This window comes from Aptenodytes patagonicus, chromosome 17 (genome assembly GCF_965638725.1).
Source record: "Aptenodytes patagonicus chromosome 17, bAptPat1.pri.cur, whole genome shotgun sequence".
NCBI classification, from domain to species: Eukaryota; Metazoa; Chordata; class Aves; order Sphenisciformes; family Spheniscidae; genus Aptenodytes; species Aptenodytes patagonicus.
The window spans coordinates 5,033,252-5,607,653 of record NC_134965.1 but is presented as its reverse complement, the minus strand read 5'-3'; the positions used below and the strand labels follow the sequence as shown (position 1 = coordinate 5,607,653).

Sequence of the window (574,402 nt, the reverse complement as noted above, 5' to 3'; positions counted from 1 at the left end):
AATCCAACATCTTGACATCTGGACTCTGGAGAGAGGAATCAGGCCTCTCACTTAAAAAAAAAAAATTAAAGGGCAGAATGAAAGTCCTTTTGTCACCATTTCCCTTCATTTTAGGATGGGAGGAGGGACTTTGCTCATTAGATCAAGCAGCCAGGGGAATGAACAAGAGGAAGCTGGCTATGACAGCACTGGCCGTGCCCGGCCGAGGAGAGGACACACCACCAAGTTACACAAACCCCACAGCCAGCTGGTTACAGGTCCGTATCCTTCCCCTTTCCTGCTTGCTCCAGACCAAGTGCAGATTTGGGAAGTCCCCCACAGCTGCTCAAAGCTTGCTCTGCTTTGGAGGCGGGGAAGGTGGGAGAAGGCAGAAGCAGAGACAAGGAGGGACCTCAGCGATGCCGGTGCACCGCCCGCATCCTGCACAGGAGAGCGCAGCCGTGCTCCCTCGCAGCCTCACTCATCTCGCAGGGTCCCCCACCACCCATGTGTAAATGCACAGTGCGTTCAGACAGCACTGTGCAAACCAGGGGCTGGGTTCCCACAAAGCCATTTTGTCTGGATGGGGGAAGAAGAGTTCTCCCATCTGCAAAGACCGAAAGCTGCACAGGCAGGAGCACAGGCAGAGCCTGGCAGCCAGCAGCCACGGCTGAGCATTTTATCTAACTACCGCCAGCGTGAAACCAGCCGTGGCTATTTATCTGAACAGCATCCTGAAGTCAAGCCAAAGGTTTCAGAGATCGAAAGACAAAACGACCGTATCTTCACCAGTACAGCGACAAATTCACAGCTACTTCTCCTTCGTTTTAGCAGGTGCTAAAAGGTGTTTCCAAGCCATCACTTTCCAGCGGCGACCATCGACCATCGCTTGCAGAAGTGAATTGAGTAAATACTTGCTACTGTTTTCACGAAATTTTTGCTTTCCAGCCATCGAATTGCCATTTGTCTTCAGTCACGTGAATATAATAGGAGGGAGGGAGACTCCAGCCAAGGACAGGTGAGGTTAATTATCTTTCCAATAAAGAACAGAAGTTGGCTAAGGCTTTCAGCCTTCCAGAAAGAAATAATGAAGGTCTGGAGAGCAAAGGAAAGAGGGTCTAAGCTGGCTCCAAAACAGTTAGCACAAAAATACTCCTAACACCATTAGCTTTGGAAAAAAGCTATCTTAAGTTGCAGGGCACTGAAGCATAGAAGAGCACCTGGAAGCATCAAGGGCGCATCAGCTATCCAGAGACGACCGAAGCCCTGCATCACAGCTTTGCTACAGCGAAGTGGAAGATGATGCCTGTATCCTATCAAGACTGTCAATGAAGAAATGCTTGGGAAGCCAGGCAAATCCTCTTTCACCGTGCTTGGTGCTGCAGTTATTCCACTATGCATTCACTTTTCACTGTCAGTCACAGGTCAGGAGGTGGAACTGGGCAGAAGAGCAGAAGGCGGCTTCAGACCTGCGGAGTCCTAAATGCCCCAGACACCGAGCCTACTGAGGAAAGGCTCCCTCGGGTCAGACCGTAGGCATTTTCCAACCCCCTCTTCCTCTGAACAGCCTGGCGTCTGGCTGGGATACACCGAGCAGCTAGCTCTAGTCTGAACTAGTCTGACAGTCCTCTTCGCTCTTCCCTGCCAGACTGGTATAGGGCTCCCAACACACTACTCACCTCTGCCAAGGGAGAGAAGCAGCACCGACAAGTCCAGCAGTGCTCCACGTCCAAGGACGTGTCTGAGCTCAAAGCCACCTCCCAAGAAGCAGCTGGTTACTCAAGCATCGGCAGTCGGACACACAAAAGCTCGGACTGTTTATTTTTCCTAAATTTGTACCCTTGCACACAACTTTCTATGCATTCGTTTGCACATGGTTTACTTGGCATGAAGCTGCTCAAAATAGAAACTGAGGAGTTCAGTTGTAGCGTTCGTGCGTTATACCCTGCCAGATGCATCACTGTCCACGGAGGTTTCTCCAGATGTAAAGTCACGGCTACCACTCTCCTCTCCCAGCCCCTGCTCCATCAGCTGCACCCTGAGACATGTTTCTTCTTGTATCCTCAAGAGTCACAGCTAGTAGATCAATTCCTAACTACAGGCATGCATCAATCAAAGTGGTAAATGTGACAAGCACATCTTGTCTTTTCTGATTCCTTGTGGTGTGAAGTTCTGCACACTCCATGCCTCACCCTACCCAAATCTTCAGTTCCACAACACCCAGATGGGCCGGCTGGCATGTGCTCACTCACGTTGTCCCAGAGTGTTTGCTCAACCCAAGGGAGCACAAATTCTTTACAGATTTAAGACAGAAGACTGTATCCAAGGTTAAGTGACTGCTCACCAGTACAGCGATACCAGAGGCCGCGACCACACAAGCTGACAAAGCTCCCACCATGTGCATTTTGCCCTTGCAGAGTCCTTTCATCAGCACAACTTAAACCCACCCCGAAAGGCAAGAACCATCCCATCCCAGCATTTCAGCAGGAGGCAGAAAAGCAGCTTGCTGGTACAGCTGGAGTCCTCCATCTATGCACCACCCTGTGCAGACTGACATCTTTTCCACCTCAGTCCTAACTGTGCTTCTTCCAAGCACGTGACACCCCAGTATGGAATGGTGCAGTGAAACCTTGTACTTATGATTGTGAAGGGGCTTGGGGTCACCCACCAGCCTGGGAACAAAACCCTGGTCCAGCCCAGGCCTCCCCATAGGCTATTGGGGACCATCAGGTTGCTCTTTCTCCACCTCCCTGATCTTAAGCTCTGCAAGGCTGAGACTTCTTATTCCTGCCCAGAAAGCCAAGCTGACCATGCTCCTGACCAGCTCTAATGCTGCTGGCCCAGACACAAGAATGAAAACAGCTTAAAATGAAGTGGTCCAGTAACACACAGTGAAGAAGAGATGGGGCAGAGGAAAAAAGTATGATGGGGATCTCAAATTAAGGAAAATCTTCCTTCTACCAGCAACAGAAGGCGAGGAAGAAGCACGTTCCTCATCTCCCCTGATCACAATCCAGATCCCAGAGAACGGCCATGGGTAGTGCCAGCCATCACCCAGCGGTAGGAAGCAAAGGAGGCGGAGGAATAGAACACGATTATCTGGAGAGCCCTCACTTCTCTTGCAAGCACCATCCAGCACGCTCATGAGAACTGCTAAGAGGATGCCAAACGACATCATCCAGTTCAGATGAGACAAGCCAAGAACAGCATGCATATGCTCCAGAGGTGCAGGAGTTTTCAATTCAGAAAACACTTTTGGAGCTGAAGTTCTGTGGTTGCCCTTAAACTGCTGTTCCTGTAGCTTCTAGCAAGCCCAAGTTCACATCACCAGTGCCCAAAGAGTCTATTCCAGAGAGCAACTTTGGCATCAGCTGGTGAACAAAGCTTGGGCAGATAGGGCTTGTCCATACAGATTATGAAGCTTATTTGGTGTTCAAAAAAAGTCTCCTGTGAGCCAGCCATCTTTAACCACAAGAAGCAGCGCAAGAAAGAAGGGGGAAAAAAAAAAATATTCAAGACAACTCCCACCAACCTTTTTGCACTTTCAGGGCTAGCCATCATCCAAAAGATCTACTGGCTAAGCCCAAAACATCTAAGGGCTCTTGGAGAGCCCTTGCCCCAGAGCTTTACTGTTTCCATGTACCCCAGACATCTGCAGAGGATTCAACAGCTATATTCTCCATCACAGTCTCATGATCACTTTTGTTTAGTTCCAAAAGAGCTATTTCTAATCAAATTCACACCTGGCTGTTACACTTGGCCAACTGAGAGAAACCCAGCCTGGTCTCACAAGTCAGTGGCTTTTCCTAAAGCTCATAGATAAAGACTTACCAGGAGCTTAAAGGGGAATTTCTAAGAGCCTGAGCTGCTGAAGACTCTCCAGTTAATATAGTTAATGTGTGCAGTGTCCACTGTACTCGTGTACAGGGCATGTTGCTACCCGTCCGCTGCTTAAGTGCAGATGTGTGACTCAGCCTACCGCTACAAGGTCCTGAGGCTGATTTACGCAGCGACAATCCACGCCGTGAACCGTTACGAGGTCGGAAGCACAGCAGGACGGCAGCTCCTGACAGCAGCCATCCTGCCCTGACCCCCACGGACCTCCGGGAAGGAAGCCCTGCTCCCTGCTCATGAGTCACGCTGTCTCAGACACCCCCCCCCCCCCCCCCCCCGCCACTCAGGTCTGAGCAAGACCTGACTACTAAAGGGCGAGAGGACTGCTCCTCTACGTGCAGGAGCAGGTCGGGAAGTGTGCAGCCACGCAGCCTATGCTGCAGTGGTCCAGGAGGCACCGCGAGGCTGAGCGGCATTCAAGACGCCTGCACAAGGGGAGGCGGCAAGAGCATCGCTGCAGTCATTAGATGCCAACATACCCTCTCCACCTCGGCACTGGAAATGGTTTCTCCAAAGCCCCCCTGGGAAGTGCTACTACAGCAGCTCGCACTCCTTGCTCCCTTCCTACCACCACAGATGGCCCGCCCAGCACTCCTCCTGAAGAAGCCTTTCCACCTCACCCTTTTGTCTCATCTATGCTGCGAAGCAGAAAGCAGCTAATCATCCCTGCTCCACTCCCCTGGGACTCTCCAGATAGGAGGGATGTGTGTTACTCCCCCTCTTTCCAAGGGCAAGCCTGCTATCTGCGTGAAGCCCCGCTATCTGCGCTAACCTGGTCACTGGATGTGAAGGATGATAGCCTGCCGGGCTGGTGAGCGACATGGCAGAAGCCCACATACCCCGTGCCAGGGAAGGCCTGCGGTTCCCCACGCTCACTCTCCTCCTCCACCCACAACGGCCATTTACTGCACCCAGAGCCAGTTGTGTCTAAAGCTTGGGCAGCGGCCATCTGCTTTTCAGCATCTCCAACGTTCACCCCTCCGCACCCACCACAGCTGCTGGTCCTCATGGGCAGCACAGCCACGGCCCCACTGCAGAGGTTGGGTCCCCAAAGTCAAGTAGCCAGATGTTCCCCTCACAGGGGACCTTCAGGTGAGCTCAAGGACTCTGCCAATGGTCCCGTACCTACACGATACGTAGGTGCAATATAATAATCCTCCCTCCACCCTTTTTAGGCGACTTATCTCCTGCAAAAGTTACTGCAATCGTCTTGCTTGTTCACCTGCGCATCCCTCCCACCCTAAAGGTCTACGGGGAGGCATGTGCTCTGCTCCCCAGGCGGCACCCGCCGGGGGCTTGGCAGGCCTCCACCTCCAAAAAGCCTCCAGCAGCATCGCTCCTCCCCAGCTAATGGCTATCGATCCACAGCCCTAGCACTGGGTCGGACGGTAAACTCTTCGTGGAGCTGAACCAGACAAAAAGGCAGCTCGCTTCGACCACCAGCAAAACCCCAGCGAGGGCAGGGAGCTAGGAAGGAAACCGCTGATGCTGCTTGGGAGGGCAAGCCCAAGCCCAAGCCCAACGCCTCCCCGATGGCCGGTGGGCATGGCCACCACCCCGGGGTCCAGCAGGGACCTTTCCTACTCTCCAACACGCTATAGGGCTGACTGTACCCCCAGACAGGGCTGAGGTGACAAGGGACATGACCAAGGTCACGCAGCCACACCCTGGGCCGATGGGCCCAGCCCCGTCACCCTTCCCACGTGCGGCATCACCTTCTGCTCCCTCCGGCAGGCGAGGGGACCGTCCACTGTGTTTTACCAAGACACTCCAGTAAATATCACATTCGGGGGGCTGAAGGAGCAGTCCTGCTCCTGCAGCAACAATGCGACTGCACGTACCAATTAGGGGCACCGGCGGCTGCCACTTGCAGCAAGGAAGGAGCTAGAACTTATTATATATATATAATATTATTCGTAAGAAACTATTGTGATCCAGGACATCACTGTGGCAAACAGCACTGGGCGAATCAGCAGAGAGTAAGAGCCCCAGTACACCGTTTCCATTTTAAACCATTAAAATCCCCATTCAGGACAGGCTCCCGAGCAGGCAGGGTTGAGGGTTGCTGAACAACGCGCCTGGCTGCCGCGTCACCACCCGTGAGGCGACCACCAAAAATGCAACGGTGAGATCAAGCTGCAAGAAAATGAACCTCTTTTATGCACATCATTACCACACCGGGCTTTAAAGGAAAACCGTCCAGCGTTTTTCAGCACGGTGTTAAGGAAGCCAGCGGACAGCTAGCTTTAGAGGGCAGGAGGCAAAACGGCGACGGCCACGGGAATGCTTCTGCATCACCTTAGCTAGACGCAGCCTGCCTGCTCTCTGCTACCACCTGGGTGCATTGCAGCTTGGACCATCGCATATGACATCACTAGGCGTTGCTACGGAAATGAGTGCGAGGTCATCAGCCTCCCGCACAACCGGAGCTGGGGGATGGGCGGCACACAGGACGGTGACAGGGATAACCGAGTGTGACATGCCCATCACCGCCGGACCGACCGCGCCAGAGTTTGGGCAGCACCGTGCAGAACTGAAGAACAAAGCTCTGCCTTTTGTTTGCTGTCGCGGGAGGCGTCAGCACTCCCGCTGTGAATCATTTTCTTACGGCCAAACTACACGGCAACTGATAAGCGGCATTAGCCCGGGTTACTGTTTCACCAGGGCCAGCAAGGACTAAAAGGAAAAAAAGGTATATATAATCTCTAACACCATCTATGGTTTAAACGCCGACCCCGGGTAAGCAGGCTAGGGAAATTCGCCCGGCGGAATACTGCAACACGGCTGTGCATCCTAGGCATATCCCTGTTGGCTTTGTCATAGCGGCTGTATTATCCGTAGGAAATGAGCTGTAGGATCTGCTCACACAGCAGGCTTTGCTTTAAAATGAATAGATGCCGTTATCAGAAAATGGTATAAAAGCCATAGTGCAGCAGAGGAATAGCCCAATTGGTTTAATATGATAATATCTTGTTCCGATTATCCGTATTTCATTTCTTGATAAGACATCTCCTCCCCGTTCTCGGGCTGTGACAGTTTTGTCTGTTTGATAAATGCAAGGTTATTGACAAAATGGTGCAATATGGGCAAACAGAGCTGCACCCACGGCAGACTGCGACATTCCTAGATCAGCATTCACTTTTCATCAGCCAGGGAGGACACCCCAGCTCCTCGCAAAGGTTCAGACCTGACTAAGAAGACAAACATAAAGAACAGTTTTCCCCTTTAAAGCACCCCCTCCCTCCCTCCACCCAGTCTAGCCTCTCTGCAATATGACAAATGCAGAATCTTCTGGAATGACTTGATCCTGCCTCCCACGATTGCTTTGTTTGCAAGATCAGATCAGAGATATGGGGTTTTTTTTTCCCTTCTTATTATTGTCAAAATGTCAGTATTGAAGGGGAGCGTTCAGTGTCACAAATCAGATCAGCCTGCTATATGCAGAGTCTTTATTTTAAGAGCGTGAAATGAATACAACATGACTCAATTCATAAATCTCCAACCAAGTGCAGTAAAAATAAGGGCTTTGGCAGCAAAAGGGCTCCCGATCTTTGGGGTCACAAGCACACACCAGCCTCACTGACCGCACGCGGGAAGGGATGCACGGGAGCGATGGGGGGGTATTTCAGCAGCAGGGAGAGGTGTGCACGCACCCCCCCCCCCCCAGCAGGGTTCCCCGCAGCCTCACCCCACGGGGCTTGGCAGCCCCCCCGAGCCGGCGTGACCCCCCGAGGAGCGCCGCACCCCAGGGCTGGCTCCTCTGCCCCCTGCGCTGGGGCAGCGGCGGGGATGGGGGCACGGCAGAGGATGCGTGGGACAGAGTGGGGGGCCTGGTGTGGGGGGAGAGAAGGGATGGGGCAGGGAGGCGATGGGCAGGGGAGAGGCACCCTCTAGGACAGGGGAGAGGGTGCGTGGGGCAGAGTGGGGGGCAGCAGGACAGGGGAGAGGGTGCGTGGGGCAGACTGGGGGGCAGCAGGACAGGGGAGAGGGTGCGTGGGAGGCAGCAGGGCAGGGGAGGCAATGCATAGGAGCTCTAGGGCAGGGGAGAGGATGCATGGGGCAGGGTGGGAGGCTCTAGGGCAGAGGAAAGGGATGCGTGGGGCTGGGTGGGGGGCTCCAGAACAGGGGAGAGGATGCGTGGGGGGCTCCAGGGCAGGGGATGGGGGTCGGGAGAGAGCAGGGTGTTCCCGGGCGGGGAAAGGCGAAGGGAGCGGGAGCCGGCGGGGGGGCGTCGGAGGCAACACAAGGACCGGAGCCGCACGGAGGGACGGCGAGGGGGCGGGTAAGGGCGAGGGGCCGGGGCCCGCACAGCCCCCCCCCCAGCCCAGCCCGGCCCCGGCCGAGCCCACCCCCCACCGAGAGGGGCAGCACGGGAAGGGCGAGGGGAGCGCGGACCCGCACCCCCGGGCCCGGAGGGGTGGGGTGAAGGGGGCGGAGGGGGGGGGGGGGGGGGGGAGAGGAGGAGGGAAGGACGACGGACACGGGACGGGACTCACGTTCTTCATGGCGGCCGCCATGTCGTCGTATCGCTCGGCTTGCTCGGCCAGCCGGGCCTTCTGCACCAGCTGCTCGCGGTCCACCATCTTCGCGGGGCCGGGGGAAGGGCGAGGAGGCTGCGGGCTCCGGGAGGAGGATGAGGAAGGGCGGCGACGGGAGGAGAAGGAGGAGGAAGGAGGAGGAGGAGGAAGGAGGGCGAGCGGGCGGGCGGGCGGCGGCTCCTGGCGCTGCTGCGGCTGAGGCGACGGCGGCGGCTGCACCCGGTGCTGTGCGCGCGCCGCGGGCCACCACAACCCCCCTGCGCCCGCCCCGCCCCGCCCCGCCCCGCCCCTCCGCCTGCCACCCCCGCGCGGGGCACGACGGGAGATGGAGTCCTCGGGGGGGCGCGGCGGGGACCGCCGCGCCCCCCCGAGGACTCCATCTCCCGTCGTGCCCCGCGCGGAAGCACCACTCCGCCCCTCCCGGCCCCGCCCCCGGCCTGGCGGCCCCGCTCTGCCCCGCCGGGGTCCCGCCCCGCCCCGCCCGCGGGGTCCCGCCGGCTGCCCGTGCTGATTCACCGGGAGCGGCCCGCGGGGAGGGGGGGGGGGGGACGGGGACGGGGACGACGGGGCTCCCCTCCCGGGTTAGGCCTCGCACGGCGGGGAGGCCGCTGCCTGAACCCGTGTGGGACCCGGGGTCACGGGGGAGCCACGCAGGGCCCGGGGCCCTGACGGAGCCTGGACCCCCCTCGTGGCCTAGGCCCGCTGGCGGCCCGGGCCCACCCACGGCCAGGTCCCCCTCGCAGCCCGGGCCCGTTCAGCCCAGGTCGCCGTCGGCCCTTGGCCAACACGGGGGCCCGCAGCACCTGCCGGCCTGGCCTCGTGTCACGCTGCCCGGCAGCTGGGGGGGCCGCCCGGGTTGCCGGGGTGCTCCCCTGGGGCAGGTGGCGCGCGGGGCCCGCGTTACCCTCCGTGCCCGCGGAGGTCCGTGAGGCCGTGATGGTGCTGCGGTGACACGGCTTGGGGCGAACGACTGTCCCCTCGCCCCCTTTCCCGTGCCGCGGGACGAGGTCCTTCCGGCCGACCCGCGGAGGAGAGCAGCCCCCACCGAAGAGTGACGCTGGATAATTTATGAGTGGCCAGCTTGGGAGCGCGGTGCGCTCGCTCATCAATAACACATGAAATAAAAGCGCGCGTCCGCTCGGGCCTAGCGGAGCTTCTGCTGCGCATTAGGAACTCCATTAGGAGCCGTAAGAGATCCCGTTTGTCCCAAAAAGACTATGGATAAAGCGATGCCGAGAGGACGCTGCAGCACTGGGGGAAAGGAAAGGGGTCTAAGGAACGGAGCCACGCTGGTCCCGACGGAAGCGCTTTGTCCCCGGTCGGAGGGAGCCGGGCGGTGCTGACGCACGGCTCTGCGTGGGCGAACACCGTCCTCCCTCTCGCACGCCGGGTGTGCCCCAGCCCACGCGCCGTGCGTCCCCGGCCCTTCCCGGCGCCCCTGTCCCCGCGTGGGCACCTTGGGAAGTGTGAGGGTGATCCCGGAGGACACAGCCGTCCCGCTTGCCGATCCCCGTGCCCTGTGGTTTTCTTCCGAAACACCACGGGAAACCTCGGTGGCATCGGGACGTGCCGGTTTCCGCAGGGCAACACCGTGGCCGCAGCCTGCTGCGGCCGTTCAAAGCCCGTGGCCATGGTCTCACCCACGTGGGTGGGGACAAATTGGTTTGGAAGTGCTGATAGTGCTTTATGACGGCGAGCGGCACCATTTTGGGGTCGAGCGACACCATTTTGGGGTGAGGTCTCATTCTTTCTCGTGGTTTTAGCGCTGCTTTACAAATCACAGAGAATTGTCTTGCGTGGATTTGTTTAACACAGAACACTTTGTTTACAGCTTCCGAGGGCAGAAGAAATCACGCCTTCTGATAAATAAAACTAGAAATACGCCCCGATCCTCTCTTATTTCCTCCATAAAATAAAACGCTGCCTCCTTGCTTGCATCCCCGGCCTCACACCCCGCGGCACACGTGGTTCTGGTGTGAGAACAGCCTTTGTGCCCGGCTTTTGTTTACCACCACGGCTATCCCAAAGAGAGACAAGGGCAGTTTATTCCTCTTTTCTGATAATGGCACATTCATTCTTCTGAGGAGGCTCGCCATCATCGCTGGAGAGCTCAGCAGCGGGTTTTTGCGTTGGCTTCTGTATGACGCCAGCTTTGGGGAGAGAATTTGAGTTAAAAAGTGCAAAATGCAGAAGAACGTCCAAGCACATCGTGGGTCCCAAACTGGTTTTTCAGCTATTGCTGCCGTTTCTCATCAATAGTCGGAGAATTGCCATGGGGCATCGCCCAAGCCGAGCTTGGGGCTGTCAGGTCTCTGGGTACGGACCAGAGCGGAGCTGCCTGCTCTTCCCAGGCACCTTTTGAGCGATGCTCCCGCATTTGGGTTGGGTGTATGGTTCCGCTAACTTGGAAAAAATAATATTAGCTCTTGGGTACAGCTCCTGGATTCTCCCGGACAATATTGAACACAAGCCTGGACCTGAAGAAGCGTTTGTGTGCCTGGAAGCTCGCCTGCTTTCTCCAAATATATCAACTGGCCTAATAAAAACTATTGCCTCTCCATACAAACCTCACGGCACTTACCTAGTAATTTACATAGATACGGCGGGTTCTCAGCTAGTCCAAATCACCGCAGCTCTGCCGATTTACGGTGACTGCCTATTTGCCCCGGACCGAACAAATACTGATTTATTCCTGTCAAAGCACCATAGCAATAAATACATTTCACAACGCAGATGATTTCCTTCCCCGTCACAGGTCAGAACATGATATTCATAATGCTGTAAATTCTTCAGAACAGCGACCTGACCGTAATATTTATCTGCAGTGTATCCAGCCCCCTTTTTGGGCTCCGACGCATAAATCAGCACCCCTCGCATCACTTAGTTCTTCTGTTTCACAGACGGGGCAGCAGTGGGATGAAAGTTAGGTGGTGAATGGCCGGAGTTAGAAGCTTCTGGTGGGCAGCCCAGGCAGCTGGAGGTGTCACCTGGCTGCCCGTCACTAAATGTCCTTCTCCCACCTCTGCCTGGTACCTACAGACACCCCTCAGGAAGAGCCCCGACGGCTGCTGGGTTGGGAAATCACAAAGACCCAAAGGATGCGGGTCCGTTCTGCAGGTGTCCCAGAAAAACCTAATAATCCTGATTCCACCTACGGTATTAAAAATACTCCGGCGCGTTCAAATGTGCCACTTTGTTAATTCCTGCAGCCGGGAAGACGAGTCCTTCTCTTCACATTTTCTTGCCTTCCCCGTTACGTGCTGTCAAATGCCTTGTGACACCGCAAGGGAAGGCAGTAAATTCTCTTTGACTTGGAGGTTCGCTTGGGTTAGCTGCTGACTGCTCCGAAAATGGATCCAGAAATCCTCACCCCTCGCTCGCTGCGGGAGAGCGGTGGTCGTGCAGCCCTTCCCTCCGCGTTTGCTTGCTTGGAGGGAGGGGGATGCACGGCGAGGGGGATGCAGGTGCCCCAGCCTGTCCCCATGCTGAGGGCAAGGGTGGTCACCGTCGGTACGCAGGCAGCCCTGCAACCCCTTACATCAACAGCAAGCGGTGACCCGGTGCTTGGGGTCCTGCGTGTCTTCAGCCGGTGGGTGGCAAAGCCGGGCAGAGCAGGGGACACAGGGCGGCGTTTCCCCAGGGCCGGTGTGCGGAGCTGGGATGGGTGCCGTCCCCGGGATGCTGCCCTGGCTCCTGCGCAGCCCCGGGGCTCCCTGGCTGGGTGCTCACCCTCCAGCCTGGGTGCTCACCCTCCAGCCCCGCTGCCTGGGCGGCTGCTGCTCGGGTTGCCCCGAGGAAGGTGCTGCCTGCCCAGGGGAGCAGTTTTCCAGCTTTTGCAGTCGAGCTTCTGAAAAACAAGCTGAGGAAACCTCTGGCTTCGGTGTCCCCTTCCCCACAGGCTGCAGGACAGCAGTGCCCTCGTGTCCTCCCTGCCTAGCCCCTCGCTGGGCCAGACTGCCTGGCCCCAGCACCCCAACACCCCAGCACCCTGGCCCCTTTTTCACCTTGCTTCCCCAAGCCTGGCTGTGCGACACAGTAAGGGAAGCATCCCAGGAGCAGGCCAAGGGCGTCCCTTTCCCCGCACCCACCAGCCCCGCTCCCCAGACTGCCACGGTGCAGGCTCGGTCTCCCAGCCCAGCACCCCTCCACCCTGCCAGGCACCGAAGCACCCACCAGCCCCAAGGAAGGACCCCGCAACCAACACCTGAGCGAGCTCGGGGCTGCACCAACCCTCCCCAAAACGCCCCAGAGCCGGGACGCTGCCTCACCTGGGGCAGGAGGCGATGGAGGGGCCGCGGCTGACGGGGCAGCCAGCAACGAGCCCGCCAGGCCACCGGTGCTTTGAAGGGGAACTTCCTTCCCCCCACCTGCAGAGCCCCAGCGCTTTGTACTCAGCCCTGGCCTTTCACCTCAGGGTTTCAAAGCACTTTCCAAGCCCAAATTAATTCTGCTGCAGCAGTTGCCCTCCTACACTGTTTAGCGTCAGCCCTGCCATGAAGCAGGGCTGCCCGTACCCCTCGGGGTACACAGCCGGGCTGCCAGCGATGATTTTCCCTAGGACCACCTCAAGCCACCGAGATGGGATGGGAGGGCAGCACGCGGTGACTCCCACCTCCCCTTATCCCCAATACCCGCACAAGCTCCACGGCGCTGAGAACTGCAGCGATACCCATGCCACGGCACCCTCCGCTCTGAAAATCCTCCCCCCAGCCTTTCTCCCAGACCCAGGGAAGATGCTCCCACGCAGGACATATGCCCATGGCCAGCCGGGGTGCCCTGGGGTGGCCGGGATGTCAGCCCTCACCCCGGGTGCTGGCAGGGAGCTGGGGGGACCCGGGGTGCGGGACCCCACTGGGGACTCAGCGGGAGGGTGGGCCGGGGCCAGCCGGGCACACCGCCTCCCCGCGGGGCGTTAATAATTAAGCAGGCGCATCGGGCTCAGATGGCAGCTCTTATTTAAGGAGCCGATATAAATACCGCCCAGACGGCACTTATGGAGCACCTAAAAAAAGCCCTGGCTGTCTCGGTCCCTCCAGAAGCGGCTCCGAGCTCTGCGGGGCCGGTGGGCAGCACCGGGCAGGGTGGTCACCGGCATCCTGCAGGGACGGGGCTGCCCTGGGCTCTGAGTGTGAGAGGTGGCAGCGTCTGGGGCCAATCTTCCGGGCACCCACTTGTGCCTCAGTTTCCCTCTGCAGCGGGGACCTGCCTTGGCCCTTTGTCCTGTGCAGTGGCAGGGGTGTTGGGGACCTGGCACAGGGCTGCATGCTCAGCCCCGTGCCCTGGGTTGGTGGCACTGGGTGGGCAGTGGGGGGGTCTCTGCCAACCCACTCCGCCACCCCCCCCAGCGCCAAGGGGAAAGCCACCCCGTGTTGCAGCGGCTGCCAAGTGCCTTTCTGTGTTTGTGCTGGCAGCGAGTGGGTCCACGGCCCCACTGTCCCCCCGGTCACGGCTCCCCGGGGACACCCCTCCTGCACTGGGGTCAGGGACACTCATCCTCCAAGGACAGCTCAGACCTCCCCCCTCCCTGCCTGGGGTCCCCGGGACCCCCTCCCCAGAGCTGCCCCATCCTTATTGAAGGGGAGGGGGCCGGGGATGCACAAGAAAGGCCGGGAGCACCGAGAGAGCCACAACCTGGGGCGCAGCGGGACCCCCCAGCCCGGGCATCACCCCCCCCATCAGCATTCTGGAGCCCCAGGAGCAGGCGAGGACCCAGAGCATGCTGCAGGGGGGCAGGACGGGGCTGTCACATCGTCCCCATTGCAGGCGGGCGGCAGCGAGCCGCTTGCTGCAGTCCTGCTCACCGGCTCTGCAGCGTGACTCAGCACAGCCTCAGCCGGCTCCCGGCCCCACCGCCGCGGCCCCTTGCCCCAGCCCTGAGGGGGGGCACACACTCCCCACCTTACCACTGCCCTCCCATGGTCCCCGTCACCCCCAGAGCCACCCCCCAGACCCATATTCCCCCCAGCACTGGGGGCACCCAGCCCCGTCCATCCCTACCCCAGGACCACCGGCTGCACCTCCAGCCCCAGCGCGGGCAGGGACCCCCCTCCAAGGCCGAGTCAGGGCTCCAAGCGATGGGGAATGGTGGATGTCAGCCTGCCTGCACCCAAGCATCTCTGCCTTGGGGACGGGCAGCGTGCCGGATCCGGCCCCACAGGTCTCCCTGCCCAAAGCCCCAGCTCAGGGTTTAGGGAGCTGAGCACCGACTCCTGCTATGGCACCTCCCCAGGCGCTGGGAGAAAAGATTTGGGGTTTTTTCCTGGGGGATGGGACTGAAAGAGATGCCGGGGTCACATGGGAAAGTCTCAGGATTTTTAAAGGGATTTTTTGAGCCCCGCTTTCGGGGTGTTTGGAGCCTGCCAGGATCAGCTTCTCGCAGAATTTCTGTGCACGTCCCCTCTGGCCGTGACCTGGAGGTTACTGGGAGGCAAGGAGGGTGGCCAAAGAAAGCAACCAGCACTGGGGGAGGAGGGCTGAGCACCCTAACTCTCCCCTCTAACTGTCCCCAAGTCCCCAGGCACAAAGGCACTTGCAGGGCAGGACCCCACTGTCTGCTTGTGCTGTGTCCCGGGGACGGGTGTCCCTCCGCTGTGACAGCAGCACGTGGCACGTCCCCATCCCCGGGACGGGGGACAACGGGGCTGTTGGGGCTTTGCGGCCGAGAGCACCCATCCTGCACCCCAGTGGCTGCATCTGAGAAGACACAGACCGGCTTAAACCAAAGGCATAGCCGGAAGCACAGCACCCAGGCACGGCCGGACCCCCGCTCCCACCCGGCAGGGCAGCCCCTCACAGGCGGCATCGCCATGGGAAGCACGTTGCCGGCATCGCTGCCAGCTAATTGCTTTCCTGCCTCTCTCTAAATGCAAGCGATGGCAGTGAGGCGGCAGCGAGCTGGCTTTTGCCAGCGTTCGGCAGCCCACGTGGGGCAGCTCCTGCCAGGGGAACGAAATAAAATTAAAAAAAATAAAAAAATAAAAAAGGCAGAGAAGGAGGAGATGATGGATGGGAGGATTTGCAACCGTGGCCGTTTACCCTGGCGGAGGGAGCCCTTGAGCCTGCAGGCGCAAGGGGAGGCACAGATCTGCCGGTGCCCGTGGGCCACGGCCACGCAGCCCCCCGGCACGGCACAGCGGGGGCACGGCGTGGAGAGCAGCCGGTCCCGCGGCCCCCCCGCCGTCCCGCTCCCTTTGCCAGCGGACTAATTGCGCCAGTGACTTTGCAGTTCCCAAAATAGCTCCCGGCTCCGGCGGGGTGACGTCAGCAGGAGCCGCGGCGGCAGGCCTGGCAGGAGCGGGGAAGGAGGACGCTGCCCGGCATGAGGTGCGGCGGGCGGCTTCTGCACCCCACCGTGGTCCCGCTGGGTGACCTTGGCACCCTGGGCCATGGTCCCGAGGGAGCAAGGCTGATGTGCCGCAGGGATGCTGCAGGGAGGCCTGGTCCTCATCCATCCCATCGGAGGAGGAGGTAGTCCAAGGCTGTCCCTGCCCTGCATCCCCGCCACGTGGGTGCCCGCATCCCCGGAACCCTCCGCCGCAGGGGATGGGGCAGGCTGCCCCGGCGGGGGTAAATCTGCCCCTCGGTGTCCCCCCGTGGGGTAAGGCGTGCCCCCAGCCAGGGCAGCCGGCTCCCTGCAGCTCCCCGAGGGTGCCAAGGGGTAAGCCAGGGCCACAGTCCCACATGGCCCCGGGGAAACTGAGGCACACGGGGGGGGATGCAGAGGCAGCCGGGGGGGGGGGGGGGGGCGTGGCGAGCTGGGGAGCGGAGTGCAGCCCAAGGTCACCCAGGTGGTGCTGGGTGCAGCAGAGCCAGGGATGCTCTCCGGGACAGGGCTGCCTCCGGCAGTGACTCACCCCTGCGCCCGTGCCCAGCTCCTCCGGTTACAGGCACAGACGGGATTGCCTTAACGGGGCACGGCGGGTGGCAGGGCTGGCCTGGCCCGGGAAGTGCACCCTTGGGACCAGGCACCGACCCACGGGCCCCTCCAGCCATCCCTGCGCTCTGCAGCCTCCCCCCACAAGCAATGCATCCTCCATACCACATCCCAGCCAGCAACACTGCTTGTGCTGCTCTCATACCGGTCCCGGAATGGAACCCCCATCCCTCCCAGCACAGCACCGTGAGTGCCCCCTCGCCTGCCCCAGTTCCCGGGGAGAAGAGCTCCCAAGCCGCACCCCAGCGCTCGGCCGGAGGGCCGGCTTATTATTCTGGAACGCGGCGAAATAATTAAAGCCTCCTCCATTTCCCCTTGCTCATTTGTGCTCCTTCAGCCTGGATTAATGGGTCTCCTCTCCTCAGCACAGACTCATTCCTTATTCCTAATAGCCTATAAATCCCGTCCCCAAAATAACCCCAGCTTTTGCCTGGACCTGCTGAAATATTTATTCTCTCCCCCCTGCTGCCACCCGCGCTGTCCCCTCTCCAGGGATGAGGGGAGAGGAACTAATCGATGGCATCAACCGGTGTGGAGCCGCAGCTGCTCCGGGCACGGGGAAACAGCTGACGTCGGCGAGAGGAAAAGAGCCAGGCGGGCACCGCGGCTTCTCCCGGCTCACACGCAGCCACCGCGGCCTGGCTGCGGTCCCGCGGCGGGATGCTCTCACGCCACCGGCATCTCCCCGTGCTGGTACCCTGCTGCAGGGCCAGGGCATCCCCCGTGCTGGTACCCTGCTCCCACCCTGCCTGTCACTCCCTGCTCCCATGGAGATGATGCCCAGCTTGGGCAGGGGGTGTCTGTGGGGGGATCCCTGTGGATCCCAGCACATTCCAAGCCCTGTCTGCGGGAGAAAAGCCTGGAAGACAAGGGAGGAGGCTGCTGTCTCTCCTGGCTGGAAACCCTTTGCTTGCCAGATTGCAGGTCGTGGAAGGGAGAAGCCCAGGGAGAGCAGGACCTGCTCTTCCCAGCCCAAAGCGAAGAGGAGCGGGGTGTGGGGTAACACCGAAAACCAGCCCAGCTTTGCCGGCTCAAGGCACGGTCCCCAAGGAAAACAGGGAAAACACAACCAGCCTTTCTCATCATCCTCCCCGCCACACCCCAAGAGGCAGCAGCCTCCAGAGCCGCTCCTGGCCACCAGCCCCCCCCCCACCTCCCATAGCCACAGGGAGTGGGGGGGGGGGGCAAAGCTGGCGGAGCCCACAGCACCCTCTGAGCCATCCCCAGCTGGCGTGGGCTGCAGGGAGGGGCCGGGGGCTGCCAGGGACAGCTCTGTCCCCCTCCTGCTCCCGGCAGGACCCAGCTGTCCCGGAGGCAGGAGGCGAGGCGGGAGGCGGTGGTGGCAGCGGGGGGGCAAGGAGGCAGCGGGGCGGGCAGCCGAGCGTGCAGGACCTGGGAACCCAGTAAAAGGAGAGGTTTTATTCACACGCTGCCTCCCTGCCCTCTCCCAGGCTCCCAGCAAGCCCACGTCCAGCTGCGCTGCCGTGGCCTGCCTGGAAGATGCTTCTGTGCCTCAGTTTCCCAACTGGTGGAAATCTTGACTGGGAGCAAAGTGCCGGGAAAGCCCTGCCCGCGGGACGCGGTGGAGAGGCAGCCAACATCAGCCTAACGCTGGCTGTAGGAGCACGGGGCCAGGGCCACCCGAGGGGACCTGCACCAGCCTGGGAGCTGCTCGGGGACACGTCCCCGATGTCCGCAGAGGTCCGGCAGCTGGGACGTGCTGTCTCACAGCACGCCGCTGCCCAGGCCACTGCCACCGGCGATGGGGGTGCGGAAAAGCCTCACCAAATCGGGGAGCCCTCTCTCCCGGTCCCCAGCCCCGCGGTCGCAGCCTCTCCCTGCAGGCAGCAGCAGGCAGCAGCAGGGGCTGCAGCTCCCAGGACAGTCTCTCTTCCCATCTGCTCCTCCGTTATCAGGCAGCTCTGAATTCACTGCTGTCAGCACTGCAGAGCCCGTACAGCCGCACAACGGCAACACACCTGCTTCGGCAACGACCCCGCAGCCCGTGGGGCTGCCAAATCCCACCGGGAACAAACCCAGAGCCGGACCCAACCTCACCCCCCCCGAGCCTGGCGGGGGTCAGGGCTGTACCCCCGGAGCTGGGCTGGGGAAGGTCCAAGCTCAGCTCCCAGCTGGGTGGGAATCGAGGGCTGCTCGGGAGCCAGCGAGAGATTTGCACCAATTTTTGGCGGCAAGAGCTGAGCCCTCACCTCTGGGCTTGGGGCGTTACCTGTTCCCCAGCCGTTTGCTCCTGCCCGGGCTTCGAAGGGGTGGCGGGGAAGCAAGTCAGGTCTCAGCACACTTTCAAAGGGCTTTTATTTATTCACAAAACAACCCCAAACACATATAAGAAAAAAATGGGAAAAAACCCCCAACCCAGGAATATGCACAATCTACTATTAACAAAAGAATTGCACAAATAGAGGAGCGAGTGCGGAGGAAGGACCTGCAAGCCGGGACCTGCTCTGCGCCGCTGCACGAGCCCTTCCCCACCCTCGCACCCTGTCCACCAAAACATGAAGATCATTTTGCTGGTGTCCCGTTAGAAATCAGAAACGGTTGACGGCGAAGGCGGCTGGTGCTGCAGGCTGGGTCCTTCCACCTGAGCTGGGAGGGAAACAGCCTTTACCCCAAAGGCACGACACCGGGGAGGGACTGGGCTCCCGGGTTCAGCGCCGCCGCCCTCCCCTCGCGCTGGGTGGGGATTTGGGGTCTTCCCTATGGTTTTCCGTCTGCTCCTGCCCTGCCTGCCAGCTCCCTGCCTGCCCCGGACGCCTCGGAGCACGGAGCATCACGGAGCTCCCGGGAAAGAGCAGCCAGAGCTGGTCTGGACCACACAGGATGGAGGAAGGATGGGGAGGCTGCGGGGACCCTGGTCCTTCCCCACTCCCCAAGGGCTTTTTTGGGCAGGAACTGGCTGTGCCGAAGCCCCCAGGGAAGGGAAATCTCGGCTGAGCTCTCTGCAAACCCAGTGGCGTTTGCAGACAAAAACAGGAGGTGAAATGGGCGTGAGGAAGAAATACCGGGCAGCCATGAAGCGGGACAGGGTTGCAGACGGTGTGAGATCCAACACCTGCGTTCCTGCTGCATGGAAATTGGTGAGGACTTGGTATTTCTTCTGCCAAAATGGGAAGAAAAAAACGGGTATTTGGATTGCTGGGGGGGTTGCAAAGCAAATTGCAGAACAGCAGCAACTCACTGCAGAGCCACTGGAATATCCTGGTTTGGTGTCAGCTCCTTTTTACATTTTCCGAGTATAATCTAACGTCATTTTCACAGCAGAAAATCCATTTTTCTCTCCTCATCTCTTAAAATGGCTGAAACCAACCAAATTTCACACTAAAAATGGTTTTGTTTTTCCAAGGGGCAGTCCAGGGGGGGAAAGCTTCAGCCAGTATTTTAGGAGCAGAGGAAAGCCTGGACTTCACCTGGCTTTTTCCATCCTCAGAGCCCAAACACTCGCGGGGGGCCCAGCCAGTGCCCCCGTAGGGCGAGTGGGGAAACTGAGGCAGAGTGTGAGTGTCCCCGACCCGCAGCCACGGTTCAGCCCCTCTCCATGGGCATTGCCACCAGCTCCCTCCACCACCCCCATTCGCCCCCCTACCTGCGCAAGGGTCCCGGCGGGCGGGTGGTCATAGGATGCCGCAGACGGCACCGGCATCCTCGGAGTGGTCGCAGTTGTGGACGTCCCAGCGGATGTGGGAGCAGCGCAGCAGCGAGGGCTCGTGGCCTTTGCACTTGAGGTTGTCGAGGAAGATGTAGCCAGTGCCCTGGCCGTAGCGTGCCTCCCCCCAGGCTGCCACGGCGTGCCCGCAGCCCAGCTGCCTGCACACCACCTTGGCGTCCCGCAGGTCCCAGGCGTCGTCGCACACCGTCCCCCACTGGGACAGGTAGAACATCTCCACGCGCCCCTCGCACCGGTGGCTGCCGTTCACCAGGCGCACGGACCCTGCGGAGGGGACGGGGTGAGGCAGCCCCGGGGGCAGCCCCTGCCCATGCTCACCCCAGCACTGCGTACCCCTCTCCCTGCCTGCCACCGCCCTGGGACAGTTGGTACCCGTCGGGCTGGCTCCACAGGGCTGGCAGAGAAGGGACCCGTCCTGGCCAGGTGGCCCCAGGGCAAGAAGAGCCCTGGTCTCTCCAAGGCTGGGCAGATGTTTGCTGCTCCCCACGGCTCCACCACTGCTTCTGCACAGGCAGGGGCACGAGGGGGTTACCACTTGCCAGCGTCAGAGCTGGGGCTGACCCCCAAAGCATCGCGGTGGATGTTCAGGTTGAAGGAACAGACAATAATCTCTGTTCCCAGCTCAGCCCCATTGGACCATCCCCTCCTCTCCCCACCGAGGTCCATCACCTAATGGTCCATCACCTGAGGTCCATCACCTCCTCTGCCCGGACTAGCCTTGGGGGCACCGGGAGAGGCCACGGCTTAACGGTGCCACCAGCACGGCTTTTCCCCCTCTCGTGGGCTGCTCCAGGTCAGTGCTTCAGGCACTGCCGAAGCCACTGGCCGCTGCCCAAGCCACCTCCGTTTCCACCCTGTGCTGGTGCAGAGCGTCCCCAGGGCTGGCACTGCGTCCCCGTTGATGCCTCGATACCTACCATCCTTGGGACGGGTCGGGGCCGACGTGGTGGTTGTAGCGGTGGCTTCTTGGAAATGGTCTCCAGCATCGTCAGCGCCTGGTGCAGCGGGGAAGGGGTGGGAAAAGCGACTCAGGGGACTCCTGTGCCCCCCCAGGGCTGGGTCAGAGCCCCTCAGCAGCGGTGTGGGGCTGGCTGAGGATGGATGCAGGGATGTGTGGGGTGGGATGTGCAGCCACTGCGCTTCCAGGAAAGTGCACAAGCGGAGACCAGAGGTGGTACCCACGCTCTGGCCATCACCGGCCACCACGGCACCCGACCGCCGCTGCTGTCCCCCCGTGGGCAGGAGGAACACCAGGGCCTTGGGGCTCACATACACCCATCACCCCATTTCGGGGACCCCCTTTCCCATGGCCAGCATCTGTGTGGCTGAAATCCCATTATCTCATGGGATTTCCACGCCACCGAGCCGGGCTTCAGCGGAGACCTGGGGAGCCCCGGACAATCGCATCCATCCCCCCTCTCCCCCCCAGCTGGCAAGGGAAGACCCTCGGGCGGGAGCCGGTGGCCACCGGGCTTGCTCCCGCTCTCACCTCGGCAAATGACCCCGGCATCCTCGTGGTGGCCGCAGTTGTGCTGCCCCCAGCCCAGGTGGAAGCAGTCGGCCAGGCGAGCCTCGCCGCCGCCGCAGCCCACGTTATCCAGCAGGACAGGCCCGCTGCCGTAGCCGAAGGAGCCGAGGACGGTGGCGGCGAGGGCGGCGCCGCAGCCCAGCTGCCGGCACACCACCTGGGCATCGGGGAAGTCCCAGTCGTCGTCGCAGACGGTGCCCCAGGTGCCGCGGTGCCGCACCTCCACCCGCCCGCGGCAGCTCCCGTTCCCGTTCACCAGCCGCACGCCGTCACCTGCGTGGGGGACCCCGGCACAGGCACGCCACCGGGGGGACCGGGGCTCCGCGGGGGATTCGATGTCCCCCGATGACCCTCCGGGGGCACGGGGTGAGGCCCCAGGGAACATGGGGTGAGCCCTGGGGATGTGGGGTAAGCCCCTGGGGACATGGGGTGTCTCCCAAGCAGCACGGGGTGAGTACTGTGAGCACGGGGTAATCCCTGGAGATGTGGGGTGAACCCCTGGGGGGCATGGAGTGAACCCTGGGGATATGGGGTGAGCCCTGGGGATGTGGGGTAACTCCCTGGGGGCATGGGGTTGAGCGCTGGGCACATGGGGTAACCTCTGGGGATATGGAATGAGCCCTGGGGGCATGGGGCGGGCCCTGAGGATGTGGGGTGAGCCCCGGGGACGTAACTCCCTGGGGTACTTGGGGGACATAAGAGAGCCCTGGGGATGTGGGGTACATCCTGGGGGAATGGGGCAACTGCCTGGTGGCATGGGGTGAACCCTGGGAGCATGGGGTGAACCGTGGGGTGCCGGAGATCCCCTGGGAATGTGGGGTGAGCCCTCGGAGAATGAGGTAAACCCAGGGGATGTGGAAGGTCCTGTGGGAGCATGGGGTAGTTCCCGGGGCTGTGGGGTGAGCCCTGGGGATATGGGGTAACCCCTCAGGGACGTGGAGCCCTGGGGGGCCATGCCGGACCCCGTGCAGGACTAGCAGCGGCCGCACACTTACTTTCCTGCTCGAAGGTAAGGAGGCCGGTGGTGACCACCTCGGTGGCCTGGGAGGGCTGGTCCCTGCTGTCTGTCGCTGCTGGGACAAGCGTGGGGACACACGGGCGTTGGGGGGGTCCAGCTCCAGCACCCGCTGCCCCTGCTCCGGTCAGTGCCAGCAGCCTCTAGCACCGCGGTGGCCCCATGGCAAGCTCCTGCTGTGGGCAACGTCACCCCCCGAGCCTCACCTACGTGCGGCAGGACCCCAGGGTGACCGTGCTGGGGTCACGGGAGGACACAGAAGACACAGTCCCCCCCCAGTGAGCCCCCAGCCCCGGCTACGGCTCAAGGGTGAGCTGGGTGGCTGCCGACCTACCTGTGGCCGTGGCAGTGAGCGTCTCTTCGTAGTCCAGGGCCACCGAGGTGGTGAAGGACGTGATGGTGGACGTGTCCAGCCCTGCAGTGACACAGAGGGACAGAGGTGACGTGCGAGGAGAAGCTGCGAAGCTGTGAGCTTGCTGACTCCGGGAGGCAGACCCAGGGTGGCCTGGGTGCTCCAGGGTGATGGGGATGGAGGTGGCCCATGTTCACCCGTACAGCCCTGCTGCCCACGTGCTGGAGATGGTGTTTCTCCACCCCAACCCAAGCGCCGAGGTCCCACCTGCAGTGCCAAGGGGTCCCTCGCTTCTCCGCATACCCGGGAGGTTTATCAGGCAGGGTTCATCAGCTCTAAAGTTTTGTTTTTCCCCTGCCCCACCGAGCAAGGGCTGTGCATCTTGGTGCCATCGGCTCCGTGCCCGGGCGAGGTGCCAGAGGGGACGGGGACATTTAGGGAGGAAAGGACCAGCCTGAGAAAATTGTCCCTTTTCTCCTGCATCAGCCTCTTTGTTCGGTAATAGTGGGAAAGGGAAAGCGTCGGCACTTAGTGCTCCCGTCATTAGCCGTGATAATGAGGGAATTCAGGGGGATTATTAACATTATAAATGGTAATCAGTGGAGAATGGCAGAAATACATCATTTAGGGAGGGGAAGGGGGGGCAGGCCGGGTCTGGCTGCGTGCCCGGCCCCTGGCAGCCACTCGCTCCTTCCGGACGCGGGCAGCTTGTTTTCCAGCCGGCAGAGCAGGGAAATGGCAGGCAGGCAGATGCATTTCCCTTGCAAACTGCGTGTCCCAGGCTCTCGGCGCGGTGTCGCAGCCTGCTCTGGAGCACCAGGATGATGGCAGATAAGGAGAAAGGATGCTCCAGCAGCGCAGAGCCCAGGTCCCTGCCTGACCTTGGGCATGTCAGCATCTCTCGGAGGCCATTTCTCCTTGGGGACCAGGATGTCCCTGGATTTTTGCCCCCCACGGCGGACAGCCCCGAAGGTGATTCTCTGCCCCGGTACCTGTGCAGATGACCCCAGCGTCCTCATGGTGGCCGCAGTTATGGATGCCCCAGCCAAGGCTGTAGCAGGCGGAGAGGAAAGGCTCGCTGCCGTCACAGTTGACGTTGTCCAGGAGGATGCGCCCCGTGCCGTAGCCAAAATAGGCGTTGCTCTTGTAATCCAGGGCTTGGCCGCAGCCCACCTGCTTGCACACCACGCTGGCGTCGCTCAGGCCCCAGTCGTCGTCACAGACGGTGCCCCAGTTCCCGCGGTAGAAGATCTCCACCCGGCCTCGGCAGGTGTCGGTCCCGCTCACCAGACGGATGCTGCCGTCACCTGGAGGGTGGCAGCACGCGGTGAGAAGGACATTGCTTTCCCCAGGAGGTCACCACACACGCCACGGCACAGCGATGCCACCGAGCCTGGATCCGGCAGTGCCCACGACGGCAAAGAAACCGGGTGAGAAACTGCGGGGAAGGGGCAATGCTTTAGGGCAGCCCGGCTGATGGGAGCCTTGGTGAACCTCTGGGACAGGGTTCGGCCACGGTTGGCACAACGACGGGGTCCCCGAGGCTCTGGCCCTCGGAGCCGGGGAGTCGGGGTGCTTCACGGAGGGGCAGCGGGTGACGGGTGGGGGATGCTGCTCTCTACCAGCCCTCAGCCAGGGCGGGCCCCTGCAAGCGACGGCCGAGCAGCTTACTTTCCCCATCCTGTACCGAGGCTGTGAGGGTCCTGCTTGTCGGTCCTTCGCTGGCTTGCGTGGGCAAGAACTCTGAAAGGGAAGCGGAGAGACGGCATCCATTGCTGCCCGCAGCAATCCGTCCAGAAGCCGGCTGTGAGCAGTGCCCCCGCGCGCTGCCCACCCCGCTGCTCCCCTGCCTCGGGCACCAGCGTGCACACACGCTGGCAAGCACACACCACGGAAAGCAAGAGGGTTTGCACCAAAATTATCTGGGGGTGGTGCAGGGAGCTGGATGGAAGTGGAGCCGAGCGGTCCGATCGCCATCCGCACGCATGCCTGAGGGCTGCGGGAAGCATCCTGAGAAACCCAGCCCACCAGCACGGCCAAGAGCTGGCTGGCTCCACGCTTTCCTCCGTAACCACAACCGACAGAAAGCTTCTGTCAGCACGGGTGGGAGCACCTTCCCTAGCGGTTTGGTGCTGGGGTCAAACTCCTGCATCTCCTCTGAGGGCCACCCCAGAGCATCTCCTGGTCTCCTTCACCAACCAAACTGCAAACACCCAAGGGCTCAAGCCGCTGCTCTGCCCTCAGACCCATCTCCCCCACCTCCCCCTTCAGTCCTTCTGCCTCTCCCCTCCAGCAGCGCCTTGATTCGGGGTTCCTGCTCAATCCATGACTTCCTTTCTCTGGTTGCTGCTGGTCCAACCCACCAGCCAGCCCAGCAGCACCCCCCTTTCCAAGCCCTGCTTCTGCAGGACGCGGGGATTCACCAAGCATTCGCAGCCGTGGCCAAGCTCCAGGTCTGCACAGCCTCACGTTTACCAATCATTGATACGGGGCTGATGAGCAAACCAGCGTGTAGGGAATATAGGGGTTGGCACGGAGCCGTTCCGCTTTCCCATGCCAAGTTCAAACGCTTTCCACTGCTTTTCTCACCTTTAGGTACATTTCCTACTGAAAAGCTCAGCAACTTAAAGAAAGGCAAGTCAAAAGGGGAAAGAGCAGTCGGGCAGTGGCTGACTCAGAGGCAGGAGCGTGGGTGGGCATGTGCTCTTTCCCCAGGGATGGTGCCGGAGAGGTTGCAAAGTCCCTGAGCTGGGAGTGACAGGGAACACAAAACAGGCTGGTCACCCTATGGAACACCAGCATGCTGAGCTGGGAGATGACCTGGATTGAAGAAAGGGGTGGAGGAAGGATGCAGAGGAGGTTTGGCTGACCCAGGCTCAGAGGAACAGGCTCTGAGATACAACTCTTGGGCTCCCCCAAGGTGTCTGCAGACACCAGGACTTGCAGCACCGCAGGCACCCCGCTGCTCTCCTCGCCCCCGAGGAACCGAGCCTCCTTACCGTTGCATACAACAGCCACGTCCTCGTAGTGGTAGCAGTTGTGGATGCCCCAGCCGTGGCTCCAGCACTCGCTCAAGGCTGCCTCCCGGCCCTTGCAGTCCACGTTGTCCAGGAAGATGGGTCCACTCCCTTGGCCGAAGGTCATGGCGGCCGGGAGGACGATGGCATGGCCGCAGCCCAGCTGGCGACACACCACGTTGGCATCCACAATGTCCCAGTCGTCGTCGCAGACCGTCCCCCAAGAGCCATTGTAGAGGATCTCCACTCGCCCCTGGCACCGGCTGGGCCCGTTGGCGAGCCGTATCTCTGGATACGGGCAGAGAGAGGTCCCTCAGCAGGCAACGAGCCCTCCCCGGGGCCAGGAGGTGGCAAACACTCAGTGGGTGTCACGGGGAGGGCGGGAGCCCTCTCTGCGTCAAATCTCTGCTCCTTAAAGAAAATAGTGACCCTTCGCTGTAGCACAAGGCAGCTGCTGGCCTGCTGCTGCCCACCGCGGGTTTCTCTTCATCTGCTGGAAGCAGCAGACATGAAGACTCAGTACATCTCAATACATAAATGAGATGCGCCATCACCCCATCATCTTGCCTACTAATGGCCTGGGCAATAACCCAACGGCAGGAGAGGAAAGCGGACACGTGGCATCGCATGATGACATATGATGGGTGACAAGTGATGAGATGCAATTAGCAAATTCTTATTAGCCTCAATGAACGCGTCCGGAGCTGGTCCCACGTGGGAGTTGGTGGGACGGAGATGATCTCTCAAGCTGCTGGCGATGGGGAGCAGGCATGTAAACGCCCCTGGCCTGCCACATCAAGGGAATTACTCGCTCGGGTGTGATGAATGGCACAAGGACAGGGACTCAGCAGGAGGTGGCAAAATTCCCCTCTGGGGATAATAAGCAGAATAGGGATAATAAAGAATCTCTATTTCCTTTCTGTAAAAGAAGTTTTGCTTTTTGTTGCCACTTTTTGTTCCAAAGCAACGTGCTTCCTTTTTGAAATTCCCCAAACCCCGTTTTTAACAACAACAACAACAAAAAAAAGGCATTTTCAACTACAAAACTTTCTAGAGAAAAGCGACTTTAAGAGAAGAATCTCACCTGGGAATGGCAACAGCGCGGGCTCGGAGGTGGTGCCTGCAAGGGAGAAGAAAAGGGATCAGACCTCCCCAGTGTCCTCACAGCGAGCAGAGGAGGGACGCAGCTCAAAGGGTGACGGCAGCAGGGATGTGGGTGGGCATGGCGAGGACCGGCAGGACCCGGCAGCCCCCCCGGACCCACTCCGCATCCTCTGCGGGAGTCACCCCCTCAGCCCCGGGAGCACTCACCCCCTGCCCAGTTAAATAACTGGAGCGCTGGAGCCAACGTGCTCTCCCAGGGCAGGGCTTGTCTCCAGGCTCTTTGCAAGGACAGTTGGGTTCGCTCTGGGAGCTCTGAAAACTTGAAGTTTTGCTAGAAATTGCTTGTCCCTTCCCTTTTCTGCAAAGACCCGAGGCTTGTAGGGGAAAAAATAAACGCTCTAGCTCAGGGCATCGTTTCATCTGCTTCACAGGTGGGGAAACTGAGGCAGCGGCATGTGGTGTGAGTGATTTGGCTCTGTGGTGGGACTGCGCTTTAAGCACTGGGCTACACGTGTGTGTGTGTCCCTGCCCTAAGTCCTGGTTCACCCAGGTCTGTGCAGCTCCCCGAGCTGAAGCGTGGCCGCGGGGTGCCAAGGGCTGCCGTTACCAGCTCCCTGAGAGCGAGCTGCTCGCCGGCTGGCACCGGGCATTGCTGGCTCTCAGACGGGAGGAGCTTTTCCTTCCCCCTCTCCTTCCTTCCCCTCGTCTCAGGCCAGCAGCTCCTCTGACGGAGCCGGTGGCTGGCAGCGGCAGCCCCAGGTGGGTCGTGCCTTGGGCCGGGTCTCGGGGACCTTCGTGTCTCCCCGGCTCCGTTGCTGACTTGCTGTGGGACCCAGGCAGCTCCCGCATCCTCCTGCCCCATTTCCTCACGGAAAACTCGGGGGGGTGAAATGGGAATGAGGAAAACCAACCCTGCCTGGCCTGGGAAACTGGCTGGAGATCGCCTGATGGAAGATGCTGCACTGGGCATCCCTATGTGCATTTTAATTGATTTTTTTTCTTTTTTTTTTTCCCCAACAAAGTCCGCTTTTTGCAAGCTCTATATTTATAGGCGTGTACCAACACACCCGTTGATGGGGTGCAGCCACCTTAGGGAATGGAAACAGGCAGTACTGGAGAACCGCAGGCAGCCACTGCTGCACGCCACCGGGCAGGATAACCCTTCTGGTGCAGGCAGAGCCGCATCCCGCCTGCCGCGGGGCCCGGGGTGAGCCCTGCTCTGCAGCCCACGCGCAGGGCCGCGGCCCATAAAACACCAGTGGGTCCGGCTGCACCGGACCGGTGTGGGGGGACGCAGGTGTGGGTGCCTATCCCCTCACCTGCCACCCTTTTGGGGTGCGTGGCACCGGGCGCTGGTGGCACCATCGACTGCTCAAGGAGAAGAGGTACATTAAATACTGGGAGGGAGCGGGAAGGAGCACGGAGCACAGCCGGGAATCGAGCCCTCCTGGTAACCGGAGCCCAGGAGATGCTGCCAAGGGCTTAACAAGAGTTTGCCACAGAAATGTCCTCCCGCAGGCAGGAAGGAGCTCAGTGGAGCAGAGTGAGCAAGAGCTGGGAGAGGAGGGACTCCTCCGTTGTCTTCCCGATTAAACAAAACTGCTTTCGTGTAGCAGTGGGGGTAAATCCAGGGGAGAGCTGCTGGTCTCCTGCAGCGCCAGGGCCGGTGTAATCCGGGGGTGTCGGAAAGTCAGGATGGGGTCTCTCATTCCCAGCCAGCTCAGGAAGGGCAGCAGCAGGTTTGCGATACGCAGTGTGCCGTCGTGCAATAGCTGGGGCTTTCCTTTGGATCCCGTACCTACGTTTATCCTATTTCTCCCCATCTGTTTTCCAGCCAGCCTCAGCACTTCAGGGAATCTGGCTCTCACCTACCACCCAAGGCGGTGATGGGGTGAGAGCCTTGGGGACACAGATGGACCCCTGGTGATTTCTGCCTCGGGGCTCGGCTGCCCGGACACACAAGAAACGGTGCTGCCGCGGAGCTTTAATTCCCATTTAATTCTCAGCCCTCTCCGACCAGCGTGAACAAGCAGCATCCGGAGGGAGCCGAACACTTGCGGGATGCATCCCCATCCCAGTCAGCTGGGTTTAAATAAGGGCTCTGAAAGCACCCTGCCAGCGGCCCTGCACCCGGGGGTATGGATGCTCAGGGAGGACCATGGGCAGAGCCAAAGCTCCCCCCGGCAACACACTCCCCCCGTCGGGCTGGGCCCCTCTCCCACAGTTTGGGCGTTATTTGGGCACAAAAACCCTCTCGGCCCCAATTCTGAGTGATGTGGGGTCCCCCCTGGGATGCTGCCAGCACGGGGCACTGAGGTCTCCGGCTTGTCCAGGGGGTCACGGCAGCGTGATCATGATGCCCTGGAGGATGGTGGATGGGGACGGGTGGCTGGACCTCGTGGAGGTCCCTGTCGCTGCCCCTGCGGGTGCCCCAGGAGTTTCCAAGCCCTCGGCAGACGCTTGAGGCCAGCTCGCAGTGAGGGCAGCACAGATCTCCTCGGGCATCCAGGGCCCCTCGGGCTTGAGACTCGGGCTCCACAGCCCTCTCCCGTGGGTGACACCTTCCAAGCAAATGAAATCCCTCCGTGCTAATTACAGCAGCCAAGGGCTGATCAACACCCGTGGTGGCTCCGCGGCCTCTTTTTCTATCCCCGGCTTGGGCCAGCCCCGTCCTGCTTCATGCTCAGCCTGCGAGCAATGACGCGAAGGTCAATTCCTGCCGCTCCAGAGGCGGGTGTCACCGCCGTGAGAGGCAGCGTGAGCCTGGAGCGGGCGGTCGAGCAGACGAACCCCTCTCCCTTTTGCCTTGCTAGGACGGGGCCTGGGAGACCATTAAGTCAGCTACAAAACAGGGCTGTCAAAGAAAGACCTAGAAGCCCCAAGAGAAATGAGAGTAAGGCAACTGTCTGGCTGTAACGGTGACTTAGCACCCAGGAGCAGGGGCTGGGAGCGAGATGCCACCCAGAGCTGGGATGAACAACGGCAGCCAGGGAGCTCCAGCCGCGGTCAGGCGCTGCTGCCCTCCCCAGCCACCCCAGCTGGGACCCAGGCAGGCTGGAAAGTGATGCTGCCATGCCAGCAAGGACTGGGGATTAAACAGGCGAGGCCAAGGCAGCGGGGAAGCTGGCTCGCTGAAGGAGAGGACGGGGAAGGACACGGCAGCCCCGTGGGCTGGATGACAGGAGAGAGGTAATTCAGATCACCTCTGCACCAAAAATGTGGAGATGCGAGGCTTTTTAGGAAGGGCGTTTGATCCTGGTTTGTATTGATTTTTAACACCTAGTCCACTCCAGTGTTGAAAAAGCAGGGGATAAAAAGGACATTGTTAAATATTCAATATTCATCTCCCTTTAAGTCAAAATCAAAGCTCTGAAATATTCATTTGAGAGCATCCTCCAGCAAAGTCAAGAGAGACCTGAAAAAATATGCCTGGTGTGTCTACATTAATGAGGAACGAGAAGAAACCAGTATTTTTTGAGAAGAGAGCGCGCCCTCCACATTTCTCTGATCCAGCTTCACAAAGCCAAAAGAGAAGGGGAAACTAGCTCAGGTAAACACCGTCCCTTCCAGGGCACCGTGCTAAATAAAACCACCAAATGGGAGGACAAATCGCCCTTCGTTAGCGACTTAGCCGTGCCCATTAATGAAGAGAACCGGGAGAGCCCGGCAGTGCAGGGGACAGCGGCAGAGCCACCAGGGTCCCCCCAGGGTCCCCACACCCCGACCGTGGGCGCAGGCACTGCCACCAGCAGCTCAGGGGGGGACGGAAGCTCCAGCTGAGGGGGTGGGAACTGTGAAACCTGATTTAATCCAATTACGGTGTCTGACTACACCTTAATTGTCTGCTTTCTGGCTGGCTTTGTCTTGGCGGGGCTTTGTGGAGGCAGGAAGGTGTTACCAACTGCCTGGCTGTAATTACACTGATAAAGTCACACCAGGGTAATTACGCTGCCGCAGCGCTCATGCGGACCCTCGTTCGAGAGCGGGAATGGCTTTTTCCAGTTCGATTTAAATGCTTCCCAGCCTGGCCGCACAGTGCCTGCCAGGAGCGACTGGGGACCGGTGTCCTCAGGGGACGGGTGCTCATCCCACCCGTCACCTTGGCAGGACGGGTCCCACAGGCGCTGCCTGCTCGGGGGCTCAGACCCGCACCGCCCCCATTGCCGGCAGCCGCCTGCTCCAGCCGCCTGCCAGCCCTGAATGCTGAACTTGCCATCACGCGTAGGTCATGGTGGGAGATAAGAGCTGAACTTGCTCCCTCCATCCCTGTGCACGCTAAGCGCCGTTGGGGACATTGTGATATTCCTGCTCATGGCTCTACATGAAGAAAATCACCTGCCCACAAAGCTGAGGCCAGGTGGGTGCCTAAAATTACTCCCCTCCCGCTGAAACACACGGGAGCTCACCGGTGGGACCAAGGAGGAGGAGGAGGAGCGCAGCCGGCATCAGGGAGAGAGGCAGCACCCCGACGTCTGGCCTCCCCGTGCTGTGCCGCCTGGCCGGATGGGGACCGAGTCTCATTGCTGCGCCGTGGTCGTCCCGCAGACGGGCGTCCAGAGGAGGTTGTCCCTGAAACATGCAGACAGCAGCGTTAGTGGTGACGGCCAGGAGAGCCTTTGCCCCACCAAGGGCCATGCAGGACCTGCAAACAAGTCCCTCCTCGGCGCTCGCTGGAGCAGTGACCAGGAACCACATGAAAAATAATTCAGGTTGGATTTATTGAGGACAAGAGAGACTTTTTTGAGCGGCAAGATGAAGCTGCAGGGCCACATCCCACCCATTGAGACAAAACTGGAAGCAGCAAGAGCCTCAGGGCTGGGCTGCTGTACAGGCAGAAGGATGGACCTCAGATCCACCAGGACGCCTGAATGCTGAGCCTCAGAGCTGTCCCCCAGGGTCTTCAGCCCCCGAGATGTTCGGGGAACCATCCTGTTTACATCCACACGGAGCTTGTCCTCCTGTTACTTCTACATGAGGTTACGAGCAAACCCCGTAGCACATATATACCATATACCCCCTACCACACGTGGGCAAAGTGGGACACGCATTCAATCCAGGCAGAACTGGGAAGGAGCTCCCCATCCACACAAGCCTGAAAGGCTCTTCCTAAACCATGGAGTGGACCTAGTGCTCCAGCAATTCACATCACACAACCCCCTTTGGAAAGGGATGGTGCTTCCCTTCACCCCAGCCAGGCTGCCTGCCCCACGGCCCTCCCGCGAGGCTGCTCCCGCTCTGCTGGTGACAAACGCTCGTCTAAAGCCCAGTCTGGACACAGCCATGGCCAACCCTCTGCTTTGCCTTGGCTCCTCTCCCTCCGGTGCTCTCCTCCAGCGGGCTCCTGGAGACCATGCCCACCTCCTCCTGACGTGAAGAAGGGATCTGCTCCACGGGTGACACAGCCTCCCCACTCCCAGGGGCCCTTCCTGGCACCCAACCTGCATAGGGGTCCCCACGGGGTCCTGCCGGGCAGGACGTGGTCATATATGGCACTTGCGTTACAAAAACACCCCGTCTGGTGCCTTGCACCCATCTTTCTTCATCATCCTGTGATGAATTAATGCACCCAAGATCTCTCCTGGGCAGCTCTAATTCTTGGCCACCGATGTCCTCCAAGACCTTCACGCTAACCACTCAACATGAGACCTCCCCGCCTCGGCTGGCACGTTCCCGGGGGCTTTACCCACAGGCCCCCATTGTCTCCGCTCTTCATCATCCTACGGGAAAAAGCAGGGAAAGGCATTTCTGTGGGAAGACAGAAATTTCTGGGGTCTGATACGACAGCGTCATTCACCTGGGGGATGGAGACGCAACCTCGGGGGGGACGAGATGGAAAGCAAACAGGGGAATGTCAGGCAGAAGCCAAGGAAGAGATTAAATATTATAAGATGCGATTTCCCCTTCATTTACTGATCCCTTCAGAAATTACTGCCGAAGTGGAGGATTTCTAGCTCTGTTTCACTCACACCCTGTTGGGGAGCGGGATGGGGACTGATTCTGCTCTCCGTTACACCTCTGCGAACCCAGAGCAACACCCCAGTAGTCCCAGCAGTCGGCCTGACAGCAGCACTGGGACAGCAGCGTGCGCTGGTGGAGGAGTGCCATCGTGAGGATGCTTTCACACGCTGGCTCTAAAGCCAGGCTGTAAGTCTCAGCTAAGCGGAGGCCTAAAATTAGTCCCTCCAGCCTACACAAGGTGCAGCGTCTTCTGAAGGGATGGGCACCGACTGCTGCTGCTTGAAGCATCTACTGATGGTCAGAAACTTGGGAAAGGACGTTGAAATCCGCCATATCGGTGACCAAACACCCTCCCCGTGGAAACCCCTCATCCAGCCTTTCCCTGCTCTTGGTTTTCCGACGCGGAGGCACGGGGTGGGAAGAGCTCCCAGGTGGGACCATGTGCAGGTGCCGTGTCCGCCCAGCCAAGGTCCCTCAAGACCATAGGTCGGGTGGGCTCCCAAGCCTCCAATCCAAGCCTTTGACTTTGTTGCCTGCACCAGTGAGAGATGACGGTAGACCAAGGCTTTTTGTGTGCACCAGCAAGAGACGACGGTAGCACAGTGCTGGAGGTGCAGGCTGGAGCCGCCGTGGATGGGATACGGCCCCGTTACACCTCCCTGCTCTCACCGCTCAGCTCCTGCTGACCAAGCCCCGGGAGGAGACCCGCCAGCAGACAGACGGCTCGCTGCCGGGGGATGAAAATCAATCTAGTCCCTAAGGTGGTGTTTCTCAATACTCCATTCATCCCTCCTGCAGCAACGAATAATGTCGCCTTTTGTCCCGCTGGCCCTCCCCGCTCTCTGGTGGGGCAGGGCTGACAGACAGCCCCTCTGCCGCCCTGCCCCGGCCAAGCCCCCACATCATGTCCTGCTCTCGGGGACATTGTCATCGCGGGCCACTTTTGTGCCGGAGCCAGCGCGTTCCTGCTCCCTGGCAGGGCGGCAGCGGGCATTAACCGCTGCAATGCTGCGCCATGGCCAACCCCAAAAAGGTAAAACCCCACTTTCCTGCTCTGTCTGTGCTTTTCCACCTGCTTCTCCATCCTCACCCCAACGCTCGGGGTTCGGCTGCAAACTGAACCCCCTTCCCCTGCACCCAGGGGTGTTGGGGTCCTTTGAGAATGCCTATAGATTAAAAACTGCTTTTAAGCCATAATAAGCCATGGTAGCACTGCAGCAAAGCACAGCGCCCCTTTTAAAGGGTTGCTGAATGTGGGTTTCTGAAAGTGCCTTCAAACTAAGGTCTTGCAAGCTGTTAGGTGTCTTGTAAAACAACCCCCAGCCATGCATCCGATGGAAGAAGCAGCGTACCCCGTATCAGCCCCCATCCTGCACGAGCGCTGACCACCGTGTCTGATGCAAAACTTACAGGGCAGGAGCAGGGCTCTAACGCAGGGCACGGAAAGTCCCTGCTTTCACCCCAAACAACACGCACCACAGCAGACACACCGTGCCCAACCAGCTCTTTGCCCTCGGTGAAAACTCTCTCCTCCCGCCTGGACACGAGACCCTGCGGGTCCTGTGGTCCCCTTCAGTCCCCTTTGGTTCCCCTTTGGTCCCCCTTGGCCACGGCTGGACTGACCCCCCTGCTCTCTAGCTGTCACTTCTTCCACTTTTCAATTATTCAAACAACTTAATGAGAAATTACAGTCTTTCAGCCGCCGCCGCCCCGTCAGATCGTTATTTGTAATTACCACGCTGACCTAAAAAAAAGCATCATAAATCCACATACCTGTTCGGTATTTTCTTTCCAGTAAAAAGATGGGTGTATTTAATCCCAGAGATAAATATTCTCTTTTGAAGTAAAGGAAAGAGCTGGCTAGTTAGTTAAAAAAAGTAAAGAATAATTGTTGAAATGAAAATTCCCAGGAGAGAGGTGATGTGGATAAGGCAGGAATTTTTTCTTTAGGTGAGATTTTGTTTGGTAAATTTAAAAAACAAAATAAAGAAGGAAGAGAAAAAGGATCTCATCCACCAACTGAACAGCTCCAGCCCATCATCTCTTTGCACCTTTGGGGCCGGGAGGTGGCTGCTGTCAGCTGGGTTACAGCTCTAGCGCAGGACGGCAGCCCTGCGTCCCATCCTGGGGCAGATCATCCCGATAGCAAAGGAGAAAGAGAGGGAGGAGGAGGAGGAGGGGGAAGAAGAAGGGGAAGAAGAAGAGGAAGAAGAAGGAGAGAGGGAGGAAGAGAGGGAAGACCTCTAAGGAGACATGGCGGGGAGGGAATGGCTCGGGTTTCAGGAAGGCAGGCAGGGACACATCCTTAAATTGGGTGCTGGCGGAGCCTGGGTTACGCCTCAGGGGAAGGGAGAAGCTACTTCAGAGGATTTGGGCTTTTGAGCGCCTTCCCACCTCCCTCCTCGGCTCTCCGAATGCCCATCTGGAGAGGAAGCCGGCAATAACCATCTGGCTGGAAATATTTCTGTCGATGCCTGAGCCAGCGCCGGGCTGCAGCGGGAGGGGACGGTCCCAAGCCTCCTGCCCTGCCAAGGGGACTTGGGGACCGCTTGCCGGGGGGCCCCGCTCCTCCTGCAAACCATGGTCCTCCCCGCCTGTTCCTGGGCAAGAAATTGCCTTCAGAGGTCATTTTTGGCAGGATTTTTCCTGCCTGGCCATCAGCTCTGCTGAGGACATTAGAGAGATCTGCCACGTCCTTGCAATCTCAGCCCACGGTGAAGGATGCCCGCACCCCCGGGGCTGGGGCATCGCCAGCAGGTCCCAGGCTGGTACAGCAGGTCAGCCGGTGCTCAAGGCATCCATGGCAGCTGGGCTCCTCTTTTCCAAGGGTGAAGTCAAGGAGATCTTCTCCAGACTCTCAACAATCACAAGATTTGTGTGGTCGCTGTTCCCCAGTCTCCCCTTCGCGGGAAGCCTTTCTCACCCACCTCCATCACCTCGTGTGCTACACAGTCGTGTTGTCTCCTTCAGCTCCTGACTGGGGCATCTCTATTTTAAAAGGAAGTGTGCGTTTAACCATTTTTAACCATTATAGCCTTTTAACCATTTTAACCATCATTGCAAGTGAAAGCCTGACAATGCGAGACTCTTGGGTCTCAGCAGCCTTGAAGGCAATGGAAAAAGGACCCCCAAACATACTGGGTTTCCTGGTCTTGTGAATTCTTAAGCTCCCCAGCAATTTTAGGAGTCTGGCGTGCTTTTGGCTTCGAACAAGTCGATCTTACGATCAACAGGATTCCTGCCCTCGCTTTCACGGGGGGCAGCAGTTGCCTCGTTGCTCTTGCTGCTGGATTGCTTGTTTGCTCCTACACAAAGCCCAGACCCTTAAATGCCCTTAAACGCCCTTAAACGCCTGGGCTTCGTGTTTTACCTCAGTACAAAGCAGGCTCTGGCTACAACTGTCGCTAACTGCACGGTTACCCATCTGCCGTTACTTTCTTGCAGGGATTCAGTAATTAGCAATTAGGCATTTACTTTTTCTTTCCCAGTAGCAGCAAAGTTCTAATTAGCCAGCTCGCAAATGCGAGTTTCAAAGGTGCCTTTTAAGTCTGTTTTGCCTAAACTTTGACAGACTCTCCGCCGTCCTGGCTAGCTGCCAGGGCCCACAGGCTGGAAATCGTCAACTTCAGCATCGATCCGCGTCCAGCCTTTGAACCCCAGGAACGTAAGCCTCCCTAAATGCAGACGCGCAGGGGTAAGGTCAGCAGCCCGAAGATGCTCTCCGCCCTGTCCATGATTTCTCAGGCCATTTGAGCAGCATCTCAGACGTTTTCCATGTCTACATCGTTACTGCATGTGCTTTGAATGGCTTGGCAGTATCAGGCTACGGGCTTACGCTGCTCCGAGGAAGAGAAAACACAGCCAGCCTTATTCAAGGAACAGCCACAACATAAGAAAGGCTAATTATAAAATTCCACAGGGCAGCAGGGCTGTTCTCTTGTTTGCCAGGAAAAAAAGCTCTTTTTGTCCTTCGCGATGGTCCTGCTGCCTAGTCACTCAGGGACGTCGGTGGTGCTCACGGGAGCTTCTGGAGGGGCCAGGGCTGAGCGGGGCCATGCCCACGTCCACTCAGCATCTGAAAGGTGCCACGAGCAGCATCTGCCACAGCTTCCTACGGCGGCGGGGTGGATGGCATCTACAGCAGCTGTCACCGAATCTCTTTTACGGCAGCAGCTCGGTCACGGGTGGAAGCCGGGTAAAAATAGCGGCTCACAAATCTGCAGAAAACACAGAGCCTCCAGAAAAAAAGAAAAAAAAGAAGGCTTCCCTTTCCAATTAGCTGGGAAAATACAAAGAGGAGAAAGAAACCCATTTGTACATACTACGCCATTGCCAGGAAATATGTTGGCGATTTAGGAGAAGGGCTTGGTGTAATATAAAAACGCCACAAGCTAAAACAAAAAGCATCTTTTTGCTGGCAGGAGGAAAGGACGGGGCTGTTCCTCAGGACACCAGTTGCTGTGGTGAGCCGTTAGCCGGCTTATAATGAACGACAGGTTTCCCCTGCTGATTGCTGAGCTACATCACCAGGTATTTACAGGTTTCCTTCCCACCGCCGCCTGCACTTTGGGGAGCACCAGCACGAAGGATGCTGCGCCTGCAGCTGGATGGAGCCTCCCCTCCTTCTATGCCTTCCTCTGCTCCTCCTGCTGCTCCAGGGCACAGGCAGCGGATGGGACCCTGCGACGTGGGGTCCCAGGAGAGGAGCTCTCACACACACCCAAACCAGCCGGCGTCCAGCAGCCTTAGGAGAAGGGAAAGACATAAGCGCAGTATGAGAGCATTTCGGTTCCCCTGTCCTGGCATCAAGCCCTGCCTCGATGCAGCTGGAGCTGTGGTCCTAGCACACCTCTGTGCTATTTGGTAACCCAAGTGCTAATTTTAACGTCTTTTCTGGCAGCTGGTAAGCGCCGAAGGAAGGGCAGGGCTGCGGAAAGGGCAGCTGCAGCCCCCAGAGGGGCTCAGCATTGCCCTCGGCTGCAGCAAGCTGGAGCTCAGGGAGAGGTACTCATCCCATCCCCGGACAAAATCACCTTTGTTCCTCCCGGTAATCTGCTTCCTGACCAACGTGCTGCAGAAGCCACTCCGGCCAGGTGAGAAAGAGCAGCCCAAGGACACGGCGCTGACAGGCGGCTCTGCGGAGGGCCAGCCGATCCGTGCCATGGGCTCCAGCCAGCATCCAGAGCTGCAGGGGAGCAGGCACGGGCCGTAGGGTGGAAGGGGGGATGGGAAACAGGGAGCTGGATCCCCTCGGTCGGTCACAGCAAAGGCACTCGCTGTGGACCATTAGCTTTGGGGTACACCTCTAACCCCCTCCCTTTTCTGCATCCCCTCTCATGACATTAGCTCTCTGGGGTGAAACCTCACCCTACATCGGGCTCCCGGCAGCGGGATCCTATGGGACAACAGCCGCTTACATACAACGTGTCCGTTGGGACTAGCGCTCGGTGGCTTCTCTGCCCGCGTCTGCCAGCACCGGGGAATACAGGCAGCCCGCTTCTGCTGGAGCATTACCGGTGTTAGACGGGACTGCTGCAGCCACAGCTTAAGTGCTTTTAAACAAAGGCCAGCTAGCTCAAACCGTGCCGAAGCGTGTGATTGAGAAACGGCGACCTGCGTGGGGACAGCCAGACCGAGAAGACAGACGGGGTGGACGTCGCTGCCTGCTAGTGCAGGAACCTGCGTGGGATGGAGATGCCGTGTCCAAGCCTGATGCCGCTTCCAGGCTGATCCAGAAAACCTCCAGCTTCAGGGGCGGCCTGAAGGACCTCCGGAGGGATGGATCGCATTTTCGGCTGCCACACGGCCGAGCGTGCACTAGGTGGCACGCATTTTCAGGAAGAAACGCTTGTGGCAGCTGAGAGAGGGGTTGGGTTTGGGCAGAGAGCAAAGCTCCGCCGGTGCCAGCCCCAGGGACCTGCCTGCCCCGGGCCGGGGGTGAAAGCAATGGGCAAAGCGGGCATAAGGCAGGGCAGGGAGAGCGCTGTCCGTAATTAGCACTGCTGGCGAGGAGAGGACAGCCAGAGCAGGCGAGACGAGCACACGACCCAGAGGACTCCGCATCGGCAGTTTCGTGGCTGGATTTTGCAAAGGCAGGGATGGAGAGAGACTTTTTACCAGGGTCTGTAGTGACAGGACAAGGGGCAGGGGTTTTAAACTGAAAGAGGGTAAATTTAGATTGACCATAAGAAATGTTTTATGATGAGGACGGTGAGACACGGGAACAGGTTGCCCAGAGAAGCTGCGGATGCCCCATCACTGGAAGTGTTCAAGGTCAGGTTGGACGGGGCTTGGAGCAACCTGGTCTGGCGGAAGATGTCCCTGCCCGTGACCGGGGATTGGACCAGATGGTCTTCAAAGGTCCCTTCCAACCCAAACCATTCATGATTCCATGATTTCCCTGGAGAAGGCAGGCAGCGGGGCACAAGGAGGTTAGTAGAGCTCACAGAGCATCTCCCGCCACCAGCACGGACCAGGGACACGTCCCCTTCAGCAGCCAAATCCCAGGTGTTGGAGAGCAAGGTCACCCAGTAAGAGCAGGATGGCCGTAACAGATCCCATCTCTGCTTTGTCTAATCGGTCCCTGGCAGGGACCAGCAGCAGCTGCTGCAGAGGAAAACGAAACGAAATTTCAACTATTATCCTCTGCCTGCAGAGGAATTTCTTCCTAATTCCTGTCACTTTGGGTTTGTCTGCTCAGGGAAATTAATCTGAAATCAAGTGGGCTGTGAATCCGGAGTGCCGCAGCAATCCCAGCATAGCTTGGACAGACAGTTTTCTAAGTGGCCGGGCTATTCCCCAGAGCACGAGGCTAACCCTGGCAATTGAACAGAGCCTCAAGCATCAGGTTTTATATACATTAGTGTAGGACCTTGAGTCAAAAACACGTGAGATGGAGCAGCCATGGGGAAATTAATTTGACAGCCTTCCAGCCTCGCTGCGAGAAAAGAAACAGGGAGAAGACAAATATTGGCCTAGTTACCCCCGTGTGCGGATGGCTCAGGCAGAGATGATCCCATGTTGGAGGGCTTGCTGCTTTGCATACTGATGTGGAGAGCATGCAAGAGAAGGTTGTTTCAGTGCGTGAGCATGGGAAGTAAGGGATCCAGCTGAAAAAAAAAGCATAAGGGACTGTGTTAAACTCTGTGGATCGTTAGGGTAAAAACCGTATCAAATATCATACCAAATATTTTTGCAGGCAGTGAGGACTATGAGGTCTGCATCCCTGTAAATAGTAAACAGGGTCCGTAGGGAGAGCTGGACACTGGGGTTCGCCTTCCAAGCTCAGAGAGCTTCGAGCATCTTTGCAGCCACCCTCACACAAAATAGTTGAAGGAAGGTGTGCAGCAGGGTCTGATGCTCTCGGCTGTTCGTCAGGCCCAGGATTCACGTTGTCCGTGGTGCCTCGGCTCTGCTAACCCCTTCCAGGGTGTTGGACCATCATGGCATACAGCTGTGGCTTGGACAAGTGAGGGAGAGGTATGAGAAGAGGATGACTGAGGTCCAGCAAAGCGCTTGCATCGCTGAGATGAGATACCTTAGCTATCTACCGTGCCTTGCAGAGCCTTCCATGTACCCTGATGCAAGATGTCCTACCAGATCAGTTCATGAATCCCTGATCGAAAATAAATAATAAAATATAATAATAATAAGAAAATAAATCCAATGCACTTCTAGATTCTTCCCACAGCTCAGCCACCACCTGGCTGGTTTATCCCCATCGTACAGCCCTTCCCTTCTCCCGGTAACTACACCCAGTGCACCTCGGCTCTTCCACAACCCTGCAGACACCCTGCAGCCCTTACACCCTTCAGACCCTGTAACGTCGTCCAAAGCCCTCGCCCAGCTTCCCTCATCAGCCAGGACTCCTTGCTCCTCACTTGCAGCATCTCTTCATCTTCCAGCCACGCCGTGTAGCTCTGCCAGGCTCAATATAATCTATTCTTCACCATCCTCGATTCACCCTGAAACCTCTTCCTATTTAGGATCGGAGGATATTTAATGCCTGTCCACCTGTGCAACCACAGGCGTCAGAATCTGCTCCCAGCACGGCTTTATAAAGCGTACCTGTCTATTTTTCAGGCTTGTGTGGATCAAGGTAGAAAGGAAAAAAATCTTCGCATCGCTCTTTGGTTCCTTATTACAGCTGCAGGAGACAGGAATTCGAAGCACCTGAGTTGCAAATGTGAAACTTACTGCTTAAACAGACACATCACAAGCAGGCTATCAATCACATTTGGCGATTATTAGTACTTTGTGAGTATTTTGAACTCAAGTATGTGACAGTCTCATCCATCCTGGAACAGAGAAATCCACGAGCATTTGCATACGAGGCTGAACTGCAGGGAGATACAGCTCCGGAGGATTTTTACCACAGCTGCAATGGTTACGTGCTCGGTGCTGTGCATTTTCTGTAAGCAGAAAACTGACCCTGAATGAGCTCTGTAAAGATGAGTCCCGTGTATTTAACCCAGGAAGCAGTTTTATAATATCCCTCCATGCCTATGATGTAAGGGGGTTCTATATAGTATTTTTGCTATAATTATTGAGTCCAAGCATAATGTACTTTATTTTTATAAGCCTTTTGGAGTACCTCTGGAGCAGGTTGTGCTGGTTTCGGCTGGGGCAGAGTTAATTTTCTTCACAGTAGCTAGGATGGGGCTGTGGTTTGGATTTGTGCTGGAAACAGTGTTGATAACGCAGGGATGTTTTAGTCACTGCTGAGCAGTGCTGACACACAGTCAAGGCCTTTTCTGCTCCTCCCCCCACCCCACCAGCGAGCAGGCTGGGGGGGCACAAGAAGCTGGGAGGGGACACAGCCGGGACAGCTGACCCCAACTGACCCAAGGGATGTCCCACACCATATGGCGTCATGCTCAGCACAGAAAGCTGGGGGAAGAAGGAGGAAGGGGGGGACACGTTCGGAGTGATGGCGTTTGTCTTCCCAAGTCACCGTTACGCGTGATGGAGCCCTGCTGTCCTGGAGATGGCTGAACACCTGCCTGCCCATGGGAAGGAGTGAATGAATTCCTTGGTTTGCTTTGCTTGCGTGCGCAGCTTTTGCTTTCTCTATTAAACTGTCTTTATCTCAACCAGCAAGTTTTCTCACTTTTACCCTTCTGATTCTCTCCCCCATCCCACCGGGGGGGGAGTGAGCGAGCGGCTGGGTGGGGCTTGGTTGTCTGCTGGGGTTAAACCACGACACAGGTGTATCCCGGCACGTCCCAGGTGACTCAGTGCTGCTGGGTGTGAAGTCCAGGGAAGTTTAAAGTCATTTGATATGGACTGGTGAATGCTTCCTGATTTTGAAATGTCTTGGTGGTGGTGTTGACTTCTGCTCCTGAAGCACCCATCAAGGGAAAACCCAGATGGGGTCTGACCTACCTCTAACACAGCATTAAGAAGTAATCCACCTATCTGCAAGGTGTTCCAGAATTAATGTAACCTCTAAATAAACACATATGTCTTGCAAGGGGTCTGATGAAGATGAAGCAGGCAGCTGGAAGGAAACTGCTCTATTGTTGGAGACACCTGCTTGTCCTGGTTTCGGCTGGGATAGAGTTACTTTCCTTCCTAGTAGCTGGTACAGTGCTGTGTTTTGGATTTAGGAGGAGAATAATGTTGACAACACACCGATGTTTTAGTTGTTGCTGAGCAGTGCTTACACTAGTCAAGGACTTTTCAGCTTCCCAAGCTCTACCGACTGAGCAGGCTGGAGGTGCACAAGAAGCTGGGAGGGGGCACGGCCAGGACAGCTGACCCCAACTGGCCAGAGGGACATTCCATACCATGGGACATCATGCTCAGCACATAAACTGGGGGAAAGCTGGCCGGGGGGGGGCCGCTGCTCGGGGACTGGCTGGGCATCAGTCGGCGGGTGGTGAGCAATTGCATCGTGCATCACTTGCTTTGTGTATTATTATTATTATTACATTATTATTATGTTATCATTTTATTTCAATTATTAAACTGTTTTTATCTCAACCCACGAGTTTTTCTCACTTCCACTCTTCCAATTCTCTCCCCCATCCCACCGGGGCGGGGGGAAGGAGTGAGCGAGCGGCTGTGTGGTGCTCAGTTGCCAACTGAGGTTAAACCACGACACAGCTGCACACGTATATTATATTTAACGATCCTCATCCCATGTCAACAGCATGGCAGTAATCTCCAGGGCATTGTTTCTGATTTACGTGAGTGTAAATGAAACCGAAAATAACTCTCCTCAAGGCCGTAGCTGAGCAGCTGATCAATCCCCGGCTGAATCGGGCTCCGGGTGGTCACAGCCCCCCCAGGAGTCACACGCCACCTTCAACGGGATGAGTCAGTGTCTAGAAAGCAGCTCCCACAGACGACACCCAGAAGCATTAAGCTTCATTAGAGGCTGCACCTCTAACGAGACGTAGGTGTCACTGGCTCTGCTGAACCACGGGGATAGAGGTAACGACACCGGGAGCGTACGCATGTCTAACGTTTCTCTAAAAGGAGCAAATTCTGTATTCTGGACCCAAGATATTGCAGAACCGGTGGCAGGAGAAGACCCCCAGTGCCACCTGTCCCGGGGAAGCCCATGGCCCGTACTCTGCTCTGGAGGGGGACGCATGCTGCTCCCTGCTCTGCTCTGCCTTGCTCCGCACAAAAGTCCCAGCAGAGGAGCGGTGCAAGACAGAAGAAACCCAAAGCGGGAGCAGAGCGGGAGCAGAGCCATTCAGGGCACGGGGGAGAGCAGGGGCTGGGTATCGATCGCTGAGCATCAGCATCAACACCTCTCTCATTAGGTATGACAAAAAAAAAAAAAAAAAAGATTTTAACAAAAGGCATTGAAATAAAAAGATCCTCAAAGCTGCAAAAGCAAGGAAGGGCAAAAGGGCCGTGTTAGCTCCTGCTCTTTCCTTCTAACCCTGCATCATTGCTGCAAAGTTCAGGTTGCCCCAGGATTTTCAGCAGAGCAATGACAATCTCCCTGTGCCTCTCCCCCTTTGCAGACCTTTTAAAGCCAGAAACCTCTTTTTCTCTTTGTTGCTCGCCTTTACAGTAAAAATATATTTTAAAAGTCCTTCAATCCAGCAGGTGATTCTCCCTTTTTCCGTGGCTTTCCCAGCCCTGCCTCTACGGCCCGCAGGCAGGCTGGCAGCCGCCGGGCATCGCCTGTGCAGCCAGGCTTCTCCTCCAGCCCGGGCCCCGGGGGGCTGCCGTGGATTTAAGGAATTGAAGAGGGACACGGGAGTGACGGGCACCCGTGCGTCTCCCCGAGGGCCCTGGGCTACGGGACTGCACAGCTCGCGGGGCGGGGGGTTTCTGTCCCCTTGTCTGGACAAGGGGACATGCTGTCCCCGCAGTGCCACCGAGAAAAGCGGCTCTGTGTGTCGTCCCCCCCCCCGCCCCCGGGCACGGGGAGGCGTGCGGGGGCACACTCGGTGTGCAAGGGGCATGGCCAGCATGGCTCTGCCCCCAGCTCCTGGGGGAGGCAGGGGGGTGCTCACGGGGGTGCACATGTGCCCCCTCACCATCTCACACACACTTCTGCTCTCACAGACAAGCACCCAGCCTCTCACAAACGCTTGCACGCTCACAAACACACACAATCAGTCACACACATACGGTACCTCACACACACACACTCACACTCAGAAACACAGTATCACACTTACATAGTGTCACACACACGCAGCATCACACACGTGCTCACAGAGTAGCACTTGCACGTGCAGCACCACACACGGTGTCACAGGCGCCGGGTATCACGCTCACACACGGGGCATCTCGCACACGTGGCAGCGCACACTCCCAGAGTATCACACACACAGTGCGATACGCACATAGAATCATAGAATCATTGAGGTTGGAAAAGACCTCTAAGATCATCGAGTCCAACCGTTGACCCAACACCACCATGTCCACTAAACCATGTCCCTAAGTGCCTCATCTACTCGTCTTTTAAATACCTCCAGGGATGGGGACTCAACCACTTCCCTGGGCAGCCTGTTCCAATGTTTAACCACTCTTTCAGTAAAGAAATTTTTCCTCACATCCAATCTAAACCTCCCCTGGCGCAACTTGAGGCCATTTCCTCTCGTCCTATCGCTTGTTACTTGGGAGAAGAGACCAGCACCCGCTTCGCTACAACCTCCTTTCAGGTAGTTGTAGAGAGCGATGAGGTCTCCCCTCAGCCTCCTCTTCTCCAGGCTGAACAACCCCCGTTCCCTCAGCCGCTCCTCATAAGACTTGTTCTCCAGACCCCTCACCAGCCTCGTTGCCCTTCTCTGGACACGCTCCAGCACCTCGACGTCCTTCTTGTAGTGAGGGGCCCAAAACTGAACACAGTGTTCGAGGTGCGGCCTCCCCAGTGCCGAGTACAGGGGCACCATCACTTCCCTGCTCCTGCTGGCCACACTATTTCTGACACAAGCCAGGATGCCATTGGCCTTCTTGGCCGCCTGGGCACACTGCCGGCTCATGTTCAGCCGGCTGTCGACCAGCACCCCCAGGTCCTTTTCCGCCAGGCAGCTTTCCAGCCACTCTTCCCCAAGCCTGTAGCGCTGCATGGGGTTGTTGTGGCCCAAGTGCAGGACCCTGATGGAACACAAGGAATGTATTTGGCTAATTAAGGCTATACCATTTATGATATATACTGTTTGTTATATATGTATTCTGACATGTGTTTAATAAGGAACAGATGTTTACGTAAATCATTAACCATGTCCTTCTGAAGACAAAGAACACAGGAACGAATCAACCTTAAGATTAGACAATGGGACAATCAATGGGACAAGCAAGGAGCATCCCAGCAGTTAACACCACAGTTAAAAGATAAGGACACAAGATATTCAAGGATCAGCAAAAACCTGGTGCCAACTAGGTGAAAGGGGACGAGGAAGACTACCGGCCTTCATCGGAACGACCCCAGCCCAGAATTATTTGGAAGATCTGCGCAGGCGCAACTAATTAGCATGAGAAGCGGGGGTAGGCGTGGTCAGATAATAAATATGTATAGACGTTATTAGAATATTCATTATTCAATTGTATAAAAGTGATGTGATTTTTGTCGTGGGCATGCACGATAGGCGGAGAGATCCCCCGTGCATCCAGCGCGCTGCAAATAAAGAATATACTACTCGAACGAATTCGTGAATCGACCCGGCCCTTGGCCTTGTTGAACCTCACGCAGTCGGCCTGGGCCCATCGGTCCAGGCTGCCCAGGTCCCCCTGCAGAGCCTTCCCGCCCTCCAGCAGACCAACGCTCCCGCCCCACCTGCTGTCGCCTGCAAACGTGCTGACCCTCGCGCAGGGGCGGTCTGGTCTCTCTCACCCACCGCATCACCCCCACGCGCCTGCAGCAACGCACACGTGCCCTGGCACCGCACCGCACCGCGCCCGCGCGCGCGCTGCCTCACGCGGCCACGCGCCCACTCACGCACCCGGCACCGCACTCGCAGGCGGCGCCGCGCCCACGCACCTGCAGCAGCCCCCGCCCCCACAGGACCACGCCCACGCCCACGCCCACCCGGCGTCGCGGTCTCACGCGCCGTGGCGTCACACGCACGCACGCTCCCTCCCCCGCCCGCGCCGGGCGCTGCCGGCCCCGCCCCCCGCACTACATCCCCCAGGCGGCGGCGCGGGCGCATGCGCGCTGCCTTCCGCCGCCGCCGCGGGCCGGGACGCGGCAGCCCCGCAGCAGCCGCCGCCGCCGCCGCCGGGACTCGGGGTGAGGGGCACGGCGGGGCCGGGGGCCGGGCGGGCTGGGCGGCGCGGCGCGGCGCGGGGTCGGGCAGCCCCTTCCCTGTGGCGCGGAGGGCCCGGGCCGTCCTTGAGGGGCCTCCCCCGGGGCCGTCACGGCCGCCAACGACCGGTACCGACGCCGCGGCCGCCCCGGGCCCAGCCTGCCCCTGCCCGGGACGCTTCAGCTCGCTCTGAGCGGCGGAGCAGGCGGGGGGGGGGCGGCCGGCCGGGAGCGGGGCCTTCCCCTGCGGGCCCGTTGCCCCCTCGGCCTGGGGGACGAGGGCGCGGTTCCCCTCGCACCAGGCCCCGGCCCCTCCTTCGCCCCCGAGGGGGGATCGGTGCCGCCCGGACACCCCCCCCCCCCCCCCGCACCTGCGGAGCCCAGGGTGGGCCCGCGAGAGGGCCCTACCCCGGGGTGACCGGGCGTTTGAAGCGGGGGGTGCCGCGTTGAAGGCAGGAGGCGGCTGCCGTGGGTCTGTCGGTGCTGCTGGGAGCTTCCAGGGTCGGCTTGAGCTCTCCGATGGGCGAGCGGCCGCGGCGGAGCGGCCAGGCTGGCCCCGAGTCACCAGCTCCCCGCGGCAGGACTTGGCTTTGCCCTTCCCGGCAGTCCGGCTGTGCCGTCCGGCTAAAGGCAGGGGAAGAGCCCTCCTGGTGCTGGTCGAAGCTGGAGGAGCCCTCCAGATCTTGCCAGCTGTGCACCCTCACAAGTGAACAGGCTCCCCACACATTAACGTGCTTCAGTGCCCAGAAGGACCCTGGAGCGAGCGAGCGGGATGCCGGGTTTGGTGTGATCCTGTGTTCAGGTGTACCTGCCCTCTTCTCGCTGCCTCAGCTTTCCTATTCATTCATGCCTGAAATAAGCCCTCTGCCTAGCTGATAGGCAAACGCTTTGTTCTGCTTGAGCTGCGGTCTTTATTTTTTCCTCCGAAGGGAACTCTCTTGAAGCTTGTTTTGAATGAAAGGAGTCCAGGTTTGGAGCAGTCGGGTTTCATTTCTTCCGTTCTTTTGGCTGTCAACCCAGCCGCCTTGTGCCGCGAGGATCAGCAAAGGCTGGAAGAAGGCAGGACCGTGTCGAGGGCAGATCGATCTGCGCGGCTGGAGTTATTACTTCGACCTCCCCTCTACTACCTTGCTCTAGCATTACCCTTGGTTGCTGCTAGCCGTGTGCTGGCTGCTCGTGTAGGGAAAGATGTGCTTCGATGTGAGTTATCTCACAGTTAGAAGTGCAGATCAGATGACGTGGGGGGGCCCTGGCTGGGTGGTTTGGGGTCAGGGTGGCACAGGGCACCTGTAGTGCTGCTCCAGTCGTGCACCCTGCACAGGGTCACGGGTTTATTACAGCCCCGCTGCCTCCCTGTGCTTTATGCGCTCTCCTAATCCGTGTGTAATCTTTTCCCATGGGCTCTTTGTAGCCCTTCCAGTCCCACCTCTCATGTGGTGTTAGTGGCGCTTAACAAGTTCCTCGTGGGCACCCTCTTTTCTGAGCAACCTGCTGAAAAGTCTCTGTTTTACCAGTCTGGTGACTTTTATTTTTTTAATGCAACCCTAGCTCAAGGGCTCCTGAGGCCTTTTCTTTTCCAGGTACAAGCTAGCATATCATTTAAACTTTGATCAGCGCTGGCAATTTCAGTTCAGAAACTTAAAAAGGGACTTGGCATTTTTAGAAATCATCTCAGACCCGTGAATTTTAAGATCCTGCATTTAAAGCAAAAGAAAATTCTGCTTTCTGGAAGTAGAACAGGTTTGAGAATTAAATATGTCTTTCAAATGCTTTAATTCCCACCTGCCCCTCCCCGGCTTTCTCACCACCATTTGCTGGAGCTTGAGGAGCAGGGAGTGAATCTGCTGGGAAACACAACCGAAATGCACCCAATTCTTTTCCTGTCCAAGTCCCCGATTAAATCCATGTGGGCAAACATTTCAGAGGTTGTGCTGGGGTGTTAAAGATCCAACCAAACAAATCCAAATTCAAGATCTGAGCCCAAGTTACAAATTACCTCCTAAGTGGGGGGCAATTGGCCGGAATATTTAAGTTTGCACTTCAAGTAGTCGTGCTTTTGTTTTCATTTGGGGCAAGGTGGCCCATAGGATTTCTAATTGGAGCCAGGCCTCTGTTTGCTGAATAAACATAGCTTTTAGGGGTTGGTATGACTTTTAGCTTTTCAAGGCATTTTTAAAGCTCAGGGTGAAGTGTTTATAGTCCATGGGATTTTAGCAAAGACTGTAGCTGCTCTCTCTGGGCTGCCAACCTTCCCAGGACAGAGCCAGCATGAAGGAGCTGGTGCAGCTGAACTGCTGCTGCTAGCATCCAGAACGCAGCGTTGGTAAAGTGGGATGTGTGACGCGTCCCAAGCCACAGCCAGCCATCTCCGTACAGCTCTGTGAGCTGCCTACCCCAGACCCTCTCTGCCTTGGTGTAACACGCATGGCAGCCCAAGGGGGTAGGCTGAAAACCGTACGAGCAGCTCTGGTATTGAATTTCTCAGCTTTTAATATTTGTGTGCTGCTGAATTCACGGAGAGGGGAAAGGAACCGCAACTTCAGGCCTTTTATTTCTCTTGTTTGCCTTAACTCAGGGGCTCGTGTAGTTTTGGCTTACTGAAGCTCTCCCGCATTCCTCGCTTCCCAATCCACGCAAACAGCTGCTGGCTCGAGCGGCGTTCAGCAGCGAGAACTGGCAGGAGGCTGAAATTGAAATATGCCCCTTGCTCCTCCTTTGGACCAGCAGTTCCAGCACAGGAAATATTTTTCCATTCTGATGGGGAAGTGAATGTCAGAGCACACGGCACTTGCGAGCAGCCGGTCCGGGTACCTTTGCTTGCGTGTGGGAGCTGGTCGGCACGTGTGGTCCAGGATTCAAAGCATCGCTGCTGTCCGAGGGGGTGAGCAATAGGCTTTTGTCACCTGGTTGTTCTCGGCCAGTGTCCCAGCGAGTGCGAGGTGGTACATGGAGGCAGCTCTTCTGCTGGGATACCCTCTTTTTTTCCATTTCCTGCTGCTGCGTTTTAAAAAAGGAAGGAAAACGGATCGCCGACTCCCTCCAAACAGCCTCCCTCTGCTCTCCTGCTCTGCTTGTGGCTGTAGGATGTGCAGATGAGTATTTGGTAACAACAACTTGGGGGCAAAAAATGGTGTTGGTTCTCTGTTTGGGGTTCAGAGCACCTGATGCAGGTGGGTAGGACAGAAAACCCTGCAGCCCTGCTGTGGCTCACGCTGGTCCAAGGCGAGCATGGACGTGCTGGCGGTCCCCGAGGAGGAGATGTGTTGGCGTGAAACCTGCCATAAAAAGGGCTGGCAGAGGCAGGTGTTGAGTTTGATACCTCAAGTATCAATTTGCTGTTTTGAGCAATAAAATAACCATCCTTGGTGCATTAGGGGAGAACGAGTTACATCGGAAAGATCAGTTGCAGCGACCGGCGTCTTCTGTTGGTGATCTAGAGCAGTTTGTCGCCAACACCAGTCGAGCCGGGGGTGTTCTGTAAAAATCCCAGAGCAGCTCATAAACTAATTTACAATGAATTCCTGGAGAAAGTGTTGCTTTCCTCTTATAAATGCAGACATGTGGGCGCGTCTGTTCTTCGCTCGCTCTTTTTCTATTTCTTTTTTTAAGCTAGCAAGCCACACGAGCATGATGGATGGGACGCTCCACAGAGCGTGGGATCTTTCCCATCCGGCAGGGATGTCATTCTCCGTGCAGATGGCATCCTCCAGTGGAAGCCGCCCACTGCTTCTCTGCCTCTTGGGGGACCTGAACTTTTCCATTTGACGGGACGGAAGCTCATAGCTCCCTGCTGACTGCTGGGAGCTAAGCGAGCAATCAATGATGTGAGACCTTAGGAGGGAGAAGGCGACTTTATTTTAAAACACCTGCTCACGAGCACCAACACAGGGATCTCCAAGTGGTCTGTCTGGCATTTGGGCATCAAGACACATGCGTCCAGATGGTCTGGACAGGATTCCTTGCAATGACGTAGCAGACAAAGAATGCCAAATATCAGACCTCTGGTGTCTCTCGGACAGCTTGGCGACCATGTGATGGCTTTAGGTCTGCTTTTTTACATCCCTTGGGGGCTAAGAGTGACGGTGATCTTTTGTCTCTGCTTCCTGTCCCTTCTCTGTGAGCCCGTAGGATTTGCTCCCTGCCCTTTGTGTCTTTATCTGGATGTCTTAAGGCTCCTACCCCATTCTCTGTTCTTCCCCAAGAAGAATGGCTTGAGTCTCTGGCTTGAGTCTTTGTTGATGCAGATTGTCCCTTGTTTCAAGATGTTCCTTGTTTTCCAACCTGAGAAGCTGCAGCTAGGTGCGCTGAGATCTTGAGGACGTGCTAAAGCACTGCCCTCAGCACAGGCTGTTCATTATGCCCTGCGTTCCTCCTGGTGCTTCCGTACTCGTTCCCATCCGTTCTTCGCTCAGATCACGCTCGACGTATGTATTACTGCGATTTGCAGACTGTGCGTAAAGGATTGTCTTCTGGCTTTGTGTGCATGTATAGTGCTGCACAAAAGGAGTCAAGGGAGACTGATCCTGGATCAAAACTGAGTGATCAGAAGCCTGAAGGGAGCTGACACTGTAGCCCTGAAGCTCAGATCAGTGAGAAGAGTTTGGGAACTGCTTGTGTAACCAAGTCATTCGTGTGCACGAGCACTCGGAGAGCTCCCGCTCGCAAGCTGGCAGCTCACGTCAGGGTGGTCAGAGCGTAACGCTGCCAGGACCGGCGCTGAGCTGGGGTGGGGAGGGATGCAGGGTGGCGGCTTGCCTTGGCCCGCTCCTGGCTAGTGGGCATCTGAACTCGGGTCAGGGCTTACGGATCTGCCCAACGCAGATAAGCAGCAGCTCTGGGCTGGTTTTGTACAGGTCTGCAGCAACTGGTGGTGTCTGGGGCCACAAACTGTAAGAAGCTGAGTCTCTTCAAAGAGTTTTTGCTCTAAATTAGCAAGAAAAGTTGCTAGCATTGGCAGGGAGTGGGTGGTGGTACCTCATTTGCCCTCGACCAGAGGGTTTTGAGGCCAATCCACTTCTCTGTAGTCTCCTAAATGCAAAGTGAGCATCTTCTGTGAAAGGCTGAGCTTGTTTCCCTCTCTTAAATGGCTTGTGTGGTATGGCTGCAGGGTGGGGTGGATTTGGGGCATTGTTCTCAGCTCTGTGTGCTCTCTTTGTTTCTCGCTGCAGGTCCCCCAGAAGAAAATGGTGTAAGGCCAGCCAGCGCAGCTGCCACTTCCCATCACGGCGTGCCCAGACCTCAGGGAGGAACATGGCAGCAGCCCAGGGAGCGGGAAGCAGTTCGGCCGGGCCATCCGGACTCCCTGGTTCTGCCCTGGGGCACAGCAGCAACTCCACGGCAGTGGCGGTGTGGGAATGGCAGGATGAATTTGGCAGGTGGAGGCCGTACCGAGGGAACGTCTGCAGCTACATTGAACAGGTTTTTCAGGCCTCTCAGCAGAAGGGCCGGCGTTCGGGGTCGGGGCTTGTCAGCAGCATCCCGTTGGGACACGCGGATCCTGTCTTGGCCCCCTATGTCATCGACATCCCAAGCTTGACGCAGTTCCGGCAGGATACAGGTAAGGGAGCCTGTGCTGGGGTTTTGATGAGGCTGCTTGCACGCTTGGAGATAAGTGGGACCTTGTTCTGCACAGGGGAGCCCTACAAAGCTCTGCTGTCACTGCTGGGCAGTTCTTTGATGGGTGGCGTGTCTGCTTCTCTCCTGATGCTGCCTGCTGCCCAGCGTATTGGCACGTGAGCAAATCGGTGTTGGCTGGTGTGAATCTGCGGGGCTGGGTGCAGGCAGGCAGTGGCGGTCTCTTAAGGAGCTTCATCACGGGACCTCTGGAGCTCCGAGCTTGTGAGCTGGAGCCCTCGGAGCTGCAAACTTTCTTCCTGTCCCCATCCACATCCATTCAAGACCACTCACATAAAAAGGCCTTTTTACGGTTCAAACCCTCCCGTTTGAATCCCTTGTTCCCTCTGCGGCTGGAGTGCCAGCTGCTTTACCTTGGCATGCCGCCCTGTGCAAGCTGCTTAGCGAAAGCCTGCAGCCCCCGCAGAACGCCGTAATGCTGCAGCAGAATATTCCCCGTACTTGTGCTGTATGAGGCTGGCGTGCTTCCTCCCAGGGAGGAAGGGCGGGTGGTCTTAATAGCAGGATTGAGACCTAATTTTCATTCTCATCTCGTCTCTCTTGGGGTCACTGAGGCTAGCAGCTCAGAATTTGCTGAGATGACTCCTACCCTCTTTTGCTCCAGATGTGCTGAGCAGCTGTAGCTTAGAAAGGGGGCAGGCGTGGAATGCATGCTCTTCATCTCTGGAAAATCCAGGGAGATCCCAAATTACACACCCCGAATGAATGGCTGCTTTGGAAAATTCTCTGTGCATCGGTTTCCCCTTTGCCAACGTTTTTTCCCATCGCCCCAGGACACAGGCAAGCATCACCCTAAGCTTTAGAGATGGGCAGTGCTCTGGTTTCTTGCCAATTGAAGCAGTAAGTGAGCAATATCTTGAATCAACTGCACGATCGGGCAATTCCTACAGGAAAGGGAAGTGGTTGGAGCAAATGCGAGTGGTCATCACAGCTGCATCCGTGTTTTTATTCTGACTTGGTGACTTTAGGATTAGTTTTTCCTAGGGGTGTTGTGGGTGAGGAGCTTTCTTAGCTGGATGCCTTGGCAGGTCTGGCTCACCGTGGCCTGTTTGAGCACCTGGAAGCCCTGCTGAGGCTTCGAGCAATACAGCATGGACCACCAAAGCTGACACCAGCGGCTGTTTCTTTCTTGTTTTCTTCACGTCAAACTTGCGAAGGAACCTTCCAGCCTCTTGTCCTTTCAGCCAGTGCTCCAACACATGGGCAGCAGTCCCAGGCTGTCCCTTGTCAGGAAATGGCCCGGTTTGGTGCGGGAGAGCAGAGCGCCTGTGGGAGACTGAAAGATGTGTCCCAATGTGAATGGGACATCCTTCTCCACAAGGGGAGCTGTCTCTCCGCAAAGGTCTTGTATCTCTTCAAACCCTTGTGAAAGACCTCAAAACACCTAGCGAATATTGTCTATCGCAGGATGGTTTGGAGTTGGTCATCAAGACATGGACCTGTTGGAGCGGGTCCAGAAGGGGGCCACAAAAATAATCGGGGGATGGAACACCTCTGCTATGAAGAAAGGCTGAGAGAGTTGGGGTTGTTCAGCCTGGAGAGGAGGCGGCTTTGGGGAGACCTTATTGCAGCCTATCAGTACTTCAAGGGGGCTTCTAAAAAAGATGGCGGCAAACTTTTTAGCAGGGCCTGTTGTGACAGGACAAGGGGGAATGGCTTTAAACTAAAGGGGGGTAGATACAGACTAGATCTAAGGAAGAAATTTTTTATGCTGAGGGCGGTGAAACACTGGCACAGGTTGCCCAGAGAGGTGGTGGATGCCCCGTCCCTGGAAACATTGAAGATCAGGTTGGACGGGGCTCTGAGCAACCTGATCTAGTTGAAGATGCCCCTGCTGATTGCAGGGGGGTTGGACTAGGTGACCTTTAGAGGTCCCTTCCAACCCAAACTATTCTATGATTCTGTGATCTCTGGGGGACAGTCCAATACAATTTTGGAAATGATGTTGGCTGATGTGATCTCATCTTTCCTTGGGGGAGATCTGTGGTTGAGTTGTTAAAACAAAAAGGCTGATTCCACTTCACAGCTCTCCCGCAGTGTTTCCCACCAATTTGGAGGGATGCTGATCAGAGCGGCCAGGTCTGTGAGCCTCCCTCCACAAGCATCTGTGTGCTCTGCAACGTGACTGTTGGAAATGCTCTCATATCTCCTTTCAGTGGCCTAGTTCTAAGCAAAGCTTTTTCTCTCTGCAGGGCTCTGCCTTAAACGTGAACCTTTCTGAGCGAGCAGCCAGCTGACCTTTGTCATGTGCTGGAGAGAAGACTCTCTGCAGGAAACAGCCCCATGAAAAATCTTTAAACAGAGCAAAAAATAGGCTGTTGTATTCTGCTCATTAGCTATTAGACAGACAAATAGGCTCTTCAAAGGAAGCCAGGGAGAATAACAGGAAGCCAGTGTTAACAGGATCAGCATCCCCACCAACAGGGAGTGACAGCTGTGCAGGGGGATCTTGTGGGCGAGATTAGCTGCGGGCTTCAGCTGCTGGTCGAGGCAGATTAGCTGGGAGTGAATGCAAGGGAGCAGCCGGAGTTGTCCTCTCGCCACAGCTGTTTGCCCACCCTGGAGAGGAATGCCAGTTTCCCTGCCAGCCTGGGGGAAGGGGGATGTTTTCCAAGTGCATGGCTTTGGTCTTGTTATTGACTCCTAAAAGCTCTTCTCCCTGCTGCTGTTTTGGGATGTTAAAAGTACAGGTTCTTTACAAACTCCTCAAGTCTTCTCTGTGCTGCTTTTAGCTTCTGACCTGCCAATGGAGCGGGGGCAGCCTTGCTAATCTCCTCTGAGATGTGTCCCACTGGGCTTTCTGACACCTTGCTTTACCCATGATAGTCCCCTTTCTCCTGGGAGCAGGTTCCCTGCACTCATCTCTAAATGTAGTTCATTTCTCACCATCTCACTTCCAGCCCAGTCTCATCATCAGTCCTCCTTCTGCTCAGGGGGTCATCCCTAACGTTGCCCACCTACTGAGGCCATAGGTTGTGTGTTTCTAAAATTTGGCAGGACTTGTTTGCTGGATAGGAGCAGTCGTTGCTAGGGTTTGCTCTTGGCTGTTTCATCTGCTTTCCCATGTAAGATGTTGATTCCTGGCTGGGGAAGGTCAGCTTGGTTCTGCTGACACCTTCTGCCCTGACTTCTGCCAGAGGAAGGTCTTGTCCCACAGGAATTCCTGGGCTTCGTGGTTGAGCTACTGGGGTTCAATCCCAGTTCTCACGGGGGAGGTTGCTGTGTTTCACTGGCTGCTAGTAGCTTTTTAGGTGTGCTGATGAGATGTTGCTGCTGGATGGTGTCACTGGAGAGTCCCGCTCTGCAATAAGCAGGACGCTTGGTGCTGCTCCAGCCGCCGAAGCAGGTGTTGGGAAGAAGTGCTGGACCTTTCCTGGCTGCTCATCCCTTGCACGGGCTGAGGGAAGCCATTCCAGTCCCCAGTGCCTTCAGCTTCCCAGCAGAAACGCGAGTCCTGCCATTCCTTGGTATGGCACGTTCTGCCTTTGAGAGAGCCTCAGCCTTTATGTCAGCTCTGGAGCTCAGATCTGTCTTTCCTGATGTAGTTTCTGCAATGACACGTGGGACATACCTGCGCCCCAGCACAGGGTCTCGTTACAGTCTGACCGCCAAAGCGCTGTGCAGAAACCACCAGCACCATTTACAAAGAAGCCCAGGAGTGTGATAGGAGCAGAGATGTGACTTTCATGCTGTCGAGCCGAATTTTTAGCAGTGAGGAGGCAGTTAATGCCCTTACGGTTTGAGTCAAGTCCTAGTAGTTTCCGCAGTATCCCAATACTATGGGGTAGCAAGGACAGCAGTGTGAGGCAGAGATACTTGGGCCAGCATTCAGGCAGCCAGAGCCTGAACACAGGTAGCAATAGGGTTTTGGCAGTGTGGAGTCCCACGTGGGCTCTCCTCCCTCTTACTTGGGGTGTGCTTGTTGGGTGTAAAGCTTGCTTGGACTGCCTGTCCCCCACGGAGCCACCAGCAATATCCTGGGGCAGTTCTCCACAGGCTTTAGGTGCGGATACTGTTGTTTACCTGTGGTCCTGGAGCTTAGGGTCATAACTCTCATGACCTCTTAGGAGGCTTTATTTTATTTTTTTTGCCTCTTGGTGCTATTCTTCTCTGAACTCCTCCTGTGTCGTAACAACTCGCTGCATCCCTGTTCACTCCCATCTGCCTGCATCCCCAGATTTGCTTGCCCCGCAGCGTTTCCCGCTCCCCTTTCTCAGTGCAGAGTGCTGCGAAGGATTTTCCCAGCAGCAGCAGTCTTGACCCTGCTGCAGGAACCTGTTTTTGCAGAGGTTGCAGAGCTTCTGTCCTGTTGGGTGGCTTACCTCCCTCTCATTAGGCTTTTTCTTTTGTAAAGAAAGGAGTAAAGTAACCAGGAGTGAAGTCACCCTGGAGAACCAGGCTTCTAGGGGGTTTCGAGCTCCTGCTGTTGCTGTCAAGCAGCCTTGCAAGAGCAGCGTGTCTGCTTTCATTTCTCTTCCTTTGTCTGAACAGCTGCTCTCTCCAGTTTCCAAATTACTTCGTTGTCTTCTCATCTCTAGTCTTGCTATATCTCCCAGCAGTCAGGAGCCTGGAGAAGCTGGCCCTGTCTGTCCTCTCCAAAGTCCTCGTCCTTGCCCTTGTGAGACTTCATCCTCTCCCCCAAGAGCAAAATTGCCCAGACCCTTGAGTAGCAAAGTGGGCGTTTAGCCCCTTAAGCGCTTCTGCAAAGCACTTCCCGATGGTGTCATGTCTCTATAGTTACTCTGTTGTCAAGGCTGTGGGAGTTGTTTTTTTTTAACCAGATCTGTGCCTCAGCCTGATTTTTTTTTTTTTTACTTTTTTTTTTAATGTCAGGGAGGCGTATGTGATTGCTGTGCCTTTGTGCTTGGGTGTGTCTGTCTCTGCATCCTCTCTCACCTTCCCTCCTTTCCCACCCTTCCTCCCAGCAGCTTTTGAACCTGTTGCCAGCCCGCGGTCAGATTTGGCAGAGGGACAGGGATCTCGGGGGTATTGCATTTCTCTAAGCTTCATGAGCAAACCCAGCCCTGTCGGGAAGAGAAAGTCTGTTAGTGCCCCTGCCGAGGGAGAGGTGAGGAAGGCCATCCCGATGTAGACACCACAGATCTGTGCAGAAACAAGTCCCTGAGACCAGGTCCCCCTTGCTTCTCTGCTCACAAAATGATTTTTTTTTCCCCCCACCCCCCTCCCCACGCAGGGACGATGCGGGCCGTCCGCAGGCACCTCTTCCCCGGGGACTCTGCCGCCGGGCAGGGCATCGTCTGGGAGTGGCAGAATGATGAAGGCGGGTGGTCCCCCTACGAGATGAACGTCTGCGTGTTCCTGGAGCAAGCCCGTGCCACGAACCACCAGCGAGTAGATCTCGGACCCTTGGGCTACAACTATGAAGTTGACTTTGTGGCTCAAGTCCAGACCAACAAGACCACAAGGTTCCGCCGCGGCATTCAGAGGCGCTTGGACGCCCCGTACCCGGTGACAGCCTCCCCGGCGCCCCTTCACACGGGGGTGGCTTGTTCCTGCCAGCAATGCTGGCTAAATGGTGGGACTGGTCCCATCACCACGCGCTACCGGCATTCCATGATAAACTTTCCCAACTCATCCGCTACTCATCAGGTTTCCAGTAGGACAGCGTCAGTAAGTTCTTCCAACGTCGGCTTCGTGCCCTATAACAAACCGACTTTGTCTGGAGCGAGGTCAACACTGAGACTCAATGCACAGAGCACCTGGGCTTTGCCTCAAGCTGGGGGCCCCAGCACAGGACTGTCTGCATCTAATGGAGTCAGGTACAACCATAATTCACCTTTTAAATACTGTGCATGTGTCTGAGAGGCCTGCTGTGCTCAGGCCTTTGTTATCTAGGAGTCTCTTTGTCCCAGAAGACTTTACAAGGGTCTTCTCCCTAGAGTGAGAGGTGTGTTTGTGCCTTTGTGTCCGGTACAGTGGATGAGAAGGCTTCTCCTCTGCTTTTCCCTTCTTTTCTCCCACTTGAAATCTAGTCCCTGTCTATGAGTCTCCCTGAAACAACGGGAGAAAGCAGTCAGGTTGAGATACTGCAGTTGAGGAAATTAAAGGTGATTGGTGGCATTTCTGGTTACACTTAAAAACAACTTTGAGGGAGACTGAGTGAATGAAAAGGGGACTTGTGAACACCCTTATTAAATTTGAAATATGCAGTAAACAGAGTGGAAAACTGCTCTGTGTTCAAAGCTCTTCACCTTCCAGGAGGGACCACAGGACTCGCTGCATGTGGCTGAGACCTTGTGAGTTCTCTGACAAAATCAGGAAGTCCATGTTGGACACTTTTAAAGGTGAACAAGCAGAAAAAAAACAACCCTAAGACATAGACTTCATCAAGGACTTTTAAATCCATTGTGAAGATGTTTAGAAAACCAAATCAGTACTTTACTTTCCCCTTCCTTTGATACCTTGAACCATATTGATCCCTTTCTGTCTGAAATCAGTGGGGTGACACTAGCAATTTGAGTGGTGTCCAGGCTATTTGTCAGTCTAAACGCTGATGCAGAGCAGAGATGCCACTGGACAATCACGGAAGAGGTTCATTTTGCACGTGTTGAGGTGCTGTGGGGCTTCACTGTTGCGATGTCGGAGGACTGGAAGCACAAGCAGGACTGTAAGCGATTTAAAATCCAGCTAAGCCTCGTCTTGTGAGGGTTGTTTGCCATGTCCTTTCCCTTCATCTCTCTTCAGTGACCCTCTCCTGGCTGGGTGCTTAGGGTGGGCTCTGGCTCTCTGGAGGGAGCTAGATACTTGGAAGGAAGGACTGGCAGTTGTTGCTAGCTGAGGTCTCGCTTTCCTCGGCTCTTTGAGCTGTCACCCCTTGAATGCTCCAGCTTGTATGGATGGGTCACCCGTGCTGGCTGCTGATCCATTTTCACTGTGGCCCTTCTCTGACGGCTGAAACTGGTGTGCATCTCGCAGCACAGGATTTCAGCTCCCGTCAGTGAGCGGCTGGAGCCGAAGGAGGGCTGTGTTTGCACCTTGCCGGTGTGGGAGGAAGGGCTTCGCTTCTCTTCAGGCCCTTCGGCTGTTGCCAGCTAAATGAAAAGCAGAGTTTCATGGGCTGACAGCTCGGCTCCTCTCCACAGCGTGGGCTGCTGGGCCAAGCTGCGGTCGGTTGTCCCCCGTGGGCTGGAGCGGGGCTGTGGTACTGGGCTCCAGCGGGGATTTTGGGGCTGGGGGAAATCAGTGTCACCCTTGCAAAGTGGGGCACTTCCCTCAGCATTCTTGTAGGATGGCCTTTGTGAAGCGTGGACACCCAAACCAAGCCGGATCACCACTCATCGGCTTTCAGGGTCTTAACTCTTTCTGTGCGCAAGCCTTTGCTAGCAGAGGTCTTTGTGGCCTGTCTGGTGAGAATACTTGCACTGAGCATCTCCCAGCATTAAACTGAGGACCAAGCAAGGGCTGTCTGACTGCTCCCTCCATCTGTAAACTGCTAGAACCGTACGGAGCAGTATACGCCTTTCACCACAAATAATCCAGGTGCTGAACCGCTGTGTGAGCACCTGAGAAACTAAAGGGGAACTTGCCAGGGCTGATTTACCTGTCCAAGCTACCCCGAGTAAATACAGAGATAAGAGATCTAGAAGGGTGTTGAAAGCACATTCTGCTAATTACATGAGGCACAGGGGTTTGAGGTTTATTTTGAATCTCGTTTGTTATTTTAAGCAAGACGGTGAATCTTCAGATATTTTCCTTAGTATCGTATCAGGACTTTCCCTCTTCGGGGTCATCTGAGTGAAATGACTTCCCGTATCCTGTTCTTCTTTCTCACGGTCTTTTTCTGGTGCTTTCTTTGCACCTGGTGATTTTTTGTGGCGTCTTAAGCATCCGCAATACTTCTCTGTTCCAGTCACCTTTGAATAGGGCTGAGAACCAGAGCTAAGTACTGCCTGCAGGAGCCCCGAGTAAGGCTTTTTTGCAGTCTCCTGTAGAAGCTACCAAATTTCCCCCTCTCGCAGGAGCCGCTGGTTGGTGTGTGGGGCTGCCTGGAGCCCGTGTCCTTCCCCAGAGCCTCAGCGTGATTTGCAAAGTGACTCTCGGGGTGGGAATTGCTGATAAAAACAAAAAGCCAAATGCTGCAGCCGTTGCCCTGCAAGCCTGTCTGGAGCCGATCAGTGTCTGGGTGTGTTGTGTGCTACTGGTGGGGGGACAGGCTGTCCTGAAAGGAGGGAGGATGGGAGACAGATGTTAGAGGGGTGGCACAGGATCCTTGCTGTTGAACTGAGCCCACAACCCGGGTGATGCTGGCTAGGAGGAGAGGGACAGCCAGGAGGAGATCTGTGGATGCCCAGCCAGGGCAGCTGGGGAGGGCGTTGTTCTGGCAGCTTGCTGGGCTGGGTCCCGGGAGCTGCTGGGGCAGCGGGCAGCTCTCGGTGGCTGGTTAAACCCTCTGACAGGCGAGTGCTGGCAGAGCTTGTGCTGGGTTAATGCAGCAGCCATCTGGGGTTGGCGTATGCTCCCCGCTCAGCTGCTCCAGCTCGAGTGCTGCTGAAGGTGGCTTTTGTGGCAGGAGCATCTGGTCCCCTCCACAACGGCCAGCCCAGGGACAGCAGCAGAGGGCAGAGCCCTCCCGGAGCGCGGGGACTGCTGCGGTACTGGTGGTGGCATTGGCTGTGGATGAGCAATGCCGTGGCTGCTTGAGGTCTGGCTGTTGCAACCTGTTTTGCAGCTCAGCTGTTCGTGGCGTGCAAGGGGTGAGGTGGCTGGTATCTTGGCAATAAATCCCTGGCCAAGCCAGCCTTTCTGGGGGATGCGAAGGGATTGTACGGTTAAATCTTTGCTGGGGACAGCAGAACGTGCCACGCAGGGAAGGCGGCAGCTCTTTAGATGCTTGGAAGGGAGCGTGTGAGTGCTAGCAGACTTGTGTGACAGGCACCCTCTGTGCAAACCCTGCACCCCCAGCTGTGAGCCTTGGTCCCCGCTCTCCTGGCTGCCGGCTGTCTGTCCCTGCTGGGGTGCGAGCATGCCCTGAGCACGGGTGTGCTGCCGGTGCTTGCCGTGGCAAGTCTGACATGAACCCTTGGCAGGACCCGAGCCTGGCTCAGACATGGGGATGCTGCTGGGCACTCGCCTGGCTACAGGGCTTGTCTGGGAGGTGGTTTTGCAGGCAGGACATTAGAAACTGTCTTTATCTCTACAACTCCCTTTCTGTTCATTAACACCGGTGTTTTCCACTAGATGTATCTGTGGAAGCCTCTGTTTTCCATACCCCCCGCAGGAGCACACGTGGATGGCAGATCCAGCCCGTGGCCGTGCGCTGAGCCCGGAGGGAGGCAGCAGCTGGGGGCTCACCCAAACGGACCCCGGAGAAGGGCACAATGAAGATGTGCGTTGGTGACTTTTCATGGATGATGGACGATGTCTGGCTCTCCAGTCCTTTGGGATTAGTTTTGCCAGGGGCGCCCTCCTTCCTCCCTGCCAGACAGACAAACGCACGCGGAGGGGCAATCTCTGTCTTCCAGCATAGTGCCGTGTGTGAAAGGGACTTTTTGAGCACCAGCTGACAGCTCGAGATGGCTTTTCCCCTGTCACTCCTGCACTGGGTTTGAGTCGGAAATGCCGCTGGGTGGGTGTAATTGCTCCTGGTTGGGGTTACAGTCTCAGGCTCGTGAAACTCATGTTCCAGCAGAAAATACTCTAATTTCTGTGAATTAGGGGAAACCTGAGTAGCAAACTCTAACAATGTGTTTCATTAATTCCTAAGCCCAAAACATTCCTGGGCTACTTTATCCCCTAGGTTCCCCGTCTTCCCCCCTCGGCGTGGCGTGGTGGTTAGTACCCCTTCCCTTGCAGTCGCTGCCTGTCTCCTCCTGCATCACTGAATAACGTGGCCTTCGTGGTGGTGAAGATGAAGTGCTAATTATCCTGCACTAATTAGCCCATCAAGGGTTTCTGTCTGCATCCAGCATGCAGCATTGCTCGTTCCTCTTAGCAATTGCAATTCCTGTGCTGGCCCGTGCTCAGAGGCTGAAGGGAAGGGAGCAGCAGGCCACAGTGGATCCTCTGGTGTCTAATAAAGGTTGTGTTGTGTTCACCCCACAGCCTTTGGCTCCAGAGCAGCCCTGGCAGATTACTTGCTTTTGCAAAACTGCTTATCTTCACAAAGCTTGCAGGGATGACCCAGCTCCTGCCTCTTGGAGCTGAGCTGCATCTGGCAGAAGGGCTCAAAAACTGTTAGGGAGAGACTGAAAGACGGTGTAGTTATGTACACCCAGTTTCTTTAGGAAACACAGCTAAAAATGGCAGTACGGAAGAAAACATCTCTCCTGCAGGGCTGAGAAAGAGGTGTAGCTTGTCCTGGAAAGGTGCCTAACTCCCTGTGTGGCTGTGACAGTTATTTCTAATACGCAGGCAGGAATAGCCCCCAGTACGGGCTGTTAGTAGCACAGGCATGCCTGAGCTTTTGTGGCATTGGCGGGGATTAAATATATTTCCTGCTTGCTGTGGGGCTGGAGGGTGGATGCTGGTGCGAAGAGAGGGTGGAGCTCAGGCACTTCAAAACACAGGTTTAAGTTCCCCATGCTCTCAAGAGGGTCAAAGTCAGTGGAAAACCCAGAGGGGAGTGCCAAGGCTTAAAGAGATGTTAATATCCTTGGCTCTGCTGCTAATGTGTTAAATACATGTGGGCAAGTTATTTTGCTCCTTGGTGCATTATTTTCCTCCCGTCTATGAAGCACAGTTAGTGAATCCAGCCTCCCTCGCAGACGGCACGGAAGCCTGCAGATGGAGCGTGCCGCAGCAAGGGTCGTGTCCTTATATCAGCGCCGTTAACCGCATCTGTGAAGCCGGGGTCAGCACCTTGCTGCGTGCAGCTCCCCAGGCTCCCAGCCACGCGTGATCCTTCCCACCCGATGTGGGAAAGCGTCTGTCACTGGGGCGTGAGCTGCCCCGCTCCCTGCGCTGTGCTGGCTAATTACAGAGAAGGACACTCCCAAAATGCGGCGAGGAGTGCCCTGCTTGTAATATGAGCAAGTAAAGCTGCAGGAAGCAATCTTCTCGGGGATATATTAATTAGTGCCCCAGCCAGGCAAATCCCCGCTGTAGATCTGCTGGCCCCTCTGAGCTTATGCGGCTTTGGGTGCCTGTCTAGCCTGCAAATAAGGCAGGCGGCTCCGGGGGGGGAGGATTTTGTTTAAAAATGTGGGGAACGGGAGTCTTGGGGACTGGGGAAGGATGCTTTATAGTATCGTGGTGTTCCTAGGGTCTGGTGCTGCGCCCCCAAATCTCCCATGAGGAATGACCCATCCTTTGTAGGATCAGGAGGTGTAATCGAGGGACCAGAACCTGGGCAGGGCCTTTGCCCTTCTCTCTCCTCCTTTGCATATTTCAGCCGCTTTGTCCATAGGCACACCCATGAGCTCCTCGTGGGTGGCGAGGCAGGGCTCTACTTGGTGCTGGTTCCGCTGGGCCCATTGTGACTTGTCCTGCCGGCGCAGTTCTGCCGCCGGGTGCTCTTCCCGAGCGGGAGCAGGGGAATGTCCTCTGCTCGGTGCCAGGAGCGAAACCACGGATCCACGTGGCTGCGTGCAACGCACCAAAAGGTCCTCCTTTAGAGGGATTTGGTCTGGGTTTTGGCATCGTCTTGAGAAGAAAGGTAGAGGAGAAACTGCTGTGTGGTCGTTAGTATCATGGTACACTCGGTTAGCCCTGGGAAGGGGGTTAGACCTTTGGGTGTTGCGGTAGCACTCGGTGTTAATGTGAGGCAGGGCTGGATGCAGCCCTGATCTGGGAGGAGAAGAGTTGGCTGTTGTCCGGAGGGCTACAAAGATGCTGTGATACAGAAATATGTGGCCTGCTGGCTGGTGTGCAGGGTGAGAGGAAGGAAGAAAGGGCCGTGTCAGGTGGGGAGGGTGAGTTGCTACAGACTTCCCTGTTTCTGCTCCGTTAGGATGTTGTGTACGTGCGGCTTAGGTGATGTTCAGCTCAAACCTGGCCACCCAGTGTTTGAAATGGCAGCAGCCACAGGCGCCGCGCTTCCTCTCCGGTCTTGTGCTTTGCTGTCTCACTGGTGTTGCAGTATCTTGAAATTCTGGAGAAGCGAGTGGTTTTGTCATGGTGAAATATCAGCCTGCCCCGTCTGCCTCCTATAGCGAATTGCCACACTCTGCTTATGGGAACCAGTGATGGCAAATCTTATCAGGATCTTCTTCCCAAATCTTAGAGGTTAGTGTCTTATTTTGTGTCCCTTTCTTCACAACCTGGTGACCCCTGCTGCACTCAGTCACCTCCGGTGTACAGAGCAGCAGGAGAGCAGGAGCTGCAGTGAATGGCAGGACAAAATTCCAGGACCTCACCCCAGCCTGGCTCCGGCTCTCTCCCAAGAAGCCAGTGCTGGTATGGTGATACTGGAGTGGCTTGAGTCTGAGCTGATGGACTAAATATGTCTGTTGGTGCTGCTGGCAAGCCTGCTCTCGGAGTCGAGACACAGCCCGTGTTATACCACAATAGCAACATCCTTCCTTGTTACCTCTTCCCCTTCCTCCTCCAAAAAAACCCACTTCAGACCCAGGGTAGGCTTGAGCAGTGTTTCTGCGTCTTTTTTGGCGTGGCAACATTTCCTCCCACACACTGTGGCTGCAAGTCTACCCAGGCAGTGTTGTGGCAGAGGTACCTCAAAGCAGCATGGATTTCCCGTGACTTCATCAGCCTCATGTCTGGGCTTTCTGCAGATGTAAAAGCAGTCACAGTGCATGGCAGCCCTGCCGGTACGCTCACACGGTGTCGAGCGGATGGGTCTCCTACATCCTACAGCATTGTTAGCTGAGATGCTGCTATCTGAATGTGCGTGTGTTTAGCCCGTGTGAAATAAGAAGTATTTGGTTCCTCCATCATCACATCAGTTGGCTTAAAGCCTCCAGCAGTCAAAGCTGACACGCTTTGCCTTTACACCAGGAGCGCAGCTGACCAGCGACTGTTTCCTGGCTGATGGATAGTGATTTATCTGCAGTACGCTCGCAGATTCCAAAACTTGATTGCTTGCAAAATGCATCAATTGCTTATCCGTTTCCCTCTGCAAATCTCAAGGGCTCTTCTCCATAGAAGCTCTAGCTCCTGGGTGACTTGGACTTGAGCCTTGCAATGCAGGAAGGAAGAGTGAGGAATTTCTCTCCCAGTCTTCTCGAAGCGTTGTCACCAGTGATTCCCTTCCCAGAGCAGCCCTGGGTTTGCCTTCTTCAACCTCAGGTGTAATGACCCTGTGCTCCAGCCCTTTGGAAGGATCCCCCGCTGCCCATCGGCTTTCCTGGCAGAGCTGAAGGTTCAGCTTTGTGCTCTGCTATATTTTTACCTTCCAGGGGGAAGTGAAAGCACCCAAGGTGGCTGCTGCACTTCATGGTTTGACGATGAAGCACAAGCTCTTCAGTTTCATCACATGCAGCATCAGAGACTGGGTGGAGGGGGTGCCCAGGCACCATGTCGTCTTCTGTGCTGCTCAGTTGGAAGAGGGAAGGAGGGGAGGTCCAATGCCTCTGATTTTTGGGGGCGGGTCTCTCAAGTTCCTTTTTTTTTATCTGGTCCTCAAATACCCTCCTTGTCTGCAGCTGGAGAGGGAGCAGCCCTGCTACTAGCCATCATCTGAAGAGGATCATAGGAGCAGAAATGGAGCAAAGGGATGAGATACAGAAGGAGGAGGGAAATACCTGAGAAAGCTGTGATGAAGAGGCTGAATCAGGAAAGAAAAAAGTCATAAAGAGGAGTCACAGCATCTGATTCAAAGCCCTTTCAAATTCAGGGGAGGATTTCCTCTGTATTCGGTGGGTTTGAATTGGGCTGTAGCGAGAACAATCTGTTGCATCATTTGAAGACCTTGCAAACTTGGGGGCAGCAGAGGAGAAAACAGTCTTTGAAAGAGAGAGAAGGGAAACCTCTGTGGTCTGGAGAGCTTCTTAAGGGTCTGGAAGAGCTGGAATCGTTTGGCCAGGCTGTCAGCTCAGCGCCAAGCCCTGGGTCCTGCCCGGGGGTTTCTTCAGGGAGCTCTGCACGCATGTGGGAACCTATTTCAAACTGCGGCAGGTAGGAGAAGAGGGAGGTGGGGATGTGTCCCTGTTGTCAGGGTAGAAGACAGGCATGTGTCGCTCCCAAATCTTTTCAGCTCTGGTCATTGTCATGGAAATGTGGACAAAGATTTTAGCAAGGCTGGAAGGAGGGACCTCTGTCTGTGGTGCTATTTTGGGCACAGTGGCATCGCTTCCATCCCAGCTGGAGAGAATTAGGTTCCCCCTAGATAGTGGATGGCATTTGGGCACTTGGCCACCTTAGTCTGCTCTGTGAATTCATAAGAAGCTGGCCAGGTTTGAGGTAATTTTGGGGAGTCCTTGGAGATGGTTGTCTGAATGCACTGTGTGTTAACTGCAGCTGATGCGCATGAGCCTGCATCCATCCCAGGTACATGTGCCACCTGAGACAAAGGCCATGGGTGGCTTCTCTGTGCCAGCATGTTGGATTTCAAATGTTCCTGCTCTGCTCATGTGGATCCAGCTTGCTTTCTCCTCTAGTGACCCCCTCATTGGCTTTCATGCTGCTGCTCACCCTTCCCTTCCTAACTCCTGCCGTCAGCTAACTGCATGACGTTGGCTGCCCATGTATACCAAACTAGCTTGAGGTGCAGCTGCCAGTGCTGAGAAACGCTGCCAAAACAAGTAGGTTAGGAAGCTGAAGGGGATGTTTGGTGTCCAAATCCTCTTGATTGCCAAAGGAAGGTGGGTGCCAAACTCTTCTAAGTCTCCTTCAACCTTTCCTCCCTTGTTCCCACATCTTGCAGTAACCCCTTGGATGCACAAGGAGAGTCAAGGCTTGATTCTGTTCAACCCAGGGCTGCAGCTGTGTGTGCTCAAGCGCTTTTCTTGGCCTTTCTCTGCCGCAGTTTCCCCATCTGGAAAGCAGTGGGGGTGATAACACTTGCTTCCTTTGATCTGTACAGCTGCAACTTTTCATACAGCATGGGGGTTCACGCTCCGGTGAGCAGTGTTTCTCTGGCTGGAGACCAAGTCACCTGGAAGGTTTAAGATGAACTTTGTCTGCTGCATCCCGGCGGTTCCTGGCTGTGTGCTCATGCCGCAGTCCTGCTGGTGCAGCAGTCTGTCGTAGTGCAGGTCGGCTGCTCGCAGGAAGCTCTGTGGTGGAGCAGCAAGAGCGGGGATGCATCGCGGGATCAGAGAAGGGGGTTGACAACAGGGTCCACCAACAGGCCCCAGCAAGAGGAAGGGATGAGTCAGGCCCAGCACCCAGCCAGGAGGAGATGGGGCTGGAGACAGCTACCTACAACATAGGTCTGAGGTCCACCTTGGAGATAAGTAAACCTACGAGATAGCTCTGGCAAGGACTGGGCTCCTTAAATGTAGCTGCTGGACCAGTGGGCAAAGAAGGGTGCATGGGTCGGGGTCCCACGTGGGGCTCATCTGAGCAATTAATCCCTGTTAACGTATCCGGGGCCCTGGCACTCGGGAGGGGACAGTGCACTGCCGAATTGTCTCTGTTTTGTTAGTGATTGATCCGTGCTGTTGAACTTGTCCCTTTTTCTTTTCTCTCTCCAGCGCCCCAAACCTGCCAGTCAAGATGCCCAAACCCAGCAAGGTGAACCAGGCCCTGGCAGGTAAGGATCCCGCTCTGTCCCTAGGGTTACACGAGCAAGCAGTTTACCTTTCCGTGGCACTTACTTTCCTTTGTTAGTTTTTAGGAAGAGTCTGAAATGTCGCTGGCATTTAGGGTTTTAGGCCCAAAGACTTTTCAGAAAGGCAAAGAGGGCAAATTTGGGGGAGAATGGGATGGTCAAACCTTAGTAACTGTTTTTCTCATTGGTGCTGGTCCCGAGGCTCTCAAAATAAGTGGGTTTATTTGGGGGTTGGGTATTCATCTTCTCCCGTAGGTGTGGATGAGCAAGTAGCAGGGGGGGAGCACATGGATCAAGCTCAGTGCTTTTCTTGAAGTCAAGGGGGAAGAGTGGTGTGAGATGGTGTGTGGTTTTTAATGTGATTTTTTTTTTTAATGTGGTTTTATTACAAAAGCTCAGGTGGTCTTTAGCTTAAAAAATGATTGTGATGCCTTGTCTTGGGGACAGCAGGGGACAGAAGTTGAATCAGACATTGTCTCCTGTGGCAGCAGAATACAGGTTTGCTTGTTATCATCCAAACCTGTGAATACGATACTAAATATACCCGAGGAGTGTGTCTGGGAGGGATGAAAGTGCCAGCTTTCAGTGCTCCTTTTCAGAGTAGATTTGCCTGTTAAACATGAAATGGCGTTGCCTTGAAAATGACAACTCGCACTTGCAGCTTTCAGTGGAAGCATTTCCATGCCAAAAACCGTCGGCGCGTTTGCTCTGTTTTGACTCAGCCAGCGCCAAACTGCGGGACCCTGGTGTGGTGGTGCCTGGGGAGATGGGTGTTCTGCCGAGAGCAGATGTCTTCTCCGTACCGACACCGGCTGTGTACTCGAAATCGTATCGTAATGTGGTAACCCGGGGTAGAGGAGTGGAAAAGACCTGGTGTATGGTATTTTCTGGGGTCTTCTGTACCCATTTCAGGCACTACAGAATATCTATTAACCCTCTCCTTCCTCTGGCTCTTGTCCATGCATGGTCTGTTGAGGTTATTAGCTCCGTGGACACGGAACTTTGCTCCTGAGCATGTACAGTTATGTTCTCGCTCCTATAGAAAATGGTTACCACCTTATTCCAGGAAAGGTGATGGTGTTTGGTCTCCTCACGAGTGTCAGGCCTTACCCTGCCTAAAAATGATCCCTGGGATTGATGTTTCCAGTTGTCTGACGTTAGTACCATCATGAAAACTGTGCCTTGCGTGTCTCTATAGCCAAACAGGCACTGTGTAACTAATATTGGGTGTCCTCTGACAGTGAGCAGCCCATCTGTATCCCTGTTAGCAAATCAGTCTTTGTGGAAATGAGGTGTAAAGTCAAGCTCAGACCTCGTCTAGGTGGATGACCTGAGCAGAACAACTCCCCTTGCTTATAAAAGCTCTGAATTTCATCCCCTGGCTATTAGCACTGACTGTGTATTTAGGTACTTAATCACATAAAGGTAAAGACAGCAAAGAACTGAAGAGCCCTGGTGAATCCAGGCTGTGTTAATGTTGTTAACAGTGATCTCATTCTACACGTGCAAGTCATCCACTGTTAATTTGGAAGAGGTGAATACACATGGTCCATCTATGCCTTGTAGTGCAACATTTAGGTATAAAAGGCTGCAGGAGAGCTCAGTAGAGTAAGCTATTTACCACCATTATAATAAAATAAAATGAAACGGTTAAGTTTTTAATTGATATCTCTGTTGTTGGAGACTGGGGGTTCGAAAGAGGGAATAATTATTCATTTTAATAATCTTCAGCTCTCCACGAGGCATCTAGCAAGAAGCAGCCTGAGTTGCAGGGGAGTGCAGAGCTGCATGGGCTGCGCTGAGTGTGGTCAGCACAGAAGCAAGTCCCTGGGGCCAGCGTCTCCTTCAGATCCAGGTCTTTGTAGAACACAGCTTTGATCGGCGCTGTGCTGCCTTCTGCCAAATGTGACAGACCTGAGAGATGCAAGGGAGGAGAAAAATCTGAATTTGAGTCTGTCCTTAAAATCGCATAGAAGCAGAGGAAAGATCTGGGCAGTTAATTAGCAAGTGAAAGGAAAATAAATCTCTGGGAACATTTCTGGTAAAAAGTAAGCAGCGGAGTTCTGGTAAAAAGGCCAAATTTTATCGAAAGGTTAATTGGCTGGGTCTTTAGGGACACCTTCTTCCCCTCTGCGCTCTGTTTCTAGGACCTCTTCTGGGAAGTGGTATTTTGCTCATATTTAAAATCCTGCAGATGGTGTTTGAGTTACTTATTATTCAGGTTATTCTCTAACACACAGGCTGGGCCCCTTTTGTTCCTCCGGTCCCCGCTGCACGACTGCTTCCTTCAGCATCAGTGGTGGAAAGGCTGAGGACCCAAGGGTTCCGTGATGACGTGGGGGAGAGGGCAGCCTCAGATAGGAACTGAAGAAGGTTTTATTCTGGGAAACGTGTCCAGAAGTCTCGCAATCCTTGGTCTCCATCCCGAGGTGCCTCTCAGCCGCTTTGGCTCTGGTTTGACGCAGGAGAAATAAAACCTCTGAATCTTGCAGGCGATTTCGAGAAATGCTGCAGGTGCATCTCTTGGATGCAGAGGGAATTTCTGGTGGATAAACAGGAGACAGGGGATCCTGTGGGTCTGAATGAGAAGCTGGGTTTTGTTTGTCTGATGAGCGCCTGGGGATTTGAGTGAGGGATTTGTAACACTGTCAACCCCACGTCTTCCAAAAGCACCACTCGGGATCCCAGAAATCATGAAGCTGACTTTAAAATCAAGTTTTGTACAAAGAAGAAAATTCTTTTTCCTTGCTTTCTGCTATTTTAATACTTCAAGGTGCATGTGGAAACTTGGCTTTTAAGCTTTTTCTTTCCCCCTCAGTATTTGGTTAGTATGGTGAAATGCCAGACCAGAGGTCTGAGCAAACTGTTGAACCATGGTGTTGGTGTTTACGGATCAGCTGGACTAACATCGCTTGGGGATAATGTAGTTTAGCTGTGTGCCTTGAGGCTGGGGGGTGGACTAGGCGGTCATATGAAGGCCCTTGTAATACTATTTTTAAGGTGAAGGCTGGGAATTAGCTTTTTGTTAAATGAAACTGGGTGTTTCTCGTTTGCAGGATTCCTAGAGCTGGGGCATTTGGGAGCATACCAACCATAGTAATTTGGCTGGTGAATGTAATTGTACAAATTAGCAGTGCTTCTCTGAGATCTCACGTTATTTAAAGGCAAGCTCTGCCCTTTCCCCTCTACCTGCTTAAATCCAGGACTGGAACCAAAGGCATACCAGTCTGAGGTCTGTGCAAATACAGATCAGGAGCCGGAGCCGGTGACCGGAGGGGCATGTTACGCTATGTGAGCAAGCATGTGGTCAGCGCTCATTACATTAGGTAAGGGTGTTTTCCCCATGCTCAGCTTCTGCACAGGATATTACAAAAGTGCCTTATTTACATGGCAGGCTGAGAAAAGCCAGTGGATGTTGTCATAGCTCCAGTGAAAATAGTTTTACCCCAAGGAGTCAGTGACGTTGTACTTCTGGCCAAATAGATGCTTTGAGCAAGAGAAAAGAGGCAGTTCTCTGAGTGTGCTTATTGCACACATTCGTAGGATCGGATCAGATGCCGAAGGATGCTTTGCAAGGCTTTCTGTCTCTTCCCTCCTGCAGTCCTTGCGGGAAGAAACCCAGTGGCCAGTGGAAAGTGTGAACATATTCATTAATATTTTTCAAGCTCCTGGGGTAGCTAGGGAGCAGCAGGAACCCTTGCAGCAACGCATGGGCATCCAAAGCAGTCTCGGTCTGGGCAAGCTTACCCTGTTGCAGCTTGGCCCTTGCGTCTTCAGGTGAGAATTTACCTGGGTCCAGGGCCAGATTTGCTCCTGACATAACTCCACAGATGCCTACAATGAGTTTGAATTGAAATTGTTGTGTCCACAGGTGAGAATTGGAGGATCGATCTGCAGATGTGATGTGTGTTTGTGTATTGTTTTGGCACTTTCTATGAACACACGCTCCCACGTAAGGCTTGGGTCACAGGAGACCCCTTACTGGGGACTCTTGTCACCAAACTTGTGGGAGGATTGTTAGATGCTGAGATTTTCAGTATTGTATTAGAGCTTTAAAGGAGGTATTGCTGCTGGGTTTTGAGATGAGCCAGAAGAGCAACGTAACACCAGAACAGCCCCTTTTTGAATTCTCTCTTGATTTGAATCTGCAGAAGATGATTCATTGTGTGTCTCTCCGAAGGCAGCAGAAGGTAAAAGTGGAAAATTACCTTTTCTTGGCCGGTTTAAGATTGTCCATGGGAGAACATTTGGTTGGGGGTAATTCTCCTGGAACCACGTTTGCCCTGTGCTGTATGTCTGCGTGGAGTTGTAGATGCGTCTGCAGCTCATGAAACGAAAGAAAGTTAGTTCCTGGAATAAATGTTTATTTTCTTTGTGACAATTCATGATGCTGGCAGGTAGTTTTGGACGTGTTATTCCAGGTATGACAGGGGCTGTGTCAGAGGGTAACTGAACTCAGCTGAGGTTCTGTGGCTCATGCTCTTCACTTGTTGCCTTCAGAAATCAGACCGGTTTGTTCTCCGACATTAAGAGTCTGAAGTCAGTTGTTCAGCCTCTGCTTGTCATGTTCTTTTTTTTTTTTTTAAATGGGCTCTGCATGTTAATGTTAGCAAGACAGTATTGCTCTCTTAAGAAGAAAGCATTAATTTTGCATTTCCCTATCAGTCAGCTGCGCGTAGGTGGTGATAATCCCTGTTAGTCTTTGGACTTGCTTTTCAAATGTCAGTCTCTGCAATCAGTGTGATCGCACCGCTTAGAAGCAGGTTTTTTGGAGACAACTTTACCGTTTCCTTTTCTGCAGCCTCAGTGGGGTCAGGCTGTCTGAGATGATCTTCCCTAGCCGTGGGGAGGTCCAGCACCTTGCCTGTTTCTTGGGAATATTGTTCCTCCAGGCTCTCTAATCAGTGCGAGTTGGTACTGCTCTTCTGGGAATACCTCCGACTGTCCTTCAACCTGCTGAAAGGGGAAAGTACCTGCCTGGTGCACGTGCAGGCGGCAGCTTTGGTGCTGTTGCTGGGCTTCAGGTGTTCCACTGTACTCACTCGCTCAAAAAACAAGTAGCTTTTGTTATGGGAACACTTAAGCTGCTGCTTAAGGCTCCCTGGGAGTAGTGAAGGACTGCTGGCTTAGACCAGGGTTGAGAGCACGCAATAGTCTTGCAGTCTTTAGTTCAAGACTTAAAGGAAGTTATTTTGATTGTGAAATTTCTGGATCCGATGCTCAGTTAGAGGCCTGCTGGCTTGTACCGATGTCAGGGGCTCTCCTCGGCTGTACCTGCTGGGAACAGCCCGGCGCTGTCAGTAGGGTGGGGGGTACTAACTCGGTGTTTGTGTGCTTTGAAGATCCTCCTCTGGCCCTGCAGAACCTGGGAACTGGGGGGGCTACGCCTCAGATCTAGATCAACAATGATGGTACCTAATGAGGGTGAGCCACGGCTGCCTGGTTTGGTGTTACCTATTTCCATTTGGAAGCGCGTGGTTTCACCATGCGTTGGGCAGCCTGCTCTTCTGGCCAGCCCACCTCTGCCAAAGGTTCTTGGGTAACCCGGGGGAAATTAGTTCATCCACCTGTGCCACTCTCCCCGCCTCGTGAAACCTTTCTGTCTGTCTTTTGGTCCTTAGATGAGAAAGTTTTAGTAAAGCCATCCAACTTTGTGTATCAAGAAAGGACTTGAACAGGTTCTGGAACATTTATTGTGCTTGGACCTTGCGTGAAGTAGGTGCAAAACACGGTTGGCACTGCACGGGGGTAGTTCTGCTTGTGGGGCATTGACACAGGCTTTGCGCAGGGGAATTCTAGTCACAAGGCACGGGTTCTTGACTGGTTTGAGGCAGAAAATAGTCTTACCACTCGCACACAAAGCTGGCTGATGCTTCCTGTCATAACTCGACTTTCAGTCATGTCTGGGCAAGATACCTCGTTTTTGTCCTGAACAAATGTGCTCTTATCTTCCTTTCCCAAGCTGGCTGAATAGAGGCTTGAAAAAAGAAAATTCTTAGAAATCTCAGCTTTGGCCGTGAATTACTAAGCAGGATGCTGGCAAGAATTTCCATAGTGTTAGGATGTGGTTTTGCATGGTCTACTGTCAGAGGTAACTTCTGGGGAAATGTCAGCTTTTAGGTTGTCTGCTGTCGGTTTGCAACCGTAAGCACTTTTTTTTTTTTTTTTTTTTTTAGTTCTGGTGGTGGCTGTGGCAGGTGGGGAAGTCATTTCTTGGGAAGGCAAAGGCAGGTGTTTTCTTGAATGTAAGTTTAACAGCAATATGCTACCTTAGAAATGTTATGACTTGTAACCAGCCTGTATTTCATGGGCAAACATCATATTAGATCAGCATGATCAGTCCTGTAGCTCTCTGTGTGCCAATTTTACCTTCAGGGAATGGCTGTCCTTTTTAATGATTCATTAGCTTTAACAAACTGCATCCCATGAATACAGCTGGCTGGGATGGGGGAGGGTGAGAATTGCATTGCAGCTGGGGGTGCTAGGAAAAACTGGAGTGCCAAGGAGGAGATGGTGTGGGGTGAGTGGGGGGCTGCCACCATGGGGCTCTTCTGGCAGGGGATCGAGTGGGGCAGCTCCAGCCCACGGTCAGCCCGGCACTGCTGCAGTGTTTGAAGGCAGTTAAGCTGCTCTCTGCGGATTCGGTTCGGTGCGACACCTTTGAAACACGTAGCTTTAGGGGGGGAGCAGCTGAGCAAGACCTTTAGGGGTTACAGGTGATGCCCCTCATCCTTCAGGCCCCCAGGGTCAGGCCTGCTTCCAGGGCTCTGGTGAGTGGGAGGACTTTGCACCACAGCAGACCCAATGCCTGAGGAGCCCTAAAGCCAAGGCAAAGAGGAAGGTCCTGTTCACACACTAGCTCAGAGGGTCACGGGTGAGACTTGTGCCCATATTTCCCTGCTTTAATTTGCTGCCTGGGCTCCTCCCTCTAAAAGCCTCTGGATCCTGTCCTTGTGCTGACTACAACCCCGCTGCCTCTCGGATGTTTTATGTCCTCTGAATCAAGGGCTTGGGTTTTGGTTTATTTTATCTTTTTAAATTTTCTTTGAAAGGTTGAAGTTTTTTTTTAATGAATGTGTTTCCCCGTTGTTTCCTTCCTGCATGTTGATCTCGTACCCGCTGTAGGCATGACGGCTATTCTGATGTCAGCCGCTGGACTCCCCGTGCACCTCACCTGTGTGCCGCAAGCTGCCAGCACCCATAAAGCCACTAAAAAACACAGCTCAGTTAAGGAGGGGAGGAAAGTGTCCAAGAAAGGTAGTTCCTGCTCAAACTCTGATATTTGCTTCCATCTCCTTCTCTTTATCTCTCTGCACTTGTTCTGCCTCCCTCCTTTCCTCTTGTCTCTCCCCCCACCCTCTTGGCTCTTCTGATTTGACTGATGATGGTCGTCCCATCAAGGGGAGAAGCAGGGCACGTCTCCTCTGGCCTGCACAGTCTCTGACAGGCTGTAAAATAAGATGATGAAGTAGACCCTGTCCTGTGGTAGCTCTGCTCGTTTCCATCAGTCATTAGAGCTGGAGCAACCCAGTTGTTCTCTGTGCATGTCAGAGACTCCTGCAGCCTCCCCCATGGTCCCGCTACACCCTCTCGGGGAGCCCTGGGTGTCCACATACCAGGACCTTCTCTGACTCATTGGTGGGACAAGTCTGGGAGCTGAGGGACCATCAAGGAGAGCATTTAATCCATACGTGCTCTCAAGAGAAGGTTTGTTTGTGAGCCATGCTTGTCACAGTTGAGTCATGGGATGAGAAGGATCTTCCAGACAAGCAGACCCTGAGTCATACAGGGCTTTCAAGTCAAATTGCAGAGGATTTGCTCTCTCCACCTCTGTCTGGGGTGGAAGGGAATGGAGTGGAGTGGAGCCCTCTCTGGTGGACATGCTCTGGCAGGAAGGGCTGGGTTACCCCAGCTCTCCTGCTGAGCTGAGCCACCTCCAGGGCAGGGCCTTCATTTCTCCTCTTCCTATCTCACTGGCATCCCACACCCTTGCCCTTGCAGAGTTGGTGGGCTCTCAGTTTAGAGCTTGGGTCCCATCCGTGTGTAGCAGCCCTGGGACTCTGCAGGGCTAGGTGTGAATCCAGCCTGGTGTAGCTGTAGAGGTCCTTTGCCAACCCCAGCACAGGTGTCCTGGGGTGGTCAACCACCACCAAACCTAAGGTGCTTCCCCCTTCAGATAAGCGAAGGGAGGACTAGAGGTGGGGGGGGTGTTCAACACGGAGATGCTCACGTTGAAGAAAGAGGGAAGAGCCCTGAGGTGCAGGGGAAGAGGCATCTGGCTGTCTGGGGAGTTTGTTGGTGCCAGTGTGTCTCTCCTTGGAGTCTGTGCATGCAGTGAGGAGGCTTGATGGGGAAGTGAGGTCCAAACCTGTCCGAAAGAGGCAGGAAGGTTGGTGGAAGGAAAACAGAAATTAAATGCAGAGAGAGGTATCTTGCGGAAATGCATTATGGAGGGAGCTGGGAGGAGGACATGCAAATGGCGAGAAGGAGGGAGAGAGCAGATGTGGAGTAGGATGTGTGATAGAGGGGGAGGAGAAAGCAGGGGGCGGCAGGAGAAGCAGCGAAGAACAGGAGGAGCAAAGGAAAATGGGAGGTGAAGGAGAAGAGCCGAGCGGAGGTGGGTGGCAGAGGGGCTGGATGAGGATCTCGGTCTGCGGAGCCAGCTGGCAAGGCGGTGGGGTAACGCCGGCTCCTGATGCTTCGCTCCCAGCGCAGGCAGCATCCATGCAGCCCTCTGCAGCCGGGGATGAGGACTTGGGTGATGGGGACACCCTGGAAACTGTGCCGCAACAGAGCTGCGGAGAGGCCAGGCCCTCCTGCAGAGGCATTGCCTTGCCCCTGTTGCTGGAGGAGCCCAAAAAACTGAGGGCCAGGCCTGCCATTGGTGTTGGTCACCTGCTGAGCCGCACCTTGGCCAAAGGCAGGGTGTGCTGGGGCAGGGCTGGCACCAGCCTCGGCCCCCGGGGGTGTCCAGGCAGCTGGCTCAGCCCCAGGGCTGTGCCCGGTGCCAGCCCGGAGAGCCAGGCTGGGGGACCTGCCTGGCTGCCACCTCCCTGCCAGCTCACCAATGCCACCTGCTGGGGCCAGGACACCTCTGGCCCGGGGAGCAGAGAGGGGACACCAGCAGGAGGGATGGGACAGTGTCTGGGGAAGGGGCACCAAGCAGCTCCTTCTCCCATCTGGCATGGCAGGATTTGTCCTAGCCATCCTCATTCCTGCTCAGGACGTGCTGCAGAGGAGATGCTTTGCCAGCTCTGCCCTTTCCAATGCTGACCCACGCAAAGGGGGGTGCCTTTCTCTGTTTCATTTTGCTAAAATCCCCCCTCTCGCTTTAGAAAGTGGGGTCGCCTTTGCTGGGGGCAGGGAGGCTGGTCCTGCAGAGTGCACGACTCCTGGGATGAAGAGGGTGCTCAGTCCCTCCTAGGAGCAAGCTGTGTTTGTACAACACCCCTCCGGGCTTAGGAACACTGCTCTGCAGTGAAAGTAGTGAGCCTGACTTTCGGCCAGACTGTTCTTTTTCCCTTTACGGGCCCTGAAGCTGCCAACAGGCCGAGATGGGCCTGTTTTGTGCCCTGAATTTCTGCATCACGTGCCCTTTCCCCTCCCACACCCCTCCAGGTTTTTCCATCATGGAGAGCTCTAGCAAGAGCTGTGCATCCAGGAGGCGGCCATCAGTGTGCTGACTGCAACCAGCTGGTGCCAAAATAGGTGGCGGTGGGTGCAGCGTACCCCTGCCGAGCCCCTTCTCGCTCCCTCCTGCTGCTGCAAACCCTGGCCTCACGCGGGTTGAGGCGATGTTGATGGAATTGCAGCCAGCTTGGTGAATAGCTGGGTTATGTTCAACAAAGGCGCTAATTAGTCAGGACTCGTTAACGTTGTTGCCATTCTGGCAGCGATGTCTCTGGCGCAGACGAGCGCTGCGCTGTGGGCGCTGCAGCTCTCGGGGAAGCTGTGGTCTCCGGGCAGGCACTGCGCTATTGGTGCTGGCACGCAGCCTGGCAGCGTCTGACGGCCGGCACGGCGCTGCGCTTCCTCGGGCTGCTGCAGCCGCTGCCTTGCGCCATCGCCGCCGACTGCGTGCTCGGGGCGGGCTGAGACCCTGCCGGCTGCCGGGAGGGAGGCGAGCGGCTTGTCCGGCTCTCTGTCTGAGTGCTGCTGTGCTGCTCAGGAGTGGAGCTGGCTGCCACGGAGGGGGACTGAAGGAAGAAGGCGTTGTTTTCAGTCTGGTGTGCCGCTTGTTATCCTTTTGGCTGATGGGATCGCCGTCCGCTTTTCCCCTGGCTTGGAGGTTTCCCTGCACATCCTCTCTGGGGTGGGCAGTCGTGTGCAGAGTGCTGCGGTCACGGAGGGAGAGGAGATGAGCACGCTCGTCCTTCCCTGCCGAGCAGGATGGGATCTGGCTAGGCGAGGGGAGTAATCCCAGCTGACTCCGATTGCTCCCCCTATGTCCATCCATCTGCAGCTGGGACTGCGGACCATGCCAGTGCCTATGGGATAGGTGGGACAGGGGAGCTCCTCGGAGTCGGGGGAGCTCACTGTTCCCGTGGGGGACCATCTGCTGAAGGAAACAGGCTGCAATAACAGGGATGCTCTGTGTCAGGATCAGAGCAGCCTGGTTGCTTGGTTAGCCTGCTGAAATGCTAAATGTGGAGAAAGCTGTTTTTAACACCGAATCTCCTCTCACTTTCCTGATCTCTGGGCAACCCTCTTGGGGGTGAGGCCAGTAGGTCCAGCCCTTGTAAGTCCAGGAACAGAGGGCAGAGGTGATCAGAGTTGGGTGACTGTCCATGGCAATAACTAGAAACAACCTGTGTCTGGCCTGCATAGGGTATCAGAAAAAAAGTCTGCTGCTAACCATATGGCTCATTTTGGGATACAGAAGGAGGTATGTTACTGCTGCAAGCATTTGGTTGCTGAGGAAGGATTCAAAACACATCTGTTAAATGTTGCCCATGGAAAGCCCTTGCTTCAGCAAGCAACTTATTATCTACAGGGAGGAAGGGGAAGCATTAAAAAATAATCGTTATTCCTCTCTTTGTAGATGAAAGAATGGTAAACATTCCTTCACATCCCAGATAAATCAATAGCACAGCATTGCACCAGCTGGTGGTAAACAGCATCGGTCGATTCTGCTATTGCATTTTCAATCTGCTATTGAATCCTGAAAACCATGGGGGCTGAACAGGCTTTGATGATCCCAAGGGATGGCTAGAACAAAGATTTGGAGGCAAACACTTTTATGGAGCAAATGGTCCAGTAAGGAAGTGATTCATGCGCTGAAGCATATGTGGCTCGTGCCGTGGTGGGTGCTGTGCCTCCCAGCTGCCTTCTAGCTCCCCCCCTGTGCTGCTGGGATGTGGCCTGCCAGATGTACTGGTCTGCCCAAGGAAGAGCCTCTCTTCAGAGGCAAGGAAGGCTGTGTGGGCTTCGCTACCCTTGCTGAAACCAAGTTCTCAGCATCAAAAGGCTTCCTTGGGACTGGACATTCAAGCGCTTGCAGCTGGGGACAGATTTTCTAAGGCATCTGGGCTCCCCAGCCCTTTCTCTCCCCAGACAACTTTGGTGGATCTAAATGCATCAGAGCATTATCACAGCAAACTGACAGGAACAGATCAGAGATGCCACAACGCAAACCCATCAGGCACGGGTTTCCTAAGGATGGCTGAGGGCTGCATCACCCTCTTCTGCCTGTCTGATTGCCCCCAGCTAGGTCCTAATGCCAGCTGGTGAGGTGGTGTAATGCCACTTGCTTTGCCCAAAATCCCTGCTGTACCCCACAGACTCTGCAAAGAGCTTTCTTTTCCTCGCTTTTACCTGGCTCTGCACTGGGATTTTTGTCTCCTTTCATTGATTTGATTCGAGTGAGCCTGGCCAGTTCTTGGGCAAGTCATGTCTTCGTTTCTCTGAGCTGCTACAGAGGAAGGAAAGTCAACAGCAAGAGAAATGCACAGCAGGGGCTGCAGGGAAGGAGCATCCTCCACCATCCTGAACAAGGTGAATTGCTCTAAAGCTGCTCAGGTCTGCTGTGCAGGTCGGAGCAGGTGAACTGAGGTGTTCTGCCAAGTACTGGGCAGGCGTTGCTGCTGGTGTAACACACCCTCTCCGCTCGCTTCCCTCGCTGTCTTCACCACCTTGTCTGTGCATCTTTTTGGCACTGCTTCCTCCAGCCCATAGCCAGAGGAGACGAGAAGGTCACTTCAAAAAGAGCCGCATGGAAAACACAACCCAGATGGAGAAGGACTTGATGGTCAGTCTGGCAGGCAGCACGGGATCCTCAGGAATGGGAATGTGGTGGTCACCACGACTGGGTACTTGTGGAAGCAGACGGAGTTATGGTGGGTAGCAGCTAGTCCTGCTCACACAGTCCTCTCCAAAACCTGCAGAGCAGAAGAAAACGAAGCCTCCATCTCCCATGTGACCATGAAGGTCTCTTGCGGTTGCAGACCAGAGCCTGGTTCCAACTGCCACGCGTGGAAAGTCCCACCCTGTGTTTGCCAGCCTGGAGTGGGGACGTCACAGAGCACACAGCTGGGAGGGCTTCAGGCACAGTAAGCACCGAGCTGAGCTGTGACGATGAGCTGAGACAGTTCAGACTGATTGCATCCCCTTGCGACTCGTTCCTGACTGGCAGCTCTTGATCTGCTGCGTGCGAGCAAGGTCCCAGCAGAGAGGATTCCTGGACCCGTTTCTCACCTTTGGAAAAGGCAAGACAAGGAGCTGCATTCCCTGTGGGGTCTGGTGATGAGGCCTTGAAGCAGCTCCTGGCACTGCTGAGCTCTTGGCCTGAGAGCTGGAAGGCTGTCGCTTGCCCAGGCTCCTGTTTGTCTCCTGCTCTTCTTGTAGCAGTTCTTGGAAATGCTTTTCCAGGGGATTTTGGCGTGCCCCTGGAGTGGAAAACACCTGCTTCTGTGTTGCTCTTTTGGCTTAATGCTTGTTTTATCCTGTTACCACCTTCCTGACTAAGAGTCTCCAGAGGGCTCTCAGCCCTGCTCTGCCTGAGATGTCAGGCGTTTCTCTTCCTGCCTGGCACCGGCCCTCAGAGGGAGCATCCCTTCACCTTGCGGGCTCTTTTTCTTGCTTTGTGTGCTCAGTCATCCCTTCCGCCTCTACTGCTGCCAGAAATCACGTGTTTCAGGATGGCCAGGAATCCCCTTCTGAAAATAACTCATCTTAATGACTGTGTCTTCATTTAGGAGAGTCCAGCTCCCAGTTTATCAGTCTTCCTTAGCTAAACGATTTTCCACCCACGTTAGCGCTCTGCCTCACTCTCTCCTGTTGCCCCGAGCTAGCTTGTCTGCAGTGAAAAGGCGTCTCTTCCCTGGTTGCATCTCACCCAGCTGTCTGTGCTGCAGGGCGACCTTGTGCTTTCTGTCGAGGTGCTCCTATAGCACTAGCCGCTTGCAGAGCTGGTGTTCACGGGAACGAGGGGCTCCTACGTGATACAGGATCTGTGCCATCCAGGTCTTTGCCTGTTTAATGACACCTGTGGCATGTGAGCAGTCCTTCCCTTGCTGCTTCACCATGTTTGCCTCTACCATGAAAAGTGATTATCCAGAAAAGAGCACCCGCCCCTTGCTGCTGGTGACAGAGACTGGTTTTTTGGGGTGGCAGAACAGCTCGGTGCTGGCTCCGGTGTGACTGTCTCTTGATGCACAGCATTTTCAACCACAGGGGCAACACTTGTGAACCCTCCATCTTCCTTGAAAAGCCCTAAATTGGATAGGGAGAGCTGAAGACGCGTGTCGTGCAGGAACACCCACAGCTCTGATGCCTGGCAGTTGCACGTGGGGATGCTCTGCGTCCACCTGGGAGTGTGGCAGTTGGGAGTAGCAGTTACTCCCTTTGCTAAAGCACAGTTGATGTCTTACAGTGGCTTAGAAACGAGCTCAAGAGCAAAGCTCTTTGGGGCAGTGTTGGAGTACAACTCCTTGTGAGGCCCTGGGGTGTTGGGCACAGATGCTTGTGGCCTGTCTGGCTGCTGCTCGCATTTCCTTTGCTCCCCAAACCGCCCCGGCAGCTCGGCTGGCCAGGATGAAGGAGAGCCGAGGAGGAAGAGCTACGCCTTTGCTGGCCTGTTCATCACAGCACTGCTTTCCCCTGATCTCTCCCAGAAGTAGATTCGGGAAGGAAGGGCAAGGGTCCCCCCGAGCCAAGTGACAGGTCTCTCTTTTGCCTCCTGCCAGGTGGAGTCATAACATCACTTGTGCAAATGTTTCCTTTCCTAGGCTGGTGGAAGAGCCTGGCAGCCTCCATGACGGGCCTGATGACCAGTAAGGAGCTCATCTCCTCTCGCCCGGAGCTAGGCGCCGGGCAGAGGCGTGCGATGCTTGCTGGCTTAAGCGAAGCCTTGCTGGGCAGCTCCAGAAGGATGGGCTGGGAGTTGAGGTGACTGCTGATGCTCTCGGCGGTAACTTGCTCTGGGTGTTGTGTGATGTTTGTTGCTTAATCCCGTAACACCTCCGAGGGGACCACGCTGCTGATGCTGGTGGGCTGCTCGGGTGCTCGTGCCTGGGTGGATGAGGAGCAGGGACTATATTTAGGAAAACGCAAAGATATCAGTGTCGTGTGCTGCAAATAGGGTACCTACTGTAAAGCTGGTTTGTTTTCTATACCCCGTGATTTGCGCTGTGTCTTGCTGGATTTGAGTATGTGGAAGTTTGAGAGAGAGGCTATTTTGTGCTAAGGATGCAAGGCTCGTTCTGCCATACTTGAAACAGGGCCTGAAGCTTAGCATATTGCTGGGTCTCTCGTTATCAGGTGCCAGCTGCAGGGTGTGAGAAGGTCCCACATCAGCTGGGGCCATGTGGGAATGCCTCTTCTCCTTTGACGCCACAGATGATGTAATCCTCTGTCCCGGTGAGACTACAGGGTCCCTGGGTTGAGTTTGATCTTAGCTGGCCTCTGGTGTGCACAAAGAAAGTCCAGCTGGGACCTGGCTGGCGTCGCTTGGGGTACGTGGGGAGAACTGGAGCACAGCAGCCACAGGCGGACCCCTGGGTGTACGGCGCAGGGCACCAACATCTGCCAGTGGGTTCTCCCATCTGCGGCGCTCGCAGTCCTAGCAGTAGCCATTTCTGATAGCAAAGCCTTTGTGGGGCTTGTAGGGATCAGTTGGAGCAGCCTCTTCTCCCCCTCTAACCCTAACCTTTCTCCTTGGCGTCCTGGCCAGTGACTTGCTTGTCTCCCTTCTCTCTAGCTCACCCTGCACATGCCCGTCATACCTCACAGCATGTCTGATTTCTTCTCTCTTTTTCTCATCTCTCTCCTTGTGCAGCGACACCAACCGAGCCAGAAGCGGTGGTGAAGAAGTACCTGGAAGAGGTGAAGGGCTCTTCTGCCGATGAGGTGAGAGGACAGTGAAGTGACTCCAGCTTGCCCAGTGGCCTGTTCACTGGGGTGCTGTGAAAACCACAGCGATGCCTGAGGACCGTACTTCCTTGGGCATCCCGTGTGGTAGATACTGCTGCAATGGCACTGTCGATGCTAGGTGGAGAGGCCTCAGCACTGCCTGAAGCCCACACGTGGTAACCGGTGACTTGTCCTTGTCAGAGAACTGTGACAGAGAAAGCACGGCGTGCCAGCTAATCCTGGCGATGCCTCCCCATTTCCCTTGGAGCTGGCCACAGGGCCTGGGGTGGAAGAGGGAGTTTGACTTTGGTCTCCTCTCAATGCTCATAGAGGTCAAAACTACAGAGATCAAAACCCTGCACTGGAGCTGCTCTGTGGAGGAGCAGGACACAATCCATACTCAGTTCCCACTCTGACTGATGGCAGCTCTCTTCCTGTGCTGTCCAGGAGGTGGTGGAGTGGGGTGATACCAGCCAGATAAGGAAACCTGTCTCTGTGCCCTTAAACCTCAAAGGGAAGGATTAAAGTTGAAGGCAAATCTTCCGGAAGCATCTCCTTGATCGCTTCCTTGGTGGGTCAGTCATTACGATCAGCCTGTGCTCGCACTACATGGTGGTTTTCTCCTTGCTGTCCCGGACTCTAGGACTGTATCATCTGCATGGAGAAGCTGTCCTCCCCCTCAGGTTACGGCGACGCATGCGAGTGCAGCACAATCAAGCCGGAGGCAGTCGGTCGTCTGACAAACTGCCAGCACTCCTTCCACATGCTCTGCATGCTGGCCATGTACTCCAACGGGAACAAGGTACCAAGCCAGCCCATCCCCACCAGGTCCTCTGCACCCGGGTGACTTGGCTGTGGAGCTCTGATGCCTGCTTCTCTCTCCCTGCAGGATGGGAGTTTGCAGTGCCCCTCTTGTAAAACCATCTACGGAGAGAAAACCGGTACTCAGCCCAAAGGGAAGATGGAGGTCTCCACTTTTCCCCAGTCCCTCCCTGGCCACAAGGACTGCGGGACGATCCAGATTGTGTATCACATCAGCAGAGGCATCCAGGTGAGTGCACAGCGCGCTCGCAAGAATGGCTGCTGCCGGATAGCACAAGCTGTGAGAGCCTCCCAGAGAAGTACGGGGATCTAGTACAGCACCTGCTGGCAGCCCACCACTGAGCAGCCTAAGGTGCCTGGAGCCAGCAGCAAGCTGCACTGGCTGTTCTTCAATGTATGGGTGGCTTGAGTCTCCTCTGTGAAAGATCTTTTCCCCCTTCGAGTGTGGCCCCAGGGTCTACAACAGCCTTTCTCCTACAGTAAAGACTAATGTCTGTGTGAAGCAGAGAGGAGACTCGGCCCATGCTCACAAGGTGGGAGAGATCCCAACGTCTGGTTTCGCAACCCACGTCTGAGGTTTCGGTGGTTGCAGTGAGCTTGCAAAGGTTTGAGCTGGGTGATCTTTTTAGGGTGTCACCAGACCACATGGAAAAAGCTGTGGTTTGGGGCTGTCTCCCACCAGAATTTAAGTAGTATGAAGAGCTGGCTTTGTAATCCCGGCATGAGACCGCTCTCGGAGGACCCGTAATACTCGCATGTCCCATAAGAACAAGTCAGATACCTCATACCCATCATCAGCAATACCTTGCTCCCTTTACGTGGGAGAGCTGCTTTGAGATGGACCTATGTCAAATCCCGCTGCTGAGGGATTGCCCAACTCATGAAGATGGATGCGTCTGTGCCAAATATGTCTTACCTTTTGCAGGGCCCTGAGCACCCCAACCCTGGGATGCCTTACACAGCAAGAGGCTTTCCTCGCTATTGTTATCTACCAGACAACGAGAAGGGCAGAAAGGTAAGGTATCACACCCTGATAACGTGACCCTTCTCAGGCTGTCTCTTGGCCCTGTGTTGGTGGATCGGCACAACAGGGTTGCTTTTGGGAGCTGTCCTCGTGATGCTAACCAGCTATTCTTAGTAGTTGTCCATGCTGTTTGTTCCTTACGTGTATTTGTAACCCCTCTGCCTTTGAAGTTCTTTGCTGCTTCTTCACAGCTTTGACTGTGAAGACTTACTCTCCTTCATCCCTTTACCAAACAAAATCCCGTCTGATCTTTTGGGAAGACGCTCCTAGCCTGTCTTGGGCTATGCAGTTACAAGGGTTTGCACTTAAAACTGCTGAGCTCACAAAGTCCGGCTGCTGGCTCTTCCCATCCCTGTTTCCTCTAGGTGGGTGTGTTTGTCTCAACTTGTGCCAGTATTTTTCAAGTCCTGGAAGACCAGCATGTGCAGGGAATGGTCCTTCCCATCAGGGGAACGATATGGGTAACTAGGAGGTGAGGGACATCCCTTCCGATGCTGGGATCTCTGGTTTCCTCCCGCTATAGCAGGGATTTAGGCTGTTAGGCTTCTGGCAAGCTGCTCTCATGGTTCAAGTCTCCTAGCTGCTGAAGGCCAGCTTTGGTTTTTCTCCTTCCACCTCTAGGTCCTGGAGCTCCTAAGGGTGGCCTGGAAGAGACGCCTGATTTTCACAGTGGGCACCTCCAGCACCACCGGCGAGAGCAACACGGTGGTGTGGAACGAGATCCACCACAAGACGGAGATGGACACAAACCTGAGCGGCCACGGCTACCCTGACCCCAACTACCTGGACAATGTGCTGGCAGAGCTGGCCGCGCAGGGCGTCACCGAGGACTGCCTGAGACAATGAGCTGGGGTGGGGGCCCGCCTGTGCCGTGCACGCATCGGGGAGCCCTCCTAGTGCACTTATTCCTGTTGCCTTAAGTTCCTGTGTCTGACCGTCTGTCACACTGAGCAATAACACTGTACCGCGGGAGCCCGGCCTGCTCTCTACAGTCTTTTTTTTTTCGGGAGGGAAGGATATTTTCGTAGAAACTGCGCTTGCATCTCTGGGTGGGGTTGATGACCACATCTGGGAGTGGCTGGGAGAGTGGTCCTGAGGTGACAGACCCCCTTGTGAAGGCAGAACCTTGCCCTGGTAATGCTTGGGGACAGGACGGGGAGAGGGGGGTGTCTTGCTCCCCCTAGACCAGCTGGAAAGCAAACGGGGGCCTCCCTCCGGCGCACCGCAGCTCCCTGTCTCTGAGGCACCTCTTACAGCGAAGCCTCCTCCCTCCTGCCCCTGTATCTCTGCTCGGTCGTAATAAACACTTCATTTCCACGGCAAGTCGCTGCTTTGCCTTCAAGCTGCCCGGTGGCTTGGGGTGCCTCCCCCCCTTCGGTGGCCCTTTCTGGGGGCCCAGCCTGCTCCGCGGGGCTGGGGACACTCGATCCAGCCAGGAGAAAGGAGGGAAAGCTCAGCTCTGCTGGAGGGACACGAATCGCCGCAGGGACAGGACACGGGGCGCTGGTCCCAGGGGTCAGGGGTTGCAGGCTGTCAGTGCCTCACACCCCCCCCCCCCCCCCGGAGCCTGGTGGTCTGTGGCCATGGTGCCGGCAGAGGTGACCCAGCAGTGTCCGTCCTGGGGGGAGGTCACAGCCCCCTGCTCTTGCTGTGAGCCGCCGTCCCCCCTCCTATCGTCCTGAAGCCCTTCTGGCAGGACCTGCCCCTCTCCCCCCCCCCCCCAGGTGAAATGGCAGCAGTTTGGGGCTGTTTGTGTCCGGTGAAGCCTCTGCAGGGAGGAGGCTGTTCAACAGCTTTGCGCTGCTGCAGGGAGTGCTGGTGCCACCAGGCGGTGACAGGCCACCTTCCTCCCCGCCTCTGCTGCCAGCGGGGCGGTGAGCGGCACGGCAGCGATGCGAGGCTGCCAGCAGCGATGCCCTCCGGGCAGGAGCATGTTCCCGCACCCTCAACTCTGCCTGTTACCAGTGCTAGCGCCCTGCGAAAGGGGTATTGCCCCAATCCTGGTGGCCTTGCTGTACGTTGTCCCCCGGCTTCTCGTCACCCGGTAGCCGAATCCTTTCTAAAAGTTGTTTCTGGCTGTTCCCTTCCCTGTGGCCGCCGGCCCCAGCTGCAAGTCCCGGGAATTCTGCCCACATTAAATCCCTTTGGCACATCAGAGGTGCCATCTGCCAGTTCACCGTCTTCCCGGGAGATCCGGGATGTGGCTGTGCTTCGTGGTAGCTGCTGGCTCGGCATCCTCCTGGGACCAGCATGTCCTGGACCGGCGGAGGGGCAATTTTCTTTCTGTCACACCAATATAAAAACGAAAGGTTTTTCGGAGCCGTCGAGGGCTGGAGCTTTCCCTAGCGTCCATCTTGTGCTTGCAGCCTCCTGGTTACCCTCTGCTGCAGGTTCTAGGGAGAAAGCTCTCAAACACCCAGCCAAGCCTGGGGACGCTGCAAAATTGGGAGCTCCTTGGGAGCAGCAGGTACTGCTACGCACGTCTGTGTGTTGCTGAGCTCTACAGAAACGGGCTGTGTCTGCTCCTCTCCCGCCCTGGTTGCGAAAGGGAGAGATTTCGAGTTTAAATTTCAGCTTTCTGTCCCCGGATCATGTTCTCCCGGCAATCAAAACAGTGAATTGAAGCGAAAATTGAGCAGGGTTCACCCAGCCCTGTACAAAGCAAGAATTTCCTGCTGAGCGTGGCCCAAGGCATCTTCAGCAGATGCTCCTCTGCGTGAATCAGCTGGACCCTCCCCGCATCTGAGCTCATCCAGGGCCGGGGCACCGCAGCGTGAGCTGGCCAGGCTCAGCGGCTCATCCCTGGCTGTCACGTCCTCCGCCACAAGGACATGAGGCATCTCCTAAAATCCTTGCCACGTCGGTGCTGAGCCCTGAGATGGCTTAGCCCCCGCGGCGGGGGGATGCAGGCGGCAAAGGGGTGGAAAGCAGCAGAGCTGGGTGCTCGGGCACCGCTGCGCAGGAAGATGCTTCGAAGCCGGTCCCCCTCTCTGCCCTGGGGCAGGGGTAGCAGCCGGCTGAGGGGGAAGGCTCCAGGGCTGGCATGGGACGAAAGCATGACCGCGATGCCGTGGTGCCGGTTGGAGCCGGGAGGGGACAGAGCCCGAAATAAGTGCTTATAATGCTACCGGACAGGTCTGACCAAAAGATTTGGGTCCCCCTGGCCCTGGCTGGAGACCCAGGGTGAGGGTTTCTCCCTTCCCCCTTGCGGTGCCGGATCGTTTGCAGCAGGGTGGTTATTATTAGCCGAGCCTTGACCCCGCAGGTATGCTGGCCCCGCGTCCCAGTAGCGGGTACCGGCAGCTGAAACTGTGACTCAGTGTCCCCCTGCGTCACCCTGCCTCCCTCGCCCCGCCGGGGAGCGCGAAGGAGGGCTCTGGGGTGGCAGACGGGGGGGCTGGCATGTCCCCGTGGGCATCTGCTGCCGGCGGGGAGCCCGGGGCAGGTATTGCTGGGGAGGAGGAGGGGAATAAGGCAGGGACTGGAGGAGGGAGGAGGGATGGAGGCTGCAGCTGTGCCTGTTTTTCCCCTCTGCAGCTGGACTGTGTAATCTTTGAATGCCCCATTTCCACTTAATCTGAAGGTGCGGCCCCGGCCACTTCGGGAAGGGGGGGAAATCCCCTCCCACGCAGGAGTGAGCAGCCGCTGCCCTTGGCAAACACCGGAGAAGGAGCACTCAAACCCCTCTGCCCAGAGAACAGCTTGGAGGGCCAGCTTGGGGGGTCCCTGAGCTGTGGCACAGCTCTCATTCCAGGGTCACTGTCCCTGGCCCCGTCCCAAGGGCTTGGGGGGCCTTTCTCCAGGGAGGGGGGGCCACAGCCCGGCCCCGCTGCCAGCGAGGGGGAAGGATGGATGGGGAAATGTCAGCATGGGGTGGCCCTGGAGCTTGGGTGCCTCCGTGCCCCCGGTGCTGGGTGGGACTGTTTGCCTTGAACACTTGGGGTTTTGGGTGAGTTTTGGGTGTGATGGCTCCGGAGCGCTTCCCCGCCCTCGGGGCAAGGCTGGCTGCACCCAAAACCAGCTGGGCACGGGCCCACTCCTCGCCCTGGCTCTGGGGGCCGGGTGGGCAAGGGGCACTCTCAGGGAGTCGGGTCCTGGTGGGGCAAATGGGGGTGCAGGACTACTCGCCCGGCTGCCCCCGTGGCCCCGACAAAACCTCCGACTCGTTCTTGAACCTCACCTACGGTGCCTCCTCTGTGCCTCAGTTTCCCCTTTCACATCACAGGCTTGTGCTCTGTATCCTCATAGCCCGCCCCAGTGCCTTGGCTCCGCGGTCCAGCGGGGCGGCTCCTCAGGGGGGTTTGGGACCAGCGGGTGACCCAGGAGGTGCAGCCGGCCCCTTTGCCCGCGGGGTCTCGAGGGCCGGCAGAGCCGGTGCAGGAATGCGGGGCTGGGAGGGTCCGGCACCTCGCGACAGGCGGTCCCCGCTGCGGGGTCTCGTGGGGCGGTTCGTCTCCTCGGCAGTGGGACGGGGTGAGCGGAGCAGGGCGGCACGTCCAGCCCTGCCGGGACGACGCCATGGAGCCGCTGCGGGTGCTGTTGGCGCTGGCTGGGACGGGCGCAGCCGCGGGCCTGGGTGACTCCCCCGGGGGGTCGGGGTAGAGGGGGACGGGGGCTCGGAGGGGCTGCGAGGTGTTTTCCCCGTGGGTCTTTGCAAGGTGTTTGTGCCAGGGAGGCGGTTATGGGGTCGGGCATGGCTGGGGGGTCCCCACACTGGTGCCATCCCCCTGGTGCTGGGCACCACCGGCATCCCGTGAGCCCCCCGCTGTGCCGACACCGGCATTCGTGGACCCCAGCGCGGGTGCGGGCTGGGGTGAGGCACTTGCCGAGCGGTGCAGAGCCCAGGATCCCCCCACTCACCGCCTGCCCCCCCAGCCCTGCTGCCCTACGTGCCCCGCGTGCCCCCCGCGGCGCTGCCAGGGAAGCTCACCGCCACCACCTTCGCACTGGAGAGGCCCTGCTGCGTCTTCGACCGGCACGCCAACGCCTCTGACACCGTCTGGCTGGCAGTGGCTTTCGCCAACGGTGAGTGCCCGCTGCTCTGGCACATGCTCCCTGCCGTGGTGGGGGGACGTGGGGGACCCTCGCCGCAGCCGCTCACCCCTCATCTGTGCCACGCAGCCTCGGCCGCCTTCAGAAACCCCCCGTCCCGGGCCGACGTGCCCCCATACGAGCAGCTGCCCACCACCCACTCCTACATGACGCTGGAGACGGCAGCGGCCACGTACGCCTGCTCGGCATCGAGCCCGGCCGTCCTGCGGGTCGGGGGTGACACAGTGTGCGGGGGCCAGGGCGGCCGGGACCCTTGCAACGGGCCCCTGCCCTCTCCAGGGCCCTACAGGTGAGGCTGGCGGGATGGACCCCCCCAGGTTCTGGCTGCGGTAATTCCCCAGGGAAGGTGTGCTCATGCCGTACCCATCCCGCAGGGTGAAGTTCCTGGTGATGGGCTGCCACGGCCCCAAAGCGGAGACGAGGTGGTCTGACCCCATCCTCCTGCGGAGAGGTACCGGTGGCACGGCCGTCCCCCCACGGGTCCCCCACACCTCCCCAGGTGGGGTGCCGGCATGTGGCACGGCATCGGCCCTATGCCATCACCCCAAAACCCAGAGGGGAGAAGAGGTCCCCGATCTCCCCCAGCCACCCTATCTCTCCCCTTTCCATCGCGCTATCCCTGAGCCCCCCGTGTCCCCCCACGTCCCTCATCCTGCCTCCTTCCAGCCGGCAGCCCGAGCACCATCGACCCCGCACCCGTGCGCCACGGCAGCGACGTGGTTGTCATCGCCTCCATCCTCGCCAGCCTGGGGGCCGTGCTGGCCGCGGCGGTGCTCTGTGCCATGGGGTACGGGGGCTGCACGGGGCCGCGCTCAGAGGGATGCGTCTGTGGGGGCCCCGGGAGAACACCCCCTCCTCAGCCCCATCAGCAAAGAGGTGGAGCGAAGGAGACATTTTTAAGATTTAAAAAGCCTTTTTTTTCTTAAATTGGGGGTTTGCCATAGTTTCGCAAGGAGAAAGGGCCCCTTGGCGGTGATCGGCGCGGAGGGGCCCGGCAGAGCCCCACGGACCCCGCTTGACACCTCTGCTTGTCTCTCCCTGCAGCGCCAAGGCGTGGGGTTCCCTGTGCCACCAGGACTCGGGGACCGGCACCTTCACCCGCAGGTCCTACAGGACCCACCACATCCCCCCGGCCCTGCCCCAGCCCCTGCCCCCCGGCTGCAGGTGCAGCCCCCCGGGGCTGGGCTGCTTTGCCCCCCGGCCTCCTGGTCCGTGTCCTGCCGAGTAAAGTCTCGCTTCACATCTTTCGCTGCCTCCTCCTTGCCTGGCTGCGGGACGATGCCCACCCTCCTCCGCCTGCCACCCCGCTCACGCACCAGCTTGGTGCTCTGTTCACCAGGCCCCCGCCGTCAGCCACACAGGGCTGGAGCTGTGGAGGATGGGGCCACTGGGACCCCCCAAAACCACCTGGGGCCTCAGCTTGATGGCACTTGGTGTTGGGGGGGGGGGGGGGCACATGCTGGCACCGGTGGGGTCCACGGCGAGCCCTGAGGTGGGCATCACCCTGGGGTGGCACTCTCTGCCCCATTGCCTGGGTGAAGGCTGTTGCCCACCCATGCCACGAGCGTGGCAGTTCTCAGCACGCCTCGCCGGCGGGCACTTGAAGCATAGCAAATGCTCCCCGGGAAAACGAGCCCGACCTGTTTGCCACGGGCCTCGGCCAGCGCAGGAATGTGGGCGGTTGGCAGCCGCAGGTGGGTCCCATGGGGACAGAGCACACACAGTGCTGCCTGCACTCCCGCCCTCGGCACCCAGGCACCCGCACGATGCTCCCGCTGCTCCTCCTGCTCCTGGTGACAGCCCACAGCCTGGGTGAGTCCGCCAACGCCATCGGGCTGGGCTGGGGGTCCCCGCTGTCCCTTGCTTGCGGGGGTCCCCTGTGCGCAGGCACTGGGACCCCCCCCAGAGCCTGGAGATGCAGAGCAGCTGATGCCCCCCCCTATTTTGGGTGCCACCCGTAGTGTCCCTGGTGTCACCTTCCTGGGTCTGCTGGCACAGCGTGGGGTCCTCCGGGGTCTCGCAGGGGTGCCCCTCCCCGGGTGGTGGTAGGGGGGTGTCTTTGCTTCCTCTTTTCATGAAACGTGTCTGAGCCCAAAACCGGGGGCGGGAGGGGAGCGGGGGCCCCGCAGCTGGGATCACAGGGGTCAGCTCCCTCCTGTCCCTGTCCCCACGCCGAGCCCCCCGGCACCGCTGCAGCCGATCGGAGGAGCCGCCGGTCAGGGGCTGCAGCGGGGTGTCCGCACCCTCCGCCGCACCCACCTTGGCTTCTCACAGCAGACAAGCCGTACGTGCCGACCCTGGCCACGTCCCCCTTGGGGGGCCTGAAGACCACCTCCACCTTCGTGCTGGAGCAGCCCCGCTGCGCCTTCACCAAGGTGCAAAGCGACGCCGTCATCTGGCTGGTGGTGGCCGTCCCCAAGGGTAGGTGGGGTGTGGCGAGGCCCCGGGGGGAGCAGCCCCAGGCAGGGGTGCGCGCAGGGCTCCCTGCGCCCCCCGGGGTCCCTCCTCACCCCCGTCCCCATCCCCGCAGCCATAGATAACTTCAGCAACAGCGTGGCGCCGGGGACCCCCGAGCGGGCCTTCCAGGGCTTCCCCGCCAGCACTCCCGCCTACATGACCCTCAACACCACCCTCCTCAACTACCCCTGCCCCAAACCCCCCGGGGAAATCACCGTGCTGCGTGTCGGCAGCGAGACCAGCTGCGCCACAGACAAGACGAGACCCACCTGCAACGGCCCCCTGCCCGGCCCCGGGCCATACCGGTGAGCCTGCTCACAGGGACGTGCCCCCCTGGGGCCTGCCGGCAGCCCCCCGGCTTGGGGGAGCACGGCCAACCTCCCCTCCCACCCCAGGGTGAAGTTCCTCGCCCTGAAGGGCTCCAAACCTGTGGCTGAGACAGCCTGGTCGAAGCTCATCACCCTGAAGACAGGTACCGCTGCCGGGGTGCTCGTCCTGCCCCTCGCGCCCGTCCCGCCCCTCGCGCCCATCCCGCCCCTCGCGCCCGTCCCGCAGCTTTGGGGTGGGTGGTGGGGGAGTGGGGTGGTCCCGGGGGGGGTCTGCACGCTGAGCACCAGTGGCTCGGGGTGCAGCACTCCTGCGAGCAGCTGGGGAAACTGAGGCAGGGTGCTGCCGTGGGTCCTGCTGGGGTATGACGGCATCGCGTGATGGTGCATTGCGTTTGCACGCTGCATTTGCACGCTACCATTGCATAGTGTGTTCGCACGCTGCATTTGCACGCTACGATTGCACATTGCACTTGCACGGTCCATTTGCACACTGGGACTGCATACTGTGTTTGCACGCTGTATTTGCACGGTGCAATTGCACACCGCGATTGCCCATGAACGCACCGGGCCCCGGCCGGGCCCCTGCGCTGCCCCGGGGTGCACGTGCCGCTCCCTCCCCTCCCGCTCTCTCCCCAGCCCTGCCGCCCAGCAGCATCCCCGCGACGGGCAGCGGGCGCAGCACCGGCATGATCGCCCTCACCTCCATCCTCTCCATCCTCTTCGCCGTCCTGCTGGCTGGCCTGGTGGCCATGCTGTTCTTCTGGGGGTGAGTGCCACCCCCGCGTCCCACCGCACTGCCCAGGAGCTGTGATGGGCGCTGGGCACGCAAGACCGGTGTCAGAGGGTGACACAGGCACCCCGCGGCCCCCACCCTCATCCCTCACCCCCCTTTCCCTCCCCAGCTCGCATGCCCGTGGCAGCAGCACCTTCAGCAAGCCGGAGGCGGTGACGGTGCGGCGGTACAACACCCACCACGTCTACGACCAGCCGGCCGCCCGGCTCTGAGTACCCGCCACGGCCCCGTGCTGCCTCGCCGCCGCCCCCCCGGCACCGCACTGCCTCCCCGCCTGCTCCCGTGCCGGCCACCGGTGTCGGTGGCACGACGCCCGCCGCCGCGGGGGCACAGCCAGAGCTGCCCCATGGACCGGGGCCCTGTGGAGCCGCGATGGAGCAGAGAGATTAAAGGCCTTTCCACGTGCTTTGTGCACGCCTCCGCCTCCTGTTTGTGACACCCCCCCAGGAATGGCACCCGCCGAAACCTCGCCGCCTCCCGCAGCCCCCGGGAAAAGCCCCGGAGCCCCGCTCCCCGTGCCCCTGTGCAGGGCTCTGAGCCCCCATCCCTGGGAGGGGACAGCTGCCACCCAGGGCAGGGTGCGGCTGGGGAATGCTCTGGGGTGGGGGAAGCGTTTTCACACCCAGCTTGGGGGACACGGTGCCACACGTGCCTGGTTTGGATGGGGAACGAGGTCCCCCCCCCGCCAGCAGCCCCAGTGCTAGGGTGAGGGGCACAGAAATGCCCCCAGGAGCAGGTGGGGGGGTACGGGGGGTGTTTCTCCCTGTTCCCTTCGCCCCACGGTGATTTCCCCAAGCCCCAAACCCGGAGGAGGGTCTGCCCCAGGCAGCGCTGGCCCAATCCTGCCCGGGTGCTGCTGATGTTCCCCCACTAGCCATGAGATGGCAAGATCCTGCACCAAGGTGTGGGTCCCAGATCCTGCTCGGGAGGGATGTGGGGCCTGATCCTGCCCTGGGGTGGTGGGTGCCCTGATCCTGCAGCCTGAGCAGGATGAGACACCCCCCCCGGTGCTGAGGACAAGAAGGCCAGAGAGCACTGCAGGGTGGCTGTGCCCCCCCTCGAGTGGAGTCGGGGCAGGCATGCATATAAATATATACATCATATACGTACACATACACATATGCATATGCATATACGTATTAAACCCCCCACGTTTTTTCCGTAGGTGCCGTGCAAAGGGCGGCATCACATTTGTACCTGATCCATGGTCACAGCGCCCTTACCAGGGTGTCCTTACGCTGCCTGGGGGGGGGGGGTGTTAGCAACCTGCCGCCCCCTCCCCGCGCTGCCGCTGCCAGGAGCCGGCCTCCGTGGAGCCCAGCCAAGGAAAATCGAGCAAATCCGGCGATTAACCCCTGCGCAGATCAGCCCAGGCGCAGCGAAGGGACTTTCATCCGGCGGACGCGGGTCCCCTCCGTCCTACCCCGTCCCCCGACATGAAACACCCGTATCACCCGCAAAGCGGCTTCGAGCGGCTGGGGGGGAGGGGGTTTGTGCCCCGTCACGCGGGCGCTGCTGGGGGTGGGACGTGGGGCCCCGACCGCGTGCGAGGCTGGAGCGGGCACATGGGGAGCCGGGAGTGACGGTGGCAGGGGACTGCGCCGCGTCCCCCTGTCCCCCTGTGCGGGGGAGGCAGAGAGGCAGAGCTGCAGGACAGGGCAGCATGTCCCCGCGGTGTCCCCATGGTGTCCCTGCAGTGTCCCTGCGGTGTCCCCATGGTGTCCCCGTGGTGTCCCTGCAGTGTCCCCGTGGTGTCCCTGTAGTGTCCCCGCAGTGTCCCCATGGTGTCCCCGCGGTGTCCCTGCAGTGTCCCCGCGGTGTCCCCATGGTGTCCCCGTGGTGTCCCTGCAGTGTCCCCGTGGTGTCCCTGTAGTGTCCCCGCAGTGTCCCCATGGTGTCCCCGCGGTGTCCCTGCAGCGGCCGGGCGCAAATGCCAAGGACCAGCGGTGTCTGCCGGCACGGCCCTGAGCCCCGGCTTTGGGTGCCGGGCGAGAGCTCGAGCCGAGGCGGGTCTCACAGGAGGGGTCCCCCGTCCCCCCTCCTGTATTTATGGCACCAGGCCCCCCAGAAATGCCACCCGTCCCTCTGGGGGTGCTGCAGCTGGGGGGTGCAGTGCTTTAAAGGAAAAAAAAAAAAAAAAAGGTAAAAAAAAAAGCAAGCAAAAGGTGGGGTTTTGGGGTGCAGGGCAGGGGGGAGCGGCCGGTGCTGGGCCGGGGGCTGCGGCCCCCCCAGGTTCGTGGGGGGAGCGGGGGGCAGCAGGGACCCGGTGTGGGTCCGGTCCTTAATTGCCGACCCAGGCCGGGTGCTGGGCTGAGCACCCCGGGGGCCGCAGCGCCCTGGGGCCGCGGCCGGTGCCCGGGGCTGAGCGGGGGTGCCGGCGGGGGCCAGGGCACGGCGGGGTGTCCCCGGCCCCAGGGGGACCCCGCCCGCCCCGCTCCGGGGCGACTCCGCCTCGGCCCCGCCCACGCCCGCCCAGCCTCCACCCCTTGGCCGACTGCCGATATAATCACCCAATCGCCGACGGGGAAGGGCTTCCGACCACGCCCCTTTCCCCGCCCCGCTCGCTGATTGGCGGCCGGCGCCGCCGGCCCGCACATGGGCGCGGGGCTGGGTGACCGCGGGTTCGAGGCTCGGCTCGGCTCGGCTCGGCTCAGCTCAGCTCAGCTCAGCTCAGCTCAGCCGCCCGCCATGGCCCGGCGGAGCGCGCTCTCCATCCGCATCGTGGAGGGCAGGAACCTGCCCGCCAAGGACATGTGAGTGCCCCCGGGGAGCCGGGAGGGCTTCTGGGAGGGGGGAGGTATCCCCGGGAGGGAGCCCCCCTCCCCCAGGAGTGCTGTGGGGTGTCCCGCAACAGGTCCCCGTGCTTTGGGGACACCCCCCAGGGTGGCTTTGGCGTGTCCCCCCCCCTGCTTTGGAGGCTCACCCAGCGTGGCTTGGGGTCCTCCCAGGCGGTACCTGTGCTTTGGGGGTTCCCCCCAGGGTGGCTTTGGGGGCCCCTTGCATTGGGGGTTCCCTCCAGGATGGCTTTGGGTGCCCCCAGTAGCTCTCGGTGCTTTGGGGGCTCCCTCAGGAGTGCTTTGATGTCCCCCCCTGCTTGGGGCCACCCCCTGGGATGGCTTTGAGGTTGCCTCCCAGGAGCACCCAGTGTTGTGGGGTGCCCCCAGCAGTGCCTCCACTTTGTGGGGCTCCCCCTGTGCTGCCATGGGGCAGGGCTGCCCCCACCATGCACCCTCCACCTGCAGCTGGCCCTGGAGCTGGGCCCTTTGCAGGGACCCCCAGACATGCAGTGGGACCCCCGGTACAGCCGTCCCCCCAAAGGAGCGGGGAGGAGCCCCGGTGCTCTGGCCCCTGTCACCGTCCCGTTCCCAGCCCCGGCTCAAGCCCAACCTGGCTGCGGTTCAGGGGGCCCCAAAGCGGCCCCTTGGGTCGGGCTTTCCCTCCTTGGCAGCCCCCCGAGGGCTGCCCACGTGTCCCGGCGTTATCCTCATCGCTCTGATCCTTATGGGGTGGCACGTGGGGACGGTGTTGGGGTGGGGCGGGGGGATGGCATCAGGGTGGCCCCCAGCCGCGGAGGCAGCGGGAGGCTGTTGAGGAGCGCTTGGCAGCCGGGCAGGGTCAGGGCTGCTGGAAGACCAGCAAAGATCCCTGCAGCCGTCATGGAAAAAGAGGATAAACACGGAAAGAAACATGACTTTTTTTTTTTTTCTTTTTTGTTTTTTTAAATCCCATGTGTCGGGGCCTGATTTTTAAATCCCTTGGCATAACTCCCTGCCGGGAGCTGGGACCCGCGCGAGTAGGCTCTGGCATTTAGGAGCTCTGGTTTTTAGGAGAGCGTGTTGCAGAAAGCTGCTGTGCGATAACACCTTGAGTGGAGCTTTCCGGACCGGTGGCTTTGGGACGTGGCTTTGGGCAGGGAGAGCGGCCGCTCCGATGGGAAGGGAAACCCGAGCGCCGGATCCGGCACGCTCGCTTGCCGCTGCCTGACCTTGGCCGCGTCTGGCCGCCGTCCCCCTCCCCTGCGGACGGGGGCTTATGAGATCCGGTTCCTCTGCTCCGCCTTGGGATCGCTGGGATCTGCCTTTGGGATCGCTGCCGGTTTCCCAGAGGGAAATCCATCTGCGGGGTGTCAGCGCCGGCCCCGGGCGTGTTTGCAGGTCAGACCCTGCTTGCAAACACCCATGGGTGACGGGGCACCCCCGAACCCCCGTGGGGCCCCCCAGCTCCTGCAGGATTCAGCACAGGGAGTCGCAGGAGCAGGATGTGACCGATGTTGCTGTGGTTTGTGACCCCCCCCCCCGCCCCGGTGCCACCCTGCTCCAAGGAGCCACGCCACCGGCAGCCCCCTCCTCTCCCCCCACAGCAGCAGTGTGATTTCCCCGGGGCTTAGCCCAGGCCACCGCTGTGCCTGTGGGTCTCCCACCTCCTCCCGGTGCAGAAGAGCTGCTGTTTGGTTTTGCCTTCCAAGCCAGCGCCCGCCCAGCGCGGGGCTTGGCACCGTGCAGCCACGAAACCATGAAACTGCCCATAAAGAGGCAGGAAACCCGCTCCTGCTTTTGCCCTCCGGCACGTCACTGCCGAACGCCGGGGACAGAACCTGGGCAGGAGGAAAAGCCACAGCAGCTCCGGCTCGGCCCTGGGTGGGCTCTGCCCCCGTCCCCCCCCCCCCGGCCAGGACACAGCGGGAGCATGAGCCCCCTCCCAGCTGAGTGCTGCAAAATCCTTCCCTGCATCTTCATTGCAGGAAAGCAAGGAAAACGATCTGCTTTATTTTATTTTATTGCCCCCCCCTCCCTGGGCTGGGCAAGGCGGCACTGCTGTCTGTGCCAGTGAATATTTAATTACAAAACACAATGCCTCAGCCCCCAGTGCTGCCTGCTGGGACAGATTGCTGCGGGGCGCATGCATGTTTATTTCCTCCCCCCTCCTAATTTATACTGTGCTATCAATCTTTAAAGCTTCAGTCTTCATTTCCTCTTTTTAAAGCCCAACTTTCCCCTTTCCTACCTCCTTCCCCTACACCGAACCCCCAGCCTGGCCTGCCTGTGGCCGCCCGTGCCGACGTGGAGGGGCCGGGGTGGGTGGCCGGAGCAAGCCATGCTCTGCGTAGGCGTCAGCAGGATGCCCAGTGTCTGCTGGGAGCCTGCAAGCCTTATAAATCTCTTCCCCTGACATCTCCCGGGCACTGGTTCGTGTCTAGGGCCGGCAATGCCGTGCAGACGATGTCATCCGGTGCGGTGCTGGGTTCCCCACCTGCCTTTGCAGCGGGGATTTTTCCCCCACTGATGCGGATCGCGGGCTCCCCAGCAGCTTGGGCACCTCTGCAGCCACTCCTGCAGCCCGTGGAGGACGGATTTTAGCCCCCCTGTGTTTTAATCCCTGGAGCACCCGATGCCCCAGCGCTGCAAGGGCAGCTTCGTGGCACCCTGCGTCCCAGGGGATGTGGAGCAGCCCGCGTGCTCGAAACATCCCCATGTCGGGGACAAGGTTTTCCTGCTGCTGGCATCAGCTCCCGTCTGAAGCCTGTCCCGCGTTGCTGGGCATGGCTCAGGTGGGCAGATGTTCTCTTTCTGCCTGCGTGCTCCCTGCCTGCTTGATGGTTTGCATAAGGCAGGAAATGTCAGCAACAGGCTCCGGTTAATGGCGCTTCATCCACCACTTTCATTAAAGCCCCCTCAGGAGGGCGGCTGGAGATGGGAGCAGGCAGGCAGAAAGCTGCCCTTAGCAACCTGCCAGCACCACGCGTGGCCCGAAATGGTTGGGGGTGCCTCGGGATGGGGATGCCAGCGCGGTGCTTGGGACACGCAGCCCAGAGAAAAACCCTGCAGCCGTGTTTTGCAGGGCAGGGAGCACCCCAAACCCTTTTAATCCCCCCCAGCAGCTGGCGCTCAGCCTTCCTGGTTTTGGGATGGGGAAATCGCTCCGTGCTCAGGATCCCCAAACCCCCACCCATGCGCTTTCCCCTTCTCCGGGACACTCGCAGCTGGCTGACGAAGGCTGCCAGGACCAGCGTTAATGAGTAACCACGCTCAGAGCGGGCTGCTCCGTGCTGGCTGTGTGCGGGACGGGAGCCACAACCTTTCCACCCTCTTGGCCAGCACCCGCATCCTGCCAGCTCCTCTGCTGCTGGCCAGAGCCCCCACCCCTGCCTGCAACCGACTCGCCTCGTTTCTGATGAACTGGGGCAATAAACTGTAAAATGGTGATTTTTTTTTTTTTTTTTTGGCAGCGGCGCATGGGAGCGATGACTCGGGTTGTCCCCGGGGAGGAAGCCCGGTCAGAGCATCGTGGCAGCTGCCAACAGCCCGTGGCCACCGTGGCACGTGCTGCCTACCCTTCGCACCCTCTGCATCACTGGGGGTGTCCCCAGGGATGTCCCCATCCCTACGGAGGTGTCAGGGCTCTGGTTGCACACTGAGGCTGGAGCAGGCTGCCATGGCCCCGCTCCCAGTGCGTGCAACGAGGCTGCGGGTGCCTGGAGCCATTTCGGGGAAAGGGTGGGTTTTGTTTGTTCTTTGCTTTCCTATTTGGAAGAGGAAAGCCACTTTCAGCTGCCAGCGGGATGCAGCGGCCGGACACAGTGAGGGATGTGTTTCCCCCAGCCGGGAGGGAAGCCGGGGTCACCGCGTGCCTGTAGCCATGGCCAAATCCACCCACCACAGCCGCTGGCTTCTGAGGGTGCCTTTGTACCCCCCACAACTGCCCCCCAGCACCCCATAGCCCTGGGGCGTGCCTACAAGGGGCTCATGCGAGGTCCCCTCCTCTGTGAGGGGGTTTGCCAGGGCTGAAGGCTTTGGTCGCCCACGACCATGAGAGCCCCGCGGGGTTGGGGCAGGGGGCCAGCGGGGCGGCCGGCAGTGCTGACGGGGCTGTGCCGTGTCCTTCCAGCACGGGGAGCAGCGACCCGTACTGCATCGTGAAGATCGACGATGAGGCCATCATCAGGTGAGCGGCTCCGTGTCCCCGGCTGGTCCCCAGGCCTGCCAGCACACCGGGCTCCTGGCGGGTTCCTCCATCTTCACTGCTGCAGGCACAATTATTATTATTATTGCTCCCTGCTTTGGGCTGAGCTGCTCCTCCAGACACAGACCGCGATGTCTAACAGCTCATGGCCACCCCCCGCCCTGTAAGCCACCCCCTATGTCTTGCCAGCCCGGAGCCACAAGACAGGACAGGGACCCATCCCCTGCCCCAGCTGAGGGTTCAGAACTGTGGGTGCTGCCCCCCCCCACGTGTCACCGAAAGCTGGGAAGCTCACAGGGCTGGGGAGGTGGGGAGTGCCCCGTCCAGGGAGCCCCGTCACCGGTGCCGTCTGCCCCGCAGGACTGCCACGGTATGGAAGACGCTGTCCCCGTTCTGGGGGGAGGAATACGAGGTGCACCTCCAGCCCACCTTTCACAGCGTCTCCATCTACGTCATGGATGAGGATGCGCTCAGGTATGGGCAGGTCGGCTGCGGGGTGGTGGGGGCTCAGCACGGGGACTCGGAGGTTGGTGGTTTTGGCTGCCTGCATGCTCAACCCCATTGTAGACACCAGAGAATCCACACCTGGTCGTGCTGGCTTGGGCTTTGGGACACAAACGGATGAAGTTATTTCCTGAGGTTATTTTCCAGCTGGCAGCAAAGGGTGGCTGACGTGCTCCATGGGGACAGACACATCGTGGTGGCCCCAGCTCAGGACACCCGGGCGCCCTTTTGCCCCCCCGGAAACGCACGGCAGGGGCCGTCCTGCCTGGGGGCCGGTGGAGCGGACAGGCTCCGATCCCACACCGTGTCCTGCTCCCGGCTTTTGTTTTCCAGCCGTGATGACGTTATCGGGAAGGTCTGCATCACCCGGGACATGCTGGCGGAGCACCCCAAGGGTAGGGGGACGGGTGGCCGGGAGGGTCCCAGTGGGGACCCGTCTCCCACCCCTGCGACGAGCCGGTCCCGAGGGCCACCCCAAGGACCCTGGCCATGAGCCCCCCCCCTGCCCTTTTCCCACAGGCTACAGCGGCTGGGTGAGCCTCAGCGAGGTGGACCCCGACGAGGAGGTGCAGGGGGAGATCCATCTGCGGGTGGAGGCCCTGGGGAGCCAGGGCGGCCGGCGGCTGCGCTGCACCGTGCTGGAGGCCAGGTGAGGAGGGGACACGGGGGCGGCAGGGGGCTGAGTGTGCAGCTGGGATGCGTACGGTGAGTCCTGGCTGCTCCGTGACTCAGTTTCCCCACTGTATCAGGGTCTTCTCAGTTATCCTCCCTTGGGTGCAGAGCGTCCTCCCTACCATCCAGCAGCTGATGGGGGTCCTGGGGCAGGGTCCGCCTCATCTGCTGGTCTTTAGGGGGTGCATCTCGAGGTGCTGGGGAACCAAGGAGGGGAGTGGGTGCCGTGGGTGCCCGTAGGTATTTTGGGAGGATACTGGCAAATTGCCCCTCTTCTCGGCAGGGATTTGGCTAGGAAGGACCGGAACGGCGCCTCCGACCCCTTCGTCCGCTTGCGCTACAACGGGAAGGCGCAGGAGAGCACCGTGAGTACGACTTCAGTTTATCGTGATTCCCAAACTGCCGGCGGTGCAGGTGGAATCATCCCACTGGGAAGCCCGGACCTCGGCCAGGAGCCATCCCTGTCCCCCGGTGGCATCCCCAGCTTGGCGTCCCCGGGGGGGGGGGGTGTGTGTCGGATCCACCCGGCGAGGGGGGGGGTGAAGCCGTTGCCTTTGCAGGTGGTCAAGAAATCCTGCTACCCCCGCTGGAACGAGACCTTCGAGTTCGAGCTGGCCGAGCCCGCCGGGGAGAAGCTGTGCGTGGAGGTGTGGGACTGGGACCTTGTCGGCAGGAACGACTTCCTGGGCAAGGTGAGCCCCCAGACCCCGTCACCGCTGCCGGGGGGCCTGCCCGCCTGCCCCCCCTTGCCCTGCCCGCCCCCCCCATCTTCCCCTCCCAGGTGGTGTTCAGCGTCCAGGGGCTGGAGGCGGCCGGGCAGGAGGAGGGCTGGTTCAGGCTGCGGCCGGACAAGTCCAAGCCGAGGGAGGACGAGTGAGTCTCAGCACGGGGGTGTTGGGGTGTGCCGGGGTGGTCCCGGTGCCCGCAGGGGCGTTGGGGAGGAGGTTATTCCTGGGAAGCAGCATCCCTTTGGAGGGGCAGCTCCTGGAAATGCCCTTGTCTGGGAGAGGGGCGGCAAGTGCAGGGCAGCCCCACCTGCCTGCCCGAGCTTTCCCGGGCTGTCGGGCCACCTCCTGCTTGGTGAGGTATTTCTCCATCCCTCCATCCACTCACCCACCCTGTGCTCCTGCAGGTGCCGAGGCAGCCTGGGCTCGCTGCAGCTGCAGGTGAGGCTGCGGGACGAGACGGTGCTGCCCTCCCACTGCTACCAGCCCCTGGTCCAGCTCCTGTGCCAGGAGGTTAAGTCGGGGCGCCAGGTGAGGGGTCCATGCAAAGCCCTCCCGGGGCACCCACCTTCCTCCCGCTGTCTGCCGGGGCATGCGTCTCCCTCGGGCCATCACGTCGTGGTGCCTCTCCCCACCAGGATGGCCAAGTGCACCTGGTCACGCTCCTGGATGAAACCACCACGGCCGAATGCCGGCAGGAGGTCGCCGTCAACTTGGTCAAACTCTTCCTGGGCCAAGGGCTGGTCAAGGAGTTCCTGGACCTGCTCTTCGAGCTGGAGCTGGCCAAGCCCTGTAAGGCTGGTGCGGGGAGCGGAGCCGGAGGCTTCCAACCACCTCCTGGGGCTGCAAAACCTCCGGGACCTTGCGCGGTGATTTTTTTTTTTTTTGGGGGTGACGGTTGAGGTTCAGCCATCACGCTGTGCTCCGGGTGGGAACCTGTTGGGTTCATCCCGAGCAACTCACGGGCTGAGGTTGGCTGAGGCTGGTGGAGGAGCAGGTGGTTTGAGGTTAGGAAATCCCCGTAACTCCCATGGAAATGGCTGGGGTGGAGGGCACAGCCCCTGTAAATGCCCCCCATGATTGCAGCTGCCCGGTGGGTGAGCTGTGGCCGTCCCCCAGGCCACGGACCCTCTCCTGTTTTGCAGGCGAGCCCAACACTTTGTTCCGGAGCAACTCCCTGGCCTCGAAGTCGATGGAGTCCTTCCTCAAGGTGCCACTCCACCCGAAACCTGCTCTTCCCAGGTCACCCTGGCTCTGGGCTGTTTCCCACTGGGGCCGGTTCCCGGGGGGAGGAACTGGGAGGGCTGGTGGGGCCGTGTCTTCCCCTGGGGCTGGGAGGTTGGAGAAGATCCCCTGGGTGACCCTTATTGGGGAGTCCGGGGGTGTCGGGTGCCAAACCTGTGGCTGTGCCCCCCATCGCCATCCCCTGCGCGGTCCCTCGGCAGGTGACGGGGTTGCCGTACCTGCATGCCGTCCTGGGACCCACCATCACCCGCGTGTTCGAGGAGAAGAAGTATGTGGAGCTGGACCCCGGCAAGGTGGAGATCAAGGACGTCGGGTAAGGGGCGCGTGGGGCGGCAGGGGGGGGGGGGTGCCCCGGCCGTGGGGCTGACGGTGCCGGTGCCTGCAGGTGCTCGGGGCTGCACCGGGTGCAGACGGAGGGTGAGGTGATCGAGCAGGGCCGCCAGCACCTCCAGTCCTACCTGGGCGAGCTGCTGGACGCCATCGTCAAGTCAGCCCCGGCATGTCCCCCCGTCATCCGCGCCACTTTCCGGCAGCTCTTCCGGCGCGTCGGGGAGCGCTTCCCCCAGCACCAGGTCGGGCTGCGGTGGGGGATGGACCGGGAGTCAAACGGGGACGTCCCCAGGGGACAGGGTGCACTAGGTGCAGTCCCCCGCTTTGGTCGATGGGGTCCCCTCCTGGGCATGGGGACAGCCCCCCAGGGATGGGGCGCAGGGGGGGACAGTGGGGCCATGCTGCACCCGAACAGCAACCCTGGTGCTGAAAGCCAGCCCCCGCGTCCCTGGTGCATGGACGTATGCAGTGCCCGGGGATGTCCCGCGTTGGGACAGGCCCTCACACGTCTCCCCCCGCCTCGGTCGGCCGCAGCACACCAAGTTCGTGGCCGTCACCAGCTTCCTCTGCCTCCGCTTCTTCTCGCCGGCCATCATGACCCCCAAGCTCTTCCACCTGCGGGAGACGCACGCCGACGCGCGCACCGGCCGCACGCTGCTGCTCCTGGCCAAGGTGGGACGAGGGGGACATAGGGGGGAGGGGGGGGGGCTGGTGTCACGCAGGTGGGGTTTTCTGGGTGCCTGGCTGCTTCCCACTGGGGAGGGCTGCGTCCGCCGCCGGTGACGCCACTATCCCCGGGGGTCTCCAGGCCGTCCAGATGGTGGGCAACATGGAGCCGGCGGCCGGGCGGGCCAAGGAGGCCTGGCTGGCCCCGCTGCTGCCCGCCCTGCAGCAGGGCATTGCCCAGATGAAGGACTTCATCGCCCGGCTGGTGGGGACGGAGGAAGAGGAGGAGGAAGGTGAGGGGTGGCCGCTGGGCCCCCCCACCGCAGTGGTGAAGGAGGGGCCGCTCTTTGTCCACAAGACGCGGGGCAAGGGGCCGCTGCTCGCCGCCACCGCCAAGAAGCTCCACTTCTGCCTCACCGGGGAGGCCCTCAGCTTCGGCAAGAGCCCCGGCGCCGAGGTAGGGGGGTGCCGGGGGGCGGTGAGGGTGATGGCGGGGTGGGTGGCACTGAGCCCCTGTGTCATGTCCCGTCCCGTCCCGTCCCCCCTCAGCGTAGCGGTGCCATCGCCCTGGCCGACATCCTCGCTGCCGAGAAGGTGGAGGAGAAGAGCTTTGGGAGCTCCCACGTCATGCAGGTGGTCTACGTGGGCGCGGGCGGGCGGCAGGAGACAGCCTACCTCCAGTGCAAGGTGGGACGGGGACGGGGACAGGGACGGGACACGCAGCCCCCGAGGGGTGTCACAGCCCCCTCACCACCCCCCCGCAGTGCGTCAACGAGCTGAACCAGTGGCTGTCGGCCCTGCGCAAGGTGTGCGTCAACAACCCCCGCGTGCTCCGCGCCTACCACCCCGGCATCTTCCGCGGGGACAAGTGGAGCTGCTGCCACCAGAGGGAGAGGACAGGTACGGGGTAGGGCGCCCAGGACCCCCGCGGGGGTGCTGGTGGGGTCCCCCCCCATGTCGTGAGCTCGCTGATCCCCCAGGGCTGGGGTGCGACCGGACCCGGCACGGCGTCACCCTGCAGGACTGGAGCGACCCCCTGGACCCCGCAGCAGAGGCGCAGCGCCTCTTCCACCACCTCCAGGGCCTCCGAGGGACCCTCAGGTGAGCCTCCGCCCCGGGGGGGACCCCCCCTGCACCCCCAGCTCCTGCCAAGGGCCCGTCCCTCTCCTCCTCTCTCCAGGGAAAAGTACTGGGAGCTGCTGGAGCCGGAGGACGCCCGAAATGGCCCCCGGGGTGAAGGTAGGTTTGGGGTGGGGGGGGGATTTTGGGGACCCCAGTGGGGATGCTCTGGCTGGGACATGTCCCCGGGGGGGGGGGGGGGGGGGGGGCTGTGGTAGTTGTGGGGTGCTGTCCTTGGGGTGTGCGGGGTCTCACTGCTGCTCCCACCCTGCGCAGGTGCCCCCCTGCCCGAGGGGCTGAGCCGGCTCTTCGGGGTGCTGGGGGACCTGGAGGGCTGCCACCGCCTGGCGCAGCCCCCCGTCCCCCCGACCCCCGCCCTGCTGCAGCTGCAGACATGAGGGGCCCAGTGGCCCCCCCCCCCCCCCCCCCCCCGCCCAGGGGTTGGGGTCCCCACGGCTCGGGGACCGCGGCGGCGGCAATAAAGGCACTTTGTACCCCGCAGCCCTGTCCTGTCCTGTCCTGTCCTGTCCGTCTCTGGTGGGGACGCTGCTGGCCACCGGGCCAGGCACTGGTGGCGCTGGGGGGGGGGAAACAGCACTGGGTGGGGGACTGGCCAAAGCTCTGCTGGTGGCACTGGTGGCTCTGCTAGTGGCAGCACTGGTGGTGCTACTGGTGGTGGCACTAGTGACATCGTTGATGGCCCCACTGGTGCCGTTTCTGGTGGCCCTACTGGCGGCGGCGGCATCACGGGTGGTTCTGCTGGTGGCCTGGTGAAAGCACTGCTGGTGGCTCTGCTGGTGGCAGCACTGGGGACAGCGCTGATGGCCCTGCTGGTCCCATTTCTGGTGGTTGCAGTGGTGGTGTCTCTGGTGGTTCTGCCGGGGACAACGCTGATGGTGTCACTGGTGTTGGTGCTCCTCATGGCATCACTGATGACATCACCGTCGGCCCTGCTGGTCCCATTTCTGGTGGTTGCAGTGGTGGTGTCTCTGGTGGTTCTGCCGGGGACAACAACGCTGATGGTGTCACTGGTGTTGGTGCTCCTCGGGGCATCGCTGATGACATCACCGGCGGCCCTGCTGGTGGCACCGATGGGGCACTGATGGTGGAACCACCAACGGTTTTGCTGCTGATCCCGCCGCTGGTGGCACGCGGTGTAACCGGTGCCAGCGCTGCTGGTCTCACTGGTGCCATCACTGCTCGTGGTGGCGCTGGTGACATCGCTGATGGCCCTGCTGGCGCCACTTCCGGTGGTGGCGTCACCGGTGGTTCTGCCGGGGGGGGGGGGGCACCGCTGGCGGTGGTTCTCCTCATGGCATCGCCGATGACATCACCGCCGGCTGCCCTTTCTGGCGTCACCGGCGGTGACGTAACCGGGGGGGGGGGGGGGGGGGGGCGAGCCTGCCCCCGGCCCTCCCGCCCGCTTGGGGGCGCTGTCGCCGCCGGGAGCGGGCGGAAGTGACGCGGCGGGCGCCGTAGCAACGACGCGGGGAGCGGCGGCGGCGGCGGCGGGATGAACGCGCCTCCGGCCTTCGAGTCCTTCCTCCTCTTCGAGGGCGAGAAGAAGTGAGCGGCGGCGGCGGCCTCGATCGGGCCGCGGGGGGGAGCGGGGGGGGAGGCCCGGGCTCCCCGTACGGGGAGCCCGGGCCTCCCCCCCGCTCCCCCCGCGGCCTCCCGGGCGGGGGGGGGGGGGGGTCACACCGCTCCCTGAGGCGCTGCGGTAACGGCCTGTCTGTATCCGCTCAGGATCACCATCAACAAGGACACGAAGGTGCCCAACGCCTGCCTGTTCACCATCAACAAGGAGGACCACACGCTGGGGAACATCATCAAGTCGTGAGCTAAGGCGGGGGGGGGTGGGGGGGGGTGTAAATTTTGGGGCGGGGGGGGGGGGCGTTTAGGGCTTTTTTTTTTTTCCTTTTTCTCCTCAGAAAGTTTAGTCACCTTGTGATAGATGTCGTCAGGTCAGGGCAAAGCAATTCTGCCTTGAAAAGCGAGGGAATAGCCTCCGCGAACACGTTCGTAGCGCCCTGTTTGAAAGCGTGCTGGCGAAGCCCATCGGAAACGCGGCTTTTTAATTCCTTTTTTTTTTTTTTTTTTTTAATTAAACGTTAAAAAGCATTTGTGTTTGTGCTGCGTGGTTGTTCACTGCTGCTTTTCCGTTCCAGGCAGTTACTGAAAGACCCCCAGGTGTTATTTGCAGGGTACAAGGTCCCGCACCCGCTGGAACACAAAATTATCATCCGCGTCCAAACCACCCCCGATTACAGCCCCCAGGAGGCTTTCACCAACGCCATCACAGATCTGATCAGCGAGCTCTCCCTCCTGGAGGAGAGGTTCAGGGTAAGTTTGTTTCTTTTTTTTTTTTTTTCCTTTAAAACTATTTGAGCGTCTTGCAATTAAAAGTTAAACCAAGGGAGGGGTAGCGTACCTTAGAGCTGCTATTTTAGGTCAATAAATTCATCAAAGCTGTGCAGCATCGCGTTACTCGGCTCCTGTCACGGCACGGTGGAGCCTGGCTGCTCGTAAGGGTTATTTGCAAGGGTTCGGTGGGTGCTCTGCAATTCCCGAGATGGCCGGCGTTAGCGTTGGTTTTTCTCACAGTCCTCTTTTTTTAAAGAGTAGAAAACAGTTTTCTGTTCTTCCAAAGTGTTTCGGGGCTTTTTTTTGACTTCTCCTGCCAAAACGCTGGGACAGTATTTTTTTTTTTTTTGACCACTTCTCATTGATTCTGCTCAACTGTGCAATCGTATTTATTTAGCCCCCGATTTTTGAGACTTTAAATCTGCCTGAAAGGTTATTCAGACAAAACCGGGGGGGACTCTGAGCAGGATACCGTCTGTGTAGTGTTCTCTGATGTGCTGGTAAAAGGCTAACGGTGCCCCACTCTTGTAAATACGTTTTGATTTTCATTTAAGCATTATTTTTCTGGATGGTGTAGAGATTTCCACTGATGGCGTGCGGCGGTTCTTGCGTTCCGTAGAAGACCGGTGTGGTTGTTTGAACTAACCTCCTCCAGCTCCGTAACAGTTCTTGTCTTAGTGCATGTGTGTTTTGTTTGTGTTTTACAGGTTGCCATCAAAGACAAACAAGAAGGAATTGAGTGAGATCACCCCGTTCAGAGCGGACTGTACTTCTGCTGCAGAATGATGTGCCTGTTAGTTGAACGCTATATTTAAACCTCCGTTCACAGCAAATATTTTCCTCCTTGTCCCACTTACGTTTGGTTTTTGACAGCAGCAGTGATCTTTTGAGGGTTGTGGGGGTTTTTTTTGTACCAGACAGGCAGCTTGCCAGGAGGGCGTATGTCTTGTTTGATTTGATAGATAAGTCCTTAAAATGATTTCTACTTTTCTAATTGGAGCCTCGAGGCAAATATTTGTACTGGGCTGTTGGCGAGTTTGTTGTGAGTGTACTTCCAGACTGAGAAGCCGCTGAGTGATAGCGGTAGGTGAACTCTCTGCTTTTCCTTTTCAAGAAGTCTAGGCACTGCCAACTGAACTGGTATTTTGTTTTATTACGTGTCATTTCTATAAAACAAATGCACAAATTGTGAAAAGTTACAGTAAAAGAAACCGGATGTTTACAATGACTTGATGAGTTTAACAAACTCTTTTACCTTTTTTTTTTTTTCTCTTGCACATAATAGCTGGTCTAGAAAACTTCATGGTTACATGGGTACCAGTCACTAATACTGCACTATTTCAAAGCACGGGAATGAAACTCTGTTACAAGGAACTATGACTTCTTCCAAATTGCTGTTATGTTCACACTAGTTAGAACAACAAGGTAAGTAAAAGTAGGGTCTGATACCACATTGTTTATTAGGACTTCGGTCAGCTGCTCCCCATTCGCTCGAAGCTCTGGCCAATTGAGAATCTACGAGGAGAAGAGAGTTTGGGTAGGAAAGGAATGGTGATATTGTCTCTGGAAGTGGGAGGTGGTTAATTACTGCAAGGCCTGGTTTGATGATTGGGTCTCTGTGGAATCTGCTTCCCTACTGACCTGGGGAAGCTGAATAAAAGGTTCTTCCCCTTCCTGAGGGAGGCGGCGCAGCTTTATGATACTGCTCCTAAAGGAGCAGGGTTTAACGCGGAGGGACTTGATCAGAAAGGAAAAAGTGAAAGCGGCTGCCCCTCAGTCCTGGAGGAACCGACTGCTGACTTGGGCAATACGCTTCCAGAAAGTCCATGGAACGTGGACATGAACGTGACCATGAGGTCACCTCATACCTACATATAATGGTAGCTCAAGACCAGGCTCTGGAGTAACAGCCTTCGAGAGGGCAAGTGATTGTCCTTTCAGAGCCTTCACCACACAAGGGAAGAGTAACTGCCCAAAGGAGGGCTATCTCTGGAGGCCAGGGAAATACCAAGCGAAAAAAAGGGTGGCGTGAGCATATGGGAGCAGCGAGCCCTTTCCCGCGTGCCGTTCTGCCAGGGAACGGCCGCTCCGGCTTCCCTCCCCTTGGCCCGTCAGGGAAATGGTGTCTGCACGCTTGTATTCTCAGGCTTTCCAGTTTAACCACCGATTTTTTTTTTTACCGAGGGCCCTTCTGCTAGGAAAAGTTGCCAAGCTGCAGAACGCAGGAGCAAACAGACGTGTTTCACAGCTCCTAATTCCCGTCACACTTGCGTTTGCGTGAGATTTGAAAGATGGCCTTGGTCACGCGCTGGAGATGATCGCTTTTAATGGCTTGTGCGTGTTAGGTAGAGGAAACGCTAGGCGTGTTCTGGTGTAAAACCGCTCAGCTGCTCCGGGGAGGGAGGGAGGGAGGGAGGGAGGGAAGCCCAGCTCAGCCCCAACGGGCAAGTGAGACCTACCTGTGTGGGAGGGATCCTCTTGTCTGTGCGTTTTCCCTTTGCAGAGCTCCACGCTGTGGTGTAGTTTGAGAGGTTGTACATCCACACACTTCCCTGCTCGTCGCCACAGAACACGTAGTCTTTTGCTGTAAGACCAAAAGAAGCAGCTGGAAAATGAGTGTGGACCTGAGAGTCCACACCTCTATTAAAAGCAGAGCTCAAGACAGCGCTGAAGGGATCCCAGGGGAGGATGTCACGTTTCAGCAAAATTCTCTTTCTAGCACAAATACATTAATCTACCTCGTGCTGGAAAAAAACTCAATTCATTTAAAGACAAATCAGCTATTTTACTCCAGTAAGAAAAGCTAGTGATAAATGTTTTAGCATTTCTTCTGACTTTTTCAGACTTTTTGGTTTTGGAAAGTGGCGATCAGATCAGATTTGTTTATTCCTTGTTAGTCTTAAAAGCCAGCTGCCCTGTGTGTGGAAATCCTACCCCTTACTTCAGACGCAGTAGGCATTAAAGTGGCTCTAGAAAAGCTACAGGGCCAAGCCGTCAGCTCCGTGCGCTTTGAAGACCTGTACAAGGAAGACCGTGTTGGCACTGTGCAGTCGGTGTAAGCCTGAGCTGTTCCCCCGTTGTACGGCAGATAGTATAGCTGCATTCACGTACTACTTGTGTTATTTATATACGGCTGTTGCTGCACCGTACTGGAGCTGCAGTGCAGGGAGCTGAGGGCTCTTGTTGCTTGCCGAGGGGAGACCAGATGCTGTCTGTGATGGGGACTGAAATCCAGGCCTCTGCCTCTAACTACGGGCTCCTCCGACGGGTGGAAGGGGAGGCACGCGCGACTGTGCAAAGTAAATCTGGGACCCCTGCGGCCATCTCTGCTACAGTGACTGGTACAGCCTCGCTGCTTGCCCCGAGGAAGGGTGCTGCCTACCTGGGCAGGTGCTGAGCGTCAGGTAGGACAGGTCCGTCGTGGACCACTCAAGCTCAGCTAGAATAACTGCAGCTACCGTTCGCTGGCATCCTTTCCCCTTTGCGTCAAAAGACCGACTCCAGCTCCATAAGTATATGCATCCCGGTTTAGAGCTCTTGGAAACTAGGGAGGAAAGACGGGAGAGGCTGTGTCAGTTGCTGAGAAGTGAAATGCCTCAAGACAAAGGCTGGCCTCTGCTGAAGGTGGTCCATCCAGAAGGTGGCTTTTAAGACATGGGACCTGATACCAGCAGCAACTGTTTCTGCCTCCTTTACCTTGTTTCGGGATAACTGGAGACTGCAGAGGGATTTTCAGTCCCATGCTTACGTTCCTGAACTGTAGAACAAGCATAAGCTATGCAGAGAGAGACCCAGCCCGTGCTTTAAGCGCTCTCCCAGATGTAGGAACCCCCAATTCCCCTGCAGAAAAATGCTGCTGCCACCAGCCCTTGAGCAGAAAGGAGCCCTCCTCCCTTCCACTTCGGCACTGCTCGGCCGAGCACGCTCTCAGGGATGGGTCCATCTGATTTCCAGTCCTGCTCAGACATGGGTTTGCACCTCTAGCCCACATTTTAGGGAAAGATAAATGACTCTGGGAGACAGCTCCATCTAAAGAAGAGGTAGTCACACCCCATTCAGTCCCTCTGCTCATCATGCTGGCTTCAGCCTGCCACATGCTGAGGTGCCCGACTGTTTTTCTGGATCGGGCTGTTGTGTTTATACTCACCGACGACATCATCATTCAGAAAAGCCAAACCGTCAACCCTGTGAGATGTTGTCATGCCTCCATCCTCATCAGGGAACTGGAATACGGCTTCAAAAGGCCTAGAGCAGGGGGGAAGGGTGAAATGAGTCAAGTCCTGAACGGGCAGCAGTGGAAGGGCACTCGGGTACAGAACCCAGGAGAAGAAAATTCAGGTGTCAGTGAGCGTCTTGCCAAACTCAGGTGAATTCCCACTCGAACTTATGCTTTCGGCCACCGGGGTTTATTAATACAGTAGAAGCCCGTTTGCTTAAGAGACTGCTGCTTCATCTGTTTTCGCAGGCATCAGGATTAGTCTATGTCAGCAGGGCATGACTTCACTTGCTTCTTTCTTGTAATTTTTTTCTGTGCTCCCACAGAGTGCCAGTTTCCTGGGTAACCTCACGTACCAGAAGCAGGGTAGGCCTTGCTGGGAGACTGGAACTCGATCCAAGAATTTACACTCCCTTACACTACTTCAAGATGATACGCCCTTAAGTTTTAGGGCATTGGATTACACCCATGTCAGCCCTCCTTCAAAGCAGCCTGCAACACTTGTGGACTGGAGCATCAATACAAGCTCAGGGCTGCTACCTTTGAACGCTCCTTTAGCATTATGCTAGTATTTTTTCTTGCCACTATGGGAAGGGGAGTATGATTTAAGTTTGTAGGACGTGCTGCTTTTCTTGCTCAGACCTCCTCGGTTAGAAATAAAGCCTTTGCTAGGACTACCTCTTCTTGTCATGGAAAGCAAATGCATGCCCCCAGCTTTTGGTTCTCACCTGCTTTTTTGTTCCTTATCCAGTTTTATATTCCAGGCAAAGCAGCCGCCTTCACAGCCAGCCAGCAGGTACTGATCGGAGCAGGTGGGGACCAGGGCAATCCGTAAGGGAATGGAGAGCGCTTCCAGCACCAGCAGCTGGCTAAAAAAAGAGAACAAGCAGTTAAGTGGTGCTACGATGTGATAGTTGTAGGCTCCTGGACTGGCCACATCTGGTTTTTGAACCTTTACCTTGCTTTGAAATTGTAGTCACAGTCTGGAATCCCAATATCCCAGAGTGCAATTCGCTTGTCATAGGATGCAGCTGTGGGACACAGAAGAGAAGCAGGTAGTGACACCGCTGCTCATCTGGCTCTTCTCATGCTAGCTGGCAATTCTACCCGTGTCACAGGCTGTAACACTCTAAGCCTGTGGCATCAGAGAGCTCATTAAAGCACAGCAGCAGTCACCGAGGCTCCTGGCTCAACACCACTTCACATTGTCAAACATGCACCGTCAGTAATTTGCATTCTTACCCTGTGCTCTAAGAGGAGCAGATAAAAGAAAGTTTGTTTCCTGGTGTCCATTACTAAGTTGTGGCTTCACAAGGTCATTAATTAGTTCCCCTTTGTGCTCATGTTTCTGGTCATGGGTTCTAGCGGAATCTAAAATATGAGCTCCAACCTCTACCCTCAGGCAGACGCCACTTTATTCCACATATCCACGGCTTACTGTGTTCACATCCACAGCAGCTCCCACTGGGAAAGTTAGGCACTGACGTAAAGTGTGAAAGACACAATGTCTTTGTCACCAAGCTGATATACTGACAGCAGAAACAATCCTAATAGATTACTCAGAGTAATCTGGATCCTTATCAGATGGCACCCCTCAAACTCAGAGTAAACGGGTTAGCGTCCAGTCCTCAAACAGGCATGCAAAGACTCTCACTTTAGTACTAGAAATTTTTCTATGCAATATAATGAGCCTCGCTGTCCACGCCATGATACGGATGTGCTAGCAACCTCCTTATCCCTCTAGGCTTCTGCCTTTTGCGCTCTTGAGCTTCTTCTCGAGAAGTATCCACTACAGATACCCATGTTTTAAAAAAATTCCACTTTTCATGGTTCATGTAGCACTCTAACCACTCCAGGATGTGGGTAATTGTAGGCAAGAGAAACAATGTGCTGTGGGGTGCAGGTGTGGTCTGAATGGCTCTGTAACAGCCTGCTTCACAGGCCTGACAATGCAGCTGCAATTTGTAAGGTGATGGTTCATTTCCTACCAGTCCTAAGCCTCAGCCTCTGTGGGCCCTACTGTGGCAAAGCTCTCTTCTACATCAGGACCCAAATAAAAATTTCTGATGAGGCACAGAACTCAAAAAAAAAAAAAAAAAAAAAAAAATTCATTTATTCAAAAGCAATTAAGCGCATAGTTTTGCTCGTTGGAAAAAATGAAATGCAACAGCCCATTATACGCTGCATTGCCCCTGTTGCCATGCTCGATGAGAGCCCTGCCAGCTGACCGCTCGCTGCCTGGCCCCCAGCAGGCTGCTCCGGCTATCATTCTTCTTATTCATCCCTGCGGAACGGATCCACTACTGGGCTTGTTTGTGGCTAATGCGTGCGTGACAGCCACCCTGAGAGCTACCGAGTGAGAAACAGGAGCTGCTGCACCTCAGCTAAAGAGTCAGGCTCTGTGGCTGAAACAATTCGTACCTTCTGTAGATTACTGCCCTATGAGACTAACAATACTCTCTCCATAACGTCTGTCCACGCTTTTTGTGTGTGTGTGCGGTCCCTACCCACACCTGCTTGCACTGGTGACAATTCCCCTTGTTAAGGAAGCCCAGCTTTTTCCACGTCAGGTACTAAAGCTAAAGAGATTCTGAACCAGAGACTTACTGAAGAGGTGAGTTTCTCGAGTTGGGCTGAAGCAGACAGTAGCAATGGGCTTTTTATGAGCCTTTATCTCCCCGTAGCAGAAGTCAGCTGCCACATGAATCAGTTTGACGATCCCTCTCCTCCCAGCAGCCGCCAAGATATTATGAGATTTTTTCCGACTGTTGCTGATTACCATTGTGAGGGTTGTCCACGCCACACTGAAAAACTCCTAGGATAGAAAGAAACCAAGAATAGCGTGAAAGAGAACAGCCAGCAGGATGGCTGTTAGCTCAGAGATAAGACAACTATCACGAGAGCTATTCAGGTGAAATGACACGACCATTCGGGCTGGAGCATCGAATCTCAAAACAACCCTCAGAAGAACGCAAACTACCAAAACAGGCTGTTTATTCCTCTATGCCGTCAAGCAGTCTTAGCTGCCTGGATACACATACGTATGCCTGTGTGAGGAGAACAGAGGCAGACTGATCTTTAATAAAAAAATAAAACCAAACCAGGCTAAAAGGATAAGCAAGAAATGTTTACTATCTATCTTCATCCTTTTAAGGATGCTTTTTAAGGATTTTAAGGTCCATGCTAATGCTTGAAACCCTTTCAGAACTCTTTGCAATATATATTATGTATACATGTATATAATTGTAACGGATTATGGTACTTCCATTCAATGCTTACTGTTCCCACTTGCAACCTACCTCTGTAGCCACCTTATACTTTTTCAGCACCGTCCCTGTCTCACAATCAATCAGGCAGATGGATTCCCCTCCACATGTCGCCACGGTTCTGGAGGAGCTCACAATGGGATCTGAAAGATGAAAAGAATAGGTGAGAAGCTCCCAGGTTCACGGATAACACATGAAGACTGCAGCTTATCACTGCCTGGTGCTCTCCCAGTCTCCTGTTTTCAAAGTCAAAGTAGTAGTATGTAAGCAAGTCTCTTCCTGACAACGGAGACTACAGCTTGAAGGAGCAGGGGTCTAACGCATGGAGTCCGCTGGGATTCCAGAGCCGGGTGGTTCTGGGAATCCTGCAAACCTCTTTAAGAGCTCACCTTTCCTGGCTCCACAGTCTAGCAATGGCTCGAAGACACAGGACCAGAGCTGCGTTTTAAAATCCTCGCGGCTGTTGCCTTTACTGTGACACTGAAGAAAATGCAATGGCTCTGCACTGACATCCTCCTACAATAAACCATCCACATTTAGAAAATTCATTCCCCTGACAGCGGTTTGCCTGTGATTGCCTTGACAGAACCCTCTACTGAACACAGCAATCTGAGTTAAACTGAAGTATTTTTCAGCCCTTCTGTGCTACAGAGAACAGGAGAGACTGAGGTGCCACCAATGCTCAAGACTCCTAAACCAGCAGGCAGCTGTTTAGAAAAGATGTGCCCAGCAGACCCCAGCAGTGAACCCCGTTTCCTGCTGCAGAGAAATGTGAAAAACCCTTTAGATCCCCACTGGTCTGAGCTGAGGGGGAAACACCTTTCCCCATGCAGCCATCAGGTTAACCTGAGAGCAAGTCATGCCAGTCCCACTTCTAAGAACAGGCTTTCAGTGCACCACCTCAAGAGCACCGATCGATCCATCCCCTGCAGGGGATTCACTGGCTCCAGGGGGGGCCTTCCCTGATGCCTCTGAGAGATTTAAAACAACAAAAAAAACCAAAACAAAACCGTAACTCACAATGTATCTGGCCAATTATGAGCTCCAAGCTGTGTAGAGCTCTGATGAAACCTGAATGCGGCTCCTCCCACTAAACCAAGCGGCCGAAAGCCAGTCCCAAGGGGGCTGATGAACATACCTTGCCCTTGGAGTTCTTCACTGGGGTCAAGCTGACAACTCCGTTGTCCTGCTCCTGGCTTTTCTGTTCCCCTGTCAGCTGGCTGGATCTTCTGTTGCTTTGCCCCTTGGGAAACTGCTCTCCATTCTTATGTGTCCCTTCAGCTCCCTGCTCAGGGCTTGCCTCTTTGGCTGGCTCGTTCGATGTTCTTGGTTTATCAGGAGCTGGGTCATCCTGCACATGACTGGACTTTCTGGGATTAACTGCAGCCTCCTCCTTTGTGTTTGCCTGGGACTTGGACCTCTTGTTTCCAGAGCCTGGTTTTGAATGATTTCTCTTCCTCTTGCTGGGCGTTACCGTGACCTATAAGGCATGTTGGCAGTTTCTGCAGAAAGTTTCTAGCTTCCCCGAGATGTGCAGGTGATTTGTAAGCCAGCGATATTAATTATTCAAACGCAAGTACCCTCCCACGGTTACAGACTAGGTTCCAAGAATCGGACAGCCCAGAGCTGCAGAGCTCCTAGAGGCAGAGGCTAATGAAAAAAATCACACAGCCAGCCTCATTTTCATCTCCCTTCCCTTGTCCCAGTTACTTGCGATTTACATACGATGTGGAAAAACAAATCTGGCCCATGGACCAAGGGGGTTCAGTCTGCAGCCATTTCAAAGAAGGCAAGCACCATCACGGTCTGGCCATGCATCAGCCCAGTTCTCTCATTAAAAATATCCCTTCCTCGAAGGAGAGGTGGAGTCAGTAGGACTATACTCATGAAATCTTTTGGGTCTCCTATGAGAATGGAAGCTCTCTCCTCCTGGAGAGCAACTCAACCGTCACATTGCTGGGAAAGCTTCAGTCTGGCCATAAAGAACACGCTGCTGAATACAGGCTGGAGCCTGAGACTGCCCCTACGGTTACCAAAGGGTCATAAATGTAAACTGACAAGTGCTACTGATTTCGTAAGAAATAAAAAGGACATTGTTAATGTAACTGGAAAAATCACCTACCTGACCCGCATCCTCTGCAGCTTCCCTGGGGCTTTCTGTACTTTCTTCCTCATTCTCATCCATCTTTTCCTCTGGTTCAGGATCTGTGTTTAACTCCAGACCCAGTGAGTATGCCAGAAACTCTTCTGCAATCATTTTCACCTTAGAAACAAATACGTGGATATGTTTAAAAAAAAAAAAAAGACAAAAAGCAACAGCAGTCAAACGCTGATGTGTAATGACAAGAGCTGCTTTGCTGGGTTTTTAGTATCTGCTTCCACTATTCTACATGAATTTCACAAGTGATGGAGGAGTCCTCAGCTGACAGCCTGGCAGGCCAAGTCCTCCGCTGACATTACATGACCCAAGAACTTCACTTTGTCATGGGCATCCAGGGTACACATTTGCGAAAACAACAGCACAGCAACGAAACGAGACAAAGGAGAGATGGAAGCCTCAATTGTATGTATGCACATACAATTAAAACATATGTTACAAACTAAATGGTATCTTTCCCCACTGGGAGTAACTACAATTCTGTCATTATCTTTTCTCCTTTCATACAGCTTCCATCAAGACTAAAGGTTGCCATTAGAGTTATTTGCAAATAATTAAGTACTAAGGATACTGCAGTCTTGTTAATTAGTACAAGTATCATTATTGCTTAAGAATTAAAAAACAACGTTTAATGACAGTCATTGCAACTTGGCGCACATTTAGTCCTAGTGCTTTTGTAACTGCTTAAGAAAGCCGTGAAGAAAACCAGAAAAAGCGATACCACCTGTCTGCAAGAGCCCTGATACCCTGAACCCAAATCCACAGAGCATTTTAATCGAATCCGTTCAGAATCAGGCTGCAGAGTCCTTGCCTGAAGAACAGAAGGGTAAGTGAAACGTAACCTACCCGCCAGCGGGTGAATTCACTGAGTGAGCTGGGTCCATATACTACATTGGTTTGTACTGACTTCAGGAACTTTTTCTTGATGGACTTCACTTGCTCAGCTGTGTATTTCTCAGGAAGTTGGTCACGGAAGAATTTTTCCCAGTGAGCGGTAACCTAGGCAGAAAGACTGAGTTTATTCAACAGGATACTACAGAAAACCAGAGCAGAAAAGCACAAGAGTGCTTGTGAAAGCACCGAGGAAGTTGCCAACCCTGCGGCTCCGCTAGCTACGTGATGGCACTGCTTCCATTTATTTTATCAGTGTTCAAACCACGACTTCAGTGAACAAGAAACCCAGTTCCTCTGAACCAAGCTTAAGTGAGTGTGGCTAAGCAGATACCGTCAACATGGACCCAGAGCAATGCCAGATTTCATGCCTCGGGATCCATAGCAAATGATCTTAAGGTGTCTCATGCTGTACCCTACTAACAGGGAGTACCTGACAGGCAACTAATTTATTATAACAGGCACAGGATAACGGGGCTGTTTGAGTTTTCTTGTAGTTCAAGTGCGTGCGTGAGCAGGACTGGTGCACGTCATCCCCATTTATAAAGATACCTTGACTCCAAAAGGCTTCTGAACTACGGGCACAATCATGCAGATGCTCACCTATCAGCACAGTTTCCCGTCTGAGAGTTTCTGGTGGGTAGTAACACATCCATAAGCATTTGGACCCAACAGACGTTTTACATTTAGACACAGCAGTAAGAACTGGGCAGCCATGTACAGAGCAATACCATCAGGGAAAGGTATCTGGGGCACAGATACCAGCACAAAACGAACAGCACGGAGGGAGCATCCGGTGTCTCATTAAACAGCCAGCCATGCCCAGTTGCCTGCAGGATAAGAGGCTGAGCAGCCCTCACCAAGACCCTTTGAGGTACAAGGTATTATTACACAGATAATACTTGGCACAATAAGCCATCCCAGTCTTCAGTATTTGATCTCTCCACCACTGCTACACGGAAGGAATTAACAAGATCAACTAACTAGAATACAAATGGTAAAAGCAGTACTGCACAAAACCCGCCCTTTTGCATAATAGAACAATAATTCTGCTCAAGATCACAACATGCTTTTTGGGGACAATCTGTCAGGAGCTAAACTGTGTACGTAAATGAGTGAAAATACAGTTCCAAACATGCACAGCTGAAGAAGAAAGAACAAATCCTTGTTCCTGGTGTATGCTGGAAAAAGCAAGATTATCCTGAGCTTGGTTTTGTGCTCCCCATTCCTGGGGCCAGGACAGTAATGTAAATTAGATGGGGAGGTGTATGCAGCTGTTATTTCAGCACCAGGCTTCTCCCATTTTTGAATGATGTCATGGTTTAACCCCAGCAGACAACCAAGCCCCACCCAGCCGCTCGCTCACTCCCCCCCGGTGGGATGGGGGAGAGAATCGGAAGAGTAAAAGTGAGAAAACTCATGGGTTGAGACAAAGACAGTTTAATAGGCAAAGCAAAAGCTGCGCACGCAAGCAAAGCAAAACAAGGAGGTCATTCACTCCTTCCCATGGGCAGGCAGGTGTTCAGCCATCTCCAGGACAGCAGGGCTCCATCACACGTAACGGTGACTTGGGAAGACAAACGCCATCACTCCGAACGTCCCCCCTTCCTCCTTCTTCCCCCAGCTTTACATGCTGAGCATGACGCCATATGGTGTGGGACATCCCTTGGGTCAGTTGGGGTCAGCTGTCCCGGCTGTGTCCCCTCCCAGCTTCTTGTGCCCCCCCAGCCTGCTCGCTGGTGGGGTGGGGTGAGGAGCAGAAAAGGCCTTGACTGTGTGTCAGCACTGCTCAGCAGTGACTAAAACATCCCTGCGTTATCAACACTGTTTCCAGCACAAATCCAAACCACAGCCCCATCCTAGCTACTGTGAAGAAAATTAACTCTGCCCCAGCCAAAACCAGCACAAATGACGATTGGAGTGACCTGAAAAACTAGAGGGTCAGACACAGACCTTGTCGGCCCTGTTCCTGTGACTTAAACCGAAGGCAGAAGTTGGCTACACAGAACAGGTAGAGCAAATGCAAGCAGTGACCAGAGAAAGCAGCAGTAAGACATTTACTAGGCGGCCCATACTGTGGGCTGTGCTCAGATCACACCAGAATTATTGTTAACCATTTGATGCGTGGTTTGTAACTCTGTCATTAAACTGAGCACAGTATTTAGTTACGTCTCAGATGTTTAGAGATTAAGAAAATATCACACATCTTACCTTGCTGGTGAGCTTACGGCTATTGACACGCCTCACATGATTAGCCAGTTTGGTTATATCCTTGCCATTGAGTAGCCGAAGATTTTGCAAAAGAAACATTACTTTATAGTCATCGTTGAGCTAGAAAGAGAAGACATCAGAGCTACAAAAATTGTACACGTGGTACTTGCTCTAGCTTCAGTCCTTTATTAAAATACCCCCAAGGATGAGAAGAATGTATTTAGTCAGGAAAAGCCATTTCATAAAATCTTCTCAGCATTTCCGACTTGAATATCACTTTTTAATTGTAAATTAACGTTCTCCTATGAGTTGGGATCTTAAACTGCAGACGAAAGACCTGCCTCACACTTACGCAGTACTACCATCCGACACAAGGTGGTAGCGGTGTAACCAGGCTCATCTGCTCCTGCCCGAGTGCAATGCGGGCCATTCTGTTCACATCCTTTAACCCTGAGTGAGCATCTAATGCAGAGGAAGGCCTGCCCTGCCTACAGTAAATGAATACCAGCAGGGCTTCTTTGGGTCAGGTGCGTTTTAGGTCAGACCAGTTCCCCAATCCAGTTTACCATACAGCCACACATATACTTCTGCCAGCATGCAAGAGCAAATAAGCATCTGGGGACAGCGGTGGTGGCTGATGCCAGTTTAAAGCACAAGTAAAATTACAGTTTTGGATGCTTAAACTGAACAGGCAGCAGAGCCTCTTGGGAGAAGTCAGAAAACCTAAACTAGACTAGTCACCAAGTTTAACCCCTCATCAGAGCACCGAGTCTGCTCTTCCAGAGCACAAGGGGCACTAAAACCAACATAAGAATCATAGAATCATTAAGGTTGGAAAAGACCTCTAAGATCATCGAGTCCAACCGTCGACCCAACACCCCCATGTCCACTAAACCATGTCCCTAAGCGCCTCATCTACTCGTCTTTTAAATACCTCCAGGGATGGGGACTCAACCACTTCCCTGGGCAGCCTGTTCCAATGTTTCACCACTCTTTCAGTAAAGAAATTTTTCCTCGCGTCCAATCTAAACCTCCCCTGGCGCAACTTGAGGCCATTTCCTCTCGTCCTATCACTTGTTACCTGGGAGAAGAGACCGACCCCCACCTCGCTACAACCTCCTTTCAGGTAGTTGTAGAGAGCGATGAGGTCTCCCCTCAGCCTCCTTTTCTCCAGGCTGAACAACCCCAGTTCCCTCAGCCGCTCCTCAGCAGACTTGTACTCCAAAGCTCAAACAAGATGGCTCTTGTTGTCCAAGAAGGACATTTCTACACAGTCATTACTATATTTTACACAAGCATGAGCATAAGATATCCTGCCTGATAAGCTACCTAAGATGGGACTCTGGCCTGGAGAATCAGGAGTTCAAGATACCCAGATTTTATTATCTGGGTGGTTTGGGGCAAGTCACTTCTGCAGATTGGGAAACAGTGGCACAAACTGGTGAAGGGGCGCAAAAAGACCGGCTGCTTTCTCAGTTGCCCTAACACTTGCTGCCTAAGAGCAATATATAAGAACAAGGCACAACTGCTCTTTGTTTCCCCCTCTATTTAATGCTTAGCTTGTAAGGATGGGAGGTAACTCACTGTCAAGTACACATTGTTCTCGTAGGTTAGCTCCTCGAGCAGGGGGAACTGTTTCAGAGCAGTTACATCTTCCAGTTTGTTGTTGTTGCAGTTTAGGACACGCAGATCAGGCAGGGTTAGACTGTTGGGAAATTTGTCCAGCAAATTATCAGAGAGATCTAGTTTCTGCAGATGCCTCAGACGGGAAAACAAACGCGGGTCTAAGTCTCCAGTCTTCAACTGCAGCTTGGACAAGCTGAAAACAAAAGAGAACATGAACCATCTGCAGTTCATTGGAAAAACAAGCGCTGACTTTCACAGGATACGAGGTCCCACCTGGCGGCACCTCTCAGTCTAGCACGACTCACTGGCTAAATCTGACCAAACCTGCTTTTTCTTGTCTGCGGCGTTCTGGACTGCAAGCACACATACGTGGAAAAGATGCTGGGTCTGAGCTAACAGACACCATCAGAGACTCAGGTCTACCAAAGTATTTGCAGTACAATTAACCTGCAATCCAGATGAACCTCCGATGGGTAACAGAGCTGGCTGTGAGCAGTGAATCACCGGAAAAGTTCTTGTTCATAGAAAAAAATTACTATACCTCCAAAAATTTTAATATTTTATTCCTTTGCAACGTAAATTCAACAAAACGAGCTGTGGCAATACAAGCCACCTATTCACTACACCATCAGTCTGCCCTGTCCATAGAATGCACTAGATTCATTATTTCACTCATTTTTTAGAAATCACCATCTCACCGCTGATGTAAGCGATATAAGACCACGGTGATTCCAGAAGGCTAGTCCTGTCCTCCCCCTCACTTCATGCTGACACTTGCACTCACGCGACGATGGGGCAAATTGGATCAGTTTGCTGATCCGGCTCGAAACTTCTTCTCTGCATCAGAAGTTAAGTTCAGGCCAAGTGCAGAGTAGGTCCCCAAATCATTTGGCCGTTTTCAAAGAACTAACTTCACAAAAAAGTGATTTTTCCATTTCTTTTACAGTGACTTTTGCTGCAAAAACTTCCAATGGCAAATATGGAAATCTACCTAACAAAATCGCAAGGCTGCCACAAAAACAGAAGAGGAAGTGGTACAGTATTTGTGAGGGGAAAAAAAATACCCCTTCTCTGAAAGTGAAAACTGCATATTATAAGAAGGGTCATTTAGATTTGATTAGATCATTTAGTTGAGCTCCAAAGGGAGCTTCTAGTCCTGGCAGCCAACATCTCTTGAGGACACAAGCCTGAGTTCCTTTAACAAACAGAATCTCCATCTCTAATGATTAGTTAAAAAAGGCCTTCTAAATATAAATGAAGTGTGAATAAATGAGGTAAATAATAAAATTAGGAAGCAAGACCACTTCTCCTTCACTTGTCATCTCAGAAGCCTAACCAGCCAGTCAAAGCATGTAAGAAAGGTTGAACAGAATTCAGCTGGCTGCAAAGCTGAGTGTGACTACTGTGTCATTTTGGGGAGAAACTCAACACGCTGTTCCCCAAATGGCCTTTCGGAAACATAACACTTCAAAATCATGATACGAAGCTGCATGGAAAAAGCCACGCTCTAGAAATTCCCTACTTCAAACACCTCAGCATCACTCCGTTACCCAGATTACTGCAGCCTATACTCTTCAGATAAACGTTTGGGTTTCTCTCTAAAACCAATTATTTTAGCACAAGACAAAGTAAAAGAAATAACTTTAAAGAGTAAATAAGAAACCAGCAATAAAAACAACAAAGGTGCCAGCCAGAAATTGGCTAGTTGAATCACTTGGATTGACCGGTTCTGAAATAGCAAAATTCCACTGTATTAAACATTTGGAAAGACACGTATTTTCAATGACCTCTGTTAAGGATCTGAGCAAAAAACCTGGTTTTAGTGGTTTCTAAATGTGTCAAGAGTTTATTCTCCCTCTCTGCAATGTTTGAGGTACTAACATAATTGGATTTAGAGGAGATGGAAAGTGATGGAGGGAGAGGAAAAGGGAGGGGAAATAATGCCAAAAATATTTTTAAACCCCTCTAAAATCCAGGCCAGAAAAGATTCTCTTATTAAGCAATTGCTAGCAAAGACGGCAGTGTTTTGGGGGTAGGGACTACATCTTAGGGTTAGGAAATCAGGATCCAGCCTTAAGCAGTTTTACAGAAAGAACGTGGTGGCATATATACAGTATAAATGGTGAAAAGAGGTGGTAACTGCTGATAACCTATCTAGTGAACGCAGTTCCACTAGCCCTCACTGATCCTGCATCGAGAATGCCATCTCCCGTTCTGTGCTCTGTAACCGTCTCTCTTTTTCCAGTAAAAACGCTTAGGGGAAGAAAGACAAAAAAAGGATCACCCAGGCTGAATTCAGCTGGAATTTTCCATGGGCCTGTCTGCACTTACTTCAGCGTCTCGATCTTTCGGAGCCTCGTAGATCTTGGAACCGCTCTTTCCAAAAGAAGTTCTGTAGTAATTTTTGACATTTTTAGTCTCCGCCCCTCTGCTGGAATCACTAATCAGTCAGCTGCAGGATCTCTTGTAACCTTCCTGGTAAAACAAACCGGAATAAGAGGAAGTCCTTTCAGCTGACTCCAAAAGGGGGGAAAAAAAAAAAGTTATGAGGTGAGCCAGTGATTTTGCTGCTCTCTTTGAAGTCGCCTTTTTTACACGGTTGAAATGAAAATACCAGAGATTGTTATTACGCTGGGGACACGCTCCCAACACGCTGACCCAACCCACCTCCAAAACAACAGCGATACCTCCCCTGGCTATTAAAGCGACAGACTTGCTGTAGATGAAAGCTGTCCATGGGGTGACAGCGCTCGGGACTAGGACAGTCTCGCAGTTACCTGTTTGTACCTCTCCTGAGCAACAGGGCTCTGCTCCAAGAACTCCGACACGCTTTCAAATAAACAGCAACAGTAAGAATAAATACACCTGTTGTGAATGTCTTCCTCCCAAGGAAACGACACTGTGCACTCACTGGCCTGACCAGATGGATAGATTCTTGGCTGACAACCTCTAAATTCCCTAGAATTTTGGAAAACTGAATTAATTAACAGAAATGTAAATACCCACCAATCAATAACATCATTTCCTCGCCAAGGAAAAAAAGTCAACAGCATTCTGTATGTTATTGGTAGTTAACAGCTGTTTTCATGCATTGTTGTGGATAGGATGATACACGCACATACACATATACGCTGATATTTAGAATAATAACCCTGATAGGGCCAAAGTAGCTTCATGAAATTAGTGGTTCGTGGCTTACCACCCTTTCTGACACAGATTCCAAGAGAGGGAAATAAAAGAGAAAAGATCTCCAAGGCCAGGCTCGCTACTGTCTTTTTGTGTTAGTCTCACCGCTGCCTAAACGCCACTCCAGTAAATCGCAAGGAACACGCGAGGCACTAAGCTGTCCTTAGGCTTGACTTCAGCACCGTAACATGCCTACAGCACCTCCATCATTGGGTTTGATGAGCAACAGGGCATTGCTTTGTTAACACCTGTAAGTAAGGACAATCCTTCACGTATGGAGTATTTTACACCAGCATAAAGAGCATTGAGCCTGAAAAACAGTTTGAACAGCAGCTGTTCAGGATTTGATCCTTCAAGCGACAGAGCTGCCACTGAAAGCCAAAGCACAGGACCAGGCCCTTACCTGCTGAACCTAATAAACCTCCCTAAGCTCTAGTATCTGTAAGAAAAATTTGACGCCAATGACCGCGGATGTTCCCACCACCTTCTTTTTGACCACACCGACACCTCGGATGCTGCTGTGTCACCCGTGACACCACGGGAGCTGCAGGGAAGACCACGACGTAACATGGCCCCATCACCAGAACACCACGGGCGACGCTGCAGAAAGCCCGTTCAATTACCCCGGGGCCTGACGAACCCCATAACCCAGCCTAACTGGGAACCGCCACCAGAAGCGGCCACCGACCCCCCTCCTGCCCAACAGCAGCACCTCTCGGGGTCGGCAGTCCTACAGCAGGGCGTCGATTCAGGCCAGACTAACGCAGCACTGATTAAAATGAGTTTAGTTTTAACACACCAGCTGGACCACCGCCTCACCTAAACCAAGGAGAGCCCGGCACGCCTGGCGCTGCCCGCTGCACAATGCCCGCGGCGCTACCACCGCCACGCTGGGGACGCTGCCGACGCCGCTGGCCTGTCAGCCCATCCTGGCATGGCCTCCTGGGTGCCAGGCGGCCCCGGCGGCCCCTCAGACCGCGGCAGCCCCGGGGCCGTGCCCGGGCCGCGGGGCACCGGCTGTTGGGCGCAGGCCGCGGCACCGCCCGCGGGCAGGGACGGCGGCGCTGGCTTCGCGCCGAGGCGGCCAGGTGCGGCTCTGGGCCGCGGTCGCCGCCTCACGCTGCCCCCGTGCGGCGCTGGCTGCCCCGAGCCCGGAGGCCGCGGTGAGGGCCGACGCCGGCCGCGGCCTGAGGCGCCCCCACCGGGGGGGGGTGGGTGGGGTGTGTGCGTTGGGTGGCGGGACTACAACTCCCAGCAGCCCCCGCGGCGCGGCCGGGCCCCGCACCGCTACTCGGCGCCGCGGGGGCTGCTGGGGGAGCGAGTGCGTGTTCGCCCCCCCCCCCCACCACACACCCCCGCTCACCCGACCGACCGGCCGCCGCGGCCTGCGCCGAGCCCGTGTGCCCCGCCGCCGCCTCGGCCCCGGCCCCCCCCCGCGCCTCCCCCCGCTCCCCTCACCTGGAACGGGCCGGGCCGCGGAGGCGGGAGGGGAGGAGGAAGAGGAGACGGGGAGGAAGGGGGGGGGGGGGGGAGGCCGTATCCTCAGCGCAGCCGGCGGGGATGGAGGCGGCGGGCCGCGGCGAAGGGCCGGGCTGCGGCTGCAAGGGGATCCGCTCTTGCTTGCTCTGCGAGGGGCCCGCGCAGGCCGCTCCGCCCCCGCAGGTACCGGGGAGGGGGCGGCGGGGCGGGGCCGGCGGCGGGGCGGGGCCGGCGGGGCGGGGGTGGGGGGGGGGCGCCTGCCACGTTCCCCTCGGGGCGGGCCTGGCGGGAGGGGGGGGGGGCGCGGGCCGAGCTGGGGAAGGGGAGGGAGGGCTCAGCGCCGGGGAGGCTTGGGAGGGGATGCGGGGGGGGACCCCCCACCCCACCCCCCCGTGCCGGGAGAGGGCCCCGGCCCCGGCTCCCCAGCGGGCTGCAGGGCCCGCGGAGGTGCTGGGCCCCGAGCGGGAGCCCGGGCTGGGGACAAAGCGGAGCCCCCCCGCCCCGGGCTGGCCCCGCTGTCCTCCCCTCCCGAGCGTGCTGCTGGAGGACAGCCCTTACCTGGGTTTCGTACATTAAGACAAGACAGGTTCGCTACAGCTTAGCCTTTCGGCCTCGGCGATTTTTATCAACTTCCCTCATTCAACATTTATCGATATGACAAACCGTATCTCTACAGCCGGCCTGAGGAACACCCACCATTAATCTCCTTACACATTCGGCACTGAGGATCATCTCTGCTTCCCCGTCTTTGCAGGATAAAGACGTTACTAGGAAAGAAAAGCGGCTTCAAGCGAGCAGCACAGTAATGCTGGAGCTGTAAAAAAAGCAGGGAAGAATCGTTCCCCAGAAGCAGCTGTAAAATTTCTCATGTCTGCAAGAATCCTGTACAGACAGCTTTCATGCTGCAGCATCAAGGCTGCAGGGGTAAATCATGGAAATACCTTCTCTTGATAAGTTTTCCCCCCACCGCTTTTTCCTTCTCCATTGTTATTTCCACAGGGAGAAGAAAATTTCACTTACTGTCCAGCAACAGGCCTAGCTAAAGGAAACGAGCGCTCGGAATTTGCTGGCTGGGCATTTCCATTTCCAGGGGTGTTTCTGACGGGGGAGTTCATTAGCGAAGATGAAGAATCTGAGATAGTTGAACTGATGGATCGAGATGACTGGAAGCCATCACAGTCCGGCCGAAAGAAACAGGTTTGACTCTAGAAGCACATTCGTTGTTAGATCCCTCTGGAAAAGGAAAGCTGTTTTCAGTTAGAACACAGAACATTTACATGTTTCATTAAATGTTTTCCTTCGGAAGCTTCTCCTGAAATCGATTGCAAGAATTACTTGCAATTAAAGTCAACTTCTTGCAAAAACATATGGTCGTAGTAACAAATCGTACTTGATGGTGCGTGTTCAGGCATTAAAGTTCACACAATCTCCAAGTGGAAGGAGTGAGTGTTTTGTTTTTACTTTACAGGTGAGAAATCTAATTCCAGTGAGATTAATGTAGCTTCACTGAGTCCTTTTGCAACCTGATGACCAGGTCACTGGAAGAGATGAGAAGAGAAATCAAAAGTCTTGACGACCGTGAGCCCTGTAGGGATCACAGCCTCTCCAAAAAGACTTGGCCTAGATCTTTCCTTAACGCTAGCTTCCCCCCCCCTCTTCTTTCCCAACAGGACTATGGACCCAAAGTGAACTTCAAGAAACAAAGGCTGAAAGCTGGCAGCTTTACCGGTTTGCCAAGTTTTAGTGAAAAGATTGTGGCACAAATGAAGGCCTGCTCTGTACTAGGTGGTTTCTTACCTGTTGAACAATGTAATCTGGACTACATGCCAGAAAGAGGTTCTGCCATCGACCCACATTTTGATGACTGGTGGCTTTGGGGAGAGCGTCTCGTTAGCTTAAACTTGCTCTCAAAAACCGTCCTATCCATGTCTTGTGATTCAGAGGACAGCATCCAATTATTTCCCACTTTCAGTAAAGAAAACGGGGAATTAAGTCCCCCTGGATCTTTTGCACAGACGTCAGCGTGCAAAAATTCAGGCGAAGAGGGAATCAGCTGCATTTTATCCCCAAGGCTTGTTCCAAGTAAAGAGGTGACTGTTGCCATTCACTTACCCCGAAGGTCTCTGGTGGTGCTGTACGGTGACGCACGGTACAAGTGGAAACACGCGATTTACCGCAAGCATATAGAGCATCGCCGAATCTGTGTCACGTTCAGGGAGCTGTCTGCGGAGTTCAGCACCGGAGGAAGGCATGAGGAACTGGGTAAAGAACTGCTAGAAATAGCTCTTTCATTTCAAGGAAGACCAGTGTGATCAGCAAGGGGAAGCCAGAATTGCATTTTGTTAGGAAATTTGAAAAATAAAGTACAGAATTTGTACAACTCCGGTTTATTTCTGAAGTGTGCGTAAGGAACCAGGTGTGTAGAGAGATAAGCTCAAATGGAAATTTAACAAACAGAAGTAAGAGAGTGCAAGGAAGGGGTGGGCTGCTTGTTTCTTCAAAGGCTTTCCTGGGCAATGGGAGCTTTTAGACGAAAGTCAGAAATGAGCTGTTGTATTCATTAACTGTATTGGAATAAAATGCAAAAAGCAAATAGCTGGTTCTTAAATACTTAAATTAAACCAAGAAGGAAACTTAGAATCATTAAACTGAGCTGAGTATCAAACAGCCCTTGGCGCAGATTTAGCCCAAGCCCTGCAGTAGATTTTAACCCTTCCTGGCCCGTACTCGGTTCTGTCATACTGCTTTTAGCGTTGCACTGTGCCGTAGGGACACAACTATCTTCTCACCCGCTTCAGATAGGTCCTTTAGAGATCAGCTCTCCGGGGGAGGAGGGTAAGCAAGCATCTCTCCACAGATAGTACAACACACCGAGAACTAATTAAGGTAATTATCCTTTGCTGAAGATTCATGCTCTAACAGTGAGGATTAATCATAAATATTGTGTGTGACCTGTATCTTCTGGGACCAAAGAGCAGCATTTGCAGAGGGCCGATGCCGACTCTTCTGCAGAGACGGCTTGGACAGAGTTCAGACCAAAGACTTGCACAGACTGTGTTATTTTCTGATCATTTGTCATCTCTGAACCCCGCTGTCAACTCTCAGTAGCAAGAGTCTGATTTTGGGAATAAGCTGGGCAACAGACTGCAACGCTGGCGGCTATCATTTTTTTTCTTGGCACCTCCAGCAGTCAGGTTTGAATCATGCCTTGTACCTAAGATTCAAGTAGTCGTTTGTAGCAGAAGCTGATTTGAGGCCATCTGTCTGTTCGGAACAAACTTCTGCGCTCTTGAAAATGAAGTTGTGCCGTGGAAGAAGTGTGATCCTTTAATAAACACAGTTGTGTCATCAAAACCATTCAGCACAGTCACACCTACAACAGTAAAACAAGCCTTTACAACGCTGCCTGGCTTTAGTTGGTAAGGAAAGGGGACGCGTTTACACATGGGATCTCGGCGTCCCCGCACAGCTGTATTCTGCCCTAGAAGTACTTCCTTGGCACACTGCACAGGTTTCACTGTACAGTAATGCGCTCGTGCCACAGATGCTGCCCTGCGCTGCAGGCGAGGGAGCTCTTCACCCAACAAAACAGTTACTAGAAATCAGTTGGGTGAATCAGGGTATTTTTTATCAGTTTAAGCTAACAGATAACAGCTACAGTCCTTTGTGGCTGCAATGAACCAGTTTCAGTTTAGCCCAGTATTTAAACACCTGTGGACGTCTACATGACAATTCCGACAGGGACCTGCGAGCAGGGCTCCCACGGGCAGTCCTGAACCCCAAACCTCCATCCAGACCGGCTGGCGAGCGTCACCTACGTGCTCCAGCAGCCGTTTCGGCAGGCACAGCATGCCCTCTCCGACGGCAACCCGTCACTGCAAACCCAGCCAGCCAACATGCAACAGGCAGGCCACGCTTGCTCACAGCGAGCTTTATCCCAGGGAAGTTCTCATAGGCTGCAACTTCTCCAGCTCGCTCCCAAAAGCGGGGCCTTGTGCTCTCAAAATAGCGGTTCCTAACCTTTTTTCCGGCAGACTGGTGTGATCAGCACCGTGCCGCTGGTGTCCACAGGGCTCAGCAGCCGTAGAGAGCGCCATGTCCCCAGGCCAGCACCTGGAGCTGCCGTCGGAGCAGAGGACATTCGGCCAAGCAGGAGGACAAGGCTGGCAGCCTGCCGGAGCTCAGCACGAAGCCACGCTACGGGAGGAAACCCAGGGCAGGCTTTCACAGATACAGCAAGCGCTGAGCCCATATCCTCATCGCCCTTCCAGCAGTGAGCCCCTCCAGCAATCGGCAAGCTGCGGCAGTCAAGTATTGCCATTAACGTTTGGCCCTTATTTCCAATGGTCCCTTTTAGGTTTATATTGTGCTCTCAGCCTGTTAAAATACTTTCTGTGCGCGTACCTGCTGTTTCATTCTCTTTGCAGTGAAAGCAGATGATGGCTTCCGATGAATCAGAGAGCCACAATAACAAGATAAACAATATTAGTTCATTTTGTGCTCTGCATTTGTTAGCTGAATTTTTCTGCCTCGATCAAACTATACGGGAAGCTGCCGTTCTTGCCAGAAAATTCCAGCTCTTCCTAGTTTGTATCTTCAATCTAAAAAATGCAAATAATTATTTTCTGAGGGCTTTGTCTAGATGTTTTTGAAGTCCAAAACTTAATCTAGTCACGACACAGTCATTGCTATGTCTATCTTTTGACATTCTTCACCTGTTAAACAGCCTCTTGGACATCATCTTAGAGCAAAATGCAATTACACACCCATCGGTTCTGTATTGTTGTAAAACTTCATGTACATTCTTTCCTAAAAAGCCAGAATCACAGCGCTGCAGAACATTTACAATTGATTTGGATTGTCAAATACCAGAGAAATCTGAGAAAAGTATATAAAGGTTTTAATTAATTAGCTCTCAAAAATTATTTTGGCCACTATGCTAGTATTATTAATGTAAGACAAACTTTAATGATCTTCATGTTAGAGGAATTCCTATCACAGCTGTTTATCTTCTTAACCAAGATTAGCACTTGTAAAACACATACCAAGAACCAGGCCCTCATTAAAAGGAAGCACATCTAATTGTTATCTAGTTGTGTATTTTAAAAGGAGAAGGATAATATTTGACCAAGCTTTAAAAAAAAAAAAAGGCAAACCCCAAGTTAACCCATAGAGAATGCTGGAGGACTTGAGCTGCCTTTCAAAAAAATCAGTCTGAAATCAGCAAGAAGCATAAAACTTAGCAAGTTTATCCAGTTTCTCTCACACAGCTGGACAATAACTGAGATACATACGTTGTTCTACATTAAATATTGTTCATGCAGAGATAAAACAAGAATAGGCAAAGCTAAAATACAGATTTTTTTTTTTTTTTTTCTTTTTTCCCCTTCTCCTAGCACTTAGCACTCATCGTTGTTACAACCCGGGGCAGAAGGCGAGCTCCCAGTCGTACGCGCAGGTATTCACGCGAATGCTTTCCAAATTCAGCCAGTCAGTAATTACTGAAACCACTTTGTTTGAAATGGGTACAGAGGAGACAGCCTGCGAGAAGTTAATCAGAAAATAACCACGCTGGCCCAGTTGGGCCGGGATCTGAATTTGAGGTTGCGGCTCGGGGGGGACACTGAGGAAGCTGTCTTAAAAGTAGATGCAACTAGATTTAGAAGGTAACGAAGCTACAGAAGCAGGGAAATCCGAAGGCCTTTTCTTTGTTTAAGGCAGGGAAAGAAGAGAAAGGACGTTATGAAATCCCACGTAAAGCCATGGAAAGGCAAGAGGAGAATGTGAAGTGCGAACAACCAGTCCCGCAGCTGGCCGGACACCCTGCACCTCCATCCCCGAGCCCAGCGCGGCCGTCCCCGTGGCAAGCTGGGATTGCCCGGCCCCGAGTCCCAGCGTCAGGGAACTGAAGGATGTTCGCTCTGCGGCTGCACCCACCCCACCAGCTCTCTATAAACACTTCCACATATTTGAGCGCTTACTGCAGAGCGCACTCCACCCGGGGCTCTCGCACAGTATCGCTTTCATCCGTCACGTGGGTCAGGCCCAGACGGTCAAATCCAACATCTACTCCATCTCCTCTGGCCATAAAGCCTCCCCGAGAGTCACATATCCATCGAAACAAGGGGGCGGCAGCTACCAGAGCCAGGGCTGCCCCAGGGCAACGTTAAAAATAGGGAGCTCGCGGAGTAAGAGCTACCACTAACCACAGCAAAGGGAGAACCCGATACTGCGCCGGCTCCGACAGCTCCCTCCGTCTTGCATTCATGCCTGGTCTTGACTCCTGCTAACGAGGGAAGGAGAGAGAGGAGTCGCCTCCTAAACCAAGGCAGGTGCCCAGGGACAATAGGAAGCGGGGCCATACCCCTGTCCTCGACAGCTCCTTCCCCGCTTTAGGAAGGGTCTTTCCAGTGCTGGAGCCTGCAGAGGCATTTTTCTGCTGGGAAAAAATTGTCCAAAAAAAAAAAATCTGAAAGAGGACTCAGGACTGTGGAGTGAGATGGTGGCTGTCCCCTGCAGCAAACCAAGGCGAGCCCCGCTGCAGAAATTGGAAAAATGGCCCAAACAAGGCAAGAACTGGTCCAGAGAGTCACAGCCCAAGGGAGCAGAGAATTAAGGCAACAGCCATCCCAAACTACAGCACCCAAGGGCCCAAAGCTGGTACAGAAAGCTCACACACACGTCAGGGGCAATCCTCGACACATGTCCCAGCCCGAGGGCAGGACCCCTGGGAGAAGCATCCCTGTGGAGGCGCTGCAGGAACAGAGCCACACAAAACTCGGGAGATCCCAGGAACGACAGACACCCCAGGAACAACAGAGAGGTGACAGCACAGGACAGACGTGGCCAGGCACTGGCAGGCAAACTCGGATGTGACGCAGCGCGTGGCCAGCCCCGCGGGGACACCAGCGGCGGTGTGGAAAGGCAGGCATCTCCACGCTTGACTGATGGGAATCCTGCTGACAGCCACGGGGGGAGCAGCAGAAGCAAGGAGGATTTTCTGGTGTTGTAGCACAGAAACACCCACCTGAACAAGTACAATGTCCCTACTCCTTTACGGATGAACTACTGTGGCTGATACCACGGGCAATCTTTCCGCAGCACAAGTCTGGACCTAACAGCAGTGAAAACGTAAACAAGTTGGAGGAAGAGAGGCAGGAGCAAGAAAAGCAAATGCTGTTGTTGGGAAAGAAGAAGGAGAGGAGTTACAGCACGAAGGTGATGGGTAACCTAGAGAGATCCCAGACGCCAGAGTCAAAGAGCAAAAATACTCCCGTGGACTTCTCATGGAAGGGAGAACTCGGTGCCCAGAGAGACACAAGAAACAAAGCCGCGAGCAAAGATGGGAAAGCACATTATTATTCTGTTTTAAGTGCATTCGCCCTTGGGACACCATCTGAAACCGTACCTCAGACTCCCTGCTAGAGTAAGGTGATACCACTCCAGTCACCGATCCGCTGCCTTGAGACTTGAATCCAATCCCACCAAAGCCTCACTCACCAAGTTATCCTACGAAAATCAAAGCACAGTTTCTGCTGCATTTCTCCATTTGCTGAAGTTTATTATATCTGCAAAGAATTAAACGAACAATTTGGCTGTTTCCAAATGAGCTGCATTGCTTTCACAGCATTGTATGCACACTGTGAAACTTTTTTTTAATTACAAGAATGGCTCAATACTTTCCTCAACCTCCTGAGCTCCACAGCACAGAGTCCTATTATTACTGATGGTAAAGGAGACTGCAAAGTACAAATGAGAGATTCATCTTATCTGGTCTGGCTCTGGCCTCACAATAGAAATTTTGTTGGTAGAAGAGCCTATGTGTGTAATACTTGGCAGAAAACTCAACTCTGATTTTTTTTGTATAAACCTTGAATTTTTATTATGGTAAAAAGAGGAGGGAGAGAGGCCAGACTCCTGCGGAGATCGTATGAATTTCACGACCACCCACCTCCTGGAGGGCACTCATTTTTTGTGTATCTGCATAAGTACAGACTAGTCATTTAGCACACAAAGGCTATTTTCTTTGCTGCACATCAGCCAATATGGTACATGCCAACTGCGGCAAGAACAACAGATGAAAGCCACAGACACAGTGCTAAGCAGCTTGTTCAGTAATGCTCAAACTCACATGTAAACAGGAGAGATTAGATCTGGGTTCCCAAGGCCCTCGCCAGAGAGGAATATAAGGATAGTCTCACCCTGCTGCACCGGGGTTTGCGTGTACTCTCCATTCTGGGAAGCTGACATGTAACACACTGCCATTAGATTTCTCAAATCCCAGTGGAATAAGGGACCAGGGTTAAATACAACATTACCAACATCCTTAATGATTTCAGAAACCTGTAAGGCCTGGGAGACTCTGAAACTGCAATGTTTGAGTGCAGAGCAGGAAATCGGCACAGGATCAGGGCCAAGAAAATGTGCTTCTGCTGCTTTCAGCCCTGTGTGGCAGAAAGCCTTACTTTCCTTTAAAAGAGCTGATGATTGCAAAACACTCTTTTCCCTCCACAAAGTTACCATAAATCATAAAATCATTTTCACAGAAGTTTTCACCCAAAAAGATGCTATAGAATTTACAAGCTTCCCTTGCTAAGTGATACAGACGTGCGAGTGTCATTTTCTCTGCTGCTGAAAAAAAAAAGTCAGCTCAAATGAAAGGTGATAGCTCTTTAACGGGCACACAGCTCTCTCGCCGGGTCCTGCTCCATCAGACTCGCCAGTACAGCTCCAGGTTCCACCAGAGGACTTGCCTGCTTTGGTGGAGGGAGAAGGAAGCTCCCTGTTCGTTTTTGACAGACAAATGCTACAGCTGACAAAAAAAACCCTCAAACAACTGGTGAAATACACAGGGCTGGGGTTTGTTCTCTCCAGCAAACCAGGCAAAGACATTGCAACAATACATAAAGGAAGACGACACAGCGACAGATTTCTACAATATGCTATATGCTGTCACTCCTTACCTCCTTGAACCTTGCTTTTCTAGTCCTTCAAAGTTTTGTCTCATTAAATTCCCTGTCACTGTTCTGTTTTAAGAATGTCCTTGTTAAAACTAAAACACCTGTAAGCCTTCCCTGGGCACTCTTGCCTCTTATTGGGAAAAAACACATGATCTTGGCATTCATTCAATCTAAAGTGACAGATGCTGCTGAAGAAAGTATGACAGAACTTCCCAGCCTCCTCCAACTCGAAATTCTACCTCCCCAGCTGTAAAAATATAGTAGGCAATAGCAAGAAAAGAACATAAAAGCTAAGGCTGATTTCTTTCTGGTTATGTATTTATGGAACACTTGCTTTGGAACAGAGGTGATCAACACTCACAGTTTCTATTGTGCTTTCCTGGATGTCCTCAAGTCAGCTGCAGATACCCTCATTACGCAGCTCAGCTCTAGAAACGAGCTGCCAGTTAATTGCTGCTGCACTGACAGCCAGGGAGTTCTGACACCTAAGACAGGTCCTACACACACCCCCCGGCTTTTTGGACAGCTGATGCAGTTTTACTTTTGGCCACCGAATATTGCATTTGTAAAAAATACAGATTTTTGGCTACCTGAACCGATGCTAAGGTAGATAAAGTTTTGACTTTGAACTCCGTGGCAGTGTTGACCTAAGTACGCGAGTGTGTAGGACCAGAAACAGGCCAGGGACCCCAGCATCTGAAACAGCACTAGAACCCACAGCTATATATGGCAGGCAATTAGCATTTACATATTGAAGCCTCAAGACAATCCATCGCTGGTGCGTCTCACCAACTAGCAAAACAGGTATTTTGCTCTTAGCCTTAGCTGAGCGGATTTGCTGGAAGCAGCCTCTGCCTCTCTGTCACACTACCTGCATGCCTCTGTCATGCCCGTCTAACTGCACTTTCAGTTTGTGAAGCTCTTCGATCTCTCGGTTGTGACGCTCCGTTTTGTGCCGCACCAAAGAACGGTAGAAGTGAATGGTGAAGACGACAAAAATCAGACCCACTGGGACCATGATGATGGTGGAGACCAGTGCTGACTGCCAACCCGCATGGCTGCTGGGCTTCTCGACGTTGGTGGTCTCATTTTTCAGGATGGAGCCCACAGGCAGAAATTTTATCCAGCACAGAAGCACGACTTCCGCAAGGAAAAGGAGGATCCCCAAGACGGTGGAGAAGCCCCACGCCAGCTCGATGTAGGGATGCATGCGCTCATGCGGGGACTCACTGATGGAGTTCAGGTTGTGGATGTTGCTCACTGCTTCCACGTTAGGCAGAATGCAGGTGCTGATGAGAAGGGCAAAGAGATGAACTGCCACGAGCACTGTTGTGCAGGCACTGAAAGCAATCAGCAGCATCTGGGGGTACTTGTACTGCACCTCCAGCTGCACCTCCACCATGGCTACCTGGGGGAAAGGAACAAAAAGCTTGTCAATAGCTGCTAGCTTTCCTCTTTTCAAGGCTTTCATCCAGGAAGGCATCTTTATTCAGGAAGAGCACCTAAGGTCAAGTACGCTCTCAAGTGCTTTTTGGAATAGCGGCCTAGATGGATCATTCCTGTTTCCCACAAAGACGTACACGCAGGCTGCAGCTTGGCCTTTCTGAAGGCTTACACGCACGTTTCTGCGCTGTAGTTTTCGGGAATAACACATCTCTCCTTGCAACCATGAGCCATACGAACTGCATCAACACGCAACAGAAGGAACTCATTAGACAACAAGTGGAGCTCGGAGGCAGCTGACAGCCTACTAGCCCGCCCGCCCGCCCAGCACACGTTCTCCTTCCGCTCACCACTTGCGGCTGGGGTGCAGGAAGTTTTGACTTCAGGCACGTAAAGAAAAGCAAAAGCAAAGCAGACCTTCTGGCCAGCCGCCAGCAAGGTTTTGTTACCCCTCATGGGAAGCATGCAAGCTACTTTACAGTTTAAGTTAGCCCGCAGTTAAAATAGCTGCCTTCTATTCTCAGAACATCGTACGTTCGTTTTTATTACAAATATGCCCAGACACATGTTATTTATATCCCCAAATTTCTCCCTTGAGAGCTAATAACTTACTGATATACTCAGCAGAAGTGGACAGCCACTGGCTTATGGGTGTGTTCAACAACTCAGATAGGAGTCTGTTTTCTCAAAACAAGAGCTATCACGTAGCAAGTCTCTAAAGCTATTTTTGTTTTAATCAAATAAAGCTTAACAAGCAGAATAAGCGCAAGAGAGCAAGGGGCTCTTCTGAGATCAGATCTGGAGTCCTAGTACGGGTCTGTTAACTGGTTTAGCATAAGAATCTGTAAAATTACTTAACCTATCTGTGAAGTAAAATAGCACAAGTACTTCTGCATGGCGTCACCCCTGAAAGGGCTGCAGAAACCTTGTGCTAAGAGAAGCCACAAAAACAGCGGACAAGACTATCAAACATTCCTCTCTAGTAACTCTCTAGCAGCTCGCTTAGATCTGCAGCTGCACTTCATAATTTGCACAGATATTAAACTTGCCTGGCAGTAGCCAAAACCTCTGGTGATGCCAGGCGACCTGCTGCTCCGGCGCGGCACAGCTTACCGGGTGCATTAAGGAAAGGAGAAGCTGATGCTTGGATGCCTGCCTCAGGGCAGTGCCTCTCAAGACCATCACCAGAAGGCAAAGTTGGAACAAGCAGCTCGATTTTGGGGCATAGATGGATTTTGCAGAACAGACACATCATTACTTTATCCAGACTTCGCATGAGACCACCGCTGAGCAGCCATTTCAGGCTCTGTCTAATAATCTGCACCATTCGCTCTGGCATTAGGTGTTAATAATATTGCTTAATAATATGGCACTGGAAGAGTAGGGCTACACTCATGTTCTCCCTGTGGGTAACCCTGAAAAGGATTAAAGGGGATGGAAGAAAGCGCCTGTGTTGGCATGACTGCTGCCTTACCTGCATTTACTTTGAAACCATCAGCAGCCTAAATGAGGGGATCGCAGTCAAGTCTGAACACCTTTAGTAGCAACCAAGACATAATGTGTGTGTTTGGGGCAGCAAATGGTCAATCTCTGCAAGCCCAGATTTTATACCTATGTCAACTATTTAGGATATTAGAGACACCAAGAATATTGTGGCAGCTCTTGGACATTCCCAGCCTTTTGCTCTGATTGTGAACGGTGTGGGGGTTTTACTTTTTTGTTGTTGTTTTTTAAAGGTTCCTGTTTGCCGTTTACAGTAGTTCTTTTTCTGTAGCGGAGAAAATAATACCGCAGGATTGGCTTCACCATCTATTGCAAGGTCCATTTAATTAAAACGCATGCCACATTGCCTTGCACACGTTCTCTTTGCAGATCCCCCTGTATTGATTCAAGGAGGAGGAGATCAAACTTATTCTCCGCTGCACTGTTCTGTACAATGAATTTGTACAGTGCTGTGATTGTCAGTCACACCCTATCAGCCAGGAAAAGCTGCAGGTATATTGTTCATTATTGGGTGCTGTAATACCCAGAGACATAGTATTCAGCAAGCTGAATAGGAATTGTACCTGCGTGTTCAATTTATAGCTTCATATTAAAGCTGAAAGCCTGGCTGATGTCAACATATCAATTTCTACTTGTTATCCTTCGCATGAGCAGCACTTTTCAGCTAATTGGATGTTTCCTCCCAGACTAACCTATTCCCTAGGGCTAGCTTCAGCTGTGCAATGTGATGAATTTTTAACACTGACTGATGGCTCAGTAAGAGGTATTTCAGGGAAAAACATCAACAATCCAGATAGGGCAGCAAGGCAGAAAAACAATTCATTTAACCCGAACAAGTACTGGAAAGGTGAGTGAGCTCTTACCGCTTTACCCCGTACAGACTGTCATGTCATTCTCTGACCGGGATAAGAGAAAGAGGACAAGCTGACATAACCCATTTAAAAATCATTAAATATGCTGCTTAGTCTGTAAAACTATTAATATGTCATGTTTGATACAATTATACTCTTCCGTGATAACAGCCCCCTTTATTGTAACCAAGGTGTCAAGGGCTTGACTTTGCCAGGCACTGAGCACTCTACCAAGCCACAGAATATCTCAGCATAGGCTTAATTTTAAGCTTGAGAATCGCCCTGTCAAACTTCACGCTCACAGGTTTGCTAAAGGACCAAGCACTCGGAACATTTTAGAATTAAACTACAATTAAATTACATGCAATTATGCTTTTTTAGACCAGCATAGCCCAGATTGTCCACAACAAGGATGCTGCTCATCTTGAGAAATTTAGACCAGGATAGATAGTATCAGGCAAAAGGACGACAAATGGCTTGACATAAACCATGTTACATTCACACAGATGGTTTGGCAGCTGCTAAAAACAATCACTCAAGTAGATCGGTTGGATTTTTTTTTTTTTTTTTTTAAATCAAATACATATCCTGTAGCAATTGGACAAGCATCGAGAAGACTGACTAGCAGTAATAGCTCTTATTTCCATCAGGAAAATAATTAAGGAAGCTTTCTAAGCTCCCTCTAAATCTCCTTTGTCTGCAGTCTCCCTGAGGCAAATGCAGTAGCCCTGCAGCCCACCTCCAAACAAACCTGGCACTGGAAAGGACCCACATCCTCCTGATCTGCCCAACTCTGCCAGAAATACCAGAGATAGCATCGAGTAATGAGCAAGGTTCGCATTATTCCGCAGCCTGTCCAGAAGGAGCTGGATCGAAGCCACTGCCTGTTGATTAAATATCCATCAGCTCGTAATAATTTTCAGCCAATACGGAACTGGCTTGAATCAAACACACTGACATGGAAGTAAATGAAGCAATAGCCAAGCCCTGTATGACTTTTGTTTACATAGTTAAATGCACACAGGGAAACTATTTAACTCTAAATAACTTCTCTAGTTTCATCAATAGCCAAATAGATGCTGTTATTAGAGAGTAAACATCCGTGTACCAAATACCTATGTGCCAAATTACCAGCGGAGAAATAGCCCGGTAGGAATAGATACCTCAGCTTTCACTGGAAGGTCCAGTACGATCAGCTGGGAAAAAGCTTGCTAATAAAGAAAATCCTTATTGCAAAAATTTTTATTTCTAACAATTACTGATTTCCGGTGTACTTATGTTAAGCTGGTGATTATAATTAACACTACTTATACCCGTGTGTTTATTTGACTTGCATTTTAAACAGTTTAAAGAGAATAGAAGTCAAATGGTTATTTTTGTGTGTTTACCAAGGACTTGCAGCAGCTTTCTGTTGTGTCAGTTGAGAAGGCACGCTTTGTTTTCAGAGATGTGGTTCAGCCCTGCAGCGTGGGTGGGCTGCAAGCCCCCCCCCCCCCCCCCCCCCCCGAGTCCCAGCGACAGCACGCCCCAGCACGGGCACCTGCTTGTGTAACCACGCTGCCTAGATAGAGCAAGAGTTCACACCACTACAAAACATTAATCTAGTAATCATGTTAAAGAGAACAGTCACAAACGACTAACACAGAACTCAAGTAACCCAGAGGCACGAAGGGCAAGCACATGAGCAGCTTTTTAAAGTAAGGCGGCTTCTGAGTGAAAGAAATCTACAGGAGAGCACTCAACTTTCTCAAAACCAGGAGGTACCTTCTGCCATTTCAGCACACAAGCTTGGTTACAGATAAACATACGCTGCGTGAAAAGTTTTTACAAGCATCGCGTGCGCGCAGTCAGCGAGCGGAGAGGAATCGCAAAGCAACCGAGCACCCTCTCTCCCTGCAGCCTGCTCCCACTTAACTCCCCGCTTGCGTTTTACCAGCTTCACTTTGGGCGACCAACTTTGTCATCCCAAACGGACTGTTGTAATGTTACAGATGATTCACGTCCTGGGGGATTGGGGGAGGAAAAAGCAGTGGAAGAAGCTAAAATAAAATCAGGAAAGCTATCCGGAAAGTTCCCGAGATCTGTCTTCCCCCCCCTGCTCCTGAGCTGCAGGATGCAAGATCTTCACATCCCACCCCGCTCACCCAGGCGCTGCCCTCTGCCTCTCTGCATTCAGCTGACAGACCTCCGGAACCACCAGACCTGCCCATTTCCCGAGCAGAAAACCTCCCCCAAACAGGTTTCAATTCTCACTCCCGATAAGCAAGAACCGGAGGGGAGATGAAGAGGCTCAAAGCCAGCAGCATGGCCGTGGTTTGCTAACACCACGGCCCAGACAGATCTGAGCACTGGACCGCTGTCTGTCTGTCTTGTTTATTTGCTCGCTCCCTGACATGGTTTTGACCTATGCAGATAGCTTCCAGATAACACCCAAGTGCTGCACGGAGGAAAGCAAATACCAGGGTTTATTCCCAATAGGCAGCACTGACAAAAATACACCAGGTTTGTCTCCCTTCAGACTAGAGAGTCCTCTGACACCGGGTCTGAGGCTGCAGGGCCTCTTCTCACACTTCAGTGCATAACACGATCTCCCCGATCACGCTATGCAAACTCCGCTCTGGCAGACTGGGACCCAACCTCCACCTTATTTTAGACACCGCGACCTGAAAAAACACATACAGAAATTAAGATGATGTTCAGGACCACAGCAACCGCAGGGGCCTGGGGGAGCTCCACGCCCAAGTGCAACCTCACGCGAAGGCAGCCGGCGACGACCGGCCTCGGGGCCAAAGGAGAGCCCAGGTCCTGTATTATTTAGCAACACTGGTGGAGCACTTGGGATCATTTGCAGGTAAGGGATTAGTATTTTTAAAGGGCTGACTTGGGAGCGTGTGGGTTGACTGTTAGGCAGCTCACGTATCCGTTGCTGCCTTGAGAGAGCCAGCCCCAAACTTTTCAGCAGCGGCCAAGCAGAAGCACCCAGGCAGATGCCTCCCGCCTCTTCAGAAAACAACAGTATGTCCTGCTTCTTCACAGGAGGAGAACACTGATTAACAGATGATTTTACAGAACCAAAACCTTCACGATCCAGAAAGCGTTGCTACAAAGTACACATACCATCGCAAATCCAGAGAGCAGAGCAGAGGTTCTGCTGGAAGCTTTCAGTTTGGCTCGGCTCAGGTACAATTTTCTCCACGAAAGGGCTTGAACGGAGTGGTGGTTTGATGTGACCAATTCCAGATAGCTGCGCCGGACCCAGTCCCGATAATCCATGCCTTTTGTGCCAGGTTCAGAGCAGCAAGCAGGAGTGGAAGGATCCACCGGAACGTTTAATTCGGAACTCATGATGAGAGAAATGCTGAGGAAACAAAATAGTCCTGTTCAAAAGAAGGTAGCAGACAGGACAAGCATCGACTACTGGAAAATCTGTGTTTAAACAAAAGTTACCCTCAGTCAGTAGAAAAACGACAGACCAAATACCATCACGCTTGCAAGGCACAGAACAGGGAAAGGACCATCCATAATTGCTAAAAATGACCATGAGAACTAGGAAAGGTTACGCAAGTAAACCCGGGAACTACTCCAGTAGGAATTCAGGACGGTTGCACAGCATCTGGCTTTTAATTTCAAAGCTGGCATCTCAACTTTCCCCTTTAATTCCTCCTTGCTAATAAAAAAAAAAATTGTTTTACATAAAGACACTTTGGAAACAGGGCCCCCATCTTATAGTTTTGTTTTAAGCTGACAGCTAATTTCACAGTGCATCACGGATTGGCTCCAAATGCATCTCCTTTAGAGTACCAAAATAACTCCAGCCAGCGTGTTCAGGGAGTCATTTTTTGCTCTTTCTTTGGAAACCAGGCTTTCAGTTAAACCATCGCTCATCATAGCTCAGTTCAGACGGGCACAGTTCTTCCCCAAGACTTCCCCAGTAGTCATGGAGCTGAATGCTGCGTAGGGTTAACAAATGAACTTCCCGAGCTCCTGCAGTGGGAAGTTCAATTTCCTGAACTGCTCGCACTCCATTTATCAGCCGCATCTGACCAAGAATCCTGCTCCCTTACTTCCACCGGTGGCTCTTAGCATGGGGAAAGGAAAAGACAATCCCAAGGGGAAAAGCTAGTTGCCTTCCAGGTAGTTTCGGCGTCTTCAGATTCAAGAGGTTACGCTTAAAGATGTAAGAAAGCAGCGAGGCTGTTTCAGGCGGTGAATGCCACAGCAGCCAGCAGAGACAAGCGCAAGGTCCGAACCACCCCCTCCTTGCACCACAACTTAGCCAGGCTGCTGCCGAATGGCTCTGGTGATCTCCGTGCCATCCGTGGCCACAGAACAGGATTCACTAAACGTTTTGAGCAAGAATTTCTCAACTATGACAAACACCTGAAACTAGATGTTTAACTCAGCCTTCTGAAGAACGGAAACCACGATTCTCCGATTAATGCCCCCACCCACAGCTCTGCCACTGACCACCGCGGCGGTGGCAGGTAGCAACAGCAGAGCTGCACCACACGAGACCTTTCTGGCTATAAATACTTACCGGCTCCTAGAAGGAGGAGATGCATGCCCAGAGTCACACATGGTGTGGTACTAATTAGTCCCGGCACCACACCTCAAGGTCATAAACACCTTGCTGTTCGCTTGAGAGGAGCCCCAGCCCTGCCTGCATCCTCCCCCTGCTCCACCCAGCTCTCCACATACGCGGGCCACATGGTGACAGCTAATAAACCAATGTTTGCTGTGAGATCTCAGGAAGTGCAAAGATAAAAAGGACACCAACTGCCCACAACTCCGAACGGCATTACTAAAAGGGAACAAAGCTGTTCCAGGCACAATAAGAAAGATTAGACTTCAGCAGCAAATAAAGCATTGCAAGTCGTAAAATTGTCTGTCCCTCTCGGGCACGGTGGGCTTTCAGATTTCAGCCCCCCCAGACGTAATAAGGATGGCAGCAAGAGCACAAGACTTGTTCTTCTGGGCAGTTTTTGACAAGGCCACTGTTAGAGCCCCTGGAGGACTCCAGGATGGCTCCTGAACTGCTCAGCAGTTTTCAAACTATTAAAAAGAAAAAAAACCCAAACCCATAAAAGAACTTTCACACAACAATAAAAACAAGAACAGAATAACAGGGACAAACCTTCTTGCTTGCTCTGCGTTTCGAGAAAAAGGCAAGAATCACCTATTTTACAGAAGAAGAAGGGGGAGGAAAAAAAAAGTAATCTCTCCCCAAGCATCCTGGGAGGATCAGAGCAGAAACATTCTGTGAGCAGCAAAATTACAAAGCTGTTTCCTGTGACAACATCCTGTGTGGATTCTGCAATGTATATAGCGTGGGGTGAATTTATTAGCTTTATCCTTAGTTGGGACACTAATGGCCTCTACCCCGCCATTTATTTTCACAAAATGCGTAGGAACTTTGTATGTAGGAAACTTCAACTCCTGGAACAAATTCCATTGAAAAGACAAATTAATTCAGAGGTTACAGAGGGAGAGCAAGAGTACCCAATCACATCTGCTTCTTTCCTTAGAAAAATAAGCTAAAAATACCACAAGGATGAATTTTCACTCTGGGGCAGCTCAAGAGATGTTCCCAAATAAGTAAACAACTTCAGAATAAAATCCATAAACACAAACGTAGCCCAGACAAGCAGTAACAGGACGGCAAACTCACCTTGCTGGCTACGGACATGGAGAGACTGGGTGGTGGGCTCCAAGGGCTGAAACACAAGACCAAAGAAGCATTTTACATGCACAGTATCTTAAGCAGTTTTACTCTGGAAATACTTTTCAGCCAGTTATCTGAAGCAGGGGAAAGTTATTCTGGAGATTGCATGTTCCTGCCTTGCAACATTAAAGGTTCAGGGCACTTGCTCTTACAGAAATAACTATCCTACAGGGCTTTACCGCACAGGGCTGTTGAGTTTTGGATGGCGAATAAGGACCTCCCAGGAGACCTCTTCCTCAGCCTAAGAGCCAGCTCTGGCCAAGTCCATTCCAGCTGTGTCTTTACTCACTGCCATTGCACCACCGATGCATTTGACCCCGCTTCATTTCACACCGCTGAAGACAAGAAAGCTCTCTGCGATTGCTACCTCATATTGATTTTGTTAATCTGTCCAGCGCCGTCCTTCGGAGCAGCGAGCGTCGTGGGGAAAGCCTTCGCCGTGCCTTACCTCTCAGCTGCCCCCCCCCCCCGTGCAGTTGCAAGCGCACGTGCGGGGATTTCTTCACAGGAGGGAACGAAGCAGATGCCGCTGGGGCTGAGATATGTGGATCACCCTCCCGCCGCCGGCGTGCCCTGAACAATCGCCCGCAGAGCGCTGTCTCAGCAGCACCGTCGGCTTCTCTGCCTGGCTTGCGGCACCGCCCCCCCCCCTTGGACCCAGGTTTCTGCCCCACACCCTGAGACTGATCAGCAGATTTGTACCAGCGCCTTTCTCCCCTGTATAGTATCGTTCAAGAGCCCGCACACTGTGGCTAAGCCTAACCCCAGGCCCCGCTACTCCCCCTTCTTCTCCTACTCTGGGCCTCCTAAGCTCAGGCCCTCTTTGCTACGGGGAACCCCTTCCCAGATCCTCTTCTGGCTTGGGACCCCCCCCAGCAGCACCCCTGGGATGTCACACCACCCAGGCAGGGTGTGAACACCCCGCAGCTGTGACCCCCCCCCCCCCTTACAGCAGCGCACCTCAAGCAGGGGATTCCCCCTCCGAGCAGAATGCAACCCCCTTGCCCCACCACCACAGCTGGGATCCCACTCACAGGGCACCGCCTGAGCAGGGGATTTCTCCTCCTCCTTGCCGGCCACTCTCAGCACACCCCAGGCAGGATGCGACCCCACACAGCGAGGCTCTCCCCTCCAACAGCGCTCTCAGACAGGGGACCCCCCAGGCCAGGATGCGACCCCCTCACAGCTAGGATCCTTCCCTCCGAAGGCACCCGGCATCCCAAGGATCCCCTGCATCTCCTCAGGCAGGATGGGACCCGCTCCCTCCCCACAGCTGGGATTCCCCCCTTCCAACAGCACCCTGGGTCAGGGGCTTCTCTGCACCGTAGGCAGGAGGTGTCTCCCCTGCAGCACCCCCAGCAAGAGGATCCCTTTGTCAGGATACGACCCCCGAGAGCTGGCCTGCCCTCTGCATCCCAAAGGGAGCTCCAAAACACCGCCGGGCAGGATGGGGCCCCCTTCTCCGCCCACAGCGGACCCCTCCCACACACCCCCACCACCCCTGGCAGGGGATTCCCCCCGCCTGGGCAGGATGAGCGCGTACCGCCCCCCCCCCCAGCACCCCGGGCAGGGGAAGCCCCATCCAGGCAGGATAAGACCAACTCTTACCCCCCAGCACCCCGGGCAGGGGATGCCTCCACCCGGACAGGATGAGACCCCCTCCTCCCGGAGCACGCCTGGCAGGAGACGCTCCCATCATTGCAGCATGAGCCCCCCCCCCCCCCCAAACACCCCGGTGGGGATGAAGCCCGCTACCCCAGAGCGCGGAGCCGCCACCCCGGGCAGGACGACACCCCCCCACCCACCCCCAGCTCCCGGGCAGGATGCAGCCCCGGGGGCGGGCCCTGGCTCACCGCGCTGGCTGGCCAGGGGCCGGGCCGGGTCGGGCCGGGCGCGGCGCCCCGGGAGCGCCCGCCGCCGCCGCCGCCGGCTGCCGAGAAGCCGGAGCCGCCTCCGCCGCTGCCAAGGCAACGCCGGGCACCCGCCACGTGACCCGCAGGAAATGGGGGGGCGGGCAGCCGCCCCGCCCGCCACACGTGACCGCCGCCTCATTGGGCCGGGGCGACAGCAGGCCCCGCCCCTTGGCGGCGGGGCGGGGCCAGGGGAACGGCTTCCCCCCCGCCCCGGTCCCCGTCCCGCTGTGCAGCGCCGAGCACCGCGGCGTGCGGGGCCGGGGCCGCCCGCCCCCAGGCTGGCCCCGCTGGGGGGAGCCGCGGCCTCCGCTCGCCCCCCCTGAGGCGGGGGCGGGTGGTTTGGGGGTTTGACTAAACGGGGGAAATGTACTTAGCGGTTACAGAGGAAGGACAGCCCCAGCTGTCCCCAGCGCCTCCGGGGCCACGCAGCCCTTCCGGCAGCGGGCTGGGATCCTGGGGGCCGCAGCCCTCGGAGCTCCCTGCGTGACCACGCATCTGTAGGAAAAAAGAAAAATCAGGTCTGCGGCTCCCTAAATTGATGGTCGGGGTGACACCCCCCCCCCCCCCCCCCAAAAAAAAACCGCTACTCGGTCTGGACCTTGCGTCTCTAAGTCTTTCCACAGAGAAGGTATTGGTGCAACGGGATGCAAATGTGCTTTTATTACAGTTACTAATTACACAGCAAAAAGTCGCCACTCACATAGGTCAAAAGGCAGTGCTGACTTCTGCCTCCGCCGAGCTGCAACACCCTCCGGCTGAAGCAGAGGAAAGGCTGCCGGTGTAAAGGAGGGCTACCGGGGCCAGGCTGCTATCTCCCTGCGTCCCTCCTCCATTGACTCAGCAGGAAATCCTGTATAAACCCATCAAAAGAGCAAGGACAGGGACAGGCTTGTGGGAAAGAGGAGGGAGTTCCTTCCCTGAAAACGAGACAAAGAAAACGCTGACGGACGGCACAATGGGTCAGCTTTACCACGCGGTAATCCCATCTTCTGAATTCACTTCTGCCTGGGGGAGGGAAAAGACGAAGGAAAACAATTCCTAAAAACTTACTGAAGAGACAAATACATTTGTTATCCTGAGCGTGCTTTTCACCTCTGAGATTATGGCTACTTCTGCTCGGTTACAGCACTAACACTGCTGTCTCTCGGGGTCCCGTGCTTGCACGAACACGTGTAGAAATGCAACAGCAGCAAACTTTAGCCCCGAAGACTAGTCTCCATCAGAGAAAGGAGAGGGACTTCTCTAGAAAAGAATCCAGAGCAAGAATTCAACGTAAGCAGGTCAAACTCCTTGGCCGTTTCAAGCCTTTATCACTGGTTTTTTTGGTGCCATTTTTGGAATAGGAAGCAATTGTAGAATTGTTCCTCGTTTTACTACCCATGGGAGCACTTCCCTTCTACTCCACGGACGATGTTTTCCCTGTTTTGAGGTCACAGAACACTTGCATTTTGTCTTAACGAAGAAAACATCCCTTCAAGCCGCTCACTTTGAAGTGCCTTTGTATTCTGGAAGACATAGTACTGACACGAACAACCACAACACGGCATAGTATTTTTCAGAATTCATAGCAACACCTACCAAATACAGCTCCTGCTGCTACATTCAGCCACCCCAGCAAGAAAGACCGTAAGGCAGATACCACCTTCGGCAACACATTCTCTTTGCTTTTTATGGATTTCACCTACAAACTCAGCATTCCTAGAAAACGTAGTGTATGAATAATTCAGCATGGGTAACGATGGCGTCCTAGGGAGGCAGGATGAGGCCACGCAACCTGAAACTCGTTTAGTTCACCAAGACAAACTCAAGTCCATCTTCCTCACGACTGAGAGAAGCGTGTCCTCATGCAGCAACATCTGCTCTACTTAATGCAAAACAACACTTATTTATTCAGCTCAAAAGCCTGACAAGCTCAGAGGCAGAACGGTCTTTGTTTATTTGTGAGACTCTCACTTCTTCTCCGTCCACGAAAGCTAAGAAACACCACAACGTTTTTATGGCTCATCCTACGACACAGACGTATCAACAGGGTTTACCTGCCCTAGGGGGGATTCAAGCGAAGCAATTCTCCGAACTCACCTCTCCACAGGGAAAATGCCAACAACTGCAGAACATCCATTCTGCACCTTAAGCGCAAGAGACTGAAACGCTGTCACAACTTACTCTGAAGCACCTGCCTCTAAGGAGATTAAGCGGAAAACAATTCCATGCAGATCTCTAACCCGGGGCGGGTGGCGCGGATACGGACCTTGCAGCTCAGAAGTTATCCAGCTCTGAAGTCTTTGGGTATGTACAGGGGAACTAAACACAAACGTCACTTGCACTTGATCACATCTGCTTCCCCGGCACCACGGTAATACCGCCGAGAAGCCATTACGTAAAGCCAGCTCAGGCAAAATGCAGGATTTCTGGCAGCGCTGTTCAACAAAGGCTGGATCTAAAAAGAGATTCTCCCTTTTTATTGTTTTTGCTTTAAATAATTTGGCATTAACAAAGGCTTGAGAAGAAAGTAGCACCACATTCTGGATGCCGAGGTCCTGGGATGAGCGCGTCTGAAAGATAGCAGGCACTTCTAATTAAAGATACACTGAAAAGACAACCACCTAAGTTACAAATAAAACCACCACTGCATATGCTTGTCATTTAAGCACCAATATGTAAATATATATACGGATGTTACGATTTCTAACAGGGAACCTGAAGTTCAAAGCAGAGAGCTCAAGCAGAGAGAAAGGCAAGTGTCATTACATGAAGCTGAACACAAGCAAAACCATTCCGTTCCAAGCCTTTCTGCCACAGAATTTGGAGGCTTTACAGACATAATCTTTTGGAAAAGATATTGTTCCAATCCAAAAGCAAAAAGTAAATGAAATGCAGCTAACACCTTTTTACATATTTTCATGTGCGCCACATCACTTGGTCTTTTTGTCCCTCCCTGCAGCACTGCAAGCACCTCTTTATTTTACTGAAATCCTCTTCAAAAAAAAAAAAAAAAAAAAGAAGACAGAACAATCCAACACATCCCCTTTATTCATTTAAAAAACATGGAAGAAAAGTGATAGGGAAAGTTTTAGCAATAAAAAAGGGATCCTGCTTAAAAATCTATAGAACTTGTCTAGCAACATAAACTGATCTCTTTGGGTTAGAGATGACCCCATACAAAACCCCAAATTCAGAACACTCACAGTGCAGGAGAATCTGGCTACAGACCACTTTTCTACTTTAGGTTAAACTCTTCCCTTAGATTCATGTATCCCACTGCTACCAGCTTCGACATAAGTAGAATACGTAGCCCTCACAGTAGTATTTTTCCTTAAATGGTAATGGATATGTTTTAGCTTTCAGACAAAAACACTCTGGGCCGTGTTAGAAAGAACTCTAGGGTCACAGAGACTTATGGCTGACTCTTTAGAGCAAACTTAGAGCAGACTGCACAGCAGTTATACAAGCAATTAAGAAAAAAATCTCTTATTTGGCATTTCTCTATCAATATCTCTCGGGCCTGTGACGTGAAGGTCATTCACCGTTAAGCAGATATAATGTACGCCAATGGGTTCTGCTTGGCTGAGATGAAAGACTTTCATGCTCCTGAATGTAAAGCAATGAACAGTGTTTCCAGCTGTCCCTGGAAGGCCTCATCCTCTTCCCATCACAAAACTTGGCTCTTCAGCATCATCTTCCTTCTCTTCCTCCTCCTTGCTATCCTCTTCATCATCCTCGCTGCTGACTCGCTCTTGAGATTGATCAGGTTCTAAAAACACAAACAGTATGAATTGATAACAAGGAAGACACATGGGAATACGTTAAGTATTTCACAACAAAACAGTTTCAGGTGCTAAGCAAACGTGTATTAGCTCACGCTAATTAGTACGGATGGGTAACATATTCCCATGCGTCCTCCTTGTTAAAGATCTCACAACAAAGTAGTCCCAGATACTAAGGAAACATGTAGCAGGTTATATTAATTCTACCGAGCGATGCAGAGCTCAGAATTTCAAATTCTCCCTTGGAGAAACATTCCCTTACCTCCGACGTTACCACTGTGCCAAGTCCCTCACTAAACAACTCCACCTCCTATGGAACGTTATTTCGAGCAGAGGTAGTCAAACGCTGAAGCGATAGATTATCTCATTCCCAATCTTACCTCTGCATGTCAGCATGAACTTTCAAGCATCACAGAGTACTGTTATAGAACGCAGGCACCGGGAAGCCACAGGCAAGACTCAGTGTATTTCTACACCCACCCAAGTTTACAGAAACTCCACAAGGTGCCGTGAACTTTTACAGACTGTTTGGTATTCCGCAAGTACAGGAACTCATTAAGATACATGTAAGATTAATGAGGGTCACAGAGAACTCATGAAGCCTGCTAAAAGACCAGAAAACACCTACTAGAAATTAAATAACAGATAATGAAAATTAGGTACGGCATAAAGTGGGACCCGAATCTAATAGCCATTCTGCTGCTCCCAGTAGCTCTTGTACCTTCAGTGTATCTCAGGCCAAGGCACACTCAGCTCATGCTCTGATCAGTTACACCTAGGATTTAGGATTAGTGGTCTGATGCCACCGCGTGGTGAAGTTCTGTACTTCCATTTTTTATTAGGGGTCTGTACAATAATGCAACTTTAACAGCTAACCTTATTTAGCACCAACCTTTATTCTTAATGTTTTTACTACAACAAAGGTGAAAGACGGCAACGCGCAGGTTTTATTTATTTATTCAAAAAGGAAGATAAATGCTTGCCTGCCACATCCAACAAATACACTTCAATTAATTTGGAAAAACTCTCAGATCTCAACCCAGGGCACACAAAACTAGAAAAAGACAAGCCTGTTCTCAGGAGACTAAAGATGGCTATCAGTGCCTTCTATCTCCACTGATTTTATTTTATTTTTTTTTTTTTTAAATAGAGATCCACAACCTGTAAAGAGCTAAGAACTATTCTAAAGACAGGGGAGTTTGGATTCTGGCTTCCAGAAGATGACTTATTTGTGCTGAATAAAAACATTCCAGCCCGACGACTGGTACGCGGCAGTCCCATAGCACAGTGCCAGTCCCTGATCCAGCTCCCCTCTCTCCCAGCCGCTCCCTAAAGGGATGGGTATTCGGTTTTGTTCACTCAGAGTGAACAAAAGTATGGTGACTCATACTTAAATTCTCCTCCCAGTCACAATTCATAAATGAGTAGCTTTAAAAAAAAACAGAACCAAACCAAAACAACAAAAAAACTCACTCTGCTACATTCACTTGCTGTCACAAGTAAAATTAACCTAATGATTAATTTGTCCTTCCATGTTTATATGGGAGGCTGGCAATGGTTCAGCTGAAACAGATCCCATTTTGAAAAGCAAAGCAGAAATAAGGTAGCGCTGTCAGACAAGTCACTGTTCTAGCAGAATTATCAGGAACTGTTGTAACTTTAAGACTAAGAATTACTGCAGAGTGAGTGTGCTAATCCACAAAGGACAGCTATTTGGAAGAGTAAGCTACAATATACTCACTGAAAGGAAGCAACATGTATTCAAAAGTTTGAGCGCAGTTACACTGACATTGCTGAACATTAATTTTCAAGACTGCAGGAGAACAGAGGCAGTCAGGTTTTTCACATTTATTTCTATGCAAAATAAAATAGTCATGTGGAACAGATGGCACCAAGGTGGCTCGATTTCTTACACATAAAATCATAACTCAGTTTCTTGTTTCCATTTTTCCACCTGTTTTCCCATACACATTCAAAATATACTTAAAAAAAGAACAGCCTTTAACAATATTGCCTTTTTCAGCAGATGTTCCAAATGTGCAGTTTGTCAGAATAGCTGGGGCAAAACATCCACAACCAACAAACTCGGATTCCAATGTTTGCTGTCCAAAATTTCCCCTAATAAAGGGAAAATATTCACAAACAACCAAGTTATTTCTAAGATTAAATCTCAACATAGATGGCTTTCAAAGAGGACTTTTGAAACATTAGCTAAAATAACAAACTTAAGGCTCCTCTCCACGTATTGAGAACGCTTGGCTTGGCGGGGTGGAACAAACCCTTCTAGGCTTCAATTAGGGAACAGAACTAAGTCTTGAGAAAAGAAAACTAAATTTCACTGACCTTTTTCCTGCTTCTTTTGTTCAAGTTTACTTTTCTTAGCTTGCAGTTTCTTCTCTTTTAACTTCTGGCTATAAAGCAAAGTAGAAAAGACTCTTATTCAAATCCAACATTGTAACGCTTCTGCACATTCGTACACCGACAAAGGACATATTACAGACATCTTGGAAAAAGAGACTTCAGAAGAGGAGTTCAGTTTGAATTTGGCCTCAGCTGCAAATTCGGCGAACTTAGACACACGATCAACAGAAACTCTTCTATGTTGTTTTTAGTCTAATGGTTTTTTTTTTTTTTTAAAGTCTTCCATGACACCACTGCAACCAAAACTGTATGATATGCAAGAATCTCCAAGAACACAGAAGGAACAAAAATGAAACTGGCCCTACATTTTAGCTACCTAGCCTAATAAACAAAAAGAGAAAATGGTGTCAAAACCCAGACTGCTGGAACTGAACATTGGGGAAAAAAAATTAAGTCATCACCAGCAATATATAGTTTAATTGGGGGGAAAAAAAAAGCAGTATGCTTTGACGTTCATCTTTGGCTGTACTTCATCAATATGTTGGGCCCTAGGAGTAGCATTAGGGGTAAGAGGGAATTTCAGTTCATATGACCTAGTTCCGTTTGCCTAGCAAAGGTAACCAGGCAGTCTAACGGCAGAGACAGGGCAGAGCAATCGGGGATTCATGTTCCTCTCTCAACACCAGAAATGAATTCTGTTGAAACAGAGAGCCAAGTACTGTACCTGTTAACTCAGGATGGAAGAGAAAGGGTGGTGAGGGGAGCTAGAGGGGCTTGGGACCTACACCATTAGGCTACTCTATAGAGGGAGGGGGATAAGGAGGCGTTGGAGTGTTTAGGCAGCACTTGCTGTTTGAACAGTTGTTCTCCATCTCTGTCAGGAAAAAGGCAGCAGGCCAGATCTGACTTGCTGGCCATCTGTTGGACCACACTCAATTAAAGTAAGATGGCAACAGTGTTTGTGTTGTGCACTTTTGTGCTAATATGCCAGTGAGTCACTTTGCACAGGCCTTTCAGCAGCAACTCTCAGCTACGAGATGTAAAAACCCTCATTCCCAAAGAAGCAAGAGAAAGGCTGCTGAGGGTCAGACCCTCGGAAAGAGCCGAGCCATGATACCCTGCTATTTCTGAAAGGTATGGTGGACACAGACTGTGGAATTTAAATTCTTGTATCACTGCATTACAATTCTCAGACCATTTCTTGAGAGCATCAATCTTGTAACTGTTTCACTTTGTCTAAAACTTAAGAGAAGGAAAGATTTCATATTTCATATTTCTTAATTTTTCTATCTAACTTAGCAGACTTGACCTGCCTGACATCACATTGAAGGAGGCAGAGGCAGCTACTAATTTTAACAATACTGAACCCATCAGTGGCCTCTTCAGTATTCGCAGACTGAACTGGACTAGTCACACTGACAGTGTACAGAGGACAGCATCGTGCCCCATCACACTCCGCTAGTCCGAATCCATATGCGTACCCATTAAGCAGCACCCGTACCCATTAAGCAGCACCCATTTTGGCACTCGAGCTGCTTAGTGTCAGCTGTTTCAGATATTTATTTAAGCCAGATGTACATACAAACCTTTCCTGACATTGTTATAACAAATATGCAGCAAGGCATGTTGCAGTCAACGCCACTGTGTCAGCAAAAGCTGCTCAACCGGTCAAAAGTTATGCTGCTAGCGATGGCACGGAAAATAAATGCCAGCAAAGCCTGTCAAGTTTACAGCTGCCTTTAGAAACCAAACAATGACATTAATGAAATTAATTTCCACAGCCAGACTTCTCAGCTGACAGATGTAGACACAGAACGATAGCACTTATCGAAAGCACGCAGCTACAGATGAGGCACAGGGCATGAGGGTTTCCACGTCAAGCCTCCTGGGAACAATCTGCCCTTACCGCTTCCTTCTGCGTTTTGCTGTTTGTTCTTCTGCAATCATCTTATTCCTCTCCAGTTTCTTCTGGAATTCCTCATCTAGTCTTTGCTGTAATTGATCACATGTTATACTTTGGTCACAATCTAAACTAAAATACTTCTTTTCAAAGTCATGTCCTTTTAGGGAGAAGTCTTTTAGCAAAATACAGAAGGGAGCTTTGCCAGATTTTGTCTGGCTTCTTCTTTATACAAAAGCCGTATTCCTAGGGACGACTTCTGTACAGACAGCATTTTTAACCTGCAGCCTGAGCCAAACACTGAAGCCTTTAGAGGCAGGAATCCTCACCAAAACAGATGAGGGAGGTTGGGCTTCTGCCCTAAAGAATGTTTCAGTAAAAACAAGAGAATAATTTGAGACACAAACATTAACATAGGGATCAAAAGACTCATCTTGGCCAAGAGAGAGCGTAACAATAATGCTCTCTGAAAGAGGTGCTATTCTACTCGACCAAGACTTCAAAGAGAGAGATCCAGACTGCGCACAGGCACTTGCTTTGATTCTGTCTGTGCGAGACAGTGACCTTAGGGATTTCCAGTTTTTAAAGCATTTTCAAACCAACCTGGGAACACACACACATTCACGTGCGGTCTTACTGTGTGCTAGGACCCCAGCGAACAGAGAAGATGGAGCATGTCTGACACAAAGCACCAAACGTTTCAATACTGACAAAGACGCCACATATCACGTACTCCTACAGTTTTCCTCTGATAAGGGGTAGCTTGGAACGGAATTATTTGTACATGACTTTAAAAGAAAAGAAGATTTGCAATGAACATCAAATAGTCAGGGGGAAAAAAATTATAAAGAGTCCTCCTGACCTTCTCAGCCATGGCATCCATGAAATCTTGCCTCTGGTACTCTCGCCGACGAAGATGTCGGTACACATGAAACTCCCCACTCCCAGCTCCAGCACTGGAACCTACAATAAAGAAGAGTTAGTCTACTAGAAAATAACGTATACTAGATGCTCACAAATGACTACAGCTAGATGCTGAGGGACAGGACACATGAAAGGGCACTGCCAGATGAAAATCTATTAACAACACACAGAGTGTGTCACCCTTTTATATAAGCTCAAATCACTCGCAATCAAAAGCCAAAGCAAGCTGCAAAACCATACACTTACGGTTCACTGCAGTTTCTACTGGTCAGTTACTCCCCTAGAGGGAATCCAGCCTTAGCTGGACATTGAGGCAGTAAAAGAACTAGAGTTCAAATGCACATCCCATTCTCTTCTAGGCAGAGATGAGCGAAAACATCCTACTGAGGCTGCTTCTCACTAATTTTCAGCATCTCATACAAAAAATAAAGGTCAACAGTAAGGTGATAAAGCCCACCATATTATACTTTCCCATGCAAGACAGGTACCACTGACAGTTTTTGACCGTTTCTTCATAAATTAAATCCCTGTAGCACGCTCTTCCTGGCATCAGTCTGCATGTTGAAGTCTCACAGGAGCTTTCAACATCACACTCCATTCTCTTCCTCTGTCTCCTGAGCCATTTCTCAATGCAAAGCACACGAATACATGCCTCAAATAAGACACCTAGTAATTAAAACATGGCAGCTGGGACTGCAATAGGGGTGCTCTTGATATCAACAGAATCCCAGCATGTCAGGTGCTCCCAGAAAAACAAGACCGTTCAACTCAAGCACACAGCAAAGCTATGTGAAAAAGCCACGAGGGAATTACAATACGCAGAACAGTTTATTCAGAAGTGTATAAAAGCTTTAGTCCAAGATCAATTATTCTGAAACTAGAACAAGTCAGCCTCTAGAAAGGATCATTAATAAGGATGAAGATCCCAAAGAAAGACAGAACTTCTACATGCAGATGAAATTTATACCACAACTACTACATTTAATCCGTGCAGGTAAAAGTAAAGTGTAAGCAGAATACTTGGGTCGGGTTCCTTGCACAGCTGCCAGCTCCCTACCTGACCATGTACAATCATATCCGCTGCACGCGTCTGCTTTTCACTGCCTGAGATTCAGACTCAAAGCAGTCAAAAGAGGGACTTCGCAATTGTAAGTTTCCAGAGCACTCTCAGATCCATGGAAAAGACAGATTTACTTATCATCATTTACTTGTCATCACCAGAGCAGCAGCTTATTTCACTGCATGCAGTCCACGTGCTGGAGTGCCACAGGCACTGTTCACTTTGCATTCTGACAACAAGCAGAAAAGTGGAACCCAAGAACCAAATAAAAGTTGGAAAAGCAACTCTGGAAGCACGTTTCATACCTCTTTTCTCCAGCAAAATGAGCAACAACAGAAAACTGTCTCTGGCCTTTTCTGTTAAACACTTTTCTAAGTTTAATGTAGCTGACCCTACAGCTATCTGAAGAATAGTATCTTTATAGTATCTTTACCCATCACGTCTCTAACAAACTCCGGGGGAGGTCGTGGTGCCCATTCATTCAGTTTTTCAGGAATTGGTACAGTCTTTTCCTGCAAGAACAAACCAACCAGTCATCAGTATCTTTTAGGAGCAAAGTCTGCAATTTTAACACATTGTTGAAAGGTGGTATATGTCTGACAACAGCCTCTTCCATCAGCTGACAGATCTCAGAAGGAGCACAGTAATTCATGCATAGGGAGCAGGAGCAGGCAGAACACAAGAATCAGAAGGTATCCTCTCTCTCCCTCACATTCAGGCCTGCACGTCAACAAACCCCGGGAGGATTAGGAGTGTCTGTGCTTCTTTTCAGTATGGAAACTAGAAGGAAGCAAGTCAGCACCTCCAAGCACTCACAGGAACTGAGTATACTCCCACTACCAGTAGCCTGGGAAGAGACGAAAGGCATTTGTGCACCTCCCATGCCAGATCTACGGAGTACAGGGAAGGGAGAACACATGGTGCAAGGTCAGAGGAAGAACACGGCACGGGGAAGTCTCAGCCTCCTCCAGCACACACACAGAGGGAGGGTGAGAGTCTCCACCTGGCAAATGCCGCCTCCTCAGGACAAGGATCAAAACACCCGGTTAGAGGAACGAGGGTCATGCTCCCCCCCACCCCCAGTTAAAAACAGGGGGCAGAGGAAAGACCAGCTAGCAGAGCACTGAGGGGCCAGTCCTCCCCCTGGATCCCCAGGGATGGGTCTCTCCCCTCACGGCAACCCGGTGTGTGTGTGGGGGGGTCGGCCTCCCTCCCCTCACGGACCCGGGGAGGGGAGGAGGTGGTGTCGGTGGCGTTGGTCCCTCTCCCTTCACGGACCCGGGAAGGAGGGGGATGGAGATCGGTCCCTCTCCCCTCACAGAGCCCGGTGGTGGTGGGGTTCGGTCCCTCTCCCCTCAAGAACCCGGGGCGGAGGAATAGGGGGTGTGTGTGTGGAGCGGTCGGTCCGTCTCCTCTCATGGAACCAGGAAGGAAGGGGGGGTGTCGGTCCCTCTCTCCTCACAGACCCCGGGGTGGTGGTGGTGAGGGGGTGTCGGTCCCCCTCTCCTCACAGACCCCGGGGGTGGTGGTGGTGAGGGGGTGTCGGTCCCTCTCCCCTCACAGACCCCGCGGGGAGTGGTGAGGGCGTGTCGGTCCCTCTCCCCTCACGGACGCGGGGAGGAGGAAGGGGGGGTGTCGGTCCCTCTCCCCTCACGGACGCGGGGAGGAGGAAGGGGGGGGTGTCGGCCCCTCTCCCCTCCCGGACCCCGGGGGGGGTGGGGGTATCGGTCTCCCTCTCCCCTCCCGGACCCGCCGCCCCGGGCAGGGGCAGGGGCAGAGGCCCGGCGGGCGCCCTCACCGGGTTCCTCATGAGCCGCTCGAGGCGCAGGCGCTGCTCCTCGGCGGCGCTCCGCGGGATGACGAGCGGCTGCGGCTCCTTGCGGGGCCGGGGCGGCCGCGGGGCCGAGGGCGCCGCCATGCTCCAGCCTCCTCCGCGCCCCGCCCCGCCGCTGACGTCACGCCGCGCGACGCGCCCGGCCTGCGGGGCCGCCGCGGTCTGTCATGGCGGCGGCCCCCGGCCTGCGGAGGCCGAGCCGCGCAGTGAAGAGAATACGCGGTGTATAAGGGACCCCCGTGGGGAAACCGGCGTCTGACGGGCCCGCCAGGCCCCTGGGGCGCGGCCGAGGGCCGTCAGGAGAAAGCAGACAGCGGCCGAGGGTGGCTGCGGGCCCTGGCGCGGCCTTGCTGGGGGCTGAGGTGGGCCCCTGCCTCGCTTCTCCCGGGTCCCGGCTGTGCCGTGGGGCCCGCATCCCCCGAAAGCTGCGTTTGCTGGAGCTCCGATTTCCCCTGTCCACCCAAGCACGATCTCCAGGCTGCAGCGAGCGCGGCCTGTCCCCCGCGGGGCGCGTTAGCAAGGCAGCTCCGGCATCTGCCGCGCTCTGGCCAGACTCCAGGCTCGGCCCTGACAGCACAGCCCCGAGGAGGGTGAAAATTCAGCGCATTTCGCACTGGCACCCTCAGCCCTGCCAAATCCCATCCCCGTGACGGTGTAAGCGATACGGGACTTCCTAGTGCCTCCCCGGCAGGCTGCCTGCACCATCTGTTCGTGTCACTTTGGTAATTAACCAGCGCTGCCTGCGCTGCCCACAGGCTTTGTCCGCTGACAGTGATGAACGGCAGCACGATTTCCCCACGGCATGGCCTCACCGAGTGCTGGGAGAGGCGGGCAGGTAGTGGGGGGGACACTACACCCTCTGCATTCGTATTCACATCTGGGCTTTGCAGGAACCGTGCCTGGACCAGCTCAGGGCTGGTATGCCCAGATCCACGCTTGTCTGATGGGGCCGGAGGAAGCCGTGAGCGGGGAAAAGGAGCCGGAGCTGGCTGCGATACAGGTTTCCTCTGCAAGCCAAATTTCTTGTCAAGCCGCTGTGGCCCTACTGAAATGGCATGGCATGTGCTCGGGCGGCGTGTGCGTCAGAGAATTAGCTAGTAAAGGTCAGCTGCAATGGAAGAGGGGCATAAGCCTTTGTGTAGTTTATGGAGATAAGCTGGAGCGGTGAATTTGGGCTCCGGGTTTCAGACAGCTTCGTGCTGTGCATGTGGAGAGGGTGACAGAAAGGGGAACAGAGAGGTTGGAAATGGCTCCTTCTGAGATTTATGGGTCATTTGTATGACCTGAATTTATTAAGCCTCCATGCTCTTCCCCCTTCTGTGAAGAAAATCAGAGCTGATCCTCAGGTTCAGCGCTATGTTTACAAAAGACTTTTCAACCTCTACTAAGGTTGCTATGGAAATGGCACTACTTTATGCCTCGTGTTTGTCTTACCAACCTGATTTGTAAAAGAATGGTGTGAATTTAGGGTTGGCCGAGTTCCCAGCTGGCCACGCTGGCCCTGGAAGACATCCTTTCAGTCGCAGCCCTGGCTGGAGCAATGCAAACAGCTTCCCCCATGCTGTCTCCCAGCTTGCGAGCTCCTGTGTCCGCAGCCCTCCCAGGCTTGGGTCCTCTTCAGCCCACCAGGACAGAAACCTGATAGTGCCAGCCCGTACTCAGCCCCTACCAGGGAGACACCAGCTCCGTTTGCAGAGGTCGGGGCAGGTACGTGCCCCTGTCCCCTCTTAGTCACTGCAGAATGGGTTTTAGGAGCTGTGTTGCTGCAAATTGACTGAGTATCCTCTTCCCTCCGTTCTGCTGAGTCCTGAGCACAACACAGGCCAGTTTAGCTCACTAGCCCATAAGGTGTCACCCTGTTTCTTCCTCCTTGTTGTCACGGCCACCTCTCCAAAACACAGCTTCCAAAAGCGGGGGTGTGAGTGATGAGCTGTCAGGTCTCAGCACTCTCATGCCAGTCCCCCCAGGAGGAAGGTAGAATGGCAGCCGTGCCCGCAGACATTGCGACAGCCCAAGGGCTGCGGGGAGCAGCTGGGCAGCTCGATTCCCTTGCCCGAAGTGTGGCTTGTGCCAGCAACAATTCACAGCCCTGGGAAACAACAGGCAGTTGCCTGTCATCCAACGGAGCCCACGCAAACAGCGTGGGGAAAGAAACCTGGGAGCATCTCACTCTCCAACTACATGTCTCGGGAATTGGTGCAGGCTCTTGATGTATTATGCACGTATTACTTTTAAAATATAGCTATCTGGAGAGGGGGGACAAGACCATTACTTGGGTCGTACAAAAATAGGAAGTATTTCATCATGCCATTAAAAAATACAAAGCCTGTGAAATCAGAGTGCTGGGCTGGGATCCGGGCAGAACTGGGCTTGTTGGGGTAGGGGATTTGCATTAGAACAGGGAAGCTTTTTCATATTTCAGTGCAAACCAAACACAAAATTCAGCTCCCTTATCAAAGCAGCTCATTTGCGTTCCAGAGCAATGGCATTCTGAGTTGTCTTACCAAAGGGATCCTTCTGGAAGCACTGTGAGCCTTTGCTGAGAAAGACCCTGCGTGTCAGGCAGGCAGGAGCAGCCGTGACAGCTCAGACACCTGCATGAAGCATGGAAGGCTGTGCTGCTGAAATCCCTTCACATTTTTGCCCTCTTCATAGTATCTGCCAGGGTGCAGCTCAGTGCCAGCATCCCTGCTGGATGCTGGGGACTAGTCCTGCTCCGTCCCTGGGCAGAGGGGATCGCTGGCACACAATCCAGCCCAGCCCGCTCACTGAGGCTGCTTTCCCCTTGTTTCAGTACTAGATCTCTGCGTTTGATGCAAAGGGCTGTTGCGTCCTGCCCCTGCCCTCCCAGGAACCCTGTGAAAGGAAAGGAAAGCATGTTTTCCAGCAAGACTAATGCCTTAATTAGTCAATTTGCTAATATGCTGAGGTGTGAACAGCTTACAGTGAGGCAGGAGGAGCAGCTGTCCCGCAGGCACAGCCCTCACTGCCTGCCTTGCGGGCAACGGAGGAGTTGTCCGTACGGAGGGGCTGTCACCTCCCCAGCTCTGATGGATGAACTCTCCAGGACCGGTGAACAGGCTCTGGAGCCTTTTGGGGAGGGAATGTTTTCGTGAATGGATCATGACACAACCGTGGCCTGATTACAGAGCAGAGCAGCTCCCTCCACCCCCCCCAAAAGCCATGTGTTAGCTGCGTCTGGAAGCCGTGTCTCTCACGCTGCTTAGCTGTGACAGTACAGTCTGGGACAACGTACCAGTTTTCCAGGGGGATGCTCAGCAGAGGAGAGCACACTAGAAAGACATACAACGGCGGAGTGTGAGGCACTGCCTCCCAGGAGAGGCGAAGGCACAGGAGGGGGGAATGACACGCTATGGGGAACTCGGCAGCTAGGAGATGCTAGCACAGGCCTTTGGCAAGGGAGGTACATCTTCACTCCCCTGGGCTGCTAATTCACTATTATCTGTGCTGCTTCAGGGATGGAGGCATTCCGACTTGCACCAGTGACAAACCAGACAAAGAAAATAACAGACTGGGAGGAGAGGAAACTGCCCTGCGCAGCCTGGACCCGTCCTCCACCTCCCTCTGCTCAACAGTGTGAAAAATACCTCTCTCCTCCATCCTCGGTGCACTAGACCAGCTCCATCGGGCAGAGGTGGTCAGAGCCCAGCCCCAACTGCCTTGAGGTAGCAGTGAGGTCTACACACATGTGACATGACAGCATCCTGCCCCCTGCTCTCTTTTTTCTTTTTATGTAGCAAATCCAGCAAAGCCCCAAGCTCATGCTCATGTACTGTCCTTTTTGCAAGTGATTTTATTTTAAAACTGGAACTCAAGTTCTCCATTTGTTTAACAAGTCCCCCTTTTTTTTTTTAAATAAAATTAATTTATTCTACAGAACAGTAAACTCTTCCAGACTCTTCCCTATTTACAAATTAACATTTTTGCTTGCAGATCATTGCTTCCCCCTCCTTTTCCCATCCCATGACACAGAAGGTGAAAAATCAGCCAACATTTGAAGGTCTGTAAGGGAGTGCTCCCATCCACAACCACCTGGCCCGTTGAGACCTCAGTGAAGAACAAGAGTGACGACGTCTGTGCCGCATCTGGAGGTCCTCCCTCATTCACTGTGTGTGTGAAGGAAGCAGGTCCACGTTAAACCCATCAACAAAGAGCATCTGGCCTCTCCCTGCTGCATGGGCTCCTCCGAGCTGGGTTTTAGCTGTGCTGAGGAAGGAGAAATACCCCCGCCAGAGCAAACTGCTCCCGCTGCCCTCTGAAGGGCCATGCGTTTCGGGAGAAGGTGGCATTTGCTGCAGGAATGAGCTCCACCAGCCCTCGTCTCACGCACCCATGGGCCAGAAAGACAGCTCTCACATCGCAGGAGGAGGCAAGGAGCCTTGGAGGCACCTTCCCTGCCCTCTTGAAGTGGGGGAGACAAGCGACTGCAGCGCTGGGGCCATGCTTTGCTAGCTCAGGAAAGAAGGCACCTAAAAAACCCAATTTGACCCAACCGAAAACTCCAGGCAAATTCAAGGGGGTTTGAGCTAAGTTGTGGCTTGGCTTGTACCTCTCTTTGCACTAAGTGGTAACTTCTAGCTGGGTACGGTGGGGTCTGCTCTACCTGGAGACCTATCCAGACACTTCAAAGCCACCTCGCTCAGGTCCTGCTAGCACTGTCACCCAGGCCTGGCAGCCACACGAGGAGCCAGGTGTCCTGGTGATGGGGAAGACAAGCTGCGTGAGGCAAACCAAGAGGGACGTGCAAGCACTTTGTCTGCAAGCAAAGCTGCCCTTTCGGAGGGTCTCCCACCCCACACGAGGCACACAATTCCGGTGGTGTAAAACCACCCTAAGGGCTTCAGTGACCTGTAGGAAAAGCATCGACAACATACAGTGCGTACCTGGCCACAGTGGGTTTCTGCTCTACGCTCTCTTCCAGGGCTCACCTCTATCAGGGGGCCTCCTTTTTCTGCTATAGGTGCATGTGGCTGCACTGGTCTGTCAGAAAGCCACCAAGAAGCGGTGACCGCTGCAGTGCCTGATCCTTCCTGGCAGCAGTGCTGCTACAGCCCATCGCTGGCAGGGTTTTACATCTGCCAGGGAGGGACTTCAGCCATCGGCGAGGGCAATCCTGCCTGTCGCTGCAGTCAGGATTGATGCAGCCTGGCCCCTCTGTGTCAGCTGGCTGTTCACCCACCTGGCAGCACCCCATTCCTTTTGCTCTTCCTGGGCGTTTCTATTTCTCTAAGAAAAAAAAACAAACAACCTTCAATAGCATCTACTGAAGATGCGTAGTGTTTTCATTCCCAGGAGCCCAGCCGAGCACCTGCAGGGCAAGGCTGCCCCTCACCTCCGGACACAGCCCCTGGCCTCTGTCTGACCCCCCTTAGACATCCCACATGACTAACAACTGATGCAAAGCGGGGGTGTTGTCATATTTTTCAAGGTTTGCCTTGAGCAATGGAAAATAGTGCCTAACTGCAGTAGAGAGAAGGCAGAAGGCTGAGCTGATGCCCTTGCAGAGAGCTTGTTTTGAAAAAGCAAGGAAGAGAGGGAGGAAGAAAAGGGTAGGTACAGCAAGGAGAGAAAGGACAAAGGAACAGAAATGGCAGGACAGCAGGAGAAACCTTCCTCGAATGGGATGCATTAAGCTTTGGAAAAAAAACCTTCTCCTGGTAGAGGGTGGGAAACACGTGCCCCAGAGAGAGCCTGAAAGCCAGCCTGGATAAACCCTCACGCCTCTGCAGAGGTGTCCTCTCAGGTGCACGGATCTGTGTGTGTGTGAGAAAAGCCTCTGCGTGGGGATCTGCCACGTCCACCCTCATCCCGAAACACCAGAGCCCCTCGGTGGCTGGTTTGCGGGGCGATGGTGCCAGAAGGGATGTTGGCCACGCTGGGCTCTCACACTCAGAGGGGACGTGCTGAGGTGCTTTGGCTGGAGGAAGGAGCCCATCACAGCTTCGTGCTGCCAGCCCAGGAGGGGCATCCCCAGGGAAGAAACCCAGGGAGCCCGGCTCGGCCCCGGGAGAGCTCTTGGTCCGGAGGGAAAGGGAAGAGGCTGCAAGCTCCAAAATGGCACTGATGCTTTCAGCCTCCCAAACCCCCAGTGCTGCCCCAACCTCGGGGCTGGCGCCGGGTCCAGCTGGGACATCAACTGCCACTCACACAGCTCCCAAAAAGTGGCAGGGAGCAAGAAGGATGTCCCGGCTGGGTTGCTGGTGGTGGCAGGAGGAGGTGGTGAGGCTGGTGCAGTGGTGAGGGGCACGGGTGCGCCGCATCCCCCTGCCATCCAGCCCCCAGGCATGGGGAGCTCAGTAGAAGGAGTATTGGTTTTCCACTGCCCGGGTCCGGCTCCGGGCACCGTCAGCCTCGTGGTAGTCCTCGGCACTGGCGGCGGGGGGCTCTGGCCGGCGCTCAGCACTGTCGCTGCGGCTCCGGGGGCCCAGGGCACCCTCTAGACGGTGGTAGGGTGCAGGGATGGTGACAGCAGGGGCCACGGCCACCCCCTCAGCAGGTGGCAGGGCCGGTGGGCCGGTGGGCGCTGTGCTGCAGAAGTAGTGCGGGGGTGGCAGGTCGACCCGGCAGCCTGGCGGCTGCGACACGAGAGCTGGTGGGGGGCCGGTGTCTGCAAGGGAGATAGGAGCTTGACCCCTCCAATACCGCCTGGGGGCTCAGCCCCTCCTCTCCTTCGCTGGCACCTTTCCACACCCACCCTCTCCCTTGCTCGCTCTTTCCACCCTTGACCCTGTCCTTCCCCAATCCTCCTTGCCCACCCTCTCCCAGCATAGCAGGATGCTCTGAGCCCTGCTGAGCCCTGCAGACCCCTCTGCTCCTCTCCTGCTCAAGCCAGGGGACTGACACCCACAGCTGGGGACACACAGGTCACCCCAGCACAGCCCTGATGCTGCGTGGTCCTCCCTGCCCACCTTCAATGGGATAATGCCCACCTTGGGGCATCTCCAGAGCCACGCGCACTGACACAGGCACAGCTTTAGGGAGGGGGTCAGTGGAGGAATCCCGGGGGTCAGTCCCTTTTGGGTCCACGTGCAATCCCAGCCCTAACACAAACTGAGCCCTCCACATGCAGCCGTGCCCCCACCCAGCAGCAGCACAGCCCCAGCACCTACCGGGCAGCGCGCTCTGGGCCACGACGTAGCTGCGGAGGGTGATGTCGGCTGCGCCGCCCGACTCAAGGGGGATGGGGTGCGTGTGGAAGTGGCGCAGCATGTCGAAGATGGTCTGGAACCAGAGGTGCTGCACGTGGCACTGCCCGCTCTCGTTCAGCGACAGGCGGAGGTGCTGCAAGTGCAACGGGCCAGCGGGTGAGCTGGGGATTGCAAGGGTGAATCTCACCCTTGCAATCAGCAGAAGGAGCCACCTCCATCAGCCAAGGGAGGTTTGCTCGTAACATAGGACTGTGATTTTTTTCCCTGCCTGGCCGGGAGGGTCTCCTGCTGCAGGGTGTTTCCTGCAAAACCCCACTCGCTGCATCCCCAGGAGAAGTTTGTCCCCTCCTGGTGATGAACACCGTACAGAAGCAGCCAGAGGAAGGTGGTTGGGTGCAGCCGGGCGGGGGCTGCAGCTCCAATCCTGGTGACACAGACAGCCTAGGGAAGCCCAGAGGCCGCCTGAACGACCTCTTGCATGACAGGCGACAAGACCAGGCAGTTATATCTCAACCCCTCACAGTGTATGCCCTCTGGTAGAAAAGGGACCCAGCAGAAAACTACACATGGGTTGTTTTTTTATAGCACATCTGTGTACTTCAGGATGTGGAGCAGACAAGAAGAGGGCAGGGGATGATGTGCCAGACTACACTGGGCTCCCGTGGGGTATTTAAACTTATGCCTGCGTGGCAAGCACTGATCCACCTGGAAAAGTGCTGATGGGCCTGGGCAGGGTGCAGAGGGCTCTTGGGGGACAAGGGCAGGTGGTTCCGAGGGATGCTCTACCAGGGTGCAGCTCCCCACAGAGCTGCCATGTTTGGGGTCACCGCATGGCACCCACTTGCTCGCAGAGCCCCAGCAGGGCGGGAAGGAGCCCAGGGTGCTGGGCAGGGCTGGCACTAATATTCAGGGAGAAGCAAAGGACACCCACCTTCGCCTTCCCCTGGAAGTTGAAGGTCAGCACGTACTCCCCTGGCCGTGTTTCGCTCTGCCGGATGACGAACAAGCCATGGCTCCGGGCACCCCCAAAGAGCACCAGCTGAGCCGCCTTGATCCGCGAGAGAGTCCCATGGAACCAGGGGAAGTCGGAGAGGTTGATCTCTGCCTCCGCCTCGCTGTCCTCCCCTGGCCGCAGGGACAGCAGGCTTTTAGGGAGCACCCGGACATCGCCCTCTCCCACCCCTTCCTCCTCTCCCTCCGTGCGCCCCCAAGAGTGAGGTGCTGGGGCCACATCCTGCATCCCAGTACCTGAGAGACGCCCGCTGGCGGCAGGGGAGGACTCCAGCGTCTGCAGGAAGCTCTCCAGTGGGACGTGGGCGAGGAGCTCCCCCAGGGAGTCCCTGCCCCGGCCATGGGGTGCAGGGATGGCGGTGGCCGTGGCAGTGTTGTGAGCGCCGGGCAGGGCACATCTGTCCAGTGGCCTGGGCACATCTGGAAGGGAATTTGTAGAGGGATGGGCTTGTGGCTCGGCATCACCGGACAAGGCTAGGGGCTGTCCTGCTCCAAAGGCCACTACGCTGGAGCACCCTGAGCTCTCGGAGACATCTCAGGGCTAGTTATGGTTCTGGCCGCAACTCAGGGGACTCCCTTTCAGCCTGCACTGAGTTTCCTTCCCCCGGTGCGACCGGGATGGGGGACACGGATGCGTCTTGGTTGGGCATGGAGATAAGGTGGGGCTGTGCAGGTGGAGGCTGCTTGCTGGGACCTGGAGACCCCAGTGCCTGCAGATGGGGGACTAGATTTTCAACACGTACCAGGATGTACAGGGACAACATTGATGTCTTAAATGGGGTGGGCCACCTCCCCAGGATGGGGGCTAGCATGAAGAAGAGGAAGGCGATAGACAGAAGATCCATCCCCACAAGCACCTGCTTCAGGCTCCTTCACTTTATCGCTGGCAGGATCTGCCCCCCCCCCCCCAAACCAGAGCTGGCACCCGGCGACACCCACCCTCCCCAGCGGGTGTTTTTCCCCAAACGTAGGTCCTTACTGTCAGCCAGGAACTCGCAGCTGCAGGAGGACACCCTGCCTGGCAGACAGGCTCCTTGCGCGCAGGATGCCAGCTCGATGTCGTCCCCGCTGTCCCTGGGGGGAGAGCACAGAGCAGACAGTCACACGCCAGCCGCCACACTGCAGGGATGCACGCATCCCACCTCTGCTCACGGGCACGTGACGGGGACTCTTGACCAAATGAGATTCCAGCTGTGATCCGGAAGCACATCCCGATGCTCCTCGCTTCCTCCTGGAGGGGCTGCCACGGACAGAAGTGCCCGCAGCATCGAGAGGCAGAGTGGCCGGCAAAACGGCCTTTTGGGGGTGAGATACCGGTGTGAGGGGATTAAACCCTTGAAAGCCCTCGCTATGTGGGTCACGCCAGCTGGTCCTAGCTGCAGTATTTTGCTGCAACCTTGTTGGTTTGGATGGAAATATGTTACCTTGTCTTTCAGCGCTTTGCTTTGCAAGACATACGTAGATGCACACACGCTCCCACCACCAACTTCCACGCAAGGGTGCTTTCGCTTTTACCCTCCGCAAAGGGAATTACCAACCCACAGGAATTATGTCCCCAGAAGACACCAAAAAACCAAGCCGGGAGGCCCAGAGCGAGCCAGCGAGCAGGAGCAGGGCAAGGGGGGGGCCGCAGCGGTGCAGCCCCCATGTAGAGCATCCCTGCTGCCCAACCCCTGCCCATGCACTTCAGCACCCTTCTTGCACAAGCCCCCCACTTGCTCCACAGCCTATTTTTATCCTGGCCGCCGGCAAGAGCCCGGCGCTGCCTGTGGCGCTCGGCTACTCTTGCTTAACAGCGCCCACGTGGGCACAGGCAGCGAGGAAGCGGCTGCGTTAGCAGTAATGGCTCATGAGGGAGCTGCTGAATTATTTAGTGGCCAGTAAGTGAATCAGCCATTGGGAGTCATTCAGCTGCAGCCGGTTAAAAACAAGTAGGGAGGAAGGAAACCAAAACCAACAGTGCTTTGCAGAAAAGCCGTCGACGGGCACTCACACAGCGGCTCCAGCGCGCAGCCCTTGGCAAAAGCATCAGGAGCTGATTGAAAATTCGTTCTTGGCACCAAGCGTGTGTGTCGGTGTATTAAACAGCTCATTATTATTTGCTCTGGAGTTCATTATTATTTGCTTTACAGTCACGTCCGGAGGCCAAAGCGGGACTGTGCTGGGTGCTAAGCAAACATAAAAGGCTGGGAAGCTGCTGGTGGCAGAGCAAGGGGCTGGCGCAGGGCTGCCGGCGGCTTCTGCAGCGGCTCGAGGCGAGCACGGCCGCGGCACTCGGCTCCGTCTGGAAAACCAGCACCAATACACACACACTGGGAGAAAAAGGGCCACGTTTTCCAGCCTCGCCTCTGTCAGCAGCCCAGCCTCAGTGTCGCTTCTTGAATTATATATTTTAAAAAGCAGCAAAAGGAGCTGAAGGAGCACAGATCTGCAGGCCATTAGTGCATCCTCCCTGCAAGATGCAGCCTCTGCCGTGACCAACCCTGCAGCACCCGAACCGCATCTCTTCGACAGAAGGGGGCAAGGGCAGCCCGGAGGCAGCTGGAGCCTCTCCAAGCCCCTGTTCCAGGTTTGCTCGAGGTTTTCACCTCTGCAAGCTCGGGCACCTTGTTTTTCTAAAATTGTCCTGAGAATAGCAGTGCCAGGGTTTGCTCGGGGAGCACCTGGGCTGATCCTGCCTCCCCGGGACTGGGCCTGTCCAAGCCAGCTGAAGGGCGGCAGCGCTGGGCACGCAAACCTCCCTACAGCGTAACCCAATGCATGGGCCGATGAAAAAGCAGATGAGAAGTTTTGGCAGAGTTGTTGTGACTCCAGTGACAGCATTAATACCATGGTGATAGAAACATAAATAAATCGATTTAGCCAGCAGAATCTTAAATATACCATGGATGCTGGACTGGAAAAAAGCATAGAAAATAGCTCAAATATAGTATAAAAGCTTCAGAGGGTGGGTGTTAGGAGCTTCCCGTGTTGAGGGCTGTGTTCCCAGGTCACCTGCCTCTGCCTGGCCGAGGCGACATGGAGCAGGAAAGGGTGAGCAAGCGGCCAGTGCTCTGCGAGGCTGCACCTCTGACACACACAGGCTGCTAACTTTGCCTCCAGACTTCTGCTGGCGTGAGTCAGGGACTTTCTGTAATAACCCGAGTAGCAAAAATTGCATCAGGGGTAATAACCCGTGGTCGGTGGTGAGGGCACCACAGCAGTGGTGAGCCCAGCCCCTGCACAGCACCTTTTTCCAGCAAGCCTTACCCGGGGTCAATGCAGTCCTGGATATCTGCCACCCAGGAGTGCTTCTGCAGGGAGTCGATGGTCTCCAGGATGTACTCGGCCCCGTTCTCCACCTGCAGGCAATGTGGGACAGCGTCAGGCTGCGGCTGGGGTCCCACCACCCCCCTGGGGCAAAGCACACCCCATAACCCAGCCGGACCCCCCCCCCATTCACCTGCTGCTATTAAATAGCACCTCGATTGAACAGGAGAGGATAAGTGCCCCCTCCCGTCCCAGCAAAGGGATGCCGAGGGGCGACCCACAGAGATGCTTTAGTGTGTCCAGGGGTGTCCCCTGACCAAAGCCGGGGCTCGGAGGAAAACCCCCACCCCACTGTTATCAGCAAACGTATCACAAGGTTTTTACAGCCTCCGTGGCAAAACCACACCTGGCCGGTGGCATCGGGGGTGCATGGCACCACACACCAGCACAGACAGCATGCCTCGCTTCTGGGGTGCCCAGGTGTCCCCCAAACACTAGCTCTGCACAGGTAGAGCAGAAGCCATGCTGCCCTCCCACTGCCCCAAAATCCTGCCAGACCCCTAAACCCAGGGGTTTAAAAACTCTCCTCTGTTATCTTTTCTGCCTGCTGGTCCATGAGGCTTCTGATTGCAACAGGGTGGGAGAGAGACCTACTTTAACAGGAACAAATATAAAATAAAAATCAGGATGCAAAAAAGTCGCCAAAATCACAAGCCCAAAGGAGCTGGGCCTTTCTGGGGCCAGGGAGGACCCAGAAAATCCCCACATCAGCAATGGGGCAGCAGGGCAGAGGGACTCAGAAGCCACCCCATGCGATGCTACGTGCCTCTGGCAGGTTTCCCCAGATCCCTCCTGGACCCCTTATACATCGTGTTTCCGAGCTGGCGAGGCAGCCCTGACTGCGGGAGGGTATCGCATTGCCGGCTGAGACAACCTCCTAGCAAATTAAATTAATCACAAACAACTGAATCGCTGTCCTGAAAATAAGCAGGGCGTGCAGAAAACGGTGCCCAGCACCTGGGCTGGGGCCGAGCAGCGATCTGCTGCCCTGCTGCAGCCTGGGGCCGTGCACGGGCCATCCTGCCCTGAGCAGAGGTGGAGGGGAGCAGCAAAGATCCCCCCCTGTTTTGTTTAACCAGAGCGAAGGAGCCTCTCCAGCTTTCTGAGGGCAATGCATGAAGCCGGTGTGGGAGACGGGGCTGCTCTCACATGCAGAGCATGACAGCAAGGGAAGCACGTGCAGGGCTTGGGTATTTTGCAAGTGCCTGCTTGTGCAATGGAAAAAAAAAAAAAAATGCATGTGCTCGGTGTCTGACGGGCGGTGGGGACATGCTGCCTGCTAATTTTTAGGCAATTTGGCAGAAACTATTCCAGCGTGGCCTCCCCGAACAAGGCAGAAGCTTTTCCACCCATCATAACCTGCCAGAGTGCGGTGTGTTGCGTGCGAAGGTTGAGGTCGGGCTCCACATCAACCCTGTACACAGGAAGGCAGCGGGAAAACCACAGCACCCAGCTCCCTTTCCTACCTCTCTAATCCGTACCCTGACGTTGAGGGGTGCTTCACCCGCCCTGCGAGTCCAGCCAGCAAAGGGAGAACGCAGAAGAGCAGCAAGGTGTCCCAGCAAGAAGGGCTGGGATGTCAGGAATAGGGGAAAAGCATCCTGTGCTGACAGCTGGGAGGGGAGGGCAAAGGCTGGCTGGAGCGGCAGGAGATGGGGAGCGAGCGATGGGCTCAATGCCTCGTTCGCAGCCTCGGCTCACTCAAAGGATCGATTGCAATCAATTAACCCCGCGGCAGCGTAAGCGCCCTGGCCAGAACGGGGCAGGAGCAGGAGGGTACCTGGTCAATCAGGCATTTTCAGACCAGCGGGGTTTGGAGCGTTCCCCGGGGTAATTCAAGAAATGGCTGAAGCAGTCACAGAGCCATTAGCGGTGGGAGTGGAGAGAGCTTGTCTGGCTCCAGAAGATGGGAAGAGGGCAAGCCCAGAGCCCTCCTCCAGCAGCCGCAGAAACCAACCCTCCACAGGTACCCAGGAAGCACCCCGGAGCTGAATCCCCCCAACAGGGATCCGCCACGACCAAACCCTGTCAAACCCATCTGCAGTTGCTCATGACAGCCCCAGGGACGGGGAGAAGCAGTGTCACATCCTTGGCCTTGGCCACGCTTTGGACACCGATGTGACACTCCAGCAAGGCGGGTAGCAAGACTCGGTTGAGAAGAGACTTGTAAGGGGATCTAGAAAACACGATCACAAGTAGCTGATGAGCCGTATTCCAAGAGCAGTTATCGATGGTTAATGGGTTATCGATGGCTAACGATCAAAGCTGAGGGATATGCTCAGAAGCTCCTTCACACCAAGGACTCTCTCCGTGCATGCTGCTCTTCAGTAATGATTAGGACAAAAGCAAAGAGAAGATGCCTAATCAATTCATGGATGACACCACGTTGCAAGTGTGTTGGAGGATGAGACGAGAATTCAAATGAACTTGTCGAAGCTGAGAAATGCTTTGCGGAAGAAAAAACCCAAGCCAGCCCCCAGCTCAAGGACATGGGTGAGCTCTGGACTCGCACTGATCACTGTGGGTGTCTGGGCTGGGGAACCGTGACTCTGGAGCGGTTCTGCAGAAAGTGTCTAGGGGTTACACCAGACCGCAAGCTGCGTATGAGTCAACATCATCATCAGGCTACAAAGCAAGCAACTGGATCAACTTGGGCTAGGTAAAGAGGAAGAAGAAAGGAGAAGCAATCAAAGGAGAAGCAATCCTTCCCATCCGCTCCTGGCCATTGCACCACGTACGCTTTGGGGCACACTCTCTCCAGAGCCCGCAAGGAAAGTGGGGAGAACCTGGGCTGGTCAGTCTGGAGAGAAGACGCCACGTGAGGTTGGTCTTTGAGGCACAGAAGACAATAGCCGAATTAGCCTCCACGTCCATGGTGGACACTGGCCGCAGCAGAGGTTGAGGTTGAACAGCAAGAAGCCCTTGGGGTAGGGAGGATGCCCTGGAGGAGGCTGCCAGTAGACGGTGTGGGACCTTTACAAGGAGCCGGGTTTGGTGGAGAGCAATTTCCTGCAGAAACACGTGCTGGGGCCAGATGGGCAACCAGGCACGGGGGCTTTCACGAAGCCAGGCTCAATTTTTTCCCCTCCTCTGCTTTCACAGTTTCCTAAGCTTTTAAACAGGTTCACTCAGCTGGGAAGCTTGGCCTCTCCACTCTGCCTTTGCCACATGCTTTTAGGGAGAAGCATCAGGGAGAGAGGTGGTTTTTTAGCAGAGGTAGGACACAGAAATCCTCAAAACACTGCTCTTCCCCCACGTACATGTGCTACCTCCCAGCCGGGCACGTCCAACAGCTCTGATGGAGAGCATGAGTCCATTAGCATGAGCGGGGAGACACAGCCTCATTAGCTGGAGGGAAATGCCATCTCCAACAACATGTCCATCATCACGGTGGCACGTCACGCCCTGAGCCTGGACCTTGTGAAATTCAGTCCTGGTCTGCCGTGACAGGCTGCTGCCTTTCGGCAGAGCGGGAGGGAGCATTAAGCTAATTAATTGCACGATGTGGAAAACTCTTTCTGGAGAGAGAGACTTTCACTCTCTGCTTGTGCCCCCAGACTCACATGGGGTGGTTGACCTGCAGGGCCTTGGTGGCCCCGCACAGCCGTTCCCATCGCCCCGTGCCAATGAAACGGCCACCACGTGCCACTGATCCAGGGCAGCGGCAGCCACAAAACCACGGGCAGCCATACCAACGAGCATTTCCCCTTGCAGATTGTCTCTGGACACTAATTTAACCCGTCTCCTGGTGACATGGAGAAGCAAAACCCACGGTGAAAGCCAGGCAAACAGATTGATCCCAAAATACCCGGGCATCAGGTGGACGTTGCATCATTTCTGGGGGAAGGCACAGCCCGGGGAGGGGAGGCAGGAGTCCCATGGGGAGCATTAGCGCTGTTGGCATCTCAGCTCTGAAAACCAAGGCAACAATCCCCTTGGGGACTGAGCATCCCTGCAGTGGGGCCTGGATGTGGGCGCAGATGGGGTCCCCTATCGGGATACACACCACTGCCGCCCTGCTCTCACCTTCAGGACGAAGGTGTTGTCTTTGTCAGGCATCTCCAACGGCATGGTGGTGCGGACCTCGATGATGGCCGACAGCGGGATGCTCACCTTGGGTTTGGAAGCCTGGGAAAAGAAAAAAAAAAGTTATTAAAAGAAATCGATAAATAAAAAAAAAAAAAAGTCACTCAATTGAATCACTCTCCCGGGGGACGACACAGCGGGGCTCTCAGAGAGGCGAGATCGCAGCTCAGCCTGCATGGTTATTACAGGGGGAGGGGAAAAAAAAAAAAGCATTGATTTCCCTCATGTGCCTGATAACTCCAAGCTCTTTTAATTAAACCAAGAAGAGGAGGCCCGGTGGAAGATAGGGAGGTTAGTGCATTTAACTGCCAAACCTCTTCCTTGCTCCAGCACAGGCTGATATGCCAGCTCTGCCAAGACCACTTATTTCTCTCCTTTATAAACCCTTTCCTGATGGAGATGTGCTGTCTGACGGGGGACGGTTCCTATGCAGAAAGCAGCCCAGGAAGACTCCCCGTTTATCCAGCGCAGGAGCGGCCTTTCATCCGAGAAGCTACGACACAGCAGCCTTAGCCATGCAGGGAATTTTAATTACATTAAGATAAAGAAAAATTAATTTCCCCCGGGGCCCCCGGCAGCCGCCGGAGCCTTGATGGGGGGGCAGGACCCAGTGCCTCCCACTTGAAGTCTCTGCTGAGCAACAAGTTCCCCAGATACTTGTTTTAATTATAACAAATCCCCCCAAAGGAGCCCGCAGAGCTGCTCCCTGGGGCCGGTCCCCTCCGGGGCTCCGGGATTCGAAGCATCACAGCTGCGGGAAGCAGAGATGCAATTTAGTCACCGAAAGCTGCGCCTGGTGCCTTGGGTGCACAGGGTGGGACGAGGCCGGCGATGAACGCCAGGCCGCAGGTTACCAACAACGGGTTCAGTTCCCATTTTTTGGGGAAAAAAATAAATAAATCCAAGACAGAACAGGAACTGCTTTTCCCCCTCCAGGACATTTCGTTTCCGCCAGCCCCGGGGCCCCAGCGCTGCCCCCACGCGCGTCTTGGGCTGTGCAGGGCTCAGCCCTGCCCTGGGGAATTTTTCCCTCTTGGTGTTTGCACAGGAGAAGGTCAGAAAGGAGGAGGCAGCTGCTTCGAAAGGGAAGAAAATATGGTGTTAATTCACCGGTGAGCCAGAGAAGGGTCTTCTCCAGGAGGGCTCTTCCCTAAAGATTTAAAGACATGACCATAGTTTTTGTAGGGCCTACGCAAAAACAAACCTGCGGGCTGCTGAAGCAAAAAGCTGTTTTCCTCCAGCTGTGCCAGGCTGGTGCCACTTTTACAGCTGAATCATTTGCCAGATGGAAAGCAAGATGGGATGGGGGAAGAAAGAGGCAAAGCAGGGTGTGATTGTAACAGGAGAGCAGACAATGTTCATAAAAGTTGCCATAAAGTAATTTCAAAATTGATTTTTAGAGGCAAATCAAGATACGCTAGAAAAATCCCTCTATGAGCACTCTCTTAAATGTTTTAAGAGCAGCAGCTGTTCCATTTTAACCTGAGTTTATTGCCCCTTTGGTGTGGCAGACTCGCCAGCGCTGCTCCGTGCAGCCTGCACCCACCGGGTTCACCGGATCCCCCGTGCATCATGCCACGGACAGGGTGGTTCCCTTCCAGCTGGGCTCTCGTGTGGTCCCTGGGCTGAGGAAGCCCCCCGAGCCAGCTACCAGCGATGCACACCATCCATACCAGCGCTGAGCCGCTCTAGAGAGATGCACTTGAGTTTAAACTCATGTTTTATATTTTATCGGGAGAGATGTGACAGTTAGGTGAGAGACACGGACTAACACCAACAGTGCCAAGGTTCATTTTGGCCTTAGAAAAATAGAAAATGCTGTTTAAAAATATGAACTATCCTGCTGTCCCTATGTATAGTGTATGGATCCATCCTTCTACCAAACCGAGGGTTACCGGGGGTTTGGAACACACCGAGACCTGCGGAGCTGCAGACCTGGGCACGTGCCCGGCACGAGGGCTTGTGTTGGCCCAGCTTTGCTACCAGGGACTGAAAGACAAGTGGGGAAGGTGAAGTAAACAAGATTTTTCTTCCCTAGGTATTTAAATAACCTGAGATTTCATTACCAACACATACAGCTAGTAAAACCCCAGAGAATGGCTTATTATTCGCCCTGTGCTCTTCGAAGAGGTGAACACACAACACCGACGAGGCACGATCACGGCGTTAGCACAGGTGAGGGTTCGGCAGCGCAATGCATCCCTTCGCTCAGCCCAGGAGCAAAGGCGGTCCCTGTGGCAAGGAGGAGACTGAAGGTCTCATAATCCACATTTCTTGAGCAAACCGCTCCATCGCTCAGCCTTTCCTCCAGGAAAACAGGGACAGCGCTTCCCTGCATCACGTGCAGGGGGGACGCGTGCGAGAGGGGAGGGAAGACGCGCCAAGGACACGCTGCTATGAAAACCAGCTCCTGCTTTTGAAGCTTTCACTGAAGTTACAGAAGAAGAAAAGATGCAGGCAAGGAAAAGTGATATTGTATAATAACAATAAGTGGTGTTCCTCTGCCCAGGAGGAGAAGTAGCGGGGGCTGCATGGGAAGAGAGCTACAAAAGCCACCCACGGCAGTGATGCTCCAGCCCTGGAGGGCAACACGGGCGTCTTCTGTCCCCGTCACCAAAAAGCTGCGTTGGAGGGAGCCTTGTGGATGCAAAATTATTCCAAATGAATTGTTATTTTTAGAAGAAAAAAAAAAAAAAGAATTGCTTTCAGAAAGTGGACTAGTGACCCTCAGATCTAAAGCACAAAGCCCAGGCAGCAATCCCAGCCATTCTGCTGCTGCGCGAGCCACCAGTCAACCCCATGCCTCTGCAACACGTTGGGAAGAGAAAACACCCTCTGGATAGCCTGGACACCCCATGTCTTGATGGGGGAATGAGCTTTTCCACTGAGGTTGCTGATATATGGGGGCCAAAGGACCAGGCAGAGGCTTCAGCATCCCTCCCAAGGGCTGCGGGGGAAGGAGGGGGCTATGCCCTGGTGAACGGCAGCAATTGGGGCTTGCAGGTGGGATGGGTTTCAGTCACGTTGTCCCCTGACAACGTGGCTCAGCCACCCAGCACCAAACCCCCCTCTGGACCAGAGCTGGATTTCATCCCAGCTCAGCAGTGGAAATAAAAAAAAAACCTCAAACAAAGCCCAACTGCTGCTTGAATTGCTCAGAAAAACAACAGCGGAGAAAAGCCAGGACTCACCTTCGGAGGGACGTAAAACTCGAGGAGGAACCTCTCTCCTTCCACCTTCACCGCTTTCCGGAGCAGGAGGCGGCACTTCTGCCACTGTGAGCTCCCCACACAGTTCGTGTCGTCGGCCACCATGTAGCGCAGCGTCCCCTCCCTCTGGATGTCCACCAGCTCCACCTTGGAGGAGGGCACCTTGGACAGGCGCAGCTTGTGGGTCCATTTCTCCCGCGGGTCACCGGGCTCCTTGCCCCCAGCCGGCCACGGCTCCCTCTCGGCTCTGCGGCCACCCGGGGCAGTCTCGGCGCCCGGCTCCGGAGAGGACTTGCGATGCCACATCTCCTTCATGCCGTCCACCACGCACAAGCTCATGTTCCTCAAGGAGAAGCCTTTTTTGAACTTGGGCTTGGTGGCAGCATGGATGGAGACGTCCTCCGAGCTGCGGGACTGGCCATAGGAGGACACCTTGCGTGCCTGCACCTGCTGCGCCGGGCTCAGGTACCGTCCGGCACCCAACGGGGTGTCCATGCTGTCCAGGGACTCGGTGGATGTCTCCTCCTTCCTCGGGGTGACCTCGCGCCCGTAGGGGACGTGGCAGTTCTGCAGCCCCACGAAGGGCACGATGTTGTACTTGGTGGGGGAGTCGGACACAAACACCCGGCTGACCTCCAGGCTGAAGATGTCCAAGAAGTTGGCAGCGAAATGGTGGGAGAAGGAGGTCTCTGCCCCGGGGGTGTCGTAGTGGGGGTTCTCCTTCAGGAACTGGCAGAACTTCTGGGCGAAGTCGACGGCGGCTGCCTGGGCGTGCAGCTCGCAGAACTCCCTCCAGTCAGGGAGCGGGGAGGAGGGCTCCTGGCACAGGGCATCGCCGTTCATGGCTGCCCCATTCCACCTGCCGGCAGGCTGTGGGGGCAAGGGGACAGCGTGAGCGCAGGCACAGACATGGGCAAGGACACGGGCAACCCACCCTGCGTGGCTGTGCCCCCCTGCAAATGGGGGTCGTTCCCCCCCCCCCCCCCCCCCGATGTAGGAGCAGGTTTGCAGTCCCGGTGCAAAGGGAAATGCTGTGGGAAAGTGTATTTGTTCCGTTCCCTCTCCACCTTGTACGCTGGAAAAAATCTTGGCCCTGGCAGCAGCCATAAATTGTACTTATTTTACGATTATGACCATGCAAAAGCATTATTGATTTCTCATAAAACCGCTAAGGAGTCCCCAACCAGAGGAGCCCAGGGGGATTCGTCTTCAGGATTTATCTCGCCTGTGTGTTCTGCCTGGGCATGGCAGCAGCTCTCCCACGGGGTGAGGCAGCACCGGGCGTCCCAGAGGGGCCCGCACGTGCGCACAGGGCAGCACCCTCCCCTCCACACCCAGCAGCTGGTCCTTCTCCTTCTCCATCCGTATTTCTGTCCTGATCCTTCACCACATCAATTTTGGTTTTTTGTTTTTTGTTTTTTTTTTGAAGAGACATATTAGAAGAGACATGGATCTTGCTTCTTTGGTCGGCAAGGACTGAGCCCGACACACTGCCAGAGCCGCTCATTCCCAGGCTTTATAGACCAGACCCTCCTTGGCTGGGTGACATCTCACCTGGGGCAGGCGCTGCTCTCGTGTCCCCCTGCCATGGCTGAGCGCTCCCTGTCCGGTCACATCTCCGTCAGACCGAGCTGAGCTGCCGGAGCTGCATGGGAGCTCAGCCCCTGCCCCTCGCCCTCCCCTCTGAGCATCAGGCACCGTGGCGTAATGGATAACCCCGGGACAGGTCCTCCGCAGAAACCAATGAGTAGGTAGGGTAGCCTACCCAGGAGCCCACCAGAAGTTGAAGGGAGCTGAAGACCAGACCAGACCCGCACACCCACAGGAGAAGCACCACTTTGCCCGACCTCCACATTGAGCCCTCTCCCAGCGGCCACGGGACTCGCAGGGGCACGTGTGCACCCCTGGCTTTGGGCTTACGCTGCGCTTCCCAAACCTCTACCTAGCTTTGGGCAGCTTGAACCACCTCCCCGGGGAGACCCCAGCAGCGATTGCATCTCAAAAATCATCTCCCGGTGCCGAGACTGCTTGTGCCTGCTGGTAAAGGTGAGCCTTCCCCAGTGAGCAACTGGGGCACCGCTCAGCCCACGTCCCCAAACTCATGGTCCGTGTGTCCGGACAACCCTCTTCCCCCCCCCCAGCTCCAAGGGCAGCGGTTTGGCTAATCCACCTAAGCTGGCTCAAATACAGAGCCCAGGGGTGCCTGTGGCTGCCCTGCTCCAGCCAGGGACCATGCCTGGGGACAGCCAGGGACCATGCCTGGGGACAGCCAGACTTCTGGAAGGACGGGACATTTCCCCCGGATTTTGCTTTCTCCATTCACAGAGCAGCTCTTTTGCTGGCAAGGGATCACTCCTGCTAATAAATCACGCCCAGTAACCTGCCAGCAGCTTACACGGCCAATAATTAATTACCACTCAGATGAACAGCACAAGCCACGGGATTGGGGCGGGCACCGGGGACTGGGCTAACCCGCTCCTCGTCCTCCAGACCCTGACCACGTCAGTCACCAGACCTCAGGCAGGACCGAGCCCCGAAGGCTATGATCTGGAGCAGCAAGCAGCAGCCGCCAGGAGCCAGTTGCCATTTCCCCAACACATCCCTACGGAGATGCGATGCTGCCTGACCCGCCAGCATGAAACATCGGAGCTCTCCGGGAGCACCTCCGTCCCTGGAAGCGGCTCTGAAACCCCCTCAAACAGGGAGAAACTCACACAGGCAACAAAAGCGCTTGATGGAAAGAAAAACCCCGAGCTGCTTGAGAGCCAGAACCAGGGGAACTTGGCTTCTCCGCTGCCTCGTAAGGACCACGCAGCTTTCCCCTCGGCAGCATCTCTGCCCCACACATGTGGCATCTTCCTGCTTTCGACACTGGGATGCTGCTCAGTGTCCCAGCTGTGCCAGGGATGCAGTGAGGACAGGGCACACACGTGGCCATCAGGGACCCGTGCTGGCCCCTCACGTCCCCTCACGTCCCACAGCGCCATCACCGGTCCCCGGCAGAGCTCCAGCCCCTGCAGAAATCCCCAGTGAGGCTCTCCCCGGCATCGCAGGGCTTTCCCCGAGAGCCTAGAGGGTCCTGCTCGCAGGGATCCATGCCAGCTGGGAAAAAACCCATCCCTGCAGTTTAGGAGCGGTGTCTGAATTTCCCCAAGAGACAGCGGAAAGCAGCAGAAAATGCAAAGCTGTTTGTTACCCGCCCAGCAAACGCAATTCCTACTTATCCATCCATCAATGAGCAGAGAATTTAAAGGCTCAGCTCGTGGCGGCAGCTACTGCCCTTCGGCTTTAAAATTCACAGCCCCAGCTTCCCGCCACTGCCCCGGGAGTTGCCCCAGCACCAAGCAATGGGCCAGGAGTATTTGGGCTGGGGAAGGTAGGGGAGATGATTCCCTGCTGATCCAAGCAGGCACGGTGAGAGCAAGGGAGGGGGAAAGGGTACAAAGGGAAAAGAGAGGAAAGGGGCTTGGGGGGGGGGGGGGGGGGGGGGGGGGAGAGAGAACATCCCACAGCGATGGGTTTAATTGCATCTGCCAGAAGGGAGCAGCTTGGCTTTGCCCCGGGTGTCAAGCCCTGGGGCTTTGCTGGTGTGTGTCCCCCACCACGGATGGGGAGAGAATGCATCTCCCCATCCATCTCTCCAGGAGGGACCGGTGGTACGGAGTGGGGCCTGCCTGCCCAAAGCCGAGGGATGGCAAGCCAAGATGCAACAGACTTAGAGAGACGGGGGGGGGGGGGGGGGGGGGGGGAGGAGGGAGAAAACAAACGAAAAAAGGCACTTCAAAAAAGATAAAGCCCCAAACAAAAAACCTCGCCACCCAGGCACTGCAGCCAGGCTCAGGCTCAGAGATGCGCACACAGAGGCATCACAGCATCTTCCTTTCATCTGCACGGGGATGACAGACTTTAAAAGGCCAATTTATAAAAATGAAGCCTAGAGGAGAGACATCTGGCAGGTCTGAGGAGGCGTGGGGAGGATTACTAACCCTGCGCTGTGTCTCCAGCCCCCCCTGCCCGGAACAGGTCTGTGAGCTCCCGGCCGGGACCCCACGGCGGAGGCTGGGAGCAGGCAGGGTGGCTGGGGGCAGCCCCCCAGGACTGCAGAGCCATCGCAGCCCCGGCACCCACCCGGCACGTATGCATTCACCTGATTTCAGCGGGAAGCAGACTCCCAATTATCTCTGTAGATTTACCTTTAATCTTGGTGCCTCCGCTCCCCTCCATACCAACATCACTGCCCCACTTCTTGAAATAACTTATCATGCCACAGACAGCATCTCCGGGCAGAGCGGTGGAAGCGAAGACAAAAATAAGCTCAAGATGAAAATAAGCAGCAAATCTGCGATTGCTTTTTTGGAAAGCAAGGGCCATCCGCTTCCAGTCCAGCTTACCGAGGGTTGCAGCATGCTCCCGGGCACCTTTCGAAGGAGACAGATCCCTTTGGAGGTGCTATCTGCTGACTCCAGAACTGGCTCAGGGGCCACAGCCTCAAGTCCCTGGCCTGGGTTACACAAGAGGACACACAGATGAATATATAAGATGAGGAGGTTTGTTGCCAAAGGGAAGCCACAGAGTGGTAACCAAGACATCAGGCTGGTGATGGGCTCCTAACCCACCTGCACGAGTCCCCAGACACCTCCCAGGGCAGAGTTGTGCCCTGCTGCTGCTGCTGCTGCTGCTGTCACTTGGGAGAGCAAGTCAAGGTTTAAGAAGGAAGAAGAAGAAAAAAAAAAAACACAAACCAAAAACCCCCCAGGATTTCTGGGGATCGGCCAAGTGGAAACCCAGGTTGCAATCACATGCGAGAGCCAGCCGCTGGCAGCGATGTTATGACAGCCTCCCCCTGCACGGGGGACGCGTGTCGGCACACACAAGTAGAAAGATCTGAAAGTCGAAGTACGCTACTGACCTCAAGAAGAAATGAAATTTAAACTGTCAGCAGAAGTGCAAGAGACCATGGGGGGGGAAAAAAAAAAGTCTCCAGTGAAGCAGGAGTCGGGGAGCAACGACAAAGCCACTGGGATTTGCTGAACCAGAGACGTGGGGAGGAACCAACATCTAATGAGGTGTTAATAACCTGAACACGCAACGCTGGTCATGGGATAGCCAGAACAGCCAGCCCAGCACTCACCCCGAGGGCTTTATTTAAGGAAACAACCCTAATAAAGAGATGTTTCCCTTACGCCCAGCACAGCGCAGCCAGGCTGGGCCAAAGCGATCCGAAATTCAATGGGGAAAAAAATACTGTCTGATGGAGGTTGTGAGAGGCAAGCCTGCATCCCTCCATCTCTGCCTGCACAGGAGAGCTCCCGGGGTCAAGCGTGTGCCTGGCTGGGAGCAGGGAAGGGCAGGAGAGGAAGAGCCTGCATGGAAAGGTGTGCAGCAAAGCCCTGGCTCACCGGGAGGGAGGTCCCCAGCTCGGTCCCAGCTGCCCCGGTCCAGCAAGCTGCTCGGTTTCCAGCAAGATCGATGCCACTCAAAGCCCCGGCTGGCGATCCCACGGGAACGGCGTGAGGAAACCCAGGCACCTGCTCCCCCAGAAAAGCGCCTGACCTCAGCGTTCTGGGCCAGGGGAGATCCCCGAGTCACGAGCAAGTCGACGCCTCCCTGGCCCCCCCCGGCAGCAGGCTGCGAGGTGATGCTCCTGGCAGGCAGGCAGGTCCTGGCAGGCAGGCAGCCCTTCTGGCAGCTCGCGAGGGAGCCTGGCGCCTGCCTGCACGGCCCCGAGGCACTGCCTGCCCCAGGCAGATGGGGAAAACAGCTAAAACCGAGATGGGGACCGCCCTTGGGGACGGTGGGGCAGAGGGAGCAGCATGCGGGGCTCAGAGCTGATGGCAGAAGGGAAGCAAGCACATCATCGTTGCTCTTACTGTGCAAGCCCAAAGGAACGTGGGACATATCAGCCACAGAGCTGACATCCCCCCTTCCACAGCAGACACCTGAAGCATGCAAAGACCAAGGTCTCCTCATGGGGGCTTCCTTTGCCACCTCGAGGAGCTGGGAAGGGTCCCAGCCCTCACGGCCCATCAGAGCTTTAACCAGACACAGAGGCTGAGCTTAGGAAGAAAAAGCCGTAGGGCAAAAAAGCAAAAGTTATCTGCCCGTATGTGTTACGCATCCCTCCAGACCCACTTACCATCCCCACCACAGCCCTGCGGTGGGAGAAGTTGATTGCTCTCTGCACTCTTCATTGCTCCATGTACTATTTATACCCTATAGAGCTTAAATCAGACCAGCTGTCTGAATCAGATAGAAATGGAAACAATCTTTGGTCCTCTCATTTACTGTCCATCCCACTAAAATATTAATTGAACAGCATTTTGGCCTCAAATTTAATGAAGAAACCACCTTCCTTGAACCAATCCCCCATTAAATGCATGCTTTGACTCCCTGCCCAGACACACTACAGGGTCCTCTTCTCATCTGGAGTCTAGAAAACATTTGTCTGGAGTGAAAAGGCTTCTCGGGTCTTTTTCCACTGCCCGATGAGGGATCCCCCCAGCCGCAGCGTTAGCTGGAGCGGCTCTCAAAACAGATGCCCCCAAAGCACCCAGCAGCGTTGGACGGCCATCTTCCAGGGCAGGGCTGCGGGGCGCAGGCGCTGAGGGGAGACGTCTTCAAAAGAGAAAATGGGCAAGAAATGACCCTTTTTCCACCCCCCTTGCACATATGACGGTCTCCCCACAGCTCCGCGTGCAATCCCCCCATTCTGCGTCCCAATGCCAACCCCGCAGGAACCGATGCACCCGCATATTTGGGGGCCGCATCCTGCCCGCAGTAGCGCGGCCCGAACGCAGCTCCAGCCCCGCCGCTGACTTACTGAGCAAGTCCCCAGCCCGCGGCACCGCTCGCCCTGCACCGGGCGACCCGCTCCCGGCCAGGACCCCTGGGATAGAGGGTCCGCACTAGAGAGATAAAATTGACACAGACACTCTTCTTTCCCACGTGCAGCCGGTCTGCCAAGACCGGGCAGAGCTCAGGCCCATGACAGTCCCCCAGCAAAACCTGAGATTTTTCTCCACTATTCTGACCACCTTCATATCACAGGGTTGTTCCTTTCCCTCCCCTCCAAAATCCCCCCCCCCCAGCGTACATTTTACCTCCCGCGCTGACAGCTGCTGGAAAATAAAGACAAGTTAACAGACAAGACCCACTGGATCTTAGATGATCTCTTCCCCGAGTAATTCCATCCAGCTTGCAGGGAGCCATGCTGCCAGCCCACGCGCGGGGCTGGAGCATCCCCCAAGCCACTTAGCACGCCGCTGATCTGGGTACACGGGCATGGGACCCGAGGGGTACCAACCTCACCCACGGGGAGGGGGTCCCCAGGGTGCGGCGATGTGATGCTGTGCAAAGCATCACTACAGCTGGGCATCATGAACGCAGCCTGGGGCTTGGAAGCAGCGTGCTGTGTCTGGAAATAAAGCAAAGACACCCCCTCAACGCCCCAAAAGAAAAGCTGGATATTTCTTGAAAAAATAAAAATAAAAAAATATAAAAATAATTTAAAAAAAAAAAATAAATAGAGTTTTTGGTAAGGGAGGTCAGAGGCTGTTGTCCCTTCCCTCTCGCTCGGGTGTCACCTCACCTGCCCGTCTCCAGCCGGGGAGCTTCCCACAGAAAAGTAACCAGTCCAAAGTCTATTTTTAACCACCACAATAGCAGAGCCTCCCAAGAGGAGCGGCTGAAGCCCTGTCCCCAACCAAGCAATCTCACATTTCCCTCGCTAAGCCTAGATTTCCTTCCGGCCCTCGGCCCACAACAAAACCCTCCTCTTCCTCTCGGCTTCCCACCCTTGTAGAACTATTTGCACATCCACCTCCAGGCTGGACCGTCGCTGGTGCCACGCGGCAGCGGGGTGCACGGTGTCATGCACACGCGTTATATATTAACCACTGACCTGGTACCTCGGGGCAGACCCTTCCGGACTCAGACATGCCGAATAACGGGAGATTTAGCTGCTCGCTCACCACCCCTGGACGTACCTGAAACTCAGGGGATTTAAAGAAAAAGCCCCGCAACATAAAATCAACCGCAGTTCCCAAAACAAGTGCTAACTCCTTTAAAAAGAAGACTCTTGCCCCTCTTGCCCTGTAGATCGCTATGCCACTAAGGGGCTCCTCGGGTGGTTTTGGGGAGTGAGCTGCGTGGGTCAGTGGTGCAGGATGCCCAGCAAAGCGCATCCCGATGCGGTGCGGTACGGCACAGCCTCTGTCCTGGCTCACCGCTGGGGATCCCCCCTTCGTTAGGGCAGGGGAAGGAGAACCCCCCAAGATTGTATTTCAATTATGGCACATAGTAAACACGGGATAAAGTTACATAGGTCTGTATGAAATTTTCTGATTATGTTTTTCACTTTGCAGATCTAATTTCCCCCCTCCCCCCCGCCCCATCACTATCTCATACCTGCCTGCAAACAGCGTTAAACTGCTGCCTAATGGTATCTGAGCTCGGGAAATTCAATTCTACCCAGGACTGCTACAATCGCTGCTAATTGCTTAAGCGGTGAATTAAGCAAAACATCTCATAAAAATTCCAGTGGGCTTTGAAGCCCCCCCTCAACCAGATCATGCCAAAACGCCCTGTTACGGCTGCAATCCCTGGCTGGAGGTTCAACCTCAAATATCCCTTTTCCCTCTGCTGTGCAGGGAAGCTCCCAGGGAGGCAGCGCTTCGTACCCAGCGTGGTGGCCATGACCACGCAGGAGGGATTTACAGGCTGCATCTGACTTCTCCGACAGCCCTCCTTCCCGAGGATCCCGGCGAGGGCACTGCCCCGCTGCAGTGCCATCGCAGCCCCTCTCCAGCCCCAGGGCCTTGCGTGCCAAACGCTGCCGGGACCCGGTGTAGCAGGGCACAAACCTGCTCCCGTCTTCCTGATGGGACCCTGGAGCGGACACACACTGGGTCCCTCACCTGTCCCCCCCACCTCTGAAGCACAGCAAGCATCTGTGGGTGTTGATGGACGCAGCGCTCCGGCCGAGTCCCACCCCTGCACCCAGCAGCGCGGGTGCTGCCCCAGCGAGCAGATTCTCCAAGCCATTCTGTTTTCCCTTTACCAAAAATCAGGTCTGGGATGCAGTTTTTCCCTTTAGGGATAACCTCTCCTCCTCTCTGCTGTGATGGAGCCAGCTGGGATTCAAACCTGTAATACCTGGCAGTCAGGGAGCACACCAGGCGCTCCCCGCGGTGGCAGGGTCCCGTTTCCCTCTGCCAGCCTCCGCTCTCCGCTTGCACGAGAAAGCGGAGCACCAAGCCAAGCTCAAGTCTCCAACCCTTACCCCACCACCTCCCTGGCATCCACGGGCAGGGAAACCGGCCGAGGGCAAGCAAGGGCACCAACACGTGGGTGTGCTGGGAGGGAAGTGCTGCCAGGAACAGCTCTGCTGGCCTTTGGGCTGGAGAAGAGCAGGGAAGGCAGCACTGCCCCGGGGCATCCCAGGCAGCCTGATTCAGCAAGAGCAGCAGATGTGCAACCATCATTGGGTTTCTCTGCCTGCCCCGGGAGGAGGAAGAGGAGGAGGAAGGGCATTAGCCAGCAACATCCTCATCTTGAAGAGACAGGTGATTTACCTCCAAGGAGGAAGGACAAGAGGAGGCTGGACAAGACCACCCTGCCACGAGTGTGCACAAGACGTGCTCCCACCAGCCCAGGAGAGGAGGGGACAGACCTGATGGTCAAGAGGAGCAGCCAGAAGAGGCAACCCTGCAGTCAAGCAACCACGGCACCCCTGAGCCAACCGAGGGGCTTGCGCTCGAGGAAGGTGGCAATTTTAACCCCAAAGACTTGCCCAGAGCAGGACAGGGGAGATTCCCACCCTGCAGGCTCCAAGACTGACTTGTCCCACTCGATGGCACAGGATTAATGGTTGCCTTGCGTGGGTGAGGCACCAGACACCGGCAGGCAAATCCACACCCTTCTCAAACGCATGTCAACAGGCTGGAGTATCTCTGCAAGAATTATGCAACTTTTTAGAAATAAGTTATTCAACGGCCACCCTGGGCTGTGCTGCAGCGTTACAGCAATGGAGAGGCACTATGAAGCAACACCGAGGAATGCAAGAGGGGAGGTCCAAGAGCGCTCACGATCCCATCTATGCACATCTCCTCGCAGCACACAACCACCTGTCTGTGCAAACGTGGTGGTCGAGGTCCCCAGGGTAGGAGGGCTGAGTGTTTCAGAGGAGCCTGGGTGCTTTAGGAGCACGATCCCTATTTAGAAGCACAGCCCCAGATGCCCAGCATTGCAACCATGGTCCTTCTCCATTCTTCTCCCAACAAACCAAACCAAAAATCCCCATGGAGGGGAGGTTTGAGTAATCCACTCAAAGAAACAGTGGCAGGGCCTCACAGGGATTTTGGGCAGGATGCTGGGTGGACAGAGCGGTTTTACCTCCTCTCCCGTTCCAGTTCACAGGGTCCCCGAGGTGCCAGCAGCTCGGTTCTTCCAGGTCAAGCGCATAACTTCAACTGATGAATTTCTACACTGGAACGAGGGACCAGACCAACTCAGAGGGGCCTGGAAGGCAAAGTTTTACGTGGTCAAGCCCTGGAGTGAGTGCAATCGCCGCGGTTCTGTTGTACTTGAGCCTGACCGGCCACTTCAGCAGAAACTAGAAATAAGCAGAAGGGCCACGGAGAAAGTCCCTCTGCTTTTCAAAGGCCTTCACGTGAAGCAACCCAGCCTCACCAGAGCTAGGGCTGGAGGAAGTTCAGGAGCTGCAGTTGCCCCACGGGTGTCCCCGCGGGAGCTGGAGGCACCGGCTGCCCAGGCGGGACCGGGGCTGCTCTGCCCTCGGCAGGACCCCGCCGGCAGGAGGGGGGAAAGGCCAGACACCCAAAGCAGCCTGCGACCCTCACGCAAAGCCCAAGCAAACAATAATGATTAAAATAAAGAGCATCCACGCGGGGTCACGCGCGCTGTCCGTGCCCCCGCCGGAGCATCCCCCCCCCCCCCCCCGCCCCCGGCCGCTCCGGACCGAGCCGGGCAGCGCCGGGACCCAGCGAGTTTCGCCTCCCCGGCGCGGCATCTGCCCCCGGAGCGGTGCCTGCCCCGGGGCGGCCCCAGCACCGCCCTCCGCCCCCGCCCGCCGGGGCTCGGGGCCGGCCGGAGGAGCGGCGATGCTCACCGGGAGGGGGGGGGGGAAGGAACCAGCCGGGGGCGGGGAGGCGGCGGCAGCCCCCGGCCCGCCCGTGCGGAGCCCCGGCCCGGCGGCGCGGGGAGGGGGCGGGAGGGGGCAGCCCGGGGCAGCCCCCCCCCCCCCGGCTCCACCCCGCCGCGGGGGCGACCCTCCCCGGGGCGGCGGGGGCTGCGCGCTCCCGCTGCGAGCGGGGACCCTCCCCCGGCCTAGGGGGTCCGCTCCCAAACCGGGGAGGGGCGGGAATACCCGGGAAAACGAGGGACCTCCCCCCTCCCCCGCCGCCAAAGGCGGCCGCCGTCCGGTACCGGAGGGATGCGCTCACCCGGCCCGGCGCTCGGTGCTCCCGGCTCGGCGCGGCTCCCGGCGCGGCTCCCGGCGGGCCAGCGCTGCCCGGCCGCCCCCCGCACCGCCCGGCAACGCCGCCTCCCGCCCCTCCCACCGCCCGCCGCTTTAAAGGGCCCCGCCCGGCCCCGGCGGGGGTCCCGCTTCCCCCCCCCCCTCCTCCCCGCCGCTCCCCCCGGGCCCAGCCCAGCCCAAACGGGGTGCAACGCACCGGGCCGGGGTCCCCCGAGGGGTTGCACCCCGCGTGTGGGGTCATCCATCCCCTCCGACCCCATTGCCTGTGCTGGGGCGGCGTGTCTGCGAGGGCACCCCAAATCCCCGGAGGGCACCCCAAATCCCTGGAGGGCACCCCAAGCCCCCCCAAATCCCCCCAAGTCCCTGGAGGGCACCCCCGTGCCCTAAGGAGGGAGAACAGCATTTTCTCTCCCCATCTACCAGCCCCAAAGCTCATTTTTGCGCTGCATATGTGAGGGAATTTGGGGTGACCCCCCGGCACCCCCACATCCCCGGGGTTCGGAAGGCGGCGCTGCGTGCCCAGAGTGGGCTCCGGGTGGAGGTTTGCGGGCCAGCCCCGGCGCTCGCCTTCGCTGTCCTGCTGACATATTTACAGGGCCCACCTCCAAGCACCTTCCTCTGCCAAGGGGGTCAGGACAGATTTATAATCCGCATTTTACCGCAGGGGAACTGAAGCCCAGAGAGGCTTAAGTGATTTAGTCAGGGGTCACATTACCGCGGGCTGCCTCCCGGACCCCGCACGGCCCCCCTGGGCGGATAAGGATGACTCACCAAAAAAAAAAAAGAAAAAAAAAAAAAAAAAAGAAAAAAAAAAAAGAAAAAGGATTTGCAGGAAGAACAAATCCTTTTTACTTCTGCGAAGCACCTGTAGGATTAAGACAATGCTGGTTATGTAAGGGGCGGAGAGGGGGGTAGGTTTTTATTATTATTAATTATTACTATTTATTTACTGTGCTTCCTTGCCATCCTCTTACCCTGCAAAGGAGTGATCCGGCGAGATTTTGCGAGGGGCTGGTTTGGGGGCACCGGAGAGGGTGCAGAAACAAGGAGGGAAGTTGGTTGTAGGGCCGTTGCACAGTGATGCACTGTTTGCTCTTTCTTCCCCCAAGCCCCCTAGAGCAGAAGAGCGCAGCGTCCTCCTAAACCTCTTTTTTTGTGTTTTAGGCAGCAATGTGAAACATGGGGCAAGGGGGATTTGCAAAAGCGCTGTCTAGGAGGCACGACCGGGGCATGGACTCTTGACTTCTCTCCTTGGTTTCATCATTGCTGGTTTTGTGATGATTTTGGGTGAATGCCCACCCTCCCGCCTCTGGCTGGTCGTGTTTTCCTTTCCCAGGGGTGTTCTGAGGAGGAATTAATGCTCACCGAGAGGCTGGAGCCCACTGCTCAGCGCAGGTTACCCCGGACACACCACGTTCACCCATCTCCCGCAGCAGCTGATGGTGTTTCCACTCCCCCCCTTCCCCGGCCTCTCCTCCAAAAAGCCTCTCTCCCATTCATATACATTTTTAAAGAAAATACACAATCAATAGTCTCTTAGGCTGGAATTTCATTAAGCGTTTCATTGCACTCGCTATCGATTGCCAGCAGGGCTGGGAGCCGCACGCCTTGGGTCTGGCAGCCCCGACGGATGTGGACGATGCCCTGCCCTGCCCTGCCCTGCCTGCACCGTGGGACCATCCGGACCGTCCTCCGTGGGAAAGGGCAGCGATAGCAAGGACAACCCTGGGTTTCACGCCGGCATTGCTGGCCGGGCAGAGGATCTGGCTGGGTGGGCAAAGGGGCTGGGGGGTGCTGGGGCAGAGGCAACGCGGGTGCAGAGAGCCTGGCACGGCGTGCTGCGACCCACGGCGCCCTGCGCTCCCCCGGCTCGTGGCCCCATTGCCTGCAAACCCTGCAGATATTGCCTGTATGAACAGCACTGCGAAGCCAGCATGCCACGGGGAACCACTCACTTCAGACCCTGCTCTTTGCTCCTCCTAGATTTCGGTTACCATACGAGCAGCAGGGAGCCCAGCAGCCCAGCTTTTACTACACTCCCAGATTTTACTAAACATCACTCGAGAGCAAAACATGCCAGGAGCCCAGGGAAGGGCTGGGATGCTGGGATTTCTTCCATGAACCAGGACAAACGCTGTGCAACTGCAAACCCTGTGGTACACAGCAGAGGCTCTCTTCTGCCTTCCCTCTGTGGGTTGCTGCTCGTTTCAGGATGTGTAAAACAAGGTCGGAAAGCCTGGCCTTGCTTGCGATGAAACGCCGGGTAACCTTGCGGGGCTGCAATTAGGAAGAAAAGCAGAGCTCCAAGCGCGGAGATGCACAGTTTGCAACGCTGCTGGTCAGTCACTTGAAAAATCAAGTGAAAAATCCCAACCTTCAAAAGGATTTGAGGGCTAATTTTAGGTCTGCGCCTTGACCAAAGAGATTTACAATAATTGCCGGGGTGAAAGTTTAACTTCTCCCGCGACTTTTCTCAGCAATCCCCGAGGAACCATGTTCCGCTGCGCAAAGAGCATCCCCGGTCCAGCTCCCCAGATTGTCTTTTTAAGGGTTTATTTTTAAACCGAAGCCACAGGCCGCATTCAACAGGCTGTAAATTCTTCACGAGTCCCACTCCGCAGCTGGTGGGATCTCCCGTGGACGGGGATGGGCTTCGGCTCAAATCTTTGGCCCCGGTTTCTGGCCCCGCTCATCCCTCTCCCATCACCATGGACGCGGCACCGCTCCCCGGGCAGACACCACCGTCCCCATTCATCACTAAACACTTTTAATAGGAACCACGACGCGAGCAAAGCAGAACATATTGCTTGTAGAAACACGGCCTTTCTGCTATGCTAAATGATTTAAAACTGGTGGTGAATAAACCTAATATCTGCTCGCTTCTGCCAATTCTCATCACGCCGGGACTCCCTCGGAGCTATTAGCTGCCTTAAAAAAATCGCTGGAAGGAGTCAAGAGAGCGGCACAGCCAGCGCTGGGGAGGGCTGCTGGCAGCCGCCCGGCTGGAGCGTGACGTGCCCTTGAAGTCCTGTGCCCGGAGGCATCCGGCAGCCGAGCTGTGCCAGCTCCGGCAGTGCGCCCTCCGCCGCCCGCGCCTCCCGGCAAAGCCAGTTATTTTTAATTTCACCACCTCCATCCTCGCCGCGTCCCGGGGCAGGCGGGGGGTTATCCGGAGAGCGGGGACCGTAATGCTCTTGCAGATTTTCTTGCAAATGTAATGCTGTGTGTTTACAAAGCCACAAAACCACGGTGGGAAGAGAGGAGCGTGTTATGGGGGAGGAAAGCAGGGGTAGGAGGTGAAGCGTTTTGCCCAGCATCCTGGGAAAACCCTGGAAAGGGAGGTAGGAGACCTTCATGGCCGTGGCATGGGGCAGCCCAGCCATGAACCTGCTTTCGAAACCTTTTCATGGCGCAGGCATGGCAAAAAGCTGGGTGCGTATGCGAGCTGTCAGCCAGGCAGACGGGCCCCAGGCTTCTCCTGGGTTGTCACAGCTGCACATTGTCCAGGAACAGCCTCTAATGAGACATAAGGGAAGGATTTACTGGAGAAAGATGTCACAGGGATGAAAGGGGAAGGGAGAAGAAACTGGGAGAAATAGCAGTTTGGTTTTGTATTTATTTGTGCAGGGGAAATTGCTTTAAAAAGTCCTTTGGCTCGTTAGAGAAGGCAAACGGCCAGTGACAGCCTGGCTGCGGGGCTGGAGAAGCCTTCCCCCAGGGATCACGCTGATGTGAAGACCTTGACATGCAAATTCCCTACTCCTCCTCAACCCTGGACTCAGGACTTATCTGCGAGAGGGAGGAAAGCCCTTTCCTTTTGGCATAAAGACTGTAGCTAAAATTTCCTCTGCAACCTGAGCTTTTCCTTCCGCCGCTGCCTGCGCGGCCCTGGTTGAGCGATGCTCTCCCAAGATGACCCTCAAAGATGGAGAAGCCCAAGCGCAGACCAGTGCAAAGCCAGACCAGCCGAAATCCCCCGGTGGAGGATATACAAACAGGACCAAACCCCATCCTCATCTTCCCCAGGGATGACCGGTGGAGTTTGGATGGAGACAGAGAGCATCGCCCCAGCGGAGGAGCCGTGCAGGAGAGCAGTCGGCCAGCTTGCAGCATCAACAATTCATCCCGCATCCTTCTTGGGTGTGCACAGCCCATCCCCCGCCGTGTCCCGGCTCTTCTGCACTTCAAACATCTGTTCAGGATCGCGTTCAGCGGCCTCTCAGTGTGGGACCCGGCTGGGAAGGGAGTAATATTTAGGGCTGATGAGTGGGGAAGGAGTGCTATCTCCCAAAAACACTGTCAGGTGGAGAGGGGGTTCAGGGCTCAACCGTTCCGCATCCTTGGCAGTGCTGGGAGCAGTATTGGAAGCAAAAAGAGGCGTCCAGCTCGGTGTCAGTGGACAGGATCCATGGCTTCAAGATTTACCATCCTAAAGTGTTTAATTCTGCCTGATCTTGATGCCTCCATTGCATCCTGCTGGAATGGAGCTCCAAACGCCCCGGCCCCGCACCAGCAGCATGGTATTTGTGCTCACTCAGTGTCTCCAGGGAGCATGTTTTGAAGAGAGGTGGTTGCATTCAGAAACACATCTCCTCTGAGGACATGTCACTCGCGAGGGAGTTGGGCCTCTGCAGGGGAAGCCACAGGAGCCCAGCGCCGGTGCTGCTGCTGCTCTTCTTCCTCCTGCCGATGCAAATGAAAAGCGATGCTTTTTCTGGGCGAAAACTTCCCCTCCGCACCTGCCGGCAGGGCAGCAGGCGGAGAGCTCGCCAAGCGTGCAAGCGTTTGCAAGCAGATGCAGAGCCCTGCGCCGAGACAAGCACCCAGACGCCGGTCCCTGTGTCAGGGGGACACAAGTGTGTCCACACCTGGGGCTGCAGAGCTGAAACTCTAGCAAAAAAACCCAGAAAACCCCAGTGTGATTGCTCCTGCCTCCTCTTGCCCAAGGGCTCTGCTCCTTTGCTGCTCCCCGCGGCTATGCCTGCCCTGCCGGGGTGACCGAGTCCACGTCCCTCCCGGGGGGACAGGCACCTTCTGCACCTTCTCTTCCAAACTGCCTCCCATTTCTGCTGCAGCAAGGTCAGAGGCTATTGGCTACTCTCAGGTTGTCTCTTTAATATCCCTTTGTGCTGTTCTGCTCTGCTGGGGCCGTGCTTGAAAGGTGGTGTCAGAGGCTTTGTTTGGCCTGGGCAGAGCACCGTGTAGGAACCAGCCACGGGAGGAAGAGGCTTCAAAAAGCCTGCCCACACATCCTCCGTGGCCGTGCTGTCCTGGCCAGGGGTTTTTCCAGAAGTGAAGCCCTCCTCGCTGCATCACGCTTCAGTCACCTCCTGCAGCTGGTGGCCTCTGCTTGGGGACAAGGTTGGGACCCCCACTTTGCCGGTCCTGACCCACAGCTGGGCTGACGGAGCTGTTCACCCCGAGGACCACGGGACCATGGCGCAGCTCTCCCACAGGGTCTGTCCCAGGTCAGATCCTTCCCCCCTTGCTCTCCCCGGGCATCACACAGCCATGGGCTCCCTTGATGCCGCTGCTCCAGGCTCCCATTTATCCCGACGGTCCCTCTGCTCTGTGCCCGCAGCCTCCAGCCGGCGGGAGCCAAACCCCTGGAGATTTCAGGCATGCAGAAAGGGCTTTCGCCTTTCTCGCTTGCGAACGCTCCTGCAACGACAGGTCCTTGTGCCTGATGATGGAGGGGAAACCATGCTGCTCCTGCCAGTGAGGGGCTGATCTTTGCTGTGCGGGATCCTCTCCCCGGCATTTCCCGCTGTGCTGGTCCAAGCAGCTCTTTCATTGCAGTTTCCCAGGGTTTTGCCTTTCCTACAGGCTGGAGAATGCCCTTCTGGCAACCTTGGCTTTGAAGGAGTCCCATGCTGCCGGGTCGGGCTGGCCCTGGCGTTTCCGCAGTGCAAAGCTCTCCCTGCAGCAGGTCTGAATGCACGCTTGCACGTGTGTTAAAAAAAAAAAAAAGGCATTAAAGGCAAAACCATATTTGCCTGGACTCAGAGCAGCTCTTAAAAACGTTAGCAGCTCCAAAATCCCAACCCTCCCTTAGCTTTGAAAGCTTCTTCCATCTTTTTACCAGCCCGTGGGGAGCTGGTGCGAGGTGTGTGCGAGCAGCAAGGCTGGCGTGCAAAGCGCCTCCTAAGGAGTTCCCAAAGTGAAGCCACGCGGCTCACAGCAGTGGCTGGGAAATTCCTAAACCCAGCGAGCCTGCAGGGAGTGGTGTGTGGAGGGGAACTGGGAAAAAGCCCTGGAAAAATCCCAGTTCTGGGCCAGGGCACCGGAAGGTGGTCAGCGAGGGCAGCCCCCTCCCCATCCCGGGGCAGGCTGTGTCACCCCAGAGGAGGGTGACACCACGCTAGGACGGGACGGGTCCCATCCTGCCCCCACGCACCTGGGAGATGCACTTATTGCCGTGCAGCCCCAGCAGCATCTGCTCGTGGGGACGATGTTAGGGTCCCCTCCATCAGTGGGGACCCCAGGGGGTTGGCACAGCCCGAGCTGCTGCTTTTCCTTTTCAGGGGAACGGCGATGCCTTGCCCGCTCCCGCACCAACTGCCACCCCCACCCTGTGCACCTCCCAGGGTGGTGGGACGCTCGATGAAAAACGGGCTGCAGAGGGGACAGTGTTTGCAGAGCAAAGCAAGTTATTTTAACGCAAGGAACCCTTTCCTGGCTGCTGAGGGGTGCAGCGCTGGCTCCCTGCACCTGGGGAAGGGTGAAGCCTTTTGGGGACATCAGCGGGACTATTCATGTGGGTCCAGCCCAGAGCCCTCCTCTCTGCTAAACATCTTCCCCGAGTCTCTAAAACCACGAAGAGACGATTAAAAAAACCCCCGCTATTCCCTACAGAGCCCCAAAAGATCCTCACGGAGGACTCCACGGATCCCGCTGTGGCGGGGACCTGCAGGACCACCTCCCCGAGCATCCCCTTGCAGCATCGCCCCTGCGGGAAGGCAGCAGCACGGATAGACAGGCTCAGCGTGCACCGGCACTGTAAGAAGGGGTTTCCATAGCAACGGGCACCCAAAAGGCCCCAGATCCTGGGTGTTCAGGGCGAGGATTTGGTGCGGGGGGTCAGTGTGTGTGTGTGTGTGTGTGTGGGTACCCGGGAGCCCCACGCTGCAGCCACTTTGCTGCTGGGGTGCATCCCCCCCCCCCCCCCCCCCCCCCCATCATCCCTGGGATGGCTCCACATCTCATAAAATCATGCCTCGCGTCTCCTCCCTCGATGACCCACTGTGCGTTCGCAGGATGCCTGGGGAGGACCTGTCCTCCCGGGGGGGGTCGCAGCAGGGTGCGGAGACCCCACAGGGATCCCGATGCTGCCATCCCAGCCCTGCCTCCCTCGGGGAGGTGGGGAGCGTGGCCAAGCCCCAGCAGGGTGTGTGGGTTCCCCTCTGCCCCTGCTCCCTCCCCGGCTATTTTTGGCCGCGTACCTGACAGGCCACGTGCTGGTCCCCCCCGCTGCTGCCGGTGGGGACAGTTATTCTGGGCAAGAGGAGATGTCAGAGGAGGTCGTGCCAGGGCTGCGGTGCTGCCTTCGGCCCCGGCACTGCTCCTTTGCGGGTGGACAAGCCGGGCTTTGCTGCAGTGGGTGGCACTGGGGTTTTTTCCACCCGTTTTGTGTTACAGTGCTGAGCTCACGGGGGCAGCGTCTGTGCAACGGGGGCAAAGCACCATGCAATGGTGACAAAGCACTAATGCGACGGGCACAAAGCCCCGTGCGATGGGCACAAAGCACCACGCAATGGTGACGAAGCACGAGTGCAATACGGGCAAAGCCCCATGCAATGGGGACCAAGCCCCCTGCAATAGGGGCAAAGCTCCATCAATGGGGACAAGGCACAGAGAGCGGCTCAGCGCAGACACCCCTGGCCAGTGGCACTGCCCATCCCCTTGCAGCCGTGGACAGATGAAAGGAAGGGGGCAAAACGGGTTAGAAGAAAGGAAAAGGGTGTTATTTCTGCCCGCTTGGGTGGGACCTGCCTCCCATCTGACACCCACACCGTGCCCACAGTTGGGCCACAATCGTGCCGAGCCGAGTCACCCAGGCACACCGGCAAGAGCGGGTGCACCCCTCGGGCACCCGTGGCTCTGCCTGCCGCCGGCACCTGCCCTGGGCTGGAAATTCCCCCCGTGGCCAGGCATATCTTCACCTGTGAAGCCAAAGGGAGATATGCCTTTCGCCACCAGTGAGACTGCATCAGCAGCACGTGTCCCCGCATCCCTCCCTCCCCTTGTCTTAATTCCAGCATGATCTCTCACCCCTTCGGGTCACCGGGCCGTGCCAAAAACCGGCACAAGCTCCAACTCGCCCAGCGGCTCACCGCCAGCTGGCAGCTAACCCTCAGCAAGGGCTGCTCCCAGCGGAGCTGCCGGGGCTGAGCGTGGCTCGCCGGCTGCCCGAGCTCTTTATCTTCCAGGGGGAACAGCCACCGGGGACGGGGAAAAGAAACCAGCCGCCCTGAGACACCACGGGGCCACGAGCCGGGGTTTTTCCAATGAAAAGGCCGCTCGCAGCTAACAGCTGAGCTTTCCCACCCGGTGCTAGTGGCTGGGCTGGGCTGGCAGGAGATGGCTCGTGGAGCGAGGAGCTGCCGGCTGTGCTGGCCAGGAGCCGTTCTTGGCATGACTCGGTGATGAATGGCTGGGGCATCACTCAGGGAAACACAGCCGATTTCTTTCCTTCCCCCCCCTCCGGCAATGCCGGCACCAGGGGAGACCCTCACACCAGCATGTTGCAGGGTTGGCAGCTCGCAGGCGTCTGTCCTGCGCTGGTCAATGTTAAAAAACCCATAATTAAGGAATAAAAGAATAACCAGGGCGCTTTGGAGGTGCAGCCTTTCCGTGCCCACCCCAGCTTTGCAAACTGTCGCGCTGCCGAAGCAAAGCCTGGAGGTGGGCACTGCCCCAGCCGCTCATCCTGGGGCATCCCCGAGGATGCAGCCGCGCAGGGAAGGGCTTTGCAAGCCCCTGCGGGGTGCAGGCATAACGGGGGGCAGTGGGACACCTGAGCATCCTCATGCCACCCCCAGCGTCCCCCCTCCCCCTGAAGGCAGGGCTGGGAAGTGAAGGGGGGTTTGCCTGAGCCCCCGGCACAGGCTAACGTCCCTGCAGGCAGCAGGGACTCCCTGGGGAGGGTCCCGGCCCACGGCCCCTTCAGCATCCCCGGCCCCGGTGCTCTCCCAGTGCTCACCACGGTGGCACAGTGTTTCCACCTTATGCGCCTTGTTTACGTTTTCCTGCCTTAATGAGAACAGACTTTTGGGGCGGGGGGAGCGAGGTAAATATTTTTCCGCTTCCTCTCCGAGCTGGAAAAGCCTGCGAGGCCCACCTCCAGGGAGACTCTGTAAATAAGGCGGAGGGGGAGGACGGGGGGGGGGACGCTCCATATGCCGCACCAGCTTTCGGCCCCGGCTTGCCATCAGATGTCTAACACAACAGGAAGCAATAGAACAGTTATTACCAGCCGGCACCTTCCAGCACGGCCGCGCGGAGAAGCCTTTGCTTTCGCCCTCCTCACCTGAAACCCGGCTTAGTAACAGGGCTCCCCTGTTAACAGGGTTATCGGAGCTCCCATATTATTAGAGCTCGTGGCAGAGATGCCCAGCTCTGCTGCAGCAGGGCACGGTGCCAACCCCACCGCTGCGATTTCGGCGTCGAGATAACCCCGCTGCGATTCCCACGTGCCCCCACGTCCCTCCGCTGGCTGCTGTCACCTCTTGCACGGGACCGGGCGTCCCAGCCGGGGACGGCCACGTGGGAAGAGCACCACAGCAAATGCACCCTGGCCAAGGGAGTTGCCAGCGTTCAAACCCTGCTGCCGTTTCTAAAAGAACCCATCTAAAACCAGCAGCCCTGGCTGCTCTGTCTATTAGGAAAGAAATGAGACAGATGATGGTTCATAGATCGTAAAGCCGTGACGTTCGCCCCACGCCACGCGGGCCACGCACCCTTGGCTGATAATTCCTGCCGCGTGGCCGTAACTCCCGGCTGAACCAGAGCATGTCTTCGAGACAGATGTTCAGCCTTGATTTAAAGGCATCAAGCGGTGGAGATCCACCACCATTTCCCTGCCGGCTTCCAGCGGATAATTAGAGCCGCTCTTCCAAAAATAAATACCAATCGATCCCTATGGCAGGGCTGGTCAGGCTCCTGCCTCCAGATGTCCAAACCCCTTATATCTTATCCCCCTTTTTTTTTTTTCCTGTATGGGCTGTGTCTGTGCGCTGACCCGGCGCGATGGACCCTGCGAGCTCTCAGCCCCACGATCTGTTTATCTGCCGCATTTACTGGGTACACCCTGAACTTAAAATAACCTGCAGTACCGGGCGCATTTCTCCCGGCGCTGGCTCTGCGTGTGTTTGTGTTTGTGAAGCTCCTTTCCTGCCGGCGGGGGAGTCTCGCTAGCATCCTGCACGCCAGGCGCTGGCTCCGCTTCGTTCAGCTCCGCTCAAACCCTATCGATCTTGCTTTTCCATTTGCAGAGCGGGGGCAAACACGTTTGCTGCCTGCGCATTAGTGGCTCTGGAGACCCGTTTCCAACAGGAACTGGACCGGAGGGATGAGGCGCCCGGCCAGAGACCTTTAGAAAAATTATATTATTTTTTTATAACACTGCAATAATTGCTGCTGCAGCTTGCCCTGCAAATGCCGCCGCGTTGCCCGGCTCCTCCTGAGCGTGGACACGCACCGACCAGGCTGCCAGGGCATTTGGCATCCCCTGCACAGCAGGGATGGTGCGGGGCTGGAGCTGGATCAGGCCCCTCGCCGCTCTCCTCTGCAGCGCGCTGCAGCCAAAAATCAAGACAGATCGGCCGCATCCTGGCAGTGATTTCTCTCCTGTCTCCTCTGCCCGCAGCAAAAACTGAACTTGTGACCCAGATGTGAGCAGCCTGTTATCTCATTAGCCAGCCGGGCTTCCCCAGGAGCCTTTTATTACCATACAAACCTCCACCACCCTCTGAAATTCAGCCTGGGTCTGTGAGCTGGGACAGAAGATTCACAGGTTAAATGGCTATAAAAAGCACAGGTTTTCCCGTAATTATTTTCCTGAATATCTGTCGATACTAATTAAAATTGTTTCCCATAATCAAATTTAAAACAGCGGGGGAGAGCAAGGGGTCGCTGAAATCCTTTTCTTTTGAGTCACTCAGGGATAAAAGGGGCTTTCAAATCAAATTAGCAAAAAATCCACTTCCATCCTTAAAAAAGGCAGGGACCCGGAAAGGGCAGGGCTGTGGGGCTCCCCGGGCAGCACCGTCCCCGCTGCGGGGTGCTTTGGGGCTGCCTTCTGAACCTGGCCAAAAATGGGGCTCATGGGGTGCCGAGGCTCAGGGTGGGTGCAGGGGTGTGCATCTACAGGGGCGTGGGTCTATAGGGGCGTCGGGTTATAGGGGTGTGCGACTATAGGGGTGTGCAGGGGCGTTTATGGGGTGCCCAGGGAGTTGCAGGGAAGCTGCTCAGCCAGCAGCAGTGCAACACCTGCCCTCACGCTGCATACGGAGGAGCATCGAGGCCCGTGCAGAGATGCCGGTGCATTCACTGCTTGCCGTGGCCGGTGCTGTGATCACGCTGGTGCCGTGGGCGGACGCCGCGTCCCTTCTCATGGCTGAGTCAGCCCCAGCCCGCGCACGTGCTGCCACGGGCCGCAGCCACCTCCGGGGACTTCTGCATTTGGGGAACGGCATTTCGGAGCCGTGGCGGGTGTGCAGTGCGGAGGGTGCCCGCCCCATCGCTGTTTCTCTCCTCGCCCGACTGTAAGGAGAACTGAACCGGGCTCTCAGCGAGCGCGTCCCTGAAAGGTCACCCAGCGCAGCCGGTGACACCGGAGAAACCGTTGATGGACCGGGCAGGGTGTGGCGAGTCGGGTGTACCCCAAACCCCGCTCACGCCAGGACAGCGAGGGCAGCCCTGCTCCCACTCCCTGCCGGGCACGACAGCACTTACCCTGCCTATGGCAAACCCCGCACAAGGTGAGCTGTTTTATAGCTCTTGCCCAAGGTTGGGGCTTCTGCTTCCTTTAATTGACCCGCTGTTTCGGTTTTGGGAGGGGAAGGGGGTTTGGGCACAGCGCTGCCAGCGATGCTGCGCTGTGTCCTGCCCTTCTCCAGCCTTGCCAAGCTTGGCTGGCGTTGCCAGGCGGTGTCGGGGGGCTGGAGGAGACACCTCCTGCTGCCCAGCCACCCGAGGACACCCCCCACGTGCAGGGCATCTTCCCAGGCACCAAAATTGCAGCTTTTTGTTTCGTGCTACGCATGAGCATCTCACCGGCTGTTCCAGTGCACACTGCTCTGCCCAGAGGGACGAGGCTTCCCCCGGAGCCCTGCAACCCCCCGGCTCTGCCCGAGCCCTTCACCTCCAGCACGTCTCTAGAAAGCAGCTCCGAAAACTTGGCCGAGGTGCCGGGCAGCCGCAGGCAGGCAGTGACCCGAGAGCCCTCCCCAGTTCGGGCTTTCCCTGCCTCCGGTCAGAGGTTTTTGGCAGCCAAAGCTGGACTCTCGGGAGCGGCATTTGTTTGCTGTCCTGGACACCCAGATGTCCCTTAGCTGCCGTAAGATCGCTGGGGCTGAGATGAGCAAGCAGTGCATTACCCCGAGTGCTGCTGGTGCTCGCTGCGATGCCCCGGGTGTGCGCAGCCCCTCTCCGGCCCCTGGTGCCGGGGGAAGGCAGGAGTCGTGGGTCCTTGTGCCATGCAGTGGCAGTAGGAATTGCTGGAAGCTGCAAAACAGCACGATCAGAAGAGAAAACAACACCCTGCATCTAACCCCCGCCCTCCCCAGGAGGGATTTTGGGACAAATTGGTGAATTTGCCATTTTATTTTGCGTGGAAGGAGGCGATGGCTCTGCCTGAGGGATGAAACCCAGCAGCTCCAGGGCCAGGGGTCCAGTAAAACCTGGGAGTCCCGGGGGGCTGCAAAACCTCTGGCACAGCCCTCTGCCCTTCGGCCCCTTGCGGCGGGGGGCACGTCTCTCGGCTCTCCCCCGGCTCCCCCGCACTCGCTGGCCTCGGCAGAAGGAAGCTGTGGCTAAAACCCAAGGTCAGAGCCTGCAAAGCAGCCCAGCCCCGCCAGGCTGGGGCTGCCGGGGTCCCCTGGGGCTGGAAAAGCAAGAAAAAAGGAGGATGAGGAAGGGGGGAGATCATGACCAGCTCCCCCAAAATTAGCCAGGCAAATTTACACCGTTCAACCTGAGTGCCTTTACCAACAGCCACGTGGGGATATACAGAATATCTCCGGTTTTGGAGGTTGCCTGGGCTCAAGCCCCTCTGTTCCCATGGTCCCTCCTTTGTTGGGAGCCTTTCACCTGGCCCACGGCGCGCCGGTGTTCGCCGGCAGCCGGGACGACAGCTCCAGCACACGGGGACAGAGGTCCTGGCCCTTCCCGGCGCTGTGAGACGCCACTGCCTTTAGTTGCTGTAATGGGTTTCTAAGATTAGCTGCACACTCTGCCCTTGGACTCGAGCAGGACTTTTCTCAGTTGTTTAATATCAAAAGTCCCCCCCCCCCCCCAAAAAAAAAGAAAGGAAGCAAAGCACAAAAGAAACCCAGTCAATGCATGTCTAAGTTTATGTTATCACTTGTCCCGCAGAACTCAACATCTATTTTAAGTCATTTATGAAGAGTACAAGTGTGAATAGCTGCAGAAGTTTTGCAATTCCAAGACACCACATACAGCTTCTAAAAAAAGCGAATTTAACCTTCCCAACAAAGCCCCAACAAGCATCCCACCCTTCCCCAGATCACGTTTCCGAGCTACTGATTTCAGACAGCAAAAGCTCATCTCCTCCACATCTGAAGTCGATTAGTTTATGAAGAGGTCCCCGGCATACGGCAGCATCAACCCCCCCCGAGCCCCCCACTGGCATCTCGCCCCGCAGGTGTCTCCCTTCCGGACGGGCTCCGTTTACCCCGCGCCGAGTGGGACAGGTGCAGGTCGGTCCCTCGGGGTTTATCCCTCCCTTCGATTTATGAGTATTTTACATTTTGCCGCAGGCCACAGCTCCTATAAATAAACCTGGGCTGCCCGTGGCAGATGTGAAGCCTATCGCTGCCTGCACGCACCGTTAGAGGCCTCGGCTTCCCAGCAGCATGAATGTGAATAGATCTGAATCTGCAATGAAATATTAATTGGAAGCAACACTATTCTTCTATCTTTGGAGGGGAATTTTAATTGAGGACCACCATTAGCTAACAAGCTAATACCTTCCCGCACCGTGTGGTCACAGTGACCCGAAGCAGGAACACGGGGTGCCGGGACATGCCCTTTTTAATCAGAGCCTCTCTATCACCTCTTTCTCCCCAAATCAACCCAAATTAGGAGCCCAGTGTTCATCACCCAGCAAACCTGCCACCAGCAATTGCTTGATTTGACTTGTAGTTTCCTAAAAGGGCCAGATGTTGAGCAGATCAACTACAAGGCAAGTAAAGCCCCGTACGAGGCAGCTACTGCCATGGATTAGGTGAAGTCGTTGCACGCGGAAGGGCAACCAACGCTTGGCAGAAGCATCTCAGCAAGGAGAGGGTCCGGAGCGTCCCAGTGAGATCAGTCCTGACCAGCAACACCTCCCTTCATCCCCATTAAGTCCTAACTGGCCGGGCTGTTTTCAAGCCGATGGCTCTGGTTCAAGAAGAGCATCTGCTGGTGCTCAGCGGCATGGTCAGAGGTGCTGCAGAAGGTCCCGAGAAGCCCTTCAGATGGAGCACAGGGCTGAACATCAGCTTCACTTGACTTGAGAGGCGGCGAGAAGGCAACACGCTGAGCAACCCCGTCTTTGGGGATGGCTGATTTTTATCTGCCGCTGTCTCGCTTGTTCCGCCAGAGCCCAGCAGGACTGCTTGCCTTCTCATAATTCAATAAACCAGAGCAAAACAGGAATTCTCAAATATCATGACACTTGAAAACGCAAGTTCAGGAGGTTGGTTTTTCCCCCCCCTTTCTGGCCAAATTTAGTCCACTCAGTGTTGCGCTGGATTTTAAAAAGGATGGAAAGAGATATTGCATCTGAGAGGAGTACCTCTTATCTTGCGTTTTTCATGTATTTTGGTAAAGATTGAGCTCTCTGGGACAGCTGGAGGACACGGGCCTCCTCCGGGGAGGGAGGGAGGACTGGAAACGCCGTGTCCTGCAAAACGACTCTCCTTTAGCTGAGGCTTTTGGTTTCCAAAGGTTGGAGCGGGAGGGATCATTGCCTCTATCCTATGAAGCAGAAAGCAAAGGTATAGCGAAGCGGCTGGCAGGGCGTGAAGGGCCAGACCCTGCCACGGGATGAAAGGAGAGCCGGCGCCAGCGGGGTCGCGTCCATCCGTCACTGCCACATGTCGCCCGCGTCCCCGTTCTCGTGAAACTTGTGGACGTGGTCGGCGTACCTGGGGAAAGGGCACAGCCACGTTAACTCACAGCAAGGTCCGAAGCACTTCGGTGGCCGAGCAGGAGCTGCTTCGTTTCCGAGCGCTAGCCGCGATAATTAGCACCGCACTTTCCTCCAGCCATGGGCAGCAGCGCCTGGGAGCTGCTCAGGGCAACCGGAGTCAAGGCATGGGCCTGATCCTGATCTCCGGGCTCATGTTTGGCTTTAGCAGGCTTCCTCGCCGGGCAAGAACCACTCACGGGAAGGGATTTGGAAAACACCTGACTGAAGACGGGCAGTTGCCCTGCTCCGTGCACCTTTTCTCTCCCCCTCATCCTTATTGGATTAAGGGTTTAAAACCCAATTAACTGCCCTCGTTTGCAGGACAGAGGTGCACCAAGGGGTGCCCAAAAAATCTGCTGCAAACCACCATGCTCCGTCCACCGAACCCGGGTGGACAATGCTCCCGAGCCCCGGGGCCGGGCTGACCCAGCCTATCCTCACACCCACTTCTTAGCGCAGTACGCGGCACAGTCCCTTCCCACGCTCTCGCTCCAGGCCGTTTTGTAGAGCACCTGCAAAATAAGAAATGCGATCAGCTCTGATTTCACCTGCCCATCTCTGTCCGCCCGCACAGCAGCCCATGTCGCTGCTCTGCCATCCCGGCCCTTCCATCCCGGCCCCGCGGCCACCAGCAAAATCTCTGCTGCAGCGTTTTGCAGGCGCCCGTGGCTTTTGGGCATCAAGCAGAGACCTAAAGCAATGCTCTGGGCAAAATTGGTTTTGCAGCCTTGCCTTACCAGCATGGAGAAACCCAGCGTGTGTTTAAGGGGGTTGGCCTCAGGATGGTCAGGATGACCTTTTCCAGTGGGTTATTTTTGCCGGGGCAGCACTGCCGCAGCTGCGGTGGTTTGGGGTAAGGCGGGTGTGCTCGAGGCTGCACGTGGATGGAGATGTGTTTTTTGGAACAGGCTTAAGGAAGGTCAGTGCTTGGTTTGGCTCCTTCTTCCCTTCGTGCCACCGGGTTTCCATGTCAAAGCTGCGGTCCGAGGAGGCGGGGAGGCAGCAGTGGGTTTTGGAAAGAGCGAGAAGCCCTCCCGTCCCAGGCTGATGAATTAAAGCCTTGGGGGTTTGTAAGCTGTCGTTATCTTGTCACCAGGGAAATACTCTAATTCCACAAACACCCTTCAGTGGGCCTCCAAATTAGGGTTAATTGAAATCACAACAGGCAGAAGGCAGTGGGCGGGAAGGGGTGAAGGCTGCGCTGTCTCCCGGGATTAGCGGCAAAGACATTGCTCCCACCGCGGGGATGGAGGAGCCGGGGGTTTGTCCAGTCCCCGCCAGACACATGGTGCGTGCCCAGCCCAGGCAGCGCTGGGTGCTGGATTTCAGGCCCTTTTGTGTCTAGATGAAGTAAGATCATTCCAGCCATGTAATATTTATGAATTTTACTTTTTTTTTAATCTTAGAGCTTTAAAGTTTAATGATGTTTAACTTTTTATTTTCTTTGCTCTTTTCCTCACCAAAATAACACAAAGTCAGTTTTACTTTGAGAAGATCAGGATAGAAATATTGTTCTGATTTGTCTTTCATCTTGTTTCATTGTTTAATTATTTATTATTTTCAGTTTTTTTCCCCCTGAAATGATAAATAAACTCCCAGAAACTGTGCGAGAATATAGGAGGAGTTTACACCATGACTGACTCCCAGGGGATTCAGGCTGGCTCAAGCCTCTATTCCTAACCGAACCTCTACTTCTCTACTTCCAACCTTAATGTACGGTCAGGGAAACTTGAAAACTAGAGGAAAACAGAGCCACAGGGCAAGTAGGAAACACGGGGAGGACCAGAGCTGGCACAGCGTAATGCAGAGCCAGAGCTCATCACCTGGAGGGGCAGTGAATGTAACCAAGCTCCACCGTGCAGGAGGTTAAGGGATGTCCCCAGAAATGGGAAGGTGGAATGGCACATGGTCTAGAAACAGGCGACGTGGGGTAATGGGGCCATATTTTATTCCTAAAATTTCTTACGCTGTTAGCTTCACAATAATTAACCAAAATTTTGCTGCCTGACGAGCGGAGGGCTTGCTTGCCTGCGTGCAGGGATGGCGAACCAGACCTGCACGCAAATATGCTAAACCCCGTGTGAGCTCCCAGCACGGTGGCACCGGGGCCCCATGGCTGTTTCCAGGCACGACATGAAGACACAGACGGCTTCCAGCTCCTGCCCTCGGCCAAGCCCCTGCCCACCCGAGGGCGGCCATTCCCTCCCCGTGAAGCCGAGGGAGATATTTATTGGCATGTACGTGTCTCTGCTGAGCTGTGCTGCCCACGCTCCCAGCCGCCCCATGCCTCCGGAGCTGGTGATACACCAGCTGCAACACACTCGCTTGGCATAGTATCTTAAAAATGCCAAAAATCCCCCTGGATGGGATGCTTGCTGCCATTTTAATGGGGTGCCCACGCCCCCGTGGCCCCCGCACTTACCAGGAAGACAAGGCAGTGCAGGAACAGGGTGTAGAAGAAGGCAACGGTACGAGCTGTCTTGTTGGACAGGATGAGCCGTCCCTGCAGCAAAAGCAGAACGGAAAAATCCCATTTTAACGCGGGTCAGTGGAAACCAGCCCTCTCCACGCACAGGCGCCCCCAAGGCTGGGGCCCTGTTTCTGCTAGACCCTACGTAAACATGCAGGCGAGGCGGGATGCTTTGCCACTCATCTGTGCCCATCTCCGAGCAGCCGCTCTCCTTCAAGGTGACTGCCACAAGTGCCTATGCTCTCAGCCCAAAATTGCCCAAATCGAGGTGAATTCAGGGCTGCAAACCACGGGGTTTCCCCCACTGAAAACTCTCTCAGGGGTTCGTGTTGAGCCACCCTAGCTTTCTCCACCAGCTCTACCCGCTCCCCCCACACCAGCCCTGACTCAGTGCCCGCCTGTGGCTCAGCGCCGCTCCGGAGAGAAACCCCGGCAGTAATTAAGTCTCGCACATTTTTAATTCATGAGCTCAAAGAACTTGTGATTTGCAGCGTCCCCTCGCTGCCTCCTTGGCAGGGCGGCTGAGCAAACGCTGCGCCGGTGTTCCCGAAGGCTGGCCCTGGTGCACAGCCCTGCCTGCACCCCGGCTCCAGTGCAGGACCCCAGGAATGACTTAGAGAACGATTTCATAGCCAGACCCGCAGCGACGGTGCAGCGTCCCAAGCGCCCCGGCACATTTTAGGGATGACCACTCTGCACCCTGGGGTTTGTACGCTCCTCCAGCTCCTGGTATCCCTCCCTGTGAGCCTCCAGCCAGCTCAGCCTAAAGCAATCACGGTCCCGTGCCGTGGCTCTGGACCTACCGGCAGCAGAGAGCCGGTAAAGCGGGATTAAAGGCTTGGTATGGTGTGGAGCCCCCAGCTTTGGCAGCGGCGAGCCTATGTGCTTGCTGAGAGCCGTGTACACCCTCTGCCAGGCTGTAGTGATGGCTGAGCACCTTGGAAAATGTAAGCTCTCAAGGATGCCAGTCACTGCTGGACTATTGATTTTAGGGGAGCTGCATGCCAGACTCCCTGCTGCTGTCCCCAGTAACAGCCCTTCTGCTGCACGGCGGAGGCTTGTGGCTGGACCTGGTGATCCAGGCAGGTCCCCAGGGTCCCACAGCTTGCCCAGCTGCCCTTTCCACTTGTCACAGATATCTGTATTTAAGCGAAGGTCTTCACCCTGCCCTTGCTCACCCATGAGCACAGCTCTCAGGCATGTGCTGCCTCCTCCCGCTGCCGGTCCCCAGCACGGCTGGGTACCACTGCAGGAGAGGCCACGAGGTGGAGGAGCATCAACAACCCTTGGGAAGGCACATAGCATTGCTTGGGCTAAAGCAAAGCACCCCCAAAGTAGGGACTGCCAGATGGACATTGCCCTAGGGGATTTTGGAGAGCAACTGCAAACATGGAAAAGCCTTGGGCATCTTCAAAACCTCACTAGTAACCTGGTCTCCAGAAATGGGTTTACCCATTTCTCTGGCTCTGCAAGGTCTATCTTGAAAGATTTACCCTCCATCTTTGCCAGTCCTGTGCCAGCCCACAGACATATCCGAGCTCACTGGGTCCCAGAAACCCTGTGGGGCTGGGCTGTGTCACGCCCCAACCCCTCATTTTGGAGAGGCCACTGAACAGCAGCCAGACCCTGAGGATGTCCAAGCCCTTCTGGCCCGTGACACTGGAGTCCCGATGGGAAAACCTTTGTGTCCATCCCTTCAAAAGAGCCAAAGTCAGGAGTAACCGCAGCCTAGAAAAGCAGCTTACGAAGGACAGATCCTACCTTCCTACATAACAACTTTTCATTCCTGCTGTAAAAGCTAGGGATTCATTATGGTCAGAAGCATATTCCCCAAACCACCACGCGGGCTTTCCAAAGCTGGCATTAAAACCCACAGATCTCCCACCAAACCAATTCTGGGCTGAAATCTTCTTTGCTATTCGCAGCCATGGCAGAGGCTGCTGTAACAAACAAGATTATGTTCTTAAATATTCCCAAGGAATAACTCCCCTAAGTCAGTTTTTTTGTAAATGCCTTTCATTAATTCTCCGTGGTGCTGGCATGCCACCCAATCCATATTCATGTTGGCATTTGCTTGGTTTTTATGCAAATGACTACTTTGCCTTTATTACAAGATATTTCTGTATTCTGTGGCTGTTGCAGACCAGCGCTCCCACATTAACCTCTGCTATGCCGGATAGCCGCGGGTTAACTCAGCCAAAACCTGATCCTGAGCCTGCTGCTAATGTCACAAATATAAGTCAGATCAGGACACCCACATTTTTAGCTCCGAAAGTAGCATTAACCCCTAAGAGATGGTAGCCAAAACCCACGGTGGCAGCAGCGGCCCTCCTGCCTGCCACGGCTCAGGCGACGGCCCTCTGCTGCTGCAGACACTGGCAGCTCCCCGATATTTCCCCCAATGCTTTTTTGGAAAGAACCACCAGAGCAGGAAGGGTCAGGGCTCGGGAAGAGATGTTTCTGGAGAATGCGGTAAGAAACCACTGTGAGCCCGAGGATGCTGCGAGGCAGAGCATCTCCCCTGGAGCGGGACCCTTTGCAGCCCGTTGCACGCCTGCTCCCCAGCTGTGCGGGGTGCTGGGGCTCTCTGGGTGAGTCTCCTGTGGGGAGTCGGGCTGAGCTAACCCCACCCGCACGCTGCGTGCAAAGAGGCTTTGCCCCCGGGCCAGCCCTCAGCCGGGGGTGCAGGGCTGAGACCCCCAGCTGCGTTACAAACCGGAGGAGAGGTGCTTCCCGCAGCCCATCACATCCCCCTCCCAGCACTGCCCCAGGGAAGCCACGGGCACAGCCCGGGGGGAGACAGTGGTTCACGGTGATCCCCTGAGATGTAAGCTGTCCCCGAGCTCCTGGGCTGTGCCCTGACACAGCAGTGGCCTTGGCTGTGGCATCGCTGGCCGGGTTGGGGCTGGGTCACCCGCTCTAGCCAGGACCCCCTGGGACGCCATGGGATGGAGTGGGGGAAAGGGGAAGGAAAGGGAAGGAAAGGGTAAGGGAGGAAAGTGATTTCTCCTAAACCGAACCCCAGTGTGGCCCCGGCATGGTCTGCACCCCAGCCTGGGGGAGCAGGGATAGGTCTGCCCCCCACCCGGGGCCAAGCCCAGCAGCAGCGTTCCCCGTGCAGGCACTGGGCTAAAAACCTTTCGTCACCCACTGTGGCACGGCGGGTGCAGCCCACTCACCATGCTCAGCGTGGCTTTATCCCAGGGACTGAGGCTCAGGTACTTCCGCTGACGTTCCTGCAAGTAAACGGTACAAGAAGCTGATTTTGAGGCTCAAAGGGCTGATTTAGGGTTTGCAAATCAGGGAAGGAGCTCTGTGCCCCGGGATGCTCCACCCCCCCATACACACAGCCATAGGGGACACCATGTGGGAACACGGACTTTTTTTATTTTTTATTTTTTTGTTTTTTAAAGTGAATGGCATTTGAGTGTGTTTTATGCTTTCAGAGTGCTGTCCTTGAATTTCATCCGAGCGATGAAATAATTTCCCTGAGAGGTTTCATTCTCTGGCTGCTCCTTCCCTTCAACACACCCGGACCACCTCGCTGTGAGCAAAACCAGAACCGAGCAAAGCAACCTGCTCATCGACTGCAGCACGCTGCAAAGCCTCTTCCCTCCCTATGCCGGGCAAAGCCATGCTCTGCGATGCCGAAACGTGGCCGGCTGAGTCCTACCCCACGGGAGGCAACGATCCCGTGGCAGAAGGAGGGGCTGATGCAGAGGGAGGGTGCCGGGGGCTTTTCATACCTTCCTGCTGAAGGAGGAGAAGGGGTCCAGGCGCTCTTCGTACTGGGAGGAATAGCGCTGCTCGGTGTCATCCCTGCTGCCGCCCTGTGGGAGCAAAGGCAGGGTGAGAGCCAGCGGGTGCTGGTGCTGGCGTAGCTGCCTGTACCTATCCCCCCCTGGTGCAAGTGGTGTATGGACACCCAGCACAGGGTCAGGACCCCCCCCCAGCCCCCCTGAGCTGCTCATTTGGAAGACATGACCCCCAAAGGATGGAGCAGCACAGCCCAGAGCTGACCCGTGGGGCCGACAGGATCCATCACCTTCAAAAAGGAGAAGCACAACAGGGGCTATTTAACAAAGTCCTTTCTTCCATGGGGACTCCACCCACATCCCCCTATTTTTTGCCCTTTCCATGAATTAATAGTCATCTGTGTCACCCCAGAGAGCTCACCTGGAAACACCTGGGCCAGTGCAAATCCCACCCTGAATTCCTTTGCTGCTGGGCCAGGTAGGAGGGAGACAGCGGTTTAGGAGGAGGAGATCATTGTTTAAACATACAGCTATTATTAGCTGGGCAAAGGGCAAGGAAAATGGAAGAAACTCCACGAAAGAAGTGAAAGATGTAGATCGGTTCAGACATGCTGGGCTTTAAACTCCTCCTGGGACAGAGGTTCCCCTTGCGCAGCCTCGCAGGCGGCGCTGGACGAAGGGCAGCAGCAAGCCCTGAGGATGCTTGCGCAGCCTGCACAACCCTGCTCCTCCTTTCTCCAACGCTACCTCTGCAGGTCACGAGAATGCATATTCCACATCGTTCCTACCCAAAACCAGCCTGGAAACAGCATGTGCTGTCACCAGGCACAGTCACAGTCCAGCGTGAGCCCTGGCTCCCAGCTATGTGGGCTGCACATCCCTGCTCAAGGGGTCCGGTGCTAATCCATCTCTCTCCCCCCAGCACCGTGCCTTCTCCAGCTCTGCCCCTCCAGCACGGTGATGCTGACATTTACCGAGGTCTTTCTGGACCCGTTACTACGTGCTGCTGGTTGTCCTGCCCGGCCACCCCAGCACGCTGGCCGGTGGCTCCGTTTCACCGCGGGTAAACGCCGCTGCACACAGACCTTTAGCAAATATGCCCTTACGTGCCGCAATACGATCCACGGGTCACCGCGCAGTCAGAAGCCAGCGATGAGACCAGCTCCCAATTTAGGGGCGATGAATTCACTATAGCCTGGCCTTATTGAATGATCTTTGATGATTATTTTTAACGTGTCACATGCCCGATTAGGTGGTGAATTATGCAATCCCCTGTGCTGCTGCGTCGAAAGGCTTTTGCTCTTTAGATCATGTGAATGGCATTCAGGGGTTGCCTTGTGGCAGCAGATAAACATGGGTATGATCTTCCGCGGGAGAAACGGGTAAAAATGTCAGAGGGGCCGACCCAGCGTCATCACTGAGACATAAATAAAAGAACCAAGTAAGGTCCTTCACGGCTGTAGGAGATTCCCATCCCCAAATGCTATTAAAATATCCATCAATAAAACGGACTCAGTCCAGCCAGTGCGGAAAGGCAGCAGCTTTGGGGGAGGATGGCAGGGCAGGCAGCAGGCAGGGCGAGGAGCCGGCGTTCGAACCGATGTCCCTTCCCTGGTTATTGTCACTTTTGCAGTTATTAGGAAAGCCTGAGGTCACGATAGCCCAGCTGCGATCGAGGAAGTGGTTGCAATTGAAAGCTCCCCAGGTGGCAGCCTGACCTGCTTGCAAAAGCCCCAGGGATTTCCAGGGATGAAACCCCCAAGGGACGCGGCACGAGCAGAGCAGGTTTCAGCAAGGTCTGACGCTGCTCCCCAGCCTCCTCCTGGCGTTACTGGGATGGTTTTAGGCTGGTTTCTGCTTTTTTGGGAAGGGGCTCTGGCTGCCCAGGAGAGCAGGAAGCTGAGCAGCTCTCTCTGCTGGCCACAAGAAATTCAGGGCGGCGGGGAATGAGCATAGGTATGACAGGATGAATTATTTTTCAGGCTCTAACTGCAGGGATTTATTGCAGGAGGTCCCAATTTAACTGCTTGCTGCCTGGTCAGGCAGAAGCATCCATGACTTGACTGCTGGAGCATCACGCTGCCGGCAGTGAGCATCAAAGGGGGTTGTAGCAGCTTTTTCAGGGAGAAAATTTGAGCTTCTGGCATCAAAGATGTCAGACACCCTTCAGCAAGGTTAAAAACTACCTTCCCGGCAGGGGGGCTGGGTACCTGCTCCTCTAGGCAGAGCACTGCACCCTCTTCACCCCAATTAGCTCCCATTTTCCAACTTTGATGCAAGGTGCGTGTGGGTAATGTGCAGTTTCCCCATTGCTCTTGTACACGGAGGGCAATGGACTATGTTTGGGGTCTGTCCGTCCGTGTGAACCCAGCTGGAGGACAGACAGATAGCCAGCCACTCACCCGGCCAGGGTAGCTCTGGAGGAACTTGATCTTCTCGTAGAGCTTGATGTTGTCGGCTCTCAGGTTGTCCAGCTCGCTCTGCAGGGCGTGCACCGTGTGCTGCATCATGCGGTTCTCCTGCATGGGGGGAGCAAGGGGGCCGTTAGCAGCGAGGCCAGGGGAAGGACAGGATCTAACCGGGTGGGAGGCAGAAGGGGGGTTGATTGGTGCATCCAGCCGGGGTTCAGTCCCCTCTCAGTAATTAAAATCCCCTGGCTTTGAATTAAAATTGCTCCCAAATTAAAATTGTCCCAGCTGCCGCTGAACGGGGCCCCCAGTCCTGAGCCATTAACAAACCCGATCCCTCTGTGGCTGAATACGGGCCGGGGCAGCCAAGGTGGCTGCGGGTGGCTTTGGGCTGAGACCTGGCCCCCACGGGAGGCGCAAAGCCAACCTGCGGCTTTGAAGCGGTCATTTTGAGCTGTACTTCAATTTGTAGAGCTATTGGGTTTTTACCCCAAACCACATTCCCTATGTGCTTTTTATATGGCACCTCCGAACGCTGTGCCAGAGGGCCCAGCACACCTGCAAGGCGACAGGGGTTTGGGCCTGTCCTTGAATTGGAGCAACACCGGTGGGCTGGGGGAGGCTTCGGTCCTGCTAACAGCAGAATATATTTTTATCTTGCTTGCCGTGGCACCGCCTGCGTTGTGCCGATAATAAATTCCCCGCAGGTCATTAAAGCAGCCAGCTCCAGACTGCAGGTCCTGCAGCCCCCACGCGGCCACCCTCCCCACCCGACGTACCCCCTCCAGCTCCTGGTTCCTGGCCCGGAAGCGTTCCCTCTGGCTGGAGATGATGGAGAGGAGCGAGTCCACCTGCCCCTCGGGGAACGAGGTGCCGGGGGACGGCGGGTGACCTGCGGACAACGCTTGGCATGAGAGACAACCCAGCAGATGCCCACCATCCACCCTGGAGCAAGCGGGGCTTGCTCGAGGTCCCCCTTCTGACACCGCGGGACCTCAGGGGCACAGGCAGATAAATTCCTGTGCGCAGCTATTACAGCATGGACTAGTTTTTATGCTTTTTTTTCATTTTTTGGACTTACCCTGGGAATGGACATGTTCACTCCCCAGGGAAGACCAATTGCATTATTTGGTACAACCCGTGGCTGCCTTCCCATGACCCCACCCCTCCCAGTCCCTGCCAGACTCTCCCCCGTAGCTTCTGCAGCAGCCGTAGCCCTAACAAAAGACCCGGTGCCACAACCAGCCCCTCCATCCACGTACTCTTCTCTCCCCTTCCCCTCCTTGCGAAACAGTCGCCTCCATTTTGTACTTTCTCCTCTTTCAGCCACCCCAGCAAAACAGGGGCTGCTCGCCCGCAGCCATCGCCAGCTTGCCGTGCCCAGGAGCCCCATTTTGTGGGTGCCCCCCACGGCTGCCCCCCACGATGGGGCTCTGCAGGTGCTGGGGGGGGGGGCTGCGGCCATCCCTCCCTGCTCTGCCTTCCCGGCAGCGGGAGGCATCCATGGCCAAGGAGAAATATGTCCCCGAGGCCATGACTCAACCGGCTGCACAGAAGAGCTAATTCATAGCGCAGGATGGGTGGCTGCAGGTTGTTTGGCTTGGTGGGACTGTTGCTGTGATATTGTTTATTGTGTGTTTTCAAAACAAAAAAAAAAAAAGGAAAAAAAAAAGAAAAAAGGAAAGGAAGTGGGTTTTCTTCCACAGGAGCCAAGCGTCATTATTTGTTTGATTCATTCTCTCCTGCAGACCTCAGCGCAGGAGCCTACGTAAAGGAAATGTTTAGCTCGCTGGCTCTGGAGGGGGTTTGGTGCGGAAAGAGCAGGAGTTAAAGCACAGGGTGTTTGGTTCAGCCTGGGTTCACCGGCTCAGCACGGAGTCAGGCCCGGCACATGCCCGCTGCACTGTCTCGGGAGCAGCCAGAAGACCGGCAAACCCTGCCGAGCATGGCAGACCCATCACTGGCCCCAGTGAAGGACATGCTGAGCAGGTGATGTCTGTGCCTGCTTAGCAGCATCCTCATGCCACCATCCCCGGAGGTGACCACCCTGCCCACGGCACCAGGATGGCACCCATCAGCACCTCGGTGCACAGCATGGCCCTGGCTTCGCGCCCGCCTCTCACCGTAAAACAGCGCCGTGGCCTCCTTGATGGGCTCGGGTATCTTCTCCAGGCTGGGGACGGCTGCACCCTGGGCAGCAGAGGCAGAAGCGATTAAGCGTTTCCCACCCGCCCGAAGGTGCCTGGTCAAAGCAAACCCTTTCTGGGTCCTGCTACCGCCCTGGCACCCGCAGCCTCGTGGGAAGCATTGCTGCCAAACAGGCACTCTGCAAGGATCAAGCCCGAGACAACGTGGAGAGGCTGGTATTCAACCCTCAAATCCCATCCTTTCCCCGGGAAGAAGAAGGGCTGGACAGTCCTTGGATGCCAACACCACTACCCGCTCCCATGCCGGCACCATCCCATTGCATGGGCATGATTCAACCCTCTGCTGGGTGAGTCATGAGAAAGAAAGAAAAGGGAGGGGAAAAAGGAAGAAAAAAAAGAGGAGGTAATAAAACAACCCTCATGCCTGCTGTTGGCCCCTCCATCAGTGATAGTCAACCCGCGGGGACATTTTGAGTGGTCCCTGCCCGCTGCCGGGAGCCGAGTGCTGTGGGTCGGGGTTACCTCCGCATCCGGGCGATGCATGGCGGACAGGGCCTGGATAGTGCTGAGGTCATGCTCCAGCTTGGCGATGAGCTCCTTCTGGCCAGCCAGCGTGGACACGGCCTCCGTCAGCTGGATCTGCAGCTCCGCACAGCGCACTGGAAAAAAGAGCCGGGGCCGTCACCCGGAGGTGGCCCAAAACCCCAAATTTTGCCAAGGGGACACTGAAAAGCTGAGAAACCCCCAGCTGGAGCACCGAAGCCAACTCACAGGCAGCAACCCCATTTTCTCCTTATTTCTGGGGGCAGCAATCGCTGCTCTGCTCCAGGCAAAGGTGACCAGGGGTCCAGCCCACCTTGGTGATGCCCCAGGGCGGGCCAGCGCCATGTCCCAGCGCCAGAGGCAATGCGAGCGGGCAGCTGCTTGCATCGGCACGGCTAGTTCAAATGCATCAGCAAGGTATTTTAGGTGCCTCAGGGGTACCTGGCAGCATGCTGGCTGGGCAGAGTGGGGGGACCAGGAGAGGGATAAGGGGAGCTGAGCCCATGAACTGATCCCCGGGTCTGGTCCACACAGAAAAGGTGCGATGAAGGTGGGCTCCGGGCAGCATGTCCCTGGCCGCGGGCGCTGGGACAGGCACGCACAGTGCGGACGGTGCCGTGGGGGGTTGGAGCGGGGTGGGGGACGTCTCCCAGGAGGGGCTCAGGTGAGACCAATCCTGCCCCGAGGCGCTGGGCGAGGCTGTGCAGCCCCCAGCATCCCCGCTTGGCCAATTTTTGACAAACGAGCCCTCTTTCCAGTTGCCTCCCAGAGTAAAACCCACGCCCTAAACCACAACAGGCACTTGCTGGAATGCTCCAGGAGCAAAACAAAAGAACAAAAGCCTCTCGTTCCCCTCGTATAACCCCAGCCCAGATGTGAAGCAATGGAGAGACGGGTCCAAAACGCAGCTACAGCGAGAGGCGCGGGACCAGCACTGCAGGGCAAGCTCCTTGCTCCGTTTGCAAATCCATCCCGAAACACAGAGCATCAGCAAGCAGGAGCCCTGTCCTGCAGCAGAGATCTACTTGTTTCACCTTCCTCCCTTGTTGCCAGCAACGTCTGGGCCTCTGCCTGGCTGGAAAAAAGCTCAGATCAAGGTTCAGACCCTGCGTTTTGCACCGCCAGCCTCCCTGCCACAGGGACGCAGGATATGTCCCTGTGTGCCTGGATTTCCAGGTGGGTGAAAGCTCAGGTCCCAGCTGTTCCAGTCCCTCCCTGATAATTCCCGTTGTAATTATTCCCCTGAATTCCAGACAGCTGGAAGACAAAAATTGTCATCTATCAACAGCCAGGGAGCAAGAAACGCAAAGTCTGCCTGGGAAGCAGCCGCGCTGGGGGAGAAGCGAGGGCAGACTGTTGCACCCGTGGGGCCTCCTACCCTCTCTGAAGACTTCAGATGAGAGGTGCAAAGTGTGTGCAGCTCAATTCCAGCTCACCCAGTCCTGCCGGGCTGGGAGCCGCCCCACGCACCCCAAAACCGCCTGCAGAGGGGGGTCCTTGGACAGGGCTCGATGCCCTGCAGAGTCTGGCTGGGAGGGTTGGACTGAGAGCAGCAGAGATGGGGGCTCGAACGAAGTCATGCCCGAAGCCAACGCTGTTTTCCCATGAAACAGGGGCTTTGCTGGTGCAAATTTCCCCCCTTTTTGTCAGGAATGCAATTCCTACGTTATACGTAAGGGACCAAGCCTGCCTGCAGGGAAAGGGAGGTGACATATGCCTCAGACACAACGCATGGATTTATTTTTTTTCCCCTGCCAATATATTTGCATTTTACAGGCCCCAGAGAAAAGGCTCAGGAGCGAGGCAGGAGCAGTTGCGATGAAGGTGCAGTCCCACTGGAGGTCAGTGTTTCTCAAGAAATGGGGAATCGCTGCCCACTCCCGAAACATGGGTGGCCTGATACAAAATATTTGCATTAACAAGATTTGGAAAGAAGAAAACCTCTTCCCTATGGTTAATTATTTAATTGGCTGTCTCTTTAAATTGCATTAAAATGTAATTGGGAAGCTATTACTAGCCAAACGGGCTGTAGAGCCCAATTCTGCACAAGGCAGCCCTGATCATCGTGCAAAGGGCCTGATGCTGCTGCCCGGGTGCCCAGGCTGCACCGCGGCCAGGAGCAGAGCGGAGGGCTGGCTGGGGCAGGACACGTTCCCTGCATCCCACCCTGCCCAAAAACCCTCTGCAGAACTGAGCTTTGGCATCCTGCTGAAGGAGAACCAAGCCCTGGATCCCAGCTCCCGAGTTTCTCTCTTAAATGATCTTTTTTTTGCTTTTGAGTTACATGGACTGAGTTTTTCAGTCTGCTTAGGAGAAAAAAGAGTGACCAAAGAAACTCATGTCTCAGTTTTAAAGAAAGCCGTGTCCTTCCTCCCTTGGGTTTCACTGCCTCAGCACTGGCCAGTCTTCTACAAACCGTCCGTGAAAACAGAAAAGACTGGAACCATGCCTAGCACTGAAAGCAACCAAAATGCATGGAGCTTCTCTCATCTCCCCTTCAGTATCTCTTTTCACAGTTGTTTTTTGGTGTGGGTTTTTTTAATGATAACTTTCTTTTTTCAAAGGGGCAGTGGCCACCCACAAGCTCCTCACTTCTCAGCCAGCGACACTTCATCTCCAGCAGCGGGTGGACGGCTCTCCCAGGACAGCAGGTCAGTTCAAGCATTGAGATCGAGCAAAAGAAAAATCTGCCTTTGTCTTCTCTAAGCTGCTGTGCTGGCAAGCCCTCGCTCTGACCCTTCAGATGTGCAAATACCTCAAAAGCTGTGGAAGATGGAGAGGTACTGCAGAAGATAACGGGACAAAGAAGGTGAAGCCCTGGGGAAACTGGGATTTTAAACCACGTATCTTTAGCCTCAAACTCTGTCGTTCCTGACTTTTGAGGCAATGGAGAAATGGGCCTGACATTGCCATCACTTTATGGAGAAAAGTGATGAAATGCAGCAACTGGGCAACTGAACGCCAGCAGAAGTCACCTGCCCTGCCTGGTGCCATACTGCAGTGCTGCTTGGCACAGGCAGGTCTGGTTTTTCCTTGTCAGCTCCACCTGATACACAGAAAACAAGAAGCTGAGACTGGAGCATTACTGAAAAATATCTCCTGCTTTCCTGGGAGTCCTTGGGAAGGTGGCAGGAGCAGATGGGAGCTGGACTATAGAGTTTTGCATGGGGCACTTGTGAAGTCCCTAGATAGCTGTTGGCTGGGTGAACTCACCTTCTTGATCAGGGTTTTCTTAATTCAAATTCCCCATGACACTGATCCTAAATCCCTGAGCTTTCACCTGGCCTGGCTGGCCAATAACACATCAGTCATCAGAAAAAGTTTCTGTGAACAGGGTCCCAGGAGTTTGGCAGAAACCACCTGTAGCAAACACGGGGCGACGAGCAAGTCCCCTGTGCAACCACTGAACATTGGCTGCCAACAGCCGAACTTGGGCTAGCACCTTAACGCCACAGCCAGACCCTCCTGGGGAATACTGGGCTTGAAGAGAAGCACCTTTCAGGACAACCATCAGCCACAAGCCTCTTCCCACACACTCTATATGACTGACCAAATCTTCAAGTCTTTTCTGTATCACTGAACATGTGGCCTGATGAAATGCCCAGCATGAGTGGGGAGAGGGATCAGGCCCTCTGCAAGGAACCAACCACTTTGCAAAAGACTGGTCATCCAGCAGGTAGAATAATATTGGTGAGGCTCTTGAAAAGCATCATATCCTGCCCAAAACTGAGTGAGTGATTAGAAAGAGCCTCTGCTCAGAGAGGATGCTGTAAAGAAGTTGTCTGTCCTGGGAAGTCTAAACGTACCCCTAACCCACTGCCTGAGGAGCACAGCCGCAGGCGACATTGCCAAGAGACGCGTGTTGCTGAAGAAATGTAAAGGGTCTGCGTGGACAGGCCATGCGGTGAGACACAAAGGTGTCTCACGCAGAGAGGAAACAAAACGGTCCTAAATGGAGGATGAAAGATTTAGATTAATCTCACACCTCTTCCATTGTGGATAGCACCGTCAGTCCCGCACTCCTCCAAAGCTGCAAGTTAAAATCCTTGTAGTGAATATCGAGGAAAAAAGTCCCGGAGCCCAAGGCTCCACGGGCACGTTCGCGGGTAGCTCCGAGCCCAGCAGATGTAGGGGCTCATCGGGAGCGCCTGCGAGACAGCAAGCCCAGCACTGTCACGGAGCAACAGCAACTTTGACTCCTATAACAAGCCCCAGCAATTGGACTCCCTTGGCAAATCATCCAAAATAAACAGCATCTGTTTTCATAGATGGAGAAAATTAAGACAAACTAGCAACTTAGTTTGAAGTTATAAGGCCAGACATAAATAAATGAGAGGCAATCTTTCCATAAGATGGTGGCTTGATTACTGAGGATACAGACAGATGAATAAATCACCTTGGGGTGAGATAGGCTGTAACTTGCTACACATCCACGAGACTGGAGTAACTGCTCATGTGTATCCTCTGAGCCCGAAGGAAATGAGAGGTAAGTAGTATTGCTGAAGGGATCTGCAGGGTAGAAGCACGCACATGGGCAGTGACTGCAAATTAGCTGATGCTCTGCAAGTTCACACCCTGATTTGCCTTATGGTAACTTTTTAATCTGCCTCCATTACTGTCTGGCCTCCTTGGATTTACATAACTGTAGAAAAATAAGAAAACAAGAAGAGAAGTGATGTGGCACGCTAGGAGCTTTCTTTGAAAAACTATCCTCTCAGAAGTCAACTGAAGTGCATTGAAACCCACTACTTCAAAGGTTTTAAGACTATTTTATTGACTGGAAGGAAGATGATGGTAAGATAACTAAATCTTGGAGTACCTTGACATGAAGGCTGAGAAACCCAAGCACAGAGCTGGAGACTCACTCAACACAAACACTGGTGTTTGAGCGCGCCAGGACGAGGAGCAGGAGCCAAAGGAAGAAGCAGGAAACTGGGTCTGCCACAGGTCCTTCGATTTTTCCACCTCGTTCACCTTTCCCCATGTTGGGCCACCCTGGTTAATGACCGGGTTGCTGTGGACTTAGAAGTTGAAATGGTCGTTCTTCCCCATGCAGAAATAAGTGCTAAGGCTTTTTGGCATCTCTCTCCCATGAGCCTTTTCAAGCCAACAAAGTCTTACCTCCAGTTCTACCTGGTGCCAGAGCTCCCAGGTTTATACATAAATTAAGGCACAATTTCAGGCTCTTGAAATACTTGGCATTTAGCTTTTAAGGAAGTCTGAAAAAGACAGTACTGTTATTGCCCAAAGTCCTGTTCCCCTTCCAGGAGAATCAAAGGGAGATGACTTGACTCTGCGCTTTGTAGCTGAAGGGATGAGTGGGACACTGCCCATACGCTGCAGATTGAGTCCTGGATGAACCAGGTGATTTTCTCTGCCCTCTTTTTGGTCTATGAAGATGCCAAGGAAGAAAAAATCTGAGCCAAAATCCTTCCCGCAACAGGAAGGTTGTCAAAGACCTTTCAGTGTTGTACATCTCAATGGTTCTAGTTCTGTCTCGACCTTTTCATAGAGTGGGACAGCATTTCTGCATTGTCCAGAGCTGCGTGGGAGTCATTCAATCTGTCTTAACTTCATGAAAAGCCTTTTCCTTGCGGCCACTGTTGCTGTGAGCTGTCAGTAGGCTGAGAAATAGGACAAGGCAGAAGGGAATGATTTAACATTTTTCTACAAGGCATCAGAGCCCTGTCTCTCAAATCTAGCAGAGTCCTCTGTGGTGCAAACCTGTTCAGAGGTAAAGGCTGAAGAGCAGGTTGTAGCACAAAAGCCCAGCTGAGCCATCTCCTGAGGTCCACCTCACCTCACATAAAGCAATGAAGAAACATCACCATCACCTGAAGGGCGTATATTCTTCCAAGAATCTCCCCAGAGTGAATAACGATATTGGCGATCAAGCGCTCCAGAGATCCCACCAACACTACAGAAGTCACATAAGAACTGGGCTTTTGGGACATTTTAAAGCAACCTCTCTAGAAATCTCCAGAGAGGGAAGTAGGGCAGTCAGCTCCAAGAGCACCCGAGTAGCCAAAATGCCTGGATTACGTTAGTCTGGGAATCATCTCGGCCTGCAACTTTGTTTATGGGTAGCAATCAGGCTGTCCTTGTTTATCACCTCTGTACCTGGTAAGACTGTTCTCTGATCAGACCTTCTCAAGCTTTCTAAAAGGGGGGAAAAAGAAAGCAGATGATGAAAAGAAAGGAATTACGACGTCTCTAAAAGCCATCTGCAACTCCTAGCACAATCTACCTTGTCTTTAGCCGCAGTTACCAGCCCTGGAAAAGCTCTGAGAATGAAGTGATGAGGTTGCTTTAGAGACATAGAGGCTGTAGGAGAAGACATCAAGAACCTTCAGTGACATCCTTCAGGGATGTACGCAGAAGATGTGCAGTCCTAGACGGCAAGGGCTGGGACTGGCACCAGTGAAGGCAGCAAGAACAACCCTTCTCATTTTTACTGTCGTGTGCTGTCAAAAAGACAAGAAAAAATAGGGCCAGTAGAAAGCAGATCACATCCAACACCCTGAGGACAAAATTTGAGACTTCATCTGCCCAAGTGACAAAGGGTCGGGAGCACAGGGGAAAGACCTCTTCACCCTAGCTGCCATGCTCATTACAAACCATGAGCATCCTTCTTTGAGTCCCCTGCAGCCCTTTCCATCAGCGCCCTTAGATACATCTGTGAAAGCGGCCTTGGGGAAGAGCAAAACGAGCTACCAAACCACAGCGAGCTGAGTGCCCACCCTACAGCAGCTCCCTACCCAGCTCCCTGGGTTTCTCTGCCAGCCGCCAGCAGAGGAGGTGCAGACAAGATTTCTGCTCCCTCCCCTCCTGTTCCCCTTTTCTTTTCACGATGAATTTGGAATTTTGAGGGCCTGCCGGGAAGGGAAGGTTTGAAGGATTTCTCCTTCCCTTTCCTCCTGGCCCAGCCACTCCAAAATAAACAGCCCCCGGCAAAGAAACACAGTACCACTTAATAAATTCTCCCTGCAAGGATAAAGATTTCATAGAAGAACAGATTATTTCCAAGGGTACTAAGATAATTACATGGGTAACTAGGAAGAGTTCAAGAAAACAGTTTGAATTTTCTTATCAGTTTCCCATAGCTTGGAGCAAAAAGAAAATAAAATGCTCTACTGTAATCAAATCATGTTTTCTGAAGCCTTCTGTTGGCAAGTACACAATTTCTCCACCGCTTCCATTAAAACAGAAATACTTAGAAGAAAACGATAGCATTTCGACATGGAAGGAAGTGGGGCCCAAAAGCACCACGTCAGCTGCTCACAGTATGTTCTTACCTGGTGGGAACATGATGCCATGTGAAAAACTACCCCCCTTCCCACTGAAAGACAAACTACCTCTCGTGGACTGTGGGGCAGGAGCTGGCCCATCAGTACCTGTGGCACTGAGGTGCTCACCTGGTGCTAACTTATTCCTGCACCTAAGGATACAACAAACAAGGATTTCTCCCGTTATCTCAGCAAATGCCTGTAGTATTTCCTATGTAAAACCTCACCCTCGCTACAGCTTCTAAATCCAGAAGCAGCTATTTACCAGCAGAAACAGTGGTGAGATACAGGTATGTCCCAGTGCTGACCACCCCCACAGGGTCTATGGGAACACACAGCACACGCCTCTCCTTCTGAAAAGGAGATTTTCGACATCCTTTTGAAGGGCTACCAATAAAGCTATCACAGAAGATCCAACTATCTCCATGGAAGACCGTAAGTATCGGCTCCTGACTTCTGAAGATGCATCCTTGTGGTTTTGGTTGCCTTCCTAGCTTCCCAAAAATAAACTTTTGGAGATTTAGGCTTGAGAGGACAGCCTGGTTTTATCCTCAATGCATGCTTCTGAGCTACAATGAACCCTCTCCAGCTTCTTCTGCACCAGGTCCGTGCTTTCACAAGTATAATGCACCTTTTGCTTATGACCCTGTGTGTGATTTTAGTAGTTCAGTGCCAATACCATCATACCTAAAGAAAAGTGCAGGTTATAAATATAAAAATTAACCAACTTGAGTCGTAACACTTTAAAAGTGTAGATGTTTAGTATGAAGCTTAAAATGATTAGGGTCAAATCATACAAGATAATGCCATTTATAGCAATCAACAGTTTGACCAGTCATTAAATAGTAGGAGGGGGAAAAAAAAAAGTGTTAAACCTAGAACCTTTACATCACATGGAACAACCCGTCGCAGACGTTTCAAAAGCAGAAAACACACATTTATAAAGAAATGAAGACATTAAATAGCATTTTTGATACATTTTGAAGAGTATCCCACCCACTCCTGCAGAACTAATCAAAGCTAAAGATGGCCAAGACACACATCGAACACAAACATTGACTTGGGTGAAGCGCTACGCTGCACCAGGGTGCCCGAGCGTGACACCGGCTGGATGGATGCCGGCAATGGCTGGAAGGGAGGGAGCGCGCTGGGAAAGCCCAGCCCAACTCCTTGCTCTCCAGGATAGCCAGCTAGACATTTTGAGACAGCAGATTTCCAGCCCGGCCCTCCGAAACTCCTCGTGCCGTGCTGAACAGACCCTATTCAATAGGAAACTCAGCCTACAAGGAGGCACACAACACACGAGCTTACAGCCTGCTAGGAAAAAAAATATAAGACATGGGTATACGCACTGCAGGAGACGATGTAAACGTAGGTCCCCCAAAACAACCTCCAATTCACAATTCAAAAAACAAGCACACCAGGTGAAACTGCAGCGCACAGGCAAGCACACACACACGCTCTACCTGAAACCAGAGTATTCAAGCTAAGAGATTTATTCTACTAGGTTTTTTTAACGTAATTCCACTGATGGATTAAAACATCTGTTCCTTACCAACGCCAAACTTCAAATTCTAGGCTCTGTAAATATGGAGTATATTTATAGGAACAACATCTCATAAGGCACTAGAAGAGGAATTTATCTTTATATATAAAGTATCTGTAAAAATAAACAGTGAGCTAAATATCTGGGAAAATTCTTTTACATTTTCATTTTTGAATCTAAAGCATTTTTGACCCCAATGTCTTTAATCTAATTTTTTAAAATTAGCTAATATACTGTTATGGTGCTCAGAACAATCCCCCTTGCAGTCTCAGACCCAAAATACATCTTTTCTGTCCATGAAGCCAGGTGTCCACCTCCCACTGACTGCAGCAGGAATCATCACACTTGAATTTCACTGAAAAAAGGACACGGTTTGGAAATCCGACACTTCAGTATTTAAGGTACTGAAAACATTCCCCCCCCCCCCCCCCCCCTAGAAATTGATACACAAAAAGTAAATTTTCCTCCCCTGGACAAACACAAATCCCCCCCAGCCCCAGCCCCTTCGTTCCCCTGAGACATCACTGAAACAGAACCACCAATGTAAATGTTTGCTGCTTGGACTCAGGTCTCACCTTAATAAAGACAGCCCACGCGTAATTGTGTTTGTATAAAAGATATTTACTTCAATTATCACACCTAGGGTGCTAGTGAATAATAATAATAATAATACATCGTGTGAGTTTCATACAGTGATATTGCTTCTCCATATCATATAGGGACTGTTGTACAGTGCTGAGAACAAACATTATATGGCTAACCAAACGAAGACGGAAGAAACAATGCCATTCTGCTGACGGAGGGAGCGCTGCCCTGCTACTGCCAGCCATATAAACTCTTACTTTTATGTTTAAACAAATACCAAGAAATAAAATGTTACAAAAGATGAGTCACAGCAACACAATGTGGGCTTCTCAAAGCTACTTGTACAAAAAAATGACACTTTTTTTTGGTCAATTGGGTCTTTGTGAGGATCTTTTTTTTTTTTTTTTTTAAATCTGTGATTGTGAATATAACAAACAAGCTCTAAAAACATCTAAGACTTAGTGCGTTACAGAAAAAATATAAAATACTGCTAAAAATGTAAGACACCACAATACACTGGGGTAAAAACTGAGCTTATTATTAAAAAAAAAAAAAAAAAAAAAGTTCTCAGGAAAAAGTACACCACTTTCTGTTTGAGTTCATCTTGTGCTGTGTTAGTAGTCGGGGCATTTCAAAGGTCTGCCCATTATCATGGCAAGTAGTTATTGCACAAATGCAAAGAGTTAATTTTTTAATAAAAAAAATGAAAAGGGATATGAGGGAAACAATTAAAAAAAAAAAAAAAAAAGAACATCCCCCCCCCCAGCCAGCCTCCATCTGCTTTGGAATTAACGTCCAAATTCGTACATGTGACATTCTCGCAGCATTTCCAGCGAGTGGGGCGCGCGGTGCCCGCTTTCGGAATAGGAACGGTAGAAAACGCTTTTCAACACAGAAATGCATAGAGTATTCTGACAGGAACAACCTTTTTTGTTTTGCAGAGGTTATCCAATAGTTACCGGAGGGCTTTTTTTTGTTTTTTCTTTCAGACCATGCCAGAAGGAAAGAACCTCACGTGGGAAATTCATCTGATGGTTTTTAGTGGGACACCCTCGAAAGGCAAAGTGCAAATTTGCTTCCAAATCCACAGAAGTGGTGATGTGCCCTGCAACTACCTCAGCACCTTCCGTCTTTGCCCACTGTAAGGTTTTATTGCGGGGCCGGCTGGTTCAGTGCTGACCGGAGGCCCTTTGCATCGTCCCTCGTGCAGACACACGCTCCCCTGTGACGAGCAGGGGGAATTTCTAGCGCAACGGTTTTCGGTTTTGCTCATGCAGCTTTTCTCTCGCTCGCTCCTGAAGTGTTACCTAGCCAGGGAAAGCCTGTCTGAACGTGTTTGGACACTGCAAGAAAACTAAACAACTCCTCCGTGACAAAGATCAATTCACAACATGTATTTCCAGAGTTCACACCAGGAAAAGTTGCTGCCGCACAAGGTGATTTTTTTTCTTTTTTCCTTTTTTTTTTTTCCTTGACCAACTTTGAATGAGAAGAAAATCAGCTCTGAATTCAGAAATTCAAACATATGCCAACAAAGATGAACATCACAGGAAACCAGTCTCTCATTTTAAATTAACACTCTTGAGTAAATCGCAATGTACTTTGACAAAGGGGCACTGCATCTTCATGAAATTCTCAGTAGAGGCTCTAGGAGGCTAAGGGTATTTTCTCTCTCTGTATATTTTAAGTCTCTTCTCTCACAACTGAGGCTTCTTATTCTCAGTCCTAAATTATTTTAAAACTATTTAAATAATATTATTTATTAGGCATTTAGATAAAATATTTTTTTTTAAAAAATGATTGCTCTAGAAAACACAACAGGGGCACAATGATATGGACACTACGACGAGCCGACACCACCCTGCTCCATCGCTAGGACAGCCCAAACTTCCTCCAACGTCCGTTTAGGGGATATGTATACTCCTGTTGTGTTTATATCAAACAAAAACAAACCTCAAAAAAGAAACTGTTAAAATTAATCTCATAAATAGGAAATATTAGATTGTTTTCCTAATTACAAACCGCCTTTATATATTTCACCTTATGATGCTGTAGAGAGAGCAAGCTTGAAAAATAACACACAAGCGCTGGTAAGGGCTGAGGATGCGGGTGGGTGGAAGCCTGTTCTTTACAAAACCAAATTAAGACTGGAATGACTTTACAGTGCCCCGCCGTCCAGAGCCGGGACAGCTCTGGGCGCGGAAATGAGGACAGCACCTATTTCTAATGGCACAAAAGGACACGGCTGCAGTTAGCGATGGCTGAAGTCCACGAGTGTTTCTTGAATGCTGACAGACCTACGAGTACGCCGGGTGAGACGGAGCCTTACGAGCATTGACGCTGCCGGGCGATGGTGGACTTTCTAACCCGAGACCCCACCGTGCTGCTGGAGCCAACCCAGAGGGATTATTCCCCCCCCCCCCCCCCCCCCCAGGAACCTGAATCCTCCTGAACAAGAGCTTGTGCTCGCCGACGTTTGGTGGCTGGGACACGAACCTCCGAACGCAGAACGAGAATTTCTATTGCACAAAGACTTAACGCACAGTGTTTGAGGTGCTCGTTAGCAAAGGGGCAACTCATTGTCGGGCCACTGAAACGCTCCTCGATCGGTGTTTTCTTTCCCCCCACCCAAGTGAAAAGCGGCTGTGAATGCTGCAATCTAGATCACTGTGCTTTAGATTATTCTCCACGAAGAGATTAGGAAATAAGGCACATAGCTTTCCAAGTATAGAAAGTTTGTTAAATAGTAGATTTTAGGAAAGTAGCAAAAACTAAAAACTTAATGGGAAATGCGGTAACATACAGGATTTTCATGACATGCCTACCGAATGAAGATAAAATCATTTCAAGCTAAACTAAAACCTTTCCCCCACAATAAACAACTGACCCATGATCTCCATCTCTCTAGAGGAGGCGAGAAGGAAATGGAAGCCCTGATCAAGAAAAAAGAAAAGTAGGATACAGATGTGACCTTGCTTATTCCCCGCACGCCTCCTTTACGAACTAGATGCTCAAGTACTCCCTGTATAGCCTGTACTGGCATCCAGAGGTAACTAGGTACTTTGGAAACACTTTTAAAGCTAGTAATAATTTACTCACATATAAATAATACATCAAAATAGCACTAAGGGTCTAATGTAAGCTAATAAAAGCCAGAGAAGTCTGACTGAAAGACTGATTGTAGAAAGTATTTTTTGTAGTTACTTGGAGATAAGATTGTACTTCAGAGCAAGTCAAGTGCCAAGTTTTATTTCTTCTCTTGAAAACACAGACCCTCGCCTTCTGAGAGGAACTGCGTGACAGCGAATTTCTATCTCACTCCTAAGAATACTTGAATTTTCAGCTTAGGGAGAGCAAGAATGAACTGCGTACTTTAATTAGATACTTGGCTTAATTTACTGATCAGCTGTTCTTGCGATTGTTTTAAATACGTTGCAAATGTCTTTACTGTTCACCTTCCCGCTGTACGTAGATAGAGAAAAGTGTATTTTATATGTGCAAATATCTGGCATATTAACTTCCCGCAAGCCGTATCAAAGCAAAACGTACAGACCAACTGTTAGAGGATGTTGCAGACGAGACTTGACCCTTCATTTCAGATTACTTGGCTTTTGCACATCTCAGACCCTTGGAAATATTTTTATGTATTCTGAACATGATCTTTCCCCTCCTCGTTAGCTAAACCTGCGTATCTCAAACAATCCGATCTCTCAGATGGCTAATCCCCTCTTTACAACAGGGAACTTATCCGACAGGTGGGAAGATAGCATCCTCTACGCATTAAAATACATATTGGTTTTAAGCCCTCACTCACCTACGCCCCAAATGATTTAACGTATTTGGCTGCAGCAATTCTACTGCACCATTAAGACCGAGCACGTAAATACTACATATACAGAGGGTCTTTTCCATACTGGAATCATACACATACACATTTAACAACTCCTAAAAATGCATATTAATTACCTGCATAGACAGAAGAGGATAACGCAATTTAACGCCGTTATTCTTGTTATCAATAGAGAGATTGCGCTGTTATGAACATTACCACAGAATTACACAGTAACCAGGCAAAAAGCAGGTATGCCACCATAACAGCAGGAAACTCCGGGCATGACTCTCCATTTCCAAGGATCTTTGGATGAAGATTGTACTACGTAGTACAAATCTCTCTAAAATTCAAACAAAGAGTCAAAGACACGATGTCATGGGGACTTCAGGCATCTAATTTTTGCTGTACTGTTTCCTGCACTATTTTGTTACGGTTAGGAATTCAGTCATTCTCTGCACTTGACTGTTTCAAAAGATAAAGAAACTGAAATGATACTATGAAACCAACAGTTTTAATAATAAGAAATCTACAGAACTGTGGCAAAAATCTACTAACATCACGGTGAGTAAAGCAAGCTTGAAAAATGGCAGCAATTGTCCTTCGAATAGCTGGACATGGAAAAATACAATAATCTTACTTATTTTTTAAAAGGAGACATTTCCTTTTAATGCACTTTAGTGCCAGAACATGTTTGTGAATAGCAATGAAAATCAAGCCCGGGAGTCAGATCAGGTTTTTTTCCATTCACAAAATAGTTGTAGAAACGTAGACTTCATAGACAGCCAAGGACTTTGGGTTTGACATGGAGTGCTCAGGTTTTGGGAAAAGCAGGTGGGATGCCCACCTCCATCAGCCCTTGGCTGTACCAGAGGATGCCGGGGAGGAGGCTCACTAATAAAAGTTCAATGAATGACTTTCTTCAACTGCAAAATGACCTTACGACTAATAATTTGTATTAAATATGCCACAGTACCACTTGGCTGGGGGGGGGAATCATCCCTGAGGTGAGAGATGGCACCACTTACCTATTTTTAAGGCTTTTTGAAAACTTAAGTGCACAGGCCTAATGCTAACCTTCTCCAAAAGGATAAATTTCACCTTCAGAGCATAAAAACTTTTTATCCTTGCATATTAATAGGGTAGGGTATAGTACATGACCTGGTCATGTAGGACAAATCAGTCCCTAGGCATAGCATAAAGGGCTTTTCTTCCTACAAAGTTCATTATTAACTATATTTTATATATGGCATAGTCAATATATCCCATAAAAGAGATGGGGAGGAAAGAACAAATTGGTGAAATAATATTTCTACATTTTAGAGCTCAAACACGTATGTGAAGGAGACAGGGACAACTAAGTCACTTTTCAAACTAAGAAGGTTGAGCCAGAAAAGAGAGTCAGATCTCGTGCTTTCCACGCCAGTGATTCTCCTTGCGATTTAAAACCATCCGGCAAGATCTTAAACTCCTGGGAAAAAAGGTCGTTTGTTTTGTACAGAATTTTAAAATTCCCTATTTTTTTTCTTTTTAAATAAGTTGATTGTATATGCAACACAAACGAAGAAAATGTTGATGTTCAGCGGGGCAACAGAAAGTGCAAGGGGAAAGTCGCAGGCCGACATGTAAGTGAACTGAATACTGCTTTGCAGCCGTTTTATCTGTGCGAGTTGAGTTTAGGAATATGAGGCTATAAGCAGCTTGTCTCACCAGGGCCAAAACTGCCACTCACTCACGGGAAAGGCTTGATTTGGTTTTAGTGAACGTTAAATCTGGCCCCCACCTAAGAACCAACTTTTCTTCTTCTCCTCCTCCATTTCTGATAGTCTTCAAGAAACGCTCACAGCTCAGCCATACGCAGCGGCTTTAAGACAGAGAATGTCCTAGGATACGTTCACTGGGTGAAGAAGAAAGAAGAGAGAATTCAAGAAACTCACTTGTTAGAGACACAAATGAAGCAAAAATAGTGCCCTCCATCTGCATGTTAAAATGTCACCGCTTTACTTTCGGTTTGCAACAAATTGCTAAGATTACCAATCTCTTTGCAACCTTGCTAAAGGCACTAGTCCAGATTACTGCAACACTTCAGTTTAAATAAACTATTTTGGATTTAAGTGCAAAGAAGTGTCCAAAACCAGTTACTTTTTTCCGTGTATTCTCATCATTTATATATGGTCAAAATGTTTTTGGTTTTTTTTTTCCTCCTGTTTCTAACCTGCCCTGGTTTTGCCAGGAGCATTTTTATTTCATATAAGTTTTAAGAATACTCAAAATTAATAATTTTAAGATGGAAAATGACAGACTTCTGAGTGCAACTGTGCTAATGGGGACTGCAATCACTGTTAGCATTTTCCACTGTTTCATTACATTATTTTGTCAGGCTTCCCTCAGTCCTATTTTATGTAAATTTATCAGCTTTGTAGTTCAAGTTACCACCAGAATGATGCGCTTCTCTAACTTACTATTTCTCCCATTAAAGGATTGAAAAATAGCAACTTCTAAGTAATTGGATCAGAGGATATTGCATAGAATTCTGTTGTGTTCATGAACCCCCTTCTCTACACCATTCCCGTATGAACAAGTTACATAAAAATAACGCAAAGATCTTTCACCTAATGAGAAAGGCACATACTTTTTTTTCCTTTTAACTGTAAGGTAGCTCTTTCCTATTACAGCAAGGAGTTTATTACTAAAGGACTCACTAATTCACGATATGGGCTGAGTGCACTGATACAGGTTCCCTTAAAGAGCGGCTCTATTTATAGGCATTTTACAGATGAATAAATAAAACGGTCAAAATCAACAGCAATTGTAATTAAATGCATTTCTGCCAATAAACATGTGCAATTCTGTTGTCTGAAAGCTGTATCCTCAAAAATGGAAGCGTATCGACAATCATATTGTATGACCCCTCTGCCAAGGGATACTCTTCCCTTGCTTCTAGCAAACAAAGTATTACACTTTTTTCCTTCCCTAACCATCCAGGGAGAAAAATTGACAATTTTAACTGCAGTTGGGCCCTTTGTCCACAGCTTTAGTAAGAGCATGGAACTGGAATCAGAAAGAGAAAATAAAAATGCTTTTAGAGAACCTCAGGAAAAAACAGACTCTGGCATTACAGATTTTCTGAAAACTACCTGTGCTTTTACCCATCAGGAAAAGAAACGCCATCAGCGAGGGCTCTGTGCCATGCTCTGCACTCTATAAAATGACTGCCCCGCGAGACGAGCCCCCCGTCACACGTGCCTAAACGATGCCTTTTCCCTTCCTGCGTAATCGGTGACCCAAGAGGGTAAAAAGCCAGTGTGCTACTCTTTGGCATTTCTTCTCCTCCAACTTTTTATCCTTTTCTTTTAATTAAGTAAAAAAAAAAGTTATTCCAATACACATTTTCCTAAAAGCGTTACTTTCAAATGCCGCACTTGATCAGAAATATAGCTAAAAATCTTTCAGTGTTGCTGAAGTTCAGTCTCTAAACCGGGGAGGTCCCTGCCAGTTTGGAAAGCCAGTAGCTAACTCATCTCCAACAAGAGAATCTCAGCAGTAGTTCAAGCTAATCCGTTTTACTTTCCACTGAAACAGAAAAGCAGCTGTGACCTTGGCTAAAAATCGGGAACAAACAGCTGGGAACATCACTTAAACTCCAAGAGCTCGATCTGAGGGTGTTCGTCTGCCCGTGCCCTTAAATAAGGTGGTCACTAAGGAACCCAAAGTGACTCCCGGCAGGACGGCCCGGGTCACCCCAACAGCATCTCAGCAGGCTAATCCACATTCAATGCAGATCATTAAATATGAAGCAACAAAAGGAGCTAAGCCATTAATAAAGTGCCAAAAATATAGGAAATACTGACAGCATTTTATTTGATTAATTTTATAATAGATACCAATGACAACCCTTGGCAGGATGGAGTGACTTCTGACTTATGAATGCTGTCTTTATCCAGCGAAATTACATGATTCAAATGTAATAATGGAGCTTAGAATTAACAGTTAGTGTTATAAAAGAAAGATTTCCTCTAGGGCAAGCTACAGATATGCTTTTTAAAAATAATTACAGCATTAAAAACCAGGCAGACGCTAAAGAATCCTAAAGAACTAGTGGAAACTTGAAAAACAAAAATAAACAGGGGGAAAAAAAAAAGATATAAGTTTCAAGGCACTTACGTATTGCTTATTAAGAAGAGAGATTGACCTTAAGTGCTGCATTTGCGTTCAATCTGTGAATACAGTTCTGCTGTCGTATAATGCAGCAAGAGCTCTCAGTAAGCATCATGGAATGCAATCGTATAGACACAGGCACAAGAACAGTTTGGGGAATATTAATTTAAAAAAAATATCATCAAACAGAAAAAAACCTCACTATCGAGAAAGCCGAGAGTAACCATTTGACTGCATCAAGCACCTGGATCTCCAATCAGCAGACAAGGACAGTAGAAACAGACTGGCAAGTGCATTGCCTAGAATTAATTAAAAAAACCCAACCTGAACCAAACAACAACAAAGAAAAAAAATAAAGAACATAAGAAAATATCTGCGTCTTCTAGTCAGAAGTTTTGCTTTTTGGCTGAAGACGCATCTTGTTATGACTTGTGTTAAGGTACGTCTATTTTTACCAGGACGTGCATTTATCGATGGAGCTGTGCTTTGTACGTCACACCAGGACACTGTACAGATACAGAGAGGTAACACTTTGCTTCACCGCGTTATTTCCCTCGCTGGCCGTTCCCACGGACTAACTGCACTCCAGATCAGAAGCCGTAACCGCTTCCAGCACGTGCTGTCGCATACTGGTGTCTGTTATTACAAATTGTCTCCTCAGCTCATCACAGAAAGGGGCAGTTGCTCTCTCCGTTTCTCAATTTTAGTTTTGCATCACAAGTCCCCAATTACCCACGGAGGTATCCTGAAACAGCTAGCAGTAAAAATAGGAAATAAATCCCTGCCTTTCAGCCTCCTAGAGCCTTCTTTTCTTAATCATGATAAGGATTGATTTTAGTGTACTGATTCTTAATTTGTGAAAACTTGCGCTAAGTGCTGCTGTTGCATGTTAAGAGACTGTAAATGAAATACATAAGTTCTAAAACATCATGCAAGAAATGTGGTTTCACATCTTACAGTCAAAAATCCTACTAATGAATTAATACAAGCACACTGAGGTGTAATATTGGGAACATACCTTTAAAGTCGGAACTCCTCTCCCCATCCCTCCCTCCCCCAAAATCAGAAAAGTAATATTAATTAAACTTAAGAAGTAATGAATGCACCATTAAAGTGTCATCAAAAAGATGCTGACCTAAGACAAAAGTTCAATGATACACAATACGGTCAAAAAGTCTTCAATCAATAATATACAGTATGACAACTACATCTTGTAAATTATACCCAATACTGCCGGCAGTCTATCCCTCTAAAGAATATTTGCCCCCTTTCATCCCTTCCTAACAATCAGATAATAAAATACAGCACCTATAAATAAGCAAAAAAAAATTATATATATATATATTTTTATATATATATATATTCCGAAATCATCTATTGTTAGTTTTAAAGATATGGCAATAAAGGAGTCTAAATTAGCAAACTTGTAGAAGCCATAACTGATAAAACAGCTTATTGAAAAAAGGTGGCAGTAATGCACTCTATGTGTGCACAAGTACGTAAGAAAATACACAGACGTATAAAATTGCACGCACACACTCACGCACACACATCCTTCCACACACCTCTATGCTCACGCATATACATATAGACAACAGGAGGAGTTAGAGACAAGTTAGAATTTGATTTGTACTTTGATCAGCCCTAACCTGTGCATAAAATAATGGAAAAAGGCTGTATTTCTGCAGGGCAAAACGGTCTAGACTGGGACTCGAGAGCATGAATGTTTTGGTTTGGAGTTCGGGCTATTTCCGTAGCGGTAAGAGCCCGTCTGGTCATCGCCATGTACTCTTTTTTCCATGCAAAAGCAAGCTTCCCACAACTAAAACGTATTTAAAATCAGTGCTTGTGGTGGGAAGAGAGTCAGTAAATGGCCACCAACAGCAGGAAAAGTTCTCTATCTGAGGCAGCTCCAGTCCCCTCTTAGTGGTGTGTGACAGCAATCGTACACGTGAACTACACTTTAATCGATTCCAGGTAAGCTGAATATTTTGGGTTACGGAATACGTCTCCGAAGTAGCAGGCTGAAATGTTACTGGCCAACATTTTTTGAGCGATCTGTCTTTACTGAAAGGAAATTCTGTACACTACGAACCAAGTGAAATGATCAAGTACATGCTGTTTCTAAGTTGTCTCCTAAACCTCCTAGATATGAGGTCTGATCAGCGTGCTCTGTGGTTAGAGGTTAAAAAGCAGATTATAAAATACCTAGATTCAGATTTTTTTTTGTCCTGATTTGGCCTAAAATGGAGTGTATTAAACAAATTCTGGTCTGCAAAAGACCAGAATCAGTTAAAGCTATGAAACAATGTGCACTACGTGTCAATATTCTATTTCACTTACAAGAAAACACTAAGTCAGCTACCACAAATTAAGATATTTTCCTGATGTGACTTTTTTTTTTGTTTTGTTAAAAAATATGTGGAGTAAATGTGGTTTTTTTTTAATTCAAAGTTTCAAACAACAAGATTCTTTTCTTTTCTTGAAAATATGTAGGAATCCAAACTAGTGTGTTTAGAGTCGGTTGACTGTGCAATCTCTTAGTGGCAACTGAACAGCTACAAAAAACTTTCTTTTTTTTTTCTTTTTTTTTTGAAAAATCTCCCCTTTTTTCCTGGTTTAAGAAGATAATAGTGTATTATCGCTCTGTAGCCATTAGATGGCAGATAAAAAGCCCCCTTTTAATATGTGGGTTTGATTTTTTTTTTTCTTTTTTTCTGTTTTTCTTTTTTTAAAGCCCACACCAAAGAGGAGGGCACAAGGCAAAGCTGTATGAGTTATTCCAGAAATTGTGGAAATCACTTAGGGCAATAATAAAAACACTTCAGGGTACAAAAAAGCTTGACTACACATTTCAGTTTTCTTCCTCGAAAACACAAACATAAATTGGGCTTAACGCTCCTTTTTGTTTTCTATATGCACCTTGGCCTATGGCGTTTTTGCCCTGTGGCCCGCAGGGCGGTTAAGTGCACAACACAATAAAACCAGTAGAGGTCCAGTTTCACTTCCCAGCTCTCCAGAGTTGGGCGAGTTTAATCTCAAAACTCCCACTCGACGGCCTCTTCTCGACTCGCGGCCTTCTCCAAGCGGTGGATGATGTTGTTCAAGTTTGCCGCTTTCTTTTTCCTCAAGGAGCTGTCTCGCGTGTTCCTGGAGCTCACCGCCTCGGAGAAGCCGAACAAGCTCTGCAGAGAGTTGGCTTTCTGCGAGCCTGCGGCCGGCGTCGAGCTCGTACTTGGCACACTGGAGATTTTCTCTGAACTTTCTTTTGACTTGTAGGAGCTCTCCCCTGTAAGGACTGAGGTGGAGGCAGCTGAGGTAGAGGCATCCCCTTCCGTGGCAGAGTTTGGCAGTGTCTCCAGAGCTTCTCCCGGGCGCTGCGACGCCGGTGGAGAGCTCTGGCGCGGTGCTCTGAGCCTGCCCTCGTCATCGGTGTCCTCCAGGCTCTCCGCCTGGAACGGCTCCGTTTTCTCCGAAGACCTGGCGCCTTGCAGTGCCTCTTCCCCCGCTTCGAATGCCGACTCCGCTGGCCCTCCCTGAGACTTTGTGGTTGCATTGCTGTACTCATCCGCCTCCGGGCCACTTGGCTTTCCTTCAGGTGGGCCTTCTGCGTCCACGCCATCGCAGCTGTCTCCCTCGGAGCTGTGAGCGGCCCTGCTGCTTCTGGCGGAAGGAGAATCGCTCGACCCAGCCTGGCTCTGGCTCCCAGCTTGGATCTCCTCGATGAACAGCTCCCGGCGGATGCGAGACCTAGGAGACAGGGGAGAGGGATGGTGAGTCTGCCGGGGGTCACTCGGAGCCACCCTGCTCTACCAGATACGCCATTCAAAAACCCTTTTCGTAAGACGCCATTTTGCCTTGGCTACAGGACAGCCGCACCAAGCTGGGTCAGTGTAAGCGCTCACAGCCTCAAACCCAAAGGACTGACTGAAAAGGCGTTTGGAAGAACATGAAATATTGTCAAGATGCTCTTAATTTCATTTTCCCTGGCCACACGCCTGCTGCGAAGCCTGCTGTGCTAGAAGGGATGCAGGCTGCAAACCCCAGACCGCCCTGGGGCTCCTCCACGGCGCAGCGGGAGGGCAGGCGGTCGCAGCCGGGATTTTGAGCAGATAAGCCATTTCTGGTAACTTCTGCAGTGCTCAGTGTTAGACTGACCCCTCTGACTTCAACCAGGATTTTGTGTATTTATTGTCAATCTCATGTTGATGACTGCCCCTTCTAGTAACCACAGCAGGCATTATGGAATAAAGCAGAAATATAAACTTTATGCAGATAATCAATTTATACTAAAATGACTGGTGAAAGCCAATGACAGATCATCTTCCCTTTTTTTTCAAGTTTAAGTTAACTAACAATCATAATTGTATGCTAAATTTTTACAGCACTGGAGGTGGTCTAAGGGACAGAGATGAAAGCCTCTGCAGTCTCCCGTTCCCACTAAAAGTCTGACATCAGGAAGGTGAAACTTTACAATACACTGGACCAGAAAAGGGTTGATTTTAAAAATATGAACACATTTCTAGTATATCCAGAAGAAAATGGGTTGTAAATACAAAACAATTCAGATTTCTACTAGAAATGAGCCACAGTTTGCCTAAACAAAAAACAAACAAGAGAAAAATATGGACAACCCCCTTGGTGTTCTCCTGGACACCAAGGAGAAATGAAGATGAAGCAAAGTCCGTTGTTCTGAAACCGCTCTGGGGAAGCACGGCCTTTTGACAGGTTGTCAGTCTATGAGCTAGTCTGACTTCTGCCTCTTTTTTTATTTAAAAAAATCAGTTTCAGAACATGAATAGTGACAAGGCAAGCAGCGCATTTCAAGAGAATTAATACACTCAATGTGTGGTTAAAATTGCCTGGTGTGCCACCTTGTGCCTCCTATTACTTGAAGCGTGCAACAACACTCCAAACACACTGCCTTTGCCATTGAACTTGGTCCTCCCTCCCTCTTCCTTCTCTGTTTAGGAGCTCCCAATATCCTCACAAGTACAGAACAGTTTATGAAAAAATCGTAGGGCCTAGGGCAACTCTTTCTCCATACCGCTCTGTCAGTAGGAGAGGTTATGACCACTGTTCAGGTCCTAATTTGCAACCAAGAGGGAGCCTCAATGACCTGTGGTCAGGGACGAGACTACAGACACAGGGAGAGTTTAGCAAAACTTTATCTTTCAGAGTGAAGCTAACACTTTTGGTTTTAGCCAGGGAGAACTGCCAAGGGTCTTGCAAATCACAAGTGAAATGCTCTCCCAACGCTGATGGCTGTACGAATTTTTCATTTTTCCCCTAAATGTGCTACGGAAGACAGCACACAATGGAAAAAAATTAGGATAAATGCAGAACACCATCTGAATAGTGCTTTTGAAGCTAATGATATTATTGACTTCCTTGAAATGCAACAGAGTATTTCAGCAGTACTTGCTGACTCTACAGTTCTGAAGGATTTAGGGGGCCTGTAGTTTTCCCTAGGAGAATATTATTCACCTAACAGAAGACCACAGGTGCTAACATTAATTTTCTATTACCATTAATTGCATGCATCCTGCAACATCGATTATCAGGCTCTATTTATGCCTATAATCTCCCTGCATGGACATTGATCCAGAACACACTGCTTCTGTAACCTTCCCCAAGTCAGGAGAGGAAACGGGTAAGAGCTTTGTGCTTGTGTGGCATTTAAAATACCTCAGCTCCAGCAAGATACTGAATGAGAACATGCTCACTGAGTATCTGACCACAGCCCTACAGGTTCGATATCTGTGGAAATCCCTGGAATTCACACCCAATATATTGCTTCTGGAATCTAGTCTGGCTCCTGATTAACATAGTAATTAAATCCCTACAGTAAAGAAGAACTGGTGACAGCAGCTAAGAAATTCCAGAGAGTGCTCCTCTCGGTGGAAGGTGTTGGCCTCGACATCAACACATCCTGTTGGCATTCATCAGCGTAACTCAAACTATCAGAGATCTCCTGGGGTATATGCTGAAGTTCCCTGTACAAGCCTTCATGCAACTCCAGGAACTCATCTAAACATAAAGCTACAGCTCATTGAAAAAATATGCCCACAGTAAGAGCAATGAAATTTAGGATCCAAAAGCACTAGATTACAATTCAAGAAAGTTTGGTTTAATTCCCGATGCTTCTGTAGTATCATCTCTATGACCTTACCAAGTTTCTGTGCCAGCTTCCACATGTGAAGTGGGATAGAAATCCCTGCCTCCTACTCTTTTGTACAGTTCTTAAGACAACAGAGCCTCAAACTCTGATGGGTCCTGTATATGTGCTTCACGAATGCAAAGCAAGACATATTCTTATTTCTATGTTCTGAGAGCTATGTGATTGGTACGGATGCAAAGCCATAGACTTGGAGAAGTCTGCAAACATGTCAAAATCCTTTATACCTATTTATAGTCTGAAGTGAATTATTTCTTTGCCTGCTGAGGAATTTTTTCAAGTTTCTTTTGCTGTGGAAAATAAATGCTAGTGCTGAGTTCCCATTTGGTGGATATAAAGGTAGATTCTGCTGTAGCAACCACCTTTGGAAGGTGAGGCTTGGGCTGAATCCCAAAGGAAAAGCATTATTGCAACAGGATTCCCAAGAGACAGGAAGACAAACTTGTCCAAATATGTACCCCGCCTCACCTGAAGTTACTTTAAAGAAAAATTTATATGGTCTGAGGTGGGGAACTGCTTCTGTATGAAGACTCTTCAGTTTGGAAAAGAAATGGCTGAGGGAGAGTATGAAAGAGATAAATAAAGTTAAGTTTGGCCCAGAGAAGATGAAGAGGGGAAAGACTACCCATTTCCTGTAATACATGAGCTGCAGAGCAGTCAGATCCTGTTCCCCTAGCAGAACATGTAACTTGTACCTCTTCTGCAACGTCCTGCAAATGATTTAAGAGCACGTCATGCATGAAAGCTAAGAAAGTTATTGTACAGAGGAAAAGAACAAGCATGTGTTCCGATTTTTCAGTGGTGGCAACTGCTCAAAGAGCACCCGGGGCTCCAAACAGGCTTGAAACATCTCTAAAATCCTGGAGACTCAGCAGCACATCTGGGAGCAGGTCCAGATCACTCAGTGCTGTGAGGCTTGTGCTACCCACCAGCCTATAGCACCTTGTTTATAAATTTTTTATTTTGTATACAACTGTCAGCACCTAGTCTACATTAGTGTATAGCTTGGTGTGGCTAAACGTGCTGATCAATCATGACTTGTCACGCTTTCTCGCAGCATGCCTGAACAGGAGATCTCATGATAATGAGGAAGATGACACATGCCACCAGTGCTCCCGCACTCGTCTGCGTAAGTGAGAACAGCACATTTTGCTGTCAGGCCGAAGGGAACATATTTTCATAGGCATTCCTCCAACTTGTGTATAATTGCCTGGAAGTGGGAATTGGAAGAGAGGCCTGCATTTGGAGAACTCTGAGCCGTGAAAGAGGCTGCATCTGTAGCAAATTCAAGTCAATGAAATTCAGTGTAAATATGATTACTCGTTGGTTATAATTTTAAAATTTTATATTGTTTACTATAAACATTATTTTACGATTGTGCATAATATTTCTGAGATATGTCATTAAACTGTGCTGCTTCTGCTTCAGCAACTTCCCTGTTAAAAGCTGAGAAGGGCCAAAGTGGAAAATACCCTTTAAATGTTAGCAGTTTCTAATAACAAACAAGTTTAGCAATCTGGACTAATTAGGAACATTACTGGCTCCGAGTGAAAGGGCAGAATAGTATTAAATCTGGTATCTTAACTGTACCTGTTCAATATTCATTAGCACAAATTTCTTCAAGAAAAGTCTGCTGCACTAATTAAGATTCCCAATCCCAAGCACCGTTGATAGTATGTTTATTCAAATCCTTATAATTCTTACATGTCATTCCAGCATTTTTTCTTTTTATCAGTGTCTCTAGGCCAAAACCTACTTCAATGTTTCAAATGTGGAGAAGGTTCCTTCTAATTTGAGAAAGGAACTAAACAGATCAACATCTTATTTCATTACAGTGGGACTCAATGATTTAATCATAATAATGAAACAAATCTGTGGCCACATCTGACTTCAGGGTTATCGGTTCTCTGTCCTTCATGACTGTGCGGAGCTTCCCAGAAATACAGCACACACTGTGCCTATTTTCAGAGGTCAGTGACTCAAGACCTAAAAGAAAATCCTCTTTTAGCTCTTACGTGGGAAAAATATGCGATGAAAGCAGTGCAATTCTGATGCCATCCAGCAGAGGACACTTCCAAGGACCCCCCCGCAAGTGACCCAGGCATAACACACACAACACACCTAGATGTGTGTATATACGTGTGAGTATATGTCTGTGTGAGCGTGCATATGCAAGTAAGAAAGACCAGTCTTGCTTACTGCAATGGGATTTATAAATATTCACCAGTGGACATCTCTAAATCAACGCCCACTCCAAAAGCGAGACTTTCTGTTTAAAAGCACTACTTACATCAATATGTGAATATTGCTGTTCCTCAGGGATGACTTAAAATTAGTCTGGAGCATTAGCATTACTGTTAGTTAGAACCTCCCTGCTGTCGAAACTGTTCATTTTGTACAACCGCTCAATGCTAGCAGAAGCAGACACAGTCTGCTGAAGCAGAGCAGCACCCTGCCAAAGCAAATAAAATAAATCCTTTATGAGTAGGGCTCCCGGGAGATCTCATACCTGTAATTGTGGAACCAGTTGATCACGGTGCTGGTTTTCAAGTTGAGCTGCGTAGCGAGTTCCTCAATGGTTTTTGGTGATGGGTATGGCTTTTGCTGGTAGGCTCGTTTCAGAGCTTCCTTCTCTTCCGGTGCCAGCACCACCCGGGGCTTCTTCAGCTGATGCTGCGGCTGCGGGCTGGCTCCCTGGCTGTAGTCTATTCCAGCGGATGAGGACTCACAAGACTGACTGTCGCTAACAGAGCTGTGTCGCCGTTTCATGTAGGCTGAAAGAGAGGCGCATCGGATCAGCCCCAGCTGAATACAAATGCAAAATCAATGAATATATGAGCTGTGGAATAAATACGAAGATGACAGGTTGTAGACGCATGGATGGGCTATTCGGAGAGAACAGAAAGGAAGGGGCATCATCAGAGATCAGGGGAAAGCAAACGTGGGGAGGACGCAAGAGGCAGAGAAAGAAGAAAGAAGGGAAAGAAAAGAGGGTAAATCGCCTGGAAACCTGCCAGAGTTTTCTGCTTTTTCAGCGAACATGGGACATGAATAACAGGGTTCAGTTAACACGACTTACTTCAAATTCACTCTTTCAAGAGTGGTGAACTTCCACACAGGCACCTGATTAGGATAGCTGCACTTCATTTCAACTTAAATGGTTTTGGTTGTTAAACACTTAAGGTGTACACTAAGGTCTCTCTAACACTTAAAGTCTCTGAATTAAAAATATGACTGTGGAAGCTGAAGGCAGCCGCAGCCACGTCTCCAACACACGATGGCGCCCAGAGCCCGGAGATCCCAGTGACGGGCTGAATAACCCATCAGGCGTTTGCTGCTTTCTCCTACAGATCTCTGCTATAGCGGTGACAGGTTATGAAAGAAAAACAGCCCACAGCATCCTCCTCCCCTACGCAAGGCTCTTTCAAAAATGCATATACTTTTAAGAAAGCTCTTGCTGCACTGATGGAGCTTGGTGAGGCTGATGGCAGAAGCCTGTGATACCACTGCTAACTCTCCTCCCCGCCAGGGACTGAATTACCCTGGCAAATTCTGCAAGGAAAGAGTCCCACTAAATGCTGTCACTGACTTGATTGATTTACACTGGGCAAAGAGGTGGGATTTACTGCACCTGGCAGTATTATGCACAAGCATTGCTAATGAGGGGGCTGAAAATGGCAAATATAGATGAATCTTGTCAATAAAATATTTAATGGCCTGTTAAATACCTTCTAGATATTTAAGAGTTTAGGTATTCAAGAGCTGCAATTTGATAACCTTGGCTATTAAGTTCCAGATTACACCAGCCTGACATCAATCTAGCAGGCACTAAATCTCGAACAGCCAGGAGCTCCGATCGGAGCCAGGGACCAATGTGGGGCACGTCACACCGGTCAGCAACCAAATTCTTCAAAAAATAAATTTCTCTCTCCCCACAGCTCTGCCTTTAGGCTGAGGGTGCACAAAGAATAAAAATTCAGTTCAATCAAATAAACGGAAAGGTTGAAAGCCCTTCTCACACAAGCCAACTTCTGGCAGAGCTCCATCCAGGACTGGCTAGGTTTTGTCTCCAAGGGGTTTCAGCATCCTGTGCTCTACACAGTGGTACGTCCAGTGGGACCTTTTTACACTGTGTCTTCCTATCGTCAAAGTGCATTTTGAACACACTCTGTAACCTTTGGGGGTATCTGCATGGCCCTCATTTTGTTTTTCCTGAATATGACAGATTACCTGTGGATTGCCTACTGTGTAAGATCACTGATATGGAACAGAACGTGAGTTGCTCATGATCCATCACTCTGCCATGATACAGTCCTGCATGCTTTTGAAATAACCAGAAAAAGCAAAGTGGTTTTTTTCTTCTTTAAAATAAACTTCATTTAAAAAATCACCTATTTAAGTTGTTCCAACCGGATGCAGAACTGCAAAGTGACCACAGGTAAATGCATTATTTCAAGGTGACCTATTGGCCTTATTTTTGCAGCCTTCAAGGAACTGTTACAACCTTCAACCACGGAATTAATCATTCCAGCAACATAATCTCACATTTATATAAGGTTCTTAATCTCAAGGACTACTAGGTGTTACTTCAAACCTGCATTGACATGCAAACTATACACAAGGTTCCCCTGTCTCCTTTGATAGCACAACCAAGAGGGCTGAAAGACAGCACCTATCACTTCAGCAACGTGCAGCAGCTTAAAGGAGGCCATGAGACAAAACAGAACCTCACATGGCAGATGTAAAAGGTGTTTAGGCTATCTCTAACCGGACTTTCTGCAATCTGGTCAGGCAACTGACTTAACAAGAGACACCCATGCATCAGGATGCTCTGAATCTCTGCTTTCTCTGCTCTCCGAAGGACGGCATTTCTGGCAGGTCAGAGCTCCCATCATTAGACTCCTAAGGACAGCACGGAACTGTGATAGCTTGGGAAAAATGTCATGCCCTATGCCTACCTCTGCTTTTGTAACCTCACACCGGGATCACAAAAGTTGCAATAGCTTATTTGGGTCTCTCTCACGTGAATGGAACAAATTATATAAATGCACATATTTCCTTAAACATAAAAATAAAGAGGATGTCCTACTGTTCTGTCACAACCAATCGGTTTTCTGGAGGATAATATATTATCAGAGCAAATTTCCATTGGGCCAAAGGCACGATCCTGGTACTTTGCCATGTGCTGAACTAGCACCTAAGCTTTAGGCTTTAATGGTGCTCTCTGGAAACTTTACATGACGTTTATAAAAGCTTTTCCTTTTTAATTCTTATTTTAAACATATGTGCTGCGTGTAGACAACATAAGGAGATCATTCAGCACATTTGCAGTGACAGCAAGGCTCAAACTGGAATCCAAGTCACAAACACACTTGATTTTCGGGGAAGTTTGATTTTTGTCTGTGATCGGTCTCCATTTCTCAGGAGACCTATGAAAAAAAAAATCCCCAAATGTAATTTGGGCAAAGGTCTGGATCTGGGTCTGTGACCAATTTCTCAAGGCCAGCTCTATCCCCTGAGTTTTACTACCTTTTTTCCCCCTGGCTGTTGCCAACCCAGCATCACTGTGTCTCCCTGGAAAGACTCCCCAGCATGTGCTCAGCTATAGACGCGGCAGACACTACTGCAGAACTAGTGGCTGCTCACTGAGGTAAAACAGAGCCCCTTTTAATATAATTTTTATCTTATGCGGTATTGAACAAGATTATTAAAAAGCGAAATAATGGGGAAATAAAGGGAATTAAATTTTTCTCCTGACAGCAGGCTTCAGTACTGTTCAGTGAGGAGTGTGACGTTACCAGCAGCACACACACCGGGAGGTTATAAGAAAGAGGAATGAACTCTTCCAAGGCAGGAAAGGTGGTGCAGAGTGTCTCAGCCTAGTGAGCGTGAACCCCCGCCTTCCTCCAAAGAGGTTAGTTAATGTACGTTGCAAATTTTCAGAACCTCTTAAAATGGGCATTTATAGCACAAACTTCAGACTGGCAGAACAGAAAAAAAGGTATATGCAGCTCACCTTTATCATAATTATTAATTTACTCCCTTAATAAAATGTGACAGAGAAATAATTGATAATAATGTTTCACTGATAGCAGACACAGTTGCATTGTTCTTTAACTGACATTAGCTGAAGGGAAAGTTAAATTCTTAATGTGGCTCTAGAGCAATTTAAAAGGTTAAATCACAGGATCCTTACCTGCATGAAAGCATTTTGCAGAAAATACAGGGTTGAATTCACTTTAGAGTGCTCTACTGTGAGGACAGCACTTACACAGTTCAGGAGCTCAGTATAGAGTCTCAGATGATTTATAGCCTTATCTCTATTCAGGTGCCATCTATAGAGCATATGTATTGCACAGTATTTGGTAAGAATCCAGTTTAGAAAATAGTTTTGAGAGGATATTGTCAGTACTACTTTTAAACTATTTTTATTTTATTTTCCTGCATTATGGGTGACATTCTCTTTGAGCCTATAAAAATCCAGCTAGTTGACAATTTTATTTCTGCCATATTTCTAATATAGCAAAACCCATCATGGCTCCCTTTGGTTTACAATTGTAAGTGGGAAACCCAAGTGGACTTTACTCCTCGTGGAAGATCATACACAACTTGCGGTAAGATACTGCACTGCATTACATTATACTGGTTACTATGACAAGGATTTGAATTTCTTCTTAAAAACCTGCAAGACTACAATTTTCCCAGAAGCTCCCTCACCGCAATTTTTAATATAATCACAAAGTTCTTGATCAAATGTGTTAATGCTTTCAGGACATCAGTCAACAGCAGTGCTTTCAGCGCACACGATTAACGCTGTCTGTACTAATATCATTAAGGGATAGCTCGAGAGGTGTATAGATCATTAATTAGTTAACTGCTGATAACGGCAGCCTAAGAGTCTGTCTTGTAAAATCACATGAACATACTAAAACCAGGGCTCTGAATAACCACTGTTTTTTAGTAATGAATTTAAAATAGAGAGTCGGATAAATTTTCAGGATATACTCCCTACTAAGATACCCAGTAACAACTTAGATCTCTCACAGGTACATACTCATGACCTAGCCATTTTATGTGAGCATGTATTAACACAATCACCTTCCCCCATCCCTATAAAGGCTACAAATTTCATTATTCTCAAATACCCTTTTATAAAGACTGCATTTTTCTTTCCTCCTAGCGACCATCAGTGCAGGACTGGCAAGAAGCTCTCTCAGGAATCAATGCACAGTTCTTTCAGCCCAACATCTGTGACCAGCTGCAGCACTATTAACTAATAACCCAAAGCCAGCTCCCAAACTCACATTTCTCATTTGGTAAGGCAAGTTATCAGTGATACACCAGGGCCTCAGTAATTTATCTATAGGAGAATATAGCAATGATTTCACGACAGCTGGTGAATATTCAGGGTTTGCGGTTGGTTTTTTGTTTGGGTTTTTTTTGTTTGTTTGGGGTTTTTCTGTGATGTATCTGCTTGAGCTAGCATCAAATAAAGCTATGAAAAAGCTGTCATGAAGTCCTTTTGCATAACCTTCATAATACTGGATCAATGCTGCCTTGATACTATTTATGGAGAATTATAAAAGACACGGTCATCTCTGAAATAACGGAAAACACGAGTCAGCAGTCTGCTCCAAGTTACCTTTTTTCTCCATTCGTTTCATATCCATCAGCTTCTCCACGTTGTTGGGATCGTTCAGCCACAGCTGCATGCGGACAAAGGGTTCCCGTCCCTTCAAACTCAGCTTGTGCCAGGGCTTCGGGCGAGCCAGAAGGTCTGAGACAGAGCCTTGTGTTAGCCCTAGGATTGTCTCCCCAAACAAACGCTGACCTAATACGAAATTGAAAATCGCATGAATTCATTCAGCTAAGAGGCGAGGCTAACTAAAAAGACAGAACGTCTACGAGATCATTCGTCAATTATTCTTACTTTAGAATTGCTTGAAAACCCAAAAGAAACATTTAGAAGAATAAAAGCTCTCCCCCCACTAAAAGTGTAAATATTGAGCTTTAGTTTAATCCTCAGGATCTGACTGTGGCAAAGAGGGGAGCTCAACACCTTTGGGGACCAGGACCTTACAGTGAAACAGTGCGCAAAAAATAAAATTAATGAGATTAAAAATAAACTGAAGTTTTAGCTAAGCAGGCAACTAGCGAGAGCAGTGAGGCTACTTAGCTCTTATGCAGGAGGGTAGTGCAACAGCTTCGTTCCAACAGGGCAATCCAAACATTTCAAGCAATCAATGAACCAAGACCAATGCAAACCCCATTCAGCAACGGTCATGTTAAGTGTCCTCAAAGACACATATACATATTTTCTGTGTTGTACTATCTGTGGTGTTCTAACTGTGTCTTACCAACTAGAGATAATCACATTTTACAATATAACAGCTTTTTTTACAGCCTCTACGGTACTTGTAGTTAAGAATACTTAATTTTAGTTCTCTTTCAAAATGCTGTTGTCTAGCGAGGTGAAAACCGCGTATACTTTTCAATGTACAGCGTTTGTACGTGCATGAGTAATGCTAGTTTTACACGGTTAAGATCTAACTTAGCAAGGACTGAGGAAAATGCCTGTGCAGCTCAAACCCAACCATACAGCTGGTTTTCTAAAACTCTTCACTTCAGTGTTCTTCCTAAGCTAGAGTGCCTTGATATGCAACAGCTTTTGTAACAAGACAGAGCCTGAAGTCATCTGAGTCATCGCTGGTGATTTCCGATAGAAGTGCAGCTATCACGTATTTTCAAGGTAACCCAAAGATCTTTTCATACCAACCAAATTTAGGCCTCAGGGTCTCGTGTCTTATCTGTAGCTTTTGAATGCCCTCACTAAGACAAAGCAGAATGCTCTTCCTTCACTTCCTAGCAATGCCAGCAGTCTTAGCCAGTGGCAACAAACAGATCCCTAGGGGACAACGCAGATGCGTGGGGGCTTGTGTTCCTACAGCTCTGCAGGACATGCCTGCACTTGCAAAAGCACCATCAGCTCTTGCCTTCACAGCCTCATCTGATCCTGTCACAAAACAGGTTGTGGAAGATAACTACTCCATAAACCCCTCCTGTGTGCTTAATTCCATGACTTTCCTCCCCCTCTTTATAAACACCCCAAAACCTTTGGCCTGGCCATTTTTTTCACCTGTATGGGGAGAGGAGGGAATGTGGGACCAGCTAGAAGCTGCAGAACATCCCATTCAGATGCATGGGGCAGGTGGGTCTGCAAAGCTTTTGGAGGAAGCAGCCAAGATAATGAAAGGCGGAAAGGGGAAACGAGGACAGGGCTAACATGACAGAGTCTGCTAATAAGCTCTAAAACTAACCCTGAAAATGGTTCTTACAGACTGAACAGAAACCTAAAATCAGAATTCACTTAAGTTCCTAAGTAATAAGTGACTTTCAACTACCATCAATATCAGGAAAATCAGACGAAAGAAGTAATTCAGGGTCAATTTTAGACCATGCGTATTGCAGAGTTAACCTATTCCCTGCTTGTATTTAAAATCAGTAAGGCCTTATCCATTTACCTTTAAACCTGCCAACTACTTGCAAGATAGGACTTTAAAGATCTTTTAATTTGCCTTTGTAAATAAGTTTCCTTTAACGTTCCCCACCGTTTCTAACCCCAGGCTGTGCTCAGGCTGCAATGTGAGCAGCATTTCTTCCAGCAGCCCCGAGAGCTCCGACAGCCGCTGTACAGTGCCAGTGTGGCCACTGCAACCACCCATGTGGCTGCACGGTAAATCGGAGCAGCGAACTGATCCGAGTCAAACCAACCTACCAAGAATAAAACGGCCACTTTCGACTCAGACCAGTTGGTCCGGTTTATTGTGTGGCCACATGAACAGGAATACCGGCACAAATCAGCAGAAAGGTCAGAAACAAGCAGCCCAGAGCAGGTACTAGCAATACTGCCGAAGGAAATGAACTTCAAACAACAGCCTAAAAATTAAAAATGCAAATGCAGAAGGAGGTAACATCATGTTCTCCAGGTGTTAAGGACAAAGCTAAAGATGTTTGTGTCATTTATTTTATCCCAGGATATGGCAGGACAGGATAAAACACCTGAAAGACTCCCAAGCTAATGGGGAATGTGTTAGAAATCATTCTCAGGAGGTAGCAGGTGTATCACACTCCATCTTCATCAGAGAGCTATTAATAACTGGAATATTTTTAAGCACAGGTTTCCTAAAATTCCTGCTAATTCTCCCCATCTTTTTCCCCAATATCCTTCATGCCTGTTCCCACTGATGTAGCTCCTCATGGACAAAACTTTCTGTAAATTATGCTGGTTTCATGGTTAGTCCTGGCTCTTTCTGCAAAATCCCCACCATTGCCATCTTTCAATAGCTCACTGCATTTGCTTCCCTCTGTATCTAAGTTATATGTTGCCCAACAGGGAATCACTGATAATACTATGACATTTGGGACTAGGAATACTAGCAACGTCTCAGTGTTAACGTTGCCAGCACCGTTTGCTAAAATGGTGACTGTTGAATGAATGCTAAGAGGTATGGGAGGAGAGACCCGCCAAATACATCTTTGAGTGGTTTTGCACAACCGTGGTCTTTACTGGCCAATGATATTGGAACAACTGAGCCACCACCAGTTGCCTAAGACAGGTTCACAAGGCCCTGTGGCCTAAGACAGAGAAACCTGTGCACCGAGTCAATCTGGTGCACTAGCACACTGAGGGCGCAAAAGGAGACATTGAAACTGGTTCCACACCTAATGCAGAGTTTGGGGCACATTTCCTGGCTCTTCTGCTGCTTTTTAGGCTTGTCAGCCACACTGTAGGAAAACAAAAATCATGGGAAATAAAAAAGACTAAGTAAAAATGGCATCAAAGCAAATGTAAACAAAAATACTTTTTCAAACCTCTCTGGAACACCAGAGCAGGTACAGCACTCAACAGTATTTTGCCCAAAAACTAGGGGCTTGAACCTGCAAACCCTTACCGTGACTTGTGGCTTTATCTCTACATTATCTCCACTGAACAAGCAACCACAATCTGCCCATGCCAATGTGCACGAGCAAGTAACTCTGCTGGGTTCAGTGAACACAATCTCATGCAGGGTATGTCCACGATCAGGGCCCTTTTCTTTATTTCCCAAATTATGTTAAATGAGAACTTGCAAACTCCCCCATCCCAGTATTTCTCCCCTTTAAAAAAAAATAATCTAAGATAATAACACGTTATTCTGTGTCTAGCCGAAAAAAGGCTTCCTTACATACTAAAATAAAGGCGTTTTTACTTATACGGTCATAATGGTCAGATGATATGGATGGAATTCTTCTCACTTAAGTATCATCAGCAGTCTAAATCTAAACTTATCTTTTTGGTCCCATCTGTAGTGAATGGAGAGAAACCAGTACTTCTGGAGAGTGATTCATCCCAACCATCTCAGACATCTATTTTGAACATCTAAATGCAGGTGAGATGAATCCCACGCTAAGCCCCAGAAGCACGTGCAGGTAACACTGGGGCAGCCTCACCGCCTTCCCACTAGAGACTTCAAAAGACTCCTAAAGGTTTCCCAACGCCTTGTGAGGGAAGCAAGTGTTAAACACCTATGAAGAACTAGTGATTTAGAGGCAGGGTGGCAGTATTAAGCGTGGATTTCCCATACTCAGATCAGGTTATTCCCTTTGACTATTCCAAATATATAGCCATGTCAACATTACGCTTAATTCAACACCCAAAAATTAATCTGTAAGCAAAAGCAGCCTTAGCTTTGCACATCTCTAAGCAAAATAACTGAATGGCCCCACACACTTATCTACAGGTTCATCTAAACCTCAACTGAGCCTGAATTTGCCCTCCTAGCTCTACAGGTACGCTATGCTTTTGCTTGCGATGCACCTCCCTCTCCAATTGTGCTGGACTCCTCTACTTCACCTATGCCTAAAATGCTGGGGCCTTGAATCTATAAGCATGGGGAAAACAGCATTTCTCAAGGGGAGATCTCACTGGTTTGGAGGTTTTGGTCTTCTTGACAGCCTGCTGGACTGTATTGAGGGAGGTGGGAGCAGTATCTGGCTGGTGAGCCAGGAGCAGAGCTTAAGAAGAGCAAGGGTATGATGGCATTTTAAGTAGAGAGTGACAATCTGAAAGGATTTTTCTACTGGTTTAAAAAAAAATAAAAATCTTTTTTAACAGATCAAAGCTTAGGCCAGAATCAAAACCAAGTATTCTTGTAAACATCTACTGAAATATAGCTTAAAAATAGAAGTATGAAGACTTATTTTATTTCAGTCAAGAAATGAGAATAAAGCGATTTACCAAGATTGTTGTCCGTTAGCACTTCTTTGACCCTTTTCGTAATGCCATACGTATCCAGCTCAGGGGACATAGCAACCAGTTCTTGAATGCTGAGTGCTGAGTGGCCCGACAGTGGCAAAGGTGTTGTAGATTGGGATTCAGAAGCAGGCGGCTCGCTAGATTCTTGGGATTTGCCATCCTTACTTGTCTCTATAGCGGGACAGGGTTGCTGTACCAATTCAGTCAGGCTTTTCACTGATTCACTGGAACTCATAGGAGATTCAGGAGCAGGACTGCAACTGGCAGAAGTCTTTGGAGTGCTTTCTGTAATTAAAAAAAGAAAAAAGTCCCCACTTTAGCATAATTGTAATGTTTTGATTGCAGGATATTTAACTTTCCTTCTCATTTATATTCTACCTACTTAAAGAAATGCCTAAGTATGCAAAATGCTACTTGTTATGACTTGGTTACTAAAAAGCCTCTTTTTAAAAACAGAATTATTTTCTAATTTTATCTTGAGTCATCTCTGCTTTCTTACAAAGACAAGATGTACAAATACAAATAAAAATCAGGAAAAAATGAAGTGCAACAGTCTGTAAGGTTGCAAGAAATTTCCTTGGTCGGGAAATCTCATAGTTTTGCTTTCCACAACATTTTCGTATAAGGGTGGTCTTAAATCTACCATTATAGACTGGTTTAAGCCTCTTTCTGCGCCTTGTAAGAAACTCACTTAGCCGCTATTTTGTAGTGTCAATGAGGGATTTTCTATAACTGATAAACTTTATATCTTGAGAGTGTTATTGATTTCATATTGCTTCTTATCACTCACATCACATTTTTGCACTTCTCTTTGCCCAGAAATAACTTAACAAGATTAAAATACAGTTTGTAATGATGTTGTATTAATTAACATATTTGAGAATCCAATGTAAAGATAGCTAGTGGATCAGGAGACACCCAAACGTTACTGTGACACTTTGTCTAAAAGAAAACTTTCTGAATCTGTTAATTTGCCAACAATAGGTTCTGTACAACACGTTGTTTTCCCCTAATAAATTCATATTTATCTGTAACGGACTGTACCAACTGAGCTTATGCAGAAAATCCAGACATCTAAGGGTACAGTCTAAACACTTTTTAAAGCAACAACACGTAGACAATGTGGTTTAGAAGAACAATTCCCTTCAAAAGATAAAGAGCACATTTGATTTCTCCATTCACAGTTCTTTCCCATTTTTGTGGGACTGCTCCTCCTCCTTGCTGTCTCACATCTCATTACTTGACACGGTTAATCGTATGTATCTCAAATTCATACATCAGTGGATTCATCTCAACATCTCTGGAGGAAGCTTACAACACTCTCAGTCGTACAAGGATGAGGCCAGTCTACATCAAAAACTTAGTCCCACTAACAGAATTGTGTTTTCCTGAGCACTGCAACTCTACTACGAGAGCGGTTCACTCTGCAGCGTCAGGTCCCGTCACTACCACGGCGATGGCTAACAGCAAATTTCACTATTTTTCATTTGTTTGTTTGTTATCCAGAATACTGTCAAATCATTACAGAACATGCAGCTCGTGCAGCACGGAAACATACCCCAAATACTAAAGGAAAATACTCCGTAAGTAAAAGTAGGGTTCAAATGAAGCAGGGTGCACAGTATAATTGTGTCGTTCAAGGTAATAAATGCAGCACCGTGAAAGCTTCTAAGAGAGGTTCTGTGACGCACTTACATAAAGTTGCTCTCTCAAACCAAGCAATTGGACTTTTTTCTTAGTGTTTTATGAAACACGCAAAAGAGGCAGACATAAAAGGAAAGCAAGGTGCGTATAAATCTTTAAGGCAACAGGGATCCTCCAAATCGTATTTCTTTTCTCTGTTCACCCTAGGTCATCATACAACTGAATATAAAACCCAGCAAATGTTATTTTTGTATCAGGAGCAGCAAAGGAATTGTACTGTAAATTTGCCCTGATTCACCCATGCGAGGGACCAATTTGGCAGATCATCCATCTTGTTCACTGTACACTGTCAGGGATGGCATGAATTCCCTACATGATAAACAGATTTCTTCTCAGGTCTGTGTCCTTTAACCTACAGCAAGGTCAAAATTATGGCTGCCTAGCTAATAAACTGCACGGCACTCATTCAAGTTCCCTCTAATTTCGTCCCTTGTGCCAGCTTATACAAATCTTACTGAATAACTAGAGCAGCTGCAAATTTCCTATACAATTCCTCATCCGTGCACTGCAAACCACATGCGCACACGGAGTGCAGAAAAAATCCAAAATAAAAAAAAACAACCACACAGGACTAAACAAAAGCATTTACTAATGCTTCTTTCTCCCTCTCCTTTCCCTGCCCAGCCTAATTATGTAAACAACAAAGGTAATCTATATTATCATCTATCACTGAAATGCTCTATGTTGCTCACATATTAGCTTATTTATTTTTTATATCACATATCAAGAGCTTACTTGAATTTCATTTTTAAGACCAATCTGCTGCTTATTTACTCAAAAAGGTAGGATTATCTGAATCTAATTTTGGCAGGCAGTACAGATGACAAACTGCCTTTTTTTCCCCCAACGAAAGGCAAGTGTGTAGTGATTTCAGATGAGGCATTATGCGCATATACTACAAATAACTCAAAATATGTTCCCCATTCATTTTTAGCATTTTTCCCTTATGGAAAAACATTTTCAAGATCACATAAATATTTGAGGAAAAGATCCATTATTTGGAAAAGTCAATTCAACAATCAAATAATGCAAACATTTCCTGTTAATCTACTTAAAAAATTAAATAGACATTTAGAGTACAAGTGACTGCTGACAGAACAAAGGGGAAAATTGAATGTATTCACTATTACAGATTTAACTGTCAATCCACAGCCATTTCGCATGTTTTATGAAATAATTTGTCTGTATTCATTTCCCTCAAGTTCCTCACAGGACAAAGAAACAAATTCAGGACATCTGAAAAATACATATTAAGATTTCAAAAGTAGCAATTGAACACTTCCAATGAAAATAATACATTGAAAGCTTCTTTCTTTAAAACGCATTCTGCTTTTTTAACCCCCGACTGCACTGAAGAATAGCACTAACTTCAGAGCGATCCAGTTTCTTACGAGTGAATAAGTGATGTTCACCGAATGTTTACGCGTTTGTATTTAGTGAGGAAGAGATCATTTTGTCAATACGAGTGTAAAACTGCGTTACGGTAGGCTGTACAGCCTGCAAACTCCACGGCCACCATTTATTGATGAAGTTACTTTAATAAATTCCAGATAAACTTTGCTATACCGAAGGGGTGTTGCATTTTGCTTTCCAACAGCCTGTATCCAATTTAAAACCTGAAGCAAAAGCCCAAAAGCTTCAAAAATAAGGTGCTAGAAGTAAAGAGCTGGAGAGATCAAGAGCACCACCAGTGACGAGGTCGTTGCAGAACCTGGGATTTTTTTTAAGTCTCAGGTAGCCAAAGGCATCAGCCATGCCCTGCGCTTTACAGAGGATGGGAGAAACAGGGTCTCACCAAACTAACTTGGTGGAAAGACGGTGTCCATGAGGTCCCAAGCACGTGATGAAGACACAGTCCAACATGACAATTTTAAACGATCGGGAAACTGGTGTAACTTTTGCACAATTACAAGTCGATGTTGACAAACGTCATTAAAGATTCAAATACACCATAAATGCATTTAAGTGATCCAAATCTTCTAAAGCTGCAAGTATAACTGAGTCATGAAAGGGCTAAGGCTCTACCATGCACTTTTTACATTACTAATTCAAAATATACATCTGGGGTATAGGAAGGTTAGGCACTTCCAACCGATCTGTAAAAGCGCATTCAAATATGCAGCACTGAAAATAATAATCAAATGCAACTCAAGTACTAGGAAGTGGTGTCTGCATAAATGGGCCAGCAATCTGAAATATCTGGCAAGTGCAATTGGCCTCCCTTCACAGCTAAAACATGAAGACAACTGAAACACCAACGCTGGCTATTTCACAGTTGATGAAAACAGCTAAGAGAGAGCTATGACCATACAGTGAAGGTGAGCATTCAGGTCTTTGAAGGCAAATATGTCTTCATAAAGACAAATACATCTGACGCAGTTTGCGACCGCCAGAGAGCCATACTTGGGAACACATCACTCCTGGCAGAACACATGGTCCTTATTCTTAAGTCAGGAAATTCTTCAGTTTTGTTTTTTCCTACTACAATACTAGAGAGGGATGCATAATCTAAAATGAAGATATAGAAACGAATGGAAACAAAGTCAACATTATACAAATACCTTCTGTTTTCTTTTTAAATACTATTTTCCCAATATAAAATTGCTGCTTGAATGACCATCTTACTGCAACAAAACCCCAAACCGTCATCACAGCTTGCCCATTCCCCTCCCCACCCCTTAGTAGTTATCAGTTAAGAAACTAAACAAACTTTGCAAACAATTTAGCATATAGGACTAGGGTCTGCCTGAGCATTTTACAAAACTGGTTGAGAACCATAACAAATTGAGCTTGCCTTAATTATATGAACACAGAAAATCTTTTGTGGTCTTGCATTCCTTAGCACAATGGATGAAGCCAAATGATGCTTTGGTCCCATCCATCCTCTATACCTTCCCCACAGCTTCTATCATGATAGTGTTTTGGAAAATGTGAGAAAGTCTGAAAACAGAGTTCCAGTCTCAGTTCATCGGTTACAGTGGTTTTCCTGAACTTAACATTAGATTCTCTTATTCTTCTCCAACTACAAGATTTCCTACCCTCATGCTGGGGTCAGGTCCCCAGTACTGGGTCCTGAATTGCTTGAACACTGGCTGTAGAACATTTTGGACTACGGTTATCCCACCGGTGGCCTGCAAATTATCTGAAAACACTTCCCCCAACACAGTATCAGCCTGACACATTCCTCTACGAGGCCTGATCATGTTCTGCCATCATAACGTGACAAAATCCCTACAGGGTGTGATGAACCATAGGCTGCACTGGGCTCCCCTCCTGCAGCACTCCTGAGCATCACCCGCTCAGCTACATGAACTCAGCAGTCAGAGACATTTAATTATATTCTGCAAAACTGCAGGGCACTGGTCAAGAAGGACCATTTTTGTGATGTACAGGACGTCTTCCAACCACAGGAAGTAATCTAACATGGCCCGCCATACAAAAGCAGTGGCATAGCTCAGATCCACCGCACACTTCACCTGGATGCTCCTTCTGAAGCTCAGGACACCTCAGATGTGAAGACTTGCAGGTGACGCCTGCTACAACCTCCCCAGAATATCACAGACATCTACATGACTTGACACCAGTCCCGGATGTATCCCCCTCAACAGAGGTATCTAGACGATGGAGCAGTGTTGAGACATGGATACGGTTTCACCAGTCCCAGAGGAATCACGCTGCTGTCTGCCAGCACTGGCAGATTCCTCCAGTGAAATTTCTTGCACACATTTTGAGAGCTGCAGGTTTGCCACTTTTGCTCAGACCCTGCCTCAACTCCTACAGCCACGGCAGCAAACTGACTTTATGCCCACTTGTAAATCAGAAGTTCAGAGCAAAGATTTGAACAAGAGCATCTGAATTTGCAAGCATAAAACACAAGCTCAACGCACCGAGCCTCTCCTCCCAGCCTACTTGCCCGCCTATAAAGAGCACTCTGTACTTTTGCAGCTCAGGAACCGCTGGGAGAATAAACTGCCCAACCTTTGTTGCTAACATAAGCTTAGCTAATAAGCTGCAAAAGGACTCATGGGGAACGAGGTACAGAACATGGAGAAGATGGGGAAGACCATGCAAAACACAGAAGGTATTCAGGGGCCTCTAAAAGGATTATGAAAAATATTATATTCTAAAGACAGCAGGCAGACAACAGCTGCCTTAAGTTTCAGAGCAAAGTGGATTGAAAAAGCAGATCCACTGTAATTTTCAGAGACAAATCTCTGTAGTTTATCTGATCCACTATTTAAATTTCAGTACACAGTCCTCTATCTGCAGTAATAATAACCTAAATTCCATTTAGTGTTCATTTGAGCAGTCAGGATAAAGTCATTTCTTATTATCTCCCCACTGTGTAAAAAACAGCTTGAAGGTAGGAAGTCAGCAAGCATTTTCACCAAAAAGTAATTATTGTAAGTGACATTTTTACTGCTGGCATGCCATAAGGCGAACTGCGCATTTGGAAGGACAAGTTGCTAAAACAAAATGACAGGGTACTCTGTGACATTCCAACAAGAACCCAAACATGATTTAACTGGCGCTTGGTTTGATGCACCACTTTTTGTAATGTCCAAAGCTCAGGCTTCAGGTCTATGCCAAACTAGTCAAATTCAAAGTTCCTTATCGAGGAACAGCGAGAATCGCCACGTCCTGCGCACAGCGGAGCGGGGAGGCAATGAAGCATCCCGTGCTCTGCTCATTCCCTTTATGGCAAATTAGTAGGGAAGATGAAAGCAGACAAATGCGGACAGGAGATTCTCGGCAACCTCTTAAAAGAGCGTTTGCTACTTCAGGGCCTGCATTTACCTCCTCGTGCAGATGAGTTAATGGACAACAACAGACCTGGCAGGTTGCCCGAGATGAAAGTGTCTCATACTGGGACTGGATTAGCCGCTGTTTTCCCCTGACCATTAGGCTGCCCATTCTATCCAATCTGTAGACCAAAAAACAGGGTATGTTGCCCTGGGAATCAGGACCTGATCACGCAGCAGATCAACGCCAGCATCCTCAGGACAACCACGTTATTCTGTTTCCGAGGGAGAGATTTTTGTTCTCCGACCTTCTCTCTACTTTTACCTTTAGCAACGGCTGTCCTTGCAGGATCTTCTAAAGCACCGTAACAACTCTCCTCACTAACAGTGGTGGAGTGCAAGTTTGAACTATGTAATAAATCTGATCAGCATTTGTGTAACAGCACTGCAATACATCCCTCTTCTGACTAATTAAAAGAAAACACCCGTGAAAGCTGCACGCTTTCTCTCAGGTAGTGGTTTTGGTGGATTTACCGTAAGTGAGTGAACCTTGCCTATTCACAATTTGCAAATTAATGTGGCTTATGAAAATATGATCCTCCCTACAGTTATAAACTCCCACGGTTGTATGTAGGGAGTATACAAACCTCCCTACAGCGTGCATATATAACAATGTAAAGTATGTAGGTACGTGCAGTTATAGTTGCAAGCGCTTGCTATAGTTACGATTATAGATTTCCACTATGACCGTGGAGATTTTGTTTGTTTGTTTGTTTTGCAAATGTTATAACTTTGGGGAAAATGTTATTTTGGGTCTTGGCTCAGAGGGAAATTTTATGTGGATGGGGGGGGAGGGATCAAGAGGAAACCCCTTTAGGAAAGCGTGCAGATGCATGCGTGTCTGCACTGAAAGGGGAGGAAACCAGCTTCGCTTAACTCTGAAATTACTGGGGCAATACTAAAAATAAAGGTCCCCATTCTACATATACGTTAAATGACAGGAGAACATAAAACTATCTGAATGATGAAGATAAATGTTAGAAGTACTTGAAAAAAACTGCTTCTGAGTATTGTTAAAGGATTACAACATTTTGCTGCAATTTTATGTTGCATTTTTAATAATTATGCTAGCTTTGTGCTTGTATTAAAGAAGGATGTTTTCAGCCATTCTAGAAACCAGAAGGAGCTGGAGAAATCAGATGAAGTTCAGAAAAGAGCAAGTAAGATGGGAGCTGGCGATAGACTCATGAAGAGAGATTTACAGCTGGACATTTAAAAGTACTTAGAGAAGTTAGGCAACCAATTCTCCTTCCAATGAATGCGCAACCACAAATGCCTTGGACAGTCTTGGAAATCCCACTATTGCGCCCAAACCTACGTTAAGACTGCAACTTCTCATAGCCAAGAACTGGCATCAATATCAGTTTAAGGTAATCCTGTCCTGGCTCCACCCTTTACCTCCATTTTTGCCTGACACTGAACTACAATTGTGCTGTCCCAAGCGGTTGGGGGGAACCAAATCTGTGAACCAGATTTGAAAAATAGCCACCCGCCGCCACACACCTGCAATACAGTACGGGTGGAAGGGATTAAGAACAGGAGTCTGGATCTCTTTCCTGACCTCATCTTCAGTGCAAGCCCATTAGCAAAAGGATGTTTTTTTATGCCAGCCCCAGCATTAGCATAATGATGAAAGTCCTAGTGCAGCCTTGTGAGTTAAATGTTGCTCGCGGAACGACAGCTGAAGAACACTCTGTGCCCAGGGCCATCCAACCAACTTTATAACCAAGCAGAGGCATGTCTACCTCCTGTGTGATCTATGCCTGCTCATTCTGGATAGCGTGCAGCGAGGAACCAGGGCAGAGCACCATCCTGCTCAGCTCACAAGCTTTGACCGGGTCAGATCTTCCTCCCTGCACCTGCCTCTTCCAAAGCCTTTGCCACATGGAAGTATGCCAATGCCATCACCTGGGCCTTACCCCTCTTTCTCAGGCCGCTGCAGGAAGGCATCGCTGAATGCCCTGGCTGGTGAACACTCGCAGCCCTTTACACACATCCCTCGAGCCCACACCTTGCATCAGCGACTGCCTTATCGCTCTCCGAGAGGTGTTTTGTGCCCCACTGATGCAAAATGCCTCAACAGCTGAAAAGTTCTGTTCTGCACAATACATGCAGCATGCTGCGCCCGGATGCGAGGAGGCAAATCCAGGTACTCGTACAGGAGGAATGGCTAGGCAGCATCGTAGGGAGCTGGACAACTGTAAGGCTGCATAAACTCAAACCATCAAACTTCTACTGAGTCAGGAGGACTCTGGTACCTGGCTGTCTGCTGCAGCGTGGATGGGCTCGGATGGGGAGTACGGGTCGCTACGAAGGGCAGCCTGAACATCCAGGATATCCAGAATCTTGTGCAGAGAGATACAACTGGAGTTAATCAATTAAAACGAAAAGTTGCACTGAGATCTGTCGGACTTTGGAACAGACACACCAACCCCTGACACAACCTCACCACCTGATAAAACTCTCAAGTAAGAAGCATTAAGGGACACTTTTGAAATGGCCTGCAGGGAAGCATGAGGTCTCTATACAGCCACGATTTTAAGCGCTATTTTACAACAAATGAAGGGGGGGAAAAAAGGAACTTGAGAATTTTTTTAGCTGGATGTAGAGACACACTCGGAAACATCAGAGCAATGCTCAGGTCAGGCCAACAGCCCCAAATCCTTTCCCAGTCTCATCGGCCAAAAGCGGATGTCTGTGGAAGAGGTAAACAACACAGCAAGCACGTACGGAGAATCTCCTCGAATGCCTACCTGCTCATGCATGGCTTCTTGAGCCAAAAGTAGGGTCTTTGCATTGAAGAGTGCTGAATGATAATTTTTTTTTTTACATGTCACCTTTAAACAATTAAAAAACCCTTTCTAAAAAGAAATCAGATTTTAAATTAGGTGATTAATGGCAAAATCATGGCTGCTTTAAAAGACATCGCTCTACTCTGCTAACCTTTATTTAATATTCAGATTTTTCTGTGTTTCTGTAACTTAGTCAAAAGTTAGTATTTAGAAATAACTGCTGGAAAATATTTTCAATAACCTTACTATTAAAACAGCTTGTGTGCAGAAACTTTATTAAGGATTTTCTGAATATTAAAACAAATATGTCATGAAAGCAATCAATCAAGGTGCCATAATGCCACACAGTTATATTTTTAGTATAATCAAAATAAATGTGCGCACAATACCTTTTGGAAAACAGTTAGAGCTTTTAGAGGTTCTGCTGCGGTTTATGGTGTCTTTGTTGACTTGCTGACCTTGTAATTAGAGACTGCCTTTAACATGTTACCATGTTTATGACTGTTTGCTGTCCTCCTCTGTCATAAGCCTGAGTGTGAAGGTATTTCTATATCCTCCTTCGAGATTTTAAACCTCTTCTCTGCTCCAGACAAGAGTATGAAGCAGGATGCGTATGTGCACTGTGCACTGCATTTAAATATATCTCCCCCACGAAACAACGTGGACGTTCATTTGCTATGGGCAAGACACATACGGGATGGACCCGCGGCTAATGACTGCCTGCCTTCCCTAGTAGAGAAGTCCTATCTAACATCCGCAGCACAGTGGGTTGCTCTTCGTCTTAGAAGAAAGCAATCGAAGAAGAGTGACCCCGAACATTGCTATACGAAATGCACTCCTCTCCAGGAGGAGTTACTGGCTAAAGTACTGAAACAAAATGACATTTACATTGTACGCAACAATATTATAAAAGCTATTAAGGTACATTATTTTACACATCCTTATAATCTCTCCATACTGCTTTACTTAATTTGTGATAAAATTGTTGAGAAAGGGTACTTAATGTAGGACAGTCAGTAAAAGTAATTTATCATCTTCCCGCTTCAGTGCTCACGTTATCAGCGAACTCATTTTCTGCATTCATCATGCAATCAGCCTATTATTTGCATATTAATCAGGCAGTGGACCATGAAAGAGCCGCATCCCAGCCAAATGCTGCACTATCTCAGGAGGAACACTCAGTAATTATCATACATCAGTGTTATGATGTGGTAATTGATTATAACATCTTTCTGTTGCCCCTGGGGAGTCCCACTGCTAACCCAGCTTCAGGCATTCTGTGCAGATTTTTCTCTGAAAATTAGAGAAACCATTGCTGTCCTTTTATTAGAATTTTTTTTTTTTTTACCTTTACAATAGACGGGTCTCTGAGCAATTCCAAGTTACTTTTGCCTTTTTTTTTTTTTTTTTAAATGAAACCTTCATTAGGAAAAACCCCACCTGCCTCAGATCAGAAAAAGTTAAAAAAACCAAACCAAAACCCCAAAACAAAACAGTTGGGCTCATTCTTGTTCGTCCTCTCTCTTTCAAGGTCTGGTGGCTTTTTAGGTGCGGGTATTGCTTACATAATACCCTTCCCCATCAAACACAACAAAATGTTGCAACTTCAATAGACAGTAATTGCAAAGTTCACATAAAGGCAGTTAAGCTGCTTTATTTAGGTGCCAAATGAGAGGCTAATTTTGGTCCTCTCGTAAAGGACAAATGAAACATCTGCCAGTTCAAACTTGCACTATTTTTAGGACCCAAGTTCCAGAGGGGTAAAAGAGAGAAACAAACATAAAACATAACCGTAGTTACACTGCAGCTAATCTCACACCTCCTTCACGTGTGCAAACCGGGCAGAGAGGAGCTGGAGAGGGCAGCTCCCTTCTCTGCACCCATCCCAACCTTCCTTCGGCAAGGAAAAAGGAAAGGGGGGATGTCTCGGGAGAAGACGCCAGAGGGGACCATCCCACGCCGCATGATAGAGAAGGATGTTTTGGCCGGGCTCTGCAGCGGCGCCGGGCTACCTGCGAGGAGAGCGGGTGAGAATAGCTCGCAAGGACAACGTTACTCTCCAAAGCAGCTTATTGTCCTGGGACAGTCTCATCGGAGAGACGCCGAGCACTGACAGGAACAAGGGAATATGTTGTCAATCCCAGGTTTTGCAATAAATAGTATCAAACAGTGCCCGAATTATTCTGGGGAACAATCACTCTTTTCAACCCCACTATCAGGGATTATAGATACAGCCAAAGAAACAGGTATCTTTTATGTTGCTATCAGCAATATCTTTGACAAGTATAAATATGGGACATGTACTATGAGGCCTATTTTACATGTCTTGTCATTATATTTTCTCCTTTCATTAGGCTTTTTAATTGGATATTTTTCTATTTTCACTTTTATTTAAATTTAATCTCAAATCCACTTTGCTTTGTTTTCAAAGCAAGTTGTGTTTCTCATCAGATTTAAAATAATCACTGGATTCTTTTATTTGCCGTTTCTCTGGATGGCTGCTGGCAAATTTAAAAACCTCTAATACCCATCAAATTACGTGAGACAAATTCATCAGTTTTTCTTGCACCCTAATGCAAAGGACAGGCTAGAAGGTAACTTAGGAGATATTAATTTTCTGGTGATTTTCTGGTTTTTCTTCTTGGGAATGACTTGCTATCAAGTAATACATAACTCTATAATCAGGACAGGATTTTGTTGCTGGAGCCTAACAGGCTGTTTATTTCCCTGTTTCAGAGCTACTTGGTGGAGAAGACAGCTGTCTTGTAGCTCCATCCCCATTATAAGATGGGAATAACAACCCGCGCGTTCGGTGCTCACACACCTTTTTTCCAGTATTTGGGGAGGAAAATAGCCCATTATCTGTTCTTTGAATTGAAAGCAAGGTAATTTTCATCCAGCGGAGGAGCATTTTGTAATTTGCTGAGCAGCGGTTGGGCTGTTGCCTGGGGACGGCTGAGGGCGCGATGGCTATCTCCATCCCACTGGTGGCAGCCACGTGGCCACGGGGGCTGGACCTGCAGCCCTCTCTTTTTCCCACGAGCAACCAGAAGACCAGCGTGAGCTTCTGCCAGCTGCCAGAGCCTCCTATCACCAACAGAAAAATATCTGCTCCCTTCGGAGAAGAGCCTTTCTGACCTCTTCTGCAGCTGCCAGCCCACGGGGGACAGATCCCGGCCACCACCCCGGCTCCTGACCGCCCCCCGGAGCTGCCTGGCCTTCCCGCACCGCAGCATGACTGCGACGGCCTCGCTCGCGTTTCAGTGCTGCTCCAGTTATTTTTATATTTGGCTTTCTAACGTATCAGCTCATCATTTTCCACCCAGCTCCTCTGTGGTTAGCAGCTGGCAGGAGAAGCCCCCTGTGCCTGGAAGCAGGGAGGGGAGGTAATGTGGGCCCCCTCCCCAAAGGAGGCTGCTCATCTCCAAATGCGCAAGTGGAGGGAAAAGAAAATGCCGGTAATTAATGAAATTAAGTAATAAGTAATGAAATGATGAACAATTGAATTTACAGAGCTCCAATATTCAACAGCCATGGTTTCTTTTAAACAAGGCCTGAAGAGAATGCAAGGAAGTTACATGCTCAGATTGATGCTGAAGTTACAGTGGAAGCACGTATTCACAAACTACATCCACTTTTTAGCAACTATTATGCTAACTGGTACTCCTATAAACCACCTGAGAAGCGTAGCAGCAATAACGGTCAGGAAAGTTTATTTTTTAAGCTGGATGAAAAAAGATATTCATTCATTAATTCTAATTTTTAAAAATGAAGAGTTTGAGAATGAGGCATTAGTGTGCCTGGCTAAATGCTACTGCAGAGCTGCACACCGGCTCCTTGCTTGGAGATCTTCTCCCGCACACCAAAGGGGAGTGAGCGTAAAGGACCCACATTCCCAAATTAACCACAGAAAAAAGACATAGCTGCACCTTGACTGGGTAACTTCTCCAAAATGAATGCTACGAACCCATAACCACACTTCAGAGTGAATTAAATTTGTCTTCAGAATGCAGCATGAGTCTCCTCTTTGCCGTATTAATATGAAAAGTGTGTTGGTGCTTTGTCATTGTAATTCAGCCACAAGGAGTATCTGCCTAGAAAACAGTGTTCACTCTATGATTATATATTTTACTTTAGCACTTTTGTAACAGTAAAGCTATGACCACAATGAGGATGGAGTCATCTTCTGCAAGTTTAATCACTGGGTGGTTCAATGGACAGGAAGGAATATAACTAGGACAGGAATTTCTCTACAAATACCGACTATTTGCAAAGCATCGCTGACGGACAAAGGACTACGGCCATGCAAGACAGCCTGGGGAGGACAGACCTAGGCAAGAGGCAGAAATGACCAGATGATGGCTAGCAATGATAGCCAATCTTATATTAAGAACGAACTTGAAACACTGACTTCACGCTGCATTCCTAGGTCCCAGTAAGGTGCCTTGACAGCGATTCTCCCAGCTTTATTGATACCAGCAAGGCTGCCAGGAAGGTTTTCATGGTCCAAATGTCAGGGAAATGGCACAGAATATGATCACACACATTACAGACAGACTACAACAGCTGCCCTTATGAGGAGCCAACTGATATCCTATGGTTTGAAATCAAGACAGCCACGGCCAACTGCTTCAGAGCCGCAATCTCAAGCCACACAGAAAGAATGTGGAAACTTCACCAATACGCGCCAGTGTGCTTCAGGGTTAGCATGAAGATAACTGTTTGGCCGACTTAGTTGTTCAGCTCCAAACTTTAAAAATGCATTTGCACCTAGCACAAAAGGAGACAACCTTCTCAACCAAATGCAAAGACTTAAAAATTGGTCATCAAACATAAACCATCTATGCAAGGAATTCTTGCAGTCCAACTACTCAGCTATTAAAAGCCATGCGATGTCCCTTCTCTTCCATTTTATAGACTACATTAACCACAAACATTTCATGTTACACAATTTTATTAACCCCGAATGCCAGCAAATGACTGCAAAACAAATTCTCTCTTCTTTTTGATTCAACAACAAAAAATAGCTCAAATTTGGGAAGATCTGTCAGCATCACTGGACTGATCACTTGTGTGGCCTCAAGGTACCAAGGATCCAGCTCTCCGCATACGAATCCCAATTGTGCTCTGGAGCACCATCTCGGACAGCTCTGCCCGTCCAAAACAAAACAGTACAATGAAAGAAGCAGTCATGAACCATGGAGAAATGGGGGGCAAGAGCTTCTCCATTGCCACCGTGTGGCTAGTGAGCTCCTCCCATAAGCGCATCAGGATGGTGATCCTAAATATGGATTGCAAGCCTGAAATATGCTCTCTCCCCACTTTGTTTCTCTCAGAGTAGTCAATGTGACGGCATCCTTCTGTTATTAGGTAGATGGGAAGGTCTCGCCAGTACACAGTTAACTACCTGCCCGCTCAGCAGCTTCTGTACTGAAAAATAGTACAGGAATACGTATTACATAAATAAAAATATAACGGATACCTGGGTTTGTTATCATTCCACAATGTCTGTTAATATCATAACTACAGTAAACCACAGATTGCATCCTGATTTTTTTTCAGATTTTCTTTCCCAAGGGATGATAAGAAGTAATCTCCCTGTTGTTACAAACGTTTTATTTTGAAAATAAAGCTTTTATGCATATTTTAGTTGATCTAAATACAGTAGATCTTGGGTTTTTAAATCGCCAGATAATATGCAATTATCTCAAGCTAGATTCTGATTTTGAAACAAGCTTTAATTAGCTCCCCATTTTATGCTGCTATAATCCTTTCTTCAACTCCCATGAGTGTTACTATTGCTAAGCAGCATGAGGTTAGGAATGATGGATGATACCCAGAAAGGAAGACAAACAAAAGGGAAATTCAAAATCCCCTGAGATCACCCGCAGCTGTATCGGCAAATGAAGATTTCCACATTAGGTCATAAGACGACCCTTACAGAAACACATACCAAAAAGGCATGTCTTTTTCCCACTGAGTATTTGCAAGTCTTTAATGTAGTATATAGAGAGTAGATGTCCTTCACAAAGGATAAATACAAAAGTGAATAAAAAATCAGCTTTCATGGGAGTAGCTATGAAATCAACAGCATCAAAAAAGAAACTTTGTCTTAATGTCATCTAGATGCTCACTAAAGACATAAGACCCCAAAATAAAACAAACTAATAAGAGCTATATACAGTACAAGTATTTAGAAAAATATCCAAGCACATAAACCTTCTTCTGGCACATGGCTACTGTCCAAACCCAACCCAGCTCTGATCATCAGTAATGCAACTAAATAAGGGCCAAATTCATCATGAAAAAATGCTGATGCAGTTGGGTGACACTAATTCAACTTTTTTTTCCATGTGATTTGGTCCATGCTTTTGACACATAAATCATTAAAAAGGCAGATTTACCCAAGGGCATTAGAGCATTTAGGTGGAAAGAAATACACAGAAAAAAATGTTAGAAAAGGCACAGTGATACTATTTTTGACCACCTAGGGTACAGACACCATTTTTGTGTAAAACACGTTCACTGAAACTTGCACAAAATCGCCAAAGCGTTGATGAAAGGTCACAGGCAGAAAATACCGATACATATCTGGTTGTAATTTTGGTATAGACTGTGTTTTTTTCAAAATTCATAAATATAGCTTTCAAAGAAGAAAAACAAGCCTGGCTTCTCTTTGCTATCTCAAAAAAAAAAAAAAAGAAAAAAAAGAAAAAAAAGAAAAAAAAGAAGCTTATCCATTCGTTCCCACATATAAAAGACTGATGGGTCCATCTGTCCACGTGTGACAATGGAAAATTACCGGACAAAAGAACAGATTTTCATGAATGAGGTGTTAATCAAAACCTTATGATCTAGAAGTGTAACTAACTGGGTCAGAAATCCAGAAAATCTTGCTACTTTGATAGAATAGTGCCAAACGGTAATGAAAATACTCACAGCTAATAAAAGTTTGAGATGTTACTATGCATGTTGACACTCTGTACACTGAAGACCTTCTTGGCAAAGCACTCAGGAGCCACTGAATGTATTAGTTTAATTTCACTTCTTTCCCTTCATGCATTCAACAAGTTCCAAGCCAATTATATTACATGAAAAAGGCTCCAGACCTTTTCTCGTTTCAAAATTTTTCTGATTAATTTCTGTTTTAAAATTACAAGTATGCAACCTTTTCTGCCTTGATTTTCCTGGGAAATGTCTCAGAAGACCAGAAAATTGGAGCTGTCTTTTTTTTTCCTGCCCTGAAGTGGAGAATCTTTCACAAATGCATAATTATTATTACCTTTTCCAAACTGTTTGCTGCACTTTTAATTACAGAACAGCTGCTAATAAAAGAAAATTACCAAACTGCCCTTCCTCATTCAAATAACTTGGTTTCGCTCTTTTGTTCTGCGTGGTGTCACAACCTTCCTTATTCCTTTATACAGAGAAAGGCACCAAGAAAAGAACGTCTTCTACAACAGTTTTATTTTTAATCATTGGAAAGGAGGAAGAAAAGGGCACGAGCCCATTTTCTCATTTGTAAGTCTGCTTTAAGGAAAGAAGGAGGGCCATCATCAATAATATGATTTTATTAGCTGATAGGAACGTGTTGCCTCACAAAATATTAGCTCAAGGGCAGGAACTGACAAACGAGATTGGGAGTGTGGGAGGGGAGCAAAATATCACGGCAGCAAAACTGAACTTCCTGAAGGAAATCACTTTCAGCTACCAGCGATCCTCACGGGAATCCATAAGGTGGTCGGATTTTAATACTATGGGCTTGTCTTTCAATCTTTTATAATTACAGTTAGTCATAAATATGATGATTAGCAATAACAATGCAGCCTTTTCCCAGCTCCTCTGATTTCAAATTCCTCTTAAAATGGCTACAATTAATTACTCATATTTTCCATGCTGTCTTAGACATTTATAACTGTAAGTTACTCTTGCATAGTATTGATGCTACAAAAAAGTAGTCAATGGCACGCTTTAAATGAACAGCAGCGTATAAAACGTCGCAGGAAATTTCCATGTTTGCTAAATGCTTGGCTCTAAGTAACAATAGCCTTATGATTGCAAATAATTTTTTCCCATTTTGGTTTTGTTTTCATGGCTTGTTTTTACCAGGGGCATTTTTTTTGCTTTTATCTATTTATTTTCAACTGTTCTTCTTAAGAAAAACGTGGACTGAATATCATCACGGACTTTCTTCTAGTAAAATCTTTTAGAATGCAAAATAGTTTCCCAGTAGGGAGTAAAAGCAGTTTGGTTGGGATATTCAGAATAAATCCAGCAAGCTCCAGAAAAAGAGAGAGTGTTTCAGAATGGCAGAAAGGTGGAAGAAGAGCACAACCCATCCTTCTCTGTATCCTGAAATGCAGTAATTCTCCAATACAGGGCAAGGGCTGTAAGCACAGAGCAGGGCACAAGTGTTTTTCTAGAGTACAAAACAGCCTGAGTGGTTTACGTCAGTTAAGCGTATCATTGGTAAAAAGTCTGTGTGGGTAGAGTTTGGTATCTAACAGCAGGAACACAGCTGTTCTGTTCCAGGCTCCTTCCTATACCGTGGCCATCTTATAAAACCTTTAGCAATTCACTTCTCTTTGACACTCATCTTTGCTGCATCTGCTTTTTTGCAAACGGAAAGGGGAGCGAGAAAAAAAGGTCGGCTTGGAATATTTAACGAAGCTTGACAAAGAAAGACATAACGTGGTCTTTTCCCCACCTTCAAATTAACAAAGCAGATTTTGTGCAAATGAAAGTGGAAAAAAAAATACGCCAGCGAGTAAGGCAGCTGGAGTATGTAGATCACATTACAAACGAAAGGCTTGTTTTACAGCCATTGTCACATGTCAAGTTGATAAGCTGAACTATGGTAAAAAAAACCCTACAGAGCCAATGATCTCTAAGATCAGACAGAGTCTCTTTACCTAATATATGCAGCTAAATAAGTGTACTCCCTACATCTGCCATAGCAACAAGGAGAGAACGAGGAATTAACTGTGTTAATAAAAAAATTGAAGGGTCTCCTGTATGATACAACAAAATGCGAGAAACCTCTTGGCATCAAAGCAAAAGAAACGTAACAAAAGCACAGAGAATTATTTCAGAGCAAATCATTGAAACCAGCTGATTACCTGAGCTTGCACATCCCTGCTGTAGGGAATCCTGTAATGATGTCACAGAGTGAAGGACTAGATAAGAGAGGAGAGGAAAATCAGGGAACAATAAAAGGAGATGCCAAACCACAAACTAAACAGTAAGCAGGCTCAACAAATAGCAAACCGCTTATCTCAGCAAGGGCACGCTGCTCGTTTAAGTCAGTGGCATTATAAGGGTACAACCGAGGCCAAACCCTAGTCTGGCCTTTCTGTATCAATAGGTATTAGGATAAGAGAGTGCCACAATAAAAGCGTAATTGCAACACAGCATTCCCCCTTTAAAGCTTAGTTCTTCTAGCTCACCTCCTGAGAAAGCAATCGATATTCTCCTAGGAAGAATAAAAATCCCCTATGCAACCCTAGAAAACAGCGCACAAGATTTTCCAGCTCTTTGGCCAAAATTTTTGGAATTACGTATCATATTCATGCCTAGATAATATCATCCTAATTAGGAACTTGATAACTGCTGCTTATCAATTACGCATAAACGAGTGCTTCGTTCGTAAACATTCCCAGCGTGTCCCCCCTAGGGACCGGCAGGGCTGCGAGGGTGGACGCTGCCACTTCCAGTAACGCCTGGACTAGCACCGGGTGCAAGTCTCGCTTACTGCAAATTTAAAAAAAAAAAAAAAAAAAAAAAAGATTTCCTCCTCCTCAACTCAAACAACATAGTGGAATTTTAATTACCTTGTCCTTGTTGCTGCCCTTGTGCAGGCAGGACACACTGTCCCAGCTCACCATTCAACCAGAGCTGCATACGAATAAATGGTTCTCGGCCTTTTTGGGTCAATTTACTCCATGGCTTTGGCCTGGAGAGCATGTCACTGACACTTCCTTGGGACAGCCCCAATACCTGAAGTGAAGCAACCAAGAACGGCACGTTAACACATTTGATGTGGAAGGGGCGTAATTTAAGTCACTTTGGTTTCCTTTACTGCTATATTGCTCAAATTGTTTTTATATGGACAGTTAGTAAAACTGCAAAATGACATCTGTAGGTAATTGATGGAAATGCTTTTTTTCTGCCATGGTTTCCTTCTGGAGCATGGGTTTTTTTCCTGCAGGAACGGAGCAGCAGCACAAACGGCAAAAGGATGGCACGAGATTTGCATGCTTTTCATATTTTGTGTCAAATAGTTTCATCAGTTCTAACAGGAAAAACACAGAGTCCAGGCACACACAGGCAGATAAAACAGGAAATGATTGGCATGTATTTTGTTCTCAAACAAAAATAATTGGGACTTTTGAGACTAGGCCTATATTTGGTTGATTTTTTTTTGGTATGAATTATAACGATGTGTGTTTTCACCTGTAGCAGCGGCTGCTCCACGTAAGTAAATATTTAAGAATACAGCTGACTGCAGCAAAGGGGAAATTTCAGACAGGCAGAACGCAATTACTTGCCTGGAATTCAGCACAGGTACAGGGGTTAAAAATCATACTTAATGAAAGCTGCCACGGGATCTTTAATGACCCCAAGAGGTCAGGCTTTTCATTTTACATCTTAGTGAAAAGGTAATAGCGTGATGCCAGCTCCTATTATACTATTATATTGATTCAATTCTTTATAGGAAGAAGAAACACCAGATGTCCACCACTTCTTATAGCCTGGGAAGTGTGTTCTGGTGGTTGGGGACCCCCCCAAAATCCCACGTGTTGAATGCTTAGGGCCCGCAACGTGAGAACTTCAGAAAGCCTTATCGTGCATCGCATATCTGTAATCAAACATCGCTTAAAAATGTCTGAAAGCCCACTAAGATACCAAGCACCAGGTATAAGAAATGACTGTGAATTCTTGACTTAAGACTAAGGCGAGGCAGGGGATTTTCCGTGTGTTTGTTTAAATACCCTTGTGCGCATTTCCAAATATTAAAAAAAAGGAAGAATGCTCTTGTGTCCATAATCTTCACTTATAACAAATTTAAGACTCTCCAGTCATGACAATGGTATTACTCAAATATTCCATGAATTCATTACATTAAGCATGAAATATTGAGTCTCAATAACGTTTGCTTCAGCTTTCAATGTTTCCAAACTCAGGGGCCCCATTTCTAATCACAAGTGGCTGAAGCCAGTCTTTGTATAAAAACCTATGCAATTCACAAAATACAGGAAAACTAATACTTTCCTTTATGAGCTTATTTTTTAAATACTTAACATACGAAGCAAAAACATTTTTCTGTAAGACATATGTGGCATATCCCCCTCCGTTAAACTGAGCTCCGTACCAATGTAAGGAGCACAACGCACATTCACAATACTGGTGTAACAAGAGATAACCAGTTCTTTACCTTTTCCCCAAAGATCCTTTGGCAGATGCCATTCTTTGCTAGCTTTTCTTTGACCTGCCGCGTTAGCTCTATCGTATCCACTTCCTGGTACATATAAATCTCATACTGCTCGGGTGTCAGTGGAGGAACTGAAGGTTTGGATGGCTTTGACAAAGACACGATAGGGGATGAAGGGAGGGGGCTATTTTGTGGTGTCTCACTGCGACTCGCCCCAGTCATGCTCAATTCAGAACTCTGGGAGTACGGAGATTCAGCGTTTGGCCACTCTTTCCAATACTCTGAAGAAGATGGTCCTTGGAGCTGGCTACGATCTGGCCTAGTCTGATTGCTGACCTTTTCTTTTCCACCACTGGCTTCCTCAACTTTTATATCTTCGGGAAGAGCTGTATTTCTTCTCTCATGCTGCACAGTATTCCACCAATGGTCCTTCCAAACACCACCACGTCCCAACTCATTTTTAACATGCCTCAACATACCCTGGGCAGAATCACTTATTCCATGAAGCTCTAAAACAGGTGCCTCCTGAGGCTCCTTTTTGAGCCCAGAGAGGTTCTGCAATGCAGAGATACTGGAATCAGTGACAGATGAATGTTTCTTCAGGGATATGGCCAAAGGAGAATAGCTGGAAACCGAAGACATTGCAGGTGTAGATACTAGTTTGGGGGACAGGATAGAAATGTCAGCTTGAGATAAAGGTGGTGTTTTTAAGGCAGGTTCAAGGGCAGCCTGCTGTGCCTCCATTTCACGTCGGGCTTGTTGCAGAATGGATCGAATAGCATCATCAGAATTGCCACTGCTAGATGCAGAAGGCGGCTGAGCCGGCTCAGCTATGAAAAACAACCAAAAGACTAAATGCAACAGAGGAATATGCTTTATATTCAACACGTGCTACTGTATATATTTCCCTGTCAGAAAAAGGGCTGCAATACATTTCTGGATGGGAGGGAGGAGTTTTCACTAAGCAAAGATTTGTACTTTTCAAAATAAGGTAAGATTTCCAAAGTTCTTCACTGGAAAATTTTTATAGTTGCCAAAGTGCTGGACATTTGCACGCAGACTCAACTGCAGAAGTCTAGTACTACTTGCTTGTTTTCCACCATTGTAAAAATTTTCAAATAAATGCCTTTGAAAATCAAGCCTTCACCTCTCCCCCCCGCCCAAGTGGTCAGTAACATTTATAGTTCTATTTAGCCTTATTTAACCTTTCACTTCTCTCTATCTCCACAAAGGAATCGTAACACACTCAAAACTGAACACAGCTGCATTCACCTAGACGGACTATTAAGACCCTCTTACAGCATAAATAAGGTGAGTCCTTTTAACTCCAAAAATATAACACACAAATTACAACAAAGCAAGAACTTTAGTAAGAGACTTCATTATTTCATTTGACAAGCTAAATATGCTCCTGCTTCCTGTTTTCTTGTTCCATGGTCCCAACCACTGAAACGAACAGCTCTACAAAAATGAGGCTGATGCCTGGCCATCACTCTCTGCCTTATCTGAAGCCCTAGAATGGAGCCACGGGCGCTTCAGAAGAGATAACACCTAAATGCAGTATTTCAGTGGTGAACCAGGGCTCGTGTGGCTGTGCTGCCGCAGTCAGGGATGAGCAGAGATTGGAACGTGGGTGTAGAATTATCTCTGCAGAGCCAGGAGGTTTTTGCAACGGCATCTGTTTCCATTTAAGTCAGTCTCCACTGAGGTCCCCAGTGCTTGAAAACCAATTCCTCTGAAAGCTACTCTACAATGAATGGTGAAAGTGAAGCACTAGATAGTAACAGGGAATCCATACACTGCAAGAAGTGGCCTCAAATTGAAGTAAGATTTGAAACACGCTGCGTATTATTCTAGTAATATTATGCCTCATCTGAATACATTTCCGAATTTGCCTCCCTACATTCCTTCCTGTCACACACTATAAAATACATGAAAAGCCAAGAAATGGGAAAAAAGACAGTGGGACCATCTCTTCTGTTTTATCTACTGGTTTCATAGGGAGTTTTGAGGCTGAATTAATATTTGAAAGGAAGTCTGAGATGCTCAGCTGAAACATGCTACTGAACAGCGTGCTTGCAGTTTCCTGCACACAGCCCACATTTTTTCCTATGTAATCGTTACTTGTATAAAGTCATATTATTTAAATCATACATTAACTAGTCTTTCATATTTTGCCATGAGATTAGCTTAGTTTTCATTTAAAAGACAACTATCCAAAACTGTAAATCAGTATTTACTTTAAAAAACGAAACAGAAGTAATGCACAGTACTCTCTACTTCAGCATCAGCCCTTTAGCAGTACTGGAAACTCTTTTAGAGTTGGGAGGGCTATGGAGTAGACAGAAATGTTAACTACATGACAGCATACAATGAGAAATTAAACTTATCTTGGGCTAAGATGTTAAACTAATCATGTTTTTGGGAAAGGAAATGCTTTTTGGATTTGCCAGTTCATTCACTGAATACATTCTGTAACCAAAAATAAAGTCATGTAAAAGTTAGAACTGAGTTTGCTTATATTATAATTTCAGTACATGATGTCCACAGTACGATGGTACTATGTGACTGGTAATTGCTGGCTAGACGATTCACCCCGACAAATCCATTCAGTTCCCTCTCCCATGCAGTTGTGTCCCTGCGGCCTGAGTTAGAGAGAAGAGAAGAGAAAGCAGGAGCCATTCCCTTTCCAAGGAGCAAACTGGTAGAAAAAAGGATTTTGTAGGTTTGTCCTGCAGAGTGACTGCCTGCAGGTCTGGAGTGGTGTAAAGAAGGCAGAGCTCTGCACTTGGAAAAAAGGCATTTAGAAATCTCACAGTGTCGCTCCCCCGGGAGTGGGGCAGAGCAGAGTGGGCAGAGCACTGAGCAGAGACCCCCCAAGCCATGACATGTGTAACCTTAACTTGGGCTGCCTTATGGACAGAAACAACTCCACTAAATTTAAAAAAAAAAAAAAAAAAAAAAAAAAAAAAGCTCTTCAAACCTACATTCAAGGTTTTAAGAATATAATTAACTGACCAGAAAGCTCATGGTAATTGTTTTAATTACATTCTGAAATAAAAGGAGCGAGAGACAAAATGAGACCGTACCTGTTTTCTGTACTTGCAGCTCCCTTTTGGCTTGTTCGAGAATGGATTTGATGGCTTCATCAGAGCCAGTCTCTGTGGTTCGGATTCTTGTGGTTATATTACCTGAAGAGCAAAACAAAACTAATGACACCAGGAACACTTTTATTTGTTTGGTTGGTTTTTTAACACAAAGACAGACAGCATATACCGATATACCACGAGCATGACCTGACGGAAGTTTACATAGGACCTTTACCAACATTTACAACACCAAGAACATACTTAACATAATAAAAGAAAAATACCCTCATTGTGCAAAAGCCTGCCCGCTAGCTGCACTGGAATGATGAGAACACTGACATCATCAGAGGAAGAACTAGGTGGTCATATATTCCTTTTCCAGGATAACACATATAGGTCTATTTTTTTCCTTTTCTTTGTTTTGGAAGGGAGAGGAAACAGAAGGGAAAAGAACCAGAGGGGAAAGAAGAAAGCTAAAAACATAAGATCAGGAATCACCTTAAAAATTGCATCAGCTGCTAGGCAAAGTAGGATGAGTATACATTCAGCCCAAAACAGAATTAAAAAGTAACTAGATAAAAATAATTTTTAACTTACTAAAGGTTAATACATTAAGAGAAACAGTCATTTAAGCGCAGATACCATTTGAAGTACTCTCCAGCTAAGAGCTATTACTTGGTTGTTTGGTTTTGTTTTGTTTTTTTTAACCACTAAGGGGAAGAAAAGGAGGGAAAGCTATGGCTGTGAATGCTATTGCACTTAACTGCATTTTTCATTATGAGATTATCATTTGTAAGTGAGCTAGATAATTTCTGACTGGACTCAAAACAACCACAGCGTTTCGGGGTACCTATTTTTGTTTTTTCTTCTTCCTCGTCTTGCTAAAAGAAAAAATCTGCAACTATTCTATAATGAAGAAAAATGTTTGTACTTCCTGTTCAGTGATAATTTATCGATCTGATGTTCACTTATCTTGTTGTCTTTTTCATACACCATACTGAAGTAAGTATCACACTAATTTAACAGCGTATTAAAGTGTATTTGTCAAAATAAGCCCCATGAGAAGAAAGAAGTAAATCTAGAGCAGAAGCCATATGCGATTCATGTTGGATTACACGTAATTGTGCAACTTTCTCCCTCCAAAATCACAAAAATAGCAAAGAGAGCATTTCAATAGATCTGATGATTTTATAAAGCCACTTCTATCACTTATCTCTTTTGATCTGCGTACGCAGTGATGTTGGGAGTGGAAAAAGTATCCAAACAGGGTTACGTTAGTACAGCAGCAGCAGAATTAGAAAAAGCAAAGTGTTCGTCTAACCCATGGTTTGTTTTATACTTACTGTCTGTTTTTCTATCAGATTCCAGGCCAGAATCAAACTGCACAGTTTTAAGGAAACACACAGCTAAAGCACACTCCACTTCCTAGGTATCGACTGCAAAGAAAAACACCTGCCTGTGACGTACCTTCAGACCCATTTCTTCGTTTCGGTACTTCCTGAAATAGTCTGTTCAGGTTCTGGCCTGGATTCTCTGTTGAAAAACAAGTTTGGTAAGAACAAAACAATCAGGGGATGGTTGCTCTGACATCATGGGCTGTGTGACATGAGAAGCTAGCAGCCTGTCTCTGAACGTGAGGGTTCGAGCTGTCCTCGCCCCCTCGAGCCTTTGTCTGAGCGCTGGAGGAGCTGGCTACTTGGGAAGAAGCAAGGCTGGCTGATTTGTTAATAAAGATTACAGCTACGTTCGGAAAGGAGATTAGACAGATATAAATAAATGTCTAGAGATACCAAAAATGAAGAGGTTAAAGATGGGCAGATAATCCCCTCAAGTACAATCATCAAAAGGAAGGACAGATTATAAATCTAACAGTGTGCACTTTCAACTAAACAAAATCTAGGAAAATCCTGCCTGTCCTTTCCAATATTTCTTGACTGTAAACAACTTACTCTTCAGTTTCTCTAAATGTAAATCTCAGTCTTCGCTTAAGATGAATCACAATGAAATGTGTGTTATTTCTTAAAATCACCGCCTTAAATATGCAAAGCTGCTTTAAATTAGGATTGTTTGTTAATTACTCATCTCATGCATCACCTACTATATTTTGTCAAAACACTTTGGGAAAAAAAAATCTTGCAAGACACAACAAAAGTCTGCTCTCAATAAACAACCCCAAATAAAAATTTTCAAGTATTTCTGAGGGCTGATACCCTTAGTAGCTACTGACCCTTTTCACTCCGTATGTAGCCCTGACATGGAGCTATTGGGAAGTGAGGGATGTAAGTGTCCCTGCTGCTTGCCCCTGCTGACAAACACAAGTCAGCGGCTAAAAAAAGCATAACCAAAGATACTAACCTGCTTGAGTGCTGAAAAGCAGTTAGAAAGCTGTACTTTCTGTACCTGACATCTGATTTGGGTGAAAACGGCAGCAATGCACAAGTGGCCCCGTACAGGGAAGCTTCCAATTTTTAACATTTGTAACTAACAGGAAAATAGGGCAAGTCCCTCGGCCGGCGAGCGCTTACCTCTTTGTCTACCCTGGATGCTGCGAAGAGCCAAGATGTTCTGCTCGTCCGAGAGGAACTGCTTCATCTTATGAAATGGCTCCTTGCCTCTCACAGTCAGTTTATTCCATGGCTTTGGCCGGGCTAGTATCTCACTCACAGACCCTTGCGACAGTCCCAACACATAATGTCCAAATATCCGCTGTCCAATATTGTGCTTGATCAATTGCTCTTTCACCTGACGTGCAATTTCGGCTGTGTCTATCTCCTCGCCTTCAGAGATGCTCCCAGCACTTTCTGACTGGCTGGGAGACGGGGCCATGCCATTTACGTCCGGACTTTGTTGTAATGGACTTTGGGAAGATATGGAGTTTGTGCTGTAAGGACCTGTTGAAAAAATCATGCTTGTGCTTCCTGCTTCCTGCATTGCCTTGGAGTAGAAGGACTGCATTAGCTGTCGCTGGAGGAGAGAGTTTAGTGCAAATTTTCCTGTGGAGGCCAGGGGTAAGCTGGGGCTCGCCAGGGATGAGCTGAAAAAGTCTTGACTTAAACCCGTTGGTGAGAACTGGTGTGTACCATTAGTATTGGAAGCCTGCTCCCCCGCGTTGCGGAGCAACTGAGAAGGAGGGGAGGCCGGCAAGGTTGCAGGACGCTGACTCTCAGGCTGGTCTTTCCCTTTTCTCCTGGCTGACCCTACAAGGAAGGCCAAACATAATGCATTATGGGGGATCAAAGAGGGAAAAACCAAGATAAAAAAATGCAAAGTTTGCCCCACAAAGGGAAAAAGTGCAGATTTACAAGGGCCAATGAAGTGGCGGTGGGATTTTTGTTTTCATTTTGTTTTTGGTTTGTTTTCTTTTTTTTTTTTTTTCCATAATTGAAATTTTAATAAGCCAAACAAGGCCCCCAAAACAAACAACATGCATTTCATGTTTGCACCTTTCTTGTATGTTGCAGCCTGGAGAATCCCCCTTACAAACATTAAAACTAGAACAATTACATGAAGTGCAGTTATACATTTAAAATAAATGCAGTTACAGACAGCAAGTCTCTTTGTTGTCTCTCATTCAAGACATTACTCATTGGACCTGACTGAACCCAAATGCAGCAAACATTTACATTTTGGAACAAACCAATTTGAATAAAGGAATCGCCATTAGGTGGATGCACCAAGATCACTCAGTTAAAGTCATAAAAACGCTTCAGAATTCAGTAATCCCAGGGCCAGTGGCAACTTTTAACTTTCTTCCAGCTGCAAAAACCATAAGCATTCAAGTATCTGGAAATTCCATGACTTGCCATTTAAAAAATGTGCACACAAGATGTAAAAAGCCCACATTAGGAAAGCTAAACGGCAAACACACTTCGCTAAAAAGAAAGTATTTTGTTTTTCCAAGCTGACCTGCTGGTAGTATATCTAAGTGTATCAGACAGGAAGATTATTGTGTTCTACATGCAAACATTTTGCATAACATTGTGTGTGGGGGAAGAGACTTCTGGTGCCACGGATGAATTTGTTCCCAAAACAGAAGACAGCCTCAAACACTACCACTTGGTACATCTTGTAACGCCTCTCTTTCCTAACCTTTAAAGACTCTCTGAGGTCTCCAAGTTTTATTTTATTATCCAGCCTATAAAACTGCAGAAATGAAACATTATTCAGTGTTCCTGTTGCCTCTTAATCTTTCTGCCATGCATTAGCTCAGACATTCATCTCTCACTCAGCCCTCCCTCCCTTTACAAGAGAGCAAACAAACCAGAATAGCCGAAAATCGTGTCAACCTACCACTCAGGTCACTATTTGTGATACGCAGCGTGGCATTCTCAGACTGCAAGGAGCGGTTCTTCTCCAGCAGCAGCACCTCCAGCGGTTTAGATGCATCCTAAAGAAAATCAAAGTGGGAGGCTTGTTTCTAAAAGCATTAAGAGTCTCACTCAGGCACTAAAAAGGATTTCAGAAGAAGAAAACAAGTGCTCATCTCTGCCATGAACGCAGCTAGGGAATTCACCATGCATATATTTGCAGGAATCACTCAGTGCTCCTACGTGAGCCATAGAAGAGATTCACTGTTTAATTTTCATTGTAAATCATTCATCAATTCTGCGTTATTTTGAAACGTGTAATGGAACATTTTCTTAATCCTACTTATTTTAAAATGGTACTGGCAAGCTTTCAATTTAAAAGCTGTAGACTTCTTTTAATCTGATTAAAATAGGAGTTAAGATTATATTATTTCTTCTAGGTCAGCTGACCCAAGTTAAGCATTTCCTTGAAATGCTGCGTTTCAGCATAAACAGTTTGTTCAAATATAAAATCAGTCACAGAAACCTGCCATTTACCTTCCACTAAATATCTAACCCTTGATCATTAAAAAACATATTGAAAATTAATCCCAGGATATTGATATTCAGTTCAGATTTCAGAAGCAGGAATTTAATTCATAACCTTTAAACTTAAGTAAGACTAATTTGCTGGAATAGCAGAGCTTTCTCCTGCCTTCTCAGTACTCAAAGGTCTGTTTTCTTTTGTGAACATTATTTTCAAGGCTAACAAAGACTTAAAAATGCTGAAGTCCTTGCTCAGCGTACTGTCAGTACAAGAAACATGCAAATCTCAGTGTAGCTGTACACTGACTCCAGTATCTGTAAAAGACTCAACTTCACAACATTATAGTTATCCACTCCAGCACAGCTGAAACGTCATTCTTTGTCCTTGACCACTTAAAAGAAATTAATAGGCAAAAAATGTTCAGTTCAGATTTTTACATAAGAAAACATCAGGAAAACAATGATCAACCCACGTGTCTCAACATCAACAGGAAATTCTCCATGCCAACACCAATGAATTGCAAGACAAAATTTTTGTTAATTAACTGAACTGCTGAAGCAATTAAGAAAACAGAAGTAGGTTCAGTACCTGCGCACCAGAGCTTTCAGATGGTGCAAACTCCATGGATTTCAATATACTGTGGAAGGCAGAAAAAAAATTATTTTCTATTTCTTCTTTTCATAACAACTGCACTAATGAGCATTAACATTATCATTTCTTACTCTCCAGCAACACTACAAGTGATAACAACTTTCCTTGCAGTAACACAGCCTCATAATGAATATAGAGTAACTATTCAAACTAGTTATTGGATAAGAAAATTTTCTCGAGCGTCATCTAAATCATTCCATATGCAATCCCACCAGGCCAGTTTAAAGCGTAAATTTAAAGGTTAATAAGGATATAACATTTTAAGCTGTCAGAAGCGATATAAATTTATCTGTGAAGCTTGAAGGGAATGAAAAAGTTGTAGCAAAGCAACAAAACAGGGGAATCACCACCGCAGTTACAGTACTTTATATAATATACACCAGCTCACATATCAAGGAAAATATGCACAAATAATCTTCCCGACCAAGACACTACAGGCTAAAAGGCAGTTTTTCATTTTAATAACCTCCTAGTTCTATGGCAAAGGGAAGACACAATGGCACAATATTTCTTGAGAAATATGAAAGATCCAAATATTTATAAGTACATTAAGAGAAGAATCTGATAGTCGCATTGTCAATATTTTATATAAATACTGAGCGGTCAAAGGACGTCTCCCTTCAAAGTCTTTCAGTTAGAGTTGTATTGTCTGGCAAATGAGAATCTTACAGGAATACAAACTTACTACTATGCTTTGCCTTATAAACTTTTTTAAATAGGCCTGCTGCAGGCAGGACGTTAAGTTCCTCAGACTGAAGCAATAAATGATTTCAGCTTCTCATTGTACAAAGACGACATTCATTTGTCGAAGAAAAATACGTAAACAGATATAGATAGTGTATATACAGCATTTTTCACATATAAAGCACCAGGAACTTTGTGAGGCAGGGAGAATATGTTTAACCACATATTAAATGTGGAAACTGGGTCAAAAAAAGCAGAAGGCCAGTATTAACACGCAGGGACTAGTTCTGGATGCCACTAGGAGTCAGCCAGGCACCCAGCACTTATTAACTGCCGTAGACCATGCGGCGTCCAGCTCCTCTATAAATCTGTCCGTGCATTAATCCAGAATTAGATGTCCATTAAGTGGCACTCGGGAAATCAGTGGCCTCAGTGACTCATTCAAGATCACACAAAGTCGTGGCAAATCCAAGAAAAAAAAAAGTCATTCTGAGACAGAAACCTCACGTATTTTGCAGCTGTGCATACTCATTGCATACAGTGTTAATTCTGACAGGCACTCCTACAAATATAGTAATTAATAAAATCCCCAAATTCTGTCCATCAGTTTCATCATATGGCGTCACCGGATGACACCTCTTGCCAGCAGAAATCACTGTAGATTACAGCCATCACCCAATACACAAACACATAAAGTAATGCTGTTAAGACTCTGCTTTACGTGGGCACAACAGCTCAGCCACGTGCAAAAGTGCCTCTTTTCTGCTATTAATGGAGTCATGCCAGTCAAGGAGAGAGGTTGTGCATTAATGGCTCAAGTTCTTAAAGATCCTGACATTATATTGACATCACAGGCATGTTTACTCAGGTTGCTAATCACTGCTGAAAGCAAGTGTTTCTTGGGACACCTCTTCAGAGGCAGAGCTCTGTCTACCAGGACTCCAAGGTGCTGGGGAAGATAAATATACAGAGACTCATCTAGGGAAAACCCCAGTCACTGGTAGGTAACTGTTTTCATCCTCCCATGGATTCTGCAGGGTATGGCCTCTGAAAGGACAGCAAGTAGTAATGTATGTCCTCATGATGGTCAAATACCATCATGATCAAACCCATCTGAATTTAAAAAAAACACAACAATTTGTAACAGCAAATTATCATGTGGCAAACTTCCCATGGCAAATCACAGGTGTTTCTCCCATTTCAGTTCAGATCAGCAGTACACCTGTGACGCAGGTCTCCCAGTAATCCCCACTTACCACACTTGGGTTTGCCATGCAGAGCAGTCCTGGAGCATACCAACCGCGTTCCTTCTGGATGAGACTAAACCAAAAGAAGCTGCACGCTCTCGAAGGAGCGGGTGTGATGTGCTCTGACCACTATGGTGCTGCCTACAGAACCAGACTGAAACCAGTCGGAAGCGCAAAGTAAGCCTGAATGTATTTAGTGTGTTTTATCGGGTTCTCGGCACCAAAAGTCTGGCTTTAAAGCCCTGATCCTGTTGTGCCCTCCACTTGCACAGGCTGCTCTACCAATGCATTTTGCTTCCAAGCACCTGCTGCCAGCTGGGACCTTCAGAAAGGATCCTGAACCTTGCGGCAGCTGCATTTTTCAGTGAGCCTGAAGCAGGCATTCGTATTCAAACCTCGGCTGGAAACTTACTGACCTCTGCCTACTTAAAGTGGATTCCTTGCTACCTGAAATAGCCTTCTGGCAATTCCACAGGTAATTTCCTATACACTTAGAACCCAAAATATACTAAAAACCAAGTCGATGGTATCTTGAATTGCCCTTGGAGGAACATTCACTACAGCAGGTTCATTTTTTGAAAAAATGTAAAAGTTAAACATGTCAAAAATGACTCTCCAAATGTGTCACAAAAGAGACATTTTTCTCAGGAATACGAGGAAGCAAAATGTTTCCCCTTTGGATTCCAGGAATATCTTTGCCCATGAGATCTTGATGCAATCTGCTGCTGAAGATCAGTTATCTGCTTTTTAAAGGAATGATCTTGCGACTTGAATCTGCACATCTAAGATGTCTTGGAAGATCTTACTCTAAAGCAAAGTGTGCACTGGGACAGCTCTACTTTCTGTTTGTATGATCCCGACTGCAAAGGCAGGAGGGTTAGCACTGTTGTATTACTCGAGAGGGAACTGAAAGGACACACAGAGCTCTCAGATCTCAAAAATAGGTTTAAAAGCCTTGGCACAAAAGCCAACGCAGAAAGCAAGGAATCCTCCCATCCCAGATCTTAACATGGACCCAGTTAAGTTCCTCCAAGGTTAGAAGCTGGCTGATACTGAGATCCCTCAGCCTAGAATACCTCTAACATCCTTGGGAGGATTAAAGAAAATACATCAGTGCCAAAACAACTGAGAAGTTTATTCTCTTTCTTCCTTACTGACAAGGTATCTTTTTTCTTGGTGTGTACGAGCAGTTCATTTTTGTCAGTGTTTCAGGGCACAAAGGCAGGCATAGTAGGATTCAGTATGAGGAATACCAGATTTACAGCAATAGACTTTTCATAGTTTCACTTCAGATCAGACTGTCACTCTCAGGTGATGTATTTAGATTTCGGCACATCTTTTGACCAGATGGGAGCAGAGAGGGTGGCATGAATGAGCTGCTGCGATGATGCAGCATTGCAAACATCTGCAGTGCTCTCACAGAAGGTCTTAACTCCCCACGCCATACAGCAGGATGGTGTATGGACCCCAGGCCACCTACAAGCTAGCTAGCTGTCCCTCCAAAGTCACCTGCCCAGATAAAAAAAAGTTACCCACAAATTAGGGGATACAAAAGCTGTAACACCCAGGAGAAAGAGATTAAATTTACTGGCACCCAACAAGGGCCACTGCCAGGAGGTTCTCCCATCTATTTCACTGCAGACTCATCTTGAAATAACAGGAACACGCAGAAGCACCATATGAACACTTCTCATGGACCTCTTATCTGCCTTCCCATCCCTGCCCTCATATAAGCCAGTGTCATAAAAAAAGAAAAAAAAAAGGCATTACCGCCAGGAATACAGAGATCTAAATGAATTTCATATCTAAAGTAAAGGCATTAAACCAGGTAGGATTTAAAACTCATTTGCTGTTTCAGTGCATTCACATTTTTGTAACTCATGTAGCAAATTGGAAGGTTGTGGCTTAATTCCCATTCACTACTTTACATATGACGGCATAAACCAGCTGAAATCTGAACCTGCGTTTCCTTAACTCAGGAGAGAACATGGACGTATTTACCCGTATCACTAAAACGATGAAGCTTTTTTGAGACCAGTTAATATTCAGGTATAACGACCAAAGAAACGGACAACTCATTTCACTTGACTGAAACTATATACCCACATCAGGGTGTGCTGCAGCTGGCAGTGAACCAGAACCGCAGCCAGCGTGGCTTGAATAGAATAGCACCAGGGGCTGGGCAGTCATTGGGCTTGCAAAACCAAACCTGCTTTCCATATTCTCCAGGGACGTGTAAACAAAAGCACATGATTACCAGCCTCATCTGAAATACCTCATTAAACAAGGTAACATTTTTTCAGTCTTCTTAAAATACACACAAAAATGCCAGAATGATGAAAGAAGAGATGGAGTTTCTTGCAGTTATTTAAACCTTGACACTAAACATATTTCCAGTCAAAAAACTTCTCTTCTGAACCTGACAGCTTATCTTGTTATAGTTTAAAATGAGGCTCTTTTAAGTCTTTTAAAAAAACCCCTTGAAATAGGGAGAGGCTGTTTGTGGCTTTAGTTTTAAACCACAATATATTAGCAAAAATATACAGTAAAACAAGCTCAGCATTAAAATGGTAAGTGCTGAACACTGGCTGGCAAAAGCATAGAAAAGGTATTATGGCCAAAGGCCCTGCATTAAATTCTTGGGCCACATTACATTAACCTCTTGGCTGGGGATTTTTAAAGAGTGGTCCGTCTAAAATACCACAGATTTTCAAACTTTTTACCCTTGGTGGACAAGGGTAAATGTCTTCATGGACACTTGCATTATTTGCTATTGCAATACTCTGCTGCAACAAAAAGGAGTACTCTCAGATACAGCAGTTGCACTGGTTCTGGATACAACTTCTGCCAATATTCCCAATTTCCCCGTCTTTGTGGTTTTGACTGCATTCTTTATTGTTCCAAGAACACAGATTTGTGGCTTCATTTAACAAGCACTGTGAGTTTGTGAAAAAATTATGTAAGCATTTAACACTTACTTTAATTCTTTCTTAACCTCTTCATAATCAGCCTGTCCTTTCAGTTTTTCTTCCAGTTGCTTTAAAAGAAAGAACATGGATTTAATTATTTAGATTTTTTTCTGCAGGCTTTCAAAATCATCTTCAAATTATTCCATATATACAGCAGCGCACAAGTGAGGGTTAATGACTCATACCTAATTTACATATATTAGAAAACAAACTATAACCAATTCAACGTAAACACAATTATATCTTACTCTTCCTTTGTTTACAGAGTGCCAAGCATTACAGAATTCAGTAGGTCCCAATTTGGCTGTTTGCAACGTCCCTGTCGTGTTCAATAAAGAGACTGGGGAAGAAGGTATTAAAAATGGGGCAGCTGAAACTTTTACGAAACTGATAAATTGAGTAAACAAGCAGGATGCTTTGGCACATACTGTATTCTTAATAAGACAGCTCTTGATAACCTTATCTACGTGGAAAAAAAAGACTGAAGAAGCTGTTGTTGACTGCAACGCCTTAGGCTTGTAAGACTTCTACAATGCCTCATGCCCAAACAAAACAGCTATACCAAGTCATTTTACAAGCATTATTTATTGCAATAACTAATATGATTACACACCGGAGATGAAGCATTGAGACCAACTCAGCAGGTCTTTTTGCTCAGGTCTGCCCGACCTGGGGCAGTCTCAATGGCTTCTCTTCGGTGTGAAGATGCCACAAACGTTGAAACAAACCTCCTAACACAATCCATAACGCAATGCCACACATTTGGACCTTACCCAAGAGCCCCTGCTCCCAACAACAGTGCTCATCACTACAGGATAAATGCTTCAGGAGGCCTAAAACATAGTGATACATAATTGATGCCGTTATGTTGCTTGCAGAAGCCACATTAATTTCCCACTAATAATTTCTTTGCTTAGTACAGGCAAACCTGATCTAAGCAAAGAAAGAACAGAACTTTACTGGCCTGCAACTTCCATGGGTAAGTTCAGGCTAGCTCTGCTTCACTTAGTTTTTGGTGTTAAAACTGGCACAGATTCCCAAAGGTCACAGGAAACAAATAACACAAGGACATACCACCCTCAAAGAGAGAGCATCTACTTTGAAAAGGAAAGGAATATATGACATGAAAAAGAAAAATAGGGCTTTATGTCCAGGAGAGGCTGCCTTCAGTGGAGAACTGAATTCAAGATCCTACACCCACTCCTGGGCTGCTCGTTTGAACGCAGGAGGAAGGCAGGGAAGGGCTACTGTGAACTTGGATAATTTTAGCAAACCCATTTAAAATGCAGTCCCATAAAGTTCTGCACCAGCACAGTTACAGGTGCATGAACAGCAGGGCTGGGACAGACGAACAACTAGAATTGGGAACCTCTTAACCATGCTGTCTTCCCAAGTAAGCCAGTGTGTTGGCATCACCCATCTCAAAGCTACCCGATGGGTATAAGCAGCAAACCTAAACACTATATAATACAGCACCCACAGATTAGCAAGTCCATCATCTGAGCCATCTTAAGAATTTAAATGAGGCTTCTTCAGATGACAACAGCAGCATGATGGGGCTTTGTTGGACTTCCAGCTATTTTGCCATCTTTTAGAGGACTTCCTATCATGCCCTTTCTAGCTTACGCATTGCTGACATTTCTGCCTTGCCATTAGCACATATATTAAAAAGCAGTGACAAAGTGGACATCCACGTTATCAATATACAGCCCTCTTAAATTCCTGTTCCTGCTTTTTGATACCATAATCCACAATCCTTAGTCACTGCTGACAAGAGGCATCTCCCGGCAGTAATACATGGGCCCTGCTCTGGCAGCTGCTCAACAAGCAGCTCTTAATGGATCACCACCACCGGTTGCTGCAGGAAGGCAGAAACTATTGTTAAGTGTGGAATTTGCACTCTATGGGACACTGATGAAACGAGCGGCCTCTTAAAAGGTCTTGTGTCCTAGCACCCTTAGCCATCAGTAACTTGTGCCGTCATTGGGATTGTGTTAAAAAGACAAATCCCATGTCTATTTCAGCTAAAGCAAATTTTTTCACCTGGAATAAATACAGGGCAAGTTTTAGTCATTTCTTCTGACATGTCCTGCCTTACCAAATTCCAGTTACTAACTGGAATTATAGGGAGTACCAGCTTTGCTTTATATAGCAGACAGTGCTACAGGTGTTTTGGCCCTGCCAAAAAACCCTATACTGATGTAACTAGGAAAATCCTGGTTGATGGGACCAGGAAAATCCTACAAACATTAAAGATGTTTGAGGTTTTGATAACCTCCGACGTGTTGAAATCTCATTATGCAAATGTACTACATAATCCCAGGGCCCAAGGTGTCACTTCAGTTCTCTAACTTTTAAGGAGGGCCAGCTACAACACGCCACAAGTTCAAGCAGCTTTGCAAGCTACAGCTCGATGCTGAGCAAAACAGAGTTAGTTTAACAAGGAATCCAGCTAGACTTTTTAATGCACCAGATCAGGCTCAGTAAGACTGGAGAGGGATCTTTAAATGAAACCAGTGAGCCAGAGAGCCCTCAGTACTGGGGAGGAGACTCAGCATTGTGACTGACAGCTTTAAAGATCGATGCAGGCAATGGGAGGACCCTGCCCAACACTACACAACATCTTTCAGCTCTCCTTGGCCATGTCACTCTGCCGGCCCCTTCTACCTGCTTTTTGCTGCTCCACAGCTTAAAGCAAAGACACACTACAATTCACCTCTTCCTTAATTGTGTGACGCGTAACGTTTTTGGGTCTACAGCAGATTAGCTTTTACAGTAGGGATAACTGGCTATTTATACTAGTCCTCAGTATAAAAAGTACTGGAATAAATTTTAAACAAACAATATCCTGCATTAATATGTTAGTTACTTATGCAAGGATATGCTAAGAAAAAAGCCTTTTTTAGAAATGGATATAAAATACAGAAAAGCTAATGATTCCCATTTTAGTGCAATCTATAGTAAATGTAATTCTGTATAGAGATATGCTATACCTTGAAAGTATTTCTGGAAATATTAGGTACAAAACACAGTTAGGGGAAAAAAAAAAAAAAGAAAAAAAAGATGTTAACAGAATGAAGCTGTTTTGGACTCTCAGGTACTTGTATGCTGTTATAGCAGTATGGCAACCAGCAATATTTTACTCTGAATTGTATAAAACACACATACATACATCATTCCCAAGTACCTAATATAGAGATTGTTGCCATGGAAAATCCGCACCTAAATGTATACTTTACTAAACAATATAAACGAACAACTGAGAATGCAATGCCTGTATATAAGCAGACCATTTAGGCACTTGGCATCTTCCCAGTCAATGACTGTTTTAAAATGTATTAGTATGGTAATTGTCTCAAAGAACCCTGTAAAATGCACAGAACATGGTATAACAAAGGTTCAAGCTGTGAGACAATCTGGAGGAACTAATATCTTGTGCTAAATATCAACCTGGTTAATTCAGACAAAATATATTCTAACGTCCTCCAACACACAAAAATGCAGGGAGCCAGAGGACAGAAGGAATGGACTGGTGGCATTTCTGCACACTAAATTTGCAAATATTCCATGTTAAGGAATCATCTTGCATTTGTTGTATGAATGAACCCATGTTAGAGCATGCATAGATTGGGTCCCCTCTTACGTTATTTAAAAAAAAAAAAACACCATTACTGCATTATTAACTAAAGTGTCCTAGGTAAATAGCATGGGCTGTATTAAGGGGCTTAAAACATTTTAAAAAAACCCATTAGACTAATGTTGTAGATTAGTTTAGAGTGATAAATTAAAAAGCCCACATTTAATTAACCCAGGTTATTTGATGCATCTCTTTGCTAACTAGCACTGTTGTATTTTAACTGGGTAGCAGGGAAGCTCTAACTCCCAGCAACAAAGGGTTAATGTAATTATAGTTAGAAAAGTCTTGTTACTAGCAGACATGTTTGATTATTAGATCAGATGACAATAAAGAAGCAATAATTTTGAAAGTATTTCTGCATTGTTTCATTAAGTCATAGAGTATTAAAGAATTCCCCCAAGATATGGTCTGAGAACATTGCTTTAATTTGTGAAACTGTGATTCATTTTTTGTGGAAGCAACCATTACAATCTCAGTTATTTTAGAAGTAATTCCTCTATAATCAAACATGAGATCAACACATCACCACTGAGATTTGGTTCTTTGTACAAGAGATCTCAGACACAGGTTTTCCCAGCACTTTGGGGTAAAAGTACGTATTTTGAAATATTTTTATAGTGCAACAAATAAGGTTTAAGAGGGTTGAAATGACTAAAACTTTATCAATAGAGTCACTGCATAAGACATTATCAACAGGAACCTAAATATATAGAGCATTAGCTGGGCAAGCCTAAGAGAAAATGGAAGATTACTGAAATGAAAATCAAAGACTTGCTCTGTCATTTCTATGATCCTATTCCCTTTGAAGTTAATGGCTAAACTAATACTGACCTCACCAGGAACATGCTTTATTCCAAGAAAATCTGTGAAGTGCAAGGACTCAAGATATTTTCTATCAGGCTTTATGAAAAAATAAGAAAACCCCGCGTAACATGGGTGTAGCCAGCAAAATGTGTCCCTCAAAACCTTCCTCCCTCATGAAGAGTGGTGCCCACATGGTGACAGATGGGCAGAGACTGATACCATAAATATAGGAACCTAATAGGTTTCCTTTGCTCTATTGTATTTTCATAAAAATTCCGCAAGGCTGTCTTAAAACATGCATAAAGCATACTGAATGCAACACTTCAGCTTCATCCCTAACAGACATTTGTCCACATAAATTATGCTACACCAGAGCAAAACCAGTACCTTCTGAAAAATGTCAGAATTAGAACAATTCATAAGAGTTTCAATTGAACATTAAATCACTCTGATAGAGGAAAGCTACCCACGCCACAGTCAGAGCTAAGTGGGTACTAGCAGCCTCCTGCTTTCAAAAAACTCTCAGACTATAAAACCTGCAAAACTATGAAGTCTTTAATGGAATAGATAAATTTATCTTGTTTACACTTTGAAGCTCATAGATGGTAGAACAATGAAAGAGACAGGAGTTACAGGAAACTGATTCATAACACATGTCAGGAAACATTTCTCATGCTTACTGATAGCTCAAAACTCTCTGGGCTAGCGCGCAAAGAAAGTAAAGCTGCTGAAGCAAAAAGTAAAGGGGTCACTCACAAAATTGTTAGACGTTTCTTCTGGGTTTAGTGCAGTGCTACTGGTATGCAAATGAGCTGACTGGGCCGCTAATTATAAATGGGAGTTACTGTGCAGCAAATATATAGTTAAAAAAATAATTAAGTGGTTATTAAGGCTAAAAAGCTTTCTCTCTGTGTCTTGATTTTACTTGTTTTTATGCTCTAAATGATACACTTCCCTTTTCCAGTGGAGAGAACTGGAGGGGATAGCAGGTAAATTCAAAGACAGACCATAGCACAATAAACACCCCTGCCAAATCTGCAGTACCAATCACTGGAATGGGAATTAAAAGTTCTAAAACCTAAGAAGGATTTTCTGTGCCTTTTCAGTTCAGCTATTTCACAACATATCCATGGTAAACATACGTTGGGTATTGTTGGTGGTTTTAATTCTAAAGGTAGCCATGTTCTGCAAAAACAAATTTCAAAACAATGAGAACTAGGTAAATTAAATTTCAACAAAACTGTGATCACTTAGAATAAAATGTCACAGAAACTGGAATTCAACAGAATCCTGAAGTAGCCAATGGCTTTTATGGTGCCTCTCAGAACCACAGAAAGCTTACATCAGTAAACCCCAATATTGGTACGTCAATTATATCCTTCGAAAGCTGCTGAGCACAGAACCGAGCCTTACTTTAAGTGTGCTGTTCTTGGCGGTCAGCTGCTGCTCCAGCTGTGAGATTTGGCTGCTGGAGTTCTCCCGCAGCTTGGCGAGGCTGCCCTGGAGTCTCTGGACATCTTCTACAAGCTGGGCAATTTCCCGCTCCTTCGCAGCCAGTTCTACTTCCAAGCTGGACCGTGTTAGAACCTCGATGGCCTGCTCCTAATGTGAAAAAAAAGTGTTAGACCACATAAATAAAAAAAAGAACAAGCTTGAATTCAGGGCAGCTAGGCAAGGACCAAGAACGGCATTGGGTGGCATGAGAGACAGGAACAATCTCTAAATCTGGGACTCCGGTGATTGACTGCGTGGATCTGGAAGATGAACATTTCTACTCCCCAGGACAGCTCTTTGGTAAAATAGGGATAATGGAGAGAATAAATTTCCCTATTTCATGAGTGCACTGGAAAGATGCAGCTGTGAAAGTCAAGGGATTCGATTTAGATCTATTTATTATTAATAGTCCAAATGCTTTGACAACTATGAAAATCTGTGCTTACAAAATACTAATCAGATAAAATATCCTGAAGTAATGGAGCAGAATTTCTTAATCGGGAACGGCAGAGTCATGTGCCTTCGGCTCTTCGTACGCGTGCCACATGTTTCAGGCAAAGTTGTCAAAAATTGCCCCAAAGTGCTACTTCCAATGAACTTTCTCCTTGCATGAAAATTGTTTGCTGTTAATATTATTGCTAGCAACTAAAGCCTCTCCTCCATGGGGATGAAGGTAGATGTGACAGCTGTTAAGACAAGGCCATTCTCCCTACGGTCTCCACTTTCAGAAATTCCCTTTCCTAAATCAAGATCTTTCTTCTTCCAGTTTCTCACAGCTGCAAAATCTGTCCTCAAGTCTGAAACTTCCTCGCTAGACCGACCTTACAGTAGGACAAGAAATAAGAGAGGACAGAGAAGTTAAGAAGGTAGATCTATTCAGAAAAGATAACACAGACTAATTGTACCATGTCTTTTGTCTCCTTTTGTGTTAAGAGATCAATAGCTATAATGCATCGGAGAGCTCTGAACCCCTCTTCCATGAAGAACATAAGGAAATCCTTGTGCAGATCTGGGGAGCACGAGGCAGCCCAATGATGAACACACGTTCCATTAAAAAGCCTAAAACGCATCTTACAAAGGTTAATGGCTGTTCCTCAGAAAACATCAGTGAAGTAGGAAAGAATCCATTTACTAAGAGAGAGACAATGATCGAAAGCATTATACCAAAGATCCTACAGCGAGAGAGCTGAAAATTCAACCCACCGACACTGTCACCCAAGCACTTTCCTTACAATTCAAGATGACATTGCAGCAGATTGAAATATAGTCCATACCCTCTTTTCTGGAAAATACAGGCACGACAAAATACCTTTTCCATATCTTCTAAACACTTAGCTTGATTCTCAGTGACTACATACCATTGTATCTCACAGGAAGCTACATGTACGAACAGCAGTTAACAACGCTCTCCTATTACACTGAATTATACTTTTAACTTGAAAAAACCTCTAATTTGCTTGCATGAAACATCACAAGTTGTATAATCATCTGCTGCTTGTGCCTATTGAGACTAGAACGTAGAGTCTGAAATAAGATAGATAATGATCATTTTCATCCCGCAGTAGTTGTCATATTAAATATAAATGAAGTGCAGAAGTACTATTAAATACAAGAAAGACCTAATGTTAAAATAATGATAAGACTAGGACACGAGATAGGAAGAGGCAGGTAATTCAGAGTTACAAGTGATATTCAGGCTTTTTATTTTTTGTTTTGCAGCCTGCCTGTCTATCTTTTGACTTCTCTGAGAAAATACTGGGTTGCATTAATAGACGACCAAAGCGATCTGGAGGACTTAGGGTTTGTTACTCATTGTCTGCAAATGTATTTTAAAGGCAACCATGTGTTTCTCTGATATCAGTGTCAAGCATGTATATGGCTTGCAAGAAAAAAGCAATATAAGAGCATGATTTCTTTTGTTTGTTAAATCTGCCACTTAGAAGTAGACTAAATTTCACTTAATTGCATATTTACATTTAAATACCCCTATTTCTCCTTTGGCAAACAAATATCAAAATAATCTGTCTGCTCATCTGTGATACCTGTTAATCCAGGACCAGCTGGAGTCCTGTAATAGCACTCTGTGCCCGCAAGGTCTGATCAGCAGAGTCAGCGCTATCAACCTCCCCAAACAGCGGTGTTTGCTTTGTTTAGAAACACACAGAGAAGGCAAAAAGCAGCCAAACCTTTAGGAGTACAGGATATCTTCTCAATTTTCTAAACTTCTTTTATCGGGTATATAGGTGTAATTCTCAGTTTAGATATATTCAGTGAATTCTGGAATGATACCGAATTTATTTCTGGTTCCTCTGACAGCCCATACACTAAGAGTAACAAGACCCAGAAACGGGCAGGCAGCAGGTCCCCACTAAGGCAACCAACTCTGGCCAAAGTTGGTCCCCTCCGTCTGAAGCTCCGTGCCTCTGCTGTGCCCTCCAGGCAGGCATGTGCTGATGGCCCACCAAGGCACTCTTTGTTATACCGCATTCCTGCCTTTATTTTTCCTCTGCTGACGCTCTTACCAATGTGAAATAATTTCTGAGAGTTGCTGCTATCCACCTGGACCGGCAGCCGTGGAGAGCTGTGGATCACTGTACCGGTCACCACGGAGCAGAGCAACCTCTGTCCTTCCCGTGGTCTTCTGTAGCCACCAACCCCCTTAGAAGTTTAACCAAACCGCAACCCCAAAGGAACACAATTCCACTGCTGTTAAAATATTACTCCAAACAGATATTTTTATAGCTGCAAGCATAAATTGAAAGAGCTGTACTGCAGTAATGTCAGAAACCTGTAAGAGTCAGTAAATATTTTCTCTCACCACATCAGGTGCCTTCTGGATCTGCGTAGCAAGTTGGAGAGATTTGTTAGCTGACGAGAGCTGCTCCCTTAAGGTCTCTGCCTCTCTCTGAGCCACCTCTGCCCTCTGAAGGAAATGAAAAGGGGTGAAAAGAGAAAGTACATTCAGTTTAACAACTGACAATTATTACAAGAACATTCATCAATTCATGCCTGACTGAATATAATTGATTTTCCTAAACACTCAACCTAATAAATGTTAGAAAAAAACATAGAATGTGATGGATTTTTATTTTAAACAGTACAAGGAAGAAATAATTGAGCGATTATGACAGTAATTTAACGCTAGGAGCAAGGAATCCCCTGCTGATACTAATGCTGCGGCCCACTGAATTTCCCAGACTGAATAAATACAAGTGGAAATGGAGTCTTTTTATTCAATTTCTTTCTATTCTCATAGACCAAGCAGATTTTATTGCAAGGTTCCTCATGGGAATAATTCTCACGGGTAAATGCTGAATTAAAAGATATTCTGACCATTCTCTCTAACACACATACAGTGTTGTGGGCTGTCTTTCTTCAGTAATTATTTCCCAAAACATGAATTGTTAGATTCTGTTCTTTCAGCAGGTCTATTTATTCAACAATATTTAACCCTAAACTGACAATTTTGCACAGATCAGTTACCAGCTGCTGAGGATTTACGCAATATCTGATAGCCTGTGACTTGGCTACCAGACAAAATTCCCATACAAATATTGAAGAATAATAGAAAGGAGAAAGGCAGAATTATGAGGAAAGATTGTCTGTACAAGAGTTTGCGTAGAGACAGATGGATCAGTAACTTCAGGCAATAAATAGCAGCAAAGTCCTTTCCGTAACTGTGTATAAGCTTCTGTTAAGAAAGCAGAACAAAACCTGGTTGTTTTTACAGTATATGCTCCTCTTGGTCAGACTTTCTTCTCTCTTTTTTGTAAAAAAATGTTTTATTTTTATAAAAACACACTGTTTACCTCCTTGAGTAATGACCGCTTTTTACCTGGGCTACTCCATGCAAATCACGCTGCACTTTCAATAGAAAATAGCTAAAATAATTTTCTATCTCCACTTCCAAGACATATCACCAGCTCTTCCAAACCCATGAACTCCCACCAATCAAGGTCTAAACTTTTCTTGACCAACTTTTACACGGATGGGTCCCTCCCTTTATTGAATAATAAATTAATTTTTAAACCACCAAAACTGCCGTATTTCTGTGTGCCACTCCCTGCTTTTTCAGCGAATCCTTTTGAAAACCTAAGTCATCTAAAATAGCGAATATAAAACCTATACCCCTGCGTGCGTGCATGGTCTGTGACTTACTAGTCAAAGCAGAGACTCTGTCTGCATGTTTAATCAATCAGTAAACTAACGGCAATCAAATACTAAATGCATCATCTGTGCTATTTGCTCACAACATTATATTAAATGATTTTGCATAGGTTCTACCGCTGTAATTAAAATGTAACTGTAAAAAGTACAGTAACATGGCTCTAATAATCAGAGCACGGGACACAACCTATTCTGTGCATGAAAAAATGGTAGCAGCATTAAGAAGGCACAAAAAGAGAAAGTTTATGTTGTTTATGCAGCTGGATAATACTAGAATAAAAAACTGAGCTAACAATACAGATTGAGATAAATTATTTTCTCACACTTTATTAGATGTGGATGTACATATACTGATCTAATAACTGCTAAACAACTCCAGCAAAGCAGGACAAGTTACTACACTGTGGCACTCGCTCTTGCATCTACTGCTGTATAAGTAATGGGTTTCGCAGCCTTAAGCAATTCTGCTGATGGCTTCCATTCACAGCAGCATTGTTTTGAGAATCTATTCAGCTTGCATGCAAGCAAACCACAGAGGATATTTCTAATAGATGTTACATCTGCATATACAGTAAGCTGTCAGCTGCCCTTTCTGCATAGCCTCCCCAGCCGATTCAGAACACCTGTTGTGATCCTGTGAGTAATATTGGACAAGATTTCATACCATGCATTGTTAAAAATACATCAATGGAAACTTTGGGCAATTCTGTTTGGGAAATACTGATCAATTATTCTCTTTTTTTTTTCCAGAATGGAAGCTTTTTAGAGCCAGAATTATAGATGTGTTCAGTGTCTGGAAAGCACTTTTGGGTGCTATTGCAATATAAATTATAAATTACACACAAAAACCTATTAAAAGAATAGTAGTTTCAAAATTGAGCACTTAGAAGTTTTGAAAAGCCAACCCCAAGGCCGCAGGTATGTTCGGCCACCCCCTATGCACAAGGCTTCAGGAGGCGGGCTGGAACCGCACAGTAACATGCTACTGCTTTTTTCCAGCGGGACTCCCTACTTCATTCAACTCTCAGGATGAATATTCCTCGGTGAATGAATATTTTGCTTTGTCCTCCTTGTTCCGTGTGTGACCTCTGTGGCTTATTTACTGCAAACTAATCCCACCCTCCTCTGTAGATAGGATTAATCGCTTCCTTACGGGCTGTGCTCTGGTTTCCACCATCAAAGGATCTAAGTGCTCCAGAAGCGTTAATGAATGCACTGGCACAAACCCCTATTTTGAGCTATATGGGTTCCCCAAGCCCCCAGCATATTTCCATTTGGGTGCTCTGCACGGCGGTGTCAACCACAACCTCACCGTGTGGCACGGGCTGTGTTTGGCAATTTCTCACCTGCTCGCCTGCACCCAAGACCCCGTACAGGGGCTGCGGTGCTGCTCCCCGGCAACAACCTCTGGTTTTACCTCTCTGACTCCTACCCTTCTCTGCTTGTCACTTTGTCCCCTTCCTAATTCATTCTGGCCACTGGAAGCAGCGTTTCTGTCTTCTCTGAGCTTCACGGTGCCTTTAGCTTCAGGTAGGCAAAAGCAAGCTCGTACCTCGCGTGACCTAACAAACACACGCAAACTTCCAGAATTTGTCTTACCACCACGATTTCCTTCTTCCTCTTTTCCTCGTTGCTTCTTCTCCAAATGCCTTCGCAGCAGCCCCGTCCTGGTCCCTATCCTCCCTCCCTCCCCACCACGAAGCCCCTCTCCACGCTCTCACGCCGACGTTGCCCGTCTCCCCATCACGGCAGGGGCAGTCTGGAGGAGCATCTCCCTCCCAGTGCTCCCCGTCGAAGTGGCACTGAACCTTACATTACAACCAAGAGAAGAAAACCCTGGCTGGTTAATGTTCACCCAGCCGGCGCAGTGATAGACTGCAGTGTGCTTGGGACAGGCACGGACATCAAAGCCGACAAATTCAAACCAGATTCTGTTGACTTTGTGTGAACTTGGGTTTTTTTCAGACGCTTATAGGCTGGCCAAACTTGGGGCTTTTTTTTTTTTTCATTGCTACTTGAAGCAACAGAGATACAACCCTGAGAAAAAGGCAAACCCTCCCTCATCAAGTGCCAAGTCGCTTCTCTTAAATATGGGCACAGCAGGCTCCTCACCAAAACAGCAAGAACAACTCGTAACATGTGGGGAAAACTGGATTTTTTTTCCTAATCTTGTTCTTAGAAACGGTTGAACAATTTTTCCTGAAATAAGAAAAGAGAGTGCAGCCAGAGACAGACACCCAGTATGGAAAATGGCTGAAACCTAGCAATCTTGCACAACTTGGAGACACTGGAAAAGTTCATGCAACCTTCTCTTTGTGTGAAACTATCCCACTTTGGCTAAGAAATATGTATGCCACAGTACAGTTGCTTTTCATCAGTCAGTGCTAAAACTCTTGGTTTCTTACTTCCAAATCTACTATGCACAGCCTAGAAAACCCATGATGACCAGTGACAGTCACACTACAGGCCTTGGTAGAGATCATGCAAATCCAGCATTGTCTAAAAATGCTATTTTTCCGGATAGCTCAGTCATACAATTCCTCCTAATTTCCATACCGCCGTTTTTCTAGCATAGCGCTACCTCCCTGGTAACAAAACACTTCAAAATACTTTCATTCTCTTTAATATAGCATGTAAATATTGTACTGTTCACAGTGGAGCCAGTAGGTCGTGATCATAATGCTGCCGTCTGCTTTCCAATTTAAAAAAAAAAAAAAAAAGCCTCACACGATATCCAGTTCAAATTATTCTCATTGTTTCCTGACAAGATAATGAATAGCATGAACTGAGTGCTCTTCTACTTACAGTAAAATGTTAATTTGATCAAAGACCAGTGGTGTGAATAGCAAAATGAGATACTTACAAGCAAAAAAGTATAACCTTTCCCTTAAAGTTCCACCAGCCAAACTATATTTCCTTATTACATGCTAAATTCAGTGCTATACATGGCAAAATCTTCCTATGGGCTAGAAGTGTATATTATCACAAGTAATTCTGCTAAGTTAATGAGCCCGGTTATGGCAGTAATCACCATACTTGGTTTTAAGCGCTCAAAGCTGACATTCTTACTTGCAAGCTGCCTCAAAAGCTATGTTTCTCAGAGCACGAGATCAATTACAGCACACCGGTTCAACGTGCTTCAATTTTCTAACTTTTGAGATATAAAAATTTATTTTAAAACCTTTAAACAACCCTAGCTTTCACAGAAAAACAGCAAGGTTATCAGAAAATCTGTGACATGAAAGACTCTTCAGGGCTCTGGCACCTATTTTTTCCAGCAATGGAGAATTACACAAAAAAAAGAAAAAAACTCCAACAAACAGAAGAGGTTGGGTTGTCTTCATTCTTGTCTTCAGGCTATTGCACTTTCCTTTGCACACTGAAAGGCTGCCAGATAAATGTATTCCCAACTGAAAGCCAAGCATTTACAGGAAACTCCTGTGTTTGTACGAAAATAATATTAACCATATTTTGCTTTTATACAGCACTTCTCCATGCAAGGATCTCAATGCACTTTATAAAGTAAATGTTATTATTCCCATTTTACAGATAGTGAAATCAGAGGATTAAGTGAATGACCTCATCTGCTATAAAATGGCATAACTTCACTGAATTCAGCGGGGCTACGGCACACCACAATAGCAGAGGATCTCACTCATTGCAGAGGGAGTCAGAAATAAAAAGCAAATACTCTGGCAGTATCTGTGTTAGCCTTGGTGCAGATGAAGGAGTCATGTCAAGACGAATACCCTTCTTTGTGGAAATATAAAAACAAGGACTGCCTTGCCACTGGTTTTGTTACCACTGGTGGGTCAGAGCAAAACCCTCCCGCACAGCACTTGCACTACCTATATTGCGTTGCATTTGTGTTGCTAAGAGGAGAATTTATTCCATCTGCTGCTCAAAAACATACATATTTTATAGCAATCTCACTTAGTGGGAATACCTTTTCAAACCATTTTCCAATGTGATTTGTTAGAGATAGGAAGGTACCATACTCCATGAAATAAAAAAAAAAATAATATTGAGAACAGCATTTCTGCCAAAACGCCCTGGTGAGGTTTTCTTTCTACTTCTATAGCAGACACTGTTCCATGTATTTTAGTGGTAGTTCGGTTCCAAAAAATGCTTAAACTCACTACCCCTTCCTCTACAGATCTTAAAATCTAACACTACATTTCTGTGGAATAAGTAATACTGATCCAGTCTAGATTCTTTAATAAATGGTTATGTATTACAGAAAGAACAATTGTTCTTGGTTTATTGATAACAGAAGTTTCTGTATTTGACTTTCTTTCCCCAGAAAAAATAAGAAGTAGAAATCTGGGAGCACTATCAGCACTGTGAAGATGTAAAGAAAACCAATGGAAACATTTTGCTTTTCCAAAGGGATAACTTGGCAGAGACACAGAAGAAAAAAAAAAATTAATTCTTTCTCTATAGCTTTCACAATATAGTCCACCAAAAAAAGTGTCCCATGTTCTCTTTCTGTTATTGCTACCAGAATCTAAGGATACCTATATCTGAGTCTGTTTTTCAAATCTATTTCCTTCTCCTCAAGATTAAAATACAATAACCCAGGATCAACCAACCCTAACGGAAATTCTTCTCTTTTTCTTTTAAAAGTGAAAAAGCACTTTTTTTTCCAGGAAGTCCAAATTACAAAGCCCATTAGACTTTTTTTTTTTTTTTTGTTTAAACAATGTGAACTGAATGTATGAAGCCAGTAGACGGATCTGGATACCTCAATGACATGAAACCACAAACTTAGACTCAGTATTAAAATCTTAAAATGACACCCCCCCCCTCAAATTTAACACTCCAAAGTATTTCTGTTTTTACAACATAGGAATTACTCTTTTCAATAGAAACCTCAGTTTTTCTCACACACAACCGGGTGATTCCACGTTGCTAGATGAAGTCTAGAAACAGAAGGATAATTCATTTGAATAAATTTGTCATCCCAAAGATTCGTGACTTACTGCTATAAACACTGTGAGAAAGGTGTAAACTTGAAACTGTACAGAAAAGTGCTAACCATAAATATTTGTGTAAAATATACATTCAGACAACTGTAACTGTTGCAAATGCAGAAAAGTACACTGGAGCTTCATTAACTTCACTGATTGGAAATTACAATATTCTGGGAATCAACCAATAAAAAATTCAAAGATGCTATATCCCAAACTATGATAAATCATTTATTTTGACAAGTAAGGGTAGTTTAGTTTTAATTATTTATTATTATACTTCGTAGCATATCAGAAAATATGCAGTGATTTATTGTGCAAAATGAAATCTTAATAAAACGAGTCCCTTCCCCAAACTACAGGATTATTAAATCTTCATGGCAATGCGAAGGTGAGCTCTTGGGTTATTTCCGTTATCGAGCTGGTGGGTTAGTCAAGTGAAAATAAGCAATTCCTATTGCATTTAGTTATATTTTGACTTCAGCCCTTTACATACCCAAGCCATACAAGTCATACAACCTCGGGGATGAGGAGGAAAACAGAGAGGGATAACAGACCCTCGCTGCCGCTGCCCACAGCTCCTCTTGCTGTCTTGCAGATGATGCAGTCGCATCTTACTGCTAAAGCAAGCGGGGGCTATTGGCTTCAGACTTTACACCCCTGCTAAAGCTACACGCCATGGAGCTAATGGCTCCTCTTGAGGCAGGTATAGGTAGACCAGCCATTTTAATGTGGTGTTCTTGTCCTTTTTGTACTGGTTTACACCTCTCAAGACTTTAAAGTGGAAGGGTTACTCCACTGCCACCACCGACACCCGCCTCCCAGCCAGGACCGGCCTCACCCTAACAGAGTGTGTAAATTGGTGTACTTAAATGACTCTGTTCGAGCTTTGTCAGTCTGAATGAGACTAGCCCTGCTGCAAAACCCCACTCAAGCTCTCGGATTAACCACACTGAGTGCCCGGATTAGCAGCTGAGAAAGGGCTGTCATCCCAGCAGCCCTGCTGCCACCACATCGCTACCTCCAGCACCTGCCTCCAAACCTCTCCAACCCCAGTTTGCTCTGCTCAAGTGAGGGGTTTATTTCTCTCATTGGCTAGGGTTAAGGTTTGGAGCAAAATTCAGTTTATACCTTGAGTTAACGACACAATGGAGAGAAACCCAGCTCTGTGGGCACTACACCTTTTTCTTTCTAAGCAGAAAATTACAAAGCTCACTGGTATTTAAAGGTAATTATTTCTACGAGCTAGTAATTTCTTCTGGGGATGATAGCACAGAAACAAGCCCAAAAAGCTCCTGCATGAAACAATCCAAGGATCCAAACGAGGAAAAAACAGTGGGAGAAGAGGGGTGATGAAGCCTGAAGACTAAGAAGAATGGTCCATGCTTCACCTAACAGGACACGAGGGTGGGAGTTACATCATCAACTCTGTCCCCGTGGCTTTCATCACCCAGAATATGGACACCTGGATCAACGTCAATGAGTATCCTCTCATTCCTGCAGAACTGGGGAGGGAAATGGCACTCCCCACCTCTTAAGAGTCAGAGAGGTGTCCTCACATAAAGCAAGGGAAGTTCAGAAATGCCAGCTCTGGGTTTAAAAAGGACAGTAACTGAGAAAGGGATCTTCAAGAAATATCAGATACTTAAAAATTTACAGCAAATATTTTTCACATTTTCAGTGGAAACATTTTGCTGTTCTGTAAATTTCTGCTCCGAATCCCAGTCGTTTGGGTCAGTGTTAATTCCAGAGCAGCAAAACATCACATCAAAATCAGCAAGGCAGTCTATTCTCAAAGTAGGAGTCATGCTGTGCATTACTCTTTAAAGGTAGCCTTAATAATGGGGAATAAGTGCTTACTGAAATGGTAAAAGGAAATGTTAATTTAACTATTAAATACATAATTATGTTAAGTACTTGTTTCTGCAATTGTAACACTTCAGCCTGATGCAAACTCACTTTCTGGCCTGTGCAACGGATTTAATTTCTTCCAATTTTTTTTTTCAACTCTAAGGAGGTAAAACACAGGAATTGCTGCTACAAAGATTACTTAGTTATAATTTATAGAAGTGTTTTACAAAGGTAAAGCATCACACAAGACAAGGACTACGGGCATGTTTCAGCAAATCAGCTGAGCTACTCCAGCAGCTCGCTGCTCCCGCTCCTCCACCGCTGAACTCTCCCTTCCCTGTCTCCTCTGAGGCCACACACTCCCCTCACGTCCCTCATCTCGGCGCTGCTGCTTCTCCGATGTTTTGTTGAGCTGCCTCAATTTGCTAAACCCACAGAAAACAAACCTGGCCCCTTCACCCCAAATTCAGGCTTTTCTGCAGTTACTGAGCTCAATGGACTCAATGAAGGGTCTCCCAATTGCCAAAGCTGCTGTTAGGGAGGGGACAGGACCACAGCAGCCGGGAGGGGGAAGCAGAGGAGGGGGAGATGGGGAAAGGGGAGATAGAACCACCTCTTCTGGCTTTACAACAGCTCAGAGGAATTGCACGCTGATGTCTACATACAGATTCAGAGTTTGCTGAATTACAACCCAACTAATGGTTATGCACATAAGCAGTTATAAATTTTGACTAATTAAAAAACAATGCAATAAAGTAAAAAAAAAAAACCACCACATTGCAGATTTGTTCCAGTTAGACAGGAAAACATCTTTAGCATTTCTGTATAAATAGATATATTCCATTTTAGTATGGCAATGAGGAAATCAGAAATACCTGTTCTTTAACTACAACCACCTTTCTACTCTGAGAAAAAACACCTACTGGGTAAATCATTGCTACAACTTTGCAAAATGTACTGCCTTTGCAAAAATCACAAAATAATTCCACCAAAACATCTTTAACACCTACATCATTTCTAAAAAGTCTACAGCTTTTCAAATAATTACTAGCACTTTCATAAATATTTAATGCTGTCTACAAAAGTTCTTTGACAGAACTAAAACCCACTGTGCAAACCCCAATTTTCTTTTACTGACTAAATAATCAACCCAACAACTTACAAATCTGCCTTCTGCTTCATTAGTATTTTTCCAATTTATAAAGAATTCATGTAAAGGACAATATACTTGCTATACTTGTCAGCTGCACCAGGGGAGCGTGGGGGCTGAAAGCTGATCTAGCAAAAGGGAAAAGACAAAACAAAACAGCAGCTGGAGCGGGGGTTAGTTTTCAACAGGATCAGTGACCTGGTCTGGCTCATGGTGCTGCTCCACAAGCACTACCGACAGCACAAGGCGTGCAGCAGGACTGCATGGTAGGGAAGGAGGTGCAACTATTCTTCCTGGAAGCAAGCTGCTCTTAGGTAAGCTTCAACTGGATTATAAAACCATAACCTGAGAGACTTAAGATCTGTAATCTCTGATCTTACCTGACAGAGGGATTAATGAACCTCACTGATAAGCAAATGCCTGGTTGAGGGTTCCCTCTGTGAAACCATCACCCGTTGCATATATCACCTGTGAATCCTGCATGTCCATACACATCTCCATCACCTCAAACAGTCACACAAAGTACAGACTGGACCAGAAGGGTGCTTTACTGGGGTGTTAGGTTTGGGTTTTTTGAAACTTTTTATTTTAAAAAGTTTCACACAATTGTGCCACTTTCTCGGGAGCGTGTGCACTGTGAGGGAACACGGGAAAGACATTTCACAGTCTACCAAATTAGCATCCGCAGGAACAAATTACAATTTCTTTGTTCTCCTGCACGGCACAGTCCGATCCAACCCTTGCTAAAAATTAATACACCAATAAAACATATCAGAAAAGGAAGGAAAAAGAAAAGTCCAGAGAAGTCCACAAAAGCTGGAGCTGCAGCAGAAGGTCAGGCTTCCCTAGGTCAGGCTGCTGGCAGCCCTGCCACTGCTGCAGGGCAGAGGCCCTTTAAATTGCGTAAACCAGTTACCTGGATGTCCGAGTAGGGGCCAACGTGATGGATTTAGAAACATAAACCCAAGAGTAACTATAGTGGGAAACTTAACTTTAAATTATTAGAAGGTAAATATATGGCAAGCAGTACTCTACTGTGCATACAATCCTCACAGAGTATCCCTAAAGAGCTGTATTTTTCTCTAAATTTGCATATTTTCTTACTCTACACACTTATGACTGCTAAGTGCATATAAAAGAACTGTCATGAAATCCAAAAGAGAAGGGGAAAAAAAAAATCAAAGTCACACTTAGAATTTTATGAGGGACTCATTTAAAATCCTACCTGATTTGCTCTTTCAAGGTCTGTCATGATCATCTCGATTTCATCAGCCCTGGGAGAACAAGAGAGCAGAAGTACTGTTATCACATGAAGAATGCCTGCTATATGAGTTCATGCACAGTACAATTGCAACATTCATACAAACAATACCAATTTTCAATATTTTTTTAAAAGGACACAGTAAGACTGATCAGCTAATCTTTTGACTGGTGAAATCCTCTTGGATTTCAGCTTTGTGGACTGGTTTGCAAGTCTCCAATTCTTTTGCCTGTTCCCTTTTTGCAACAAAATAAGCGTATCAATATCTGAGCATCTTCATTAGATCTTTGAAGATCTTACTCCCCAACCTTCTGCAGAAGGGCAGCGTCATCTTTCCTACACGTAACGGTGATTCACAAGTGATAATTATGAAGAAGTCAAAGACTACAGTTCTTCAGTCAACTACTTGTATACGTGTAGACAAAAGCAGCCCTCTTCTGTTTCAGTGTGCCTAGTTTAGTTCTAAATTTGGCTAAAAATAAATCATGAGGTCAAAGAGACCAAGAAATTTAATTTTACATTATGCAGAAGAGAGTTTTTTGACACAAATTTATGAAACTAAATTTAGACTCAGGCTCTTAGTGCAATTTACAAAGCTGAATAGGAAAGTCAAAGGGTTGAAAACTATACAGTCAAGGAAAAATAGATCCTTCACATACGTGTGTTAGGTGGCAGCTACCAGCCTCGACCCTTTAAAAACCCCAGCATTTCTAAGACTTCGCTCACAGAAATGGATCCAATCCTTAAGCAATCTTTTTTTATCATCATGCTGAATCATGGGCAAATATTTCACACTCACGCTCTCACCTGTGAAAGGTACCAGGACAAGGGCCTACAGACCTGAAAGTACGTTCTGTATCAATATAATAAGATACATTACTTCTCCCCAGACATTTTGCCTGTCTTATATCTCTGGACCATATGGAAGCAATAAACACTATCCTCATCTCCTATGAACAGCAGCTTTAACCAGCAAGTCCTTTTGCAATCTGCCAACACCATAATGTCTGTTTTTTGTTTTTAATCTGTAGCAGATCATTATCAGTAAAAGCTGTGAAATACTGGAATTCCCTTCCTCTGCCAATGCAGAAAAGTCAGGGTTTGTTTTTCTGCTGGTCCCACAGAAGATCCATTTTTCTATGCAGGTGTTTGCTGGGAAAGGTGGTTAATTGAAGTACATCAGGGTACTGGCACACTCGACACTGGATCATTACACTGAATATTGGCTTACTCTTCAACAGCATTTTAGGTTTCTGTGTGCACAGTTAGGGAAATGCAGTAAAAGATCATAATAAATAAATGTGTATGTATATAAATAAATGGAAAATTATTTTTAATTACAGCCTTTAATGTTGTCGGGGCAACATGAATTGCCTTTTGAAAAAAATCTTTTGGACAATAATGGAAAACAGATGAACATGTGTTTTCTTGTGCAGGAGAAGCTAATGTGCTCTTACATTGGAAAGAAATCATGCACACGATGTTTTGAATTAATAATAAATAATAGACATTAGTTACTGAATTGAACAATCACTCCTTGGGCAAATAAGGATTCAAAGTGTGCAGGGAGTAGCCAAAAGACTAACCTGGACAGGACAGGTTAACATAAGCCTACAATAACACTTTCAATCTCTTTAGCCTCTGTAGTTGCGAAACATCTTTTGTTTTAGACTCCAGCCCCCAAATACTTGTTAATCCACCTAAGGAAATTACAGTATTTCACATGGAAAAGATGTCCCTAAGACCATGCAAGTGACCCCATTATGTATCTGTAACAGAGATAAGAGGGAAGAGAGCATCCTAATGCACCGAAAAAAAGTTTCCCAGCATTTTACAAATATTTTTAGCCAGGATAGTTTAAGGATCCTCTTTATATAAGCTTATGTATTCAGGCTGAATTTATGTGTGAATGCCTCAGGTTATATGGAGCCAGTAAATGATGTCTGGATTATGTCACATGCCTCCCAGATCAGAGCTGGGAATGTCCCATCCCAACACGCCGGCTACAGCTTAAGCGAATCCAGTTTCCGCTCGCTTCTCTGCAGGGTTTGGAGAACAATAAAATCACTGCCTTTCCTCCCAAAGAGGGGGTGCCAGGTATCAGCCAAAGGTCTGAAAAACTGCAGAATCTGAGAAGAGTGAAGGACTCAGAAGCACAAAACCCTCGGACCAGGAGAGGAAGAGCGCCCTGCTTTGGGAGCAGAAGGGTTGTTTTTCAGTTCAGCCAAGGGAACTTTTTTTTTGGAGAAAAGAAGATGACTCTGATGCAGAAGAGATGAGTGGGAAGGGGCAGAAGTGTGAGGGGGTCTGGACCCATCAAAGGGCCCTCAGCCACCTTTAAAGGTCACAGAGGCAAGTGAAGGGAGCCAAGGGTAGGGAAACAGATGAAGACAGAAGAGCGAGAGAAGGAACAGAAGGATGTTGGCCAAAGGACTAAGGGGAGATGGGACCAAGAGCAGTAAAGCAGAGGAGCACCCCGGGCCATTGGAGAGGTGTGTGGCTGCCAGTAAAACAGGCCGAAACACAGGACGGTGCCTGAAAAAGGAGGTGGAAGGACTCAGGACAATCCTGTATTTAAAATGGACAGAAGTATTAATACCAGTATTTGTATGCCATTTCGTCTGGGGTCAGGATTTAAGAGCTCTATTACAGCACTGGTATACGCAGCCAATTACAAAAAAAAGCGACCAAGGATATAGAATGCCATAAAAATGACATTTCTGCCCTTCAGTGCACACAGATAATTCTGACTGAATCCAGTAGAAGTGTCAAACTGTAGCCAAGGGCAAAATTGTCCCTTTGTCCTTGTATCCAGGCACACCAGCTGACTGATCCTGAACTCCCCTTTCCCTCACACATTTTTTCTACCTAGGTTTTCCGCACACAATCTGTCTCCGCACACCTAATAAAAGGATGCAACATCTCCAAAAAAATTCAAGCAAAACATCTCCAGCCTAGCAGTCTGCACACCAATGGAGGTTAATGCTGCAACCATAAACGTTATCTTTAAGTAAAGTAATGAATTAAATTACTCTATATTCTTTCCTAGCACAAGTGTCAACAGCATTCAGAAGAATCTTCAAAAGGAATTCAGTCTTTTCATTTTAAAAGCTCAACTACCACATCAGTAGCTGGCACTCAGCAGTCTAAAATCACTTATTTGAGAAAGTCTCTAACAGCAACATTCACTGTTTGCTCAGCAGAAGTATTTATTATAAAATAAATTACAGTTCTCACACCTTTCATGCACTCACAGAAATAACTTGCATTGATTTATTGTTTACAGAGCACCGTGTCGAATTCAAACCTGCGAGGTACGAGGAAACTCCACTTTGGCTCACTGAATTAGTCCCACACAGGTCATTTTTGATGTATTCACCATCCACCACATTTGCTCATTTTCAGCCCTTCCTATGTCAGTATTTCTCTGTATTTCAACAGAACTACTTGACAGGCAAAATACCATCCGGCTCAAGGCTGCCGGCATCTTGTCCTGCAGGTTTTCATTGAAAATCTGGTGGAACCTTGAAGGGAACAATGGCCAAGTTCAGCAAATCCGTGGTTATACTGACCCTAAAGTTCTGACCCAAGTCATTCCATGTGAACTAAACTCACTTATAAGAGAGACAGATCTGATGATTTCACTTTTAACTTTCTTTGTTCCTGAAGCAACACGAGATTTGGCCTCTTGTGAGTGCCTGGATTACCCCATCACCCCAAGAGCTGAAGGCAAGGAGAAAAACCCCAAAGTTCTGTCTTTCTTCAGACAGATACAGAGAATGAGGGTAATTAGTAACAAGATGACCTTTTGCTAAAATACACTGATATTTACGGTGTTTTACAGCAGATTTCTACATTGCAAACCCAACATTATTCCGGGTTTGTCAAGGGTGATACTTTCTTAACATTAAAACAGATCACGAGAAAAGGAGTGGGTAAAAGCTGTTTTCAGGAACAAGTATTATCTACCCTGTGTTTTCTCATTCTACAGATAGCATAAGCATTTATCTGATCTAATTCCTTATAATCTCTGTGTTAGAAGAAAAGTAATCATGTAAGCAAGACAGTTCTTCAGTCTGTGTTACAGATAGCGTGTTCTAAGTTTCAACACTTTCAGGCTAAGGAATTTGGGAAATCAAATTTTAAGCCCAAGCATTTGGAGCTACAGAATAAGCATCACCAAGTAAAAAGAAACTGAACTGTTGAAACAGCATGACCATGAAATATTCTATTACTTCTTCTCTTGCTACTGTGTTTGAAGTGAAAAACAAAACGCATTAAAAGCTATAGATTTTACACGGTATAAGCTTTTACCAGTCATGAAAGAGCCCTCAAAGCTAACATGCCATCTATAAAAAAACAACTTAAGGAGTTTTAAAAAAAAAAAACACCACCACACCCCACTTTTCAATTCAATTGCTTATGGGAAATAAAAACCGCAGAAAGGCTCAATTTTCTTTTTAAGATCAAGATAACCAATTAGGTTTGAACAGCATAACAAGTAAGCAAATTCAAGAATTGGTAACATGGAAGAAACTCAGTTCTTTTTCTAAATAAAATTAAATTAGATGAAAACCCTAAACACCATGAAGCTTTTCACTTGCAAGCAAGAAGAATCTGGATTTTATGATTAAAATCCAGTTGATCCAACTCTTTCATTTAGATCCTAGCTTAAAGAGGCAGAAACAATTCCTTTTTTATTAACATGACAAGTGAATCGTTTGCCAAATCTTGTGGCTACAGCCCCCTAAACATTCAAACTTACTGAACCTTGAAAGAAACTGCTGTTGGATTCTTTATACATAGAAGAACTAAAAAATACAGATGACACTTTTGAAATTGCAGTCAGTGGCATGGCCAAGAAACTTCACTAGCAGGGCAGATTAATATTTTGGTTTGGCAAAAAACAAACAACATTTTTTCCCACACATTTGTTTTCTTTAAAAACATGTAGAAGTTTACTGGTCAGAGCAAACGGTATATGGAGCCACTGGGGCTTATTAAAATGTTCTAATTACTAAAACATTTACGCAGGCAATTTCAAACTAAAAGCACACATTATCAACTAATGTGCATTTATGTTTAATTAAGAAAAAAAGAAAAATCCTACTTGTAATATATATCTATGATGTCACAGAGCAGATTTTGGCTAAATTAGATAAACATCTTAGCCTCTTAAAAATAGAGGCAGTATAACCTAGTACTTTGCTAGCACACAACAAAATGTGTTATATCCAATGTTATTTGGGATATTTGGGAGGGGAAGAAAAGGAGAAGGGCCACAGCATTAAAAAAAAAAAAGGCAAAAAAAAAAAGCAGTAAATTGAATTTTTTCAAGTTTCAATAAAATTTTTATCAGGGAAGGTTCCTGGGTCTAGGAAGTAATTTTGGATCACTAAACAACATCAAAATTGCCTGCAGCCCAATGATCACAGCATTCACTCAGGGCACAAGAGCATTCCAGCATTAGAATATTCAATTTTATTTTTTCTTTAAGCAAAAACGAAGAATGACAAATTTCCTACCCAAATTCAAGACTCTTTCTAAGCTCTGCTGGTAGATGCCGCCCTCATCTAATCCCTGCACCTCAGTGACCATGCCAAGGTGCCCATGGTGCTGGCTTGCTTAATTTCTAGGGAAGGAAGAACAACAAAACACTTTCTTTGAAGCTCTTAGAAAGTTTCCGATAAAAGGTAACGTAAAAAAACCACTAATTCTATTTTTCTTGCACCTTATGAGTGTCACTGTACACACATTTTAGGCATTTTTAGAATTCATAATGATTCTAATCCAACAAACATCCATATTAGATAAATCCACCTTTATTGCTAATACAACCTCCAAAAGTAATAGACACAAGGGTTGTACAAAGAAAGAAAGAAAAAAAAGTTATTTCAGCATAACCAGTATAGCACATCAAGGGGCAAGAACTCACACACTTTTTACTACTAAGTTCTCAAATCTACTTTTCAAATTGCAAGAGCTAGAGGTTAATATTTTCTTTCACAGCAACCCTCTAAGGATCTTCAGATCAGATAATCCTTTTTCCAATGTCATATAAATCCAGGCCTCTTGTAAAAGAATTTCTCTGTTCAGGGATTCATAAATCCACCAACTTTAGTAATGAATTGGGTGTTTCCTTTCCTAGGAACTCAATTGAAGAAAAAATCCCCTCTCTGCTAAGCAGTGAAACACTGAAGGCTTTAAATTGAGAGATCAAAGAAACGCTGGTTTCAGGTGCTCCAGCGATTACACAATACGTCATCTGGATTAATCTGGGGAATGGTTAAATGTCCACTGTACATTGTCCAGACCCCTCTTTGCAGTTATCCTATACTAAATCAAGTTCCTCCCCTAGCAAAAAGGAGAGAGACTCAATGCTAACTTTTTCAGGGTTTTTTTTGTTTTATTAGAATTAATTCTTGTTTCCTCTCATTGCTAGCCTTGTATCCATGCAGTGCACCACATACAGATTCAAGCTGAAAAAATAAACTAAATCTCACGCAAAGACTTCTCATTAAGCACACCAGGTTAGTATCGTAAGTACCAGGATCAAGCAGTCACACCAGCTGCAGGTATGATCTTCAAATAAATGATGTCCTAGGCGCTTGAAAGACGTCAAGTGATCATCAAATATTGATAAAGGTTAAAGAAACTGCTTATAAAGCCCAAGATATTGAGCAATACCTGGACAGGACAGGACAAGAATCATCTCGATCGTTAGAAGGAAAAGACCCTATAGAATAAAACATCTTCCAGTCTGTAGAAAAACTGCTTTCCAAGAAAACCTGCACAGCACTTTGTTTTCTCTTTCATGGCTTAAGTCAGGATTTCAAGGATAAGAAAATCATGTTTGCAATTATAAAGTTTTAAACACAATAGAAATCAGCTTTATTCCAGTGATACACTAGGGAGCAGAGTTTCTGAAGACCAGCAGTGTTTTCTTAATCATCTCTACAGAGAGAAATTGATATGAATGACACTAATTGATATGCCCAATAAAATATAAAGAGAAAAATAAGAATTATATATAACATATAATATCAATTCATAGAACCCCAGAGCTGTAATTCCCAGTATTACACACACATGACCTTGGCACACTTTGCAAACCAAAGAACAATGCTTAATGTAACCAGCTGGAATAAAGAAAAGGCATATTGGTTGTATTAAAAAGTAGCCCAATATATAAATAGATGGCACATCTTTTTTATTTGATGACAATACTGTTTTCTTACGTGGCACATATTTACATATATTGCACCACAGCCAATATGAATCTTAGCTCCCCATACTGCTCAATCCTCCATTTAAACACCTCTTACTCAACTTTCATTGTGTTTTTCTCTCCACAAGAACAGGTCTCTTGTGAACTCTGTGTCCAGCCATCATGCTGCCCGTTACAGAAAGGAAAAGAAATGCAATAAATCCTTTTTCTCCCGGTCTCATGATCAAACATGTCCTCTTTCACGATGTATTTTTGCTTTACCCTGCAAAGCCCTATGAGTAGTTTTAAAATCATTAATTAGGAGTGTCCAGATTTGGATCATTCTGGGTTTCCTTCCACCTCAGACCACTGGTGACAATCCTTTGGGCCACAGAGGAGTTCAAAGGAGGCTATCGAAACACGAGATAATTTTTGCACCTGAAATTAGCAGAAACAAATAACCTTGTTTAGACGGACCTAAAAATCGGTTTCCACTAACTTCTGAGGGAGCTGGTGAGAAGTCTGCAACCTCACGGGCTGTGGGCTCATGCTCCTGCAGGTTCTAGTACTGGCAGGCAGAGAGGAGTTCCTGCAATTCAGTTCTGGTGTAATCATTTTGACCTGCCTATAGAGACTATGAAGAAAAGGAGAAAGAACTTTCTGATGTTTAATTTTTGATGGATTTATGCCTGAATCCCACCTGCATTAATGTCCTGAGATTGAGGTAGTGCACCAGTATCAGTACAAACCCACCAGATTTGCAGGATCAAGTCCTCAGGGTGAGGAACACAATCTCCAGGTTCAGGTTATGCTGAATATTCATGCTCAGAGGAGCCAATTTAGACAAACAAACGTATCCAGCTGCCTTCCTGGCTGCTGCCAATCTGCACTGTGCTATGCCCTGGGTAGCAGGAGTCACTGCCTGATCCAATACTACAGCTCTGAGGATTTTCTAACAATGCAAGATGACACAGATGCAGCAAACTCTCTATTTCCTTGTGCCTCCTGTTACAAATTGAAAGAGCTTGCTGCAATTCCCCTCTCCTGACTTCAGTTGATTCAATAACGTACCAGAATTTAAACACAGAAACCCTTTCCTCTCCCTCACTTGCACACAAAGCATATCAAAAGCATGGAATTACTCCTGACTTGGCCTTGAGCAGCCAACATGATGTCAATTTTACATGTTTTATAAAGCAACAGCATGTAGAAAGCAACTCAAATGCAGGTCATATCAAGCATGTGACCCACAGAGCAATCAAAGACTGCCTGAAACTGTCATTCAAGGTTCAATCATCTTCTTGCAGGAAAAATGAAACATCTGTGGCCCAGAGAATTAAGTTATGTATTGCATAATTCATCTGGTGTCTGCCACAGCAGCCATTTTAATGCTCTAGTGATAAACATGTTTGATTATTTTTGTTTTGTTTCCTGTCGCCTCCATGGTATTTCTATTTATCTACCCATACTACAACGCATAATGGAGATAACAAATATACAAAACAGTGTTATATTCAGCTGATAAGACGTGAGAAATCAGCAGTCTTATTAATCACATTAAGGCAGCATCATTATCCAACCTTATGTTCCCTGTAATTGTACTCATCTCTGTTCTTTTGGGTACACTCCATAGTTAGATTTGATGATGAAATCATTGCTTCCCAAGGATCCAAACATGAGCTTTAGAGGTCTTTCTAATAGAAAGCTGCTCTCCTCATACACAAAGCAAGTTTCTCATTATTTCCTAGGTTTTCCATCCCCTCATTTCTTTTTGATCCCGACATGAGCAGGAGGAACGAGCACCTCATACCAGACAATGCAGAGGACCCCTCTCTGTTCACTTATTCCACTAGCGGGTTTGTGGTCTGCACTGTGAGAAACCATAATCTAAACCATCCTTTGCCAGTCATTTTGGGAAGCAATCGTTTTATTAATGGTAGCTTAGTTGAATTTACTCCCAAACTTGTCAACCCTAACACTTTCAAATCACCTGCCATGAACTTCACTGACATGTCCCTGCAGAGCAGCTGGGAACTTGTAAAGCTCCGGGTCCATGCCCTGCTGTCTGGGTGTTCATTCCTGTTGTCTGGAGTTGACCATTTCTGCGGTATACTCACAGAGCTTTAGATGTCAGTTAATTTGTTACACAATTAAACTGAGCAGCTATCATTTGTGCAGAATTTGACAGACTTGGTCAATACTGGCTTGCTCCAAAAAGGTGCTTTGCACTGGCCTGATGGAAGAAAACAAGCAACAGCCTCTGAAGTGGTGGATTCAGGCGTATTCTTACCCACTTTCATGATTTGGAGTCTATAGGATTCCCACAGTGAGCAAAATCCTCACTATAAAGCAGTAAGTCAGCACTATTACAAAACCTGATTTGATAGGACCGGAGTTTTACCTGATACCCTGAAAGCTTGCACGCTGTTTCCTGTGATGGTCTGCATGGAGGTGAGTCAGTGGATAAAATAACACATTCTCCCATAAGCCCAAATATAAATAAAGCACTGTTTCCTATCGATTGTTCCTATAAAGTTGTTTAGACAGTATCTATTGTAATAATATCAGCTGTCCCATCTGTGCTTTGTAGCTGCCCCCCATTGCTACTTCCTCCTGCAATATTTCTAGGCCACTCCCTTATCCCCTAAATGTCATCCCTTCACCTCCCAGCCCACAAATGGAAATACAGATTATGGATGCTTTCCAGCAACACATACGTGGCTGATCAACCAGCAAGTGGAAAGGCAACTGCTGCTCTCTCAACCTGCAGCCCTCCACTCAAATGGATTATTTGTCTGTCTTTCCTATCCATTCCCAATTCCTACAAGATTCACCAGAGGTCCCTGTGCCGGGGATTTCTAACGGTGTTAATTACCGTTGAAGTCAATCATCAGCTTCCAAGTTAATTTAGGAGGGGAGGTGACAAACTGCAAACTGATCACTAAGCAGGCTGGCAGTAAACCAGACCACAATCTCATGGAAGCTTCATTTCCTTAGGAAGCCGGGCTAAAGGCTGTGGTCATGCAGTGCTTCTGCTGGCTACATGTCCACGGGCATACGAATAGGCTGCTCTGCTCCCACTGCACAAGAGCAGAACTTGCCATTTTTTATTTTACTTGAAAAAAAATTATAACAAAATATAAAATAAGAACTTCCTTAAAGACCAAGTCTTCACTGATTAACTCTGCTGCTCTACAACTCGCACAAGCTGTTTTATAATTGTTTCTCCAAATAAATAATAATAGATAGTTTGGCATTTTGGAAATACAGCACCTGCAACAATTCACTTATTTTTACTGATGGAGATAAAATAGATAATTTATCCAAAATTAGAAACCTTAATTGCAGGCATCTTAGGTGTCATTCTTTTTTATCGGAATGGCAATACTTTAAACCGTGAAGAATCAGCAGGAAGAATTGTCTGTGCTCTGATTAAAGATCCTCTAAATATATACACAAATATTTAAACTTACTCAATAATGTCACTGGAGTTACAATGTGTAAAATCAGTACATATATCTTGGCAAGGTCATGGGTTTTTTTTGCTGGGCTTTTGGGTTATTTTTTTTTAGAATCACCATGTCACACCTGAAAAATTACTTTAGGTTTTGAGTAGTTTCAACCCCAAAATGAACAATCTTCCCTCGTTCTACATCAGTGCTAAAATCACATATTTCTGTATGTTTGTTTTCTTTAAAACAAAAATAACCTCAAAAATTGGACACTGTTCACAATTTTTAGTATAGCAACATACATATTCCAGATTCATTTTTAGGAGTTTCTTTTCAGAGACACTCAGCATCTCTTCTTCTCCTTAATTGCAGAAAGAGCTGGGGAGCTCAGTAATTTGGAAAATCTAGGTATCTATTAGTTTCTCCACTAACTTATTTTGTATCTTTGTCCATCACTGTAAGAACCTATAAAATGCTTTGCTTTAACTTACCTCAGTCTATATTCAGTGAAACAGATTTTAGTCAGTTTGAAAATAAAACAGTACAGTAAGCAATTTTATGTACAGGTGCCACTCCACAGGCATATATCAAGGGAAAATTACTGTTTACCACCACAGCAATGACAGACCATCAGCTCCTACCTTGTGGAGAACGGTAATTTTCCAGTGGCCTGAACATGTAGTAGGGTAAATATAACAGACTGAAGAAGAGGAATCCATACCTGTTTCAATCTTAATTGAAAAGCTCGAGTTCTCTAAATTATTTGTCCCCTCTACCCAGTCTGACTTTGGTAACTGTTACTACAGAGTACAAAGCAACATCCTACATGGTCTTTTGAAGGATTCTCTGGCATGAAGCAAGATAAATATGTCCACTAGGCCAATAATCTCCAATTTACTATTTCCTACCAAGCTGCTTACGCATGCCTCCAAGCACATTTACTAACAGGCACCCAAATATGATAATATCCTGCTTCCCTACATTGCCAAATGCACCTGTAGCATCTGGTCAGTGGTTTATGATGGACAACAAAAAGGCGTTATTTAGTGATAGAATATAAATAAAAACGCAACTTATTTTTACCTTTTGCCTTTATCTATGTAAAGGACATGCACATTGTGCAAAAGAAAAGCTAAATGTTGACTCTGCAGTAACACAGCATTCAAGTGGGAGATGTATTTGGGGAATGCTTTAGATGCTTTTGGCTTTAGAAGTGAATATAGGTGATGTGCCTATTCTCTGCTAGCTACTCAAGCAAGTATTTCCTTCTGGCTATCAAAGAAAACAGCATTACATGGTCTCTGATAAAGGCAACTGATGTCCTTCTATCCCATAAATGGAGCATAAAAGCACGATGGGAGACGTGTTTACTGTACATTTTGAGTAGGTTTTACCTTTCCCATGAGCTATGCTGAAGGTTAACAACCAGGATGATTGCTATCTTTATAATAATGTACCCAATTACCAATATGGTTTTCTCTCTTCCCAGTTGTTCCAGCTTTGCTCTGAATGGAAACACTACTTCTGTCAAATTGCAATCATGTCACCATTCTGCAGTTTCAGTTTACAGCTATCAATAGCATGAATCTTGCTGACCTGAGTGACAAAGCTGCAAAAAAACAGGCAGAAAGAAACAAAGGAGGGAACGGGAGACCACAGAATAGAGAAAACAAACCGGAGAAAGGAGAAAAGGCAGGTATTGTCTAAATCTGCACAACAAGCACCGGCTCATTATTACTTAATGGAGATTGATGCCTGAGACACAGAACAACCTCCTGGTCTTCACATGAAAGAGCTGCCTTCCTCTCTTTCCCTTCCCTCCACTAGATGCTCTCACTCCAGTGGGGCACCCCAAAAAGCAGACTCAGCCTCCAGTTGCCCTCAGGAGTTTTACTTGGTTGAGGAGCTGGATGGTAGGTTGGCACTAATTAGATGCTGTGCTGGTGTGAATCAGTGCAGCTTCACTCGAGTCGCCTGTACCAGCAGAGCATCTGGCATATTTTATTTTTACATCTTTGCTGAATATATAAAGCTGCTCAATTCTTTTGTAACTTAAGCCTCCAGTTGTATCGGATTATGAGAGATGCTCACTAATGTGATTGACAGATTGCCTGTCTACACAGAATCTAAACTAGATATATATTAGACAGCAAAATTACTTTAAATAATCCTTTGTGGCAAAAACCAGCAACACTAGGTACTACTGCAAGCCCTTGGAGGACAACAGTGCAGTATTTTCTAATTTAACCTTTTACAATTTTATTTGCAGAAACACTTTTCAAATTCCCTATTTCAACAGTTGTTTAGCCTTTAAAATACTGCTTAAGTAAAACAGCTTCAGGCTTGACTAATATTGTAGTCTGTGGTATGGAACTATTTGATTATTCTGTTTCAACAGTTAATACAACAGGTTTAGTATTTCTACAGAAGGTGAGTTTGAACTGGAAATAATAGTTTTCTGTTGCTAGCGACAATTCCTCAACATTTCCACTATATCCAAAAGATACCCTGATGTCAGAAGCCTCTTCAGTGGATGAAAACCATCCTTCCTAAATGTAACAAAGAGCTGTAGCAGAGAAAGGAGGTAAGACACCACCAATCTACCTTTTGGATTTGCCTATTTTTTAATGCAGTTCTAACTCTATTAACCGATGGGTCTTAGAGCCACAAAACCAGCATTTGCTTAATGAGCAAGTTCACACTGTTTAGACCTTCAATGGCCGAACACCCTTCCTTGGTTGTTCCCTGACCTCGGGAGGTGTAAAGGTAAGTCTATAACCATATCAAGTGTCACAGTTCCACCTCACTCCCCTCTCCCTCCTGCTGCAGCACCCACATTTCTCCAGGTGTGATATCCTCTGCCTGGCTCTGTGGTCTCACCTGCGAGACCTGGTGAGCTGGGCTGATCTGTAAGCTGCCAAGCCGGACACGCAGGCTGGGTGTGGACCTATGTACCAGGCTCTATGCTCGATGGGACACCCTGGGAAGACACACTGGTTGCAAAGATGCAGCTTCTCTGTCCTCAATTTATTGGGTTCAGTTGGGTACCTGTCTGGAGCATGAACTTGTACACAGGCACAGCCACAGAGCAGGGGAATTTCCCCTTCTTTTACCCTGTGTGGATAGTTTGTGCCATCAGTTCCTGCACTGTATGTGTAAAAGTTTTAAACTTTCCAAATAAAGCCTATCTGGTCTCCTGCTATTTTCTCTAGGCTTAGCTCCTTTTATGGCATTAAGTAGTAAATCAGTAATTCAGGGAACCTTACTTTGCTTCTGAAGTGTTATACAAACAGAGAGGATGGGGCCAGACTTGCTGGCCCCTCGAGCTGCACACAGCTCTGCCTCCTTCCCCCACCGCCTTGCCTTCGCTTGCAGGTTGTTGTAGCTGCAGCATCTTCCCAAGCCATGGGCTGAAGCATGCAACAAAAGTTTATTTGATGCTGTATCAGAAATAAGACCACCCTGCTGTCACACACACAAAGAAGGTGCAGGAAGGGAGGCTCTATATGGGCAGGATGCATGAATACATTGTAAAGCTCACAAATTTAATCCAGGGACTTTTTTTCTTAAATTTGTTCCCAGAAATGGTCAATGATGAAGTCTTCCACGGGCCCTGGCCATGTAGCTTATTTTAGGGTATTCAGTACAGCTAACCTTACTACAATACCAACGCTATGTAGGTAGAAGATACAAGGGAACAGGAATTAACTAGAAAAAAGTGTGTGTGGGGAAATGTTAAATTAAAAAAGTTTAGTTAATACAAATACCAGACAACATATTCACCGAAAAACAGTAACAAAAACTGTTACGAGAAAGAGCAAGGCTTATCTACCATACATTACACAGAAAGATTGTTAAATACTGACCTGGGTGAGAACCGGCATGTGCCCGGCATGTCTCACCGCTGCCAGCTAACTGCCTGGCTCCGCTCCACGCAAACCTGGCGCCACAGCGTCACTGACGACGAGGCGGTGACAAAAATCAATCCAACAGGCAGCAAGACAAATAAGTCATCTGTATCACAGCTAAAATATGTTTTTGATCAATAATAGAAAATTAACTCGTACTCCTTTGCCAAGAAAATAGATTATTTAATCAGAGTACAGACAGATAGAGATGTTACATAATCAAAAATAGCTCGCTCTGCTATATTTAGTGGCCACTGTCTTCCAGTGAAGAGGGCAAAAGTACACCCATTATCAGTTACAAGCCCTGTACTGAAATGGTTTTCTGATGAGTTAAGCTGGTCCGACATACTTAACATCAAGATATTGTATATTTAAAACTACAACAACTATGACAGTATGAAGGCAACGAATAGGGAAAAGACAAGAAAGTCATTGCTGTCCTATGGATAGTTATCCAACAGGGTTAAAAGGATCAAGTCCCAGCTAAAACTTATACACCAGAGGATCTACAACAGTAATTTCTAATCTTTCTAACTTTCAGACTACCTGGAGTTTTCCATCAAAGGATGAAACATTAGTATAGCACATTTACAGTTTATGAGTGGTTGCCTTTCACAGTTATTTCTGTGATCTCTTAGCAATAACCAGTGGAATTGCAGGAATTTGCAGAACACACAAAAAATCACTGATCTAGACCATCAACACAGAGCTCACTTAATACTACTGCAGCCTGACTGGGCACGCTGTGCGTAGCTAGGAGCCTTTCACCGTTTCCGAGATCCACAGTATCTTAATTAGAAGCTCAAAGAAATGTCTGTCCATGGATAGTCCCCCAGATGTGAGCAACACTGTCATCAATGCAATCATCTTTCCTTCCCTCCAGCTTCCCCACCAAACACTAGAAAAAAAGTGCAATTAATGCTGAAGTCAAGCACTTCTAGCTTTTATGGTTTCAGATATGGAAAAATTCAAATAAGGCATCAGAAAAACCAACAGTTAAACTAAGGGCTGGTTTATAGGCCTTCCACACTTAAATAAAAGTGAAAGAAAACCCCCTGTTCCTAACTGGAACATGGATAAAAACAATGTTTAGTAGAGTAGCCAGTGATTAACATTGATAACTACCATTTCTTATATTGTTTTATGTATCAAAAACAACAAGCAACTATATCAACTGGTATTTGCATCAAGTTTATAGAGCTGATTGACTCAGTGTGGGTGTCCAGCCATAGCAGCTCTCCGAAACACTGAACGCAAAGAAGTCACGGAAGACGGTGATTCTGCAGGGCCATGCCTTTAAGGTATATTTTTCCCTGGGATGTCCATTTTAGACGTTCAAGAGAAACAAGAACTTCATGCAGACAAAAAATTCTTAGTGATCACAGTATTTTAGAAAGATAAGAAAACAAACAGTATAAACAGAAATCAAACACTGCTGCTTCAGTGTAACAGATACCTTAAAGATCCCTCAAATGTTTAGGAAAGCTAGAGAGGAAAGCAAGCACTATGCCCATTAAAAATAATAATAATAAAAGATAATTATAGCTGGCTCCAAATGTTAACAATTTAATAGTTACAGGATCTAAGTACTGTAAATGACTAATGCATGCGGCAAATGTATTCGCAACAGCGTACAAAACAAAGCCCTTAAAAGTAGATAGCTCTGGAAAAAAAAGGATAAACTGTTTTATAACATAAGCTCTGAAGCACATGACATTGAGAAAGTCTCTGTATTATCTTCCCTTTGTGACTGGCAACAAGAACATCTCCTTGATTTGCCAAGATGATGAAAAACCAGTAACGCACAATTTGGGAGCTCCAGATACCTGCATGAATAGGGCAACAATGTTGTATCTTTAAAATTCTTAGAAGAACGAGACATGATGGGTGAATTTTTTCTATCTGCACAAAAAGTCACAAAATATTTTAAGACAGTCAGCCATATGTAAAGCCAAGGAAAGACCGCTGATAAATCTGAGTGACTACAAACTGGAATAACTAATAAAACTGCTAATTTTTTACTATTTGCCACTTTGTGTGCGTATTTTTTGCCAGCAATATTCACAAGTACAACTTTAATCCCCATCCCCTCTCTGTGACTACAGTTCCACTTCTAATAAACAATCAGCATTTCTCCCAAATAATTAATGAAATAAGAGCATGGAAATCAATCCATTCACCCAAAAGCATGTCTTATAAACAAATACTGATTTGCTATTTATTTTATTCAACTAAAAAAAGCTCACGTACACATAACTGAGTAGCCACCAGTTACAGGTTTAAGCTGCTTGTTAAAAATGGACATTTCTGCCTCAATCTGCATATTACGGCAAAGACCGGAGTGCGACAGGGTGGGCCCCGCCGGCAGGACAGCTCGGCATCCAGCCCGAGTCTGGAGTGAGCGAGAACACGGAAACATTTCCTTCTCTAAACATGCCCACATGGAGACCATCACTTATCTTCCTGAACAAACAGCAGCGCAGGTCACTCCTTCCTGCCTCCGGTTAGGCACTTCCCACTGCTACGGGCTAATGAACAATGTCCTTAAGGCTCAGTGGCAGGGGCTCTGGACACCTATTTATCAAACAGGGAATGAACAGAGAAGTCACAGATAGCAGTAGCCTCCTGGCCCTCATTTCCTTCGTGGATGATCTGCTATTGAGCTAAAAACAGCAGCTCTGCTAGCTAAAACTTACAGTATCTTTTCTATTATCAAAGCCAGAAATTCTCTTGAGTAATGCTTTCATTCAATTTGCTCACGATGTTCCTCTGTTGATGAATATATCTGATTTCATGTAAATGTGATTAAATAAATCAGACAATGCTAGACTATATCAGCCTCAAGAGGGTCTAGTTCAAGATGTGAAATACTTGCCCCAATAAGCATAACTTGAACCAAACCTTCTGCATTCTGGATTTTTATTACCACCTTAACCTCAAAAAACCCTCTGGTTGCCTCCTTATTTTTGTTAACATGGGTGTAACATCAGGATTACAGATTTTGCATAAACTGCCACACTGATTCAAAGGCTTTCATAGTATTTGAGGACTGAAGAGGAAGGGATGGGAAATGAAAAGGAGAAATAAAGAAGATGGAAAAATTCTTGCAAAGTATTTTGACTTATTTGGAGCTCAAAGCTCTTGGCACACAGAGGGATCAGGTAACAGGGAAACGAGTGCTGTGGCTGACATTTTCAGATAACAGAAATCAAAAGGAACAACTCTGAAATCCAGGCCGTTTATAGTCAGTTGTCTACACATGATGTTACAGGTCTAATCTTAAGCAGTCTAAGTGTTAAATCTTCATCTGCTGTGTAGAAGTTCACGTTACACCATTCTCTTTGAGAAAGAAAGGAACATCAGCCAAAGAATACAGTGATCCCACACCACATACTCTTCGTAAAATAAAAAAAGACTTTTTAAAAAGATATCAGTTGAAAAGCAGCATGGTTAAGAAAAGGAACTGTGTCTGCACGTAGCAATGCCACCTTCCTCTGCCATTCCCCACCAAACTCTCATTCTGGAACTAGTAAAATGACTCCTGAAGATGATGAGGTTATCACCTCCAGTACGGCTAGCCAACAAGAACTGGTTTCTAGCTTCCAGGTACTAGGACATGATATGCAAAGGAGATGACTGTTTTTCCTGACAGTCACTTACTCTCTATGAAATTAATTTCAGATAGACCACAAAACCCCCCACTCCTTCTACCACAGATTATCAGTTGCTTTGTCTTCATGTTAGGTGCACCTTCTGACAGGAGGCATGAATTTTACCCCTTTATCAATAAGCTCCCAGTCCTCTACTCACAGAGCACTTTGGTGAAGGGGTGAAGGATCTCCCAGCCTACGCATTTCTGTGATGAAACACATCTGGAACTGCAGTCCATGGATGGAGCTCTTCCTGCCCAAGGAACAACTGCCGCCACCAAGGCAATGCCGAGTTTGCACTTAACTAACAGATTAAGGCTCATCCATACCCCAAAAGGGGCTTTCTCTCAAACAAATTTTGCATATGAAATGGCAGACAATGAACCAGCTGAATGCTGAAACAGAGAAGCTGTTGGTATCTTCAGCAAGTTAGGGACAACACTAAACTCAGCTTTAAGTAGAACATTATTTTCTCTGATACCATACACAGAAGCTGCTATTTAATTAAAACTAAGCTGCTTAAGCCATTAAACTGGCAAATGGCTATACCAAATGACTTGTCAGTTGTTAGCATTCAAATAGCAGTTGTTTGTTGTCACACTCAGATGGCAAGTTGCAGTGCTAATACACATTTCCCTATTGGCTCCACAAATCTAAACCAAGCCAGGACTGTAAAGTTATTAAAAGTGCTACTGTGTATTACTGAGGAATACTTTCTTACCATGATCTTCAAAGTCACCAATATCATGCACTCTGCTGCAATTTAATTATTTCAACTTCTGCCCGAAAAATATAAGCCATTCCAGTAATTTACTTGCATCTTTAAAAGTAGAACTTATATTAATTCTGGTTTTGAGCCCCAAGTTTAAGCAAGTCCAGATAAAGCCTCCTGATTCAGATCCTGCACATGTCAACATCAAAATCTGTAATTAAAAAGCATAACTTACTACAGTAGCTACTTTCCTCTGATCACATGCAATTAAAAAAAAAAAAACCCAAACCTCAACGTTTTATCTTGTGTCAGTAACAGGAAAAGATCACTTTGGCCATGCAGGCAAACTTCAAAGCCACAGAAAGTGAGCATCACTGAAAGCGCCTAAGTTGAGACACTCTAGAAGACCCCCTGTTTGCTTATCACTAGGATTTGGGTCAAGACAGGGAGCATCAGGGAGAGGTGTCCCTGGAATTCAGGTTGGGAGACTCTGCCTCTTGCTCCTCTGCAGTCTCCATTCCCTTCCCCCAAATGGGAAGGACAGTGGCGAGGAACTTGAAACAGTTAAACTCACTGAATTTGTTGATCTTTTTACTTCCTGTGAGTCATGCTCCTCAACTTTACCACTATGCATATAAAAATCTGCTACAACTCATTAAATAAATATTTCCACTTTGGCTCAGTAAAAGCAGAAGACTCCCACATTAAAGCACCACACAGGTAAAACAATGAAAAATGCTATAATGATTAAAGTTGCCCATTCCAGTGAGTTATAATGCCCATGCTATGGGGCAGTCAGTGGTAATACAGCATTATTATTATTATTATTATTATGACAGATGCCGTATGCATCTTTCTTCCTTTGGTGTGGTCTCCAGGAAAGAAGAATATTTCCATTCATCACAGAATGACCTAATGGATGGCACTGTTCAAATGAATGGTCAGCAAATGCATTTTATGTGCTTCTATTTACGTACATTTCTTTTTACAGGCCACAATGCAAGCATCAGAACAGCACTTCCACTTTTCTATCCAAGGACTGAAAGACTATCCACATTAATAATGTCTTGCCTTACCCCATGTGCCCTTTTTACATATGGCAAAACTGAGTCATCAGCCTTCTTTTAGGTAGCGTGCTTGACACAACAAAAATAAGATATGGAGCTAATTACTAGTAGAGTACATGAAAACAGGAGTGTCCTTTCCATAAGACAAAGCCTTAAACTAAATTTTCTATCAAAATACAGTGCTTTTTTACAGAAGTAAAGTTAATAGATGCCTAGAACTACTGAATGAGATGATGGGATCTCTCTGCATTTAGTAACAAGCCTTGAAAACCTTAATCTCATGAGTCAGTAATAACAGTGGAGGAAGTAAAGACAATCTTGGGTCTATAATCAATAAGACAAGCTGCTTAAAAGACCTCATCTGGAACAAATGTGTAAATGTCTCACCAAAGCAGAGATGCTGATTTATGATTAAAAAGTGTAAATGTATCTCCGTTGGTATCAGTTAAGAACAACTTGCATGTCTCATTCGCAAGGGCTCAAGGCAAATGGTTTAACATCACCAGAGTACAAACTCCTTGCTAAGTCTTTCTCCCGAATGCCACTAACATCTCTGCATGTTCTGTGTCCCATCTAATTCTCTCTGGCTTACACCAGTCCTATCACAATTTAAATACATCACACTCCTCCATTATCAAAGTTAAACCTACAAATGCTGCATTTTTCTCTTGACAAAATCCTGCCAAGATCCCCGACAAGGCCAGTCCTGGCTGTGACATGCTCTACTACCAAAAAGAACCAGCTATGGAAAACCCAAAGACTACACAGCCGGACTTTAAAGGATTTTGAGAGCAATACTCCTCCAGATAATACATTAGGACTGGTATTGTTTAATAAGTAAAGGAATGATTTAGAAAAGCCAATGAACGGTACAGTGGCACTAACTGCAGTAAAGCAGAGTTATTATTATCAAGACTGCAGAAGAGTAAAAAGTCCAGACACTAAAACAAGCCAGGTGAATAGGCAGCTTTACGACAGATGAAATTCAACACTGACAAACACGTGCTAATGCCCTGAAGAGTAGTAATTTGGACTACGTATCTACACTGCTGGGCTCTACACTTCTTGCTAGGTAAATAAGATGATGGGCTAATAAGAACATCCACACCTAGTTAAGATCATGTTCCAAACAGAGCAAAATCCCCTCAGATAAACTATCATGATTCACGGCATAAACAACTAAATGATACGATCTGGATTCCTATGGCAAATTAATCTACAATGATGCATTACAGAGCTAATTTTTTTCCCCCCCTTTTTGGACATCTAGCATACCAGCATGGGTCATTACCAGAGATCAGACAGTGGACAAGACCGTGTTGTTTTATCCAATACAGAATGACTGCATCATTCTTGAGCCCAGGGTCTTAAAATTCCTGTTATTAGCAAAAGAGGGAAAATATATCACAGATAATTTCGGGAGTCAAATTCCAAGTTATTCTGATACTTTTCCAATGCAGGAGTATCTGGAATCTTTCCCCCCATGTCTGTATTAATCTACAGGGAAATTAACTGCTACACACTCGGTAATGTAGGGGTTAATTCTGACTGCTGTCGAGTGCCCCAAGTCTGTGCTCTGTTCATCAGAGCATTAAATCTGAAAGCTCAAGAGAGTAGTGCAGCCGTGCTGCAAGGGCTATGTTATAAAGTTCTGCATTAAAAATTCATATCGTAGGCTTGCCACAGTACTCTGCTCTGGCTGAAAGGAGAGCTGGCGGGGAAATATTAGACACCCCACTGTCTTTCTGGCAATTGGAGACATTCCTCAACAAACAGCACCTCAGGAAGGGAATGAAAGGGCAAACAAACCGTGAAACAAATCAATGAGTTCAATTATCTCTCTCTCTCAGAAAGGAAACTTTTCATTTTTAAGGCTGTTTCATGAAATCTTTTAATGATGGCCCTGAACAAGGATGCTGGGCACTCTGGCTGCAAAACCAGCTGCTTGGCAGTGTTTTTTATTTGTTTTACATGAGACAGAGATTCCCAAACATAGAGGGTGAAACACAGAGCAGGGTATAGGAATCTCTCCGCAGAACAACTCTACTTACCCTTTACATTACCGTGACCACATGGGATAACAGGCTGTAGAAATTGTTCCCACTTTCCCTGAAGTGTCTCCAGCAAAGAGTGAATTTAGATTTATTAAGATGGTTCGTTACTCCATGGTTAAGTTATGCGCTCCTCACTACTGGTTAAGGCTGTGTGCATTTCACAGCAATTTATGGCAACCCAACTGGTAGATGACACTGTTCGCAAGGATGGAAATGGATGTTATATTTTTATGAAAGCCGTATGTGCCCTTCAGGTTATCTGTCTGATGTAACCACTGTATTCAGGCAGGCTAATAATCCACATACCATCAATGGGGAAATACACAGGAAATGAAACATCAGTAAATACAATTTCTTGAGGAAAACATGCAAATAAAGTTACGTGTTTCACAATCCTCCCCTGCAACTCTGCCTAGCACCAACCATAATAGAAAGATCCACTTTTCCCAGTGCTGAATTTTGAATCAAAGGAAGGAAAAGGAAGAAAACGTAAGCCATTGGACAAAAGTTGCCGTGGCACTCCCTCTGTATTTTTTTTTCCACTTATATATATAGGAATATATATGCTTGTTAGTGTACTTGGAAATCAGACTGACTTCAACCCAGCAATCCAAGTTACGAGTGGTTCAACCACATGAGTTCATCCAGAAGGAGGTGTGGGAGGGCAGGTTTACCAGAAGGAGGTGTGGGAGGGCAGGTTTACCATCTAGCAGGTGCAGTCCACAGGGAACTGAAGAGATTTATGCCTGGTAGCCAGCACAAAACAAATCAAGCCCAGGCTAGCCTAAAACCCCTCACAAATAAATAAAAAACTGTACTGGGGGAGGAAAAAAAATACACTATTCAGTTGAAAGTTTGTTAGTTTGAGGGAAGGAATGAAGACAGGTTGTATAGTCAGTGATCACAAGTAACCAAAGATCACCTATCACAAGCCACTGAAAAACTGCTACAAAAGATTAGTAACCCTAAGGCAGTGCTTCAGTCAAATTTATTTTTTGTTCAAAACTCGTTACTAACAGGCCTTTAAAACTTGCAAGCGAGATTCAGCCAGCTAGGGTTTACTCTGGGCATCAAGAAGCTGTTACCTAAGCAAAATAAGGGAAGAAATAGTCTTATCTTATATCCAATTATTTGATTTCTCAATTTTGATCCTTGCTGTAATACTGATTGCCCTCCGCATCCCTGACCAACCTCCCTGTGATTCAGTTTCTCAACATGTTAAAAAAAAGCTGGAGGAAGGGCTGTCACAGCCACAAAATCATAGCCTTTGCTATGACCTGCCCCTGCAGAAACACACTACATAAATGTTAAGGGTTAATAATATCAGGTTTACAGGATTGTAAATGCATTTGTTTATTTAATGCTTTACGTGAATGCCACTGAAGTTATTAACACGCCTGTATGTTGTCTATTTGTTTTTCTTGGTTTTAGTGTCTGCATCATAATGCCTTATCCCTTCTGCTCCACGAGCCGGCCAACATCCTTCTCTTTCAAATCCCTGAATTAGTGCTCAATTCTGGTTCCTAGCTCCTTATGTTTGGGATTCTTAGTTTCTTATTCAAAGATATTATTTTTAAAAACTCATTCATTGAAACATATTTTTTCAAAATTTCATCAAGATAATGAGATTCAATTTCATCATACCCAGTATTTTCTCTGGCATACAAAACTGCAATCCCACATGGCGTTATTGCCTTCTAATTGAGATCGGAGGATATGTAAATGAGACAATATTTCTTAGGTCCCATTAAGTGATGTCTCCAGGATGATTAGACGGGGCTGAACCAGACAGGACACGCTCCTCTGACATCCACACGCAGCACGGCCAATCTGCACGCTGACCTGCTTCAAGCTGCACCTGCTTCTCAGAGAAGTCTTTGAGTTACTGGAAACGCCACCATTTCTGGGCCACTTCATGAGATGGTTCCTATAAGCATCCTATGCTGTATCACTGCCCAAACTGCTTAAAAGTCTGCAGACCAAAATCCCTTTTTCTCCTGCGACCAGGGCACGGGGCAGATGCAGAGGTGCAGGCGCTGAGGGTGATTCCTGCACCTAATGCCAACACAGACACTTCTCCCCCAGCTCTGCTTCCATCATAGGCATCGAGGACAAGGGTTAAAATGGAATTCAAAGATTAACATGTGGGTGGGCAGGAGAAATAATTGCTGTAAGTTTCAAAGCCCTCGCGAAGGCAGCAGGGATGACCTGTATAGTGATGCAGCTATAGGATTTCATTCTGCAGCCTTTACCCTGAGTAACATGAATACCCCAAAGTTCCCGACGTCAACAGTACTAATATAGATAATACAAAACAGAAATACTTTTTTATTTTTAAAGCAACTGTGGAGAGGATGATGTCCCTGTTTCTGTAGTAAGGTGGCTTATAGCTGTGGCGTCATAGTAACATTTTAAGTCAGGGATGGGATCAGACACATTTAGGTATACATTCAATGAGACGCTGACAAACCCGTCTAATGAGGAAACAGCACAGGGATACTTTCATGAAGGCTGTGCCAGATATAGCCGCTGACAGTGACAGTACACACCTTCCTGTTCTTGGAAGAGGCAAATAAAAAATCGAATGAAAGCACTGGATGAATGTGAAAGCTGTCCGTATGAGACGACGAGGTACATGGGAGAGCAGGTCCGCCAGCTCTCATGGCAAACGCGTGGCTTTCCAAAGAGAAAGAAGATAAAGGCAGAAGAAAGAGACTGTTTTTCAGGATACAGAGTTTTGGTGCTTTGGGACCATACAAAGTTTCCTGAACTTCCATTCTCGTTCAGAACATCCATGTCTTTCCATTAAATGAGGGAGCACAACACACACTACGTGACTCATTTTTTCACCTGCACTGCTGTCGTGTGGGAGTGGGAAAAGCAGCTGGAATCCATCTATAGAGCACAAGGAGAGTTTCAAGTAAATGCCAGTAAAGAAAGCCTAGACGTTAACTGCGTGGCTAGGTAGAGACGACTACTGCAGTAACTGCCAGTTTAAGTTAGAGCCTGATGGAGAGCTTTGCTTTGTGATTGGAAATAGGTAACCCTGCATACTATACAGGGCAGGTCCCGATTGAAAACAGATGAACCATTTGTTTCTGATGATTCAAGGATTTATCCTGATTGCTTTCCCCATGATCCTAGCCCAGCAGTAGCTGTGCTGAAGGAGCCACGGCAGAACCACGTGCCCTCCTTGCTTTCACAGACAAGACCTCACAAGGAAGTGGTACTGTACCAAAATAACTCTGTCGCTTTGCTACTTTGCATTCAAAAAAATGAGACTATTATAATTTGTAGAAATACATGAAAGGGCTGCATGAAAACCAAGTTCAGCTGACTGGGACACAGAGGCCCAAGGACCTTGTCCATGCTCAGAAGCAGATGTGCCTTTGTGAGAAGGGTGCTCCTTCCCTGTAACTCGCTCCTCTTCTTCCTCACAAAGCCCTCCCAGGCACCTTACAAGAGTTCAGCTGTTACAGATAAAATGAGCTACCGTGGCAAGATGCCTCAAAAAATTGGACTGCCCTTTTGTCAGACTCACAGAGAAAGCCAGTTCCTGCTGGCAGGCTGGGACTGCAGGAACATGCTTGTGGTCCCTCTGCTCAGTGGACTGAGGCAGCTTGCAATAGCCTGAACAGGTTTGGCTCCAGCAAGAGCGAGTGAGGACAGGACAGGGACGCTTCTGCCCCTTGTGATTTCATACAGACCCATGCACCAAGGACGCTGCAGCCTCTTCCATGCGGTTTCATGCCCAGGAAGGAGCCACAGTTGCAGCCGTGGTCAGGATGACCAACAGCATGGCTGGCACAGTAGCATAAGACCCTTTGATGCAGTACTTTGCATTTATTTAAAGATTTCCATCTAAGGATCTCATGTCAACCCAAGGTTATCGATAACAGGGTGATGACTAGAATATGCTGGAATACCCTAAGGCTATTTTTTTCTACTTTGTTAAATAACACCAGCTTTTAGGCTATACTAGCAAAAGAACTGAACGGTCTCACTTGAGGTTAAAAAACAAACAGAAAAAACCCGGCAAGGACCTAGGGCACTTCTATGCTGTCAAAAAGTTATATTAAGTAATTGCAAGCATTACAAGTCTAACAAAAGAGACGATACAGCCCAGCTACAGCACTAACTCCTACAAACTCTAAATGCTCCATTTATATGGAGTTCTCAGAAATGCACCCTTAGAAATTAAAAAAAAAAAAAAAAAAAAATTAACCCCCCCCCTTTTGCCAGTTTATGATTCTCATGTCTGCATTTTTCTAGACTCCAGCCAAGACCAGACTTGTTGGCTTTGAGTATTATACTTACTCCTCATGCCTCAGTTTCCCTACTCAAAAGTAAAGGCTAATGACAACATTTCAAAGCAAGCACTCAGTATTTCACAAAGGCAGGTGTTTTACGGTAACACTGTAATTCACTCCCCACAGCATACTATCTTGCCACTTTTCTGGTTTGACTGTAGGCTGAACCAGAAATTTGACAAAAAAGGCTGGTTTGCACATGGGCTTTCAAGCCCTATTTCACACAAGAGCTTTAGATCAAAATACGAAGCAGATCTCCAAAGTATTTTCGTTCATCTTCATTTCTAGGTTTTTAAGCAAAATATTAAAGTTACATAGTGACTTTCAGCCTGTTGAGTTTTGCGTAAGGCACAGTTAAAACTTTTAACAAACATCTCGAATTGTAAAATGCACACAGAGCTTTCTGTAAGATGCAAGACATTCAATTTTTCTTCCCTTTTTTTTCTTAAAAAAAAAAATTAGTAACATCTCTGTAACATCTTCCCTGGTTTCTCATCCCCCCCTTTATCACTACTCCTGGGGTTTCACTGATGGCGGTATGACTAGGAAATTTAAGAAGAGAAAAAGCTGTAAGAGACATGGCCTATGAAGTTCTCCATCTCCTGTTTTTAGGGAAATCACTTTAATACAGCAATAATTCCAGAGACGAGCATTCGAAGTTAATGACTCATCAAAAGAACAGGAAATAGGAAACTTTAAGACCTTAAAGGCACAGCAAATAGAAGCTATTTCATGTCATGTACAACACAACCACCCTAACTACAGTATTTCATGCTCAATGGGGGGAAGCAGCATGTGAGACCATCTATCACAGTAATTATGTGATGCTGGAGGGAGCATGACTTTATTTTTTATTCAGTTTGACCCTAAGCACCGTCAAAACGGAAGACTACAAACATTTGAGAAGTGATATATTGGTACCAGCCAGCACTTAAACAAGAAAGATTTGTTAAAAAAAATTAAAGTAAATAATTCATAGGCCAAATTCAATTCTCACTATATATTGGGAATGATTCCCCTGAAGTCCAAGTTAACTGAGATTTGCCCCAATGTAACAGGTAACAGAAGATTTCACATGAATACCTGAACTCCAATTCCATCACATAACTTTAGGCAGAAATAATTCTTCATGAATTCTCTAAAACTACTGGTCCTCTGTCCTCTACCCAATCCTACACTTCTTCCATGCAGAAAGCCACACCCTTACAATTTTATGCTAGACTGACCCCTGAAGAACAGGTCTATTTGATAATGGATAAGGAAGAGCAGCACCCTTCACCCAAACAGCCAAAAAACACAGGCATCCCCTTCTGTTACTGTATTTTTGGCGTATAATCCATGAAACCTTTTCCTTTCCCCACAACAGGAGACTTGAGTGCCTTGCGCTTGCGTGCAGGTAACACGAGGAGCTGTTTACCTGCCTGCTGTCCCTCCCTGGCAGCCCTCCTGCCTGTCTGACACCATCGCCTGCCTCTGCCCTAGCACTCCCCATCTGTCACCCACCTCTGACTTTGTGCAGATTACTCAAGGATTTATTTTCAAGCGGGATATAGGGATGAAAATAGGCATTACTTTGTCCTCCCGCTCCTGAGCTTCTACCTATTTGTTTCATTAACGTCTTTTACATTGTCATGATATCATGCTGTAAGCTCTTTAGGGCAGAGATGGCCTTTGTAAGAGAGATGTGCAGTGCCCACCCTGGTATCCCCAGCCTCGCCGACCGAGGTCTATGACCACTGCAAGAAAAGAAGTATTAAATACTGATATTGAAATCTTATGAGTCAAGTTTACAGAGTCAGGCCCAAAAACAATGAAAAACTCTCCTTTATCGTAAAGCAGGGACTGCCAGCTCACAGACCGCACTTTCATCAACCACACTCTATTCATTTCCAGGTTTAGTTTTCATTAAAATGCAGTCCAGGATTAAAATAAGTCGCCTGGATCTATACGGTGGGGTAATTTGCAATATTGCACCAGTGTACAGTCTTAATGACGCTACACCAGTATGCCGTCCTGTGTCATCCTTAGCTGTAGTGCCAAAAAAGATAATAATCAGTCGAATCTATAAAAGGGCAACAATTCTCTGCTTCATATACTGGAAGGCAAAGTATTTTTCTACAAGTTATTGAAAATAGTTGTTTTAGGATGACTCCTTTAGTAAATATGAAAACCTCCTCCTCCACTGCATTTTCTATGCATACGCTACTTTTAGAAGCACAAAAAGTCTGCATCTTTCAGAAAACCATAGAGGTAACAAAACTGGTAGCAGAGCTGCTTTGACTGACAACCTTAACCATCTTTTGCTTTGTGTTGTTTATGAAAGCTTTTTATTGCAGAAGGGGGGACAGAACCTAAAATCCTCACAAGACTACTTAATATTTACTGGTGAAAACGTAGCATTTCAGTGAAATTTGATATTTTCTTTCATCAAAGGGAGGGAGCCTCAACCCACATGTTAACAGTAATGTAACAAGCCTACTGTATGTGCTAGAACCAAAGATCCTTTTCCAATTAGAATTAATTTAGGCTGGGGGAGAGGAGGGGTCGGAGCAAAGAGGTGGCTCTGGAATTGATCTAAAACTGGAATTCGACCATTCTGGCTGGGAGCATTAACAGCTCAGCTGGGAATCCCGAACACTTGCTCGGACTCTGCAGTGAACCAGAAGTGAAAGAGCAACGTTAGCAAGGAGAACAGTTTGTCCCCAGAAAACAAAGGAAATGCATACAAGAATGTTTCTTTTTCTACAGAAGAGGAAGAAAAAAAAGTCTGTTGCACTAGGAAAAAAAACCACCCAACATTCTTTAATTTTCCTGAAACTCAAGTCTGAGTTTGCTCTTCAGTTCCAGCTCTGATAGAATCTCCAGACCAAGCTCATTAGTGTTGGTTAAATCCAGGTTTGCTGATAGAAACGTGTGGGACAGCAAACAAAATCAGCATCAGGCCTCGAGAGAGGATGTGCCTCTTTAATTGAAAAAGGCAGAGTAATCATTCATTTATTTAACCCAGAGATGATTATAATCTGAAAACCTTGAAATCCTCTTACACAACAACTGTTTTGGCAAGCCCCTCTGTGTTCCAACAAATATTAAACTGTGCTTGCCATTTGTCTAAGGAATCTTGTATTAATAAACATGAAGAAGAACACTTTTACCTCCCACACTCAATGACAGAAGAAAACAAAGACCAGCTGTATTCATCAATGGATCCTTGTTCTGCACATAAAGGCTAATTACATTTTACTTCAAGCCTACACATGGAAAACTTTGCTGCTGCCATCTTGTCAAATTCAGCTTCTGATATTCCAGCTGACAGACCGCAATGACTCCACACAATAAACTTCTTTTTGTCATTAACACCTTCAGCGCCCTGCACACGGGGTATCTGCGTGATGCAGGGGCCAGGGGAAGGGGCACAGGCAGCACCTCCGCTCCCGCTGTACGCACGTTACCTGCTCGCTGGCAAAGGGAACGGGGGATTTTTATAGACTGGGATGACAGAAGCTAATTTGACTGAAGATTTTAATTTCAGCAACTGATCTCATTTGAAGATGCCTTGCTAGCATCAAGTTCAGGCAGTACCTCCGTACCTCACTTTGCACATAGTACTTTGAACGGGGACATTTGGAAAAGATAAACAAACAAGTTGACATAATGATTTCCAACTTCAGGATCACAACAACCAGTCGCTAGGACAAAATCCAGACTCCTTAATGCCGATATTGAAGACTTCTTACTGTGTATTTCTTTTTTTTTGTTTGAAAGATTTTCAAAGTTACAAACAGTTGAAAGACAGCTTTATTCCAAAACCGAAAATCTTAAAAGCAGTGTTAGCTTTAAAAAATTGACAATTATCTTTTTTTTCCTGAAGGAGAAAATTCATCTGCATCCAATTCATCTGCATCAAATAAGCGTCTGTAAAACTAACAATTCTGGCCTGAGATAAAAATCACATGTTTTTAAAACATAAAATTAAAATTGGCAATACAAGTAGCTTTTCAGACTTAGATCAAAAGAGGGTTTCTTTTTAGAAAAGAATCAAACTGTCTTTCACCGTTTTTATTGGTGTGTTTTCAACATTGCTCCCAGCTTTTACAATTAAAATAGATGACTCAATTTCACTGTCTACATTCAGTTCCCTTTTCATGTTTTTCTAGATTTCCATATTGCAAAATTTGGGCTACAAATGCCACAGATGACTGTTGTTATGCAAGAACTATTCCTGCCATAACTATCCAAAACAATGATAAAATATTTCTGCTGTTATTAGGTCCTACAAGTTTGTTTTCATAGTACATTAGTTTGGGAGATAAAGTACATGCTTAATGTCTGCTTCAGGATTCAGCTCCATGATCACTATATCCCAGACCCAGCCTTCACAATCATTCTGCTACAGCACACAATAAACTTCTTGTTACTGCAGATGCTACTAATTTTATGTAATTCTATATATATATTAGGTAAGAATCATATTCAAGATCATGTGAAAATATTTCCATGTGAATCTCTCTGAAAGAATGAAACGCATTAGAAATGCAAACAAACATTTTAGAGTACATCTTTTGCTCAGTATAAGATAAATTACAGTACTTAGGGAAATAGTATTAAAAAATGAAGCAATCACTCTGCAAATAAAAACATTTAAAAGGGGGAGGGGTTATTAGGTTCAGTGCCTACAACCACTGAGCCCTGATCTCTGACTGTTCCCGCAGAAGCAACTGCAAAACAAAATAACAGCAACAGAGCTGCCAGCATCAGTTACGTGCAGAAAAAAGAATAAAGGCAATCTGCAGTAATTTAAGGCTCCATCAGAAACATCATTAGTATGCGTCTCTTAGAGAAGGATGAAATCAATAAGGGAACAAAAATACTTTTGATCACCTTATACGGAACTCAAAGGAAACTGGACTTACAGAGCAAACCCAAAATTTACCTCAAAGATTATCTTGAATGATGTAAAGGGTGTTTCAACTCCAAGTGCTGATTCTTAACTACTATGGACTGAATTTTGTAAGCTCCAAGTTCCCCATGTACTCAGTGGGGAATCAGCTCCTCAACGCTCGCAGAACCATACGCTAAGAAATTAAGACTTGTTGCCAATTTGACCGGTTTTGAAAAATCTGTATTATCTAGACTACCAAGAGCCATACCAGAAAGCACTTTCCAACAGACAAAAACAAGACCATGTCATTCCTCCCATCAAGCCTAGGCTATAGTTTCTCTTGCCCCAACACGGAGCCTGCCAACAGCCCTCCCTTACCATTTCTCCTGTACCAGAATGGGTGGTAAGCGCAGGAGCAAGGGTTTTCCCCTCCGTTAACCCGATCACCTGCCTACGTGGAAGCGGAGGTGAAGCTGGGGCTCTGCAGGACGCAGGTAGTGGGCACAGGGATGTAATGTGCGGCTTCCAGCCCCTGCCCTTACAGCAGGCCAGGAACACCCATCTGAAATGGCTGCTTCTTTCCCATCCCATTTCCAGACACAGAAATGGCTCTTTGGGCTTAATACTGCTGATCATGAGAATTCCTTCTCATTACTAACTTTCCTTAAATATGAAGGGTTCAAAGAAAAACAGCAGAAGTCTGTCTCTCTTTTGTTGTTTCCTGCACTGATTGTTAATAAAACCAGGGGATAATTGAAAACAGTAGCCATTAAGACGACAAGGGTATATATTTTTGAGACTACCTTCATGTTCTACTTGAAAACAAGAAAAATCTGCCAAAAATGCTACTCTCTGTCATTTGGGGTGAATTTGACAGTGATGACTGCTACCCCAAAAGCAGAAAGAACCAGGGTGCCTAACAGTGAAATGGAAAACCTTTACTAAACTAAATTTTATTTTCATCAAGATTGGAAGATCACAGTAAATATCTTATTTCTGAAATCGCCCTATTTCTAAATAAAATATGAGATACTCATAGTATAAGAGATACATAGTAGATGCAGCACCTGAGAATGAAACCAGGAATGCAGCAGCATGTGTGCCAAGAAAAGTGTCTTGCTGGGTGGAAGGAAATATGAAGACTAATAACCTCTCTATAGGAGGCCAAATTATGACCATGTTTTCCAACAAATTTGGACTCCTGAACCTCTTCCATCTCGTCTGTCTCCAACAGACAGATGCAAAACAAAAAAGCAGTGATACCCTGAAGGAAGACGTAGAAAGAAAACAGTGAAATCTTACTTTGCGGTAGTTTCTTCATCGTATTTTGTTTTCAGATCAAATAGTTCTGTTCTGGTTTTTTCCAAGGCTAAAAGGCATAAACATGAAGCATTACAGCACTGTAACAGCAGTGAAAAGCAAAAAGACTACTCCTTTTTCTTTTATTCAGCCATAAATAAAGCTGTACACCTCCTGATGAAAAATTCTTTGCTTTATCTTTCTACCTAGGCAAACCATTATGACTTCGAAAAAACATAGCTTATGATTTTTCACAATCTCTTACGGTATTTCTTTTACATTGCAAAAATTCCCAGTTTCTGCTTAACAAAGCTAGACATTATTAATTTCTTATTAAGCTGGCTAAACTGCTTCATTTGAAATATTTATTGCAGTAATTCAGGGAATAAAATTTCTTGTGTTCTCATAGTAAACAGAACCAAATGTGTCCAGACCTGGAATCTCTAAGTATGCAGATATGAAGATTAATGGCAAGCAAGTCATAGCAACAGGCAAGACACACTGGTAGAAACTGTACATGTATTTATCATAGTTCAGAAATGTGTGAAACCAGAGCAAAACACAACATGGATGAAAAGTTCCATAGCCTGCTTTAATTGCAGCGATGCTTTAATGCTGTACGCGCTTCATGCTTGGGCTTGTCCACCGTATTTACCAATAGACTGGCTGCAACACAAGTGTTCACTTAAGGGGTGAAGCCCAAAAGAAGCTCCGATTCACAAAGCACGTTCAAGCTCTGTTGGATCTCTCTGCACTTGCAAGAGCTGGTTCACACACAGTCCTGATACATTTAATGATCTCTATCCTCTCACCTCCAGCCTGATCATTGGTATAGGTCAGAATAGCGATGCCAAACCTGTTTGCAAAGCTTGAACTTTGTGTTCGGCTTCTTCCAGCTTCGAGGCTGTCGACATCTGTGTCTCCTGCAATTTTCTACAAAGGGAAGAGAAGAGGTGAGAACAGAGCTTGTAATCATGTTAAACAACTTATTTGTATTTTGCAAATTTGGAAGATAAGAGTGATTAAATGTCTCAACTGTAATCAGACAACTGACAACACCACACAGACTACAAGGTGCTTCAATGGGACCCATAAATCATGTCACATTGCAATACTGTTCATACTTTGCAGTCCCACTTATATTAAAATTTTAACAGTGTAGCCACCTCAGAACATAAGCTGTGAACATTATACAAGAGTTGACTGCTATATAAATGACAACTTTAGTGGAAGGTTTTCTTGAGCATAATTTGTTTTGGAAATGTCACACACATTAAGAAAATTGTCACCAAGCACCCTCTGTTGTACAAAGTTAGTACAAGAAGAATGATGCATTTCCATTTTACTGTCATAATGAAGAAATTTGTTGCCATAACTGATATAGTGAATAGATGTGGCAGCTGTTTCATCATAGCTGTAATGGATGCCAAATGCAGTAATATTATTAGCTACTCTTTAAAAAAACACACATATTTCAAAACAAATCTCACATTGATATTTTCTATATAACATGAGCAAACCTTTAATATGCTCACATTTCTTATGTCCACAGGCAATATTTTCCTGTTTGCGTCAGTTATACACATTTTAACATCATCTGACCATGCAGTCACTACACTCTTTGCTAAAGGCTAGACTACAGGAGTTATGAAACCCATCTTTGAAAGGGAGTTGCTCCAACATCTCCCAGGAGTCGCTGCTTTTTACGACATTGCTTTTAAGATATTCTGCAGATTTCAGAATTGTGAAATGGCTTATGAAACTACCAGCATCCTACTTGCGCTCCATAGGGTGCATAAATTTATTCTCCAACACCACTGACCAGGTTAATAACTATTTATAGCGAGAAACGTGCGTCAGTTCCCTTCATACCAAATTATATACTTTGAGAACTCAAAACCTCTCTTTTACACACTTTTATTTGCATTCCATGACCTGCCATTTTATTTTAAGCATATCTAAATTGCACTTGTTAAAGCCACCGCTTACATGCTACTTATCAAAAAGTAACTACAGATATTGACAAATTAAAAAAAGCTTTGCATTCACCGGTAGATTCTTCCCACTCAGACCTGAATTTAAACAACGAACCCACCAACTACAAAGCTCATGTAAACTGAAGGGCTTCCACATGAAGTTGAACATATTATAGCTTCAGTGTTATTGCTCCATGGGAGAAATAAATTCTCAGGGTAGGGAACGCAGCCTGAAAGAACTCCCTAAGACCCTTGGTCTTGTCCTGCCTGATTTGTTTGCCCACTAACCTATAAGATTCAAACATTCCCTGCTCATTTGCAAAAGATTAGAAATGCATCCAAGATGCTCGCAAAAATCAATAATAAATAATTAAAATACTTCTTAATTTTGACATGTAGGAATATGCAAACCTTTTCAGGATAATTCAGGAACACATCCTCTCCCTTAGACATTACCATAGGAGCAGGGGTGATGCATCTTTTACCCAGGCTCTTGGGTACAGTGTTTCATCTTAAACAGCTCAGGGTTGTACAGATTGTACAATGGTACTGTGACACACAAAGCGGACACAGCAGACTGAATTACACTGTCGGCTAATGGAGAAAGATTAGTGTCACAGAGGACAATACAGCTAGTGAAGAATAAAAGCAGGTTTGCACCCTTCCGAACGTGACACCCCCCCCCCAACACTACCGTGAAGAACCGATCTGTCCTTGTTTTACTTCCACACTTTCACAATTGTTTTTCTGTGCAAAGTTGAGTATCAAATGATTCTGTGTCAAACACATAAATCACCAGAATCGCTCAATATATGAGCTGTCTCAGTACACTGAAGAGAAAGTCCTGGCTGGGAAGATTAAACAGAAAAATACATCTCTCCTCCTCTACAATACCTACAGACACACACATGCACACTCACCTCTCCTTCTCCGCGAAATCATTTTGTAACTTTTGTTCTTTTTCAAGGGCTATGTTCTCCGCTTGGTTCTTCAAGGTCTGTTCATATTCTCGGATTTTCTCTTTAAGTGCTTTTATTGTAACCTCTACAGGAAAACAATAGGGGATGAATGAGTTTACACAGCTCCACGTGGTTCCACAACACAAGGCTTTCTTTACCCTGTAGGCTCAGTGTGTTTTAAACTTTAGCTCTTCAACTCTGACACAAAATCAATGGATATGAGTCCCTTTGGAGACCTTTTACTCCCTAAATGTTAAATTGAACTTTAAGTGTTTAGGTTGAGAAGGATCAATGGAGTTTGCTGGAAAGCAGAGCGAAGAAGGTTCCTCTAACATGACTTTTAAAAAAAAGAAGGGGAAAAAAAAATCAATTGTAAAATATAATATCACCTTATTGACTAGTCTCAAATTAGCTCACTGCTGAGTGGAGATTAATAAAGTCCCAGTGTAGGTTTAAGCATGCATTTACACATAGGACAGTTAATTCACATAACTGTGCTCATGTAAAAAGAGGCAATTTTACTATGGTTCATGCACAGATGCAATCTAACACTAATTGAACACGTATTGGATACAGCTATGTTCTGCTTCACAACCGATGAAAAGTATGGCAGTTAAGATTTAACTGCTCTATTAACAGTAGATCAGATTCAACAGACACTCTGGAGCCCTTCATATTCTAGTTGCTCTAACCGCCTTGTCATCGACACTGGGTTTTACGCACAAGCATTAACTAGTGTAACTTTCTGATTGCACTTGTAGCCTTCCAGGGAATCTGCAGAAACCCTTCTCCTAGATAAAGAAGCTATCTTGCATTTACTGTGCCCAGTAATGGATGACACAAGATGCATAAACCTGCAGAGTTACAGCACAGCCTCTGATGGACAGCATCTTGTTACGTGCCCCGATTTGTTCCTATGTGAAAGCCCTTTGATCCCACCCACAGGGAAGGGCTGAATCCTTACAGGGCTCATAAGAGGAAAAGCAGGACATTCACCAGAGTATGCTTTGTAACAATAATGGAATTTGGAAAAAGCGTTAGACTGCCAGAAGACTCGCAGCTAGCAATACATTTCAATGTACTTACACAGAGATGCGGTGGTTTAAAGACATCAGCTTATTAACAGATGCCATTAACAATGCTTTAGGAAAAAAATACCTTTGGACATAAAAAGTTTCTCATTCCGCAGAAACATCATAGAAAGACAAACTCTACTATGAAAAGTAAAGCCTACGAACTTGGGGGAAAAAAATCTCAGTAATATCACGCAAAACCATGCACAATCCTTTCAAAGTCTAGACTTTCAGACTTGACTAGAGAACTGTAAAGCCAGACAACAGATAGCTGGTGACAAGGTCCGCTGTCTGGGAACTACACGAAAGGCAGCTTGGGCCACTGTGGCCACAAAAAAGGGGGGTAAGAGTGGTAAAAATGATTGCCAGCAAACCAGCTACTGTTGAATGAAGGAGCAGGGTTTTGCTAGCCGTGCAAAAATCAGATGAGGCTCATTACTGAGTAACAGGCTGTGAAAAGGACATGTCACTTTTTTTTTTTTAAAGCAAAGGGAAATTCGTCTCTGAGACCCGTGAAGTAATACAAATTCTGATCTTTTCCTGAATAAGCAAAGGATGCTCCTTCACACAGACAAAAGGATGCTCATTCATACATACAAAGGATGTACTCTTTGTACTGGAGACACCTTTGCTCCAGGTATTTTCAGACCTAAATCTGCAGAAGTATTCAGGTATATGGAAAAGCACAAATCTGCAGAAGTATTCAGGTATATGGAGAAGCACAGAGTTAAATAGTCGCATGGAAATGCATATATAGTCGCATCTTGACAAAGTTTTAATGTTTCATTTTAAAAGGAAACAAAACTACAAAAATGAATGCAAGAAGCGCAAAATACGGGAAAAAATTATTACTTTTGTGACAAAATCTGTTTTTACCTTTAGGCATCTAACAATACATGTGTTGGACAAGCACAGTTTAAACCTCTACATTGCTCAAAGAACTAAGTGCCTTCTTTACTGTTCATGTCAGCTAAAGCTTGTTAGCCACTGCCATTTATACCAGTTTTGGAAGTTGTTCTTACATGAACCGTATAGCTCTTACACAGCCCTCCAAACAAAGAGATTAAGTGATCAAAGCACCCTTCGCTAACAACAGGCTTTTCCCTGGATATCTTATTAATCCCTGTTTGAAATAGAGTGTAAAACTATTACACTGGAGTGAAAAACAATGCAAAGACTACAGTGGCAAAACAGAAAGGAAGTTAGTGCACCAGGGGAAATAAAAAATGCCAGTTTATGAGTGGTTGCAGCAAAAAACTCTGGAAGTCAAGATCTTTTCCACTTTCTGGGATGAACCTCTATGTCATGCTGGATGTACAGGATGTGCAGCCTCAGGAAAACTCTGCACAGTGAACAGCAATTATTGCACATTTCCAGCAAAAATACTCTCGGGCTTAGAGCATTACAGCTCCAACATGACATCTTTTGCAGTCCAGCCTGAATCCTTGCATGCCAATACCTGTCCTCTCCATAGGTCACACCCTCTACGTTAAAACAAAATATGTAACTGCATACATGCTCCTTCTGCTGAAAATGAGATGTAACAGAACCAACTTAGTTGCTAATGTAGCTTTCAAATGTTACCCACGTGGGTGCAACAGTTCCACAGTATAAAAAAAAAAAAAACAACAGAAACACACCACACATTTTCCCAAATGCCTGGAAAATTTACCTTGCCACCACCCAGAACTGTGTATTAAACATGGAAATGAAAAGTCCCATGTATAGGCAAGCAGGTGTACAACTGAGCAAATTTTGTTTCCTGGTGCAGGAAACTTTCTTCTGGATCACAAAAAAACTTGAACAGTCTTAAACACAACAGGCTTTAAATCTCATTGAGATTTTCATGTATTTTCATGTACTCTGGTCTCATTAAAACTTACTTAAATAATTAAACAGTATTAGCTTGTATTTACATTGCTCTATGGATAGTCTCTAGAGTAAATATAAAGTATGTATGCTGAATGTACTCCAGTAACACGTTTCAGATTTAGACAAGGAAAAACAGGAGTACAGAAAAAGTTCCATTTTGTACAGATTTGTATGTGTGTAAAAAATACTGGATTTTTGTGTATGTCTGTGTAAAAAGTATGTGCTACACGCACCCACACATACATTCAGCTTGCTGTCAGCAGCAGCACCGTCTCTCATAAAACACCTACGTATAACTTTAGTCAGGGGTGCAATTTTCAGTCAGGTAGCGCAGAAGGCTACAATCGAATATGCAGAATAACAGCTCCATTCTCTGACTTGGTGCTACAGAAGACGAAACTTTTAAAGAAATCCAAGGAGTCTACCCAAAGTCATACCTATACGCATAAATACAGAAGTGGCTATAATAGACTATTATACTTTCTTTACTGAATTTCAATGCTACTGTCAACCCTACCCGTAAGAAATAAAACTGAATTTAATCCCAGTCTGCATTAAAAGCTGATAAACGAATACATTTGCAACCTACCCTGATTTTTCACCTCGGCGAATTCTTTATTGTATTCCTCTAGAGTTTCCCTAAGTTTCTGGTTCTCTGTTTCAATATCGTGCATACGTTGAACCTTCAGCTGAAGCTGCTGTCCTAAATCCAAGGCTGGAACTGGATCTGAAAAAGAAACAGTAAAATAAAATGTAAGATAACAGGAACACTTTGCGACTCACACAGTTTAGAGCGCAAGTGTCCTTTTTTCTCCATTAATATCCATTTTAAGCGCCAGTAAGGCTCTACTTTGTGTTATTATTCCTGTGTGTTCCTCACCTCATATACTGCAAACTTCAAAAAATAGAGATAGTTCATCCTATCTATGTTAGCCTTTAAACTGGGATGTGCCTTCTTCATCCTGGCGTTAATCCACAGGGCAGTGTCCCTGGGTGCAGACAGTCATCATATGAAGCCATGTCAGAGTCTTAAGTTTAAAATTTTTGTTTGCAAAATGAGAATTTTTGGGTAAAAAGCAATCAAACTGCACAGCTCACTGACAGCTGGTGTCCCTCATGTACCTCTGCTTCTGCAGGAGTGAATTTCTGAAGTAAACTGTGCCCTCCTGCATAGCTGAGCTCAAAAAGGTCATTTGATCATGGATATCCAAGCTATACTTTTTCTAACTGACAGATCAATAATAATCAGAATTATTGTGTGGGTGTAATTAATTCTATGAACTTTGGGTTTTGTGACTCTTGTTCCTTCTTTCTCTTGTACTACTAATCGAATAGAAATTAGAAATTATTTTGAATGTCCTCTCAGTATGAATTCTCTGATGTTCATCCCCTTCTGGTAAAGTGAGTCCTTAGCACACACCTGACATGCGCACGTGTGATTTATTCTGGGACTTCTTCCCAGTCAGAATAGGAAAACGCTGGAGTCCGATGGACTTATAAAAGATTATTGAATACATTTCTGTTATGGGCGCCAGCATCTCCCATGAAATGGCTGCAAAGATTTAGTCTCCTGTTGAGGAATGCTAAACACCAAACTCAGTGGATCAACAACAGTATATATTAGGGAGTTCACTTAATTTTCAACCACCACAGTCATTAATTTTTCAGACCACCCTCAGCCTCTGGAAACACATAATAAGTCTATTGTACCTCTGTTAACACATTAAGCATGAGCCTGTATGTTTTTTCAATATGCCAGTGTTGTTTCATAGTTTATAAAAGAATAGTACTGGGTTATGTTGAGCTCAGAGACATTGTAAGTAGCAGCCTGCTGCATTTTGTTACTTCGGTTCTTCAACAGCTTATAGCATTACCCTGTTCATAATACAAAATCTAGGTTGCTTGTCATCTGTTCTCTGTACATACATAGTTTATGACTACATAGCTTTTTCATTTATGCTTTTTAGGCCAAATACTTTTCGTTGTTATTATTATCTGTATTAAAATATTTATAATAAATCAAACTTAAAATGTTATTGTGGCAGAGACAGGGGGTACAGGTAAGGAATTAAATATAAAGTTTAAGTCACAGCAGTAGCACGAGTTAAAGGCCCTGCAATATTTATGTATGGTCCAATTAAGGTACGGGCTGTCACAACACCACCCTTCTCCCATGTAGGTCTGCCGACCTTTATCTGGAATGACCGTTTTGTCACACTTCTGCAGCTCAGCATTCCTCCAAAAGAGCTAGCCCAGGACATTCATCTGCTGAACATAAAGAAAGGCTGGATTGTCTCAATCTATCTGCGTCTTAAATTGTTACAGGAACCACCAAACATATCAGGCAGGGATTTTACGCTTCAGCTATGATATTTCTATGAAAGAATGTTAAAATGCCACAATGAAAGAAATTGAACTTTAGAAAATTGTGGGTGCACTTTTTCCCCCCTCGTTTTAACATGCCCCTTGTAAAAAGCCAGGACACCCACAAGAAGTATTTTGCTCCAAATACACAGGGCTTTTTATACTTAAATCAGTAAAGAATTAGAAGACAAAAATAACATGGGCATTATAAAGCGAATAATGACCAAACCTTTAGTCAAATTTGCAGTCCCCGAGAAGCTTTATGTACAAAATGAAAATGCTTGCAATCTCATAATTATTCATCAGGACATGTATATTTAATTTAGCTCTATTAAAGGTTAATGTTCAAGTAGCAAAACAGTGGCAGAACAAACAAAATGTAAAAACGGTCTCTGTGCATTAAACTTCAAACTTTACTAGAGCCCATTTGAAGGACTAATGGCCTGCAGCCACTAAATACTGCTTAAGGACACGTAGAAAAAACCCACGGCTGAAGCACCTCTTAGACTTAATTTTTATAAACTGTATTAAAGAAAAATAATCATTGCATGACAATAAAATGACCAAGACATTTTGAGCAGAGACACAAATGCTTCATTTCTCATGGCAAGCCCCAACACGTTCTTTAATCTCAAAAAAACTAAAACCCCATGATTTCTGAAGTATTTATAAACACCAATTAATCTGAAACAAGTATAAACCTTACAGTCAGAACAACTTTTTTCTTACCTGAGTGGAGCGGATTTAAAAATAAATAAAAATACTCTCCTTTTCCCAACATATGCATGCATGAAAAAGCATACCTTTTTATATTAACCAGACTTACAAAGTATGTTTCATGTCATTTAACAGGAGGTCACTGAATTTTTAAACAAGCAATGGACCAAAACTTTCTATTCATTACACAAACAACAGGCATACACATTTCAAAAAAATCAAGTGGTACTAGCTTATGGAGAGAGGCAAAGAAGGAAATGCCTATTCTGTAATCTGTAAAAGAGAAAAATCACCTCACTTAACACTTAAACGTGGAAAACTCATCACAAATTATTCTCTTGGTTTGACTCTTCTCTAGCTTGCAAAAGTTCAGAATTCCTGCTAGGCACAAGATAAATAAGAAATGAGAAAATTGGTAAAAGGCATCTGCTCATCCAGAACTTTAAAAAGTGTTTAGCAAGATTATTGCCCAAGAGTAAATTAAGACGTCTATTTTTATACTAAATTTAGTATATTTTTTTCTATCGCTTCCTACTGTGTTCTACTTTCCTAATCCACTTGTTGCATACTATACCCACAAAGAAGCCCTTTGCATCATATGTTTGTACGCAGCCCGGCATGTCTGGATCCGATCCCAATGGTAGCTTCCTCCACGCTACCATACGAGAAATAATAACTGCTATATTTTAAAACCAGTATCTGCAAAGCCTGTTCCTGCCTTTACTTCCCAATGAATTGCCCTTTTGGTACCGTTTCACAAGCAGCTCCCTGAGCACGACCCTGTGCTCACCACTGTGACACACCACACCGGTCCCCTTGCAGATGAGCTTCTGTCCTCATAAAGGAGGTGGATGGACATGTCTCAATGAACAGAGACGTGAAAAAAAATTAAGGTTACAAATGTAACATTATTTTTATAGCAGTTAATACTTCACATCAAACAAGCTAGTGCAACGCAGCCGCAGTAACACCTCTCAGACTATTCTCACACCACACAGATGCCCTGATGATAAATCTTTTTTGAACAGCAGCGCAAGAGAACCAATTTTTTGTTGCTGCTGCGTATGCATGTAAACTACATATTTTACAAACAATTTTAAAAGGACCACAAAGACGGATCTCGCCAAAACAGCGCATTACGTGACTAGCTAGAGGCAGCACCTCACCACCCGCAACCCCACGCTGCTCAGACCAAACCCAACCTCAACCCAGGAGGTAAAACAGGACTATCGATGACCGGCTGAATCTCCAAAGTGAGTTTCGTTTAAAAAAAACCATTCCTCCCTCATTCTGCGAGCTGGAAAAAGACACAGATCTCAATAATTCAATATAAGTGTTTACACAAAGAGCACTGTGGGTACCGTTGCCCTCCCCTGTCATTAGGCAGAAATGAATGCACCCCCTTGTGAGCGCTGCTCGTGCAATGACATCACACTCCTGCCTGCGTTACTTTTCGCCAGGGCACTCTAGGCTAATGTAATCATACGATTACATAATTAACCCAGCTGTCTCATTAAGAAAATCAACTGGAATTCAGGGCATAATTAGTCATACAGCAATTAGCATGCTGATGAGCAACTGATGAAAAGCTGTCTTGATATAGAGTATGCTGGGACCACCCTCGTTATTTAAGAAGCGGGGGGGAAGAGCCCACCTCAGCTCAAGGAAAATAAGCTCGGTCTGGAAAGTTAATGTTTAAAACCCCTTGGCCGTAGCTGGTTTTGTTGCGAGGAGCTGCCTCCCGAGCAGACCGGCTTCCTTCCCACTGCCGTTGGAACCTGTCAGCTAACGCAGGGAGACTGACGGAGGGATGGGCTACGGGAGGAAAATTTGCCAAACGAAGTGGAAAAACTATGTCATTGTTTAAATGTACAATTTACGGAGCACCGTGGCCAGTTACCCCCCCCCTCCATATCTATCTCTCTCTTATTATTTTTTAAGGACAACGCTGCGGAACGCTGCTCAGCGGGAAGTTTCTCCAAGCAAAGCCCACCCGGGGGGTGCCGCTGACCCGGGGGCGGGCAGGCCGCAGCGAGAGGGGCGCTGGCCGGGCACCGGCCGCCCGGCGGGGAGCGGGGAGGGGGGGGCAGCGGCGGCGGGGCTGCCCGAACCCGGCGGCGGGCACCGGCCCGGGCTGCGCGGCGGGGGAAGAGAGCGGCAATGCGCGGCCTGGATCGGGCGGGGCGGATCGGGAGGCAGCCCCGGACCCGCGGCCGGCAGCGCAAGAGCTGGGGCGGGGGGTGGGCTGCAGCTCCGGGCGGGGATGCTGGTGCTGTGCCGAGAGGAGGCTGCTCACGCTTTTCAAAGCCATCACAACCGAACCGCTTCCAGGCACGGTGCGACGCTTATAAACGTGTCAGGTGCTGCAGAAGCGTACGGTGCCCGGCCCCTCCCCGCCCGGGGCCCGCGGGCTCGCTCTTCTGCTTATTTGCAAAATGCGTTCATCTGGCATCTTAAAATGGAGCTCCTGAAGAGACTTTTCCAAAACAAAGGACTTTTCCTAAATCCCCTCCTCCCTCTTCGTTACAGGCCTGTATCACTGGAAGCGTTAAGAAAGCAAGTTATGAAACAGTGCCAGAACTACAGGGGCGATTAATATTTTATATCGCTGGAAATGTGTTTCCCAAGTTTTGGATCTAAAAATAATTCATCGAAGGCAATGCGTTTCTTTCAACAAGACTGTATTTCTGCTGCCTAAACCACATTGTAAGCAAAGCTTTCTTAGCGATCGCTCACAAGAAAACGCCCACACAAAATGATAAGGAAGGGGGGGGAAAAAAAATCCTCCTTAACACAACTTTATTAACGTGATTTAACTTTTTAAAAAAGCCAGAAGTTCAGCTCTGCTGTCACAATACTTCTGTCGTGAAGTAAAAGAAGTTTTTGACTTTCTAAATGCATCGCTGCTCAGCCCTACCGCTGCTCTTCGCAACGAGCATTTCTTTTGGAGAACGGGCTCTGGTTTACAGGCAGGAAGAGCAGGAAGAAGCTCTATTAGCTTTTGATGCAGTAAGTGCTTTCTTGGGAGGCTGTGTATCTGAAAATAACCTGAAAATGTGTTTTAGAAAAAATAATAATTACATTGTAGCTTTTGAATATTCAAACACCTCACAGCATACTTAATTAATTCATTAATTATTCCCCAGAAATTTCAGGGGTAAATTGAAATAGCCTAGAGAGTCTGAGACAAAGATTTCATGGAATAAATGATAGCTTTCCTCCTTTTCCCCTATGACTCTGGTAGCCCAGGGACAGAAGAGTTATAGCCGTAATTCCGTTTGAAACAAAGCTCATCATCGTTCCAACTCCTCACTTCATAAAAAACATGAAAAGGTTTTTCCTTCAATCAAGAATTATACATATTTTCTTACTCCCCCATCCCACAGGACTGGGATCTCTCTCTCCCTTTTATTTTTTTCCACTTTTCTACAGTGTTCTCCTCACCCTCCTGCTGTCAGAGCATTTTGTAAGGGTTGTACCAGGGAATTCAAAGTGCCCACAAGAGGGTGAGTGACTCTCATTTTCCTTACCAGCAAACAAGCAGAATCCCAAATTCTGCCGACCTCTGAAAGCAGTAAAGCAGCAGAGCAATCCTGATGCGATGACCCCTCTGTACAGGGATGGGGGGAAGTCGCAGTAAACCGGCACCTTTCCTCCCCATTAATCACAAAAAAAGTTCTCCGTGGCAGCACCCTCCAATGCTTGCAGGGTTAAGTGAAACGATGCGAGATGGTATATAGCCAATTTGACCACAATCATATAGATCCCTCTGCCAGAATGTGGTTCTCAGATCTTGTGGGCTATTATTTAAAAACATCCTTTATTTATCTACCAATTCTAGAATGGCTACTGCCGGAAAGATTATGAGATGCATCTCTACCCTAGTATCCAAAAAAGTCATATAAGGCAGAGTAAATGATTGATTCTTTAGTGAATTGCATTGCAGCTCCCTGTATTTTCAAAGGAGCTACCAAAATAAATCCTCAGAAAAGTTTTTAGTATTAAACGTGGGGTATGCATAATAGGTGATACAATATTTTATGGCACTATGTCAGATGAAAAAGGACCTAATGAGTTACAAGAGAAGCCACTGCAACTGAGAATGCTCCAATTTGATGGTTAATGTTCTAATAATGGCTGAAGACATTGGAATTTACTGCTCGGTGCAAAGCAAAGGACAGTTACAGAAAACCGCTTGTACTCTAAGTTTCATCTCTCCTACTTAGAGATTATAAAAAAGAAAAAATAGCCTTCCACTATGTTTGACAGCATTTCTGCCACAATCATCCCTTCTTTCTCCTAAAAGCTTCTGAATAGACTTAGCACTAAACCCTCCGAAAGCTGGGGTTTATTCTAATTCCAGTTCACATTCCTGCAACCGAGAAAGGGAAAGTCCAATATTCCCCATCACAACCACAGCCTGCCTCTTTTGCTCCGAATATGCAGCACAGCTCCCGTCACCGGAGTTAGGGCTGCCCCAACTCTGCTCCCTGAAGCAACAGCTTTCAAAGGGTGCTGCAGTTACAGCCTCCAGGTGAACACAACCAGTGCCCGCAGGGATATCTCCTCTCTTACCCAGCACATTCTTCCTGCTTCTATTCATTGCATCCTTCCCCTTATCTGCACCTCCCCTCTTCCTTCCGTGCCTCCAGCCTACCAAGTAAAATAGGGCTTGACAACCACACAATAAATTTTTTAAAGTGTATGCTTTAGGGATATTTCTTCCTTTGAATATTTATTCCAGCTTTTACAAAGGAATTTATCCAATTATTAATTCAACGAGAAAAACAAAAGAAAAAAGTATGTGATCAGACAAGCCCAATTTCAAGCCACATATCCAGGTAACAGAGCTATTTTTAGTTATTTTGACATCAGTTTCAAAACATAAGGATAAAGTGAATGAATACTAAAGACGAGAATTGGCCAGGACTTTGCGCTTCATCTGAAAATAACTACGTAATGCTAACAGTATGCTCTACCATCGTGCATTCATCCAGTACAGATCCAAAATTGTATTTTAGGCTGTCTCTCTGAATTCAAACCCCAGAGGGAAGGCGGCTGAAGTGATTATAAGCTACTTCTACATTCCTCAGCGCTGGACTACCCGAAGGCTGGAGCAGCATCCCAGGTGATTCAGACCGTTCTGGAAAATAAAACAGTAGCAGCCGCTGACCCTACCAAAATGCTGCTCAAAATCTCCCAGTCTGCAGCCTGGACTTTAAACTGTCCCTCTCACGCCCACCTCGGGCATTTCTTTGTGCAAAGGTCTGTAGAACATTTTGGGGAAAATCACCAATGTCTACAGTCCCTAATTTTTTACTGTACAGACTTCTCTTCCAGACCCAGCTTCCAGAACTGGGGCATTTTTCATACATTTATGCAACTCTGTTTTTTTACCTGGTCTAAACGTGCTGGTGAAGCATCAATGATTTTGTCTTCAGATGGGATACAGTCACAAGTTAAATCACCACCTGCAGCCACAAGGGTTTATCGCTTTTCACTCTTTCAAGTATTAACTATGCTCAATTTTCTGCTTAATTTTATCAGATTTTCAAGTGTGTTTAGAAAGATACCCCACTGCTCTGTCTGAGGGGGTGCCTGCGCTACTTCTGTTGTCCACAAGCAAGTTCATTTTGCTTCCTTTCCTCCTAAGACTACTCACTGTAATATTGTTTTCGTTTCCCTCTGAGGTTGAGAAAAGGCACGTTATGAATATTCATTCCCCTTGTAAAGTTAGGGGCAGCAAAAATATAAGCCTTTTCATTTTATGTGTCTATCTTCAATTTTATTCAAATATATTTTATCTGGAAAGGGGCGACCATTTTGACACATATTATTAACAAACCAGGAACTGCTTAAAATTTTTTAATGCTGTTTGTAATTATACCAAATGTTTCTCAAAAATTGGCTGTGCTGATCAGTCTTGATATACCACAAACTCAGGGTATACTATAACCCGATCTCACTCAGACAGAGTTTTGCCAAACAATTAATGATTAGCCCAATGAGGAGTGCTCTGAGTATTAACTTTTTCAAACTAGGTTTTTAGTATTCTAGTTCAGGATAGGCTTAACACAGTCCCCTGGAGTGAACCTCTTTTCCTTCTCCCCTCTTTAAATCTCCCCTAAATTTACATTCAACCAGCTCTTTTCTACCAGCACAAAAGGCTGGGTGTGCTGATGTTATAATTTAAGCGCATCATGCAACTTCTGGGTCATCTGGGTATGTAAAAGTCTACACAGACTTTCTGCTATCAGGGCTGGCATTAACTTTTATGCTCTCTGCCTAACATTACTCTTTACAAAAAAATCCAAACACATTACATAACGTATATAAATACAACAACTTCATACACATTTATCACCTCCAACATAAGCAGCAGCTAATTTTTCGGGGGGGGGGGGGGGGGGGGGGGACACGGGATGGGATGGACACAACACCACCAAAAAAAACAAAACACCAAAAATCAAACCTGTTTTTCTGTTGTATCACCTTTAACCTCAGAACACTGATCAAATACACTTTAAGTGGAAGTCTTCTCTTAGCCCAAACAGCAATCCAAGTCTGGAGAGTGTTGCTAAGTTGTAAATAATCACAAGCCAATGGAGTGATAGCAGTAAGCACTGCATCTCACATTGCTGCTAGCATGGGTTCCGTGGGGAAGGAATGAAGCTCCCTTTATGGGTGAGAAACAAATTTTCATTTCTGCCTTTAGAAGTAATTCCCTAACACACTTTTGTGCTTTACTGATTACTTATTTTAAAAGAAGCTTGTGTTTCCTCAGCTAAATCATTCCTTGGAAAAAGAAAGACCTATGCAGGGCAGTTTGAATTTGCAAGGCTGAACTGTGATTATATGTAAACAGAAATACTACATGTAATGATGGGTGTGTGGAAAACCCCCTTGGAACTAGCCTGCTCCTCCTTCAAACCCCTTAGTAAGATACAGCCCCCATGGCAGAGCATGCAATTTATGATGACAAGGAGTAAGGGAAAGATAAAATTTCCACTTCAGCCATCTTTCACTGTTACTGCTTTTAATTGTTTTGACAGGGCACATTAAAAAAAAACAAAAAAATTCTTCTTTTTACCCTCTGTTATTTTATACTTTCCTTAGATAGCGGGTCCTCTGAGCTAAAAAACACGTCACGCACATTATACAGCAACAAACTTATGGCAAATCTGATCACAACAGAGACCTGTGAAGAGTCTCCAATAAAAACACACATACATCCCCTTTCACACTGTAAGAGTAATTTAGTGTCTTGATGAGAAAATTCCCATTAAGCAGAAACAAATACCATTTATGGCTTAACCCTAGAAGGCTGCACAGTCCCCACCAAACGGAGGGTAAATATTTTGCATTAACCTACCCTGATTCTCAAACATGTATATGCTGAAAAAGTGCAACACTTTTTCCTATTATATTCGTACAGGGTATAACTGAGATGCAATACCGTGCCTCAAGTGGAAAGGCAGCACGGAGGAGCGAGGGAGGGTTAGGACTACGCTTCAGCAAAGCGGAGTGCGGGAGGGGAGGCAGCTGCGGTGCGTGCGGAGGAGCGGCGGCAAGCGCGGGGTGCGCTGGGTGCCTGAGCACGGCCAGGGCTGGCACTGCTGCACCCATAGCCCCGGCACACGGATTTTCCCCTGGAGTAGAGAGAGAAATGGGAAGGAGACAAGCTTTCAGGTACTCCCCTTTGGTGGCAAACTCTTAGCAGTATTGTAAAAGATACACAATCAGCTTTTATAGGAAAGCAGCCACTGAACCCAAATTCGGTTTAATTGTTGCCACACCAAGATAGCAGATTTTCTGCTTAAAGGCAGAATTCTTTCTTTGCCTACACAGGAGCCGTGCTTAACAGGAGCAACGCTGAAAACTGAGAAAATCCAACTGTGGCATTGTGCAGTAATTGCACAGTAATAAAGACACAGCATAAAGTGAAACTCTGTTTAACCAGTTTATCCAGATACTGTCACCTGGCATTCACTCTGGGTCTCCATATTTTAATTTTTGCTTGAAAATTACAGTGAAGTTTTGCTTAAAAAAAAAAAAAAAAAGTAGTGATCACCGTTCCTTTTAAAAGGAGAAATATTTAATTTTTAGTATTTTTAATGCTTAATATTTTTCTTTTAAAGCTTTAGAAAAACAGTATTATGAATATACTGTTTCTGCAAGGCAACCCCGCTCCTCCAAACACTTACACAACAGGGCTCCAATTTCACTTGAAGTGTTTGCAAGATTAAGACCCTAAAAGCCAAGGGTGCTAACATAATACACCTATTTTATAAAACTAGAGAGAAAGAAATCTTGTACAGACGGAAGAAAGCTTCCTCAAAATACAGACCCAACCTCCCTTTACTTCAAATTAAATATATTCACATTATTTTTAAAGGTAAGTTGTGACAACCTTGTTGATTAGTGCAATTCATGTGGCAGCGTTCACTTTTCTCTAGCTCTCTACTGCATACTGAAAATAAGGCAATTAAATGAGAAAATTAATTCCATTAATTAAAAATGTTCAGTCTCAAGCAAGACAGAATGATCTGAGTGAGAATTATAGCTGTATAAATGTACATAAAACAAAAGGTTTTCCTTGACATGTACTTTCCTTTAGAAAGGATAAATTTTGCAGCACAAAACAATGATAATGCTATTTTAACAGTATCATAAAGCTGGAGAGAGATATGAAAAGGTCTGGTTTATCTTTTAAAGAGAAAACCCCTGATGTATGTAGGAAAATTTACAAGTAAAATACCACCCTTCCCACAAATTCCTTACTGGTGAGCCTGAGTGAAAACTCTGGTCAAGTCAGGAAAGAAAATCATTAAACTTAGCTGAATCCATAAAGCACTGTAGCTGGAGTTTCAATACAGATAATTTTATAGTAAAATTAAAATAGAAGCCCTTTTTAATTATATAAAGTGTGCACATTATTACTGAGGAGAGGAATACATGCCTTCCTCAAGAACCATAAAATTGGCTGCTGGGAATTAGACTTCAGCTGCAATTATTATGTGGTCCTATAAAGGATATTGAAAGTCTGATAAAATTGCACCCTTGTCATGTAACAGTGATGCTTAATGCTAAATAACCACTCCGCAGCATTCCAGTCATAGCTTTCTCAAAACATCATAGGTCCCTTCTCACACCGAAAAGAAAACATAGCAGGATTTTGGAGCTAAAACTATACCTAAATATTTGAAATACCAAACGGACAGGTCAAAAGATATGTAAAGCCACACAGAGGCAAAACACATGTGAAAAATGAATACTGATGGTCTTTTATAAAGGAAAGCCCTCCATGGATACATACCCAACGTACAAGACTACATACGATGAGGAGGAAATAAAAGAACCCCAATACAGTGAAGCAAGCCCCTAACTGCATAGGCCTAACTGAGCCCTACCATGTCGTGACGGGTACCAGTGCCGTACACTCCTAATGGCTGTTTTTGTTGTAGTATGTGTTGTAAACAATGAGTATTTGTTACGCCTGCATAGAGCTACAGGAGACTGGCCCGACTTCTGCTCGAGAACCTGGAATCTGCTTTTAGCAACATCAGTAGGCTCCTCCTGTGCCTCTCAGGCCTGCAGATAGAGCATGGGACTAAAACCTGTAGATATTTCTAATCCCACAGACTCCATCACACTCACAACTTAGCCAGGCCGAAATTTTTACGTGTAGTAAGAATATCAAAGAAATATTTCTCTGACACATAACATAAGGCATGTGCAGGGGAAGGCTGGACAAGAGAGAGATTGTGCAGTGTGGAAGAAGGGGTGTAAATTTTGCTCTTGCAAATGAAGGAAAGGAGAAAATTCTTTCTCCTACAAAGAAGTACTGACAAAGTCCCTCACCATTTAGATCCCACAGCATGGGTGGGATATATGTCCAACCTTCTCTGTAAGGCTTCGGTTTGACTCTGCTGTTCAAATCCCAGCACCTGTGATAACGCCAGGCTTCAGAAAAAAGCCTCTGCACAAGAGCATGAAAAGGATCCCACACAGCTCTTGTTTGACACGACTACTCAGTTGTGAAAAAAACCAGACCGTTAGAAATCAAACCTACTCGCCTCCCAAATCACGGCAGGAAACAAGCACCCGGGGCTGTGTTAGTATGGAGATGGAGGGGCTGCAGCTTCTCTCCTTAGCACTGAATGGTGGACTTGCAGGCTGCAGGTATGTGGGGTACATTTTCACGGAGGGGTTTCCTTTACAAACCAGAGCTGTGCGAGCCCATCCCATGCCCTTGCTGCTCGTGCCCGTGCAAACTGCCTGCACCCTGTAAGCAATGGTCAGGAGCCTCTCCGAGTCATCCGCCACTTCCCACGGCACGAGCAGATGTGCAAAAGAAGCTGTTCACCCATGGAACGTTACTAAGACTATGAGCAGCAAACAAGTAAATGAAAACTCACAGACCATAGCTGATTAACCTAAAAAACAACATTTCTGAGGCAATTGGGGTCTAGGATGAGCATGGTAAGTCCCTGCATCTCTCTGCATATGCTGCACTTAACACAGCAGGAACTGGCCACTGGGCACTACTCGACTATAAATGTGAAAGCATAAAAAAATATGTATGTTAGCTCTGACTAAGCATCTGAGAAACACTGACCTTTTAACCAGTTAAGCTGTAAACAAAACATTAAAAAATTAATTTATATTTGAAGCATGCATCAAATGCGCTCCTTAAAAGGTAAAGCAAGTAAAGACTAGGGTGCACTTTGCAATGAGGCCTTAGAAGTATTAATTATACCTCAAAACCTCTCTTGAGGTAAGTATTTTGAATATTATATATAATGTCAACGTTTTATAGAAGTATAAAATCATACACACACACTGTCATATGCCAACAGCTCAGTCAGGCCAAGATTTGGCAGTGGAGACTTGGACTGGTAACTCCCTCTCACCTTTGGGTGCAGTTGCAAAAAGAAAAATCTGTTCAGACAGTATTTATCTACCATTGGGGAAAACAAAAAATCAACTCCCAAAATGTAAAGAAATGAACTGGAAACTTCTGATGCCAAACATAAAGGAAAGATGAATACACATACAATAAAGGCCTTTGAAAAAAATTTATGATCACATTTACACTGAACAGAACTGAAATTTGGTAGTGACTTACTTTTCAGTAAGGCTTTTTTTTTTTTGAAGGTATGAAAAATTTTCTCTGTCCTTCAAGATGTATCTTTTTTTGTTAAAAATGTCAGAACCCTCTCATAAACAAATTACTGAGAATCACACAATATTGTAATAATATAAAATGATTCATACAAACATTAAAATGTAAATGCAATGAACAGTTTTAAGAGAAGTCATGAAATGTGCCTTAGTTATAGTTCCTTCCATTAGAAACAATACCGGAGTTATCAGGCTCAGAATAAAACCATTGCTCACATTTACCTCATCAAAGGTAGAAAAAATGCCCAGTAGCATTCACACGAACATAAGCCATCAGTTTTTCAGAATACGGAAATAATTTGCTTACCTGGAACATCAATTAATCTCTTATAAACATTCAAGAAGGCTGCCTCTGCTTCTTTGCTTCTTTTACCCAATGCGTCAATCTAAAAGGGGTGGTGAGAAAAGAAGGCTTTTAGACTTGTTCCAATACAACTCTCACACTCAGAGCTATAAAATACATTAATATCTTTCATATAAATACATAAAAAGGGAACCCAAGTCTCCTGTGTACAGCTCCTATAGAAGCAGCCTTGTAAGAATATTTCTGGTACGTTTGTACTGAATATAATTTAAAGTCCTGTTTCAGCACAGTAGCAAGCATCAATATTTTTAGGAACACTACTGTCTATTGTGATTCTTTACTTTAAATCTTTATAAAAAGCATGGTATTTGCTAGACAGGTTCTCTCCTCAACAACTGTTTTCCTTTACCACTTAGTAAGATCTAACACAACAAATGGGAACTGCATGTACTTCGGACGTCATGCTCTGCCTTTACTGTGGCAAATATATTTTTCTATTATTTCCACTAAGCCTATAAGAGGATGAAAAGATGTACTTGTTGGGCACCCTGTGATACTTAACACTAAACAACTGTGAATCTTCTACATGCAAATAGTTTTCTAATAAAGCTCAGGCACAGACCCGTAGAGTCTATACTGTCTTGCACTCATGATCTCAAGCCAGGCTCCCCTGACTCGCTTCTCTGTATTTTATAATACACGCAATACTAATCTAAGAAGCTGTCTGCCCAGGTGAGGCAAAATACTACCTCACACAATCTGTTATCTTCCCCTAAATCTGTATTTTCATCTGAAACTTCATTTTACAAGGAAAGGCACTTTATAGCTCTGAGAATAAAATACTTATTCCACAGTAACTTTTTTTGGTAAACATGTATTTTCCTAATGTACTAGAAAACAGAGGATTTACGATTACTAAATATTGACAAAAAAACACCAAAACGACCCAAGACCAGGTCCACTGAATTAATACTCCAAAGCAGAAAGAGACAGAAAGGGAAACAGGAAAGCCTGACACAATTCTGCAGCGGCTTACCGAAATCAGGAAACTGCAAGTATGGAGATTATCGTTCCCATATTTTAATAAAAAGCAAGGAAGGATCTGAAGAACTACGGATACAAAGACCTGATATCAATTCTTCTGTGTATTTGAAAAGCAGTTAATATTATGAAACCATTTAAAGGTGTGTACGTCAACATGTGCTAAAAAAGGAAGGTCCTGTCTGAAAAACGTCCTTGAATTCTTTCACTACATTATTGATTTGGTAGATAAGGCAGAAACAATGGACAGAGTTTACTGTATCTGTATTTCAGGAAAGTATCTGATATTTTATTATACGAGAGGGAGATTTGCAGAATTAGAAAGCGTGCTACAAACCCGCCCGGCTGCGGTGGTTTGCAGAGCGCTCTGGCACAGGAAGCAGAGGGTGCCAGGGAAAGGAAGCGGCGCAGGGAGGAGGAGAGATAAGCAGGAGGGTGCTGCGGGGTCAGATTTGGTGCCACTTCTGTTTACTTTGTAAGAAAATGACTTTGCAAAGGGAAGGATTTGGGGGGGGAGGAAGAAAATCCTACAATGTAGATGATTAAAATAATGGCGGGAGTCAGACGGAAAGTGCACAGGAGCAGAGCGCAGGAACGCCACGTGACTTGTGTAGATTAGTCTTATGGCTGGTAAGTGACTTGTAGAGATCATTACGGAGAGGATTAAGGCCAGAAAACCAAAGGACAGGGACAACTGTAGAAATTACACAGAAGCACAATGCACAACATATAAACCAAGAAAAGACTTGAGGGGAGGGGTCAAGGAGGAAAATAAGGACACTGAAAGCATCTGCACAGCGTTTGGCAGCAGCAATGAAATCTTGAGAGATATGGTAAGAGGCTGTAGAGACAAGTTATTGTAACACAATACAAGACTGTATTTAGAGAAACAAACCAAATTCCCATTTTGCTTACATCCCCCCAAAATCTGGATTAATTTATGTAGCTTGGTGGAGGTGTAGCGTAACTGAAAACCTGACCTATTTGCAACTTATTCTTATCAATTAAGAAAGAAAAAAAGAAGGGTATTGGAAAGATGATAAACAAGCAGCAGAAGCCAAAACGACGGAGGATGTGGAGAGCAGATATAAATTCTCAAGAAATGCTGGCCCTGCTTGTCTTTTAGAGTTTACCAAGAAAAGCTACGGAAAGGCATTGGAATCTCACAGGGCATATGACGTGCTGGAGAGCAAGGGACTGATGGTTGTGAATAACCCATTTATTAATTTGAATTCAAGCAATCACAGATGGACTGATGCTCATTAGGGAATGAGAACATAAGTAATTTGGTTAGAACATTTTCACACAAAGAGTATTTGAAATTAGAATACGGAACAAACTGCCAAAGGCAGAGAGGCACCGGGTAGTGTAAATCAATGCTTGCGAGTATCAGACACTGTTTGTGAACGGGCGAGAAAGGAGGGGGCAGCCATCAGAAAGACTTTTGCAGTTGAGATATTTCATGGGTACATAAAGACAGACTTCGAAGGCCAAAGCACACCATATGTTAGACTTCTGGACTTTAACGTTCCCACATACAATTTTCTCTCGCTGCTGCTCAGCAGAGTACAGCCAAATTTAAATTACTATTATTAAATACAATTAGCATTACAGAACTGATTCTGTACTGTATTTTGAAAAATTCATTTGCCCCTTTTACGAAAACCAAAGCATTTAAAATGCTTGCATTTCTGTGAAATAACAGGATGGATTTGTTTTCCTATTACAGTTTTTTCCCACTTTAATAAAGGGCATTTGTACTTATATTCTCCCTAAGTATTACAAAAGGTATGGTTTATTCACAATATAAACCAGAATTGAAACAACATCTTCCAAGGAGATCAGAGACTTTCTGACGGAAGTTGTTTGTAAATCACAGGAACTTTCACACCTTTTTTTCCCCTCAAATTCAGAACCAGAATTCCAAACAGTCCCACCAGGCAGAAACATTTTTTTTGTTTTAGTTGTTAAAAAAAAAAAAAATCCGTCTGTCCAGTTTTAAACTTCTATTAAAAATGAGCACCGCAACTATTTTATATCTTAAAAGAAAATTTAGAAAAAGCACCATGACAACTTTAACTGGAATAAAAAAATATTGAAGTATGCCAGCTTCCAGCTGCGTAAGGAAATACAGAATGAAAAAGACATCAAAAATAGAAAAATATAAATGAAGTCCAGAAACAGAGGAAACAGAGCACTGAAATGACATGGAAGTAAGTATTTGGAAGTTCCCTGAAAATTTTTCAAATCAAAGTAAAATTGGTTCGGGAGCCAACAAGGATGAGCTGCAGTCAGCTCACATTAAAACAGTTGAACTACATTATAAAACTCTTGCTGAACATTTTTATTTGACTCTAAAAACTTCAGGGACCCTGAAAGAAGTCAACTTATAATTACACTAGCGTAGTCTTGACATGAGCTTAGCTCCAAATCTTAATTTATCTAAACCAGGCCCCATTATGTCTTCTTTGACTAGAAAGAAACAACAGTGACCTCTGTGTTCCCCACCACCCCCATAAACATATGTTCACTTTTAAGTTTTGGCATACTATTTGTCTTGATAATACCACTGGCGCTATACTGAGATAACAGAAATGAGACACTAGGAATCCTCCCTCCTTAGCATGCTCTTCATCTTTAAAATATCACTGGAGCTATATGGAGGGAGCCACAGCGAGACACCGATTTGAGAGCAGTCCTCCCTTTATCCACCTTATTCTTCCAGGTCAAGTGCTTTCACGAGTTGTTGCTCAGGGTACCAAGTTCATCCCGGAGGCTGAATGACACCCTTCCCCTCCATAATAATCTCTCTCCAACTTGCCCGTGAAGACCTCCTTGGTCTGCTCCCATTCTCCATTGCCAGAATGACAGCTGGTTGCTCCAGTAGCACGGACAGCCTATTTTAGGAATGCTTGGTCACAGTCTAGTATCTACTATACCTGGCTAAAATCAAAATATCATCAACGAAATCAGCGGTTTTATCTCCACATTTGGGCAAGCACCATAAGCCTGGCCACCTATGTCAGGGAAGATGCTGAATGTAGTTTTATCTGAACATTGCCTCTTTCCTTTTTCAACTACGTCTAGTCAAGTTCAAAAACATAAAAGTAAAGTCTGTGGCTTTACTTTGGAATCTGTCACTCTTTATGCACTAAGAAATTTCAACATTGATTAAAGTCTGATGTCTACTGCCCCACAAATCACCTGGATTCCGTATCCAGGTTTGCAGAAGTGGGATGCTCTTCTGTGCTGTACTGTATGTGGTATTGTCTCATCCACTGCAGTCAGACAGAAGGCTGCAGAATTGTATTTCTGAATTTAAAGATGAAACAGGAAGATAAAGCTTTTTGCAAGGAAGCTGGGACTTGCCAGATGCTGGTGCATTCTGCATCAACACTTAAATTCTCTGAACTTACAGATATCAGCACATTAACATATTTGCAGTCCCTGAGACCGGCACATGACCACGATGTGTTGCTCCTGACAGGTCGACTTGGATCATTCAGCACTGCTGTGTCTTCTTTTGGTTTTAGACAACTCAGCATCCCAAAGACAACTCCTTAGTGAAGGGATCACGTTGCTTTCTGTGTCTGTGTGGAATTACCGAAGTATTGGTGATTTACTTGCAGTACAATTAACTGCATATCAAGTGTCTCAAACACAACTATGCTAAATATGAATTTTGTAGTCCTAACTCTTCTACTTATGCTCACTGTTCTTCAGTTGCAATTCTCACTCTCATTAGCCACCTGAACATGAAAGATACGTCTTTTACTGTCCTGCACCCAATCTGGAACTAACTTACCAAGTAAAAATAAATTACTTAAACCAGAAGTTATTTTTCTGTTCTGATTTTTAATAAGTTGATGCCTTAATGAGACACCCATCCCCCTTCATTCGCACAGCTCCCTTACACATCTTTTGTCATATTGTTTTGCATCACAAAGTTTTTTTCATTCGTCTTCAATTACTTCGAGCTACTGAAATGCCATTAAGAATTGTACCAAGCATATTAAACAAAGGGAAAAGCATGATAACAACTCATTAACGCACCATTATTTTAAGCCGTGCTATATTCTTGAATAGCTGCTTTGGAATCAAACAGTGGTTATAGCAAGCATTATTAATGGTATGCAGTGGCATCAGTCTTTCTTTGAAGCCATTACAATAGAGCTTAGCTGCTCTTTCATATAGAACAGTACATCAGTTGCTAAGGTGGTGCACCGCAACAGCTCTACAACACGCTCTGTGTGTGCCGATTAGGAAGCACACAGGGTATGTGCACAGCTGGCTTGATTTCCCTTTCTTAATACCAACAGATACCTATATTAATAAATTAATAAAAATATAACATTATGATTTCATAATAAAAATATATAGTTCATCAGCCCAGTTAATTTTTTGCAACTGACAGAAGAAGTAGTAAAAATACTATTTTTTCTGTTTCCTGCAATTAGAAGATTTTTTGAGGCGAACTTAAAAAAAAATTATTCCTGTGCAGCTGCTTAAAGCATATGGTGTATATTTTAGCTGTGCTATAAATTCTTTAACAAAAATAAGGACTTCATAGAGTGGATACAATACCAATCTGTTTAACAAAACTGCTTGGGTGCAGTGCATAGGTATGCTACCAGGGAAGAGCTTGGGAAGAGCATGCCTGCCTCACCAACTTGTTGGTTTAACCTCAAGTTAAGAAGAGAGCTTTAGGAGGGACTCAAATCCTTCAACTTTTCAATTTTGCTTCCCTCCACTGTGAAACAGCTGCAACCTTGAACCCTTGAAACCTTCTCTTCCTTTCATGCCCAGATAAATCCTGATTTTCCCAGACAAACAACGCTGCCATCCCCTGAGGAAAGCTCAGCTCCCTCATTCTCACAGGACAGCTTCTTGTTGCTTTTCCAATCTTTGATCTTCCTTCCCAGTAAAACAGCCCAGCCCAACATGTGCCTCAAGATATTGACAGCAGGACAGCTTTGTTTAAATAGCTTTTACTATTTGCCACCCTGCCTTCAGATCATTGCGACAGTGGGTCTGCTGTCATTGCTGAACCTCTCCTGGATCCTTTGATAACCCGTGTGTCTGCCTCCTCACACCTCTCTGCATTTCTGAACCGCGTTTCTCAGTTCCTGCTCTCACTCGACTCCTAAATCCATGCGTCGGGCTGGCACCAAACGGAGCAGCCCTGCTCCCTCCTCCTGCCTCAGGCCACAGGCTCCCGCTTCTCTTGCATCAGATCTAGCGATCGCACTGTTGTAGCATGATTCAGCTCACTGACTCGATGAAAAACTAAGCAACGAAGGAGAGGAAGAATTTATTTTCCATCATGCCTGCAAACTGAACTGACTCATCTTGTGCATTTGCTAGACTCAGCACGAGGGAGGAGGTGGGCACCCAGGGCTGGGGCAAGGACACTTGCCAGCGTCAGTCCTGCACTGGCATGGATTGCGTATGGCATGAAACCAGAGCAACAAAAGATGGATGGCAAAAGGAGGGTCGAAGTGACAAATGTTATGAAAATTCCCTTCCGTAACCATCCTATCAATCAGTCTTTATAGTATGAAAGTGTCTTAACTTTGTTAATATATATATTAGTTCACTTTATCCACTGTAATGTAATGAGGTAGTAGAATTTTACTGGAGAATTTGGTACTGTTCATGCTTAAGTAAAACAAACTAAAGGACAGCCTGGCCCTGGAAATAAGGACTTTGCTTCCTGGAAGCTTAGAGATGTCCATGAAGGATAAAGGATACCCCTGGACAACCAAGATAATGCCAGCATCCTAGCCCATCTAACACATTATTTAAACCCACCCTGTGTTTTCTGGTGTCACAGATAAGTAACTCTAGCAAGACTGACTCCAGGGACATCTGGATCAATCGATAAGCAGCAAGAATGCTGCAGAAACACAGTTGATTTGCAAAGTTTTACTCTGATTAGTAATCAGTAGTGTGGGTGCTAGTGGTTAGTCAAATAGTGTTGTACCTGAACGTTTGAAGGGTGTGAGAACCATGTGTGAAACCACATCTGGGGTGCTGCAGTTTGGCTGGGGCACCACATGTGCATGAGTAATTATTTACCCTTGTAATTCTATACTTTGCATCCTAGCCTCTCTCCTCGGTCGGCATGGGCCAGTCGCGAATTTTTGTAATGCAAAAAAAGGTAAAACACATGGCAGGAAGTAAGAAAAAGACGACCTCCAAACAGGGGATGCATACTTCCCAAAAACCTGAAAGAACATCTTTCTAGAGAATAGATCAGCAAATTATTTGCTATGCCACTATCCAGGGAGATGTCAGAGCTTGCCACTTTTGATCCTCGAGGTTCTGCAAGAGCACAAGGCGGATGGAGAACATCTCCTGCCGCGGCCAGCCCAGCCACGCGTGGTATGGCAAAGCGGGGCAGGGGAGGAAGGAGGAAAAGCAGTGCTCCTGCCAGGGCACAGCAGCCCGTGCTATTTGACATCACCTCCAGCTTCTTAGCAGGAGAAGCAGCTTCACAGTAAAGTGAGTGGGTGCTTTCACCTGTCTGTCAGCCTCTCCTCCTGCCTCCGCGAACAGTGACCTAGAACCCACAATTGCTTTTCTCCCTTATGGATGATCCAAACTTTTGTTTAACTATTTTAAAAATTAGGGCAGAGGAATCCTTGCAAGAATGAGCTCATTAACTGCCTTTGTGCAAAACCCACCTGCACATAAATACCAAAATGTAACCTTTTGCTAATACTTTATACAGAGCTTACCCTCTTGCTTCTCTGTTACAGCAAAGCAAGACCAGACACTGGCTTGTATAGAGCCTCATAGTAATTTTCTAATAAATACAGGAATAATTCTGTATTTGGAGAAACAGGGACTGGATTATAATGACACTCGGCAGAATACCATGCCCGGCAGAGCCCTCCCATCCCCATTCCTTCCAGCACACTTCAAGCTCTCTTTTTTTAAAAGGATGAGAAGATACGCCTGACACTGCGAACTGAAACAGTGCTGCCTGTCTGAATTTTGCATAAATAGTTTCCCACCACTGTTAGCATTTCACCCAAACGCGTGGCAGCAGCATAGCGGGCCTTAATATAGACAGCCCACCAGCTGCCAACAGAAATTTCAGCACTTTGTCAATTACATAAAAATAAGAGGATTTGGGCTGATCCTCCCCAAAGTTACCCTAGTAGTAACTGCTGTCTCAGTACAACCTGCCTGCACGCTGGATGGGATGGAGACGAACCTGCAAGAGCTTCAGAAAGGCGTGTGGTACCTATTGCTCGCTTCTGGTAGTTTATGTTCGGTTTGGGACCTTGCCTGTTATCTCAATAGCCGAGGTTTGTCCCAGGAAGGTATCAACATGGGAAGGAGAAAGAAGCTCCGGGAAGATAGCTGTGACTGTATCTGAGAGTTTCTATAGTTCTGTCCATCAGTCTGGAGTTAAGCGTCTCTTCTCTTGGGGATGTTTTCGAATCAGCACCCCACAGCCCAGTGCTGGCAGCAGACATCCTACATGCTCATCAGGGAGAGCGCATCTGCCTTTGAGATGCTGAAGTATATTTAAATCACCTTCCTCAGGAAAGATGTTGTTTAAACTGCAATCAAGACAGCCAAAAATAAATAAATAATCATTTACACACTTGTGTAAACAAAGAAATGAAATGCTGCTGTGCTGCTGTTACCCCAAAAGCACGCTGTGCGCCTCTCTCCCTTCCCACCTAGCATCAGGAAACAGAATCGAGACGAAGCACAAAACCGTCCCCGTGCTCCTGTTATACAAAGGAAATTACCCACCACCCACGCCCCGTGGAGTGGATGTTAAAAGAAAACAATTACCCGCCAAAAATATTAGATCTACTCCATTTTGTTACACGGAGTGGTTTAACGGGACTTTCATTGAAAAGCAGGAAAGCTCTGGGCCTAAATCAGCACGACGCGAGCTCTGAATTTTGATGTATGCTGTTGACTTCCCCAACACAGAGCAATTTGTAATAGCTTTGCCACGCTGTTGTTTTCAAAGCTCCTGCTACATCACAAGCATTTATTTCTGACCACAAAATTACATTTATTCAACAGAAAACAGCTCAGGGTCTTTAAGAGGTTAACTTCTGGAGTGCTTGGCTGCTCTCCAGCCTCTGTACTAGAATCAGTGCTAACGCAACAGCACACAACAGCACCCAGGCTAGCCGTGATTAATAGAGTGCTGAATACGCTGCTTTCCACATACACACACTTTTCATTCCCTTGCTTCCATAGATCATGGACTTATCCTCAAAATATCTGACTGAAATTGAATTTGGCTTCTCTCTCAACCGTTCATTTCCTATGTTATGCAAGGTTATATCCTTTTCTGCATGAGCAGAACCAAACCAGCTGCAGCTTTTGAGAAGAAAATGTGTTTTCAATTATAAAGCTGGCCTGAATATTGAACCACAGTTCTACTGCTACTCTAATTGAGCCATCATGGAGTGAACCTACAGGAAAGAAATTGTATTAATTAGGTTTGTAAATTTAACATAAGGAAATTAAAGGGGGTTAAAAAAAAAAAAAAAAGATGAATATCAGCTCAGGAATACTCCTTCAAAATGCAGAAGGAAAGTCGGTCTGAAGTTGTTTAGGCACACACATTATTAGAGTACTCCTTCAAAGGCATCATTAGTAGTTCCAGCACACCAAACTGATTTTCAGCTTCTGTTGTCTGTATATGGAAAATTATTACATTACTCTACTGACCAAATTAATCGTTTAAAGAGCAATTCAGCTAAGTGGGGAGCCAGAGTGGTCTCATCAGAATGGCAATACCCTTAAAAGTACTTGCTTTGTGAGAAGAATATGAGAAATGGTTTTCACAGAAATAAAGTCCAGTGCGTTGTTTTGGAGTATGTGCCTTAAAGGGTTCTCCAAATGAGGGATTACTGCATTACTGTTGGACAGTACTGTTATGCCACATGAAAAGAATGCTAATGACCTCAGGAAATCCTTTCCCAGCCTTAAAATATCTATTTGATGACTTCACAAATACGGATTCCAACATTAGATTTCCATACCACAAACTTTAGTTCTGTAAATTAACATAGCCCAAGAACATAACTTTTTTCTTTTTTTCCTTTTTTTTTTTTTTTTTTTTTTTTAAGATTTAACGTACAAATGCATCCACTGATGTAAACATGGTAACACACGATGACCTACTCGGAACACAGCTTATTTAGATGGCTGCTTGAAGGAGTGCCTTGCCAACTTGCAAGTGATATATAATCATTTTATGATTGAATGATAAAGCTCTTTAGCCTTTTCTGATTCTGTCCTGTATTTAGCCCAGCATATGGTGAGCAAACCACTAGTAAGTTGCATCCTCTGGTTAACGGTAAGCAAAAAAAAAGAAAAAAAAAAGATAGAAACGACAGGAATTTTACACCTCTTAAATTAATGACTTCTGTCTTGCTCACAATAGCCTATTTACACCATCCAGACCTTAAATTTTCCAGGAAAGCTAGAAAAGTTACCCACAAAAATCAAAAGAACAATACCATCAGCTTTGAATCAGACACAACATTCTGTTAATTTAAAAAAACCCCTGCATTCAAATTTCCATTAAAAACCTAAATAAGGAAAAAGTACTCTAATAAAATTATACTACAGTTATGAATTAATAGGGTCTCACATTGAACTAGGAATGCATTTTAAAATTTGCAGTATGCTAAATTCCATTTCATAATGCTTTTACTTTAACTGTCATCATAAAAAATCCAGTTACTTAAAGCACTGAGATCTATTAAAAAAAAAGTTATTTCCAACTACTAATGGAAACTGCATATTTGATAACTGGAACAGTTTTCATCTGAATAAACGAGATAAATATCTACAGAATACAGAATGTTCTGGTTGGGGGAGTTTATTTATGAATTCGTATTATACAAAGGGAAACTGGGGGGGGTGTGGGGGGGTAGGGTATCAATATCCATACTCAAACTGAAAAGAAAAAATGGCTAAAGTGACCTGTGGATTTATGTCAACTAGCCACAGGTTTACAAGCAGATGTCCCATAAAGCATGCTTAGGAGGATATTTAAATATGTGAGCTTAAGTTAACCTCTCTCCAAGTCACGTCAGGCTCACCGAGAGTGCAGTTCAAGGACAGTTTAAGTCAACCTAAGCTGGCACATTTGCACTCCTCCTGCCCTTGGCTTTGCTCTCCTGGCCTCTCCCCTGCCCAGCAGGCACCTGCAGTGAGCTGCTTCAGTGAACCAAGGTGGCAGAAAACTAAGCCGGCAGAAAAGGGGAAAAAAAAGAAAACTTTGTGCTCACCGTGGGATCACACTAGCAAAAGTGCTGAGGCAAGGCAGGAGGTGGGGAGCCAGTCCTGAGGTAGGCAGGAACACAGCAATATCCACATAAAGCTACTTAAATACCTTTGCTCTTTAGGGAGCTTTCTGTCCCTTCTGATCTTCTGGCCCTCCCTAGTGCCCAGAGCCCTGTGGAGCACAGTTATACCACATGGGATTTGCAAAAGCCCGCTTCCCTTCTGAGGTAGAATCGTAATTTAATATTACTTGGACATGCAAAAAGCACCTACTTAGTTCTGTCATTAGGGATCAAGAAAAGGATGGGGCAACAGCAGTAGGGGTGGAGATAGAAGTCAGAGGCAAAAATGTGGTGGAGACGGTAAATGGAGAAGCTGCATCATGCAAGAATCCTTTTTCCTAGCTTCTATGTGAGAAACTGGTGAGAAGAAGGTGGTGCTCCAAAGTTCAGTAATACCATCCACAATGCCTACAGAGGTGTGAACCAGAGCACTCCTACAGCATTCCCCACCTGCTGCTCGAGGACACTCTCTCTCCAGAAGAAGGGACTCTAGAAAACATCTGTTTTCACTACTTCTCTGCTTACTTCTGTTTTACTTACTTACGCCTGTTGTTGTTTTTTTTAAAAAATATCCTAGTCTGGGGCTGAAAACAAGTCTCTGTAGTAGAAGCAGGGAACCTCTTATGAGCAGATCACTCCCGAATTATTCCTCCTTCCTCCTCCCCGCTCATGTCCCAAAGTACTTGTACTGTGTGACTAGAAGGTCCCTCTGCGACCACCTCCCAGGACATTAGATATCACCGAACACGTAACACTCAAGCTAGTGAAAAGCAATCCTATGGAGCTCGTGGGGTGGGTGTCCTGCCCCCAGCTATATTGCTTGCTGAGCCATCTTGGGGGAGAGTCAGACGAGGCATCTCCAGTGGATTTGAAATGCAGAAAAGCCTATACGCTTAACACAGTTTGTTCTTGAGCTACCCGGAGCATTCATCTCACGATCTTTCATAAAGTCAGCCTTAACAATAAACAGAGACCAAATCTATATACTGAACAATAAAATATAACTCAACAGAACAGGCTAATATTCTTGGTATTTTGATTTATCTCCAAAACAAGATACAGTCATTACATCTATAATCAAATACCACAATTCACAGTTTAATGTTCTGCATTTATGTAGTCAATCATGATTAGTTCAGTTTTTTTTAGGTTTCTAAAACCCCGTCTAGATTAGGGAGACTGGAATCATCGGCTAAGAGATTCAGGAGCACAATCTTGTAACGTATTCATGCTTCATTTACGTAAGAGGGGATTTCTACCAACAAATTTTACTCTTGTAATTTGTGAGGTTGAATTTATACCAACATAAACTTCACTTTTACATTAGTGAAGCAAAACTACAGAAGAGGAGTGTGTGTGAGCCATACCAAGGTAACAGTGAGCTGTCTCCAACAGGCAAGGTCTAATGGGAGAATCTTCCTTCGCTGTAGCCAAATTTGGATTTATGATTCTTACTTGACCCTCAGACATTTCCTTCATTAAAGAACAGTGCTGAAAGCACACATACACTTTTCAGTCAGTGCACTGCAAGCTTGAAACAAAAGTGAAAAGGTTTTAAAAGCACTGCAATCCACTCGGAGCAATTTTAAAGTGTAAATTTCCATTGGCAAACAGACTCACACAAGTCATTCTTTGTTCTCACAAATTACTATTGGATATATCAAGGACAAGGTTGTCCTGTTTATTTATTTATTTCTAGCACTACTTGGGAAATTGAGTTGTAAAATAAAAAATATCATACTGCTTTTAACATGAGGAATTATTGCCTATTTGGGATACATATTTAGCAGGATGTACAAGTAATCAGAAATGCAACCCTCATTACAGATAACAGGAGTTGTGCAGCTAATTCCCTATGCAGGCTTCTGAAGACACGTTCCTGAATTTTTCTGTGCTCTGATGGGAACTGCAACAGTATAAAATCAGCCAACAACTTATAGATTGAGAAAGTAGAAAGTGTTGCTGCTTTAACACAGCTAACTTTAAGAGCAAAGCTCTACAACGTGTAACAGAATGTGAGCTAAAACCTAAATCTACCACCCCACGCAGGCACTGATCTTTATAAGGAGAAATATAATTTGCAAACTTCGTACAAGGCATTTTCCTAGAGGCAGTACAACAGCTCCCATCTGGCCTAAGCACTCACACGAAGTGAGCGCTTCAGTGCGGTCCACAGCTAAAATGTAAAAATCTGTAATTGGCCCAGCTGCCTTTTGCTATAGAAATTCTTCCAAATAACAACAGTTGGCTTTTAAACTTGTGATCACTCTAATCATGTGTTTCTTAGTGGAGTGGTATGAAGAGAAATCAAAGTAAGAGCCAGCACCAGAGCTGTTAACGCTTTCTGTTGGTTTTCCAACAAGCACCTGCCAACTTAAGGTTTTCCATCAAGCCCTCTAGAATACAATGTTTTACAGCTGAAAAGGTTTACAGTGAAAACTATTCATGGTATCTTCATATTTTTGTATACATACATTACATTGCATTCGTTAAGCATCCAAACCATCAAGTCACTGAGGCATAGCGAGTTAGCATGTGCCACCTGAGTCACTGCAACGGGAAGCTTATGCTCAGGTATGCTGAATGCAAAGTGATTTGACCAGTTTAGCTTGTCCAGCACAAATCCAGCGTGTCACGCATATCCTGCACACAGCAAAATGCAGAAGGGCTGAACCCCTGCAATGCTCTCTGCTCAAGGGCTCTGTACCCACGCGGCCACACTAAAAGATTGCCAGCACACCAGACTCATGTGAAGCAATATCGAAAGCACCATGAGAAGCGTAAGCTCTTACCTCTCCCTGGAAACTCTTCAGTAATGGAGCTACCTGTTTGCGCAGGTCCTAGAAGACAGAAGCAAGATATTTCATCAGAAAAATCTGAAAGCACAAAGTCATTGTCAAGTTTTTCCTAATACTATTTTCAGTTCTGAAATACTACTTAAATTCTCATTGCATTTTATGGGAGCTTTGATTAAAATAAAAGTATACCTAGAATTCATTTTGAACAAGCTACATTTCCAGTTTGACATATACTTGTATCTGTTGCAAACAGTATTAATTAACAAAACTGTAGTGATGTTGGGTAAGCACTGAACACCTTCAATCTCATAATTCAGCTGAAACACTAATGCGATTAGAAGTAAATGCCTCTATCTACCTAAACAGCAGCTACACCTCTGAACTTACGCCAAAGAAATTTCCACAAACGGAAGCTAGGCTTAAAGGAAGATGACTTTGGACCATCATTTCCACTAAGAGTGTTGCCGTTTTGTAAAAGGTCTCTTTTATTTATTATTTTCTCAAGAGTGCGCTGACTTTAGCCATCAGAGAACTGGAGACAGGCACATTGAAGAAGACAGTATTATTTGTTGGTTTCTATAGAACACAAAATTTCTTCTTCTGAATTACAACACACTGAGTGCTACAAAAGTCATTAAAATACTGCCCACAGAATCACGCTAAAAGTTTATAGCATATTTTTACTTAGCAACCAAGATAATTTAGCACAACAAAGGTATATCTATCTTGCATAGAATTCTCAGTGGCTCCACTTTTAAGCTGGTTTGGGTCTCATTCACTTACAAATTCTCAGAATTCTCATTATGTGCATGCCTGAAGAATAAAATCTTGTAACTTTGCAGAGGACATTGTATTACTCATGCACAGCCAAGAAGCTGGACTCCTATTTTTGCTGTGGTATTCCACTGACGAGGCACAAGCAGGAACGTCATAGTACACTTACAGCTAGAAATAAATCTGTAAGAGGTATAAAACAATAACATGATGCTGCATCATTTAGGAGGGCAGCACTGATACGGGTTACCCGGGAAGAAGGTGCATTTCCCATCCTTGGAGATTTCCAAGGCACAGCTGACCAGACCTAGTGTGGGTGCTAAAGACCCATTTTTAGGGCCAGGTGAGATCTAGTCAGCGTCTGGACGTCCCCCCCAGCCCAGAGTCCTATGATGCTCTGAGAATACTGCTCACAACTGGGACAGTCACGAAGTGCTTAAGTAACCATGAAATCTTCCTAGCTTCACACACGCCACAGTCCCTTAGCTACCCTGAACCTCATGCAAGAGGTCATAAAGAGGTCTTTGAAGTATTTTCTCTATATAAAAAGGGTCCATTGAAGCCTTGGGCCTTTTGGAAAAGAAGGTGACCTTAAAAAGTTTGGAAATTCTCTTTTCCAATGTGTTTACTTTTATATCTAGAGTCATGCAACATATTGGACATTAAACCACTCACCAAAACACTGTCAGCCCTGGATTTAATCTGATTTTCCTGAAGGAAAAGTAGGCTTTTGAGGGAAGTGATTTTTGTCATTTAAATTACAAGTCATGCAGAGAGCTGGAGTATCAGGAGTTCTCCCACTCCCTGAGAAATGGCTTAGGGGGGCCGAACGCAAATGAAGCTATCAAAGACAAATGATCAGCCAAATTTCACTTCTTACATGGTTATTGCACTAACATACAGCTAGTCCCTATCAAGTTAAGGATAATGTTGCAGCTTTACAAGCTCCCTCTTTGGCACCAAATCAAACAACGCTTCTGTTCTTAGACCAAGTCAAGTCACCTAAACGTTTCCTGGTATTTTCTGCTGTCTTTTTAGGACAGAAAAAGGTTAGATACTGTCCCTGTATATCACAAACATCTACGAATTACACCTCGACCAAAGCAAACTGGCAGGTTGAGCAGCTTTTCCCCACTTCCTGACTACTCTGGGAGACCAGAGGGCTGTGCATGTTTTATAACATGTTTTCTTTGTAACCTGATGATGATGACATTGAAGAAAGTAACAATAACCATCGATGGCAAAATAAATGCTCACATTCAGGGCTAAAATCTGGCATGGCAGGTTTTAATGCACAGTGAAATTACAAACAGAGACATTAGATTTACAGTCAGGATACTGGCACCCTTTTAAATTTTATACAACCAGGAAAAATTGTACCATCCAAGCAAAGCAACATTTATTGAAATAAAAATCTCAGCTGGTAGGAAATCATCGGTTTTAGGGCTTCCATCCCTGGTACTGCCTCTGAATTTACTGACTAGTTTGGTGCCAGCCAGCAAACTGATGTCAAAACTGAAAGCAGAAATACAGGAGATCTCATTCCAGACCAGCCCCAAGTCTCCTGCTTGCACGGCTCTCAAGAGCAGGGCATTATTCCCACTGCCTAAGCACATGGCACAAGCATCAGAAATCACCATAGGTACACTGGTAGATGACAAAGCACCACAATGGCATTCAGTGAAACAAAGCTCTGGAGGCAGGAGAACATAAGCCCTGCTCCTCTCTGTGTCCCTGGTGAGCTCTAGCCAAGAGCCTGCTATAGAACTGCATCGTCTGACATGGACTAACTTTTGAAAGACAGGATTTGCAGCACTTCTTATTTCATGATATAAACTATGTCAGGACTTTGCCTTCATATTCATCTTTAATAATTAGAGATGTTGTTGTTGGTTGTTTATAGCGGAGAAAAGAGGGAGAGAAGCAGGGGGGGAAAAAAGGAATAGAAGGGGCATCCCAAAGCCAAGAAACAGCTGGTCAAGCTGTCAAAAAGGGAGAAAAGCTTTCAAGTACAAAATCTGGTTCCCACACATTCTTCATTTAGCAAATTCAGGATGCTAAACACTCATCCCAGCAATCAAAACGTTACCAAGCACAATTTGTGCCATAATGGGAAAACGTGTTGTGCTTGATTTAGACAGCAGCTTTTGTTGTTGGTAAAACTGTTTTTAAAACATTTCATGATAGAGGAGAATGCAGCTCAAAGTGATTCAGTCCCACTGGCAAGCAATCGGTTATACCAGAGTCATCAATCTGGGGCAATCCTGGGACATGCTGATCATTAGAGCACAGTTTAACAGGGTAAAATGCTTTGATAACTTGAAATCTTAGCAATAACTTGAAATCTGTTGCAGCTGAACAATACAGACAGAGCATCCCACTTTCATTATCTTCACAGAGCAAACCACCTAAGAAAAATAACTGCAAGGAATTTGCTCCAGTATTTTAAATGCAACCAAATACACCATGCAGGTCAGTGGATAAGTGGCACACACCACAACAAAAGGCCTAAACACCTTCTTCACACCATTTTTTGTTTTCTCCCCTCTCTTCCTCCCCCCCTTGGAAAGAGTTTATAGGCTACTTTTGTAATTCCTTCCTTGGCTAAACAGCATCAAAACTTTAGACAGCTCAGAACAAAAGGGAAGTAAAAATAAACAGACAAAAGTCAGGAATACATATGCCTCGAGTCACCAGCTAAAACTCTGCTGGTGAGATTTATTTTTGGCAGTTCGGAAAAATTCCTCATCAGACTTTGTCTCAAAATATTACACTAACATCAAATAGAATTTTACCTTCTTTGCACTAAACTGAACAGAAAGAAGGACATTCAGTTCAGACCCGGGGGAATCTGCAATGTTGGTTAGCAAGGACACCATATGATTTATTATCTGTTTAAAGTGTAGTGGCCTTTACTGCCTGGGCCGTGATCAAAACAGGAAAAGCAACCAACTCCAGCACTCGCATACAGCTAGCAAATCACTGCGATCAAGCAGAACAGCTAAAAAGGGTACATGCAATTGAACATTAAAACAAATGATAATTTATCAACACAAATGCATTGAAATATTTGAGTACTCCTATACAATCACATTATTAGCCTATTTTTCCATGCCATCTAAACGTGCGCACGTTCTCTCTCTCTCTCTCTCTGGATGATTTATCAGGGTAGAGCAGTTTTCTGAAAAAGGCTCTATCACAGACAAACTCAATATCTGAAGTAGAGACTATGAATTAGGATGCTGTATCATTATCTGAATCAAATCTGATAGCTGAAAGCTAATATAGCATTTTCCCTTTACAAGAGTATAAACGAGTTTATATTTTGATCAAGTAGCTACACAATGAAATCTGAGTCCAAATAATTTTTAACTCCCTTTCCATTCTCATTAAAAATAACTCTATGGAAAATAAACCAAGAATAAATCTATAGTAAAAACCTGGGCAACAAATGCATCTTTCTGACAACTAAACTACATTATTTATCTATCACTATCTTAATACACAGTGTACAGTACAAAGGACATATCAATGGTCAGGCTACCAACACCGTATTTGTAATTTACTTGAGGTCTGAAGCTACACGGCACCTCCTGATCTCCTTGCAGACTGCTCCATCTCATTTACCTCCAAAATGCTTATCTCTAAATGTCACAACAAGAGCCCTACGACCCTGGTTTGATAAAGTGGTCCAGCAAGGCTAAGCTTGACCTGTACACCTTTATCATCTACAGAAGTATTGTGCTCTTGTAAAATAAAACAAAAAACTGGGCAAATGTTCTATCGTATGCCTCCTGCGCCACATTTCCTATGATTTGTTCTATGTATTGTCTACTCGAGACACACATTGGCTGGTGAATGTCACTATGTCTGGCAGAGAAATCATTATGAGAAGCAGCCCACTTGTATCAGCATCGGTGACATCATTAGTTCAGCTGTCACAACCTATTTTTGAGCTGCCTTATCACCAACGAGATGCTACGGCTTTCCTGCCATCTTACCCTTTTGCATTTCCTTCCTTGTTAGCCCACGCGTAATAAGGAACTAACAAGTGGTCCTGCGCTCAAAATTGGCAGGGCTGAACATCGTGACTCCAGAGACTTTCTTATGAGAACTTACAAAGAGGAAAAAAAAGAAAGAAAAAAACCAACCCAGAACAAAACCCAATACATATTGACTGTGTGGGAAGATATCTGTCAGTTCAATCAACATATAAGGAAGAAATAGCATGGCCTCAAGAGGAACGCTTGTGTCAAAAACTGGCAGCCAGGTTTAAGCCCCTCTTTCAATAGGCAGCGTGCTGGTATGACGGATATTTGTTTCTTGCAAGTGGGAGGATGTTCATCTGTGTACCCTCACAGGCAGGGCTCCATACACTTTGTCCACACAGCTATTATCTCGATAATGTTGTTGAGCTTCTCTTTCGTATAAATATAGCTGAAAGGGGGAGAAGTAAAAAGCAGCCAAGCATGAAGGATTTGGGAAGAACGCTGGCATCAATTTCCAAGGTGTGTTTGATTATTACATACTTCAAGGACACAAGTTGTCACTGTGAAACACAGAAATCAGCAAGTTAACTAAAATTAGTAGTAAGCAGTTCTGCTGGTTAATTAGAGAGAGCCAGCAAGCATGTATGCTTCACCCTGCTATGAGTAAATTGGTGAACAAGTTGGGATCACTCAGTCAGACACCTACCAATAGACAAGTTTTAAATATTATTTCTTTGCACCCACAATAATGAAAAAATCCAGAATATGCAATTTTTCCACCAGAGATCCTGGGCACATATGATTGCAGGCATACTAAGGGAAACATTTAAGTCTTTATGTTTAATTAGTTCCAGCAAGCTCCACTTTGTTTTGCTGTAAAAGATATGAAACTGAAATCCCAGATAGTTGTCCAAACAGGTATTATACAGTAGCTTAGATGACTTACTTAATTCCTAAAATATAAGGCAAATTAAATCATGAGCAAACAATTTATTGCTCAATTTACACTACGATTTAATGAGATATAAAACCTCTTATTGCTTAAGGCTGCTGAAGTATTTACTTGAAATCTGATCATTAAAGAATGAATCACGATGTTATCAATTTTCTGTATTTTTAGTTATTTTAATACACTAACATGCCAGTATTTTCTCTGTACAAAAAAAATCTTTTTAAGTTACATTTATAGATATGTTTCAACCTAGTACAATGATAAATAAAAAATCTTGATTTACAGTAGCAAAATGTACACCACAGTACTTTCTGAAATATTTCAGCTCACAGATCTTGTGCAAATTCCATTAGCTTTAATTATTTATTAGCAGTAGATTTAGATTACTGTTCTTGACCTATTTTTCAGTGTATGGACCCACCCAGCAAGAAGTGAAAAAATATTCCATTTGTGAAAGGCTGATTTAGTGAGAGCAGACTTTAGCTTAAAGTAGAATATTAAGCAAAACCACATGCATTGTAATTCAGGGGGAGAAGCTTGCACTTCAGAAAGGTTACGAAGCGGGGCATAAGCAGCCTAGAGAATAAACACTAAAAGAGACTCCTTGAAAAGAGATGGAATTTTTGCTGTTTAACCACCTCAGACCATTTTGCAAAATTGCAGCCACATGACAATCCCAGAAGGAAGTGAGTCTCAACAGCAGACATACAGAGACGTTTCAAGACTTTCTGTGTGGAAATACCCTTGTTTCTACCAAACCCTGTAGACCATACGGGTCCTAATAAGCCACGGGGAAATGGGTCTAGAATGAGCAAGCATTTTGGAGCTGGTCCTATGGTCCCTTTCACTGGCGAGGACACAAACCGTGCTCTCCCCAGGCACAAGAAAAATGGAGCATCTGTGAAGGTGCCTACTTGCCACGTTGCCTTGGGTCTGGGACTGGCACTTTACTTTCAATGAACTACTCACTTGCGCGAGTCTTAATGGAATCCTCTTATAGTTTCTTCCAAGTTAAAACAAACAAAAAGCTAACAAGTTTACTCTGTGCCTCTGCAGCAATGTATAAACAGACTGGTTACCTTCACAACTGTTTAAAAAATCAACTGTGCGAAAGAAGAACTGTTGCACCTATATATATGTATGTATGTGTATATATATATAAACACACACATACACTATATATAATAAAAAAAGATTTTTTTTTAAAGAACTATACAAACTGATTTAGTGAACTATGCTTTTTAGAATCATGTAAAAACCTTGCCATCATTTATAAAACAGCAAGTTAACATTGGCTAGAAAAGACATTGAACAGAAACAATTCAGAAGTTAAAAACTAGAGTTGCTAGGAAACAAAAAGAATAATTAAAACAAAAATGATTCAGGTAGAGCTTTGGAAGGAGCTAATTCTAATGAAATGAAAGCCTGGTCACTGAAATTCCAATAGGGAAAAAAAAAAGAATTACTTATTTAACAGCTCAGCAATACACGCAGAAAATCAAGCATCATTTTTAACAAACATATTAATTTAAAAGGCTACATACTGGCTAATGGCCCTGCGGAGATTTTTCCTCCTGCTAACAGTTTGTCCTGCTTTCTTGTTAAACACTGTAGTCCTTGCTGAAGGCTGCAGGCGACACCAAACATGCCACGACAGACCCTTGTCATGGGAAAAACCACACATCCGTATCATACAAGGTCAGCAAAACTACTTATTTATGTAATGAAAAACCATTTGATTAGCCAAATAAATATTTCAGAGTCTTTGAAGTGTGCTGTTCTTGCCAGCAGGACAACCACGTGTCAGCGAAACCCAGGAATTGCCATTCTTAGAGCTTAGACCAGTATCTCTGCATATAAAAAAGATAATTACTTGGTACTGAGCTTTGTTAAATACCTGCAGATTTTATTAGATGAGTACGCCTGTCCAATAAAACTGAAAGCAAACTGACTGCTTAGTTGTGCATCACAATAAACAGCCTCACCTACATTTGTCAAGTTTTAACCAGAACCGCTCTGACCCTCCAAAAACTCCCATATCATTCCACAAGCTCTCTGCCCCTGCAATTGAGGCTTCCAGTGAAAAAGATCCTTGACACTCCTCCCAAATCACATCCTGCAGGATCTCCTTCTCCATCCACTACAGTGCTCTCATTTTCCACTTTGAAAGTCTATAGAGAAGGAGTTCACAATGCTTCCCTGATTATTCAGAATTACAGCCTGCAGAACAGAGGTTTCTCTTCAGTGTAAAATGGGGAACTTCTGAAAAAAGGTAATTATTACGAGTCTTAAAAAATTAACGTGTCTAATGAGAAGCTAATGACATGGGCCATGACTCTGCAGAAAATGCATCTAAGTACTGTGGTCCAATTAACAACACCAGTTCAAACACAGACTAATGCTTCACATGGTGGATTTAAAAAGAAGAATATTTAATGTGAAACCATAATTGCGCCTGTAATTTTCCATATTCCCTCCACCACAAGCCGAGCTGTGTCTGAATCAGTGTGCACCCTATTTCAGCGCTCCGTCTCGCCTTCTCGGATGATGAAATCAGAAACCTGGGTGCTGTCTGGCAGCACTGCGCTCATAAGATTTGGATTTCTCCTCAGTCTCAAGGAAAAGATGGGTAGGACTATTCAGAAATCATTAATTTCAATGTACAGTTTTATTTAGGAAAAGTGAGAGTACTAAAAAACATTCATGTTTTAAAACCTGTTATTGGTCAAGTGGAAAGATTTCCAAAATACAAGCATCTCGCTTTAAAGACAGGTGAAGTTTCCAAGAAGAATAATTCTGAGTGAAGTATCATAATAAGGAACCAGGCTTCATCCTTACAGATGATACGTAAATTGGGGGGGGGGACTCTGTGCATTGCTGAGACATCAGATATTGCAAAATTGTTTTCCCTGCTTATCTTTTAACTACAGGTTAAAAATATAGCTGTGAACAGACCATGCATTAATCATACTCTGACATACCTGCATGTAAGAACACAGGTGTATTTACTGATTTATATCATTACAGTCAGCCTTTTTCTATGATTCCAGTGCAAGAAAATCCAATACTAAGCAATCCTCTAATAGTCTTTTTATAAGATTTGCTCGCTTAATCTTGATCCTGACTGTTCAGTTTTATTCAAAAGCCAGTTGCTCTTACAGAAAACAAGTTGTTTCACGAGGGGCAGAGCAAAAAGCCTGCTGTCTTGCAAATCCACGTCCTACATTTACTAAAACTCTTGCAACCGTCATCTTTGCTATCTTTATGTTCTTCACAACCTCTTCTACGCAGGGGGTCACTGGCTAGTCACCTGCTGCGGCCCGCAGGTTACCATGCCTTTAGCAGGCATCGCCCTTTAAATGCAGCTAAAGTGATAACTTCAGATTCCTACAAAGATGAGAAATTCGAAGAAAAAAAAAAATCTGACAACCTCAAAAACATCAGGATATACACCCAAAGGGTTTACTACATCTAATTTAGCATACCTGGTAAAAACACCTCAAAATTAATATAACTGTCATCCTCCTGACCTAAATAAAAAAATACAGCACAGATCTTTTCATGTTGCTTCAGTAAGTGAAGCAATTCAGAGAAAACAAACTTCTGCTGCCTTTACGCTTCCTGGCAAAATTCCTACCGAAACACGCTCAGGCCTATAATGCATATGCTTTGGTAGCACACAGTAGATATAAATGAATCAAGATGAAAGAAAGCAAAATCTCACTACAGACTTATTCAATACGTTTACTGTTTGTTAGTTGAACTCAAGAAATAAAAAACCCACATAAAGCACTTTTGAGCAGCATCATCTTCTCACAACTGTAATATATCGTCTCAGCTGGGACTAATTCCCAAATTCATATGCTGAACTGTGAACTGTTCCAGTATATTGGGCGAGGGGGAGAGAAAGAGAGAAAAAGACCAGGAAAAGAAACCCAGAGGGTTGAAGATTAAAAAAGGAGAGACGGAAAGAGACAGCAAGCGCACAGTCTGTCGTTCCTGTGCACTTTTTTTTTCCATTGTTAAAGGCATGCAAGCCTAGCACTGAATCACAATTAACTCAATAGCAGATTAAAATGAGACATACTTGTATAATAATAAATCAACAGAATTAATACAAGCTTATCTTCTACTAACTTAGAAGGGGGAGGTGACAAATTGCACTTAAGGAAAAATAGTTTTACTGTTGCTAGCATAAGCTGAGTGTCCATAGGAAACTGCTAAATTTAGAAAGCCAGCTTTTGATGACAGCAACGGAAATTAATTCAAGTTTTTTGTGTGTGTGTTGGTTTTTTTTAAAGAGCTCTAGAATGTTACTCATCTTCTTGAAACTCTTACCCAAAAGTTGAGACTTCATAATGCACTATCCTCCCTGCCTACTCCCTCCTACTCTTCCGCCTTAAAAAGGCAGAATTGCTCCTTTGGGCTACAGCAATTTAGGAACTTAATGCAGTTTAACAAATTCCCTATCTCTTGGCTGGAGCTGTTTGGCTCTGACAGATGAATCAGAGAAGTCCATAAACGTCTGGAGGATTTGTGCAAACTTTTTCTTGTATGACTATATATGGCAGCTACAGATCAAGTTATCTACAATCATTTTAACCTAACCTTCAAACTTTTTACCTTATTCCTATCTTTGTGGCAAACTTCCTTGATCTGCAATACTGCTAAATGAGACATAAACTGTCAACTACTTTTCTCAAAAGCATTTTCCCACTCTTTACAAGACTGTAACAACACTTGAAGTAACATACACTTAAGTAAAAATTAACTTTTGTTAACAACTTCTGCTTCTCAGAAATACATTTCTATATATGAGTGAACCAGAACGAGATGCTGTGATGCTCACATTTTCATTTATGCTATTCTACTATTATTGAAGACAGGCACGTTGCCAGACAGCAGATGTCTTCCATTACTGCTTACCTGAAATATCAATTAACACCAAGTGTCACGAGAAGTCTAGCACAAACTGGTAAAAGAAGTAAAATCCGCACTCAAAAAAAAGAGGGGAGGTCAAACCTCACTGACTGATGTATGCAAGGACTTATAAAGGAATTCCAACAATGCCTGCAACACCCTTTAATCCAGAAAAATACTCTAACTTCTTGCAATCACCATCTTTTATACATATGATAATTTTTACAAAGTGCTTAAACAAATAACATCAAAAACAATAGTATGAGATACAATATTGAAGGCGGATTTTAGCTGGATCAAAAAACTTCTCTGTGCATCCAAAGCAAAGGGTACACCAAGTTCAGGCAACTTCTTTATGCTAAATATTCCCAACACACCTCAAAATGGACATCAAGTGCCACTGAGGGCGCAAAATGGATAAGATTATAGCTCCTGAAACCCAGGAGTGAAACCTGAGTGAACAAACTTGAAAGACTGAAAGTAAATATTGAATTTTGTATGCACAAGGGAATAATAGGAGAGTACAACAGAGGAGATGGTACCATCTAGAAAAGCTCAAGTTAGGAGCCACGTGAAGAAACATTTATTTAAAAACCTCTTTATTAAACAATTTTCTTTGAAGTCTGTTATAAAGAAAATGCACATGCACACAAATATTTTCAGAAAGAAAATTCACCACTAACCTCCAAAAAAGCAAACCAATAGACAACACTGTCAAAGTGCAACAGCATAGTACTCGGTGAAAAACCGAACAAAAAACCCTGATGGTTTTGGGGACGTGTCCACAACAGCACAGAGCTGGTATCTGCAGCTCTCTGCTCTCCCAGGAGTTGCATAAAGAACTAGTATCACAAATGACAGCTGAGCTTATAGGCACAGTTGTTATTTACCATACTTGCTTCAATTCATATATATATATATATATATAAAAAACCATATTTGATTGCTAAGACTGTACAGCATTTAAAACCCAGAAGGTGTTTCCCAGGGAAAGATCTGGTCCTGAGTGAGGAGATGGCATCCTCCTCTCTCAGAGATTCAAGATGCTATTATTATTTTATTTTACAATGCCTAGTAATCTATTGAGTCCCTGACCTTTGTGTTCAGGGTCACAGGAATGTAACAGTAATGCAAAAAAAAAAAAAAAAAAAAAAAAAAAAAAAAATCCCAACAAACCCCAAACTAAAAGCACTTTGGGGTTGTAGTGGTGTTTGTAGGCCCACTGACTATACCTGAGTGAAGACTGCCCACAGGGCTTCCACAGAAAAGTTAAAACACTCCTACTGAGCTGTTAAACTCCATGATGTTTCTTGCACATTTTCAGTACCTTACTAATTTTGCTGAAAGCTCTGAAATTCTCCTACTTGTCCTCTGGCTGGCTTACAATTGCCTGAAAAAACATTAGTAAGAAATCATCCTGATGCATAGCCCCCTTCCAAAATACCACAAGGGCTTGCTTTTAAATATTATTTAAAGCAAAGATCCACAGCCAGCCTCTTCCTGTGCAAGATGCATACAACAGTTAATTGCCCTAACGACCATAAGCTGCTTTGAAACCTCAGCAGATGAGGAACTGTAGCACAGCCACCGCCCGATCGCTAAAAACTGTGGGCCAGATTCACAGAGGATTGAGAGCTGCAGGCACAAAATGCGAGCACGGTCACACTTCGTCCTGTGAAATGGTCTTAAGAAATGCAGAGGTAACAACAGTTAAAGAAAAAGCTACTGTTCAGAGGAGATTATATCTTACCCAGCTGCTTATTAACACCGTGCAGTTAAAACATGTTATTTTAAATGTCTAAAGGAACACTGTATTTGGAAATGCAGTATTTGAATAAACACTCTTAAGACCCAAAGCATATCAAGTTTTCCCAACTGATTACAGCCTTATGAACTCTGACATTTCTGAACCACTGACCTCTTTCTTAGCTAGGTCAGGACAAACACTGAAGACCATCCTTAAGGGGAGCGGGGGGGAAGGCAAATTGGACAAGTGAGATCATGGACTCTCAGAATCAGTATTGATTAAGCAACTTATTTGACTTTACAACTTCTACTTACTAGATGCCAATCATCTATGCTTATAAAAACATGTAATAGCTAATTTTTTAAAATTGATTTTGAATTTTTACCTTATTAAGACTTATGAAAAATGCATGTTTCAGTATATTTTCTCTCATTTTAAAAGAAGGCTTCCAATAACCTAAGAAAGCTGTGTTTTTGTAGGTTACCTACTCATCCGGGGAGGACTCTCTTCCTACTAGAAAACAAGACAGACACTGGACAGACACAAGACAGAAGGGGCTGGGGGTGATGAAGCCTTTTGTAAACCACTTGCACATGAAAAGATGGGAAAATTAAATTGACTCCACGTTAGATTTAGATGAGAGGAAGGTAATTTTTCAGGAGATGCCAGGAACAGGAGCTCTGGCATTGAATGCCACCAGCCCTGCTGCAGATCTCCTTCCCGCCACACAGCCTCCGGTCAGTCAGAGACACTGCAAGCTTGTGGCCTGGCCTCTCCCACGCTGTACCTGGCGATGACCGTCCAGCTCGCTTTGGGACCTCCTGTTACCATTCTGTCACTGGGCATCTTTCAGGCTCTTACGGCGTTTACGTAAATTGGAATAGCCATCTTTGATTTTTATGTCAAGCATGCAGCAGTGACACACGATCACTCTCCAGTCCCCGTGCCGTCCTGCACCGTTACCTCACCTCACGTAAGCAGTCTGCTGAAGACAGAGCTTGGAGCATGCCCTGCTCTGACACGTTCTTTGTGACAGACATGGATAAAACATCCTCACCACATCACATGTAAGTAGGCGGCTAGAAACAATCAGCTAACTTTCAAATTAGAAAATGGTGCTATTTTATTCTAATGCTATTAACACAGTGATATTTCATCACTCTGGATGTAACTGCAAGTTAGAATAGCGAGTCCCATCTGGGAAAAGAAATAAACATCTTTACGCTATTTTAACTGCACCCATATTCTTGTGTATAGTAAACTGGTAAACAACCAAAAACCCACATCCCCTCCCACTGCTAACCGACATTTATTTCCACACAACTTTCAAGCGTAAACCAGCCTCGGGCTTTTGTGATTTTCTGAAAGACAGGCTACCTCCTCCGCCCGCCCAGACCTCTCACCCCTCCTCAGAAGCCCCCTTAGCACCAGCCACCTTGAGAAGCTTTTCTACTTGACAATGCCAGGGCGAAGTTAACACCTTGGTGGCTGGAATGGCTCGTGCAGCATTTGAACGGTCCATCGGATCTGAGGACTGAGATAATTCACTCATGCCATGGATTCATCAAAGCAGACAAGGGCGTCTGATGCATTATTTTTGACACTGCTTTCAAAGTTGTTGTAAGAACAGGGAAATGCTTCATTGTCATTACCAGGTAATGGAAGCATAAACAACTGTTAGCTCTTATTGGAAAAGAAAAGGTATCATTCAGTTATATTCCATGGGTTTTTTTAATACTGCAGAATGTAGGGAAAGGACTGCATGAGAAAAACTCCTCGTTGGTCAAGTTCTAGATGCACCGGAGGCGAGTGAGACGACTCCACAGACTGGCTCTCTGGATTGCAATCTGCTTTTTTCCGACCGTGTCAGACCTAGACCCCTCATTTTCATGGCTCTTCTTCCTCCTCATCTGCCCGATGAACTCCCAGTACTGTGCAGCAGGCACCACTCACTCCCTGCAGCTGCCGGCTCGCCTTCCGACACGCTCCCTGCCAGGCTCCCAGCTGAAGCTGGGATTTCTCAGGCAAGCTTGGCAACTCACCGCAACCTTTCTGTTCCCTATCCCACCAAATCCTCTTGTGTTAAGCACCCTCCTTTTGACCACAAGTTCACTTTTTGGATAAGTAAGCCATTAGTGTGATCCAAACCAGCCAGGGTTATTCCCCCATAAACAACTTGTCCAGTATTTCCTCAAGGACTTTGCTCTCTTCCATTTTTCTGCTCAATTTTTTTGACAGCTCTAACGCACGCTCTGGAGCGTTACCCATTAAAAACCAGCACACTGAAGTGTGTAATAAGTTCGTAAAACATAAATATTTGCTGTATTGTCATACCAAAATACTTCATTATCTTTTCCATAACTAGGTAAAATACAAAAACTTACATTGCAACAGCATGAAACACTCCTGAAAGTGTGAAAATTATTGCTCATTTTCATGTAAACTGGAGTATTAAAATATAAATCATACTGTTTACATTAACTAATCAGGAGAATTTCAGTTGATGCAAGTAGGAAGCTAGAATTATTAACAATTTTTTCTGAACTAGGTCTGTCAACTAATAGCTTTTTTGCCCCTTATCAGCTGCACAAACAACAATGGATTTTAAATCAACTAAGTGAACTTCTCTTAAATGGGGGGCATATAATTTAAGACAGCCAAGAAAGTTTCACAGAAGTCAAGAGGGCTCCAAGCAAGGGGCACATATGGAGAGAGTTAAAGCTTCAAACCACTATTTTTTTTTCCCCCCTACTCAAGTGTCAGCTGTGATAAGCCAAAATTAACAACCCTACACTGTACCACTTCAAATGAAGGGGAAAAAAAATTTCTTCTTGCTATTCTAGGTATTTTAAGTTGCGTATGAGCACAGTACCTAAATATAGACAGCGACAACAAGAGACAGCATTGTCCCTTTGGGCACATTGAATATTATCTCAGAATTCCCATCTTCCTGGGCTGAGCCTCGGGGGTTGGTTTGGTGGTTGGTTTTTTTTTTTTTGTTATTTTTCTTACTTAGCAAAGTGTGTATTAACCCCTACTTCGTTTTAGATGGATCAGTTTAACAAAGAGTGTATTTAAAAAAAAAAAAAGGAAATCCTGATTCCACAAAAGCACCAAAAAGACTTCCAGTAATTTTCCCAGCTCTGTGTTACTGTCCCATGCACAAAGAGCAGATGCCTTCTGCTTTCTGAGTGGACTGTCAAGCTGTTTTTAAAATGAGGAAGGCATCTATATTACATTTTTACAGCCTAATAAGACAGCAAACTAAGTTAATATTTTTTGATGTAAAAGTGTCTTTCTCCAGGAATCACGCACTTCACTGTCACATTTCAATCAGAAGTGTAAGAAATAAAATCAGTAATTACTATTTTCAAAACACTTCCTAGAAGCACAACTACATTATTTGGAATCCAGCAGACTCATATGAGCCTTTAATATTGAACACGACCAGACTTTCAAATGACATGGTTGCTCCTGACTTCTGAAGTATTTAAATACTGTTGAGTGAAGCGTACATTTTCGTGTAATGTACCTAATGCACTTCGAACAGTGACAACGCTTCATTTTTAAGCTGGCTTCTATATAAAGTTTAATTTTTAAAGCCATCTATAAATTATCAATGACATCTGTTCTGAAAAATGTCAATTCCTATCCTTAGGTTGGCAGAATCCATCTATTTTGTGTAAGATCCTCTTCATATTCAAGCAATTTTAAAGCCCTATTGACATATGGTTTTCAAGTGAGATACTGCTCTTCTAGGATTTCATTATTTAGACAAGTGCCATTCTAATGTAATGACAACAGTAAGTAAACCCAACTATTTCTGGACTATATCCCATGGCTCTAACTACAAATGATGAAATGGTTAGATAAGTGATAGGCCCAGATACCCCATAAATATCATTGTGTATCACACCCCTTCCAAGTCATACAAACTGACAGCATACGATGTCAAGAGTAAGCAGCAGCACAAGCCACTTAATCTTATGATCAATGAAGTATAGAGGCACTCACCATCACTAATACTTGCAACTCAGGCGATCGTTTATTGTGACAATATACAAACACAGCGTTGTCACCACATACCCCATTCCATCAGACAAAATCTGATTTTGGTTATTCTATTCTGTTTATCTAATTTTACCAGACAGTCACAATTTAGCATGGCATTCTTTAATTTCTTCAGCTCTTGAGCACTAACATTGTGGCTTGTTAAAATGTAATTAGGATTGCTCTTTATGCCCTTATGACGTTACAGAATGAGGGATAAAAATAGTTTTCAAATGTCCACAGTAATCTTCCAAACCCTGTACAATGGACACTACTTTCACTTTTTAAAGACTACACAGATTAAAAACATCTCATCTTTGTTTTCAAGCCTAATACACAGGGCTCTTCTTGCTTTTCATTCTCTAACCAGTAAGTTACTGAGCTCATGTCTATACAGAGGTATCCTCTAAATTCAAAGTTAGGTTTCAAGAAAGTTTAATCTTGAAGCAACAATTGCAACAAGTGCTCTGGTTCTATATGAACATATCGTAAACTGTCACCATCTTCTTACACAGTTTGTCATATAGCAGCAAAACAGACACTGCCTGCCTCAGATTCTGTAACTGTGGAGCACTGTCTACTGGATGCCGAAATCCTGCTTTCTGGTCATGGCAAACATAAATCAAAGGAAAAAATTCTGCTCTATTAAATCTATTTGCTCTGGGAGAACAGGGATTTATCATCCTCTAAAACAAGTGGTCAATAAGATTCAGAAGTGCTTAGTACAGATCTTGACGAATCGGGATGCCACAGGTGATGCTGTAATTGTATTTGAAAGGAATCTACGAACAGAAAGGTGAATGCTCTATTTATTTCAGTGTATAGACAGGCTGTGGATTAAATGCATCACACACACAGTAGGATTTTCCCTCTGCGTCCCCTCAGGGAGGATCCTTAACAGGTAGTCCCAAGAGGCAAAAGCAGTAAGACAGCAGATAGGGCTGCTTTAACAAATAAATCTAAAATTGATTATTTCTTATACAGCCATCACAGAAGATATGGCTTCTAGTAGTTTTTCAAAACCGCACAAACCTTGAGCAAGTGAAAAAAGTTAAGTTGCAGGAGCTGGGAGCAGTGGCCAGAGTGGGTCAAGTCTAGGGGCCCCGCAGGGAACCCATGGAGTCTGAAGACAAATTACTGGCCAATACCATTTAATGAGTCAGGAATGGCTGGGGCATAATCCTTGCCTCAAGTCACATGATGATCCCTGACACAAAAGGGAGCTTGGTTTCTCACCCAGGACAAGAATTTGGTCCCAAAGGACAGAAAGGAGGCTTAAATAGCGCAACCATGTAATTAATAAAGAAACAAATACAGGTATATTGCAATGACAACTTTGGGAGTTATTAACCACAAACTAATCCCTTTTTTCCCTGTTTTTGAACAGAGAAATCAAATTCTGCTGCTTTACGTGTTTGAATTTTGTTCCAGCAACTTCAACATTGTGTGGAATCAATGTCCTTCCATAATGCAATGGCCAGTTTTAGCGCAGCACACAAAATACTTCCAAAATGATAAAAACGCCTATCTTCCACGGCTTTCAGCCAGCTAGAATCTGAACTTGGATGGCAAATCTGCATCTGGTTTCACTTTTCAATAACAAAACAAAAATCACAGGCATCATTCATCATCTACAAGGTCCAACATGAAGGCTTTCAAATACACTTTAAGAACTAATTAAATGCTTATTTAAAACTGAACTGAATGTAAATACTAACTGAAACTGAACTGATTAACTTGCAACATTGTGTGCCTGATTATCTTTCTGAAGAATGAGCTTTTGGCACTCTGGACGTTTGTGCTGGAGGATCAATTTCCTGTTCGCATCAAGATTGCTAAGGAAATCTTCCACACATTTGATTCAACTTATGTTTAAAGTGTCTGCTTAGCCTTGGACACAGGACTAGACAAAGATAATGTTTTCGACTGGGTAAGATAATGTTTTGAATTTAGGGGCTAAACTGTATCAGTTTTGCCATTAGACTACAGGCCAAAATTCAAGGATGCTCAAGGCAGTCTGGCCAAGCTGTGTATAATCAGACCTCTCCCTTTCAACCAAGGACTTAGACACTACAGAAATTCCTCATATGAGTTCCATAACATCTCATTGTGGTTTAAATTTTCTTAACATGGCAACACACACTTGTGAGATATAGTCATCTTCTGCATTTGATATAGCTAAGGAGGGAAATGAGATTCATAAGCTATAGCCTTCATTCAGTTCCAAAATATTATCCTAGTAGCTAAAAAAAGACATAATTTGCTCCTACTATTGTTCCTTTTGACGGCTCCTTATTACAGCCAGCCTTTCTTGCATCTTTGAAGTTAGGAATTCCATTTTTTTTAATCACGTAACAATCTTTACATATTGTTTATTTCTGTGTTTCTTTCACTCAAAAGTATAAAGCATATTCCTAAGTTTTACACACTTGTATTACAGTAACACACACAAAAATCCAGACAAGGCTCACGCTCCCTCCATGCTGGCCTCTGCCCCAGCGAGGATGCAGCCTTGTATCAGACAGGATATAAGAGAACAGATAAATGTAGTCTGAGCGAGAGGTACGAACCAAATAGCATTCAAAGAGAAAATAGGAGTCTGCTGCTTACAAGAGCCAGGAGACATTTTTACGCAGATTACTTCACTAGGAACATCACAGGATTTAAATAAATAAATAAATACAAGAGTCCGCTGTTTGCACTTCAATATATATCCAATTTCAGTCTATGACAAAAGAGGCAGCACAACCAAAATTAAAAGCATTCCTAACACAGACTGTTGCTCTTTTATTGTGATTGTTACAAGTCACATTAGTATAAATTTGTGAAGTGTTTTAACGCATTTTCATTTGAGCTTAATTAATTTTCATAGGAGTTTGAGCTTAATTAATTTTCATAGAAGTTTGACAATTTTCTCATTTGTTGTTGAAATCACAACATGAGTTTTCCATATGCAAGGCAAATATAATAATATCAGCTCACAAAGTCATTTTTGGACTTGTTTTTGTATTTCACAACCAAAAATACTTCCAATGTAAACTGTTAACTGAAGCTCTGACAAGTTTTATTATAAATATTCCTAGCTTTAAAGAGAAATTTGAATATATTCACTTAGTGTATGTTCAAGACACAGTTTAGGTCTGACAGCTTCAGATTATGCCTCATTTATATGGAGCAGTGATCAAACTCGTTAATATGTGAAAGAACTAAAGGAGCAGAGGATTGTGAATCAAATAGCATGAGCAAAGTTGTCTCGTAACATGAATAGCTTATGAGGATTTACGTAAGGTGATAGTTTTCATGGTCCCTTGTGCCAAGGTTTCTAAAATAGATGAATAAACAGGGAGTAGCTTTGAGCAGCACTTCTTACAAGCGGCTGAGGTTGTGTCATCAGCAGTCGCTGCAAAGCCAGCGAGGCATACAGCGCTGGTATCGTCACCAGGTCTGCAATTCGCTCTATACGCGGCTCCACTGCATTAAGTCAAGGAGGAAGCATTTAATCTGCCCATAATTCATCCCATATGTTAAAAGCGATAGGGCCCTTTCTACGCAGTCAAGGTGAGCGATTTGACAAGACAGGTAAGCTGGTTCAAAACTTTTCTCCTTTTGGCTTTCATACTGCCAAACGTTGTTTGCAGTGCAAGTGTAATGACTCAATAATTTAAGAAGCGTTCTTGCAGAGGAAAATCAAATCTCACTGTGAAGCAGAGTCTCCTTAAGATTCATTTAATCTTCTGATAACACAAGCTGTGCACACACAATCACTGAAGATGATAATCTGCTATATGTAACACTAAGTCTACTATTATTCCATTTATTAAAAAGTGCTACAATAATGTTTTGTGCACACATGTACTAAAAAGACAAGTGGATTAGGAGATGGAAATTCAGGGTACTTCTTTCTTACAACGTACGGCTGCCTAATACCTCCAATTTATTATGTACAAACGTGCGGCTTAGCATGTTTTGTTCAGTCTCCCCTGTATTAGAGCTCTGCCAACAGCAGTTTCTCCAGCAAGAGCTGGAGGCCCCCACACCTCAGACTTTTGGGGGAAGGATAACCTGCAAACCAAAGACAAGTTCACTTGTTACTAGTTGTGCTTTTTTCTAAGTAAATAAATCATCAACAGATGTAACTATTAGGAAAAAAGGGAGTGCTGGTGTATTTGGCATAAACTCTTTATGTTTCTGAAATAAAAATAACTGGTTACTGCTGTCTAACACATGCCACAAATGACTTCTCAAAGTGACCAAATCTAATCTTGAAGGGATACGGAGTGGTTTTGAACCAAAAGACAGAGGATTAAGAAATCTCTTATCAATATTCTCCATTCAACCAGTTCTTAAGAGCTGATATACCCATCGCTGTTCAAGTTCAAGTCACAAGGAAGCACTAACTTAAAACGTTACTGTTCATCCAGAGACCTACAAAATGACTCTGAATTAAAGAAAATAAACATTAGTAGGAACATTATATTTCTGTTTGCAATTTTCTATTCACACGCACCGCTTGGGGCAGCTGCCAGGAGAGAAGCTGGACCTACTGCACATGTGCTGCACACAGTTTGAGAGCATGCAGTGAGCCTCGCGTGTTAAAGAGCCCATCCGAGACTCCCGGTCACGCTAAAACTGCTTTGCAGCACAGACAGAAGACTTCCGTCAGGGACAAAACATTTTAGGTTCACGGTGCATGCGCTATCGAGTTGATCTGCACATGCGCGGCTGGGCTTTGCCTGGGATTTCCTGTTCAGACCAGGGCACCAGACAGTCAGAAATCCTGGGCAGAGAGCCAACCTTCTCAAATTCTGCCTGGACAAAATTTTCAGGCCGTAAGGAGGAAGAAAGGGGGACACGCACAAAAAAAACCCCACCCCACCCCCACCCCCCAAAAAAAGAAAAAGTGGGAGAACATGGTTGGAGAATATCAGGCTTATTTTAGCACTTCACATTACTGAAAGTATCTGTTTTAATTTTTCATGTAATTTACGTGAATTTCAAGGAACCAAAGCTGTAGTTAAAGACAATACACACACAAGTACAAGTCACTTTTGTCTGCAGGTATGGATCTCCTGATCCTCCCTCTACCTTCTCCTCTCCCATTTTTCCCCCATCTAGAAGTAAACCTAGCTTGATTAACGCAATATTCCTCAGGGCAAGAGCTAGTAAAATAAAGTTTATTAATGTTCCTCAGCACCAATTTCAAAACGCTATGGGCTCTTGTTCACCTGCGGCTGATCCCACTTCTACGGCTGCTTTTGTAAAAAACTTCACCCAACCATTCTTTCGTACTACAAAATTAATGACAAGCATGTCTTGTATTTTTTAATCAAGTGATACTTAGAAACTACTGACAAAAAGACCACTTCTGAATTCTTCTGACTGTAACTTTCTCATTACACAAGCTTTACAAAGCTGGTCCCAGCAAGCTCTCCTTTAAATTATAACCCACACTACAGTTACCCGAGAAGGGATTTCTGTTGAATTTTCCTGTTTAAGCTCCATATTGCAAACTGCTAGAAACTGGTTCCAGGTAACTTATTAAACAACATAGTTGATATATGTGAAATAGCTTTCCCACCCATCTTAACCTTTTCTGACCTTTGCTGTCCTTGTCAATGGCCATACTTAGTTCCAGCTCTGGACTCTCAGTGTTCTTAGTGCTTTATCTCTGTTAGCAATAGTGCAGAGCCAGACAAATTGCAGTAATGTGCCATTTCCTGACATAAAGCCAAAAGGGGAAAACAGTAAAGGGCAGGATTTCTGATGCATTTCTTCACTATTTTGAATACAAGCCATTAGCAGAGCAACCAGAAAAATTAGGGTTAGCAACATTTAGTTAACCAACTCTGATTATTAACATGGTATTTCATTCCAGCAACCTCATTGCTTTATAAAAATTAGAGTTTACTATTGGTTTACAGTCAAGGTACGCAATAACCATGTTCAGGTCCAAATCTTGTAGGACACATAAAAGCCTTAGGACACTAGTAAGTAGTGATCTCTCAGGCTCACAAGGAGTAAAGGATTTTGAAAGCAGTTTATAAATTCTTAGAATAAGAGTTCTTTTGAAAATGAGTACTAAAAATTTAATCCTATGATCTACGCAGTTCAATTTTGAACAATTAATGTCTCCTACGCAATAGCTGCTGTTCTCAAGTTGAAGCCTGTGTATTTTAAATGCATGTCAATAACATGATTTAACATAGAAGTATTTGTGAAAAGCAAAACACCCATTTTGCCAATAGCAGCAGCAGTACCACAGCAGCACTGTGGAGTAGCACAGACCTGGTCGCGACCCCTCCCTTTGCCCGTACCCTTTCACCCCCCCTATTTTCTTCTTCTTTCTGCTTTTAGATGGAGTTTAAAGTGACTCTTAATCCAAATATTACATGTAAATCTTAGTAGAGAACATTTAAAAGTGATAATTACTAGCCATTTCCCTAGATAATTAGCTTATAAAAAGTGTATTTTTAATGTGGATTGCCAAACTCTCCACTAATCATCTCACACCACTTCCCCACAGTACCAATTATTGAAGAACAGTTTAAAGATGCATAAACAAGCGCATTTAGTGCTCATTTACTTTAGACCAAACGTCAATAAAACCTCAAGATACTGTGAACTGGATGCATTCAGAAATTCAGTATGACGCTACCACAAAGGAACCGCTGGGCCTGGACTCAAGTTGCCTGTTTATCTTCAAACTCACTTGTTCCTTTCCCCACCGCTACCACTCTTCAGTTTTTCAAACCTTCCATCTCCAACAGCATCATAAAAGGAAGCCCAGCCTGCCAGAGCACACCGAGACGCATGAGACTCAGCATGCATTTTTGACCCGGTGAATAGCCAAGAACTTTTGTGTTTATACTACTTAGTTGTTCATACCAAGTTTCAATAGAGCCATTTCAGCAGCAGCTTTCGTGTCTCTATCGCACCTGAAAAAATAGGTCGTGTTTCCTACGGCATTTACTTTGTCTTCTGAAGAGTCAGGAAGCCCTTTTGCAGAGGCGCTCCTTCGCGCTTGCTGCCTTTCGCTTCGGTCTGACGCAGTGACTGCGCGGCGCTGAAGGTGAAAGGATCTGAAAGCCAGCTCTATATACAGTATACACACAGCAATTTGTTACTGTGAAAAACCATCTGTTTCTCGGTATTACAATCCTCAGAGGGGAAATTATAGCTAGCGTTCAACATAAAACATCAATTTAAACCATCAACTATTCATAATTTCAATTCTTTATTGGAAACCAAGGACATAAATGTCAGGGAATAAAGCAATATTTCTTTTATTAACTGTTCCATTCATCTGGCTATTAAATAAAACCAGGACCTTAATAAATAGCATTAGCCTTTGTACTGACAGCCACCCCAACTAGCACCATAATTCTAAATAAAATGCATTATATTTCTAGTATCTTTTGGTTTTAAAATAAAAATCAGGATTAAAAGCATTTAAAAATGTATTATAGAATATTTTTGCAGTGTTGCTGCTCCTGTATAGTTAAATCATTTAAGAAACAATACTGACCAAATAAACCCCCCTCCTTTTATATGCAAGTTTCCAGTCAACCAACTACCTCCTGATAATAGTCTACCAACATTAATATTACTAAAGACCAGAAAGGATTCCAGTACTGATGCTGCTTGCCTGTTGCCAAATGGAATTATTCTTTTAATCCTCTGCTCCCAGATATGATGCCTGCTACAAAAAATAACAATAGTAATAATATTAAAGGAGTGGGTGGATGGAGAACGGGAGAAAGTAAGAATGGCAGAGACGGGGAATGTGTTCTTCGTACAGCATGTCATCACCCATTACTAATGACAAAAAAGTCTGTATTTATTTTGACAGTTATAGAGTATTTCTGCAGTTTGGTATTTAGGAATTACACACAAAAATACTGAAGTCCAACTGACTGGGACAGCAAATGCAGTGATCTGTTTGTAATTCTTTTGTGTGACAAATCAAGGCAGATCTCCATTTGCTGTTAGCAAGGGCTTGATTGAGAACTGCAAAATTTAACTTTGTATGATTAGATAAGAGTATTCGGGAGTTTCCCCACATCTTTGAGGAAGAGAAAAAGAAGCATTCTGTAAGAGCTGAGAAGTCCTAAGAAGTCCACAGATTCACTATTAATGTTCACATAATTGTCCATTATTCCTCCTTAAGAATAGCTCCCCTGCTCTTAGTACTACCAGCATGGGGTACTCAAGAACACCATTATAGGGGAAAGGAAGCACAACTGTAATCAAAACAATGATTACTATCACATTCATTTAAATGCAGAGTGAGAAATGAATACAAAAATATTCACTTGAAAGTGAAAGGTAAGAAATTAACTTTTTCCCCATGGACATCAGAAACCTAACCTCAAAACCAGGAATTACTTGTAAATTTTTACATCCCTTTGGAGCACACATTAGTTTCTCCTTCTGCATTTAAATGAATGTGATGGTAATCATTGTTTTGATTACAACAGTGTTTCCTTCCACCCAAAATGGTGTTCTTAAGGACCCCATGCTGGCAATTCTGAGAGCAGGAGAGCTGTTCTTAAGAAGTAGTAATGGACAATTATGGAAGTGTTAGCAGTGAATCCACGGACTCTATAGGGCTGCTCATCTACTTAATGCAACATTTCCGTACAATTTCTTACAACTCCACATACAATAAAACCCATCATGCCTGCATTAAGAAAAAAGCAGCATGATTAAAATACAGCTGCTATTGCGGTTAACATAAAAACATCTTTCTCCTTCTTGTATGGTTTATTTATGAAGATGGAACCAGGAGTGTAAAGTCAAAACTGGAGCATAGGAATGAAAGTTATATACAGTTTTCACGTCTCCTGATAAATGCCCAAATTCATCTTGGATGCTAACTTCAGCATATATTCTATTGTCTTCAGTCATTTCTACCAACACTAAGTTACCATCTAATCTCATACTTTTTCTGTCTCCTGTCAAATGGCTACCACCTCCTCCTTCTGCTTTCAGTTTTAACTACCCTCTTCTATTTCTAACTCCCTGGCCTGAAGTCTGTCCCAATTTACTGTGCTTGGACACCAGTAAGCAGGACCTAAGCCTTCCTTACATGTGGAAAGCTGCCTTCCAAATACCTGCCTCTTGTTTTTCACTGCTCCCAAGCTGACCATAGCAGGACTGAGTTCTGGTGAGGATGGGTTTTCCGCAGTACCCTGGTTTGTGGTTGATGGCCATACGCACTCTTATAGCCTGCTTTTTCCATGAACCTCAACACCATCTGCCTTCCAAAACAACTGCATAGCACCAATGGCAGAAGATAACCTGTTTAGCTACTTTCCTGACTACATTCCCAAACGGTCAGAAATTGGGCTATTGAGGGAAAGTAACAATTATGCTCAGGCTCGTTAATCAATGTTAAGCACATGCATCAGCCATAGGGTTAAAACAGAGTATCATAATCCAAGAAATTGCTGTGATACTATCACAGGGAGAAATGACAGCTATGCACTGTGTGAGAGCTGGGATTTTCCTCCAGGTAACTACTCCTAGCTTTGAGACACTTGACACCATTTATCAAATTTCTTATGAAGGTGCCTCCTAATGGCACCTTTACTGTAAGCACTGAGCAACAAATGATATTTCAGGAATTGTCAGCATGTCTAGTCAACCAAGTTTAACAAGATACTTAATTTCCTTACAGTATCTATTGCTAGCATCCCCCAGAAAGTTATCAATTCTGCCCTCCCACCCCTTGTCTTCATCAATTATGATCAATGAGCTTCTGAATAAATGCATATACATACATAGTCCAACTAGGTCTCCAATACGTACAGTCAGTATATATTTACATCAGTGAATTCGGTAAATTCAATCACAGTGTCAGTAGAACCACCACAGACTTGACTCTGCACATTTTTAAGGAGTAAAAATCAGGGCAATCAACTTCTGTCACACCTTGTTACTGCTGCTTTCAGGTTTCGTAGCATGTATTTGAGCATAATGCTGAACAGAGCGCGCCCTGGGATTCCGCTCAAAGAGGAGGATGCCTTGTGCAAAATGCAGAATGAGATGGAGCCAGGGAGAAAAGGGGCCAAAAAAAAGGGAAGGATTGTTTCAAACATCAAAGGATTAAATACATTTACTCCAAGATTCAGATACCCGTAGGAGACAAATTGGCCAAAAGCCTCGGGTCGTGACCAAAAGCAGATAACAAATACAGAAGCTTTTATAGTGGATTCTATTCTCAACTCCGAACGAGGAAGATTAGGTACAGGAGAGAGTTTTTTGAGATACGCACAATTCAAGACAACAGAGTAACAAATTCACATATTGGTAGATTAAGTGAGAGAGGACACAAACCTAAGGGTTTAGAAGAAGTTAAGAAGAGCTTGGCAGAATCTTAAATAACTGCCGTTAAGGACAAAGGTCCAAATCTCCCCGAAAAAGAAGAGGAGTGTGAAAAGGGCCCAATGGCTAAAGCACAAGCTCTTCACTGACCTCAAATGAAAGAAAAAAGCCTGGGGGATGAAAGATTTGGGTGAGACTGCCAAAGACAAGTATAAACGTACAGCATAAACATTTAGAAATAAAATCAGAAATGTTCCAACACAGAATAGGAGAAAACTACCAAGAAATCCAATAAGCAGCAAGAAATACATTTTATCATTTTATAAATAAAGGAACAGTGGAATGACAACCAGAGGGACTGCTGGCTTACCATATGGTGAAAAAAGGGCATCAACAAGAACACAAGGGATGTCTTTTTACATTGGCTTTTACTAGAAGACCTGCCAGTAGATGGCTAACATGAGGAGAAAAGAGAGGAGGTTTTAAAACTTTATCTGGAACAGATTACAAAGATGTCAATTAAAGGATTTAGGTATTTTCAAACTGGCTTGGCTTCATAAACTTTGTTATGTACGCTGAAAAACTGACAAATAATCCAAGACATTAGCTGTTACCTTAAGAAGGACCTAAGACAGCCAAATATACAGCACATTTTTAAAGTGGCAGAAAAAGGAGCAGAAGACAGGGAGGCTGGACACCTTATCAGCAGTCAAGAAAAACTCTAAAACACATAACCACCTCCTTGTAAGCACCTAGAAGAAAACCGATAGCTAGCTCTAAATTGTCACAAAAAAGCCTCGTTAAAGCAACCTGATTTCCTTATTTGAGATGCTAAAGGAGCTTAAAGGACTGAGGAAAAAGCAGGAAATGCTACAGTTTGAATTGAGGAAGGCTTTCAACAAAGTCTCGCTTAGCACACTCTTTAGCTAAGGAAACCTGGTCTAGATCCACCCATCTAGGTTAGACATCAGATGGGGTGGGTAGCTCCATCCACACAGTGGCATCCAGAGAGAAGTTATCAGCAGCTGCTTATTAAACCAGATGGTGTTTAGAGAGAGGTTCCTCCAGTGTCTGACCTGGATCTGGTCCTACTCAACTGTCACCAATAACCTTGCAACAGAGAGAGGATAAATTTATTTAATCTGCAAAGAACCTGGCGTGAACAGAAACAATGACAGATGATAGGATTACAATTCAAAGTGAACTTTACAAACTGAAAAAATTAACTGGAAAAAAAACCCCAAACCCCAAGATTCCACAGAAATATATTTAGTGTAAAAGACTACACTTGAGCAGGAACAACTGGGTACTCAGCAGTTCTGGGGGGGGGGGGGGGGGAAATCTAGGGATAATACTGGATCACAAGTTGAACGTGACTCAACAATGTCCTTCTGTTTTGAAGGAGGAAGATATTGTACTGAGAAGAGCAAACCCATACGTATAGCCAATAAGATGTGAAATAACTCTTCTGCTCTAGTGAGTGTTGGACAAAGTATTCCAGCTGAGGCCTTGCTGGCTTTGGGTATTGCATTTCAAAAATGGTATCTCTCAATTTGAGAACGTCCAAAGCAGTGGAAATGGTCAGAGGCCCAGGAAACATCACGTGTAGGAAAGACAAGACATGAGGGCAGTTGAGCCTGTTCAGGAATCATTTCTCTAATGAAATCGGCATCCCTGCTAAGGCATAAGCACAAGCCAGGTGAGGAAGTGACAGCGGCAGTTCTGCGATGAAGAAGCAACTGGAAAATGAAGCATGGGGTGCTTCAAGATCATTTCTGCTTAAAATGAATAGAAGAATCCCTGGTTTAGGAAAGAGAAGATGATGAGGAAGATGGTATTTCAAAGTGTAAAACATTGCTACGAAGAGGCAGATGGTAATCTGTTCTCCATGCTGTGGACAGAATACAGAGAAATGAACTCAAATATACAGCATCATTAAGGCTGAACATCAGAGCTATTTGGTAATGGAAAAGACCTAAAAGCACCGGAAACAACTGTCTGTGACCCTCCATCAACACAGGGAATTAAGAGGAGGTTAAACAAACATCTGTCAGGTATAACTGAGCTTGACTCAGGGCAGCCGATGGACGAGATAACCTCTTGAGCTTCTGTCCAGCCCAGCTTTTCTTTAAAAAAAATAAAGCACTAAGGAAGTCTCCATTTAACACGTGTGGTTAATTCAAAGTGCTGATTCCCCCTCTGCTCTATACCAAAGCCACGTGTTCTGTATACACTTAACATCCCTAAGCAGATCATCCTATATTAACACTAAAACAAGCAGCCCAAAACTTGTAGAGAAGAGACGATTATTTATGCACTTTGCTAATGAGCTTTGCAGAAAAGTCCAACAGAAATATAAGTCTAACTTTCCTCTTTGCACAGAAACTGTAATGCTTAAACAACTAGAAGTATGGAGCCATGTCCTGTTTTCTCTGCTTGATTACTACTGACTCACTATATTGGTGTTTCCAATTTCCACCACTAAAATGAAAGTTAATTCCTCAAGTGCAATATGAAGCTCATTTATTTTCTCCCAAATGCTCCTTTTTAAAGCATATCACACTGCTTGGAGGAAGGCTCTATATCCTGAAATTCATCACCATGATGATAAGGTTGCAATTTCTCATGCCTTGCTCAAACAGGAATGACTTCTTTCTTTAATTGCAAGAAAAATGAATTTATTTGTTTTGAAAGCAATAATGTTTTGAATCTGGCAGGAAAAACTCCCTGAACCTATTTGCTCTCAGCTAAGCAACAGATAATTTGAACTTCAACCTGCAGTCACATACAGGGAAGATGCAGTGGAAGAATATGCACTTTTGGCAGGAAGCAAGATCATTAAGGAGTGGGAAGCTTCACCCTTCTTTGATACTTTGTACCTTCTACATTTAATAAACCTGAATTAAAGTTGAAACAATTGCTTCAGTCATTCAAGAAGAAAATCAAGACTAATAGCATAATTTATAGACAGGCACACTTTCTAGAATATTCCATCCAGGGTAAAAAGAAAGTTGTTTTTTTAAAAAACACAAGGTCTATTTTAAAGGTGTTTTGGTTTTTGGTTTGTGTGGGGTTTTGGGGTTTTTTTTTTTTGTAAAATAGAAGGAAAAAAAAAAATCAAGTCTTATACACTACATAAAACATGTTTTTCTGTTCCGGCGTGGAACATGCATGGAAAAAATGCATTTCCTCATAGAGTTTGTGGACATCCTACCAGCAAGAATCTCATTTTCCTTTGCTTCTAACCTAGACCTTTCCAGTAAGTGTTCATATCTCCTGGGACCACCATTAGGAACAACAATATTTGCAAAGGTCTCCTTTGGTCACTTTTGTTTTCATTAGCACAATCTGACCTTAAGCCGCATAGTCAGAATTTACCTTGTGTCGCGCTTTGGTAAATCTGGGTGCCAAGCTATAAACTCCTACTGTAGATAATTGTCATCATGTGGATGGAAAATGGAATAATTCTAGAGACAACTGAAGTGAAGCTTTTAGAGAAACAACATGTTTAGTACTCAAATGCATTTCAACATGATTTTATTGCACAATTGAAAAGGCTTTGAAAAACTAAACAAGAAGCTGACTCATGCACCTGTATAATAAGAAGCAGAATCTCTTGTTTGATTTCTACATTTTGAGCCAAAGCATACGAAGCCATAAAAACAATGCAGTTCCTTGCAACAGTCTCACAATGAATCTGGGACCATGTTTCTTACTTTGAAAAGCTGCTTTCACAACGAAGCATTTAGGATTCTGGCACAGAACTTGCTCCAAACTATAAAATTCTGAGCATGATTTAACATGAAAATCTGAGGACATCATGCCTTTTGGAGGCTTCATATATGAAGCTGTAATTTCCTACTAGTGTCTCACCTGTAGGAAAAAGAAAGAGGCTGTGATATTTATTACTGCTCTCGTTAAGCTGCCCGTCATGTAGCATCTCTTCTTAAAAAGAGGAATGGCCACATTACTGGTCTGTATATTAATTCTCTCCACTTCCCCTTCCTCTCTCCCCTGCTGCTGGTTATTGTCATGACTGACTCAGATAATACATGATGGCATTTTTAGGAACACAAAAATATTTATAAAGTCTTCCCTAATTACGGTCTTCCAGAACTACCTGCTTTCCCTCCTTTCTCTAGACCTCTTGCTAATTGGGTTTTCTGCATTTCCAGGACCCCGTGTAGCACCTCCAGTGGTACTGCTAACACTGTTGTGGAGAAACTAATTTACTGGCTCTTTCCCTCTAAGAAAAAGACATTCAAGATGCTTTTAAATGCCAAAATATCAACAACTGCTTTGTGATCTTAAAATGAGCATGAGATATAGGTAGCTCGTTGCTATTAAGCAGGAAAGAATACATACCTACAGACTAACCAGCAGGTTAAAAAACATGAATTTGAAGTTTTTGCTAACATACTAGCTTTGATCCTCAAGAACAAAAAACTGTTTTACAAAACATTAATATATACATTTTCCACATGTGTAGAGAAAGGCTTTACTTGCCAGTATAACACAACCACACTTCAACATGTTTAACTGCACATTAACAGCAACTCGAACAGTTTTGGACCATGTAAAATGCAACGTGCAAAAACTCTTATAGGCAATGAATTAGTTGCCAAGGAGAGACAGTGAAGACTCATTCACTTGGAAGATTCAAAGCAAGACTCTAGAAGGCAAAAACTCAGAAAATAACCCCACAACAAACGATGTGTAATACAGTATCCTTTCTAACAGATCTAGATCTTATCAACCCTAGCATCATCTGTTCAACTGCTATTCACAGAAAGCATTGAAAAGTTGCATGACTGCAAGAGATCAGCACTTCTATTGTAGGTCTTTCACGTAAAACAAACTCTAATAGATCAGTAACTACTACTGACATAATGAGTCTATCCCCAAAATCAGAAAAAAATGCTTCCTTTGAATCGCGTGTATTTTTGTGGAGCTCCTTCAAAGCAATTAAACCTACCCTAATTTATGAACGACACATGATGGGATTATAAAATGATGTTTCATTTGGTGCTTCAAAAGTAGCATATAGATACAATTTCTAAAAGGAGATAAGCTATTAATGAAATGAGTTGTGAGTGCTTTTTAAACTTTCATTCTCTCATTAATCAGTTACAAGAATAAGTTAAATCAGAAGCATGGTTACTGCTTCAGGGAAGCCCCTACCCAGAAAGAAAATTATTCCAGTATACGTGGTCCAGAGAAAAACCTCACGTAACAACTCCAGGCAATTCCTACAGCCCCCTCTATCTCAGTCAGTCTTTTTACGGAAATAGTATTCATTTAACAGAAGAGCATACCAGTATTTCTGAACCACTCCAATTTCAAAATGAAAAGTAATATATTAATCTTCTCATAGGCATGTGGTAGCACCTGGGAGGCACTTAGGAATCTTCCATGAACAAAAGTGCTCTATAAATATAAAATATGTAATTGACATCTCAATGACCCTGTCATGATAAGCTATTGAGCGAAAGTCTGTTCTTCGGCTGCACACAAGCAGTTCCCCATCATCCTTTTTGGTACAGAAAGAATGTTTCCATCATCATTGAAAATAATGTACTTTTTATGTACATCAATTCAGAAATCTGCTTGATGACCTTTAAATTTTGATTATAATAGCCTTTTTGTAATTATATATACATTTATATCAGAGTATTTAAAACGCTATTGAAGATGAGATGAACAGCAGTTAAGAAAGAATGAAATCAATATGGTTGTCTATGCAGGTAATCAGACTTAACCTTTTTTTTTCCTTCTTTTTTTAACTTCCAGGGTTTTTTGTTTGTTTGTTTGTTTTTAACACTATCACTAGATAAAGTTTCTGTTCTAAGCTATGTAATGTCACAAAATTTCCTGAATGGCATATTTCAGTATCAGATAACAGAAAAGAACTTTACAAAACAGCACTGAAAAAGATACCAGAAAAATAATTAATCTCATTAAAAGATCTTAGAAGTGAGGCCCCCTGCAAACTGAAGCTAAGGAAGTGATGTTCGAACACAGGTTTATTCAATAATAACAAAATAATATTTAAGTAATTAAGGTTTTGATGTTTATTGCTGCATGTCAGTATGTTAAGTTCTTCAACTGTAAACGCTGTCAGGATCACCAAAAGGACATTTTCCACAAACAAAACAAGTTTTTAAGTGAGCCTCACTATCACTGCTAGAACAAATCTAGTTGGCACAAGGACTGGGATTATACAAAAATAGGAAAACTCCTACAAATTTTAACTGACAGAGAAACATGATTTTAATAAAAAGGGGATTTGCTTGATAAATTGTCCTTTTATCAGTAGTAAAAGTGCTGTAATTTTAAGATGTTGCTCAATCACTTTAAGATTTTAGAAAACTGTTTGAAAGTACTCTCTAATAAAAATATAACCGATAATAAAAGGATGTTCTAGCAACTAAAAAGGTATTAAAATTGTGCTTTCGTTAGTTCTGAGTTAAGGAACAATGGCAGGATTAGCAGGAAACTATTACGAAATTAATCTGATTAATGCCTTATAAATAATGAAGCTATACTTAAAAGGGTCCACAAGCTCCACCATGTCAGAACATGGATCTAATATATGATGCAAGACTAAAAAGGAGGATATTTTCCCTACTAATTAAATAGCAAAACCCGAATCCTCCCAAAAACCAAGTAAGAACAAACAGGGAAGGGAAAAAAAAAAAACAGTACGGCTTGTAGAAACACAATAAAGTTAACTGCAACGAACTCCACCCTCTTTATAATCAGTTTCAGAGGAAAGAGCAACATTTTATTCCTGTCGTGTTGCACACTATCACAATTTCTCCATAAATAAATATCTCTTCCATATGATTTTTTTGTTAGCTGGATGTAAAATCCTTCTCAACAGAGCACCAGCATGTGGCCAGGCAGGGAGAAGGACAGTCCCTCCAAAAGGGACCACCACTTTTGGCCGCAGCCTTCATCCAGCTCTGTTCAAAGCAGTAACAGAGCCACAGCCAAGTGGATAAAAATCTATTTTAGTTATTTAAGGTTCATTTTATGTACCATGGTCAAAACCTGTTCATCTCTTACTTGCTAAAATAAGTCTACAATCAGCGATTACAGCAATCATTCAAACTCCAGACTAAATGAGCTGGGATAAAGTTGACAGACCAGTATCTAATCTTAACGCTGGTCCCAATATTGAGTGAGTCTTCGTGGTGTACTTCTGGCAGTTTGGCTTTGTTTGTGAAAAATCCACTTTTAGTCTGCAAAAAACCACCTTTCCTTTTTTAAAAAGTAAAGCAAGATTTGTTGTGGACAGTAAAATACATGCCTCCGGCTCACAGTGGGGGAAAGCGACATTACTTACTACCGAAAATATCTTTTGCAATGTAAACGGTTTTCAGGATCCTGAAAAATAAGACTGATTTTAATGATAGTCATAATAAATCACAGCTACCCAAACTCACTTTCTGAATAAACCGCAATCAGGGAAGAGAAAACAACTTAAGAGTTCCCACCATCAACCCGCTTTATGAGCGAAAGCTGTATTACTAATGCAACTGAAATACCAACTGCAGCTTGTCTCCATTTCCACCCACCACCCAGCCACGAGCACGCCAGAAAACTGCCATGCAGAGCCACGGTCCTCAGAGAGACCTGACTATCACGCTCTTTACTTCCAAAATAAGAAGATTAAATCAAGCTGTCCTTGCATACAGACACAGCACACCTACAAAGCAGCGGATCTACGCATCGGAGTTGATATTAATCCCGTATTTCTAAATTCTGCTTGCTCACAGCTTATCGGCGTTCTGTAAACACCCCTGGGCTCCATCTCCTGCTGACTCACTGGCAGTTTTTACTCTTGCATTACTTTTCTGGAGCTATTCAGCCTCAGTACTGGTCCTCAGCTGGTGTATCAGGCTGCTTAAACCAGGGCATGGGACAGAGAAACAGGTCACGCTGTCTAACTTACAAATGCTGCTTTGTTTTAACAGTTGGAGGAGGAACTGCTTCACACCTTGCAATCATCCAGCCCCCACGCAACGTCCCTCATATTTAACTGTGGCTTTGGTTGTCTAAAACATCAAGTTAAAAATAGGAGGGAAAACAGTCCTGATCTGAATTGTCACCAAGATACTGTCATGACCTCAGGCAGATCTTTTAACTTGCACGTAAATAATTTTTTTCCAACTGGATACAACCATGATGGAGTTCAAAAGGATTTGGAGGGAAGGTAGTGTGAAGTACTGAATATAATCATCAGCGTGCAAAAATGATTCAAGAGATACTAAAATGGAAGAAAAATTATTCCTGCCCCCACTCAAATGTTATTTATCTACAGCACTCATTAATATCTCCGATACTGCCTTCTTCTATTTTAAAAGCATCTCTTTTTTTTATAGTTTCTATTGTTTCTACAGTATGCTGTATTCCTACTGAAAATTTTCCTTTTGAATAAAAGCCATCCATTCTCAAACATCATTAAAACGAGGTCAAAAAGAAAACAGTAGAAAGAACCAGCACTTTAGAAGTTATTTCACATTTTCAATCATGACTCTTTCAGCAGCCAGTCAGTATGAAATACTGCTACTCTGTTTTACGAAGTGTGTGACATTCTTTGCTGTTCTCAGGACATCGCACAGCGGGGGAGCAGCGATACTCCGCGGCAGGAGTTCAATCACCGGTGTTCGAAGCTTTCAAACCAAATAAGCAAATAGCTTCCCTAACGGCAGCTGGCTGGGCAGCGTTGCAGTTGGGAAAAATCATCTTCTCCATAGGTCATCTCAGGACCTCCTAAATTCATGAAGCTCAAAAGGCTAGCATATGTATAAAACCCCACATATATATTCTGGAAGTTTGATAATATTCCTCATATTCCTTGCCTTAAAATTCCAGTTATCAGTGAGAAAGATGAATCTGGTCCATGAGGACAAAATTATGAAGATATTGGTAAAATATATTGGTAGCAAAAGAGAAAGACTGTTGGACAAAATACAGTTACTTACTGCATTAAAAAGGACAGAAGAATGTGGAAATATTACTTTAGAATACTTACTGCAAAATAAACTTTCCTGGTCATCTCTACAATATTTTTAATTATGTACTCCAAAAAATATTTTGCTAACAAGAAAAATGCCAATAAACGTACCAGTGGCCATGGCCAGTTTGGGCTAACAAGTTACCTCTATTGAAGCTAGTCAACCCTGGTACCGTAATCTTTTTTAAAAACAGATCTTGAACAGCACTGGTCTCAATTTGCTTGAAAGGCACTGGTACTTCACAGCAAGAAGTTACTCTGGGTCAAGCAAGGCAAAAACCTGAACTGCAGAATGCCACATACTAGAAAAACATCCTGGTTGCCACGCTACTGGCCATTTGGGCACGGGCCGAATGCAAAAATGAGGAGGTGTAAAGGGGCTGTATGGGTTTGGTTTGTTTGTTTGTTTTTAAATATGTATTTATATATTATATATAATATATATTTTTTTTTGTTTTACTATTTCTTTATAAGGTATTGCTATTGTGCCAATCAAGAAAAGTGAAAATACTTAATTGTGGAAAGTTTTGCAGAATAAGAATTTTGCATTTCATGCCCACTCAATTCATCAACTCTGGCTAATGACAGAGTGAAAAAACATGGTAGTTACAGTAGTTATGGCAGTTTCATTAATGGTAGCTAATGGAAATTATAATCAAAATACAAAATTTACTTTTTGCTGTTGGAATTAAACCAAAATATTACTCCTAAGGATGTTACCTAGGCATTCAAAGGAAAGCTACAACTATAAAAAACCATCAGTGAAATGTGTTTCAATGAACTACCAATCTTCTTGTCAAAACCACTATCTACTAAGGAACATGAAGCCACTGAATTAAAATACTTCCTACCCAATGATCTAGCCCTTAAGCTAACATTTAGAGAAATACAGGGGAACATATTAATCTGATAGGGAGAACTGAATTATTAATAGGCAACACAACCAGGAACTCATTATGGGAGTGAAAGAAGTCTACAAAGAAATAATCACATTTGTTGAATACTGAAGGATAAAAGCTGGATCAGGTCGGCCTGGCAGGCTCTCAGAAGCACAGATCATAGAAATAACTCCTCTGTTAGAGACATCATCCCACTCGAGGTGTTTCAGAGCACATCTAACAACTACAGACTCCATCCTCCAGATGAGAAAAATGCCGGAGGTTACAGAAGGTTATGCCTCTGCCACCTGCACTACAAGCACTGAAGTCCAAAAAATACTTTGAAATGCATTATTCTGTTGTGTAGATTAAGTTAATAATTTGTTGTCCCAACTCCCTGCAGCATTTGATTCTGATTATGGAATGTTTGAGAAAACCCATTCAAGAGAAGCCAAAAGAAGAAAAGAATTACTTAAATAAGAAACTTGGTATCAACAGGACAGAGAATGCAAAAATCTGGAAGGTAGCATAGAAAATCTTTACACAAAGTGATGAAAAAGAAGAAAAAGTCAAGTTTCTGAATGTATTTTCAATTGCAGTACTGATTGAACTCCCCCTACAAGAATGTTTTTCTAAGTGCAGACACGGTTCTGATCAATCTTAAATACCATCTTTTGTTAAGCCAAGTAATACACTTTTTTTTATTTTCCTTTGGTCTGTGTTCAACGGTATTGAAACAAGCTGTATAACTCTGGGTCTACTATATTTATATGGTATCACTGCAATTACCTGATGAGAATTTTCGGAGATGATTTGTAACTCTCTTTACAACAGTAATTTAATGGAGTCAACAGAATAAGAAGCGGAAAATAGAAGAATAGTGCAAAAATGGTAATTTTGCTATGGGAAGTTGGGACTTGCCATTTCAAATTAGTAGAAACTGTGAAGTGGGCATTAATGACAACGTGAATATAGTAATTGGGGTTGATTTCTTGGCACTTTGCCGAATCCTCTGACTAGCGCCTTGCAAGTTAATTATAGCTCTCTTAACAGAGTGGGGACACATAGCAGTGACGCAGAGACACAATGAGCACATAGGCCTCCAGTGAAGCAACCTTGAAGCATTATGTGAGAGAGGCAAAAGAACCTTACTGCTCATCCCATTAAGGGAAATCCATACGGAAATTCAGAGCTAAAAGTGCAACAGGATGGTCAAGAATAAATAACCTGTTGGGCTTTTACAAGGAAACAAAAAAGAATCTGTTCAACCAGAGGGTCATCGTTTCATCCATTAAAACAAGTCACTTGTATCCAAAATTCAACAAGATTCTTATCACTAACCTTTGATTTTAACTAGTAGTATTTAATTAATTTGGCAGAACTACATAACTCCTTCCTGAGCGATAACTAGCTACCCTCTTGGGTTCCTTCTGTAATCATTTCCTTTGATTAACTTTACTGTATTTACTCAGATTAACACATGTATTTCATACAAGTTACAACAAATTAGAACAGAAGAATTAAAAAGCAGCCTGCCAACTTAAAAACTGAGCAAGTGGAACTTTTGAATTAAAGCAGACAGAGTTATTAGCTGATTATTATATGGAGAACGTTCAGAAGAAAGAACATGCCCTTTCCATTTTCATTTTGTATTACTAGTGATTACATGATATATCTTAAATTATAATTTGAGGTAAAACTATGATTAAAAATAATTTAAATATTGCACAACAAGTTAATTGCTCTGGAATTTCTTCATCTTTGTTCCTGTTCTTTGATTCAAAGATTCTGCATGCAGGGTATCTGCTCCATGAGTCTCACCCACAGTGCCGGGGCCAGGACTTCCTCAAGCACGTCGCTTCGTGGTCTTTACCACGGACAGACGGCGATGGGGAACCATTAGGTACCACTTTTAGATATCCCACGTTTGTTGCAAAGCATTACTACATGCAATGAGGCAGAGGTATGTGGCAGTTCTCCCTTCCCACAAAACCTTTCAGTATTAAAAAGGAAAAACAGAATAAAAGAAACAACAACCCTCTCCCCAGCCATCCAAAATTGGGTAGAGTACAAGGAAGAAGAGGTGGAAGCTAACAGCATCTGCTTTGTCACTGTCACAAACCAAAAGTGACTGCCTTAATCACAAGTCCTCGTGTTTTCAGGATTAGACTGTCCTTCTGAAAAAGTCCGAAAAAGTCTTCACAACATAAATTATAATTCAGGAGAACAAGCCGTTCACCTTAAAGCCATAATCTCTCTTTGCACTGCGAGTGGAAAAGCTTTCACAATAGAAATGAATTCAGTAGATCAGTGTTAAATCATCTGTGCGGGGCATGGACAACTCTTGTTTAATTCCCCAGTATCACTTAAGCAAAGGGATCCTGACCTGAATCCCCCTTGTTTCAGATCATCAACCCAGACCTCATGCCAGATCATTTCCTTCACCATTGGATGAGTTGTCTGGGAGCAACCATTCCCGGTTAGAACTTTATCAACACATCTTCCCATGAAAAGTCTATTTTGATCAACCGGCACTTCAAGACAATTCTTTTATGAGAAACATTCCCAAATACCTCTATTTGGGGAATATTGCCCTTCCAGCTTTGAGGCCAATAACAGGCTTACACATGATAAGATGGAGCTAACCCAGAATAAGGCAGTTGGTGAAATTTAAGAGTCCTGTTTGGACCTGCTCACTTCAGTCAATGAGAAAAGCAAGAACTTCAGGCAACTTTCTTTAGTTGGGGTCAAATTAGGGGAAAGGAGAAGCTGTGAGGTTGCCTGATTTTTTCAATGCAACCACGAAGAATCAGTCTCCGCAGATGAAAAAAAGACTGAATAGAAGACAGTGACTATGCCCTTGCTGCAAGGGGAGAAATCATTACAGCACAGGAACTCTACTTACTTTTGTTAAATTTCTATAGGGAGTTTTATCCTGCAAGATCCAAGTCTTGAGAAACGTGTTACACAACGACGTGCAAATAATTCCACATAAGGATTACTGATCGGTTTGCCAGTCTTTAAATAAATAACTAACTTTTAAGCACAAAGAGAAATAAAATTGGATCAATCTAAAAACTATCCGCAAGCAAGGGGATAAGAATATGCAGGCAGTGCAGGATGAGACCATCTCCTTCAGCAGCACCACAGTTGGATCTGCTTAAACCAGCACAGAGATTCTACCCAGAGGTTTGTTCTTCCAGTTTTTCCTCTACTGTGCATTTCTATTTTGCTATTTTACATGGATTTAAGAGAACCAGCCAGAGTAAGTACAAGCTGGAGTATACAAACTAGCTTCTTGTATAAATAAGCCACTAAAATTACTCAGACTACCAACCTGACAAAAACAACACTAAAACTTTAACCATCTCCATGGAAAGAAAACACCACCATCAATCTTGCCAACAAAAAAATGCCTGAGCCGTTAAATCTCTGGTAAGAATTAATAGATAGACCCATAAGAGACTCATGAAGATACTAATCTGATCAGTCATAATAATGACACCCAAAGATACAGGTTGAGGGAAGAGATGGCAAAATGAAGAGAGACGTCAATGCAGCGTCTGCAGGCCAGGAGGAAGCGCTCCACTTCCCTGAAAAACAGATCATTTGTGTCCATTTGGTACTCGGAGCACTCCTCAATCTCGCTCACGATTCCTAAGAGAGAAGGTGTTACCTTGTCCTGCGAGCTACAGAAAATTACACATCCTTGTATGTGAAATCTCTGCCGTTTATAATCTTGTGGTTTTATATAGCATTCAACACTATGACTTGATCGATAATGTACCAAGCTCCAATCTTTTTCAGGTTAAGGGTTAATTACCACTAAGAGATATCTTGATGGTCAGCAAATAAAAATGAAACTTTTATCCTACGGGCATTTACAGTGTATATCTTCAATTACAGTCCTACTTGTAGACAGGTACTTAGAAAATTAGGTTTGACACTTCCTGCTCCTAAGCAACAAAAAAAGAGAGAAACAAAAGGCCTATCAACAGAAGTTGGATTAAGAGCTACTATCTGTTTTTCAAAGTGCCAGATGCCAGAACTAAACATGTGAAATTTTAGTTTATAATAATTCTAATACTACAGTAAACAGAAAACTCTTTCAAAATAATGCAAAACTGTTTTGCTGCCAACTCTTGCAGCCATCTTCCCTGCCACAGAAGTGTCCTGGCTGCGAACTCTTCTGCGCAGCAAGTTCACTATTGATTACACTGCCATCTCATTCTCCCTGCTCAATAATCACGCTGCTACGCTTCAGGTTCCTGGTAAACATTTCTCTTTCACAGCCGAGAGGGAAGTTTTTTCTGGGAATTCCTGCAGCCTCTGGCTTGGTTTCCTATATTGGCAGGTCCAGCCTAAGGGCCAGAATAAACACATAATGTTCACAAAGTGTTAAGTAGTCCCAGGAGAAGGATCTGTCCTGAAAGTCCAAACAAGAATTTCATGATACAGATTCAGTGATTTCTTCCTCCAAAAGAAGGTGCCAAAGGATATGGTAGAAAGCATTTTACTACCATCACTAAGGATAGATTTGAAACAAATCAAGGTAAGTGGCTAAGAATCTAACATCTGGTTTTCATGTAAAAACTTAACAGTAAATACAAAGCAAACAACAAAACAGCAGATTTTGTGCAACAAAATACCGAATTTATACAACTAGGAAGTTTCCTCAAAGTAATTAAGATGCTTTTCACAATCAAAAGGATTTCTACACCTAATATTTTTGACAAATTCCAAATTCTGTAAATCATCAATCCCTGGAATTTTGTTTTGAAGAAAGTAACTGATTTTGTGTGGCAAACAATCTCCGGTTTTTAATGTTCTCATCAACTTACTGTGAACTACCTCCTAATTAGCTCATGCATAAGAAATACAATGGAAAGGTGCAGCTGAAATTTTAAAAGCGTGAAGATTTACTCATGGCAAAGACACACGTTTCCGCCAATCTGTTCTATCCGAAAAGTGTTTATCTACAAAGCATTTTAGAAATATTAAAGCAATATATACTGCTACTTCTCCTTCACACAGACTTACTATGTCACGCTGTACACAAAAATCTGGCGTCTACCCACAACTTCAGTAGAATACATAAGACTCTACAAGAGCTATTGAGAAAAGTCAAGTTACTTTTACTGAAAAATGTATGGTTTTGTTATCCAGGTACTTCACAAAAATGCAATTTTACACAGTCCAGCAACACGGAAAGGGAAATATTAGAAAAATATACCCTTTTCCCCAAAAATTTAAGTGAAAGTTTTAGATCCCGCTTTGACCTTTCCCAGTCTTTCCTTATAGGTTAAGAGTCAGTGTTATACTGCACCTCATTTAATTTTCTATTTCTTTCACCTCTCATCTCCCTTTCTGCTTTTAAATACTAAAGAAATACTTAAAAGCATCCTATGGCACATCTACCATCGCTGTAAAAGCAGAACATATCTATCCTGATTAAAACAACTACCATACTTAAGAGTTCTGGGAAACTATTTAAGATATTTTTAGAGTATTGATAAATGAATAATCTTTGGATTAAAGAATTCCAATTAAGGAGCAATTGTTTTCCTTTCTGGGAATTTGCTGGTACCAGTCTAGGAACTCCACCCAGCAGCTTTGGGAGTTGTCTTTTCTTACTTAGTCATCCAGCTTTGGAAAGCCTCCAACCAAAGATCCCAACCTGCAAGACCCTGTTTTTAAAAAGATAAATGTCATGATTTTTATCCGCTAAGCATCTTTTTTTTATCCACCCACTGACACTGAGGTTAATATTTCCTTTTTATCTAATAAAAGTCACTACAATTCTCAGAAATAGCTCTTTCTCATTGATTTAAATACCTTTCTCTTATTTTGGCTCCAGAATGTTAAGCTTATAAAGTGAATGTACTGAAAACTAAACACCAAGGTTCTTTTTACTCGATCTTTTATTAAACAAATACTATTCTGCTGTTGGCACCACTTCTGATTGTATATCACTATATAAAATCCATACTACAAACACAGGATTTTGTTCCTAAATAAGAAGGGGGGGGAGCACCAGCACAGCAGCCACAAATGTATCTACTTGCCATTTGGAAACCATGTTTCACTGACATTCAGAAGCCAATCTTTTAGCTTTTAGAAGCTGTCAACACAAGAGAAAACGTGCAAGTTTTACTAATAGACACTTCAATACCACTGTGTCCAAGGGTCTTAAATAATTGAATTAAAACCTAGGATGTTTCAAGCACAACATCTTTACTAGTTATCCCTTTATTATCTTCTATAGTCAACAAATGTAGCTGTTGAATGTTCTGGACTTTAATTAATTCCAACATGAAATTCTGATTCCTGGCACAAATTTTAAAAGATCAGATTGAACAATATCAAAGCATGGAACACACTAGGTTTTATATAATGGATAAATTATAATGTATCTGACAACAGATAAATCTTTCCATAAGACTGGGTTATTGGAATACTAATTGCCAATTTTCCTACTCTGAGAGCAAGAAAAAGTCAGTACATTGGTAAAATTAAATTATTAGTTTCAATAGAAATACTTTATTTCTTAACAGCACAGATTTGGCAATAAGATTTTATATAACATCATTTACACCTGATTATGTTTCACTTCCAATTTTTTTAATCCTGCAAGGTAAAAGGCAAATACTTATGAAAGGGGCATGCAACTAGTGCCAAAGTTTCAATTACAGACTTTCCTATTCGGCAGCAACAAGTCAGGACTTGTGAGCCATTTTCTCTTCCTTCAAATCATCACGCTAAAGGAAGAAAGAAACCTAGAGATGCTATTAGCAAATAAGTATCTGTTTATTCTTAAATGCTGCAGATGATGCCATATCTAAGCATTTAGCATTTACCTGTATGACGGGGGGGGGAACCCCAAACCACTTTTTCACCCTCTTTTACAGAACTGCAAATAATACAAACAATGGAAGAACTATTACTGAGAACAGTCAACTTATGTGTTAAAATTTTATCGTATATTTTCCCAAGTTCCTTTCCCCTCCACGTTGTACAGGGTCACATGTACAGGCAGAAAGTAGTGGTGCATTTAAAAAGGCTATGTTCTAAAAAGGCTGTGTAATTTAAAGAATTAAGTGCAGAAAACAGGTAACGATGTCCCTGAACCCCCCAAAATACCAACTTCCTCTCTTAACTGTATTCCGAAGCATGCAGGTATTTTTTTTTTTTAAAAAGAAACTGAATGTGTCTAAGAACTTAATATGTGATCATCATCATCATCATAGGGACTTTTGGAAAAGTTATCGAAGTTTTTCATCCCAGGTCTGTGACAAGACAATCCCTTTTTTCAGGTTACAAAAATTAATGTATGACCAGATAAACAAATGATAACAAAACACTCATATCCACCAAAAGCTACTTTTGTTTCTGAACAGCAGTTCAACAACATGTACTTTGCTAACGCATCTATCTCCCCAAAATTCTTCTAATATTTCAAAAGCTCACACGCAAAAACATGTTGCATCTCTTTTGTCTTTTATCAATTAAAAAAAAAAAAAAAAAGGAATGCAGAAATCTTTTGTCCCTGCTCCAAAATTACACTGGTTTGGAAAACAGGACAGCAATATTTGATTTTGGACCAGCAACTGGTTTTAAGAGTCAAATACCCTTTAAAACACACCATCCACACTTACCTATTTTACCCAGTTATTGCTCATGTAAAAAATTCCTTATCAAATGCTATTTTCTAAGACTTATTTTACATTTATTCACACATCTAAAAATGTGCTAACACTACTGTTGAGACACAGAATTTATTGGAAAAGCATGTCCACTGGAGGGATGTTGCAGCACACTTGCTTTAAGACACCATTACCAGTTTCACCTTGTGCTGGTTTTGGCTGGGGCAGAGTTAATTTTCTTCACAGTAGCTAGGATGGGGCTGTGGTTTGGATTTGTGCTGGAAACAGTGTTGATAACGCAGGGATGTTTTAGTCACTGCTGAGCAGTGCTGACACACAGTCAAGGCCTTTTCTGCTCCTCACCCCACCCCACCAGCGAGCAGGCTGGGGGGGCACAAGAAGCTGGGAGGGGACACAGCCGGGACAGCTGACCCCAACTGACCCAAGGGATGTCCCACACCATATGGCGTCATGCTCAGCATGTAAAGCTGGGGGAAGAAGGAGGAAGGGGGGGGACACGTTTGGAGTGATGGCGTTTGTCTTCCCAAGTCACCGTTACGCGTGATGGAGCCCTGCTGTCCTGGAGGTGGCTGAACACCTGCCTGCCCATGGGAAGGAGTGAATGAATTCCTTGTTTTGCTTTGCTTGCGTGTGTGGCTTTTGCTTTGCCTATTAAACTGTCTTTGTCTCAACCTATGAGTTTTCCCACTTTTACCCTTCTGATTCCCTCCCCCATCCCACCGGGGGAGTGAGCGAGCGGCTGGGTGGGGCTTGGTTGTCTGCTGGGGTTAAACCATGACACATCTATAAGTAGAACTATTTTTATATGTCTGTACACATACATAAATATATATACACAAATATACATACATATGCAGAGCATCTGAGTGGCTTTTTGCTAGCTCACAGTTAAAGAATTTCAACAGAAATTTAAGTAAACAATATGAATTCACAGATTACTTTCTTTAATAAGTAATCTTGAAGGCTGGGGGTTTTTTGAGCAAATTATCACTTACAGGAGATCGTCAAGTAGTATCCTCCACAAAAGACAGTGGCGAGCAACTTCAGGGTAAAAGCCTATAGAGATGCAACTGAGCATCCAACAGCACTTAGCTTGCACACTCAACTCTTCACACCTCAATGCTGACAAAGAACAAGGACAGCTCTAACACTAGTGAGCTGCAACTAAGTCTAAAGATACTAATTTTTTGGCAAAGACTATTACTGTTCAGTAGAGCTTGTCTTTATGTGCCACCATCCAGCGGGGAAGAAGCCCTCAAAGCATTAAGCTTGCTAATCTCCTGAGCAGAGGGAATTGCCATTAAAAATGCTATTTAGACAGACAGGCTTCTATGAAAGTCTGCTACACAGGCTCATCAAACTCATTAAAACTAGCTTTAAGTCCCAGGCTTGGGAGCATAATCCCTTTAAGAAACCTGCAGACCACGCTAAGAGAATAAAGATACAGTAGTTGCTGAACTGAAGGATGTATGAGCCCTGTTCACCCCGCCGTCGGCATGGGTAAAGAATACATCATAGTGCTGACCTTCTCAGGTATCACCATTAACATGCTGTTGCACACCGGCTCCTTCCAGCACTGAATTTAAACATGACCGTGGAATGATCTCTTTGGAAACTCCACACAGACTTTGTATCTTTTAGTTCAATAGCAGAAAGGATGTTGACCTGCAGCAGCGTCAACCCTTCAGCCTCTACTTGATGGGGAAACACCTCCCCTTGTTGTCTGTACTATGTCAAGGTATAAGTTCTCTTTGAGCTGGCATAGTATAAAATTAGTGACTGTCCTTAACGGAATAACAGAAGATGGCTCGAGTGTGCCCCTCCCATTGGCGGAGGCAGCATTCAGATAGGTAAGGCAAGCACTCATGCTATGGCATATTGCACAGCCTCATAAAAAACCTCCACCAGGAGCCATAAAACCCTGTGCCACAGTCATGCATTTGGACAGTCCCAATAACTAACCTTCAACTTACATGCATGTATGTAAAGCAACTGGTAGAGCTGACTTCCAGGTTTCTTCCTGCCTACAAAGCTGTTGCAGCCCACGGGGTGACTGAAAAAAAAAAAAAAACCCCACCACCCCACCAAGTGCTAAGGCTGCGAGGAGACAATGTGCAATGTCACAGGCATCTCATTTACAAAGATATAAAAGCAAAAGCTGTAACTTGAAAAGGCTGCAAGATGCAGGCGTCATAGAAAGATGTCCTCTGCACAGGACAATCCTCAGCAGTAAACCGCCTTGGGGGATTTTGCTCGGGAAGTCATGGCATAGGGATGTTTTCAATCACTCCAGGTCCTGAACAAAGGGCGGGACTACAAACTGCTGTGCAAGTTGTATCCTCTCAGCTGACCATCAGCTGAAGGATTGCAGGAAAAAGCTATGGCACTGAATTGTAGCCTTCTGATACTAGTTTTTTAGGTAAATATAACAGCATGTCTCTTCAAAATCCACCAGGAGGCTGGATACGAAGATTCCCAGTACAGTGACTAGGCAAAATATAAAAACATCAAAGCAGTAAAACCGATTCTGACTATGTTGCATTACCAGATAGAAGCAGGATCTCAATAATTTACAGCCAGAGACAGGATAAGTGTCCATTAGCATTAGTGTCTATGGATGTACACTTTCTTTTTTTCCACATTTTTAAGGCCTCTGAGACCACGTCTGGGTCTCCGTCTTTCTCTCTTCCTGGCTCTCAAGAACCATTGAAGTAAACCCCCTTCCCTTCACGCAGAACTGGAGCCTTCCTCTTTAGCATTCCCTACGCCCCCAAATGGTGGGTAAGGAAGAAGGCAAGATTTTTTGATGTGAATCTGGACACAGTAAATGGTCTCTACTGGTATCTAGAACACAAAACTCAGGATAATTTTAAAATGTTATGAGGTCGGGTATGATCCAAATTGCAGAAGAATACATCAGAGCTGGATGTTCTCCAGCTGTGTCAGTGGGTCTTAAGTTTAGGAACAAAGGAGCCTGCTTTTTTTTTCTTTTTAAATATAATTGCCTTTCAGCATCAGCAATCTTGAAAAGGGCAAACTTGAAGCCAAACAAAAATGTAACATGAAGTACTAACAGAAGGAAAAAATAAGCTAGATCAATCATTACAGAAAACTGGTCTCCTGTTATTAATGGTGTCTAAACCTCTGTCAATGTGTTGCCCTTTCTTCCTTCAGAAACCAGTGCAGAGTGGCTCAACTCATTTGTGCCTCTTCCACTAAGGAGCAGTGCACATCCCACTTCAATACCTCTTTTCTCCCAGAAATGATTACCTCAAGAGTTAGAACTAATTTGACAAAAATCTATTCTGCATGATCATCCCCAACTTCTGGAGGTTTAAAGAACGCACTGCAACGCGTTTACTGACAGGTTAGAACTAGCTGTCCACGCAGTCTCCACCAAAAACAAATGAGTAAGAATATTCGGGAATAGGCTTGGATTTTTTTAAGTAACTGCTTTATATTCAAAGTACCTGCATTTTTCACATGTACGTTTTTGAAAGGAGTCATGCAAAGTTACTCCTCTTGCCCCCCCAAACTCCAGAGATTGAGGTATTTTTCAGACTAAGAGTACATCAAGGAAAAAAAAAAATAATGACAAAACAAAACTAGCACTGGGGTTGCAAGACCGCGGTGATGGTTTTTCTTTACCATGTCCCCAGTTCTGGGGTGGGCAGAACATCCCTGCACCGGTTCTAGCTCCCAGTCGCAGGAGATGAAGGCACCATCCCCTTGGGATGAACCAGGATCATCTCCATGTCTTTTACTTTTCCCCAATGCTTTTATGTGAACGAGGAAGGCGAGGGTAACAAGCTGCCAGCCACTTCTCCAGCTGACTAGCACCAGCCACCCAAGAGGTGGTTGCACAGTTTTGTATATATAAAGCTTGTAAAGCACTTTAGGAAGCTGCAGGATGAAAAGGACTATATAAATGTAAGATATTATTATTATTAAACCAGTGATCTGACAAGAAGAGACAGCTTTTCAAATCTGTACAACAGCTTGAGCTGAAGAGATCAGGGAGTCCAATTTGAAAAAAATAATAATTTGAAACGAATTTGAGGATTAGAAGTGGCAGCTCTTTTGTGGATTCTCCATGGCAGGTAAATTTAGTAGGCTACTTTAATTTTGCATCGTTTTAACTCCTGGCAATGTCCTGTGCATTGAATCTGACAGAGAGACACAGTGTTTGAAGCTGTCATGGCTACATTTTAGTCTCCCAATTTTACAATCAGTGTTTGAATCTGCTGCTACAACTCTGGGTACAGAGATCAGAGGCTTATCAAAGAGGCATCCATTTCAAAGACAAGCAGCAGCTTTGACTTCATTCCTTCAATGTTTAAAATTCCTGAAAAAGCAGACGAGCATACCACAAAACAGGTCTGAAGGAAATCTCTGTATCGGCTGTAAACCTATTTCACTATTAAGTTTTTAAGGATCTATTCTGGTCTCATGTAAAATGAGTGTGTTTAGCAGAGATAATCCTCTCAACAGGTGAGCTTAATATATGTCTTTTCCTGTACCTGAAAGTGTATTTTAAACCTGGCTTATTGCTTTATCAAGCATTCATCGAAGAACTAATTCAACCAGTTACCTGATTTTTTTGGACTAAAAGTGTCTTCCCTTTCCTAACAAAGCAGCACTTTCATTTCTTTATTGCTGCCCTTATTTTAACTGCATGGATGAACCAAGTGCACTGTAGGCAATAACATGTGTTGTCTGCAGTAAGATGGCATGGTTTAAAGGTGTATCACACTCAGGGAGTGCTGCACAGCTGCAGTGTGCTGTTGTCCACCTTCAACTCTTAACTTAAAGCTGAGTTTCAGCATTCACATGATTGGTATTACTGATCTCACCAGCATCCCCTCCTGTCAAGTCTGCAGTCAGGCTGGTGACAGACCCTGCTCACACAGGACACCAGCTGCTCTGTACTGTGAAATGTCCCACAGAGGGCACAGCATGACGAGAGGAGGAGAACAGCAAGGAGAGAAATCGTGCCAAAACAGAATTAACTTTTAACTGTTGTCAATTCTTCCTTTTAAGCTAGAAATGTGTTTTGTCTCTCTCTCTAATATGGAAGAGAAACAAGAATCTGAGCATTTTTCTTCCTTCCCTTCTCACAGAACCAGCATAAGAACTGCCCACACACACTGCCTGTCATCGAGACCTTTGTCCACTCACAAGCACCAACCCCTCAGTTGCTTTTTGCTAGAAAGCAAGAGTGGATTGCTGGAAAGTGCCAGAGGGATGTGCACATCTGATCCGAGTTCCTCTAGCTGAGCACCACCTAGCCCAAGAACGCTCTTGCACAGGGAGCAAGGGATAGCATTTCAAGATAGTCAAGCAATAGGTATTCTGATGGTCACTGCAGTTATTTAGGGTAACCTGGATCCCACCAAGGTGCAGGTGATTGCAGCCCCAAGCCTACCTCTAGCTTCTTATTTGCACCACAAACCTAGTTCTTCAGCTGCTCGTCAGCAGGAGTTAGAGGCAAAGGGGATAATCAGCAACAGGTTAATTTGTCTGATTAAGCCTTCAGAGATCTGGCATTTCAAACTTGCAATACAGCATGGTCCCTGAAGCTGTGCTCAGCCAGCTAGCTTGAAAGGAAGCCGCATGCTTCTGACAGCCAAGGGTAGCAGCCAGGGAACACCTTAAGCCGCATTTGAAACCCGTGGTCACACTAGCAGACTTAGCAAAGCTACACTGCAGGTGTAGACATGCCCTACAGTGCACTGAAAGTGCGTAAGAGTTCAGCTCTTCAGTGCTCAAATCACTTCCGACAAACAGGAGTGAGAAGTCGTAACACATTCGGGCCTTTTTAAAAAGCACTCCCAGCACCACCTTGCACTAAATGAAAGCTTCGGTTTAAAATGAGTATTTAAAACTCCAGAATGTTTACAATTCCCTCTTCTCACAGAACAGCCCATTTATCAGCATTCAGGCTATACATGTGATATCCTGCCCATTAAAAGGTCCCCGATGCCCGCCCCCGCCCCCGCCCCCCCCCCGACAAACCGATGAACTATGACATACACTTCGTAATACTTTAAAGCACAGTTATTTACCCAGTAGGAAACAAAACATTCAGAAAGCCACAGCAGAAGTTTTTACAAGATGCAATGATGCTGTATCTACATTAGCCAATTCAACAAACCAGATTGCTTTTATTTCTGAACTGAAGCAGGTGATATTTTTCATTGCTTCCTGTATTTCAGAGAATCACAAGAAAAGATACAAAAGCAGTTTTAGGCAGAAGGGCATGTGCTCATGCCGGTCCTTAACAGCTTTAATCTTTTAAGAGTAACAATCAATGAACTGATCCTCCAAGTGTACAGGTCTGCATAATTTGCTGTAGAAACTGGCACGTAACTCCCGCGTTAGGGTAAGCACCTAAGATCAGCAGAGCACATGCATAAAGCCGATTTCCAACTCGGAGGACCCGTCAGCCCCATCTCTACTGCTGAACGCTGGCCTAGTGCCGCAGCTGCCAAGAAAAACTTTCTTTTTAAAAAAGTCAGTTAAAAAATGCAGAAATATAGCCATAAACAAGCATTAGTGCTTCAAAAATTGTGAAACCACAATTTTATGGTTTTAAACAGAGACAAGGTGGAATCATGAATGGTAGCAATGTATTTCAGATGAAAGCTTTCAAGCAGATGAGAAATAGTTACAGGAGTTGGAACCTGAGTAACTACAGTTGCATTAAATTATTCCATCTGCAAGTCCATTAAAAATTGTTAATGGTTTTGTATGGCTTTTATATTTATTGGGTAGGTTTATTCCTATGTGAGTCATACATATTTATTACCAGGGTCCAGATAATGGTTATTAATAAAACTTCTTTTATTTGCATACTGTCTTGATGCTGGCCTAAATATTTACAACTTGACTATAAAATAAAAGAATCCTCAAAAATTATAAATAGCACCAGGGATGTGTCACAACTTTACTTTTTATACTTTATTACTTTTTTGGTGCTTTGTTTTTTCAAAAAGGGAAAAAAAACAACCTGGTAAACCCATTTCTTTTCTCAAGTCTAAAAAGCAGTAATACTTTCAAAGCTTTAAAGCACAATTTGTGTTGAGCAAGTAAGGGGAGATCCAAAGCTAAAGCAAGCTAGTTTTTATAATTAAGAAAATACATATATTTCTACACATAATTATGAACAGTAACAAAAGCCCAGTATTAAAATAGGTCCACTGAATCCCTGGAACTGTGCCTGCCAACTAAAACACCTACTATGAATTTAGTAATGGGTTATGCAAACATAAATTACAAGGCCAGACATTTTAAAAGGAAAAAAAGTTGATTTATTGTCACATTGGAGACACGGCAGGATAGAAGCACAATTTCATTTTTCCATATATTCATCAACACTGCAGATGTGTTAATGCAAAAAGAATTCTGAAATAAAAATGACTCTCAACTGCTCTAATTCTCATATGTCATTTAACTAACTTAAAAATGGTTACCAGGAAGCTTTCTTTTTTGTTTTGTTTTGGGTTTTTTTTGTTTGTTTGTTTGTTTGAAGCAAGCAAAACCTACTAAAAATTTCTGGAAGAACACAGATTTTAAGAGCATTTTACAAACATTTCTCCACCTAAAAATTTACCCCAAGACTTCATCCAAAATTGACCATAAAAGAGCGGTCCTGCAGAAAGTTGTGGTATTTGTGGGGTTTGGTTTTGGTTGGTTTTTGGTTTTTTGTTGTTTTTTTTTTTTAAATAGAAAAGCTTACAACTATAATCTGTAACCTAGTCATTTTGTTTATGAGCATTTTCACTCAACATATTAATCGTTTCTGCTCTTGTTTCAAGCAGATCCAACTTTTCACTTATCCACTGTCACAGCAATGAAAAGAATCTCTCGTAACTGGCAACAATTATTAAAAGAGTTATTCATGACAATGTAATAATTTTAATGAGAACAACATGTTCCTTTAATTACACCTGAATGACTTTGAGGTCCAGCAGATGAACTGAAGTAGGTTTACAGCATATTTGTTCACAAACTAAAAAGGAAAAGTACCAATTGAAGGTGTTTAATTATTTCTTCTTTTGGTAAATACACATAGGAAGGAAGAGCAGGTATCTTGCTTGCCTGTTATTTCTATAAGTTGAATCTTGAAAATAAGTCAACCTATTGTTCAAATGGCTCAAAGCAAATTTAGGAACTGAACTTCAGACTTTGTGTCATCTGTATATAAATTTCCAGTTTTACACTTACCTTTGTAAGTAACGTAACACAGAACGTAAGAATAGCTCTTAATTATTGGTACCACAGTGAGAAGAATCTCAGCTATTTCAGCTAAATAAATGGAAGTATTTTCCCTTAAAAAACAGTCAATGATGCATTCAGTGAATCATGTTATTAGTCTTAATGCACACTTATTTAAACTACAACCGTTCTTGAGGAGGAAGGATGACAAATGCCCTGTAAGATCAAGTTTTCTTTCTTCAAGTTCTGACCTTGAAAAAGTTCTCCTCTTTTAGACCTCCACTCCCCAACCTTCTCCCTACCCCGGCTGCTCGCTCTGGCCAGCTTCCAAATGGGTCAACGCTGAAAAGTTCAAGCAAAGGCAAGTACAACTTGAGAAAAACAAACTATTCGCTTTGCCTTGTTTCATTCTTAGCGACAGGAGAAATTCATAGCAGCATCGAATGTTTAACAAGAGAGATTAATCTGTAAATATTTGCTTACAAGTATGTCCCTTTGTAAGCCACAGTAATACCAAAAATACCCCATATTCTCCTTTTCTGCAATGGAAAATACAGCACCCTTGACATGACTGAAACCTAATACCTGCAACTGATGTTGCTAGAAGAAAAATACATTCTTCAACTGTCAAGCATGTTTAACCAGAAAAATGCTTAAATAAAATAAATCTAAATTACTAAGAGCAAGTGACTTCAGAGTAGTTGAAGAAATTAATTACTCTGAACATGTTCAGTTGAATCCGATGTGTCTCCCTCTTGAATATTTTTGGAACTCTTGAATAAAGTAATCACCCATATATTTTCAGCTTTATAAAAAGACTTTTGAGGTAGATGTGTTGTAGAAAATTTATTTAAGGATTTTTTTTAAAAAAATAGAGTCAGAGACAGTAACTCAAAGTGTCCTAGATCATGTGGTTTCAGAAAAATGCTTCAAATTAAACTTCTCTGCCTACTAACATATAACGCACGATCATTACTTCTGCAGGTCCAGGGAATTATTTTCCTAGATTTCAGACCTTTACAAATGCTGTTGTCCAGCTACACAGTTATCCATGAAATCCTACATACCAATAATGCCCAAAATACGGCCTCCTTTTGTAAAAGGACCTTCTCAAGTCCTGTTATCTCATAATAAATTCTACAGGTTCTGCAACCCGACAGTCTGCTGCCCACCTACAGCCTTTGCTGCCATCTTTTCCCTGCTCAGAAAAGCAAAACTGCTTGCTTTTGGAAAACAAACCAGACCCGAAGTTTTACTGAAGCGAGGATGCCAGTTCAGTCGACAAACTGACCCAGTGTTTAGGGGACGTGGGGGGAACATTCACAACTATATTGCAACACAGGGAAATCAGGCAGGTACGCCAGATAAAGGCTTACGTGTTAAAAAGGTTTGCTCCTGGCTTGGATTTGCTGTTCCTCCATGCACTGAGCTCTAGCAAGAATCGCTGCGAACGTCAAGTAATGTGTGCACAGCAAATAGCAGGGGAGATGCCATCTGCCAGAGATTTTGGCTTAGCTTTTTGTGGGTGATAAAGACAGGTTTTTTTAAAAAAAATTAATAATGTCTAGTAATTACAGTGGTGAGAATGGTCAATGTGCAGAAAAATGGACGTCAGTTTTGTGAGAATCCTAGAAAAATACAACTGTGAATTACAATTCTTTTATTGTTCCCTCACTTCCAATAAAGTGAAAAGGCAGCAAGAGATCATAATATAGAAAAGCATGGTCAGAAACACTGATGTTTTTCCTATTAACAATTAGAATATGCTAAAGTCAAATACATATTAAATAATGACAACAAAATTATTGACAACTCATGAATAAGGGACCTCCAGGATAAGGTTTGATCTGATTTAACCTAACTGACTCCACAAGACTAGTTTTTAGATTACATTTTAAGACATGGAGCTATATTATGTTATTTTTCTGCAAAGTCACATAATAATAATATACTTCATTTAGCTTTTGAAATAACAAGCCCATGTAGTACAAATTATCATCAACATCATTTACCTTGCAAACAGAACCTCTTCAGAAAATGGTAATATTCAATAAAAACATCGAAAGGGAGGACATGGCACCTAAATATCATTATCCTAAAGGAGAGGTATTCATCTTCGTTCCAAACCTGCAAGATAAGTCATACTTCTCTGTTCTTATAATTTTGGTTTTTTAAGGAAGGAAACGGTGATGTTTTAACTCAGTAAGGAGGGCATCCTATGTATTTAGCATTCTGCTAAGGTTTTAAATATATGAAGATTCTTAAAGATATAAAACAATTTTATAATAGTATTAAATGAACATTGGTAATTGCATTTGAGTCATACAAATTAATAGAAAAGGTTCTTTTTGAACAAACTGCTTAACTGCAAATTCATTTCTTCTTAACAAAAATCTCTTAATATCTCCTTTTCAAAGTCATGGGAAGAGAGAAGGAAGGGAGAACTTAAGCAGCATTTCTCTTCCTCATCTTTTTCCTGAAATAATTTTTAAGTACTAAGTCAGGAAATACATAGAAAGGTGGTATTTTTTTATTCCCTACTATGCACCGAGACATTTACTATCTACAAATTGTATTAACTGCATTTAGTTGTATTAAGCTAGCTAAATTTTATATAAATATGTCATGTGTGTTCTTCCATAGTCAGGACCCAAAATTAACAGGATTCCCAGATGTTCCTGGCAAAGGGAAGGAAGGAAGGAACATCCCCACACTGGGGATGTACTCAGGCACACTGGGAATGTGAATTAAAAAAAATAAAAATTAAAAAAAAAAAAAAAGGGAGTGGAACAACCCAGCTCTAGATGGCAGCAAATCGATATTCACCCCTATGTACACAGACACCGAGAGCATCAACTATTTTCAAACAGTCTGTATATTTTCAGTAGTTATTTCAGTATACATATATATTCAGTAGTATATTTTCAGGCATGTTATCATTTTCACTTTTTCGCAGAGGCTAGACCAAATTTGACTGTGCAAAGTTGTTAGGAATCAACCAGAATTCACTACCAACAATTAGAAAAATAGTCCTCTCATTTCAAGAACTAATTCAACCAGCAGAATTAATTTTCCTTTTTTTTAAGCTTGATTTGATTATCTTTTGCTGTAGAGACTGGATAATTCAATAGAATGATCCAGAAACACTGGAGACTAAGAATTTAAGAATTTTAAATTTAAAAAAATCGGGTCCTTGCATAATAACTGTGTTCATTTCCTTTTGTTAGTTATGACTGGCAATTATAATGTAGGGGATTTTTTCCCTAAAAAAAACCCCAAACATGGATCTTAAAAAATGCGCATCACCCTAATATGTAATGTCATGAATAAAACTATTACTTTTGTAACAAAAAAGCCCTACAGACTCATCTTTCTTTTTCTTTTGCAGCAGCGGCACTGCAGAAACATAACCGAGCAGGCCGGGGCCGACGGCAATGGTTCAGGTAACAAGGGCAACAACGAAAGCCAGGTTTTACCTGGGCAGGTGAATGTCACTCATTAGGTACCAAGCAAGACAGCACAGAATTGGTCATGTAAAATGATACATACAGTGGAAGCGCATTGAAAGTGGCCGTGGCAACTTCTACTAACAGACACACGCGAGCTGACGGGAACAGGCACAACAGCGCAGCGCTGGGTGGTCCTCAGTGGCAACATCGCTGTCACATGCAGAACTCGCATTTATTTATTTATAGAAGTGCTCGGGGTCAGCAGGCAGCCATGTCCAGTCAGTCAGCGTTAAGGCATGCTTTTCATATACTCATTTATTTTGTTTTCTGGCACCTTCCAATATTCCATTTTCCAGGGCATTTTAAAAATACTTATTTGAGAACATACTTATGCTGTCTATATCTATGTTTAAAGGTTCTCCCATGTCCTTCCATAACTCTGCCGATCCAATCTTTAATTTGCGTTACAAAATACAGATGTCAATTTGAGCGTTTAAAGGTAACCTTGACTTTCTAAACCTCACCAATAGAGTACATTCGCAGCCTAGAAACAGTAAGGGGCAACAACAGCGAGGAATCATCAGTTCAACTTACCATCAGGGAAAAAAAACAGTGGCCAAAGTAACAAGCTCACAGGGTATCCAAATAAATGCTTTATGCAGGTGTGTCACATCTGCCTGATTTTTTAGAGCTCATGTTCTCACATTAGAAAACTAGCATCTAATTTATTTCCCAAGAGCAGCCGGCCCAGACCTCTCAGGCTGGTCTTTTGTCTTGTGCTCAGTTTAATGACCCACATTTCAGGTGAGCCCGGTAATAACCGACATAGCTCAGCAAATATCTAGTTTACATGGCTAAATCGTAAAGAAAAGCAATGGAGAGTTACAGGTTAAACAGACTTAAGTATTATTGTCTTCCCTCTCTGTGAGTATTTAACAATTACGTATTACTTATTTACAAAGTCTAGGCTTACTCAGTTATTTGTTTTCTGATATTTTCCACTATTGTTGTTGACAGCTTAAAAGTATGTACCACTGGAAGTATTAGATAAGCTTTTCAATGTTTAAAACAGAAACAGGTAAGTAGAAGTAGTTACTCAGCTAGGAATCTGGGTAGAAACGAAGGCAAAGGTATCAACATTAGGAAGTATCTTCACTTTGTGCCAAAACTTATTAACCTGTGCAACTGAAATTATTTAGACTAAAAGAAAAAAGTAATTCTCAAAGATGGTCATTCAAGCATTTGCTTATTCACACCAGAATCGGCATATGAGGATGTGATGAATTAGACCAAGAATTTCACAGAGGTTAAAATACCCAAAAAGTGTCACAGTTAGTCACAACAGTTCAGGAATTATCACTATAAGAAAATAATAATCTGATGCAGGGTAGCAATTCATATGATGTATTTTGAGATGTCTTCCAAGTAACAGTCACGTAAAATTGATGTTTCAAGTAATCTCCTGACCAGTCTCAGCCTTCTGCAGTAGCTGCTCAGGATGAAACAAACTGAGACTGAAAATACCCCAAAACATCTATGAGCAGCAGGTCTGATATGACCTCTTAAAAGGTGTGGGGAAGTAAGAAGTATTTTTGGAACAACAGGAATTAAGAACCCTTTCCAAAACTTTCTGTCTGTAACAACCACCACTGAATCTTCTGTTCTCATAAGGTTCCCAAACACAAGATACTTCTTCCCAGAGTCATCTCCCAGTATGCCAAGTCAGAAATAGTATTTTAACATTTTTAAATACCAAAAGCCCTAGAGTCATTCCTATAAACATGAAAACATTGTATCTTTTGCAGCAGTTTGGTAATTTGCAAGGAAGGCAGAAATGACCCAAATAGATCTGTCACATATTTTAAAGTAAAAAGAAACAGAAGTATAAATATCCTCAACTTCATTAGTAATTTTTTGAATCCTTTTCTGCTACACAGGAGACTGCTTGCAAGCAGACATTATGGAAAGTCTAGAGGACATCCCAGACAGCAATGGATAGGAAAGTCAAGGCAATCGACATTTGTCTCCTGATTTATGGCGAGACTGGCTACAGCAGAGGAAAAGAGATGCTGGAACAGGCTAAACCGCTACTGCACTGACAGGGATGCATGCAGAATGAAAAAGAAAATGGAAAGTAGAATTCTGAAACAAACTGTTACATTTAACAATTCCATCTTTGTGGTTTTGGGTTTTTTTGTAACAAGAAAGATGTTACTTCATCGTGGAAATTTAAATTAAGCTGTACACTGGGTTACTTATTTATCTGAAGAATGGTTCTGCATGCAAGCTGGTCATCTACTACGGAACTCTTTTTTGTTACTAAAAGGAGCATGTTTTGTGTTTTAGTAACATAAATGTATCAGTTTGGAAATGCCAGTGGCTCACTCTGCGTTTCCTGTCCACCTCAAGGATGTTTTCGCCATATTGGGTAGGTTTTCAGACAAAAGTTGCAGTTTTGGAAAAAAACAGGTCGAGTAGTTAATAATCCTGCCTTCTAATTTTCAACTGTCTTCTCAAAGCTTAGACAGTTTTGGACGTATTCACAGACTTCCCTTCTTTTGGGGGAGTGCAGAAAACACCTGAAGATGAACACAGCAGTGCACAAGCTTAAACTTTTGTGTAAAGAGGAGTACCAGTGAAGTTTTCCAGCAAGGACGGTTGGACACTGCCTCACTCGGTTTTTGCCTCTTACACATGCCTTGCCCATGTCTACCACACCAAGCACCTTGGACAGGAGAGGAGACGGTGGCCCTATCAGACCTTGGGCATCTGAGCTACTTCCTCCATGCTTCTGGGAGCAATAACTGCAAGTCTGTTACAGCTGGCTGTTATTACAGTTCAGATACTTTCTTCTAATTCTTTGATCCCATTTTCACTTTTTAATTCTGTCAGAGTAAGCAGAAGAGGCGTTAAGATTGTGTTGCTGTTCAGAAGCAAAGCTGCAGCAGAGAAGACGGAGAAAGAAAGAGTATTAAAAAAAAATCCATGCAAGCTTATAAAGGAACGTGGTGCCATAGGAGTCCCAGGACACAAGATCAGGATGTAGAATCTAGCACAGATCCAAATTTCCCCAAAAACTGGGGATGTTCAGAGCCATTGTTTTGAACCTAGTCCTTGAATGAAACACCTCTATTCTCTTCAAAAATATTATATGGAAGGCTACAGAATTGTATTTTACAAAAGTATATTTAAAACCTTACCGTCAAATGATTTAACAGAGGGGGCCATTCACTTCACTATCTTGTTTACTGGAAAGAGCTAATCGCATATTGTTTTCCCACTATATCTCTTGAAGTAACTCTACAGAGTATATAATTTTCCTCTGCACATCAACTCCCACTGAGTTACCAAGGCCCTCTCACAACACACTTAAAAGTGCAGTGTTTGGGGGGTGGTGGTGGTGGTGTGTGTGTGTGTGTGTGTTCCCCCCACAGTAACCTTCTGCTCCACAAAAATAAAATTGGCCAAAAGAAATCATCCTGAAACACATCTGCAAACACGCTGTCAGCTACGAGCTGGCAGCTATAGCCACATTCTGAAGAATCCGTCATTTTCCTTATAGGAAAAAAAGGAAGGAAGCAGGAAAGTCAAGTAAGTCTTGTAGAACGAACTCAAGTTTCTAGCAAACAATTTGAAAATGTGGCCTCAGAAGTCTGTCTAATTTCTGGATTTTGTGCTATTTCCTATACCCTCCATATTCTTTCACTTCTCTCCTTCCTCCTCTTCTTCCCAACAGTTTGCTCTCTCCTGCAAAGGGAATCAACTCATTCCTCACCCTCTCAGAGCTACTGCATTCACTCTCCATATTCTTTTGATCCTTTATAAAGTCCTGTTCCTTCAAAGCTGCAGTCCCCAAATTTTCTCTTTTTAAAACAGAGAGAACTGATTTCTGCCCCGCAAAGCCTCCTCAGGGTGTCAGTTAAACACCCCCCCTTCCCCATAAGTCACTCCTGCTCCGACATTCCCTCTCCCCTCTCTGGGTCAGGCTCCTCCAGCATCTCTCCCTGTGTGCCAACAGGAAGCAAAGCAGCATCTGCTACTTGAGAGGCAGCAGTGAAGGTTAGAAAAGCTGCCTGCTGCTTCTCTCCCAGGAAGATACTTGGAAGGAACCGATACTTGTGTATCGGTTATCTGGAACGGGCTTTGAAACCCTAGAACATTTCTGGATGAACAAATTGCTGGCAATCATCGGGGTAAGGGGAAAAAAAACCACCACAAAACAAAAACAAACAAGCCCTACACATTGCTATGCATTCATTACAGTTAATAAAATCAGTTTATATATATTTTCTATACAACTCTGCATACGTGTACACAGACACACACACTGCACATGCTAACATGGGCATGCAAGACTTTAAATACTCCCAGCTTCCTACGCGCAGTATTCACCTTTCCGAGGTTTGCCTAGCATCGGTCCTGACACCTTTCACACACCACCTGCAGCGCGCGACACACATCCTCCAAGTGGAGTTTCCTAAAGAGCTCAGCACTGACCTTGTCGCGTTTCCGCTGAAATCAACAGCAAAACTTAATTTGATTTTTGATGGGAAAATGAGCATCTTTGAAGTTATGCCCTTGATATAGATTTATTTAGGCAGTGAAATGTCACTTTCTACAGCCAAGTGCTAAGGGAGTTTGGGTTAGTGAAGAAATTTTTTTTGCAATTCTCCAGATTTTACATTATTACAAAATTTAGAGTAAGCCTGTTTGAAGGCTAATGTTCATACTTCCTCTAGAAATGTCAATTCATATGTCATTATTTACAGAACGCAAAAACTGCCTGAAGAGAAAGCCATCAAAAATAAGCAGTCTTAGTTAAGATGGTGGACTTAGCAATACATGCGAGAAAATCATGGAAACAAACCATTAAGAGGAAAAAAAAAAAAACACTTCAGTAGGCTTAATACCATATACTACTGCAAGAAACTCAACACTGGAATAGCTTTTCTCCTTACCTCTGGAGTGTTTTTCTTGAACTCACGACTTTGCTCAATAAGTTTTTTCCTAGACTGCTCACTTTCATCTTGCCGGTTAGCCAATATTGTTGCTGTGGTATCGAGCTCTCTCTGTCAAGAAAAACAAATAAAAAAAAAAAAAGGAACTATCGTTAGAGCTTAGCTCCTCACAGAAATAAAAACAAAAGCTCATATGTACATCATGCAATTTGGAATATCGAGACGGCTGGACTACGGAGCAGTACAGAACAAAGCATCAAGCTTCCAGAAATTGGACCTCCTAAAATAACATCAAATGAAGTTCTACAGCCTTTTTTATTCCATCTTGCAACCAAAACATCACCGTTTTTCTCAAAAGCATTCATGGCTTTACCACAACATTACACAGGATAGCAGCAATGGCATGCAATACACACCTCCTAATAGTTTCCCAAATCCAGTGAAGATTACAGGTCTTGGACATGTTCAAGCCAGGTTTATTTTCACCTGCCTGCTTTTTAAAGATACCGGATTTTCCCTTTTTGAGTTACTCTATGAAAAAAAATTCTGATCAACTCAAATATTGGTTAACCTTATACTTCAGCCTAGACTGGTTACGCTTCAGTCACTCTTAATTTCAAATGACACCCTGTATACAATTCTGTACTGCCACTGCAATGCTCTTTTTCCATTTAAGCACCAGAAAACCTGCTGTGCCACTGGCATTTGTTCATAATTCAACAACCTGTAACAGACCAGACCAAAAAAACCAAGTCTGGGACCTCCTGTTGGGTCTAATTCCAGATCCCCAGTAGTTGGTCAAGTCACTGACCAGGTCACCTCTTGATACCACCACACACAGAAACCAGGGTAAAAGTAAAGCAGATCTGGTTACTACTAGATGGTTAGCATAAAAACTTTACCATGCGTCGGGGTCATATATACTTCCCAGTGGAACTGGGCACCCAGTATGGGGAAACAAAAACGGGAAAACAAAGATTTGCCTCTTCTTATTTTTGCAGAGGTGTTAGAAATAGCAACAGACAGCAGGTACCTATGGGACAACCTGTTAAAAACCCTGTTCTGCAAGTTTAAAAAAAGAACGTACAGGACTAACAGGTAAAAAGTAAAACGTAATTCAGCTCCTGAATTTTTTTTCTAGATACTCTGTGAAAAAGCCTAATTCCAAATTCTTAGTTACACTTTTGTATTGGTGAATCCTGTAACTGTGAATAAAACACACGATGGATGTACGTGTGTTTTATGTGACTCCACAGTTTGACCTCTGGAGGGAAGAAAAAAAAAAAAAAGCCTTCTGCAGTTTCCAACTCAAAAGGATCAATACTTTTTTCCCCCTTTAGGTTTATTACCACAAAATTAAGAGACTTTTTTTTTTTCTAATAAATATATGGACCATAGTTATCTTAATCCTTGGAAATAAGCTAAATATGACAAATGGATTTGAAGCTAGGCAGCATGCTGGAGCCAGCGACCTAAATATTGTCACTGTAATGCTTAAAAAACCCTCTATTTCTGACTTTGAGGAAAAAAACAGGGCAATATGTCCACCAGATCTTGGTTTGGAATCCTGTAACATATGTGAAATCTATTGCAGAAAAGTGGGAAATACTTAACAGTTGGATAAACCACATTTGAAATTCATCCCAGCTAAGTTTATGCAAGAAAAAAGAGCAACAGAAACCAATGTGGTTAAGCAGTACTATAAAGAGCAATATAACGGCTAAGCAGAAGGCTTTTAAAAAATATAAACAATCTGGTACGGCCAGCAACTTGGAAAACTATATTTAAAAAGGAAGCACACATTTAAAGCAAAGTAAAGAAAACACAAATCATGAAGTAAGAGGGAATTTCAGTAGACCAAAGAATCAAATACTCTGTTATACAATATAGAGTGCTAGCAAGCAACTTTACAAATGGAAAAGTAGACTTTTAAAGACCTATACTTCCAAGTTTAGAGACAAAAAAAAAAAAGATCTGATTAAAAAATAAATCATATTTCATATATTGTACTATTATGAAGAGTCAGGTAGCAAATGAAGAATAACCTTCTCGCCCTCACTACTTGATTGACACCAGCGCCCCAATGCACTTACTACGGGCACCTTCCCATTACTTTCAGAATTCCTTCTGGGACAGGTATGATAATTTCTCACCGCAAAACATGTCCTTATGTGCCATCTCAGGTACAGACATCATCAGGGAGAAATGCCATCATGCAACTACACTGAACTGTTTGACGCTGTGGGCTGAAGCCCAAAAGCTCAAGATCTTACCCAGCATTTACAAACAACAGATATAGTAAGATGCAATTCCAGAGGAGAAACAGGAGATATCTAGCTCCATATACAAGAGCTGATATAAAATGAGATGTTAAATCTTCAAGCTATGTCATAGTTAACAAGCCCCAAATCAAAACTATTTGAAAAAAAATAGTGATTTTCACTTCCTTACTTGATCTCAGCCATGTACACTACAAGTTTTATTTATTTAAACATACTAATAGATACAGGATTAACGGAAGATTTTTCATACTTTTGTGACTTGATCTCATGAGATACCCCAATTTTTGTACAAATTCAATGTGGCCAATGCATTCTTTCTGCAAGCAAGCACTTATTAAGGGGTAAGTAGTATTAACTTTGAGATTTCAAACCTGAGTACTGTATAACACTCAAAGGTATACACGCTTCCCAAGTCTTGCAACCACTAAGTAGATATTAAGTAAAAGGAGATGTAATACTGTACAGACAGAAGCATATTGGAACGTCCTTTAAAGCATAACAAAAATAGGAGACCGTGTCTCAGTATCATTCTCCACACCTTTGAAATCAAAAAGGTTCCAATGAAAAGCAAACAGAATCCAGGGCTCAAAGGTGTTGCAGTGGTGAACTGCCTACAGAAAGGATTCAAAGCCTGGAAGCTTTAGTTCCACTGATTCAACATTGGCTAATAAACTTTCTGGCCAAAAATAGCCACCATTCAATCACTCCTGCAAAAAGTGAGTCGCTGCTTGGAGCACATTTTGAGAGAGAACAAGCAAGACCATTATCTTTCCCCTTGCCCCAAAGTCCCATAGATTTAGGGCAGACACAGTTCACACTGCTTAAGCCACAGACAACTAAAGAACTCTCTCCAGGGTTTCTACTTTGACCCATTTCAACAAATTTATTGGGGGTGGGAGGGAGGCAGTGGGAAGAGAGGAGACAAGAAAGTCTTATGCTCTTAAGTGCAGGAGTCATCAAAAGCAATCCTCAGAAAACAACATTAAAAGGTTTCTTTCATGCAATATATATAAAAAAAAGTATCTTAAACTAGGAGGGTCAATCTGCTATCCACTGTAACTACAACCAACTTAGAAGTGAATTTGTCTTCCTTTAATGCAAGTATTTCTAGCCTCTTTTAGGCTCCCCAGGAGCCATCCCTCTTCATTCTGCCTCTGTCACCCCCGTGCCACAGACCATGACAACATGGCTGTGCAGGGGGCCACAGCAGGAGAGCAAGCCTGCTGAAAACCAATATCCCACCTTTCCCCCTGAACTTTTGTTGCACTGAATCGGTTCCCTGTTCAGGCCCCCACTGCAGCTACAAGGTGTCGTACCATTACAAAGGGGAGGTGGGAAACCACAGCTGGAGGGAGGGAGGCTGGTGGAATCCCCGCTTTCGGCACCAACATGCAATTAGGTTGACCCCAAGTAATTATGAAACTCCAGCCTCACTGCAGGCAGGTTTCAAGGTTGTTTTCTTTTACGGCTGACACCTCTTTCCCTACAAGATGCATACCTTGATAATCACCTTGCCAGCAGGTCTGCACCACTCTGACAATTGACCGGTTTAGCACACCGAAAGTCCTCCTTCCCTTTTTATAAGGGGAAGCTTCAAACCAGCCCTTCTGCCGCCCGAGCCCTAAGAGCGGCTGGCTGGCATCTCTCAAAGTTGAGTCCCATGGGCTGTCCAAAAACTACTCACTTGGGAAAGTGATTCTAGAAAGAAATTGGGCTTTCTTGGATATTTATGAAGTTTCTGTTCCCCATCCAAAAGGTGGAAGAAAATGAGACTATATAAGCAGAAGAGAACCCCATGGTGCCAAGGCTGCTCACTCCTGTCCTGCTCTGCTTATGTGAGTGAAACTGGACTAAAAAGAAGAATTTGTGTGAAAACCAAAGCCAGGGGCAAGAGCAGCACCCTCTGCTTTAGGGACACTGTGGAAAGAAACAGGGGATAAGCAGAAAGGATATATAGAAACGTGAATTTGGGAGCACGATGGTGGGAAAGGTGTATGTGACTCTGCGATGTATCTCCATCAGCAGGAGGGAAGAGAGGCAACAGCAACATTAGACTCATCACCTCTGGTCTGAAAAGGCGCGACAGAGGCAGAGACTGTGCAGGTCCCCATCCCCTCCTGGCAGCAAGAGGCGGCCCCGAGAGAAGCTGTCTGAACACGAGGGTGTTGAGGACAGACACTCACTCCATTTCTCCATAGCTGTGCTTTCTTTTTATTCATAGTGTGACTGGAATAAATAATACAAACCAGCGTTTCTCTATGCTCCAGCCAACTCCATCCATACGTCGAGCTCTCACCGATACCCTTCTCTGCCCTAACACTCACCATGGCTGACCATGCATCTCAGACACCCATTTCTAACAGCTACAGCCACTGCCCAGCACAGGTATTTTGGGATCCAAGAAACCAACTCGCTTCAGCATCCCAATCCCCCCAAAGGTCGCTCCAACATAATCTATCATAACTAGTATTCAATCTCTGTTTGGAACCGGTATTTCTATGTTTCACATGGAAAAAGTTATAAAAAGTTATGTAATAATCATCTGCAAGTACTGCGATGTAACTGTATCCCAAAATTTTGTTATTCTCCCATTTTAAAATGCTTAATCCCTTCTGCATTTACCACAAAGCTCTTACACTGGAGCAAGAAACATGTATTACAACTTTAAGACAGCCTGACTTTTTTCTGGTAGACTTCTAGTCAGGGACACAATGCCTAGGCTATGTCTTCAAAAGCCTTAAGCTAGGCTGCAGATGTTAACAGCACATTTTCACCATAAACCTTGTTTTACTCGTTACAAGGATAGACACAAATCACAACTGCATGTAGATTAGGAATTTTCTACCAGTAAATGTAGTAGTAACCATTTCCCCTGAAATCTTGCTTCTGTGTATTTAAGGTATTTCCCTTTATCATTGTTTCAATCAGTTACCCAGTCTACATGATAATCTGCTACTGAAAGGAGTTTTCAGTAGTCTCATTTTTGTTTTCATCCTCTCTCAGGATTGCATTTGTCAGTCTATCAAAGCTCTCAATGCAGCTTTTTGCAATTTTTAAATTCCTATTAAAGGGAAATTTCTCAGTGCAACGATGACACCAATGTACAAGTGTCTGGCACAACTGCATATGCAGAGCCTACTTGTCTTGGGGAAATTTTACGTTTCCCTAACTGATCTATTAGGCAATCTACCCTTCAATCTTAAAAACCCCATAGTTTTCACCCGTTCAGAAGCCTACGTACTGATTACGTAAGTATTTCAGAAATATTTCAGAAATGATGAACTGCTTTGCGAGCTTGATGTGTTTCTCCGGAAAAACAAACAGGCATGCTCACTTGATAAAGCTCTAGATCATGACCAGGGAAGTAACCACAAAGCTGACATTGGGAATTTTTGTTAATGGCTATTTTGACTGTAAAAAGCAAGCACCAATTCCAATCTGAAAGCGCTCAGAAAGGTAAAACATACGTAAGAATGCAACAATGCAAGAAGTTTCTTTTCTGTAAAATTAGTTCGTGTCTGCCTCTCTGTAAAGCCCCTTTTTAACACAAGCAAAAGGAAAGATCAGAGAGTTCAACAAGAGTGCAACACCAAGAACCACTGTTCCCCTGCCTTACAAATCAGCAGTGAATGACGAACAAATAAAGCAAAGATCAGAATACCTGCTTTTTACTCTCCTGGAGAAAAAAAAAAATCAAAAGCCATAAGCATTAAACAAAACACGTTTCTTAAGAAGCATTTTGCCATTTGGCAAACTGATGCAACTACCTTCCAAACACAGAATTAGTTAGGAAATGTCAAAAAACACATTTTATTTCCGCATACTCAAGTAATTTGACTCCAAGTAGGTTTTTAAACAAGCTTTAACTGGAACAAATTTTGTGCCCTATACAATGCTTTTGGACAGTGAGTCAACGTGTGTGGTGGCCACCCCATTAAGCAAAGAGAGAACAAAACCGGAGGTGCCGATGCGGCTATCAATAAGATAACTTAACTAACAGGCTCTTAAAAAAACAAAAGGAGAAAGTAAAAAAAGTGTTGTGGCTTTGTCTGTTCACAATAACACCAGCCACTACCACAAACGTAGGGAAAGCCTATCAAAAAATCTTGCAAGAGGGGAATGCTAGTACAGGCTTTTCAAAAGGAGCTATTATCAGCATAAACCAGCCGCATAAATATCTACGCCAGCAACAAATGCACTACGAGGGGAAAAGACTGCCAGTGCCACAGCCAACACAATATTATGCCTGTCTTTTCTTCTGCACCTTGAATTCAAAACTTTTTAGAAAATGCAAAGAACAGGAGACTGTCCAGAGCTATAAAGACCATAATGCCAAAGGATCTATTTAATGTAGGATCTATTTAACAAGCTTTTCCTCTCACTCAGGAAAATAATGAAACATTGCCTATTTGTTCCAAAAGGTAGTTTTCATCTTCCAACATTATTTATTCCTTCTTTTCATCCTCCTCAAAACCACGTGCATTCAGGGCTGAAGAACGCCTTCACAAGCCCCAGGTCTGATGAGCAGCACCCGGGCTGGGTCTCCACCGCTGGTGACAGCGGCACCGCTCGCGATGCGCTCTGACTTCTCTCCAGAAATGAAGTTCAGGTTGCACTCATAGTGTCCTCAACCCTAACCCCAAAGCTTCTCTCCTCCTCCTCCTCATGTTCCTCAGCTTCTACACCAGACTCTTAGTCATCTCTGTCTTCGTTCCCACCAGGTCTACTTTCACCTCATCACTACCACACAACAGTAAGCATTCGCCTGAAGTGTTGGGCAAACTAAAAACCAGCTGGAAGGTGTCACCCAGACCTCAGCAGCACTCGCTGCTCTCTGCATCTCTAAGCCTGCTCCTCCCCAAGCCTTTTTAAAAGGCGCTCTCATGCAGATGCTCTACTACCCGCACCACAGTCCCGCCAGCATCACAAAACCACCACCTTCCATTACCTCACCCAAAGACCTTGCAGTTTGGTTTCAATACCTGGCCAAAAAAACCCCAACAAACCCCCTTCAGCAAACCTACTCCATCAGTTACTTAACACTGCTAGGTTTTGCATCTTAGTTCATTACACTTTCAAACGACGTAAGTTTCCTAAAAAGTAAATGCAAGTGTTTGCTAGGGAGAGGGCTCCCTTATTTTTGAAAACGCAGCACGTCCACAACCACCCTGCTGCAGCTCCCATCCCGGTGGGGTACTGCTTACAACTTCACTGACTTCCCACACATTAATTTTCATACTCTTCCACTTTAAAGCAGAAGTTCAAACTAGTTGCTTCAATAGCTAGAACAGAAAAGTCCAAAAAGTAATGAATTAATTTAAATGTCGCTGCAGTGAGGCTTCCCAGAAGGCTGGATTTCAGACAGATAGCAAGTGTACAGTGCAAAGCAGCAAGCACTGCTCCGACTCGGAGCAATCTGCTCACCCATCGTCCCCCTGGCCATGCAGCAAGTCACACCCCAACCTGCATTACAACCATGTCAACTCCTGCTTCCCTGCCCTATGCAGCTGATGGCTTTCTACATGATAAAATCAAGTTAGCTAATCACGTACACACTAGTTAATGACTTTGAAAGAAACAAAAAAATGCCTCAGCTTAATATTTGTGACTTTCATAGCAGCTACAGGGCGGTGGGGAATCAAACTACATCTTCTTCTGCCAAATAAAATAAATTACAGGAAGCCAAAGGAAACCCACTGTTGCTTGCAAAGACTTTGCCTAGGCAAGACACAAAGTAAAATACATCTGCTTGACCTTTTATCTCATTAGTTGATCAAAAGCTGACCAAAACACAATGCCAGCAGCCATACTCACCATAGTTCTCACCACACTACAGCAGACAAATCACCCCTTCTTTTAACTGGCAACAGAGAACGCAATACCCACACTATCAAGATCACAGCACACTGGGTCCCACTCGGGCCACGCTGCCCTCCCCGCTCCCCTCCGCTTTTGTCACTGCCCTTAGGAGCGCAGCAGGTCGGGGCAGGAGGTGTCTCCCCGAGTCCCCTTCTCAGCCCTCCCCGCATGCACGCCAGCGCCGGGGGCTGGAATAGCTGCATGTGGGAAGGACGGCGAGGAAAAAAAACCAACAGTCTAGTCACATTTCTGATACCAGCAAATCATTCTGTTTTAGCTAGGAGGTGCACAGCAACCATGCCCCATAAAGCACATTTTTTGTAGACAATTTTTAAAAGAGCTTTGGCCCATTAAAAAAAAAAAACCAAAACCAAAACCCAAACAATTAACTGATGAGTAATTACAAACTACTTAATGCACTACTCTTATCGTTTGTTTCAAGCCACTAATGCAGCAGCCACTGTGTTCAGGTGGAAAGGGATTACGCTGCCATTTTGTAATAAAATACCGTCACTACCTTCAGCTAATGTCTTGCTTCCAAGTAAGAGCAGATTCATGAGTTGCATTAAATAATTCTTTTGACCACAGATCAAAGAAAAATGTAGTCTTAAAAGAGTGGTTTAAATAACAAAAAGTTCAACCCTTTAACTAAGCTCTGTTACATCATTTAAAGTATTTAGTTACTCCCCTTTTCAGCCTAAGCTTTGCTAGTAAATGAAGCATGACCGTGCTTTAAGCAAGACACATACTATAACACAGACCAGGATTTATAACTTGCTATACAGGTTGCCACCAATAAATCAATACTATATATACACACACTGTATAGTCTTGTTTCAGTGTGAGTTCTGGGAACTTACTGTTTAAAAAAAAATAACCTCAAGCTTTTTTGTTTTGTTTTTATTCTAAATGAAAACAAACTTGTTGCTCACATTTTATTTAACTTCACCCAAATCCTAACTACACTAAGTGTCATTTAGAACAAAAATTCACAATTATTTTTCCTTTGACGACACGTGTTATTAATTTTATTTTTAGATTTTTTTTTTAACATGGTTAACCATTACAGACAGACCAACTGTCCACCCTAAAGCCCGTCACAACAACCGCTCAATAATCCTTCAGTCTCCAAATGCAATCACCAATCTGAAAGCTACTTAAGCTGTTTCCTAACATTCAGACATAAAATATTTACCAACAAAAGTATAAATACACACTGAAAAAGCAACCTAAAAATACTTTTAAAACCACATTCCAACAAAGCAGTTCCTTGAGGGATGGGAAAAACTTACCATGGACTTGAACTAACACACGACCTCATGTTTTTGGGCATTGCAGAAGTGGTATAATAGATGAATAAACTACCCTACATCTTGAAAATGTTGTCCAGTGACTCCCCTCTAGTAGGCTTACTTTCACCTGCCCCTTTTACTGCTGATCAAGGGACATGCTTAAATGCCGCCATGCTCCCTCACCGACGGTCTTTCCCCCCCCGCAGAAGCGCTGTATACCTGGTCCATGGCGCAGCTGCACAGCCTGGGGGGCATCAGGCACAGGACAGGGACCGCAGCATTTTGCAGAGGAAGCTGGATGGGGAACTCGTATTAAGAAATAAGTGGTAACAAAAACAAGATCAGAAGCAGCTTACTGGCAAATGAAATTGTTGTTTGATAAACAATTTAAGCAGGAAGAGTATTTGGCAGAGCGTTTTCAGAGAACGGTCCTTGACTCCTGACTAACATGCTTCCTCCCTTGGTCCGAGTTTGTTGACTTTCTGGGCATGCTGTAAGGTTTATGCATTTTCCCATGATGGGGAAAAATAGAGCTTTTTTGTGAAGTTGCCTGTAAATGCAATTGGTGGATATTTTCTAAAAAAATTATAGATATAAATAGGAGACAAGAAAGCAACGTTTTCTTTAGTAGTAGCAAAAACCTAAATAAAGTCCCATTTAGGCCTCTTAGTATTCTTTCAGACCTAAATCCCAAATACTGACTCAGCTTGGCATGACAACACACAACGGTAAAAAGTACGTCTGGCATTTAATACCAATAGCAAGCATTACATATTCTGGACCATTAAACAGAACGCCAGATCTTGAAGCCTTTCAGAAAATTTTATAGTTTTTAATAATTTATCTGGACTATTACAGTTCAGCGTAAGTATCACACTTTACACTGAACTTCTGAAATCATGAGGCAGGGGCGGTGGAATGCAGAAGGCCTTTTCTATCTAGGTGTTTCCCAACAACATACTGCAGTACTTAGTTAAGCTCATTTTCTGTGACATGAAAAGGAAAATAGCAGAATTGACTCATGAAGTAAAATTAGCTGATGTACAGTCACAAGGAGGCTGGCTTGGAGGTGACAGCATGCATAACAGCATATAACAAAAAATAACATGCTTAAAGTTAATAATGTTGCAAGCCAGTTTAGAACCAGAAGTACTATTCTCTGTGCAGTATTTTTAACATGGACCATCCATTTTTAAAAATCAGCATTTCTAGTAACACACCCTAAACTGTGTATCAGGAATTATTACAAAGGCCTTCTAGAAATCATGCATTAACAAAGGCACACATGAAATATTTTTAAAATACTGCAAATCTGGCATTTAGAATCAGTAAAAGGCATGCCTAGCAGGATGAGCACTGGACTACAGACAGCCAACGTCGGCTTGCTCCATGAACACAACTGAGGTAGACAGTACAGCTAACACACTTTTTTAGCCATGAAAAACTTCTTTGGTGATAATTTATAGAATTCCCCCACTATTCACTGTGACAAATCACACTAAAATGAAAACAACAGATTTAGCTGCAGTGGCACTGTCAACCTTGCTATGATACACTGTCACTAAAAAGTCCTTAATTTTGGCTATCAAATACAATTTCAATTTCTTGCACTTTAGAGCAGTAAAAACAATTCTGTGAAGACTCTGTGTTTACAATCCCTCAGTAAAGAATGCAGCTGTCTCAATCAATGCTGATTGTCTGTTAATTAGTTCAGTTTTACAAGCTGATGGAACAGATTACTTCATTCCCTCCCCACACACAGAAAGAAACTCTACAAATAGTTATCTACAATACAGTAATTTTTGCTTCCCGGCAATTTGGGGAGGTGGATGATGTACTAGGGAAGTAAGCGATCTCTTTACCAAGAAATCATTTCAGTTTGTATCTTTTCAAGGCATTCTGTCATACAGTGATTTTCAGTCCCTATATATACACACGCCTCTCTCCCCCTCCCCTATATGAAAATTGAAATAAACAGCAACACTTTCCGATACGGTGGGAATACCTCCGCTTTTTTTTGCTGTGGCTGAAACCACATCCAGAGTTATCCCAAGTCCTTTACGAACAAGAGTCAGGTCCTCGTGAATAATTTCCTATCTATATTATGTATTTAATCAGCATCACATTTTTGAACCAAAAATAGCATTCAGATTTGTGACCTACAGCAGCAAGCTAAAGGTTTTTAGTGAACAGTTTTAAGTTGCTATCGCCATTCTCCATCCCCATGAGCTTTTCAGACAAACTAAAAAAATAGCTGGATTACCTCTGAGCTACTCACTCTCACGATTCACTGCCTCTAGTATCTCCATCCTTTATCTAGACACTCTTTAAGAAGAGCCAAATTTTAGCTTTCGTATATGCAGACAAGTGTTGGGCACCCTCATCCAAATGCCAGAAAGCACTCTGGTTGAGAAAACTGATGAAATACTATAAAGCCCTAGGCCTGACAATATGAAAGTTTGATCCAAAAATGCCTCTTTTGAGATGACACAACATGCTACACATTACATCAAACAATAAAAGTTTCACTTTGAGACTGGTTTTCTTCCTCTCAGTTTGGATCCTACATAAGGGGGGGGAGTTCTAGTTAAAGAACATCTATGTATTTACAAGAAAACGCATTCTGGTATGAACTGAATACGTAACTACTAAGCTTACTGCAGAAGAAGCAAGTGGACAAATATGAAGCCTCACAAAACCACAGAATTATCAGACCGCTAGAGATGTTTTTTGGCAGTGTATCTGGCTGGTAAGTACAAAGGATAATCTAAATAAAACAGTAATTCTTCTACACAGAGACATCTATAGACATCTGCTTCAACAGCAGCATCACAGAGAGCCTAAAACCTCTAACGCTTTTCAGAGTTCAGTATTTCAGTATACAAAAAAATATCAGAGTTTAATTTTTGCATTATGAAGACAGTCATCCAAAGCAGATCACTGAAAACACCTTGCAAAAAATTCTCTGGATCCACAGAAACAGCACTGGGGGAGAAAAACTTTGAAATGCAGTAGTCATCTCATGTTGGAGATGTTAACCTGAACAATAAGGGAACCAAGAACAACCACCATTCAGCTGAAGCCTGATTATTTTTTCAGCCAGTGTTTTTCAGTTAACTTTAGCTAAATTGTATTTCTACAATCCTATAAGCAAAGGTCAAACTCTGCTTAAACCCACAACAGGTTTGTTCTGCTTTTCTGCCTCTCCGCTTCTTTCACATCACCCAGGAAAAAGACATTTAGAATATGATCCTGGCTTTCCAAATTTCTTATGCAGGCCAGAATAAAAAGGTGTGGGGGGGGCTGTTTGGTTTTGTTGTCCATTGGAGGGGGGGGGTTAAAAAAAAAAAAAGTTGTTTTATCCTGATATTGCTTTGGGATTTTTTGTTGTCTGTCCCATCCTGCAAGCTCCCCTACCCACCCAGTCTTGAGAACAACTGGTTGGCTTCACCATTTAAACAACGCACAAGCCACCGTTGCTAAACATGCTGCATCAAATGCTACATTTACTAATGCAGACTTAACTATTCTTGCTGCAACACTCGGACACTTCCTCGGCTTTCATGTGCCACGGCATAGACAGTTACAACCCTGGGAAGTTTCACCAAAGCTCCTCCTTGAACTGGTGCCATTCACTTGGCTGCCTGATGTTGCAACATCCGAGTTGCATCTCTTCCCACGTGGGGACGAGGCAGAGCCGCAGAGCAGTGTGAGAAAGCCTGCACCGCTGCGACGCGCTGTACGCCTGCTGCAGCCAGAGACAGGACTTCAGGCTCCAGTACAATCAGTCCAGGCACTCACAGTAACATTAGATACCTAATTAGGAGGGAATAATTTGGAAAGGGATTGCTAGATGCTATTTGATGTACCACTGCAAATTAAGCATTATCTGTAAGCCTCCAGAATTATTTCCCACAATGTCTCTGGTTATATTAGTTCGATGACTATAAATCAATCTTTAATTTTTGTGCTTCACGTGCACCAATATACAGGATTCTGCAGTTGCAGACAAAAGAAAAAAAATCTCAAAAGGACTTGCCAACCTTTCCTTGATCTCTATCGGTACTCAGTGGGACACATGCTTTAGAGTTTAGCTTGCATAGGTTTGCTATGGGATGAACTCTAAAACGATGAGAAACTTTAGGGAAAAAGCAATGCACGTTACGTCATTTACTTTTTCAGGCCACCACCATTAAAGAAGTTACAAGGCAAAACAACCACCTACACACACTTTCTTATTTTTGTGTAAAAACTCACTTGATTTGTTTCTGTATTTTTCATGCTTTGTATTTTATACATTTCTAGACAGATAGATTATGCTCTATAAAATTGTCAGGATAGAAGGGGAGAGGGACCTACACTATGAGGTTAGGAATTACGCTTTGAAAGAAGTACAGTTTCTTCTGTGTTTCTGCCCAAACTTTAATAGGGATAGCAAAAATAACCACCAATTAAACTAGAAATAAACCCAGAACACAGACTCCTCCTTGCCCATCTATTCACAGGGACTGCAGCAGTCCTGCACTGCCTTGCCCTGTTCCCTTCGTTACCATGTGTGGAAGCTATTTAGAGAACCGATGCAGAATGCCTTTTCTTCTTTTGATACTCCTGCAGTGTACCCTAATCTTGTGCTTTAATCCGGCCCTTTGTGGGTAAGGAATAAGCCTACTTCTGCATTTTAATACCGACTATACACATCAGTCCAAGTTCAGCTTCAAAAACCTTTATACAAAGTGCCCTAAATATTCAGCCAAAAAAGAATGACAAAATTACACATTACTTTCGTCATTATATGCTCTCCTTTGCCATATGTCTAAGGTAAGCACAATGCTATCTACATAATGAATTCAGCCCTGGAGTAAGTCTGGACTGCCGAGGCTGGTGAACCTGAGGTAACACTCCATCACTTATTTACTGCATCTCTAAAGCATTTCAGATTCTAAGCTGAATATATATTTCACACAGTACCAAAACTTTTAAATATCCACAGGAAGATTTCATTTTTATAGGCAATAAACATTAAATCTAAAGGACTGGAACATAAAAAGTGTTTTAATACCATATAAATCACCTTTCCCTAGACAGAATAAATCTCTGAAGGTTTTAAGGACTGCAATATAAATTTTTATGGCAAATTATCTACATAGAAATTACTTGCATGAGATGCACTTTCACATCTCTTTCTCATTTGCATAGTGCTGACAATCTTCTCAATCACAACGTTCAATCCAATTTGGAAAGTCCAGAACACAATGCACAGAAATGCTAGGCTAAATGCTGGGTGGTTCCTCCTCTTTATCAAGGTTTTTCTGACTGCCGCTCTCTCTTAGCAAATACAGAAGTTCGCTTTGTAGAGGTAACAACACTAATATAAAAATGAAGGCTCAGATGAACAGCTACGTCCTCTTTCAAAAGAATTTGTTGGCTTTTCTAACACAGAAGCCCTGCTGCTAGCCCTGACAACTAAGAGGAGCTCATTTCATGATGTGAGCAACAGTCCTCTGAAGCAAAGAGTAGCAACAGTCTTAGTTGGGAGGGTTTGAATTGAGCAACAGCCAAAATTGTTCTTTGGGATGCTCAGAAGGGACATTTTCATTGTAAAGGTGGTACAGCACTGAGAGGTCACGACAGGGGAATCTCCATCCGTGGAGATTCCCAACACTCTGCTAGGACAAAGCCACAGCAGAGCTGTCCTGCTATGGGTGACAGTCCCTTTTCAAGCAGGACATCAGACTAGGGACATGCTGGAGGTCCTTCTCATCCAGTGTTTCTACCATGCTATCATCTTTCCTTTGGATGCCTCCAAAGGAGACCGATTACAACAAGATTACACCCTCAGTCAGATTTCTAAAAGGCTCTGACTTCCAACTAAACAGTTAATAACCGCAGAAGGTGAGAGGCCGATTATTATCCATGGTGAAACAATAAGCGATCACTCCTGAGAGCTTCTGTCCCGGCCTGTCAGCATAAATACTTCCTCGTAACTACAGCAGAAACATGCACGAGATGTGCAATTCCCGAGTCTCCGAAACGCGCACATCCTCAAAGGATAGGCACCGTAGAGGTGTGGTGTACCACTGTTACAAAAATACTTTGGTTTATTCACCATTTCATTACAGGGAAAATGTGCTGACAAGGATTCTCATAGAAAAGGCCAGAATTAGTTCTTGGAAAACCTCCTGTTGCCTTGGAGTCAGGTCTGAAATGTGCTCAGCACTTCACTGAATCCTCCCCTTAAGGGAAATGAGAGTAAATATGAAGTTAAAGCACCTGAAGAACAGCAAAGTCCCAAGAAAAAAAAAGATAGCAAGTTTGCAAAAAGAGCTAAGAATAGCACTGCATTACTTCCAATGTATATTTCCCTTAGAAAATATTTTCAGGACTTCTGTACTACCAGTGAAATTAAGATAACACAGCAGAGGAAGAAACGCAAGTCGGTTCCCAGACGGCTTCCTATGCTTCAAAGGTATTTACTTAATAAGTACCATGTATGGATAAAATGAGATCATCAACCTAGTCATAAGATGGTTCTCCAAATTTTTAATGAAATCTTGCACTGTATGATTTAAAGAGTGATCATTTGTGCACGCTGACTGCAGGAAGCATATGCAGCAAGCTGGATTGCCAGAATGCCCCAAGACATTGGAGGGTTTAAGATTACTATTCGAGAAGGGGAGGAAAAGTCCATTGAAATATATGAAACTCAGCGACTTGCAAAAGAAAAAATTACAGGGTCATTTCCAAAAAACAGAGTTTTGGCCAATGAAATGAGGTATTTGCTTTCTATCTGATGAAGGAGTGAAGTGACATAAAGCTTTCTTCCATATGATTTCACAAGCTTTTATTACTTTCCTGAATTATCTTTGAATCTAGAGGATGGAATATTATTTTCTTTTGAAATACCAGGTTGTTGCTAGTCTTCCCACTTGTTCAATCCACAAAACCTATTAACATTTTCAGTAATTAATGCTAATACTTGAGGAAAAAAAGCCATTGTGTTAAGAAATGCTTTAACAAGATCAAGAAAGAAAACAAGCACTTCTCAGACTGTACATAATTTATTTTGCTACATTTTTTTTTCCCCCCAACAGAAAACCAAGTAGGGACTACATATCACTGCGTTCCAGCACTCATCTTCAGTCTTGTTTTCCCTCTTTCCCCACAAGTAATACTGTGCAAATTTTACAAAAACATTCACTTGCTTCACCACAGAAAACTACACACTTTCATAGACCATCTCCTCTCTGAACTTCCCTTTTGCGGGGGGGGGGGGGGGGGGGGCGGTGGGGGAGTTTTTGGGCTTTTCTCTGCTCACAGTCTTAAGCAGTTTGGTGAAGGGAGCTCTCTGGGATTTTTCTTTTTAATACTTTGAATCTAGGTTTATTTTTAATTAATTGGGCCCCTGCAAAAGATGAGTTTGAAATCCTCCAAGATCACATATATTGCTGGTGAGACCCACGATGACGGAGCTCTGCAAGAGGGATATCAAGACTGGCTCACCTAGCTCTCCATACGGCGTAAGAGCACATGGGCGAGTTCAACGCACGGGAGCAAGAACCAGGATTTCCCTTTAAGTCAGGCTGATGAACTTTATAAAACTGGAACCAAGACACACCAAACTGGAAAGTTTGAGTCAAGTTGTGGCTGTTTTCCCAAACAGATCATGAAAGAATATTCAGCCCTAAATTCAGAGCAGCCCAACTATGCATTTTATAGGATATTTATCTATGAATCAGCAGATCACAGACACAAAGGCCAGACATTCTTCCCACTCCAGCCTTTAGTCATTCGATCAGGAGAGCCAAGAACAAACTCACTGAAGGAGTTTTCACGCATACTTTTCAGGAAAAAAGCAAGGGTTTAAAAACAACAACAACAACAACAAGAGAAATAGAGAAACAGCAACCCTGAAGCTAGCAAATAGAGAAATTCAAACAGGAAGAAGCAGGGACCTGAAATGCCAAGGCAAACCACGCTTGCTGCTTTGGGGTGGGGTGGAGGGCACCTTCAAAATAACTACCTTTTAAGCAGTTTGAGCTTACAGTCAACCCCCCTGGCCTAATGCATCTAATGAAAAGGTAAGTAAATTCCTTAGAAAATGAATTATTCTAACGAAGAAATGAAAGATGAAGAAAGGTTTGTTACATGGGTCAAAAGGGGCCCTTCAAGCCCACAGACTTCGGAAGAATCGCTGAGCACAACCTGCACTTGACAGTCGTGACTCCATTCCACCAGCGCCTCTCTTCATGTAAACCCACGCTACGTTCCTTCAACATAGCAAACCCACCTAGGAAAACCATCTAATTCAGGAAAAAGAAACAAAATCCACAGACCATTGTACATCCTGCTATAATTTGGTGACAGAAGAAGGTATAGAGTGCTCAGCACTTTGGGAGATAAAAATTGTTACTGTTTACTAAATTATGGTTTTGCTATTATACATTATAGTCATTTGAACTTAAATATTACTGAAAAATAATGCAAACCTACGTCTGCCCACAGGCACCAACCAGTAGTTGGGAGCTGGCTCCTGAGTTTGCCCGAAGACAGGCTGCACTATGCATCTGCCAAGTGCACAGGGACAGACATGGGGTTAGAGGGACGAGGGCTTGGGCTTGGTTTGATCCACACAGTTTTGTGCAAAGGCTACATTTAAGTGTCCCCAGCAAGTACCATTACTGGAGCGTGGGCCCCAGACTGGGCAATATGGGCACAGAAGGATATGACAGAACTTTAACATTGGCACCTTCTTCAATTACTTACCCTAAAATAATATGGTTCTTTGTGGAAAACTGTAATCCAAAGCCTAAACCACAAGGCCCTTCTGGATGCTACTAACAAGACCATAGCATCTGCTGTCAAGTTTAATGAGTTCCCCCAAAGCTACACACAAACCTCAGATCAATCTGTAAACCAAAATCTTTTCCTTCTGGGTATAGGTCAGTTCTAGTGTTGACCTCTTCAGACTTTGCCCCTAAGAGATGCCTCAGCTACAAAGCAGAAGAAATGGAGATATATGGCATATATACAAATGTGTTGTCAGAGGACTCCGTTACTCTGAACTTCAAACATGTTGCCCCACGGAAAAGATAAAATTTTTACTTCAAACCCTCCCCCCCCGCAAAAAAAAGGTTTGCACTGATATCAAGACCCAGACAGGATACCCGCTTACTTCTGGGCAACTTGTCTGGCTTGGGTAGGTTTGTTCAACCGTATGATCAAACTACATTATTCCCCTTCAAATATATTCAACTTTTCCTCAAGCAGATGTTCTCCTGCATGCATCACCTAGAAGGTAATGTCCTCTGGTTCTGAAGAACAATCCAAACGCTTTATCACCTACGCACCAGGAACCTCCCGGACTTCACATAACATCACAGACCCAGCAAAAATATCCGTCAATCTTCCTGGCACAGGTATGTATTTTTGATATAACTTCAGGATTAAAAGTTCTTGGTAAGATTCAGGGTGTACTGTTCAATACTTTTAAAATACATATTATCATGTAAAGAAAACTGTATTTCTGTAAGAGTAATAATATACTCTGCCCTTGGAAACCTTCCACCACTGGGCTGCGGCTGACTGCTTAGACAAGGCTCTTACAATGAAAATCCTAGGCCAGGCTCAACCCTAGATGGCACTGCTTATCGCTCATTGGCATGTTCCTCGCTCCGCTACAGGAACCACGCCAACAAACGTACTCATCATATCACAGATTACACATTCGAAGGTATACGTTGAAACCTCAGCCACCCTGCACGACAGGAGAGGATCTACAAGGCTGCCGTGCCCCTCTACAGTCATCCTGGGCAGAAGGGCAGAGCGGCAGCCCCGCTTTCAGGGACACCATCTCATTTACATGGCCCAGTGCTGCCATCACCTTCTCCGTGAGTAAGGGTGTGACTGGGGGACAACCATTCTTCAGTCCACCAGATCTGAGTATAGAGATCTGCTCCTGAAGAGCGGGTTGGTAACTGCGTTTAGACACAAATATCAACAGGAATGCCTTGCTCTACAAAGCCAATGAATAAACTCCCAAACTGGTTTCTTAAATAATTTACTGGAAAAGATACCACCACAGAAAAAAAAAAAAATTACCCTAGAAACCTATGATATTAGAGATACCACAAACACTGCTCTGCTCTGTAGAGCAGAAGGTGCTGGATCATATTTTTTAACATTATTTCCCAAATACAAGCTAGAATTACATATCTGAATCACTGACAAAGAGTTAAACAAGATTTGATAATGGCTATTTTCAGAATACCCCAAGACTGGCTGGTGCTTTTCAGGTAACATAGTCATAGCCTCAATGTTAACACACACACCTCTTTTTTTTCCTTTTTCTTTTTTTTTTTAAATAGTTGTTCACTTTCCTACAGAAGCAAAGCATTTTACGATTTCAGGACAGACTCTAGGGTTCTCATTATTTTCTACAGAAAACTGAAGTAGGAACAAATGAACCCTCTCCTGTTGCTACCCCAAAAGGATCTGACTCCAGCTGACAGCGCAGTCCTCTGTCCTCTGATTTTAACAAGTCCCCTTGTATTTCTGGGTGTCAATCAGCAGTGCAATAAACAGCATCGCAGGGCGCCGTTTGAGAAGAGAGGGAATTTGCTGTTGCCCCCATCACATGCAAAAATTAAGAAAAGGAACTTATCACTACACTTTTTATAACCTGTGATGTTGTTAAACTGTCACAGATTATTATAATTTTAGATAGATTTGATAATAGTTTTGACATAAAAACACAAGTACTTTTTTTTTTTCGGGAGATTTGAAATGACAAATCAACCCACTGTCAGCTCACGGTCTTGCCTATCTACTCTGATCTATTTACTTATTTCTACTGTCAGTGAGCCAAAAACTGGGGAACAATACCTGTAAAAGTGACCCAGTAAATAGGAGGGACGGGCATCTTGCTGGAAAGCAAGCCAGGAACGCTCTCCTCGTGTTCCACCCATCCTTCCCTCTGCACTTCAACATTACCCATTATCAAGGGGTTTTTTGTTGCCAGCAAAAGAAACCGGTAAAGAAAATGTGTTCATTACTACTCTTGTTTCTAAACCAGGGTTAGCGTACCGAGATGTTGACAAGGGACTAGTTTTAGATGCCAAATTTGAGAGAGAATTCAAAGCTTCATTTTGCACAAAGTAATCAGACCTTTTAAAGATATCACATCTCCAGACATGTTAAAGGTGGGCATCAAATAGTTAAAACAGTAATCAATTTTGCAGGGAAATTTTATCAAGCTTGATAACTGACGTGATGTTTAAGAATTATGGTAAAGTTTTAAGACGCTGGTCTCAAGTCTTCTCCGTAAGAACATTAAGTAGATGGAGTTAAAGTCCTTCCAGACTGCAAGGGTGCATTCACAACCAAGTCAATATTCCTGTTCCTCTGAAAAACTAATTAAAAGATGAACTGGCACTACTGAACTCTGGAGAGAGGTTTAATAACCCAACTTAAAATATCTGGTTAAAAGAGATATTTTATTTACAGGAATATCCCAGGGTTTCTTGTTTTTTTTGTTTTTTTTTTTTTAATTTGTAAGAGTCTCAAACCTACATTAAAACATAACATTATCTCCCTTCATAATTAACATTGGAGTGACTAAGTTAGAATTTACTTAGCACAAAGCAGGCACTATTTTTTATACACTGTTTACAAGAAAGATGTCATCAGATTTATCTTGGTATATGGTTGCCCAAGTGACCCATACCCCTCCAATACTACTTAGTAACCAATGCCCAAATATAAATGGAAAGTATGAAAGAACACAGATTATCTTCTACTGCTTGTATCTCGATCAAGGAATACAGTGAAGTCAAGCAGCAAAGGACAGGTTTTCAATTTGAATAGAAGGAGCACAGACAAAAAAGGTGTCTTTAAAACAAAAGAAAGAAAAAAGATACAGCACTAGATAGACATCACCTTGCAGGAAATCCTGCCAGATAGCATCTGCTATATAAAACTGGGATTTTTCACTGCAATGACATAATTTGCATAGGTTGTCTTAAAAAAAAAAAAAAAAAAAAGAGAATCTTTGAAGAAAAATAATATTATTCTACCTGGCCCAGTGCACTGCACATTCCAGGGCAAAGGAAAAAAAGAAAAGGTTGCTATGACAATTAAAAAAGGAGGGTTTTTTTAATACCTAATGCTTTGTATTCCAGTGTAAGAATGTATTCAGTTTAAGCTACAGAAGATAAAGAGAAGTTGGGAAACCTGTTTACATTTTTGTCTTTGCACAATCTTGTGCATTAGCAGGCCAGCAGTAGTAACGAAAGTAACTCGTCACAAACAGCTCAAGCCTGCCAGCAACAAAAATTAATGGGAAGGCAAGGATTTTCTTTTGATGTTGGAAAGACTCCAGTAAAAACTGGTTTGTACATGGGAACATGGTGTCAGACTAGAAGAGAATCAGCTTGTCTGACTTGTGGTTTTCTTGACAACATTCATCTTCTCTTGGCCTGATAGAGAGCAATTAGTGCTTGTCAGTTGAATCATGTGTTATTAAGATCATTCAGGCATTTTTTAATTATGATTACCTAAACAGACAGCAAAAGAAATTCTCAAGCAACTTTAACAATCCACTTCCTTTTCAGATGCTTCCAAGACTTTTCTCCTTTAATGTTTTAAAAGTAAGGTGTAGTATTTTACCAGCAAAAACCTTAGTATCTTTTCCATTTTAAACACATTAAAAAAAAAAAAAAGTACTGTAGCCTAAAATCCATGCACTATCACTTCATCAGATGCTTTCCGAATAATGATTTTTTTTTTTTGCAGTTAAAAAGTAGATCAGTCTTCTATAAACCCAGTAAGCTGCTCTATATGCCAAGACTTGTTTTAAAACATCTAAAACAATGCCTAATAGGTTTGTACTGATACAGCATTCCTAATACATACTTCTTTCTTTCACCATCGCAGATTTAGAATCAGGATATGAACAGTGTCAGGAATGACATCATCCTTGGGTGTTGTTTAAAACTCCTCCCCAAATAAAATGGTTCCTTATCACTGACTTGGACAGTTTTTCCCACTGAAAAGAAAGCTAAAAGCAAGACAAGACTAGACATAAAGTTTCTAGTTATTTAAATTCCAGGTATCAGAGTAATTGGATTTTATAGACCTTGCACGGATGAGATCAGGATAGTTTTAGTTTTCTGTTTGGGCTTAGAATACCACTTTTAGAGCAGCGCTATTGTTTCTTCCCTTTGGCATTTCTCCCTTCTCTTTATCAGGGGATTTTTAAAGTTTCTATATTAACATTTCCTTTTTATTCTGCTTGCTATAAACCTTGGCCCGCAAAACTTGCAGGCTTTTCTTGCTATACCATCTGCTCCTGTACAAGGCCAGCCAAAGGCCTGCACGGCATCTATCAGGAATTGGGAAATTAAGGTCCCATTCAGTGGAAACACTGATATCCCTGGGAGCCTACGAACCACTCCCTCTTGGTGCATCGGTGAGCTGTGCATTTACAGTGCAGACGCAAAAGAAGCTGTTTTAAAAGGAATACACATTTCAAAACAAACAGAGTAAATATTTAGCATGCACATTGATTTTAATAGGCCTCAAAACCTTGCTCCTAAAATGAATGATATTCAAGTATCTATTACCAATTCCCAGGAGTACATCTAATGAAGGATCCTTGAGGATTTTTCTTTTTGGAAAGATTCTTAAGGTTTGTTTGCAGCAACAGCAGGAAAACAGAACAGTCATAAGATGACTTTGCCTACCATCAATACCATATTTAATACCATATTTAAGGGGGTAAAGTCTCATACTGGGAATAGCGAGTATTTTAGGAAGAAAACAGACGATAACGGCCAATTTCCTGGAGTGGAACAGATGCAAGTTAATGGCATACTTTCTAATAAACACCTAAAAGCTTATTAAAATGGCAACCGGGCAGATGAAGGATGAAGGGACTACTCTGCGCAAGCAGACACACAGTAAAGCAAAAAAGGAATTCTTAGGATTATTTTATTTTAAATTTGGTTCTCTTGGGGGCTCTGGTTCCAGTATATTATGTGTCTCATTCTTCCATTGGGGAGAATCTTATGGACTAGTTCCGGAGTACTGTGAAGAAAAAAGCAAATTACTCATTTTTGGCTGAGCTCTGAGCAGAACATTATTTGCAGGTTTATGAACTATTATGGAAATATAAAGGCTGAAAAAGGTAATGCTGACCAAAACAGTTAAATGTCTATGTACTATTGCCGATTCCTGAGAAAGTAGGCAGAAGACTAAAGCGACATCCAAGACTACCATCTTCTTAGGAAATAGTTTGCTGTTTGCTGGCCAAGTTTATCAAAAATCAGCATTCTGCTTCCTAAATTAAAAATCTGAACGAATCCTTTTGCTGCAACAGCTGATCATTATCCAAAGCAACTACCATCATCAACATCAGACTGGATATATTCAAGGCATAATTAAATAGGTCTGAAAAAAGTCTTAGAAATTAGAAGAAACAGAAGTTCTTTTATCTTGGGTTCAGCATCCCTTGGTAACAGGCTATTCTAAGGAATCTGACGTTCCCATTTCATTACTCAGTCTGTGCCTACCTTTAATAACTTTTCTTATTCATGGGTGATACAGTATTTTTAAACAAGGTTTGTCTTTTGTATAGGCTTGAAATATGTGTATGTTTAAAAAAAAAATCATAGGAATTCTTGCAAGATGCTGCTTTATGGTTTAAATAATTTAGGCCTATGACAAATTACCGCTAGAAACACTGCACACGTGAAAGTTATTTTTTTATTTAGAAAGAAACTACTCTTGGAATCATGCCTTCTACTGAAGCCATCAAAAACATGTATTCAGAACACTCGAGTCATTTAGATTCTTATTTCTAGACACCAAGGATACTAGTAGATATGAACAACAAGCCAACAATTTAGCTACTGTAGGTAGTTTCTGGATCAGAATGACTTCCCATTTTTGATTCAGATTCTTCTGCTTTCTACAAGAGAGCTAAATGACAAAGAAACACGCTACCATCAATTAAATACCATGCTTGGCAGACAAACATACTTTAAAATACAGATGAGGCTCACTCTTAGTGCTGCCATACCTATTTTGAGTCAAAGTCTCAAGCTTACTGAAATGCTACCCAGTGATACCACCTTTTAAGCAGGCTGGTTTTTAATACAGTGGTGGATTTTGGTTACAGGAATAAAATCCCCCCCCCCCCCCTTTTTTTTAAATAATCACTCCCTTTGGCTACCAGTAAAATACTCCAGCAAACCAGTTCTTGCTGAAACAAATGACATTGCTCAGAAATTCTCCAACTGCAAGATATGAACAGCTGTGTCTAATGTTACCCCCCCAATGGCAAACACAACTCACCTTCTGTTAACTTAAAACAGCCATACCAAATATTTCAACTCCCTGCTCAGGTTAATTCCTGTTGTTCAGTAAATTGCCTAATATTTGCTGCCACCCCTCCATTAGTTTTTTCTAATCTTTCTTACAGAAATTACCAAAAGGATGTCAAGTATAAAACAACTGCAAATCCTACAGTCTATAATTCTGCTACTTTCCTGTTCACTAGCCACTTCTAGTTAGTTGTTTAGTATTTTAGTAATTCTTGTTTCTAATAATACTCCTCCTCCTCCTGCAGATAATCCACTGATGTTGATATAATCCACAAACACCATCAGTCACATCAGTTTGCACTGCTGCCTTGACTGCTACTGTAAAAAACTCCAGCATGCCACTTAGATTAGATTACAACATTCAGGCGACGACTTAAGGGCAGCCACCTTGCTGCTCATTTAGGAGAGTAAAATGCAAGCCCCCTTAGCAGGTTTCTTACCAGTTTATTAGACTTGCTCTCAGGATATCTGAATACAGAAGAACTAGCAGCTCCTCCACTCCCAGAGTATCAACAGAGGTTAATGCTCACTTTTGATTATTTTAAATACACAAAAGATAATCCCTAATTTTAACAAAATTCTGCAAAGTCTGTAAAACCACACCCAAGTTAGAATACCTATAAAGAGCACTCTAAGAACAATGAGGTTAACTTGATATTACGTGCTGATTTATTTGGAACAAAATAGGACCTTGGAGTACAGCTAAATATTTTCATTTACAAGTGAAACAAACCACCGTGAAGCCTCAAGCACTATTTCTATGATTCTCCTTAGATTCATTTTACAGCAATGTGTTCTTAAGGTAGAAACCAACCCCCCCAAAAAGTGAGGTAAGCAGAGATAACGGAAAAAGATAAGAGACACAGTTCTCCTCTTAGCTTATGCACTCCGACCATACATGAACTATTGCACATGCACAGTTCCCTTCCTTAAAACTCTTCTGTACCACAACAGTGAAGAGAACTGCATTTAAGAAAATGTAATTACAAGACCACAAAGAACAAAAGAACTGACTAGAAGGCAAAACTCTTAAACCCGGTAATGTCTGTATTCGTTGTGTGAAACAAAGGTTTCTGCTTGTCTCTTAGATCAGTACAGACATTTCAGCACAACTGAACATAAAGTAAAAGCTTCACTGATAGAGCCTTAAATGCCACCAGCACACACGGTCCCCTGCATAAACATGCAAAAGCATCTGATAATTCCACGTTGATTAAAAAATATATTAAAAAGACTCAAAATTGTAAGCAGCCATTTGTTATATATATATTTAAAAATATTGTTTTGTAAAAGTCCAGACAGATTCTTCTCATTAGTCATTACGTTTCATTAAAAAGCAAAATTATTCTAGCAGTCCTCAAGAATTTTGCTGATTTTAAAGTATAGCTTCATAGAAAAAAAAGAAATTTATACAAGCGAACTTCTGAGAAAGTACTGAAATAGATTTGGGTTTTTTTTTTCCTTCCTTCCTCTTTGTAGAGGACAGAAAGAAGGAGGATTTGTGCATTGTGTTTGTCTGAAAATTTGCAAAAGGTATTCCTGTCCAAATTCACCTGTTAACCAGCTACAGCAAAAGATGTATGAACACGTATAGAAGCGCCGGCCCAATTTGAAAACCACTGCTTTCAAAATAATTTGCTTACATATATAATTTATTTGCAGTGCCGTCAGGAGCAGCTACAGTTCAGGCAGGCATGCATACCTCGCTTTGCAGCCTTCTGGTAGGTATAATTTAGCCATTTGAAAGGAGTCCTCTAACTAGTTTTGAAATGTTAAGCACAACCTCTTGAAATCTAAAGAAAACAGTGAAGCAAAGATAATCAACATGAGTATTTCTTTCACAGCTGAGAATCATCCAACTTTAAACCATCCCCACAAGAAAACTCTACTGTATTTTACAGAAAAACTAGAAATTCAAGCAGTCTAGAACAAATGGATGGTCTTGCTCTCTAAAATGAATGACACTCTAAACATATCCACTAGCTAAAAATACAGTAAGTCTTCTGAAAATACACACCAGGCGTCTTCACAGTACCCTGCCCTCCACCCTAATCCTTCCCCGCCTCCCACGCTACTGTAAAAATTTAGGCAGTTTTTAGGGGCTGAGAGTCTCACTAACTTCATTAGGATCTACAGATGTTCTTAAAATCTGTTAAAAAAAAAATCAAGTAATTAAATATCTGAGTCTGTGTTTTCTTTAATAACAAATGCTTCTACTGAAACCTGAATTAATTCTAAGGATGACTAAAAGCCCTACAAACTAAGAGCATGAAGCCTATCACTTTACTGTATTTATATTAAAGACTGAATCACCAAAATTAAAAGATTACTGAGTTTATGGGAAGAAGCCATTACTTACTCTCACCTAGAAAATACCAACTAACAAAACCAAGCCTGCCGCTGTCAAAGCAGAACCATCCATTGATTGGAAGCATCATTTTATTCACTACAGGATGTTATCATTTGAAAACATTTATTCCTGCATTATAAAACACAGCCTTATCACCTGATAAAACCATCTAAATCTTTTACAAAAGGTCTCTATAATAATAATAATAAAAAAAAAAATCTAAGCATGCAGCCAGGAGCAGTAAGAACAGGCACGCAGGGTTTTAGCAATTTTATTCACTGGTATGGGAGAATTCACGAACAGTTGGGCAGATATGCAACAGTTAGATCAGTTCTACAATTTATTTTTATAAAGAAAAAAAAATAGCAAGGCAGAGGAAGACTGGGGAAAAAAAAGTTTCAGGGATTTGCTTCAGAAACAGCAAAGAGCGAGACCAAAGAAGTATAAAGTTTGGCAGGGAGAATAGGCCAGGTGGCAGAACATGCAATGCAGTAGACACATGGGTATTAAAGGACCTCAGCAGCAAAAACAATTTTTTAGCAGATAGAGGGACAGCAGGAAAAACAATTGTGATTTCCAACCATAGGATTTTCACCAAATAGGTGAAAAATACGCTACTGTGCTCTGAACAGGGTGAGCTTAAAATTAATACACAGTTCCCACGAAAATTACAGATTTTCAGAAGAACAGATTACTTTTATGTAAACAAGTGGCTAATATAAAAGTCTAAATTGACCTGCATCATCATTACTCATTTCCACTGGAGGAAACAGTATTTTCCTTACTCAAGGGGGAAAAAAAAAGAAAGACACTGAAGTTACTCTTTTCCTTTTCCCTGAGAAAAAAAAGGAAGGGGCACCTCTTGTTCTAAGTAAGTATTATTAGAAAATAGATAAGCACTAGAGTAAAGTGAATTACAGTTTGACTGGATAAGCAAAGAACACCTTTCAAAGACTGCACAGCATCAGAATACTATAAACAAGTAACGAGGAAGAAATAGCTGATTTCTGCAAAATAGGCAGTTGTTCTCACTAGCAGACTTCCCCCCCAGTTCCTAGGTATGGTTCAAATCGCACGAACTCCCAGATTATTCAATACTTCTTTCAAAACTGGTTTGCTCTAAGAATCACTAATCTTAATAATTAACACTATTCCTGTATTATGAGAAAAACAACAGCAAGATGCTTCAAAACAGGGCAGCTGGAAATGGGAAAAATTGGGTGGGAGAACAGGGCAGATACCTGTTGAACGTGATGCAAATCTGAGTAGCCTTTTTTAGTTTAAAAAGAGACGATGGTTTTTCAGCAGCTGGAGCGCTGCATGGCATTTGCAGCTATATGCCATTTAGAAACCGCCATATGATTGCGAAGGTATCCAAGAAGCCTCTCTTCTACTTAACGCTAATCGATTTGCAGGCATTAGTACAGCGATAGTGTCCATGTCTGTGCAGTTCAAACACATCATTATACAAGATACAAAAATTTTATGGATCAAAGAAGAGGCAAGCAGAGCCCTCCTTCCCTAAGCTGGCTCTCTGCACTTTATAAACGTCTTTTTGTGGTCAAGTTGAGGGTAAAAGCTCCACCATGTGGGAGAAGCTTAGCACTAGCCCAGGTGAACGCAGTGTTTACGCGTGGTGGATCCACAAAGCATCATCCTCGCAGGTACCACGCAACAGCACAACCACCAAGGCATTCAAACCACCATGAGACCTGGAGAAGGCTCCTGTGGCTCAAAAGCCATAAACACCCTGTGCCATTTGTTAATTCAAAACACACTGTTACTGCAGTGTGTGCCCACGTATCATTAATACCTGTCAATTATGACAACGAGGTAGCTCAGAGTACTTCCTATGCTTTTGTTTTGTGAAAGAGTAACTTTTTCCAGGACCATGAATAATCCTTGGTGCTGTATGACTGAAAACAGTGAATAATCACAAAAAAAGGAACTGTTCCGTGTTACAGCGAAGAGACAGCCTGCCAAAACAAACATATTATGGCTGCGAAGGAAAGTAATGTGTCTGTAATTTTAAACTCTGTCCACTTTAGTAGTTCAACAAGTTTTTCTCACCCAAACAACCAAAGCAGTAACATACAGCACGAAAACTGCATGAGCCGACCTGTAACGTGTATATGTGTGTGGTGGTGGGGAGCAGCAGACAACTCAAACAAAATGATACCCATGAAATTTCATGATAAATCTACCTTCGAAGCACAATACAGTTATGCTAAACAAGCAGGATACTATTTCTAAGCAGCTAAAAAATAATTTAAAAAAAATTAATAGGAATACTACCCAGTCTTTTATGCTCACAAGTAGTCACAGAACTCATCAGTAAGCCCAAAAAAAAGGAAAAGAAAGTACGTTGACTAAGAAAAATATTAGAAATAATATTAGAAAACACTGACAATGTTTCAGGATTGCATTTACACCAATAAAAGGGAAGAAGCATTAAGTATTCATCAGCATCAGAGCAAACAATTTTAGAAGTATATTTTAGAAGAAAATAATTGGGGAAAATATCTTCATTTCAGAATTTAAACATATTCCCTACAAGTTTTTTTAAAAACAAGAGCCTAATCAGCATACAGGGACTAGGGTTTCAGCAGTGACTACTGATTTTGCAGGTGCTTTTTAGTAGCCCCATTTGAACAGCCAAACAGCCACTCTATTTATCTAGTTGATTAAGCACGTGTGGGGAAAAAAAGGCAGCACCGTCTGTCAGGGCGTGCATTTAGCAGGCGTGCATTTTGAACACACTACCCAATGCTGCCCAGATCCAGACAATTCACAACTGGCACGAACCGAAGGCTGACCATCTTTCACCCTCACTGTTTCACTATACACAAAGTATCATCAGGTAGGAGTCCAACACAGTGGATACCGAAAGTGATGAGACAGCAAAATACGGAATGGTAATTCCTAGGTAGACAAATCTCCGCTCTGCTGGCGATGTCTCACAGATATAGAGGTGCATTCGATCTCTGTTTTATTTTATTTTTAAAAATATGGATCACAAAGAAGATCTGGTAGACTGCATTCTGAAGGGGACGATAAGGAGGAAGGTATCCTTGATCCCTCACCTCCCCCTGCCGCCCCCAGCTCCAAGCCTGGGGGCAAGTGGCAGTTCACCTCTTGCTCTGCAGCTGCACCAGAGCCAAGAAGCAGCCGCAGCAACCAGGGGAGCCCCTTCCTGGCACTTTGTGCCACCACCACCATACCAGCTCCCCGGCCGTGCCACTACTTCTCCCAGGCCAGGGCTGCAAACCAGGGAGCACTCCCAAGTCAGAATAGGCAGGTAGAGATCCACCACCCTGCCCAGTACGGGATACAACCCTGAGACCTGCTTGGCCTGATCCAGATGCCGTCACCTGGACGGCATAGTGTGGCACACGTACAGCTTCTCACTCCTCCACCACGCCCTGGGTTTTCTACACCGCTAACATGTTGCACGCGGATGATCTGACCCAGCTACTAACAAGCCACGAAGAGTCGGTCAAACGTGGTCAAGAGGCTAGCAGCTGAAAAGTCCTGCTCTGCATGTGGAGCTTGCGGAGTCACCGAGGTTAAAGGGCAGATCAAGACAGGTTCAAAACATTTGGAGAAGTGTACAAGTTTTCAACACTGACATGACAAGCTGGCCGGACACCACAAACAATGCTCACCGGGGAATCGCATGACATGGGAGAGCTCGGGGTGCCGAGGAGAGACAACCCAGCCACCCACTGCAGACAACCATCTCTGGAGCCTCCTCCATCGGTGTCCCCCGGCTGCCAGACACCCCTGATACGCCAAGCAGCAACATACCAGCAGCCAGCTTCTCTGTAGCAGTCCCTGGTGAAATACCCATGTACAAAACCACACCGAACAAGCCCTCCCTTTTAAAATCTCGTCCCTAGAGCCTGATCCAGGCTGCCAAGTAGCTTGATTTTCAAGTATTTAACATCCAGTCGGATATTGAGCTGTCTGGGTGGGAAGGCAGTAGGGGGGGAGGGATAAAAATCAGCCTCTGTCATCACTACCGAGAGCCAACTCTTATACCCACATAGCCAGTTAGCACTAGCCAACCATATCTCCATTAATCTGAATTTATGCTAATTTTGTCACTCATCAATACCAGTCAGTCACTCCTAAACCAGCTCTCTGGGAAACACCCCAATTAAGCTCTATCCTTACCAAGGAAGGATGAATATAAATTTTAAGAACTATTTTTTCTTAAATAAGGCTGAAATAGAACTGAAGTTCTTGAAGCTGGTAGAAAAGGACAGTCCGATTAAACATATCGCATGAGCACCTGTTTTTTCAAAGACAAGCTATCTTTTCAAAACTAACTTAAACGTTTAAAATGCCCATAAGCTAAGGCTAGTTTTACCAAGCACATTGCTCCCAACCAATCTGTTAAAAGACATGCCTACTCTTCACATCAAACCACCTCAGCTGACTCCACCAGGATCCACATTAATTTTGAGTTGGACGGGTCTCTAAAGTCAGCTAATGGCACTGCATCATCCATGCATGATTTAGGTGACTGTTTTCAAACTACAAATGATCCTTTGACTAAGGCTTTTACAAAGTCACGCTCAATTTTAGATTCATGTTTGCCTTTGATCTACACATACCTCCAGCAAGTTCGTTCTCAAGGCATGAGCATCCCACTGCATTCACTGTAAAACACTGCTTTCCACAACATCCCACCTACCCTTGATGCTTTTATTTGACCAATAAGGAACAGTTATGTACCACTTTACTCTTGGTGTGTTTACAGACATGGATAGTCAATACCTCTCTTCTCATCAACAAAGGTGGAACTATACTACTCCAAAGCAACCATCAGATGGGCCAGGCCTCTCGTGCCCAACGGAAGAGACTTCTGCTGCCTCATTCCAGAGCTGGTGGTGATGGGTCTGGCTGGCAGCTTCATCATAAGGGTACTCTTACGAAACTTTCCTTCCTGTTTAGTAAAATCTGAACTTCTCTGTATTAAAAATATGAATCGTATTAAGAACATTAACTGAAACATTAATGAAACTTATGGGGAAAAAAGCCTGCAAAACATAAACCATTTACATGCACAGAAACTAAGTGACTATTTGGATAAAATGCTAATGCCTCCATGCAAATGGAAGAGAAAGCATTCAGAGATGCCTAAATCTATTTTATGTCTCATCTCTGGAATTATAATTATGTCAGTATCTGCAGTGGAACTGAAATGAACTCAAGAGACATACAATGTATTGAAGTCACCAGCAGTACTTCCTACAGCAGTAAAATATTCATTACAGGTTTGACATCTAAATACTGAGTTGCACCAATCACGCTTAACTTGTCGGATGTCTGATGATCCCAGAACAAGGCAATATATCCATAATCATTCATTTCAGTGGTCCGTAAGTTTTGGATTCAAAATACCAAGTACTATGGCATATTTTATTTATATGCTCAATGGCTACAGAGCATAATCTTGTCATTGTTCAAACTGCTTAATCTGTCTCAGCATTTAAAATTAAGTTGAAAAGAACCACTAGTGCTTTTAACTGTCCTTAAATTACATTAATTGCATTATTAAGCACTTTAACAACTTTACTAAGGAAGCTAAGTAAATCACTGCTCAAAAGTAAGTCTATATAACCACCTCCGAACTTCCATGCACAGAACAGAGCTGTCAATATCCCCGAACTGCAGAACGAGCATCTCCCATGCATGATCAGAAGCAAATCAAAGCAGAGGCTACTTTTACCATTTGCCCAGGCAACGAGCTATGTCAACATCAGCTACTGTAACATCAATATATTGTATGCATGGAGAAACGCGGAGAGCACTGAAGTTATGCTGTCATGATTCTATTTACGCCCTGTCCTGCTAGCAGGCAACTGATGTCATATGCCTATATACAACAGAAACAAATTCACAACCTAGAAATTTCTGCTGGCAAGAGATCAACAGGCTGTAACGAGTACTGAAAACAAACTATCCAGCCTTTAGCCAGAGCTAACTGATCTCTGCTTGAACTATTACACTAGGCTAAAACTTCACTGCTTCAACTGCAAAGATGTCATTACTGGTGTCAGCAACAACCTGAAGCAAAGCCAGTGTCAGTGACAACAATCTTCGGATTTTTAGATCTACAAACTCACTTTATGGCACCTGCTTTCTACATCCTATGTAACTGAAGAATATATACAGGTGTGGTGGTCAAACAGCTTGACAGAAATATTCTTGTGCATTATAAATGAACATGCCTGTACCGACACGCAGAACATTTGAACTTGCACGGAACAACAGCCTTTTGCTGACAAATTATTATAGCAACAACAGGCAGAAGTTGAACCAAATACAGTTCAGCTTGTTTTAAGAATAGCAATTATATATCCAGAGATACTTGATATACCGAGAAGAAACAAAGGAATGAAATAAAGAAATTCAAAAGTTTCAAGCCATCTGTATATATCTGTACTGAGTATCAAACCATCTGTACTATATTCTTAGATCAGCTAAAGCAAACCACTGGCACCAGTGCCAAGTTTGGCAGCAGAGACGATTTGGACCGCCACCAACGAGAATGAGCTACCATGCCTTTTAGAATAAATTTTGTAGCAAACACCAAAAGGGTTGATCAACACAGATTATCACAGCAACAACAAGCCAACTAGTTTGAAAAACAGTATTTGCCATCCCACACGATTTGATTTTATACTTGTATGATACACTCTACGCCTAAAGAAGAAATTAAACTCCTCACTATCCCTGTCCCACAGGGAAATGGCTAAAAGCACTCAAACAGGTTTTGTTTTGCACAACAGCCCGAAGCACCTGCACATGGTGTCACCAAGCCTGGTGCTTCACATCAGCTAATGCAGAAGTTCACGGCCACATTCAAGCACATCAAACCCCTGTAGCAGACAGGTGACATGGGCAACCGCACCACAAACTGAATCCTCAGTAGCATTTTCTGAGGCACACGTACATCCTCGGAAGCTCTCCCACTTCAGTGTGGGATAAGGCTTGGCTTCCTTCATTTGAGACACATAACAGGCCAGCAGTACCAAGCAACCTCCGCTCATTTACTTTGCCTTCTCCAACTCCAGCCTCTACCATTCTACAGCACCCTGTTTCTCCTGGGAAATTCCATCTATCCTTTGAAGTCTAGCCTAAATGTCAAAGGCAAAAATACCAAAATATCCTTGAGGATAAAGGTGCTGATGTAAAGAACATTGACTAATCCCAGTAATTTTATTTTTGTATTTTAAAAGGGCCCAAAAATAACTATTCACCACCTTTTCCTCTGCTCGAGATTTTGAGAACAACCCGCCTACCAAAAAGTCTAATTCTCTTAGCGGTAAGAATTTTGCATGGGTGGAACTCTTTAGCTAAAAGTGATGATAAATAACACCTCCTCAATCCTGCAATCTCTAGAAACAGTTTACAAGAATTAATATACCAAGTTGATTTGCAATGTTAAACTAGAATTTCCCAACCCTCTGATGTCCACCTGAAGTATGCCAGGTGAGACATCAAGATCAAGGTAGTACAACACAAAGTTCAACTGTCTCGGTTATCTTCTATCCTCTGTACCTTCACTGTCGTGAGAATACATAACTCCTTGATATGTTTCTTGCATGCAGAATTATCAAATGTAACACATTACCACAACCAAACGTACCGATAGCTCATCCATCACACCCTACAGACAGCTTCACAGGACCCTCTGCTTTACTAGGAAGTAGAAGATCAGCCTTAAGTTGAAGGTACAAACCTCTGATGTCAGATTTTTTTCTTCAGTATTCACACAGCACTTAGGTGTTAAATCAGCAACATTAAGCAGCATTTTTTCAACCTTTTGTACAGTTTATATACAAACTATGCTAATTGATAAAAAACAGTGTCTAGAAGTTCAAGAACTTGCCTGCATGTTCTTCTCAACTATAAACCTGCCATACAAAGAAAAGGCCCTCACATACCTCCCATCAATGAAATGGGTAGAACTTTTTTTTTTTTAAACTTATGCATGTACTTAATGCAGAGCACCTTCTGAAGTCTCAAATTAAAGGTACTGAAGAACAGCAGAATAATCTCCTTTCCCCGATAAAACATATTTGCACTTTAAACTATGCACACTGTTTAACTCTGTTAGGAATCCTATCATGAGAAACTTATTTTACAAGTCTGCCAAAAAGGATGGTTACCAGAAGCGTAATCACAGTAAGCAGTAAAGGCTGACATGGAGTGTATTTCTAAGCAATTATAGCAGGTGTTTTAAAGGCATAAAGCTACAGAGTTATAAATCCTTTTAGAGTCACAGACACGGAAAAAGTAAAAGACTACCAGAAGATTCAAACCCTCACAGCAGCCAAATATTGCTCCTCTTCCCCTGCAGACCGCAGCAGCTACAGGACCAACTCTGCTATGAATTTCAGCAAGTCAAAAGAATACAATATTAAGCACTGAGGTACAACAATCATTAAAAAAATGAATGAATGGCCTTCAAAGGAGGATGCAGCATATATACATATGCTACAAAGCTCAGAAAAATATTACCACATAAGGATTGCTAAATCTGTTTTAAAATACTGGAGTTTTTTTTCAATTTAATTAAGCAGGGTTGCATGTAGTATCTTAGATTGCATGAAGACGTTTTAAAAAAGAGAGAGTCTAATACGGGGGGGTGTCTATGAAAAGTACTCTATGAAAGTAAAGCACTGTGGATGTGACAAGTCCTGTTCAGGCCTTACAAAAACTTGTACATGAAACCTATCTACAACACAGAATTGGTGGAGGAAATTCAGGGAGAGCTTGCTTGCCAATATAACACGTAACTTTACAGAACAATTGCCGGTTATCAAAATTGCATAAGCCAAGAGACAACACTAACTATAAATATGACTACCAGCTATTCCACACAACCCAAAAGCGTCCTGCCAAGCCCTCCTTCATGTTCTCTCTCACACAGACAAAGGCCTCAAAGCCATGGGACATCTGCCAGGGAAACAAATGAAGTTAAAAAACCAGAAGAACATGAACATGTACTAACCTAAACTTGCGTGTTCTTTCTTCCCAATTCCTCCCCCAACACCTCCCCCTACAAAGAAGACGTCTCAGTTTACTGTACTCTTTTCCTTTTCCCAACCAGTCTTAACTCTTGGACCAATGTTTTAAAGTTTCCCTACCTTTGAAAAAATAATGTTCAGTCCTTAAATGTTTTGCCAGATCTGGACCACGCCCTGCCCTCTCCCAGAATCTTGGTTGTTTGTCTCCTATTGCACATAATCAATTATAGCACTTTCAGGTTTGTATTTTGCATGGTGGGAGCTGATCCAGAAAGGAGATTGTGCTTGTGTGAGCTTGTGTGTTTACACAAACACACACCTTTATAAAATTGTTTTGTTTCTATAGAACTTTAGGGGATTTTCCTCAAACTGAGTTTTTCACTTGTAAGCAGACAGCACTTGATAGAAAAAAAAGTAGCTGAAAATTTTCCACTTACCACGTCATGCTAATCACTTAAAACATGAAAGGAAAAAGCAAAATCTCTGTCATTCTATCACCACTAGAACTGAGTATCAATCATAAGCAATAACTACAGAAAAATGCACGAAGACACCCAGCAGATATCTTCAGCTCCACTGTACAGTTCACTCTCCCCGCTCTTGTTCCCAGATTCAGTGTCAGACACCAACTCTGATGTTTGACAAAAAAGGGATACGGCAGATTGCCCACCAGCCGCATCATGTGCTGCCAAAGTGAGAAATACAAGCTTGGAAACAGTCTCGAGATTCCAGCCAGGACAGTAAGGCTCGAAGCATCACACAAGTGACATAACTAACCATGGTGGGGAGAGGCTGGAGGGGACGTGGGAAGTTATTGCATGAAATAACTCTGTAGGGCATGCAAAGGAGCTGTTTTCGGTACCGAGCAAGAGAACTTAATCATTTAGCATTACCAAGAAATAACTGCAGTTTTCTTCCTTCTGATTTTTCTTTTTTAACTAAGTCTAACTGCAAAATCCCCTTAACTACTTGAATCTGAATTTTCTGACATATTTTTACTTTCCTGCAAATGTTCTGTAACTAATTTTTCTTTATTAGCTACTGCAAAGCAACACAGCAATCAGCTTTCAGAGCATTCAGCAGAACAAGGATCACCCTGGGTCTAGTTCACAACTTAGGATGCCTGCAACATTTAAAAAGAAAGTTTACATCCTATAAAAGACAAGAATCATCTTGTTAATTTGTTCGGTAGCTAGCACAACAACAGTGTGAACACCACATGTAGACAAATACTCAATTTGTCTTCAGACAGTTTTTAGAAGACAGACATTTTATCAGCGTATCTGTTAACACTTTCCTTCAGAAAATATGTTTCGCCTGCCAGCAAACAAACAACAAAATAATGTGTCGTATCTGTAAAATGAGGGAGAGAAATAGTCAGGGTTAGCTTCAGAGTGCTGTAATAAAATAACAATAATCAAATACTGGAACATGTAGCTAATGTTTCAGCCCTGTGCTCGCAATCCTGCATTTACTTTTGCTACTTTGCAATACCTATGCACACGGTCACATTTCATGGAGATTCTCTCCAGTTCTGCTATTTAACAATAACCAGAGAAATTTGATGGTTATGAACTCAGCTCGCAGTGGGATAGCTGGTGGAAAACAAGGCATCTTACACAGGCTGTGCTACAGCTAGATGATCCAAAAAGGCAAGTCAGCTACAAGCTGGGAAAGGAAACCGGAGCGCAAAGCAGAGATGGTGCTACTTGTTCAAACCACTGCAACTAACTTACCCACTAATTTAAATTACAAGAAAAAATTGCAAAATTCTGTTATCTTTCTGTTTAACTTTACATAGCAGCTGCTAGGTAGGTTCTCTATTTCAGATTCAGGAGCACAGGAGAAGAAACTTCAACCAGCAAACACTATATGGGAGCACTTTTGAGTGAGGCTTCCAAGATCCCGAAAACATTTTTAGTAAGTTCCATAAATTGTAGTTCTAATTAAGGATTAAATTTGGAGACTAAACACACTATTTGAAGGCAGGGAGGCTTAAATCTTTTTGTATTAATGCTGAGCTATATCATCTGATATTTTTGCTATGACCAACCTATAAAACCTGTCAGCTTCACTCAGTTTACACAGGGCTCTAATTATGTTTAACTAGAATCTGAATGATCTAATTACTTAACATCTTACAGCACAAACTACTGAGGACATCTGGTTGAGCAACTGGCAAAGGAGTCGGAGAAATAAAATGACTGTTCTGTACCCTGCTCAGGACCCCTGCAAACAGCTCTCCCACCAGACAGGCTCGTTTTTCCATCCCACCTGAAATTTTTGCCGACTGAAAGCAGCCCTGCAAGAACAAATCATCCACCAGTTCAAAGAGAGTAGTCAGGTGAAGAAAAATTCTGTGAGTGCCACAAGTAGGATGACGGGACTTTGAAGAAGTTTTTCGTTTTGCTTTGTTCTTCATCGGGTAGAAACCCGGATCGTTCCCTTGCATCTCTGGGGCTCCTTCTCCCACCATTCTTCTGAAATTGAGAAACAGAGGATCGCCACAGGCGCTAAAACTGATGTCAGCTCGGCTACATCAGTGCCATCAGGAAGTTCCCACACCTGCAAGCCTTGAAAGATTTTAAAGTTTTTAACCATCCTGGTAGTGTAAGGGAGCAGATTTTAGCAAAACCAGGGAAAACGCCACTGGGGCACCGTGAAGTCATTCATACTGAGAGCACTAAGCTTAAACTGGAAATAAGCAGCAATATGAGCTGAAGGATCTTTTCTGGCCATGAAACCCTTCGCTTAAATGGTTTCCATAATGTCAGTATTGGTCAGAGTATTGGCCTGGCCATCTGCCAGGGTGATATCGTACTACATACCTGAGGACTGTTCAAAGAAAAGGGTGCCCGAAACACAGGAAACTGCTATCGTGACCCATATTGTGCAGACATGCTCCCACTTTGATCTCTTCTCCTTGAAACCACAGTGCCCTGTACCCAACAGATTAACCTGACATGGTCAAAGAAGAAATAAAACCTAAAATTTCTGGTTAAAAACCCAGTTAAAGCTGCCATTTTCTGTCTTTACTTTTCCTTAATGAACAGATGGAAACCAGCAATAACCATCTGTGTAAAGCAGCAATAACTGTAAAGCACAATAATTCCACAAAAATACACTAACAAGGTCAGTTAAGTGTTTCTCTAATTGTCTATTGTCCATGACCTTTTTCCAAAGATTTCAGCTGAAAAACAAAACCAAAACAACTTGTGAAAGATCCTTTGGCACCTTCGACAGTAGCACAGTTCAATTCTGTATCCTGGGGAAATTCCAGTTTGGGAACAGCGTTCTGCCTTCCCAGATTTCCCTCCCTCTCATGCGGGTGTGCTCCTCACTCCTCCTGACCTGCTAGGTAGAACATCCAGCTTCCATGCTCCACAACAAAATTGATTATCCCTGAATGAGCAGTAAAACTAAACCATTCCTGTACGTGCAATGCAGCAAATGTTTTGGAATCCTTCAAGATCAAAGCTACTCTATTAATAAACTTACATTTTTATATTCCTTGCAGCTGAAAAATCCAATTAAAACATTATAGTGACCTTTTACCAGAGAACTAACTACTGTCACAGTGAGGATGCAGCATCAGAAGACACCCTAAGCAGGGTTCCAGCAAAAATGGGATAGATACTGAAAGACACTATGACAGTTGTTTTACTTCAGTCACTGGGGTGGTAAAGGATGGCCTAATTCAATAGGAAGATCTGAGAGGTTTTTATTAGGTCTCCAAACTAGTGTAACTGACAGTTAAACAAACAAAGTGTCAGGCCTTAAGTCAGCATTTAGAAAGTAAATTTATAATGAAGAGCTGACAATCAAGAAACTGTACAAAGAGGCTGCTGCCAACCGTCAACTTTTTAAGAAATTTTCATTCTATAGCTAGTTGGTTTTTGGTTTTTTTTTTTACCACTGAAATTAACTTCACAATTTGTTGGTAAAATGATTATAGCAAATAAATAGGGCGTAAAAACACTATGATCTATGACTGCATTTTGCCGTGACATATCTAGAAGCAAACAAGATAAGGAGCAATGAATGCCCCAAAACAATAGAAGTAGGTGTGTTTTTTCAAAGCAGGCATGCCTGCTAGCTTACCAGCTTCCATTTAATCTACCTGTACAAAACCAAAGTTCACTTAGAAAATGAAAAATAATACATATATCCAACATTTCCTGATATCAGGAGCTTCCACATTTGCTTGTGTGCTCCAGAAGAAAGCCTCTAATACTGAACGCCTGCCTACCATCACCTTTCACCAGCAAGGATCCTAAAAGGGTATCAGAAGTTGCAAACCCGTGAGACTGGAGACATAACAACCTTTGGCATAGCAGGCAGCAGCCAAGCACAGAAAGCACCTTTTACAACACTGGGAGAGACTGCACTGAATGACCAAGAAGAGCATGCTGCAGGCCCAAACTAACTTTTTAGCCCTTGCAGTAAAGTTAATTTTCAAAAAGATGGCATGTACAACAGCTCTGGGGCATAGTGACCACTTTCTAAGATCCTGAAAACAATCTGAACTACTAAGTTCTTCTTCTAATCCTAGTTAAAGTAGGTTTTCACAGTTCCAATTTTAGACTTCAAGTCCTATTTACAGGACAGAAAATCCCAGATAGCGACATTAATCAAGTTTTACTTAGCTTGGCACATTAAAGAACTGACTATTCTCAGGATATGCCAGGACATCTCAGACGCTAACGGATTTTAATTTATTACCTAAAACAAGCTGATCACAGCACAGTGTGTGTGCTGTTTCAGTCGTTCGTGCTGTATTTAACATACCACCCCAAGAAAAAAAAAAGGACACAGTTCTAGTTTCACAAGTTGATGGCACGGAGCACAGCAAAGGACTCAAAGACAGAAACGAGTATCAGAAGTTGCACAGAAGAAAGCAGCTTTACAATACAACTTTCCAATCTGACCGACCAAAGCTCTGCCTGCATATACATAAAAAGCCTGAAACGAGCTCCTCCTCGCAAGCATGGAAACAGCAAACAATGTTTTATACATAAAATGGAGAGCATGGCTTTGTAAAACAATTTAATTTGATTCAAATCCTGACCTAAAACAGGGAAATAATCCCCAGCCCTGCAGGGGTTAAGGACTGTCAGTAACACAGACGGCACCCACAGTCTCGCACAATCAAGACTCACACTAGAAAAATCTTTCTTCGTTAGTAAAGTACACAAAATAAATTCTCATAGACCGATTCTTCCCTCCTTACTGTCTGCTTCACCACACACCTAATGCTTATTGCGTCCTGTGAAGCAAGAGCACAGCAGCCCCCTGAGTTTACCCCTACAAAGCAGCAAGTATCGACTCACTATTGAAAGGAATGAAAAAAAAAAGGTATTCTGAGTTCAAGCAGTAATTACGAGTATAAAGCACGATTGCTTGAGAAAATGGGCAGGGTGTTGTGAAGAGCAGGGGAGAGATGAGCTGAAGACACAATATTAGCAAGCTGCCCTTTTCCAACATCCAAAGAATTTCGATAGCAAGACTCCATGCCAAAGAAAACGTGCAGAAACCTACAAGCAAAAGAAAACTAGAGCTCCTGAAAGGGACAGGACAGAGCTGGAAGAAGTGAAGGGAGGAGTAACCGGTGTATTCACAACTTTTTTCTTGTTTATTTTTTAAATATATGAAACACCTCTTGCACTCACATAAAAGAAACTAACGTTACAATTGTGTAAGCAACTCTGCACAGAGGTCTCTCCACAGAAAATCAATTGCAAGACTACTGGCTCCTTGTTTTTAAATGTTTAATATTATCCCATCTCCACAATTACTATTAGAAAAACAACTATGCTCATACCAGACATACCAAACCAAAGTTGGGTACTATCAATATTAACACATACACACAAAAGTTGCAACAGAAAAATAGATATGTAGTTTGCTGGCAAAATTAACATTATCATATTTCAGATCACAGACAAAGGGTACATTTTACTTACGCCTGAAAATGAAGCAAACATCTTTAAGTGATAACACGATACAAACTTACTTTGACATGCACATGCAATAAAATGTGTAAATACCCAATAAAAACAAAATGGAAAATAATTACAGACAAAACACAAGTATAAATTTTATTGAGCTATTCTGACATCTGTATTTCACATCAATGAAACACAAGAAAAAGAATTAAGTTGATTAGAAACATGAGATAAAGGAAGAGACTGAGAAGCCACCGGACTAGTACGGAGATATTAATCTCTAGTCACAACTTAATCATGGGCCAGGTTAGGAAAGGCAGCTCCTTCTCACCCAAGCTGTCAGAAGACTATGACTACGCATGTGTTAAAAATTAAGCACATGCGATAACGCTTACTGGGTCAGGGCCTTTGTGTTGTGCTGAATAGGGATAAAGCTTGTTCACCTTTGTGAAGTTCACTGAGCTGAGCACACGAGACCTACTCGCAGCGGCGGTGAGCAGGAGCTCAGCAATGGAAGGCAGCACCTCTCCAGCCTCATAGCTACTCAGGAAGCAAATGCATGCGAAATGAGCAGGCGATCAATATCTCTGATGGCACAAGTAGACATCTAAATCATAACCTCTAACCCCGCTGACAGTCTTAGCAGGCTATCGATACTTAGACTACAAAATCTGAACAGTTTGGATAAAAGTTGCAGTAAGAAAAAGTTTCAAGCTACCCCATCATATGTCTTTGGTGAATAAAGGATTTCAGCCTTCAGATACAAGTCTAACGCCCTACGTAAAAACTGCTCTGAACATATTCCCCTCTTTCGCCATTCGGGGGACTCGCATGCTGCCATTTACAGTCCTTACAACCACCCGAGCGTGGCTTGGATAAAAGCCCTGCTAGTGACTGAAGATCTTCCTTCACCTGAGCTGGTGGAGGCCGGCCTGTCTTTCTGAAACAGGGAGCTGTTTCAAACCTATGGCTGCAGCTAGCTGAGGACTGCAGTTTTAAATGATGCAACCACAAACTGTTGAATATTAAATTCAACACTCATATCACTGGGTGTCTATAATGTAAATTTTAAGCAGCCTTTAATGTACAGAGAAATCTGAAGGGAAACTTGATAAATTGCATATCTTGCCTTCAAACAGTGTACCAAAGAACATGGAGGTATGTTTTAAAGTATGACTGTGAGTATGTATGAATAACTCCAGATTATAACTTTATTACCATTTGCAGGAACCATTTTCTCCCAGTGATTTGGTACTAATCATCAACAATATTCTTTTACGACACCCAACTACTCTGTTCTTTTTTCACAATCATTTCTATAGACATTGCTTCCAGCAACAAGCCTGAAAAGCACCTACAAATCAACAGTAGTATCCTCTGTTTAATCCATTTAAAAAGAAAGCTAACAAAGGTGCAGAAACATAACAACTCTTATTTAGCCACAACACAGAATTAAGTAGTAGCAAAAAGGAATAGTAAGCACTAACTCACAATCTTGTATCTCAAAGTGCTCTCAAAGAGGGGTCAGAAGCACTATCAATGTTTTCCAGATGGAGAAGTAAACCAGCAGAGGCCGAGTGACATGCTCAGAGCCCTGAGCAGACTCGTGGCAGAGCCGAGAACAGGCATCCATCAACTGCTAACAGCAAGACCGAAACTCCCAACTTATTTCAAAGTCACTACTACCTAGTAACTATTGCTCAAACTGAATCCGAACTGATTAAAGGCTTTGTACATTAGTACCAGTCCCCCCAAGCATTATTGCCCAAAGTAAGTATTCACAGTGCATAGATTTTTTTCTGGGCTGATGCATACCAGCTGAAGCTTACCATTCTGGTTAGAGAAATCTCTTGTTTTCCTTAACGTAACAGATCAGCAACACCATGCAACCTCAAATACCTAGCAGAGGTACCAGAGAGAGCAGAAGGAGTAAGACTTAACCCATCAAAATTCTATGCATTTCATCATCTGCAGCACTACCTTTTAGTTTTGCAGTTTAGTTTCTACAGGAATAAGCCAGGGCATTTCCATGCAAAACATATGACCTTTTTGCATCTAAGATATATCTAGTCTGAGTCTTCACTTAAAAAAAAAAAGTCAAAAGCTATTAAATTGCACTTTTTCCCCCCTCTTTTTTTTTTTTTTTAAAGTAAGAACAATGAGAATGCTTCTACTATCCATAATACCTTAAAATACCATCCAAGTGGTTAAAAAGCTCTTCAAGTCTAACAGGAACATAAGCCCTATTTGTCACAGGGCAACATTAGAAATCTGTCAGTATACTCTGAAGTCATACCATCACCCTGGTATCTCATGTACAAATCTTCCCAGGATGTTTCCACAAGAACAGCTTGGTGGTAAACCCCAGGCTATCCTTTTATACGATCAGCGAGTGCAGGTGAGCTGGATTTGATTGCAACACTACAGCCAGGCATTTGTTGGGAGACCCTCCATACTCCCCAACTGAACTGCCGAGTATTTATATAAATTCTAAAATAAGCTTTCCTCTTCTCCCAACTGCACTGCAGTAAGAGTTTCATTTCCAAGTTCTAGGCTTAACCTCACTCCTTAACTCCTTCCTTTCTTCACCACTCCCCTCTATCCCATCCAGTCTTTTAAACAGTGTCATTTCCCCCACTCCATTCGTTTTTATTTTTACTTCCCTGCAGCATTAATGTCCTCAGCTTGTCACATGTGAGCCACAGACTGAAGCCAACATTTCTCAGCAAGGAAAGACCTCTACAATGTAAGCATCAGAAGTGATTCAGGCTCCCTGTACATACACACACCCCAAACCCATAAAAGCAATCCCTCAGCAACATGGTAATGCAGCAGCACAGGACCATCTGATCTCCATAGCTCAAGGGATACTATAAAATGTTAGCAGAAATTAGACCACAGTTTGGTCTCACCTGCATACTCCTGTGGAATGCACACCAGGGCTCACCTGACCATTAGCCAAATGCAAGATCACTGGATTCAATGGAATGAGGGGCCTACCTCCACTGCAGAATTAGTCCAGCCGTTTACCAATAATTTGGCCTAAATTCTTATATCCTTCACAGAAACTTTGCACTGGCACTTCCAGATGCTGTTATGTCCAAGCTTGCTTATTCACTAAGGTGCATTTCCACACAACAAAGGTAGGAACAACAGGACCTGCTCAGCTCTGCTGTATGAACTCCTCTGAAAAAGCCTCAGAGACAGCCATGGCCTACACCCTTACATGCCTTAAAAAGCTCACAGCCAGAAACACAAAGATAAGGGAGAATTAAAGCATCTAAATATGGCGGCTTAAATATCTTTGTGCATCTGCTTTTGAGCTTTTCAAAGAAAGGGTAATCTCTACCTGTTTTCCCAGAGCAGATCACTGTGGGTCCATGAACCCGACCGGGAGGCTGACAAGTGCCTCCCCTCCCTCCACCCCGTGAAACAACAGCACAGCTCCAGCCCTCACAGAAACTTCCTTATTACCCCAACTGTCGACAAAGGCATTAAATTACTGCAAGGCAAGGAAGCAAGCGAATTGCCAGCGAAGGAAAAAGCTATTAGACAGCATTAGCCTGAAAGGTTCCAACTTCAAACCTACGTCTGCTGTAACACACCCGCACAGAGCCGTTGGGCCACCTCCCAGCTTTAGCACCTTCATACCGAGAAATACGTTTATTCATGCTAAATACTTAACTCTGCTAAGTCACAGAAGTGACCAAGTAACAGCATAGTAAGAACTGCTGTATCCTGCTAGAGTCAAAACACAAGCACGACCAGGGAACCGCAGTGGATCTAGTACAAATTCTTTCCTGCCTACTGCTTTCCCAGAAATGCAAGTACTGTTCGACAACAGGGAAGACCACTGTTACATCCAACAACCTACACCCAACATCTGCACACTTTGTGTTTAATCTTTTATAAAAACCTACCGCTGCTAGCATTCAGTTATCTCTCTGGATTTCCACGTTCTTCGCAACCCAAGCAATGTAATATACTGTATTTTCTTCAGTATAACTAACAATAAAAGCAGAAATTACCAACTTATTTGCCTTGTCAAACCGGAGACAACAAAAAGAAGCTGAAAACATATATGTCACAAAATGAGTAAGATTTATCTTATCCTTACTAATTTAAGGACATTAACTATTCTCATCGTGAGGTCTAAGTTTCTCTCGTCTTTCCTGGTAAATTCAACACCACACCTACAATCCCATGTACTCTTGTACAAATCTCTTCGCCCTAGACTCCTTGTCTTCTGCTAACTATCCTGTTTCAGCTTTCTCCCTCTCAGCTTCACATCTTCCTCCCTACTCCTTCACGCGATGCTGGAACATTGTCACTGTATTCTCAATCCAGAAAACACTGTATTATCAACACCTTGCCCATAGAGTATATGGGAAACAACCAAGCACAAAGATAAGCAAAGAATAAAACGTAAAGAACGTGCAAGAGAAACCTGAATATACAAGATGGGAACTTACTACCCTGCTTACATAAAGAGGACCACAAGTCAATGAGCACTGCCTGCTTGGTGTCTTAAAAAATACTAAGCATCCATGTACGTATCTGTTCTCTATCCAATAAATAAACTGCCTTTATTTTTCAGCCTCAGCATGATCAAACTGAAACTTTGGATTATGCATTTTTCTACATCCACTTTTTGCATTACAAATCAGCCTGCAAATAAAGAATAATTGTTCATTGGAATTTTAGACTGCATGTAATTTCTTCTATAGCAAATGTTTCACCCATTACTTATTTGGTATTGTTGTACACAGCCAAGTAGTGCAGTCTTTTTTCAAAAAAATCGCAACCATTACCGTATTCCAAATCCTCACTACTGCATTTCTCAATACATTATCCAATTAACCACAAACTTGGCATAAGAGCAGAGCGATTGAAACACACACTAATTCTGCCATGTTTCAGATGGGCATTATTTCATTTGAGGAACAGGAAAGAGGGCTAGAAAAGCTTTCAGAAATTTCTTTCCAAGGAACAGGACTCAAGGAATAGGATTCAAGGAATCCTATGAAAGCCAAGTTCTCAAGCCAGGAGTACTCCAAGGGCCCTTCTTCTAGTATGTCATGTGTGTTAGATGCCCAGGGACACCACCTTGACCACCACAAAAAGCCAAAGCCTTCCTGCTGCAGGGAAGCAACGATAGCTATCAGAGTATATACTGGCGGCGGTGCCCTGGTTTTTACATCCCTCTCAGTTCCCTGTATTGCATCTTCTCGAAGAACTACCAAGCTGCTTTCACTACACCTCTCTGATCAGGCGGGGAGGAGCAGAAACGTATTTACAGTAGCTAGAGACTCTTTTCTTGATACGCTTTTAACTACCATTATAAAGAGTAAAGCACTGTCTACTTTTAGGACAGAAACTACAAGTTCTACAGTGACCTGCATGGATAAACAAAATTAAACACTCAGATGTGATCGCTAATTCCACTTCTGATGAAGCACGTTAACTCCTTCACTTAAAGCAAATCAGCTTGTGCTCTGGTACAATCAGATCCAACTAAAAGATGCCAAGAACTCCACCTGTTTCTAATTAAATAATAGAAGCGCTTCAGTATTTAAAAGCTACTCATTACTACTTAGTTCTTCCAGATTCTGTTGCAAATTTTATAATGTTATAAGATCAATGGCTTACTTTAAACAATTAGTCACAGCATGCATAGAACTAATATTCAATCCTTACTTTAACCATATATGATGCAATACCAGGATGAGATTTTAAAAAACAGAAAAGCATGAGCAAGATTTGGCTTTAGATTTTCGTTCCCTAGCTTGATAGTAACAAGTTAGGCCGTTCTGCTCAAAAGCAGTAAGAAACTGTACTTTTTACTAGTATGTGTGCCTGTCCTAAAAAGCTATGATGACATTTTGAGACTTGTGTTTATTGTCAAAATACTTCAACACATAGTTTGTTTAGTTTTCAAATGGTATTAACTTCTTCCATTCATCCTGCAGATTCAGCTTGGATCTGAGAGCCAAGCTAGACTTACTCATGCAACACTGCTGGTCAGAAAGATATGGCAGGACCAACTGTCTCCTCTGATACAGACACACACACACACACATATTCAGAAATATTAAGCAAAATCTTAAAGAGGACCGCATGCCATACCCACGGGAACACAACGCTCGTTTTCCTGTTCTTCGCCATAAAAACAACCCTCTGCTGGAGGTGAGGGTGACACCCAAAACTACAAACTCAAAACAGGACCACGCAACAGCAGGTAACCTTCACGCTGCTGCTGTACGTCAACCTGATTCAGATCACACGATTGCTTCCAAACGGGAGATGCAGTTTTAACTCGAGGGCAACAGCACTTCTCCAGTGATTTAATTTGCATTTATTGCCACCATATTCACTGTTTGCAAGGATCTGTTTTCTCCATGCACTGCAATTCCCTTGCCATCAGTTATCAAACATGGGTCCATCTTCAACCACATGGCAAACTGATGCAGAAATGCATTGCTAATTCCACCGTTTCTTTAGGAAACATAACTAACCTTTACTAGAGAAAAGGGCGAAGTGTTCAGCTGCATGCCTTTCAGGTACAGTCTCAAGTGAAGAGCCACGTTTGATACCTGTAGGAAACTGCCATTTTTGCATCTTGTATTCCATTTGTGAGCAGACCTTTTTGTTCTTTAATCCAAGTTCTGAATTATTTAATCCTGCCTCCAACTCTTGAAATCTCTCTTCCTATAAACAAGAGGTTATTTAGTGAAAGGAAATAAATAATTAAAAAAGTCAGACCCTAAAGTGTTCCTGGCTCTGTTTTTAATTAATATTGATATAATCTTGAGAAACCTGCTGCTTAATATTACAAGGCAGGTCGAAGCTCATCAACAGTTAAATGTCGTCTTCTAACAGAACTTAGAAGAGGAAGCTGTGAGCAGACAGGGTGCATGTCGCTCTGCTGCCAGCGATATGGGACTACACAGTCCCAGCTCCTTACAACTTTCTCATGCAGAAAAACGACAGGTTCAAAGCCATCTAGACCCAGAGCTACAAGAGCTGGAGTTTACAGGGCACAGGTGGAACTGTGTTAAGCATAAACCCTTCAGGTTTTTGTCCTGGAACAGGGTGACGGAAGTGCAAATGAAAGCATTTTTATTTTCTGTAATTCCACACTCAAAATACGTTAGTACAAATGAATGACGGGGGAGGGAGGGAGGGAGGCATGGACAGTTCTGTTAATACTGAACTTCATACTTGGTAACGATAGTTTTTATAGCATATTGCTTCATCTACAAGTGGGAGTAAACATTACACTACCTCTTCATGCAGATGGGTGGATAAAAAAAATAAAAAGCTAATTTGAAACAAATTAACTATTCTGCATGTGGATGCAGGTACTCTCTAGCCCTCTGGTCACTCCAGGACTCTCCGCAGACAGACCGCGTGCAAAGTTAATAAACTTTGCACTGCACACAGATTGACCGGTGAACCTGCCAAAAGGTGAACAGCCTCAATCCGCAACACGTATAAATAATCACAAGTCCTCAAAAGCAGGTAATGAATATTGTTCAAACAACTTTAAGCTAGCGTTACCAGAATGCTTCAAAGGAGAACCTACAAGCCGTTCAAGTCAGACTGTCACATTTAGTCTGCAAAAACGAGGTTAAGGTTTGTACAGCAATACTCCACAACAGGTTTTACAGTATGCACAGAAATTAAATTATGATAAAAGTGAGCTATTTTTTACTAAAAACAGAATAGAACGATCTATCAAAATGCCATTTGACTGCGTTCATTACATTTCAGAATTTAATTTACATGATAGATACTTTAGCATAATACGTTTTAATCAACAAGCATTTCTGAAGGCTTTATTTTTATAGGAAATATTTAGACTTCTTCACCGTTAAATGTAACGCCACGGCAGTGACGTTAGGAGTGTTTATTTTCCTATGCTAAGCAAGTACAACCACACATACACGGAGGCAAAAGCAAAAGTCCACAATTAAAGATGTCAGACCTTGTTTAACTACATCTTAATTTAATCCATTTTATTTTATACAATTCTACATCTGGATCTCATTTTCTGTATTCCTGTAGGTATTCTGGGTCACTATTAAGAACCCTTTCAAGTTAGCAAAGTTCAGCCAAGTCTACCTTAATCCAAAGCCTTTAAAAGAAACAATAAAACACGAAAGGGGGGGGAGAAGAAAGAAAAGCCTAAAACCAAAAGCTGCTTTACCCCACCTCCTAATGCACCTGAAAGTCAGAAGGGACCAGCCTCCTACTACAGATCCTACGTAGCACTTCCCGTTTTGGGGGTTGCTGGGGGTTTTTTTTAGCATCGCTCCCGCTAGCTCACCCCCTGCGAGCCCCGCCGAGGGGAGGGGGGGGCGGCGGGCCCCGGGTCCCGCCGGGTCCCGCTCCCCGGCCCCCCCCGCCAGCATCCCCTCACCTCCAGCGGGGCTGCGGCTCTGCCCAGCATCAACGCACCATGCCTCCGCCTGCTGCAGGGCTCCGGCCGGGCACCGCCGAGCCCGCCTCGGAGGGGGCCAGGGTGGGCAGCCGGCGGCTTTCGAGCCGATTTATTTAAACGGGAGGCACCGGAGGGTTTGAAGAGGCAGGGCAGCGCTTTCCTGCACCAATCAACTGGGAGAAACATGCATGTTGCAATCCTATTCAGCGGCGGGAGCAGCACCAATTCATCGTTTGACAACCTCCCCCCCCCCCCCCCCCCCCCAACCCGCCCCGGCCTTATCTATACCCCAGCAATTATATTAAATAGTGGATCTGCAATTGCCTCAGGGCACGCACCCAAAGGGTGAAGGAAAGCTGGTTTGCGAGGACTTTCCCTCGGAGGAAACAAGACTTCTAGGCTGTTATGAGCCAGCACTGTAAAGCATCAATATTCCACTCATCTGTCAGATCCTGGACAGCAGGAGAGGCTGGAGAGCCCGTGAATTATGTAAGCGTGCCCTCCCGCCGCCGGCGCGGGGAGATGCCCCGCCGCCGCCGGCCGTGCCCCTCCGGGCGGGACGCCCCCGCGCCCTGCCGGCCCCTCACCGGCCCCCCGCGGCCGGCGGGAGCCACCCCGGACGGCGCTGCCCCTGCCCTCCCGCACACCCCGTCCCCGGGCCGGGCAAGGCCGGGCGATCGCTCCCTTCCCGCGCCGGGCCGCCCCGCGGGACCCCGCCGCGGCTCCATCCCTCGTCCCCCGCCGGCGGCGGCTCCCCGCCTCCCCCCCCCCCGGCGCGGTGCCAGCGGGCCGCGGCGCTCGCAGGGCGGCGGGAGCGCGGCGGGCCGGAGCCCCCTGCCCGCCGGCGGCGGAGGGGCGGGGGGCCGGCACCCCGCGGCGAGGCGAGGCGGCGGCGGCCGGGCAGCGGCGGGGGAGCGCCCGCCTGGCCGGCACCACAGCGCCCCCAGCCCCCGCCGCTCCGCGCCTGCACGCCGAGCCCGGCCGGCTCCCTGCGCCCCCACACAAAGTCCCAGCACTCGGTAAACTTTCCCCGGCTCCCGGGGAGAAAAGGCGGCGGGGAAGCGGCGGCGGGAAGGGGCAGGCGGGGGGGAGGGAGGCAAGCAGGCGGGGGAGCGGAGCGGCCGCCGGCAGCCCCGCCGCCGCCCGCCGCCCCGGCCGCCCCGCACGGCCCCGGCCGCCGGGGGGGAACGGGAAGCGGGGAAGAGAGCAGCCCGGGACGGAGCGGGCGAAGCGGCGGCGGCCCCGGCAGCGCCGGCTCCGGCGCCATCTTGGGCTGATCGATGAATTGAACAAAGAGGATCAATTTCCGATGGGGCCGGTGATCAATGGCGGGGGGAGGGCGGAGGGAGCGGAGCGCCGCGGCCGGGCGGAGCGGGGGGTTCCCTTTAGGCGGCGCGGGCCGGCAGCGGGAGGAGGAGGGGGAGGCCGGGCCCGAGGGAAGGCGGAGAAGGGAAGGAGGGGGGGGGTCCGGCGGCGCGGCCCGGCCGGTGCGGCGAGCGGGGGAGCCTGACCTGCAGCTGCTGTAAATCAAAGCGCTTCCAATATTGAAACATCGATCCCACATTGGCCGCCATCTTGAGACATATTGAGACAGAGTGAGCGGCTGATAGAGAGAGAGGGGCTGGAGTTCAGGAGCCGGGAGGGAGGGGGAGGGAGGGAGGGAGCCAGCCGGGAGGGGGGAGGAGGGGCGGGGGGGCAAGGGGGAGGGAGGCGGGCGGGGAGCGCCCAAATCCCGGCCTGGAGCCCGCCGCCGCCCGGAACACGGACTCAGCCCGTGCGCTCGCGGGGGGGGGGGAGGGGGCGCCGCGCCCGCGCGCTCACAGGGCGGCCCCCCCCCACACACACACACACCCCCACCCCGCCTGTGCCGTCCCGGGGGGGGCACGGCGGGGGGGGACCCGCCGCCACGGCTGGGCGGGGCGGGGGCGGCGCGGGGTCCGGCCGAGCCCGGCGGGGCGGAGGGGGGGGGGGGGGCTCCACGGGGCAATGCGGGGTGCCGCCGGGCGGTGCGGGGCGCAGCGAGCGGGGGGGCTGTGCGCGGATCCCCCGCGGGTGCGGTGTGCTAGGGTTAATGGCAGAGCATCGCCGGCGGCAAATGGTTCCCCAACACGCGGGGAAGGTTGTTAGCCCTCTCGGGGAGCCTGCGGTCTAAAATTAGATAAGTGGAGAGAGTTTAGGGGAAACAACAATGCAAAAGTACGTTCAAGGCAGCCTGATTCACTGTGTCCGGGGCGGTACGAATACGTCTTTAAAAGGGATTTATTTAAATGTAGACAGGCACTTACTCATAGGGCTAGTGCCACTGACCGCTGCCTTGGAGGGGACGACTCGCGTGAAGGTTGGAAAATCAGATCATAGCTCTGCGCAGGATATCCATAGAAACGGAGATTAAAAGGATGAAATAACTTACTTTGTTCTAAACAATAATGTTGCTATAAATACGAACATTTTCCTTGTTCCCTTCCTGAAGAGCGCAGAACGTTTAGCCAGGCTCATCTCTTAACAAAACAAACCAGCGTACACAAACAGTCTGCACATAGGTTACCCCCAGGAAAGCATTCCTTACTGCCTTACTGGGAAATGGGCAAAACCACCGTCTGTACCTGTCCCCTTTGAAATCAGTAAGCTGCATGGTATTTTTCCAAATACAGCTACTTTCACTGTTTTGCACTTCATCTGTAAAAGGAAAATACATCTTCCTCTGGGTGAGTGATTGTAGATTTTTTCTCAAATTGTATTTGATCATCAAGTGAATTTAGTGCTCACTCAAGTCAGTGGGTTGACTACTTGAAAATGGCTCTGTCTGTCTCCTGAGAAGTTATGGCAGAGACAGTGGCAGAGCAATTGCTAAAGATTATTTCCCAATCTGCTGCCGTCCTCGTTTGGAGGAGCACCATTATTTCAGCCTCCATTTCCACTTTTTGCTGAGGCTGCTGCTTACAAAGATACTAATTGCGATGGCGGGTTTTATGTTAATGGGTTGCATGTAATGATCAGCCCTACAACTGTAGACCTTCAGATTGTTAGTTGGCTGCACTGGGAATAAAACTAATGGCATTCGGTTTTGAAAATGTCAGGCCTCCACCTGGTGAACTAGATTGGGCGCTCAACGAGATTGAAACCCAAGAGCCGCCGCGCCGTGGCACATGCGGCTGTCATGGGGCTGGACCCAGCGATGCCTTTTGAGAAGGAAACCCCTTTTCCTCCAGAAGTGCTACGCTTGAAGGGAGGGCAGCTCTTTGCTGGGACGGTGGCTGTGTGTCCGCGGGTAGGATGGTGGTGGGGAGGCGTGGGGTGCCCGGCTGGGGTCCCCCCTGCTGCAGCGAGAGGGTGTCGGGTGCTGCTGAGCGACAGCCATCTGCAGGGATGGAGCTGCGTGAGCCTCCAAATTCTGACTAACAATGTAACCGGTTTGGTAGCTCTAAAATAGGATTTTAATCCTGGGAAGCATCATTTCACATTCCAGTGATCTAATCAAAATCCTCTCCTCTAATCTCTCCATGGTCCCCCCTTTCTAGATGAAAGAGGCTGGAGTTCCTGTCTTCACCCTTTCTCCGCTGCCTCCCTGTTCTACCAGTCTGTTCTGTGTCCAGGCAACTGCAAAGAGACATTTCAAAGACTCCTGCCGTGCCATGTAGATGTTTTCTCTTGTTAGTTTGGACTGCAGGTGTGTAAGCCTCGAGGATGAAGTATCATGGTGCTGTTTTAGGTTCGGGGCATACAGTCATGGTACAATAAATCACGTAGTAATGCTCCACTTTGAACGCGCACACACAGAAAAAGGAAAAGAAAAAAGCATCTGACCTGAATCATTTTCTGGGAACACATCTGGTTAAAATCCAAAGTTTTAAATTGAGTAATATTTTAAAATACATTTGGTAGGTATTAAATTACAGTGTTATATCTGGTAATATTTATGATACTAATGTGTTAAGCAGAGATTTATATCTGTCAAGAAATATGAATGATTGTCATATGGGGTAACAAATGTATCCTGATATAAATAATATCTTACGATATTTTTAACATTATTGTAGTCTTTTTTTGCAGGAGTTACATCTTGTCACACTATTGCCAATTTGAAATAAAAACTCTGTGGCTAGATACCAAAGCTTTTAGCTATATAATTTTGAGTAAGAATAAGCAGTACGGCTGATTTTAGGAAGTACTGAGAAACCTTAACTCTGCCGGAAGACAAACACTGAGCACCTATAATTCCTATTGTCTTCCGTGAAGGATCAAGTCCCTTATTTGCCATTTTGTGTGGCAGCAAGCCCAAGGAAATCTTGCTTGACAGCTCTGTTTTCTCAAAGTGCTGTATTTCTTCGGGCTGGATTCTGCAAAGATCCTGCAGGGTACAGAGCTCCTTGGAGCAAGCGATAATTTGCTTTGTGTTTCTGCCGAAACGTACCTAAGATGGAAGAAAGACCTTGGAAAATTTGGTGCACCCTGGCAAGAAGATGGGTAGAATGAAGTTTCCTTGGATTATTTTGTTTTGAGAAATCAGTCTCATCTGTTCATTTGAGGAAGGTTTTCTTAAGGTTAGATTTGATCTGTGTAAATGCTAACTTCTTTCAACAAGCACTAATAGAGTACTGAAAAAGTAAGTACAGTGTAATTGAAGTTTAAATCTAAAATCATGGCAGTAACTAATAGTACTTCAGTAATGCTTGCTACATCCGAAATATTTGTAAGTATGTTGCACAGATTTCTTTTTCATTTTCTCCCAGGTATAGTCATACAGGCACTACTTTAGGAATTAGGCAAATATCCGATTAACATTTGTTTCCTATTAATGTCACCCTGTCATAAAATGTCACTAATACAGATATTTAATTAACACATTTGCACATTGGGCCATCAACGGCAATTGGTCTTGTTATGCCTCATATGTCGTCGTCCAGAATACTAAAGAAAATGGACCTTTATTCCAAGGGTCCCAAACTTGTTAGAAACAATTCATTGTCACAGCTGCTCCGCTGGGCAGCAGTCTGCATTCATTAAGATATTTTGGACCATGAGTCCAATTTTAATCACTGGACTTATGCTTCTGTTTGCCTTAGCAAATCTAGCTTATTTCCTTGGCCAGGACACTGAAAGATGAGGTGCTGCTTCTCCCAGCAAGGCTGTAACTTTGAGTCTCTCCTCCATGGGTTCTTGTTTTTTCTTCTCTTTTTCACTTAAACTGACTCCTAAATTTCTATCATTTCCCATAAAAGGGTTCCTTTAGAGCCTTATCTGCAGCCCTGTCTGCTCCTTGTCCAGCCCATTCCCTCCTCACTTTCATGGCTCTCATCTTTGCATTTTCTTCAACTGCTTCTTGTCCCCAGCTGCCTGGCTCCATGTGTCTGTGCCTGCTGAAAAGGAGTGCCTCATTTCAAAATCCCGTCCCTCTCCACTGTGAAAGTGTTGTTCTGTTCACTCTTAAACTGGATTTGAGAGCAAAGCAAGCTGTGCTCCATCCATCCTTATTACACCATGCCGTTGCTTAGTGAGACTCCATAGGGGTGGCAGAGAATAGAGACAGCCAAACAGACAGATAATTTATGTTGCTGGGAGATTTAGCCCAAATTAAGATCAAAACTCGTATATGTCTTCCAAATCACAGGGTTTTTTTCCCAATTATTGTCAGTGACTCCAATTGTGCTTGATTTATATTTGTTGTAGTAGCCAGAGGTTTTGCAGCATATAAATTGCCAGAGGATTTGGCCAGTGACGTGGACACAATGACGTGAAAAGCTCAGGAAAACCCCTGAGCAGAAAATGGTTGGAAGCTGGGAGGGTACCAGGGAGAAGTATCCCATGCGCCTGCCCACTCTTCCCTGGGTGTCCACCTGTGGCGGCTGGCAGAGGCAGGAGACTCGACTGGATGGACCCTTGTTCTGAATCAACATGGTGATTCCCACGTTCTTTGGCGATTTGTTGAAGTTTTAGCACAGATCGTGCAGCCGGTGGCATACATGATCTAAGCATGAAATCCTGTGACTACTGCATAGCCACAGATACACACAGGTACATGGAAGAGAAGAAAGCAATTCTCAGAGGGGGCAGGGAAAACAGCCACAATTAAAAGCAAAGTAAATTTGGGTGGTGTGGTTACTTGCTGTTTAACTCTGAAGACATTTATAAGTATCCAGCATAACCCACAACAGATCTTCTTTGAGGATTTGTGGATTAACCCGTACCAACAAAAACGTGATGACATTGTAGCGGTATTCTCTGCCACGCACAGTAGGAGTCACTGAAGACCCCAAAAGAATGAATGCATCAGTGTGCCTAATGAATTGAGTCAGTCCTTCCAGATTGAATGTGTTTGCAACATTTTGTTGTATAGCTGCTTTTCTTACGGTATATTCTATCCAGATGCATGGTCATGTTTTGGCCAACATGAGTAGTAACAATACCCATAGGCAATCAAGAGAATTAGAGAAGAAAAGGACCTATTGGATCATCCACTCCCTGTAGCTGGCAGTGAATAACAGTTTCATACCAAATTTATGTAAGTATATGGTTCTTAGCAGTTTTAATTTTAAGCACTGTCCTTGCCTTATTGTCCTTTATCCCACGCGCAGGATAATACCAGAGCCAGCGTTTTGCTGGACGGGAGGTGTGTTGAGCCCTTTCTCGGCTGGGCAGGGCTCACGCTCCCCCTAGCACTATTCTCTCCGACCTACACTGTTCTGTTGATTTGGGCATTTATCTTCTCTGTCTTTCGAGGGGTTAGGAGACAAGTTAGTAGGTTATGTTCCCAGGCAAAATTCCCACCTTTTTTCTCACTTGGAACCTTTCACTTATTTTTTACCTCTTACTGGTTTCTGTTAGGGTTTTGTTTTTTTGTTTTTTGCACATCCTTTTTTGTGGTATTTAACTCTTGCTATTCCTATCATGAATCTCCTCACCCACTTCATGCAGCCACTTCCTCACTTTGGGTTCTTGCTCTTCCCATCTCTCCCTCCCTGCCCAATCGGGGGTCTTTTTTGGCTGTGCTTTCCTCGCCCCTAACTGTGTCCCAGCCAGGTATTTATTTCTCCCAGTTTCTGCAGAATCTTGAGGTCCAATATTTCACATACTGCTTAAGAATAAGAAGCTGAAACCAGCATTATTAGTTTAAATCCCTTTTTGTTTTCTGAACCTCAGCTGGGGTGATTATATTCTGCTTTCTTTGTGCCGCTCCCCCCCCGTGGCAGGAGAGCTGGTTTAGTGACTGTAGCTGGGGATGGGAGCTGCGTTCAGCTGCTGTCACAGGGCTCTTCGTGACATGAAACAATTCACTGAATCTTCCCTCAGTTTCTCCATTCTGTAGAATACTTGTGGTCACCAGGAGATAAAAATCTCGTGGTGACTGTCGGACACTTGCATCTCATGGGCTGCAGAACAGGGCAACTGCAAGAAGGAGATGGAGGGAAATGCGTAAATCAGCTCAAAGGCTGCTCCCTCACCTGCCGGTTTCCCTTTCATTCACTTCCAGACAGGGCCTATAGAGCGGGTGAGTGCAAAGCTGATGCTGTCTTGGAAAAGAAGAGAGTAAAAAGGTTTTTCCTTCACTTTCCAATCACGAACACTTCATGTGGGGAGGGAAGAAGGGACTATCCCTCTGCTCCTTTCCTCCAGCTGGGCTTTTTGGTCCCCTTGTCCTGGCCTGTCACCACCCCGCGGCGGTCGCACCCCTTGTGCTGGGTCCCCCGCGGGTGCCAGCCATCCCCAGGGTTGCTCAGCCCTGTGTCGGCACAGCCGGCTCTGGCATGCGGGCGCCAAGGGGAGAGGCGTCCGCGCCTGGGCCCTGTTGCAACACGCAGGGACGGGAGAGGAGAGGCAGACGGGTGTACGGGGACAGAGAGACAGGTGTGTGCGGAGATGGGGAGATACCGAGGCAGACTGACTCGCCTGCCTCTTGCACCGCTGTAAAACCAAACCCTGAGCGCAGGGCTGCAGCGCTTGCTGGAGCTATCAGGGCAGCCAGGAAGCTGGCTTTATTGTAATACGTCATGTTGAGGATGTTTGAGGTGGTTTTTCTTGCAGTAATGAGTGTGAGATTTCATTTTGGGAAGCACATCTTTTCTTAAAAACACAACTGTGACTGACAGCACAACTGTGATTTTCTGCAAACACAACTTTGTTTGGGGTTGTTGCATTTGACAAATGGGTAGGAGAAACTAATTCTGGATTAATGCAGAAAGGGAGAAAATAGACACCCTTAGAAGAAGCCAGAAGTTCACTGCACTGCCATATACTGGCAAAACCGATGCTGCGTCCCACAGGAAACATTTTAGTGTGGAGAACCTCCTTTTTGAAGGGAGCGTACTGGGTGCCTGTCATGGCACACACAAGTGAACCAAAGTACTTGGGATAGCATATCAATTCAGTATTTCTTTAACAACATGTATGAAATAAATGTATTTTTTTTCCCTTGGCCTTGCATCATTTCCTATTTGGTGTCCGGGTGGTGATGGATTACCAAATAGGAAAAAAAAAATCCATATAATTTTTTATATCTAAACATTGCCTTCTCCTTTGGAATGAACAGATCCAGTCTTATTCTGGTCATGATTCTCCACATTTATATGCTGGCCCTTGTTTGCATCTGCTTGGCATTATCCTGGATTGGGGCTTAAACCTGATGTGAATCCAAAGAAATTATACGGGAATTGATGGGATCACTATGAATTTCCAGGGGTGTAGACTAGTGCAGACCATAGCCTATTAATCTTGTTGTGTTCTTTCTGTAAATAATAAGCTGGATTTGGCCCAACAAGAGTAAAACAAATTGAAAGCATTCATAAAGAGAAGTAAATGGGTTTAAGATGTAAGAATAACATATTGGTGGGTTCTCTCCAAGTATCCAGTTTTTAAAAGTACCAAAGCACGTACAAAACCTTAGTTTAACATGTTCTTAAATGCCCTGCTGCATGGGGCTGGCTGCTGAATCAGGGCCATATGCATAAGACCTGCTTTCATGAAAGGATTATATAAAAAAAAATAAAAAAACTGCAAGAAGGAGAAAAATGTTCAAGGGCAGCCAACCTGGAGGAAACAAATATAATTTAGTTATGTGAAGTGTTTATAAATGCAGTTTATGAACACGTATGAAAGAGGAATTTTTTGCTTTTCAAACTGCAACTGTCACACAGAAAAGAAACAATTGCTTATTTGTCTTTTCCAAGGATTTTTAGAGAATACCTTGCAGTTCGGATATTTATTTTGACTTGCTTTTTCCTTTTTAATAGCTTATTGTTTTGTTGATTATTTCAGATTAGCCTTTTTGTGTGCTCTCCTTCATTTGTGACTGATAGAGAAACATCTACCTGGTTTATCTGAAAGTGGGAATTTATTTTAAATTTTGCTTGAAATTTTAGACTTCCTTTTCACATACATGGGTTACCAAATTTTATCTATAAAACTCATTTTTTACTTCTCTTACATCATCAGTATAAATCTGAAGCGACACAGAATGCCTGGAATTGCAATAATGCAGTGTAACAGAACTGACTATCAAGCTTCATATATAGATTAGATTAATATACAAATCTAATTTGATATTTTACATTACTGGGCTAATATTTTACAGATGTAATGCCAAGTTGTTAAGTAAATGAAAATCATGGAGAGTCCAATTCTGAAAGGATTACTCAGGCAAAAATCCCTGAAGTCAAAGGGAGTATTGCCTGAACGAAGTCTGCAAAATTAGAACTAGAGCCATATTCCCAAAACAGACAAGCAGATTTATCTTAGAGATCTGCCCATGAGTTGAATTCTTGTAACAATGAAAGATATATAGGGAAAACGAACAAGTAGGTAACCTGAAATATAAGGAGAGACTGATAAGATCACACCAACCCTGAGCAAGCACTTGTGTGGTTGGTGATGTCAACAGGAGCCCAAGCTGTTTTAATAAACTTGTTCATAGTTGTCCTATACTGTGTTTTAGATACTGAAGTACATAGATCACGTAAGAGTTTAACAAGAAGAGGATTCATATTAAATTTGCATATAAAATACCTCCATGAAATACGTGAAATGCTTTTCTTTTTTATGTGATTCCAATAAAACATTGACCATAAAACTCTGCCCTCCTGCTTCTTTATATTCCATTTCAGCTGTTGCTTTGTGTTTAAAGTTTGAATTCACGACACTCGGCAGATATAATTGTGGGCAGTTTTAATTGGTAAAGAAAGACCACTGCTCTGCTTGCTCACTCAGGGGGCGTAAATCGGGAGAAACCCCACTAGAATTGCTGAAATGCGGCATCTCTATAAGAGGCTGTTGGGCCAAATGATATAAACGGTTGCAGCTCCTGTGAAACATGTATTATTGTGTCTGTTCATAGCTGCTCAGGATCTGGCCCACTGACTTGGATGGAGCTAAGCCATGGATGATTTCTGCCCTTTATCATGAGTTTGCTCGGTGTTTTGCATTGTAAATTCTCCTGACTCTTGCTGCCAAACTCAGCTCCCTTCTTCACAGTTTCGTACTCTGAGTGTGAACTGATACTGGTGGAAATCCAAGGGTAAAAAAGTGGTGAGTATAAAGCACAAATCTGTAGCCTGGATCTGAGAGGAACAGCTTGACCACAGAGGAAGTTATTTGCACAAAAAGTATTCAAACAGATATGCACGGTTTACATGTGTTTAGTAAATCTTGTCTGAAAACTAGAACCAGCTGTATAGTATATGGAGGCCCTGATCCCCAGCTCCTTCTGAGCAGCGTTTCATACATTTGGATGATACATTTCAGGTCACTTTTTCCATCTTTTAATTCGGGGGCTGCTAGGCATTGAAATATGAAGAGCATGATTTCCATTTCAGTTTGTAGTGGTTGTCAGCATCCTCAGGTAGCTGTTCACAGCTCTAGCTTTCCTACTCCTGGAGATATTCCTACTGCAACCCCTTTCCTCCTTACCTCCATCTGCAGCCTAGAAGCAGAGGTACGGCATAAAGCCCCTATGGTAGCTCAGGGGCGTGAAAGGAGCCTTTCGTGCCAGGCTCGCCCTTCCGTACTAGCATTAGGGCAACAAGCAGAGACTAGCTGAATCCTTAAAGCACAATTATCCCACAGCGTTTGCCCTATGCGACGACAGCAAAATCGATTGAGCCACTCTTGGTTCACTCAGAAACGAGAGGAGAACCAGGCCTGAAAGCTAAATTTGCATGCAAGATTAAGAAAGTTGTAGATGCAAGCAAGATCTTTTTTCTTTTTTTTTTTCTTCTTTTTGTGTGTGTGTGTCTAACTATGCAACAAATTTTGAAGCTGAAATTTACATACTTCTTGATTCATGAAATTATGAGCAGCTGCTATTTTGCTACATTCTTAAATTGAAAAGGCAGCGAAGAAAAGAACAGACACATTAGGCAAACTCCATCTGCCCCTCACGTCTATCACTTTCCTTCACTCTCTCCTTTGCCAAACAGGATACAATGGCATAATCAGATGTCTTGGTTTGCCTGGGAGAGTCCCCAAATTTATATAGCTGTCATTTAAGATGGGATTTTTGTTTTTAAGACAACTTCTTAACACGGCCTCTTGTTCCCCCCTGAAACGTGTATACATATTTTCAGAGGAAACCACAGAACACAAAAGATCTTCAGGAAGAGAACAACCTTCAAAATGGCTTACAGGCTTTTGGAGGCTCCTGGAAGTCTTCAGACATCTATTCTTAGGGGTTTTAAAGACTCTGAAAAAGGATCACTTAGATTTAAAAAGCTTTCCTATTTTTTTTTTTTTTTTGCTTCCATCTTATTCAAACTACGGAAGTGGAAAGATTTGGGGTGAGAGGGTAAAATACAGGATTGAGAATTAGGACAGGTGGGTTTTATTTTGCAATGAATGAACAAATCCAATCTACAGGTAGTTCCATGCTTGAAGAAAAGGGTTATTTAAGCTCTTTGGAGAAAAGAACCTCTATCTCTGACATAGTTGAAAACAGCCTGGCCCTTTCTTTGTACTAAACGTCACTATACAAATAATATTACATTTCATCATGATGTAAACGTTTTAACGTCACATTTTTTAATTAAAAGATGGAAGCTCAGAATTTTAGACCTGTTTAACACCTGGTCAAACACTTAACAAACTAGTAACAGCTGAGAGCATCCCTGTTAAGTAGAGTTTTTTTCCTTTTGTTGCCCCACTTAAGAACAGTCATTGTCATTCAGTCTCATTAACATAAATATGTTCCCTAGGAGATGTCCCATTAAAGTGGCCATCCCTATTAAGCATGTCCCAATTAAGTAGTGTTTATTATATGGCAGGTTCCAGACCTGAAAGCAGAATAATTTTCAGTTCCTAGAGGGAAAAAAAATAAGTCAAAGAAATTACATATTTAAAAAAGGCTTAAATTGATACAAACTGATAAGAGCCCAAAAATGAAAAATGAGGGCTGACACTTCATCCTTTTGTTTACCCTGTAATGCTGCTTTTCTGGTTTTGAGTTAAGAATGTAGCCTACACCCTAACTATTAATTTCTTGGCTTTGATTTGATTGTGTCATAACTTAATGTTTTATGACTTACAATCACATTAGTCATAGGAGTCACTCAAGTTTAGAGGTGATGGAAAAGACATAGAGGATAGACAAATCCATACTCAGAAAAACTAATAGTCTTGTGATTGAAATGGTGGGCTGGGACCTAGGAGATCCAAGTTCAGTGTCCAGGCCTGTGCCAAATGTTTCTGCCTCACTTAGAGCAAAACACCGAGACTCTATTCACAATGTTATTTAGATACCTGAACAGACATTTAAATATATTTTTGCATGCTTCCGTGCATACATAATCTATTTTGCTCTTTTCTCAATCAAGGTGGATTTAAGTAGGGGGCTTATTCAAGGTGCTAACAGACAAGCTCTGAAAAATCTTCCTACGTTGGCTGAAGATGATACAACTCTCATTTGCCTTCTGCCAAAGGCTACCCCTTATCCCCCAAATTATATTAAGGTCAGCCACTTCAGCACAAAATCTGGGTCTTTAGCACAAACCTACCTTCAAAGAGCTGAAATTACTTGCCTTGATTTTGTCTCAAAGCAGTGGAGATGCAGGCAAGTATCTCCTGCCTATTATGCTTCTGTGGGAGGTAACCTCCAGCGCAGAGACTGAGCGGAGGAGTAGGAGTAATGCCATTTTCAACAACTGAAGGGAGTTCAGCACGTTTGCACTTTCAGCCAGGACATTCGCACCTCAGTGTTTACCCTGCAGAACCACAACATCCCTTGTGGAGTTTGTTTTACCCCAAATTATACAACCTGTCCTTCCTGTGAAGGAGAAGCTTGTACCTGAGTGGAGCTCAACAAATATATGAAAAATTCCAGGGCCACAAACTGAAATCTCTTTATGGCAGGACCCACTCCATTCTGTGGGGCAGCTCATGGCACAAGGACTGGGCTGAGACCTCCGGAAGTTTCCTCAGTACAGCCAATAATGGAAATACAACAGATTCAAACCTTCTCAGTAAACATAGTTTTGATTTGTACACAGCGATGCCTTCTCTGCATCACTCTTTTTGACGTTCCTGAGAAACAGACAGCTTGAGTCATCCCAACTTATTTTCTTTATTTCATAGAATCATTTAGGTTGGAAAAGACCCTTAAGATCATCGAGTCCAACCGTAAACCCAACACTGCCAAGTCCACCACTAAACCATGTCCCTAAATGCCACGTCTGGAGGCTTCCATGCAAGCTTCCATGAAAAGCAATGCTCACGTGTTAAATACTTTTCCTTAGTCTCAATAATCACTTTTTTTTTTTTTTTGAAAAAGGAATTATTCCTGGAGTACAATTTCATATCAAAAGCTGTGATTTGTACAATGGTGCACAAGCGGTTCACGCATTTAATATGTAGCCCGTGCTCTGAAGAACCTTAAGATTCCTTGCTTTTACAAGAGGCATAGTACTTCAAAATGAGGCTTTGTGAGTAGGTGGTAAACTTTCTTCTGGGTCACTAAGGAGCAACTGGGTGCTTTGAAAGCATCTCCCAGGAGCCTGTGGTTGACCGATGCAGATGTTCTACTGTGGTCAAATCAGAAAGAAAGACTTCTATCCTTAAGGCAGTAAAGTAATTACTGCCTGGTATCCTCATATCTTACTTCCAGTAAATAGGTGTAGAACAATGTGGCTTTGTAGTGCCCATTAATAATATTAGTAGTTGGCAGCAAGAGCCTCTGAGAGTCTTTCTACAGTTTACTGAAACACTACATCACTACGTGCAGGAGAAATGGTTAATATTCAGAGTATTCAGGGGTTCCTCTCAGAACCAAAAGGCCTGGCTTTGTATAAACCTTGTAAGTTCATATGACTGGGATGAGAATCTCAGCAGAGAAAGCTTGCTCTCATTTCTTAGCGTCTCTTGTTTGAAGATAGAGATTATGCTTACAACTATACCAGTGTGCATGTCTGTAGAAAGTGCAAAACCAAGACCCCAGCTCCAAAGAGCTGCTGTCCTTAAGAAAACTTCAAACCTGGATCCAGATTTGGGCTTGATGTTTAAGATCTCCAATTAATCTGTTCTTTGTTAAATAGCAATACTGTAACAGCACTTGCTTAAGCTCCAAGTAGATGTTGTGTCAGCATTTCTGGTGTGAAACCATTTATCTCAGGGGTTTAGAGTTTGTCCAGGACTTCCAAAGCAGGTGCCCACAGTAGCATACGAAGACTCAAACAGGTCCCAGTGCAGAAAGCAAAGCACAGCAATGTACCTGCATAGAGACTTAAATATATTCTTTCAGCTCTGACACAAATCAACTGCAGGGCACTTTGACACATCCCAACCTTTCAGAGTGTATTTTTTGAGCTCTGCTCATTATCTGAGCCTCCATTCAGATGCTCTCAGCACAGATGCCTTCCTCATCAGCTCTGCACTAAAACATACAGTAAGTGAAATTCTGCCATATGTTAATACATATGTTTCAGTTTCAATAAGCGTTTGACGCAGGGCTGTTTTTATTTTTTTTCCCAGGCAATAGAAATTACAGAGTTTATACTATTACCTTCACTCTCTATTTAAATATACTAGTGAGCTTAAATGAACTAATTAAATTAAGGTTAGCTACGTGCAGCATTATCTGTCATGATGGTGGGAACAGGTATTGATTCTTAAAGGTTCAGCATTTATCTGTTTGGTCCAAACCAGCTGGGGATGGCAGAGTCAAACTGTCGGAGACTCTCTGTGATGTTGTAAAATGATGGACAGGCAGATAGCCTGGAGAAAAGGTGTAACCGGGATTTTCACTTCATCCCCACCTCAAATTTTCCCATCTGGCATATCACAACATAATGATGTGAATGATGTCATCAAACTGGGAAAGAGGATCTGAATGGGGTCGTTTTCTCCTTTACTGAACTTTGTAAGCTGCCCACAAATTGTAATTAGCAAGTGTCTACAGTTTATTTCTGGCAGAGGCTCAGTCCGTTTTCCACAGGCTGGAATCAGTCTGTTCAGCCACGATGATTCTTTTTGCTTGTTTGTTTGCAAATAAACTCTTGAAAAGATACTGAGCACATTATGAGATTTACAGATCAGTTGCTATGTGCAAGTATGCTGCTTTTACAGCAGCGCAATACCTCTGAGTAATGCTTTTGATTTAAATAGAGCTACCCTAGATTTACACCATTGTAAGAGCCAGATTAGGCCCCGTAACTCTTGTACACAGGCTTGAAAGCATCCAAGCAGTTATGAATGAGAGCAACATTTGAAAGATAGAACAAAGAAAAACAAGCCAAAAAAAAATCCAACTTACATCAGCTTTGCCTGCTGGATTCTTTGCTTTACAACTAGAGAAATATCTAGGCAGACCCTCAGCTAGCAGAAGCTGGCACAGCTTTGTTAAAAATCAGTGGAGCTTTGCTGATTTATATCAGCTGAGAATCACTATCTGCCCCAATGACAAAATGAGGCATTGAAACATAGTGGGAAGGCAATAGGGTTTATCTATGGTTACAGCATTAAAGCAGCATCATAAGATAAACTAATTCTTGTCTAAAGCTTTCAAAAAAGAAGGTGTCTATGGGAATACAGTACTGACTCTGCTTTCTCAGTGTTGGCTTCTGATCGCTGTGCCAAGACTGGCATCTTCTCTTCCCTTAACAAATCAGCATGGCTCCTGCAAACTCTTCATTGACTGCCAATGCTGTGCTACCAATAATTTACTACTATTGAGAAACGTCTCTGCTTTCGCTCTGCACGAGAGAGTTTGCTCCTACATGCCTGGATTTGTTCAGTTACATACTTTATGAACATTATTAAAAAGAATCAAAGGATTCTTTTGGGTTCATTTTTCATAAAATGTCTCAAGCATTTGATAAATAAATAATCTTCTACTTAAAATGGGCATGAATTCCCTAAAGACCCAGAGGTGCAAGCAGGTATGTGCCAAGCCCAGCTCTCCTCCAGGGGGATGTATATATCTATATACCTGTAATTATAGGCTGATAATTATATAATTCACTGTACGTATATCATCATTTGTGAATAACTGGGTAAGCTGGCAACACAGAAGGGCGGGACTGTATCATAAGCTAATAAAAAAAAGCAATTATATTTCTTTCTGATCCAGTTCTCACCTTCCCAGTGAGATTGGGGCATTGTGCAATAAGTGAGAAATGAGGAACCTCAGAACACTTGGAAGCAAGATAAGCATCCAAATGCCTGGCTGTGTCATTCAGAGCTCAGCTGAACTGTTTCAGTCAGGAAATTATGGGCTGCCATGGGAACAAAGGTCCCTTCCCAGATTACCAAAAGGAGTCTGAAGTGGGTCAGAAATGTTACAAGAATAGGTTTTCAAATGGCATTTATATTATTTCCCAGGTTAATACAAGTTTGAATCTAAGCACTAAGGCTAATATGAGAAATTTCATTTCAGCTTTATGCAACATCTCCTCGCTGTACATACAATTCACCCCCAAAAAGATTCCTAGAAGAAGGTATCTCCGCAGTCCTGCCTGCATCTGTCACATCTTGTTTTATACTAACTTTTCTAACTGCTTAAATGGGAACCGTTTGTACTCGGTGCTGATGCAGCGTCCCGCAGAAGGTGCTTTTGGAGCTGACATATCAGAAATCACAAAATTTTACATAAGCCTTAAAAATGTGATAAATTATGAACAAGTACTTTTGTTTCTAATTTACAGTGTTCATGCAAGTCTCTAATTCCTTTCCAAGATGCACAGCAGAGTGTCCCCAGTTGAACCAAAATATTCACCCACTACCTTAACTTTTAAATCCTTGGGACTGCTCATACTCTTAAAAGCCTAGAGACGGTGCCCAGTATCAGGGTAGGATTGAGCCTGTAGTACGTAATCCAGAACTGAACAAATCCGGGCATGCAGGAGATAATTCAGTTGTGCAGAATGAAAGCACAAAAGTTTCTCAATTCTGGTAAATTATTGGTAGCACAGCATTGGCAGTCAATGAGGTGCTTGCCGAAATTGTGATGATTTGTTAAGGGAGAAAGAGAAGCCAATCCTAGCAAAAGAATTCCAGGCCATGGAAAAGAGAAAAAGCCAGCATTGTATTACAGTCTCTCCTTAGAGCTCTAAATGAAACCTCATTTTTTTCAGAGGTTCAAATGCTGGAAGCACAGATCAGCCACATTCTCTCCACCATTTATTACAGCTTTCTGTCACTATGTTGCTGGCTGTAAAGCAGGAAAAACTGCTAAGCTGTTTTTTCTGTGTGAAATGAAAATGACTGGACTGGGACAAATGTAGAGCCAAGCTCTCCATTTGGAGCTGAGCTGGTTATCTCACACTTAAGGTCCTACTCAACAGAAACCAAATCAGTATCATCGGATAGTTTATTTGTATTGGAGTCTCTGTGCCTATTGCAAAGTCTTAAGAGGTCTACAGGATGCTTTTCCTACTACGTCACTATTAGCTCCTTTGCCCTAAAACCAGGAAAATCATAAATTAAAGGTGGCTCAATTCTAATGATACTGCCTCTGATCCAGCAAAGCATGGAAGCATATCCTGAATTTAAACAGCCAAGTATCAGGAAGGCTCTTCATCAGCTCAAAGCTAAGCATGTGCTTGTTACTTTGCTCAATCAGAAAAGCTGGTGATTCAAAGTTTGAATGAAGCTTGAAATAAAGTTTCAGGTTTGGGTGATCTGTCCTCTATTTCAGGAAGGTATTGGAAGGGAGAAGGCATGCTAGGAAGAAACGAAGGTGTCAGAGTTTTGGGAGCATTGAGAATTCCTCACCTAGACCATAACAAGCTGATAGAACTGACCACAGCTGTACCTGCAGACAGGTTCCATATATTTCACTCATGCACTTTTGAAAAGCTCTCTCTTGCAGGCAAGCTGTCCATGTTCAGTTTATATCTCTATTTGTGTGTTCGTACTTATGCACTCATGTATGTAAAATGAAACACTAGCCATTTATGAATTCTGCAAAAGTGAAATTAATATTTTTTCCCTGTTTTTGATGAAAATTATTGCCATGCTTTTCTACACCACACAGATAATTAATATATCAAAGAACTTTGAAACTTGATACTTGGCACATAAACAGTTCTCATTGAGGGATATGTCCACAGCCCCTATAGGAAAAAAAAACTTGTCTGGATAATATTAAAGTCTGAATGACTGAAAGTTGGCTGTTACCTGCAACAGAATATTTCAGTGACTTAGAAAAGTCTGTGTAATAACATCTACAGAGAGTGGTGTACTGTCAATTCAGTACACACACTGGGATAGTTACTAAAGTACTTTTTATTTGAGGGTTAGGGTCAATAAGCCCAACTTGGCCCAAAGGACTTAAGATGACTTAAAATCTTTCAAAAGAGTATGGTAAGTCTATGCTTAGTACCCCCACAGAAGTCAGTATGATATTCACTGAACAGTAATTATATACTGTGCTGAAACAGGGCTCAGATGTCCGTGCTTCTGTAAAACACTGGTTTATGCTCCCTTCCATGTTCAGGGTAGTACAAAATGCCATGGCAGCTGAGAGCACTCTTAGATCATATTTGCACTTTTCTAATGCTCTGTGGTCAAGGATCCTAAATGTCTTCACATGCAGTAATGAATTTAGGCAAAATGAACTCTGTAAAACAGGTTAGGAATTAGTATGACAGCTTAATGCATGGAAAAAAAATCAGCCTCAGTTGATTAAGAAAGCTTTTCAAGAGTGTCCCGAGTTTTATTTATTTATTTGTTCAAAGTAGATTAGATTGGTAGTAGTAGTTAGATTTTAAGAGATACTAAACAATCTAAAGCTCCTGTTGAGTTTATACCATTAATGATTCCTAGATAAACGTATGTAGTCACCAAAAATTTGGAGTCTTAATGTGCAATTCTACTCTTGAAAAAAAGATAATATACATCCTACCACACTGAAGTTTTGGCTTTTGTCAGTATCGTTATCAAACATACTAAAATTTGGATTCAAAAATCAACTATTGTAAAGCCAGTGCAGCTCTGGAAAAGTGAGATGGCATCTGCACATCTCCTGCCTCATGAGCAAAATTACTGTGTTCTACTCAGATACATCCGTTGCTTTTTAGGTTTCAGCTGTCCACCAGACAGTTAACCAAGTCTGACTTCATTCACCCATTTATTAAATCATGTATTCAATGAAATTGTTCAGAGAGGCCAAATGGACTTTGTTTGTATGGCACTAACAATTCAGCACTTTTAGCAGCAAAAAGGAGTAAGGAGTGAATACTTAGGAGGAATAATTGTGTTTTGTACAAAGCTCTCTCTGCAATTCCCTCCTGTGATGGCAGGAGAGAACGATAGAAATCTATCTGTTCCCAAGGTGAATTGCTTGAGAATCTCATCTTAATAGGGTGGGGGCATTGCTAGCTGGGGAAGGTAAGAAGTTTCTTGAATTTCTGAGGGCTAGTCTGGGCTAATTCCTTTGTGCTTGTCGGGAGGTATCAATTCCTGAAAAGGGAGTTTCCTTTCTCTTTCCTATGACTAGTCAGGATGGTGCCTACACACTTAACATATCTACATATGGGCTGACTTCCCCGCCTGCTTGGTGCCTACTGGCCCCACTCCCTTATCTAATCAAGGTTCAATCAAAGTTAATTAGGGATCTAGTTTTCTGTTCCTACATTAGGCGTAAAGCAAAAGAAGCTCCTGGGCATATCTGATCAAGAAGCTGATCTGTGTTATAACTATGTAATAACTGGCACAACTGTGTAATTACAATACAGCACTATCTAAGGTTACATCATTATCATTATGCTTAACACTAAAACAAAATGTGGTTATCATGATTGGTGTCAACACATTTGTGATATGCCACCCAGGAAGATGAGGCTATATACATGTCACCCAAGCCCTATTTGAACCTGGAAAAAAGTTTGTTCCCGCAGATAGGGCGTAAGAAGAAAAAGAAATACACAGGACTTTGACTATTTGGCGTTAAGTTTACCCTTCCTTTTCACCCTTCCTCTTCTCATTGCTTCCTTAGCCAGACTTTTACTTGTCAGTGAGCACATTGACTCTGGAGCCACTGATGATAAAAATGTCATCTACCTGTGTATGTCTATAGTCTATTTCCACAGGGAAGAGAACTGCAAAGTTCCAAGAACAGTGTTAACTCAAAGGCGTTGCACAGAGAACATATATTTTAGTTTTGATTTTCTGCTTAAATAGCTAGTTTAATGAACTAATATGTATCTACAAAAAGTAGATGCCATGAAACATATAAGGAGTGCAATTCACTTGAAGGAAGGACAATATTGTTTTTACATCTTCTTATTCTTGCTGGTTTAGTTATAAAATATTAGGAAACCGTATTGCACACCTTTTAGTGACTAATACTTATGTGCAGTCTTAAATACCAACAGCTTCAGCCATTTTTTGTTAATGAAAGGTCTGGATGTGATTTCTTAGCTAAAGACAGCTTCCTTAGCTTACCTCATATCACGGCATCTGGTATCTCTAATTGGAATCATTTTCATAATAACCATGAGCAATATACATTACCATCTAAATATGAAGGCTGACTACAATACAGACTTGTCTACAGCTCTTTAAGTATCCAGGATCCAGTCCAAAGCCCCTTAAACTCAAAGGAAAGACTCCTGCTGATGTTAGTCTTATCTAGCTTAGGCACAATGTATCAAAAAAACCCTCCTGAAACTCCATATAAGAAAGCAGAGATATATTCAGTATTAATAAGTTTCAGTGCAACTCGGTCAAATCCCTCCAAAGGTGGTGCCCCATTCTGCTACTACATAAGGCCTAATTCAGTCAGTATTTAGATACTTGCACAACCTGAAATGCCAGAGTAGTTCTGTGGATTTTTATGGAAGTTCAAGGCACTCAGTAGGTTAGTCTACTCAGTAGTTTACTACTTATGAGTGCTTAATTGTTCAAAATTTTACTGTTTCATTAGCAGTAATAGAAAAGTACCCAATTCATAGAGAAACACATGCTCAATACTTATTTTTTATGGTGTTATGAGCTTGTCTTGAATTATGTCAGAAAAATCTTGCTCCTATGCAACACTCATAAATTCGTAAGATATCTATAGACGAAGTCTTCAGCTACACATTTAGCAGTAGACATTTATGTTATGTTCAAAGTGTAACATTTTATATTCATCACAATCAGCAGTTCTCAGTAAGATAAAAATACATGAATTCATCTCAAACTGGAGAGTTCCTCCAAAAGGGACAAGAAATCCTACTGTCAAATTGAAGGGAAAAGAAGGGATTAAATAGAGTCCCCTAACAACTGCACACACAGGGCCTGTTTAAGCTGAAATTTTGCATTAAAAGGTGCAAATGCTTTTAAAGAGAACCATCCCAGATTGCATTTTCTCGCTCTCTCCCATATAATTGTAAACAGCTTTGATTTCAAAGGGAAAATCAGACAATTATTTTATAATGAGAGGTGCGGTCTAGTGATTCGAGCATCAGACTGGCAGCCAAAAACCACTGGAGTTTTAATCCTGGCTCTGACACTGACACCATCTATTGCCTTAGGCTAATCAGTATGGGTTTGACTGAGATCTGCTCCTTGTGGGTACAAGAGGTAGGGACAGTTGCAGAATTCCTGATTCAAAGCTACAGAGCTGAGTGAGAACCTTCCCTCCGCTGCACCCAGCTCATGCCCAGCATGTCCCTGAACTGAAGGACAGTATCCCTGATCAGAGGAAGAAATTAACCTATGCAATGTTCACCTTAGGCAAGCTGAGGTTCAGGAAAGTCATAGTTGCTGAGTGCTGTCAATAAAAGCTTTAAAACCTCTTTGCATAAGCATATTTGAGTAGGTCTCTGCTTTGAAGAAAGCCTGCTGCTTAGGTCGAGGGGTGAGTAAAGCCAGTCTTGCCTTTAGAACACTCCCGGCACCTGGGGAGATTTTTATTTCCTTTAAGCACCTTGTAGTTAAATTTTTAGTCATTGTTTTCTTTCTTCCTGTGTGCACCCATCCCCCAGTGACCCCCAGCTTTTCCCTGTCCTTTGCTTCTCAGTACAATTCCTCCTGTCTCATTGAGTTGTCTGATTTCTTATCCTTGATTAATACAAACACAGACAAAATTCTCATCCTTGAGGATTTTAATTGGAAGGTTGATTGCCTTTTCTTCCTTGCTTGTACACTTTCCATCACTTTAGCTTCCTTGGGGTCCACAGACAGACTTTCAGTCTCCCCCCTCCCATTCACCATCATGTTCTTGATCTTTGTTTGCTTGGGGCTTGACTCCTTCTAATATAAATGTTAGGCATCTTGCCATTTCAGATGACAGATCAGCTCTTTGATGTGTCTAATTATGATGGAGAGGGGGCAGAGAAAGCAGGACCTCCTTCTGAAGCCAGGATAAATTTACTGTCCATATAAACTCTAAGCAGCAATGTGTCCCTCTGCTTCCCCTCTTGTATTTGGCAGCATCCTAGACTCAAATCCTCCCCAACTCAAAACAGTTCCATGAATACCCCATCCAAGGGAAGTTTTCACATTTGAACCTGTTCAATTTGAAAGAGGGAAGCTGGCAGAAGCCAGGATGCCATTATGATAGGGAGGGGTAGCAGAATGGGGAGTTCTACCTCAGCTTTGCATGGCAAAAGCATAGGTGGCTGACTGAAAGCAATCTAGTGAGAGAACCTTGTTCCTCCACCTCACATAACTCTCCCTGTCTCTTCCTACCACAGTGTGACACTAAGTATTTATGTTAGTGCTTTGCAAAAGTCATCAAATTCAACCTCGCCTTTCTATGCTGAATTTTCTGGTCGGTTTTATGGATGATGTTCAGAAGGAAGAGGCATGCTGCTCTAAGAGCAAGAAGCTTAGGAGCACACCAGGCTTCAGTCGCTTCTCTTGCTCTTAAGTCATTTAGACATTTTCAGAGCATCCCATCCCAAGTTCTTTGTCTTTGCTTAAAAACCAAATTTGTGGCAAAGCAGGAACTGGACTCACTCTGGAGTTTGTGACAACCAGACCTGAACTCAATCCACAGCTGTCCTCCAGGACTTTAATAAACAACCCTCTCTGGCTATGTCCGGGGAGAAGCTGCCTTGCTTCGTAGGAGAAGGGAGAGAAGAATGGATAGACCATTTAGCACTGAAACCTGTTTAGGGGCCGTACTGTTGAACTTGTATTGTTCCTCTGTTGCACCTTTATGCCCACAGAACTGTTGTACAGTTCTTACCTGTACTGTAGTAACGTGGCTGCCCTGCTCAGGACCAGGGCTCTGTTGAGTTGCATGCTTTATAAACACATGAAAGGCCATGGTCCCTGCCCTGAGGTACTTGAAGTCGTTAGCAAATCTCACAGACATTTCTTAATATGAATTTATTGCTGATCCGTCTGCCCCAGAGCTTGAAATTCTTTATTTATCTGCCAAACAGGCACAGCAGGAGTTTCAGCATTGCTTCCCCTTATAATACCCAGCTAATATGCTTCAAGCCTGACCTACAATGATCATCTCCTGGGAAGAAAGGTTAGCTTAGTCTTCCTTCCATTCAGCATTCAGCCCTTGATCTTTCTACCAAAATGGGCAGCCAGTACTAGTGAAATGAACACTGATCAACACTGACAAAACCTTTCACCTCATTTCATGCAAGAAGCTGGGTTTACATTTGTGCTGTTGTCCTTGAGCAGAAAGTCTTGAGTGGAAAGTTTCCTACCATCTCTCTTACCTCTTCACTTTTCAGAGCAAATGCGGAAACCTGCTTTAAATTAAACAGCCAGAAGGTGAAGGGAAGTAATGTTCTAGTCTAGAGAGTGACAGCGTGAAAGGCAGTGGTGAAGGGGATCGCTGTGCAACAGAGGTAGAGGGAGTACAGGGAACATCTATCAATATTTACTGAGCAGCATTGCTTTTCCATTTTGTGTTTCTCAGCCCTTCATCTTTACAGAGCCCTGCCCTGTAATAGCTTTGTGCTTATTCCTGTACATTGCCAAACAAGAAACCTAGTTTCTGGGTCTGATCTTGGTTGACAGGGATGAGGAAGGTTGTGCAAGCCTTTCTCTCCATGGGTCCTCTCTACCCACCCCAGAGGAGAGATTAATAGTTTCTGAAAGCATTTCCACCCTGCAGAAAGGTCACCATAGTCCTGGGGAAGATGTATAAACAGGGGTTCATCAGGACTCTCTAGTAACATGGGAGGGACCTCTTCCAGCAAAAATATTGCCAAAAAATTCTTAACAGTGGCACTTTCAGAGTAGCTGGAGGTAGGCAGGTGACGTCACGGGTTATCGTTTTTCACACAGAGCAACACAATCCAATCACTTCCACAGGTGTATTTTTTTTTAACAGTTTTTCTTTGCATCAGGTGTTTGTCATTGTGTGGACTGTGATCTGTGGGGCATGCTGATCAAGGCTGTAAGAGAATATAACCCTGTCATCTTATCTTCTGTGTATAGTCAGCTGTCTTTTGGATTCACTTGGAGCTGTGAGTTAGGGCGGGATTTTGCTTTAGTTATTTTATGCCAACTCTATCATCTTAATATTTATTGCTCTGGCTCTGGGCAGTAGAGTTAGCCTGAATTAACTTATTAGATACTCTTGTGTATCCTCTTAGTACTTCGCACAACTTTTGGGGCCTGATATACTGAGTACCTTAATCCAATAGTATCTGCTTCGCTTTTAAAGCAGAAAAAAATCTACCAGAAAAGCTAGCAGAAGCTCAGCTAGAACAGCGGAAAAATCTTCCCTTTAGGTTTTCCATTCACTGGTTTAGGATGGGGTAGCTACATTGCTATGTGTTTACTTTCTAAATAAATTCCATACATGTGATGTATACACACATATACACACACACACAATGTAGTTCATTATCCTAAATTGCAAAATCAAGCTACCTATGCCTAATGTTCTTTTAAAGACATAATGTTAAGTAGTCATATTGCTGAAAAGAGAGGAGAAAAAAATGTCTGAAATGGACTGATGCAATTTTGTCAGATTATCATAAACTACCAAACCTAAGCTACGAGAATAGATGATCCTGACAGATGCTTGCAGTTGGAGTGCCCACATAAGGAGAAGTCTGCTTATATATCTGGTGGGAGGCATAAAGACAGAAGAAAGTTGATTTGCTTTATCCTGTCAATCTAAGGATTTACTTTGCAGGTCATACTTTATCTACACACAATGTTTATTTAGACAACAAAACCATCAGTGTCATTGATAGAATCTAATATGCCAGCAGAGGTGTTTTTCTTTCTTGGTATTTTTTGTTGTTGCTGGAGTATGTATTCCTGCCACAAAAGTCTTTTTATGGAAATAATATTTTGTTATAAGCACTATCATCATGTATTGTAATTATTATTTTGTTTTACCCTGCCCACACAGAAAACTGTTTGCATTATATTCCATTGAAAGATACATTTTAAGTTAGCTCTGCTAGTCATGAATAATGTAAATTGACAAGAACTATTATGGAGGGAGGTAGACAAAGGAACAGAAAGTTAAGTGGTTTCCTTTCTTTTTATGGCAGAGTGACATTTACCTGTAAGTACATTTGATTTTAATACAATAGGATGAGTCTCTGCTGTGCTGGATTAGGATTGAGGCATGTGGAGGAGTTCAGATAAAGAGTGGGCACCGAGAAATGCCCTCGCCAGACCTCTCTAGGGAGGGTACTTCAGCAGCAATAGCATGTCAGAATGTCTTTTTTTTAGTCCTTGTATCCAGCTGACAGAATCTTTCCTTGTTTCTGTATCTGTAATTCCAAGAGATCTCACAGTGCTTCCCACAGCTGTCTAACAATCTAATACTTAATGCTTGTCACTTCACTTTCCGAAAGAGGGTCAATGTCACTTTCCCACCCTGACAGACAGGAAAACCAAGGCAAAGAGAAACTGTAGGTGAATAAGGGTCACTTGGAGACCCAGGACCAGCTTTTGTGGTGTGCGTACTCGTGGCCCAGACTGGTACTGGCCTCTTGCATTTAAGCTACAAATTTCACCAGTTCCCCTTTTCCTCAGACATGCCAGAATGGTGCTGGTTGGGTCCAACTCTCCTCCAGTTACACTGAGTTTAAATCAGAAATAACTTCAGTGGGTTAGATTCTCACTTTCGTAAACAAGAGTGTTCCCCCTGAAACCAGTAGGGTCCAATTTTAGGTCTGAAGTGGTATAACTGCTTTCATGTCTAAAAACATCCCACTGGCTGCCTTGTTTCTCTGGTGTGGCACATTTACTAACCTCTCTGATCCGGCTTTTCCCTGCAGTACAGCTTTCCATGTCAGCAAGGTTACCCTGGGGAAGAGGGACAAAATTTAGTCAACCCTTATCTCCAGTAAACAAACAAACCAACCAAATAGGCATCACATCGTGATCAAGAGATTCCCTTCCCCAGGGGAGTCGCAAGTCTGCAGGGGGAGAGCGAACATCCTTTTGTTTCTAACAGTGCCCTGGGTACCACAGTTTAAGCTGTCCCAATATCCTTCGGAGAACATTGTCCGGACTGCCTCCCAGAGCTTTTCTACTTTTCTGATCTCTCCCTTAAGTTTCTCCGCAGGCAAAGGACAGGATCCGGCTGATTATAAATGTGACCTGTCCCACCGAGTTACTGTCGCACACTAGGGGGGATAAGCTTTTGCAGTCTTCTGTTTTCTGGTGACATAGTCCAGGGTGCATACACACACCAGAATTGTGTCTTGGGGCTTCAAATGCCTTTATCTATGTCATGCATTGGTTTTTACAGTTTGCTATGAATCACTGATGCCTGCTGGGAACACGAACCCGCTTCTGGTTATTTTTGTTACAATGTTATAATGGGCACAAGGACACTTAAAAGTGGAACAACTGAGCATCTCTTGGTAGCCAGTGCTGTGCAACTCCCCTGGGATGCCTGAGAACACCAAGTTCTGCTGCTGAACTGTCTTACTATAGTGAAAAGAAATTTATTCCGAGATTATGGCACAGTCTGTGTCCTGTGTAGCAGCTCTACTCATGTGAATGATAGAAAAATAGATAGAGCCCTGTCTTAAGTCCTGACATATGTGATCAGAGACCTCAATATGCTGCAGGTTTCCTAGGTGAGGGTGGATCAGTCATTTAGGCCCTCCGATTACATTTCAACTGTGGGGCAGCTGCTCTTGTTGCATGACCCTGTGTCCTGGGAAGTCCAGGAACTAGGCTGGAAAGTTTCATGGCTCCCTTCTAGCCAGTATCTTCTGGCAGGCATTTTCTGGTCTGCTGGCTTTCTTACCAGCAGAAAAGCAGTGGGCAGAGGCATGGGATGCATGCCAGGGTCTCCTTCTGACAAGGAACTGAGACATAGTTTGGACAAACACCGGGACAGCATGTGAAGAAAAAGGGATTAATGGCATGCTGGTGTTATTATACCATGCTGATGCTGTGTGGTGACGCAAGGATGAATACATGAATGTCTGTAAGGAATTCAGTACTCCAGTAAAAGGGAACATATACAACCCAAGTTGGTTAATAACTACTTGCCAAGGGTGTGAGGGTTTCAGTTTTGAAGGTCATAGTATTTGAAGGATAAATATTTCTGTTCCCAGATAGAGAAACAGGGCACAAAGAAACTAACCTGAGAAATGTTGTGCAGTCCGTTCCTTTGGTATGAGTGTTTAGTGTTCAGTGATTTCTGAAATGTTTGTTGTGGGTGGGGAGCATGTTAGAAAAACATCAAGATACTTAGAGAAAACAGTAAAGGGAATGGTAGAAACAAGCAATACTAGATATAAAGTACTAACATTATCTGGAGTTCTATTAGCTCTGGAGGTCTCAGAGTGGCCTTCTTTGTCACCTCCATTTTACGAAGAAGGTCAGACACAAGAGACGAACTGATTTGCTCAAGGCACACAGCCAGCAAATGGTAGAATTGGGACTAGAATCCGAATCTTTTTATTCTTAACAGGAAGTGAGAAGATAGGTTTACTGTAGTTTCAAAAGAAATGCCTATAAGAGGACTCAAACTAGCTGAGGTCGATTTTCTAACGCCATTGTGTGGGCTTTGGCCTGCTCCTTGGGTTCTGCTTTGTGCTTTAATTCTCCTGTGCCACTACACAAAAAGCAACGGTCTCTTTTACAGAAAAATATTATGCTCAGACTCTGCCTTTGGGTACAGCAAGAAATGGCAGAGAAGAGAAGCCACCGAGTCCAGCTGATTGGGATAGTGGCCATGTGCCAGACATCATCTTTTGTGGTAATCACCCCTTTGCAATGGCAGCCTGAGCTATTTGCCTGTCATGATTTGTCTTTTTGTGCTTGGGGAATGCTGGCTGACCTTTGTCTTTGATGTTGCTAGGCCCTTTCCTTGCAATAGGGCAGTTCAGGAGGCCATGACCACATCTGCTTTGGCTGGTTCTGTTATCAATTAATTTGTCCTGCCACATCAAAGCACAGAGATAAAGCTGTAGCATTTCCTTACCACAGATTTTTATCTCTACTCCCCAGTTCACCTCACAACACACGTACCTTCCACCTCCACAGCAAGCAGAGAGAGAGAGAGAGACAGAGAAAGAAACTGAAATGACATCCTAATAGCCTCCCTTGAGTGCTGATGGCACCTGGGTCTCTGTGTGCTGAGCCTTACACCCACTTCCAATCTGGCCTGGCCACAGCCAGTCGGTTGCTTACTCCCCCAACAAGTTATTTGTTTTTCTCTCTAGACAAATCAGTGATGTTAGAATGACAAATAGCAGTTATAGCTTTGCACTTAGCTGAGTATAATTTCAGCCCATCAGTACCATCTGTCTCCCTTCTTGGGCTGCAGCTCCATTAAGCCAGAGCCAGAGATCCTCAAGGACAAAAAGCTGAACTCACATGGATAGATATTTTAGGGGTCAGAATTTGTGACTCTTTGCCCTTTGCAGTTAATTCCAATGGTGAGCTAGAAAAAAAAGAAGCTGGGACAGAAAACCTAATCCAAATTAAAACTTCCCCACTGCTCTGCCATGCTGAGCCCTGACTCTGCTTGTTCAGGAGTTCTGCACTGAGATTGGTACTAACCACCATCCAAACATATCCGAAGACTTGCTGGGATGATGCTGTTTGTCTTGGTTTTGAGACAGCATTCAGCTTATTTCTAGGAAATTTTGTGTTCATTTACTACAAATCACAGAAAAAAATGAGAAAATCTTTATGTCTAGTAGGGAACTTTAGTATTAATAAAATAACCTAATCTATTTATGATAATCTCACCTTGTTTTGTTGAACTGCCTTGTTTTTCAAAGAGTGATTCCTTTTGTCTCATGGCACTCACTAGGGAAAAAGATGCTTAAGGAAACTTCCAATCTCCACCCAAATTTCAGGACAAGATGGCTTCTATGCCAATTATGTCTTCCACTGTCTCATGTAACCTCCTCCTCTTTTCTATCCATGATTTTTCAAAGTTCCTTGTTCTCATTCTGTATGAAGTTCAAACGCCTCTTTTCCATTTTGTCTATCATCTATACTGTCTATCAGTAATTTATTTATCATCTCCTCCGTCTTTGCCTCCTGTTTACCATTTGCCCTGCTGAAACCTGGCCATCTGTGTCACCTCCTAAATGTATGGCTTAAATTCCACCCAGGTCCCTCTGCATAGAAAATATAGCAGTGAGGCATTTTAAAGAGTTTTTAGAGTTACTGTAAAGTGACTCTTACCACATTAAAGTAAGAAGACCACATTAAAGTACTAGGCTGGGAGCCACAAGCCAAAAGGGAACACTAGTGACAAGGATTTGTCTGCATGAATATGAAATAATTTGTTCAAAGTCTTTGGGCATTTTCATTTAAGAGCTCAGTTCCTATTTAACCACACAGAAAAATGATCAGATTTGCAAAACATCTTGGTTTGCTGAGCACAGAGTGCTGTGCACGTTTGAAAATCTGATCCCTCTGTCACCAGGCATGCTGGGGACTGGGCTAGGGCCAGCACCTAGCTGGTCATTCCCAGCACCTCATTCCCAGCTTTGGCATCATGTCTCAAACTTTTCTGGTTTAGTTGTTTTCTCCACAGACTGGCTTTCTTTTCTTTTCTTTTCTTTTCTTTTCTTTTCTTTTCTTTTCTTTTCTTTTCTTTTCTTTTCTTTTCTTTTCTTTTCTTTTCTTTTCTTTTCTTTTCTTTTCTTTTCTCTTCTCTTCTCTTCTCTTCTCTTCTCTTCTCTTCTCTTCTCTTCTCTTCTCTTCTCTTCTCTTCTCTTCTCTTCTCTTCTCTTCTCTTCTCTTCTCCTCTTTTCTCCTCTTTTCTCCTCTTTTCTCCTCTTTTCTCTTTTCTCTTCTTTTCTCTTTTCTCTTCTTTTCTCTTCTTTTCTTTTCTCTTCTTTTCTTTTCTCTTCTTTTCTCTTCTCTTCTCTTCTCTTCTCTTCTCTTCTCTTCTCTTCTCTTCTCTTCTCTTCTCTTCTCTTCTCTTCTCTCTCTTTTTCTTTCTCACTCTCTCGCTCTCTTTCTTACTCTCATTCTCGCTCTTTTGCTCTCCCCCCCCCCCCCTCTTTATCTTCTCTCTTTCTCTCTTTCTTTCTCTCTTTCTTTCTTTCTTTCTTTCTTTCTTTTCTGGTTTCTTCTGTTTTCTGAGGACTAATTTGATCACATCACAAAACATGGGGAGAAAACTGTTTTGGAAACATTTTGCACGTGCTATGAAAAAGCCCAGTCTTCTGCAGTGTGGTTGTGAATGTCCTTCTCTCTCATTGACTAAAGACCCTGTATACCTTGCAGGATCAGTTGCATTCAAAAACCTGTCCTTTCAAATTTGTTTAGGTAAAGTGCAGAGTGCAGATGATTCCCAGAATAACTCCTCTGGCTTCATTTGGAATGACAGCAAAAACAAATCTGGACCTAGCTTTTCATCTCAATGGAAGGGCATACGAGAAGCAGTGCGAATATGTCATTGTTCGTAAAGGACAACATTACATGAGAGAGAGCACAGGAGAGAGGCAGAGAGAAAGAGAGATTTTTCCTGTCTGCTAAATAAGGGCCATTTTGAGGTGTGTGAGGACAGCAGGGGTCAGCAAGTGCTGGAACTGACTCTGAACTTCTGGCAGAACAATCTCCTGGAACTAAAACCAAGAATACCTTTATCTTCAGCAACCTGCCGGGAGATGTTCCACAGCCAGCTTTCTCCACAAGAGCCAGGTTACAGTGTCTGTACATGACAGCAACTGAAGCAAAAGCTTTTGTCTTTTAAAACAGACTAGCTCACATACAGCACAGTAGACTCCAGCCTGAAACCATTTAATATCAGACACTGAGCAAGCATCCATTTGTAACAGAGGAGCCATAAACCATGACATTATTTGCCACATAACAGGGAGATGGTGGGTGCAGATGTTCACACACCATGTCTAATTAGAACAGGGAGAGATATGTTACAGAAATTAGAATTCCTTCAGTAAGGATCTAGCTCTACACACCGGTCTGTTTTAACTACCAGATACTTTATGTGTCTGAGCCCCTTTTCACCCATGAAACCAATCTGTTTGGCAGACACTCCTTAAACCTCATTGCTTCCCTGTCTTATGAGGGAAGTAAAGACTATCGTCCCCACTTGCCAGATAGGTGGTTTCACTGAACTTTCACATTACTTGCCTACACATGCAGTCAGCGTCAGAACTAGAAATAAAGCCCAGGAGTCCTGATTCTTAGTCCTCTCCCATCAGCCGCGTTCTTCTGAGCTTGCTTTACCTGCATATCGGGAATTTTGTGGGCAACTACAGAGACAGAGAACAGATTGCCCCCAAAGGGTGTCTTCAATCACTCAACTTTTATCGCTGAGAGACAGTAGCTTCCCTCCCTACCTCCTTGAAAAGCTTTTAAAATAAACACAGGTACATTAGAACAACAGTCCTTCAAAAGGGTCCCTTCCTCCCCCTCACCTTTCTTGCTCTCCTGTCATTAAGCAGAGCAGAGCCATCCTTACATGTGACGTTTGGACAGATTGACTTAAGCTATTTACTTTAAGCTTTTCTTCTTCCCATTCAGGATCACTTTTATTCATTTTTCAAGTGTCTCAAATTTTCTTTTGCTAAATCCATAGATCAGGTGATTCAGAATGAAGCAATGTGACGTGTGCCATTCTGATAGAAGCACAAGCCTGAAGCCTCCCTACGGCTCCTGTAGCCCCTTTCTGCTTACTCTTTAACTCGCTAATTCTGTTGACAAAGGGGAAAATACACCAGGAGTGGTAAAGGAAATCTCACTTTTAAAAGCCAATTTTATTTTCTTACCATAGAGGCTACCTCGCTGGTTAAACTATGTAGTAATTGTCTTCCGGGCTTTGAGTCAGTAGGTCAGATTCTGATTTGAATTGTATCAATAAAAACAGCCACTCCAGGGCAACCTTTCATAAATACGCTTGCTTTTAAACCAATGTGCTCGCCTGGTTTAGGATGCTTTCCTAAACCAAATCCTAACCCAGAATTACCACATTAATGTCAGTGGAACTGACAGGTGAGAGAGTTCAGACTCTGAACTCCATCACAAGGGTTTTCTCTTTCTCCCAGCAGCAGAAAACCACCAAGCAGTTTTAGCACAATCCTCTCGACTTACATTTTCTGCTCAGCAGAAGCCTAGGAGCTTTGCTGGGTAGGTTGAAGGTGCAGTGGCATAGATGTATGTCTGAAGTGAGGATGTGTCATGCTGCTGTGAACTAAATCTGTCTTAAAGCATTGTTGACCAGAGCATGGTATTAAATTCAGCCAGGACTTATAGAAAATTAAGACCAAAGAGAGACAAAAAATTCCTTGACTCTGCTGAGTTCTTTTTGTTCAAATATTGCTGGGCTGTGGCCTTTAGAGTATGAGTGTTTGCGAAGGGTGAGGATGCTTTGTTGCAGGGGAAGCACAAGGAGGGGGAAAGGTGAACTGCTGAGGGGAGACAACTGGGCTTGTGTCTCTGGATTTGCTCTGCCATAATTTCCCTTCATTTTTGTTAGGTTTGACAGTAAATATTCAGGTTCTGTCTAGGCTGAAAGACAGTGATGGCTGGTAGAGTTAAACTGGTGTTTCTATTGGGAGAGTGGAAGGGATTTTCAGAGGGAGGGCTTCAAACTCCTAAGGCCATGTTAGTTTCCTGGAGAAACCAATCCAGCATATTAAGCCCATTTTTGTGTGGTTAAAGCCAGTTCCTTGTGATTCTGTCTCTATTTGTAACACAGAAGAAATCAAGTGGACACAAGATGAACTATCCCTGCAGAGTAGATGGATACAGGCAGACCCTCCATATGCAAGTTGAAAGAAAGTAACAGCAAAATCTCTATCTTTTGAAAAAGAGACAAGGGCACCCCGCAACCTGTCATGCAACAGGAAACAAAAACACTGTTTTCAAGTTAATGTATTTTCATGTTTTCTCTCCCTGCTTACTGTGGTCTTTGGTAGCTGTTCCAGCTTCCCTTTTACCCGGGTGAAAACAGTGCTGCTCCCTTCTGCCAAAGCAGGGCACAGAGGAGCCCAAGTGTTTTCATAACCTCAAACCATATCGAGTCTGCATATGCCTAGCAGGTAGTTTCGATACCTAACAAAACAAAGTAATAGCTATAGCTCTTAAACAACATTCAGAGCGTCTAGTACCAGGGCCTGAGACTTCCCAGGATTTACAGAAAGTTGCAGGATTTGGAAAGCCTGCTCCAGTGACACATCAATCCTGGGGCACTTTTATGGGAAACCATCTTTGTCAGAGATGGGCAGGGCCTGAGAATATTTTTCATTTTTTCAGCGGAATACTGTTTTCCCATGTTCATATTGCTTTGATGCTCCCTTTTCACACAAGCTTGCCAGCCTGCCTATTACCATGGCTTACATAAATTATGGCAGCAGGTAGTGGTCCCAATAGAGACCAGGACCCTGTTGTGGCAAGGGCTGAACAAAGATCTGCATACTACCCTGTTATCATGAGCTTTGGCAAGCCATTCTCTCTCTCAGCCACTTTTTTTCCTCTCATTCTTGATCTTTCTTGCTTAATGGCAACTGGAAGGTGTTGGGTGCTTCCTCAAGTTTCTGTATTAACTCCCCCTAGGGAAAACTCCTCTTTTCAGAAGATACAAAAGGGAGGATAGAGGGAAAGAATTAGGGATGCAGAAGCAGTTGAGTGATGCTTAGCGATATTCATATTACAGAATGGTCACATCAGAATGGTCACATCGGCACACGGTCATTGGGTAACTGGAACTGCAGTTTGTGCCACTCCTGGGACAACAACTCACTGTAAAGTTAAGGCTTTTTGTGTGCATATAGAGTTTGAAATAGGGGAAACGCTCAAAATATATAAACAGGAACTAGTCTTGCAGAGAAGATAAGCTTTGGAGTAGGGGCGCTGTCTCTTCCAATGTGTATTTAGTGTCTACCGCAGTGGGGATTAATCTCATTTTGGGCCTCTAGATGCTGGGCCTCTCTTAATGTGTATACTGCCATAATACACATAACTACTTCCTTCCATTGACTGCCTTTTCGTTGCATTGTTTTGTGTAATTGACTCCCTTTTTCATCCAGAGGCCAAAGAGTGATTATTAGAGATTGCCAGCTCCAGACCTGAATTGTTTCATTCAGGAAGTTAATTAAAATCAACCCACCTCTTTAGAAAACCCTTTCGAATATAGTGTGGATGCTCCTTTCATCTCAGTGTTCCTTCTTATTTTTTTTTTTTTTAATCAGTGCTCCTTAAATCATGGAAATAACTTGGCAAAGGAGCTGAATTACAAGAAAAATCAGCTAGGAACGTAGGTAAAGGCACATAATAGGTCTTTAGAGGAGAGGAATGAATTTAATTGAGTGAAAGCTCAGAAAACCCAAAAGTAAACTCAGGGTCATCAGCATGCTTCTTTCACTTATCCCTCAGTTGCACTTCATAGATCCAGGCTTCCTTTTGCTCTGCTGTTATCACACTTTCCTTTTGCTGTGATTTATTAACTGTGGAACTGTCAAATTATGAAACTGAGGTTCTAGAAATACTTATTAATGTTTGAGAAATTCATTTCACGCTTGAATACTTTTTCTAACACTTACTAATGTCCCTCATTTTGGTCATGTGTGTCTACAGGGCAAGAAAACAAGGTATCTTATTATATATTTAGCATGTGGAGATGAAGGATGAAAAAAAATGTATTTTAAAAACCCCTCAAACATTGCAGCAACTTTATGCATTTGCTCCTTTTGCTGCTGTATGTGGAGACTGTGTGTGTATATGTGCATAAGCAGGGCAATGTCTGTATGTTCAGTGACACCATTCCAGCTTCCTTTCAGTCACTATTAAGAAACCACTTCTAATCCCCTCTGAGAAGCTTGAACATAAAATTCCTTTCATGCCAGTTTTGTCTTCCTCAATTTGGCAAACACTGACCTTCCCCCTGTGATTCCAATGGAACTTGTAATTCAAAAAGCATTTCTGTTTATTATTACGCTGTTAGTGTACAAGAATCATCAGGGATGCCAGTACTGCTAAGGCAACAAGGTTACTTTCTGAGCTCTCTGTTGCAGTTTTGTACTGCAAAACAAAAATACAGTAGGTCATAGATAAATGATAATTACTTTATTCACCTTTTAATCAGAATAATGAACCTAAAAAAATTACTGAATAATTACTTGCCTCAAAATCCTTGAGAGTATGTTTGCCACATTTATTTCCCACACAAAGTTTTCTGATGGAAATTCATTTAAAAAGTAGAAACAAAGACTGCCAATAATGTCAAAATTTATGAACTTGCTCTTACAGGACTGGAACATTTCTACTTCTTATTTCAAAATTATACTCTGTTTTGAAATGTATTATGTTACAACAGTATCAAATTTAACAGTTCAAAACTGGTATACTCTTACTTAAAAGGAGGTTTTCCTTCAAAACATAATTTTGCACAGAATACTAAGCTCTGTGTTTCCATCAGCATTAATGAAGTCAGGTTTAGTATTTAACCTAATCTGCTCAAAAAAGTGCTATTACCCTGCGTACTTAGAGAGACATCATCTGATAGGAAATGGCTGCAATACCTCTGTCTTTCCTAAAATACTGACAGTTTCAACCGTTTCTTAAGAAATACTTACTCACTGGGGACTGCAGCTCTAAACAGACACTTCTGCTTTAAAATACTATCATCTTCTTTAGCTTAAATGAATGACTCCTTACAAATAAAGCAGTGGTATTGCTGGCATAACACTGAAGGTCACCCAAAGAACTGAGTGACCACCAGACATTTTTCCTCAAGGTGGGTAGCGCTTTTCTCCCTCTGCTACCTTACTGTTATCATCTATGATTTCTTAAGGACTGCAACATTTTTTTCTTCAGGCAAGTATTTCATGCCAGCATTGGGAACATCTTTTTTTCAAAGGACAATTTCTGCTTTGAAACACTAGCAACCATTTACAATTTTTCACATTTGATAAGCTACTCCTGATGAAAACGGAGTGGAACAAAAGTATCCTTCTACAATGCACACGTGTCCACTGCATGCTCAAAATATCAGACTTAATGATAAGGGGAAAAAAGAAACCTCTTTGCATCCTTCCAGGTCTGACAATACCATTTACATGACAATGAAAAGAAGAAAGCAGTGGATTGGCAGAAGTAACATGGAAGACATCATTTATTTTTCTTACCTACTATGAGAGGTCTGAATTCTGGTCTTGTTTAATCCAGCACAGAAGCCAAAGATGGGATGGGCTGGAGTGTTTGCTCTGCCTTCTTTTCTGTTTAAGCTGAGGACAAGACTAAAAGTTAATATACCAGTGAATCCTTGCTGAGACCCAATCCTGATTACAGCTGTGCCCCACGTATCTGCATGCCACTCGATGCAGATGTTTTCAAATCTGCCAATTTGTGGATATGTAAGTGCTTAATTTTGGCATGTATGAAAATGCTCATGCGTGAATGTAAACTCCCCCTAAATTCTGTACACACCAACTCAGCGGATCATTCAGATCAGCATGTGCCCATTTGAAAGTTTGTCTTTGAACATCTGTCCTGTTGCTTTTTCTTTGCTACTGCTCTTCAATGTTTGTGCCTGTAGACTTGAAAACTTGTGCCATGTGAAAGTGCTTTAGTTAGATTAGCTAACTACTGCTGCTTCCTTAAAACCATACACATTGGTTAGTATTCTCTTTGCAAATTGCTCTGGATTTGATAAATGCAACTTACTTTTTGTGTGGAACAAATTTTGAAAGATTATCTCCATGCACATTTTTAAACTTCACAGGTGAGTTCTACAAATTATTTATTTGTTTTAATGTTACTTAGCATCCATGAATCTAAAAGCATTTCATACATATCATTCACTGATCATTTCATTAATAATGATTTAGCTTGTTATTAATGCTTCCATTTCACAGAAGCAGAAACTGAGATGCAGGTATCTGAAAGAAGTGCTATCATTTTTAGAAGGGTTCAGCATGCATGATTGGCTTCTGATTTCTAGAAGAACTCACCTTGCTGAGGGCTCAGCTCTTCTAAAAAAATCTGTCTGCAAGGGTCGGAAAGAAACTATTAAAATGCCCGACACCTATTAATCTACCCCTCTTTTAGGTATGTAGCAGTGAACTGAGCTCATTGAAATAAAATCTCTCATACTTGTGAGATCATGTATTAGAAAATCAGTCCTGGTGTGCCCAAAAAGTTGGCCCCACATTACATTTCCTTAAACAAATAGTAATAGAACACTTAATTTTTTCCCCCAAATATTTTATTTTAGGGAAATGCAACAGGAAAGAACAAAAGTAAAATTCCCATTTGAGAAAGCACAGCATGTGCAACTTCACTATAACAGGCAGCAAAAGGTCTAAGAACAAAAAAAGGACTACTGAGACCTGCACACAGAGAGATTCTCATAAATTAGCTCAGAAAACCAAAGGTAGAGCACTGCATGCTATGGAAGGCTAGTATCGTAAAATATTTTTTAAAGTCCTTTAACGATATTAAAATTCTGCTCAGAAGCAACTATTGTAATACACTTTTTCCCTCTCCTTGCTTGAAAATGAGTTGTGCAGCTCTTGTCTTTGTTAAAAATTTTCAAAACTCTAAAAAAATGGAATCAGTTCCCACCCTGGAAAAATGAACGAAAGTGCTTAATCCATTGGCGCTTGTGCACAAAGTGCATTTGTTGTGCTGCTGAATGTAACACGATCTGAACCAAGGAAGGAGAATGAACGCTTTGCGGCCCCTGATGGATTTCAGATTTATTAGACACTGGAATGTTTTTTTTCCCCCCTTGTCTATAAGAACATGGTGTGTAAGATGATAAAGGGCAGGAATAAAAGGAGCAAACATTGTAGCCCTTAAAATTAAAAGAACTGTTTCTAGATTTTGAAAGTGTCAATGTATGAAAAAACAGCCTAAATGTAAGTGTTGCATTATTCAGTATGCTTTCCTCTTGGAAAGAAAAACATTTTGCAACCACTGACAAAGCTATAGACATGTGACTAATACTACTTTTATTCTCCTATATTGAGAAAAACATCATCACAAAGCATAAATGGAATATTTATGCTGTAAGATAATACACACATACCTGTAAATTATGAGTGCTAGATGTAATAATTCATCTTTAGTTTCATTACTCATGCACTATGGAGCTTTCAAGATTAGGGATAGATTTGTTATGCCACTACATTCCAGTATATGTTTTCCCTTCCTTAACCCTCTCTTTCTTCTCTGGCACACACATTCTATACAGCAGGAGCAATTTTCTTTGCACCAACACATACAGACTGTATAAGCTACACAGAACTGGCATCATTTTCAAAGGACATATTCATGATCCATTTTATGATGTTAACCAGGCTGAAAAAAATTAGCTCAGGGTATAGGGATATAATTTCAAATAATTTTCTGGAGAAAGTTTCCTATTCAGAGAAGAGCTCCAAGGTGTAACATTAATAAAAAGCTGCTTTATTCTAATGTTACAGGATTGTTCTCTTGAGCTGCCAGGATGGGAACCACAGTGGTCTGCTTGCAGTAGTGGTAGTTTTGTTCCAGTATCTATATGTTCCTTTGTGAAAAGGAATAGCAAAAGTCTGGAATGAATTGCTTCAATGATTAGAATTCCTATGAAAATGTAAACAACAAAACCATTCACTGAAAGCAAACTAATGTTTAATATATAAGCAGAGGAATAAACAAGCTCTGTTCTTCTATTTTTGACTCTGTAGGTATTCTAAGTGTCTGAAAACGATGTACGTCTGACAGAGATGACACAACCAAGGAGACAATTTGGGCTAGTGTTCCAAGCACTGGGACTTCAGACTCCTGAAATGTCTGCTAGGGTCTGCTACTGAGTTATTGTGTAATCTCGGGTGAGTCATTTAAATTCTTTATGCGCTGATTTCACCAGTCTGTAAAATAGGTGTAATCCTCCCCCATTTACCTCAGACAGCAAAAATATCTATAAAACATCTTAGATGACATGTTATGTTCAGGCAAATTTTTCTTCAGTAAGAAATTCTCTGTGTGAGCTATATTTGTCCACAGATCTTTTTGTCCTGCAAATCTCTGCCCCCAGACACACACATACACAGTCATGTCAGTTCTGCCTGAAAGATGAGATGAACATGCCTTTAGTGTGAAATCAAAAACATCATTCTGCTCCTATAACTGCAGAAGAGAAATTACATTAGCTATCAAACTTTAAGTCTTTTCAAGGAGACTGTGTAGGCCCAAATCTTGCTTGTCTTAATCAAGTGAGAAGTCCTAGTAAAAATCAGTAGGATACTTCAAGCCATTAAGGAAAGCGGGATCTGGCCTCTTGTAGAGCATTGAGGTAAAACAGACACACTACTGCAGTTTGCATTGGACAGTTCTCAATTAGAATGTCAAGATTTATAGTGTATTTTATCCGGTTTTCATTCTTCACTGTTCAGTTTAACTTTTGACCTATGGTTATTGGCAGAAGGGGGCTTGTCCCAGAGGGCCATTAGTCCCTTCCAAAGAGGCCTTCTAAGAAGTGCCAAAAAAAGAGGTTGGGAAACAGGTCTCTTTGTAACAGGACCCCTCCTCCTTCTCTGAAATGCTCACACAATCAATGCGATAGTCAGGATACACGAAAACAGGAGATCCTCTGGATTTTTCTGCAATGAGTAGTTAAGTTCTTGCATTCTTCCTCTGCTGTCCTGCCCTGCCAAGAGGTCAGATGGAAACAAATCCTGTAGAAAGGATCAACACTAATTGTGTCCAAAAATCGGCATGGAGTTAGAGCAAAAGAAAATGCAAGTTATAAATGTAGGAAACCTATGCGGAGAACCTAATAAGAGCCACAGTAAGGTGTGGCATCCAGGTGTTCTCCAGAGGGCTGGAGTTCACAAAGCTCTCAGCCAATATGGGACATACAATCCTTAAAATATATGAGAGAAGAACATGAGTTGCATATACATTCTTGAATTTGAAAAACCCTGTATGGGAATGGATAGGTTTACCCAGGTTGGATAGCCCTGCCCAATGCATTCCCTTCAAAAAGGGAGATGATAGCTGTGCTGAAGGGGAGCCTGCTGGCATATAACTGGCACAATTTCTCAAGGCGAAACCTTAAGATTGCTAAAAATATCAAAGAAGATCAATGATCTTGCTGTAGGACTGTGCTGATGACACAAATTAAGGGCAGAGATGTAAATGTGGAGGGCCAGAGTATTCCAGGGGAAGACCTGTATGATCCTGGGCGTTAGAGCATTAGGAAAAAGATGAAATGTAATAGGATGAGATCTCAGGCTGTGCCGTTTGGGATTAATAAGAGCAATGCTCCGTGGTGAGCAAGATGCTCCTCAGATGGAGACGTCCTTACAGCAGTGAGGTTCTCCAGGGGCCTTCCTATGGACACAGAGGGACAAAAATAACCTAGCTGGCTTTAGGATAGAGCTAGCTTCATTTGCAAAAGGGATTATATAACGTAGTTGCCTCTAACAACAAAGGACTAGTTTGATGAACCAGAAGGCCCCTTCTAGTCCTATTGTTCCTGCTATTCCCAAAGTTAAATTAACACCAACCTTGCCTAGCAACATCATGTTCCCGTGTGAGTAGAGATGGAGTTTGGCCTGGAGCTCCCGGGATGAGATGTCTCTTTTTAAATGGGAACTGAAAAGCCTCACAATGAATCGAATAACTAGGAGAGGTGCCAGGTTTATAGTTTTTTAAAAAAATTAATGGATTTAAATCCTCATGCTTTTGGGGGCAGAAAGACCTGTAATGATACAGTATGCTATAGGACACCAACGTTATATTCCCCTCAGGCGTGGCTCATGGCAGGCTGTGCAGCATTTAGTACCCTGACAGGGCACCCACTATACTCTTCCAACCTGAAGCAATTGGGGCAGAAACACTCAATCTGGGAAAGCAACTTTTCTCTAGGAAGCAGGGACCGGCCAAGTGTCTCCCACCTCTTCACTCCAAGCCTGGTTTCTCACAGCCTTCCCTGCCTGTCAGGATGACAGGACCTCCATACCCCACAGCCCTCATCCTGTACAAATCCCAGTGCCTGGGAGCAATCTCTCCCACCTATGTCATATATATATAAAATATATATATTTTAATATGGAGCATGCGACATAAGGTGAAATTCAGCTCCTCTCCCCGCTGCGTACGGCTGCAGGGAGGCTGTGAGGGAGCAGGGGCAGGGCACACTGACTGGGCCCGCCCGCCATGTTTGGGTCCTGAGGCGAGGAGTCGGGCAGCCCCACGGTGCACGGCCTGCCCCTGTGGCAGGGTGCCAGCTATGGGTGGCGTGAGGGGCAGCTCTGCCACATCAGGGAAACAAAGCAGGGTTAGCAAGTGTTACCGAAATGAGGAAGCCCATGGTCTGTGGTGGTAGTGGCAGCACCTGCCTCTGGGTCTCTTCAGGGCGTGATTTTAGGTGTAAAGCTACTGCCAAGCCTCAAGCTCAGTAACAAAGTGGAGCGAAAGCCGCTTGCTGTGGCAGTGGACTGCCTGAAAGCTGACAGAGCCATTTTGGAGCACACATCCCAGTGCAAAGGAGGGTAAGTGAAGTAACAGCAGTTTAAAATGTGTGGGAATAGAAATTCCCCATCCCTGACTTCCCACCCTGCTGCCGCAGCCTGTGCAGCCGAGAGGAGAAACAGGCACTTGGTCTGGCAGGACTTCTCTGACCTGCTTTCACCCTGTCTGGGGTTGGGCGGGTTGGATCCATCCCCACAGAGGTCCTGAAGAGAAGGGGTGCGCCTCCCCCTCCTTATTTGCACTCAGCGTTCCCTTACCTCAGCTCAGCCCTGGGGAAACGTCGCAGACTGCAGGGCACAGGGTGCCATGCTGAAGCCCTGGGATGTGTGTGACATGGCTGTTGTTGCTGTGTAAGACCATACTGTGGGATTGCCCCAAGAGCAGAGCCTGGACAAGGCCATGCTGTGCCTGGCGCTGCACAGGCCAGTGGTGAACACCAGCACCTCACATTCGGTGAGCGTCCCTCGTGCTGCTCTGTCACCGCCACTCACTCCTGCTTCAGAAGGTGTGCCTCCAAGGTGGAGATGGTGTTTTCGCCTGTGTGGCCTCTTTTCCTGGACAACCATGATTAGAGAACCTTTAGAAACGATTAGAGAACCTTTAGAAATGACTGCAGCTGGCATCTCAGTTTCAGAGTAGCGCCTTGTGGCATTCATCGGCTGGGACAGGTTCAGCTTGTGGGGGGGCAGGAGGCAGGAGCAGGATGGGAATGGATGTGCTCCTCCATCTTCTCTCACCTCCAGAACAGCAGCAGTAGCAACTTGGGAGAGGAGCTGTTGCAAGGATGCAAGTGTCTGCCAGGTGACCTGTCCTTGGAAGAGAGCTGGAGGGGAGTAAGCTGAGGACACCCTCCTCCTGGGAGGAGCTGTCCCAGCCATCAGAAGGTGCCAGGCCCCGTTTTTCTCTTGAGATTCCCAGTGTGGTTTAGTAATGCAACAATTTGCTCACAGGACACAGAGCAGAGCCCACCTACTCACTCCTCTGAACAGCCATCAGACGATAATGACTTTCAGTCAATGGCCTAGTTTTGAACAGATGCCTAGAGGTGAAAGGATCTGTATTCCATTACTAGCCCCTTCAACTAGCCAGGGTCCCCTAGGTTAAATATTTTTAGCAACAGCTTGTTTACATGTCAAACTTGTCAATGAGCTTCTGGGGCACTGCTGCCACAAAGCTGTGTTGGTGGCAGCCAGTGAGCTTTCTCTATGCACGAACTAAAGCCTTCTAAAGGGCTTGTCAGATATATTCTTCCTACTGTGTCACAAGAGCAAGACTAATTTCAAAGAAATGCTCTTTATTTCTACTTAAAACTGCTAAGGAAAATATCCAGCACTGTCTTTTTTCTTGTCATCTGTTCGACAAGTGTCTCATAAAACAAATTGAGAGGTTTAAATCTCCGAGACAAAAATCAATAAGAGGATAAGTAAAGAATAGGAGGAAGTCAGCAGGCTGAGATTTATTTCACTGGAAATGTTTTTTCAATGGATTTACTAATAAATCTAAAGTGGCTGGTGCAGCTGCCTTTGATATGCAGTATCCCCTTTACTTAGATGGAAGCTGCACATGAAAAGGAGCTTTGAATACTGATTTTTACAAGGGTGTAAATCAGCAAAGGCCCACACGTTAAATATACCACCAGCATCTGCTTCAGGTAGAAGTTAAGAGAAAGGATTTTTTGGTGTGCCAGAGTTTTTCTCTGTAGTTTTGCCATTTTTTGTTTAATATATTGCAGTAGTTGTGATCAGGGCCTTGCTGTGCTGGATGCTGATAGTCCAATGTAACAAAATCATCTCTGTCCCAAAGAGTTTATGGAGTTTCAAGGGCAGGAAACTCCACCGAAATATTAAATATGGGCTGACCAGCAGTGAAATCACAGGGAATGAAGTGTGTGATGGTGGAGCCGAGCTGTGGTATCTCTTGAAAATCTGCTCCAGTGAGTACTTCCCTTGTGGTGATGGGAAACTGGGAAAAATTTAAATTAAATGGATGATTCGAAACAGAATTACAGGGAAAATGAGATAAACTCTTGAAACAGTCCAGAAAAGGTCAGCATGGACTGGCTACCAGTCATTTTTAGGTTGATCCCACAGCTGGCCTATGTTCTAGGAAGAAGGGATGTTATCCTGAGTGCAATGATAATAGTTGTTACTGAAATGCATAGACTTTGATGTGGACATGTAGCAAAGGAAAAGACTGTACGCCAGTCCAGAATGCCTGTCCTCCCTGCTGCACGTTCCCAAAGACTGTGATCTTTTACAAAAGCCCAGCAGATGAAGAGGAAACTATAATGAGCTCCTTGTTGACTAATATTAGTGGTTTGCTCCAATTGGCACACATGACAGATGGCTGTGGGTAGGGAGCTTGTTGCTGGGGTCTGTGTATGTGCATATGTGCTAGGAGGGGTTCCAGAATGGCATGGTTCACTATTCTATTTCAAATTAAACAAATAATCTTGGATGCTTTTACAATGTCAGATGGGAAATCATCCAGAAACTAGCTGATATCTTATTGTTCCTTGTTCTTCAATCGATTCTGCATTTTTCAAAAGATTTCTTTGCACCAAACATGTAGCAGAACATGGTTAAGCTCCGTTGTTCCAGTTCACAAATTTAATGTTAGGAAGAAACATCAAAAGTGAGAGTAAATCAACAGAAATGGTCATTTTCATCCCCTTATATGGTTTTTCTCAAGTCAACATGAGAAATATTTCACAGCTAACTGTGAAAACTGGCACCTCATTACCTACTTTATTATTTCTTATGACTTATTAAGGATTATTATCATTGTTCGTTATCCTTCTTAATAGTGCATACCCTGGCTATCATATCATGTTATTACTGGATAGTAGTAGCAAACTCTTACATTTAGGTCACTTAAACAGTTTGTATTTGAAAATTCCTATGGCTATTAGTCTGAAGGGCGCAACCAGTACTGTGATTTGCCCAAGGCTTTGAAAATGGAAAAGGAAAACTGTGGAATGAAAACTGTGTGTGATTATATGCTAAATGACTGTGTCATAAAGCCATATGCACAGTGGGGCTGAACTGAAGTTGCATGGCCCACCTAAAGTCTGTAATTTCCTTCATTTTTGAGCACTTTGCTTTGGAATCAAAATCATATTGCATTAACACAGTGTTTGTTAATGCAGTTATGTATATGTACATTATACAAACTCACACACATGTATACAAATATATTACTGTGGAAAGTCAGACGACCTTCATAGTAGACAATGCTACCACTGTTTTCCATTACACACACACATTTATATCTTCATAATTGAAATAGGGATGATACATTCCCTATGTCACAGAGCTTTAAGGATATATTGTATGGTTATATATGGTTTTCACCATGAATTGTTAAATGTCATAAAGTGATGGCCATAATTTATACAACCCTACAACTCTATACCAAACATTCAAAGAGGTCAGTACAGTTCTGCAAAACAGGAAAGTATGATCTCCATCTCTTTGAGGAGGATGCGGAGAATTGACGAAATGCATATTTTGAGTCAGCACTACCGCCAAAATTAGAACCCAAGTTTTAAGTATCAGCTTTTGCCAAAAACTGTCCAGCAGTCTTTCATGACGAGGACTGGCCAGACCTAAGTTTGACTTCCAAGTCAAGAGCAGGACCCTTCACCTTTCGGCAATACAGCAGTATACATATACTTATATACTTTTCAGATGCTCCATGATATCTGCAGAGGGAGAACATTGCATGCTGTGCTCCACACCTCACTACATCATCTCCACATCACAATGCCCTGTCTGGGTTTTCATTCAAAATCTACCACCCATGTCCTGACCCTGTTTGATCTCTTACAAGATCAAAGTCTGAAGAAGTTGAAAAACACAAAATGACATGATTTATCCTCAGGGGAGCATGATGACTTTTGAAATTTCTTTCTCCCCTGGATGCCACACACTGTCCCCCTGCCCATAAGTTGGATATACTGATTTTGTTTCTGATCTGGCTTGTCTAAATATATGTAGGAGAATAGCAAATGTCATTGCACCGGGACACAGAGCAAGATGTCACAGAGAAGAGGGGGATATTAACTCTTCCGCTTTTTTAGAGTTCCAGGCTGCAGTGTAATCCTACAAAATTAAATATGATCAGGATTTCCCCCTTTCCTCTTGACCTGACTTTCAAGCTAGGGCTAAGAATTGCAGCACATTTCTTTTCCCAAAGCAAAACACGATCCTGGATAAAAGTCAGTTTAGTTGAGAGAAAAAAAGTAAAACAAAAATAGATCTTTTCCATAAACAAAGCTGCTTTCCATTTTGCTAACGTAAACAGGCAGATGCATTAAGAGATCATGCCACCCAGGCCCTGGAAAAAGAAGCAGGGAAACATATTTCTGAGTATTTTTCTGAAGGTGCAAGGATGGCTGAGCCTAAGGCAGACTCAGCAGAAGGACAAGCCTTTACAGACAGGGCAGCTTTACAGTTTCACCTGAGACTCGGAAGAACTATACTTCCATAGTTTAGGTCAAATACAGCATCCCCTCCTTCCCAAATGAAATCTCTGTTCACAGTAGGCACCTGTGCACTTCGTATGCTTTCGATCGCCCTATATTCTCACAAAAACATAGGTTTTTGCAGTAGTCTCTATGGCTGTGCGAACAGAATTTCAGGTCTCTCGTCATGGACATGGATCTGGATGGGCAATGGCAAAAAAAGCCTTTCAGAAATGTAAGCACTCACCTTTGCAGACTGAGAGGCTACCAGGTACTCTCTATAGGATGGTGTTTAGGCTCTTGCTGTACCAGCTCTGCAGTGAATGAAAACACCCTTCCCCCAGGGACCAGAAACAAGGAGATGAAACAAGAGAAATAAGAAATGAGTGGTGTCCTAATTATGGACTGGATTTTCTGACAACCAAGCTGATGTTGAGCAGCTGGGATGGAGCCTGCTCTCTTAGAGCCCAAACTTCTTTTACTCTATCACTTGAATCATTCCCTTGGTGGGAAATTCAGCCCTCTCTACTGCAAGACCCAGATACTACTTAAGCCATCAAAATAGTCTTTCTGTAATTGTCTAGAGATGTCTACAGTCTAGATATCTACAGTATGTAGGCATCTGTAGTTAAATGATGCTTTGCAATAAATCGCACCCAGGAGATGCTGCAGTCTTCTGATACGGCTGGTTTGTGATATATTTCAGTCATGCATTAAATTCATGTGCTGTAGCACACAGCTCTTCCCAAGGTAACATCCTCGCAGACCCCCTTTTGTTTTGGTTTTTTTTTTTTAACATCTCTGGTTCTGTTACTCAAAGCAATCTGCTAATATTAATCTCCCAACTAGATACTGTAGGGCAAATTCTGCCTTCATGCATGTTGCATTTGGTTAAAACCAGTGTATATATATATGTGTATATAAAGCTGCTAAGAGCAAAGCTCTTCCAGGGCTTGATACCATATCTGTTTCAGATCAATTTAAAAGGCAATGAATATACCCAGTGCAAAAATGGCTTCTTCCACTTTGGCTAGTACCAGAAAGGAAGATTTGGCACTTAGTTTCAATATTTGGATTCAGCCTAAAGATATGTCCAGTGACTCAAATGCTACTTCTTCAAACCATCTGTTTGGAAACAGTCTTTAGGATCTCAGCGGAACAGGATGATTTCTGCTTTTTCTTGCTTCCTCTTGGGCCATCAATGCAGCAAGAAGGGCCTTGTGCAGAAAACTTTGACCCTCTGTACAGGAAGTTCAAGTCTATGTGCAAATGAAAAACATTTCAGCCAATATTCCATATCTATGTGTTTTTGTTCCTCCTCCCCCCCTACCTCCCCCATCTGAGAAGAAGATCTGGTTCAGGTTGTGCTGGAGGTATATTTGGGGTAATATTTTCTCTGATCTGGTTTTGATAATCTTTAGGTATGCCATCCCTTTATCACTTGTCTTAAAAAGTAAGTGCATGGAAAGAACTAGCTTAGATTAATTTATCCTTTCTAATACTTTTTTCTCGTTTACTCCACTATTTCCTTTTCCTTCCTCTGTCCCTCTGCAGCTCCCATGAAGAACAAGTCAGTGACTCATAAAGACACATTTTCACTCATTCACTACATCACAGCCCTACATGCTCATCCACTACAGGGTTCCGTGACGCTTGATCTTTGCCACCAGGAGCATCCAATTCTGTGGCCAGCTTTAAGGCCAAAGGGAACTCTACAAACCAGTTATTCTCTGTTTCCCCCAGGAACAAAACTGTGGATATGTTACTGCCCTCTAAAGATGTGTGGATCAGCATTAAAGTGCTGACCTGTTCAACACTTCTAGGACCCTTTGAACTGTAGATCTTTGAAGCGAAGGCTGTAACAAACTAGTGTATAATAAGCTGCTGCCCCATGCCAGGAAAGGCAGAGGTATCAGGGACCGATGGAAGCTTTTGAAGGCACAAAATGCTATTAAAAACTGAGAGGGACTAGAGAAAAAGAGACAGTGAAAAACAAATCTCTTTTCCAAGCAGTGATACATCTAACTTTGGCAAGTTAGGACTAGGGTCACTAAACCAGATTTGATGCTTCCAAAATTTTGGGGTGGCTGGCTTATGGTTTTGGCTTAGATACACTTTTGCTGAAATTGGGGCTTTACCAGGAGAGACATTTAGTTCAGTTCAGGGCTTTCCTTACCTTTCTGCACCAATAAGTTTTTAGGGAGGGGAGAACCAGTCTGCATAGCATTAATTATTATCAATTGTATTGTGCTTTTTATCTTCAAAGTGCTTTACAGACACAAACTAATTATTTCTCTGCAACACCCCTGTGAAGAAGATGGTAAGTATCATTATCTCTGTTTCACCAATGGGGAGACTGAGCCAGAGCATTTAAGCGATTAGCCTGGGGCCACAGGGGCAGTTAGTGTCAGGGCTGGGAATGCAGGAGTGTCTGTGCTCCCAGTCAGCACCAGGCAACATATCTCTTTAGTAGGAACAAAAGGGAACCTTTCTCCAGACTTGGAACCTAAAAGAAGCTCATTTTTTTTGGCAAGGGATTATAAACTCTTTCTTTAAAATGTAATCATAATTGGAAAAAAGACTGTGAAGTAATGGCACTAGAGAGGTTTGAAAGTCAGCATGTCTGCTTTATGGGTAATCCTAGAATTTGGAAATTTGGGAAATTCCTGGAAAATTTGTGCAGGGGATGAAGAGTTCTATTTCAGTGCAAAGAAGTGACATATTTGAAATTTCCCATGGAAGGGAAAGAAAATTATAATAATTTTTAAATATCAAAATGTTTCATCACAGACATTTCAAAATGAAACTGAACCTGAAAGTCTGTGCTCTGAAGTTCCTGGTTCAGACATGGCTTCAGGGCTTTTAAATTCCTGCATGCCTATCGGCTCTCAGTGAGGTTCTCAGGGCCTCCACAAGTATGTATGTTAGTTGTCACCTCCTGACTGAGCACAATGCGAGCTGTGGAGTGCCTCTACTCTACTCCAGTGAAAAAATCAAACTCGTTTAAAACCACCAATAGCTTGGCATAACTGTTTGACTTTGCACTGGAACAGAAAAAGAGCAGTCATGCGATGAGGTCCAGATGGGAAGCAAAGAACACACAAAAGCAGGAGGTCGCTTGCTGGGCCAAATCTGCAATGGGAACATTCCCACTAGAGCTGATATTGCCAGCTTCATAGCTCCCTGACCAGTCTGATGTGGAGAGGCTGTCCCCAGACAGTACATCCCAGAAACCTGTGCTCCATAGTACCCTATTGGGCAGGCTATCCATAAACTTGGCCAGGACCGGTCAGGACCCTTTCTGAGTATAACAAGCCAATATGTTTCTTGAATTTCAAGGATTCTGTAATTTTGGAGGCACAAATCATTTTCAGTAGTGAATTCTCATCCAGCTGTGAGGGACACCTCCTCCAGCTGGGTTGTTCTCCCTGTGCATCAGACTCCAATCTGCTGATTTCAGAGACCAACGTGGAGTTCTCCTCTTCCTTCTCCTCCATCCCCTTCCCCTTTAGCCCTGTAGTGCCAGCCCAGCTCAGAGGAGATTGTACTGTTAGGTATCAGCTCATAAGTGAATGCCAAGAGTTGTGCCCTGCAAACATGCCAACAAACCTAGAGCAGTTGCTGACAGCCTATCATACTTTCAAAGAGCCTTGATGGGTTTTGGCATGAGATAGGAGGTCCCCCTAGTCAGCCCTCACAGCCAGATGTTCCTCAGCGCTCTACTGTGAGGTGAAGCAGTGTTGGAAGGCATGGAGCTGGAGCAGGTTGTCAGCAACCCAGTTACAGCTACCTGTCCTGTCCCATTCAAAGTGTAATCCGGAGCAGTGGCCCTGAGTGACAAACCATCACATAGGATACTGCTTGCCTCCCTCACTCGAAAATGAGTTATGGATTAGGGACACCGGGAAGGAACATATACAGCTAGCGCTCCCTTTTGCATGAGATTTCCTTTTGCCTGGCTATGATCCTTAGAGAACTGAAGGGCAACCACCAATCTCAGGCACTGGCTAAGGAGTGGAGCTGGAGAGAAGCTGAGTTTTCAGGGCAGGAGAATAGGAAAAAACCACATCTTTTTACTCTGGGCTCTGCATTTTTGTTTGGAATCAAGAATTGATGGAGAACACAACACTTTTTTGCATGGCTCATCTTACAGTACCTAAGAGGGGCTAGAAATTCTGAAAAAATAAGAATACCCAACACCGAGTCAGGGCGACACTTTTCACATAGCTCTGGTTCCCTTTCAGCCTGAAAAGCTGAGCCAGATCCTCAAATACTCAGAAGCTGCCATGAGGGCTGGATTTTCTAAAGAGTTCTGTAGCCCGCCAGCTTGGCACTTCTGAAAATCCAGATACTGATTCTGGTGCCTAAATGGGAGCTGAGCTCTTCTGCAAATCTGCTTCTGATCGTGCATGCTGAGCTGTTCTGCAAATTCTGGCTATCATTGCCCTGCATTCTTGTACTTCCTGGTTGTGAGCTGTGCTGGGAGTAAAACTATCAGAGCACCACAAGGAAACCACTCCTGCTATAATCAGGAAGCACAAAAAATCTCAGGAGCCACTGTTCAGCCTCCTATTACTATTTGGGCAATGGTTGTATCTCTGGTACTGCTTTATCTGTATGGATCAGAGCTGTGCAGTGGCAGGTGCTGTAAAAACCACTAAAATAGAGACAATCCCAGCACTGAATAGTTTATAATCAAATAGAAGATGAGGCAGAAAGTGTGTGCAACAGATGGACAGATCTGGCATAAGGAAAACCATGGGGTAAGTGTTCTAGTGAGTGTCTCCAGCATAGTTTGCACAGCAGAAAAGAGCAGTCAAGGATAAGCTTAGCTGCTTACCTTACCTGACCCCCTAAACCTTTTGAGATTTGCCCACAACAATTAATTATTCCTTTGACTGGCCAAGATGACTCACAGCTGCTCATGCCATCCCAAAGCTCAAGATCTAAGTAAATTTATTGAAATTAGTGGTGGCTCCATTCCAGGAAACTTGCATTTAGTTTTCACTCAAAGAAGCTCCGCGCCCTTCCCACTTCTTGTTTCTCCTCTCTTCTCTTCCAGCCCTCAGAAAATGCGAAGCTATACAGCTTCGATCTAATAGTGATTAAGACTCAGGAATGGGAGTCATGAGATCTGAGTCCTACTCCTGTCTCTAATACAGGGTGTTTTTCGGTGAGTCACTTCCCCTCTCTCTTCCTCAATATCCTCATTTGTAAAATGGGGTTAACAATACTGACCCATCTCACTGAAAAGTTGTGAATTCATTAATATCTGTGAGCGTTTGAGTAGCTGACATTTTGGAGACTTTCCCTGGCTTTAGTAGCTTTGTATCTGGCAGTAACCATGTACTTGCATAGTGCAAAGGAAGTTCAGGGTGTTAATTATTGGGACTGTTCTGGATTGTTAGGGTTTTTACTTCTGAATTGACTTACATCTCCTTAATAATTAATATTGCCAGGAGGGCAGACAAGAGGGAAAGCAGATAAATGAAGTTAACCCAGTTCTCATCTGGGAGAGAGTTTACCAGCTTCTTATAAAGTGAATTTACTCACTTTGGTGTTTACCATTACAGTGCTGTCTGCAATTTCCTAGACACCTTTCTTTTTAATATCACCCTTTGGTTTCAAGTATAGGCACATACTTGTGTCATTCCCAGACCTAGCTGTTGTCTCCATTTTGTAGATGCTGACACAGAGGCGCAAATAGGTGAAGTCACTCGTGTAGCTCACTCAGTGTCAGCTGTCTGGGGAATCCTCCCTGGGATGACATTAATTCATTTCACAAAGACCATTCATTGCTATCCTTTGATATTTTAGCCTTTTAGGAGAACTAGAAATTATCAATGCCAGACCTTAGTGAGTTGAAAATGGACATTTCAGATATTCAAATAACACTGTCCTTGAAGCCCTGATCTCAGTTCCTCCTTGGTAGGACATGAACCTACAGCTTTAAGAGTCCAGTTCAAACTTTTTGTACCTCCAGCAAGGCCTGTCCCAGTAAAAGCTCACACCGTACCCATCTCTAACTCCCTTAATTAGGTTTTCCCATTTTGGGTCAGTGGGCTAGACAGCTTTGAAGTTTGCTTTACCTAATTGTCCACAAGTCTTTTGAACAGAGAGCCTGCTGTTGGTGGGCTGGGAGGGCTGGCGGATGGTTCAGTCAAGTGTCTGCCCAATCGCTCCACCTGTAGGAAGGTGGAGGAAAATCCTTTGGGGTTCTCAAAAGACTGAAACCCCTCGTTGTTTCCAGGAAGGGCTTGTGCCTATTGCACAGCTGGGCAGGCCTTTCTGTGTACTTCTCCTTTCCTCTGAATGATGCCACCCAGTAGCCATGACTGGCTGGTAGCTACAGCAGCTGCACCAACTGTCAGCTTGAGTGTCTCCTCTCGATGGAGAGGTTGATAGACTACGAGGGCAGGAAGGAGAAACCTGCAGAGTCATCGCCTTCTGCAGCAGCTGAAGCCACAACTGCCTGCAAGACACAGAAGAGTGGAGTGGGGGGTTTGACTTCTGAAGCAACCCTGCTGAAACTGTGGAGAGAAAGAAAAATCACAGGGAGGAAAGGCAGGCAGAGGAACAAGAACTAGTGGTTTGGGTCTCTCCCCAGCCCAAGAGAAACCATGGTGCACCAGACAGTGCCTCCCTGTGTAGAATTGTGGTCCTGAAACAGTAATAGCTACAACCTGGGGTTTTGAAGCTGCATGCAAGAAGAAATAGGAGGCACCTCTGACATAGTACAGTATGTGTGTGGTCCTTGTTGAAAAAGTGTATGAGGCAAAAATAAGAAAGATAAGAAAATGAAGCAGAACTTTTCCTTTGACTAGATCTTGCTGGTTTTAACATCTTACTTCTAGACTTGCCATATACTAAAAATTCTTATCCGTGTTTCATTTGTAAACTCAGGAATAGAGCTGCAGTACCACTTCATCAAGCAGTAGAAGAGGGCTGTTCAAAGGGCTCCACATGCACGGCTGATTTTTTTTAGCTAGTGCAGTGAGACACACGGAGCCATGCTGCAGTAATGTGCATTTGGCACTGCTTCTCTCACCTGATTACACCATCCTTCCCCTCTAGTGTGACTGGCACTGCTCAGCTTCCGTGCCTGAATTCACGGCTCCCGCAAACTGGGCAAGTTTCCAGCCCATTATTAGCTACCTTATGTCTAAGTTCTTGAGATCAACTGCCCCACTCTTTCTTTATCTTTTCTCCTTTATCATATGTTATTTGGAGGGCAAACTTCACATGAATGATCACGTCTATCTTACATTTGTTCATTGCACAGCACATAAGAAACATTAATAATAGCAATATTATAATCAATCACACCATCACAGTAACACGTGAGTTAATGTTCCTTAAGATCCTATGTCAGCTTACTGAATTACAAGCAAACATATTTGGTACATGAACTAAAGGACTCATGTATTTGCCAAGACTCAAAGCCAGATCACAGGTTCACATTTCTTTTTCTAACACTGCTGCTCATTCTGGACCTCCTAACATAAGTGTAGGGTGGCCATTCTTTCCCTACACTTGGAGCTAGAGGTGTTAGCAATTAGAAGAAATGCACACAAACAAAGAGAAGAGACACAACTTGGTTTAAAGGAGGCACTGATTTAAAACAACTTTTGAAGTGTGCATATTTAATGTTTTAAAGTTTGGCTTTGGGATGTCAGCATTTTGGGAATGTGGAAGGGGGGCATTTAGTTAATGCTTCATCCACTCATAAATATCCGCTCTGCACTCTCAAGGAATCTCAAAGAATTTCTACCGGTATAAATTGCTATAGCTCTGCTGGTTTGAAAGAGGAAGGAGACAAGAAGGATGTCCTGGCTGGGGGTAGGTTAATCCCCCTGGGGTTGCTAGGCTGATGTACTATTCCCTGTTTTGCTACAGATTTCTTGTGTGACCTTGGGCAAATCACTCCCTCTCAGTATCACAGTTTCCCATCTGTAAACTGGTGAGAGCAACAACCACCCTGCCCCAGAGGGGTGTTTGGAGAATAAATATGTTGGAGGCTTGGAGCTGCCGGAGTACAATAGTGACAAGGTTCCGACAAATACTGAAGATAGATAGAAGCTGACAATCAGGCGGACTGCTATTAGCAGCTGATTCATTCTCTCTGGTTAATGCATATTTTTAGCAGGCTGTTATTGACTAGACAGGCACACAAGTCTGTCAATTAACAATGTTATAATGAACTAAACCTCTGCACCAGTAGCCTTTGCGGGGTGAATTCAGAACTCCGCAACCCTGTGGCACAACACCTGCACTACTAATAAAGGGTGAAGATTTTGCTATAAGTCAAGGGGAGATACCATGTGCTGTGCGAAGCAAGTGCCCAAGTGCAACTGGCATTTCCACCGTGGGGTTCTGAGCAGCTTTGGTGTGCAGTACACTGACAATTAAGAAGTCTTAGGTGGCCATGGATTGCAATATGCTCATAAAACCTTGTCAAGGCACCATTTCAATACAACTCATGGCCAGACATTCCAGTGATTGGTGCTTAGAGCCCCTCTTGCAAACTGCCCTGCAATACGATCAGGGAACACTGCTTAATTATATTTCTTTTACAAAGTGATGAAATGTAAAACTCTGCTCCCGGCATGCTGGCTGGTACAGGAGTCTCAGCAAATATGTGATTCTTGCACTGCAGCTGGACTCTAATGACATGAAAGGTGCTAATGCAATGCAATTGGAACCTTTAATTATCCTAGTGACTAATAGGAAATCTCTCAAAGGGTCTAGGAGAAAGAGCCTTACTCCTCACTGAGAGTTCCCTGAACTGTGCTTAGAAAAGGGGACAAATGGTGAGTCTAAGAGGCATGAGTCCCAAAGCTACAGTGTCTTGGAGAGGGTTTCTCTTTCCTTTGACAATTAGCTTGTCAAACATAGTAAGTAGAGAGAAGGAGAATAACGCTGGGCCCATTACCGACTTACACTAGTTGGTACCTAAACTTGTTCTGCATCCTGCAGGTAACTGGATAAACCTGCTGATGAAACAAAAAGATTTGGATTGACTTTGAATGTGTTTGTGTTCAACTGAGAGAAAGAGTGACAGACAGACAGCTGTCTCCCACTTGCTAATTGAATGGAGACTGTCAGATCTTAATGTACTTTGGGGATCATTTCTGTTTGAAATAGAGTTTCAGATCCTGTTTCTTAATCTTTTTTTATCAAAAATCTTCTTTGCTGAACCATCCAAGCTGAAAACCATGCAGGCCACATATTGCCTGGATTTTATGGAGCAACGCACAATGCATGTAGGGTTGGGTAGTTTGTCACATTACTCAGTGCTATTGCTGCCTGGTTTTCAGACTGATGCAGATTCAGCCTTGTGTCACCATCAGCTACATCAATTTTTCTTCACTAATTATGGCAACCAAGGGTAGAAAGGGAACAAGGGCTAATATGACTTCTATGCTATTACCTGGCAGCTCAGAGGTAGGAGTAGTCTGCAGACATAAGAGAAAAACTTTGTCTATGTCTTTATTCACCCTTGCTCTCAAGCCCTTGACAAAGCTTGGCAATGCTAGATAATACAACATCAATTACAGGGATTTTAAGGACAGAATAAATCACTTTCCTGAAGAAATGAAAGAATCAATGTCATGATTCAAACCATGGATTTTAATCCAGTGATTTCTGCCCCAAATACTACAGAAGTTAGGAAGCTGTTGAGCTGCTGAAGTAGCAGTGGTGGTGCTGAGGGTGTTAGGGGTCAAGGCAGAGAGTCAGAAAACCAGACCAAGCCTTGCCTCTCATGTCATGTTTCTGTGGCATGGCACGTATGGTGCCTACAGCAATGCAGCGTGTGCGTGTGTATGAGAGTGTGTGTGAGTGTGCAAGAGTGTGTGCATATATATGTGTGTGTGTGTGTGTACTACTGCCCTCTACCAGGTAGAATTACACCAGTTTCACAACTGTGCCATGCAAGGCGTGGCCTTGGATTTCTCGGGTGAAAATGCTGGTGTGCTGGCCTTAAGCTAAACCAAATCAAAATAAGAAATTCCCTGCGAATTAAAAATCACCCATTACCAGCTAGTTCTAATCATGAGTCCCCCAAAATGCAGAAGCAGCTATATCAGTGCCTTTGAAGCATGTAAACGTATTTGTTGCTGCCACCATGCAAGCCCAGGCAGTCCCAAGTCTGTTACTTCTTTCTGTTCCTGCTTTTCTGGTTAAATGCACCTGGGAATATGTAATTGTTTATGTCATAAAACATTCATCATAAACAAATGAGATGGGCAAGCCAGCTGAGCAAATGCTGGGGAAATGAGTTAAAAAACCCTGGGATTGGTATAATTGGTAGTGCACTTCTTGTGAGCAGGATGAAAGACGCATGTTTTATAAGAAAGTGTAAGGAGGGGACAGGCACTGTGTGTACCTGGAGAGAGAAATCATTCCATGTGTAACTGTGGCTTGGCAAAAGCATGGGCACTGTTGTTGGAAACACACAGAACAGATCACCGGTGGAGCAGAGGAGTGATGTGATAAGAAATTTAAAGGCCTGTTTTAAATCTCTTACAGTGATCTCTGATTTACATCAGCACAAACAAGGGCAGAGACATGGCCTAAGTCAGAGCTGTAGGCATTGTTCAAATGTCTTAGTTGTTTTGTTTTTGTTTTGTTTCCTATATAGATAAAAGATTAAGAAAACATACACTCTTTGTTAAATAATGCTCAGTGCTAAGGGACTTTCCAGGTCTTAAAGCTGAGCCTGAAGAAGTTAGCTTACATGTGGAATTGCAGCTGATCCAAGAGCACAGAAAATGAACAGTACATGTACCTCCATCCCTGGAACCCTGTGAGCTAGTTTTGTGGTTATTGTGCCCTTCAGTATTGCCTAACCTCTTGCCATGTTTACAGGATTCACCTTGTCTGCTACCCTGAGCCTCCCTGACAATCACAAAGCATCTGAAAGTACATAGAGAGGCTGGTTAGAGTGCAACACTTGGAGTGGCGGATGTCACATCGATAGTGCCAAAGAAAGTGGTGAGGAGACAACAAATTTAAATGTCAGTGTGACTGCGTAGACATAGGAATTAAACAGACTTGTTAATGGTATGCTGAGCAGGGAGGCCATTAAACAGAGGGAGTATGTATATGGGAAAATCAGTAAGGTATCTGATACTCAATGTTGCTGGGTTTTTTTCAGCCGTAGTCAACTGCAGCATGATTAGATTTACACCATTTCTTCTTTGTTGTTCCATTAGCAAGAAATAAAGCCCAATGAATGTATATGAAAGAAAATAGATCTCAGATCTAAAGTGCCCAATCATCTCTGCAAAGCTTGACCCTTCCAGAGCAGATAAGAGACTTTGACCACTGCTTTGCTTTTTCTTTTACTTCCTGACTGGATCAGAGACAACTATTATTATGGATGTTTAGTCTTTGCACTGTGGTAGAGTTGCCCGCTGGTGGCAGCCTCTTCCAGACTGTTGGCCAATCTTAGTCTGTTATGATTCTGTCACACCTATCTTGGTCCTAAATGGATAGATGCACATACCAAGCTGTAAACACATTTCTCAGCTATTAAGTGTCCTGGCTAGGAAACAACCCAGAGGCAATATTACATGAACTTAAGTTGCCCAGGAGGTAATCCAATTTTCTTCTTTGGCTGCTTTTAATTGAATGGCAAGAAGTTTGTGTCATTGCTGCATGTTACAGTTGTGTAACAATGAAGAGGCCACCAAATGGCTGGAAGTCAAGAAGCACACTGAGCCTAACCCTAGGAACTACAAAGCCAGTCAATTCAAATGATATTTGGTAACCATGAGATAACTCTAAGAAGTTAAAAGAGAGAAATGTCTGCTAAGATAGAAGTATATTCCTCTACATTGTAAACAAAAGTGAAAAAATGCAACTTGCAAATATTTGCCTGCATATCTCTCTCCATGCTGTTAAGTATGCTTCATCTTGTGTTTCTAACAAAGAACATTCTAAAACTAGCCTGAATCACAAGAACAGTATTGCTCTTGTACACCACAGTATTTTGATTCCTTTGGGATTGCAACCTCTTGTGTTGTTTGGTAGGTTCCTTAAACACCTAGCTATTGGACACAAGTGATTAGCTGAAAATCTCCACTTCCCTGGGAAAAAAGTCCTTCAAAGGCTGCTTAAGTGCTTAAAACCATGGCCTCAATGCTCTCCCAGGGTTGCAAAACCCAGAGGCAAATAAGCCAAAAACCTTTAATTTGAAATGAAAATTATGATTTTTCCTCAGTCTTATGATTTTTGGTGAGCCTGACTCATGATTTTGAATGCTTAAGATTTGCAGTACCCCGTGAGGTAGATACAACCCCTGCAGGACAGGTCCAAACAGCCCCTTAAAAAATCATTTATTAGCGCTCCCTTCCTTTGTACTCCCTTTTGTTGGGTGCATTTAATTAATTAATTTTACATGTTCTTTCTGCCTGTCATTTAAAAAAAAATACTTGTGGATTCAGGGCGCCAATAAAAAATTCTTTTATTTTAAAATTGAAAGATGAAAACCAGCATAATGAACTTGCCACTTCCTTACAGTTCTGGTAACTTGGGTGTGATCTGATGGTACAGAATGATTCATGGGATAAAATTATAGACTTATGCAGGTGTGTACAAGAGCCTGGGTGGGGTGTAGGCAAACAGGGAATTTTATATGGCAATAAACATGGGCATGTGGTATAAAGAAACTGTACTGCCTTAAAAAATTGTATTTTATTTTATTTTTATTTGATAAGGACAAATTGAACAACCTTTCTGGTCAAATATAAAGACATTGCTTTCCTCTTCTTCTGCTAGAGTCCAACAGAGGTAGCACTATATACCTTCAAGCAGGTGGAACCCTTGTCTGATTCTTAACACCATGCAAAAGCAATGTGCAGCTCATGCCTAGATTCTCCTTATGCCTGAAGTCTGCCTTTATTGGAACTGGACAACATGGCAATATTAAGCTCAGGTAAACCTTCTTCTGAAGAGAGTGGTTTTGGGGCTTTCTCCTTGCACAGCCTTTAACCCTGCATTCTGTCTCACAGAGATAGTCAGCCTTTTCAAGTTCCGTGATGGACAGTGTGGGCCCCATCTAGTCTGGTTGGTGGACTAAGTGAAAAAACTCTGCCCCTCTGAGCAGTTACAATCTCACACCTGATCATAGTGCCAGATACAGTGAAGGTCAGAAGGCCAAAGGTTGAGAAATCTGGCTTGCAAAGCAAACAGAAATGTTTCTGTTTGCAGACAGAATTGCTGACTGTACATAGAGCCACAGGAACTTCCAAACCACAAGAATTGCCTCTCTCTGCTTCCCTCTTCATCTTCTGTTCCTCCACCACCAACCTTTTCTCTTTCTTGCCACTGTTGGCCTGAAATTCTTCTTGCCTGAAGCCCCTGCTGTCTGAGACAGCCTACACACGTCTGCCTGAACACCTCTGCTGATTTCAGAGCTTGTCAGAAGAAAGGTTTAAAAAAAAGAGAGACTAACTTTGAAGCTGGTATAAAGTAATACAGCTCTGCTGAAATCAGGGGATTTAGGCAAATAAGAATTTTTGAAATGTCAGGGACAGATGTTTTGCTCTTTTTTTCCTCATGTAGTTTCTCCCTCCCTTTGTGGTTTGTTATCATTCAGCTCTACAAGGCTTTGTTTAACTCTAGGAAAGGCCATAAGAGTTGGAATTAGATCCAATTTTGTTTGCACAGGAGTGTGTGGCTAAGGCTGGGCCTTTGAAAAACCTCTGGAGGTTTTGGAAGATCACTGTAACTATTGCTTGAGGGTCAGACTGTGCCAGGCTCACTCTCTTCTTATAATATCTTACTCCACAGACAAGTCCTATTTGCCAGAGTAAAGGACACAGTAAGATACTTCTGAAAAAGGGTAACTGTCACTTGTCCTAAGGCAGCTCTAAGAGAAGTGTGCTTTATGGGATGTATGGGGCTCTGGCCCATAGATGGTTCTCTCATAGGGACCATCCCCCTAAATGCCAACATTCCCCAGATTATGACTAAACCTGTATGTTTGGCCTTGGGAGTTCATGGGCTCCTTAGCAAAGAGACGACAGAAAATTGCTCCATTTTATACCAGCCAGGTGTAGTTTTGGGGCTTTTGACAAAGTCAGCATAGGTGGTAGAGTATGTTCATCTACAGCAGCTGATGAGCAATTCCTGATACCTGGACATCTTCTGCTGGGAGGGGAGATGGGGTGCTGAAGGACACAAGTAGTAACATTTAGAAGTACAGATCTCTTGTCATCTTATTGCTACCAGCTCACCATAAATCCACTCTATTCAAGTGAGCAGTAAAGCCCACCCCAGACTGTTTTTGTCCAGAAAACAAAATCAGAATGCAGTACTTTCTCGGTGTAAATAACTAGCAATTCCTCAGGAAATGGGTCCCAGATTTCCCTATGAATTGGGGCCTTAAGTCATGACATAGGGAGCTATTCATGGAGGAAATTCTAACTGAGTCAGGTTGTGCTTTTTCCACAAATTGTTTACCCTCTGTCTGGGTCTTTACTGGATTCCTAAAGGGACCTGTGTTGCACCCAGGTGCTGTGGTGGTTAGGCAGATTTAGGTGAGCACTCTTTGCATGCAGAAGTCAAATACTAAGTCTAAGAAACATGCCTATGGTCCATAAGAGGGACAGATCATATGGTCACCATCTGGGGCTCAGGGATGGCTCTGTGCACTGAAATAGCAGTTGCCGTGCCTTGCTGTATTTCCACAACAGCAACCAAAGATGGTGACATGGAGGAAATTAATGCCAACTGCCCACTCATTTCCTGATTCTTTCTTATACATGCTCCAGTGTTTTTAAAAAGAGAGACTGCAACATAAGGAATCTGGAGTCTCATCTCTGACAGGTATGGATTGAAGTGAGTGGAGTTATCCTGGTGTAATCCAGGTTAAAAGGAAGAAACAGGCCTTGTACTCTATGCTGAAATTATCTCATGAAACGTTTCCCAGAAATATCAAAGAATATTAAAGTTCTTTGGGAGTAGAGTGTCTCATACTGTGTGTGAACGGTGTCCAACACAATGGGGCTTGCTCTTGGCAGAGCCCTCTAGGAGCTACAGCAATACATGTAATAACATCTAACTACACCTTCAAGACATGGTGTAGGGAAGTATGTTGTGTTAACTCAGTTGAGTGCCTGCCTAACCTGTGATTTAGAGGGGCCCCTCCCTCAGCGTTCAAAGGAGGAAATGAAATCTTCCCCAGGGAAGAAGTATTCTGACCTTTCAGTGGCAGGGTCTGTGTGTATTGGCTCCAAAGGAGGAGCAGGAACTGGGATGCTTAGGATCAGTTCCCCAGTTTGGCTACCTGGCCTTTGGCAAGTCACTTAATTACTCTGTTTTACAATTGCCCAATTGTCATAATACTTTTCTTTCCCATAGCAGGGTGGGGATGGACAGAAGGGAAGCAAATTCTTCCTACATTTATGATTACAGAGTGCTTGAAGGTGCTCTGGTGAAAGGGCAAAAGGACAGTAATAGATCACATTCATCTCTACTATCTGGTCCCTAAAAGCATTTACTTATGAGACTGAGGCTTGCTCACTGTCTTCAGTGGTAACTCTATGGAAACAGTTGCTTAAGGTAACATTATCCAAAGCATCCAAGTGAGTGTCCCAAATGCTTTTGAAAATGAAGGAATCTCAGATATTACATTTCAAAAATACACCTGAGCCCCCACCACATTTGAAAACATCCTCATCAGTTTTTTCCCATGTGAAGAGTATGAAATTATAGAGCCATCAACTGACCCAAGGAATTTAACACACATATTAGTAAAATCTAGAAAATGAATGTCCCATAACTGGCATGTCACTAAGAAGAGAAGTTCTCCCTTTATTGTAAAGATCATATCGAAACCCTCAGCAGACTTGCCTGATTCACTAGCCATGAAATCTTGGTCTTACCCTTTGATCTTTCTTCAGATACTACTTCATGTAAGAATACGGCAGATTCCCTTGGCTTGCTTCCAGCAGGGAGAGACTAAGAGGGTTTCTGTGCTTCTCTGGGCTAATTAGCCACTTGCAGGACCCCAGAGAGGTGTAATCCACAGTTTTCCTTCACTATATCCATTCCTGTAAAAGCCTGGATCCTGGTCTTTACTTCAACACTGTGAATTGTGGGGCTTACAGAGATTTCTAATCTCCAAATTAAAATAAACTTCTAGCAAGGCCCGGTTCTAGTAAAAGAGCCATACTACTGAGAGGAGGTTTGTAGATACTGAGGTATTAGATGCTACGGAGGTACAAAGGGTTAACTTCTTTCTTCCTCTCTTAATTGCACAGTTACTCCACAGGCTGCACATGGATGTCTCAGGAATGGAAGAGGGAAAGGCAGAGAATCTGTCTGTGGGAAAAGCTGCATTCCATACCCTGAACCTCCACAACACAAAGTTTTTCCTGCCTCCCTCTAAGTTATTTTGCTTTCTTGCTGTATATCTAACTCCCGAGGAAAAGACCTTGCTGACTCAGCCTGAATCCTTTTCTGTTGAGTCACCCTCTTCAGCTTCCAAATTAAAAGTCCCATAATTGCCTGTATATGAAGGTCTAGACAATTGTTGCCTTATAACCTCAGCATGAGCTGTATGTGGAATTTCTCCTGTTACATGTGAAAAGACAAGCTTAAGTGAGATTGTAGTTAGAGACGAAACTATTGGATGAACTGTTCTGCCCTCCCCATGTGGAACCAGGGCTCCAGACATCCAGGTCCCCCAGTGCAAGATAAACCCTGCTGGAATGCTGCATTCTGAACCAAAGACTGCTCAGGAAAGCTAAGATCTGATGCCAGATCCCAGCTGCAGTTAAGAGCAGGAATGTACCTAACATCAGGCAAAGGACAACCTGGCCCTCTGCCGTGAGCTCTTTGCGTCTCACATCCTCCATCCAGTGGGTGCTTAACCCATTTGCCTTTCTCAGCTCCAAGTGCTAGAGCTACCCTAGTGCTATAGCCCAACACAAATCTGCTCCCCACTAGCAGCATCTGCATTCTCCGGTTGCCCTACTGGGTAATCTAACAGTGCTTCCCCTTCCCAGGTCTCTGCCTTTCCTTCCTGTGGTCTCAAGCCCTCTGCTGTGATCACTTCCTCCTGCTAAAGCCTGATTCCCCTTCCTTCTACTCTGGTCAGCCAAGATTTATTATTCTCAAGGGACACTGATGCAGAACATGAACCTCTTCATATAACCCCTTGAATGTCTTTTGCTGCTACCTTGCATTGGGGCAGGCAATACTGCCATCTCCAACATGAAGTAGGAGGAAGGACATGCTTAAGACAGTGAACAAAAAAGAGTTCCACTTTGAGTTTGTGCCTCAATTTCTTTCTGCCTCTTTTCCCCGGTCATATCAACATACATGTCGCATTTCTCTTCCTGCCCTTGGTGCTATGGAAAAAAGTAAGGGAGGCAGGGTGGTCTGCTACGATAAAGTCAGGGTGCAGCAAGCACAGCTGCTCCCAAAGAGATGGGGAACTGAAGGGGATAATGTGGCTGCCAGGTCAGAGCCCTCACCAGCCAGGGGCCCTGTCCCACAGCTCCCAAGTGAGGCAAGCAGGGCACTGCTTGTGGTAGCTAGCTTCAACCAAGTCCAGATCATCAGACAATTTTGTGGTGACAAGGCAGGTCCGACCTCAAGCCAGGAAGTCAATCCACAGGTCAGGATCAGGTCTAGTAAGGCTAACCAGGGTCAGACACAGCCCAGTGATCACCAGGCAGGTCCATAGTGATGAGGTAGGTCTGAGGTCAAGCTAGGAAATCAGTCAATGGGTCAAGATCAACAAGGTTCATGGTCACACACAGGCATAGCTGTGCATGAGCTGGAGACAGGCACTCCTAACAGCTTTGCTCATATGATGAGTGAAGACCCAGGGGTGAGCTTAAGTGGGACTCCTGGGCCCCTGGACAGAGGATGGAGGCTTCAGGTGGGACTGGTTAGGGCCATTAAGATTTATTAGTGCTCTTGGGGTCCTTATAGACAGATACTATTTCTGGCTCTGCCACTGACTTCCAGGTGATCTCGAACAAATCCCCTCCCCTGTGTTTCTCCATCTTACCTGAGTTTCAATTGGAAGGGAGGCCAGTACTGTCTTCTTCTCTGAAGCTTCAAATTAGTAGAAAGGAGCAGTGAAGGTAGCATTATTTTTCAGTATACTTGTAATTGCAAGATGTGCACCTATTACGGGGATGGGAGTCACAGTAGCTCTTCCACACAAGAATCTTTTATTGTTCACGTGAGTAGATTCTCATATTTTCCTCTAACAAGCTTCTGAGTATTTCCGGCAGAATTCCTGTGAGATTAAACATCATATAAAATGTATTTGTCTCACGCAAGATCTGACTTGCTTTTTAACCATGAGCAATCATCCCAGCAATTGCTGGGATACAACTGTATTTTTTTATTGTTATTACTGTTTTTGCACTTTCTGTCCTGGATCTTGTAAGATACCAGTCCTATCACTAATTATGCTAACAAGGTCCTGAGGTTGATTTAGAGGCTCTGTTATAATGCCAGCCTCTCAGTTTACATCTCAAGAATCGGCATGTTTATTGTAGATGTCTGTTAAGAGAAGCTACTTTTTCCGTGCTTGTATGAAGAGTGAGAGCAGGAGCCAGAGTTGGAGGGGACTAGTAAAAAATAACACACAGAAATGAGAAAAGCAAATACCTTTGCTATATCTTGCTGTATCTTACTGACAAAAAGACTGACATTTCCATGGGGCACAGGGGTTTGCCTGTAGCTTCTTATGGACACATAACATTTGGTTTCATACAGTTTTTCCCCAAACACAAAACAAATAGACTCATGAAAGAATAGTTCATTCCTGAGGGCCGGCACCCCGTTCGGTGTGTTGATAACTCTCCAGAGCTGATGTGTGTATTAGTCACCCTTGCTGGTTCATTGCTGATCTGAAAGACAGAGGTTAAATAATTGCAAAAGCAAGGCTGATGTCATCATGGCGCCTGACTGAAGCTGGTACTTGGGAACTGCTGAGAGAGCTGTATTTGCTTTGCTTTTGCCCAGGAAAGGGGTCACACTGAGCAGTGGTTCTCAACCTTTTCTCAGACGTGCAGTCCAATGCACAATGTCTGTGTGGCTGAGTCACTCCCACCTTCCTGAACCACTCACCAACGAGCATCATGAAGAGGTGAACTGTAGACAACATGTCCTCCCTCTGCAGTCCTCTTTTTCTCTGCTTCTCCCTGTGCCTCCCAGTCTGAAGGGATCCTGGAGACTTAAAAATCAGATGCATGCATGTACATTTACAAGGGCCTCCTTTATACACTGTACCATGTGTGTATGCCTCGGCACACAAGTCAGAATCTGTTTTGTTTTGTATATAAATAGAGAGGTTTCTTGGACAGGCCTGTTTTACTGACCATATCATGTGTATATCATACCTACGCTAGGCATATATTGTATAACCTTGTATATGTGTATGGGCCTTTTCTACTCACTGTTTAACACTGAGAATATGACTTGGTGCTGTATGAGACATAAAAAATACAGACCCTGCCCTAAAGAGTTTGTACTCTAAATGTCAGACAGAGAAAAGACAGGATGCGCTGTGGTGAGGAAGATTTCTGATGTGCTTGTAATTTAAATAGGAAAAAACCTAAACTTGCTTCACAGGAAAAGAGTGTGTGCCTGTTTGTTTTTAAGAGGACTTTAGAAAAGAAAAAGTAACAGTTTTATGACCGTTTGCTGGGGGAGAGGTTTCTCTTAACACCTGCACAGAGGCTTGGGAGAAGGAAATGGGTGTACATGTCTGTGTGGTCTAGAGCATCTATGCTTATTGTTCCTCTGTTCTCTGAGTGAAATTCAGCTCTGGCTTCTGAGGGTGCAACTCGTAGCTGACACCAGGACTGGCTTTATTGGCACATGTGCCAATCCTTTTACTCCTTGAGCTCTTCCCTGTGGCTCTGTTGCGTTTGCCTGCCTCTGTGTCTAATCCCTATCTTGTGTTGTGTTTTATGCTTTTAATGAGAAGGGATAGACAGCAAAGCTAAACTTCCATGCTGTGATCATAGAAGAGGAGCTATTTATTTCTGTGTTTCATGTGATGCCATGAAAACAGTCAGCAGTCTTACAGTAGAGCTCTGCAGTATCCACAGCACCTTTGCTGATGCCAGCTGACATTATGTGGCACATGCCCTTTGCAGTGTTGTTCTGCATCATCACGGTGATGGGCAGGCTGTAGAATCAGAACTTAGTGCAAGGGGCACATTTTATCCTTTTTTGGGTGCACAGGTTTTCAGGTCTAAAACTTCTTAAACTCTGACTAGGACTTGTCAGCGTTTTTATTATACATGTACATATTTGTATTTTAAGAAAATTAAGTGCTGGGTGTGGGTATGTGCTAATACTAAAAAGGAAACATAACCATATGAAGCTTCCTAAAGCCTTATATTAAAATACCGGAAGCGTTTGACTCCAAAGCATTGGGTTGAAGAGGTATGTGGAAAAGCCTTGGTCCACCTTGCTGCTAAAGACAGAAACTTCTCATGGGTTTATTTCAAAGTGGTCAAGCCCACAGATGTAAGCAGGAAAGTTCTATGGGTCACACTGTCTTAATGAGAGAGTGCCACAGCTGGAGAGCCCTTGTGATATTATGGGGACATAATGCCACTCGGAGAGCTGTTTCAAGGTACTGGAGCCTGTTAAATGGCTGAATTCCCTTAGTGATGTCTATCTTGTTAGCTCTAACTTCAGGAGACAGTTAAGGCCCAGATCCCAGCTTGCCCAAAGTGTCTTCACACTGGTGTTTTCTCTCGTTTTACCACAGAGACAGTCTCAGTTTCCCTGGCTTAAATTTATACCACATCTCTAGAGCAAGTGTGAACGCAACTAAGTCAGTTTCTGTGGCTCTGTGAACTCAGAATCTAGCACAGCGTCCTGAAGTGATGTGTGTATATAAGGACTCCAGATCAATCACACTGCAAATTTAAGAGTAATTACAGCAACAATGTCCTTACCACCTGGATGGAAGTAAAAAATAATGCAGTGATAAAGCCAGAACACAAGGCAGATCTCTTGACCCTTTGGTACTGGCCATTTCCAGCTGCCTATAGCAAGCATACTGATTCGGTCTGGTTATGGCAGAGAACACACAGCAGCTGGTGGGAACGGTCTGAATTGCCTATGGGAAGCTTACGGTTACAGTCCCTCTTCCAGCTGAGCTGTGATCTGCCCAGGACAGAGCAGTGGTTACGGAGGTGGAACTAAACTGTCCTTGCCTGTCTCCAGTTTTAACCTGGCAGTTGTACCTGCTTTTTCACTCTCTGCTGATTACTGAGAATAATCAAAATAGGCTTTGCAGCTAAGATTAGCTAGAATACAGTGCTGGTCTGACCATTGCCTCTCTTCTGCATCCAAAGCAGAATGATCACCCGTCTTGGAAATAACTACGTGATTAAGGGAAGAATGCCCTTTTTGAAGGGGCAATTTAAAGAAATGTCATTTCCCTTAGCAAATCCTGTATTTTTTCTCCTTATGTTCACATCTACTACCCTTGAATATACAGTTCAGACCCGTAAACTTCAATTTGTTACTTATGGCCAGTTTTGATACTTTTTCAATACATTTTTAAAGCAATTCATAAGACTCTTTACATGAATAACTAAAATTAACCTTCATTTGTGCCTTAATTTGAAGTTCAAACTTAACATAATCAATATTTTGTGGTCTTCTGCAATCTGTTCAAGTCTGTTTATCCAAGGAAATTATTTGTTCCGCTTCTGCATTTGAGGTAGAAATGGGCATAATTAATTCCACAAACTATAAGAAATTGAAAGAACTAGGACTCTGAAGATAGAGAAATATGCCATGTCCAGATTCAACATTTGTGAAGTACGTGCACACTCTGCTTAATTTTTTAGTGTATGATATATACAGTGTTTCTCAGCAAACTATCTCTATTCAGCTTTTTGTAAAATTTTAGCTCTTCAACAATGACTGTAAAGCCTGCTTTCCCCCCTCAGTAAAAGTGATTGTATAAGGTGAAAATAGTCATATTTGCTGAAATCAGATATGAGAGCAGACATATACTACTGAATAAAATGCATTGTTTTTGTCATGATGTGTTTTTGGATGAGCTACATTTATAACCAAGTAATTTGCTATCAATGTTTCATTGTAATTTACTCTCTAAAGAATTCATCATGTCATAAACGTCAGTAGGTACAAGATCAGTTCATTCTAATTTTAAGATTGTATCATAAGAAACATTTAGCACGTTGTGAAATAAATTCAAGAAGCATTTAATCACTGCAAGTCTGTCATGCTCATCTTTGTCATCCTTAACAAACTTAAAAACTGCAACTGGGCAATTCTCAGCTAATGTAAAAAGTAACATCTAATAGCTTTCAACTGCAAGTCAGACAGATAATCATCTTGTGGGGACATGCCTCAACGTTTCCGTGCATTGAAGGTTGACAAAATGATATAGCTTCCGTAATTCTGAAACTCTTGGCAGCTAAGGAGAAGTGATTGAAAACTTTGGTTACACAACCCTCAAGATCAAATGATTATTTGATCAAACACTTATTTATGAAATAATTTGCTGTGTTTTACAGAAGATGAGGATGCTTATTTTGCTTCCAGCTAATTGCCCAACTCATTTTCCTGTAATTTATAGACAGTGATCCCTTCAAAAGTTAACATTAGTCTTATTAGCTGAATGTGATAACAAAGCTCAGACCATTTGACTTTTTTAATACTTCTTACATTTTCAGATATTCTCATACACTTTCACTGATGCCTTGCAATAACAATAAAACAGATTTGTTCGTTACTGTATGGCTGAGAGGAAAATGACTATCAAGAACACTTCATTGTTTCCATGGTTTGAAAGTTTGTGTGTGCAAAGTAATGCTAGTGTAAATCATCTAGAGCTATTCAAACTTATTTTTGCATGTTTAGTTGCCATTTTCTGTTTAAAATTTGTAATTAAATTTTTGAGAAAGCAGAAGTTCTTGTTTATGAGTGAGTGGATGGAATTTGATCTCGTACAAAGTGGGCAGAAGATATAAAACAGTCTGCTTCAAATATAGTTCCAGTTAAGTCAGTCAGCAGCATCCCTGTGGGAGTGAATACCCACATTAAGTCTCCAGGTTGTTCTCAGTTCTCTGCCTCGCTGTGGCAGAATTTCCAAGCAGTAAGCTCAGTGTAGGAGTTTACTCCATTCTCCCTCAGTTCTCCTGTGAAATTATAATTAGGTTTTTGTGTTAAACTCAAATGCAACAATTTCCCTTTTGGTTTCCACCATATACTCCTGATTCCACCTTCTATAGCTTTTAGAAGCTCAGAGCACACCAGCAATGCAATATAGAAAATCTTTTTATTGAGTAACAGAGCAGCTCCTCTGCTCCAGAGCAAACTTTATTTATATACTGCTAAGCTTGGATAAAGATATCTAAAAAGCTCTGGAAAAACCTTTACCTAGAAACTTCCCCACATCTGCTCACTTCTGTTTCCAGGTCTTGTGCTATATGTACCACTGTAACTTAGTCTTGCTTTGAGCAGGAGTTTGAACTAGGGATCTCCGACGTCCCTTCTAACCCAAGTTCTACAATTGTTTTCACTGATCTTCTGCAATAACAGTCACTAGTACCTGTACATGGCTTAAGAAAACTTTCTGTCCCTATAGTGCCTTAAAAAGGCTCTAGCTCAACGTAAAGTTGGGTCCTCAGTTTAGATTCCTCATTTAGCTTTTTACTTCCCAAGGGCTGAAGTTAAAATTGAAGCTGGGTATGCAAGACTTCTACCGCAGCAGTGAGTTGGCCCAACAGCATCCCCTCTGGTTATCTGTGGAGAAGCTGGAAATAGGACCCAGAGGGACCCTCATTTGTTCTTTGTCTACTGGATTCAGGTTGCTGGACTGGCTTGATTTTGCTCAGACTTCTGATCTTTTGGGAAAACTGAATGTGGGTAAACTCAGATGTACGCTCAGGTGTAGCGTTATGTGTCATGCACATCTAATCAGATGCATGGTTTTGTGTATTTTTTTCTCTTGCAGGTGGTAAAAATCAAAGGATAGTAAAAAGAAACTGCAAGCAGGCAGTTGTGTGAACCCGAAGAGTTTGAAACGGGGCAAATTGGATGTGGGGAGAGATGTAAAATGGGGGCAAATGTGAGAATTTTCAGACCTGTGCAAGAGAGGCAGAGAAACCCCTTGGGGGCAGGGGTAAAGTCATCATTGCATTAAGTGAGTAGTCTGTTGTGATTGTTCTCTGATGTGAAATAGAGTGAAAAATGATGGGAGTTTTTTCCTTTAATTTATTGGAAATGTGAATGACTCAGTCTTGCTTTAATTTATTTTGTATCTGCTTTATTTGGAGTGTGCTCTGAATAAACAGGGCTTTCTGTTTTCATACTCCTGTAGGTTTTGCTTCTTGCCTCACTTTGTTTTTTGTTTTTTTCTTTTTCTGAAAGTAGAGATTTGGGTGAAAAGTAGCCATAACATTTCTGGTATCAGAAACACACTAAATTAATTCCTTTTAAGCCAGGGATAATGAAACTCCAAAGCTTTTCAGAGTCACTCAAGAGGTTCTGCTCATGAGATTGTATCCAAGCTTTTCTTTCCAGTCCCCTCCTGGATGTTACCAGATGGGCAAGCCTCGAACCCAAGAACTCTTCCAGCAGCAAACCCACCATTCCCTCTTCTGTCCTATTGCCCATCAAAGGACATAGCTGTTTGCAAACTAACATCTGAAATGGCTTGATTTGTGAATAAGCAGCACATTGTGGTCAGCTGTGAGCCAGACTACAGCATTCATGAAAGATGAGGAAGGTGGGTGACTCACGTGGTTCAAACAGATGGAAGGTGACCTCTGGGCCAGCCCTTGCTGTCCGGTTAAATGTAATCTCAGCGCTGAACAAGCTGAACAACTCTAGCCTAGTCTGTGTCCAGTTCTGATTTTTTGGGTAGAAATCAGATGACATGCAGCTTAAGGCTGAGTTTGTGTTTAATTAGGGGATTATCTCAAACCTGAAATGGAGCTGCTTTGAAGCGTGTGAACCAAAGCTAGATAAAGACTCCCACAAAACCCTGCAAACTGGAAATTCATAGGTTTCACCCTGTATTTATTTGCTGTGGCTCAGTTTGCGGTAAAAGGTACAGCTCAGCTGCCACAGCTGGACTTTTTCTGGTCCACATTTCTTTCTGTAGGCTGCTCTAATTTGTTTGTTGAGCAGATCATCTGAAATCAGATTGGCTGGAGCTGGAATCGCTCTACTCCGCTCCCTTAGCAAATACACGAGGTCTGAGAGGTGTCTGGCTGCATGTAATGAAATGAGCTGACTGGCACTTTAGCATTCCCCTGTGTAGGAGCGTCTTAGGAGTAAGACACTTAATTATTATTAACATTCTAATTGGCCTGTGTGAGTGCAGATGTGTGTGCGTGGCTGCGCTGGCTGGCTCACCGTTGGTAGAGAAGCCACATCACATACTTCCCAAACTGGCTCCCTCTGACTCAAGCAGAGCCTGTATTTTCTAAAATTCATATCTCAACCTTCTGCCTTTTCCAGTAGCAAAACCCTAAACAGACTTAATCGGGGGGGGGGGGGGGGGGGGGGGGGGGGGGGGCTGAGGAAAAAAAAGTAACTATATTAAGGAAACATTAACAGGAAAAGAACATCTTGGTAAGCTCTGCAGATAAGAATGGTAAGAATTGTTCTCTCCGAGCAATGTCTGCAGTACAACTTGTCCTGTATGCTTTAGCCGCTGCTCTATGCCAGCATATAGGGAGGACATTAGCTCTTAATGGGAAACATTAGGTGTTTAAATCAAGAACATTTTTCCAGAACGCGAAATTCTGTCAGGTGATTGCTGAAAGCCTTGGTTGAGGCTCTGCTCCCCGAAGTTACTTCTTGTTAGAGGCTTGCCACCTAGTGCTTTAATTCGGTACTGCTGTTTTCTTTCTTTTGCCCGGACTTGGTGCTGGAAAAGCCGATTTTTAAAAAATTGTTTATTTAACATAAGTAGCAATTACTACATGCATTGACTGCTTGGCTCTTAGCTTTTGCAAAGAACAATATTTGTTGTTCCAGTGAAACGTGCTGCTTACGCTGACAAACTACATCAGAATGGAGGGTTTATTTTAATAATGTCCTTTCACCCTGCTTTGGCAGAGTGAAGCAGCCTAAAAATGAATGACTATAGTTTATAGCAGGGTGCTTGCCTTAGTGTGTAACTGCAAATGACAATCAGTTCTGCAGGGTACAAAGATTTTTTTGATGCATCCATGATTGTCTGGCAGAGAACAAACACTATTCTTATAAACTCCCAGTTTGGAAAAACATAAAAGAAACCGGCAATTTAAAATAGCTTCCTTTGTGTTCAGACCATCTCTCTGAAAGACATAATCTGACCATTCAACTGTATTTACAGCTGTCCCCTTCTGCTGACTTATAATAAAAACAGAAGCAAGATCCTTAGCTTCCTGTATCTGCACTTAATTTAGCACTAGCACTAAAATCATACCCTTTCATGCTATAGGAATGATTTCTACTACCTTTACCCTTGTTAAGAAATGCATCTCACACTGAGTTGCTTTTACAGAAATCGGTGGGACTTAACTACCCTTATAATCAAGTTTAGGGTGCCAGCATCTGATCTAAGGTTATCTTGCTAATGGATTTATCTCTGCTTTGGCAGTGCCAGGTTTCTCCCTACATATTGCAAAAAACACTTGAACTCAGACTCTGAAAGGTGCTGAGCAGCTGCAGTTCCCACCAAAGTCAGTGACTGTTGAACATGTTCCGCATCAGTCCAGGCTCTGCTCATCATGTTTATTTGACAGGCAATAACCTTTTTATTGAACCCAGCACATTACACTGATGATCCACCCTTCAGCAAATATGATTGTAATAATCACTTGGTATTCATTTAACAGCCAATTGCTGTCTTTTGGGAAAGAGTCGATTTACATAGTTCCAAATTAAAATGAACACATTATGTTATGGTTATTTAATAAAGGCCAATGTAGGGGAGTTGCCTACTGGTGAGAGGTGAGGATGGGAGACCAGGCGCCCGTGTGTAATACTTGATTCTGCCACTGACTTGCTTAATGACCTTGGGCAAATCACTTAGCCACTATATCCTTTTATTTATTCCCTCGTAAAACTGGTATAATAGTACCCTGGTGCCACGAAGCTTAATTACTGTTTGTAAAGGATTTTGACCTCTCCAGCAAGGAACTGCATGAATTATACTATAGCTAGCCTGTCCACCCTAAATGAAGGAAATGTATGCAGCTGTTTATCTAGAGGAATGTCTAGTTAGAAATAAATTTTGGGCCAGTGAAGTATCTTTCATTTAAGATAAAAGAACACCTTCTTCCTCCTACACTCTCCACCAAATGTCAGAGCTTCCTATCACTTTTAAGTGCACAGTCTAATTTTCTCTGAATATTTGTATTCAGGAGCCTGGCCAACTCTCCTTGATATTGATTTCATTGGCCAATTGATGAGGCGTGTAGGAATTTTTTCCTAATGCCTAGCTTGGGCATTCCTCATGTTATAGTATCAGACTCTGACTCCTTGTCCTGTTTCTTTCCTCCCTCTCTCCCACTCCTCCTTAGGAATATAAAGCGCTTCAGAAATGGGACTAGGTTTGTAATAAGTTACTTTAATTGGATTTTTTTTTTTTTTTTTTATTGGTATGCACAGGTTACCTTTAAATGATTTACTGATGTACTGCCAAGCACTGCTCATTTAACCTCCTTCCTGCTCTCTTTGTATATGGATTCCTCTAATGATACTGGCAAACAATCTTTTAGAGAGTGTGCAACACATTTCTGCAATGAAAATCCCAAATGGAAAGCTAGAAGACACTGCCATTTCGGAGGTGTCATGTCCCAGTCTCACAGGTTTTGGCACTCAGTCTCCAATGGCATTGGTGGGCACCCAGCACCGTGCAGGGTGGGGTGCTTACCCACCCCCAATCCCAGGAAGGTAAAGAGCAGCCTTTTTTTCTTTCTGCTTCTTTTTTTTTCTTTTTCTTTTTAATTTTTTTTCCCCTCCCTGTGATCGTTGAGCCACTCCGACATGAATTTATGTGTGTAATCATCTGTGTTGTAATTGGCAGCCTGGCATATGAGTCACTAACCAAATTAACTGAAGTTTCCTTTGGGGAAAAATGTAATCAGTTACTACACTCAGATACATTGCAACAAATTAACTCTTACTGTTTGTACGGGTTTAGAGTTAGCTGGCTGATGGTTTCCTTCCCCAAAACCAATGGGGGAGGGGGCCAAGAACTGAGCAGGGTTAAAAGCCCTAGGGATGGAGGTATCCTGAAGCATCTTTTTCTCAATAGATCCTGGAAAGTCATTTGCAATATTCTCTACCCTAAGAGTTCAAAAATCACAAATAATATCCATCCCATATTATGAGATTGAGTTTAAAATCGGTAAGATGGAAAAATACATGTTTTGCTTGTTCGGGGCATTTAAAGCCTTTAGTGCTCCACCACGCGAGCTTTTGTTTGTAACCCAAATTATCAGACCTCTACTTTCTGTGGGAAAGCAAGCTGAGATTTTCATATAATCACATGATTCAAGAAGCTGGGGCTTTAAGAAAAAATCCACTATTGCAGAACTAAGAATTAATTGGTCAGAGTTAGCAACACAGCACTTGATTGTTTTCTTCTGTACTGAAATCTATTCAGAGCCCAAATCTAAGAAGCGCTGTGGAAATAATTGATAATAATTTTTGGTCTGCTGGCTGCATCAAAAAATGAGTAAAAACTTTGTTTTAAGTAAAATGAAATGTTTCATTTGAACCGAAATGAAACATTCATTTTCAAAATTTTTTCACTTAAAAAAAAAATTCAGATGCTTTATTTTAAAATGTCTTCATCTCTGTAAGTGTTTCTTCTCCAAGTCTGGTAAATAGTTCCAGCTGAGCTTGATCTGCAATTGTCAGAACATAAAATATTCTACTAAAAAGGTCACAATGGCTGACTTGAGGGGTCCTAGTTTAGTGGATGACTGAGACATTGGAAGACTCAATGCTTTTAAGTGGTAATTGCTGCTTAATAGTCTCAGGGGCCCAGATATACAAACATGTAGGCGTCAATCCGTTTAATTTTAATTGCTGAATCTTTGGTATCTGGTATTTTTTGCCTTTTTACTGCCTGAGGAGCATAGGACTTCTTCTCCTTGCTGAAATGTTGGTAGAAGGTAGATATGTTAACCAGTATGAAGAGATATGCAGTAATGCAACAAGAAAGGAGGTAAATGGTGACTGAGGAACGAAGACAGCTTTCGGGAGGACCTTGCAGCCTGTGTTCTGGGAATTCCAACCACAGCCTCCTGGACAACTAAGATTTTGTAGCGTCTTCTGTGTAGGACTGAACTTGATCAGTTAGAGAAAAATGATGTATGATGCCTAGTGGAAGAGAGAAGAGGAAGGCTGTTTGAAGAAGATAACCATGATGGGCAAAATCTGTAATTCAGGCATAAACCCCCCATACTGATCAGAGAATGCACCGCATCTGCTGGAGACATAACCAGAAGATTAAACATTTTTGGCCCATTCTTGCTCCCACTGAAGTCAGTCAGGTGGTGCAGTGCAGGTTAAGTTGTGCCATTTGCTTTTATTTTAACCTTAAACTGCCTTCAAAAAAACTCTCTCTGAAAAGGTGTGAGTTTTTTTCCTTTTCTTTTTCTTTTTTTTTTTTCCTTCCTTGGTGCCCCTGCAAAAATATAGCACAAGTGTCTTAGTACCACTGTGATACTTCGGTATGACTTTTTGACTTCTGACTACACTAATATTTCCTTTCTCTTTTATCTTTTCAATTTTTTTCTTTATATATTTATTTTAATAACTAGAACAATCTATTTTTGCAGTTGGAAGAATGCAAAATTCAATTTATCTCACAGAACACCTAAAATGAATTCACGCGGAAAGGGGGCGGTGGAAGATTTAGGTCCTGACTGTAAGCTTTTGACTGGAGTAATTTGTCATTTTGCTTCACGGATTGGAGCAATGAAGGTTTCATAGTGTGAGCCCTTAGAGTGACAGAGCTGCGTGTGATTTCACACTGCTGTGTCAGGGTTTCCTTTTCCAGGCCTTCATAAGCAGCCTATACAAATTCATATCTGCTTGAGACTGGTGTAGAGGGGAGTTGGATTGGACACGGTCCTACTGTCTTCTTTTACACTCAGTGTGAAATTAGCTTTTCTGTGCTGAGGATGAGCACAAGGCATCTGGATCACTTGTGGTCTGCCAGTGGTTGTGAGTGGATACAGATGTCACACACATAGGATGTTCATGTGAACTTCTCAGTGATCTAACTCGGTTCTGTAAGATGGTCACTGAAATATTATTGCTGCAGAAATCAGAGAAAATAGCTTCCTGGAGGTGTGTTTGATGCTGGAGTTTGATGAAGCCAAACTGGGGATATATTCCGATCTTTGAAGGTACTGCCTGGGATCACATGGCTGAATAATCCTTTGAAGGAATTAGGTTGCTCACTGCCTCCTGCTGATCAGTTGCATTTTCAACTGGTGGGATCAGTTTGCTGTGGCGAAGCGGTACTGGGGCAAAGAAACAACTGTAATGGAGTCTGTGGAGTCTGGCTTTAGTGATGAGATGGAAACACAGGGCTGGGCATATCTTCATGAAAGGTGCTACCAGAAATCCTCTTTGGCAGAAGCCTTCAAAGGACCAGGTATCGAGGGCTAGTTGCCTATTTCAGCTGAAGCAGAACTTCCCTGAAATGCCTTTTCAATGGAAAATGAAATGCAGAGAGCATTGAAGGCTCTGATGGTGGGGATGCTTTGTGGCTGCTGAGGGAGTGGGGGGAGCTGAGCATGCAGGTTCCTGATCCTTCCAGTCAGTTTCCACAAGTCCCTGCTTGTCAACACCCCCTTTTCCAAGGTTATTTATCTTCCTGTCTGTTGCTGAGAGCTCTTGGATCCAAATGAACTGAATTAGTTCACACCTGCCATATAAACCAGTAATACTGTAATAAGTGAGTGGGCTTCACTGCCGAGAGCTGTGTGTTTCAGGTGGGATGCGAATCTGTGCTTTTCTCTGTCAGTGAAGGAGAAAGCAGGGTAGCAGGGCTGGGTCAGGCCTCCCTCCTGCCATGCTTTGCAGAGTCAGTGGGAGCTCCAGAGTGACTTCAGAGACACCCTTCTTCCTTGTTCCTTCCCGAAGTGAGCAGCGATGGCAGGGGAGGCAGAACAGCAGTCAGGTTTGCCTCATAACATCCCACTAATGCATCTCCTTCCTCTAACAGTGACTGATGGCCTGGCCACCCGTCACATCACTGTAAAACCAAGTAGCACCCAAACCCTCTCACTTCAACTCAATGCAGTGAAGGGAATGGAGGAAGAGCTAGGAAGCAACAAGGAGGCGCTTGGGAAATGCTCCCTTGCTAACACAGCCTCTGTTGCTGCAACTTTCAGCCCGCTCTGGGTGTTTCCTTGTCAGGATGTGTGTGATGTCTCAGAGTGTCAAGGGAGAGGAATGTGCCATTTGATCTTGCTCAAAGTGGCTACCAGTAGCCCTGGTTCCTCAGCCTCTCATTGTTGCTACGTTATTAGTATTATGCCAGAGCTGCAGAAGGATCTTTGAAATGTGCATTATAATCGATGCAAGGCAAAATTTGCACTTGGAGTGGTATAAATAGTGCATAAATATCCTTCTTGCTGTCTGCACTGAGGTGAGTCTTGTCTCCAGAGCTTCCACTGGTTTTTTTTGCCTTTTTCCCCCCTTCACAATACTGAATTGACTGACTTTATCTTGGCACTTTCTGTGTCTTGCCAAAAAAACAAACTCAAAATAGCTTTCCGGGGTGCATTTCGGATGGTTTTTCTGTGCCACTGAAAGAAGAGATGGTTCTTTTAAAGAATGCAATTTATTTTACTCACTTTCATCCTGAGTTTATACATGGGCCATTAGCTGCCAGCTGAGTGGTAAACACATAAATGGTGGTGGTACTGCCTACATCTCAGATCCACTTTCTCCCCTCCAAAAGCTTTTCCCTTCTCCCTAGCTATGGTTATGAGCTAGAAAAACTCACTTAACCCTTTTCCACCAGCAGAATTAACTTCCATTAATGTTATGAGTGCTTCAGGCAAAAGAGCATTAGTCTGTTACACCTCCTCTGAGATGCCTTCTCTACGGTGTTGAACGGGTTGAATGACAAAGCAGTCATTTAAAAACCTGTTTGACGATCATTTACCAAGAAAGGGGAGTTTTGTAGCTAAGTTGTTTGGGAAGTGGGAAGTCTCAATTCAGCTCCCAGCTCTTAAGGAGTCTCTTGGCATGAACCTGGAATGTGCAATCTCTGGTTTTCCTGACCTTCATCTTTTTTGAACCAACTTTTTCCTCTGGAAAAGGCCACTGGTGAGCTATGCTGGGGGCATGGCAGTAGAAAATGTAGTCCTTTATCTCCCTGAGCTCTATCCCTTTGTGTATGAAATGGGAGATAACGTTACTTCCTTGTTATGCATTTTCTGCCCATTATTTAGAGTGGGAGACCTGTTCTCAAACAGGAGTGTAAAGTATAATACAAATATAAAATGTAAATGAATTTCAGTGTCTTATAATCCCTTGTCCACATAATTTCAAGTTAACTATTACTGGTGAAGTGACTACAATCTCATATTCCACCTTTGTAGGTCATGTTTATATGCAGGTCTCATTGAATTTCTGCATAGTTATGGGATCTTGAGGAATAGCCAGAGCCCTTTTTACTTAGTAATGGAGCAGGTTGTGAATAGGTCTGTTGTTGAAGCATTTATTGTTTTTCAACTTAAGTTATGGTTTCATATAAATAATATATGTAGTTAGTCAATGCCTGGGAAATGCATTCTTTTCCTTGTGAAATATTTATGGACGTCAGTGCCTACTAAGTACCCAGTCAATTTTGAGAATACAGCTCTAGTAGGAAGGCTTGGTTGCCTTTAAAGTCTTGGCCAGAGATTGGCAGGGTGGGACAGACCTGTTAACTGAAAAATACTGGAAATCTGCCATTTTATCTATTGATTTTCCCCCACCCCTTCCCCTTGTGTGTGTGGTCCGTCTGCCTCCTGAGGATTTTGAAAATGTATTTTATGTTGGTGAAAGTTTCTGTACTGACAGCAAAGACAATTAAATCCTCTACATCCCTAGGGGGCAGGTACAGTATGAACTGGTAAAAAAGATAATTCATACTGCAATTGAAATCTGTTGGGATTTTCACTTGTCAATCAAATTATCAAAATTATATGAATATTTTCTATAACGAATTATAACCTTCAAAATGCTGTCACTATCCATATGCGGTGCAATTTTGCCCAGTGTAGACTCCCCATATGTGGCTTCTGCATTTCTCACGTCTTCAGGGTGGAAATGAGAATTAATCCAGATACGGGTTTACTGGTAGGATAATCCAATGTGACATGCATACTGGGGGTCGTCTGAGACCTCCTTTGACTTTTCTAGCCTGGTAAGAGGTGTTCCTATGTATGGTCTGCTGTGATTTAAGACAAAGAAATGATATGCTCAGTCTTTACCTCAGATAAATATTTCAGTCTTCAGATTCACTGTTGGAAATCACATCCTTTTTGTCACAGGGCTCTGTCCTGCTCTTTGACTGGATGACAAGTCTTTGTAATGAATGAGACTTCAAAGAAGCGGACACCTGAATTTTTTTTTTCAAGAAATCAGCATGCCAGCTCCTGAACTTGTAACAGGCACTTGGGGTGCAGAGGTGGCTGAGTACTTTGAAGTATCAAGGTTTTATATAGGCAACCAGACAGGAGCAGAGATGGCTGAAAATCTTCCATGATGAAGTTCAGTCCTGAAAAACTCACCCTGAATTCAAGAATTTGCAAATCTGTTTGAACTGACTCAAGTAATCTTAACCATTTAAATATTTTTTTTTTTGGTCCAGTTCTGACTCCTGCAGGCTGCAAAGAGACAGCATTTGCACAGACCAGTGAAAAGCTGCCTTTGTAATGCTTACTGCAGTTTCCTCCTCTGGTGGCCTGTGAATGCATGATTTTCTTTTTTTTGCTTAATAAACAGCCCTCGTGTGTCTGTCTGAAACTCACACCATTAAAGCCTTAACTCAGCAATCTGAAATGGTGTATTTTTTTCCCTTACCTACATGTCAAATCATAAGCATCGGCTTTAGTAATAAATATTTCTATTTTATATGTATATTTTTATGCCTTTGTCCCAGTTGTATTTTCAAGGCTAAGGGCTTCAGTGGGAGATTCTTGCTGCATGTTTAACAAACAAATAGTGAAAAATAAGATATGCTGATGTGGAGATTATTATCCATAAATCATTGAAAAATGCTCTTTTTTAGAGAAGGGAATCACAAAAGGAGTCATTGACCTGAATAAAAGAAGCTCAGCTACACTCCAGAGAATTTGCCATTTTTGATACATGTTAGTGCTTGCTAACAATTGTAATTTATTAATCCTGTTCTCTCTTTTTCTCTCTACTTTCACATTTGCATTTTATTGTAAGCAAGAATTGTATTTATTTTCTAAGAGTGTAAATTGATCCTGTGGTCACTGATAACCACTAAAAGCTACTTGATAGTCAAAACAATCTCTCAAAAGACCCATAACCAAAGTAGGTAGAAAAGGCCTCCTCACTAGATCATTCAATTTTAATATTTCTAAGAGAAAAAGCAGTATTTGCATCCTGAAACAGAGCCAAGGATATTCTGGCCTGATTTGCAGGTCATAACTCTCCTCATGGTCTGTTTGGAAACAGAAGCTCCCTGCCTAGTGCAAATTGATGTAGCTCTGCTGCTCCAAATGAAATACAGTCAGCTATGCTGATAGACTCCAGGATATAGAGCGGTGATAGGATTTTTCATAATCTCTGGAAAACCAGGATGTCTATTTTGCTATTTAAATGTGAGCTGAACTTTTGGAAATTGTGCTTCTCATGCAGAGAAACTAGGAACAGAGTTTAGAGAGCACAGGTAGATTTCTATATATCTTATTTTCATTTACATCTCGAGTATATCTGTTGTATAGCGGCTTTACTTGTTAAAGAGCTATCAGGCCCCTGCTTCCATCCTTGGCAACCCAAAGCTTCCACCTACATTCAGTATTTGCCAAATATGCATTCATATCCATGTACAGATATATGTATGTGCCCACCTGCACTAACAGATGTGATTGTCTTTTTCCTCATGTCTCTGTTTTCCAAATGAAGATGCAATAGTTCAGTATTTTATATCCCCAGCAGCCAGTACTAAATTCTGCAAAGAAAGAGGCAAGAAATTAAACATAGTCCAGGGTTAGGTAATCTTATCTCAGTAACTATCCAGTTCTAATTTGTAATCACCAGATCTCTGTCTGAAGCATGAGTTTTATCTCTCCCAGTACTTCTTCCAGTTACCTGTAAAACTGCCTAGCTTCACTTTGAATCGAGCTGTAGTCTCAGCACCATGTTTTGTTTTATTTAACAAATGTTGACTTTTTTTATAAGATCTGTTTTCTTCCTTTGTCAAGGTACCCAGAATTTGTCTAAGGAGTTTTTTGTGCGTCTTCCCTGTGGTATGTTGTAAACTTACTGACAGAAGCAATCGAGTATTTAACTGATCATTAGTGCTCAAGTTTCCCCTTCAGCTGCAGCCATTCTATTTCTGAAGGTAGGCTGTGATGTGCCTGCTGTCTGTATTCAAGTTTTAAATCTTACTCAGATTCAGTAGGTGCTGTGCATAGCTTAGCTCTTGTCAAGTCTGGAAATGATTTTTTTTTCCCAGTTAGGTTGGTAAGATGAGGTGCTTGCTTGCTAGAACACTTCCCCCCCACCCCCGCCTCTTCAGTGTCTTTAAAAAATATTATTGGGGGGAAAAAAGATATGAAATAAGCCAGCATGCAAAGAGAAATAACCAAGAAATATGTGGTATATTTGTGCCATACATTTTAGTAAATTCTTAATGTGGACACAAGAGTATCTGACTTTGTAGATAAATTTCTGTATTCTTAGCATTTATTGAATCAGCAATGTACCCATCAATTATGTAATACTAGCAGCTGGTCAGCCTTTCATGTGATGTACAGTTTCCTTTTCTTCTTGCAGTAATGATAGAATATTATTATTATTCTTCAGCACCTTTCAGCTAATGTTCCTTTAGACTGTCATCCAGCTACCGGTTACTTATTTGTAAATGCAGATCCTAATTTAGAAGAAGAATTAGCTTTGAGTAAAGCATTAGTTTATACTGACAGCATTAGAAAAGAGCTTCTTTCCAAATGGAAACTGTTGGACAGGTTAAAGCAACAATTGTCAGTATCATTCCTCCCATGTGCCTGAGCAGTTTCAGAAAGAGGGTTCTAATTATTGGCCTCAGCCAAAGAGAAGGATATAAAAGTGTGTATTTCACAGTCCCCCTCTACATCATAGGTACCTCTCTGGCCCTCTGAGAAAACCTGTCACTGCCTCCCTCAATACTAGGAGGTCACAGTATTCCTTAGCACATTTGCAGATCATGCCTTCCTCCTTTTTCTCCCTTCTTTCATTTCTTTCTGAGTTTATTTACTACCTGTGTTGGAGAAAATTTGACACTATCAAAAATGGGGTGTTGGTGATTTGAAACCTTTCTCCCTGGTAGCCAGTGATAGGACTCGTGGGAATGGTTCAAAGCTGCACCAGGGCAGGTTTAGACTGGACATTAGGAAACATTTCTTTATCAAGAGGGTGGTCAAACACTGGAACAGGCTTCCTAGAGAGGTGGTTGATGCCCCTGTCAGTGTTTAAGAGGCATTTGGACAATGCCCTTAACAACATGCTTTAACTTTTGGTCAGCCCTGAACTGGTCAGGCAGTTGGACTAGATGATCATTGAAGGTCCCTTCCAACTGAAACATTCTATTCTATTCTAAATAGAAAAGGTAAATACATTGATGACAGATCCCTTGTTTTCACTCACCTGATACATCCCACATTATTTCACAATAGTGAAATAAGGCCATAGTGAGGAACAGTCGGTAGCTGAAGGGAGTGGAAACCAGTTCTCCAGTTCTACAGAGCTGTAGCAACAGAGCTGTAGCAAAGAGATCATCTGATTCTAGCTATGCAAGGATCTTGCACAATTCCTGCCAGTTTCTCTCTGAGAATAGGAACAGAAAAATAACACGTTAAGAAACAGCAATGTACAGAAACAGGCAAAACAGCAGACCACTGACCTTTCCAAGGTGGTCTCCTGCCATGTTTCTCTAAATGCTGTTTTATTGTAAAGGATGCATCTTTTATTTTCTATTAAACAAACAAACCAACCCAACAACACACTTTGGGGAACTGTCAAAGAATTTGGGGCCTGATTCACAGCCTATTGAGGTAATAGAAAATGCTTCTCGTTATGCATGTATTGGTCACTTTTTTAGAAATGGTTGCAATGGAAAACCTTAAGTTGGGCAGATATTAAACGTCTGGTATCAGACCAAGGGCTCCTTTCTACAAAATGCTGAGTAAAGCTGGCTAGAAAGCAAAACATATGTTTTAGGAAAAATGTGGATGTTTTGGAATTTTTGTCTCATCAAAATAAAAATAAGATCTCTTGTTAAAGAGACAGCAAGTGAACAGAATAGAGGTTCAGCTCACAGTTTGCCAAAGCCTGGTTCTGAGGGTATTCCTATAAGATGTAGGAGACCAGGGTTCATGTTTATGGTCTGCAACACCTCCTTGGCTAGGATCAATCTGTTAAGCACAATTGCTCCTGTTGGATTGGTTCTGACTTCATAACAATCACATTCCTTGGGGCAGAGGAGAGACGATGACCCAGAGGTTGGGGTATTTGCAATGACTGTGGGAAGACTATGTCAAATCCTTGCTCTGCTTTATTTGGAGCCAACTCCATCTTTCCTCTATCACATGGTATAAATCCACATCACCGGGGAATGTGCTAACCACTGGGCTGCTGGCTATGCTGGGATCCTTTCCCAATCAGGTTTTGTCCATCAGTCTCAAGTTGGGCTGGAAGATTCTTCCCAGCGAGCATTTTGTTGAAACTGATGTGTTTCCCACAAAAAGTTTCAGTTCTGAGAGATCAGCATTTTCTGTCCCAAAAAGAAAAAAAAAAAAAAAAAAAGAAAAAAAAAAGTCTCGTTGGAAAATTCCTGACTAGCACCAGCGCTGAGCACTGATGAGGTCAATTGACCGCTTGTATCCTTCCAACGTTTATGTCTTTTTATTTCAAAACAGTTAGAGAGCTGCCCTTCTGGGCAGGAAATTGCAAAAAAGCCAAGGCTGCATTTAAATAGTGCATTCAACTGTAACTTGCACTGAGTGCAATTTGGAATAATCTTTATATAGAAGATATTGTCTCAACTACCTATTGAACACATTGAACCTCCCACGTGCCTAATCTTCCTGCTTTGCACAAAACATAAAATTTATCTCTTAAATACCAGAGCCAATACCATAAGAAAGAGGCCTGGAAAAAGAAACTTTAGTAATGTAACCCATAAGTCTATCACAAAGGGATTTTCACTGTCAGATGAAGACTAACTGGGAATGTGTATGTTGAGAAGGGAGGGGAAGAAGAGATAAGGGGGTTAGAGAGGTCTAACAATTCTTGCATGAGTTTGTCCCTAGCAGAAAGACAAAGAATGCTAAACAAAGATTTTATTGGCATTAGAGATGTGACAACTATAGGCAGCATGTACGTGGGGCAGCTTTCCTAGTCAACAGATTACTGTTTGTACTCCTACCTCTGCTGTTGGTCTATTGAAGGGTTCTCAAACAACTGACTTTCCCCTTTGTGCTCCTGTTTCCCTAGCTGTAAAGTGGTGTCAATGACATTTGTTGCCTTTGTAAAGCACTTTGAGATCTATGGGCAAAAGGGATGTGTTAGGGTTGTTCTTAGTTCAGAAAGGGAAGTCATCCTTATCTTCCTATGTCTCTTCTTAGGGATTTTTTTTTCTGTTAGGAAGAAACTAGTGATTGCAAACTAGTGAACTTAGAAGTGGCCAACAGTCTTGACCTCTGAGCAAAGAATCAAACCTTCCTGTAGCTTAGTTGTAGGATGCAGATTATGTGCACTAAATTACTAAATTTAGAAAGTAATTTACAGGTGACAGATGGTGACAATTCTCTGGGTGTGCCATTGCAAAATGTGTTGAGCTAAATGGAAAGCTGGGTCAGAGGCAAGCCAGTGATGCTGACCTCAGAGTAAGCATCTTTACCCAACTGGAATTCAGATCAGTCAGCAGCCCTGCACCAGAATTGTCCTACTGCTGGTCACACAATTTATCCTGGCATGAGGACTGTCTTGAGCTACATCTCAACTCCATGTACTTCAAACCCCAGGCTGGCCAACCACGGGCACGGACTTACACTACTCCCTCCTTCAGGTTATTATTGCTTGTGCTTGTTTACATGGTCATAACACTTACCTGTCCCAGTATGCAGTTACTGTCCTCAGAAGCTTCTAGTACACATAGACAGGGCAGGCACAAACAAGGAATGTGTTTTGCTCATGGGTAAAACAAGACTGAAGCAAAGATAATGTGCATTAAATAGAAATCATATAATATTTTAAAAAAACCATTGCAATGGTGCCATTTTCTACACATGAATTGCCTGCATTTAGGTCACAATAAAAAAATGTTTTAATGCCTTTGAGCCGTTACCACCTATTGCCATGGGCCTCACAGGCAATCAATAATACAGCCAAAGCAGCTGTATTTAAAGACTTTGTTCTGTGATTTGATTCCTGAGCAGATTTTTCATGACCAAGATAGAGAATGGAACAACTGACTATTCAAGAAACCTCATTATAGAATGAGATCCCATACTCCAGTCCCACAGCTTATTGTCCACATGGAAACCCAGCTGAGAAATCCAGCATTGCTTTATCAGCGAAGTTACAAATATTTACTGAGGAACAGAAGTCAAATGGGAAGAACTGTCTAATCCAAGCTATGTATGCTTATAACTGCCCTGAGCATGAAAACAACTGTTTTTTCTCAATTTTTTCTTGCTATATGGGTGGTCTCCAGTGTTATCCATAAATAATGTGGTTTGGTTTTTTTTTTTACTTTGTACAGGATAAAGAGGATAATAACCGTACCAGCTTCACCAGCCCATGGAGAGAACAGCTGAAGAGAGCATGTGAAATTGCTATGATGAATAGCAGAAGAGGGGAAGACTTCTTGCAGTGAGAGACATCTAAGCAGCACTTCAGGCCAGGAGGCAAACTGAGAAAAAACTTTTTTGGACATAACCAAGTAGGTGCTAGTGTCGTATTAGGAGTGGCGTATGTTATTATAAAACAGAAAGCAAACAGGTTCTGCATGCAAAAGAAAACCAAAGAAAAATGAATGCAGTAAGATATGTGATTCAAACCTTATCTAAATTAAGGAAGGAAAACTAAAGTGCTATTCCAAAGAAAGAGCTTGAACTCGATCAAAGAAAAGAGATTCTAAAAAAACAATCTGTAACTTAACATGGGAACAGCAATGAGAAGTTTACCTTGAAAAATCAATTGCAATTGCTGGAATAGTTTCTCTCTAGGTATATCATAATATCTAAGATTCCAACCAGTATTATAGTCTGGTATGCTAGGTGCTGTCCGGTGTGCCAGCACTGCCTGCTGTCACCATTTCCAGGTTCAGTCTTCTCAGAGACTCATGAAAAAAAACCAGCTCAAAAGAGGTCAGTCTTCTGACTATCACGCAGCAGACTAGTGCTGCAGATCTAATACACAGCAGTCTTTCCTAAGTTCCTAGTGGCTCTGAATCTTCTTTCCTTCTAGAGACAGTATGAGGATAGCTTTATTAGGGTCACAGGAGCTAGGCTATTGTGAAAGTGTCTCCAGAGAGAAGAGAACCTTCCTCCTCTTTAGAGACACTGAAAGAGAAAATAGTGTGTACCTTTCTATTAAAAATGTGTCTTGCCAAGGAGGAGCAAGGCTTGAAACCAGTATGTTTCAAAGATATTAGCCCCACTGTGCTCATAGTTAACTGTTTCAGCACAGTGTGCAGTGATGGGTAGCAATGGTGGTGGCAGAGTGCTTCCTGGGAACTTGAAAAGCAGTGACATAGAAGCCTCTATTCCCAAAGCAAGATCAAGCTGTTCTGTCTGTCAAAGACACTGACCAAATTTATAATGTATATATAGAATATATGCAGACCACATCTATAGCATCCTGGCCTCCCCACTGCCTTTAGTAGGTGCTAAAGAATCCAGATAGCTCAAACCAAGGTGTAAGTTGATTGACCCCTTTAACTCCAGATGCCTTTGGACTATTGCTAGGAGGACTTGCTAAGCTTTAGTCTGACTCTGGCCAGTCAACACACTTGTGAAGGCCTTAGGCTGGTTTGACTATTTGCTACCAGCAGCAGTCCAAATGTTAAAGATCAGCACATCACATAAATATTAACAGAATCTCAGGCCAACAAATCAACAGTAAAATGCTGCCATGTGTTGAGATGTTTTTTTCCTGATCTATAGCTGTCACTGGTGTGAGTTTACACTAGTGGCCCTCCTCTTCATTTCACTAACGACAGCTGTAAACCTCCTCTATCAACAAGTTGGCTTAAGCTATGACATGACTGGCTTTGCCCATCTCTCTGTACTCTTAGCAATCTCTTCCTTCTTCTCAAAGCATTTTGGAAGCTCACATACATCATGGTGGGACACTGAATCTATTGCTGGCTTAGTGATGAACAGATGTCAGGAAAAAAATGGTAATAGGAGAAAGTCTGAGAAAAGTATTCTTCCATGAGGGCCTTTCACCTCGCAGAGGCATTAGTAAAATGCCGGAGAGTCTTTCTTCAGGTTATTCAATGGCAATCGGTTTAGGTCATTCTTGAACAGAGTTTTCCTAAGGCAACTTCCCTAAGGTGGGAAGTTCCTTTTCCACCAGAGTGTTGGTGGAGCTTGTGTAGCTACGTGTGTGACCAATCTTGGACTAGCACTTAGGTACATTGAATCTACAATGTTGCCTCCCTCTCTGAGGCAGGCCTAAAACTTCTGGGTAAGTATGTTGTCAGAAAAGGTATCTGTATACTATTCACAAAATAATTATGCATTTCAGAAGATGCTTGATTTTTTTGCTTTTGAAAGTATTATCGTCTGTGTTTTTGAGTTATGTTCCTCTTCAAGCAGTCAAGTTTTTAAAGGCACTGATCACCCACAGATTGCTTTGAGGTTACTGACAGTTGTGAGTAGTGAGCACCGCTGGAGAAGTTGAGAAGTTTGGCGCCTCAGTTCATTTACCTGTGTTTTAAAACTGTGGCCTCCGCTTTTATTGACTTTTGAGACATGTGAAGTTGATAAAGTGAATGAGTATAAAAAAACTTAAGTGCAGCAGAGGATGAAAAACCAGGGAAGATGATGAGAAGAGAGATCGTGGCCGAGATTAAAATGGAGGATTTCATTGGGATGTTTTCCTTATGTCAAGACCTCCTTTTTATTGCCTTTTTTTTCTTTATATGGAGTTGCACTGAAAAAGCTGCATCCTGACTCTCCCACATCCCTGTATTTTATCATGGTCAATGATGTACATCCTTGTAAAATGCAGGTTAAATATTTTCGTGGTTAAATGTCACCTGGCTTGGTGGAAGCAGAAGGCTCACATATAGGGCTGGTAGGAATGAGTAATTTTACAAGTTACAGTCTCTGCTGCTCCCCCTCGTCTGGACCTGTTTTCATCCTAAACCTAGCAAGGTCCCCTCACTGAAGTCACTTAAAACCTGGAATGGAGAATTCATGCTGCAGCATACTGCGCTTGTATCCTGCAAGCAGCAGTTCTGAGTTGGGACTGTGTTCCCTGGCTGCAGTTCCTTATTCTCAGACTCCTCTGAGACTTTGTGGTATGTTTCATATTTAATTTTGGAGGTCTGGACAATTCTGCTGCTTGGATCTCCTAAGTTAAACAGGGTCAGACCTGGTTAGTTCTTGGATGGGTTGACCTCCAAGGAAAACACAGGTGT

The 574,402-nt window shown here is 46.4% G+C and overlaps 13 protein-coding genes across 30 annotated transcripts in view; 6 read left to right on the top strand and 7 right to left on the bottom strand.

The window, feature by feature from the left end:
* YWHAG (tyrosine 3-monooxygenase/tryptophan 5-monooxygenase activation protein gamma) overlaps positions 1–8,628 on the bottom strand; it is a 20,389-nt gene extending 11,761 nt beyond the window's left edge. Inside the window, exon 1 of the mRNA XM_076354767.1 lies at positions 8,370–8,628. Coding sequence (XP_076210882.1) covers positions 8,370–8,456 — 87 coding nt within the window. The 5' untranslated portion in view covers positions 8,457–8,628. The remainder of the gene's footprint in view (positions 1–8,369) is intronic.
* An 11,348-nt stretch (positions 8,629–19,976) lies between these two features.
* SSC4D (scavenger receptor cysteine rich family member with 4 domains) lies at positions 19,977–32,761 on the bottom strand. Its single transcript, XM_076354902.1, has 11 exons — positions 32,729–32,761; positions 31,452–31,614; positions 27,026–27,061; positions 25,924–26,229; positions 24,596–24,667; positions 23,917–24,231; positions 22,907–22,987; positions 22,553–22,630; positions 21,519–21,830; positions 20,947–21,024; positions 19,977–20,293 (listed from the first exon to the last, which is right to left on the bottom strand). The coding sequence occupies exons 1-11, from the start codon at positions 32,759–32,761 to the stop codon at positions 19,977–19,979; spliced, it is 1,791 nt and encodes a 596-aa protein (XP_076211017.1).
* Positions 32,762–46,661: 13,900 nt separating this feature from the next.
* DTX2 (deltex E3 ubiquitin ligase 2) lies at positions 46,662–86,154 on the top strand. Of its 8 annotated transcripts, none has more exons than XM_076354474.1 (11): positions 46,662–46,705; positions 51,889–52,277; positions 57,549–58,134; positions 67,906–67,964; positions 75,108–75,239; positions 82,208–82,252; positions 83,257–83,327; positions 83,974–84,132; positions 84,220–84,381; positions 85,078–85,167; positions 85,798–86,154. In XM_076354474.1, the coding sequence occupies exons 2-11, from the start codon at positions 51,971–51,973 to the stop codon at positions 86,020–86,022; spliced, it is 1,836 nt and encodes a 611-aa protein (XP_076210589.1). In that variant the 5' UTR covers positions 46,662–46,705; positions 51,889–51,970; the 3' UTR covers positions 86,023–86,154. The 8 variants fall into 8 exon arrangements, with proteins under 8 accessions (XP_076210589.1, XP_076210581.1, XP_076210585.1 ...); XM_076354466.1 differs by lacking the exon at positions 82,208–82,252 and adding an exon at positions 74,159–74,227; XM_076354472.1 differs by lacking the exons at positions 46,662–46,705; positions 82,208–82,252 and adding exons at positions 51,088–51,144; positions 74,159–74,227.
* Positions 86,155–89,694: 3,540 nt separating this feature from the next.
* Positions 89,695–91,456, top strand: LOC143168459 (uroplakin-3b-like). The gene is made up of 6 exons (XM_076354901.1): positions 89,695–89,752; positions 90,052–90,201; positions 90,298–90,517; positions 90,603–90,679; positions 90,895–91,015; positions 91,273–91,456. Exons 1-6 carry the CDS (start codon positions 89,695–89,697, stop codon positions 91,454–91,456), a joined length of 810 nt encoding a protein of 269 aa, XP_076211016.1.
* A 511-nt stretch (positions 91,457–91,967) lies between these two features.
* On the top strand, positions 91,968–94,224 carry LOC143168255 (uroplakin-3b-like protein 1). Of its 2 annotated transcripts, none has more exons than XM_076354505.1 (6): positions 91,968–92,040; positions 92,506–92,649; positions 92,759–92,990; positions 93,081–93,157; positions 93,651–93,780; positions 93,917–94,224. In XM_076354505.1, exons 1-6 carry the CDS (start codon positions 91,995–91,997, stop codon positions 94,017–94,019), a joined length of 732 nt encoding a protein of 243 aa, XP_076210620.1. In that variant the 5' UTR covers positions 91,968–91,994; the 3' UTR covers positions 94,020–94,224. The 2 variants fall into 2 exon arrangements, with proteins under 2 accessions (XP_076210620.1, XP_076210619.1); XM_076354504.1 differs by having other exon boundaries at positions 92,503–92,649.
* Positions 94,225–96,448: 2,224 nt separating this feature from the next.
* LOC143168368 (ras GTPase-activating protein 4-like) lies at positions 96,449–106,426 on the top strand. Of its 3 annotated transcripts, none has more exons than XM_076354747.1 (20): positions 96,449–96,560; positions 100,693–100,749; positions 101,128–101,241; positions 101,605–101,666; positions 101,791–101,920; positions 102,227–102,308; positions 102,504–102,635; positions 102,725–102,816; positions 103,076–103,199; positions 103,307–103,460; positions 103,814–103,878; positions 104,114–104,226; positions 104,299–104,485; positions 104,778–104,915; positions 105,052–105,366; positions 105,459–105,596; positions 105,674–105,809; positions 105,890–106,010; positions 106,090–106,148; positions 106,305–106,426. In XM_076354747.1, exons 1-20 carry the CDS (start codon positions 96,496–96,498, stop codon positions 106,424–106,426), a joined length of 2,406 nt encoding a protein of 801 aa, XP_076210862.1. In that variant the 5' UTR covers positions 96,449–96,495. The 3 variants fall into 3 exon arrangements, with proteins under 3 accessions (XP_076210862.1, XP_076210861.1, XP_076210863.1); XM_076354746.1 differs by lacking the exon at positions 96,449–96,560 and adding an exon at positions 100,158–100,301; XM_076354748.1 differs by lacking the exon at positions 96,449–96,560 and adding an exon at positions 100,158–100,301 and having other exon boundaries at positions 105,931–106,010; positions 106,305–106,353.
* A 1,080-nt stretch (positions 106,427–107,506) lies between these two features.
* On the top strand, positions 107,507–109,620 carry POLR2J (RNA polymerase II subunit J). The gene is made up of 4 exons (XM_076354526.1): positions 107,507–107,594; positions 107,775–107,864; positions 108,197–108,371; positions 109,100–109,620. The coding sequence occupies exons 1-4, from the start codon at positions 107,542–107,544 to the stop codon at positions 109,133–109,135; spliced, it is 354 nt and encodes a 117-aa protein (XP_076210641.1). The 5' UTR covers positions 107,507–107,541; the 3' UTR covers positions 109,136–109,620.
* LRWD1 (leucine rich repeats and WD repeat domain containing 1) lies at positions 109,526–127,591 on the bottom strand. Of its 3 annotated transcripts, none has more exons than XM_076354519.1 (16): positions 127,405–127,591; positions 125,092–125,235; positions 122,719–122,953; positions 121,135–121,254; positions 118,879–119,031; positions 117,997–118,137; positions 117,013–117,354; positions 116,264–116,390; positions 115,908–116,017; positions 115,216–115,423; positions 113,567–113,639; positions 113,337–113,477; positions 112,540–112,637; positions 111,775–111,936; positions 110,852–110,976; positions 109,526–109,907 (listed from the first exon to the last, which is right to left on the bottom strand). In XM_076354519.1, exons 2-16 carry the CDS (start codon positions 125,169–125,171, stop codon positions 109,767–109,769), a joined length of 2,256 nt encoding a protein of 751 aa, XP_076210634.1. In that variant the 5' UTR covers positions 125,172–125,235; positions 127,405–127,591; the 3' UTR covers positions 109,526–109,766. The 3 variants fall into 3 exon arrangements, with proteins under 3 accessions (XP_076210634.1, XP_076210636.1, XP_076210637.1); XM_076354521.1 differs by lacking the exon at positions 127,405–127,591 and adding an exon at positions 126,766–126,855; XM_076354522.1 differs by lacking the exon at positions 127,405–127,591 and adding an exon at positions 125,538–125,696.
* Positions 127,507–129,805, top strand: ALKBH4 (alkB homolog 4, lysine demethylase). Its single transcript, XM_076354523.1, has 3 exons — positions 127,507–127,608; positions 128,425–128,622; positions 129,096–129,805. The coding sequence occupies exons 1-3, from the start codon at positions 127,507–127,509 to the stop codon at positions 129,735–129,737; spliced, it is 942 nt and encodes a 313-aa protein (XP_076210638.1). The 3' UTR covers positions 129,738–129,805.
* Positions 129,806–134,834: 5,029 nt separating this feature from the next.
* ORAI2 (ORAI calcium release-activated calcium modulator 2) lies at positions 134,835–147,806 on the bottom strand. The gene is made up of 4 exons (XM_076354524.1): positions 147,758–147,806; positions 145,851–145,896; positions 143,300–143,540; positions 134,835–137,793 (listed from the first exon to the last, which is right to left on the bottom strand). Exons 3-4 carry the CDS (start codon positions 143,525–143,527, stop codon positions 137,248–137,250), a joined length of 774 nt encoding a protein of 257 aa, XP_076210639.1. The 5' UTR covers positions 143,528–143,540; positions 145,851–145,896; positions 147,758–147,806; the 3' UTR covers positions 134,835–137,247.
* Positions 147,807–150,829: 3,023 nt separating this feature from the next.
* PRKRIP1 (PRKR interacting protein 1) lies at positions 150,830–159,744 on the bottom strand. The gene is made up of 6 exons (XM_076354459.1): positions 159,625–159,744; positions 158,260–158,338; positions 156,705–156,805; positions 155,849–155,934; positions 153,925–153,992; positions 150,830–151,568 (listed from the first exon to the last, which is right to left on the bottom strand). The coding sequence occupies exons 1-6, from the start codon at positions 159,742–159,744 to the stop codon at positions 151,453–151,455; spliced, it is 570 nt and encodes a 189-aa protein (XP_076210574.1). The 3' UTR covers positions 150,830–151,452.
* A 3,707-nt stretch (positions 159,745–163,451) lies between these two features.
* SH2B2 (SH2B adaptor protein 2) lies at positions 163,452–189,963 on the bottom strand. Of its 2 annotated transcripts, XM_076354617.1 has the most exons (11): positions 189,907–189,963; positions 188,837–188,962; positions 182,836–182,945; positions 178,427–179,314; positions 175,176–175,277; positions 171,090–171,181; positions 168,820–168,914; positions 168,078–168,260; positions 167,761–167,954; positions 166,791–166,962; positions 163,452–166,288 (listed from the first exon to the last, which is right to left on the bottom strand). In XM_076354617.1, the coding sequence occupies exons 3-11, from the start codon at positions 182,848–182,850 to the stop codon at positions 165,975–165,977; spliced, it is 2,055 nt and encodes a 684-aa protein (XP_076210732.1). In that variant the 5' UTR covers positions 182,851–182,945; positions 188,837–188,962; positions 189,907–189,963; the 3' UTR covers positions 163,452–165,974. The 2 variants fall into 2 exon arrangements, with proteins under 2 accessions (XP_076210732.1, XP_076210733.1); XM_076354618.1 differs by lacking the exon at positions 182,836–182,945.
* A 13,534-nt stretch (positions 189,964–203,497) lies between these two features.
* CUX1 (cut like homeobox 1) lies at positions 203,498–486,438 on the bottom strand. Of its 5 annotated transcripts, none has more exons than XM_076354837.1 (24): positions 486,314–486,438; positions 434,208–434,318; positions 373,256–373,303; positions 359,086–359,164; positions 345,103–345,240; positions 341,530–341,653; positions 339,490–339,566; positions 338,637–338,703; positions 306,060–306,108; positions 295,515–295,619; positions 292,616–292,804; positions 286,771–286,829; positions 281,799–281,847; positions 280,668–280,764; positions 278,903–279,574; positions 277,845–277,910; positions 276,378–276,479; positions 273,292–274,118; positions 271,688–271,853; positions 270,977–271,033; positions 252,542–252,844; positions 247,907–248,095; positions 242,774–243,038; positions 237,086–237,836 (listed from the first exon to the last, which is right to left on the bottom strand). In XM_076354837.1, the coding sequence occupies exons 1-24, from the start codon at positions 486,374–486,376 to the stop codon at positions 237,125–237,127; spliced, it is 4,614 nt and encodes a 1,537-aa protein (XP_076210952.1). In that variant the 5' UTR covers positions 486,377–486,438; the 3' UTR covers positions 237,086–237,124. The 5 variants fall into 5 exon arrangements, with proteins under 5 accessions (XP_076210956.1, XP_076210952.1, XP_076210954.1 ...); XM_076354839.1 differs by having other exon boundaries at positions 278,903–279,268; XM_076354841.1 differs by lacking the exons at positions 237,086–237,836; positions 242,774–243,038; positions 247,907–248,095; ... (5 more) ...; positions 277,845–277,910; positions 278,903–279,574 and adding exons at positions 203,498–205,315; positions 205,807–205,871; positions 207,782–207,862; ... (4 more) ...; positions 216,116–216,182; positions 216,662–216,798.
* Between the last annotated feature and the right edge of the window lie 87,964 nt (positions 486,439–574,402).

Excerpts from the sequence above, each read along its gene's own strand:
- DTX2 (XM_076354466.1), top strand. The coding sequence starts at position 51,971 with ATGGCAGCAGCCCAGGGAGCGGGAAGCAGTTCGGCCGGGCCATCCGGA. Across the intron at positions 58,135-67,905 it reads TCTGCATCTAATGGAGTCAG|CGCCCCAAACCTGCCAGTCA; the intron begins GTACAACCATAA and ends TTCTCTCTCCAG. Across the intron at positions 67,965-74,158 it reads GGTGAACCAGGCCCTGGCAG|TTCTGGTGGTGGCTGTGGCA; the intron begins GTAAGGATCCCG and ends TTTTTTTTTTAG.
- ALKBH4 (XM_076354523.1), top strand. The coding sequence starts at position 127,507 with ATGGAGGCGGCGGGCCGCGGCGAAGGGCCGGGCTGCGGCTGCAAGGGG. Across the intron at positions 127,609-128,424 it reads AGGCCGCTCCGCCCCCGCAG|GGAGAAGAAAATTTCACTTA; the intron begins GTACCGGGGAGG and ends TTATTTCCACAG. Across the intron at positions 128,623-129,095 it reads AGTCCGGCCGAAAGAAACAG|GACTATGGACCCAAAGTGAA; the intron begins GTTTGACTCTAG and ends CTTTCCCAACAG.
- LRWD1 (XM_076354519.1), bottom strand. The coding sequence starts at position 125,171 with ATGTCAAAAATTACTACAGAACTTCTTTTGGAAAGAGCGGTTCCAAGA. Across the intron at positions 121,255-122,718 it reads AGAACAATGTGTACTTGACA|CTCAACGATGACTATAAAGT; the intron begins GTGAGTTACCTC and ends TTCTCTTTCTAG. Across the intron at positions 110,977-111,774 it reads GACGCTCAGCACCTGCCCAG|CAAAAGACTACGTGTTCTGT; the intron begins GTAGGCAGCACC and ends TTGGTCTTACAG.
- LOC143168459 (XM_076354901.1), top strand. The coding sequence starts at position 89,695 with ATGGAGCCGCTGCGGGTGCTGTTGGCGCTGGCTGGGACGGGCGCAGCC. Across the intron at positions 90,202-90,297 it reads GGCAGTGGCTTTCGCCAACG|CCTCGGCCGCCTTCAGAAAC; the intron begins GTGAGTGCCCGC and ends TGTGCCACGCAG. Across the intron at positions 91,016-91,272 it reads GCGGTGCTCTGTGCCATGGG|CGCCAAGGCGTGGGGTTCCC; the intron begins GTACGGGGGCTG and ends CTCTCCCTGCAG.
- SSC4D (XM_076354902.1), bottom strand. The coding sequence starts at position 32,761 with ATGATGAAGAGCGGAGACAATGGGGGCCTGTGG. Across the intron at positions 22,988-23,916 it reads CGCTGGGGTCATCTGCACAG|GGCTGGACACGTCCACCATC; the intron begins GTACCGGGGCAG and ends GTGTCACTGCAG. Across the intron at positions 22,631-22,906 it reads GCTCACTGCCACGGCCACAG|CAGCGACAGACAGCAGGGAC; the intron begins GTAGGTCGGCAG and ends CGCTTGTCCCAG.
- ORAI2 (XM_076354524.1), bottom strand. The coding sequence starts at position 143,527 with ATGAGTTCCGAATTAAACGTTCCGGTGGATCCTTCCACTCCTGCTTGC. Across the intron at positions 137,794-143,299 it reads TGCTCTCTGGATTTGCGATG|GTAGCCATGGTGGAGGTGCA; the intron begins GTATGTGTACTT and ends CCTTTCCCCCAG.
- LOC143168255 (XM_076354504.1), top strand. The coding sequence starts at position 91,995 with ATGCTCCCGCTGCTCCTCCTGCTCCTGGTGACAGCCCACAGCCTGG. Across the intron at positions 92,041-92,502 it reads GGTGACAGCCCACAGCCTGG|CAGACAAGCCGTACGTGCCG; the intron begins GTGAGTCCGCCA and ends GGCTTCTCACAG. Across the intron at positions 92,650-92,758 it reads GGTGGTGGCCGTCCCCAAGG|CCATAGATAACTTCAGCAAC; the intron begins GTAGGTGGGGTG and ends CCATCCCCGCAG.
- LOC143168368 (XM_076354746.1), top strand. The coding sequence starts at position 100,177 with ATGTCCCCATCCCTACGGAGGTGTCAGGGCTCTGGTTGCACACTGAGG. Across the intron at positions 100,750-101,127 it reads GACGATGAGGCCATCATCAG|GACTGCCACGGTATGGAAGA; the intron begins GTGAGCGGCTCC and ends TCTGCCCCGCAG. Across the intron at positions 103,200-103,306 it reads AGGTTAAGTCGGGGCGCCAG|GATGGCCAAGTGCACCTGGT; the intron begins GTGAGGGGTCCA and ends TCTCCCCACCAG.
- POLR2J (XM_076354526.1), top strand. The coding sequence starts at position 107,542 with ATGAACGCGCCTCCGGCCTTCGAGTCCTTCCTCCTCTTCGAGGGCGAG. Across the intron at positions 107,595-107,774 it reads CTCTTCGAGGGCGAGAAGAA|GATCACCATCAACAAGGACA; the intron begins GTGAGCGGCGGC and ends GTATCCGCTCAG. Across the intron at positions 108,372-109,099 it reads TCCTGGAGGAGAGGTTCAGG|GTTGCCATCAAAGACAAACA; the intron begins GTAAGTTTGTTT and ends TGTGTTTTACAG.
- PRKRIP1 (XM_076354459.1), bottom strand. The coding sequence starts at position 159,744 with ATGGCGGCGCCCTCGGCCCCGCGGCCGCCCCGGCCCCGCAAGGAGCCG. Across the intron at positions 153,993-155,848 it reads GCAAAACGCAGAAGGAAGCG|CCAGAAGTTAAAAGAGAAGA; the intron begins GTAAGGGCAGAT and ends TTTGCTTTATAG. Across the intron at positions 151,569-153,924 it reads ACAAAAGAAGCAGGAAAAAG|AACCTGATCAATCTCAAGAG; the intron begins GTCAGTGAAATT and ends TTGTGTTTTTAG.
- CUX1 (XM_076354837.1), bottom strand. The coding sequence starts at position 486,376 with ATGGCGGCCAATGTGGGATCGATGTTTCAATATTGGAAGCGCTTTGAT. Across the intron at positions 359,165-373,255 it reads TGAAGAGTTTCCAGGGAGAG|ATTGACGCATTGGGTAAAAG; the intron begins GTAAGAGCTTAC and ends CACCCCTTTTAG. Across the intron at positions 274,119-276,377 it reads GCTGCAAGTACAGAAAACAG|CTGAGCCGGCTCAGCCGCCT; the intron begins GTACGGTCTCAT and ends TGTTTTTCATAG.
- SH2B2 (XM_076354617.1), bottom strand. Across the intron at positions 167,955-168,077 it reads CGCCAGCGGGCGTCTCTCAG|GGGAGGACAGCGAGGCGGAG; the intron begins GTACTGGGATGC and ends CCCTGCGGCCAG. Across the intron at positions 166,963-167,760 it reads ACTTCCAGGGGAAGGCGAAG|CACCTCCGCCTGTCGCTGAA; the intron begins GTGGGTGTCCTT and ends TTGCACTTGCAG.